Source organism: Labrus mixtus, chromosome 2 (assembly GCF_963584025.1).
Source record: "Labrus mixtus chromosome 2, fLabMix1.1, whole genome shotgun sequence".
NCBI lineage: Eukaryota > Metazoa > Chordata > Actinopteri > Labriformes > Labridae > Labrus > Labrus mixtus.
The window spans coordinates 9,071,678-9,648,393 of NC_083613.1; the positions used below are offsets into that span (position 1 = coordinate 9,071,678).

The window sequence follows — 576,716 nt, forward strand, 5'->3', positions numbered from 1 at the left end:
CAGTGGAATGTGAACAAATGGACCCTTATGTTCAGAGGGTTTCCCGGGGACATCTAGACAGGAGATTGTACCTGTGACCTGTGTTGTCCTTTAAGTTTATGACATACATATAATTGCAGAGACCCCTGCTGCTGCTGTTGAAGTAGGAGGGGTTGTCCTAAAAAACAAACAGATAAACAGATGTCCTCATGTGTCTGTGACATGGTGTATAAATAGCATTCTCAGTGTATGTTCGGGAGAGATCGATATTGGCTTTTTGTCTCTCCTGAGCAGACGTGTTCAGTGATTCTGTATCTTGTTAATAAACAATTTTGTTTGAAAGCAAGTCAGTCTCAACGGCGAATTTCTTCATCATCAAACATATCAACAACGGGAATCCACATCACAAGAAAAGTGAAAGTAGTAGAAACAGTGGAAAAGTGTGTGAAACTTAAAGATTTGAATAACAATAGTGTGAATGCTGTTTACAGCATTACGGCTTACCTCAGAAGAGATTAATTTGGAGTGAACACAGTGGTGAAATCTCTGTGATGTGATGGAAATTCAAATAAAAAAAAAAAGTAAACCTTTTACTCAGAAAACAAGACAACCTGTCATAACAAGAAGCGTCAAAAAAGTGATAAAGAAGCTTCATAAAGTCATCAAGGTTAGAAGTTCTATTATCAAGATGAATGATGCCCTTCATAAGAATGTTGCCTCCCTACAATTAACCTTTGGTTACGTATCCAGTAATTATTAAAAAATCCAGCTGAACAACAACTGAACAGATGAAAACCAGTTTGACAGTAACTGAAGTATGGGCCTGAAGCATAAACTTGGCATAAACAACGCATCTCCATTGAGTACTGAAATATGTCAAGGTGGCAGAGGCACCCATATGGAAAAGAAATAAAAATGTTTTACTAAATGTTTACATCTTTTATCTGAAACTTAATACACGCATGACAGGGATGGGCAATATTTCTGGTTTTCATGATTTCATGGCAGATTTTGTCATGTTTTCTTCATGTTTCCAATTAATTGATATGTAAAAATGTACCTGAGGGCCTCATTGAGGGTTGATGGGGGCCACCAGTTGCCCACTGTCAGACAATGAGAAAACGGGGAAAACGTCTCCTTATTGAGTGCTCATTTCAAGGGCTTAAATTAAGAGTTGGTGGCTAAATGATGATTTTGTGAGCAAGAGGACAAATGGCCGAACGCGTTGATGTGATTGTCATGTCTGGGATCCAAGAAATGTGGAAACCACAGCGATTTAAAAAGTTAGTCTCAAGAGGTTTGGTCAGTGAAGTCAGGCTGAAGTTTACCATTACCGCAGATGGAGATTTATCTGTACCACCTGCCGCTTTGAAGCTCACAGTGTAAAAACCTTTTCTCCGATTGTCCTGAAAACTCAATGTGTGAGAGAGGACAAGTTTTCCTACATTTTGAAAGGTAGCAAGAAAAGTGAAAGTAGTATAAATAGTGGAAAAGTGTGTGAACGTTTTAAAGTAAAAATGGAGTCTCTAGGCGGACCAGAGCCAAAGTTATAAGGCTGAGAAAAAAGTGGAAAGGTGGAAAATTTTCCCATTCATTTCAATGGGGCAAAATTTTGTAGAAAAAGTGAAATAACTTAGAGAACTTAAAGATTTGAATAACAATAGTGTGAATGCTGTTTACAGCATCCATCCAGATGGGTCCACTGCCCTGTCCAAAATAGGCAACTGATGGTGCTGACAGAGCCCTGCCACAGCCCATCTGTCTGCACACCACCTGAGCATCAGCCAGGCCCCATTGATCATCACACACCGTCCCCCACTGTCCACGGTGGAAGATCTCTACTCTGCCAGAGCAGGACTGGTTCCCTCTGTTAACCAGACGGACCTCACCCTCAACTGCTGAGCTGTTGTCAGGTGTTGTGGTGGAGGGGATGTCAGCTGTCACTTGAGTGGTGGTGATGGTCACAGGTGTTGTAACAGGTGTGGTGGGTACAACTGTGCTGATAGATTCTGGAGGACCTAAAAGAAGAGTCTCTATCAAGTCCTTACACAACTACAGTCTACATTGTTATCAATATTTATGAGCAAATGATCTCTTTATTTGATCACGTGAGACACAAGAAAGAGTGACTTCAAAAGACAAGATGTTTAATAAAAAACAGCAACAATGTATGTGTTTTAGTACTGTAAAGATCATGTTTTATATTTATCCAACCCATTACTGGCAACTAAAATCATCCTTGACCCCTCAAAGACAAGTGATATATTTAAAAAAAAAAACACATACTATCGATATACATTTTTAAATAACAAATACTATTTAAGGATGAGTAGCTAGATCTCTGCTGAATATTATACCATAGAAAGCTTTTGACTAGAGCCTGACCGATTAATTGGCTAATATTAGCATATCCAGTGACTATCGTAACGGTTAACTTTATCCCATATTTGCCGATATTACTAGATTTATTCACCGGTCAAAAAGCATTTCATTTGAGTTTCATTGTATTACACTAGAAGTTCTGTTTCGCCAGCAGAGGGCGCTATATAGATTACAACAAGCATTATCACTCTCCAGATTGTCAAGCACTGATGCAAGTACATGCACAGTTACTTTTGAGTGGAGTGACCATCTTGTCCTCCTTATAATATATATATTTTAAGTGTTTGATAACTTCATTTGAGGGATCAACAAAATACATTTGTATTAGTTTTTAATTTGGACGAGCTAGTGGTGCTAACCCGGCATCAGAGGGAATATTGGGAATGTAGCTTAATGCTATTCACGGAGACCTGGCTAACGGAGCTAACACCGGACTCAAATGCTAAGCTGGATGGTTTTCAGCTGATGTGGGCTGACAGGACAAAGGAGAGCGGTAAGAGGAAGGGAGGAGGGCTGGCGGTGTTTGTGAACGATAGATGGTGTAATCCGGGGCACATCACTATCAAAGAACAACTCTGCAGTAAGGACATTGATCTGCTAGCTGTTAGCATGAGACCTTACTATCTGCCTCAGGAATTCTCGCATGTTATCGCGATAGCTGCGTATGTTCCCCCCTCTGCTAATGCAAGCTCGGCGTGTGATGTCCTGTACTCTTAAACAAACAGGCTGCAGACACAGCACCCACAGGCCCTCTTCCTTATTACTGGGGACTTTAATCATGCCTCTCCTTCCTCTACCCTGCCCACCTTCACACAATATGTCACCTGCCACACCAGAGACAATAAAATACTGGACCTTTTCTATGCCAACACCAAGGAGACATACACCTCATCTCCTCTCCCTCCCCTTGGAAGATCAGATCACAACCTGGTGTACCTCCTGCCTGTGTACAAACCTCTGGTACACAGACAACCAGCTGTCACCCGCACTGTTAAAAGATGGTCCGATGAGACGGAAGAGGCTCTTAAGGACTGTTTTGAGACAACTGCGTGGGAAGTGTTCTGTGATGACCATGGGGAGAACATTGACAGTCTCACAAACTGCATTACTGACTATATTAATTTCTGTGTGGATCACACCGTACCCACCAGGACTGTACGTTGTTTTGCCAACAGCAAACCGTGGATTACTCCTGAAATAAAGGTCCTCCTCAAGGACAAAAAGAGGGCTTTTAGGTCAGGAGACAAGGAGGAGATGAAGACTGTGCAGAGAGAGCTGAGGAGGAAGATCTGGGAGGGGAAATGCATCTACAGGAGGAAGATGGAGGAACAACTGCAGCAGAAGAATGTCAGCGGAGTCTGGAAGGGCCTGAAAACCATTTCAGGTCACAAGGATTCCAACACTGAACTGGTTAGGGATCAGGAGTGGGTGAACGACCTGAACACTTCCTTTAACAGATTTGAACATCCATCCACCCCTCCCCCTACCCATTCCACTCTGCTGCAACGACCACCGTCTGCCCCCGCTGCTGACTGCACCACCCCCACCTCACCCCCCTGCATATCACTCTCTGCTCCCCACATTGTCAAACCCATCCCCACCCCCACACCCACCCCCACACCTTCCAGCACACAGCCCCCCTGCTCCAGCCTGTCACTCACAACAGCCCAGGTGAACAGAGAACTGAGGAAGCTGAAGGTCAGAAAGGCAGTTGGTCCGGACGGCATCAGCTCCAGGCTCCTCAAATCCTGTGCAGACCAGCTTTGTGGGGTTATGGAGCACATGTTCAACTTGAGCCTGAAACTGGGGAGAGTACCAGAGCTCTGGAAGACATCCTGCGTGGTACCGGTGCCAAAGATCTCCCGCCCCAAGGACTTCAACCACTACAGGCCAGTGGCACTGACGTCACACCTGATGAAGACCTTGGAGAGGTTGGTCCTTCACCATCTGCGCCCCCTGGTGAGCTCATCAATGGACCCACTGCAGTTCGCCTATCAGCCAGGCATCGGGGTGGATGATGCTGTCATCTACCTCATGCAGACATCTCTCTCACACCTGGAGAGGGCTGGGAGCACTGTGAGGATCATGTTCTATGATTTCTCCAGTGCTTTCAACACCATACAGCCCATGCTTCTGAGGGACAAGCTGGAACACACAGGAGTCGACCTGCACCTCACATCCTGGCTCCTGGACTATCTGACCAACCAGCCACAGTTTGTGAGGACACGGACTGTGTGTCTGACCGGGTCATCTGCAGAACAGGGGCCCCACAGGGGACCGTCTTGGCTCCCTTCCTTTTCACCCTGTACACTGCAGACTTCTCCCATAAGACACCTAACTGTCACCTGCAGAAGTTCTCTGATGACTCTGCCATTGTCGGCCTAATCACTGATGGGGACGAGGTGTTACAGTGCGGTGTGAAACAAGGGAGGTGGACCCAAGTGCGGAAACAAAAAACTATTTCTTTAAAATAAAGATCAAAATTCCAAAACACAAAAAGGCAGACAGCGCTCTGCTGGAACAGGAACAGGGAGCAGACGGCGCTCTGCTGGAACAGGAACAGGAGGCAGACGGCGCTCTGCCGCAACCAGCGGAACTGCCTCCAGATAAACGCGGGTAAAACCAAAGACCTGGTGGTGGACTTCCGCAGGCGCAGACCCACTTCTCCCACACCGGTGAACATCCAGGGAAAGGACATTGACATAGTGGACTCAAGGATCAACAAAATAGATTTGTATTAGTTTTTTGATCTCTACAGATCAAAAACATAGATCTAAAAAAGATATCAGCCTATTTCTTTATTGGATTTTCTTTTCTCCTCAATATTGGTATTGGATCCAAAAATCCCATCTCAGCCGGCCCTACTTTTGACAGATCATAAGAATTATATTTACCTTCACAGACGACACCAGCATCTTGATTGCGTCCACAGTTGTGTGATCCAAACCCTCTGTGCCTGCACTCTCCAAGCTTGTTTCTAGACTGATTTAGATGAAAAATGTAAATATGTGGTTACAGAGTTAATGTTACAAATGGAACAATACCTGCACAGTATGCAAGCGAACATGTGCTTGGCTGCACAAGTTTGTAGACAAAGTAGTTTCCATAGCAGAGCTTGACATGGATGGTGTGTGAGGAGAAACGACAGCACCTTCCTGACCATGAGTTACACACAGTGCGGTTCACAATCTGACCTGACTGTGTGGGATGAGGAGTTGTTATCCATAGAGGAGCATCGGTTCCACACCTTCTTTCAGCCACACACCTCTCTGGAATTTTAGCATTGGTTTGCCCCAGAAACAGCCGATACCAGCCTTGCCAGTTAACATTTCGATCACAGCCTGGGTTCTTGGTGGACGTGTTATTTGTTGAGTGCCAGTCATCATTCAGCACAGTGTACTCCTGGCAGGGGTCAGCACACTGGAGAGTCCCATTCATTCTGACACAGTCTGTGCCTGAAGGACACACAGTGGATCCACAGCTGAACTGGACAGACTGGGAGGAGGGACCTGATCTGGAGCTGGGGGAAGGCTCCAAGCATACGAAAGAGCCTGGAGTGTTTCTACAAACCTGAGATGGTTTGCATGGGGAGTCTGTAAGAGAGCACTCGTCCGTGTCCACACAGCCCCTGTCTGGTGACCACTGATAACCTTCTTTACAGCAAGAAGAGTCACTACAGAGTTTTATATTGTAACACGAGGCCATCACCTACAAAGCCAACGTTACAGACACAAGAGAGCGTCTGCCTTGAGAAAGTGTCGCCTCTTTCTTTAGACTCGAGGCAGGCGGCTTCATCGTGACATGAATCACAGCTGGATACACGTGTTCCCGTGTACAAGAATAGTAAAATAAAAACTTTTCAATTTAAAAAGTAACTATTACATAAAAGTGATGTAAATTACATTGTTTTTTTCCTTTAGAACAACTTGTTTTTTCTGCTCAAATCTCACCACAGAATAGTGCATATCTGGAAAACCTACAAATGTGATGATTTCTTACTTTCTTGGAAATACTTGAAATTAAGTGCAAGACAAGACAAGAACTACTGGTGGTGCAGAAAAATGACATCGAAACTGTTAGTATTTAAATAATGTAAGAATAGCTGATATACATTATCACTGGAGTAGTAAAATGCAACACTAACAGAATTAAATATCATAAGAATTTTTAGCGGGGTAGGCTTATACTGTGAAAAAGTTGAGTATCACATTCTTATTAATTGGTCTTCGAAACCCCCACATATGTAGTGTCATCAGTTTGGTTTGTGTGTCGGGAAACAAATGAACTAATTCATTTGATCAAATGCTTTTATTTGAAGCACATGACGACTCAAATAGGAGAAAAGATACATGATAAAATGAAGTCAGATGGTATACCTGATGTTTTTACGGTAAAACACTGTAAAAGCAGGAGTAAAAACACACCCCTAGGCACCGTCATTATTGTCCACATCCACGATATTAACTTTCTGAAAAGGAAAAAAAGGCATGTCTGAAACCACATTTTCAATGAGATGCATAAAATTCAATACTCTACCCATCTTTGTGCTGACCTTGCAGCTACCACAGTTTAGGTAAACAAAGACTATTCAGATTTTTCTAGACTGTAAATCATGCTAAAGTTATCTGGGACTCAAAGAGCAAACCAAGGGGAATTGTTGAAGGACACTCGAATATTCTACACATTTTATCAAAAATAGATCAGGTTAAACATTTATTAATGGACTCTTATCTGGATAATCTTTGTCTCAGTTAATCCTGGATCAACAGTAATAATATCCCAACACATGTACCTGGTTATGTTTGTTGTAGAAGAGACAGACAGTGAGGGGGGGTATATTAGAGCAGTAAGCAAAAAGTGAAAATGATCTGTTCAAAACATAGTTTTCAAGAAATAATAAAATAACCGACCAGGCTTACTAAACTCAGTAAAACCCCAATTGACTTGATCTTCATGAATAGACTTGAGCACATTACAAATACATACAATTTCATTACAGACCTGAGTGAGAAAATTATCCAAAAAACATTTACAAGCCTTCTACAATGATTCTCATAAACCAGAGTCCACAGGCATTCCCAGCAACAAAAAATTCCAATTTGAAAATCAATTGCAGAATATTAATTGGGAAAATGTTACAGACATTCAAAATTTTGATTATTTTTGTTTTACAATGATGAAAATGCTTACTGATGTGATTCAGAAATAAACTCAGTCATTGAAGCATCCACAATGTAAAAGGGCCTTACCGTGGCTGATCAAGAGTATTAATCTGCTGATGAAAAAAAGAGACCTTGCGCTCAAACAATCTTCATGCACAACTCATGAACAACTCACAAACTCATGCAGACACACTTGTTTTTAAAGGGCTAAAAGATAGGGTAGTGAAAGAGCTGCATTGTGCAATAACCAGTTACTTCATCAAATTGATTGCTGACTCGGAAGAGAAAAGCTCAGCACTTTGGAAACATCTCAATAATTTAACCAACCGAACAATTAACCCCAAAAAATCAATCATATAATTGAAATTGCAAATAAATGTAATACATTTTTTTATTAAATCAGCTTAGGAACTGGCAGCAAGTTTTAAACCTGTGCAGTTAACAAGATGTATCAAGAGACATCTCAACGTCCTTTTATATAAGAAAAGACAAATCACAGCGAGACTGTTAAAGTTTTCACTCAGTTAAGGCAATCAAAGGCCAAGGATATTTTTGGCTTGGATACCTTTTTTTGTAAAAAAAAAAACATAGCGCTCGTCTATCAACACCAGTTACACATATGGTAAACTTATCCATCAGTACTAATAAATTGGAATGGAAAACAACAATTATAAACCCAATTCCTCAGGCTGGAGCACCTGACCAGATCTTTAACTACAGACCAATTTCCTTCTTACCCACACTCTTGAAAAAACTGTTGTCGACTACCTTGAAAGTAGTAACCTTCTGCACCCCAAACAATTTGGTTTTAGACAAAGGTACTCAACAGAGTGGGCAAACTGTTACCTTACTGAAACAATAAAACAGTCATTGGTTGAAGGCAGTGTAGTAGGAGCAGTATTTTTGGACTTGAAAAAGCCTTTAATACTGTGAATCATGACGTTCTCCGAAATAATATGCAAAAAAATGTTTTTTCTAATTTTGGTTTCAAATGTATCTTGAATGCAGAGAGCAGCGTGAAAGAATAAATTCCACTCAGTCATCTGTTCAAACTTGCAGAATGGGAATTCCACAATGTTCCATTTTAGGGCCCTTACTTTTTAGCTCAATGATTTACCAGACAGCTGCAAAAGAGTCAGCTGTCAAATGTATGCAGACGACACAGTTATATATGTGAATATGTACAATCCGATCCATCAACCGACTATGGACAGACCTCATTGGCTGCAAACTCCTGGTCAATAAGCTCAACTTCCCCAACCAATCCTTTCCATCCCTCGTCCACTCCCACCTCTACATCGGGTCCTCCAATACCCGATCTGATCGGACCTGTCCAAAGTCACCTCCTGCAAGCAGTAGAAAGAGGAAACAGTGCCAGTCTACTATCATTGCCTATATCTCATTATCAACAACAACATGGGCCCCTGGGAAAACCATCTGAAACTGTGTTTCCTCGAGGGACTGCTCCCCCATCTCCTCTCTCACTCATGCCTCTTGCATTGGCTATGAGGACGCCAGACTGGATGAGGTGGTGAGACACGCAAAGCATGCTGAAAAACAATTTCAAGCACAACAAACAGGAAAAGCTGAATCAAAAGAAAAAGCCCTTCATCTGGTCCAAATATCAATGGTAACAGGATGGTTTACTGGACAGGCGCATGCAGGAGGGGATTCTCCAGCCATTGGTTTTGATTGGAAGGGACGCCATGAGGGAAACGCCAGGACGCAAGACACCTGAGAGACTGACTCTGAAATATAGCTTTTTTTTTTGACACTTTACGTTTCTTTTGCAAATAATCGAAACTGGTATGAAAGAGTGCGGGCTGGCGGGGGAGATTGCACCCAAATGACTCCGTGGATTGGGCTGTGTTGGTGGTGAGTCATCTGTACGCACCCCTTAAACAGACAGGACAGTTGCACACATTCAGGTAAGGCAGAATACACCTTCACGTTTAACGCAACACGTAAGGAGAGGCACTAAGTTACGGGCTCACTGGCCTTAGAGTCAGGCTCCATGAAAGCTTTTAGCTGTGGGTTTGTGTAGCGGCGTAACAAATCTGTTACTATTTACACAGACTCCAGCTATGAGTCTGGTGTTGTTTACTTATGTGAAACATCACAAATTTCTAAAATCTGATGGTAAACCTATGAAGAAACCGTCCTGCCATGGACCAAAGCACTGGTGCTGATGTACATGAGGATGAGGAGAAGAGCGCGCTCTAACCCAAGCCCATTTGAAATCCTCCTTCCAGCACCACCACATGTCGGCGTCGAGCAGCCTACAAATGCATTACCTTCTTCCTCTCTCTGTGAAAATGACATGCTGAAATACTGTCTTAACCTGTCCTCCACCCTCTCCAATGTCAGAAAGCAGGTTGCATCTGCACTCCCACGCCCAGCCACGGGTTCCCCTACACTCGCCGCAGCCAAGTCCTACGATGTGGCCAAGGACTTCCGGAGGAAGAACTGGCGAGCTAAACGGTGTCCTGACAACCCACCCTCAAGATAGCTGAGAGAGCCACGTGGATCCACGCCAGCCACTGTAAAAAGGTCCCTGATCCCACTGACCCACCCGACACCACTCCACCGCAGGCCCAGCCTTCTGCTGGGTGAAGTGCTAGCAACCTCTCCCCTAATTGGTCATAGACAAACCAGCTGGACGAACACAATACCCAGCCAGAAGAAGCATCCATCATTGAACAACCACGCCCCTGGCATCCAGGTGCGTGTGGCCTCCACGGCACCACACTCGCCCTCTTCCTCATCACTGGAGTAGTCACCTCCTCTATTCTGTTGCTTGAAGTCCAATCCAAGAAACTAAAGCCCCCTCCAATCACCACCAACCAAAGTCTGGCTATGTCCGCAGAAACAGCATTGCTCATTTCTCACATGCCATTCTTATGATGATGTATTTTAAACTGCTTGTCCCAGGGTCATATTATCTGATGTAGAATAATGGTCATGTAAGTTTCCATTGTTTTGTTGTGATTATTTTGATGTGTATTTTCAAATGTAGTAATTTTGTACTTGCGATTAACGTAATCAAAATTAGGGAAACGGAATGAAAAATACATTATGCGGATATGCTAAAATAACATTACTGTAAAACTGTCTGTTTGCTGTAGAACACTGTTCCAATCGCAACTAGCCTACACATATCCTGCTTTTACCTGAAACATCTGGATGAATTTCTGCTTTTACATGAAACCCCTGCATGAACTTCTGCTTTTGTACGAAATCTTCATGCGAACGCCCTGTCTTGTTTTTATAAGAATACAGTAACTGTATCAACTATGTTTAGCGCAAAACTCTTAACCTTTCCTACAACAGAGTTTTTCTGTCTCCACCCTTCCCTTTTGAGAGGTGTGCCTTTTGCCCCTTTGAGATTCTGGCAGACTGTACCTTGTCACATTCTGTGTATTTGCTCCTTCTTGCAAGAATAAAAAAGCTCTCGAGGACAGTTCATTGCAATTCAGATCTTTATTCAACAACTCACAAATATTTCCACAACGTGTGTCAAAGTGGCTTCAAAATAATCATCTCACCTTAAACTATGTGTTTCTCCATAAAAATAAAATTAATGATAATTTTAGAATAGAGATTGATAAACATATACCACTAAAAGCAACACAGCAGTATATGCATGCCATGATTTTTTCCTCACTTATCATACTGTATAACTGTTTGGGGCCAGGCCAACCAAACAACAATTACAACTATCAGGTCATTATATAAACATGCACTGAAAGAAATGGATCAGAAATCAGATGGCACCATCGTCTCATTCTAAAGACACACAACATACTGACTTATTGGATGGATGGGCTTTTGATCCACTGTTGTCAGTGTTAATGGATATTTCTTTAAGACTCACTGACTGAACATGGTTTATTCATAGAGCACCAAAGCAGGTTTAATAAAAAACAAACAAAATATACTTGTGCCCTAATAAAAAGGATAAGTGCTCATTGACCCACGACACCTCTGAAAGACTTGGCAGTAAGCTCCGGCGTCCCAGAGCCACCCTCCTTAATGCTATCTCTCAGCGTCCATTATACCCAGCTGAAGAACTTCTCTGAGCTATTGCATCCTTCTGTAAAAAAGGCCAAGCAAACAAACAAACAAAAAATGAAACTATTCCTGGTGCTAACATTACACAAGAGAAAAAAAAAGAGTTGAGTCTGTAGAGAGTTTGTAGAAACAGGATAAACTATCCTCTGACTCACAGACCATAATACTATGTCAGGCCTTAGGCTAGTGCAAACTATTTCCTGTGGAACAATGTGTTTTCAAATCCACCTGCATCTCCCAATCACCAGCACCCTTTAGATAGCCTGACTCCTGCCTACCTCCCTTACATTTCTCTCCCTCATGGACAAATTCAATGGCTGCACTATTTGTACCAATACATCATGATTTCACCTGCCCCCTTCTACTTTCTACTCCTCTTATTATTATTTTTAAAGCCGTGTTATGTTGCCATGTATATAGACCCTTTGACAAACCTTACAGCCTGACACTCTTTCTGTTTCTCTGTTTCTGCAGTGTGCTGTACCTCCCCGGTGGCAGCGGTTACAGGTACTAAGATTTACTTTAAAGAAAAAGTATAATTTGTCTGTGATGGTCTGGTTTCCTTTTGTAGGTATTGAAGAGGCTTCAATGTTATTTCAGTCTGTTCAATAACCTTCTGAATGTTAACCTTCATTGTTCAGTGGTGAAAACTGTAAAAGGGTTTAAGACTGAGTTTGTTCTGACAAATTGAACAAAAATATGGTTTAATCCTTGATAAAGATACTAGGGCCCGACCGATACAGGAATTTTCAATATTTGGGAGGGGAAAAATCTGATACCGCTATATCAGCTGATATCTTCCTTAGGTCTATTTTCAATCTGCAGAGATAGATCAAAATATAGATAAAAACATTAATGTTGATCCCTCAAATGCAGATACAACCCAAATACACTTGTGGAAAAGATAGACCAGGTAGACAAGATGGTCACTGAACTGGAAAGTAACTGAGCATGGACGTGTATCACCACTTGACACTCAGGAGAGTGATCATGCTTGTTATAATCCATATAGCGCCCTCCACTGGTGAAAGAGAACTGCTCGTGAATAAATCTAGTAATATCGGCGCATATCTACAATAAAATTAGCCGATCAGTCAGGCTCTAGAAGATACTGATGTTATGCTATTAGCTGAGATCAACTTTTAAAACCCTGATAAACAAGATGGTGAATACTGAAGTGAAGTAATTCTACAGCAAGCAAGAAAAACAAAACACCTCAAATTAGTTATTTCAAAATATCTAATTTGAAAGGGAATTAAAGACAAACTCAGTTTCTTGAGAATTTTACTTGAAGTCCCCTTTGCATACAATTCTTGAGAAACTGAGTTTGTCAATAAAGGAAGTTCAGAGAAAAAAGGAACCAAGACCATTTATATCCATATAAAAGGTTAGGTGATGTCTAACCGGAGTCGCCCTTTGAGCGATGATTAAGTTGTTGCTTGCATTATTGTTGAACATGGCGACGACTGTCGATGGACGAAAAGTTGAGAGCTACTTAAAATGAACATGAACGGCTGGGCGGGAATTAACCCTGACTGCTCCAAACCCTGAACCCGACTGGGGAACGTTGGTCACTTTTTTTGTCAATAAAAGTTCCATGGGATATGTGAAAAAAAAGAATCAACATATTGTATTTTTCTAATATTTAATCTATCTACATAAAATACCTCTTCATGCACAGATGGGCAGGATTTGTAAAGTCTGACATATTCAACAATCAGGGTAATCTTTTTTTTAAGTGTTTATTTATAACACCTGCAAACTTGCATAATAGGCTACAGTTTACACCTAACTTGGAAAATCTGTCATTATTTTAATAATCTACTTTCAAACAATATTGGTTCAAGAATTGGTCCCGAAATGACCACAGCAGTGAAGAAGAGTTTGGTAACATGTTTTTTTTAATACATTTTATTATTTCTTTGTTATTGTTGATTTGTTACACAATCATTACAAAGGACAGAAGAATCAGAGCAGGCTGTGTGTGAGTGTGAAAAGTTTGATTATAAAAGGTTAAACCAGTTTTTAAAATAGTTTCATGTCTTGTGTATAAGAGAAACGTCTTCATGATATGACATTATGGGATGTTTTGGTGTAACCAGCTCACTTAGTTGACTTGTCCCCTAAAGATTAGGAAAGAGAAATAACAAAAACATGCTTGTTATTTCCACACAGTTTCTTGTGTTGGGACATCAGCCCTCAGACTAAATCATATTTTTACTTACAAGCAATTGGTCCAATGGTGACGCGGTCCATAGCAACAGAGCTGGAAACAGAGCGATATTTCCTCCTTCGACAGGACTTCATGGTGGAGAAGATACAGAAAGAGCAGATATCGTCACTGTCCATTTTTTTAAGCAGCAGTGATTATGGATGAACAACTCATTGATGAAGTGAACTGTTTGACTTACTGGGACACAGTGAAATCTCTCTCGGTCACACAGGCTTATGTTGCAGTGAAGATAAATGGCTCTATAATCGTCCTCCAGCAGGAAGAGCAGGGCAGAGAAACGAGCACGCAAAGACATGCCGCTCTCAATCACAGACACCTGTCGGGCATCGGTCGGACACCTGGCAGAGAGAACGAAAAGAGCTCACCAAGTCCATAAAGCATATTACACTACATCTCACTTTTCTCCATTTCAGTTTAACTCCACAAACAATGTTCTGAGTCTAAAGAGAAGAGGGACACTCACTTGTTCTGGATGAGAGAGTATCGCTGGTAATAGTGAGGATCGGATGAGTGAGAGGCGTAGCATTCCTCCAGAACAACAACAAATCTGAGCTCTCTTTCTGTTACAGAGACACCCACGTACAAAGGTGAACCCAGTGGCAGGTTGACCCCTCCAGCTGGGAAAGTCTCAGTGAAGGCGGCGTTACGGAAAAGAGACATGGCGGCACAGGGTTCGGCACCAGAACCAGATCCTGAAATGTCCCATGACGACCTATAAAGAAAGTAAGTTTGAATTGATTTGCAATTAAACAGCTGTATCTCGTACAATTGTAATTATTTCAGAATACCATGGATATTTCTTTGTGGTTTACGTAGTAGTAAACAGACAACAGGCAGTGAAATAGCTGACTGTCCAACAAAACCGGTGTTTGGACCTCACTCAAACCCTACAGCACTGCTTTCATTCACTGTGGTACCATCAGATTCTTGGTTAAATATTGCTATGGCAATTTCCACTTTGAATTTTATTTTTTTTATTTTTTTATTATATCACTGACTTTTAGATCAACCCAGCACAAGTGTGTTTTATTCATCAAGCCAGGATTTGTTAGTTGCTGAGGTCTTGAGCAAAATTACATTATGTAAAAGCTGATTGTCTAACGGGGCCCCCTAGTGGATTATCTATGTGCTGTATGTAACTAAAGGAACTCACTGAGGACATGTGTATCAAACATGATTCACCTGGTTATATAGTTAATATCAACATTTGATCTCAGAAGTATTATCAGGTATTAGTTAGTGAAACAGTTCACATGACATAATAATAATAATGCATTTTATTTATAAGCGCTTTTTTAAAAACTCAAAGACACTTTACAATGTTAAAACATAAAGAATAGCACAGAAGGACAGACTAACGGACATCGCAGTATTACAAACAAATCAAAGATAACAACAATAAAGATAACAACATGAAGGTAAAACTACAGAAAACAGAAAATACATCACAATCATACGTTAAAAGCTTGTTTAAAGAGGTGAGTTTTGATAAGTGATTTGAAAGTAGGAGGGTCGGTGCAGTGTTGAATGTGTGTGGGGAGTGAGTTCCAGAGGGAGGGGGCAGCTATGGAGAAGGCTCGACTAGTGCATAGTTTGTAACAATCAATAAGAGGGAGGCTACTTACGGCAGGAATGGTCTGATAGCCACATTCAGGCTGGTGTCTGTTTCCAGGGGATATGCACAGGAGAAGGGGATGCTCACAGGAAGGTTAAAGGACCCATTGATAACAGGGTAGACAGATAAACTGTTGGAGTAGATCGCATGTGTGCGGTTGGTCTGAAAAACAGGGGTTGATTGAATTAACGGAAAGTACATAGACATGTAAACTTTAGTTGAAGTGTTGTGAGCAGCTGCATTAAAAGCATTACCAAAGAGAGGGAGAAAAAACTTCCCATACAGGGGGGAGAAGCTATATTTAAAATGTTTTAAGATAATGAATAATGAGTCCCTGTGCACCTTAAATTTAGTCTCAGACCAACCAAAAGCTATAAGGTTTAACTTGGAGTACAGTAAGAGAAGAGGGACAATGGGATAAATATTTTAAAGAGGTCTAGATTTTTTCCATTAGCTGCATGTTTAAAATCAATTTGAAGGAAAATAACATGACAAAAGAAAATGTTGAAATTCATTTCCAAAGGAAAAGCTAAGAACATGGGCGGTTCTAGGCAGGGGCCAACAGGGGCCAGTGCCCCTGTAACACTGAGCTTGGTCCCCCCTGTGTCCACCCCTCAAAAAGGAAGAACCCCCTAGTATTTGACTCAACAACCGGACTCACAATCTAGTATTAAATACTGTTACTGAAACAAACATAAATCATGTTATTTAATGTTGTGGTATTTAATGATGTGTGCTATTATTTGGCATAATATATATATATATTTTTAAACGATCATCTTTGTCTATTTTTCACCTGGCCCCAGTTTGGCCCCCTCAGTAAAAGTGGTCTAGAACCGCCACTGGCTAAGAAACAAAACAAGTCTGTACCGTCAGAGTGTTTCCACAGGCACCTTCCCCAGCGTCTACTTCATACCACACCATGTTATTTTGTACTCTGGCCCAGGAGCAATTAAGAGATGCCAAGTTGCCAGAGTATGGGTTCAAACCTGAGGTGAGGTCAGCCAAATCCAGCCCCATTTGAAGTTTATCAGGGCTGCAAATTAGCTGGTAATCATGCAGTGCAGAGTCTGGAAATAAAATAATAAAATTATTATGCATATATCCTGTGAAACCAAATCACAAACTCTGTAAACTGTCGCTTCACTATGAACAAATTTTTAAAATATTTAAGAAAATCCTCTTAGTACAAATATTGTAGTTTAATATGAGTAACAAAAATTGGCTATTACTTAAACAAGAGTAAACATTTACCTTCACAGACAACACTGGCATCATCAATGTGAGTACAGTCGTGGACCCCAAGCCCTGAATGTCTGCACTCTGTTATTGATGTTTCGTTGCCGGAACAACCAACATCATCCAACCAGATGGGTCCACTGCCTGGACTAAAAGCTGCATTTAGTAATGCTGAACGAGGAGGGCCACAGTCCAGCTGTCTACACACCACGTTAGCATCCCTGAGGTCCCAGTCATCGTCACACACTGTCCCCCACCGACCATCATGGTAGACCTCCACTCTGCCAGAGCAGCGGTTATTAGAGTTGACCAGCCTGACTGGTGCAGCAGCTGACGGAAAACATGAGGCATTACGTTGATGACGTGAGACACAAGACAGAGTGACTTCAAAAGACAAGATGTTTAAATATAATAAAAAACAGTAACAACTTATGTGTTTTAGTACTGTAAAGATCATGTTTTATATTTATCCAACCCATTACTGAGGACTAAAATCCTCCTTGACCCCTCAAAGACAAGTGATATAATAAAAAAAACATACTATAGATATAAATTTTTAAATAACAAATACTATTTAAGGATGAGTAGCTAGATCTCTGCTGAATATTATACCATAGAAAGCTTTTGACTAGAGCCTGACCGATTAATTGGCTAATATTAGCATATCCAGTGACTATCTGTAACAGCTGACTTTATCCCATATGTGCCGATATTACTAGATTTATTCACCAGTCAAAAAGCATTTCATTTGAGTTTCATTGTATTACACTAGAAGTTCTGTTTCGCCAGCAGAGGGCGCTATATAGATTACAACAAGCATTATCACTCTCCAGATTGTCAAGCACTGATGCAAGTACATGCACAGTTACTTTTGAGTGGAGTGACCATCTTGTCCTCCTTATAATATATATATTTTAAGTGTTTGATAACTTCATTTGAGGGATCAACAAAATACATTTGTATTAGTTTTTAATTTGGACGAGCTAGTGGTGCTAACCCGGCATCAGAGGGAATATCGGGAATGTAGCTTAATGCTATTCACGGAGACCTGGCTAATGGAGCTAACACCGGACTCAAATGCTAAGCTGGATGGTTTTCAGCTGATGCGGGCTGACAGGACAAAGGAGAGCGGTAAGAGGAAGGGAGGAGGGCTGGCGGTGTTTGTGAACGATAGATGGTGTAATCCGGGGCACATCACTATCAAAGAACAACTCTGCAGTAAGGACATTGATCTGCTAGCTGTTAGCATGAGACCTTACTATCTGCCTCAGGAATTCTCGCATGTTATCGCGATAGCTGCGTATGTTCCCCCCTCTGCTAATGCAAGCTCGGCGTGTGATGTCCTGCACTCTTAAACAAACAGGCTGCAGACACAGCACCCACAGGCCCTCTTCCTTATTACTGGGGACTTTAATCATGCCTGTCCTTCCTCTACCCTGCCCACCTTCACACAATATGTCACCTGCCACACCAGAGACAATAAAATACTGGACCTTTTCTATGCCAACACCAAGAAGACATCCACCTCATCTCCTCTCCCTCCCCTTGGAAGATCAGATCACAACCTGGTGTACCTCCTGCCTGTGTACAAACCTCTGGTACACAGACAACCAGCTGTCACCCGCACTGTTAAAAGATGGTCCGATGAGACGGAAGAGGGACAAGCTGGAACACACAGGAGTCGACCTGCACCTCACATCCTGGCTCCTGGACTATCTGACCAACCGGCCACAGTTTGTGAGGACACGGGACTGTGTGTCTGACCGGGTCATCTGCAGAACAGGGGCCCGTCTTGGCTCCCTTCCTTTTCACCCTGTACACTGCAGACTTCTCCCATAAGACACCTAACTGTCACCTGCAGAAGTTCTCTGATGACTCTGCCATTGTCGGCCTAATCACTGATGGGGACGAGGTGTTACGGTGCAGTGTGAAACAAGGGAGGTGGACCCAAGTGCGGAAACAAAAAACTATTTCTTTAAAATAAAGATCAAAATTCCAAAACACGAAAAAACAAGGAGCCACGAGGAAGCACAAGAGACACTAGCAAACTGACGACTAAACTGACATACCACATACAATGAACTGACACAGGAGGGAAGAAACACAGAGACTAAATAGACACAGGAGTAATCAAACACAGGTGAGACTAACAAGACACAGATGACAATCACACAGGCAGGAATACAAGAAACACTGAGGACAACTACAAACTAAATCATGAAACACTAAAAACACACAGAACTCAAGAATGAACAAAACACACTAGAACATGAAGAAACACTAAACACTGAAAAACAAAACAAAAAAAAGACCAAATCATGACATAACCCCCTCCTTAAGGGACAGATCCCAGATGTCCCTAAAACCACTTAGGGAAAACAAAGCAGGGTGGGTGGAGGGGGTCTGGAGGAGGGACTCCGGACTTCCAGGCAGACAGCGCTCTGCTGGAACAGGAACAGGGAGCAAACAACGCCCCGCTGGAACTGGTGTCAGACGGCGCTTTGCGGGAACAGGAACAGGAGGCAGACGGCGCTCTGCTGGAACAGGAACAGGAGGCAGACGGCGCTCTGCCGTAACTGGTGGCAGACAGCGCTCTGCTGGAACAGGAACAGGAGGCAGACGGCGCTCTGCGGGAACAGGATCAGGAGGCAGACGGCGCTCTGCTGTAACTGGTGGCAGACAGCGCTCTGCTGGAACAGGAACAGGAGGCAGACAGCGCTCTGCTGGAACAGGAATAGGGAGCAGACGGCGCTCTGCCGTAACTGGTGGCAGACAGCGCTCTGCTGGAACAGGAACAGGAGGCAGACGGCGCTCTGCGGTAACCGGTGGCAGACAGCGCTCTGCTGGAACAGGAACAGGAGGCAGACGGCGCTCTGCGGTAACCGGTGGCAGACAGCGCTCTGCTGGAACAGGAATAGGGAGCAGACGGCGCTCTGCCGTAACTGGTGGCAGACAGCGCTCTGCTGGAACAGGAACAGGAGGCAGGCGGCGCTCTGCGGGAACAGGAACAGGAGGCAGACGGCGCCCTGCTGTAACTGGTGGCAGACAGCGCTCTGCTGGAACAGGAACAGGAGGCAGACGGCGCTCTGCGGTAACCGGTGGCAGACAGCGCTCTGCTGGAACAGGAATAGGGAGCAGACGGCGCTCTGCCGTAACTGGTGGCAGACAGCGCTCTGCTGGAACAGGAACAGGAGGCAGGCGGCGCTCTGCGGGAACAGGAACAGGAGGCAGACGGCGCCCTGCTGTAACTGGTGGCAGACAGCGCTCTGCTGGAACAGGAACAGGAGGCAGGCGGCGCTCTGCGGGAACAGGAACAGGAGGCAGACGGCGCCCTGCTGTAACTGGTGGCAGACAGCGCTCTGCTGGAACAGGAACAGGAGGCAGACGGCGCTCTGCGGTAACAGGAACAGGAGGCAGACGGCGCTCTGCTGTAACTGGTGGCAGACAGCGCTCTGCTGGAACAGGAGGCAGATGGCGCTCTGCGGTAACAGGAACAGGAGGCAGACGGCGCTCTGCTGTAACTGGTGGCAGACAGCGCTCTGCTGGAACAGGAGGCAGACGGCGCTCTGCGGTAACAGGAACAGGAGGCAGACGGCGCTCTGCTGGAACAGGAACAGGGAGCAGACAGCACCCTGCCGTAACTGGTGGCAGACAGCGCTCTGCTGGAACACAGGAAGGCCGTGGCTCCGAGGCACAGGGAGGCTGAGGCTTGAGCTGGGGCCTGGTTTGAGGCCTGGGCTAAGGTTCGGGTGGAGGCAGAGACTCTGGGGTGCTGGGCAGCGGAGGAAGGAGAGGATGACGGGCCCCGTGGTTTCCAGTCCTTCTTCTTTGGCCTCACGGGTTCCAGGAAAAATAGCCAGCCGAGTTCCAGTCCAAGGAGACTGCTCGGCCTTAGCAGTCCTTTGGGACAAACGAAAAAGGTACTGAAAAATATCCACCTTTGAAAAAGGATCCATTCTGTCCAAGGTTTCCGCTGGGTCCATAATTGGTCAGTTCATTCTGTTACGGTGCGGTGTGAAACAAGGCAGGTGGACCCAAGTGCGGAAACAAAAAACTATTTATTTAAAATAAAGATCAACATTCCAAAACACGAAAATACAAGGAGCCACGAGGAAGCACAAGAGACACTAGCAAACTGACGACTAAACTGACATACGACATACCACAAACAATGAACTGACACAGGAGGGAAGAAACACAGAGACTAAATAGACACAGGGGTAATCAAACACAGGTGGGACTAATAAGACACAGGTGAGGACAATCACATTGGGAAACACACAGGCAGGAATACAAGAAACACTGAGGACAACTACAAACTAAATCATGAAACACTAAAAACACACAGAACTCAAGAATGAACAAAACACACTAGAACATGAAGAAACACTAAACACTGAAAAACAAAACAAAAAAAAGACCAAATCATGACACGAGGGGGAGTACAGAGAACTCAATCTGGACTTTGTGGACTGGTGCCAGCAGAACTGCCTCCAGATAAACGTGGGTAAAACCAAAGAGCTGGTGGTGGACTTCCGCAGGCTCAGACCCACTTCTCCCACACCGGTGAACATCCAGGGAAAGGACATTGACATAGTGGACTCTTATAAGTATCTGGGTGTTCACCTGAACAATAAGCTGGACTGGACTGATAACACACAAGCTCTCTACAAGAAAGGCCAGAGCAGACTTCATCTGCTGAGGAGACTCAGGTCCATCGGTGTGCAGGGAGCACTCCTGAGGACTTTTTATGACTCTGTGGTGGCATCAGCCATCCTGTACGGAGTGGTCTGCTGGAGCAGCAGCACTACGGCTGCAGACAGGAACAGACTGAACAAACTGGTGAAGAAGGCCAGCTCTGTCCTGGGCTGCCCCCTGGACCCTGTTGAGGTGGTGGGAGACAGAAGGATGATGGCAAAGCTATCATCGCTGATGGAGAACGTTTCCCACCCCCTGCATGGAACTGTAACAGCTCTGGGCAGCTCCTTCAGTGGCAGGCTTCGCCACCCGCGGTGTCAGAAGGAGAGATACCGCAGGTCCTTCCTTCCTGCTGCAGTCAGACTGTTTAACCAAGCCTGCTCCCAGTAGATCACAAAACACACCCACACACAACTGGACAATTCACTCTGACTTTGTGCAATAATAATGTTATATTAATGTTATATTATGTTTATCAAACCACTTTGTGCAATAAGATGTTACACTTTATGTGCACTGTGTGCATGTCTGTGTTACACGGAATATTACGGACTACACTGTTGTCAATAGCTGATCTATTTTTTAAATCTATTTTTTAGTATCTATTTTTTGTACATTCTTAATTTTTATTTTTTATTTTATTGTACTGTGTGCCTTTTTGTCTGCAATCTTTGCTCTTTGCTGCTGTAACACTGTAAATTTCCCCATTGTGGGATAAATAAAGGACTATCTTTTCTTATCTTAATTCTCTAAAGATCGAACATAGATCTAAGAAAGATATCAGCCTATTTCTGTATTGGATTTTCTTTTCTCCTCAATATCGGTATTGGATCCAAAAATCTCATATCAGCCGGCCCTAATTTTGACAGATCATAACAATTATATTTACCTTCACAGACGACACCAGCATCTTGATTGCGTCCACAGTTGTGTGATCCAAACCCTCTGTGCCTGCACTCTCCAAGCTTTGATTCGTTGCCTGTGCAAGAGACATCATCCATCCAGATGGGTCCACTGCCCTGTCCAAAATAGGCAACTGATGGTGCTGACAGAGCCCTGCCACAGCCCATCTGTCTGCACACCACCTGAGCATCAGCCAGGCCCCATTGATCATCACACACCGTCCCCCACTGTCCACGGTGGAAGATCTCTACTCTGCCAGAGCAGGACTGGTTCCCTCTGTTAACCAGACGGACCTCACCCTCACCTGCTGAGCTGTTGTCGGGTGTTGTGGTGGAGGGGATGTCAGCTGTCACTTGAGTGGTGGTGATGGTCCCAGGTGTTGTAACAGGTGTGGTGGGTACAACTGTGCTGATAGATCCTGGATGACCTAAAAGAAGAGTCTCTATCAAATCCTTACACAACTACAGTCTACATTGTTATCAATATTTATGTGCAAATGATCTCTTTATTTGATCACGTGAGACACAAGAAAGAGTGACTTCAAAAGACAAGATGTTTAATAAAAAACAGCAACAACGTATGTGTTTTAGTACTGTAAAGATCATGTTTTATATTTATCCAACCCATTACTGGCAACTAAAATCATCCTTGACCCCTCAAAGACAAGTGATATATTTAAAAAAACACATACTATAGATATACATTTTAAAATAACAAATACTATTTAAGGATGAGTAGCTAGATCTCTGCTGAATATTATACCATAGTGTTGCAATCTCAGCCCCCTGGCGACTTATTGGAAAATGCGTATGTGTGACGTAATGGGACAGGTGTGTTCTGGGTAGTAAAAAACCAAAGTGTAGCGATGGTAATCAGTCTGAGTCTACGGTGTGAACGTGATGGTAGCGCAGTCCATTCTCCAGCCGAACGCTAGCAAGCAAAGTGCCTTTTATGCCTGTGAATGTGTACCACTGTGAAGTAATAAAGCCCGAGTTCATTGCTGCAACCACCGCCTCGCTGGTCAGTTCTTCGGCGCTGTTAACCCGGACCACTAGATGCAAGTTACCTGCTACGAGCCAAGTTATTAGCATGAGACCAGCTCGCTCCCAACTACGGTTTGGAGCGTGGAAGCTGTGAAGGTAACACTGGGGGCTCGTCCGGGATCAACAAGCAAGAAGAAAAGTGAGAGAAAAAGAAAAGTTACGTTGGACGGTCGGAAGCAGAATGACGGCGCTCGGAGCCAGAGCTAAAGCTACTGCTAATGCTAGCGTTTGGACTAAAAGGCCTGTCGAGATGGAAACCCCAAATGTAAGCAAAAATCCGTTTTTAATGGATATAAGAGACACTAACATGGACCCGGTCAACCACATGAACGGCCGATATGCCGACAGCACTAACCCCTTCGCGGCTAGCATGGAGCTAACGTTAGGCGCGGACGAAGCGGCAGTTCATGGCCAGACGCCGTCGTTCAACCTAGCTCTCCCCCCCACGCCACCGCCATCACGGTTGACTAACCCGTTCCTAACGCCCATGGAACAACAATATAAAGCTGACGGTGAGTCCCCGTATTTCCATCAGCAAATATGTGACTGTTCAAAAAGTATGGCAGCCAGCCCAGTTGCAGCTTTACCTTACGGGTTAGAAAATAGCCCTGTTCAGCCGTTTGCCCTACATGCCGCTAACCAGCTAGCTAACCCATTCACCCCCGCAAACTGCACGGCACAAAACCCTTTTGCCCCGGCCCACGCCTTGTCCCCCCAGTTCACGTCGACACCATTTCCACCCCACATGCCACAGCCCGTGGAACGTTGTGGAGTTAGAAGCTGTGATGATAACTATGCCCCACACCGTGACCCCTACCAATACGGCCAGTCAGCTGTGAGAAGGGCCAAGTCGGCGCCACGTGTCGGGTCATCACACACAGCACCAGATGTTGAAATAATGGACACTAGTGACGATGAACATTACGGATATAAAGAGAGAATTCCGATATTAAAGCCAGGCCATTTTGACGGGATGGGCTCCTGGAAAGACTTTATTCACCGGTTTGAAAGCTGTGCAAAGGCAAACCATTGGTCAGAGGCGACAATGGCGGTTCAACTGAGATTCAGCCTGACTGGCGCGGCCGGAGCTATCGTCCATAAAAACCCCAGATCTGACCGTTGGAGCTACCACCGGATTGTGGCTGAAATAGAGACCGCCTACGGGCCGCGCTCTGAGCATGCAGCAGCCATCGGCATTGAACTGAGACAGAGGGTTAGGGGGCAGAACGAAGCCCTGCACCTCTTAAGGGATGATATCTACGAGAAAGTTTCCATGGTGTATGCTGACCGTACAGAGCTGGAGCAGGACGCCATCAGTGTTGAGGTCTTCACCAACGCCCTGGCCGACGCAGAGGTGGTGCAAAAACTACTGGAGCAACAGCCGCGCACCCTGGCGAAAGCATATGACATCGCACACAGCTACGAGACCACGAGGAGGGCCGCCAGAACAGTCACACAATTCATGCAGCCTGGCCAACGCAGTCTCGTCAATCAGAGAGCCAGGGCCGCCACGGTACGTGAGAATAACAGCATGCCAGCTTGTGTGGAGCCAGTGGGAGTAGCTGTTTGGTCTATCGACTCGCCAGAGAGGGCTCCAAGATATAATCAGCCGTGGCGCCAGAAGAAAGACACAAATGTCAAAATGCCTATGGGGGATATTCAATGCCACAACTGCTCCGGTCTAGGTCATATGCAGAGAAACTGCCCTTCACCCCGTCGACCCAGGCAGCAAGCTCGGACAGTCAATAAGTACACAGCACCCGACACAGGTATAGTGGTCACCTGTACGGCAAGTCAGGAAGATGATATGTGTGTTAAAATATTGATATTTGGACTGGAAATGTGTGCCCTACTCGACTCTGGTGCTCGGAGGAATGTGCTGCCCCTCCATCTTTTCAACTCCATTCCCACAGAGTTCAAACCCCCAATGGAGCCATCTGTCGCACAGGTCCTACAGGGCATCGGCCCCGGTGGTCTGGCAGTGCTAGGGGAGGTTAACCTACCAGTACAAGTAGGGAGCAGAGCTACCAGTGTTAACTTTATTATGGCCGACACAGCAGAGAGCACAGAGGTTATCCTGGGGCACCCTTTCCTACATCAGACAAGCGCCCATCTGGACTATGGACGCCGTGAGATAACACTCTTCGGAGAAAAGGTACCTCGCTTTAACCCAAGCCATCAGCCCCAAGTGCACATTGTCAGGGTGGCCCGCACAACAGTGTTGGAGTCGGGGTGTGAGTATGTAGTCCCTGGCACCGCCCACCTCCGCCGTGCTGCTGACGGAGACCTGATGCTGACCCCAACCAAAGGTTTCATCGAAAGGCACCACGTTCTAGTGGCTCACATCATCGTACAGGCGCAGCGGTCCACGAACGTCCCCATCAGAGTCTTCAACCCTGGTGCCTTACCTGTCACGTTGAAGAGAGGCGCTGTCGCAGGGATCCTGCAGCCAGCCACGGTGTTGGGGAAGGTGGAGCCCCAACCACCCTTGGCCCAACCGGCCCCTGAATCTATTAACTCTGTCTCTGCTTCTTTACCCAGCCACCTGCAGGTCCTGTATAATGAGAGCTGTGCTAGTCTGCCCCAGGGTGACCACGAGAAGTTGGCCCATCTGCTACGGTCATACAGTGACGTCTTCTCCACCGGGCCCACTGACCTTGGTCGTACTGGCCTCGTGCAGCATGACATCCTCACCACCCCTGGTCCGCCTGTGAAACAGCAACCGCGCAGGATGGCTAGAGACAAACAAACTGCAGCAGACCAGCAGGTGCAGCAGAGCCTGGACACTGGTGTGGCCCAACCCAGCAACAGCAGCTGGGCTGCACCAATCGTTATGGTGAGGAAGAAGGACCAAACGTCACGGCTATGTGTTGACTACAGACCCTTAAATGAGAGAACCATAAAGGATGCTTATCCACTGCCCCGCATCCAGGACACCTTAGACACACTGTCTGCCGCCAGGTACTTCAGCACGCTGGACTTAACATCAGGATACTGGCAGGTGGAGATGACGCCGAGAGCCCGAAAAGCCGCTGCTTTCTGCACCCGTAAGGGCCTGTTTGAATGGAATGTGATGCCTTTCGGACTATGCAAAGCGCCGGCCACATTCCAGAGGCTCATGGACCGTGTCCTGGCCGGGCTACAGTGGGAGACCTGTTTGGTGTACCTCGATGACATCATTGTCCTGGGGCGAGACGGCACTGAAATGGTGGAGCGGCTCAGTCAAGTGTTTAACAGACTACGCGCAGCCAACCTGAAACTTAAACCTTCAAAGTGTTGCCTGTTCCGAGAGCAAGTGGCTTACCTGGGGCACATCGTCTCCGCCAAAGGTGTCGCCACTGACCCCCAAAAGATCCAAAAAGTGACTGAGTGGCCCGCACCCCAAAACGTCTCTGAAGTGCGTCAGTTTGTCGGCCTGGCTTCGTATTACCGACGCTTCGTCAAAGATTTCGCCACAGTTGCCAAGCCTCTCCACGAACTCACCAAAAAGTATGCACGTTTTAACTGGACGGATGAATGCCAGGAGGCGTTCGAGCAGCTGAAAAGCCGGCTGACATCAGCACCCGTGCTGGGCTATCCCCTCGACAGTGGCGAGTTGCTCCTCGACACAGACGCCAGTGACTGGGGAATCGGAGCAGTCCTCTCCCAAGTGCAAGACGGTGAGGAGAGAGTGCTTGCCTATGGGAGCAGGAGATTGTCAGCCACCGAGCAAAACTACTGCACCACCAGACGAGAACTTCTGGCAGCTGTCGAGTTCACCTCTCATTTCCGGCAGTACCTGCTAGGGAGATCATTCATCATACGGACTGACCACAGCAGCCTGCGCTGGTTGACTCAGATGAGGGAGCCTCAGGGCCAGCTCGCTCGCTGGCTCGAAAAACTGGCGGAGTACGATTTCCAGGTGATCCATCGTCCAGGGAGACACCACCAGAATGCTGACGCGCTCTCCAGAAGACCCTGCCAGACGTCGTGCCCCTGCACAATGCCAGAGCCTAGCCTCAGTAACCAGCTTCAGCACAAAGGGATTCAGTGCAACATGGCCGAGAGTCCAGCTGCAGAGGATGCCGGGGAAACTCCTGCAGAGCAACCTCCAGTGGGGGTAGTGGTGCCCGAAGGTAGCTATGGAGGCAGCCCCGCAGTCGAGCCTAAGTATCTTCCAGTGAGGGTAGTAGACGCTTTCAGTGACAATCAAGCTGGCTCTCTGTTCCGTCCAGTTATCTACAGGGTGAGTGAACCAGCCCAAACCAACCTGTTCGGTGGCTGGACCCAAGAGCAGTTAATCAGTGCCCAAGAAGCTGACCCAGATATAGCACCAGTGAGGAAGTGGATGGACGAGGGAAGTGGCAGGCCACCCTGGGCTGACATAGCACCCTACAGCCCTGCCACCAAAGCCTACTGGTCGCAGTGGAAAAGGCTCTACCAGAGAGACGGAGTTTTGCTGAGGAAATTTTACTGCACAGATGGAAAGGTGTTCTATCCACAGATTCTGCTGCCTCAAGAGTACCGCACCTCAGTGACAGAACAATTGCACGATGGCCCAGTCGGTGGCCACTTTGGAGGAGAAAGGACCCTCGCACGTCTCAAGGCCAGGTACTACTGGTACAATATGAGAGATGACGTCACTCTGTGGTGCCGCACCTGCACCAGCTGTGCTGAAAAAGCCCGCCCCAAGAAAACACCTCAAGCCACCATGGGCACCGTGCGAGTTGGCGCCCCCTTTGAACGGATCGCAGTCGATTTAATGGGACCACTAAATGAAACCGAAAGGCACAACCGCTACATAATAGTGGTACAGGACTACTTTAGCAAATGGGTGGAAGCCTATCCTGTTCCCAATGAGCAAGCAACAACAGTGGCTGAAAAGATTGTTTCAGAGTGGGTGTGTAGGTACGGAGCTCCACAGTGCCTACACAGCGACCAGGGTACCAATTTCGAGTCAGCTGTGTTCCAGGGAATGTGTGAGTTGCTGGGAATCGACAAGACGCGGACCACGCCGTTTCGCCCCCAGTCAGACGGCCAAGTAGAACGCTTCAATGCCACCCTGCAGAAAATCATAGCCACCACTGCAGAACGATGTCACTGGGACTGGGACATTATGACCCCATATGCGGTCATGGCTTACCGGGCAACCAAACACAGCGCCACGGGCCTGACGCCTAACATGATGCTGTTCGGACGGGAAATTACAGAGCCAGTGGATCTTGTTGCCGGGTTGCCACCTGACTCAGACAACACTACTACCCCTCCATCCTATGTGGTACAGCTTAGGGAACGACTCGAGCTATCTCACCAGTTGGCCCGGGAGGCGCTGGGAAAATCTATCGAGCGTGCCAAACGACAATATGACAAAAATGTTTGCAGAGTCCAATACCAAGTCGGTGATGCTGTATGGTTCCTGGTCAAAGGCACCAAGAGAGTAAAAAATAAAGTACGAAAGTTCCTGCCTTCCTACGAGGGTCCGTACTTCGTCGTGGGTGTACTGGACGACTTGGTCTACCGGATTAAAAGGGGTCCGAGGATGAAGATGAAAGTCGTTCATCATGACAAGCTCAAAGCTTACCATTCCAGGACAACACTTGACAACGGCTGGGTCTTTAAAGAGGCTGAAATGTGGGCACCGGTGGAGGCGCCACCCCCGTCGTCAGACCCCAGTGCTTCAGAAATCGACATCAGCCCCCTCAACGTTTGGGGCACATCACCAGAGACGGAGGACCCTGCTGTGGAGGCCCTCCCAGGTCTCTTCTCTCCACCACCATCATCGGCAGCTTCACCGAGCTGCAGCCAGCTCCCTTGCCAGCCTGCTGAGCCTTCACTGGACGAAGCTGGAACCCAGCATGAGGCTGGGGGACAAGCTGCTCGTCCTCTTTTGAGCTCCACCCCTCGGCGTCGACCCCGGAGGGTCCGCAGAGCTCCTGACATGTTTGGTGACTGGATTGGTCACTGAGCATATTTGCCTGAGGATGGGTGTAGGCGGATCGCTGCCCTCCTCAGAGGAAAAGAGTTCCAGTAAAAAGAAATTAAGGACAACAACATAAGAGTTTCAGTGTTGTAAAAACAAAAGAGTTCCAGTATTGTCAAAAACAATAGAGTTCCAGTATTGTATCATTACGAATGTAACTTGACTGTGTTGAGGTTAAAATGTGAAGTTTTATACTGTATGGGCGCAATATAATTGTTTACTATCAACAGTTGGAAATTTGAATACTAATGGGCTGCATAGTTTTGTTATAGCATCCTGGGTATGTTTACTGCTAAGAACTTTATTAAGCGTGGGTGTGAAACGCATAATGTAAAAGATAAAAATTTATTTGTTTAACAGAATATATTGCCCTATTTTTGCACTTAAAATCCTGTACCTTGGAGTGCTTTTACACTAACGTTGTGTTGAGTGGTTAAAGTAAAAGTCACATTTTTCTCATTGAATGTATAAGTGTCATGTTTGGGACATTTGCTTACACGTACAAAAGAAGGAATATGCAATATGCTTTAATTGATGTTTTATGGGCATTGCCTTTTCACCTTGATTTTCCACTGGAGGAGGATCCCTTCAAGGACTGTGGGAAACACGGGTTATGGTTGGGGATGTTTGCATAATAACTGTCTAATTAATATTTTCCTGTGTACAGTGTAATGATGCTGGAGATATGTTAAAGGTTTAATCATCCTCCAGAGTGGGGGTAGTGTTGCAATCTCAGCCCCCTGGCGACTTATTGGAAAATGCGTATGTGTGACGTAATGGGACAGGTGTGTTCTGGGTAGTAAAAAACCAAAGTGTAGCGATGGTAATCAGTCTGAGTCTACGGTGTGAACGTGATGGTAGCGCAGTCCATTCTCCAGCCGAACGCTAGCAAGCAAAGTGCCTTTTATGCCTGTGAATGTGTACCACTGTGAAGTAATAAAGCCCGAGTTCATTGCTGCAACCACCGCCTCGCTGGTCAGTTCTTCGGCGCTGTTAACCCGGACCACTAGATGCAAGTTACCTGCTACGAGCCAAGTTATTAGCATGAGACCAGCTCGCTCCCAACTACGGTTTGGAGCGTGGAAGCTGTGAAGGTAACAATAGAAAGCTTTTGACTAGAGCCTGACCGATTAATTGGCTAATATTAGCATATCCAGTTACTATCGGTAACGGCTAACTTTATCCCATATTTGCCGATATTACTAGATTTATTCACCAGTCAAAAAGCATTTCATTTGAGTTTCATTGTATTACACTAGAAGTTCTGTTTCGCCAGCAGAGGGCGCTATAAAGATTACAACAAGCGTTATCACTCTCCAGATTGTCAAGCACTGATGCAAGTACATGCACAGTTACTTTTGAGTGGAGTGACCATCTTGTCCTCCTTATAATATATATATTTTAAGTGTTTGATAACTTCATTTGAGGGATCAACAAAATAGACTTGTATTAGTTTTTTGATCTCTGCAGATCAAAAACATAGTTCTAAGAACGATATCAGCCTATTTCTTTATCGGATTTTCTTTTCTCCTCAATATCGGTATCGGATCCAAAAATCTCATATCAGCCTGCTCTACTTTTGACAGATCATAAGAGTTATATTTACCTTCACAGACGACACCAGCATCTTGATTGCGTCCACAGTTGTGTGATCCAAACCCTCTGTGCCTGCACTCTCCAAGCTTTGATTCGCTGCCTGTGCAAGAGACATCATCCATCCAGATGGGTCCACTGCCTTGTCCAAAATAGGCAACTGATGGTGCTGACAGAGCCCTGCCACAGCCCATCTGTCTGCACACCACCTGAGCATCAGCCAGGCCCCATTGATCATCACACACCGTCCCCCACTGTCCACGGTGGAAGATCTCTACTCTGCCAGAGCAGGACTGGTTCACTTTGTTAACCAGACGGACCTCACCCTCAACTGCTGAGCTGTTGTCGGGTGTTGTGGTGGAGGGGATGTCAGCTGTCACTTGAGTGGTGGTGATGGTCACAGGTGTTGTAACAGGTGTGGTGGGTACAACTGTGCTGATAGATTCTGGAGGACCTAAAAGAAGAGTCTCTATCAAGTCCTTACACAACTACAGTCTACATTGTTATCAATATTTATGAGCAAATGATCTCTTTATTTGATCACGTGAGACACAAGAAAGAGTGACTTCAAAAGACAAGATGTTTAATAAAAAACAGCAACAACTTATGTGTTTTAGTACTGTAAAGATCATGTTTTATATTTATCCAACCCATTACTGGCAACTAAAATCATCCTTGACCCCTCAAAGACAAGTGATATATTTTTTTAAAAAACACATACTATCGATATACATTTTTAAATAACAAATACTATTTAAGGACGAGTAGCTAGATCTCTGCTGAATATTATACCATAGAAAGCTTTTGACTAGAGCCTGACCGATTAATTGGCTAATATTAGCATATCCAGTGACTATCGTAACGGTTAACTTTATCCCATATTTGCCGATATTACTAGATTTATTCACCAGTCAAAAAGCATTTCATTTGAGTTTCATTGTATTACACTAGAAGTTCTGTTTCGCCAGCAGAGGGTGCTATATAGATTACAACAAGCATAATCACTCTCCAGATTGTCAAGCACTGATGCAAGTACATGCACAGTTACTTTTGAGTGGAGTGACCATCTTGTCCTCCTTATAATATATATATTTTAAGTGTTTGATAACTTCATTTGAGGGATCAACAAAATACATTTGTATTAGTTTTTAATTTGGACGAGCTAGTGGTGCTAACCCGGCATCAGAGGGAATATCGGGAATGTAGCTTAATGCTATTCACGGAGACCTGGCTAACGGAGCTAACACCGGACTCAAATGCTAAGCTGGATGGTTTTCAGCTGATGCGGGCTGACAGGACAAAGGAGAGCGGTAAGAGGAAGGGAGGAGGGCTGGCGGTGTTTGTGAACGATAGATGGTGTAATCTGGGGCACATCACTATCAAAGAACAACTCTGCAGTAAGGACATTGATCTGCTAGCTGTTAGCATGAGACCTTACTATCTGCCTCAGGAATTCTCGCATGTTATCGCGATAGCTGCGTATGTTCCCCCCTCTGCTAATGCAAGCTCGGCGTGTGATGTCCTGCACTCTTAAACAAACAGGCTGCAGACACAGCACCCACAGGCCCTCTTCCTTATTACTGGGGACTTTAATCATGCCTCTCCTTCCTCTACCCTGCCCACCTTCACACAATATGTCACCTACCACACCAGAGACAATAAAATACTGGACCTTTTCTATGCCAACACCAAGGAGACATACACCTCATCTCCTCTCCCTCCCCTTGGAAGATCAGATCACAACCTGGTGTACCTCCTGCCTGTGTACAAACCTCTGGTACACAGACAACCAGCTGTCACCCGCACTGTTAAAAGATGGTCCGATGAGACGGAAGAGGCTCTTAAGGACTGTTTTGAGACAACTGCGTGGGAAGTGTTCTGTGATGACCATGGGGAGAACATTGACAGTCTCACAAACTGCATTACTGACTATATTAATTTCTGTGTGGATCACACCGTACCCACCAGGACTGTACGTTGTTTTGCCAACAGCAAACCGTGGATTACTCCTGAAATAAAGGTCCTCCTCAAGGACAAAAAGAGGGCTTTTAGGTCAGGAGACAAGGAGGAGATGAAGACTGTGCAGAGAGAGCTGAGGAGGAAGATCTGGGAGGGGAAATGCATCTACAGGAGGAAGATGGAGGAACAACTGCAGCAGAAGAATGTCAGCGGAGTCTGGAAGGGCCTGAAAACCATTTCAGGTCACAAGGATTCCAACACTGAACTGGTTAGGGATCAGGAGTGGGTGAACGACCTGAACACTTCCTTTAACAGATTTGAACATCCATCCACCCCTCCCCCTACCCATTCCACTCTGCTGCAACGACCACCGTCTGCCCCCGCTGCTGACTGCACCACCCCCACCTCACCCCCCTGCATATCACTCTCTGCTCCCCACATTGTCAAACCCATCCCCACCCCCACACCCACCCCCACACCTTCCAGCACACAGCCCCCCTGCTCCAGCCTGTCACTCACAACAGCCCAGGTGAACAGAGAACTGAGGAAGCTGAAGGTCAGAAAGGCAGTTGGTCCGGACGGCATCAGCTCCAGGCTCCTCAAATCCTGTGCAGACCAGCTTTGTGGGGTTATGGAGCACATGTTCAACTTGAGCCTGAAACTGGGGAGAGTACCAGAGCTCTGGAAGACATCCTGCGTGGTACCGGTGCCAAAGATCTCCCGCCCCAAGGACTTCAACCACTACAGGCCAGTGGCACTGACGTCACACCTGATGAAGACCTTGGAGAGGTTGGTCCTTCACCATCTGCGCCCCCTGGTGAGCTCATCAATGGACCCACTGCAGTTCGCCTATCAGCCAGGCATCGGGGTGGATGATGCTGTCATCTACCTCATGCAGACATCTCTCTCACACCTGGAGAGGGCTGGGAGCACTGTGAGGATCATGTTCTATGATTTCTCCAGTGCTTTCAACACCATACAGCCCATGCTTCTGAGGGACAAGCTGGAACACACAGGAGTCGACCTGCACCTCACATCCTGGCTCCTGGACTATCTGACCAACCAGCCACAGTTTGTGAGGACACGGACTGTGTGTCTGACCGGGTCATCTGCAGAACAGGGGCCCCACAGGGGACCGTCTTGGCTCCCTTCCTTTTCACCCTGTACACTGCAGACTTCTCCCATAAGACACCTAACTGTCACCTGCAGAAGTTCTCTGATGACTCTGCCATTGTCGGCCTAATCACTGATGGGGACGAGGTGTTACAGTGCGGTGTGAAACAAGGGAGGTGGACCCAAGTGCGGAAACAAAAAACTATTTCTTTAAAATAAAGATCAAAATTCCAAAACACAAAAAGGCAGACAGCGCTCTGCTGGAACAGGAACAGGGAGCAGACGGCGCTCTGCTGGAACAGGAACAGGAGGCAGACGGCGCTCTGCCGCAACCAGCGGAACTGCCTCCAGATAAACGCGGGTAAAACCAAAGACCTGGTGGTGGACTTCCGCAGGCGCAGACCCACTTCTCCCACACCGGTGAACATCCAGGGAAAGGACATTGACATAGTGGACTCAAGGATCAACAAAATAGATTTGTATTAGTTTTTTGATCTCTACAGATCAAAAACATAGATCTAAAAAAGATATCAGCCTATTTCTTTATTGGATTTTCTTTTCTCCTCAATATTGGTATTGGATCCAAAAATCCCATCTCAGCCGGCCCTACTTTTGACAGATCATAAGAATTATATTTACCTTCACAGACGACACCAGCATCTTGATTGCGTCCACAGTTGTGTGATCCAAACCCTCTGTGCCTGCACTCTCCAAGCTTTGATTCGCTGCCTGTGCAAGAGACATCATCCATCCAGATGGGTCCACTGCCCTGTCCAAAATAGGCAACTGATGGGGCTGACAGAGCCCTGCCACAGCCCATCTGTCTGCACACCACCTGAGCATCAGCCAGGCCCCATTGATCATCACACACCGTCCCCCACTGTCCACGGTGGAAGATCTCTACTCTGCCAGAGCAGGACTGGTTCCCTCTGTTAACCAGACGGACCTCACCCTCAACTGCTGAGCTGTTGTCGGGTGTTGTGGTGGAGGTGATATTGACCTGACTGGCAGAAGAGGTCGCTGTACTTGGATCAGCTGTGGTTGAAGGATTTTCAGGAGTTGCTTCGTTCACCTCTGGTTACAATGAAAACAAGGAGATACTGTTGCTTAACTAAAGGAAAATTTCTAATCAGAATTAAGAACAACAGGACAATAGAGTCATTCTTTTAATAACTGATTTAGATGAAAAATGTAAATATGTGGTTACAGAGTTAATGTTACAAATGGAACAATACCTGCACAGTATGCAAGCGAACATGTGCTTGGCTGCACAAGTTTGTAGACGAAGTAGTTTCCATAGCAGAGCTTGACATGGATGGTGTGTGAGAAGAAACGACAGCAACTTCCTGACCATGAGTTACACACAGTGCGGCTCACAATCTGACCTGACTGTGTGGGATGAGGGGTTTTTATCCATAGAGGAGCATTGGTTCCACAACTGTTTTCAGCCACACACCTCTCTGGAATATTAGCATTGGTTTGCCCCAGAAACAGCCGATACCAGCCTTGCCAGTTAACATCTCTGTCACAGCGTGGGTTCTGGCGGGACGTGTTATTTGTTGAGCGCCAGTCATCATTCAGCACAGTGTACTCCTGGCAGGGGTCAGCACACTGGAGAGTCCCATTCATTCTGACACAGTCTGTGCCTGAAGGACACACAGTGGATCCACAGCTGAACTGGACAGACTGGGAGGAGGGACCTGATCTGGAGCTGGGGGAAGGCTCCAAGCATACGAAAGAGCCTGGAGTGTTTCTACAAACCTGAGATAGTTTGCATGGGGAGTCTGTAAGAGAGCACTCGTCCGTGTCCACACAGCCCCTGTCTGGTGACCACTGATAACCTTCTTTACAGCAAGAAGAGTCACTACAGAGTTTTATATTGTAACACATGAGGCCATCACCTACAAAACCATCGTTACAGACACAAGAGAGTATCTGCCTTGACATGTCGCCTCTTCCTCTAGACTCGAGGCAGGCGGCTTCACCGTGACATGAATCACAGCTGGAGACACGTGTTCCTGTGCAGAGTACAAGAATAGTCAAATAAAAACTTTTCAATTTAAAGTAACTCTATTACATAAAAGTGATGTAAATTACATTGTTTTTTTCCTTTAGAACAACTTGTTTTTTCTGCTCAAATCTCACCACAGAATAGTGCATATCTGGAAAACCTACAAACGTGATGATTTCTTACTTTCTTGGAAATACTTGAAATTAAGTGCAAGACAAGACAAGAACTACTGGTGGTGCAGAAAAATGACATCTAAACTGTTAGTATTTAAATAATGTAAGAATAGCTGATATACATTATCACTGGAGTAGTAAAATGCAACACTAACAGAATTAAATATCATAAGAATTTTTAGCGGGGTAGGCTTATACTGTGAAAAAGTTGAGTATCACATTCTTATTAATTGGTCTTCGAAACCCCCACATATGTAGTGTCATCAGTTTGGTTTGTGTGTCGGGAAACAAATGAACTAATTCATTTGATCAAATGCGTTTAATTGAAGCACATGACAAGTCAAATAGGAGAAAAGATACATGATAAAATGAAGTCAGATGGTATACCTGATGTTTTTACGGTAAAACACTGTAAAAGCAGGAGTAAAAACACACCCCTAGGCACCGTCATTATTGTCCACATCCACGATATTAACTTTCTGAAAAGGAAAAAAAGGCATGTCTGAAACCACATTTTCAATGAGATGCATAAAATTCAATACTCTACCCATCTTTGTGCTGACCTTGGAGCTAGGCCCCAGCAGCAGCTCAGCTACCACAGTTTAGGTAAACAAAGACTATTCAGATTTTTCTAGACTGTAAATCATGCTAAAGTTATCTGGGACTCAAAGAGCAAACCAAGGGGAATTGTTGAAGGACACTCGAATATTCTACACATTTTATCAAAAATAGATCAGGTTAAACATTTATTAATGGACTCTTATCTGGATAATCTTTGTCTCAGTTAATCCTGGATCAACAGTAATAATATCCCAACACATGTACCTGGTTATGTTTGTTGTAGAAGAGACAGACAGTGAGGGGGGGTATATTAGAGCAGTAAGCAAAAAGTGAAAATGATCTGTTCAAAACATAGTTTTCAAGAAATAATAAAATAACCGACCAGGCTTACTAAACTCAGTAAAACCCCAATTGACTTGATCTTCATGAATAGACTTGAGCACATTACAAATACATACAATTTCATTACAGACCTGAGTGAGAAAATTATCCAAAAAACATTTACAAGCCTTCTACAATGATTCTCATAAACCAGAGTCCACAGGCATTCCCAGCAACAAAAAATTCCAATTTGAAAATCAATTGCAGAATATTAATTGGGAAAATGTTACAGACATTCAAAATTTTGATTATTTTTGTTTTACAATGATGAAAATGCTTACTGATGTGATTCAGAAATAAACTCAGTCATTGAAGCATCCACAATGTAAAAGGGCCTTACTGTGGCTGATCAAGAGTATTAATCTGCTGATGAAAAAAGAGACCTTGCGCTCAAACAATCTTCATGCACAACTCATGAACAACTCACAAACTCATGCAGACACACTTGTTTTTAAAGGGCTAAAAGATAGGGTAGTGAAAGAGCTGCATTGTGCAATAACCAGTTACTTCATCAAATTGATTGCTGACTCGGAAGAGAAAAGCTCAGCACTTTGGAAACATCTCAATAATTTAACCAACCGAACAATTAACCCCAAAAAAATCAATAGTGGAATTGAAATAAGTGGAAGAATTTGTAATCATATAATTGAAATTGCAAATAAATGTAATACATTTTTTTTATTAAATCAGCTTAGGAACTGGCAGCAAGTTTTAAACCTGTGCAGTTAACAAGATGTATCAAGAGACATCTCAACGTCCTTTTATATAAGAAAAGACAAATCACAGCGAGACTGTTAAAGTTATCACTCAGTTAAGGCAATCAAAGGCCAAGGATATTTTTGGCTTGGATACCTTTTTTTTGTAAAAAAAAAAAACATAGCGCTCGTCTATCAACACCAGTTACACATATGGTAAACTTATCCATCAGTACTAATAAATTGGAATGGAAAACAACAATTATAAACCCAATTCCTCAGGCTGGAGCACCTGACCAGATCTTTAACTACAGACCAATTTCCTTCTTACCCACACTCTTGAAAAAACTGTTGTCGACTACCTTGAAAGTAGTAACCTTCTGCACCCCAAACAATTTGGTTTTAGACAAAGGTACTCAACAGAGTGGGCAAACTGTTACCTTACTGAAACAATAAAACAGTCATTGGTTGAAGGCAGTGTAGTAGGAGCAGTATTTTTGGACTTGAAAAAGCCTTTAATACTGTGAATCATGACGTTCTCCGAAATAATCTGCAAAAAAATGTTTTTTCTAATTTTGGTTTCAAATGTATCTTGAATGCAGAGAGCAGCGTGAAAGAATAAATTCCACTCAGTCATCTGTTCAAACTTGCAGAATGGGAATTCCACAATGTTCCATTTTAGGGCCCTTACTTTATAGCTCAATGATTTACCAGACAGCTGCAAAAGAGTCAGCTGTCAAATGTATGCAGACGACACAGTTATATATGTGAATATGTACAATCCGATCCATCAACCGACTATGGACAGACCTCATTGGCTGCAAACTCCTGGTCAATAAGCTCAACTTCCCCAACCAATCCTTTCCATCCCTCGTCCACTCCCACCTCTACATCGGGTCCTCCAATACCCGACCTGATCGGACCTGTCCAAAGTCACCTCCTGCAAGCAGTAGAAAGAGGAAACAGTGCCAGTCTACTATCATTGCCTATATCTCATTATCAACAACAACATGGGCCCCTGGGAAAACCATCTGAAACTGTGTTTCCTCGAGGGACTGCTCCCCCATCTCCTCTCTCACTCATGCCTCTTGCATTGGCTATGAGGACGCCAGACTGGATGAGGTGGTGAGACACGCAAAGCATGCTGAAAAACAATTTCAAGCACAACAAACAGGAAAAGCTGAATCAAAAGAAAAAGCCCTTCATCTGGTCCAAATATCAATGGTAACAGGATGGTTTACTGGACAGGCGCATGCAGGAGGGGATTCTCCAGCCATTGGTTTTGATTGGAAGGGACGCCATGAGGGAAACGCCAGGACGCAAGACACCTGAGAGACTGACTCTGAAATATAGCTTTTTTTTTTGACACTTTACGTTTCTTTTGCAAATAATCGAAACTGGTATGAAAGAGTGCGGGCTGGCGGGGGAGATTGCACCCAAATGACTCCGTGGATTGGGCTGTGTTGGTGGTGAGTCACCTGCACGCACCCCTTAAACAGACAGGACAGTTGCACACATTCAGGTAAGGCAGAATACACCTTCACGTTTAACGCAACACGTAAGGAGAGGCACTAAGTTACGGGCTCACTGGCCTTAGAGTCAGGCTCCATGAAAGCTTTTAGCTGTGGGTTTGTGTAGCGGCGTAACAAATCTGTTACTATTTACACAGACTCCAGCTATGAGTCTGGTGTCGTTTACTTATGTGAAACATCACAAATTTCTAAAATCTGATGGTAAACCTATGAAGAAACCGTCCTGCCATGGACCAAAGCACTGGTGCTGATGTACATGAGGATGAGGAGAAGAGCGCGCTCTAACCTAAGCCCATTTGAAATCCTCCTCCCAGCACCACCACATGTATGCATGCATTACCTTCTTCCTCTCTCTGTGAAAATGACATGCTGAAATACTGTCTTAACCTGTCCTCCACCCTCTCCAATGTCAGAAAGCAGGTTGCATCTGCACTCCCACGCCCAGCCACGGATTCCCCTACACTCGCCGCAGCCAAGTCCTACGATGTGGCCAAGGACTTCCGGAGGAAGAACTGGCGAGCTAAACGGTGTCCTGACAACCCACCCTCAAGATAGCTGAGAGAGCCGCGTGGCTCCACGCCAGCCACTGTAAAAAGGTCCCTGATCCCACTGACCCACCCGACACCACTCCACCGCAGGCCCAGCCTTCTGCTGGGTGAAGTGCTAGCAACCTCTCCCCTAATTGGTCATAGACAAACCAGCTGGACCCAGCCAGAAGAAGCATCCATCATTGAACAATGCCCCTGGCATCCAGGTGCGTGTGGCCTTTGTGGCACCACACTCGCCCTCTTCCTCATCACTGGAGTAGTCACCTCCTCTATTCTGTTGCTTGAAGTCCAATCCAAGAAACTAAAGCCCCCTCCAATCACCACCAACCAAAGTCTGGCTATGTCCGCAGAAACAGCATTGCTCATTTCTCACATGCCATTCTTATGATGATGTATTTTAAACTGCTTGTCCCAGGGTCATATTATCTGATGTAGAATAATGGTCATGTAAGTTTCCATTGTTTTGTTGTGATTATTTTGATGTGTATTTTCAAATGTAGTAATTTTGTACTTGCGATTAACGTAATCAAAATTAGGGAAACGGAATGAAAAATACATTATGCGGATATGCTAAAATAACATTACTGTAAAACTGTCTGTTTGCTGTAGAACACTGTTCCAATCGCAACTAGCCTACACATATCCTGTTTTTACATGAAACATCTGGATGAATTTCTGCTTTTACATGAAACCCCTGCATGAACTTCTGCTTTTGTACGAAATCTTCATGCGAACACCCTGTCTTGTTTTTATAAGAATACAGTAACTGTATCAACTATGTTTAGCGCAAAACTCTTAACCTTTCCTACAACAGAGTTTTTCTGTCTCCACCCTTCCCTTTTGACAAGTGTGCCTTTTGCCTCTTTGAGATTCTGGCAGACTGTACCTTTATAAGAATAAAAAATCTCTCGAGGACAGTTCATTGCAATTCAGATCTTTATTGAACAACTCACAAATATTTCCACAACGTGTGTCAAAGTGGCTTCAAAATAATCATCTCACCTTAAACTATGTTTTTCTCCATAAAAATAAAATTAATGATAATTTTAGAATAGAGATTGATAAACATATACCACTAACAGCAGCACAGCAGTATATGCATGCCATGATTTTTTCCTCACTTATCATACTGTATAACTGTTTGGGGCCAGGCCAACCAAACAACAATTACAACTATCAGGTCATTATATAAACATGCACTGAAAGAAATGGATCAGAAATCAGATGGCACCATCGTCTCATTCTAAAGACACACAACATACTGACTTATTGGATGGATGGGCTTTGATCCACTGTTGTCAGTGTTAATGGATATTTCTTTAAGACTCACTGACTGAACATGGTTTATTCATAGAGCACCAAAGCAGGTTTAATAAAAAACAAACAAAAGATACTTGTGCCCTAATAAAAAGGATACACACACACACACACACACACACACACACACACACACACACACACACACACACACACACACACACACACACACACACACACACTCATCCCAATGCTTTGCCCAGCTGATAAGTAAAACAACCCACCACATTGCCCTTATGGCCACCATAACCCAACCATGAAACTAAAGGGGGAGTGAGAGCCAGCACATCAGTCAGGTTATCCAATAGGAAACTCCCACCCAGCAGTGTTTCATCAAGTTAGACCCACGACACCTCTGAAAGACTTGGCAGTAAGCTCCGGCGTCCCAGAGCCACCCTCCTTAATGCTATCTCTCAGCGTCCATTATACCCAGCTGAAGAACTTCTCTGAGCTATTGCATCCTTCTGTAAAAAAGGCCAAGCAAACAAACAAACAAAAAATGAAACTATTCCTGGTGCTAACATTACACAAGAGAAAAAAAAGAGTTGAGTATGTAGAGAGTTTGTAGAAACAGGATAAACTATCCTCTGACTCACAGACCATAATACTATGTCAGGCCTCAGGCTAGTGCAAACTATTTCCTGTGGAACAATGTGTTTTCAAATCCACCTGCATCTCCCAATCACCAGCACCCTTTAGATAGCCTGACTCCTGCCTACCTCCCTTACATTTCTCTCCCTCATGGACAAATTCAATGGCTGCACTATTTGTACCAATACATCATGATTTCACCTGCCCCCTTCTACTTTCTACTCCTCTTATTATTATTTTTAAAGCCGTGTTATGTTGCCATGTATATAGACCCTTTGACAAACCTTACAGCCTGACACTCTTTCTGTTTCTCTGTTTCTGCACTGTGCTGTACCTACCCGGTGGCAGCGGTTACAGGTACTAAGATTTACTTTAAAGAAAAAGTATAATTTGTCTGTGATGGTCTGGTTTCCTTTTGTAGGTATTGAAGAGGCTTCAATGTTATTTCAGTCTGTTCAATAACCTTCTGAATGTTAACCTTCATTGTTCAGTGGTGAAAACTGTAAAAGGGTTTAAGACTGAGTTTGTTCTGACAAATTGAACAAAAATATGGTTTAATCCTTGATAAAGATACTAGGGCCCGACCGATACAGGAATTTTCAATATTTGGGAGGGGAAAAATCTGATACCGCTATATCAGCTGATATCTTCCTTAGGTCTATTTTCAATCTGCAGAGATAGATCAAAATATAGATAAAAACATTAATGTTGATCCCTCAAATGCAGATACAACCCAAATACACTTGTGGAAAAGATAGACCAGGTAGACAAGATGGTCACTGAACTGGAAAGTAACTGAGCATGGACGTGTATCACCACTTGACACTCAGGAGAGTGATCATGCTTGTTATAATCCATATAGCGCCCTCCACTGGTGAAAGAGAACTGCTCGTGAATAAATCTAGTAATATCGGCGCATATCTACAATAAAATTAGCCGATCAGTCAGGCTCTAGAAGATACTGATGTTATGCTATTAGCTGAGATCAACTTTTAAAACCCTGATAAACAAGATGGTGAATACTGAAGTGAAGTAATTCTACAGCAAGCAAGAAAAACAAAACACCTCAAATTAGTTATTTCAAAATATCTATTTTGAAAGGGAATTAAAGACAAACTCAGTTTCTCGAGAATTTTACTTTCGCATACAATTCTTGAGAAACTGAGTTTGTCAATAAAGGAAGTTCAGAGAAAAAAGGAACCAAGACCATTTATATCCATATAAAAGGTTAGGTGATGTCTAACCGGGGTCGCCCTTTGAGCGATGATTAAGTTGTTGCTTGCATTATTGTTGAACATGGCGACGACTGTCGATGGACGAAAAGTTGAGAGCTACTTAAAATGAACATGAACGGCTGGGCGGGAATTAACCCTGACTGCTCCAAACCCTGAACCCGACTGGGGAACGTTGGTCACTTTTTTTGTCAATAAAAGTTCCATGGGATATGTGAAAAAAAAGAATCAACATATTGTATTTTTCTAATATTTAATCTATCTACATAAAATACCTCTTCATGCACAGATGGGCAGGATTTGTAAAGTCTGACATATTCAACAATCAGGGTAATCTTTTTTTTAAGTGTTTATTTATAACACCTGCAAACTTGCATAATAGGCTACAGTTTACACCTAACTTGGAAAATCTGTCATTATTTTAATAATCTACTTTCAAACAATATTGGTTCAAGACAAATGTAATTTAAAACATGCTGAAAGAACATATAAAGTTATATATAATGAAAAATTTAAATCATGTCTGCACCCAAAATGACCACAGCAGTGAAGAAGAGTTTGGTAACATGTTTTTTTTAATACATTTTATTATTTCTTTGTTATTGTTGATTTGTTACACAATCATTACAAAGGACAGAAGAATCAGAGCAGGCTGTGTGTGAGTGTGAAAAGTTTGATTATAAAAGGTTAAACCAGTTTTTAAAATAGTTTCATGTCTTGTGTATAAGAGAAACGTCTTCATGATATGACATTATGGGATGTTTTGGTGTAACCAGCTCACTTAGTTGACTTGTCCCCTAAAGATTAGGAAAGAGAAATAACAAAAACATGCTTGTTATTTCCACACAGTTTCTTGTGTTGGGACATCAGCCCTCAGACTAAATCATATTTTTACTTACAAGCAATTGGTCCAATGATGACGCGGTCCATAGCAACAGAGCTGGAAACAGAGCGATATTTCCTCCTTCGACAGGACTTCATGGTGGAGAGGATACAGAAAGAGCAGATATCGTCACTGTCCATTTTTTTAAGCAGCAGTGATTATGGATGAACAACTCATTGATGAAGTGAACTGTTTGACTTACTGGGACACAGTGAAATCTCTCTCGGTCACACAGGCTTATGTTGCAGTGAAGATAAATGGCTCTATAATCGTCCTCCAGCAGGAAGAGCAGGGCAGAGAAACGAGCACGCAAAGACATGCCGCTCTCAATCACAGACACCTGTCGGGCATCGGTCGGACACCTGGCAGAGAGAACGAAAAGAGCTCACCAAGTCCATAAAGCATATTACACTACATCTCACTTTTCTCCATTTCAGTTTAACTCCACAAACAATGTTCTGAGTCTAAAGAGAAGAGGGACACTCACTTGTTCTGGATGAGAGAGTATCGCTGGTAATAGTGAGGATCGGATGAGTGAGAGGCGTAGCATTCCTCCAGAACAACAACAAATCTGAGCTCTCTTTCTGTTACAGAGACACCCACGTACAAAGGTGAACCCAGTGGCAGGTTGACCCCTCCAGCTGGGAAAGTCTCAGTGAAGGCGGCGTTACGGAAAAGAGACATGGCGGCACTGGGTCCGGCACCAGATCCTAAAATACCCCCTGAAGACCTGCAAAGAAAGTAAGTTTGAATTGATTTTCAATTAAACATCTTAAAGGGGCTATATGTAACTTTCAAAAATACTGCGTTTGTAGTGACACTGCAGGCCGTTAGGTGAACTGCACCAGTAACCTGTTGCTTGCTCTCGCTCGCATGCTCGTCATACGTGCTCGTACGTACACAAACGAGCATCATCATCGGCCGCGAAACACTGGATATTTAACGGCATAATGTTTACAGAGGAGGTAAGTGGTCATACACATGTGAAAGTCTGTGAAGGAGTCTGTGTTCTGCTTGAGGCCGGTCGTTTATTTGTACTAACAGATTCCATATTAGATTCATTCTCCATCCTACAAACGACAGTCCCGGCAGGCACTACTGTTGATCTCTGTAAGCGGAGCGGAGTGTTTCATACAGGAACATAGATAGACAGTGAACATTTACTTTTTCACATCAGTTAACCGTTTGCTTATTAATGGGCAATAAAAAACGATTTATACATGTAAAAAGTTACATATAGGACCTTTAATTTTGTACAATCAAAATGATTTCTGAATAATCTGGTTTTGTGGTTGTAGTAGTTTATGTATTCATGCTGATACAGACAACAGGCAGTGGAATAAAAATGTTCCTGTCCAGAATAATTTGATGATGGGTTAGGGTAGGACAAAGCGAGAGAAGAGGGATCGACTTTACAGTACAACAATGGGATTACTCTGGGATAAATTCAAATAGCTGACTGTCCAACAAAACGTGTGTTTGGACCTCACTCAAACACTTTATTAACAGGGTTTAGTGCTGTACAAAGCATGTTTCTCTTTTTCATACAGAAAAAAACCTACACTGTAGACTATAATGTTATTTAAAGTGGGTTATAGGTTAGACATCCTGTATACTCATGCTGCTGACACAAACCCTACAACACTGCTTTCATTCACCGTGATACCATCACATTCTTGGTTTAATATTGCTATGGCAATTTACACTTTGAATTTGATTTTAAAAAATATGATATCACTGACTTTTAGATCAAACCAGCACAACTGTGTTTTTATTCATCAAGCCTGGTTTTTGTTTGGGGAGGGATAAAAGCTCGAATTAAAAACATCTGGAGGACTAGCCCTACCAAACCTCTCTAACTGGGCGGCAGTAGCTCAGTCTGTAGGGACTTGGGTTGGGAATCGGAAGGTCACCGGTTCAAGTCCCGGCACGGACCAAGTCCGGAAATTGGTCTGGTAGCTGGAGAGGTGCCAGGCCACTTCCTGAGCACTGCCGAGGTGCCCTTGAGCAAGGCACCTAACCCCCCCCCCCCACAAGCTCAGGAGCGCCCGCCGTAGGGCAGCCCCCTCACTCTGAGACCTCTCCATTAGTGCATGTCCACAGGATCCTGTTTGTGCATGTGTGTGTATTTCAGTTCATGTTTGTGTAGCATGTTTACTAGACAGAGTGTAAAAAACGAATTTCCCCTCGCGGGATCAATAAAGTATAAATTCTTTCTTCTTCTTCTTCTTCTTTAACTACTACGTAGGTGCCCAAATAAAAGGAGCATTCATATAAAAGGAGCATATGCATTTACAAATGAATGCATATTTACAAAAGTAACTAATCTTACCTCCGATAGAATAGACAACATCTTCATTAGCAGTACATTAAGAGCCTGGGTAAAAGTTACACGAACAAAGCAACTCCAAAAAGACCTGGTGTACTTGAGAGAAATTACAAGTGACAGAGACTTCAAACCAAAAACAATAGATGATACATTTAAATTATGGGCTGAAAAATGGCTGACCAGATTTATCCAGTTCATTAAAAACAGGGGGCTGGACAAGAAGCTACTTAACAAAAATAATGGGCAATAAAACTCATAATGATGTACACATACACGTATTGATACACCGAGAATGTTAAGGATAGGGCCATGATAATAAGAAATATTTTTATATTTTGACCACTGGAGGTTCAAATCCCCTCGCCTTTAATTTTCCATTTGCTGACTGCTTTGTATTTTTTAACATCTTCATTGCTGTACGTATTTGCCATCTAAAGATTGCGTACATACAACAAAGGCCTACCCGCTGTTTATATTAGGTACAAAATAAGTCACAAAACTTAAAATATGAAAATGATGAAGAATATAAAAATTTTAGTGACAATGTTTTCCTTGCTTTATCTTTTTTTTTAAATGGCAAATGTAGTGTACATTTTGTCACTAACTGACAACCTTCTTTTTTCATATGCCAAAGGTTTAACGGGGCCCCCTGGTGGATTATCTATGTGCTGTATGTAACTAAAGGAACTCACTGAGGACATGTGTATCAAAAATGATTCACCTGGTTATATAGTTAATATCAACATTTGATCTCAGAAGTATTATCAGGTATTAGTTAAACAGTTCACATGACATATTGACTAGTGCATAGTTCGTAGCAATCAATAAGAGGGAGGCTACTTACGGCAGGAATGGTCTGATAGCCACATTCAGGCTGGTGTCTGTTTCCAGGGGATATGCACAGGAGAAGGGGATGCTCACAGGAAGGTTAAAGGACCCATTGATAACAGGGTAGACAGATAAACTGTTGGAGTAGATCGCATGTGTGCGGTTGGTCTGAAAAACAGGGGTTGATTGAATTAACGGAAAGTACATAGACATGTAAACTTTAGTTGAAGTGTTGTGAGCAGCTGCATTAAAAGCATTACCAAAGAGAGGGAGAAAAAACTTCCCATACAGGGGGGAGAAGCTATATTTAAAATGTTTTAAGATAATGAATAATGAGTCCCTGTGCACCTTAAATTTAGTCTCAGACCAACCAAAAGCTATAAGGTTTAACTTGGAGTACAGTAAGAGAAGAGGGACAATGGGATAAATATTTTAAAGAGGTCTAGATTTTTATTTTTTTTCCCTTAGCTGCATGTTTAAAATCAATTTGAAGGAAAATAACATGACAAAAGAAAATGTTGAAATTCATTTCCAAAGGAAAAGCTAAGAACATGGGCGGTTCTAGGCAGGGGCCAACAGGGGCCAGTGCCCCTGTAACACTGAGCTTGGTCCCCCCTGTGTCCACCCCTCAAAAAGGAAGAACCCCCCTAGTATTTGACTCAACAACCGGACTCACAATCTAGTATTAAATACTGTTACTGAAACAAACATAAATCTTGTTATTTAATGTTGTGGTATTTAATGATGTGTGCTATTATTTGGCATAATATATATATATTTTTTTTAAACGATCATCTTTGTCTATTTTTCACCTGGCCCCAGTTTGGCCCCCTCAGTAAAAGTGGTCTAGAACCGCCACTGGCTAAGAAACAAAACAAGTCTGTACCGTCAGAGTGTTTCCACAGGCACCTTCCACAGCGTCTACTTCATACCACACCATGTTATTTTGTACTCTGGCCCAGGAGCAATTAAGAGATGCCAAGTTGCCAGAGTATGGGTTCAAACCTGAGGTGAGGTCAGCCAAATCCAGCCCCATTTGAAGTTTATCAGGGCTGCAAATTAGCTGGTAATCATGCAGTGCAGAGTCTGGAAATAAAATAATAAAATTATTATGCATATATCCTGTGAAACCAAATCACAAACTCTGTAAACTGTCGCTTCACTATGAACAAATTTTTAAAATATTTAAGAAAATCCTCTTAGTACAAATATTGTAGTTTAATATGAGTAACAAAAATTGGCGATTACTTAAACAAGAGTAAACATTTACCTTCACAGACAACACTGGCATCATCAACGTGAGTACAGTTGTGGACCCCAAGCCCTGAATGTCTGCACTCTGTTATTGATGTTTCGTTGCCGGAACAACCAACCTCATCCAACCAGATGGGTCCACTGCCCTGTCCAAAATAGGCAACTGATGGTGCTGACAGAGCCCTGCCACAGCCCATCTGTCTGCACGCCACCTGAGCATCAGCCAGGCCCCATCGATCATCACACACCGTCCCCCACTGTCCACGGTGGAAGATCTCTACTCTGCCAGAGCAGGACTGGTTCCCTCTGTTAACCAGACGGACCTCACCCTCAACTGCTGAGCTGTTGTCGGGTGTTGTGGTGGAGGTGATGTTCCCAGGTGTTGTAACAGGTGTGGGGGGTACAACTGTACTGTTAGATCCTGGATGACCTAAAAGAAGAGTCTCTATCAAGTCCGTAAACAACTACAGTCTACATTGTTATCAATATTTATGAGCAAATGATCTCTTTATTTATCACACACAACAGGCATCATGTTATAGTTGGAAATAAATCTTGATCCATATATTTAAAATATTATACCTAGTACTGCACATTGAACTACAGTGCTACAAAACAACATCTATTACATGTGGTCAGTGTTTGACTTCATTTACGAGAACACTTCAATAGACAAATAGGAGAACAAGAATAGGAGTTTTAAAAAAAAGTATAAACATTTACCTTCACAGACAACACTGGCATCTTCAATGTGATTACAGTTGTGGACCCCAAGCCCTGAATGTCTGCACTCTGTTATTGATGTTTCGTTGCCGGAACAACCAACCTCATCCAACCAGATGGGTCCACTGCCCTGTCCAAAATAGGCAACTGATGGTGCTGACAGAGCCCTGCCACAGCCCATCTGTCTGCACGCCACCTGAGCATCAGCCAGGCCCCATTGATCATCACACACCGTCCCCCACTGTCCACGGTGGAAGATCTCTACTCTGCCAGAGCAGGACTGGTTCCCTCTGTTAACCAGACGGACCTCACCCTCAACTGCTGAGCTGTTGTCGGGTGTTGTGGTGGAGGTGATGTTCCCAGGTGTTGTAACAGGTGTGGGGGGTACAACTGTACTGTTAGATCCTGGATGACCTAAAAGAAGAGTCTCTATCAAGTCCGTAAACAACTACAGTCTACATTGTTATCAATATTTATGAGCAAATGATCTCTTTATTTATCACACACAACGGGCATCATGTTATAGTTGGAAATAAATCTTGATCCATATATTTAAAATATTATACCTAGTACTGCACATTGAACTACAGTGCTACAAAACAACATCTATTACATGTGGTCAGTGTTTGACTTCATTTACGAGAACACTTCAATAGACAAATAGGAGAACAAGAATAGGAGTTTTAAAAAAAAGTATAAACATTTACCTTCACAGACAACACTGGCATCTTCAATGTGATTACAGTTGTGGACCCCAAGCCCTGAATGTCTGCACTCTGTTATTGATGTTTCGTTGCCGGAACAACCAACATCATCCAACCAGATGGGTCCACTGCCCGGACCAAAAGCTGCATTTAGTAATGCTGAACGAGGAGGGCCACAGTCCAGCTGTCTACACACCACGTTGGCATCCCTGAGGTCCCAGTCATCGTCACACACCGTCCCCCACTGTCCACGGTGGAAGATCTCTACTCTGCCAGAGCAGGACTGGTTCCCTCTGTTAACCAGACGGACCTCACCCTCACCTGCTGAGCTGTTGTCGGGTGTTGTGGTGGAGGTGATATTAACCTGACTGGCAGAAGAGGTCGCTGTACTTGGATCAAGTGTGGTTGAAGGATCTTCAGGAGTTGCTCTGTTCACCTCTGGTTACAATGAAAACAAGGAGATACCGTTGCTTAACTAAAGGACAATTTTTAAATCAGAATTTAAAACAACAGGACAATAGAGTCATTCTTTAAATAGCTGAATTAGATGAGAATTGTAAATCTTTTGTTACAGAGTTAATGTTACAAATGGAACAATACCTGCACAGTATGCAAGCGAACATGCGCTTGGCTGCACAAGTTTGTAGACGAAGTAGTTTCCATAGCAGAGCTTGACATGGATGGTGTGTGAGGAGAAACGACAGCAGCTTCCTGACCATGAGCCACACACAGTGCGGTTCACAATCTGACCTGACTGTGTGGGATGAGGAGTTGTTATCCATAGAGGAGCATTGGTTCCACACCTTCTTTCAGCCACACACCTCTCTGGAATTTTAGCATTGGTTTGCCCCAGAAACAGCCGATACCAGCCTTGCCAGTTAACATTTTGGTCACAGCGTGGGTTCTGGCGGGACGTGTTATTTGTTGAGCGCCAGTCATCATTCAGCACAGTGTACTCCTGGCAGGGGTCAGCACACTGGAGAGTCCCATTCATTCTGACACAGTCTGTGCCTGAAGGACACACAGTGGATCCACAGCTGAACTGGACAGACTGGGAGGAGGGACCTGATCTGGAGCTGGGGGAAAGCCCTGGTGGTGCAGAAAAATGACATCTAAACTGTTAGTATTTAAAGGTCCCATATTATGCTTTTTCTGGTTTTATATGCCCTTTAGTGTGTTTTCCAAGTGTCCTGTGCATGTTTAGGCACATCTATGTGCATAAATTAAAAGTCCGCGGAAACGCAGCTTCTCCTACGTCCTCCTGTTAGCTGTAGCATTAGCCGTATTTAACGCTCGGTTCTAGCCCCCCTCGATAAATGTGTCAGTCCGACGTCATTGTCAGTGTGAGATCACTGATCTAAGCCCATTGGCTCGTTGTGGCAAGCCCTGCAGCTCATGTTGAAATTTCCGAGACGCGTGCTGAGCAACTGACCAATAACGACAGAGCGGATCGGCAGACCAATCAGAGCAGACTTGGCCCACGTGGGGTCTAACAGTGTGGGCTCAACAGAGCGTAGCTGACGGACTCAGAGCGGAGAGGGAGCAAGGAGGAGCAGTACATGAAAACAGACACTTTTTTCGGACTTTAGCTATTGTGAACGTACAAAAGTAGGAACATAGATTAAATAACCCCAAAAAGGGCATAATATGGGCTCTTTAAATAATGTAAGAATAGCTGATATACATTATCACTGGGGTGGTAAAATGCAACACTAACAGAATTAAATATCATAAGAATTTTTAGCGAAGTATTAATTGGTCTTCAAAACCCCCACATATATAGCACAATCAGTTTGGTTTGTGTGTCTGAACACATTATTCATTTGATCAAATGCTTTTAATTGAAGCACATGACGACTCAAATAGGAGAAAAGATACATGATAAAATGAAGTCAGATGGTTTACCTGATGTTCTTACAGTAAAACACTGTAAAAGCAGGAGTAAAAACACACCCCTAGGCACCGTCATTATTGCCCACATCCACAATATTGACTTTCTGAAAAAGAAGAAAAGGCATGTCTGAAACCACATTTTCAACTAGAATCACAGCCATGGCCTTGGCAGCTCAGCTACCACAGTCTGTTTGGCAGCTTTTTCCACTTCCAAGGAGCAGCTAACATTTTTGAAGTACTTGAGCACCACCTGTAGGTCAACTGTTGGTGACTGTTGTCACCACAGGAACAAGTTTCCATAATAAACAAGTAGTATGGAACTCTGGGGAATCGAACCATAATCATCAGATTACCTGAGTAGCTGTTTCACCCACAGGGCTACAGAGAGACAAGACACCATCAAACCATACCACACTATGGGGCAGTGACAAAACACTGGAAAATCTTTGGTTTTTAGACCTTAGACTTTTTGTTGAAAAAATGTTGAACATAATTGTAAAAAATATAGAGAAGTGAACTTACAAATGGAATACAACTTGCAGCAAACGAGTTATGAGCCTTGAACACAACATTTTTGATGACTGACCAGACGGTGGCGCTATAGGATCATTTATGAGTATATTGAGCATTGTACATCCAGTAACCACATGGCCAAGTTTAAATACCATAGCACTTTTAGTTTTTGAGATATCAGCTTTTTGATGACTGACCATATGGTGGCGCTATAGGATAATTTATGAGTATGTTGAGCATTTTATTTTATTTTTATTAGCACTTTTAGTTTTTGAGATACCAGCCTTTTAAGATCTGCTCTATTTAATATTTAACATTTAAAAATGTCATTTAAAATCAGTCAAACATTTAAGTGTTGAGAAAAGCAAAAACCTTCACAACACACATGAACTGGAGTCAGCATGTTAGTGAGTAGCTTATGTAGTTTCTCGGGAATTGAATACAGTATCTTCGAGTTAGGTGGACTTGCCAGCAGCCTAAGTCACTGCGCCACAGTACAGACAAGGATTCAGCATGCACTTTCACTATATGAGGCAATGACATCACTTGGTGAAAACTCTTTTAAAATTTAAACACTTCAAATTTAAAAATTTGATCGTAAAATTCTGAAAAAAATAATACAACATCCTGATGCCTTCCTGAAGGCAGTTGACAAAATGATCAAACATTAAGCAAAATAGAAAATGTTTTGCCTACAGTACTGATTACAGTAAAACGTTTACTGTCTTTATAGGCACACTGTTTAACCGATCTTTTCAGTACCATCCAAGGAACACTCTTTGCGAATATTATTTTAGAACAGCTAACTTTTAGCAAATTATTATCATTGGTAGCATAACGCTTAATATATCATCATATGGTGACGCTATGAGTATCATCTTTTAGTATGGTAAGCATGGTACCATTAGGAACCATAATTTGAAGTTTGAATACTATAGTACTATTAGTTTTTGAGTTATGAGCTTTCAAAATTGTGTCCCATAGGGTTCCATTCATTTTTTTACAGTTTAAAATATTAATATTAAATCACTGAAACATTGCAGCATCACTACAAGTACTAGCACAATTCTCCTCACCTAGCTTTACCATTTCCAGTTTTAACCATATTTCTAGCGCAATTAGTATAGGAGTAGATACCAGCCAAAAAAAGGAGGAATACTAATAATAATAATAACTAGACAATTTGCATTTACCTGCAGAAAATGCGTGGGAATGCTGACCGCTGAAATGTTTTGCAAAACACTGCTGAATGAAGAAGAATCAGCAGAAACAGCTGAAGGATTAGTAGAAGATTAAGAAAAAGTAGAAGAAGAGGAAATAGTAAAAGAAGAGTAGTAGAAGAACAAAAAGCAGTATAAAGCAGAAGAACAAGAAGTAGAAGAAGTAAAGGAGTAGTAGAAGAAGAAGTATTAGTAGAAGATGAAGAAACAGTAGTAGAAGTGGTAGAACAAGTAGAAGACACTGCATAAACACTGCTTAAATGAAGTCAGACAATGAGAAAACAGGGAAAACGTCTCCTTATTGAGTGCTCATTTCAAGGGCTTAAATTAAGAGTTGGTGGCTACAGTTAGAGGTACAGTTTGAAAAGTGTAAAAGGTAGCAAGAAAAGTGAAAGTAGTATAAACAGTGGAAAAGTGTGTGAACGTTTTAAAGTAAAAACGGAGTCTCTAGGCGGACCAGAGCCAAAGTTATAAGGCTGAGAAAAAAGTGGAAAGGTGGAAAATTTTCCCATTCATTTCAATGGGGCAAAATTTTGTAGAAAAAGTGAAATAACTTAGAGAACTTAAAGATTTGAATAACAATAGTGTGAATGCTGTTTACAGCATTACGGCTTACCTCAGAAGAGATTAATTTGGAGTGAACACAGTGGTGAAATCTCTGTGATGTGATGGAAATTCAAATAAAAAAAAAAAGTAAACCTTTTACTCAGAAAACAAGACAACCTGTCATAACAAGAAGCGTCAAAAAAGTGATAAAGAAGCTTCATAAAGTCATCAAGGTTAGAAGTTCTATTATCAAGATGAATGATGCCCTTCATAAGAATGTTGCCTCCCTACAATTAACCTTTGGTTACGTATCCAGTAATTATTAAAAAATCCAGCTGAACAACAACTGAACAGATGAAAACCAGTTTGACAGTAACTGAAGTATGGGCCTGAAGCATAAACTTGGCATAAACAACGCATCTCCATTGAGTACTGAAATATGTCAAGGTGGCAGAGGCACCCATATGGAAAAGAAATAAAAATGTTTTACTAAATGTTTACATCTTTTATCTGAAACTTAATACACGCATGACAGGGATGGGCAATATTTCTGGTTTTCATGATTTCATGGCAGATTTTGTCATGTTTTCTTCATGTTTCCAATTAATTGATATGTAAAAATGTACCTGAGGGCCTCATTGAGGGTTGATGGGGGCCACCAGTTGCCCACTGTCAGACAATGAGAAAACGGGGAAAACGTCTCCTTATTGAGTGCTCATTTCAAGGGCTTAAATTAAGAGTTGGTGGCTAAATGATGATTTTGTGAGCAAGAGGACAAATGGCCGAACGCGTTGATGTGATTTTCATGTCTGGGATCCAAGAAATGTGGAAACCACAGCGATTTAAAAAGTTAGTCTCAAGAGGTTTGGTCAGTGAAGTCAGGCTGAAGTTTACCATTACCCCAGATGGAGATTTATCTGTACCACCTGCCGCTTTGAAGCTCACAGTGTAAAAACCTTTTCTCCGATTGTCCTGAAAACTCAATGTGTGAGAGAGGACAAGTTTTCCTACATTTTGAAAGGTAGCAAGTGAAGTGTCTTAAATATCTAGGACAGAGATATTATAGTGATCTTTAAGTGTATACTGCACACATCTGTTAAAGGAGTTTCCTTCAGTGGAAGCTAGGATCCCCCGCAGTGGAATGTGAACAAATGGACCCTTATGTTCAGAGGGTTTCCCAGGGACATCTAGACAGGAGATTGTACCTGTGACCTGTGTTGTCCTTTAAGTTTATGACATACATATAATTGCAGAGACCCCTGCTGCTGCTGTTGAAGTAGGAGGGGTTGTCCTAAAAAACAAACAGATAAACAGATGTCCTCATGTGTCTGTGACATGGTGTATAAATAGTATTCTCAGTGTATGTTCGGGAGAGATCGATATTGGCTTTTTGTCTCTCCTGAGCAGACGTGTTCAATGATTCTGTATCTTGTTAATAAACAATTTTGTTTGAAAGCAAGTCAGTCTCAACGGCGAATTTCTTCATCATCAAACATATCAACAACGGGAATCCACATCACAAGAAAAGTGAAAGTAGTAGAAACAGTGGAAAAGTGTGTGAAACTTAAAGATTTAAATAACAATAGTGTGAATGCTGTTTACAGCATTACGGCTTACCTCAGAAGAGATTAATTTGGAGTGAACACAGTGGTGAAATCTCTGTGATGTGATGGAAATTCAAATAAAAAAAAAAGTAAACCTTTTACTCAGAAAACAAGACAACCTGTCATAACAAGAAGCGTCAAAAAAGTGATAAAGAAGCTTCATAAAGTCATCAAGGTTAGAAGTTCTATTATCAAGATGAATGATGCCCTTCATAAGAATGTTGCCTCCCTACAATTAACCTTTGGTTACGTATCCAGTAATTATTAAAAAATCCAGCTGAACAACAACTGAACAGATGAAAACCAGTTTGACAGTAACTGAAGTATGGGCCTGAAGCATAAACTTGGCATAAACAACGCATCTCCATTGAGTACTGAAATATGTCAAGGTGGCAGAGGCACCCATATGGAAAAGAAATAAAAATGTTTTACTAAATGTTTACATCTTTTATCTGAAACTTAATACACGCATGACAGGGATGGGCAATATTTCTGGTTTTCATGATTTCATGGCAGATGTTTTCTTCATGTTTCCAATTAATTGATATGTAAAAATGTACCTGAGGGCCTCATTGAGGGTTGATGGGGGCCACCAGTTGCCCACTGTCAGACAATGAGAAAATGGGGAAAACGTCTCCTTATTGAGTGCTCATTTCAAGGGCTTAAATTAAGAGTTGGTGGCTAAATGATGATTTTGTGAGCAAGAGGACAAATGGCCGAACGCGTTGATGTGATTGTCATGTCTGGGATCCAAGAAATGTGGAAACCACAGCGATTTAAAAAGTTAGTCTCAAGAGGTTTGGTCAGTGAAGTCAGGCTGAAGTTTACCATTACCCCAGATGGAGATTTATCTGTACCACCTGCCGCTTTGAAGCTCACAGTGTAAAAACCTTTTCTCCGATTGTCCTGAAAACTCAATGTGTGAGAGAGGACAAGTTTTCCTACATTTTGAAAGGTAGCAAGAAAAGTGAAAGTAGTATAAATAGTGGAAAAGTGTGTGAACGTTTTAAAGTAAAAACGGAGTCTCTAGGCGGAACAGAGCCAAAGTTATAAGGCTGAGAAAAAAGTGGAAAGGTGGAAAATTTTCCCATTCATTTCAATGGGGCAAAATTTTGTAGAAAAAGTGAAATAACTTAGAGAACTTAAAGATTTGAATAACAATAGTGTGAATGCTGTTTACAGCATTACGGCTTACCTCAGAAGAGATTAATTTGGAGTGAACACAGTGGTGAAATCTCTGTGATGTGATGGAAATTCAAATAAAAAAAAAAAGTAAACCTTTTACTCAGAAAACAAGACAACCTGTCATAACAAGAAGCGTCAAAAAAGTGATAAAGAAGCTTCATAAAGTCATCAAGGTTAGAAGTTCTATTATCAAGATGAATGATGCCCTTCATAAGAATGTTGCCTCCCTACAATTAACCTTTGGTTACGTATCCAGTAATTATTAAAAAATCCAGCTGAACAACAACTGAACAGATGAAAACCAGTTTGACAGTAACTGAAGTATGGGCCTGAAGCATAAACTTGGCATAAACAACGCATCTCCATTGAGTACTGAAATATGTCAAGGTGGCAGAGGCACCCATATGGAAAAGAAATAAAAATGTTTTACTAAATGTTTACATCTTTTATCTGAAACTTAATACACGCATGACAGGGATGGGCAATATTTCTGGTTTTCATGATTTCATGGCAGATTTTGTCATGTTTTCTTCATGTTTCCAATTAATTGATATGTAAAAATGTACCTGAGGGCCTCATTGAGGGTTGATGGGGGCCACCAGTTGCCCACTGTCAGACAATGAGAAAACGGGGAAAACGTCTCCTTATTGAGTGCTCATTTCAAGGGCTTAAATTAAGAGTTGGTGGCTAAATGATGATTTTGTGAGCAAGAGGACAAATGGCCGAACGCGTTGATGTGATTTTCATGTCTGGGATCCAAGAAATGTGGAAACCACAGCGATTTAAAAAGTTAGTCTCAAGAGGTTTGGTCAGTGAAGTCAGGCTGAAGTTTACCATTACCCCAGATGGAGATTTATCTGGACCACCTGCCGCTTTGAAGCTCACAGTGTAAAAACCTTTTCTCCGATTGTCCTGAAAACTCAATGTGTGAGAGAGGACAAGTTTTCCTACATTTTGAAAGGTAGCAAGTGAAGTGTCTTAAATATCTAGGACAGAGATATTATAGTGATCTTTAAGTGTATACTGCACACATCTGTTAAAGGAGTTTCCTTCAGTGGAAGCTAGGATCCCCCGCAGTGGAATGTGAACAAATGGACCCTTATGTTCAGAGGGTTTCCCAGGGACATCTAGACAGGAGATTGTACCTGTGACCTGTGTTGTCCTTTAAGTTTATGACATACATATAATTGCAGAGACCCCTGCTGCTGCTGTTGAAGTAGGAGGGGTTGTCCTAAAAAACAAACAGATAAACAGATGTCCTCATGTGTCTGTGACATGGTGTATAAATAGCATTCTCAGTGTATGTTCGGGAGAGATCGATATTGGCTTTTTGTCTCTCCTGAGCAGACGTGTTCAGTGATTCTGTATCTTGTTAATAAACAATTTTGTTTGAAAGCAAGTCAGTCTCAACGGCGAATTTCTTCATCATCAAACATATCAACAACGGGAATCCACATCAATTTTGGCGTCACGAACAGGATCAGTTGGGGCCTTCTGCAGTGGATGAGAGTTTCAGTGGGAGCATTCCTCCATCACCTCAGAGCGTGAGTGTTGTTTTTACACATTGGGGAGTTGATTCTGTCTGAAATTTGGCTCCACTGTCAAAGAACTGAAGTGCAATGATGTGTTGATGTTGGAGTAATTCTCTGTCTAAATTGGGGTTTATTGAGTTAAAAAGTATATAAATAAAGGGGAAGAAAATAAAAGAGAATAAGAGATAAAGAAAATAAAAGAGAATAAGAGATAAATAAAAGAGAATAAGAGATAAAGAAAAGAAAAGAGAATAAAATGGAAAGGTAGAGTTAGTATAAGCGCAACAAGTAACTGGAGAACAGTTAGCTAAAAAACTATGCAAGTTTAACAAGGACAGGGCCCGTATCCTTTTAACGGTAAGACATGTGTAAATTAGACACTGGATGTGAAAGTTGGCTTTAAGAAGTAGTCAAATTGAGTAAAAATAAAACAAAGGGGATCCCTGGCCAGGGAAATGGGAAATTAGAGAAATTAAACGTATAATGTAGGAAATACAGAGAGATTAAATAGATGAGAAATAAAGAAGAGAAGTAAAAAGATGAAAAGAGAGATAAAAGAGTTTTGAGAAAAGTGGGAAAAATAAAGTGCTGAATAGAGAAACAGTGTGCATTGAAGCATGCAGTGTGAAGTAATTTGTTAAAAGACAATTTGTTAAAAGTTTGGCCAAAGGAAAACATTTTTGATAGAGGGAAAATTATAAATAAGTCGACTTTAAAATTTGAACTAAGGCGCGGTGGTTTTTTGAGGTGTGTGTGTGTGTGTCTAAAGGCTGCTGGACAGTCTTGGTGTGCTGGAATGTGTTTGTGTCTAAAAGGCTGGAGTGATGTTTTTGTTGCTGTTTAAATGATCCGGAAATGTTCTTGTTTGTGTGTGATTGATAAATAGAATAGATGTATTATTAAATAGGCATATATAGCAGGTGATTGGTTAAAGGTGATTTAGTGACTGATAAGGGGACATTTTTTGTTTCATAAGTGTTAAAATACCTATGAGCCTTTGTTCCAGAGGACGTTTATTTAATCTGATCTTCATCAGTGTTAAAATACCTATGAGCCCTTTGTTTCAGGGGACGTTTATATATACGACTTGATAAAATATGAGCCCCTCAGAGGATGTTTATATAATCTGATAAATACTAATGAGCCTAATAAAGGACGTTTATAGATAACTATAGATAGTATCTGTTTTTTAACAGAAGTGGAGAGTGCAGTGAGGATAGTCTGTACATATTCAGGGAATAGAGAAAAGAAAATCGTCTGAGAAAGTTAAAACTGCTGGCTGATTGGAGTGTGAATTTTTCTCCTCTTTCTGTTTGTGTGTATGTATGTGACCACATTATGCTGTGAATTTTGTCTGTTCAAAAGAATGAATAGTCTTCTTTAAAATAGGTGGAGAAGTTAATTTTTCAGAGGATACATTTTGTATTTGGCTGTTGATTGGGAGAATATTGTGCTGATTTTTGTGTGTGCATAGACTCTGTGCATTAACTGCACTGGGTTTGGAGATGATGTTAACTCTTTGACAGCCAGTTCATACTGGAAGCTCTTGAGAAATTTAGGAGGCGGTCCAAGAGGCGTTGCCTCAAATAGAGAGTCAATTAGATTACTCCTCTTGATGAGGAGTGGAGAGAGAGAGCCCTTCCTCCACTCTTCTTCTCCCCAGCAGGGAGACAGCTTTTTCCACAGATAGAGAAAAAAAATGAATGACAGATAATGTGTGCATATTTTACTGAATTGTTATTGCATTGTGTATACAAATTCAGAGCGACCCTAAGACACTAAACTTTTCTTTTGTTTCTTTCTTTTGTCTTCTCTGTTTTTACTATGTTGTGTGAGAACTGGAGGAGATGGAGTGTCTGAATTGGATCAGTCCAAAAGGCAGATGATGAGAAACCTGGCATTATTTCACAAACACTGGAAGTGAGCAGATGACAGCGATTAGGGATCCTGAATCCAGCTTGATCAAGGCCAGTGCGGTTTTATCCACAAACTCTTTCAACAAACATCTGCATTTCTCTATGTGTGAATACATTTATTTATAGTCAACATTTTTGACATATGCTTAGTTTGTTTTCACACATGGGCTTACAGTATTTCTTCTGATATATCACATTGCAATTATTTAGGAGGAAATCTTGGCAGCAGACTGACTAATTGAAGCATTTGGGTAATTAATGGAGTATTGATGAGTTGATTGATCATTTCTGGAGAAGTTGATTTGATTCAAATGCTGTGAATGCTGGTTTCATTATCTGAGTATGATTTATTGATTTGGGGCTATTTTGAGATGGAACATTGACATTATTGCCATAATTTAAGATAAATAGGTGTGATTAGATGTATTAGGTAATAAACAAGTGCTTTTGCTTTCATAGTAAGAAGCCTTTGGTCTCCTTTGGGGTTGGCAAATTTATTCACTTTCAAGTGTGGTAACACGGTACTTTCTAAAATAGTTTTTAACTAGTTCAGTTTGATTTACAATACAAGGAACTAAGAGGGTCATTGTAATGTCAAAGATGGACACAAAAATTACAAAAGCAATCACTTTGGTTAATGTAGTACAGAAGACGAATCCTCTAGTTAAAAATATTCCAAAAATAGGGGAAAAATGGAGCAAGCGTTGGCCTGACATTGAACAGCCTTGGCCAGTAGAGGGGACTTTGAACCCGGATGTGATCAAAACAATACAGGTGCTTGTGTCTACATATAAGGTAAATCAGAAGAAAGGTAAAATGGGAACAAGACGTAAGGAGAAAAGACAAATTGAACTTGGCATTCTGCAGTTGTTTGAAAATGAGGGACAGAAATTGTTAGAAGCTGCGAGAGAAAAAAGAGACCACAGTATGCAAGAAATACAGAAAAATGATAAGGCAGCAGGAAAGTTAATGGAAAAGGTTAACACATCCTTTTCACATACTGCATTAGCAAAGAAGCCCCCACCTTATGAGAAGGAAGTGAAGTTTACTGATGTTTATCCTCAGCTCCCAGTGATTAGACAGGAGGGCAACTATCACATCACAGATGTGAGTGAGGGAGATGAAGATTCAGAGAGAGAGGGTCCTACATATCTTTACCCGCAAGCAGCCAGTGCAGGGGTGGAAGATGATGGATGCAGGATTTTAAGAGAGGTTGAGAGAACTATAAATAGATGTCTTTTGGACATAAGCGAATCTACCAGTCCAGAAACTCAGCGAGTATTGGGAAAGCAATTACAGGAACTGCAAATGACACAGAAGAAAATACAGAAGAAGTCTCAAAAGTCTGACACTTTGGGGTATGTATTACGTCCAAGAAAAGAAAAGAGACTTGATAAAATGTGCACCCTGATAATATTCTCATTGAATCATTAGGCCCACAGGAAAACCCAAGAGCTTATGTGTCTAGGGCTCATCAAGTGTGGAGAAATGTCACAGGAAATGACCCAGACTTAAATCAAATGGAGCAATCAATTTTGAGAGCTAAGATACAGAAGGGGTTGCCCCTACCAGTGCGGAGCAAGTTGGCAGAGGTAGTTGGTCTTGGTAGCATGGCAAAAGGTGTGTATACGGATCACATAGCACATCAAGTTGAGCTATGTCGGAAAAAGGAGCATGACCAGAAGGAACAGGACCAGGAAACCAACTACAGCTGGTGGACAATAAGAAAGAGAAGAAACAAGCTGTGGTTATGCAAAGTCAACCTAAAACAAATCAATTACCACCACAATCGCAGCATGAACAGATTAGTTTCAGCTAACTCAGCTGTTATCAGTGATTCCCAATGTACCTTTTTCACAGTCAGTTTTTGATCAACCACAGATAGGAAGTTTAGGAAGAGGTAGAGGAGGAAATTTCCACCAGTCTTTAGGAATGTGTCATAATTGTGGATAGCTAAGCCACTTTGCTTGAGAATGTTACAGGAAAGAGGAAGAATAGAGGAAGTTTCAGAGGAGTATAGACAGATGCTGAGGTTGGAGAGGACTTTTCTGTTGTTTACAGGAAAGGTCAAGGAGTTAGATTTATGTTGAAGGAATTGTAAGGTAGAATAGTGAAGGTTCAGGAAGTAGAGAGATAAGTGAATGCTCAGATAATTAAATTGTTAGACCTGCTAGGTCTGATGCTTTAGGAAGCACATGGTTTAGCTCATGTGCAAGGGGGGAGTTAGGAGAAAGATTATGAAAGAGTATGGTTTTTGGGTACTGTATTTGCTTGAGCAGATTGATTGTGTCATAGGCAGGTGTACAATTTGTCTAAAAACAATGTTAGGACACCAATAGGTCCTATGTGTGAGTTAGTTGTGGATTTTGTTGATATGATAAGACCGGTAGGAGGTAAAAGATGCACTGAGAAAAATGATTCTGAGGAGAAGTAAATTTAACTTAATTAAATCTGTGAAATCAACAATAAAAATTCAAGTTAGTATCTTTACACAAATATATCTAGTATTTAAGTCAAAAACATTTGTTCAAAATACAAGACATTGTGATTTTTTTTCGGAACACGAATAATTTAAGTAATTTGAGCCAATCTTTTTAAATTCATCCACACAACAAAAAACGATCATGTTATCTTTACTGTGTTTCCTTCGGTATTTCAAAAACATCAAATACTACAATACCCATAAGCCATCAGCGTTCCCAAGCGCCAACGGACCTGCGGTGATTCAAAACAGAGACGGTAATGAGCGGGCAGAAGTCAATAAGGTAAGTAGAAAAGTTTTTCAAAGAGTCGGTTAGATACTACATGACTTTATTTTCTTGAAGTTATCGAAACAATATAATTTACCAGAGGCTTATCGTGTTATTTGATGATACCATTAGTCAGTAAGTACGTTTAGAGAACTGGAAGGTAACGGTCATCTGACTCTAACGTTAAAATATGGCTAGCGAGCACGAGAAGATAAAACTGACACGTGCAGACACGACACCTGGACGGCTGGCTGCCAGCGTCGGTCCGTTGGTTGGCTTTGTGGCTGTCTGGCTATTGCGCACTTACAACGAGCCGTATTTGGCACGTCGGGGTCCGAAGCATAAATTCCGCCGGTGACCGCAGCACACGTTCGCCGAAGTCCACAACTCATAAATTCCAGGATAGAAAGAGCGCTTGCCTTCAGAGTACATGTTACCCAGTTATTCCAAATGTTTTTATGATAGGGCACATTTGAGTTTTCATATACTTAACGTTTTGAATCTGTATCTAGCTGAAAAGAGGATTTAAATATTCTCTTCTATCACTGTTTATGCTAGGCCTCTAACCTCATTGGGAGGCACTAAAGTAACATTAACCTAACAGATTGACTGATAAGCATTATAAGCACTATAAGCTGACAGATATGACCAACATTTTTATCACAGGTTTTCTGAAAATGACAGTTGAAATATGCAAACAGGGTGCTAAGTGTGTTTTAATTTCCAACTTGAACTTAATGAAAATGCTTGGCTCGAAATTCTTGTTTCATTATTTTGACATATTAGATTTAAATATTTTAACAGAGGGAATTTTGTATATACATTTGTATAACACCATACATTAAAAGTTACAAAAGTCTCTTTTCTCTGTGTTTTAAAAAAATGAAATCCTGTTTAGAGAAGGTTGTGAATGAATTTGATAGTTAATGAAATTGTAATGGATCAAAGTTACACAAGTAATTATGCAATGCTTAATTCATTAGTTGTCAGCTATTTAATTAATGTGACATTTTTCTTTAGCTTTGGGTCAATTCATAATGCTTTGTTTAACATTAAAATCTTGAAATAGTTCATTTTTCTCTTTGTAATATGTAACAGTAACTTGATTTATTCTCTTTTTCCTTACTATACAGACTCAATATGTCTGCCAGACTTCGTGTCATACTGAAAGGAGACATTCGCAAACTTTCCTTGCCATCTGGAATCCCCCAAACTGTGGACGAATTAAAGACTATTGTTCAAGAGACATTTGATATTGAGCAAGATTTAAGTTTGCAGTTCCAGGACCAAGATTTTGATGGACAGTTTTTCACTCTCCTTCAAACTAACGAAATAAAGGACAAAGACACCATCAAAGTGGTTCTTGTGGAACCAGAGATCATCTTAACCATTGAGGATTCTATGAATGTCAAAGGAGTCCAAGATAGCTTTGGTAGCAGTTGTGCTGATTCATCAGAGGATGCAGGTTCTTGTTCTGCCGCATCCAGTGACACCATTATTCTGCGTTCTCCAGGAAGCGCCTCTTCCCTTCGTTCTGAGTCTTGGCCTGCTCAGTTTGAGGTACCTACCTTCTCCCTTGACACTGAGCTTATTCTACAAGCTGCCAATGAAGCTCACAAGAAGGATGGAACCCTTCTCAACAATCCTGCCGTAAAATCCAACATTCTGGACAAACTTGCGGAGACCATCTTTGCCTACACCGCCTATCCTTCTCAGGCACAAAGGGAGCAGGTTGCAGAGGCCTTGGTTATGAAGCACCCATGTTTGAGAGACCCAGTGTCCTTCAATGGCTTATATAGTTGGCACAACAGCTTGAAATACAAACTTGGGAATTACAGGGCAAAGGTGAAACACCTTGGACTACCAGAGCTAAATGTAAACTGTCTGAAGAGAAAATCAGCTGCAGATAAAACTCCAGTGAAAAACTTAAAGAAGGCAAAGAAATCTGAGGTAAACTACCTCCCACCTCATCCTCAAGGTGACACTGATGCGACCCTTGAAAAAGAGAGAGTGGAGCTTCTCTATGAGCACAAGAAGAGAGACAACAACACATTAATCAGTGAGAAGATGGCAAAAACATTCTCACTACGTCGAAATGATGTTATCCTCAATAAACCACCAGTGATTGACATCAAAGCTAGATGGCCTGCCCTCTTTGAGCCTTCCCAAGTATGTATATTTTTATATTGTCTTGAATGTTTTCAAATGAAGGGTCTAAAGGATTTTGAAATTGTCTTTTTTTTCCAGTTTTGACTTAATTAATTTCTTAGTTTGACAGAATACCTTGTATTGCCTTCACTGTTGTTTTAGGGTTAATTTAATACCTGTCTTCCTTCCCTGTTTTTCTGGAATTCTTTCTGTGTTTAGTGATGTTTTTTTCCCTCTCTGTCTTGGTCTCTCTTAGATTGAGGAGGAATTTCGGAGGATCACACTGAAGCCATTGCAGTCCACATTCCTGGGGAAGTTGGATCAGTTCTCACCTAAACTGTTGAGCCTGTACAGGAGGAAGGGAGGAGCTGTGGGGAAGAAACTTGATGCGACCCTTGACATGTTAGATGAGGTATGTACTTATATCTATTTACAAATGAGTTTATGTTGTAGCTATATGATGTCTGTGCATAACATTCTTTCATATCTAATTTGTTGTAGGACAACAGCATTGAGTCACAAAGAGAAGCTGTAGTCAGAGGCCTTATTCTCTATCTTGGAGAAAAGATGGAGGATTTAATCAAGGACTACCAGGTAAATAAGACATACCTCTGCCATTACTCTGATTTGAAGCCCTGCCTGTTTGAGACAAAATATTTAATTCTAGGATAGCTAAAGGTAGAAGTAATTGTATGCCTTCAGGTTCTAAACTACTGGTAAGTATTTTAACTTATGAAAATAAATACATACACAGTACAATACAATAGGGTCTTTTTAGTAAGCCTTATCTCTTTTATTTTGAAATTCCTATTAATTTAAATGTTCATAAGAGAAAATTGTTTACACATCCTTACCAAGCCATGAGTCTCCATTAGAGATATGCCAATGTTCTGTGGCTAGCACAGAAAAAAACAACTAAACACAATGACATTTACTGTAGGTGAAATACATCTTGTAGATTAAGAGGGATTGTTTGATTTTTTTGTGTTTTGTTTTTAGCCAATACATTCACAACAGTTACCTGCTTCTCCTGGCCGATAAGAGAGTTAATGATGAATAAATCTGTGCATCCCTCTTATTGATAAAGATGTAGGTTTGATTCTCTTGTATGGTGTATTTCACAGATATATGATGATGATGATGCTGCGGATGTCCAGGATACCCTTACGACATTTGTCCTCAACATCTTTGTGGTCAGCAAAGCTGGGAGCGAAGGCCAGACACAAGTTGGGATAGCCATCGAGGGAGCTGAGGTACTTTTTGGGGTTCCCAATGTGGCACATGCTTGTGCTTACCTTATGGGCCTCATCTATGCCCTGGAACTAAGCTACCCTAAGAAACTGAAGTACACCTTTGAGGTCTTTCAGAAGATCTTCCTTGAGCAGGAGGATGGGAACAAAAGAATGTCCTCCAAGATACACGATCTTAAGGTCAGTCTTCATGCCTAAAAGCCACACACACTTCATTGAAGGGTGTGAGTTTGGTTTTATGCTGCACTTTCTCAGGTTACACTGTAAACTATGACTTTTTATACTGGTGTACAGTGCATTTTGTTTTTTTAAAAAAAATAAGTAAGTAGTTTAAACAAAGAACAATCTTGCTTGATCAACATAAATAAATTATGCAAAAAGTTGCCTTAATTTTTTTAAGTAGATGTAGCAAAATATTTTTAGCATACATGTATGCTAGTTGTTGTGGATAGATTTAGTTGTTGCTAGTTGTTGTGGATAGATTTTCAAGATGGGTTGAAGCCTGTCCAACTAAGCGGAAAGATGCTCAGTCTGCTGCCAAGAAAGTTTTTGTGTTGTGAGGTTATAAGCAGGTGGGGTCTCCCAGACTGCATATCTTCGGATAATGGAAAAGAGTTTGTGAATAAAACAGTAAGACTAATTTAGAAAAAATTGGGAATTAAATAACGTCTAGGAGTTGTTTATCATCTGCGAATCCAAGGTTTTTGTGAAAAAAAATGAATGATGTGTTAAAAAATGTATTGTTAAAATCTGCCAACACATAGGTCTGAATTTGATGAAGGTGTTTCTGTTGGTGTTAATGGTGTTTTGATTAAAGCCACTTAGAGGTCAAAGTTTAAATTTAACTGGAGGCGACTGTTATACGTTGATCTTGATGCTACTGACAATATGACTAGTGTCATAGATGCGTTGAAACTTATAAGGAATTCATTTGGTCCATCAGAAGTAGCAGGATGGTCTGCAAATGCTTGGATGCAATAACAATTAGGACCAGTAGGAGCTATAGTGGCTCAGATTCTGATACTACTGAGTGGTAATGATCTAAGTGAAGATGAGGAGGTCATAGAGATTGGACAAGAGCTGGTAGAGAAATGTCCATTTTGAATATCTGATTTCATCATTGACTCCCTATTATTTTGAACAAAGAAGTGAATGGAGAAAAGGGGGGAAATTGAATAGGTTAATCATGTAGTGGAATAATGTGAAAGTATGATACAAAAATGAATATGTTTTTGATGTTTTTGTATGTGCAAAGATACTGGTTGTTGATTTTTCTTCCTAGGACAATATTTGGGAGACTAAAGTGAGGGTGGCTAATTGTCCAGAGATCCTTCCAGCCTAATGGACTTGAACAACTAAACTTAGGACACTGGAGGATGGACATGGACAGTGGAAACCTGAATGAGGACATCATGATGAGGGGTTTCGATTGAAAAATCATTGAGGGGTTATTACAGTAGAAGCTGATGCTGCTAAAAAAGCAACAGTTTTGATATATATGTATGTTTTATGTATGTTATATGTATATTTTTATAGTATTGGATTTTCTTCATTACAATGTAATTTGTATTATTGGTTACTATAATGTACTTTTTACTCTATAGTAGATATTTTTAGTTAAACATATTATTGGGATTAGTATTGGAGTTTTCAGGAACTGTATGAGATGCATATATTGGGACCTCAGGTGTTTTATTTCTTTATCGATCCTTAGGGAAAGTGGTGTTAGGTAGGGAAAGGTCCATTGGAAGGTGCGATGGGTCGACCAGCCTGACTTTGGACAACTTTTTTGATTTTATTTCTGAGGGTTTAAATGTGTGCATTTCTATATCGTCCTATAAAGTTTTTATAACCTTTTTCTTTTTTGATTTGATTGGTTTGGAGTATTATATGTGGTTGCCTGGGGCAGAGGGACCGTGAGAGAGTTTTCCTGTCTAGATTGTTTGATGGATAAAAAAGAAAGATAGCTGCCAGATGGGTTTTTCGCTCTCACACTCCAGAACAAACAAATATTTTATTATATTGCTAAGGTTAAGCATGGATAGAAGTGATTTTTATGAGGCCAATTACCATCATGATTGTATGTTTTTTTGGTTTGCGAGACTGTCGTCTCGAAGGGGGGAATGAAGTGTCTTAAATATCTAGGACAGAGATATTATAGTGATCTTTAAGTGTATACTGCACACATCTGTTAAAGGAGTTTCCTTCAGTGGAAGCTAGGATCCCCCGCAGTGGAATGTGAACAAATGGACCCTTATGTTCAGAGGGTTTCCCGGGGACATCTAGACAGGAGATTGTACCTGTGACCTGTGTTGTCCTTTAAGTTTATGACATACATATAATTGCAGAGACCCCTGCTGCTGCTGTTGAAGTAGGAGGGGTTGTCCTAAAAAACAAACAGATAAACAGATGTCCTCATGTGTCTGTGACATGGTGTATAAATAGCATTCTCAGTGTATGTTCGGGAGAGATCGATATTGGCTTTTTGTCTCTCCTGAGCAGACGTGTTCAGTGATTCTGTATCTTGTTAATAAACAATTTTGTTTGAAAGCAAGTCAGTCTCAACGGCGAATTTCTTCATCATCAAACATATCAACAACGGGAATCCACATCACAAGAAAAGTGAAAGTAGTAGAAACAGTGGAAAAGTGTGTGAAACTTAAAGATTTGAATAACAATAGTGTGAATGCTGTTTACAGCATTACGGCTTACCTCAGAAGAGATTAATTTGGAGTGAACACAGTGGTGAAATCTCTGTGATGTGATGGAAATTCAAATAAAAAAAAAAAGTAAACCTTTTACTCAGAAAACAAGACAACCTGTCATAACAAGAAGCGTCAAAAAAGTGATAAAGAAGCTTCATAAAGTCATCAAGGTTAGAAGTTCTATTATCAAGATGAATGATGCCCTTCATAAGAATGTTGCCTCCCTACAATTAACCTTTGGTTACGTATCCAGTAATTATTAAAAAATCCAGCTGAACAACAACTGAACAGATGAAAACCAGTTTGACAGTAACTGAAGTATGGGCCTGAAGCATAAACTTGGCATAAACAACGCATCTCCATTGAGTACTGAAATATGTCAAGGTGGCAGAGGCACCCATATGGAAAAGAAATAAAAATGTTTTACTAAATGTTTACATCTTTTATCTGAAACTTAATACACGCATGACAGGGATGGGCAATATTTCTGGTTTTCATGATTTCATGGCAGATTTTGTCATGTTTTCTTCATGTTTCCAATTAATTGATATGTAAAAATGTACCTGAGGGCCTCATTGAGGGTTGATGGGGGCCACCAGTTGCCCACTGTCAGACAATGAGAAAACGGGGAAAACGTCTCCTTATTGAGTGCTCATTTCAAGGGCTTAAATTAAGAGTTGGTGGCTAAATGATGATTTTGTGAGCAAGAGGACAAATGGCCGAACGCGTTGATGTGATTTTCATGTCTGGGATCCAAGAAATGTGGAAACCACAGCGATTTAAAAAGTTAGTCTCAAGAGGTTTGGTCAGTGAAGTCAGGCTGAAGTTTACCATTACCCCAGATGGAGATTTATCTGTACCACCTGCCGCTTTGAAGCTCACAGTGTAAAAACCTTTTCTCCGATTGTCCTGAAAACTCAATGTGTGAGAGAGGACAAGTTTTCCTACATTTTGAAAGGTAGCAAGAAAAGTGAAAGTAGTATAAATAGTGGAAAAGTGTGTGAACGTTTTAAAGTAAAAATGGAGTCTCTAGGCGGAACAGAGCCAAAGTTATAAGGCTGAGAAAAAAGTGGAAAGGTGGAAAATTTTCCCATTCATTTCAATGGGGCAAAATTTTGTAGAAAAAGTGAAATAACTTAGAGAACTTAAAGATTTGAATAACAATAGTGTGAATGCTGTTTACAGCATCCATCCAGATGGGTCCACTGCCCTGTCCAAAATAGGCAACTGATGGTGCTGACAGAGCCCTGCCACAGCCCATCTGTCTGCACACCACCTGAGCATCAGCCAGGCCCCATTGATCATCACACACCGTCCCCCACTGTCCACGGTGGAAGATCTCTACTCTGCCAGAGCAGGACTGGTTCACTTTGTTAACCAGACGGACCTCACCCTCAACTGCTGAGCTGTTGTCGGGTGTTGTGGTGGAGGGGATGTCAGCTGTCACTTGAGTGGTGGTGATGGTCACAGGTGTTGTAACAGGTGTGGTGGGTACAACTGTGCTGATAGATTCTGGAGGACCTAAAAGAAGAGTCTCTATCAAGTCCTTACACAACTACAGTCTACATTGTTATCAATATTTATCAGCAAATGATCTCTTTATTTGATCACGTGAGACACAAGAAAGAGTGACTTCAAAAGACAAGATGTTTAATAAAAAACAGCAACAACGTATGTGTTTTAGTACTGTAAAGATCATGTTTTATATTTATCCAACCCATTACTGGCAACTAAAATCATCCTTGACCCCTCAAAGACAAGTGATATATTTAAAAAAAAAAACACATACTATCGATATACATTTTTAAATAACAAATACTATTTAAGGATGAGTAGCTAGATCTCTGCTGAATATTATACCATAGAAAGCTTTTGACTAGAGCCTGACCGATTAATTGGCTAATATTAGCATATCCAGTGACTATCGTAACGGTTAACTTTATCCCATATTTGCCGATATTACTAGATTTATTCACCAGTCAAAAAGCATTTCATTTGAGTTTCATTGTATTACACTAGAAGTTCTGTTTCGCCAGCAGAGGGCGCTATATAGATTACAACAAGCATTATCACTCTCCAGATTGTCAAGCACTGATGCAAGTACATGCACAGTTACTTTTGAGTGGAGTGACCATCTTGTCCTCCTTATAATATATATATTTTAAGTGTTTGATAACTTCATTTGAGGGATCAACAAAATACATTTGTATTAGTTTTTAATTTGGACGAGCTAGTGGTGCTAACCCGGCATCAGAGGGAATATCGGGAATGTAGCTTAATGCTATTCACGGAGACCTGGCTAACGGAGCTAACACCGGACTCAAATGCTAAGCTGGATGGTTTTCAGCTGATGCGGGCTGACAGGACAAAGGAGAGCGGTAAGAGGAAGGGAGGAGGGCTGGCGGTGTTTGTGAATGATAGATGGTGTAATCCGGAGCACATCACTATCAAAGAACAACTCTGCAGTAAGGACATTGATCTGCTAGCTGTTAGCATGAGACCTTACTATCTGCCTCAGGAATTCTCGCATGTTATCGCGATAGCTGCGTATGTTCCCCCCTCTGCTAATGCAAGCTCGGCGTGTGATGTCCTGCACTCTTAAACAAACAGGCTGCAGACACAGCACCCACAGGCCCTCTTCCTTATTACTGGGGACTTTAATCATGCCTCTCCTTCCTCTACCCTGCCCACCTTCACACAATATGTCACCTGCCACACCAGAGACAATAAAATACTGGACCTTTTCTATGCCAACACCAAGGAGACATACACCTCATCTCCTCTCCCTCCCCTTGGAAGATCAGATCACAACCTGGTGTACCTCCTGCCTGTGTACAAACCTCTGGTACACAGACAACCAGCTGTCACCCGCACTGTTAAAAGATGGTCCGATGAGACGGAAGAGGCTCTTAAGGACTGTTTTGAGACAACTGCGTGGGAAGTGTTCTGTGATGACCATGGGGAGAACATTGACAGTCTCACAAACTGCATTACTGACTATATTAATTTCTGTGTGGATCACACCGTACCCACCAGGACTGTACGTTGTTTTGCCAACAGCAAACCGTGGATTACTCCTGAAATAAAGGTCCTCCTCAAGGACAAAAAGAGGGCTTTTAGGTCAGGAGACAAGGAGGAGATGAAGACTGTGCAGAGAGAGCTGAGGAGGAAGATCTGGGAGGGGAAATGCATCTACAGGAGGAAGATGGAGGAACAACTGCAGCAGAAGAATGTCAGCGGAGTCTGGAAGGGCCTGAAAACCATTTCAGGTCACAAGGATTCCAACACTGAACTGGTTAGGGATCAGGAGTGGGTGAACGACCTGAACACTTCCTTTAACAGATTTGAACATCCATCCACCCCTCCCCCTACCCATTCCACTCTGCTGCAACGACCACCGTCTGCCCCCGCTGCTGACTGCACCACCCCCACCTCACCCCCCTGCATATCACTCTCTGCTCCCCACATCGTCAAACCCATCCCCACCCCCACCCCCACCCCCACACCTTCCAGCACACAGCCCCCCTGCTCCAGCCTGTCACTCACAACAGCCCAGGTGAACAGAGAACTGAGGAAGCTGAAGGTCAGAAAGGCAGTTGGTCCGGACGGCATCAGCTCCAGGCTCCTCAAATCCTGTGCAGACCAGCTTTGTGGGGTTATGGAGCACATGTTCAACTTGAGCCTGAAACTGGGGAGAGTACCAGAGCTCTGGAAGACATCCTGCGTGGTACTGGTGACAAAGATCTCCCACCCCAAGGACTTCAACCACTACAGGCCAGTGGCACTGACGTCACACCTGATGAAGACCTGGGAGAGGTTGGTCCTTCACCATCTGCGCCCCCTGGTGAGCTCATCAATGGACCCACTGCAGTTCGCCTATCAGCCAGGCATCGGGGTGGATGATGCTGTCATCTACCTCATGCAGACATCTCTCTCACACCTGGAGAGGGCTGGGAGCACTGTGAGGATCATGTTCTATGATTTCTCCAGTGCTTTCAACACCATACAGCCCATGCTTCTGAGGGACAAGCTGGAACACACAGGAGTCGACCTGCACCTCACATCCTGGCTCCTGGACTATCTGACCAACCGGCCACAGTTTGTGAGGACACGGACTGTGTGTCTGACCGGGTCATCTGCAGAACAGGGGCCCCACAGGGGCCCGTCTTGGCTCCCTTCCTTTTCACCCTGTACACTGCAGACTTCTCCCATAAGACACCTAACTGTCACCTGCAGAAGTTCTCTGATGACTCTGCCATTGTCTGCCTAATCACTGATGGGGACGAGGTGTTACGGTGCGGTGTGAAACAAGGGAGGTGGACCCAAGTGCGGAAACAAAAAACTATTTCTTTAAAATAAAGATCAAAATTCCAAAACACAAAAAGGCAGACAGCGCTCTGCTGGAACAGGAACAGGGAGCAGACGGCGCTCTGCTGGAACAGGAACAGGAGGCAGACGGCGCTCTGCCGCAACCAGCGGAACTGCCTCCAGATAAACGCGGGTAAAACCAAAGACCTGGTGGTGGACTTCCGCAGGCGCAGACCCACTTCTCCCACACCGGTGAACATCCAGGGAAAGGACATCATCCATCCAGATGGGTCCACTGCCCTGTCCAAAATAGGCAACTGATGGTGCTGACAGAGCCCTGCCACAGCCCATCTGTCTGCACACCACCTGAGCATCAGCCAGGCCCCATTGATCATCACACACCGTCCCCCACTGTCCACGGTGGAAGATCTCTACTCTGCCAGAGCAGGACTGGTTCCCTCTGTTAACCAGACAGACCTCACCCTCAACTGCTGAGCTGTTGTCGGGTGTTGTGGTGGAGGTGATATTGACCTGACTGGCAGAAGAGGTCGCTGTACTTGGATCAGCTGTGGTTGAAGGATTTTCAGGAGTTGCTTCGTTCACCTCTGGTTACAATGAAAACAAGGAGATACTGTTGCTTAACTAAAGGAAAATTTCTAATCAGAATTAAGAACAACAAGACAATTCTTTTAATAACTGATTTAGATGAAAAATGTAAATATGTGGTTAAAGAGTTAATGTTACAAATGGAACAATACCTGCACAGTATGCAAGCGAACATGTGCTTGGCTGCACAAGTTTGTAGACAAAGTAGTTTCCATAGCAGAGCTTGACATGGATGGTGTGTGAGGAGAAACGACAGCAGCTTCCTGACCATGAGTTACACACAGTGCGGCTCACAATCTGACCTGACTGTGTGGGATGAGGGGTTTTTATCCATAGAGGAGCATTGGTTCCACAACTGTTTTCAGCCACACACCTCTCTGGAATATTAGCACTGGTTTGCCCCAGAAACAGCCGATACCAGCCTTGCCAGTTAACATTTCGGTCACAGCGTGGGTTCTGGGGGGACGTGTTATTTGTTGAGCGCCAGTCATCATTCAGCACAGTGTACTCCTGGCAGGGGTCAGCACACTGGAGAGTCCCATTCATTCTGACACAGTCTGTGCCTGAAGGACACACAGTGGATCCACAGCTGAACTGGACAGACTGGGAGGAGGGACCTGATCTGGAGCTGGGGGAAGGCTCCAAGCATACGAAAGAGCCTGGAGTGTTTCTACAAACCTGAGATAGTTTGCATGGGGAGTCTGTAAGAGAGCACTCGTCCGTGTCCACACAGCCCCTGTCTGGTGACCACTGATAACCTTCTTTACAGCAAGAAGAGTCACTACAGAGTTTTATATTGTAACACATGAGGCCATCACCTACAAAACCATCGTTACAGACACAAGAGAGTATCTGCCTTGACATGTCGCCTCTTCCTCTAGACTCGAGGCAGGCGGCTTCACCGTGACATGAATCACAGCTGGAGACACGTGTTCCTGTGCAGAGTACAAGAATAGTCAAATAAAAACTTTTCAATTTAAAAAGTAACTCTATTACATAAAAGTGATGTAAATTACATTGTTTTTTTCCTTTAGAACAACTTGTTTTTTCTGCTCAAATCTCACCACAGAATAGTGCATATCTGGAAAACCTACAAACGTGATGATTTCTTACTTTCTTGGAAATACTTGAAATTAAGTGCAAGACAAGAACTACTGGTGGTGCAGAAAAATGACATCTAAACTGTTAGTATTTAAATAATGTAAGAATAGCTGATATACATTATCACTGGAGTAGTAAAATGCAACACTAACAGAATTAAATATCATAAGAATTTTTAGCGGGGTAGGCTTATACTGTGAAAAAGTTGAGTATCACATTCTTATTAATTGGTCTTCGAAACCCCCACATATGTAGTGTCATCAGTTTGGTTTGTGTGTCGGGAAACAAATGAACTAATTCATTTGATCAAATGCGTTTAATTGAAGCACATGACAAGTCAAATAGGAGAAAAGATACATGATAAAATGAAGTCAGATGGTATACCTGATGTTTTTACGGTAAAACACTGTAAAAGCAGGAGTAAAAACACACCCCTAGGCACCGTCATTATTGTCCACATCCACGATATTAACTTTCTGAAAAGGAAAAAAAGGCATGTCTGAAACCACATTTTCAATGAGATGCATAAAATTCAATACTCTACCCATCTTTGTGCTGACCTTGGAGCTAGGCCCCAGCAGCAGCTCAGCTACCACAGTTTAGGTAAACAAAGACTATTCAGATTTTTCTAGACTGTAAATCATGCTAAAGTTATCTGGGACTCAAAGAGCAAACCAAGGGGAATCGCTGAAGAACACTCGAATATTCTACACATTTTATCAAAAATAGATCAGGTTAAACATTTATTAATGGACTCTTATCTGGATAATCTTTGTCTCAGTTAATCCTGGATCAACAGTAATAATATCCCAACACATGTACCTGGTTATGTTTGTTGTAGAAGAGACAGACAGTGAGGGGGGGTATATTAGAGCAGTAAGCAAAAAGTGAAAATGATCTGTTCAAAACATAGTTTTCAAGAAATAATCAAATAACCGACCAGGCTTACTAAACTCAGTAAAACCCCAATTGACTTGATCTTCATGAATAGACTTGAGCACATTACAAATACATACAATTTCATTACAGACCTGAGTGAGAAAATTATCCAAAAAACATTTACAAGCCTTCTACAATGATTCTCATAAACCAGAGTCCACAGGCATTCCCAGCAACAAAAAATTCCAATTTGAAAATCAATTGCAGAATATTAATTGGGAAAATGTTACAGACATTCAAAATTTTGATTATTTTTGTTTTACAATGATGAAAATGCTTACTGATGTGATTCAGAAATAAACTCAGTCATTGAAGCATCCACAATGTAAAAGGGCCTTACTGTGGCTGATCAAGAGTATTAATCTGCTGATGAAAAAAAGAGACCTTGCGCTCAAACAATCTTCATGCACAACTCATGAACAACTCACAAACTCATGCAGACACACTTGTTTTTAAAGGGCTAAAAGATAGGGTAGTGAAAGAGCTGCATTGTGCAATAACCAGTTACTTCATCAAATTGATTGCTGACTTGGAAGAGAAAAGCTCAGCACTTTGGAAACATCTCAATAATTTAACCAACCGAACAATTAACCCCAAAAAAATCAATAGTGGAATTGAAATAAGTGGAAGAATTTGTAATCATATAATTGAAATTGCAAATAAATGTAATACATTTTTTTATTAAATCAGCTTAGGAACTGGCAGCAAGTTTTAAACCTGTGCAGTGAACAAGATGTATCAAGAGACATCTCAACGTCCTTTTATATAAAAAAAGACAAATCACAGCGAGACTGTTAAAGTTATCACTCAGTTAAGGCAATCAAAGGCCAAGGATATTTTTGGCTTGGATACCTTTTTTTGTAAAAAAAAACACATAGCGCTCGTCTATCAACACCAGTTACACATATGGTAAACTTATCCATCAGTACTAATAAATTGGAATGAAAAACAACAATTATAAATTCCAATTCCTCAGGCTGGAGCACCTGACCAGATCTTTAACTACAGACCAATTTCCTTCTTACCCACACTCTTGAAAAAACTGTTGTCGACTACCTTGAAAGTAGTAACCTTCTGCACCCCAAACAATTTGGTTTTAGACAAAGGTACTCAACAGAGTGGGCAAACTGTTACCTTACTGAAACAATAAAACAGTCATTGGTTGAAGGCAGTGTAGTAGGAGCAGTATTTTTGGACTTGAAAAAGCCTTTAATACTGTGAATTATGACATTCTCCGAAATAATCTGCAAAAAAATGTTTTTTCTAATTTTGGTTTCAAATGTATCTTGAATGCAGAGAGCAGCATGAAAGAATAAATTCCACTCAGTCATCTGTTCAAACTTGCAGAATGGGAATTCCACAATGTTCCATTTTAGGGCCCTTACTTTTTAGCTCAATGATTTACCAGACAGCTGCAAAAGAGTCAGCTGTCAAATGTATGCAGACGACACAGTTATATATGTGAATATGTACAATCCGATCCATCAACCGACTATGGACAGACCTCATTGGCTGCAAACTCCTGGTCAATAAGCTCAACTTCCCCAACCAATCCTTTCCATCCCTCGTCCACTCCCACCTCTACATCGGGTCCTCCAATACCCGACCTGATCGGACCTGTCCAAAGTCACCTCCTGCAAGCAGTAGAAAGAGGAAACAGTGCCAGTCTACTATCATTGCCTATATCTCATTATCAACAACAACATGGGCCCCTGGGAAAACCATCTGAAACTGTGTTTCCTCGAGGGACTGCTCCCCCTTCTCCTCTCTCACTCATGCCTCTTGCATTGGCTATGAGGACGCCAGACTGGATGAGGTGGTGAGACACGCAAAGCATGCTGAAAAACAATTTCAAGCACAACAAACAGGAAAAGCTGAATCAAAAGAAAAAGCCCTTCATCTGGTCCAAATATCAATGGTAACAGGATGGTTTACTGGAGGGGATTCTCCAGCCATTGGTTTTGATTGGAAGGGACGCCATGAGGGAGACGCCAGGACGCAAGACACCTGAGAGACTGACTCTGAAATATAGCTTTTTTTTTTTCGACACTTTACGTTTCTTTTGCAAATAATCGAAACTGGTATGAAAGAGTGCGGGCTGGCGGGGGAGATTGCACCCAAATGACTCCGTGGATTGGGCGTGTGTTGGTTTCGGCACGAACGAGGATCTTGGTGGTGAGTCACCTGCACGCACCCCTTAAACAGAGAGGACAGTTGCACACATTCAGGTAAGGCAGAATACACCTTCACGTTTAACGCAACACGTAAGGAGAGGCACTAAGTTACGGGCTCACTGGCCTTAGAGTCAGGCTCCATGAAAGCTTTTAGCTGTGGGTTTGTGTAGCGGTGTAACAAATCCGTTACTATTTACACAGACTCCAGCTATGAGTCTGGTGTCGTTTACTTATGTGAAACATCACAAATTTCTAAAATCTGATGGTAAACCTATGAAGAAACCGTCCTGCCATGGACCAAAGCACTGGTGCTGATGTACATGAGGATGAGGAGAAGAGCGCGCTCTAACCCAAGCCCATTTGAAATCCTCCTTCCAGCACCACCACATGTCGGCGTCGAGCAGCCTACACATGCATTACCTTCTTCCTCTCTCTGTGAAAATGACATGCTGAAATACTGTCTTAACCTGTCCTCCACCCTCTCCAATGTCAGAAAGCAGGTTGCATCTGCACTCCCACGCCCAGCCACGGGTTCCCCTACACTTGCCGCAGCCAAGTCCTACGATGTGGCCAAGGACTTCCGGAGGAAGAACTGGCGAGCTAAACGGTGTCCTGACAACCCACCCTCAAGATAGCTGAGAGAGCCACGTGGATCCACGCCAGCCACTATAAAAAGGTCCCTGATCCCACTGACCCACCCGACACCACTCCACCGCAGGCCCAGCCTTCTGCTGGGTGAAGTGCTAGCAACCTCTCCCCTAATTGGTCATAGACAAACCAGCTGGACGAACACAATACCCAGCCAGAAGAAGCATCCATCATTGAACAATGCCCCTGGCATCCAGGTGCGTGTGGCCTCTGTGGCACCACACTCGCCCTCTTCCTCATCACTGGAGTAGTCACCTCCTCTATTCTGTTGCTTGAAGTCCAATCCAAGAAACTAAAGCCCCCTCCAATCACCACCAACCAAAGTCTGGCTATGTCCGCAGAAACAGCATTGCTCATTTCTCACATGCCATTCTTATGATGATGTATTTTAAACTGCTTGTCCCAGGGTCATATTATCTGATGTAGAATAATGGTCATGTAAGTTTCCATTGTTTTGTTGTGATTATTTTGGTGTGTATTTTCAAATGTAGTAATTTTGTACTTGCGATTAACGTAATCAAAATTAGGAAAACGGAATGAAAAATACATTATGTGGATATGCTAAAATAACATTACTGTAAAACTGTATGTTTGCTGTAGAACACTGTTCCAATCACAACTAGCCTACACATATCCTGCTTTTACATGAAACATCTGGATGAATTTCTGCTTTTACATGAAACCCCTGCATGAACTTCTGCTTTTGTACGAAATCTTCATGCGAACGCCCTGTCTTGTTTTTATAAGAATACAGTAACTGTATCAACTATGTTTAGCGCAAAACTCTTAACCTTTCCTACAACAGAGTTTTTCTGTCTCCACCCTTCCCTTTTGAGAGGTGTGCCTTTTGCCTCTTTGAGATTCTGGGAGACTGTACCTTGTCACATTCTGTGTATTTGCTCCTTCTTGCAAGAATAAAAAATCTCTCGAGGACAGTTCATTGCAATTCAGATCTTTATTCAACAACTCACAAATATTTCCACAACGTGTGTCAAAGTGGCTTCAAAATAATCATCTCACCTTAAACTATGTGTTTCTCCATAAAAATAAAATTAATGATAATTTTAGAATAGAATAGAGATTGATAAACATATACCACTAAAAGCAACACAGCAGTATATGCATGCCATGATTTTTTCCTCACTTATCATACTGTATAACTGTTTGGGGCCAGGCCAACCAAACAACAATTACAACTATCAGGTCATTATATAAACATGCACTGAAAGAAATGGATCAGAAATCAGATGGCACTATCGTCTCATTCTAAAGACACACAACATACTGACTTATTGGATGGATGGGCTTTTGATCCACTGTTGTCAGTGTTAATGGATATTTCTTTAAGACTCACTAACTGAACATGGTTTATTCATAGAGCACCAAAGCAGGTTTAATAAAAAACAAACAAAAGATACTTGTGCCCTAATAAAAAGGATACACACACACACACACACACACACACACACACACACACACTCATCCCAATGCCAATCCCACCACATTGCCCTTATGGCCACCATAACCCAACCATGAAACTAAAGGGGGAGTGAGAGCCAGCACATTAGTCAGGTTATCCAATAGGAAACTCCCACCCAGCAGTGTTTCATCAAGTTAGACCCACGACACCTCTGAAAGACTTGGCAGTAAGCTCCGGCGTCCCAGAGCCACCCTCCTTAATGCTATCTCTCAGCGTCCATTATACCCAGCTGAAGAACTTCTCTGAGCTATTGCATCCTTCTGTAAAAAAGGCCAAGCAAACAAACAAACAAAAAATGAAACTATTCCTGGTGCTAACATTACACAAGAGAAAAAAAAAGAGTTGAGTCTGTAGAGAGTTTGTAGAAACAGGATAAACTATCCTCTGACTCACAGACCATAATACTATGTCAGGCCTCAGGCTAGTGCAAACTATTTCCTGTGGAAAAATGTGTTTTCAAATCCACCTGCATCTCCCAATCACCAGCACCCTTTAGATAGCCTGACTCCTGCCTACCTCCCTTACATTTCTCTCCCTCATGGACAAATTCAATGGCTGCACTATTTGTACCAATACATCATGATTTCACCTGCCCCCTTCTACTTTCTACTCCTCTTATTATTATTTTTAAAGCCGTGTTATGTTGCCATGTATATAGACCCTTTGACAAACCTTACAGCCTGACACTCTTTCTGTTTCTCTGTTTCTGCAGTGTGCTGTACCTACCCGGTGGCAGCGGTTACAGGTACTAAGATTTACTTTAAAGAAAAAGTATAATTTGTCTGTGATGGTCTGGTTTCCTTTTGTAGGTATTGAAGAGGCTTCAATGTTATTTCAGTCTGTTCAATAACCTTCTGAATGTTAACCTTCATTGTTCAGTGGTGAAAACTGTAAAAGGGTTTAAGACTGAGTTTGTTGGGACAAATTGAACAAAAATATGGTTTAATCCTTGATAAAGATACTAGGGCCCGACCGATACAGGAATTTTGGGGCCGATACTGATATCAATATTTGGGAGGGGAAAAATCTGATACCGCTATATCAGCTGATATCTTCCTTAGGTCTATTTTCAATCTGCAGATATAGATCAAAATATAGATAAAAACATTAATGTTGATCCCTCAAATGCAGATACAACCCAAATACACTTGTGGAAAAGATAGACCAGGTAGACAAGATGGTCACTGAACTGGAAAGTAACTGAGCATGGACGTGTATCACCACTTGACACTCAGGAGAGTGATCATGCTTGTTATAATCCATATAGCGCCCTCCACTGGTGAAAGAGAACTGCTCGTGAATAAATCTAGTAATATCGGCGCATATCTACAATAAAATTAGTCACTGGATATGCTAAAATCAGCCGATATTATTGGCTGGCCGATTTATCAGTCAGGCTCTAGAACAGGCGTGGGCAAACTACGGCCCGTTGGGCTTTTTAATCTGGCCCGCCGAACTTGTCCAAATTATATTATTATGAAATAAAATGTTATTATAATTAAACCTCGTTCGTTTTCCCCTGTAATGCCCGCGTTTCCCCAATAGATGGCGCACTTCAGAGTGTGGTGTATTACGCCCTTCTTCACTTTTTCGCTTTGCCCTATGAACCCGTATGAGCCCTTCTGTAAAAATGAGCGGATCAAAGAAAAGAAAAGTGGACAGTGAATGCCGAGTGTTTAATACGGAGTGGACAACTAAATATTTTTTCACTGAAGTCCGATCAAAGGCTGTATGCCTGATATGCCAAGAAACTGTCGCAGTTTTCAAAGAGTACAGTATCAGCCGTCACTTTGCTACGAAGCATGCTAACTACGCTAGCAAGCAGTCCACGCAAGAACGGGCGGCTGCGGCTCAGAGGTCGAAGGATAATTTACAGACTCAGCAACATTTTTTTCACCAACAAACTGCGATTCAAGAGTCAACTACCAAGGCAAGTTTTTTGCTGGCATTCAAATTAGCAAAGGCTAGCAAGCCTTTCTCCGAAGGTGAGTTTTTAAAAGAATGCATGATAGAGACAGCAGGTCTCTTGTGTCCGGAGAGCCAAGGCCAGTTTGAAAAAATCAGTTTATCACGCAGGACTGTGACTCACTGTGTGGAACTGATTGATGAAGATATAGCCAGAGAATTAAACAAAAAGGCTGAGTCCTTTAAGTTATATTCACTAGCGCTGGATGAAAGTAATGACGTGAAAGACACTGCTCAGCTCCTCATTTTTATCTGAGGGATTAATGACAGTTTTGAGATAACAGAGGAGTTTTTGACCATGGAGTCCCTGAAAGGAAAAACGCGAGGACAGGACTTGTATAACCAGGTGTCTGCTGTCATCGAGAGAATCAAGCTACCTTGGAGTAAACTTGCCAATGTCACAACGGATGGATTGCCAAATTTAACTGGAAAACATGTTGGGCTGCTGAAAAGAATCCAGGATAAAGTGAAAGAGGAAAACCCTGACCAGGATGTTATTTTCCTTCACTGCATCATCCATCAGGAATCTCTGTGTAAGTCTGTATTGCAGCTTAATCATGTCGTGAATCCAGTTGTAAAACTTGTTAACTTTATACGAGCAAGTGGACTTCAGCATCGTCAGTTTATTATGTTCCTGGAGGAAACTGATGCGGATCATCAGGACTTACTGTACCACTCTGGTGTCCGCTGGTTAAGTTTGGGCAAAGTGTTTCAACGAGTGTGGGAGCTGAAAGAGGAGATCAGCGCATTTTTGGAGTTAATGGGGAAATCCGTCAAATTTCCTGAGCTAAGCAATATACCTACGTATGTGAGCAGACATTCAGCGTCATGAACATCAACAAAGCCCCTCACAGATCCAAGTTAACTGACCAACACCTCGGATCTATCCTGAGAATTACCACTACAAAACTAACTCCAGACTTTAATGCATTGGCAAAAAAAGGGAGATCAACAACACTGTTCCCACTGAAACTGAACGTGAGTTTCTCTACTGTGTTTATTAAAATTTAATTTAATTAAATGAATGCATTTGGAAATCAATTTGTACAATGAGCCTTGCATATTCATGCTTTGCTACCTGTTAAAGGCCAAATCCTTTCATGTAATGGCTTTTACATGTCATTTATATTAGTTCACACAAACACTCCATCCATCTGTTCCTGGCCCGGCCCCTCTGTCAAATTTTAGAGCCCATTGTGGCCCGCGAGTCAAAAAGTTTGCCCACCCCTGCTCTAGAAGATACTGATGTTATGCTATTAGCTGAGATCAACTTTTAAAACCCTGGTAAACAAGATGGTGAATACTGAAGTGAAGTAATTCTACAGCAAGCAAGAAAAACAAAACACCTCAAATTAGTTATTTCAAAATATCTAATTTGAAAGGGAATTAAAGACAAACTCAGTTTCTCGAGAATTTTACTTGAAGTCTTTGAAGTGCTCCAAACCCTGAACCCGACTGGGGAACGTTGGTCACTTTTTTTGTCAATAAAAGTTCCATGGGATATGTGAAAAAAAAGAATCAACATATTGTATTTTTCTAATATTTAATCTATCTACATAAAATACCTCTTCATGCACAGATGGGCAGGATTTGTAAAGTCTGACATATTCAACAATCAGGGTAATCTTTTTTTTAAGTGTTTATTTATAACACCTGCAAACTTGCATAATAGGCTACAGTTTACACCTAACTTGGAAAATCTGTCATTATTTTAATAATCTACTTTCAAACAATATTGGTTCAAGAATTGGTCCCGAAATGACCACAGCAGTGAAGAAGAGTTTGGTAACATGTTTTTTTTAATACATTTTATTATTTCTTTGTTATTGTTGATTTGTTACACAATCATTACAAAGGACAGAAGAATCAGAGCAGGCTGTGTGTGAGTGTGAAAAGTTTGATTATAAAAGGTTAAACCAGTTTTTAAAATAGTTTCATGTCTTGTGTATAAGAGAAACGTCTTCATGATATGACATTATGGGATGTTTTGGTGTAACCAGCTCACTTAGTTGACTTGTCCCCTAAAGATTAGGAAAGAGAAATAACAAAAACATGCTTGTTATTTCCACACAGTTTCTTGTGTTGGGACATCAGCCCTCAGACTAAATCATATTTTTACTTACAAGCAATTGGTCCAATGGTGACACGGTCCATAGCAACAGAGCTGGAAACAGAGCGATATGTCCTCCTTCGACAGGACTTCATGGTGGAGAGGATACAGAAAGAGCAGATATCGTCACGGTCCATTTTTTTAAGCAGCAGTGATTATGGATGAACAACTCATTGATGAAGTGAACTGTTTGACTTACTGGGACACAGTGAAATCTCTCTCGGTCACACAGGCTTATGTTGCAGTGAAGATAAATGGCTCTATAATCGTCCTCCAGCAGGAAGAGCAGGGCAGAGAAACGAGCACGCAAAGACATGCCACTCTCAATCACAGACACCTGTCGGGCATCGGTCGGACACCTGGCAGAGAGAACGAAAAGAGCTCACCAAGTCCATAAAGCATATTACACTACATCTCACTTTTCTCCATTTCAGTTTAACTCCACAAACAATGTTCTGAGTCTAAAGAGAAGAGGGACACTCACTTGTTCTGGATGAGAGAGTATCGCTGGTAATAGTGAGGATCGGATGAGTGAGAGGCGTAGCATTCCTCCAGAACAACAACAAATCTGAGCTCTCTTTCTGTTACAGAGACACCCACGTACAAAGGTGAACCCAGTGGCAGGTTGACCCCTCCAGCTGGGAAAGTCTCAGTGAAGGCGGCGTTACGGAAAAGAGACATGGCGGCACTGGGTCCGGCACCAGATCCTAAAATACCCCCTGAAGACCTACAAAGAAAGTAAGTTTGAATTGATTTTCAATTAAACATCTTAAAGGGGCTATATGTAACTTTCAAAAATACTGCGTTTGTAGTGACACTGCAGGCCGTTAGGTGAACTGCACCAGTAACCTGTTGCTTGCTCTCGCTCGCATGCTCGTCATACGTGCTCGTACGTACACAAACGAGCATCATCATCGGCCGCGAAACACTGGATATTTAACGGCATAATGTTTACAGAGGAGGTAAGTGGTCATACACATGTGAAAGTCTGTGAAGGAGTCTGTGTTCTGCTTGAGGCCGGTCGTTTATTTGTACTAACAGATTCCATATTAGATTCATTCTCCATCCTACAAACGACAGTCCCGGCAGGCACTACTGTTGATCTCTGTAAGCGGAGCGGAGTGTTTCATACAGGAACATAGATAGACAGTGAACATTTACTTTTTCACATCAGTTAACCGTTCGCTTATTAATGGGCAATAAAAAACGATTTATACATGTAAAAAGTTACATATAGGACCTTTAATTTTGTACAATCAAAATGATTTCTGAATAATCTGGTTTTGTGGTTGTAGTAGTTTATGTATTCATGCTGATACAGACAACAGGCAGTGGAATAAAAATGTTCCTGTCCAGAATAATTTGATGATGGGTTAGGGTAGGACAAAGCGAGAGAAGAGGGATCGACTTTACAGTACAACAATGGGATTACTCTGGGATAAATTCAAATAGCTGACTGTCCAACAAAACGTGTGTTTGGACCTCACTCAAACACTTTATTAACAGGGTTTAGTGCTGTACAAAGCATGTTTCTCTTTTTCATACAGAAAAAAACCTACACTGTAGACTATAATGTTATTTAAAGTGGGTTATAGGTTAGACATCCTGTATACTCATGCTGCTGACACAAACCCTACAACACTGCTTTCATTCACCGTGATACCATCACATTCTTGGTTTAATATTGCTATGGCAATTTACACTTTGAATTTGATTTTAAAAAATATGACATCACTGACTTTTAGATCAAACCAGCACAACTGTGTTTTTATTCATCAAGCCTGGTTTTTGTTTGGGGAGGGATAAAAGCTCGATTTAAAAACATCTGGAGGACTAGCCCTACCAAACCTCTCTAACTACTACGTAGGTGCCCAAATAAAAGGAGCATTCATATAAAAGGAGCATATGCATTTACAAATGAATGCATATTTACAAAAGTAACTAATCTTACCTCCGATAGAATAGACAACATCTTCATTAGCAGTACATTAAGAGCCTGGGTAAAAGTTACACGAACAAAGCAACTCCAAAAAGACCTGGTGTACTTGAGAGAAATTACAAGTGACAGAGACTTCAAACCAAAAACAATAGATGATACATTTAAATTATGGGCTGAAAAATGGCTGACCAGATTTATCCAGTTCATTAAAAACAGGGGGCTGGACAAGAAGCTACTTAACAAAAATAATGGGCAATAAAACTCATAATGATGTACACATACACGTATTGATACACCGAGAATGTTAAGGATAGGGCCATGATAATAAGAAATATTTTTATATTTTGACCACTGGAGGTTCAAATCCCCTCGCCTTTAATTTTCCATTTGCTGACTGCTTTGTATTTTTTAACATCTTCATTGCTGTACGTATTTGCCATCTAAAGATTGCGTACATACAACAAAGGCCTACCCGCTGTTTATATTAGGTACAAAATAAGTCACAAAACTTAAAATATGAAAATGATGAAGAATATAAAAATTTTAGTGACAATGTTTTCCTTGCTTTATCTTTTTTTTTAAATGGCAAATGTAGTGTACATTTTGTCACTAACTGACAACCTTCTTTTTTCATATGCCAAAGGTTTAACGGGGCCCCCTGGTGGATTATCTATGTGCTGTATGTAACTAAAGGAACTCACTGAGGACATGTGTATCAAAAATGATTCACCTGGTTATATAGTTAATATCAACATTTGATCTCAGAAGTATTATCAGGTATTAGTTAAACAGTTCACATGACATATTGACTAGTGCATAGTTCGTAGCAATCAATAAGAGGGAGGCTACTTACGGCAGGAATGGTCTGATAGCCACATTCAGGCTGGTGTCTGTTTCCAGGGGATATGCACAGGAGAAGGGGATGCTCACAGGAAGGTTAAAGGACCCATTGATAACAGGGTAGACAAATAAACTGTTGGAGTAGATCGCATGTGTGCGGTTGGTCTGAAAAACAGGGGTTGATTGAATTAACGGAAAGTACATAGACATGTAAACTTTAGTTGAAGTGCTGTGAGCAGCTGCATTAAAAGCATTACCAAAGAGAGGGAGAAAAAACTTCCCATACAGGGGGGAGAAGCTATATTTAAAATGTTTTAAGATAATGAATAATGAGTCCCTGTGCACCTTAAATTTAGTCTCAGACCAACCAAAAGCTATAAGGTTTAACTTGGAGTACAGTAAAAGAAGAGGGACAATGGGATAAATATTTTAAAGAGGTCTAGATTTTTATTTTTTTTCCCTTAGCTGCATGTTTAAAATCAATTTGAAGGAAAATAACATGACAAAAGAAAATGTTGAAATTCATTTCCAAAGGAAAAGCTAAGAACATGGGCGGTTCTAGGCAGGGGCCAACAGGGGCCAGTGCCCCTGTAACACTGAGCTTGGTCCCCCCTGTGTCCACCCCTCAAAAAGGAAGAACCCCCCTAGTATTTGACTCAACAACCGGATTCACAATCTAGTATTAAATACTGTTACTGAAACAAACATAAATCATGTTATTTAATGTTGTGGTATTTAATGATGTGTGCTATTATTTGGCATAATATATATATTTTTTTTTAAACGATCATCTTTGTCTATTTTTCACCTGGCCCCAGTTTGGCCCCCTCAGTAAAAGTGGTCTAGAACCGCCACTGGCTAAGAAACAAAACAAGTCTGTACCGTCAGAGTGTTTCCACAGGCACCTTCCACAGCGTCTACTTCATACCACACCATGTTATTTTGTACTCTGGCCCAGGAGCAATTAAGAGATGCCAAGTTGCCAGAGTATGGGTTCAATCCTGAGGTGAGGTCAGCCAAATCCAGCCCCATTTGAAGTTTATCAGGGCTGCAAATTAGCTGGTAATCATGCAGTGCAGAGTCTGGAAATAAAATAATAAAAGGATAAGAGAACACAATAAAAATTATTATGCATATATCCTGTGAAACCAAATCACAAACTCTGTAAACTGTCGCTTCACTATGAACAAATTTGAAAGAAAATCATTTTAGTACAAATATTGGAATTTAAATGGGACATATTATGAAAAATCTACTTCGACAGTGTTTTTGAACATATATTTGGGTAACCTGAGTGTCTACCGACCCACAAAATGTAAAATAAATCCCATCCAGTCCTTCGTTTTTTGTAGGCATAAGTCTTACAACACAGAAAAATACTCTGTTTCAAAATTGCTCTCCTTGTGATGTCACAGTGGGATTCTGGTAAAAAATATACCTTCCCCTCCCCTGGTACCTCAACCAATGGACTCCATCCCCAGCCTAGAACAAAATTCTTGTGCAGATCGGCCATTTTTATTCTCGTTACAAAGGAGTGATGTCTACAGGGAAATCTCAGGGGGTCATTGCATTTAAAGAGACACACACACCAAAACGGAGCGTTCTGAGAGAGCTGGTTTATACAGGGTCACAAACCTCCTCTGGTGCTTGATTCATGTTATATTTTGACCAAAGCACAGCACAGATGTTTCACTTAGACCACAGGGGACTGTTTGAAAAGGTGGAAAATGGATATAATATGTCCTCTTTAATATGAGCAACAAGAATTGGCGATTACTTAAACAAGAGTAAACATTTACCTTCACAGACAACACTGGCATCTTCAACATGACTACAGTCGTGGACCCCAAGCCCTGGATGTCTGCACTCTGTTATTGATGTTTCATTCCCGGAACAACCAACCTCATCCAACCAGATGGGTCCACTGCCCTGTCCAAAAGCTGCATTTAGTAATGCTGAACGAGGAGGGCCACAGTCCAGCTGTCTACATACAACTTTAGCATCCCTGAGGTCCCAGGCATCGTCACACACTGTCCCCCACCGACCATCATGGTAGACCTCCACTCTGCCAGAGCAGCGGTTATTAGAGTTGACCAGCCTGACTGGTGCAGCAGCTGACGGAAAACATGAGGCATTACGTTGATGACGTGAGACACAAGAAAGAGTGACTTCAAAAGACAAGATGTTTAAATATAATAAAAAACAGTAACAACTTATGTGTTTTAGTACTGTAAAGATCATGTTTTATATTTATCCAACCCATTACCGTCAACTAAAATCATCCTTGACCCCTCAAAGACAAGTGATATATTTTAAAAAATACATACTATAGATATCAATTTTAAAATAACAAATACTATTTAAGGATGAGTAGCTAGATCTCTGCTGAATATTATACCATAGAAAGCTTTTGACTAGAGCCTGACCGATTAATTGGCTAATATTAGCATATCCCGTGACTATCAGTAATCGCTAACTTTATCCCATATGTGCCGATATTACTAGATTTATTCACCAGTCAAAAAGCATTTCATTTGAGTTTCATTGTATTACACTAGAAGTTCTCTTTCACCAGCAGAGGGCGCTATATAGATTACAACAAGCATTATCACTCTCCAGATTGTCAAGCACTGATGCAAGTACATGCACAGTTACTTTTGAGTGGAGTGACCATCTTGTCCTCCTTATAATATATATATTTTAAGTGTTTGATAACTTCATTTGAGGGATCAACAAAATAGACTTGTATTAGTTTTTTAATCTCTACAGATCAAACATATATCTAACAAAAAGTTATCAGCCGATATTTCTTTAATGGATTTTCTTTTCTCCCCAATATCAATATTGGTATAGGCTCCAAAAATACCATATTGGTCAAGCCCTACTTTTGACAGATCATAACAATTATATTTACCTTCACAGACGACACCAGCGTCTTCATTGTGTCCACAGTTGTGTGATCCAAACCCATTGTGCCTGCACTCTCCAAGCTTTGATTCGCTGCCTGTACAAGAGACATCATCCATCCAGATGGGTCCACTGCCCTGTCCAAAATAGGCAACTGATGGTGCTGACAGAGCCCTGCCACAGCCCATCTGTCTGCACGCCACCTGAGCATCAGCCAGGCCCCATTGATCATCACACACCGTCCCCCACTGTCCACGGTGGAAGATCTCTACTCTGCCAGAGCAGGACTGGTTCCCTCTGTTAACCAGACGGACCTCACCCTCAACTGCTGAGCTGTTGTCGGGTGTTGTGGTGGAGGTGATGTTCCCAGGTGTTGTAACAGGTGTGGGGGGTACAACTGTACTGTTAGATCCTGGATGACCTAAAAGAAGAGTCTCTATCAAGTCCGTAAACAACTACAGTCTACATTGTTATCAATATTTATGAGCAAATGATCTCTTTATTTATCACACACAACAGGCATCATGTTATAGTTGGAAATAAATCTTGATCCATATATTTAAAATATTATACCTAGTACTGCACATTGAACTACAGTGCTACAAAACAACATCTATTACATGTGGTCAGTGTTTGACTTCATTTACGAGAACACTTCAATAGACAAATAGGAGAACAAGAATAGGAGTGTTAAAAAAAAGTATAAACATTTACCTTCACAGACGACACTGGCATCTTCAACGTGATTACAGTTGTGGACCCCAAGCCCTGGATGTCTGCACTCTGTTATTGATGTTTCGTTGCCGGAACAACCAACATCATCCAACCAGATGGGTCCACTGCCCGGACCAAAAGCTGCATTTAGTAATGCTGAACGAGGAGGGCCACAGTCCAGCTGTCTACACACCACGTTAGCATCCCTGAGGTCCCAGTCATCGTCACACACTGTCCCCCACCGACCATCATGGTAGACCTCCACTCTGCCAGAGCAGCGGTTATTAGAGTTGACCAGCCTGACTGGTGCAGCAGCTGACGGAAAACATGAGGCATTATGTTGATGACGTGAGACACAAGAAAGAGTGACTTCTGTCATGATATGGTCTTGTTTAGTTGTGTATTTTCAGTGTTTAGATTTCCTTGTTTTAATTTATCATTCTTCCCTAGTGTTGCTCAGTTGTCACTTTCTGTCTTTCTTGATGATTGTCTATTCTAGTGGTGCTTGTTTCCCTTGTGTGTCAATGTTTCCTTGTTTGGTCTTTAGAGTTTCCTGTTTTATTTTGAAATTACATATTCTTGTGTTTCTCTATGTTCTAGTGTGTTTTGTTATTGTTACATTCTTGAGTTCTCTTTGTGTCTTCAGTGTTTCCTGATTTATATTGTAGTTCTGGTCCTCAGTCTTTCTTGTCTTAATTCCTGTCTCTGTGTTTCCCTGCAGTGTTGATTGCCCTCATTGTGTTCACCTGTGTCATACGTCTCACCTGTGTCTGATTACCCTGTGTCTGTTTAGTCTTTGTGTTCCTTCCCTTGTGTTGTCAGATCATTGTAAGTTGTTGTATGTTAGTTGTAGATGTCAGTGTTTCCTCGTGGTTTGTGTTCTTTTTTTTGGACTTTTTGGATATTTCTATTAGTAAATATTTCCGTTAGTTTCTGCAATTGGGTCCACCTCCTTTGTTTTGTTTTTTTAACATTCATGACAACTTCAGAAGACAAGATGTTTAAAAAAACATTTGTAACAGTCTCTAGATTCTTAAGAAGAGTAAAGATTATATTTTATGTTAATCAAATAGTTGTCTGACAAGTAAAACCCTCTTCAACATCATAAAGACAATGATATATGTTAAAACTACATACTACCTATCTACTTCAACAGGACAAAGACTACTAAAGGTTGAAGAGCATGACAATAATATTTGCATCAAACTCATATTTCTCCATCAGGTTCCTGATTACTTAACTCCTCTCTGCCGAATATAATACCATAACGAATTTCTGACAGATCAAAACAATTATATTTACCTTCACAGACGACACCAGCGTCTTCATTGTGTCCACAGTTGTGTGATCCAAACCCATTGTGCCTGCACTCTCCAAGCTTTGATTCACTGCCTGTGCAAGAGACATCATCCAACCAGATGGGTCCACTGCCCTGTCCAAAATAGGCAACTGATGGTGCTGACAGAGCCCTGCCACAGCCCATCTGTCTGCACACCACCTGAGCATCAGCCAGGCCCCATTGATCATCACACACCGTCCCCCACTGTCCACGGTGGAAGATCTCTACTCTGCCAGAGCAGGACTGGTTCCCTCTGTTAACCAGACGGACCTCACCCTCAACTGCTGAGCTGTTGTCGGGTGTTGTGGTGGAGGTGATATTGACCTGACTGGCAGAAGAGGTCGCTGTACTTGGATCAGCTGTGGTTGAAGGATTTTCAGGAGTTGCTCCGTTCACCTCTGGTTACAATGAAAACAAGGAGATACTGTTGCTTAACTAAAGGAACATTTCTAATCAGAATTAAGAACAACAGGACAATAGAGTCATTCTTTTAATAACTGATTTAGATGAAAAATGTAAATATGTGGTTAAAGAGTTAATGTTACAAATGGAACAATACCTGCACAGTATGCAAGCGAACATGTGCTTGGCTGCACAAGTTTGTAGACGAAGTAGTTTCCATAGCAGAGCTTGACATGGATGGTGTGTGAGGAGAAACGACAGCAGCTTCCTGACCATGAGTTACACACAGTGCGGTTCACAATCTGACCTGACTGTGTGGGATGAGGAGTTGTTATCCATAGAGGAGCATGGGTTCCACACCTTCTTTCAGCCACACACCTCTCTGGAATATTAGCATTGGTTTGCCCCAGAAACAGCCGATACCAGCCTTGCCAGTTAACATCTCTGTCACAGTGTAGGTTCTGGGGGGACGTGTTATTTGTTGAGCGCCAGTCATCATTCAGCACAGTGTACTCCTGGCAGGGGTCAGCACACTGGAGAGTCCCATTCATTCTGACACAGTCTGTGCCTGAAGGACACACAGTGGATCCACAGCTGAACTGGACAGACTGGGAGGAGGGACCTGATCTGGAGCTGGGGGAAGGCTCCAAGCATACGAAAGAGCCTGGAGTGTTTCTACAAACCTGAGATGGTTTGCATGGGGAGTCTGTAAGAGAGCACTCGTCCGTGTCCACACAGCCCCTGTCTGGTGACCACTGATAACCTTCTTTACAGCAAGAAGAGTCACTACAGAGTTTTATATTGTAACACATGAGGCCATCACCTACAAAACCATCGTTACAGACACAAGAGAGCGTCTGGCTTGAGAAAGTGTCGCCTCTTTCTTTAGACTCGAGGCAGGCGGCTTCATCGTGACATGAATCACAGCTGGATACACGTGTTCCTGTGCAGAGTACAAGAATAGTAAAATAAAAACTTTTCAATTTAAAAAGTAACTATAACATGAGAGTGATGTAAATTACATTAACTTTTTTTTAGAACAACTTGTTTTTTCTGCTTTAATCTTACAGAATAGTGCACATCTGAAAAACATACAAATGTGATACTGATATCCTTAGACTACAATTGAAATTATGTGCAAGACAAGACTACTACTACTGTTGGTGCTGAAAAATTACTTCTTAACTTTTAGTATTTAACTAATGTAAGAATGACAGCTTCAAATTATCACTGGGGTGGTAAAATGCAACTAACAGAAACAAATAGGAGAGAAGATACATGATAAAATGAAGTCAAACTGTTTACCTGATGTTCTTACAGTAAAAAACTGTAAAAGCAGGAGTAATAACACACCCCTAGGCACCGTCATTATTGCCCACATCCACGATATCAACTTTCTGAAAAAGAAAAAAAGACACGTCTTCAACCGCATTTTCAATACAATGCAAACAATTCAATACTTTACCCATCTTTGTGCTAACCTTGGAGCTACTGCCGAGTCCAGGACTGGAATAGTTGAAGCTGAAGATCTTTCAGTGAGTGTCAGAATTTATACGCCTGTTTGTGTGTCCAAAGACAATGCGAAACATTCATTGGTGAACCACATAAATGGGTCATTGAAAGCACTGATACATGAAGTATGACATCAAGAGTTACTTATTAATTTAAATAAGACAAATGGATAAAATTCAATCAGTTCTGGCATGCAAACAAAGTCCTGAGTCAATATACTTTATGGTCCCACAATCAATCTCAGGTCAGTGTTGAAACGTAATGGAGACCTCTCGTTCTTCACTAGTTTGCACATCACTCTATCCTCCGACTAGCCCTTTTGAACCACCTTCAGTAAACATCTGGGACTAAAATGCCAGAGGACAATGAGTTTTTGAGCATAAAGGTAACCATGAAAAGGTAGTTTGATCAACCAGCCCAGTGGTCCCCATCCCGTTTTCCTTGGAGCCCCCTCCTGTTGTATCTATAAAAGCTGAGGCCTTGTACGAAAAAAAGAAGACATATTAATGTCAAAAATTAACATAATTAATAGTTTTTAATGATAAAATTCCAACAGAATACGTCCAAACAAACGTTTGAAGATTTACTACAACCTGTGTACATAGGGTGTGCGAACTAACCACTAGACCACAGGCGCTCGGGGCCTACTGTACACACACACGTTCATACCAAAAGAACTTGTATAAACTATCCACCATGTGTGTTATCATGATTTTAGTTAATATGTGCAAATCTAATTTTGACAACCGCAGACAAAGCCTTGTTCCATCCCTGAGATCTTTGGCGGCCCCCCTGGGGGAGCCTAGGACCCCAGAGGTTGGGAGCCACTGCACTGGTCTTAAGTGAAGATTTCCATTTAATCCAATCAAATCAGCACTTGCTACATGAATGCATCAAACTGGATGTCTCATGGTAGCAGTTTGGACTACATATTGTGCATTTAGGACCCGATCTTAAGTTTCATAATATCTAAAGGGTCTGATATTTCTCTGAAATCTAGAGCGACAATTATTCAGTGCAGGGGAAAAAAACAAAGATAACAGTGTACTAGAGTGGATGACCTATTTTTTATTAATTTATAACTTCTTATAATCATTTAGTGAGATTATTGTGTGCCTTCCCGTAATGTTTTATTATGCCCAAGTAAATGGTTGACTCAGGACTTTGTTCCATTATCAAATTAATATCATAATATCTTTTTTACAACAGCTTCTGCCAGGAAGTATCTGTGTGAAATATTAAACTTTACATAATATTAAAAGTATGCATAACACCCGTGAAGAGCTCGGCGTCATTGAAAAAGAAGTCCTTACTTAAACACAACCGTCAGTCACACGGGCAGAAACAACGCAGAGAGCTTATTTTTGGGAAACTCTCTGGATGTGTTGGAATAAATTGGCTCAAACAATTTTACTGATAAGACTTCCATTAAGCAAAACCAATAGTAAAGCACAGTGAGATTAACAGATAATATTTGGACACTGAGGGTGTTTTGATCGTCATTAAATTTTTTTATTGTATGGCACACAATCTTAATAGCAAAATCGACCCCATTTAAGCTACACGCAGATGAAAGAGAAGTAATGGTACTTACATAAATATTTGATTTTCTGAGGGTTTTAACTCTCTGAAATCTTAGTTGTTCATTTAAAAGTAAAGTAAAGTTAAAAGTATTTAATTAAAAAGTATGACTTGATAACAGGAAAATTTAAATTCTCCTTAAAAACAGCTAACAATATAAAGATATTGCTGAACAAGATCAAACAACCTTAGTTGATGTTAAAAAAGGAATTTAGATTTCAAATTTGGAGCCAATCACCCTCATCAAGTGGATGTGCTGTGTCAAAGTTTCATCTGACTTCATGGAGAGTTTTGACAACATAAACAAGCGACAGCAATGATAGAGGATTGCATGCCACTGTAAGCATATTTGTACAGGTGAAAATGCCATATATTCTATGATAATTCAATGGATTGGAATTCATTCAAATTTTGATAGTGTAAGAGGAAAAATCTGCGGGTCACCAAAGTGATTTTATTTTCCCATGAACATACCTTGCAGTACAAATGAACCCAAATCCCCTTGTTCCACTCCAGTCCAATTGGAAGCAGTAACCTAAAGATGGTTTGAAAACTGTTAATAAGCTTTAGAAGAGGGAAAAGTTTGGTATGACATGTAGGAGGTCAGGTTTGAACTTGGGCTGCCCGCTTCGAGGACTACGGCCTGTGTACATGTGGTGTAGGAACTAACCAATAGACAATTGGTTCTCAACTGGTGGAGCCTCAGGACCCGCCACCAACTCCTCCGTTTCAAATTTGCTCAGCTTGTGATGACACATGCTGGATTCTGGTTAAAAAAAAAAAATATCCCTCCCCTCCCCTGATATCTCCACCCATAGACTCTCCCCCAGCCTAGAACAAAACGTTTGTGCAGGTCTGCCATTTTAAGTCTTGCTACAGAGGAGTGATGTCTACGGGGAAAACTCAGCGGTGTTTCATCAAGTTAGACCCACGACACCTCTGAAAGACTTGGCAGTAAGCTCCGGCGTCCCAGAGCCACCCTCCTTAATGCTATCTCTCAGCGTCCATTATACCCAGCTGAAGAACTTCTCTGAGCTATTGCATCCTTCTGTAAAAAAGGCCAAGCAAACAAACAAACAAAAAATGAAACTATTCCTGGTGCTAACATTACACAAGAGAAAAAAAAAGAGTTGAGTCTGTAGAGAGTTTGTAGAAACAGGATAAACTATCCTCTGACTCACAGACCATAATACTATGTCAGGCCTCAGGCTAGTGCAAACTATTTCCTGTGGAACAATGTGTTTTCAAATCCACCTGCATCTCCCAATCACCAGCACCCTTTAGATAGCCTGACTCCTGCCTACCTCCCTTACATTTCTCTCCCTCATGGACAAATTCAATGGCTGCACTATTTGTACCAATACGTCATGATTTCACCTGCCCCCTTCTACTTAAAACCGTGTTATGTTGCCATGTACAGTATATGGACCTTACAACAGACCAATCTTAGAGCTTAAATAGAAGAAAAAGGATATTTCTGCAGTGTGCTGTACCTACTCGGTGGCAGCGGTTACAGGTACTAAGAATGACTTTGTCAAAAAGTGAAATTTGTCTGTGATGGTCTGGTTTCCTTTTGTAGGTATTGAAGAGGCTTCAATGTTAATTTCAACAAAAGTTGAACAATGATACGGATTAATCCTTGATAAAGATACAGACGTTATGCTTTTAGCTAAGATCAACTTTTAAAACCCTTGTAAAGAAGATGGTGAATACTGAAGTGAAGTAATTCTACAGCAAGCAAGAAAAACAAAACACCTCAAATTAGTTATTTCAAAAAATCTTAATTGAAAGTGCATTGAGGACGAACTCGGTTTCCCAAGAATGATATGCAAACGAGGACATTGGAGAATAGAGGAAGAAAGACCATATCCATACACACTCCTTTAAAAGAAGAAATAAACTGATAAAACACAACCAGAATAATAAAACAAAGACATTGATGTATTTTTTCATGACAGCACAGGGGAGAGAAAACATCATCTGGCTTTACAAAAACTATCTTTTAAGGTAGAGAGCCCTTGTTAAAAAATAATTATTTTGAGTACACATTTTCACTGGTCTCTGATCAGGAACTCTTTCAAGTGCTACAACAGTCTGGTGAACCATTACTAATGCTGAGGGCAGTTGATGGATTACAGGGTCAGAGGAAGGATGAATGTTACCTGTGAAACTGACCCAAAGTCACTCAAACACTCCCTGGTATTGTGTAAGTGATTTCAGCTTGTGGCAGGACTTTTGGACTGTTCTGTTCTCAAAAATACAAATCAACATAAATGCATGCTAGGTGTGGTAACAGAACTTATATAAGTTATTCTTTGCACATTTCCATGATTGATATCCTCAATGGTTTTAAAAAAAAAAAAAAGTGTTTACTTTGTGATTAATGCACTCTCTACAGCCCTTCACATATGTACTCAAAATGTGCTGAGATCTGGTTATTATGCAACTGGCGCCAAAAGGGTGCGATCTGCATGCACATAATGAAGCTGCTTTGGTCTCTTTTCTTCTTGCCAGCATGTTCTTTTCCACTCATTCATTGATACTGTACGTCCAATTACATACCCCCCTCCCTCCCATTGGAGACGGAAAAATCTCCAGTCATGAAGGACACGTTTGACCCTCATGAAGCTATCAGAGGCAGGCTGTCTGGAAATTTGCAAGACATTTTCAAGAGTTCATGTGTGAAAAGGACTTACAGTAGGAAGAGTTCTCAAGCTCTTTGGAAAAGTTGTTTTTGTTCCTTCAACCATCAAATTAATGCTGATTGGTTGTGTTTTTAAAATAATAAATATATATCACCAATGTTAAAATGGATCTCTTAAAGGTGATCTAATGTAATCACAAATAAAACACTAATAACACAGTCTTAACATTTTATATTCAAGGCCGCTTATAGATGGGAGCGCTGATAGCCTAGTGGTGATGTCGATGTACAGAGGCTAGAGTCCTCGATACAACGGCTGTGGGTTCGAATCTGACCTCGGCCCTTTCCTGCTTGTCACCCCCAACTCTCTCCTTCCAACATTTCCTGACTCCCTTCAGTTGCCTATACAATAAAGGTAAAAAGGCCCAAAAAAATATCATGTGGATATTATCCGAAACTTCTGCTTTAAAGAATCCGTCTACTCTCTGCTAGTAAATAAAGCCCTCATATGTTTTGTTATCCGAGACACTATCTGACTGCACAAATCGATGAAACAAAGATCGCTCCTCCTCCTTTTCTCTATAATCAAATTTGGTCTCTTGAAGCCCTGCAGGCAACTGTAGTTAAAAAACATATATTAAATATATTAATATTAAGTATTGTCATTTTCCCAGCTATCTTCTTTATCGTACAAAACAATGTCCCACAAAATAATCTAAAGTGACATCAAACACCGCTTCTTCTGGTCCAGTGGTTTTTGTGCGTGTATAATATAGTGTTGGAATGTTTCATGATACTTTCAGAGTCAGTTTCAGAGTCTATCAGTTTGACGCTTCCTCTGACGGGTGAAAGAGGGGCATGGCTTGGCCACTGGCAGGAGTTGATCAGTTAATCAGTTTTTGGAGGTAGTTGGTCAGTGTTCACCTTCAGAACGGACAAAATAATTCCTTGATGAGAAATGTCATTGATCTTTTCGGAGGCCACTTGACTCCATCTGCAGCGCTGCCTCGACGGTGTCTGTATACGTGAGGCCCTGAAGATCAGAGGCCAGGAGAACATCCAGAACGGAGGGCTGAAGATGGAGGAGAACAGAGGAAGGGAAGTGTGAGACAAAGAGTCAGCCATAGTGGAGTGAATAGTGCGTACACTTTCTTGAACTCCTGGCCCTAAACAAAACTAAGCTTCCAAGGTTTTTCAATGTTCACACTGAACTAAATGGCTCATAATCTGTCACTAAGTGAAAAGTCTGTGAAAAAGGAAAATCTGAAGGTCTTACCCGCAATCTGGAAAAGACCAGTCGCACTTCTCGTAGTTTGAACTGCCTCAGCAGGTCACTGAGCTCGCTGATCACCGAGTAATCTATGACGCTGACATGATGGCAATCCAGGACCACTGACTGCGGGGGAGATGCTAAGGGAAGAGTACATGAGAGCTCAAACTGGAAATCATGAATCACAGAATGTTAGAGTTTAGTATAAGTGTCCTCTGAATAGAAAGAGACTCTTAAACAAATCCTCACCCTGCAGAGCCTGAGTGTGAATGATGCGACTGAGATACTCTGTGGCAGGAAAGCTGAGTCCGCTGCCCAACTCCATCACCAGCACACCGTGATCAGACACCTGAGTACAACAGGCACATGCTGTTTCCATAAATCTGTTACTTTAGCACTGTAAGAACCATTTTATGTTATTCAACACACTAAAACAGCCACTTTTCCTTTGTGTTTTCCTCAAAGATCTTTTCTTAATTGGCATCTAAATGGAAAGGACACATCGGACATGCTGTGCAGTGTTGGAGATCGAACCCTCGACGTCCCGGTTAAGAGACGACCGACTCTACCAACTGAGCCACAGCCGCCCCAGCTCAGTGTGTGGGGACTTGGGTTGGGAAGACGACTGTTGACTGTTCCTGGTAAGGTAAAGTTCCTGATAAGGAACTAAGTATGGAAATTGCAACAGTGCCAGTTCACATGGTACTGCTGAGGAGCGCTTAAGCAGGTCACCAGCTGCTTGAGGTGCTGACTCGTTTTCAGCCCCCTCACTGACAACTCTCCATTAATGTTACAATTCACTTAGCGACGTACAGTACATCAGAGAGTTAAGTACAACACTAATCCATTCATACACCGTCACCGAAGGAGTTGGAGTGTCCAAGTACACATCGGACATGTTGCTCAGCTGGGGATTGAACCATCGACCTCCCAGTCCGAGACGTGACGACCCTACCAATTGAGCCATTGCCATTAGTGCATGCCCTTGTTTCTGCATGTGTGTTTTTTTTGGCCTATGTGTGTGTAGCATGTTCAACCATAGACTGAAACAAACTGAATTTCCCCTTTTGGGATTAATAAAGCATGTCATTTTCTTTAAGAAAGAGGAAGAGTAGTTTGGAGGTGATTCTCTGTTGAGGTTCTTCAGAATGGTCCATAAGGTCATGCCTTACAATCACAGAAAGATGGATACTATAGAAGCAATCATTCAAATGTTTGTTTTGGTTTAGATTAGAACAACAAAAACCAGCTGTTAAATATATTTCAACTCATTACATGGCTAAAAAAAAAAACTGGGTTACACTAAACTCATGTTGATCTGTGAGTAATGAAAGCTAGTTAAGCTCCTTTTATGAAGACTACAGCGTTAACTGTTGCCATGGACACAGCCCTAACTGTACATTCCAACAGACTGGTCAAAATACATGTATTTATTTTAAATCAATTGATCATCAAAAAAATAAAAAAATAAATCATTATAATTTTTACCTGAGCAGAAAACAAGCAGCGCAACATTCAACATACTACTTCTGTTTCAAACTGAAAGGGCCACACACTCAGAATCACACAGTGTCCTGTTCAGTTATTATGCTACCTTTATCTGGGGCCTTGCCGTGTTGTAGAGCAGCAGTGCTCCAGATACAGCGACACCTCCTACGATGCCGTACTGCACCTGCCAGAAGCTCATCAGGAACGTCACCACAAAAGGCAGCAGGTCCAGCTCTGTGGAGACATGTTAGCGTTAAACCAAAGGTAAACAAATACACATGAGACAGTTTAACACTGAGCAGATACCTACTTCGTGTCCTCCACATCTTAGCCACAACGGGGTAATCCACCATGGGAGATACCGCGCAGATGATAACAGCAGCTAGAGAAGCTTTAGGGATGTAGTAGAAGGCCGGCATGAGAAAAGCCAAGGAAAGTAACACAATCACACCTGCAAATAAGCACAGAAGAAGAAGGAGGTCACATTTAGAGGGATACATAATGACCAAACTTAGAAACAAGCAGAAAGGAACTATCAATATACACACTTTTTAAAAAAGATTGATATTTAAAGATCAGACTCGAAGCCAGGCCGTCAGCTAAGAGGACGACCTAACCGCTAGGCCATCTGTGCCATCAATACATACACTTAAAAACACAAGAGGTGGAGGAAGTCAGAGAATGGAAAGTCACAAGGTATTTATGATCTTTTTTAGGTTGTTCCAGACAACATTTAAAAATGATAAAATATTATTAAAATAATTTGCTAATGTTGACATTTTGCTGCTGTTTGATATGTTTTGTGTTTGTGGTCGAGTCTGTTGAACTAGGTTTTTTTAAATTTGCTCTTACTGTCCTGACAGACAAAATGTGCAAATCTAAACAGAAGACACTAAGAGAGAGATAAGGATGAAGAGAAATAAGACAAGAGCGAGAAATCACCAGTCAGCCATAACATTATCACCCCTGATTGATTATCGCTTTACAAAGGCACCTGTCAGTGTCTGGGTTATTTTAGGCAGCAAGTGAACATTTTGTCCTCAGAGTTAAAGCGTTGAAACAGGAAATGGCGATGGCATGGATGTGAGTGACCAAGACGACTGGGTCAGAGCATTACTTCAGCATCTTTTGCCCTATTCACCACTGCACTGTTTCATATTTAGTCATGTAAATATTAGTCTTTTCTTATTGTGTTTATTTTTTATATTTAATGTTGTAGCTGTACATATGAGAGCACAGTTCAGCGAAGTTAAATTCCTTGTGTTTGTAAGCATACCTGGCCAATAAATCTGATTCTGATTCTGATCTCCAAAACTGCAGCTCATGTGGGGTGTTCACAGTCTACAGTGGTCAGTACCTACAAAAAGTGATCCAGGAAACGAAAACCTGTGAATGGGTGACAGGGTCATGGGCCGCCAAGGCTTGATGGGCATGGGGAGCAAATGCTGGCCCATATGGTCTGATCCAACTGGAAAAAAAAAGGTGAATGCAAGTTCTGATAGAAAAGTGTCCGTACAAAGTCCATTTCAGTTTGTTGCATAGCAACAGATTGTTCAGGGTGTCCACGATGATCCTTGTCCACGGCTGAAAGCGCCTACAATGGGCATGTGAACTTTGAGACTGGACCATAGAGCAAAAGTTGGCCTCAATTTTGACCCTGGCCTCAGAATTCCTCATATCTTGACCCAACCGAGCATCTGTGGGACGTGATGGACAAATAAGTCCAACCAATGGAGGCCCCATCGTGCTACTTATAGGACTTAAAGTTAATTTATTTGACATTATCTGCCTAATATGTTTTAATAAAGCATTAACTGAGTGTATTTACATCAAAATAACAGCATTTTATCTTCCTGTAAAACGTTTCAAATGCCTGATCACTCAACCTGCACTCAGGGGCGTTAACTACTTTATCTACCAATTTGTCAAAGCTAATGATCCAATCAAATCCACTACATTATGTCCCACCATCTCTTCTTTTAAATGGTTTTATCCCGTTTTAGTGGGAAGGTGTTTATAATGTCATGGCTGATAGATGTATCTTCTAACACGTAAGAGGTCAGAGGAGATACAGGGACAGTTGAAAATGTTTGGACTTACTGGTTACGATCCCTCCAGCAGGAGAGCAAACACCAGTCTGAGAGTTCACAGCTGTCCTGGAAGTGAGGCAACGACACTGTAAATATAAAACATCTGAGCTCTTTCTGCACACACACACACACACACACACACACACACACACACACACACACACACACACACACACACACACACACACACACACACACACACACACACACACACACACACACACACACACACACACACACACACACACACACACACACACACACACACACACACACACACACACACACACACACACACACACACACACACACACACACACACACACACACACACACACACACACACACACACACACACACACACACACACACACACACACACACACACACACACACACACACACACACACACACACACACACACACACACACACACACACACACACACACACACACACACACACACACACACACACACACACACACACACACACACACACACACACACACACACACACACACACACACACACACACACACACACACACACACACACACACACACACACACACACACACACACACACACACACACACACACACACACACACACACACACACACACACACACACACACACACACACACACACACACACACACACACACACACACACACACACACACACACACACACACACACACACACACACACACACACACACACACACACACACACACACACACACACACACACACACACACACACACACACACACACACACACACACACACACACACACACACACACACACACACACACACACACACACACACAAACCTCCCAAAGCTCCCAGTGACCGGGTACGCTGACACAAAGGAGCCCATAATGTTAGTCACACCGATGGCCAGCAGCTCCTGATTGGCATCGATCCTGTAGTCGTTCTGACTGGCTGAGAAGAAACAGGAGGTTCAATAAAACATTTATACTTGCTGCCTTATATTTTGATGCTCATATAGCTCTTAAAACATCACTTGTTTTGTAAAATGCTTATATAAAGTCATTGACTTCCTGATGGAGCTGAAATTTTGGTACAGTGGGGATTTAACATCCAGTTACATGCTTAAGTTTAGCAATTATAATGTTTACCATGCTCACAATGTTACTTTTGCATGTTAGCATGCTTACATGTTAAAGATTACTCGAACAAAGCACAGAACACAAAGAACAGCGAATGCTTATAAGGATGTGACTAGTGTTGGTGCAGGAATCTGGTCATAAACCAAAGTACTGTAAAGTCAAGTTAAGGCGTGAAGACGGCTATAAGGAAAGGTCGAGGGAATACTACATTTAATTCCAATTCATCTTGAGGGGATATTAAAGTCTAAATTTCCACATTTCATGACAACGAAGGAGCTGGACATATTTTTCTAAAAATCCACAAAGTAAGAGGCTGAGCTTATACCAGTGGTTCTCAAACTTTTTAGACTGCTACCACCTCCGAACATATTTGGCTCTCCAAGTACCAGCATTATGGTAGATGTTAAAATACACTGTAGGCCTATTTCAACACACATTTCATGCAAGAGGCAAATTAATTCATAAAAATAATATTATTTATTATTGACTTCTGGAAGCCACACTATAGGACTACTAAGGGCTAGCGCTAGAACTGGCAATTAAACTCCACACAACTCTGACATTGGCCCAAATCAAAAAAAAGAGAGAGAGAGAGAGAGAGAGCGAGAGGTAGCGGGAGAGAGAGAGAGAGAGAGGTAGCGGGAGAGAGAGAGAGAGAGAGAGGTAGCGGGAGAGAGAGAGAGAGAGAGAGCGAGAGAGGTAGCGGGAGAGAGAGAGAGCGAGAGAGAGAGCGAGAGAGAGAGAGGTAGTGGGAGAGAAAGAGAGAGAGGTAGTGGGAGAGAGAGAGAGAGCGAGAGGTAGCGGGGGAGAGAGAGAGAGAGGTAGCGGGAGAGAGAGAGAGAGAGCGAGAGGTAGCGGGAGAGAGAGAGAGAGGTAGCGGGAGAGAGAGAGAGAGAGCGAGAGGTAGCGGGATAGAGAGAGAGAGAGCGCGTGAGAGTGCAGGCGCGCGCTCTGCAGGCTCGGTGCAAACAGTGCCGCTTTATTATAAGTCTCTGCGTTCAACATAGCAAAACTGCCTTTTTTTAAAAAAAATCCAAAGACGACAAAAGAGAGCAGAATCACATCAGCTTCAGAGCTACAGAGAGAGAGAGAGGGGGGGGGGGAGCGACTGTCCGTACATGCATCAAAACTGGATCATCTCCTGGCTCCGTTTTAAAAATGTAAATGTGCAGCTGCTTGCTACCGATTGTGTACTGAACTCAAATAAATAACAGAATATCTGTTAATGTAGGCCTACAGCTGCTTGCTGTTGATTCAGTACTGAACTATAACGGAATATCGAGTTGAACTTTATTGTTGTTGTTTGTTGCAAAAAGTAGATTAATTTAGAGGGGAAAACACATTTGATATAAATACAACCCAATAGATACAAGACAGATAAGATAAGAGTACGACAAAAATAAACGTTGTTTATGCTGAAAGGGTTTGTTTTTTATATTGTGGAGATTTCTGGCACGCGTACCATAGTTTGAGAACCACTGGCTTATACCAAAGTGGTCAACCAATAAACAGACACCCCGACCACTTCCAACCCAAGCTCAGTGCATGTAGCGCGGCTCAAAACACTTACCAAAAGCTTTAGCAATAGCAATGCTCTCCAACAGACCCATGAAGGGAATCACAGCAAGTCCTTCCCCAAAGCCCTGCACAAAACCACACAGACAAAATGGAAAGATATTTAGGAAGTGAAAGTTGCAGTTCAATCATAAATGAAAAAAAAAAAGAAAAGATAAACTTCCATAACCCTGAGGCTTGGCGCGATTGTCTCACCTCAACGATCTCTCTAAAGGAGATGACCGTGCCGTTGGCTGTGATGTCTGAGGTGGGTGGGGGCTTGAACGGCGGGAGCCCCTGAGAGGTTTTTCCAGTTATTGTGAACACTCGATAACCGTAAGCATCCCATGAAAATGCTACACAGGATGCGGCCACGACCACCAGAGCGTTACGCACTGACCAAGACAGAGAAGAGGGTTTTAGACACAACATTAGATTTTGAACAGTATTACTGACAGATAGAGAGACTCACACACACAATACTCTTTAGAACCACAGCTCAAATTGAATAAACATGTACAGACAATTTTAAAAACACCAACCTAAACGTTTTTGAGTTAATTAGGCACTTCATGCCAATTCAGGCAGCCCAGGTATTTGTGTATTATATGTATGTATGTGTATGTATATATGCATATATGTATTTATATGTGTATGTAGCCTATGTTTATTTTCTTTCTCATTGTTTATCCTGCTCGCCCTCATTGTAAATGATGGCTATGCTCTCAATTATTTTCGAGTTTAAATAAAGACATACAGTATGTACAGTATACAGTGTTTCCCCTAGGTTTACAGCGTTGGGGGGGTGGGGACAAGCCGACATGGTGACACGACGACAATCTTGGTGTTCATGGGTTACTTTTAATGACCGCTGTCCTTTTCTATTGGAAAGGTATCCTTAAATTACTTCTTTCCCTGATTTCCGACTCTATCCACTATCGTATCTCTACAATAAAGGCCCAAAAATAAATCTTTAAAAAAATAAAAAAATAAAAAATTCTTTATTTTACTTCAGTATAATGGTAGGGGAAACACTGGTATATGTATATATTGAATGGCTGTGTGGGCTCAAACCTCAGTTTCATTCTCTAAATTGCATCGTCCCTATCAAATAAAAATAATTCACTTCACATGCATGCACACAGTCACAACCACACAGGGACTGACTTGTAGCAACAGTCCACACTAGTTTCCTGGCGACTCTGGAGCAGGTGGAGTCATCAGAGTCTTCAGAGCTCAGATTCTTCTTCATGACCACCAACACGATGAGGAGAGCAAGACAGAGCAGACCCAGCACCATGTCACCTATCCTGGCTTCTGAGATCTTGTAGAAGGTGTAGTACACCTGCAGGAAGAACTCCTGAGGAACTCCCTTGAGTCCCAGAATGTTCTGGAAACAGAAACAACATGACTGCCATCAGATGAAATCCCTGACACGAATAGGAGTAGAAACTGTGAAACGATGACCAGAGGGTGAACCACCGGTTCTCTCTTTGCTTTTTAGATAAACACTTCTATTACCATTTGGCACAGGGGACACATTTTTACAGTTTATATTAGGCCTGTCAGAGGACTACATTTTTAAAATTGCGATTAATCGAGACATTTCAATAGTTAATCAAGATTAATCGTATTTCTAATTGCATTTGAATTTAAAAATAAATATTGTTAGGCTTTTATTTTGAATTTTTGCACATTCTTAAGCTGATATTACTCTTGACATGTCAACTGAGCTGTCTAGAAGTTTTCAAAAGTGAATTGTGACTACAGGGAGACTCTGCAGGGGCATATCCACGGAGTGCCTAAAATAGCATATGATTAATAGCGGGAAAAAAAATTAATGCATTTATTTCTGGACCTTATTTTAAGTAGGAAGAGGATCAAGATTTATTTATGAATTAAAGATTAAAGTCTTCTCACTTATAAAAATGTGCCCATATTCAACAGACTTTTTTTTTAATTGGGTTTTTTTATTGTGGGCTGAGTTCCTTGTTCTAAAGTTTTATATGTAAATATTGCATCATATTATTGACTTTTTATTGTTTTTTAGTCTTGAATGTGAAGGTGTAAAACTGAAATAAACCTGTGGCTATGATATAATATAAAAGTTTAATAGTAGCATGAGAACAGGATCTGGTCAATGATGTTGCCTAAGATGTATGAGTACTTTGTTTTTATGACTCTGTATGTGTGTGTGTGTGTGTGTGTGTGTGTGTGCATGTTAAACCCTCACCTTAACCTGCCCAAAGCCAATAGTTATGGCAGCAGCACAAGTGAAGCCTTTTATTACAGGGTAAGAGATGAAGTCCAGCAGGAAACCTGCAGAAGCCAAGGAAAGTCATGAATTATTTACCAGGCCATGACCCTGACTTGAAATAAAAGCATGGCTGAGAACCACAGATTGTGCAGACATTGCGTGTGGTTAAGCAGAGGAAGTCGTACAAGTGATGGCAGGAAGTAGTTCTCCTGCACTATCACAAACTAATATCCTGTTTCTTCAAATGTCTGCAGTTCTGTCTCAGCACCATGTTGAATTTAAAACTCTCTCATTTTTGTGTAAAATTTTCAAAAGAGCTCACCCTAAACCCTACAGGCAGGAAGATTGAACCCTTATAATACCATTTCTTTGCTTTAAAGTGACAAGAATGTCTCAGATTGTCAATAAAACCATTTTAATTACTTTGCAAATATTTATGTCTTTTGCAGATCCTCTTGGGTCACGAGTGTCGACCAAATTAAGAAAACCACCAAAACTGGTGTCACAGGTTTTTCACATGACTACAGCTCCGCCCCCTTACCTAATCTCAGTAATGCCATAACAGCCTGGATGAGTCCACAGAGGAGACTGAGCAGCACGGCTTGGTTTGGGTGCCCACCCACCACTGAGAAACACAGGAGGGACATAATCGCCGTAGGACCCAGTGTCACGTCTTTAGAAGTCCCCAGGAGGCTGTAGATGAACCCCCCCATAAAGGCAGAGTAGAGTCCGTACTGTAAGGATTAAATATTATGATTCAATGATGAGAAGTAAAGAAAGACAGAATAGCAATAGCAAGGGGGCGTGTCCAGAAGAGTGGCCAGGGGTGGCATGGGCCCCCCTTGAAATCTTAATCGCCATCCCAGGTGCCACCCCAACGTCTCCTAAACTATGATTTGCTATTTGTTCCTGTCAGACACCGGACTTCTGTTAAAATCATTCAGGCTGTGTTGCAGCAGACTCGGTCATATCTTAACACGTCTTTATTAGTCATTTAAAAAGTAAATAAGTTATTTGCCAATCTGTTCCATAAGACTGGTGCGTAGGAAAGGATTGAGTCCATACTAAGTTTAATGCAAACCCTTGCACACTGTCTTACTGCCAATGAACTAACGAGCATTCTTTTGGTACATTGCCTTTATTGTATTTCTGCAAGTTGGATGGTGTGCAGGAGTTTGCATGTCATTTTTTACTTCAGACTTTTCACATATAATCTTTTTGAGTCCTTGTAGAATTAGGATTATAAGATGTGAATGTTACCTTTATCTTATGTTACTGAAAAGTAGGTATGATTAGTGGAGACAGAAAGAGAAAATAAATTAATGTGTACATGTGTGCAAATGTCTCCCCTGCATCAATCAGAGCCCAAGTTGGTCCATCCTATTTAAAAAGTCTGGAGCCGCCACTGGCAAAAGCAGCACAATGTATGTATCTATTGATGAGTTAATAGAAAAAAATTAAGCTAATTAAAAAAGTGATTGCATTCCATTAACAGTAGTTTTGGCAGTCATACTCAAGGGTAGTAAAGGCTTAAATGGAACTAGATATTAACCTTCCTGGGGATGGTATTTGCACAGAGTTGAATCAAAAAAGATTTTAGACACCTCAGTTAGGATTTACCTGCACAGGAAGGCCGGCTACTTCAGCGTAAGCCAGCGCTTGAGGTACAGTGGTCAGCCCAACAGTGAGGCCTGCAAGAAGGTCCATTTGAAGCCATTTCCGGTTGTACTTGGGCAACCAGGAGAGGATTGGCAGCCAGGACTTCAGGGTGCTGTAAGAGCAGCAGCCCCGGCGGCTGTCTGACACCTGTCTTAACAGAGGCTGGTCCATCATACAAGAGTTACAGGTGAGGAAGGAGAACCTGGAGAGGAGGAGGATGGAGGAAAGGATGAAGAGAAAGCAGCAAAGATTAAATGACATGTTATATATTCAAATGTGCCTGAGTCTGCTGATTAGAGAAAAAAGAAACAACTTACACAAAGCGATTAATTTTCCTCCTCTCTACTTTAAATGTCACTCATAAGCTTGTGAGAAGTGCTTCTTGTTTCTTCCGGCCTTTCTCCCCCACAGACCAAGCATTCAAGATATCACAACAAAGAAGTGCTCTGTGTGCTTGCATGTGTCCGTTTATCTGTGCGTTTTTCTGGACAAACACACAGCAAGTAGAAGGAAGATGGACGCCATATCAGCAGGTGCGTGCTGGAATCTGTGTGTGAAGAACAAATAAAAGTCATCAGGGAGAAAAACTTGAGAGCCTCCATGTGACGGACGAATGGCCGCACCTCTGTTTACAAGTCAGGTTTTTGTTTAAATAGCTGACAAAAGATAACCTACATGTCACTCTATGAACCCTTGCACCTTTACTTGGTGTTTTTATTTGTCACATGATGATCATATGACAGGTCAGTGCTTCACTGACCTGTCATATGTTTTGCAACAGAAAGCAATATTTCTCCACGACTGCAGGTCAGAGGTCAAACATATTTAAGAACTAAAAATGTTCCTCAGATTTATGTGGAGCCATCAGAATAATAATGCTTTTTATAATCAAAGAATGGAAATTACCTAAACATATTGCTGTGTGACAGGATCAAAAAGATGAAGAACAGGTGAAGGTAGAGCAGACCAAAAAGGGATAAAAGACACAAAAGAGAAAACTACACAGAATTAACTTACAACTCTCAAACAACACACTATAGAGAATAGAGAAGAGAATAAAACAGAATAGAAATAATAGACTACACAAATACAAAGAAAGAGAAAAAGAGAAGAATAGGGAAGAATACACTTGAACAGAATAAAGAACAGTAGAATAGAAAAAGGGCAAAATAACAACAACAAAGTAGCTTTGAATAAGGAGCAGAAAGATGAAAACAAAAAAGGTAGCATAGATTTATAAATACAAAAATAACAACAATATATACGGTAGCAGAATTAAGAAGAATACAATAAAACAGAATAAAGCAGAAAAAAACAAATGAGAAAAGAACAACAAGAGCCAATAACAAAGCAGAAAAGACTAAAATAAGAGAAACTCTTACCCAGCCTCATTTCTTCTTCTTTGGCATTATGAACTGGTTCAGCTGTGATTTTCTTGTCAAAGCTCTGCTGTCGCTGAACCCACTTCCCCAAAAACTTGGCATTTTGCTGATGAAGCGCGAGACCGGTGGTTCCTGTTGTGGGTCGTCACGTGACCGTCGTCATGTGACTGGAGATGGGCGGGGCTTAAGTTGTTTGAGGAAGAAGTTGAAGTGTGTACTGCGCCGTCGTTTTTAGGTGATAATGCCAGCTCTACCAGTTTATTTGTTACTCATGCTTTAATTTCTACGACAACACTTGTTGCATATATTTAATGCACTTGTTTTGACTTATTCGACATGTTTAAAAAGCCTAAACTGCGCAGTTTTAGAGACCTGTAGGCGAAATGTTTAGGTAAGACTGGAGAGAGGAAATCATCATCATCATCATGTTCAGGTTGATTTTTCTGATTTTGGCATCGTGTGGCATCGGAGAGTCAAAGAGGAGGAATGTCCTTTTAATAATTGGTGAGTGCAATTTTTTAATTTCGAGTCTAGTTTAAATAGTTTATCTGTTCATGTTTTATCAGGTTAAAATGCTTCAAATGCTTTGAATTTAAATGTAAAGTTTTTTTTCTGGTATTCAGCCACCAAGTACTGATATAACAGGGTGGACAGAATAAATTCAACACCTCTCAGTGTAATAATAACATAGTTTAAAAGCACCCACAAACTACACCTTCCAGTTGACTCGACATGTTGAAACAGCTTCAACAAAAGCAGAAGATCATAACCTTTATAGAGGTATGCTTAAGAGCAGAACTGTTTCATCTTAATGTCAGTACACTGTGATCATACTAACTCAAGAGAATCATATGGGATCAGATTAATTGTTTTGGGTCTTATGTTTGAAATAAATGTTGTAGAGCCGAACGATTAATCGGCTGGACGATAATATCGCCGATACAGCAAATCATGTGACTATCTGTATTGGCTAAGTTTATCTCAAATAAGTACCGATATATCTAGGCTTATTCAATTTAAGTTTATCATTCATTTTAGTATTTTTTTTTTTTAATGTTCATATCTAAATGTCTAAATTGGTGTTTCAGCAGTCTGTTGTTATTCTGGCCAATACAAGCTTTTGTTCAACTGTAAATCTTTTCCCCAAGTGTTTGTAAAATCATTTGAGGAATCAACACAATAAATGTCTTTATATATCTAAATCTATCCATCTCTTAAGATGAAAGATAGATCTAAGAAAGATATTTGTCGGTATATCGGCATCAGAATTTTCTCTCTTCCTAATATCAGTATTGGTATCGGCCCCTAAAATCTCTTATCAGCCAGTCCCTAAAATATTGTTCTCTAACAGAATATTTCCTTCTTTGTCATAACAATGACATATCCAAACATGACACTTTTGCCCCTATTTTATGGTGAATAGTAACTTTGTACTTAGGAGGAGTTAAAGCATCAGATATTACAGGGAGACAAATAGCATTTCTAGAGATTTAAAGTGAAAGAAATATAGATAATTACAAAACAGTCAAAATAAGCTACTACCTTGTTATAACATAGAATCCATTTTATGGATCAAGTTGATGTTTATAGTAATCAAATCTAGCCATGCAAAAATCTTGACTGATGTACAACATTGGGCACAAAGTCCAAATACGTCCATAGATATCAGAATAACATGTTTTTGTCATATTGACCTTATTATAAAATATAGAAGCTGTTGTGGATTACAGAGATGCCCACCATTCTACTCAAACAATATTTTTTACATATTATATATATTTACATCATGTAGTACAAAAGCTTAAAAAAAAGTACCATTTCTCTCTTCCAGCTGATGACGCAGGTTTTGAGACAGAGGTGTACAACAACTCTGTGGTCCACACGCCGCACCTGCGCTCTCTGGCCCAGCGAAGCCTGGTGTTCAACAACGCCTACACATCAGTCAGCAGCTGTTCCCCCAGCCGCTCCACCATCCTCACCGGCCTGCCACAGGTTAAAAAAAACACACAAACATGTGGATGTCTTGTTTTTCCTGCATGGAGTCACAGTATTAAGATATGTTGGATTTGGATTTACAGCATCAAAACGGCATGTACGGGCTTCATCAGGGTGTCCACCACTTCAACTCGTTTGACGGAGTGCAAAGTCTGCCGCTGCTCCTCAGAGAAGCAAACGTACACACCGGTAAATAAACAACTGTTTTTTTCTTTTTTAAAGACACACAGTCTTGCTTTTTTAAAATCACAATTCCCCCCCCTCTCTTTCTTTTCTTTTTTTTTTACCCCTATATTACCACAGGTATAATTGGGAAGAAGCATGTCGGCCCTGGCACTGTTTACCCGTTTGATTTTGCCTACACAGAGGAGAACAATTCTGTGCTACAGGTGGGAAGAAACATCACCCGCATCAAACTTCTTGTCCGCAAGTTTTTCCAGACCCACAAGGAGGAAGCGTTTGAAGAAAGGTCAAAGGAAGAAAAGAGTAAAGACAATGTAAATGAAGAACAAAGGCCGTTTTTCCTTTACGTTGCCTTCCATGACACCCATCGATGTGGACACTCGCAGCCTCAGTACGGAGCTTTCTGTGAGAAGTTTGGAAACGGTGAAATGGGGATGGGCAGAATACCTGACTGGACTCCAGAATATTACACACCAGAACAAGTGAAGGTCAGTGGTATGAAGTCATTTTTTTACTTCACGTTCCAACATGTGCTGCTGCTGTTAAACACTGGAATGAAATATAATGACATTTGCAACAATATCTGAATTTGTTTCATTAACTAAGATTGATACATAAACTACCTGAAATGTGGCCTGTCTTCATCTCTTGTGTTTAAGGTTCCTCCTTTTGTGCCGGACACACCTGCAGCACGAGCAGACTTGGCCGCACAGTACACAACAGTTAGCAGGCTTGACCAAGGCGAGTTACAACGATAAATAAATGAAATAGAAGCCGTTGATGTTAAACTCTCAGCTATAATGGTGTAAATCTTCTCTGCAGGTATCGGCCTGGTACTGCAGGAGCTCAGGGACGCTGGTTATGAGAACGACACGCTGGTCATCTACAGCTCAGATAACGGTATCCCCTTCCCGAACGGCAGAACCAACCTGTATCGCTCCGGGACAGCAGAGCCCATGCTGGTGTCCTCTCCAGAGCACAGGGAGCGATGGGGAGACACCAGCCAGGCCTACGTCAGCCTGCTGGGTAAGAGATGGATGCCTGAGAGAGGGAGTCATCTTTACTTTCTTCCAGAAAACAGGAAATAGATATAAGTTATTCTTGTCTTTATTTGTCTTGAAACTGCTCCGGTTTATTTTGGCACCAAACTGATGAACAAACAGGGAGGTCGCCATGTTTCACTGATGGCTCTCATCGGCCACAAGAGGGAGACTTTACAATGATGCATCAGCAGGAGGTTTCAATAGACTGAAAATGATCTCCTAAAGGGATAAAAAAAAAAAAAGTAATGTAAACAGGAAAATGACATAAATTAAACAAGTGAAATCTAAGAGAAGAAACAGTGATATAAATGTTTGCAGCATATTGTAATACACTGTAAATTCTTCAAAAATGAAAAATAGGTGTGTGATGAACATGAAGGATGTGAGATATTAACAATGTTTACTGTCTTTTTAAATCATGAACTTTTGGATACATGCAAGCAAGGATACTGGTGTGAACGGGCTAGCAGGGCTAAGCGCTCCTTATACAACTAGGATAAGAAACCTATTCTTTAAATAACTTACAACAGATTGGTTAAACTTTAAGTAGCTTCAAGACCACAGACTTTAGACCAATGACACAACTTGCAGACTAGAGATGTGAAGAAAATAAATTGACATCTCTTGATTTAAGAATCTATTTATCCTTGTTTAGTATAATCGATTGTCTTAAGCTAAAGAGACAGTGATTGAGATGCTAATTCTGCTGGCCCGTTATTGGCTATTTCCATCATGTGTTGGCATCAAACTAAAGTACTCAGATGTACACGCCGCTCCAGGCCATGACTTCTGATGTCTTTCTCACTATTTCGCTATTTAGAACTGTCTTTTCTTTATTTTTCTTCTCCCTCTCCTTTTTTGGCAGATATCACTCCCACCATACTGGACTGGTTCTCTGTTCCTTACCCCCCTTACAGCCTCCCTGGAAGCCCCACAACCCCGGTCCACCTCACTGGCCGCTCCTTACTGCCCGCTCTGGTCTCTGAGCCCAGCAGCTGGCACACAGTCTACGCCAGCCAGTCCCTCCACGAGGTCTGTGAGCTCCACTGTTTTCAGATGGACCTGATTGTGACTGAAAGATAGAAATAAGCATTAATAAAGGAACTATGACGTCTTTTTCATTTTCAGATTACCATGTACTACCCAACCCGCTCTGTCCACCAGGGGGCCTACCACCTTCTCCACAACCTGCACTACCGCATGCCCTTCCCAATCGACCAGGACCTGTACGTGTCGCCCACCTTCCAGGACCTGCTGAACCGCACCCGGCTGAGAGAGCCCACACACTGGTTCAAGAGTCTGCAGCAGTATTACTACAGAGAGCGCTGGGAGCTGTACGACTCCAGGTCTGTCACTGCACGAACATTTGTTATGAATCAGTTTAGAGGATATCTGGCAAATGACTGCAGATCAAATTCTGAACTGAAAACAATACATCTGTAACTTTAAGTATTGACACTTTATCTATTTCACAAGATTGGTACATAGGGGAAGAATAAATTCAGATAAAATACCATTCTGAGAAATCCTGCACACGCACGACACACGCTGGACGTGATTCAACAGAGCACCTTCAGTCACGAGCTGATCACCCCGACGAGCAGAACTGAAGTCCTTTCTATTAACTGCCATCAGACTGTTTAATGGAGAATAATGCACAATGAATACATGTACTCATATTTATTTATAAATACACTTCAACAGATGTTACACACTAAAGGTTTATTACATTTCTAGGATGTCTTTTATTTATAATTCTGAAATTTAAGTTTAGTTTTTAAACACTGATCTTAGTATTTAGGCACATAAAAACAAGACATCAAAAATACTATTTGTTTAGTTTTTATGTAGTGTCTCCACTGTGATTGCAGTTGCTGCAGTGACAATGTAATTTCTTGCAAAGGATTACTAAAGTATCAATCTATCTTAAAGTTGCAAGTAAACACCTACGAACTGTCTATTGGCAACCCAATGTCTTCGTGCAATGATAATAGTTTGTAGTTGTGCACTTGCATTTTTGATAATTACAAACCAGAAATTACTAAAAAAAAAAGTGTGCTTAGGACTTCTATTTTTGTTGCTGTGGTATCCAAACAGGCATCAATATCATTTGATTCTTACTAGTAACAAAGTTTAAAACTCTGGTATCGTCACAACCATTTTTCAAATCTTAATCCAACAGGCGACCAGACTGTGTTTGAGCCAGGTCCAATTTTATATTAAGCTTTAAATGACTTTAACAAAGGTCATTACATCTGTTAGAGAATAGGCTGAACTTCATCTGGCCTCAAAAACAACTTCCTGTTGCCAGCGTGAATGTTACGTTCAATATTATAAATATATTAAACCGTCAAGCTGACTCTTTTTTTGCTTTGATTTTAAATCCCTAAAATTCGATCCACCATTAGATAGAAAATTAAAGCTCCTAAATAGTAAAATTAGAGAATAACTTGACAACCCTGAAACAGAGTAGAGGGAGCACATCTCTCACCTTGCTGCGATGATTAAACTTCATGACCCTGTGACATCACAGTTAGGAGTAATTACATGTGAGGCTGCAGCTCAGGATTATACTGTGTATCATCTCAGGTTTATTCCTCAATAGATTTCAATATAAGCCAAGAATGATACTGCTGCATACAATCATGAGACTGGAGGTTCAGCTGTAAGCCACTAAAGTTTAAAACAGGCTCTTCTCTCTTTGCCGTCATTCTGACATGGAGGTCAACTAATGCTTGGGAGACGGGGGCTTGTACATGAACAGGAGTCCTCTTCCCCCACAGATCTCTACCAACCCTGATCTTCTCCTGCCTTTCCCTCTCGAACACTTCCATTGCTGAAACTATTAATAAATCAGTTGATTCACAGAAGGTTCATTAAGCTCTTATTAAACCTTGTTTTGTTTGAGTTTCTCAAGCAGGAGGATTATTCTTCTTCCTGTTTTTCCTGTTTGGAAATCAAACCTGTTTGAACAGCTGATGGTCAGACAGACAAAACTTTAGAAAATTCAGTTGTACCGAATTTAAGTATTTTTCAGACTGATAGACTTTTTTAAATACAAGACCATTTTGTGTATAAAGGAAGAAAGTACATCAACGGAGCATGAACATGTTTGTTTTCTGAGGTGACGAGCTGAGTGATAAACTGAGTAAAATGTTCGAGAAGAGCGACCAAACACTTTTTTTTTTTTTTAAGGTTTATGATCTGAAATGTTAAAGCTGCTGTGAGGAGATTTTAGCTTATTATGAAACAATCTGAAATTAATCTCAATAACTTTTTGAGCTACAAAAATAAAAACAGGCCCATAACTATATAGTTATATTTAATGCCTGTTACCGCGGTCGGGGGTAGGTGTCAGACGAGCAGATCGAAAGCTCAATGCAGAAACTTTTCCATGTTTAATTTTCCACTGAAAAGATTAACAGCAGCGAGTGAGACTTTTTACTGTTTAAAGAAAGTAGGATGAGATGTTTTTGTTACAAACAGAAAAGAAGCATGGGGTACCAAAGCCCCTCACAGGAGCTTTAACCAGAATATAATAGTTTCACAACTGACTGCCGACGTTGTGCTGAGATCATGAATTAGCTCAAAGTCATTATTTCTTTTGAATTTAATCATATTTGTTTACCATCAGACTGAGAGTCAAAGACATTTCTTAGTAATTCATTGTTTCAGGCTTGTTCTTTGTTCCTCTGGAGTGTCAGATGTGTAGCTTCAAAGGAGACTGAGATCATTTTTAGTACATTCCTACAGGGATTTTAGATTAGTTTGAGTTCTGGTATATTTAGATCCAGTATGTTTAAAGGAACATTTTGTACATTAAAATATATCAGAGATGTGTATAACTTCATCAGGGAAACTGGATCCTGGCGGCATAGAGAGCGATTTGAAACAGCTGTTAGAGCTTCATGTTGGGAATTATAACAGTAACACTTTATTTTACATTCAAGTATTAACCTTTGGCTGTGTGAAGGCACCGAGTCCGTTTAATGTTTTGATTTGAACAAATGCTCTACCATCACAGGGCAGACCCTCTGGAAACAAAGAACCTGGTATCAGACCCGTCCCACAGCGCTGTGCTGGAGAGCCTCAGGCAGAGTCTGCAGAAGTGGCAATGGGAGACTGGAGACCCCTGGGTCTGTGGACCTGACTACGTCCTGGAGGACAAACTGGAGCCACACTGCAGACCGCTCTACAATGGACTCTAATGGTATTTTTTACATATCTTGACTGACTTGATATCTGCATTAATTGAAACATTTTACTTAAATAAACTTCATTTTTATGTATTGTAAGTGTTGTTCTTTTGCTCAACAATAAAAACTAAACTTGAATTGCCTGAATCCCAAATGTTTTCAGCATATACGGTAATCACTGGACTTAATGCTACCAGATCTCCTAATGGATTTATGTCTGGTAGCCATCCAGACCCCCATCATTATCCTGCTTCATAGAAGGGCAACGTGGACGCAAACTACTTGACTGTTTATATTATTTAATTAAACAAATGTATACCCATTATTTTTGTTTAAGTCTCCATCTCTGTTCTCCTTCTGATCAGCTGATTACGCAGGATCAGGAGTTCATGACGCTTGACCGGTGAGGTCCGCAAATCAATCAGGAAAAAGTGTTTCCATTGATTGATCACAGCTCTACTTTGATGTGCAGATGCGTCACAATCAAGCCTTGTAAAAAGGTTTTGGTACAATCTAGATCAGTCGATAATTCACTTGTGTTTATTGATCTGTTATTTCTGTTGGTCCAATTGTGTCCATTTTCACTCATGTTAAAGTCTTTAAAGCCACATGGGCTAATTCTTGTTGTTCACCTATTGATGGTTAAGTGCTTTATTGGTTTAGATGCCTTTTATAAGTCCAGAGTCAGACAGACCATGAAAAATAAAGTCCACATCTCCTAATAGCTGTGACTTTTTAGAGTAAAAACAAGGAGTTATTTAAGAAATGGATAGCTCTCTATATTGTTAAAGTGTGACATAAAAACATATAGAACATTTTAACGTATATAATTGCTTTGTGATTAATAACTTTTGGGCTTTCTGGACATCTTTGAGTTTTGACGTCTTACGTCAGCCACTTGTTAATCCGTTTCACTTTTACCTTCTCAAACGTCAGAGAGCTGACGTCCCCATACATTTCCAACCCCCTTGTGCACTATACAACACACACGCCTGATCATCATCCGCCCACATCCATTGTGATTTGACGAACGTCCTGGGTCATGATAACGTCGCCTAGTCAGCCTTTATAAGAAGCAGAAAGTTTCCACAGACCAAACAAAACATTAAGTCAGCCAGAACAGACCGAGAGCAAAGCGCAATAGTCTTCTGCGTAAAAGTGCCAAGACGGTTCCAGACATGGAGAGGTCAGTCAGGTTTGCCGTGGTGTGTGTCGCAGTGTCTCTGCTCATCTCGTGTCCACCTGTGGAAGCCTGGTACAAGCAATCCACCGGGCCCAGCTACTACTCTGTGGGTCGAGCTTCCGGTTTGCTGTCCGGTATCAGGAGGTCGCCATACGTCCGCAGGGCCGAGTCCGAGGAGACGCTGATGGACAGCGGCGAGACAGCAGGTAACAACGTACTCCCAGAGACTAACAGGGAGATCTCCATCCTCAAAAGCATGGTGAGTACATTAAAGTACTATTTTTCTCCCTGCTTCTTTTCACATTTCATGTATTTCTTAAATTACACTGATGATAAAATGAAGAAAATGCGCGCGTAAATCTGCCTTTCCTTTTTAAACTGAGAGCCACATTTATGGATTTCCGCTTAAAATCTGAAAGTTAAAAATATAAAAGAGGCGACTGATTTTTGCCCTTTTCCAGGACACAAACGAAATTGACAGAATTGACAAATTTTTTGGAAAAGTTGAACAACTCGTGCTTAAAGGTGCAAACCACTGAACGCACAACATTCCGTCCCATAACATGTTTTTTTTCTTGCAGCAATAGCCTGCTTATGTTACGATGAAACGACATTTTTTAAATCGTTCTATTGGATTTCGTGATTTAGTTAACTAAATAAAAATATATGGTAGCTGAGTTTTTGGTCTTTAACGGTCTCATCACCTTTTTCTCCCCATCCTGCAGGCCATCTGCGTAAAGGACATCTCTCCAAACCTGAAGAGCTGCGAGCTGCTGCGGGACGGGACGGGCACCTTCCAGTGCAAGGCGGACGTCTTCCTCACCCTGGACTCCCTGGACTGCCTGTCCGCATAAGTCTGGTCCTCGACCGAGCCCCGGGAGCGCTTCTCTGGAAACGGCGAATTTTGAGAAAGGAAGGAGGGGTGGTAGAGTGTGTGGGGAGGGAGGCAGGGTGGATGAAGGCGCAGAGGAAACCCCTTCAATATCGACGATGGACGCTGCAGACTCTGAATGTTCTCTTATCTAAAGAAAAACAGACCACAAACGTTGTTCACTATTGTTTCGATTTCAACCAGTACTGTAAAAGGAAAAAAAAGAAAAAAAAGTATGAGATATATACATTGAAAACATCTTCTTCTTTGCTGTTTATCCCTGACATGTACCCACAGTTGGCAGAAATGTATTAAATGTCCTGAAATCTGACTGCAGAGCAAATTTCCTGGAAAGTACTTTAATTTATTTTATTTATTAAAACGAACAAACACTGGTAACCTGTTGTGTGGCTCAAGTTTGTCCTGAATGGATTCAAAATGGGAGAATATGGATCTGGACCTGTGTTAGTTAATACATCAATACATTTACAGTCTTCCTAAAACACAAACAAATATAATCTCTAAACACATTTTCCAGCACATCATTTATTTTGTATTGCAGTTTTAAGGACAACACAGTACAAACTATAAAGTCACAATCTGGGAATATGGTGCAAGAGAGTGTTGAGATTTTGGAACACACTTTAAAGAATGTAAAAATATACAAATATTTCAAACACCTTTTGAATTCCTCGACAGCAAAGACCCATCATCAAAAAAGGCACTTGAGGGTGTTTTTCTCTTTGTTTTCCCGTCAGTATCAGTCATTACCACATCTTGTTTATTACTGGAGTCAGAGGAGCTGGTGTGATAGAACAGCCCCCAGCAGGTTTAATGCCACACAAATCACAGAAGGTTTTTGTATTCTGGTCGACAAATCAGGTTTATGAGTGTGAGTGTTACATATATGAACAATAATGTTCGGGGGTTGAAAAAAAAGTGTATTAAACCCAAGTTGAGAGTCATGGGAACAAGTGACTTCAGCTCAGAACAAGTAAACACAAAGTGGGATGCATTAGGAGGGTGTGACGCACAGGAGGAGGACAGCAAAGAGACGCAGTGATGGATGAGCAGGCAAACACACTGAGGTATGCATGAGTGAACCCTACACCGAGGAAGTAACGGACAAACAGTAAATCCTCACACCTTCTGTGTCCTGCCCTAACACACACACACACACACACACACACACACACACACACACACACACACACACACACACACACACACACACAGAGGAAGAGATTGGCAAATAAATGGCATACTATCAATATTCAAAGGCATGATCTATCGTTCAGCAAAAACATTCCGAATGCCTATAGTTCTCAACACAAGGTTTTAAAATGAGACATTTTAGGGCTCAGCCCTGAAGATTTAATCAAAGAGGTCCTTCTCCTTCAGTGTTTTTTCTGAGCTACATAAAATAACAGAAGATGAAATGCTGCTGTGGCAAAGAGCGTCAGAGTCTTCCGAGCAAATTATCCTCACGTTCTTAAAACTTTTATCTTTCCATTTTTTGTCTCTTAAAATGAGACATCCAAAAGGTGGACATCACCAAATGTCCGGTGAAGATCTCCTCCTGCAGCTACAGGAGCGACACAGCCTCCAGGTTTTCTCTGATTATCGTGTCCATTACCACCTGGAAGACCACCTGGATGTTGGAGGTGTCGGTTGCCGTGGTGAAGTGGTGGTAGATGAGTTTGCTGGGCGTGGTGTTGAGTGAGACGAAGGTTGCGGAGATAAAGCGGGCAGCAGAATCCACGTCGCAGTCTGCACCTGGACGACAGGTGATGGGAGGAAGAAGAACACTTTAATGTGAACCCTCTGGCTTCATATATATTCAGAAATGTAGTTACGATAACCTATAAAGCTAAAGAACAGCTTACAGGGAGGACTATAAACCTCCCTACAGTCAATATATGAGCCGTCTGTTCTCAGGCAAGCACAGAGACTGTTGTCTGACCCGTCTCACATACAACACTCTGAGTATGAGCTTTTACCATCTGTCAGGTGATACAGAGCCCCCCAATGCAAACTGAATGGTTTTAGAAACTCTTCGTGGATCAACATTGGGATTACTTTTTCGTAAGGCTGTATGTGTTGTGCAGCAGCGTCATGGTGTTCCTCATACCGTCTCATCCTTTTGATCTTCTATGTTGTGTTTTATGCAGATCTTGTGCAGTATGGGTAATGTGCAATACATGTTATATATATATATGTGTATGTGTTGTTTTTTGGTTTGCATTGGTATGTGCTTCTCTGGATACATGTAGATTGTGACTGTTTGGTGTTATTTGGGAGGTTTCTGTGGCTCAGTTGGTAGAGTCGGTCGTCTCTCAACCAGAATGTTGGGGGTTCGATCTCCAGCTCATGCAGCAACAGGTCAGATGTAAATGGTAAATGGACTTGAGCTTATATAGCGCTTTTCTAGTCTTCTGACTACTCAAAGCAATACCACACGGCAGGTCACTCCTACCTATTCACACACTGATGGCAGAGGTTGCCATGTGAAGTGACCATCAGAAGTAACTCATTCATACACCCCCGACAAAGCAGCGGGAGCAATTCAGTGTTAAGTGTCTAGCCCAAGGACACATCGCACATGTTGCTGCAGGAATTAGTTGCTTCTGATGGTCACTTTACATCGCAACCTCTGCCATCAGTGTGTGAATGTGTAGGTGTGACCTGCGGTGTAAAAAGAACTTTGAGTAATCAGAAGACTAGAAAAGTGATGTTGCATAACTGTAAACATACTACATGATGAATAAAAATAATCTAAGGACAAGCAGTAGGAAAAAATGTACTTAAAAATGTAAAAGCAAAGTACACATGCTGCAGAAAAATGGCCTGTGTATCATATATTATATCTGACAATATTAGAATTTTAATACTGACACTATATTTAGGCAGCATTTACTGTTTAAGCTGGGCACGTTGGAGCTCCTTTATTTACTTTATTTATAATCTAACGTTGTTCATGAAGTGTAAAAATCTGTAAAAGTCACAAAATTAAACCTAGGGGACATTTGATGATACGTGAGAGGAGAAAGACATTTTTTGGATGTTTCTTTGTACAGCAGTCATAAAATGTCACGCTGTGAACAGTTGTATAAAAGCAATATCACACTCAGGGTTGTACTGCATCTCATCACGCCTGTTAGCATCATTGGCGAGAACATTAGTCTTTAGATCCCCGGATGGCTGAGGGGAAATCTACATTTTGTGAAATTCATTGAAATATTACATTTTAAATCTGGATATAGTTCAAAACGTGTGACGCTCATTTAGTCTAATATCAATGGTTTAATTTATGAGGGTGGTCTGAAGATTTAGTCTTTTTCATACATTATTGTAATAATTCATGTTCTGATGAGTTCTCTAGAACAAAGAGGACAGTCTGCTTTTCTTTTTAAGTGTCTTTAGATAACTTTGTTATGAATTGGTGCTATACAAATAAAGATTGATTGATTCTTGGACAGATGACAACATAGATCTTGAGCTGAGTGACTGCTCTCTGAACACTTTAATAATCAGAATCAGAAATACTTAGTTCCTAAGTTCCCATCTTTTCACCTGAATGCTATAAAGTACAACAGGTCTGTGACAAATTCAGATTATTGGATTATAAATAAGTCATTTTTTGGGAATATCAATCAATCAATCTTTATTTGTATAGTGTCAATTCATAACAAATGTTATCTGAAAACACTTTACAAAAGAGCAGGTAAAACACCTGACTCTTTCTTATATTATCTACAAATACCCAGCATTAATCCATCATGAGCAAAGTTAGAGAGGCCAGAAAAAAAAGGCCTTTAAGAGGCAGAAACCTCGAGCAGAACCAGACTCATGATGAACAGACAATCTGCTGAAACTGTGTTGGACTTTTAAAGAGGGAGATTCAGGAAGAGAGAGACAAATAAAGCAACTTTAAAAACTCTCTCTCTCTCTCGCCCCGCTTGCGTTCTCTTTTTTGTATGATATTTATTGAGTTATTCCAGTGTTTTGGTGTTGAATTATTAACTTTATCTTTGTATCATTTTTGTATTTGATTCATTTTGTCAGTGTGATGGCATAAGGAAACGTTTCCTTTAAATGTGTCTTCTGAATAATCCCGCAAGGGACGGACCATTTGAAGCCAGACATCCCTTCATTCATAATAACAATGAACAAAACAGATTTAAAGCTACATATCAGTTATAAAGGTGAAAGTATGTGTAGTATGAGCAGTAACAGCTAAATATGATAACACACTGATCAGTCTAGTGTTAACGTTAGGTACTGTAATGAAGATGAAAAGGAGAGGAGTGATTAAGTTAATTATAGAGGCTGAAGGTAAGCAACTATTTGATTCACTTTAACATTTATAATACTCATAAAAGACACGAGACTGATATTAAAAGTAGCTGTTGGAGTCAGACGGGTCTGAAGCAGCGGGCCGTCCACACCAACGATCCAGAGGAATCGTACTAAGAGGCGATAATTCAACTACATGTTATATAGGTTGGTGGTGATGCTGCCCAATGTGACTGAATTATAATGAGCTAATACTCTGAACAGAAACATCTACGTATAGTTCAGCTAAACAGCGGTGAAAACGACCACCTCATTTCAAAGGACGCAAATAAATGAACAAGTCTTTGTTGTTTTAGACATTTGGTGGTAACGAGATTTGGACTTGAATTAATCCATAACACTACTTGATACTCAGGTTTATAGCTGAAAAAAGTGGTTTTGGGGTTTAGTTACCTTATTCTGTTGTAGGTAGAATTTATGAGCAAGCTGATGTGGATTGGATTTCACACCTTAAAAAGACTTTTACATTTTGTCTGACCATGACCACTGCAGCAGTTATTCATGATGTCTTGTGAGTCCACGTGGGCTGGGGACTCACACATACAGGACACATGACGCAGGCCTACCTTTAAACTGTGGCAGGTATAACCGCAGGTGTCGGCCGGAGTGTAGAATCTTGTCCTGAAAAAGGTCTATCTTGTTCATGAATAAGATCTGCAATAAAAAAACACACACACACACACACACACACACACACACACACACACACACACACACACACACACACACACACACACACACACACACACACACACACACACACACACACACACACACACACACACACACACACACACACACACACAATCAGCTGAGACATGAGAAAGCTCATCACAAGTCAAAGGCTTCCTCTCAAGCGGAAAAGAAAAAAATCAATCCCAAACATCTTGAGAAAAAGAAAACGTTGGTTAGATTTGGAGACTCCCATCTGAGGCGCAGCAATAACGTACCAAACGATGAAACCGATAAATCAGTTTCTAATAATAACGTGGCAGTTGTTGTCATTTTGCAAATGATTACATTAAATGTTCAAATCAATAGTTGCGGTGATGGTGATGGTGGATCAATGAGCTCCCTCCACACATCAGCGTGATTAATCACTAGTGAAGCAACAAGCTCAGATTCTACAAATCATGTTTCACTGCCTTCATGTTTTACACGTGCTTTTCACTTTGTAGTCAACCAATTAAAACTACACCAGGCTTGTTTGACCAAAAAAAAGCCCTGATAATAACAGTGATAATAAGAAGGGCGGGATGAGGTAGAGCAGATTTTCAATGAAGCAGATCCAGAGCAAAACCTAGGTGTGTAATTAGAGGTGGAGGTTACAAATCTCCCTCCCACGTTAAAAAGGTATCATTAAACATTTTTGTTTAATGAGCCTGTTGGCCATGTTAATGTGCGGGCCCACACACTATCCTGCGCATAAATGCGTCACACACAAAACATTAAATTGCCCATTGTGTCTAATGAAGCCTCGTACAAAAAGTTGTTACGGTTAAAAAGGGATTTTTTTTTACAAAAAGAGAAACATCGTTAAATACTGCAGCTTTTGTTTTTAAGGATTTTTGATATTTCCTTAGTAATACTGACCAAACACTAACCATAATTAATTATCTTTATGATCTCAGTCTATTAGGGTTGTCATGGTAATAGAATTCCACATTTCAATGCAAGACAAGAAATCTACAGACCTCCTGATCCCAGAAAGTTGAAAAAAAATAATCTTGTGCACACAATATAATAATCTCACTCCCACAAGTTATTTTCTTGTGCGCACAAGAAAAGTGCATTTTTTACATTTTGGGATTCAGGGGCTCTGTAGAAATCAGACGATATCAATACCTGTTTCAATACCACACAAGCATAAATAGAAGTCCTAGGCAATGAATATTGTCTTGTTTTTATTTCCCAAAAATCACAAGCAAACTTCTGCAGACTGACTAAATAGCACAAAAACATTGGACATGTTTCAGTACCAAACTGTTGCCAATATATTCCTGCTATCTAGTCTTCAGCTATTCCTTTTTAATTCTAACTCCACCTAGTTGAATCTAATTGAATTTAATTGAACCTTCGCTGCTCTCTCACTTTTTTACTCCGCAGGTTAAAAATATGAAAAGTATTCTTTTACATCTTTGATACTTTTAAAAACTATTGATCATAAAGTAACAATGATTGTATGTTGTTTTTTTTTTTTTAAGTATAAGGATTGAAGTTCTATTTCACAAAGGTTTTAGTTCGGTCAGAGATCTGAGTTTCTTTGTGTTCCTACAGGCTTGTTCAAAAAGTTAAAATCTGTGTTCAGGAGAGAGTGAACAGCAGTTGACACTCGACGTCATCGTGCAGTGACTTGTATTTTAAGGGTGCTTTAAATGCCGAGTTAAGTGGAATAAATTGAACAAGCTCGTTACACGCTTGTTATAATGGGATCATTTATCGGAAACGAGGATGGAAAAACACAGAGAGGGGAAAATGTCACCTCGCCAAAGCTCGCCCTAATTACAACTCGCTGTTTAATTACGAGTGACAGAGGACGCAGAGACAAAGGGCCGAGGCTGGGCCCCTGTTAGTGTGTGTGTGTGGAAACGGCATTCGTCAAACACATTAGTGTTATTCTCGTCTCATGGTGTCATAGAGAACAAAGAGAGCAACAAAGACATTTTGCTTGTGTCTCCTCATCTCATCGATGTGCTCTGTCTACACACTGAGCTGTGCTTCCCGCCCCCTTCAGCTGATCTTTGTTTTCTGACGGTGCAGATTGTTGCTGTCATACCTGTCAGAACTCAGAATGAGGGCTCTAGTAAAACATTCATAGAGCACGGTCTTAAATTCATGCTGCAAGTGCAATTATAGTATTCTAATCCCTCTGCAGGGTTCAAGAGCATACTCTCTGTGCAAAGTGAGGTAGAAGGTGGCAGGGTTAGATTAAGACTCTTAATTAGTCACAAGTGTGTTTGGGGTGTGACATGTAACAGACCAATCAGTGTTATCCACTATTACCCTAAACGAAAAGGCTTCCTGTATCTTGGACATTACATATTTTAAAAGCAGAACTTGTTTTTTTTAATAGACTGTGTTGAAGTTAGTGTACTTATATAAGGAGATGCAGGAAGCAAAATCCTTCAATCTCCCTTTCATCAGTCCCATAAAACGTGTCTGTTTCAAAGAATATGAGCTATAATATTTGAGCTAATTTTTTAACCCATAAGACACGGAGCAAAGAGGATGTGGGTACAAGATACGATCTGTGAAAAGAGCGCCCGCGAAGTCAACAGCACCTTTCTGAAAAGTTTAAAGATTTTCAATCTGAGCGCTCGGAGCGGCCGCACAAAAACGGCGGAGACACTGGGCGCATCCAGGCGGCTGTTTTCTGCTGCGAACGCTCTCGACACATTGAAAACAACTGAAAAAAGACGCAGGCGCTGAGAAAAAAGCACTAGTCGGACACGGGGCCTTAATGTTTTTGTTTGTGTTCTAGCATTTCTGCATCTGAGGGGGGTGGAAACAGGTGGAAACAGGAAATAGATGAAATTCTCACCATAGATGTGCTGCGGAAGAAAATGTTGTTGCAGATGGATGAGAAGAGTTTTAAACTCTCCTGAAGACGGTTCTGCAGAGAGAAGACAATAAAACCATCAGACAGCTCAAGAGGTGCTGAGGAGCACAGAGAGAGATGACACTTTTTATAAAACTGACTTTTATAAATGACATAATCTGATTAGGGAAGAATTCAGAATTTGTTGCTGTCGTGAATGATTGTAAGGTAGTGTGTGTGCTTCCTGTACCATGGAGGCGTCTTCCACCAGGGTCATGTCATAGCCACTGAGCGACACGACAAACAGCACCGCTCTAACGTCCTCAAAACAACCGATCCACTTCCTCCGCTCAGTTCTCTGGCCTCCAACATCGTACATCCTACGCAAAAGACAAAAAGAAGAAATTTGAGAACAAAAGGTAGAACGTAGATAAATTTAAAACATCATTAGGATAGTGAATTTCTCTTCATGATAAACTTGTTATTTAGTTTTCTTTGAGTCAATTTATCAGCTTGAAAAAAGCTGTAATCATTCACAACATGGACACAACATATTGTTACCTGAACAGCCGATACAGCAAATATTAAAACAAATAATACACTATAAACACAATCAGCAGACACAGAGCAACTACTGCACTGAATGAGAGAATTAAAGCATCCAGAGAGGGCTGAGTCTTCCTGAAGTTAAGATGGGGAGCGGTTCAAACCTCTGTTGGCTAATAGTTCCAACACTTTAAGAATAATGTTTTGAACACAAGATTGCAAAGAACCTGTGGATTTCATTGTCTGCAGTTCGTAATATCATTAAAGGACTGAGATCATCTGAAGTAATCTCTGTATGTAGAGGACGAGGCCAAAAAACAATATCTGATGACCTAGCTTCGTATTGTTTTTTCTTACTCCTTTATTCATCCTAACATACCGTGTGAGATCCTGCATAAATATCCAGCATCAACCTGAGCCAGAGAGATGTCAGATCACATGAAAACACCTATGTGGGTGTGTAGGGCCTTGAAATGTTTCTTTTTCTTTACAGGTAAAAATGGCCAAGAACACATAAAAGTAGCAGAGATGGCCTCATCTGTATATTACACTGCTGAAAACAGGTAAGAATACAAAATTGCTGGATTTGTATTATGGGTGCTGGCTTTAGGCATGCTTTTATAGCACAGAACTATTTTTACTGTTAATAATGACATTTTCCTTTCTTGCAACAATGTGCTTATATGTCATTCTGTAGAAATATTTATAAAACCATGTTGATCAAGCACACAAAGGTGTGAGACGTTAAATAACCAAAGAAATCAAATATCAAGTGAATCACAGAAGCTCAAATGAAAAGAGAAAACTAAAGGCATATTAAAAAAAAAACAAGCTGCAGATGTGTGGAGACATAACAGAGATCCAGACTCAATGGGGACCCAGGGTGCTCCTGGTTTAGCCCGCTAACAAACTCCAATCTGGGACTTTTAAGAAAGTAAAAGTGTGACCACACTCACACAAACACACACCTGCGTACAAAAGCAGCAAGTCTCACACCTCAGAGAACACAATACTGCTCAGTTTTTGTTAGGGTTAGAAATAGGTTTACATACAGTGTGTGTGTGTGTGTGTGTGTGTGTGTGTGTTAGTATAGTGTGTGAAATGAAATCTCATTGTGACTGACGTGTCCTTTATCTGGATTCAATCTCTCGTAGAGAGGTGTACAGCTGTGCGTTGTGTGTTCATGACCTTGCATACTGATGGTTCAGCATACTGTAGCATTGAGGGGTGACTCTCTGATCAATGACAGATTGTATTAGCTCTAGATAAGGTCACTTATTCCTAAAATATGGGATTTACACTCACACACACACGAGCTGGTCACACGTCTCAGCAGACCAGACAAAGCCTTTTTCAATTGTCCCTGAGACAATCACAACATTTTCTTCGAGACAATCACAACACAGCAGCAGAAAAAGCGTAAAGGTCAATGTTCATGGAAAGGATGAGAGTGAAAAACACAACACAGCATAAGAGCAGAGAAACAGAGAAATCATCAGTTCGCTCATTTTAAAAACCAGATGTGTCATCTCCCACCTTCCATTTGAGCAGCCATCGAGTTAATGCAGCTCTTTATTGAAGAAAAACAAACGTGGAAAAACACACACAGAGGAAAACAAACAGCAGAGACGGAATAAGGAAAAGATGAGATGCGATTTCCGATGGAAATTTTTCTGTGGAAATTGAAGCTCAGTGAAGCTGATGCTTCATTACACAAACCTACTCACAAGCACACGTGTAGCTTCTCTAATAACAGTCTGATCAGTAATAAGTGTACTGCCTGCTTTGCGAGTGACCACAGTCCCCTCCTGCTGGTTCTGCAGTGTGAGCTTTCATATCAGATTCAGTCAAGTCCTGGGTCCAGCTTTCAATGAGCCAGAGGGGAGACGAAAGTTCAAAACGGAGAAAAACAGAGAAACTGACAAAACGTTTTGTTTATTCAGAAAGAAAAACAGACACAGGTGTTTACTTTAGTCACAAGACTTGGATCGGAGTAAAACTCAAGTGTCAAATGTCAGAACAGAGACCCCACAAAGCTCAACAGGACTGGCACTGAATAGATGTGCTCAGGGGCGCCGTAAAGGGGATAAACATTAGGACGATTCTAATGGCCAGTCTTTTTTAACTGGGGTGGCCACCACTTGATTCTTTATGGGCACAGTCACAATTTTAAATACTTAGAAAATGACATGCAAACGCTTGTACGCTTGAAAACTCAAAGTATTTCCATTATCCTGTAAAAACAGCTAGAAAAGTTGATTTGTACTTAAGTCCTGCCTCTGATCGGGGGTGGCACCGAGGTGGCCAATCGGATTTCAAGGGGGCCCATGCCACCCCTGACCACCCCTCTGGATACACCCCAGCAGCAGCTGCAGACCTGCCTGTCGGCAGCAGTCGCCTCGTCGCTATATTGCAGCTCGTAGAGATAGTCACGAACATCCGATTCGAGCACAAGATCTTCAAAATCTCCTTCATCCATAACAGTTTGAAGTTGAAACATACTTTTATCATACTTTCGTTCTTCTCAACTTTCTCCACAGAGCCTGTTAGCATAGCGTCCAAGCAAAATGGCGGACGTTGAGTTTCGATTCTGGGAATGAGGTCCCACCCACTGATCTGTGATAGGTCTGTAGCTTCAGTGGGTCATTACTAGTGGTTAACACGCGTGCCCCATGTATAGAGGCTTTGTGGGCGGCCTGGGTTCAGGTCTGACATGTGGCTACTTTTCATCATGTCACTCCCCACTCTCTCTCCCCCAATTTCTGACTCTATCCACGGTCCTATCTCTAAAGAAAGGCACAAAAAGACCCAAAAACAAACCTTTAAAAAAACTGAGGCTGATGAAAGGGTTAATAGTTCTGGTATAATATCATAAAAATGGTGTAAGCACTTAGGTCAAAGTTTAAGCTTTGCAATCCATTTCGTGGGGTCCATGAATTTCTGCAAAAACAAACAATATGGTGTGGTTTGATAGGCTCGTATCTCTGGAGCCACACTGCTGGCTGATCTTAAAAAAGAACTTGAATTGGGCAGTCAGCCACTCTTATAAATATACATACATCACTAGAAATAAAAAGTCAAACGATCTGACTTCAACTGTTTCTGGGCGGATCCAAAGGCTATGAGTTTAAGGGAACATCAATCAATCTTTATTTGTAAAGCGCCAATTCATGACTAATTTTATCTCGATACACTTTACAGAAAGCAAGTAAAAGACCTTACTCATTGTCGACTACATGAGTTTTAAAGCTCCAGGAAAAGCCAGAGAGTAGACATCGGGTTCTGTTTTAGTGTCTAACTGTTACTCTAATATGAACAGTGTCAATTTGATAGGAGAATGGAAGCTATGCATAAATATTTGGGGAGGAATCCTGTAAATATTTTGCTATTTTAGGAATTTGTTTGCATCAAACCGGATAGAAATTCCTGATTAAAATTAGATGTTTGTCTTTGGTTTGAGCACATGATGACTAAAAACTTAGGACGTTGACTTTATTTGGAGAACACAATGACATCATTAGGGCCCGAAGCACTGACAAGTGCGTAGGACCCTCTTGAAACCCTAGGAATTATTATTTTTCTTCTTCCTCCACTTTAAACGCGATTTTGAGGGCCTGAACGTGCGCGAAAACTCACCAAACCTTCCACGGTCATCGCGAAAAATTCAATATTTTGGTGGTTTCGTAAAATAATTTTGCAAAATGGCTCAGTGGCGCCCCCTTGAAATTTTCAAAATGGCCTCCCCATAGAGGATTTTTTCACGTACACTCACGAAAATTGGTACGCATATTAAGCTTCTCGGGACGGACTAAAAATCCTCTTGTTATACATGATACAGGACCCGCCCTGAACACATCCATGATTGACATGTTTTGCTTAGTCACAGCGCCACCTGTTGACAACAGGAAGTTACTGCTTCTCAGTTAGCATTAGCCATTGCTACAAGGTAGCTCATTTCCCGCTCAGAATTGGTGGGGACCATGCAAACACCTTGGCCATACAACACTTTCAAGCTCAAACACCTACGTCCAACGCTCTCACCATACGGATGCATCATTCGCCGTCAAACAGGAAGTGGTTGTAACTGTCATATACTTTGTCTGATCTGCCTCAAATTACACATGTATAATCAGGGTTGGCCTCTGAACACACTGACATGACAATAGTCAACTTTAACCATAGCGCCTCCTACTGCAAGGAATAAGTACTACACAATACTCAACTTGCTCCATATTTCAGAGCTATCATGACAGTGCCAGCCTGAACTGCTCTACGTCAAAATTTTCTGTGATCTTCATTACGCTGCCTATTTCAGCATACCATAGTACAACTTTTACACAAATCGGACTGCACGGCCTGCTGCTTAGCCACGTTATGCTGCTGCTGCACTCCCGCGGTCGCAACACACCCCGACATGCACAGGGGTGCGAGGGCCCTTCATCACCGCTTGCAGTTTTAATTGTATTTAGTTATCCGTTCTCTAATGTTGTTTTGTTTCTGACACCGAGCTTTGTCTACAGTCTATGGCCCATCAATTGATTTTTGTTGAAATAAAAAGTTATGAAGCTTATTGCACTCAATGCAGAGAGCAAATGTAAAAAAAAAAGTTTCAGTTTCCATCACACACTTGGACCTGCCCAGCATACAAAAACTTGGACTTTATCCACCGTGTTATAATTGTAATTATCAGAGCACTTAATGTTAACGATGCAGAAAAAGACCCAGATCCTTATTAGAAATAGGGGCCAAGGGTCAATCAGGACATCTGTATGCTAACTAGACTGTCTGGCTGTAAAGTTCTCAGACTTCATGCTTATCCACACGCAAACACACACACACACACACATATTTCTTTTTATTTAGTCCCCACCTCCAATGGATCAATCTATGAATTAATAGTTCATCCTGTATTTGTGTCTCTTGTCGTAGAGACAGCTGATCAGGGCAGTTATAGCCAAACTGTGATCATAGTTTTAATTCTAATTAAGATATACAAGATAAATAAATACAATATTCATCAATGTTCAAAGGGCTTCAATCTCTACTTAAAGGTTGATTGTTAGATAGAACCAGTGTGGACCATATTAATATAAACAGCTAAGAATAATGAATTTCCCTCTGGGATTAATAAAGTATTTCTGATTCTGATTCTGAAGACAAGATGATTTCAATACAACACTATAGTGGGAATTTAAGGATTATGTCAGGGAATCATAAAAAACAGTCTTGAAATCATTCTTGATATCAAGAAACCTTCCTGGTGTTTTCAGATCTTGAGATTGTCACAGCAGCTTAAAGCGGGCTCGTCCTGAGGAGCTGTTCTGGTTCATAACCTCTGATCTCTAAACACCTTAATGATGTCATATTTATCATCGAGATGATCACATTATGATGTCTGCATTGATGAGAAAGCATTGATGTGGTCTTTGTAGTCCATCATTTGATTGTAGTTTTTACACAGCAGGCCCTAGTGACATCTGTAACATCTCACCAGTGCTAAAGCAGAAGGATTCCCTTTTTCCCATCACACCTTTCCTTGATCCTGTCACGTTTTTCATTGTGTTCAAGGAAAAGAGGACAGGAAGAGTTACAGGGACATATTTTGGACTTTTTAAACAGATCCCGACATTTAAAGCCATGAACGTTTTCTTTCAGTACTTTTGTTGAATTGGAAACATTCACTTCCTGCATGAATACTGAAAAGGTTGGAATCATAAAAAGAACTGCAGAGTTCAACATGAAATGATTTGTAAACAATAAAAACAGGAGTGCCGGGCTCAGGTGCTGGCTCAGATGAGAAAGCTCAAGTATGAACCAACCGTTCAGACAGTTTGGAATTGTGTTAGCTACAAGTGCAGCCTCAATATTTACAAAATGAGACCAAGTCAGAGCAGAAATCTCCATCGCCGTATTAACTCTGCAATCGCTGCTGCTTTCCAAAACCATCCACCAACATCAATCACCAAATCATATTATCAGTGAAACATTGTATTCTAAGTATAAAAACATTGTTATTGTGCTACCTGCATCTCTCCTTCAAGTGCAGGATTTTGTTAATTTATTATTGATATCTGAATGAAAACACTCACGCTATCTGCTAGCTTTCTCCAAAACTCCATTCAATCCCTTTAATATCCTTTTTGTTTCCAAGTTTGAAGTAATGACATCAACTTATGCTAAGCTCTTCATCAAACCCGAGGGCTTCAGATCATCTCAAATTCAAGACGTGAATCTACAAATACGAACAATCTCAGTCTCAAGGTGCCCCGTGTCAATAATCCAAACCTAATTATGATCAAGAATTCCTGCAGATAAAAGAAAGGTTGTGTGTGAGCAGGAGGTTGAGCTCCATCCAGCAGCACCACCTGGGACTATGCCCCCCCCCCCCCACATATTAGATTTGACACTGTCACCATGGTGACGTCACCATCATAATGTCTTAAAGGGGGGGAAATAAACTGCACACACGCACAAACAAATTATCAAAAACAACGAGCAATGACTCAAGGGTGACGCAGCATTTATCTGCACAGGACCACACATATATGGTTATAATGAATGTTTGTTTACTGCTGATACTTTGACTCCTGTGACATACTTCAAACCTAATGTGTGTACGCTGTGTGACGCAGAAACACTCACAAGTCTCTGGCATCTGGAGACTTAAAAGAAGCATTTAGATGTGCCACCAATACCCCAGACTGAAGTCTTCTACTGACAAAGTGACTCGCTCTACAATGTTTATATGCTAAACAGGGACCTTATGAGAAAGTGAGCTAATGTGTTTTATGGTTATGATTCCATGTGAGATGTGATGTGGAGCATGGAGGAAGGACAGGTTGTTTTGATTGTGGCTCTGCAGGTACACATTATTAAGAAAAAGGAAGCAAGGAATTAGATCTCCTTCATATGATAGATACACTGCAGGCAGACACTACGAGAGGATGTGTGTACAGTTCTGCCCTGGTTAACCCTGCACTGCACATTATCTTTCAATTAAAGCCAAACAGTGGAAAATCACCCACAATCCTTCATGCATTATGAGCCAACACTCAAACACACCTTCTTGTTCACACTTCTACAGACCACAAATGTTGTTTCACTTTAAAACAAATATCTCAACGAAGAGAGCAGGCAAAAAAAAAAACTTCATCAGGTTTTCTTACTCTCATAAAACAAATTGTTTCTACACAACTTCAATCCAAATGCACTCAGCACTCAAACTATAACAGAACAACATAATGAAGCGTCTTTCTAACTGCACCCTCAGCTTCTTTCAGTGTTATTGGACCGCCCATCATCTACTGGGGTTGTAAAAATCAAAGGAAATTGATACCCGTTACGATACCAGGGTAACAAAATTAGAAAACCAAGCCAACAATGTTTGCTAATTTCTTATTTTAATTTACCAAAAATGGCAGGCAAACTCCTGCACGCTGACAATTACAGAATACATTGGGAACATGTCTGTGCTGAAGTGTACTTATTTGTGAAATATATCTCAGTGTCATCTCCTTGTAAAAGACAACAAAACATTTGCATCTTCACGAGAAGCCAAATAGACTGGAGAAATGTCAGTATCAGAGTATTTGCCGACCTGTGAATTTGAATAGAGCATTACTGCTTCATCATTCACACAAAGCAACGTTTTGTTAAAAATATGACTCAAGATCATCAAGATGAAGATCTTTGATACACCCAATCATTAAAAAGAGAACATATCCTTTTAAAAACACCTGGTATTGATAAGGTATTGAAAAAGTATCTGAGATTTTGTCAACCTAACCACCTACAGAGTCAACTTATTCAGAAAGTCTTTCAGCTATTTCATTCATCTGAACTGTAAACTTCTCGCTTCAAGCACACGTCCACATTCTGCAGAAATGTTCCCCATCTCAGCCGTATTTCTGTAATGTGTGATGTTACACACAATTTTAAAAGTCATGCATTTGAAAAGCTACACACTGCTATACAGGAAGCACACCAGAGCAGTTGAGGGTTCGGTGCCTTATTCATGGGCACCTCGGCAGTGCTCAGGAAATGCCCTGGCACCTCTCCAACTTCCATATTATGGTCCACACCGGGACTTGAACCGGCAACCCTCCGGTTCCCAACCCAAGTCCCATACGGACTGAACTACTGCCGCCCCTACATGTCAAAATAAAGTTCTTACTTACCATTACTTACCATGTGTACTCACACACATTCACAATATTATATTATTAGCTTTCTAGTGTTGTCTTTGATGTTTGTTTGTTTTGCATCAGTCATTTTGCAGAGAAATCAAGTTCATCAACATCTTTCAGTCTGTCACTAACATGAGCAGCTTCAGGAAATGAGTTCAGCCATCGGAGAAGGATACAGAAGTTAGTATGATGTGACAGCGGCTCATTGATCAGAGACAAATATGCTGATCTGACATCAGCCTCCAGCGCTCATATACCTGCCCTCTGCTGCCCCACTGATAAGACCCAGCAGTCTGTGTGTGTGTGTGTGTGTGTGTGTGTGTGCGCGCAGTCAGTAGATGAGTGTACAGCCAACAGATAGGTGCCATATTGACTTATTGAATGAAGATGCAAATCTCCATCTCACATCTCAGGCCTATCACATGGCTGTGGACAGAGATAAGAGTGTTACAGCTGCAGAAGTGAACTAAGTTGGTGCGACGGTCGAGTGCCGACCTGACAGCAGCCGCTCGGAGTGAGTCAGCGATCATAAACATCCTCATTCTGCTGTATGAAGTCTTCATAGAAGTCATTTGAAAAGTGACTACCTGAAAATGAGGTGGTTGACTTTGAACTGGGTCTCGATCACGCCCGTCGTCCTCAGTCGTACACGCAGAACATCCGTCTCCGTGGGAACGTACTCTGTAGACGTGATGCGGATCATGTTCTCAAAGAAACTACGAAATGAGGAAGAGGAGGGGGAGGGGGAATGACACAGAAGAGACCAAAAAGGGGAAAGGCAGAGGAGAAAGAAAAAGAAACAGAAAATAAATATTAACAAGCTGCAGACAAACTTGAGATCAAAAGAGAATAAAATCTGTTTCCAGTTGCAGGTGTGAAGATTTGTACAATATGTGTGTGTGTCGAGGTCGTGTCGTCTGCCAGGCAGCAGGGTGTGCAGCGATAAGCCTCGAGCCCCAGGAGGCACAGCAGTTCATCATCATGAATTATAATTATATTAATATTCTCTCTGTGGTTTACCGTAATAACACTCTGAGGCTAAGCTTTCAAACACAGATTAGCTATTAACACGACTACAGTGATCAACTGTATCATGAGTGTGTACACAGTGAGATGTGAAGTCTTTCTGAACACACACACACACACACACACACACACACACACACACAAAGTAACAGAGTAGGCTCTAGCTACCCATACCAACTGTGACATTTTCTCCCAGTCATCCTGAATCAGTTTCTTGGACAGCGAGAAACATCCCGCTGCTGAAAAACACACAGCCCGCCTGTCTGCCTGCCCACTGGAAAGACCAAATGTTTGGATTTTCTCTTTCTCTCTCTTTGAGGATATTCTCAGTTTAGTTTTAGTTAAAAAAAAATGTTTTACTTTGTTTTACCAACAAGTCCTACATAGGTTTAAAATCTCTCTTTAAAGTAGAGACCTGGCCAAGATAGAAGCCAAACAAAAGTCACAACACATTAAAAACCAACTGAAATGACACTATATAGGAAAGTCACACAAGTTTAAAACAAAGGCACTTTCTTAATAATTCTCTTACAAAGATATCAGTGTCTAAATGTATCCATGTTTAAAGACAGTTTCCCCAGATCTGTCAAACTTCTGGGTACAGTGAAGAGCAGCCAATGAGAAGATCACAACTGGTATCCAGTAGAGCTGAAATAGAGTTTAAAGAGTAACGCTGTGTGTGTGTGTGTGTGTGTGTGTGTGTGTGTGTGTGTGTGTGTGTGTGTGTGTGTGTGTGTGTGTGTGTGTGTGTGTGTCCAGGCAGAGGATAGGTGAGGGTGATGTGCACTCGTTCTCAGTGGGAACCAGGGAGCCTGTCGGTGTAGATAACCCAGAGTCGAGGCCTCTCATCATGGCAGACGATGAGGACGGACGGCCTCCCGGTGGGTTCAGCTCTGCTTCACTTCTGCATCTCACACGCCATCTCTTCTGCACTTGTTTCTCATTTTCACTCTCACTTTTTTTTTTTTATTTGATCCCTGCATCCTGTTTGTCCTTTATTGAAATACATACATTTTCAACCTTCTCTGTGATCACATCTACTGAGTTCAGATCTTTTAAAATGCATTCACATTGCTTTTTTTATAAACACACAGCCAAAGCAAGTGCAAAACAAATATGTGTATGTATAATTTGAGTTATATATGGATGTATTTTATTGGCCGTAGAGCTACATGAAATTACACTCTAATTGGGTTTGTCTCCTTCGCTCTTGTCCTCCCTCTCTCCAGACTTTAATTCCCAGTGACAGCGAGCACACGGCCTGGCATCAGACAGGCCGGATAATTAGACCCCTGCATCTCCTGAGCACAGCACACACTGAGTGTTTGCTGGAAGAATACTTACTACAGAGCAGAGTCATTGAGCTCGTACTCGTATCCCCTGGATGCTGCGGCTCTCACCCCCTGGTCGGCCCACAGGCAGGAGAGGGCGTGGCCGAGGAAAGGAAACAGTACCTGATCTTCGTCAAAACATCGCCCACACGAGAGGACAGAATGAGCGTGGATCTGCGAGAAGAGACAGATATATGGATGGATGAGCGTGTGGTCAGGGAGGATCAGAGGCCAGATGGAAAAGTTCAGGAGTCTGTCCCCACTCTAAAGATTTGATTGGTAATCAAAACAGATGAACAAATGAATGGATGTGCACACAAATACACACACTAGTGACATTTAATAGAGGAAATGTTTGGGTCATCATCTCCCAGCAGGATGTGCTGAGTGGGTGGAGAGAGTATGAGCTCTAATAACTTTGACAACAAAGTTAAAATCAAATTGAAGTCCACAATCAAATCCCCACCCATTGTCTAACTTTTTTTTTTCTCACGCAAACAAACTGCTGCTGCTGTGTTTGTGTTGCTGGATGAAGCAGCTGTAGCAGTGCTGCTCTCTGGTGGAGATCTGGGTGAAGTGCAGGAAAACTGGCAGCATGAAGTAGAGGAAAAACAAAGGCGAAAGAACAAGATGGAAAAGAAAGAGAAACGTCGGAACATTTGGAGCAATAGAGTAGTTGTAGAAAGATAGATGATGATAAAAAAATGAAAGTAAAGCACAAGTTTCCAGACATAGAGATGCACTGATGCAGACACATCAGGATGCACTACCTTATTTCTGCTGTTAGCCAGGTTGATCCTGAGGACGCCCATGCCATGGAGGACGAACTTCATGGAGGTCAGGAGGTTATCCAGCACTGCAGGCTGCCAAACACAAACAACACAAAGATCAAAGGTGATGTTCATGAAAAACCATGACAATAAGACAAAATCAAAATCCAGACAAAAGCCTGGTTTATGGTAAGTACACAAAAAAACAATAAACTGTAGTGTTATATTTTATCTGGATTAACTAAACACTGTCCACTACTGATCAAGACTTTCTTTTATACTTTCTTATGACTGCAACAGGTTAACATGTGATTTATAAAACTTAGGCTTATGCATTAAATTGGGTTATGAGATGGTCACGCTGAACCAAAAACAGTAAAGTTACGAGAGGTTATAAACTGAGGAAATCAGCTGAAGTAAACGAAATGTCTTGTGGAGTAAAGGCCGTCTGCAGTGTAGAGTCATCAGTCTCTGAGAGTTCATCATCTCCTCTCTCATTCATACAATACTATGTTTCTAAAACAATCCCATTTCTGTTATATACAATATATACAAATACAATGTGATGATTTGCAAATCATTAAAACACCCCCAATTTTAACTGAAAGTACCACAAAGACAACATAACAAATGTTGAAACTGAGAAATTTCATTGCCTTTAAAAAATAAATATATATGTATATAGGAACTGAGGAGACAAATATTTGAATTGCCTGGTCTGAGTGCCAAAAGATCACAGCCATCCACAAATGTTCTGCCTTGTCCCCGACCCCTGCATACAGAGATTCCTTCAGATACTCTCAATCTATTAATGATATTATGTGTATAGATTAGAACAGTGGTTCTCAACTTGTGGGTCGGGACCCAAGAGTGGGTCACGGAGAAGATTCCAGTGGCCCCCCGAATGTGTGCCTTGCAAAAAGATTGTGTCAAAAAGTCTGTGAGGCGCTTTTGAAACGTGTCTCTTTGTTGTGGCCGATGTTTTGCACCGTCCGAGGTGCAACTGTTCATCACACAACTGTTCATTAAATGACTCTGATTGGTTGAGAAATATCAGGAATTTGGGTCACGATTTCTCGTAAAGGAGTTGCTGGTTGGTCCTGAGGATAGACCAGTTGAGAAGAACTGGTGTTGAAGATTAAAACCCCAAATTCTTTATAATTTTGTGTTGAGAAAACTTTTTTCTTGAACTGTTGTTCTATTTGCCCGCACGGTGGTGACCACTCCCCATCTTTACTTGAGAAAGACTCTGAGACCCTCAAACAGTTAACTTTCTGAACTGGGAAATCTTCCATCAGGTGTTTTTTCACCCTTTTCACCTGAACTCATCAGTTTTTTGTAAAGACTGTCCCAACATGTTGCTGGCATCAAATTATAAATGGGCATATCATTTTCCAAAAGCATTTACATTTCTGTTTCAACATTTGATATGTGCTCTTTGTGCTATTTTAATTTTAAAATGGGATTATGGAAAATGGGATATATATAACTTTTTTTTACAAATCATCAAATTATGTTTCCATTTCTATCTATTTCTCCCAAATACATATATCAGTATCGGCCCCAATAATCACATATCGGCCGGGCCCTACTTTCCATCAAATCACTGAATATGTTTTTAAAAAGGCTGGCCTTGAAAACAGCACAGAGATTTAATTACTTTTCATCCTCTTTTATGGTGTTCTTGAAATTGCTGTTTATATAAGTGAGCTGTATTTTGCATGTTTGCATCTATCACACCCAATGGGCCAGCTATCAAGCAGAATGTGAGAGGGAAAAGCACTGTAAACTCAAATCAATTAAAGCCATAACTCTCTTTCAGTGCTCAGGAGCTTTAAGACTTTAGTGACTCCTGCAGAGAGTTGGGAAATGTCAGTGTGTAAGTGTGTGTCAGCGTGTGTGTCTATTATACACTTTGTCTTTCTCTGCCAGCCAAAGATAAGCTTCACATTCCATCACAATTCCATCACAGTCTGGTTCCCTCTTCTCTCCGTGTGCATGTGTGTGTTTCAGAGTCCAGATTGAGATGTGTTGCTCTCGCAGTGAAATGTGTGAGGTGAGATAACTCTGTGAGGTGACGGGACTTCATCTCATGATGAGAGCTTGGCTGAGTGCTGCTGACACCACAGCACCAGGGACAAATTAGTCTCTTTGAGGAGCACCTTTGCTGACAGAGCTGCATTGATTTGTGCCACCAATAAGCTGCTTTGTGCGTTTGTCTCCCTTTGCTCAATCATCACCGTCATCTTCTCAGATATGCAATTTCGATCCCAACAACACAAGTTACAAAATCATCACACGTTCTTTAAGATCCACAACAATTGTATAGGACGGCACAGAGAGTTCACACCTTTTTTTTTTTTTTTTACTATGCATAAGTCTCCGAAATCTGCTTTATTCAGAAAATACCAAACTGTGTTTAAAGGTTATTAGACATTGTCAACCAATTCTACTACCAACCACTGCCTGCTTAGCTGTGTCCTAGTGCTAGGGCTGGGTATTTTCCACAACCCCCACGATATGATATATCACGATACAGAGGCCACGACACGATACATATCGTTCTACATTGATTTGGGATAATGACCATGTCCTGCACAGAATTCTTTCCAACAGCTGTTCTTTCTTGTTGAGAATAACAGCAGAGGCATATTAAGGATCCTACAATTTAAAACACTTCAACTCAGGTCCTCAGAGGTCCTAGAAATAATTTACATTCAAATATTTTAATCCCAGAGTCATGGCTATGGTGTTATTGTGAACTGCACCATAGGTCAATTGACTTGTAAAACTGTCTTCACAGCTTTGCAGGGATATCGATTCTGTAACATCTGCATCCATACATGTATTTGCAAGGAGCACATGATATTGCCATATTGATTTTATGAGCACAGCCCTACCTCCTGCTACGTGTGACTGAACAGTGCTGAAAGTGTTGTAAACTTTACGGTGGGCAGTGTTTTTAAATTGTACTGTCTCTCTTTGTATTTCCGTCTGTAACTTTGTGCTTTTGCTGCTGCCTGTCTTGGCCAGGTCTCCCTTGAAAAAGAGGTTTTTAATCTGAATGGGACCAACCTGGTTAAATAAAGGGTTAAATAAAAAAATAAAAAAAATAGTTGAAAAAAAAAGTTTTTATTTCAGAAAACACAGACACTGATACTGACATAACTATGATGGGCTCATATCAGCCATTAATATCGCAGAACAATGTCTCAGTCAGGCTTCATGGTAAAGTTCTGTTAATGCTCATACTATCACTCAAAATCAGGCTTCTGATATATTTAAGAACCTAAACATATCTGGCTCCATCAGTGTTTGAGAAGAAGTCCACGTCAGACTCTACTATTGTAGTTCTCTTGAGAAATGAGAAACACAAGTTGGATTTAACAAGCGTGTAGCTACATGCTAATGTCAACATGCTAACAGGATCATGAGACTACAGATGTAAATGAACTTATACCTAACTCTGGTACAGCTAATAGGCTGTACACAGTCCCTATCAAAATAAACAAATAAATGAATCATGAAGGCAGGTTTAATGTAAAGTAAGTCAACCATTTTATATTAATGTTAATAAGCCAACATCGGCTTATTAGTAGTAAATATAGATGAGAGCTTTAACTGTTATTAAGATGGTAATAGATGGTGACATAAACCAAAGACCATTTGTAACATTTAAAATGTTCCACCTGATGTTAACATGTTGATCAACAACCTTCTACTTTACATACTTCAGTTTTCAAGCGTTAATTTGTCTACAACATTTAAATGGCCATCCATCATTTGATTGTAGAGAAATGAACTGAAATGCAATCTCATGTTGACCAGCTGTGGACTCACGCGCAAAACTTTGACAGTAAGATTTTCATTTTCACTGTTAATGCATATTTAGTTCAATATATCGGTTATCTGTGTCATGAAGTAATATGAATTGTATCAGCCCTGAAAAACAAATATCGGTCGACCCCTATACCTTACATAGCAGCTTCTGCCTTCTGTTTTCTTTTTACCCTCCTCTTTGTCTTCAGTTAATTGGTTCACTCTTCTTCCTTCCTTCCTTCCTTCTTCTCCCTCCACTGTTGTCCTCCTTAACACTTGTTTTTAAGTTCCTCCCTCTCTGACTCAAAGCTGACTTTATAGTGTTGACAGAAAAGTGGATGGCCCAGAGGAAGATGCATGGATAAACCTCCCACATCAGAATCAGGAAAAACTACTGACATTTTTGGAAGGAGCGGCATGTGTGAATGCAAACTGCCAAATGTTTCGCTGCGACTTCATCCGGAGTTTCTCCTGCCAGACCCCGAGTAGAATTTACACAAGAAGTCAGTGAGCTGATGTGAGAACGCAGCAGGACATAATCAGGAAAACTCCAAGAGGGAGGGGGGAGTGATGTTTAGGGATGGGTAATAGTTGATGATATTTTATGAGTAACATGTCAGCACATGCGCACGTGTTAAAATAGACTCTAATAGTTCATCTTAGTTAGTGTTGTCTCAGTGAATATACTAAGTAAAAACATAATAAACGGTACACAAAAGGTGTAACTTCTCCTGCTACGGCTTCCTCGTAATTCAACATTCACAGCGAGTCGGATTACGACAACAAAACTGCTTTACGGCAGCTACGGTGATTCTCAAGGGACACATTATTTCAAAAGGCGAGAGCAAATGACAAAAACAAAACAATGGGGCGTTAAACGTACATATCATAGAAATACTTGTTGGACTTTTAAACACATTAACCACATGGCCTTAAAGCACAAGGAGAAACCAGCGGAGACAGACAACAGGCCACCTCACTTCACATCATTTGCTGACCATGTTAGCACTCATCAGTGTGATGATACCAGAGCAAAGAAGATTAGCCTTATGTCCAGACAAGCTTATAATGAAATAACAAAAATGGTCAGGGTGACTGGAGATATGCTCACATTAGGTTTTGTGAGAGGAAAAGGCATCCGCGAACTGATGGCATTTGTCAAGCCTCCATCATGGTTAACGACAGCTATGAGTTTTTGTTACTGGAGACTCAAGGACAGCTCTAACCACAGAGTCATCCGTTACCATCACTGCTCGTTTCATTCAGAACTGAGATTTAAAGACCGATGTTCTACAGACACAAAGTACTGATGAGCGACACACAGCATTAAAATAGCCAAGTTTCAGGAGATTTATGAGTATTTGGATTACTATAAATTCCCATCCCTGCTATAGTGATGTTTATACCCTGTGATTGTTGCACGTCCATAGAGTGTGTTTCTGGATGGATGCAGAATATAGTGTAACATTTTTAAGCAGCTGACTTTAAGCTGAGACATTTTAAACCCAAGAGATCCAGAATGACCTTTTTCATTATTTTAAATGAACAATGTTGTCTACACACACACACACCCTGAGGCCACAGGTGTGTCATTGTATGGTAATCTGAATCTACCATCAGCTATACGTCACCTACTGGGAAAAGTATAGAGTAAAAAGACACCGTGGTTTGGCTGTGTGTGTGTGTGTGTGTGTGTGTGTGTGTGTGTGTGTGTGTGTGTGTGTGTGTGTGTGTGTGTGTGTGTGTGTGTGTTATTTTCAAAGGAAGTCCAACAGACAGAACCTTCTCCTTTCCCTTTGTTTTTCAGGATACACACTCACAGCAGTGTGGGAACTCTCTGCATTAGTGGAGATAACACAAACTACATTACAACATTGTTCCCTCTTGATCTCTCCGGATACACTGCACTGTGTGTCCACCATGGATCATCTCTGTGAACAAAGAAACAAACAGCCAAGAACAGTTGTCTTGCCTCTGAGCATTACAAAAACAAAACAAGAAAGAGGAATGTGGCTGAACCAGCGAGGGCTTTTTCATTTAATCATTAACCTCAGACTGCTCTGCTAACACTGAATATCCAAGAAGAACGTGTGTAGATTTAAGCGCCATCGATTTCACAAACCAAAGCCTGACTGCCATACCAGGTGAGAAAGCTCCAAGATTCATGAAATGAACTGGAACAGTATGACAAATACTCACAGAAAAATCTGAAACAACAAAGATCCAGTTCATCAGAGTTATCCCCACCAAAATGTGCACACACACTAACACACACACACAACCACAGCATTAGTTTTGTTGACACAGAGTTGTGTGCTTTGGAAGAGAATGAAGGGGGAAAATCTCAGTCCATCAGACTGTTCACAGCAAAAACAACACCTCGACCTCAGCCTGCAGATAATGAAGGGATGAGACAAAGAGGAGCCCCTTCCCTAACTCTCCTCCTCTTATTCCTCTCAAACAGGCCGTCCTGTCATGATCCTAGGCCAACACAAAAGAGATGGAGAGATTTTCTCACTCTGCCTTCAGGGGGAATTTGGAAGAAAGTAGAGCTTTGAGCGGGGGATAACTTGTCCTGTGGCAGACAGGATCGAGATGTTTAAAACAGCACTTGTGGGGGCACACACACACACACACACACACACACACACACACACACACACACACACACACACACACACACACACACACACACACACACACACACACACACACACACACACACACACACACACACACACACACACACACACACACACACACACACACACACACACACACACACACACACACACACACACACACACACACACACACACACACACACACACACACACACACACACACACACACACACACACACACACACACACACACACACACACACACACACACACACACACACACACACACACACACACAGTATTGAATGAGCTCATGTGGAGGGTGTGACTGTGTTTGCTGTTGGGATGGTCAGGGAAGGGAAGGGTTGTGGGTTAGTGTCATTTTCCCTTCCAAATAAGGGCGTCACCTGAGAACAAACACCCAGCTAACTGACAAGGGAGACAACAAAGAGATTTGACGACTGGCGTTACGCTGATTGGAAATGCATGTGTGCACATGTAAAATATCTTTGTGTATTGATTATGTAGTTAGAGAAATGCAACTTTAGGCAGTTCTGAAATCTGTTGCAGATAGATTTAGCAGGAAAGAGCAGGTTCTGATTCTGGAGGGACATCAGTATTTATTTTTTACCTTATTATAATACAACCCCATTAACTAAAAAGTTGGGAAGCTGCATGAAATGTAAATAGAAAGAGAATGTGATGATTTGACACCCCGTATTCAATTGAAAATAGCAAATTAAAATATATCAAATGTTGAAAGTGATACATTTCAAGTTTTGGGAAAATCAGAGCGGGATCTTCTGGCACAACTTCACAAGGTGCATGAAGAGTGAACGGCTTGAAGTGGTCAAAAAGCTCCAACAACACGTGTACTATGAAGATCAACTTTATTAACTAATTTGACCGACGCGTTTCGGCTTGTGGCCTTCATCAGGGTGATCCGGTCATTTGTTAATAAAGTGGATCTTCATACTACAAGTGTTGTTGGAGCTTTTTGACCATGTTTTTGAAAAATGACATGTCCATTGTGAATTACATGCCAACAACTCGTTTCCAAAAATGTGGGACAGTGGCGACAAAGACTGGAAAAGTTGTGAAATGCTTTAATAAAAAACACCTGATGGAACATGTCACAGTTAAAAAGGTTATCTTTCGACTGGTTAGTCACATAATTTGGAGTAGAAGTGCATCGCAGGGAGGCCTCTGAAGAAAGACAAGGCACGTTTGTTTCTATAGCACATTTCAGAAACAAAGAAATTCAAAGTGCCTTCTGAGGTTCAACACTCTGTGAGAGACAGTGCTGTCTAATAGTGTAACACTTGAAGAATAATGTTTTGAACATTAAATTGCATAGAGTCCGTCATGTTGTCAATCAAATGTGGGGTTTAAATGATTTGAAAATTACATTTTCACAGCGGCATGACTTTTTTGGAGTTGGGGTTGAACTTTTTCGGTTAGTGATTTTATTTAAGTGTTGACTGAAACATTTTGTGTTACTTGTTGTCATTTTGAAGTTTTGTCTGGACAGTGCAATGATCTGAAAGTGTTATAACTCAACCCTATGGCTAGATTTAAAAAAAAATGTTTGGCATTGTTAGCAAACAGTTCTATGAATTGTCTTCATTACGTTGTTTTATGACCAGAAACCTGCTAAATGAATGTCACTACCAAGCAGCAACATCTTGTGTGAAAATGAAGCCATTATTTTACTAAATGAGACTGTAGACAAGTTATGACTGAAAACGATTCCTTTAGGGCGTGCAGACCTGCTTGTCAGTGTGGTTTGGCCTTTTAATGTTTTTTTTTTCTCAACAAGGGGAGGTGATTGGAGCTTCTCATCGTGGTGTTGATTAAATGCTTCATGTTGGTCGTGCTGTTTGTGTAGTTCCGTCTTTTTACACTATTTGCACTCAGTGTTTGTCTTGTCTGTTATCTTCTCACCTTTTTCATTTTCCGTCTTGGGGAAGCCAAAATGCTTCCACACCTCCGATTTAAAATACGGTGGTGCGTCCTCAATTTGAAAATCTCACTCTGCAGCTGCTAACGCTCACCATATTATTGTGATTCATTTTTCAGAGTACCGATGTGAACCTTGACACCTTTGAATCAATTTATCATGCTTTTACAATTAATCTTTACATTCCTAATCAAATGTGACACATGGCTGAAAACAATCTGAAACAGTCAACATGTGTACAGTACTTAGATGAGGAAATAACAGATTATCATTTATTGATATTAAATCTGAGGCTATCCTCATATGCTACCTGCCAGCTCTTGATACACAATTCATTCAGGACCAATAAAGTGTTGTGGTATTTCATAACCAGCCTTGCTAAAACATTTGTGTAACATAAGTGTAAAAAGTTCCTGCTCAGTAAGTGTCAATATCAGACAGTATGGTGTTGACAGGACAGTGAAGTCGAGATCAGTGTCGATACAACACCAGAATTTTAAACTTAGATACGACGAGACGAGTAAAAATCAAACAATATCGACAGATGTTACAATACCACAGGAACATAATGAGAAGTCTAGCCAACCTTATATTGTGCAAGTTCTTGTTTTTTATTCTTAAAAATTGTAGACAAACTCCTGCACAATGTCTAAAATGCACAAATACGGCATCGGCATTGTTTGGGTGCCGAAAGGTTGTGATGTTGAAAAGAAAAAAAGACTGAAGCTCCGTAGTTTAATCGATCTTTAAAATAATGGAGATCGTTTCAAAACACGTGGCATTAAAAAATATTGAAGTATCTGAAATGTTGACAGCCTTAGTGCAGACAAGGTATTAGAGAAGCAGAAGACGGACAGAGGAGAGCACAGAGGGAACAGGATGCGTCTTTAATATGTAAGAATGCATTGAAACACTGCAGCTGCTCAAACAAACAGCTGGGACCTTCATAAGTCATATCTGTGTGAAAGAGCAACATCTCGGCCAGTGGGCAAAGCTTTAGTCTTTTTTTCCCCATGTGATGTAGATCCTATCAGCAAGGTAAACACATGAACAGCAAACCTTTAATTCAAGCATTTTGGTACATTGGCACAAGTCTGATTAATAAAATAAAGACAGTGTGAATTTGTTAAGGTGGAATAAATCTGGGACTCTTCATAAAGTTTGCTGAATTCCACTCACAGGGTTGTTATTCTGCAGCAGGTAGCTGAACCATGATGAAGGCAGAGAAAGGCCTTTTCTGTCGTCACATGCTCATTTATGAGAAACTGAAAGAAGAGGCAGGGGAAGAAGACGAGGACAATATACAGAATAGCAAAAGAGGAAAGGTCAGAAAGTAAAAAAATATGAGATAAGAAGGAGGGATGTGGAAGAAAGACTGTCAGGAAAAACATGTGCGTGGTTTGTGTTGAACCATTCTGTTTCACCCCCCACCCCATCTAAACCCTGCATACAACAGAGGAATTTGGCGTTGCTCTCTCTCTCTCTCTCATTCTCAAACACACACACACACACACACAGCGAGGAGGGAATGTGAGCCAAACCACTGAATACCATCATTGGATCTGACCCTGGATATCATAAGAAATCTCAGTCTCCCAAAGGCATCGCCTCAACTTCCATCTCATCTCTATCGCCTCGTCCACATTTTCACCGTCATCCAACTTTCATTTGAGCCTTTTTGACCTCTTTACAATTCAATCAATGAGGGGCAATTAGATAAAGACCCACTGATCATTTTAAATCATTGGTTCGTTCTGTTCGACTTCCTTTGATTATGACAAAGAATGATAATATCTTTCCTTGTGAACAAACATTACGCCAAGACCACTGTATGCTAATAGACTGTTATCTGATAAGGGTCACTGTTAGCCCAAGTGTGTGTGTGTGTGTGTGTGTGTGTGTGTGTGTGTGTGTGTGTGTGTGTGTGTGTGTGTGTGTTTCCAACCTTGAAGCTGGTGAGCTCCTGCTTGGTGAATCCATTGCTGTGGATGATCTTCATCTGTTTGACCAATGTGCTTTTACCGCTCTCTGCTGCACCTACAGCAGGTACACAGTGGTTAAAGAGGTTCAATAAATACAAATTAATAAAGTATATCAGAATAAAACAATACATCTTTTCATAGTCGGGTTTGATTATTGAATCATTGAAGCTGTCTCAACCAATAGGCAGCAGTACTGATGATACACTTTGCATCCAGTGGACCTTCATGTCTTCACTAAATGAGGGACACATCCGGTTAAGGATAACTCATAATCGGTGTGATAGCCTACATGAGCACACAGCCAGGTAAGGTGAGTTCATTTAATGTGGAGTCTCACCTAGCAGCAGTATTTTGACCACATTCATCTCCTTCTTAGCGGACTCGTACAGCTCCCTGTCTATCTTGGCGCTGTGGATCCTCGCCTTCTTCTCCTCCGTGACTTCGGTACCGAGACACAGTCCCATCCTGAGCGCTCATCTCCTCCCCGGCCCCGGCCTGAGAGGTGAGCTAAAGCAGGGAGTCAGGACCGGGATCAGCCCAGTTTGTTTGTATAAGCTGCATGCTCCGAGCTCTGCTGCAAAACTACAGCGACCACAAAAGTGAACTCTCTAGGAAAAAAAAGAAGAGGCCATATCCAAAACATCCTCCGAACTTAAGCCGTCCGCACCAAACAAAACTCACACATCGCCCACAGAGTTTCTCTTCCTTGTCATTGGCAGATTTTTAATGGGTGGTAACTTTTCAGCGACTGATGAAAACACCACGGTGTTATGTCACTGTGCGCCACGGCGGTTTGAAACTGCTCTGCCGCCTTGGCAGAGTCCCCAGATACTCCTGAAAGGTGCCTGCCTCCTCCCACAGAAGCCTGCTGCCCAGATGGAAAAGTTTTGGACTTCCCTGGGAAGTGACGTGCCTGGGACACAAACTGCTGAGGCTGCAATTCCAAGTGTAACACCTGTAACCCTGAATACATCCATGTGTATCCGTTTTTGCGTGGCAGGGATGTAGAGTAAATGAGTACAATTAAACAAAACTTTAATTGTACTTTAGCTGCAGTGGGCTAACTCGCAACTTCATAACTTAGCCTGTATGATAAATATGATAGCCTACATTAAGATCATCAGGGCCCACAGAAACACAGGTGTTAGTAATTACTGCAGCTGATTAGAGCCCAGGTGATGATGTCATCAAAAAACTCTAATAACGAGTTGACTGTTACACTACTATGATTAAAAGTCAGTCTGTGCTAATTATAACTATAATATATATAAATACAATTAATAACAAAAAAATAACAAGTATTTTAATTTCTATAAAACCTTTTCTCCTGAGATCTGTTTCAATAATGATTTCCCTACTTATGGACGCATCTCTGTTGGTTTATTTAGTTTATGTTTTGTATTTTTATTTTATATTATTCATATTCTTTCATTTACTTTCCCGTATGCAGCCTACTTTATGCTATTAAATTATTTCATCCATTTTTAATTTGATTTACATGTGCTGCTGTCTTTTACCTGAAATATGTGTAAATTATTTTTTGAATAAAATAATTGGAAAAAAAAGTCATTTTGTGCACACACACACACACACGCACACACACTCAAGGGTTTATTATTTACCGGAAAGTAAAACAAAACAAAAAAACATGGAGTATGGGTATTGGATTTCTATGTTCATAGATGGTTTGACGTGTTTTAGATTTAGGAGCCCTGAAGATATGATGGTATTTGAAGATTTGAGACCCAAAAACAAGTAAATACAGTATTTTGTTTTAATTCCCCCCCCCCCCCCATGCCCTTCATAGGGAGCCTACATTTTTTAACAACTTCTCCAACCCACTTTCTTTTGCAATGATATTCAAATTGTGAAATGAAAATGAAAGCTTATCCTTACAATTTCAGAGCTCTTTTAATATTTACATCAACACTGCATGTGTCTGAGTGGGAGTCCCTGACAGAAGAAGAGTCCATAGTCTGTTATAGCCCTCAGCTGAGTGACTCCTCTGGGGCCCTGGACCCGGCAGATTAAAGTCTCTTTGTGTTTGTAACGAGGTGACGGTTTGCTGTTTTTTGTTTCAATCCGAGAGCAGCATGAGTGGAACAGGGCGGCTCAGATTTAGCAGTTTCTTAGCGGCTGTGGCCTCATTTCACTGATTCACTGAACTGTGAAAATGTGCTGAATCTGCTGATCCAACAAAGATCTCTGTCATCAGGCTGCGCACAGTACACACACACACACTGCTGTAACACGGACATCAGGGGACACTTTGCAATATGACAGTTTTATTTATTAAAAGGGAGATTTACACATTGTTATATAGTGATTGAGAGGTTTAAAATTCTACAGTATTAGTAAAGTGAGTCCTGAGCCTGCCACCAACACATGACGCACAGAATCATATGCCCCATACAACAGAAACAGTAACAAACAGTGAGCTTCGACATTGCATAAGGTTTGCAGAAAAAGTTAGACAACTGGGTCCCAAGTATTTCAGCTCTTGGGTTGTCTTGAAATAAGAAAAGAGGATGTTCTAGTTTTCTGAAAACTAAATTTTGAAAGTGGACTGAGAAAAACGTAAAACGCTTCTTTAACACTAAAACATTAAAATTTCTCTCTGGATGTTTAAAGCGATTCAGCAGGATCAGTTGTTGTATGTGTCAGTTTTTTTTGTCCAGGAAGATCTGTTCTAATCCCACTAGTCTGAAGGAGTCTGTATAGATGGTGAAGCTTACACAGCAGTGTGTAACACGCACACACACATCACAGGATTTTGTACATAGTGGACTTGTAAAGATAGACTGGCTTTACAGGTCGTCTCATGAAGCCGCAGTTTACATCGACATAGACATCTGTCATGGTCAGTTGAGTCCATCCTCTTAAAACTGAGTGCACACAGAACCAGGTCCGAGGTGTCACTAGTGAGCAGCCTCGGCTGCAGCCTCACTCTGATCCTGCTGCTCTTTCCTCTTCATTGCCTCGATCACCGCCATCTCCTTGGCCTCCTTCTTTTGGTTCCTGGCCTCAAACTGCAGCCTGGGAACAAGCAGAGGACAGTAATCAACCAGAGGTGCAAACATTTAAATTGGACAGAGTTCATTTAAAAATGGAGGTTTTCCTGACCTGTTTTCAATGATTCTCTGGACAATGGTATCAGTGGTGAGATTATTCCCAATGTCAATTGTCCTGAATATCCCCCTCTTCTTTGGCTCCTGAGGGAAGAACACCAATACTTTAATCAAAAGAACTCAAAGCAAAAGGTCCCCTCTTATCCTTTGTGAATGAGGGTCTTAATAGATGGACCAAAGAGGGAATGTTAGAAAGTCTGAAGGTTAAAGGTATAAAAACAAACCAATCTGAATTGGTGATCAGACTGCATCAGTCCACAGAGAACTGTATAATTAAAAATGCAACATGAACTAGCTGAACAGTTTTCCTAGCTTGTTCTGCAAACTCTGCTCAGTGTCTTTAATCTCACAAGACTCTCATGTTGACCCTTTTACCTAAGTATGTGCCCCCAGCAGCAAGACAAATCTCAGGAACGGCAGGGCTAAAACATGTAACACTTTTCATCTGACAACTGTGACAACTGGGCAAAGTCTCTGGTTGTCATGGCATCAACAGCCCCTTTTATTTCTGAGGCTTACAAATGTACCGTGTTGTTGAGAGTGATTGCTTGTGAAAGGGTTAAAACGTGATTTATTTTATTTAAGTTCTATTGGATATCAATTTATGAACAAAGACAAACCATAACAGTGAGATAAAGAGCGAGTTCCAATAATGATGCTTAAATGTCATGTAGACTTTATGTTCACAATCAAGGAGAGACTAATGTAAATGTTATTATTTTAGCACAACAACACTGCTTCTGAGCAGAGCTCTGTGATTTGTCCTCATCTCCTGTTAGTGTTCAATTGGCTTTTAGTGTACCAAATCCAATCCAATCAAATCAGCAAAGACAGTAAAAAAAAAAACATTATTGTGAACATGTAAGGTATGGTGTAAAATGAAGACAATCAAATAATAAAGTCTACACTTCTGTGAAGGTAATGGGCAACAACTTAAGGAGTGTCAGAGATGTGGTCCAGGAGAGGTCATAAGGTCAGAGATCTATTTCAGAGCCAGGTAGTGTCAAAAACAATTGTAAAATTGATCTGACCAGAACTCTGTTCTCTATCCGAGCTGTACTCAGGTAGAGAGGAGAGCCTGTACTCACAGCGTAAGGGTCTGAGGAATCCTTGTCTGGAAACACTTCTGTCTTGCCGTGACACACCAGGTCCACCTGCACAGAAACACAAACACACCCTGTTAAACCACCCAGCATGTACAGGGTTATATAAGACATTATTGTTGCAAATACTTTTATCTTCCTTATTCTCACCTCACTGTTTTACCTTTTTCACACATAGTTCTTTAGTGGCTCACAAATAAACTGGTGTCTGTGCTTAGTTTTTCCAAAAGGAAATGATTCCTAGTCATCGTTTAACAAAACTCATCTAGTTTCGACCTGAAAGAGGCCCTTTAAGCAGCAACAATATGAGTAACATGTCAACAACAAAAACATAAAGCAGACATTTTTTATTTATCTAAGGTTTGGAGATATGGATGACATGTCTGCAAGTTCATTATTTATTAAAGTAGATGTTTTTCCTTCTGTCCACAAGGGGGCACCACATGTTTCAGTTTGGGCACTTTTGTAGTTGCAATCTACATAAATAATGTTTTTACATTAAGGCCAAGTATTGTTTTAAAAACGTAGAAAAATAAAAGTGCTCAAGATTTTATTTTATGTAGTATTTTGATTACAATGGAAATGTGCTGGTTGTCTTTTTTTAATACATAGTAAGTATTTCAGAAGCTTTCTTGCAATCTTTCCACATCAACACTGTGAGAAAGCTGTAGCTTTCCTGCTTAACTATGCTCATCCCCAAAGCCAAAGACAGAGAGAGAGAGAGAGAGAGAAATGGAGAGAGAGAGAGAGAGAGAGAGAGAGAGAGAGACGAGCGACTCAACCACTGATCCACAATCACCCCAAGGCCAGACCTCAGAGTATCTGTGACCTTTGTGTCTGTACAGCAGCAGTTTAAAAGTTTGAATGTCTGATTTTTTTTTTTGTTAAATATAAAAACCTGCTATTTTCAAAAAGGCCCTCCCTAAATCTTTAAATCTAAAGAAAAAACAAAGAAGTCAAGTCTTCAAATGTAACTCACCTTGAAGTGATCCAACAGGTCTTTGCCCACCGCATAGGGCGCTCCAATCACCACCTCTCCCACGTACTATACAGAGACAGACAAGAACAATGTCATTTGTGATTTTTTGTAATGATTAAGCTTTTCATGCAATGCAAAGGTGTTCTTATTGTTTACTGGTTAAACTTAATCTCTTCTTCATCATTGGCGTGGATTAAAAGTGAAGACACGTTTGTTTTGTCTAATGTTCTAATAAGTGCTTTCAACCTTCACACACACACAGTGCAGAGGGGGGACAGAGACTTGTTGTTCAGATAGCTGAGCAGCAGGAATGGAGGAATCAGAGCCAAGTTCAGGCTTCAGTGCTGTGAGCATGCATGTTAGAAATACATCCAACTGTGCTAAATGTTTAAAGGTCTGTGAGGACTCACCCGACAGGCCAGCACACTCAGCGTCCTCTCATGGATGTTCATGATTGGATAGTTCTTCCCCTTGTACCGATTCACTTCCTGAGGAGGATGAGGAGTTTATTAACATGACTTCACATTTGACCTCTTGGATAAACAGTTAAAACACTTCAATCAAAATCACAGAAGGGTTCAATTATTGTCTAAAACTGCAAACAGTTCAGAAGGACGTCTTTCTTTTAAACAGTAAAAATGTCTGAGCCACTCTCACCTGAACTTGTCCCAAAAACTTGTTCCACTTATCTTAAAAAATGCTGAAACAGCAGGGAGCGGTGAACTTCACACCCGGTTTTGATTTATCTTTCCTAAGATCTGTGTGTGTGTGTGTGTGTGTGTGTGTGTGTGTGTGTGTGTGTGTGTGTGTAATTAGATGTACCTGGTCAAAGTGCAGTCCTACAATGACGTAGGGCCTCTCCGCCTGCTTATAGACCATCTCTAAAAAGTCGACATGGCCGATGTCTGCAAGGAATATGTGGTCAAGGCAAAAACAACTAAATGTAGCAGATAATAATCTTTACAAGTGTTCATAGCTCAGTCAGATCCGGTCATTCCTACACAATAAGGATACGGAAGAGGTCGAATGCCCCGGCCACATAGATGATGGTGTCTCCAGGCTGAGGCTCCTTTCCTGAGGCGAACTGGATGATCTTCTGGGACGTCTGGAGGAACTGAGACACTCCTGTCCATGGACTGTGGCCTTTAGGACCCTTGAACCAAACAGAAGACACAAGCTTAGAACTAAGAAAATGTAATAAAGGCCAGCGCTGAGTTGCACCAGCTGTGGGTTCATTCAAACGTAGCCTTGTTTGAATGTCATTTCTAATTTAGGATGGAGTTTACCCACTACTAACATTTAAGGTGTTGACCAGCTATAAGATAGTTTCAACATAGGCAGAAGTTACAACTCAAGTCTTACACCTAGCTCCTGGTAGGTGTAAAGTCCATACGGTTGTCATGGTGAAATCGTTTTGAAAGATGAGGGATGAGGAGGAGCAGAGGGGTTTTACCGGCTGTTTGTGTCTGCACTTCATTCACCAATGAGAGACTGAATCCTTTAGAAATGGAAGATGACTTTGTTTTGTACTCCTGCTTTTGTTTTCAATGAGCAGAGCCGCGCAATAAGAGTGACGTTAAATTACCTTAAGTTGTTGGGGGCACCGGTAGCCTAGTGGTTAGTGCGTCAACCCCATGTACAGAGGCTTAAGTCCTCGAGAGCGGGTGGCATGGGATCGAATCCGCTCTGTGGCTCCATGTCATTCCCCACTCTCTCTCTCTCTCTCTCTCTCTCTCCCCGGTTTCTGACTCTATCCACTCTGTCCTATCTCTAGAATAAAGGCATAAAAAGCCCAAAAATAAATCTTAAAGAAAAGACGTATTACTTTTTGTTGTAGCTGAAGATTTTCACCACTTGATGATGCTGTTGATATTCTACACTCACTGTTAAAGGCACCAGAGGCGACACTGTGAAAAACACTACACCAAGAAAAATGCTTTTCACTGATTGGTCACATGAACTTGAAACGTCATTACTGCGACAATATTTTGGTTGGATTGGGCGTTAGGCTCTCCTACTTAAGATGAACCTTACATCCTGAGGTGTAACCAAACAGTGACACCTCAGTTACAAATTAACTAGATTAAACTTTGCACCATAATTTAAGACAGAGCTTATAAAGTGCTGGTGCATACAGGCCACAGTTCCATTAGTTCCACTAGTATCAGATATCTTCTACAATCATGTTTCATTTACAAAGTTTAATTTAAATAAAAGTTAAGTAAAAGTGCTACTTACTTTCCCAAAGTTGTCTGTATGCTGCTGGTAATCTGGGGTATCCTGCACCAATCATTAGGGGAGGAAAACAAATAAATAAATCATTGCTCAGACTTAATAACGTGTATACACACATAGAGACTCTGAAATCAGAGTTGTATATAGAGGAGTTGAAGTGACTAGACTTAGACTTTAGACTTTACTTTATTGTCCCCAAGGGGAAATTATTTTCCACTTCACAGTACAGTCATGAACAGCACGCCAACAGATAATCACAGATGGACAAACACAACAAGATAACATGCATACAAATATATAGACAGAGTGGGACTGGGGTGTTTTTATTTTGGCCTTTTGTTGAGGGCTGCTATGGCTGTAGGCACCAGGCTTGTGTGTGGCAAAGCCTTCATATACAGCCTTAGTATTGAGACTGTTACCATACATCAGGACTTGCTCTGGCTACATGTGCAGCAGTAAATACTGTTGGAAATGTAATGAAGCACACAATAATGCCTAATAAAAGCTGCTATCATTGTTTAATATTTGGTATGAAAGCAGCTTATCTCACCATGTTGCTGTGATGGGTTTTGGTCATGAGGAGCATCCGTCCCACCAGGTCGGTGGTGGAAACGCCCTGTGTGCGTCTACATTCCCGGTAACGGCCCTCGCGCTTCACCTCCTCATACGTGTCCTTACCATCGACCGTCAGTGTGATGTCATCTAGTCAACAAAAACATTGATGTTACTCCACGATCACATGTGTTGGTTTGTTCTGATCTCTCTGTGTGTGCTGAGGACACGAGGCAGGGGTCAAAGATTTGCCCTCTGCTGGCTCACCTCCGTGCACGCAGAAGTCACAGTTGTATTTGTCCAGAGTCTCCAGCGTGGTGACGTAGGGTGCTCCTTCTACGATCTCATCCACCCACTTAATGGCCCGTACCATCTTGTACCGTTCCTCCTGAGTGAAGACCGGGGGGCCCTTGTGCTTGGAGATCTCAGCTTTAAGTGAAGAAAAAAGTGATCTTTTGTTAATGACTGGCACATCACCAACATCTGGATTGACCCTGAATAACTGTTTATCTACAGCTATTTTACAAAGCAGATGTTCCACTAACTTTCTCTCCAGTTAGTTTTATTTTCTTTTATGTTTCCAACTACAACATATTTAACATTATAATGAGAAAATTGCTTTTTCTGTGCATGTCTTTTACAGCTATTTGCAGAGCAGCTACAAGAGATGAGAACAGCTGGCTGGTTTTACAATTGATATGTGGTGACTGATCAGAAAGTGTAGCAGGCCTAGTTGTGTTTCTATTATGGAGATCAAACATTATAATATCATCAAAAAAAGCATGAGACACTCCTCTGATTGGTTCCATGACATGAGCTTAAAATGATGTCAAATGGAAAGTAATTCCAAATGACATCATCAATGAATAAACACAAAGTGATGTGTTTTACTTCATTATATAAAATAAGTATTACTAACTGTTTAACTTTAGTTATGAAAAATAAACAGGAGGGTAGTTTAGTGAACGTTTGCAAAGACTGCAGATGTTATATTGATTTGTAATTTAACCGTATTGAATTTGTTGAATTACTACAGTGCAAATGAATCAACAGATCAGCGTCTATGTTAATATTTTGAATCAGGCCGTCATAAAAAATGGAAACACAGAGAAGAAAGAGTTTATAAAAAATGTACATTAGAACAAGTAGAAACAGAGGTCCACTTTCTCCTCATCTGCTCGCTGTATGAAGCTGTCAGAAAGAGCGTCCTGAGCCAGGTCACAGACACAGAGCCACACGAGGATCTAATGAGACTACGTTCATCAATTTATACTTTCAGCCACACAATTTGTAAATGACTGCTACCTTTTAAGACAAGACGGGTAGTTTGTTCACTTCATTTAGATTATTTTTGTAATACTTTAATTGTAATTGATTTTATTATATTTTTTGTATTTTTGCAGATGTTTATATGTATCTATTGAAAAGTGTATACAATAAGATATAACATAATTGTTAACTGTTTTATATGTTCTATTATTGTTGATTGTTTTGATCATTTTTGGCTTGGTAATAATGGTTATTACCCTTCATGCCAATAAAGCATCTTGAACTTTAACTTAAAATATGCTGGAGTGAGTGTAGTTCTAAGACAGATACCTTCAAAAACCTTCAAACACATTTGAGAATTACAGGACGCTTACATCTATTACAAAACCATGTTTATTACAAGAGACATGATTCTCACAGAGGTCGGCTCAGTTTCTGTCTTTCATTACCCTGGTGTGTTGTCTCTATGGCCTTGTGCAATGCTGTGTTTATTTAGATTTTATCAACATTAATGCTGTTGTTCTTTGTCTGTAGAGAACATAAAGTCATTCACAGCTGAGTTTTAGTGGTTAAAAAAAGATCTCACAGACGTATCGACACCAGGATGTGTGTTTGTGTTTGGCCGGCTTACCGTCTGTATGCACGCCGACTATGAGGTAATCTCCCATGGCTTTGGCCTGCCTCAGCTGGTTGGAGTGACCATAGTGAACCATGTCATAACTGTGGAGACGGAGAGAAGAGACAATGAGCTCATCAGCGAGGGAATGAGAGACACTGCTTGAATGACTCAAACTATACATTACAAACAACAAATAGGGATGTGTCCTTAACAATTAGCATATTAATGATCTTTTAAAGTTCTCTCTGCAGGTTAGCACTGATTGACTTCTTATGTATCACTGTGTTTTTTGTCTTTCCTTATCTTCATTTTATTCACTTCTCATCAAGACCCTGTAGTTCAGAGCACCATGTGCAGTCTTTGTTTTAAATCAAGCATTTTAAACCCTTAAACACAGAGAGATTTTTTTACTATTGTGGTTAATAACGCTAAAGTTTACTGGGAGAAAGGTAACGACCTGAGTAACCACGGATTGGATGTGCTAATGTTTATTTACTTTCTGCTATTCAGTAACTTCTGTAGTTAATGTTTGTAGTGCCGTGACTTTTTAAAAATGGAAGCCAATGTGTGTTCTCCAATATTAAAAAAACAAACTCAAAGTATAAACTGAATTCAACACCAAGTCTTTTTGGATCAATTCATTCTGAGAAAATTCTTCTCTTCAGGTCCTGAAGAGATGTTCCTCACCTCCAGTAACGTTTGTTCAGGTTTTTAATGAAGATGTTCTTTTTTTTGTGCCCTGCAGCTTTACATTTTTTTTAAAAGTGACAGGATGGTCCACTTTCTGCAAGAGCTGAGCAGCTGGCGGCGTGGAGTTCAGAGTGTGAAAGGAACCAAGAGTATACTCATATTAGACATTCAAATATGAGTAATATCTCACTAAGATGACTGATGTTAGTTAAACCAATAAACTGTATTGAGTGACAGTGAGAGGAGATAAATACAGAGTCAACTTCCTCGACGCCATTACTCAGACCTGTACACCTCTATTTCACCATTATGATCACACTATTGTATTTCTGGGTTTATAAACAACTAATGAGACCCCTTTAATAAAGATCTCATCCATCTGTCACTGTGCTTCCAACGCGCAGACCTCTCCTCTATAATGACATTAACGCAAGCTGTTAGTGTGACTCTCTTAACCATAATCCCCCGACATCCCTCACCTCACCTGGACAGGATCAGCTGGACACTATGCTCACAGTCTTCTTGTTTAGTGTGAGGAACATTTAGATCAGAGTTTGTAAAGTCATGATTTTACACTAATGACACTTTAAGGACAGTTATAGTGTTGGAGAAAAGAGCGTAACACAGCTTAGTGATCCCTTTTTTTACTGGTTTGCTTTTGGGTTGTTTTCTGTAAGACAGTGTACAACTGTAAATGTATTTCTCTCTTAAGTTTAATTGAATGGAGTCAGAAAATAATAAAAGAAGAACATGTGTAGAAGCCTGGAAGCTTTCAGAAAATGTTATAATCGTACATATCCTTCAAATAACTAGACAGAACAGAAATGTATTTTAAGAATACATTTTTTTCAACGCTCACCTATGGTCATGAGCTATGGGTAGTGACCGAAAGAATAAGATTGTGGATACTAATGGCCAAAATGTGTTTCATCCGGAGGGTGGCTGGGCTCAGCCTTAAAGATAGGGTGAGGAGCTCAGACATTTGGGGGGAGCTCGGAGTAGAGTCGCTGCTCGAAAGGAGCCAGTTGAGGTGGTTTGGGCATCTGATTAGGATGCCAACTGGACCCCTCCGTTTGGAGGTTTTCCAGTCACGGGGTTGACCCAGAGTTCGTGTTGGAGGGGTTATATATCCTGTCTAGCCTGGGAACGCCTCGGATTCCCCAGGAGGAGCTGGAAAACTTTGCTGGGGAGAGGGAAGTCTGGGTTGAGTTACTGCTCTTGCTACCACTGAGACCCAACCTCGGAAAAGTGGAAGAAAATGGATGGATGGATGGTTGGATGGACACTTTTTTTTCAGATTCCCTGATTTCCCTGATTTGGTGTCCCCTGAACCCACAAATAGTACAAAGTGTTAAGTTAAGATATCAACCATGAAATAAATACATAAGTTCTTCTAAACGAACAGCCCTATAATATTCAATCTAAACATCTTTGCCGATCTGCTGCTCTTTTTCTCTCTTGTCTCATACCATTTCATCTATCATACAACGTCTCACCTCTGCCCTCTTCTGACCCATCAAAAAGAGGGAACCCCTGTCCACCACACCAACATGTTGCTTTTCATCGTAATGAACGACATGTGCACTATGTTGGTTATTTATAACCACCAGTCCACCACATGAGATGAGTAATATGTCAGACCAGTTATCAGCAAACTACTCAACAGACCACTTCCCTCTGCAGCCAGAAGGTCCACACAAGAAATGAATGCACAGCATGATTCAAGTCAGTTGTGACTTCAGCTGCATCACAAAGAGGGTCATGGTTTTTCCCTCATAGGAAAATGATGAAAAGGTAAAGCTTACAACAATAAAATGACAAGACATTAATTTCTTACTTATAAATGTCACTCACAACCAACACAGAGATGCTTGGGTCATACTGACAGACAGACAGAGTAAATTAAGGTCATTGTGTTCCCAAAATTCCCCAAATAAGGTCAATACCCAAGACAAACATAAGCAACTACTCAAGGATCTTTCTCACTACTAACCAGAGTCTGTTTCCGGTATGGATATGGTTTCATACACCGTAATATCCTTCATAACCTCAGCCTCACCATGAGGTCATGAGAATGTGGACAGACATGACCTTAGCCCCATCGCACTACATAACAGACAACCTTATATCGAGTATAGAAGACAGCAGCTGTACTACATGATCATTGTGGCATTGGTTTTGGGCTGCTGGAGCAGAAAAAAACACGATGATTTGCTTTAATTGTACGTGAAAACACAAAGTGAGTCAGTGTTAATATAAAGCTATAACATGGTTATTAAGGTAGTTCGGGATGACGACATATTAAAACTCCTGTTGCTTAGTTACAAACTGCTAAAGTAAGAAGCTAGCTAGCATTAGCATTCTCCCCACTATGAGTTGCTGGTGTGCATTACATTATGGTCACGTGTGTTTTACAAACTGTGAGGCGAGTTTATTAAAAACCGTGTCCGGGTACAGAGACTCACCAGCCGTCACACCACAGCCGTACGACCCGCTTCCTTTTCTCCGGGCTGCACACTGAACTCCTGCTCTCACTACTGCCGGCTTCATCCCGCTGACTGTCGGTAGAGCAGTGGCCGTTTTTGATCATATCGAAACACCTCCCAGTTAAAAACAGAAGTTAAAAAAAGACGTTCACTAAAAGACTATTTATAAAGGACGTATTCTCGTCCGCCTCAGGTTTGGACAGGACAGAGAGTGACACCGACCGGCCAACGCCTCCGAGCTCATGCCCTACGTCACACCCTACGTCACATCGAACGAATCCTCTCCCGCTGACGTCACTGTCACGTGATCCGATCCTTCAAAGAGTGTTTTTGAGCAAATCTATTTTCTTTTCTGTTCGTTTCTTTCACTACATTTAAAAGGGAACAAAAGTGTTTCTTTAACTCATCATGATTAATTAGACAACCTTTGACTTTTAGTTACTTTACAGATTAAGATTTTACAAGCTGGCATAAAACACATTTTATGTTGTTGAATATTAGGTTCAGATTGTAATACAACCTGGAGATTGTCAGTTAAACTGCACGACTACTTTAGATTATTTGGATAAAATACTTTTTAATTAAAAAATAATCTCTGGCAAATGTTTCACTACATGATTTCTGTTCTGTTTAAAGATAAAGATAAACTTTATTGATCAACATGGGGGAAATGTTTGTGTTACAGCAGCTCAAGAAAACAGGAAACAGGAATATAATTATTACAAATAAAAATAAAAATAGAACATATTTACATCACTTAAATAAAAAAATACAATAATAGAATATTACACGGTATCCACTTCCACTTGTGGAAAGAGTTATTGTTATTAAAAACACACATTAAACACACATTAATGAGATCATAAAGCCCCTGTGAGAAGTTTTAACTGATTATAAAACAGATTGATCTTTATAGTGACACTTCATAATGTCCTTTAAAAGCAAACAAGACCATCTGTGACAAGCTAGACTATTTTTTAGTTACCTTAATGCCTGTAACTGTCAACACAGGGTATTTGTCGGACGAGATGATTCCCAGCACACTTAAGAAACAGCCTTTTTAACAGCAAATATTTGTGATTAACAATGCAGTCGATTGTTACAGAGAGTAGAAAGATGTATGTGGTGTGAAAACCTTACCTGTTCAGGTACTCAGGACAAGATCAGTGAAGAGATAAGACCTATCGGTTTGTCCAGGGGGATGCTTAAATCGACACAGATAAACACAGAAGGTAAGGTGTCTTTTATCAAAAGATTTTTATATTTATTTAACTCATAATACAGCAGGAAAGTTAAATATTTGTCAGAGTTTACTTCTCAGACTACAGTCACAGTTTGGAAGTGAACTGTGTGCTGTGCTTTTAAACACCAGATAACACTTGACAGATGTCAATTCATAGTCACATCGTTTAGATTGCAAATTGGGTTCTATTTGTAATAAGCCAAACAAGCACAATTACCTCTTATAAAACTAACAAGTATTACCGTGCTGTAAGAGGTTACACAAGAGTAATTTGAAGTCTATAAATAAAGTGTACAATATAAAAATACTTATATTTAAAACAACTGACCAGAACAATAAAATTGATACAACATATTAGAATCAGAAACTTTATTGCCTCACAAATATAACATTTTTCGTGTGTGAAATACAATAAAACGAAGGCGTCTCCACATCCAGTTTGACCTCTGGTTTGGATATTAGGAATACTGAACACTGGTGCCTATTCTGATGGAACATGAGGTTTTTATTCACATTGGATCTCCCTGAGCTATATCAAGAGAGACACATTTTGCAATCACTTAAGTAAACAGTAACTTTAATATGACAAACAGAGGACTGTTCAAAAATCCTTCTTTCTTACACTGTTGTGGATAAAAAAAAAAGTTGACAACAGCAGAGTCTCTGCATTAAGATTAAATGTAAACATAGGAGAAATCAACAACTGCAGTAAACAAAGCTACAGTACTCGCTGTACTTTAGAGCCTGAAAACCTGAGGAGAGGTGACAGCGGATGGAAGGAGACTGTTGTTCAAAATATATATAACTGAAGTCAACAAATTCATTCAAAACATATATCAATGTAAATAAACTACATTCAACAACATTTTCTGAAAAAAAAAAAAAATTACTACAAAAACATGTAGAAACTGTTTAAACAGTCAAATCCTCTTAAATCTCTCATCAGTTAGAGCTGTGAAGTTCAGGAAACAGAAATTTGGCCATTAGTATCACGCTGATCTTCTCATGTTTTCTAGTCATAATCAAACACGATGCCACCTTGAATGAGCTTATATACAGTATCCTTAGACATCAGTAATTCAAACACCTACATAATGTTAAATCCAGCAGCACGTTGCACATCTAATAAGTTATTGTAATGCACCATGTCACAACTTGTGATAACACTCGTCTTGTGTTTTTGCTCTGAGCACCACTTTTCAAATGTAGAAGTCAGGACTTTGAACAAACACTGTCGTTGTTGTTTTTATCAAACACTCAAGAGTGAACAGCCAGCAGACTGTCAGGAGGTATTTGTTGACTTTGACAAGAAAAAAAAAATTGTAATCACACAACCCACCTTCAACACATCCAGCTATGTTTCCTTTAAGGTGTAAAAACCAAAGCCACTTTCAGACCTTGCTAATACTTCAATCTGCAGGTTGTATACGATTATATGTTGATGTTGCAAAATTACATTTACAAATACTCAAAGTTATTTCCTTTGCACACACACACACACACACACACACACACACACACACACACACACACACACACACACACACACACACACACACACACACACACACACACACACACACACACACACACACACACACACACACACACACACACACACACACACACACACACACACACACACACACACACACACACACACACACACACACACACACACACACACACACACACACACACACACACACACACACACACACACACACACACACACACACACACACACACACACACACACACACACACACACACACACACACACACACACACACACACACACACACACACACACACACACACACACACACACACACACACACACACACACACACACACACACACTCCATTTGGCTAAATGAACCAGAGGCATATCAGCACCCTGGAGTCAAATTCATCCTCATTATAGGACTGAAATAGTAATCCACTGTTGGGATTGATCTCTTTGCATACGTCATCCAATGTGTCTTTAAGCCTATGCAGCTTTTTTCTTCTTCCTTCCTTTGCGATAGCCTCGTCCAAACCAGCCGCCCTGTACAGCTGTGGCTTCCTCTGCCTGCTTCCTGCAGTCAGGTAAGCTCTCCTCCTGCCCATTAGGGGGCGCTATGACCTCACGAGTGCGGCTGTCATCCTCTTCTGGCAGCAAAGGAGTGGCTAGACTGAAGATTGGGTCCTCCAGTCTGGTAGGACAGAAAAAGGTAACTTAGAGTAAAAAAAAAACTGGATTTACTTTCCTATTTTCTGTGCGCGGGAGAGAGAATCTTTGGGGATACTCATAAATACAAATCTTGACCTAACTTGAATAATGCATGTGAAATCAATGTGAGTCACTTAATAATTTTCACTTCTATCACTTAAATGGAAAACCTTAGCTCTGACAAAAGTCAATAGAAAAGATTATTTTACAGAAATACAGTTCTCATAGAAAATTAGATGTAATTACATCCTGTGGTCCTTACCGGTCATACACAGGAATCTGTATGCTCAGCTCCTCCATTAGCAGCCTCATGACATCATCGCATTTGCCATTTATTTTCAGTACAGCCAGATCATCTTTTGGAGTCCACTATGGGAAAAAAGCAGAGTCATATAACTTGCTTTGATTCACCACTGCTGAACTAACCTCTTTCAGGAAGAATTCCACTTAAATGTACCTGGAGGTTGACAATGTAGAGTTTTGGCCTTCTGTTTGCTGGTCTGTTCATGCTCCACAGACAGGCATATTTCTTCAGCACCTAGAATTTAAAAAAAAATCATTAGCATACCTTGTAACCTTGTTTACATGATATGCATTGACTACTGCAACTCCCTACTGGAAGGACTTCCTGCATGCACTATCAAACCCCTGCAGGTGATCCAAAACACAGAAGCGTTCAACTTACCCTACGCTAACTTGACTGATTGTCAAACTACCAAAAAAAGCACCCAGTTACTGCTAGCATCAAATTTAAAACTCTGCTGCTCACTTACAGAACAGCAACAGAAACACTCCTCCTTACCCAAACTCTATAATCCAGGTCTAAACTCGCTCACGCTACACTCTGCCAATGAAAGGCGTCTGATCCAACCTTCACAACAGGAACCAAAGTCTCTAACTAAACTTCTTATCTGTCGCTCCATGGTGGTGAACAAACTACCAAACTCCATTAAATATGCAGAATCCCTTTACACCTTTATGAAAAAGCTAGACCCAGCTGAGTCCTCCAGAGTCTGTGATTAGAGCCGCTTCCCTAGCAACCGCCTGCTCTTCATAGTAACGGTTTCTTCTCCTTCCAAACGGCGTGCTTTCAGGTTATGGAAGACCTTTGCTATGCGCAATTGGCCAATCACACTCAAGTATATAACCCAGCTGTGTAATAATATCAATCACTTCTATTATGCTGCGGATGTGTGTTCAGTTAAATGCACTTGGTTGTAAAATGGATGCACAGCCAATTTTGTTGTACATTTGTCATGACAACAGAGCCACGGTCTTTTTTTCAACCATCATGTGTGACTTAACATCTCCTAGCAGTACACGCAAAGAGCTTTGTTAAAAAATACTCGTATTCAAAAAGAGGTTAATAATGTAATTTCAAGATTAATGAACGTTATAATCTATGATGTCTAATTTTAATAAACTGCATTATATTTACAAGCACAGGTGGATATAAACTCTACCTTTAGACTGGAGCCTAAGCAGAGAATAACGTCGGCCATGTTGGCAGCCTCTGCAGCTCCCTTCCAGTTGAGAGGTTGCTCCAGTGTCCCACGTTCTCCGAAGTGGACTATGGTGTCCCTGAGTTCGCTTCCACAGTGGCTGCACCTGCGACCTGTACCGTGTCTGTGCAGCGATGTCCGCTCTGTCACGTCGAACAAACGCACACACTCTCTGACTGGAGAACAGGATGTACACACCTGAGGAGAAGATAAACAGACACATTCTCAGGGTAACTTTATTAATCTGTCAATTTCTGATCAAAAATATTTTGAAAGAAATGCGCAGAATCTCTAGAGTCAGGAGGTTAAATGGAAAACAGACTTGAGCTTGTACAATGCGTTTCTATTCTTCTGACTACTCAAAGAGCTTTTACACACTGATGTCAGAGGCTTCTATGTTAGGTGTCCTTTAGTAGTAACTAATCTCATTCATACACATCCAACCGCCAACAAGCAGCTGGAGCAACTTGTGGTTAAGTGACTTGCCAAAGGACACATAGGACATGTGTTGGAACTGGGGATTGAACCCCCCAACCTTCTGGTTGAAAGACAACCGACTCTACCACTGAGCCAAAGCTGCCTGCTGGGTTGTAATTCTTTGGTTTGAGAGTGACTGGAGGAGAAAAGCTGAGGACAAGAGCAGTGTGTGCATGTGAGCGAGAAGCTGGAGCTGTGTGTTTCTCACCTCGATAAACATGTTTCCATGAAGCTCAGACAGAGCTTGTCTGGACAGTCCGCTACGCAAGTGGAGTCCATCGCAGTTTTGAGAAACAACATGCTTCACCTTAAAGGACAAACACACAGAGACACACTCTATGAAAATACAATGATAGGCACAATAAGAACAATGAACAATTAATAATCTAGGTCTGACATACCAGTGTTTCCTTATGAAGCATCTTTATGCACATGTGTGTGACGGTCGGCTCAGCTTTACTCAGGTCAGACGAGCTGTTTAGAAAGTGAAACAAGACGGTAAGTTCCCGAGTAAATACCCTTCAAAAGATTAGTGTGATTATTAGAGACGAAAGATGTCATATCACACCTGACTGTCCGGCCCTTCTGCAGCTGTGTCCACACCCCGTTAGGACCCCTGTAGTCTGGGATGGAAGCTGCCTGAAAGGAAATACACCATCAGTCCTGTTTAAGGAAGTTTGAAGAGAAAAGGGAGCTAAAGATGCAGCAGAGTTTGGCGTACCGTACTGATACCGGCTCCAGTGTAAACCACCAGGTGTTTAGCTTGTTTGACTGCATCAGCGAGCTGTCTGACTTTATTTCTCAGCTGATCGGCATCATCAAACACCTGCGGATAGGTCACGGGGGGGGGGGGGGGGGGGGGGGGGGGGGGGGGGGGGTTAAAATGGAAAGCACACATTTGTTTTGTATTAAGCAACAGCCACAACAGATTTATGTCATTGTTGCTCAAAGTCAATAGACACAATAACAGAGAAAAACAAAGCATTTTCAGATCCAAGTAGCACCTCTTTTTTTCTAATAATCGACTGGTTTATATTTGATATTTCTTAAACTGATGGTCGCGACAGAGCAAGAACATTCAAACAGCAGGATTCCTTCTCTGGAGACTATGAACACATGCCTTTAGTCTTTCAAACATGTCATATCTGTAGAAAGAAACAGTGCTATTTTTGTAAATTTAAAATTTAAAAAAAAAAGTTTGCTGAGCTGAGAGAAAACGTCCTGCTGAAAGTAAACATGTTACGCAGAGCTGGGATGAGGGCTTGTCCTTTCATTATGGCAAAAGTCCCTTGTGTTTATTTCAAATACACACAATTATTTTCAGACTTAAATCTCTAGTACCTTTTCTTTGTGAAGTTTGTTTCATCCACAGCCTATGACTGGCACACCTGGAGTCAGAAACCATTGAAGTAACCTGAACCTGAAGCAACCTTCTTGATTCTTCACCAGGTGATCATAGACACCCATTCAGTTAGGTATCTTGATAGCAAACACTCCCTGGCCCTCACCTCCTCCTGCTTCCTCTTGAGCACAGTGCTGCGGACTTGTCTCCTGCAGAGCTCCTCCACAGTCTCTCTGTGCAGCAGTAACACAGCGGCCTCCTCCTCAGACCGCTCAGCCTCCGGTTTCTTCAGGACCCGCCCTACCTTCAGTTCACAGGAGAACAGAGAAACCGGGTCACACTCACCGGATAATACACCCAGGACACAATTAACACCCGCTACTAGCCGGCTAGCTTGACTTATCTAGCTAGCGGCTGTAAATGTGCTGCTGGCTCGTCTTACCAGTCTGAAAGTTCTCCTCTCGCTCTCTCGTTGGAGTATTTTGGCTTTTTCCAAAGCTTTTCTTTCCGCCCGTAAAGATACACCGGTGTCTGCCTCCTCTGCCATGCTGCTTGAACTCAGCTGAGAAGCAGCTCTCTATTCAAAACACTGCTTAAAGCCCAGTGACCAGAATCACCCGGACGTTTACCGAGTAAAGTTGAGTTTAAACCGCGTACAGCGCCCCCTGCAGCTGGGAGTCTTAAAATGTTTTAGTCTCCACTGTCACAAACCAAACTTGAGAGCAACTTTGTTTTTTAAAAACCTTTATTGGAAACCACATACAAATAAATAAAATGTAAAAAAAAAAAAAAAAAAAGGTCCAAAGTCAAAGTACAAAATTGTAAAGCTCTACATGTGTTTTAAATGCTCTAAACAATAACTTGGGAGTAACACACTCAAGTAACAACAACACCGGCATCTGGATATTAACATTTCTGCTATTCTTCAAAAATATTTCTAACTTATCTGATTATTTCAGAGTGGACATTTTGATATATGAAAGCAGCAGCAGTGAAAGCACAGGTATGATCTTCAGGTCAAACCATGGCTGCACTTAACCTTTAAGTTTCCTGGTATTGTACATGGGGCTCATTGCATGTAACTACACGTTGCAACCTGTAAACATGTATAACAAAGCAATGTCTATTCATGTATCATAGTCACATGCTGCATGTCTGAGCCCTTGAGTTATCTCATTCTACATATTGATTGTTTTGAGTTGTTTTTGGAGAAAGGAGGTAAGTGTGTTCTGTATAAACTTTAAATAATTGTGCTTCTTTACTGTGATTCATCTTGTTGGATAAATCGTCTGACCCCTGGGTTGTCTCCCACTGACCAGATCAAACTGAAATAAAGCCCTTATTAGTTTTATTCTTCATAACTGTGCCTTCCTGCTGTGAAATCTCAAAATGTAGTCTGTGAGTCATACAACATCTTTTAGGCACATCACAGAGCTTTGATTTGATGCCAAACTCAACATTTTCTCCTCTTACATCTGCAGCATTACTACACAGAAGATGGTGAAGCAGACCTAGTAAGTATTTTGTGTTAACAGTGGCTGTGGTGTTTTTTTTTTGTTATCCCTGCTTTAAGCATCCTCTCTTTGTGAAACTTCTTTGTAATGTCTGAAAAAGAGGCTCCACTGAAACTGTATTATATTCTGGTTGTAGAGTGCTAAAAAAGATCCCAGCTCACCAGTAACAGGCCTCTCTTGGAGTCAAATTTGGATTTGGTAACTCTCAAATGACTAGTAATACAATATTCATGTAATCGCAGGAGGCCTTATTAAAGGTGCTCACTGGGGCCAATTAGGGGAGTGTCATCGGGGTCTGGAGGAGTAAGTGCTCTTGGGGACCCTCTGAGGATTTGCTTTGAATTGTCCTCGCTTTTTTTCCAGCGGCTGCTCGGCAGAGGATTCTGCGGTGTGTCCAGTCCTCGTCAGAGCTCTCCTGTTCTTTGCTGCTGCCTTTTTTTGCATCCTGGAGGTAGAAATTAGGAGCTTCATTTAAACACAGACAAAAATGTTGCTTTTAAAAATATTACCTCAGCCTACAAAGCAAGATTTAGAAGTCATTAAAAAAACCTTCACATTTGTTGTTTGTCTGAAAGTGTGCAATCGTGTATTTGACTTCATATTAGGCTGACTTTTCAATCAGTGGATTCATGCTCTTTAGTGAGTTTGGGATCTGGAGCATATATATGTGCCCTAGGGAATGACACTTAAACCCCAACCAATTGCTCCCGCTGCTGCATCAGCGGTGTGTGAATGTGTATTAAGGGATTAGTCAATACTGATGGTCACCTCACATAGCAGCCTCTACCATCAGTGTGTGAATGTGTAGGTGTGACATGTGGTGTAAAAAGCACTTTGAGTAGTTGGAAGACTAGAAAAGCGCTATACAAGCTCAAGTCTATTTAGCATTTTAAAAGAGCATATTTTGATCAGAGTTGAGGTTCCTTCATCCTTTTATATTACTGTACTTGTATCCACTGAATAAACTCACATCATCTCTTTCTTCCTCTCCAGTGATTTTTGTGTCGCCGCTGACAGTGAACTCTTTCCTCTGGGATGGCCCGTGTTCCCGCTCTAAATAATCATAAACAAACAAAAGCAGAAACTCAACTGAAGAGATTCACTCCCCACAAGGTGAAGCACTGTGGAAACCAGGTTCCCATAGAAAGGAACTTTAGAGTTAAACAATAAAGAATCACATTTTCAGTCATTAAATGTTATTTGGTAAACTTTGGCGGCCAACAAAGGTGTCTGAGTGCAACGTAAGTCGTAAGACACACATATTGCTGTTACGACTAACTGTTTCCATGACTACAGGCTGTGGCCAAATGGCTGCATTGGAGAGGGTATTTTATTACATGCTAGTTTAGGTGGGATTGTAAAAGTGCTAAATTTATAAATCTAACTTGAAGGTTGACGAGGAAAAAAACATCTTTTTTGTGGAAGATGGATTTATTTATTTATCTGTATGCAAACCTGAGACAGAACTTGGGTTAGAGGACTTTCTGCAAGCTGCTGAACACGAGACAATGATGACACTTTACTATACAGCTAAATGTTACGTCGCAATCTGTTATGAATAATAATATCTGCAGGGATGTACACTCTGCTTCATCCGTCACCGTCCTCTTTTTCTTAGCCTCAGCCAATGAATCAGAGACAGAGACGAGCTAACTGGCTTCTTTTTACAACTGAAGGCTTGTGTTTGAACTAGTACCATGAAGCCATATGCACTTCTGCGAGATGGCCGCGGCCCGCTTTCAAAGTTACATAGTACAATAAGCAGGAGATCGGGCCGTGCTGTAGACTTTGGAGAGACGCCGTTCTCCCTGTTGAAAGTTATGTTCAATGAAATCGATGTTTGAAACGACTTTTTAAAGGTAGAAAAAGTACATATTGTTGCTTTAATGTTGCTTTAATGTCTTCTTTAAAAGACAGAGATTGACTAGAGTACAGGCAACAATCTCATCATCCACCAGACTCATCATGAAGTACTTGTTCCCAAAAATGTTCCCAGTACTGAATGCAAAACGGTATTTTGAATTTCTATATTTAGACCTGGATCACATCTGCTATAATTAAAAAAATGAATCATCCACAGCCAAACCATTTGCAAACAGCTAAGACTCAGTGGTTGTTAAGCATACCTCTAAGGAACTTTCCACACATAGTTCTGTATGTTTATAACAGTGTCAGTGTTTTCAATAAGCAACCAACGCTCCTCCAGCTCGCACTGAGCTGCTGAGAAGGTTACCTGTCGTCTGAGCTCTCTCTCCATGGCCAGCTCTCGGTCCCAGCTGATCAGCTGCATCCTCTCTCCGGTTGACAGGCTGAAGAATATGTCGTTGACCTCGTAACGTGCCGCGCGCAGCTGGAGCAGGAAACAATCACAAAGCAGACGACGGCATGAATGAATGCGTGTAATCGCAGGTATCTGTTGTGGTAACTGCTAATGGGAGGAATAATTGCTGCGTGTGCAGTGAAGAGGAAGAGAGAAGAGAGGCTAACAGATGTTCACAACACGTGTTTTCTTAAATACCTGCAGAGCGGCTCTCTCTTGCAACAAAAGGTCCTGTCTGCTACTGAACTCTCCTCTGCCGGGGCTTTGCTGCTGCTGGAGGGCCTGCAGGAGCTGCTGTGTGTCCTGAAGGTCCAAATTACACAACAAGACTTTTTAATATCAAGTATTTTAAAACGATACAATCCCCGTTATATTAATGATCGATGGTATTGAAAAGAACTGCAGCTTTAAAATGAACACACCAGACATGGTCATGTTTATTAACCACAAGCAGCCCCGACATAAAATACCTTGGCAACATATTGTTAGATAGATAGAGCATTTTTTTCATACTGTATGCCAGGGACTTGTATTTTAGTTTCATTGGTATTGAAACAGGTATTGATATTGTTTGATTTTGACTAGAATTATTTTGAAGATTCAAATTCTGGTCACATACAACCCTTGTTCAAATTACAAAGATAAAATAAAGTGCTGCCAGAGACAGACGTGACACTACTACTCACCCTGACGGTTCGCACCAGCTGCGCCACTTTCTCCGTCCTGAGAAGCCTGCGAGTCAGGAAACCTTTCACAGCCGATAACAGTAGGGGGCGGCAGCGCTCTGAGAGTGTGCTGGAGGGCTGAGGAAGAGGAGAGAAGGAGTGATGAGAGGGGTGAGTAATGAGGACCAGAGGGGAAGAGAGAGGAGAATGCTAATTTCATCAATGACAACCAATTAATTTCCCACACAGATTCTCAAGGTCTTTTGGTTGGCATCTGTTTAGCAAATCAACACAAGTGGACTCGCAGCTCATCATTATAAGAGAGAATAATAAGCAGAATAATAAGCAGCTGATCTGCCGTCAGTCACTTGTTGATTCTGAAACTGTTGCATTGAAGGGAAACGTTGTTGAACAAGTCTAGTGTAACTGAAGCCGAGCTGCTGGATTGAATAACGATTCGAGGGAAATAACAGATGATAGAGGTTTAAGATGAGGATTAAGACATCGAGGCGGGAGAATCTGTTTCACTCGAGTGTGTCAGCAAACTAATGATGAATTAAAATATTTGGTCACAAGGATAAGCAGGGCAAGCTTTTTGCGTCCCTGACATTAGTGAAAAATGTGCTCATGATACCTGAGAGATGCTGGTAAAGGTCAGCGTGTCCCCAAGACGTGAGCTGGACATGGAGCAGGGGAAGGACACGCTCTGGAGGAGGCGGAAACGCTCGGCCAACGCCTGAGAGAGGGAGAGAGAGGGACAGACAGGAGAGGGGAGAGAGAAGAAGTGTGTGTGTGTGTGTGTGTGTGTGTGTGTGTGTGTGTGTGTGTGTGCACGGCCGGCACATTGGGAGTAGGCAAGGTTGGAAAATATTGAATTGGAAAGGACAGCAAATGAGGCAGGAGGAAGAAATTAATTGAGGGTAGAGAGGAAGAGACAGAAGGGGAGAGATGGGGCACAGAGGCAAGAGGGATGAGATGAGATGAGAGAGGGAGGAGGAGGAGGAGGAGGAGGAGAGGGAGCCGAGGAGGAGGAGGAGGAGGAGGAGGAGAGGGAGATGGAGGAGGAGAGGGATGACAGGGGTGATGCGAAAGGAGAGATGGAGGAAATTAATACGGCCAGAGAGTAAAAACGATGTCGGAGGAGGAAGGAGTGAAAACAAAGAAAAGTATGTGAGTAGAGGGAGAGAAAAAAAAGGGGAGATGGAGAAGGGACCATTAGCGGTGGCACTCGGCGGGACGATCTGGCACTTAACCACAGACGCTCATGAATTAAACAAATTATCCTTTCCTTTTCTGTGTCAATTCCCTCACTCCCCCTCCTCCCCCTCCACCAGAGAGTCCAGCCAGCTCGCTCACTCACAACATCACAAGTGCTGGAAGGACAGAGGGGAGGCAGAGGGAAGTCTTTCTTATTAAACAGCTTATGTTAATTATATTGTTGTTAAGGATACATAAATTAAACTGAGACTGTGATTAATAGGGCAAGGACACCGGCCAAGAACAAATACAGAGACAAGCTGAGGAGCGAGAACTGGTTGCCAGAGAGCAGCAGGCGTCCTTGAAGTCTTGCATGTGCCCGCGCACACACATACACACACTCACAAAAAGAGGCGACCATGCCAGCTCGCCTCTTAGGGACGTAATGAAACATTTATGGTAGAATCCCTGTGTGTTTTTTTTTTTACTGGGGAGAGTCTGAAGGTCTCTTGTAATGAGCAGATGTCTGTAGTCTGTCCACGACCCAGGTCTCCACAAGCACGCTCTAACAGGTAGGGGCAAAACCTGTATGTGTATGTGTGTGTGTGTGTTGGCACATATGGACCAGTGCCAGTGACATTCAAAGAATTCCTTCTGATTTCAAAAGAACATATAGGGTCAATGTTCTATCACATCTTAGTGAAATTGTATTTCTCGTTTTAAGTAGACGGAAACACAGGGACTGAACATTAAATTCTTCCCTTCTCAAAGGTGACTTTGGGTGGAGTCAAATGTTTGGAGAGTGAATTATGGTTGTTGTACACGAGTTACGTAGTGCTTGATCTGTACAGCAATATGTGATGCAATCTAGTGCAAGCAGCGGGCCAATGGGATGGAGGAAATATCAGTACGACTGCGTCTGAAGCGTGTTTACAAAGAATAAATGTCTGGTAGTTTTAGAGACGTGTTATTACAGGGTCTTTTATATTTCTGTTTCTCTTTCTTAAAGAAAAAGACACATCTGCCTGAAAAGTCGATAGTAAACTGTAAGTGTATTTTAAATATTCTATATTTTTCTTCCTGTCAATAAATCCTGTTGGGCTCTCTGGTAGTTAAGACGCCAACCATGACCATGAACAACTTTCACTGTGTAATACAGCGGGGGACTGTATTACAACTCTCAATCACTCATTCTTGTCATTTCTCACCATGCAGCTTCCACATTTGAACTCAGTGTTATAAAGACTAAATACATTTCAGAAAAAGTTAAGCATGCTCATTTTGGCAAATGTAACTCAAAAAGGAGTACCGGTAAGTTGTGTAATAATGGGGATTATTTCCAGGTGTTTGGCAGTGTTACATTTATCTTAAATGTCTTATTGAGTACTTGAAGTTGTTGAAATATATATCTCTTCTACGTGTTGAATAACGAGACTTTCTAGTATAATTAATCGGGTAAAGTGACCTAGAGCAAAGACAGTGGTGAAAAATGATGGGCACATTGATCAGGGATGTAACAATACCTCCAATACAACACAATTGAAAATCAATTAAATTAAGGGACAAAAATAAAGGGGGGGGGGGGGCTTGGAGCGTGACGTAGCAAAGACAGCATTAAAAGCTCCATATTTGATCGGACGTAAATATACCATCTATAGTCTGTGTGTGGGAAATGCTGTATTATGTATTATTATCATGTTACACATTTCTCAAGAACATTAATAAAAAGTATATTAGCTGACACAGTCATTTAATGAGACGATTTCTGTTTCTTTTAAAAGCTTTCTGTTTTTTGATGCCATGAACGCAGGCTGCCCCTGTTTGATTTAAGAGATGTTGTGCTATAATTATTTTTTTATTATTCTAGATGATTAAATTGATTTTTCTCGATAATAACCAAAAACTTTCTTTTTGTAAAAAATTAGCAGTTGTTTTGTGATTAAGAAGACTTTTCTTGTATTATATAAACCTCCATGAATATAACATTAGCCACCTGACACCACAAATCTTGGTGTCAAATCTTGACACCACTTCTTTTGTTGGTTTCAGATGTGTTTTCTTATCACAGCTAATCATTCACCCATTAATCCTCCCCACTGTCTCACCTGCAGTAGTTCCTCCTGCTGCCTCCTGTGCTGGTCTTGCAGAGCTCTGACCTGAGCGGCGTGGGCCTGTTTCAGTTGTTCCTGCCTGTCGTTGACACTCTTATGGTCTGCGCTCCAACACATTGCAGCTATAGGCCAGAAACAGGACAATACCCGGTCACATAATGTCTAAGAATAAACTGTTGGCGAGACTAAATCTGTTACTTGAGGTCCCACCACTAAATGTATTAACGCATGTCTAATGTCATGGAGCAAAAGGAGAGTGCTGGGCTCTGTAGCTGTAATAATCAGGTTGTGGCTGCTTATCCAATTCCAAACTTAACTCTTTTTTATTTTCCCTGGAGTCCAAACTCAATAGCAATATTTTTTAATATTCTTTGCATGTTTTGGCTCATATTTGATATCTCTGTTCTAGTATCATGCTGGTCTTACCTCTAGGCGTGCTGGAGTTTGGTCTGACCACTGAGTCTGCTCCTCTGAAGACGTCTGCGCTCCTGTCCTGTGTGTCCTCGGTCATATGCATGAGCAGCCTGCGTTTGACCTTGGATATCCCACTCTGACCTTCACCCTCGCTCTCAGGGGTCAGGTGTTTCTCCTCAAAAAGATGGCCTATTGTGCCAAAGTCAGATCCTGACCCTTCTAGGAGCCACAGGCCGGACGGAGCGTCCACATCGTACGACTGGTTGAGAGATGGTGAGCAGGTTGAGTTTTGACACCCTTCAGCTGCCTCGTTCCTCCTGTCCACAGGATGGTTACTGGTGTCTGACAGCACTGAGACATTACTTGGAGCAGCGGCTTCAGAGGCAACATTTCTGAATATGTCGGGAATCCTAAGGCGCTGAGCTGCAGAGAGGAGGCATTTAGCTGTGGGCTGCTGCTTACTAGAGCCACCATGATGTCGATAACTCTTTGTGAGTCTGTCATTAGCTGAACATTTTTCCTTTCCTCGCTCTGTAACTAAAGTTTTGACTAGCCTGAGCTCACTTAAGTTAACTTCTTCAGTTCCTTTTCCCTGCTCTATGACGGGACCATCATCCATGTAATTGATGCTGGGATCAGATCCTGAATCTTCATGCAAGTTCTTGGAATTGTTTAATGATTGTCTTCTCAGCAGCTCGTTTTGGTTTTGCTCTGCATCATTGCTGTCTTCATCATTACTCTGCGTCTGTTTGCTCTCATTAAGGCCCTGATTCCTGAAGTTTTCTGTCAGTGTGGACTCCAGATCTGAGATCAACACTTTAAGACCGGACAGGTTGGACTCCAGCTGATCTATGTGCTGTGAACTCCTGGTGGAAACATCTGCTAAATCACCTTCGTTCATGACATTCACTTTGGAAGAGACTGTGGTGTGAATGTTTTGAGGTCTAAAGTTAAACTCTTCAACACTGAGATTTTTATTCAAACCAGTATTGCGTAAACCTGTCTCATCTACAGCTTTTTTATCTTGGACACTGCTTTTGCAGCGAACAGGACTCCTGCAGAAATGTGGGGCTGGAATAGTTTTATATTTGCCTCCTCCTCTATGAAAATCTGAAGGGCTTGTAGTCAAACTGAATGCTTCCTGAACTGGGGAGGTTTCTGTGGACATGGGCTGTTGCCGGGCGAAGGCACTGATTTCTTTAAACTCTGTCATGAGTTCTGGTGAAATGTTTAGCTTATTATTTCTTAAAGTTGTTTCTTCCTCAACACCAGTCATTTCCTTGATGTTTTCATCTCCTGTTAAAGTTGTGCTTACAGTCTTTTCCTCACTCTCAATCCTCCCGTCATTGTCCCAGGATTTCTTTGGTGACATTTCCACTGACTGAATAATATTGCCTCTGCTCTCTTTAGTTTTCTTCCCCTCTGCAGTTACACTGCCCTTAAGAGGGAACTCGTCGTTCTCCTTATCAGAGAGGCTCGGCTCCTCTGTCCTTGCTTTTGGCTGTTCTTGGGTCCTCTCCTTGATTTTACTGTTTTTGGCTTGGTTCCTAAGCATTCGCTGGCGCCGCCGATACTCTTGAGATTTCTTCAGTAGAGCCTGGAGGCTCAGGCGATAGGGCTCCTCTGATGACTCTTCTTCATCTCCGTGGATGTCGGCTTGTTCTGTGTGGTCGTCCTTAAGATGTTCTTCTTTTGCAGGACAGAGATGAGGGCAAGAAGTCTGAGATGACTCTGGATTGTCTGAAAAGCCACTGTGTTCTGATACCGAGACTTGGCCCTCCACTCTGTCTAAAGTTTGATCTTTGTCAAGGTCAAGTAAGGTACTAACAGAAACGTTAGCTTCACCCTCTGTGCTGTTTTCAAAGCAGCTTTCAGATTTCTCTCCTTCTGAACTCTCACATATGACTGAGTCCTCCAGGAGTGTGGTGCCGCAAATGTCTTTTACGTCTTCAAAGTCTTTACAAAACGATGATTCTAGTCCACTCCTCTCAAGTTCCTCTCCATCTATGGGAGGGTAGCTAATGATATCTGGCATCTTGGCGATTGTGTTTGAGGTGTTGTGGAGGAAATAGCCATTCATGCTATCAGCTCCCTTCGAGGTTACAAAGCCATTGCTCTCTCTCCCTGAGTCAATCCCGACGGTGACACCGGTGGCATTTTCAACATTCTCGTAGGTCACGTAACCTGAGGACAGGTGGCTAACACCATTAAAGGAACTTGGCTGTGATCCGTTTTGGCTGTAACATGGATCCATATGGCATCCTTCCTGCCGAGGTGTCATATTAGTGGCAAGAAAGGCACTATAAGCTGTTGATGTAAACGGAGGGAGAGCAACATCAATGTTTTCTTTCCTGTTAGGCGGAGATGAGAGTGAAACATCATCCTTTGTGCCTTGGAAATGGCTGCTCGGGGAACCTGATCCATCGTTGGTTTGATGTGAATATGAAGATGTTGTGTAAATCTCCGACTCTTGAAGCAACTCCTCCAATGTTGGCGTCGTCCTCAGCTGCAATTCATATAATCAAACAGTAGTTCTTAGACATTGGAGAAAATATGTTTTCTCATCTGACCAAAGCCAGATCGGGCATGACAGAACATTTATTAGTATATTTGTTTATATGGATCCCCATTGGCTTCAGCATAAGATGGAAGTTATTCTTCCTTTGGTCTGCAGTTTACATTGTGACAATACAATTTACACGTTTTTAAATACAATACACTAACATTAAACGTCACACAACATTAAACAACACACAGCCAATCTATAGTAAAACAACAAGTGTCACAAATTAACAAGAAAAACAGACAATACAAAGCCTCCAAGTGAATGTATAGTGTCTAAAAGTTAAATGATAGCATTAAAAGCCCATGTAACCATCACATCACATAGAGTTAATATTAACTACTGGAATTTCTTCATAGGTTATGTTCTTTAAGTATAACTGTATTGATTGTTTTGTTTTTCTAATATCATTTGGGGTAGTCCAAATTAAAGAGAGATACAATTGCAGCATTTTTCATTTTCATATTTGTATATAACTGATTATAATGCTGGACCAGACCACAGAGCAGTAATCCAGGTGAGGAAAAAACAAGGCCTGAATAACTTGTTTAATTTGTACTCGAAGGACATTCAAAACATACAACGACTATTTAATCAAAACAATAAGAGTGTGTTTGTATAGGAGTGAGCTTTCTGAAGACTTAAATATGACTTAAGTCTAAATAATAATCATTAAGGTGTGCAGCTACAAGAACATATTAGGATGACTGAAATGTCAGGATTTACCTGAACACTGTGGAGGATCGTCTGCACATGAGTCATCCTCGGATCATCCTTTACCTTCCTGTGGACGGCAGCTTTCTGCGCTGCTTCTCTGTGCCGCTGCATCTCCTCTCTCTGTTCCTCTGAGAGCTGTTAGCATCAGAAGGCAGACATGAGATGGTTATTAAACACATCAATAATAAGTATCTTCTTTGTATTAGTCACCTCTTTATATTTCTATAGACCAAGTACTTTCTTTAGTCATTACATTTAATCTAAGAGCTACAACTATTGATATCAGCCTCACATCTATTATCATTAATATAAACATTAAAGTGACTGCTCAACTTCAACCTCTGCTTACACTACACATACTACATTTTCCATTATGACTGACATGTAGCTATAAATCTGTTAAAATCTGTTTGTCTTTATCCTTCTTTCCAAGCCCAACACAGTTTTGGCGGTGGCTGTTCATCATGAGTGTGGTTCTGCTTGAGGTTTCTGCCTCTTTAACCCCTGAGGCCCCTTAATAAAAAAAACGTACACTTTCGTCCCTAAGACCGAAACGGGTCCCTCTAATAAAAATGTAATAAAAATCTTACATATGATTTTTTTTTTCTTTCACCGCATCAAATCCTTTCAACTACTTCAGAGCTCACCATAGATGTAAAGTTTTTTATTATTGTTTTACATTTGTTATGTTTTTAAGCCCTTTTTGTCATACGAATCCTGGACTTTTTCCAATGGGAAAAACACAAAATGTGCAATTTTTTCGAAAAAAAAGGTGCAAAGTGGAATATTTGAGAGAAAAGCATTATAATATGTCAGAATAACAGTGTATCAAACATATGTGGTTATAATGGGAGCAGATGGGACCAACTTGGTCCCTAAGGGTTTGAGGATGAGTAAAATCCATATCTACTATTCTATACAACTTGCAATAAATTTTTGAAATTTTAAAATGTGTAATAAAAAGTAACTTCCTGGCCAAGTTTCATACAATTCGCATTAAAACTGACTGATATATTGAGAATCAAAAAAGGGAAAATAAGCTAAATGTGCACGTTTGGGCACTAAGTGTCCTCGAGGGTTAAGAAGGTTTCTTCTTGGCACTGAAACTTGGTTCATGATGGATTCATGTTTCTTTGTAGGAGTGTTGTAGAGTGTTCTCAGAAACATAACACACTGCAGTCTTTGACAGAAAGTCAATAAAAGCTTTATAATAAAAGAGAACTCGTACCAGAGGAGGGAGAACAGGTTTTCCATAGAAGCGGATGAGAGAGGATGAAGGTAAAGGTTTCTCCTTTTCCTCCTCTCTTTTCCTCAGATGAGAGAGGTGAATCTGTACAAACGTGTCGTAGTCCTCCATCGAGTTGCATCAGGAGGCGTTTTGTATTGATTTTTGATACTTAAAAGGACGAAGTTGGAGTTATATGTTGACCTGTGAAAGTAGCTAGCTAGCAGGCTAACAGGTTAGCTTAGGTTGTGTGATAAACGTTAGCGTTTATCCGTCGTTAAAGTAAACAGCTGTTATGGGAAGGCACTAAGAAAAAGACCAGCCCTGTAGTTTTAACTATGATATATAAGAAGGGTAACACGATAAAGTCTAACAGGTTTACCACACTAGAAGCCTCCATCAGGATGGTTCAGTGTTTACATGTTTACCCGCCTCTCCTCCCGGAGCGACACACTGACAGTTTGAACTCCTGTGAAAACACGGAGCGGACTCTAACACACCGACCTGGATTTTACAAACTACACAGCATGTAAACAACTATAAAACTCATAATAAAAATAAAAAGTCGTGTAAGATTAACTTGAGAATGAAACCTCACCCCCTTTGTCAGAAACATTACCACTAATCTTGTTTTAAGAACGATAAAATGTGTTGCGCTCATTTACAGTCTATGGCTGCGCTCCGTGTTTTATGAGGAGCCAGAAGAGTTTGAGACAGAGCTGCTCAAACTTGACAGCGCCCCCTACAGGCCCGCCCAGGTGAACAGAGGATGAACCATAGTGTATGAACATTGTAGACTCGAGTTTTTGCCCACAAATTCAGTGTGAAAGGATTAATAATGTCATTGAAAAATATGTATTCCATGTCTGAACATTGGCCTCCTCTACATACGTTTTTTTAGTTTGCACCAATGTTTGAAAGTCTGAAAGTTAATGAGTGCCATTCAGCGTATCCAAAAAGTGCTTTAATTCACGGAATAAACAGCACAGGTGAAAGTAATACAAAAGTAATACAGCTGGAGAATAAGGTCTATGAGCTACAAAAAGCAAACAAGACCACAATGTTTATTATTTCTGTCATCTGTTGTAGCTGTGTTTCCCTGAGCTGTTTGTCCCTTGTCTCCTTCTGTTGTCTCCTGCTCTGCTCAGGTGAAGCTGCCTTGCCTTATTTTTGACTTTGTTAAAGGTGCACTATGTCGTTTTGGTAGAGAAGTGTGAAAGTTGTAGAAATGTACAGATTTGGTGGTTTATGTTCATAACTTTAAACCTATGCTTTAAACACAAACTATCCTCAGAGGAAAATTTGGTCCCTGGAACAAAGTTTGAAGATAAAATGCTACAGGAGAAGTTATGGTGGAGGGAAAACCGTAACTCTCATGGTAGCTTTTTAGCTCCAAACAGTGTTCCAAGGACACATTATTTTCTTTGAATAAATGTTGTGTATTTAGTTCAGAAAATGTAGTATAGAATTGTTTCACTTCTCCAACTTTCAAATTTCACTACAAAATCTACATAGCGCACCTTTAAGGTGTTTTGTGTCCTTTATTGTGTCAATTTGTTCTTTTGTTGTTAGACCCATGGGGCCGCTTTAGGGTGGGGCGTAAAACATAATTTTAAATGTTGGTTAATGCTGCCGCTGCAGGAGTCAGACGAGGCGATTTGCACTCCAAGAGCATGTGTTTACATTTTCTGAAGCAAAGATTCACAGTGAGTGAAACATTTGACTATAAGTTTTCATGTTTAGTGATAAACTTAAAGGTCACATTTTTACCCCTTCTCAACCAGTTTAAATAAGTCCCAGAAGTCCCCAAAGACTCAGAACGCAAAACAAACCCTAGCTTTGGCAGTGTAGCCCACCTGGCGGAGGGGTTACTGCCCTTTGTGATATCATGATGGGAAAATCTTCCCAAAAAAAAACCAATTAGCCAAATATGAGTGAAAGAAAACAATGGTATAGTGCATTTTGCACAATATGTCACCTTTAAATGCATTCAATGAGGGAACTTTTTCTTAACTTGATAAGTTTGAGTTGAATTTGTATAACTGGGATAAGTTTATTTTGGTCTGTGTATCTATGATTTAGTCAACAGGATGCTTGTGCAACTTTAATGTTTATTTGCTCATTCATCTACTATTCCCTTTACAATGATGCAACCGTTTTTACCAAGTTCTAACTATACACATAAAATACAGTGAAATGCATCCCGGGTCTGCGTATTAAAGTTTCATATTAAAGCAGCTGTGAGGAGTTTTTAACAAGTAATGAAACAAACTGAAACTCATACTGATGCCTCTATAAGACCTTCAAAAGCGAGGCTATCGGTGACAAGACTGATTATTTCTTTATTCTTATTTTTTAAGATACTTTCTGGGCCTTTTTGCATTCACCAGATAGGACAGCTGTAGAGAGACAGGAAATGTTGGGGGAGGACGACATGCAGCAAAGGGCCAAGGTTGGATTAGAACCCACTGCCACTGCGGTGAGGACCATAGCCTCTGAACATGTGGCGCGCAACATAACCGCTGGGCCATCTGGCCGTAAATGGACTTTGTATAACAATTTTCTAGTCTTCTGACTTCTCAAAGTGCTTTTTACACAGCAGGTCACACCTACACATTCACACACTGATGGCAGAGGCTGCTATGTAAAGTGACCATCAGAAGTAACTAATCCCATTCATACATATTTATATTATATATGGTAATATAAATATGTATAAGTGTCTTGCCCAAGGAGATCAGACATGTTGCTGCAGGAGCTGAGGATCAAACCAACAATCAATCGGTTGAGAGACGACTGACTCAACCACTGAGCCGCAGCTCAGTTGTATGTAACCCTGTCACTGGTTCGTTGTCTAATCCTCTGTCTGCAGTTCCAACAGAAAATATTTAAGTGACAATTAGACAGCAGGAAGCAAGTATTACAAACATGAACAGAACTACAGGTCAAAAGAGACGAGGCGGAGGTCGCCAAAATCAACAAGATAAACGTCCTTACAGTATTTCTCCATGTCAGTATTTATAAATGTGATAACAGAGGCACATTACATCAGTTCATTTTGAAAAGGTTTTTATTGGTCATATACAAAATAAAGTAAGCTGTTTATCAACAAACATACAGTATATACATCAATAAATTAAGAGATGCATCAGACCGATGATGAAACAGTTAATTTCAAGATTACCAATACGTTGTCATCATCACTTAAATATCTACAAATTGCAACAAAAAAAAGGTACAATAATTTAGTTGAAGATAAATACAAAGACTGTCACAATGTAAGCATTTTCCCATAGAAAGTACTGTCATAGAATAATTGTTTACACCCCATACAGAAATATTACAAAACACTGATTTTTTTTCTTATAAGGGCTTTTCACACAAACTCACTACTTTCCTAAAGCTTTAAAAAATGACACTTTTTCACTTTTCACAACACAAATAGCCCAACTTAGCTTAACGCTCACGAGTGGACACCTGTGGTTTGGTGGGAACAAAATGTTCTAAATTAAAATAGAAGAAATAAAAATAAGTTAATGTGATGTAGAAGCTTAAATCTTCCTTGTTAGAGGCTGTAGAGCTCATAAAACAGCAGAGAGAGAGTAAAGTGAAGGAGGAACTTAAGAGGCAAAACAAACATCATTATTGATGAAATAGCCAAACAAACGATCAAAGGAATCCTCGGTTCATTTACTCTCATCGATCTGTGTTTGAGGTGGGTGAAAGGGCTTTTAGAGTGCAGTGGCGTGATTCACTGTACAGGAAAACAACTGAAGAATGTCACACTGATTGGCCAAGCAGCAAGATAAGGGGTTAATGATTTGCATCTTCCAGAAGAATCGCATGTTTTCAAGAAGGGGCTCGGCTGCCTGCTGAGTTAACTCACCGATACTTTGTAAAAAAAAAAAGGGTTGGGAAGAAGTGGAGTGAGACGAGTTTATCGGATGGGTTTCCACCACTCCTCTCTGACTCTGTAAAATATTTATAGATGTGGTTTAGGAGCAGTTGCTTGGGTCTGTGATGAAAAGCCTTTTGATAAGGAGGGTATGACCCCTGTTAAAGAATAAGGTCGGCGCGTCCCACAACCTCTTAAACTCTGTTATGAAAAGCCAGCAGGCCGGCTTGTCTGATAATCAGTAGAGGTTTGCTTTTGTCAGCTGATCATATGTGCTGATTGACAATCAGGAAGAGACCTCTGTAATGTTTCACACTGGACCTATAAAGCCACAAGATACTGAAGTCTGGAAGACTTGAATGATATATTCTTAATGTCCTCTGAACCCTTTTTTTCATCGAGTCGTTTTCTCGACTTAAAACGCATTTTGTGTTTTCACAGTTATTTGTCAAGTGATGCTAAAAAAAGCAATGAAATCTACAACCCAAACTACAATCTGACGTACACACACTTTCAAAACACTCAGCTCTTTAACCTCGTCAATTAACACGACCTGCATTATAAACATCTTGACAAAGACACCACGACAGCATCAGCTCCTGAGTTGCAGGAGGTCTAATTTAGCCCCAAACAGTTTTTAGATGTGTCTATTCAACAGCAGCCACCAGGTTGATGTCTGAACAGTAAGGAAACAGAGGAGTACAACAGTATACAGAGATGGAAACATAATGTCTGACTGTGTTTTCACGTTCACAAGCACCATGAGGTTTCATATTTTCACTTTAACTAGACACAACCTGATCTTGGCAAAAGTGTCATCCTATTTGATACCCCCCCCACACACACACACACACACACACACACACACACACAGACACACACAGACACACACACACACAATGCAAAACTTTCCCAGGTGAAAACATCAGTCACCGAAAAATACAGGAACAGACAGAAGCAGTGGGAAAGCGGAGGAACAGGAAACAAACTCCAGTAGAAAATTAAATAATTAAAAACAGGGCACGTTTGAAAACATACATTTACTGGGTTTGATCACAAAATATCCTTTTTCGCTTCTGTCAGACATTTTCATTTGACACTCGCTGCTCTCTGATTTCACAGTCGACTGAATATGTGAATGGTTATTCGTGTTAAGATTATAAAAAAAATAATATTACCAGCTCTAGAACTGTTTCCACTTTCAATACTTTTGCTCGTTGTTCAATTGTTTGTAATGATTAAGAATGTGGGGTACAGACGAAGACTCACTGTAATCATGGTAATAACTGCACAGCAGTAGAGAGGACAACCCTTTTACTTCACAGTGGGAAAGTAACGCTCCACGTAAAAGGTGGCATTCATGTACTGTTCTCATCGCTGTAAAATGCTCCTATTTCAATCAATCAGTCCATTTACATCAGGTATATTTTAGTGAAACACAGACAGAGGCAATTGTACCTTTAAGGTAAACCTAACTATTTGACAGAAAAAACAATTAAATACCAGAATACATTTTGATCACTTCATAAAACACCAAAGACATTTACAAATTTGCTTCACTTCCCTGACACAGAACAGTTCAAAAAACAAACAGGAACAACGTTATATATACATAAATATATCAAATGTACACAGTTTGTCACACATTACAAAAATAACTTAATGAAGGAGCAGTGTGATGCAGCTTTACAGGCCCATTGTTTAGTTTCACATCTCTGATGACCTGAATACACAAATATCATGAAGCTTGTGAGGTTAACCAGAGCACTTCCTCATCTCAGCCGTCATTTTATCTGAATGAACCAACTTTTAAACAGAGCACGAAAAAAACAAAGTCACACATGACTGTGTATAAATACAGACACTGGACCTGCCAAACTTACATTTTATAAATCAAAAGTTTAGATTTCAAGCTGATGAACACTCGATCTAACACGTCTGCAGCGCTGAGAGTTGAAAAAAAAGAAAAGAAAACGGTTTCATGATCAAAAAGACGTAGCAGTTACCCACAGTGTCATCACCCACTCCGGCCTGAAATCAAACAATGATCAAAGTCATGTCTATGAAATAGTGAACGTTATAGTTACCTCGTCACACACCTACACAGCACAGCACACACTAGTTCACGGTTACACACACGTGCCTAGTCACTAGAGAAAAAACAAAGCTATTCAGTAGTTAAGCCACTTTTGGTACAATTGCAAAATAGAGAGATACTGTATATCAAACAGATTTGTTAGACTTTTTTTACAGGTCGTTACAAACAATGCAAAGATAATTGTCATTATAAAAACCAGACTCCATACATAGACAAAGATTCTTTGAGTATAGAACGACACATAACACTACTTTATGGTCAAACTCGAGTGACATGACAGCCCATTTGTGTGACTGGAAATTCAAATATCTTTGCTTTCATTGCAGATCTGCACCTCAAAGGGAGCTATGTGGCTGAAAGCAGGAGGAATAAACCAGTGTGTTTTGAAGCTGAAATTTTCATGTAGGTGTACTAATCTACATCATAACTTAAATGTCAGCAGACAGTCAAATAAAAAAAAAATATCATGAAAGATATTCAAAAAGCTGGGATCTTTTTTCTTCTTGTCAAAGTGAATGAACTTCAGAGTCACATAAATGGGAGTTTTAAATGCCTGACGGGTATTACACAGCTCATACAACAACGCACAGCCAGAGTTCAATGCTGTCACAAGCTGATTCCTGATTGGTCAGTGTATTTCATTAAGCACAGGTACCACTGTCCATCCATGTCCTCTTGACTTCGCCTTGATGCGTATCATTAGGAGATCAAGGCACTTGCCCTTCAAATGACTTTGTGTACTGAAGAGAGAAACTCAAACAGACTGTAAGACAACTTGATGTTAATTCAGCTCTCGGGTTCAAACCACCATTTCCCTGAAAAGTCTTACAAACTGAGAAAAGGTCAGTAACTTTCTCTCCTTTATGTTTTGTTTCCGTTTGTTGTTTTTGGCTGTTACTAAATGTTACTTTCCCTGCCTCTTTCTACTAGATCCAGGAAATGTGTGTAATAATTAGAAACCAGTCGGGTTTGAAAGATGGGAGGACAGAGAGAGGATAGCTCAGAGAAAGAGGGTTGAACATAGAAAGAGAAGAGACCATAGAAAAAGAAACAGCTGATTAAATATAGCAATACCAAAACGAACACGCGCCACAGAATTTCACAGAATTCCTGATATATCACTATTGACACACAGAGAACACACTTTGGACCTCATGTGAATGACAACACGGTACAAAACAGTAGAAATACAGTTACCACCATTGTGTAATATATAATTTTCCATCCATATATTCTGAACATTTCTTGGCTAGATGGAGCACGATGGGACTTTTGTGCCGCCACTGACATCAGCTGGTCACATGAACACTTTCTTTCCAAAGTTAGGGACACTAAACTGTTTGCTCTAATCCAGTGACTTTACTATTAATAAACTAATAACGTCATTTTGATTCCAGTACAAATGTCGTTTAGGGATTTAAATGTTTTCCACTTTAGTTCAAATCTAGTGTACACATGTGTTACACCACTATTCTGCACTTCTAGACATCTAGATCTACCAGCAGGTGAACTTTACACGTAACACTTGAAACTGTTTTAGATATTAACATTTTTAAAAACGCTTCATTCCCTTAGCCTGCCGGCTTTCAGTGGTTGGAGGAACCCTGTGTATGTCTGTGTATCTGTCCTGTGCTAAATGACCACATTCTGACCATGGGCTTGCATCAGTATAGACTCAATAATCTTCCTCTGCTTTCATCCTTTCCTTCAGCTGCACTGATCTGTGACAGGTGACGGAGCCGTGCTAAGGTAAACTAATCAAGGCTGCTCAGCTGTTTGGTTCAGTGCAGCTGGAAGAGAGGCAGCCAGCAGAGAATAAAAATCACTCCATCTCTCCACCACCATCTATCTTTCCCTCCCTCAAGACCGGGCGTCTGTTTTTGACTTCACTATCGTGATCACGCTTGTTGCAGTTGCCGTTGCCACTTTCCCCGGTATAAGAGGACCAATGACTGAAGACGGCACCCCTCCCCCTCCTCCACCACCTCCACCTCTGACCCCGACCCCGACAGTGGGGCTCCGTGCCACAGTCCTGGCGAAGGTCTGTAACGCCTCGTACTTAGACCTCAGAGCGTCCAGCTCAACGCGCATCGAAGCGTTCTCATTGGCCAGTTTGTCCACCTCCTGCTGCAGCTGGGCCTTCTGCTTCTCGAGCTCCTCCTTCTGGGTGACACGCTTCACCCGGCAGCTGGCTGCGTAGCCCCGGTTCTTCAGGGTGCGTCGCCGCTGTTTGAGTTGCAGGATCTCCTCTTTGGTGAGCCCTCTGAGGTGCTGGTTCAGCTCCCGCACAGACATGGTCACCAGCTCGTCGTCTGTGAGGCTGGTGCCATTCTCCCCCGGCTCTCGCTTCACCTGGAGAGGAATATGGAGGAGGTGAGGAGAGAGATAAATACAGACAAATATATACTAAACTACAGGGAACTCACTGTGAGACATGCATGCTCTTACCTTTAAGGCTTTATTTCCTTTGTTAGTCGTCGTCATACCACAAGAGCCTTGCTCTTCTGAACAGACCTATGGAGGGAGAGGAGAGAGAGAGAGAGAGAGCTCAGAACATCAGCAGAGGGACATCATTAAATTAAACTTAAAGCCTAAAACCAATTCAAAGACCAATATGCTTTAAATTAAAATGAGACCATCATTTATAAATAATAAACAGGATAAAAGTGTTCTTAAAGAGTGTGCCAATACCCAGCTGGACCAGTGGAGACACGGCAAATTGAAATCTACTGCTGTGTGAGCGCGTCTTAGTTTGGGTGTGTTTCACATTGTAGAGGAGTGAAAGTGACAAGAAACTTTTCTTAGAATTTCCCTGACTTCCTGTTTCCTGCTGGTTTCTCTGACGATGCCCACCACCTTTGTGTTGTTGAACAGTTATTGGCTGGTTTTGGGCCAATAGTAATGAAATGAACGTGAAAGAAGGGGAAGTGGTAAAATTTGTGGGAAGGACTCCAGGGGAAAACCAACTGTTAGAGACTTAGAAACCATACCTAAGACTGTAGAGACAGGGGGGAAATTAGAAAGACAAATATAAACCTACACCTACAAGGAGCTCAGATGAGGGCAAACCAAAAAAAACTGATGTGCACAGTTTTTTTCCAAAGTGGAAACAAGAGACAAAAGGAGTCAACAGAGAGGGAGCCTGGAAGTGCAGAAGATGAGATCAGACCTTAGAGCACACAGCTCCACAGATGAGCATCTCTACAAGCTCAATGAGACGCTTTGTGTGGCCCTTGGTCTGGCTCTCATCTCTTAGACCTGTGTGTGTGTATGTGTGCGCGTGAGCGTGTGTGTGTGTGTGTTCGATAAAGTGCAGCTATTGTTGCCGCTGCTGAGCGATCATCATGAGACCAGTCATGATGACTCAGCAGATTCCTGATCTCACTCTCTCCTCCCTCCCCTCTATCTCTCCTCCCTGCCGAGCACATTTCTGCTATGCTCTGTCACTTTTTACCCCCCCCCCCCCCCCCCCTCTGATTTTACGACCCTCTAGTCCTTTTCTTAAAGGTGACAGTTTGCCCGTTATACAGCTGCAGATCGAGGAAAGCCTTCAGGGCACAAGAGGTTCAACAGGAGAACGTGCTTGTGTTGGATTGGCTGTCTAACAGACAGGGAAATTAAGTCGTCAAAGCATAAAAACACTGTCTTTTGAACCACACCAGCACACCTGATACTGCTGAATCTGAAGTTAAAGTAATTTGCTGATTAAAGACAGCCTTTCTTCTTTCTTCATGCATTTCAACTCTCTGATGAATTTTGCTTAAAAAAGCAAGCGGCGCAGTTGGAAATAAGTTATATTTCTTTAGTCATTCACAAGTTCAGTCATTTAAAAAGCTCCTTTGGATTAGTGATGACATTTCATTGACATGGGGGGCACAATGCACCTCCGTCTGCCTGTCTGTACAGTTGGGTGAGTGTTTGTGCAAGCACAAATCCTATTCAACTATAAATAGATATAGATCAAAGAAAAAACATACACTACAATCGTGCATGCACACACTGTACATGGTATGTACCGTAAGTGAAAATCCGTCATAAATCCTGTTCGATTCTGAAGAATGAAAGGAATGGGGTGTTCATTCCTGGAGCAATTGGCACTCTCTAATTGGTAAGGGTCAGTCATCTGTAATTTTTCCTTTCATTGTGCAAATACAGCGCTTCATGTACATCTGCAATCTTGCATTTTGTTTGGCTGCAGCCTCCCACAGCTGGAGGAGCAACATCACACAATAGATGGATCAAAGACATGAAGACAGGGGGGCTGGTGGGGGTGGAGAGGAGAGGGAAAACATCGGGGGCAAAAAGGAGGCTGTTTTACTGCCAGGCACTGGTTTATTTCCCCTGTGCCCAAACACCCCCCCCCCCCCCCCCATATCCATCTACATACAAACAAAAAGAACGCTGGCAGCACATACACATTCCCCTGCCGCCATGCCAGTGGGGCACAATAAAACACACAAGTAAAACGCTTGGCTGCAAGTACACAAACATGCAAATGGTGTTATGTTTAAAGTGCTTAACTATGCTTCATACATGCAGACACTAAGCGCGCTGTACATGCACGCTCAGACGTTTATACTCCAAGAAACAATTCAAATGTTATGGAATTTTTTTGTTGTCTTAGATAAAAGCAACTAACATGTGTAATCAATACGAACGCATATTTAGTAACTGACAGATCCCATCGTAATCTTATCCAACTAAATTAGACTTTTAAACTTGAAATAAATAAATGCTTTGGCTCAAAAAAAAAGATTTCTATCTGTGACTATGAGTGAGTCTTAGTCCTCAGCTGGTTAGGACTATAGTCCAGTTTCTGTTATTGGATGTAATACCGCTTGCATTTATTGGTTGTCAGTAGCAGTCGATCTGTATCTGATGCGTCGTGTTAATTCAATGCTGGCGGTCTTAAAGGCTGATTCAGAGAAGAGGTGTTTTTATTGGGCAGGACATTTCTTGTATGAATGTTATTACAACAAATCTGCTTGCTTATTTGAAAAAAAAAGACAGAAAGAATGAATGAAGAGAACATGGGTATCAGCAATCAGCTAAATTGTTGATTTTTAAACATCGGTATCAGACCTGATTTTCACAACCAGTGCATCCTTCATAATACGTTTACTCTCACTGAAAAGTTCGAAAAACTGTCATCCAGCCAGTCTGCTCCATTTTGTGCTTATTTTTTCTTACTCTAAAATTTGTCCTAAGTTTGATTACCAAAACTCATATCAATCAGCTTATTGTTTAAGCTTAAATTGCACACACACACACACACACACACACACACACACACACTATCGTAAGAGTTACAGGCCAAGAAGTAATTGTGGTGTTAGGAGTTTAAACTTGGAGAGTAAGACAGCACTTTAAGGTTTATTTCATCAAGGTTAGAAAACAACAAGCCAGACCTACACCACATACTATAGTGAACAAGTTTGTGAGTGTGTGTGTGTGTGTGTGTGTGTGTGTGTGTGTGTATGTGTGTGTTGTCTGAACACTCAAGCTGTGTGTAAGTCACCCAGGTTAAAGATCATCTGCTGAGCAAAGGCATCACCATTCATCTTGGGTGTACACACACATACACCCACACCAACACAAAGTGCCAGAGGTGTCCTTCCCACAATGCTTTGGGGGTGGTCGTTGCAGTGTGGTCAATGCCACTGTCACTGTTGCTACAACAGACAGCTTTTTTGCTGCGGCAGGCTCTATTTTTTATGGAGCATCCAAAAGAATGCTGACAACTCAAGAGCAGAGCTGCTTACGGTTACAGTGAAGAAACAACACACACACACACACACACACACACACACACATTCAAACACATAGAGGTGGGACAAGGGGGACAGAGATGGATGGAGGAGGAGGAGGAGGAGGAGAAGGTGAGAAATAGTGGAGATGAGTGAAACACAGGTGGTGGAGAAGAAAAGATAAGACAGTGAGGAGAAAAGAGGATGAGGAGTTAGTGAGATAGCAGGGTAAGGACAGAAAAGGTAAGAAAGGAGGAGAAAAGGGGGGGGGGGAGGACTGAAAGAATGCTGACGTCTCCAGAGCTGATTAGCGTTACAGCGGAGACATCACACCCACAACCGAGAAAAACGCTGAGTATGTAGGGAGGACGGGCTGGGGGGGGTGAAAGGGGGTGCAAATGACAAGGGAGAAAGAAGAGAAGAAAAAGAGGGAGGCAAGTGAATAGGGAGGAGGAGAAGGAGGAGATGAGGGGGACAGAGGTGGGGATGGAGGGAGAAACAGGACGGTGGAGGGAGGGAGAGAGGAGGGGAGGGAAGAAGAAGAGGGGGTGGGAAAGCGTTTGGGTGAAAATGCATCCTCAACACATTTGTAAGAGCTTAGCTGTTGGGTACTGGGGAGGGATGAAGGGGGAGGGAGGGAGGGAGGACCAGGGGGGAGGAATGGATGGAGGGGGTATAAAAAAAAAAACCCTGAACTCAGCAACGACCACGACTAAAACCTCCAATTAGAAAAGTTCTGAAGCTGATCCAGTGCAATGAAACTACTGCTGACCATCCCTCTCTCTCTCTGTTTCCCCTTCACCCTCCTGCTCTCTCTCTCTCTCTCTCTCTGTTTCACACAAACACACACACACAAACACACACACACACACACACACAAAAAGAAGCCTCTCATCCTGTCCCCCTGAACACAGAGATCAAGGAATTTACAAAGATAGATTTAAGAGCTCAGAAAGTGGCTCCTTTCTCTTCATGTTGTGCAGACGTACAGCATGATAAGCTCTGTGTGTGTGTGTGTTTTTGTGCGTGTGCATTTGTGTGTGTGTGTGTGTGTAGTTGGCTTCAGACAGAGCTCTAATTAATCTTGTTTGAGAAAAACCTTTTGCTCCAGCCACTAGCGCGGCACAGAGAGGAATTTCTTAGAAAGAGACTTACAACTTAAGAGCTGGCGGCATTCTGTGCAGGAACACACACACACACACATACGTATATACACACACAGGCAGGAGGAAAATAAACAGACAGATTAAGCGCTTCAAAAACGACCTGGGGGCTGGTATGTGCGTGGGTGTACGCAAGCTTAAACAAGCAAACATATAGAGAATGATCAAGAATAGATTGTAAGAGTCACAAGTCGTTTGTGATGCGCTCTCTTTTTTTGAGTAATCCCGATACAACCGCTGCTTTAAACCAAGCGGCCTCCCTCAGGAAACTCTGTGAGCAATAACGGAGAACACAAAGGATGGCAGACGAGTAGTGAGACACAGAGGGAAAAGGATGGAATAAAGAGAGGGGAATGTGGGGAGCGTGATTGAAAATCTCAGCGTGCCACTAAAAAACTCTGCTCCACCTTGTCTTTGTTAAAAAAAGAAACAGAGGGTGTAGCGCTCGTGCTCATTGATCTTGTGTGCTCCAAGGGTGATGAGGGAGCTGGTAAATAATTAACAATGAGCCCTGTGTGGAAGCTAATTGTGAATTAGAAATCGGATGGGAGATAATGGCAACCTGTGTACAGAGAGAGCTGGTGAGGCTAACAGCAGAGACACAGGGCTGTGGAGAGTGACAATGAGGGACAAGGGGGAGAAAAGACAGTTTGATTTGTAGTGTGTGTGTGGAAGAAGAGCAGGAAGCTATTAGTACGATGGTATGCAGAGCGTGAAATAAGGATGATAACACAGACAGGGAGGGGAGAAGTGGAAATGAGGAAAACACAAAGAAAAGTGAGGGAAAAGACTCGCAAAAGGAGCAAGAGGCTGAGCCCTCATATACATATTCTAATACATGCAGAGAGAAGAGTGATCACTTTCACACTTTTCTCTGAGGATTGTGCGTCCGTGTGTGTGCCTCTGAGCTAGTTCAGTGTGTGCGAGGCAGTGTTTGCGCAAGTGTGTTATTAAAGGCGAGAAAAAGTCCTGGCGTCGACACGTTTTTCCCATTCCAGGTAGTAAGTCGGAGTGTGATGACAAATTTCCCAACACAAGCAGAAAAACTGCACTGTCAGGCGATTGAGCGCTGGCTCCTTTTTTTTTTTTCATAAGTGCTTTTTTTAAAGAGGAGAGAGAGAGAGAGAGAGAGCATGTAGCGCAGGTTAAGTTAGTTCTTTTCTTTTGTGTGTGTGCGTGTGTGTGTGTGTGTGTGTGTGTGTGTGTGTGTGTATGTGAGTGTATAACAAACAGAGGGCTGTAAAGGTGACAGCGATAGGCTTAATGACACAGTATTTTTATTTCCCCCTGGACACTTCCCATCACTAGTCTACAATATTAACTCGAGACTATAAGAGACTATAAGTTTCTCTGCAGCAGCAAACTAAAGTCACTATCTGCCACATTAATCAGGATTTCTAATCAGAACTGTCTTTGGAAACTTTAAAGAGCAGATATGAAGAAGCAGAGATGTGTTTGCAGCTCACTCAGGAGTCATGGAGAGCAGCTTGGCCTTTTGCTCTGGGACATTCCTGGTGACCATTTTAAGGTTTCCCAGTTGCTGTCACTCATTTGAGATGGTATGACAGGCATTTTAACTCACACAAAAACACACGGTACCATGGTATGTGCCGGTTCTACTGTACTCCCTTTGTCCATTATCAACCAGCACAAATTTAACAGGACATCTAACAAATATTTAAAAGAAAAAAAATTCTACCCGTATATGGATCTACATAATTTCAAATAAAACATGATTAGAGTCAACATGTTATATATTCAATTTTAACTGTAAAGCAATAGGAAAATAAGAGTTGCCCTTGAAGTTTCATCCCTTCATCCCTTTGAAAGTCAGACACTTAGTCTGAAAAGTTCCTGGACTATTAAACCTGGACTTAATCAATTAATCAATCAATTAAACCGCAAGAACTGTAAACTTTCCCACTGTGTTGTGTTCATGTTTACTTTAACTGTGCAATCTGTCTGCCCACTGGTCAACAATTTGTTTAGACACGTGTTTGCAATAATAAAACAAACTGGTAACATTGTCTTAACACAGCACATTTTATATTTATAGTGTTTATATAGCCTATTCAATTCCCTGAGCTTGGTTCATTACTTATTATTTTTCAGATACAGGTACTTATTGCCTATTGTATTATTTAGATTTCATTTTATATTCTATATCTTTTAGGTAAATGGTAAATGGACTTGAGCATGTATCGTGCTTTTCTAGTCTTCTCAAAACGCTTTTACATCGCAGGTCACACATCGCAGGTCACACACTGATGGCTATGTAAAGTGACCATCAGAAGTAACTAAACACATTCATACACATTCATACACCACCGACGAGGCAGCGGGAGCAATTCAGGGTTAAGTGTCTTGCCCATGGACACATCGGACATGTTGCTGCATTAGCTGGGGATCAAACCCCAAACCCTTATGATTGAGAGGCGACCCACTCTACCAACTGAGTCACAGCCGCCCATATTTTTATATTTCCTACTGATAGTGTATAAGAGTAAATGTAACAACTGAATTTTCCCCCTGGGATTAATAACATTTTTCTGATTCTGATTCTGTAGTCTGTGCTGATAAAGACCTTAGCATCATCTAAGAAATCAACTAACTTCATTTCAATGTTCTGTCGTAACATAAGAATGTCATTCTGTATCTTACTACATGCACCGACTCCAGCACAGAGAAGAGATACTGTGACTCGTTTTCTTCATCATATGGTACATTATACAAAGCTGTTTTTCTCTTTCAATTTTGACACATTCTGGGCTTTTTTCTCAAACGGCTCACTCCACACTCACACTCCAACACGGAGTGAACTTTGACTTCATGCCCACAGCTGGAGGAAGTACCCTTCATTAGGTGGAGCTACTCCGGCGAGCTTTGAGACGAGCTCCCCTGGCCCCCATGGCAAAAAGAATTAGGTTTCATATGGTTTCATATCACTCTCATTATATGTTGTCTACAAAATAGCCATGGGCAGACTCATTAAAATCACTCAACAATATGATTTAAAAACTCTGATCACGATTTGATTTTTACAAGATGCTTCGTTTTCGTAAACCCATGTCCATATAAAACACTCCACAATCAAATAAACACCTGTTCTGTTTTGGATTAAGTCATTGATAAGATACTGAATATGATGTTGATTTTTAACGCCCGACTGTTTTTTTTTACCTTTTTTAAAGAGGTTTCCGTTTGTGTGGGTGATAACACCAAGCTTGTATCTACAGAGCTACTCCCCCGTGAACAGCAATAAACAGTGTTACTCCTGTTCATCAGTAAGCCTTCATCAGTGCAGACTTGTTGTTGCAGGGTTTAAAAAACCCACTCTCCCTCCACACTCAGGGGTTTTAAACGGCACTCATTGTGGCGGACCCTCAACATATGTCTTCAGAAAATTGCCACAGGAAAAAAAAATTCAGAGATTTCTGATATTTTCTTAGTCTCATTAATATTCATTGAAATATCTTTGGCTTTTGGACAGATGGATGTACATCTGAACCTTTTGATTTCATTACATTTAATTACAAAATAACATCCAAACTTCTTGTTAATGTTCTTTACTGACTCCTACATCTGTCAGTAGTTGTTACCTTCAGTCTCATGTTTTTCCTCTAACTCACCCTGTCTTTGTAACAGAGCTTTTATTGGTTTTGCTCCATCGTCTTGGTCTAAGCTTCAGAGTCACTTTAAACTTTGTAGTAGCTTAGAATAATTTAAAACCATAATTAAGGATCATTAGACCAGTGTAAGGACATTTTTTTTTACTGCTGAATGTTATTCATTTATTCATTGATGTAGTTTTGTCTGTTATGGTCTGTCCTTTGTTATCCTTTTGTGCTGCTGTCTTGGCCAGGACTCCTTCTGAAAGACATTGTTGTATCTGAATGGGAAAACTCTGGGTTAAATGACTTTTAAATAAAATTTGAAAACACTTTTTGTCCCTAAAAATAATTGTAAGTTCCACAGGCCTAGTCAGTGTTGTGTGCAAATCCAATCAGTTAGGTGAGGAAAAGTAGCTGATTAAATTGTCAACACTTAAAAACAACAACCAGGAAGGAAGATCAACAGGCACAACAACCAGGAGGGGAAACATGTCAAAAAGTTGAACCTAACTCCGTCTGCCAAGACCACCACAATCCATTTCATTGCATCACTTTAAACGTGGTTACAAGTTGAAGGTGCGTCAAGGATGTACAGAATTTCTTTCAGAACCGTTCTTAAATGTACTTTCCAAACTAACCTTCACCGTGAACACTGATTTATAAATTTAGTAGAATTGTTGTTGCACTGAAATCGTTTTAATCTACAGGTGAAGGCAAAGAGCTGGTGCCACAGTTAACACACACACACACACACACACACACACACACACACACACACACACACACACACACACACACACACACACACACACATCTTTGTTCATTCACCTTGGGCGTGTAAGTTTCTTTTTTTGGTTTAAAAGGTTTAGAAATTCAAACCACAATTCTGGGATCGTCACACTGCAGTTAAAACCTGCTGCAATTTGGTGCATAGAGATGATGCAACTGGTAGACAACCTCTGGTACGGATAGTCCTGTTATACCTTACATCTCCAAGGCTAAGTTAAATATCTGAACACGGCATGCAAAACAAAATCGCTGCTATGGTGTGAGTAATGAGGAGTCTCTTTAAACCAGAGCCTTCTCAAAAGAAAAGAAAAAGGTCCAAAGTAAACTCAAAAGGTCCTCAGAGGGAAAGCTTGAGTCAAAGAGGGCTGATCACAGAGCGGTTATTGATACAGAAAAGCAGCTTTGTCATAATTTCCTTTGAACACACCGCGACCACTTCAGGACACGAGGTAAGGTCGGTAATTTGAAAATTAACTTAAACTTGTTTTCCATTTCTTAATCCTTATGACTTCTCATGTGTGTTGCAATAGGATTTATGTTGATTTCACACATTTTTTGGTTCTCAGGGAGGTTATGCAAATAAGAAGTCAAGACACTTGTAGAGGGAGGGGAAATTTTACACACACACACACACACTCTCTCACACACACACACACACACACACACACACACACACACACACACACACACAAAGTCAAAGTAACACAAGGACAAGCAACACACTCACACAGAAGCAGAAGAAAAAAAAAACAGTGGAGCACAGCAATGATTATGCACCAGATCTGCTTACACCATATTTCATCATTACTGTGAAGAAAAAACACTCAACTATTGATCTGCCCCACTGCTTCCTTTTCTCTCATGCCTCTCTCACCCACTCTCCGAGGCCGTCGTTTACTCCGGCTTTTACTTCTCTCTTTCTACTTCTCAGAAATTTGCAAAAACATAACAAGACTTCTCTGAAATGGATCCCAGAAGTAAACAAGATCATAAACACGCAGGCGCTACAGAGAAATTATCTCCTAAAAAATACCAGACTCTGTAACACAAACATACACAAACTAATACACACACACACACGCGCGCGCGCACACACACACACACACACACACACACACACACACACACACACACACACACACACACACACACACACACACACAGGAGATGGACACAATATTGTGAACACCTATGCAATCTAATGCAATCCAGTCCTATAGGTCTGCAATAAGTGATGCCTTTGTGTAGCCTCTTCTTCAAAACTATCACAGATGTATTTAGAATCAATACAACAGAAGATGTTTATTTTAATGTAAGAACCAAAACATCATTAACCACAGGCTTAAAATATGGATTTGAATTAATATGTGACAGGGAATTAACCTTAACATCTTAGGTTAAAACCTACAACAAAGAATCAAACAGTGAATGTTCGCTTTTAGTCTTGTTTGCTTAGTTTTTTTTTTGGCTTCCCTGTGATAAGACAAAATGAAACACTGATGCATTTTCTGTCTATGTATAAGGGATTCTTCATAAAAAAAAAAACGTATATCAGTTAGTTTCTGTTTTACGCGCAGCAGCTCCAAAGCCCAAGAAAATAATAAACCAGAAACAAAAATTGGAAATAAAACAGTTTTTCACCAATAATGCTGTCAAAGCTAAAACAGCCTTATGATCACTAACTTTATGTGAATATAGTGAGTTAAAATAAGATAATCAGGTGGAGCAGGTGGGCTAGTGGTTAGTATACACACCCCATGTACAGAGGCTGAGTTCCTCAGAGCGGGCAGCCCGGGTCCGACCTGTGGCTCCTTTCCCCACATGTCATTCCTCACTCTCTCCCTCCTCAATTTCTGACTCTATCCACTGTCCTGTCTCTGAATAAAGGCATAAAAAGCCCAATAAATAAATAGAATCCATAATAAAACTAATAATAATTTACGTAACATTTGATGGCAACACACTAATATTTCATTGCACATTTGTGTGTCCATCTTTTGTTAACCTCTTTTAAATCTATGGTTGAAATGATGACTCCATTCATTGATCGATTTAGCCTCTCACATAAACACTGCAACTATTTTCACAATCAATTAGTTTTTTTAATTCATTTTCAAGCTTGAAAAATAAACTATGCTGTTGCCTGGGCATAGGTGATAATCCCCGCCATGGGCAGTAAGAAAAGGGAGTCACAGGTGAATGGGGACGGGGAATCAGGAATCAGAGAAGGCCACACAGTTTTTCAACAGTGCGTGAAAATGTTTTTTGGATCCTGTCATTATTGTCATGTTTTTCATATACCAGCTTGTTTTTATCTAACGTAATATACAGGCTTTAGGTGTTTTTTAATATAAATTAAGAGTTAAACGAATTCCATGACGGACATTGTTTTTCACCGACCATGAGCTGGAAAGACTTCAAATTCCCTCCAGTGGCCTTTTTGTGGTTGTAAATTATTTTAAACTTAGCTTTTAGCATTGGTGCCTCTCTTTCTTCTGGTAGACTTAACATGTATCTTATATCTCAGAATATCCTGAATCCTTCTTCATATTAAACACGACTAAAAGGTTTTGCACAGTGTTACATCAGCTTGACCCCTGTGAATGCACATACTCAATTAAGTTTATACGAGAACACACAAAAAAACACGCACACATACACATGTTGATGTCAAACCAACCACTAGGGGATTCCTCCTTAAGAGAGAAGCTTCAGGTCAGGGGTGCAGGTATCAACTGCCAAAGCAAATGTTGTAATGACCAACTGATAGTAAAATAACTTCCCATTGCTGCATCGTCTTTCTACATCTTGCAAGTGCAGCTAAACACACACACGCACTCACACACACACACACACACACACACACACACACACACACACACACACACACACACACACACACACACACAGACACACACACACACACAGGCCCTACAGCAGTAGATCGTTGCATCTTATAGAGTCTTATATCCCCTGCTCTCTTTGCACCTTTTCTCTCACACACACACACACACATTGACACACATGCACACGACAAGGCAAAGAAACTAGCTGTGGTAAGTAACAAGTGAAAACGCCATCTGTCAAGCGAGAGCGCATTTGCTTCGGCTCAGCATTTTCAGGGGAATGCCTTGAAGACAAAAAGGTCCTTGTTCTCAATCTCTCCGCAAATCCCATCTCTCATTCTTCCTCCCTCTTCCTTCATCCCCCTTGCTCCGTGCGCCTTGCCGCTCCGCCACCATCAGCAAAGTTGCACACATAAGCATTGGTCAGCGTTCAATTACCGTGAACACCAGGGAAGGATGGGGAAAGTACTTGACAGAGAAATGCACTTCAAGCACTGATTAAATACTGATACCAAGTATAAAAAAGTTTAGCCCCTTGGTTGTGAGTGTGTGTGCGTGCATCCAATGAGAAAAGGAAATGGGAAAAATGTGTGTGTAAGGAGGGTTGGGGGGTGCTCTTCTCTCCAATACTGATACAACTGTTTCATCATTATGACCCTCTATTACAGTACTTGCCAACTTGCTTACTACATACTTTTGATACACTCCACAGAGTGCTGACTCTAACTAAAGCTGCTGATACGGAGTCATTAGGGGGTGAAGTTTCTGTTTTTCTTGAGCCCACAGAGCTTCCCTATTACTCCTCAGTGTTTCAGAGTTGCTGTGCTGCTCATAGGTTGCTACCAGGCAGCGGATAATGGCCCATCTAGAAGAGATCAATCAGAGGATATTCTGTTGCAAAGCACTTCAGTTCAGTGAGGTGCTTTCTTTTTTTAGCACAAGTCTCTGTGTGGGTTCATGAGCAATCAATGCTCAACATTAACTGCCATGGGAATAAAGCCTAACCTCCAGCTCTCGTTTGTTTTTCTTAAAATGTATTTCATGACTTTTACACACACATTTTTTAATTTCAAGACTTTCAGAAAATGTTTTAAAAGTGATCAATACAAGGACAGCAAGTTGAATTAATCATTTGGGGATATAAGGTATCCCCATATGTAAACCAAGTGATTTTTCTAATATATCTACATGCATATTTTTCACATTTGCCTTGATTTAATTGTGAGAATGTATCAGAGCCCCTTCAATATCCAAGCCTCAGAGAAAAAGGAACATATTTAGCACTAATGACATTTTGAACACTGTTTCCGGAGCCCACAGGAGCTATAATCATCCCAAAAATACGTCAACATTCACTACGTGACAGAAATAGGCCCCTGTTTATTCCAAAGCCAAACCCCCGATATAAACCGAGCTCTTCCTTCCCTCGCGCCTGCCGCCGGTGCCATGTTGCCATGGCTCCCTCATGCCTCCGCTCTGCTCGCGCAAACGTTGAGAAATATCAACGTTGTGATGAATCAGCATCTCTGCCGTGAGCCCAGCCGGTGAACAACCGGTGAACAACCGGGAAATGGACTGGTTCTCTTTGTTTAAACCGACAGTGCGACTCACGTTAAATCTACCCCCCTAGTGTTAAAACATACATGAACCGAGGGCCTGTCGGAAGAACAGCGTCTGACACAAAGCAAATGTCAAAGCCGTCGCCCCGGCAGTCACCGCTCCTTAGTTACGAACACTGTAGCTATAGTTACCACGGTGACAGCCTGTTTCATTGTTGTGTTTTATTCCTTACACGTTTTTACTTTGACACACATGGCAGTGTTACGAAGCGAGAGGACGAAACGTAACAACAGGAGTCAGTTTAACAGTCCCTGATACAGACAGGTAACTTATCAAACAGCTGACTGGTCATCTTACCTGTGAAGAGGCGACGGACGACGAGTCGGTCTGACCCGCTGCCGCTTCAGCACCTCGAGGAGAGGACAGCCGGAGGAGCTACCATCAGGTCATCTGTTGTTGTAGGGGTCTCCCGCTACCTTAAGTTGTTACTCTATGTTCATATGTTATCTCGACTCTTCCTACTTTCACCTTTTTAAATATCAATTTACTGACAACAAAACAAGGGAATCCCCGGGCGGAACACCGGCACAGACAGAACTCCCTACACGGTGTTTAATTCCGACACATGGCTTCTCGTTAAGCTTGACAGCCGTACGTAACGTACTCCCCCTTTGTCTGTGTTGTTATGAGAGCGCCGGTTGGTCGGTCGGCGTGGTCGTTCCGGTGACCGAGCCGGTCTCGGAAGAGCATGCTCTTGAATTTGTCTGGATGACGACTGGATCGTGATGATTCAGCAATACCAGCCTGCTGCCCTTTACACGGCTGTGAGTTGGGCTGAACGGGACAGCGGAGCGACGGTAGCCGCGCACACCGGTACAAGCGGTAACATAAGCGCGCAGCATGCAGTGATATCGGCGGTGCCCATGCACACTCAGCAAAACAACACATCTAAATTCAGCACTTTTGAAAACAATTTCAGTTTTGACTTCGACCAAGCTGACTCACCAGAAGTCACACCGGTGCCTTTCGCCCACTGCACCTTCACGGGTTCCGTTCACCGATGGTTCGCCGAAGAGGGAGACAGCTGGAGAAATGTTCTCACCGCTCTCTAGATAAATCCACTCCTTCCTCGCTTGTTTTAGTCTTAGGTCGGAGGCGCGACACGTCAAATGATGTTTGGATCACATGGTTTCATTCATGAAGGATCAACGCAAACTGCACTTAAAGAGACATGAGACACTACTACTGTGTGATGGACCGTTTAAACAGAGTGACAACACAGCCCCTCCTCTAAAGAAATGTCTAAACTTAGAGTTCACATCCGAGGTACTGATTGGTTCCTACAACAGTACAGAGAGATAGAATAAAAACATTCTTTTTGATTTCCATTAGCATATGGAAATGTCATGTTAAATAGGCTGGTAGGACACCAGAGTTAAAGGTGATATGCTTCTCTGCTTATTACAACATTTGAGATTTATTTTTCAATTCTTAATCAAATACAGCTTTTACATTGGGCTACATGTTTTTTAAAAACAGAAACTAAATTAGCTATTTCACTGAAACAACTATGTATATATCTACACACAGAAATAAATTGACAGTGGGCTACTCAATGTATGAGTTTGGGAAGGATTCGTACCACTCAGCATGGTCTTAATAACAAAAAACTCTTATTGACATGCAGATTTGTATCAGAATCAGAATCAGATTTATTGGCCAGGTATGCTTACACAAGGAATTTAACTTCGCTGAACTGTGCTCTCATATATACAGCTACAACATTAAATATCAAAAATAAACATAATAAGAAAAGACTAATATTTACATGACTAAATATGAAACAGTGCAGTGGTGAATAGTGCAAAAGATGCTGAAGTAACATGATAATAATCTGTCGTAGTTCCCCCTAAAGAAGGACATGATGCTGCATTAATTAAAAGTGTTGAGTTCAGGATCCAGAAAACAAATCTTCACTTTCACAACATCTCAACAGTATATATTTAGACTAACACTTAATTTGCCCTTCAACTTTTAAGTCTAGTTTTTCATTCTGTTTCCACTCTGAAGCTACCTGAAAGCAGTTAAAACTGATCATACAGCATACAGCATCTATCCTCAATTAGTACAACTTGAAAGCAAAACAACACGATTAGGAACAATACTGTAGTTTATCAATATTCTGTTTCCATTTCTGAAAAAACTAATGACTTGCAGTTCAAGACAAGAAAGCACTCAAGCAATATTAGCAGCCTATTTCAAGATAATGCCTCTCAGATTATAAAGCGTAGTCCATGCTTCATATTCATTACTGATATCTTGTTTGCAGGCCTTTAAGAAATCAAAGTAGATCTCCACCAGGCTGCTGAGAGTGCAACGTTAAAAGGAAATGATGAATAGTCTTAATGTAATCATACAGCCTAGTGTAAATAGAGGAGGTAAAAGTTTTGTTTTAAGGATGTCCTGGCAGTTTTTCAAACTATATCAAAAAGCAATTTTTTATTTGCAGGAGCCGCTCTTATTTTATCAGCAATGGCTTGATAACAGCGAATGGCGTGCTGTGATTTCTTATTGATTCATGGGGAGCCACCCATGATATCACAACTGACGGATGCAAACTCTCAGGGAAAAATAACAAGGTGCAATTTGAGGAAAGCCTGTTATATCTGATAGGTAGTGATGAAAGAAAATAAGTAATTTAGCCAAGCACAGCAAGTTTAAGGTACTTGCACATCACTGATCTGTTTCCAATATGTGTTGTGAACATTTTATCGCACAACAATTATCTGAAACTTCAATGACCTTTAACGATGGAAAGTGGATTAGATATATAAGGAAAGCATCCTGATCTGATATCATGGATTAAGCTTCCTGGCATCATATAAAGTAGCTAGTTAGAATTGGCCCCACCTCTTTCAGCTGCAACATTAAAATGATGGTCACACACACACATCAAATCAATAATTATAATCCAATATTACATTTCTCTGAGATGGACCAAACTGCCTAATGAGCACTTTTACTTGCAGAGATTGCATTCTAAACGGAGTATTTCTACATGCTGGTGGCTCCTCGCCACTGCTTGAAGCAAATCACCTGCAAAACTGTTGATGCACAGTGTTGATTCATTAAATGCGTTTTTTATTTAAGTAAGACTTTGCATTTTATGACTCATCTGAGGTTAAGCTAGATTCTGAAAGTATTAGACTGTTATAGATTCTCTTTTTTTCCAAGGCCTTTTATTTGTTGATTGCTGTGGGGATGAAGCCAGATGACACAAACAAAGTGCATATCCTTTAATAAAGCGTATAACATTTTATATATTTAACAGATTTAAAACATTATGTGACACATTATATATAATAGGTCACCTAGCATCCATCATTAAAATGCTGCTTCTCTGTATGCATCATTAACACTTTTCAGACTGCATTTCCCCAAAAGCGCGGTAACTAAGCTCAGTCATCATTACGTCTTTGTACATTCATATTGATTCTGCAACGGCGTATTATTTGTGTCTCAGTCTGTGAATACACATTGAGTTTTGGCGTTGCGGAAGCACGGCACAGCAGGGGCGCCACATTCACACACAGCCAGACATGCACAATCACTGCGCTGCACTCCACTGCTGGCTCCCGTCTCGCCCCTGTAACGCCTCAGTTACTACCACAGAACACAGTACAGAGAACAGGTCTGAATTAAGCTACTGTAAGGAACTGTTGGATTTTGATGATATTTGTACCACCTGTGGAGAAAGCAGTACCTCTGATGTCTTTGCTAATTTTGTGCTTTACATGAAAGTTTTGTTTGCTATCAAAGCTCGTGAAGAAGCATCAACTTTTATTTGAATGTGTTTGTTCCATAACCAGCTGAACACTACTCACAGGAGTTTTATAGGCTACATTATAAAGATACCTACTCAATGTTGTAACTCTCTCTCTAAATGTACCTTTAGTTTTCATTCATGAGAATATTGTGCTGAGGATACTTCTTTGTATTTCACTTTCTAATCTAATATATTTAATGATTGTAAAGCTGCTGTTACTTAAAGCTCCTGTGAAGAACTAAGGTTTGTGTTGATTTTGGCGCTACCTTCGGACAAAGCAATACCTCATAAATCTCTTCTGATATTATTATGTGTATATATGTATATAGAGCTTTTTGATGAAAAATCTCATCCTTATTTCCTTTAACAGTCAAACTCACCTTTAATCTTTGCTAGGTGAAATGTAAAGGGTGTTTCTGCTGTGTGCTGTTAATCCCTGATACCTGCGCTTAAGCGGCGATTACAAGCATTCAAAATTACTAATAACAATCATTCATCTAGTTTCTTGTTTGCTTTTGTTGGTCACATAGAGGCATCCGTATTGATTGGGGCGGCTGTGGCTCAGTTGGTGGAGTTCTCATCTCTTAACCTGAAGGTCGAGGGTTCAATCCCCAGCTCCTGCAGCAACATATCTGATGTGTCCTTGGGCAAGACACTTAACCCCAAATTGCTCTTGCTGCTTCGTCGGCGGCGTATGAATGGGATTAGTTACTTCTTACTACATAGCTACCACTGTCATCAGTGTGTGAATGGGTGTGAATGTGTAGGTGTGACATGCAGTGTTAAAGCACTTTGAGTAGTTAGAAGACTAGAAAAGCGCTATAGTCTATTTAATGATCAGTTTAAAACTACTCCCAGGATGTGAGTAATGTTTTGACACCCTCTTTGTTACACCTGTGTGCAGGTCTAATTACCAGAAAAGGTGTGTGTGTTTCTGTTTGACCCGAACACTGCATGCTGGCATGAGAGGGAAGCCCGTACTGCACACTCATTGACTGTGTGGTAACTTCCTCTTTCTATGACCGTTTCACCAGACAGCTGCAACGAGCTGATACAATATCAGCCCGGAGATCACAGTTATGCACGACTCAACACACAAACACACACTGTTGACAACACAGTGATGCACAAACGGTGAAACAGGCGAGCATGGAGCCGAATTCCCAACGCACAAATAACTTGCTCCTAGCTCCTCTTTTTAAGTTTTCATTTTTGAGAGGATTAGTTTGATGTGTGGTGGTGCTGATGGAGGAGAAAAAAAACCGAATAAAAACCTTCCATCCATTCACTCATCTGTGTTTAAGGCACTCCTCCCGGCCACGATATGCAAACAACCATGTTGCTGCAAAGGTCAGTGATTACATTGATTGAATGGAGATGACAGGTAGCATCTGGCCCTACCTGTGGAAAAGAAACCTCATGCTGGGTCGGTCTGTGCACACACACACACACGCACAACCACACACACAGTCCAAACTTTCCACTCAGGATTATCTGCCATTGAACTGCCATCTTAGACCTTCCTTCTTTGTCAAGATGATTGACACAGCGCACACCGTCTTCACCTGAGGTGGAGGAGAGCTGCTCAAAGCTGCGGACCACAGAAAGGTAACACAAGTCTAATAATGAGAGGCAAATGGAAGTCTCTCCAGGAACGGCTAATCTTAACGGACAGAGGCAGGAGCGAGCGCAGAATAACCTTTTGGAATAAAAGAGGGATTACCAAGACACTTCAGCGACGGAGGAAAAACCATTGCACGCACAAATAAACAGCCTGAGTGCACCAAGAGCATGCCGAGCGCAATTTAATCAAGGGACACTGGTGTGTGTATTAGCTTAAGAAAAAAATAAAATAATCCTACAACAACCACAAATTGCTCAATTATAATGAGGACATGGCTCTTCACAAACCATCACTTTTCTTCCATCACTTTTACTTTGCCATTATGCACCTGTGCGTTGCCTGAAAATACCCACAGGCCAATCTCATTCCAGCGCAAAGTGGCATCTGTTAATCCCAAATGTAGCAGCCTGGAGCTGAGGAACAGGTCCAAATATTTAAAAAGTACTTTACAGACTTTAAGTCTGCTGTAGCTGCTAAAATCTCAGAACATGTACTATTGTATACGTCTGCTCTCTATGATCACAACAACTCTCCACTCAGTGATATTTAGTGTCTAAGCTCACAGTAACCTGGATGGGAAAGCAACATTCACTCACAAACTATTCTTAAAGACAATACTTCGGGATATGTATTTGGCACGTGTGTTTCCATTTTATGCTAATTTAAAGCTTATAAAATACACTGCATGCCAAAACTTTACCAGTGGCTTTAAATCTGTTGGGTTTGTGCCCTTTTTTTTTTACAAATTTCATAACTCATTTCTGATCAGTCTGAGTTGTTAGCAGTTCAAACAAACATTGCAGTGTCTAAGGGAACAAAAAGATTTAGCAAATACAACATTTATAGTTTTGTTTTCTTTAAATATCCACTTCTTTAAATGACCCCCCTCAGACTTTCAGACTCAGAAAGACAATGACTCAGACACAGCTTAAGTTCCAAAGGTTTAAATAACCAAAATGAAGTTAGTTTTTATCTAAGCCTACTGTAATTGACCTTCTCTTACACACAGATGAACAGAAGAGGATAAGGGAAAATTATTATTTTTTTTGAGTTCTGACTCTTAGAATTCTGAAATCAAACTCTGAATTCTGAGATCAAAGTCAAGATTCATGAATCAAAGAAATAATTCTGAGATCAAAGGATGAATTCTAGAATCAAATGAATAATTCTGATATTAAAGACAGAATTCTGGAATCAAAGGTAAAATTCTGAGATCTAAGTCAGAATCTTGGAATCAAAGTCAGAATTCTGAGATCAGTCAAAATTCTGGAATCAAATGAAGACCCTTAGAAACAAAGGAAGAATTCTGAGATCAAAGTCAGAATTTCTAGATTAAAGTCAGTATTCTGGAATCAAAGTCAGAATTTCGAGATCAAAGTCAGTATTCTAGAATCAAAGGAAGAAATCCAAGATCACAGTCAGAATTCCGAGATCAGAATTTAGAATTCTGGAATCAAGGTCAGAATTCTGGAATCAAATAAATAATTTTGGGATCAAAGTCAGAAATCTAAAACAAAAAGGCACTGCCCCGCCTCCAAAAAAAAAATTCTGCTTTAACAGTCCATTAATAGAACATTTAACATAGATGTTTCAAAATGTTTTATTAGGTATCAAGTTTTTTCCCCAACAAATTATTAAGCCCTGAGTTTCTATGCACTTCTTGAAAGTAAATAAAAAGAGTAAGTCCTTTGTACACGTTTTTGTTTGTACCCTTTGTACAAATTTTGAGGTTGAGAAACCGACAATGTTTTTCGGTCAACTCCCTGGTAAAATTTCTACAAGCACTCGGGCTGAGTTGATATATAAACACTGCAGCAAATTCTGCTCACCAGTATTTACTCTTGATACAGTAGCGTTGATATAAATGCAAAAACTTTTGTTTTGTCTGCGATCTTGGATTCATTCTTAACATTACTCTGACTCCCACAGGGTCCTTTTTACATCATGCCCTGCCTCCTGAGACCCCTCCCTGACAAGGAAACCCCTCCGCTGTTAGAAACATGTCATGTGGGAAAGAGCAACTCAAGAACATTTCAGGGGCTGGCTGTCCTGAAAAAAGGTTTGATCTGCAGTCCATGATTCCACTCACTGGTCATTATGTGCTGCTGACAGAAAGCTTTTAAAACTGTTCTTTCCTCAAACATTTCCTTAAAACATCCAATAACAACGCACTTCTAAAAAGGTGAGTATTTACCTTTTCTCCTATTATTTAAAGGTAATATAGGTAGCAATCGCAGTATAAGGTGATATATCTGTGGAGATTTAAAAAAATACACACAAAAAAGGTTTCTGATGAGAAGTGGGTTAAACAGGTAATTGTAGCCCATCAGCTATCTACCAGTAAATCATGTAGTGCAGTAACTCCAGGGTCAAGTTAAAGTTACTCTCAAGTGGAAGCTATTTGAAGGGGGCAATTTGATCCTGGTTGACGTGCAAATTAGTCATTTGATCACAGGGCGCCATCTGCAGGTCAGGGTGCTCCTTAAGTACTCACTGATTGTCTGTGCAGCCTGAGTCCATTAGGGCTTTCAGACTTGCAGAAATCTCCGGATATTTGCATGAGGAGCTGCATGTGTAGCATAAAGTCCGAGTGAGATGATGTGAGAATGCAGCAGGCTATAATCCAAAGAATTCACTTCAAGCCAGTGGGAGAGGGTGGTGACGTTTATATCCTGTGACCAGTGCATAGATTGTATGCACCCGAGTGACCCAACCCTTACGGTCTTCTTGCACATAAATAAACGGCTGCAATATGTTTTCTCTTTTCCAGTATGTTCTTCCCCGCTCTTTTGTTGACATTGTGATTCAGTTGAACTACATATTGCATTGATATAAAGCCAAATATTCCCATTATAGCTTCATATAGAGGACTGTTGTCTTGTCTGTCTTTTTTACGACATGTCTTGCCTGAGGAGACCCCCTACCCCACCCCTCCTACCTCACAGGGATCATCTCCCCCTGTGAGGTGCATATGTGAACAGCCAGGTCAGAATATAAGGAGCAGTGAGGACTGCCTATGTAAAAACAGCTTATTAAAAACCATAAACTAAGACTGTACCAACAACAGATATGCTGCCAAGATATAAGAAAACAAAACAGCTTAGCAAAAAAAGTGTTTGAATCTGCATCTTTAATGACTTAGTGACTGACAAACCAACTCAACGGTTTGTAAGTCAAACAAAACAATACACTAAATGTAACATTACGGAGATAAAAATATATAGATCAATACAAAATTAGGACGGATTGAAGGCTGATGTACTTATTTTTTACGCACATTTTCATTATGTCAATTATTTACTTGAAGTATACTTCCAGGTTCATCATCAATTACATCCCCCTAGTAAGAGAAAGTGTGAAAAACAGCTTTGTGGTAAAAACATCAGGATGTTTGAGATAGCAGATCAGGATTTGGGCTTTGAGAACCACAGTGTCCTTTAGCATGATAAAGAACTAACAGGAAGGCAACAGACGGATGCGAGGGAAATGCTGACTCAGCTGTTTGAAAGCTTGGAATGACCTTTTGTAAGAAATCAGATTTTCTGGGCTCAAAAAGCAAAATGTTCCTAATGAGCTAGCTTACCCTTTGTAACATTACAGAGAAGACATGAAGACTCGGGTGTTTACATAACACAATGAAAATGGCCAAAAATAAAGTTTTACATTTGTTGTTCAAATCATATTCAGTCTTTGTAAAAACAGCGCAACACTGTTAGTCAAACATAAATATTATGAGCACAGAAAAGTGCACATGACGATTTACATTGTAGCTTTTTTTTTTTGTAGTTTAAAGACAGACATTAACGGCGTACATTAAGAGCTTGATGGTGTCGCAGCAGCCATCTGCTGCATGATTTAAACCACGATCCCATGATGGCCCGCTGGGTCATTACCGATGAACAGCCCAAATACAGACAGACAACAGCTTGTAAATGCACTTTTGCTCTGAGTGTGTATGTAATTATAAGGCTATAACTGTGCAGTGCACCCAAAACCCACCAGGTCCACTGACTACATGTAAGTCAAGTATGATATAAATTATTTGGCTTTAATACCAATTTGGATGTGATTTCAGTCCAGTCCTGAGTCTGTTCTTTTTACATTGTTTGGCTGAACAGCTGTAAAAGATGCAAGTGTATCCACGTGTGTACACATCGGTACAGTTGTAATGTTTGTGTGTGTGTATGCCTGCCTCTGTACACTCAGTTTTTCTTGATCCCAGGGCCGCGATTGTTGAACAGGCTGAGCCCCGATCTGCCGTTCCCATTAGCCACTCCACTAACTGTGACTCCGGGCTGCTGGAGCACTTTGTCCAGGGTGGTTTTCTTAATGGCTGCTGGAGAGATGCGCTCCTGGTCTGCCAGGTACTGCAGCTCCCTGTGAGAGTGAAACCCCAGGGTTAGTCATGCAGTGCAGACATATGTTTATGTGTTTTAAACAGTTTTCATACAGGAACAGACTTTCTGTTTGCTGTAAGATCAGAGGCGATGTTGGATGACTTGACATGCAACATGAGTCAAGACAGAACTGCATGTAATACAGAAACAGGTCTATCTAGCAGCTTGAGGGTCAAATTAATACGGTTTTCAGATTTAGTTTTGGCCATGCTGTAGATGATTTATTTTCCTCACCGTGTCCGGATGCATGATGACTCCACTGCGTTGATCAGGAGGCTGCGGAAGCCGCCGCTCTCCAGGACGTGCAGGGCGTGGATGGTGGCGCCCCCTGGTGAGCACACGTTGTCCTTCAGTTGGCCGGGGTGCTGCTCCGAGTCCAGCAGCATCTTAGCTGCTCCCTGAAGAGAAACAAAAACGTGTGGAAAAAAACACGTCTGAAATTAGATTCTGGATTTAAACGAGTAAACTGAATGTTAATTCATCATCTTCACAGAATGTTGATGCAGTGTGGATACTTCAACAGAAAAACATAATCACTAATAATTATGAGGAAGTGTCCGCAATAAATGAAACCCAAACTGATGCAGAGATTGTAACATGTGAAAAGATCTTACAGTAATCTTGTCTGCTTACAACAGGCAGACGTGACTAAAGCTTCAGAGACTTTAGTGTTTCCCTTAGACAAGCGTGCAAACGAAAAGAGACACTCAGACAAAGAGTATTTACTGTCTACAACAAATAACGTCTGGAAAAATGGATAATACAAAAGATTGGTCATCAAATGCAGCGAGGAGCCGCAAACAAATGAGAAGAAAGAGTCTGAAGCAGCTGATACAGTTAGCAAAAAGATTTGAGTCAATCATGGTCATCTGTTTTGACAAGTTGTGATCAAAATAGTGTCTGGATTTTTTTTTTTTTTACTTAAATGTGGAAAACAGCTGCAACAAGAAGTTTCTACTTTTTTCCCATTTAATCACTGACCCTGCAGAAAACAACTATAATCGGAAATGTATCTTTAAACATTTTTCGGAGGGGGAAGTAAAATTCCCAACAGGGATTTCTTTCTCCTGAGTTTCATCATTTTTGTACATTTAAGTCAGCAGTTACAAGACAGAAGAAATATTGAAAGCAATAAAAGCAGAAACTAAATCCCTGTGTATTTTATGCCTCCAAAAACGCAGACGGGCAGTGGATCGAGATGACTCAATTCTGAGAAAAAAAAACACTGCAGAAGAGACAGAAATACCACAACAACAACCACCACACACACACACACAAACACACACACACACACAACTGACCAGCAGTGCCTGAGCTCCAAGTCTGACGGCCAGCCTCCTGGGCAGACCCATCTTCACTCCTCCATCTGCGAGAGCATCCAGGGCTGTGAACGCCTGTTTAAAACACACACAGATTAAACAGAGTTTTTATTTTTCCCTTCAGGCAGCTACAAAGCCACATCTACAGATATCTCACCACAACAAACAGACTCATTTAACAGGAAGTTCAGTCATGTTAATGTTTAGCCCAGATTTCTTAATTATTTAGCCTTCAGTCTGCGTAAAATGTAGTCTAACAATAAACTGATGGTTTAATAATGACATCCACTTGAAGAGTAACTAAACCCTCAGGCCACTTTTCAGTTAAAAACTTTTGTATACGGATGTTAAGTATTGTTGTTGATATGCACAGGGGCTGCCCTCTACAGGTTGAAACCTGGCTACAATTTAATTTCTCTATTGGTTGATCTGGAGGTAGGTGAAGCTTTTGTCATCCTCTCCTGCCGCTCAATGGCCTCAGCATCGGCGGTCTCAGCACTCGTTGCCTGTGCTAACGGTTCAAACGGATACTGGTCTGGACCGCCGAGACTCTGAAGGAGCGAAGTCCTCGACGTCAAACGACATCTGTCGCAAAAGTGTCATTGCTGCTTCTCGAGTTTTCGCTCATGTCAATGGATGCTCAATCCCAGCCCTGTCCATGTCAATTCCCTGACCCCTCCCAAAGGCATTTAAAAAGAAAAATGATAGATATCTATCTATCTATTCCAGGGTAGATGCACTTCATTCAAATCTCTGGGGTTTAATGACAAGTTAGCCCACTGCCTCCTCACAGTCAGGATGGCAAAAATTTACTCAGACACTTACTTTGCGGACACTTTCACATTACTTCAGAATATTTTATGGACTAAATATGTCAACAAAAAAAAAATCAAGCAACAAACTAGATGAATAAATAATAGTTAGTTTGGGCGCTGGCTGTGAGGTGTGACAGCTGCAGACACAGATAAGTGACGGCATCACAGCACATCAAATCACTCCTACATCCAAAGAAGTCTCTGGATCCTGCAGAGTGCAAAATGAGGGAGTTATGAATTAGATAAGAAGATAACTTTGCTGATACAGAGGCTGCAAGATGAATGGAATTAAATTGTAGTTATCATCATTGTTGCAGCAGACAGGATCACACAGATGATTCCCTGAAGACCAGAGCTCACACCGATGTCCACACCCGTCTGTTTGACACTTATTACTGTGACTCCGGGTGCATCTATCACACCCTACATACTCTCTTAAAAACAAAGACACGGCTGGATGTAACTCACATAGGCAGGTCCGCTGCCACTCAGCCCGGTTACGGCATCGATGAGGTCCTCCTCCACCTCAGTACAGAAACCCACACTCGCCATCAGCTGCTCCAATAACTTCCCGTCCTCCACCTGGAAGAGAAAGGAGGACAACACAAAGTCTGACATAGAAAAAAAACACTGATACATATAAGAAACATGTTAACGCATACACAAGTGATTTGATTGGCTGTACCTCTGCATGTGTCCCGGTGGCGTACACAGTCGCTCCCTCTTTCACCACCACTGGAGTATTGGTCATACACCTCATGACTTTAGGAGAGGGACGATACTGAAGCAGCTTCTGTTAAATCCCAACAAAGACCACAACACAGCAGAGGATTATTAAGAGAGCAGGTTGTGTTTTCTTTAACATGTTGATAGCATATAACAGAGCTTGATTACACATCATTTGAGATAAGGGGACAAGGGGGGAACAAATGAGGAGGTAGACACGCTTGAGAAGAAGACAGAAAGGAAAAGTGTGGCTGGTGTCGACAAAAATCAATCTGTAAATCACAAGATGTAGTCACCCAGATCAGACGGCATCAGATAGCTAGCACTAGATTACAGAGTAAAACCAACCTTCTCTATGGAGTTGATGGTGACACCTGCCGCGCAGGAGACGATTAGATGACGGTCCTCGATGTCTGGCCCAATCTCATCCAGAACAAAAGGAATGATGTGAGGTTTCACAGCCAGGAAAAGAACATCACTCTTATTCACGGTTTCTTTGTTGCTAGTTGTCAGATTGACCCCCATTTTCTGCAGGAGGGAAGAAGATGAGAGGATTGGAAAAGGGTCCAAAGGGGTGTTTTTACTGAAATACACATATTACAACCTCCTTGACAAGTCCACACTCACACACGTACATCCTTCCACCACCAATGTTTCCATTTCTCTTCCTATTCCCACACACAAAATAAACATCTACTTTCTCACCCTCAGCCCCGATACAGTGGGCAGGTCGGTGTCTGGGGAGCTGGCTGTAATCCTGTGTGTAGCAATCACACCTGCAGGGAGAGACAGACAGGAGGAAGTGCAGAGTGAGGTGTGAGGACATATAATGATGGACGATGTTTCATCTGTATGAGGAACAATCTAGACGGGGGGGGGGGGGGGGGGGGGGATCAATCTAATATAAAAGAATAAAATATAGAACACGCAAATTAAAAGACTATTCTAATTTATTAAATGACAATACCCATGTTGCCTACGTGATGTGTCCACAGATAGTGCTGAAAAAACAGCAATCTCTCTATTTGTTTAGTTCTGCAGGCCTTTATAAGATATAAATATGTGCATTATGCATGAAATCATGGGGTGCCTGAGTTGGCAGTGTTAGTCGTCTCTCATCCGCAGGGTCTGGGGTTTGATCCCCAGCTCCTGCAGCAACATATCCCAAGTGTCCTTGGGCAAGACAATTAATCCTGAATTGCTTCGTCTGCGGCGTATGAATGAGATATGTTACTTTTGATGGTCACTTTACAAATCAGCCTCTGCCATCAGTGTGTGAATGTGTAGGTGTGACATGCGGTGTAAAAGCGCATTGAGCAGTCAGAAGACTAGAAAAGAGCTCAAGTCTGTTTACCATTAACCAAATCAGTTCATACGGGTCATGGAGAGCCCATCAGTTCAAGACACCTGTGACACAATAGAGAAAGTGACCTTACCAGCAGCTGTGAAGCCTTTCACCAGGGCGTGCGCCAGCTGGCCCGCTCCAATAAATCCCACACTCATCCTGTTTGATGATGTGGCTTCTTTGACCTGTAAAACCAGTCAGACAGATGATGTACACTGCCTTACTGTGAACATTATAAACAAAACACCCTGATGTATGCAAGTTATAGAAAGACTTTCATCGGAGACATTATTCTCCACACATGAAATGTTTACCTCACTGTCACTTCTCTATATGCTACACACCGTGTGTGTCTTTTTAAATACTGGATTCACCTTTCAACAGGTGTAGGAGTACATAGTGCTTACATCTAGAATATTTAATTTCTTTATTTTATTTAATTACTGTAAATGTGTCTTTTTACATTTTGTTATCTATTGCTGATGACCTTTGCCCTCTACAGTAAGCTGCTGTAAAAACCCAATTCTCCTCAGAGTTCATCTCATCTCACATCTTAGTAATGAGAATTGTCTTCACATATCTTGAACAAAGCTGTCCTTACATGTAAAAGCACAGTCACAGGACTTAGTGAAGATGATGTAAGACAGCAATCCTGGAGCTGACCCACAGACTGTAAATAATGATGAAACACTCTGGCAGCACCCGTGGGTGATTTTTCTGGGATATTGGCACATCACCGGATTTACCACTGTGAGCCCTATATAAATCAACAACCTCAACTAGGAGAATAAGTGTTTAGTAAGTGTCTAATTCGGGACATGTCAATCAGCTCCATCAGCTGACACATTCAAGTCTCCTGCAAGTTTTGATTGAGTTTTATTGCCATGCACATTTAGTTGAGGATTTAACAGTATGTTCGCCTTTAAAATACTGTGTAATGTTGACTAAAAGCCTTACATGTATCCTTCAGTTGATGCTGATGGTAGATGATAGCAGCTCTTAGCTAGCTGACACCCTGTCCTCGGCTAGCCTCTCTTTAAGCTAGCTCTCACAATCAGTCATTAATTAATGTCCAGTACAAATAACATAGCGATACTGACCGTCCTAAATGATCCAGGTGATGTGTCAGGGTGCACAGGTGTTGGTTGACGTCGAGACCGTTATGTCCTGAGGACAGAAAAAAATAGAAATCACCACTTCTTGTGTAAACGTGGCTTCCTCTTCACTCGTCCCCCATGTACGCCATTACTGTAACTGACTGCGACGCTGGCCAATCACGACAGAGATACGCTGAGCTCCTGACCAATAAGAGGCTAGATCACAGCAATTGGGCGGGTTTTGTTCGCTCTCCAGGCCTAGTTGCATCATTCCTCCGGGTTGATGCTGCCAGGAGAAAATGTAGGTCAAATATATGAAGTGTGAGGAGTGAAGTAGGTTATGTTTATATTGGTCAAATACAGGACTGACAGCTCCTATTCAGACCATGTATGACTAGTTCAACACAGATAGACTGAACTCGTAATGTGAGGGTGGAGAGGAGTCCTAATTATAGCCAATTGTAAAATCAGAACATACCGTACTTTGATAGTGATGTGAAGTTATTTTGGTTGTAAGGGGACTTGTGGTAATATTTTTCTTTCAGGGGTTTTTGATGATTCTCTGCAAAAAATGCTTTGAACCCCTCTTAAAGGTGCACTATGTATAGATTTGGTAGAAGTTGGAGAAGTGAAACAATTCTATGCTATATTTTCTGTTTTTTGTGAACAACTTTTTATTTGGTTGGCAGCATGTATACACACAAACGTAAAGGTTCACCACACAGAGCGCTGGACACAAACACAGTCAGCACCCAATCATCAAAACAAACACCCTGTGAAGGCGCAAATGATCTGCACACAACCCAAATAGAACATCTATGTTGTGTGTGTGTATCCACACGTACATTTACATAAAACAAACCTACAATACAATTTAACACAACTAAATGCCAACTCCTCGTTTCCTTGGTGAGTGACCCCCCCCCCCCCCCCCCCCCCCTTTTCCTTTTTAATATATATTTTCTGAACTAAATACACAAACTTACTCAAAGGAAAAAATGGGTCCCTTGAACACTGTTTGGAGCTAAAAAGCTACCAGGAGAGTTACGGTTTCACTGTTGCGGGCCCCCCACCATAACTTCTCGCGTATCATTTTATCTTCAAAAAGTTTTCCAGGGACCAAATTTTCCTCTGAGGACAGTTTGTGTATAAAGTTATGAACATATAGCACAGAATCTGTACACTTCTCCAACTTTCATAATTCTCTACCAAAACTACCTAGTGCACCTTTAATGGAATCAATCTATGTTGTGAGAGACTCCTGAAAAGAATTGCTTCTATTTTTTTAGATTTCCCCCTTTCTTTGTCGCCTCTCCTACCTTTACCATTACAACAGTACCACTGCATCTAGAAAACAATTAGAAATGGATGCAGCTATGCGTCAACACAGTTAGACTGAACTTGTAATGTGAGGGTGGAGAGGAGAGTGCTAATTAGAGCCAATTGTAAATTCAGAACATACTGTCACATAAAGTTATTTTTGTTGTAAGGGCACTTATGGTAATCTATTTCTTACAGGGGTTTTTGATGATTTCCTGCAAAAATTACAAAAAAAAAACTATACATACATCTAAGTTTTTTAGAGACAGTACCACTGCATCTAACAAACAATAATAAATGGATGCAGTCTATTGTCTATAACTGTATATATAATTGTCTATTTTGTTTGAGTCATATATGACTACAACTAAAACAAAGTCCTGTTTTATCTCCTTTAAAGCCTTTATATGCGATTTTTTGATCCAGCAGATGTTGCCCTTGAGCACCAGCATGAAACCAAAACAACTCGCGCTGCATTGTTGTGTTAGCATGCTAATGCTAATGCTAATCTTTATTATGCTCGTATCTTCACACTGCATGTAAATTTACCTGAAATGAGCGTGATCTAGAAACACAGTTAAGCAGTGAGTACAGTATGTTATTCTTCTTTTCTCTAGTCCCTCAATTAAACAACTTTTATACACGAGGGGAGGAGTCAGCCGGCCGTCCTGGCGATGTAAACAAAGTGAAGATAGGACTCGGAAAACTCGGAAAACATCACAGACAGTGGGACTCGGGTGTTACACCCATTGTAAACAGTCATGACTGACAGAGTTATTTTCAGAGGATATACTTGATTTCTATTATATTTAAGTCTGAAAAATTGCATATAAAGCCTTTAAGACATTAAGACATTACATTTTAAACAGATTCAATGTCAATTTATAGATTCAAAACAGGAAATAATGAAAAGTCCTTACAATTAAAAGTGACTTAATTAAATTAGATGGTTTGTCCATCTAATGCTTCAAGATCCAACCACTGAACCATAAATAACAAAGAAATACCATTTAACATCCTACTGGGCATTTGTTCTTTTGAATATATGTTTTGTCTTTCCAAAATGTGATGTTTCAGTTTATGAAATAATCATATCTGAGCAAAAGTTATTTTTGCTGTCAGGGCACTCGTGGTAATCTATATTTTTTAGAATGGTTTTGATAATTTAATGCTGAAAATAGGCTACTGAAAAAAACCTCTTAATGGAATCAGGCTATTATATTAGATACTCCTGAAAATCATTGCCTCTATTTTTTTTTTAAGATTTCCCCCTGGAGACATGTCACTTTTCCACATCAAAATCCTCCACCTGAGTGAATTGGGCACATGTTCAGCGTTCGTTATTTTGAATGTAAATGCACTGAGATTTGGAGATGACTCACGGAAGCACTCAAGGGGACCAGAGGTGGCTGTGATATTTGAGGGAGCTGAATTTGAATGAAGCTTTATTATTCTAACAGCAGACTGTAGACCAGTGCTTCTGCTTCTCTCCTTAGATTTGACAGAATCGGAAATAAAGCTGAATCACATGGAGGGTACACTCATGAGCCGTGGCATTCGAATGCAGTTTGGCTGCCTGTCCCCTGGTACCCCACCAATGCAGATCCTTAAAATTAGCCATGAACTTGGCCTGTAACTGTCAGTTTGATGCTAAAATCTCTCTCTGCACATTTTAATAGGACTGACCCTCATGTCTATATGAGCCCATCTCTTCATTCCCTCATGCCATACCATGCCATGCCAGACTAAATTTATCCTTCACAAGGGGCTCTGCATGTCTGCTATGAGGGGCCTCATTCCATTTATTTTCTCACAGTGCTGTTGGACAGGAATGCAGACTGAGGGTTTGCGTATGCTCCTGTCTATATATAAAGCAGAATGCACGAGCAGCTGTTACTCTTCCTCTTCAGTCAGCCGGCTGCAGAGATATCTTTCATCATTTCTAAACAAAAGCAAAACCCAACACCTTGGAAGAGTCGATCATGTTGCCCACAGCCATCGTTTTGTTCATTTTTTTTACAAAATTGCTCACACAAACTCAAAGCCTTCTGCACATTCGTAGGATCTAATTTAGTTGAATAAGTGATTAATTGATTCTGATCAAACCTGTAGTCACACTTCACTGATTGTGTGTGAGGTTTGAAACAAACCAGTATTTACTCATCACAATAAGTTATAACAAAGCCTGATTTGTTTTTCTCTCAGAGTCTTAATTGAGGGCAATCACATTTGAGTTTAAAACATATTTTTTTAAATCCTATTGAATGTTTTGTTTGGATGTTTTGGGGGGCAGGTCAAATAGGTGAGGTTGTGCTAAAAAAAATATACCAAACATAGTCATTTTCTAATCTGGCACATTTTTTTTTTTTTTAAATTGGCCAAAACAGCCTGGGACTCCTCAGGGTTGACTTAAGGTGGAGTCAAACCGACTGTTGCAGCTTGCTTCAGTATGGCATCAATACTTTCCAATGATGCTAATCTGATGAATCAGAGTTTTTGCAGGTTTGTGCTTCTATAAGTGAGGGGACCTCGGCAATCCTTACCCAAAAAGCAGATTCAAATTTTTTAAAAATCCCTGACGATGTAATGCTGATGTCTTCGGGGCAATCTCAAGGTAGGCTTTAAAATCATTTCTTTAAGGAAATCTGTAAACCAAGCTGGTTGGTGTGAGGTTTGAAATGAACCAGTATTTAGGAGGCATGGGGTCTGACACAAGATTATATGCATGAAAACATGTCATCCAATATATTTGGAGCTTTTAACCAAAACCAGGGACTTCAGAATTCAGGGATCTTGGCTTTTGCTGCTTAGGCTGCAGCATTTTTTTTATGCTATGCTTGTTATCCTATGCTAAAAGTGCTGTTTACTGATGGAATACCTCTGTATTTATGTATTTGCCTCCAGGGGCAGGAGTAGCCGTAGGGATTTGGGTTGGGTTAAATCAAAATTAACTTCAATGTCACTATACAAGTTACAATGTAGATTTGTGTGGCAAATCTCTGTGTACTAAAGAAAAAAATAAAAAAAGAGTCAATAATGGGGCGCCCATGTCCTCCAAGCGGGAAGCCTGGATTTGGGTCCGACCTGTCGCTCCTTTCCTAATTGTAATTCTCGACTCACTCTCTCCTTGATTTCTGACTTTATCCACTGTCCTATTTAAAATAGAGGCATTAAAAGCCCCAAAATAAACTAATGGGGGGGGGAAAAGTCAATAATTAAAATAATTAGAAAGATAGAGCAATAAAATCTGTTGTAAATGTGTTTTAGGAGTGATTGAAAATGTAAATTATCTTGGATGTAAAACCTTGATTTCTGCTGAATGTCAGAAAGGACATGACTTCAGTGTCCTCTGCAGCAGCTCTGACCCTGATTTATTCTCCTTTTTAATCACGTCAGGTTTAATCAGAGGAAGAGCTTTGATATAAAGGATGTCAGACTGTCTTGCTAAGTCCGTGAGTTATTTTTGTCTCAGGAAAAAGCTTTATTGGTAATTCAGGAATAATATGATGATTCATACTCAACTGATGTTTACAAAGAGCAGAATAACAGACAGAGTCGTGTATGCGGGGGCTCGGGCACTGTGTCCCACTCCTCTTGTTGCATGGCTTTGTGGAATGATCACCCACAAAACTGTTTGCCAGCCTAATCTCAAAAAAGCTGAATTTTTTTGTGACATATCCCTGCAACACTGCCCCTCTGTCAGACACACACACACACACACACACAAAGTTAATTTACCACTGCCTGCCTCTGTACTATCTATCACTCAGACTCTGCATGTGTGCTGAGGCGTGACAGCACTTATTCGCTCTTTCTTTTTTTGACAAAACCCCGAGAGATTTATTAAAAATACCACAGTGCACGAATCTGTTTCTTTCTTTTTTTTTCTTCTTTCCTCCACAGATCAACAAGCAGGTCGAGGTGAAGCGTTCACAACAATTTGTTTCTTGCCGTTGTCATTAGGTGTGTGTTTGTGTGTGTGTGTTTGTGTGTGTGTGTGTGTGTGTGTGTGTGTGTGTGTGTGTGTGTGTATGTGTGCTTGACAACAGATTTAGGATTGAGAAAAAGCTGCAGAGAGGGAGAGAAGTAGCTTTGCTGAATGAGAGATGTGCATATTTAATATCACAGACAGACAGAAAATCTTTCCCGAGTGTGCATCCGTCTCCCCTCTGCAGTCTGAGACTAGAATGAGTGACAAGAATGAATCAGAGATAAGAAGGAATACAAATGAATACAAAAGAAACGACAGCAGAGAAACAAAAAGTCAACCAGTGGAATGTCAGATTTCAATTTTATGTTCAATCCAAAACTAATAAAGGATTTCCCAAAGCACATCACCAAATCTCACGGACAAATCAGGATCAAAACTCAAAAGAGCAAGTGGAACCTGAAGCTGTATAATGAATGTGTCACACAGATTCTGTGCTTCCAGCCTTAACTCAGCATGTATTTAGCAAACTGTACAAGGAGAATTAAATGATCTCATCAGATCACAGAAATGTCTTTAGGTCATGGGGGGTGTTGAGTCAGACAGAAGGTCACCGGAGCTCAATGTGCTCTTTTTTATCAGTTAACTGCTTTCTACCAACATGGGGACTGAGTACTAACAGGTTGTCATGCTAGTCTTCTTTGTACTTTGAACTCCATGAGGAACATACCGTGAGGGAGGGTCTCTGTGTGTGTCTAATGGGAGAGAAAAAAATGGCCTTACATTTTTGTTATACAGCTCTGTTTAACAGTGTTTAGTTTTCCCAGGATAAGTCAATGCTACATAGAAAATATTACACTTTGACTGAATCAATGATTCAGTCGAACAGTTTTCTGTCCTCTCACAGAGTTTTTACCAAACACAATCATGAATAAATGGCATTTAAAATATAAACAAGACTTGGGCATTAAACATGAGATATACATCCAGATTTTTGTTCATTCAAAGCATCCTTACAGGCTATTCTTTCTGTAATAAGCTCAGGAACATGTGATTTGAGGCTGTTTTACAAATGTTTATTTTATTTTGCAGATTTGTCTTAATGAAACACCAGGTCAGAAACTACTTGTGTATTACTGCACAATAAATACCTCCCCATTCTCTTTTGTATTCAATTGCTTCCTACAGGATGCTCAGAAAGCAGAGCTGGCATAGATACAACTCCACTGGGTCCAAAGATTTAGCCTTCGTCAATGTTCCACGCAACATTTGGCAGAACAAGAGCCAAGAGCAACCGGGGAGCTGACATCAGCAACATACGCCATCGGAGATTAGTCACGACAGCGAGCCAGCCGTCCCCTGTCCCCTTATGTCCCCCCCAGCCGGGGAATCAGGAAGAGACGTTATGATGGACACCTGTCAAAGCTTATCTGTCAGGAAAGTACATACACTGTAGACTGTGTGTGTTCCCCGATCAGGTGGACAGGATGAGAGGCTTCTTTTATGTGTGTGTGTGTGTGTGTGTGTGTGTGTGTGTGTGCGTGTGTGTGTGTGTGTGTGCGTGTAGACATGGCTATGTTTAATACAGAGCCCGCAGGGAGAGAGGAGTAAAATGATTGCCAAACATGGAACAGCTGCTAAAAGGAGCTCCACAGAGGAGCAGGGAGGACACAGGCCTAATGGAGCTACAGATCGCTCCGTGGTTCCGCTGTCCGTCACTTTCAGCGGTACTTTTCACTTTGCTCTGACTTATTCCACTGATGTTAAATCCTACTCAATATTAATCAGAGAAGGAGTGTGCCTTTCAGAAGCCTGTTGATAATAATTCTGTAGGATTTATGATATTTTCAGAAGCAAAAAACACACAAAGACAATTAAAAATGTTTATTTTAATAAACAAAGTTGTTTATTGCTACAAAAGAAATCTGCACTCATTAGCATAAATCCACATCGAATCCCTGGATCATCTGCTCTTCCTGTGTACACGTTACTCACTTGTATTAACTCACTCACAAACATTGGCACAAAGTGGATTACAGTAAATCTCAGAGAAGAACACTTGCTTTTGCTGTGGTCTTTAGACAGATTTGGATACTAGGGAAGCCAACTGTCGTAAGATTTGCTGCAGAGAACAGAGACTATCTCTCTTTACGTATGCTGTGGCACAGTGGCTTCCCGAGGACTTAATATAATACATCCACAGCACTCACAGAAGTGACAGGGGAATACATTGATCCAGGATTAGAGAGATGAGATTCACAGAGGTGACCAAAGCAGAGAGGAGTGAAGGAGGAGGAGAGGGGGTGGCTGGTGTGATGTGTAAGAGGGAGACATGAGGGGTGAGTGAAAGTCTGGAGAGACAGTAAGAAGAGAGAGGAATCTTAATAAAGAGAAAAAGGGGAGGACAAGGAGAACGTTAGGCCAAGCCATGTGCTTCTGTTTTTCTTCTTCTGTGGAACAAGAAGATAAAAGTGCTGAGAGAGAGGACAGCAGCCACAGATTCTCTCATCTTTTATTTCCATAGTGTGAAGGGTGAAGGTATAGTGTGGTATAAATCCCACTGTAGCTAATGAATGACTGAGGACCGGTCAGGTGACTATATCTGTTAAAATGTGTTGCATACCAGCCTACATTAGTTATGTACCATTGAATGGGTTGAACATCGGTATCAGCCTATCAGCCCCGTTGACAGACATTAGATAGTATTGTAGCATTCACCTATGTCAGCCCATGTGTATCTGCTGTGTTGATTCATTTAAAACTGGCAAACATGTATTTATTGGGCAGAAGAAGTCACCTGTTGGACAAACTCTTGGACTGATTTTGTCTTCATGCAAACGTCAAATAAAAAGTTGGCAGTGTGGGAGTCTTACACCGTGTCTGGGAAAGATCAACAAATTAGTGTTGTGCTCATGGTGGATTATTGTTGTGTTGATTATGTAAAGAATAAAACAAATGGTACGGTCTAGAACTGTCCTTCTTGGAAAGTGTCTCGATAAAATGTTTGCTATAAATCAGCATTATATAAATAAAGAGTGATTGTTAAAACGTTGATATGGTAACGAATTATCAAATAGTTGACCATCTAACCTCCAGACATGGAGCAACATTTGCATTTATTTTCAGACATTCATATGGTGTGAATAAAAAGTCCATAATTAAGTCTTTTTTAGCTCCATTTTTGTTCTCCACCTGGAAATATTTCCCTCTTCATCTACTTAAAGAGCCTTCGTTCTTTTTTTTAACGCTGGCAACGCCCACAACCTCAATTTCAGAATGCTTTTCAACAGCGCTTATTGTTGCTTGCTAACGGATGTTGTCCCTCAAAACTCCTGCCTCCCTTGGTAGTGAACTCTAACTCTGTTCTAAATTCTGTATGCCTAATATTTTCTTTTATTTAAGGAAATTTCCCACAGAAAGTGTGTCTTGGTGTTAGCAGCAGCTCTACACCTGGAAGTAAAATCCTCCTAAAAACAAGTCTGGGTGCATAAGATGAGGTAAAGGATCAGTCCCTCCTTCGCCATTATTGTTGACAAAGTTGTTATCTGGGGTCCTGCCCCATCTTGATTTTCATTGGTCCGTGAGGGAGAAGTGACATTTAGTAGTGTTGTTCCAAAAGTCAAACTGTTTTTAACTTTGAGTGGTGTTCGCGCACGGACAAAAAAACTTCTTTCAGAGAACAGTAATATCAAAAAGGAAAAAAATGCTGCACTATATTCACCAACTACTCAGAAACTCTGTTTGTTTGCTTATCGTTGATGGACAGGTAGCATAAGATGTGTTTGTAGAGCATTTTGTCTGATAACAACTTTACAGAGTGCGACAAAAAACACTAATATGATAGTGTTGAGAGTGTATCATAACCAAAACAATGAACTTTAAGATGCTTAAATCCACATTTGAGCGAAGAGAAACTGCAGCGTGTTTATTCTCTTTGGGGACGTCTATGAACTTCTGACATACATTTGATCCATTGTGAATACCAATATATTGATCACAGCTTATCAGCTAGAAATCCATGCCAAACTGTGAACCTCATTACTAATTAATCCCATAGCATCTCAAAATATGAAACCAAAAACAAATGGTAACAAACAGATAATGCCCGTTTTCTTACATTTGACCTAGTTGAAGGACGTATTAGATCACATGTTTAATCTTCTGTGTGAATGTGGAAACATGGTCACCCTGACTGTTTTTGTATGTTTTGAATGTGTCAGCTTAGGTCATCGAGTTGGTAGAAATGGACTCTTTCTCCATCACTGACTGAGGGAGGCATTTCATAGAGAGGTTTTAAAGACACCAGCCTCTTTTAAACACTGCCTCACAGCTTCAATTTAACTGCAGACAGCTCTTGTTTATTTTTGGCCGTCAGAGAAATGCTTGTCGATCCCTGGTGTGAAGTCTGCAGATGACTGTGATGCCATGCATGCCAATGCATGGGTTATCATTTATATCAAGGAATTTAAGCTTACAAACTCTGAATCTCTCTGGGTTGAGTTTACAAACTGGCAGCAAGTACGTTTGTATGTGAGCAGGTCAAAAATAGCTGGGATGTATCCGTTTATGAGAAATTGGCAGGATGCACCAATGGGCCTTGGCTGTTTGGGTGAGGCGGGCTGCTCTCCCAAAACCTCCCAGAGGGCAGAGCGGGTGAGTTGAAGAGATAGGGTGTCACCTCAGTGGGGTGTGGCAGAGGGGAAATTCCTTTGTTCACATTCCAAAGTGAATTTGGGAAGTCTGGATGCCTCAGCAGAAAACCATGAGCAGCAACATGAATGTCCAGGGCCTTGTATCTGTGACTCAACCTATCTATCCCCCTCAATATAATCCATCGTTAAACATCATATAAAAACTAAGATTAAGCAAATAACTTAAACCTGTAAAGCCAGTTGGGGAGAATATGCTCCCTCATGGTTCTATGCTCGAGAGGTCGTGGGCATATGAGATGTTACAAATCTTAACCTTTGGGAGTAGACCAGGTCTGCCACATACAGTCCAAAGTTGGCAAAAGAGAACACGGCCACCACAACTTTGCTGTCCCATGGACATTTCCCCTGAGGGCATGATGATGGCCTCCATGGCGTGCCATATTTGGTGTCAAAGCAGAAAACAGGCCACACTACTGATGCACTCAGGTAGAGCAGAACCTGCAGCAGTGTGCACACCACCACGAAGCGATCAAAGGACATGCAGCGAACAGCCTTGGTCTGCCCACACACGGTCATGATGATCACCAGTGCAGTCAAGGTGAAACAGAAAGCATAGACAACCACGCAGTAGATTGTGGCGGCGTAGCGGTAAAACTCGCTCCCATTGGCTAGAGCTCCAAAGATGATGCACGCCACGAAACCCTGAACTACTTTGAGGAGGCCAGAGACGGTGGCCATGTATCCCACAACCGTCTGGCCTGGCCTGGCTCGACATAAGGCAACCTCCGCCCCGTAGGCAAGAGTGCCCAGGATGGAGCAGACGGTCACAGCGATGCGGAAGTGTAGGACATCACATCCAGCATAGGGGCACTCAGATCGGACGAAGAAGAGAGGGTAGACCACAGAGGTCGTCACATACCTGCAGGAGAAGATAGAATATATGTACATTTGTTAGCTTACAATGATTCATGAACACTTGCAGAAGAAGTTGGGTAACATTAGCATTCATTTAAATCAATTTCATTGTCATACGAATATACATTGTCCTTTCTTTGCTCAACAATGATGCGTGGATATTTAGCTGCTAAATGATCGATTACTTTCCCTTTATTGCCACTAACCTTGTCTGTTAGCTGTTGGGTGTGCAGGTAGTGTAGAGTGGGATTATCATGGCTTTACACTAAAATGTAAGCAATGTGAGGGTTGAGACTGAACAGGGAAACGCTGCAGTCCTTCAACTGAAACAACAGCTGAAAGGCGCTAGTATGATTAGGTTGAGAAAGCGCGTTAGATACCAATGGGTGATGTCATTGAGACTAAATTCATGTTTTAAACAGTCTATGATTGTGAAAGTGTAAGCATCAGTGAAATAGGACCCGTCATACCTCAGTATAACCCTAGCTTCACATATCCCTGTGATAAAAACCAAAGTCATGCAGGCAAAGCCCGGGGGAAAGTTTTGTATAAACATCAGCACTACGCTGACTGAGGAGTTACATCTGAGCATTTGACTTACATGAGCGCCGCAAAGGCAGCACCTGTGACCGTCAGGTTGTCCCAGGATACGGGCAGGCAGCTGTAGAGACGAGTGGCATCCAGGAAAAACACCACAACGGACATGGCAAAGCAGAAACACCATGCCGCCATACAAAACACACCCTGCGAGCCACTGTACCCCGCACTGTGGGTTACCATGGCAATCACAGCACAGCCCATAGCTAACTGGCAGAGGCGGGCAGCACCCAGAGGTGAGCAGAGGGCCCTCTTATTGAGGTATGGACCACCCTGAGAATCCATGAGGGTATGAGAGTCAGAGAAGTTCAGAGCTGGAAGGTTTTTTTTTTTGAGAGATTATGGATGTCCAGAAGCAGAACAGTAGAAGCTGACGTCGAAGTAAGTTTAACGTTGTTGCTCAAGTCTTCCAAAAACAAACAAAGAAACAAAACAAGAATAAATGAAAGTACGAAAAGTACAGCTCGAGTCTCAGCCCCGTGTGTTGTTATCTCTCTCCTCTTGTGGAAGTCTGTCAGTGCCCTCGTCAAGTACTTCCACTTTTGACCTCCCTTGATAATGTCACAACATTGTCATGTTGCTGGAATGCACCAATACCTCCAGAGTCAGATTCCTTAAAGATTATCTGATCAATCAACTTCCAGGAAATGCGAACTCTCAGGTGTTTTCAGGTCTTATTTCTAGCTCTTGTGAAGTGGGTATAGGCTCTGGTTTTCAGGTGCATTATTCTGTCACCGCCCCTGCAGAGTCATACCCCCCTCATTCTGCTGCGTTTACAGACTGTGTTGGGACTTTCTGATAGTCTATTTTTGCGATAACGCTGACTCATTAATCAGAAATATCAAGACTCCAGTGCCACAAAGCAGGAACGATGGGCTGAAATCCTGGCCCGACAGAAGTAATGTTTAGAAAAGGTAAATATGTCTCTGCCAAGGAGAACTTGTAGATCCTATAAGTCCAAGATCTGTATCCAGAAGTCCAGTCCAGTAATACGAAACAGCGTCAAGTAAGCCAAAGCAGAACCACGTCTAGTCCAGACTCCTAAATCTCGTGGAGAATCTTCTGCACTCACTCATCCAGATATGATTGTCCTGTGTCTGCTGCCGTACCGGCTCATGGTGAGTCCACGTGTCCACACGAGTGAAAGACACTATCAGCTCTCCTCAAATGTCAACTCTCATCTTCCCAGGTCCTCCCTGTCACACACTCTCACACTTTCTCCTTCCCCTCTGTGTGCTGAGGAGGGGGCTGCTGGTCACTGGGACCAGAATAAAGTTATTTAGGGTTGGGCCGTCACCACATGAGGGTACATGTGGTTGGGCGTGGAGTCGGGGGCACGCAGACCCAGAGGAACGAGGTGAGATAACTGAGCCTAGATAATAAGGCTGCACCCAAAATGTGATGTTTTTGTTGAATAATAAAGCTGTTCAAATGTTTTAAGGTCAAATATTTTATATTTATCACCATATTATCAAACTTTGTTTCTTAACATGTTACTGTGTCAGCATTAGTTTGATCACATATTAAAGGACCAGATAACGGTTTTAGATAATTTATCTTATGTTAGCACAGAGCTAGTCAATCATGCACAAGCAGCCCTCATATCTCTGGAGACCCAAAGAGTACATCATTACAAAATTAAGTATTTTATACATTTAAAGAAACGAATACAAAGTGTAAAACATTAATGAGGCTATTGATTATGAAGTATAATTTAAACTCAATCTCAACCCTATTTTCTTTTTTTTAAATGTTAAATGAAATCAAAATAGGACGTAATGCCATCATTGAACTTCCTTTAGGAATCTCAGGTTTGTTTGGATTTTGGCGCCCCCTGTGGACAAAGCAGTACCTTCCATGTCTTTCCACCTACTCATTCACACACTGATGGTAGAGGCTGCTATGTAAAGTGACCATCGGTATTAACTCCTCCCATTCATACACATTTGTACACCACCGACGAAGCAGCAGGAGCAACTTGTTAAGTGCAAGGACACAGCGACATGTGGCTTCAGGATCCTGGGATCAAACCACCAACCTTCAGGTTGAGAGACGTCCCGACTCCACCAATAATCCACAGCCTCCAAAAAAAAGTCTTCACTGAAATGAGGAAAACTTCAAAACAGATCGTCTATGGGTCTGTCACCACAACTGACACCTCTCACATTACACATAGTCACTTGATCAATTGTTAATAAAAAAATATTGATTAGTGCAGTTTACTCAAAGTCTAAAGCAAACATTTAAAAAAAAGTGTCCCTGGACAATGAACTGTAAATAATAATAACCCAGCTAGTGATGAAGGCGCAGTGACAGGTTTTATTTCGCCAGCAGGTAGCATACACGCTTTGTGCCAAGTATCAATGAGCACTTACAATAAGAATAACACTTTTTTAATAATTTTGTTATTTTTAATGTTGCTGAGTGACTCTTTCTGTCCTTACAGTTTACAAATATTTCAGTTTATATCATTACAATGTTCAGATAAGACAAACAAAAACCTAAACGTACTAAACTGGCCAAAAAATCAACCACACTGAACGTCATGTTTTTATTTTTTGTCAGAGTTTTGACAGGTCTCCGGTGTAATCTTCATGTTTCTGCTGAAAGTTCTCAAAAATATTAAACACCGAGACAACATTAGAGAAAAAGGAAAACAAAACCTTGTGTAGTAAGCATAATGAGTATTATCACTCTTTGAATAACTGATATTACTGTTACATTATAGACACCTACTACACCAGGGGTCAAGGGCCAGCTTTTTTATTGACAGACACTGTGGGGGCTGGACTTTAAAATATTCTTGCACATACACCTGAAAGCTGTCAACCCGATGTGAAGAAGTTGGTGTCAGATGGGAAATATAATTTCACCCTTTACCCTAATGCAAGTATTCCAACCTTGTGATTTTATCTTTATGTTTTTTATTTAATCACCCGAGATAATTTATATTCTGGGGGCTGGATAGGAATGCTTTGTTCTCACTCCTGATCTCTGATGCATCTCATTTGTCTCGTGTGTGTGTGTGTGTGTGTGTGTGTGTAATCTTCCTCATATATAATCTCTCTGAGCTGGGACTCCATGTACACACTGTCCTCCTGATCTCATGCCAGCCAGCAGCCTCAGTCAGTCTTCTATATTCATATATTTCAGTTTCTCCTCAGGTCTCTGTCTCCACCTGCAGGTGTGAGCCGGTGAGTTTCACTGTACACAAAGATTTCATACTGAGTCATTTTAAGATGTTCACACTGAAACTCCATCATGTCAAAGTTGAACTAGTCGTCCCCTGATGTCCTCCATGACTGTTAAATGTACAAGACCCTCAGTGTTTGTAGGCTCTGATAACTTAATAGAGAAGTATATTGATAAAGAGATACATAAGAGAATATGGAAATATATAAAAGATCAATAATAGACATGAATATACAGATAAATATGATATTCTTTATAAATGAATATAATCATTATCACTGTGTATTCATGTATGTAATTTTTTTTCCCCAGGTAACTTTTGGGCTTCAAAAGCTTCATTTTGACTGTCCCAATGATGATATAATGATAGCACAAAAGAGGATATATGATACATTTCCCATCTGAAGCCATCAGTCTGAACCTCTATCAGCTGTCACCAGGTCCCTTAAACTCAAACTGATCTCCAGAGCAGAATCACAGAACCGGAGACAAACTGGTCATTTATACAACACAAACTCACATCAACAGTGTGAGCTGTTTTTAAACACAAACAGTGTCCACTTCTCCTCAAGTTCTTACAGTCAATTACATGAGAATACACAAATGACGAGTTAAAGATCGCATATTATCCTCCTTTAAATAAATATGTCTCAGAGCTCCCCAAAACATGTCAGTGGAGCTTCTTCTTAGAAAGCCCTCTATGTCAGCCCTGCTCAGAACAGGCTGTTTCTGTGTCTGTAGCTTTAAATGTAAATGACATGTATTTGACCAAGACCCCTTGGAGGGGTTTGGGAGGCCCGGGCTTTCTTGCACCACGCCCTATTGTTTACGGTGAGAAGGCAGACTCAGAGAGCAGAACAAACACCTAGCTGTGGGAGTGTCCTCCACCTTGGAGGCGGGGTTACTGCCCTCTGTGATGTCATGGATGTCTTTTCTTAAAAGAACCTTAGATTGATCCAGTCATGAAGTAATCCTGCCATAATAATAAATAATAAAAGCGATGTCCTCTCATACAAATATTTTTAACCACCCTGATAAAGGTTATTTACAGTGCCTCTAAAATGTCTATTTAGTTTGGGTGATTGCAGATATTGGACTGGCACCTCTGCTGTTGTTTGCAACAGGAATGTGAGGAATACAAAGGAGAAATTCTTTCTGCATCTTATCCCATTTTTCTTTGGTAACATAACAAAGAGTATGTATTTTATCTGCTTTTTGTAAAGTGTTCAGAACATTTGTTATGAATTAGCGCTGTGCAATTAATAGGCTAATTGATTGATTGCTGTGTTTTCTGTTTCTGCATGTATCAAGTGTTCTTAACTTTTAGCTGATCAAACAGATTTAAATGAGAACATTTGTTCTCATAGCTCCATGGATCGGAAGGATAATAAGTAATTACTACAGCTGCCACAGGGGGGTGCTATTGTAACAAAGAAGCAGTGCTTTCGCTTTAAAGACCTTGAGGCCCCAATGTGCTGACACCACAGCTGCTTGTTAAGCCTCTACAAGTCCAGCTTTGTGTATAACATGACAATAAGCTATTCTGATGGGCAAGCGGTCATCAATCAAGGACAATTTGTTCTGCAGAAAACATTCATGCATATTTCTTATTTTAAACATATTTCCTATGTATGAAAGTAAAGCGGTGAGAGGAAGCATTTACAAAGTTTCAGCAGAGTTAAACTCTGTCACTTCAACACAACTGGCACAAACTTTATTAACCTCCTCTCTGGTTTCAGGGTCTTTCATTATTTGGGGAGGGGGGGGGGCATGTTTGCTTTTATTGGATGGGATATCTGAAGAGTGAGAGGACATGTTGGGAGGAGAGAGTGGCAGACAACATAATGCTCGATTGAAGTGTGGGATTCGAACCCCACAGGCCACTGTGACTAAATCCTCCTTACATGACGAGTGCAACATAACCACTAGGCTACTGGCTCCCTACGTGTCTTACTTGCTTTATCTGACTCCAGGGACAGGTTGGAAGTAATGAATTTGTGTGGAATGCACTCCTCCCTCCCACATCACACATCTGCTCACCTCTGTGTTCATCCTCTTTCTGATGGCTCTCCAGCAGCTAATCGAGTGACAGAGAGAAAAATTAAGCACATTCCGGGTGTGCTGGTGACAATATGTGCTTGTGTGCTTTTACCTGTGGATGTAAGATGAGTCAGGTCATGTGAGAGTCAGGGGCTGCATGGATTGGTGTCATCGTCTCCTCTGTCAGATCAAAGCCGTCCTCCCCATGGCTTAAGGGCTGCTCCTCTGCTCTTCAACACCAGCCTTCAATTAATAACAAACTATACGAGGAGATACAGACCCTTAGCATGGCTGTGATGGACACATTAACACAGGGGCGCTTCCTCTTTTCACAGTTTGTGTGCAAGTCATTTTTCAGCAGGCTATAAACTGTTGCTCTTTTCTCCCCGTTAATCCAAAGAGCAACAACTAATTTATTTAGGTGTTTAAACTAGCAGGCACATGTAACAAGAGCTTTCAACACTTTGATTGAATGCAGTTTTGGCCAGCTTAGTTTAGAGATGACACGCCTTTAACATGAATGAATGACTTTCACCTGGAGTGACTCAAACAAAACAAAAGTAACAGCGTCCGAAAAGGAGTAGGTGAGGAGTCAAACTTATATTATGATATATAAGCTAAAATTAGAATTTATATACTCACGTTTCAAGTTTGAGACTCTCTTCATGTCTCTAAAGAAAAGGCTTTAATGTGTCAATAATAATTGTTATACTGAAGAAGACCTCTGTGTTTGAGCAAGTGTGCGGGCCTATCTTCTTCCTCAATAATAATAGGGGAAAGATTTGTTCAGTAATAAAAGGGTTAAAAAACTGTAACAGACACATTAAGTCAAGAATAATAAAGAGAAGAGACTTATTAGAGAAAGAATCGAAGCGATGTCTTCACTGTGAAAAACTAAACGTACATTGTTGGAAGAAGTCCTCATGCTCAACAAAAGATAAGACACATTTTTATACAACAATCGTTTTATTTATTTTGCACTACAGTTTAAGATGCTCACTAAATCAAACAGCCTCGTCAGTTCTCTCTTCTTCAATCGGAATGAAACACATCAATCTTCTTGGCAATGAAATGATCACTACTCGCTCACTCGTGTCATTATTTTAATACCCCCCCCAAAAAAAAGCAGCCTTCTCCCACGGTGGATTTCATCCGCTTCACTTACAAAGTTGAGCCTTTATCAAAGCGCAGTCAAAGGTTTAAGTGCTTCACTCAGTCTGCAAACAGCTCGTCAGAAGTCTGGCGTGGTAAGTCAGCTCACAGCAGCAGCAGATTATCGCAGATTGATCTTATTTTTTACCTGTGCAAAGAAACAAGAGATAACTTTTAAAGAACAGGGATATTACGATTTTACATTTTGGCTGATTCAAAGCTTTGGAAAAAATAATACTTAACTTCCTATTCTCTGACAATGCTCGTGTGGTCTGCTATAAATAACATGTTGCAAACAATGACTTGTGTTTTATGTATCATTTTTTTTATAGGTTTTGTGCCGTAGCAACTAGCCAATGTTCTTCTATAGGGTCAAATGAGTGTGATGTTCTGCACACGTCAATGCATACATTAAGCTGAATATACCATTCATCTGTTTTTTCACATCCTTATATTTTTACTCCTCAAAAATGTTATATGCTGTAGGAGAAAAAAAGAAGAATTCAAGTTTCGAGAAATGCATGTAAAACTTGTAGGGAATTAAAAAAAAAAACGGACTGTACTGGCTGCTAAAAATATTTATAAGGAAATCCACTTATTTCTCATCAAATAACTAACTTTCTGAAGTGTATTTAGAAAAGTGTACTTTGAACAAATCAGCGTAATAAGAAAAGACGGCGATGGCAAAAAACACATTTGTAAAAAAAGGTTTTTGATGTGTATTTGAAATTTAAAGTTTGCCCTATGTTCCATCTGTTAACTGTAAATGGCGAGGTTTATGACCGATACCGCAGCCGGTCAGCAGGGGGAGCTCCAAATGTTTTGGCTTCACTTTTCTCCTACTCTTATGCTGTCCATCCTTTATACAGGCTACAGTCTGCAGCGATGGACAAACCATGCATGTCTATGCTAAAGGGTTGCACACATGTGGTCTATAACTCCTCGATCGGCAGCCCCCCCTCCACCCTCCTCACTCTTTTTCTTCTTTTAAGTTTCCTCATGAAAGAGAAAGCAGCCACAAGTTTCTTAAAAAGACACACATGGATACAAGCAAAGAGATCAGCGAGATATAAAAACACGCACATAACATGGAGGGAGAAATATTCTGAACAAAAACATCAATACAGTGACCACCAGAAGCACCACTACAGAACAACATGCTTTGAGAGACCGCAGGGGCTCTTCTGTGTGATGTGGCCCAGCAGCGAGCTCCCCTCCCTGGAGCCTGTGCCTCTGAAGTGGTCCCCTAGGCCGGAGGGGGTGACCATCCAAAACTAATTAGTTCATCCTCACATGCATCTTTATCTTCTGAGTCATGAGAAACTCTGCTCTTTAAAGGCCATTTCATATTGACAGGGGTTTTGGGGGTTTGTGCGTGTGTGTGTGTGTGTGTGTGTGTGTGTGTGTGTGTGTGTCATGTGTCTCAAAGCTTTTGATATTTCACTACAGGAAAAAGGAAGTGAGCTCTGAGGAGGATGACTTGAGTGCCCAAACCCTTGCGTCTGTGTTGGGTTTTTAAAGATGCTTTTACATCTCCTCAGTATGGTGTGGTTCAAACTGTGGCGTGTTTTCCTGTTTGGGTCGGGTGGTTTGTGATGGTTCGGAATCTGTCAATAGATATGTGGTGGAATAAAAACAAAAACAACCAGCCCACCCTAAAAGGAAAGCTTTCCAACTGGACTCTGATGTGTGTGTGTGTGTGATGTTTTCAGCCCAAGATTTAGTGATGGATATGTTCTTCAGTGAACCATTACAGCGCTCCACTCTCAGTGAACTCAGTGAAGGATCTATATACGCTTCTTTATTTGACGGCGTATGAAGCTAAATTATTTTCAATACGTCCATTTTTGACACATACATTTTGTAATGTTGTAGAGAGTGTTGCATTATGGGTTGAAAGTGACAAGGAAATGTGGACAACAGGAACGTGAGGAAAATGAAATCCTTCCTGCATTATCCCATATTCTTTTTTGTAAAGCGTCTCGAGATAACACTTGTTATGAATTGGCGCTATACAAATTATGATTGATTGATGGGTTGTTGCTAGCACAGCAAGACATTCGGGTGAAGCTTCAATCTCCAAAGGCTTCTTCAATACATGCAGAAAAATTCCCAAATGTCCAGGTGTGATGCATGTGTGAACGCAAAAAGCAACATCTTTCAAACCAACTCTATCGGCCAGACGTAGTGAGCAGATGTGTGAACACAGCAGCAGGTCATATTCAAGAAAATGCTCTGTGAGCAAGTGGTTGGGGAAGAGTGGGTAACACATCTCAGTGACATCCTATCCTCCAAAGATGACAAATATGACGAGATACACAACTAGCTTAGCAGTGCCAGTGGGGCTTTTTTCACACGTAGGCAAAAGTTGTCCCGTACCTTGCTCAAGCACAATTGTCCCTGTTCCTGACCACTTGCAGTGAAGTTTCCTGATCATTACCTGCTGCGTCTTTACATTAGCCCACTCTATTTCACGTGGAAGATTTACTAGGGGGCTTGCATGAAATAATCTGGGTATTGTCGGGGTGGAAAGTTTGGCTCTTTGCGTTCACACACCCCAACATTTTCAGGAAGTTTTCAGGAGTTTTGTGCATGCTTGAAACACCAATACAGTGTCCAGTTGCAGTCCTAATGCGGTAATGTTCTCATGATCGAGTCTTGTCCTTACCTGGAAGCTTGAGCCACTTTGGCACCTTGCCCGGGTCAGATCTGATGGGTTTAGCAGCCGGAGTGTGTGCAGATGGGTCCGGCTTGTCCTGTTCGGTGTCAGGCCTCTCCTCTGGAGGAGGCATCTGTTCCTCAGAAGTAGAGGAGTCAATGAGAGGTGACGGGGACCGGAGCATGCAGCTGAGGGCGTGGAGGTAGGATGACAAAAAAAAAAGAAGATAGAAATGTTAAAACATGTCAGCAGGGAAGGTGCTTTGAAGAGAGCATTGTTTTCTGCATTCTTCCTTTGTTCTGTGTTTGTATAAAGCCTAAGTTAAACAACTGAATGAGATGTTTAGTGCTGACCTTGTTAAAGAGGCAGAAGGACAACAGGTGGGGGTCACATTTGGGAAACCAGCTCTATCTTTGGGACTGGAAAATTTGTGTGTGGTTGTGTTTATGAGTCTGTGTGTGTGTGTGTGTGTGTGTGTGTGTGTGTGTGTGTGTGTGTTTGGAGGAAATGAGGGTGCACGGGGGCACCTGCTGTTTAGGCACAACCTCAAAGGGATTCCAATGATGACGGCTTTGTGACAGGAAAATAGGCTGGCTGCTGCGGGATACAAGTACATGTACACACCCAAATGCACGCACAACCTGGCACACTTTTAATACACACGTGTACACATACCTCGCAATGGACTCATTAGCTTGCATTGCAGAGACAGATGATTCAAGCAGCTCCCTCTTTATGTAAAAATCTGGAGGAACACAAAAACACACTGAATAACAAAATGTAAACTACATTTTTGTTTTAATACACCAGTATTTATTTTCAAAATCAGCACATGAAAGAAAAGAATGGAAAAGACAAAAACCTGTCTTAGCGTCTGAACCGAAGTACACCAGAGCTCCAGGAAACAGGTCGGCCTGTGACAGAGAGAGAGACGAGTCAGAAGCCATCAAAAATGTTAACACAAGATAATTTTTCAATAACATGGAAAAACTGAAACAAATCTGCCTCCTGCAACACGCAAACCAAGGGCTGTCGCCACATCAAGCCAGAGTCAAGTTGATTTTTGAAAATGATTCATTGCTTAGAGATCAGAACCAGTAACCAAAGTTCTTTGAAGCAGACCACAAAATGAGCTCCAATCAAATGGTTAGTGAAAACACTTTCACCCCTGGAGCACAACACTCCTTCACGGCGAACTGCTTAATGGTTATAATGGACCAGTGGCAGGCAGATATTATCAAACGTACAATTATGAGGTACAAACGCAGACAGACTGACTGACAGGCAAGCAAGTGGGGAAAATGTCTGTGACTCCAAATGGAAAGTCGTTAAACAGAGTGGGTTTGAGGAAAACACAAATCTTCTGCCCGTGTGTCGTGTTTGTTGTGGTTCAATCACTTTCAGCAAGCGGTCATCATGTGGCCAACAACCTTTAACCGAGACAGACCTCAACTTTAGAAAAACAACAATGAACTGAAGTATACAAACAGAAGTAGTGCTAAAACAAAGTGGCCTGTTGACGGCAAAGTTAAGCTCTTAAAAATGTCCAAACATAGCATACATACATTTACATCGTCATTGATTATTAAGTAGATTTTAGTTGAATTAGATAGCACAAATGGCTCCATCTGCAGCAGTGTATAGCCTAGCTGTCGTGCCTGCACTCCGGCCGCTTTCTCATTAAAGGGGCCAGGCTGACCGCCGTCTCCTGTGGCAAATATACTTACTATTGACAACTACCTCAGATAACCCCTACTTCAAAAAAGCCAAACCATCTTCCTTCATTGTGATTGGACAGCTCAAAAGAGAGACAATTTTGGGAGGGGGAAGTTGGGATGACATGAAGCAATGGGCCAAAGGCTGAAGTCAAAACTGGGACTATAGGCCCCTGCACTTGGGGCTCTCGGAGTAAATCTTGCCGCCCAAGTCTGCAAATCTGCAATCCATAAATGTCCCGTGTAAAAAAACATGTCGACAGGTGAGCGACATTAGAAAGAGAGACTTAGCAAATAACATATCAAAGGTGAATATAGCCTCCAGTACAACCCCGTACACACACTGTCCTTTAAACCCATCCCCTTCTCTCTCCCTGACTTGATGTTCATTGAATTGGGACACTCTGGCCTAATTGCTATTATCTTAGCCCTGTGAGCAGGAAACAATGTGTTACAGTGAAACAACGGCATTCCTGCTATCCTGCTCCATCTGGAATGTGCACTTGGGATGAGACACGACAACAGGACAGGACCTGTGTGTGTGTGTGTGTGTGTGTGTGTGTGTGTGTATGTGAAAGAGTGGAGTAAGGGAGAGTGAAATAAGCAGAACAGATCCTGATGGAAGACAGAGGGGGAGACGGGTGAGGGAGGGAACGCCTGGTATCAAAGGGCTGGGAAACATTCCTTTCCTGACATGACACAAAAGTGATTAAACTGTGTGTGTGTGTGTGTGTGTGTGTGTGTGTGTGTGTGTGTGTGTGTGTGTTTGTGTTTGTGGGAGAAAGAGAGAGACGGTACACGTTAGTGCACTCATGACAATGTAACGTGACAAAAAAAGATGAAAGATTCCTTATGTGTGTGTACTGTATGTGTAGAAGAGGAACAAGGGGGTTTAAGATTTAGTTTTTAACGCTTTTAAGTCCATAATGGATAGAGACGTTGGGGTTAGGGGAGGGAGTGAGGCACAAGAGAGGCTCAGAGAGAGATTGATGGATGAGAAGAAAAGACAGAGAGAGATTGAACACGCTGGAGTTGGGGTACAGGAGATGTGTATTAATGAACAGGCAGGCAGAGTTCATGAGGGGACAAGATGAAAAACAAAGAGAGATGGCCGACTTGCATCAGAACATCAGATACGATTCAGAGCGATCATAGCACACGCACATTTCAAAGTGTGCTTTAAAGGATTGTAATCTTTAGTAGCAGACTCTCTGAGGAGCTGCATGTTGTTGAAAAGGGCTTCACTTAAAACAGCTTCCGTCACCTACTCGACGTGAGTCAAAGTGTCAAAAGAGGAAAGAAAGGCGAGAAAATGTATTCTAAAACGATGTGCCTAAAAATAAAAGAACACAGAGTCCATTTGTTTCTCTTATCTCTCAACTGTTTCATTATTAGAATAGCCCTGAACTCCGAAGGCAACAAAGCATCAAGGCTGCCCATTGCTGTGTGCGTGTGTATGTGTGGAGATCAAAGTGAGGCCTGTATTAACCCCATGTGCCAGTCTGGGAAAAATCAAGCCCAGCTGGGGTCAAGGACAGTGAAGAGGGGGGAACAAGTGTGAGAGTGTGTGGGAGCGAGAGGAGAGGGGGAGAAACGGGAATGTGAAGGGGCTTTGAAGAGGAGAGAGGGACCAGCCCATACGTTTTACAATCTCTGTGTGTGTGTGTTGAGATAGTTTCAAAGATTGGAGGTCATTGTTTCTTCCTGGATTTGTACAGGCCATTCTTGTTGTTATTCTGTTTGTAATTGTGTGTTTTCTTCCATTCCCTTAATGGCAGTATGAGAGGTCTTACCTGAAACAGTGTAGATGAAGGGTCGTTCAGGATCGTTTTAGGAGGTGTGATGACTGTAAGAAAATCAAAGAGGGGAGAAATGTAATAGAGGTCACATATTCCAGTAACCTGAAGGTATGACAAACTCTGAAAAATTAAACTGAACAAAGTGAAAGTAAAATAAGCATCTAATCACTTTTTGTCATCAAGCTCCCTCTAATGCACGATGAACAGGCTGTTAGAGAAACCAAATATTAAATTTTGTTTACGTCTTATTTGACAGAGACAGATACAATATATAAGTAGACACCTGTCCCTAGAAGGACTTTTGTGGATGTGGATAAAACATCAGAACACTTAAAAAAGAAAAAGAAAGAGTAAACTGGGTACTGCAAGAAACAATAAGACACACATTAAGCTGCAAAAAATGTTACAAGAGTTCAAGACTGTTGCTGAACTAACTGTGATTTTGTGGCTCTCTTAAAAGTGAGATGAGCTGACCTCGAAACATTCATTTCTAAAGAAACTCCTGTTTATCAAAATGTTGGTTTGAACTTGTGTCCATCATTTCTCTGTCTTTACTTTTTTATAATAACTTTGTATCTTCTTATTCATTGCTGAGATTTAGGAATGCAGTCTCATACCTTGAAGAAAACGTCTAATGGGGCAAGAAAGTCCCGCATCAGTAAAACCTTCAGTGAGCCTGAAGGCCTGAAATTATTAATTTAAAGAGGGAAAGGGATTATCAGGCTAAACTTCTTTTTAACCTGTCATCATTTGAATACCTTTGTCTGTTTTTCCATTTAATTTCATCTTATTGATTATATTGTGTTAGTAGAATTAAGCGTTTCAATGTGCTGACATCGCCCTTTTTCTATTTGTAACCAATGCAGTTCAGTGTTTCAGCACAAAAAAAAAAAAACTGAAGTAGCTGTTTGTTTGTTTTTTTTGTCACTGAGCACATAGCGCTCTCGGTTGAAAACTGTTTAACTTTTGGAACAACACAGCGCTCCTGTATGTGCCATTTACATCACTGACCAATCAAAATAAAGACGGGCCTTTACATGGTTTCATGTTTTCTTGGTAATAATTCCTTGTGTACGAGAAAATATCAAGCATTCGGAGCAATTTAAAACAGACCTAGTGTTCACTACCGAGGGAAGTAATAGTGCTGCGAGCCAACTTTTGTTACCTAGCAACAGAAGCGCAGGTGAGAAATGCTCCGAAACTGAGGTCTTGGGAGCTGCCATCTAACAAACACTTTATATTCAATTTGAATATGTCCTGAACAGTAGATGTGTTGGTCACATTTGGTTAAGGGAATATAAATTAGGGGTAACTTTGAGCTTTGTTTGTTTGTTACATATTAACAGGTAATACTTATGGAGGAAAATAAATGATCGACAAAACTACAAAAGGCACAAAGAACTTCAAAAACTGGAATGATCCGTTGAGATTTTTTCAGGCTGCACTTTTATACGTTTTCAGAACAATATCAAACCTTCAAAGAGTAGCAGCAGGGTTGACTTTGTTGTCACTGATGCTGTGATTAATTGAAAAAACTTACACAGGTAGAAACTGAGCTGGGGATTCTCCAAGTGATTCCTCACAAACTGCCTCACAGCACCAACTGCACAAAACAAACACAGAACAACAACGTCAGAAACCGACAAACTCATCTCTCTGCACCTACACCCGTGTGGAATTTAGCTAATTTTCAGATGGAAATTCCCTCAGATTTGTTGTTTTGCTGGTTGTCGTGTTGCTGTTGGGTCTGAGGTGGATTAAATCCCTGGAATTACAGACCTGTCTCCTTCTTTCTGTCTCTCTGTCACTCTGCTGCGGCTGCTCTCATAAATGTGGTGAGGGAGCCACAGAAAGCTTTTACATTGCAGCCATACCTGTGGCTAGCCAGCTGAAATGAACACTGTCTTCACTGCACACACACATGCACACACACACACACACACACACACACACACACACACACACACACACACACACACACACACACTCACACACACACACCTGTCTCCAGGGGCCTGAAGAAGCCCTGCAGAACATGTCTGTCTGGAAACTGGACCCTCAGGACTACCTGGAGACACACGGTTGCAGTGGGTTATTTAAAGTCTGTAAATCTTATAGAAACGTGCAAAAAAAAATTAGAGGATTTTGATTTGATTATTTGTCATTTTTGCTCACTTTTGGATATCGTTTCATCTTCTCCTTCATCTGTGATTCTCTCAGAGATTTAGTCATCAGTGGCGCCTCCTCCAGTAAGTTCCTGCAAGAACAAAGAAGAAAAGAGACGAGAAAAATGAGGGGAAAAAAGCAGAAAATGCTTCGTCCTCTACAGCTACTTGCGTGTGGCCATGTATGTGTGTGCGTGTCAGAGGCATGAGATGAATTGCTGCGGTCGTCTTAATTCCACCTTTGGTAATTGCAGTCATTGACGCGGTAGTAGCGTAGCCACGAGGCAGCCAGCTAAGTCGACACAGATCAAAGGATGTACGCGGTGAGGTCTGAACCTGACGGCGCTCGGTCCATGGCTGGAAGATAAATGTCTACAAACACCAGGCTTACTAATTGCTCCCTGTGTGCCGTATTTAGAAGCTTTTGTAGTGTGCGAGTGTCTTATGAATGAGAGCGTGTTTACAAACACACACAGTGTCTCCCCAGCTGTGGTCTGCTGCGGCCGCATCCAGAGAGAGCAGAGTAAACTCATGCGCATCTGTTTCAAAGAAGCGCTCGTAAATAAATAAAAACTTCAAACTCATAATAAATTTTAAAAAACACTTCAAAACACACACAGTGCTGCCCGGCGTTCTCGTTGCCTTTCGCCTCTCATCATTGCTCTGGTATTCTTCAATTAAAGGTTATACATGGACAAAACACCACAGGACCAAATGCCAAACTGACTAATTATCTGTTACAAACAGATCAGGAAGACATCTGATCCAGACGTGTTTCTGCAGCAACCAGGTGTTTGGACTAAATATCACACACACTGTTCTGACCCAAAGTCACTCGGCACTTTCCATTTACTTCCTCTCTCACCTTTGACTCTTCAGCTGGGCGAAGCGCTTGCGAACATCATCCACCGTCACCTCAAAGAACTCGTCTGGCAGATCTCTGTGGTCCTCCGAGTTTCTGGACATCATGTCCAGGTGGTAGATGAGGGACTCCCTCTCTATTGGCTGAAGAAGACACAAGCCAAAAAATGTCAATGAGGAACAAAGGTTTTCACAATGTGATGCATTGCATCTCCTCTCAGGGGGGCTGTGAAGTGAGACTTTAAGAAATGATACTGCATGAGGTGAAAAACAATAATCCTCTGGGGAGAAAAGGGCGAAGTTATTTTTAGTAGTTTGATTGACCCACGCAACGTCAGACATGAGTATGTAGCTGGAACAGTCACCGTGAGATGCATATCGTGGGAGAATTTAGGACACCCTGATAATGCAACTTAAAGAAGAAGTGTTTTTAAGGGTGTTACAAGACGTTACAAGATGTTGTGAAGTAATACCTTGGTATACAGTTCAAGAATAACTGAATACTTGGTTACATCAGCAACATATTGCCATGAGTATCAAGACTCTGAAAAGATTGTGCAAGAGTCAATTCTCCTAATATTAAGACCTTATACTCGTGATATTACGACTTTAATCAACAACATGATTGCATTTTAACTGATGAAGAAGTTGGCAAAGGAAAATGAATCTGGATAATAAGTTTGGAGAAGCACTTTGAGGATGTCTGTTTCATTATCTTTGTTGACATCTACGGCAGTAAGAGGCAAACGCAGGTTTTGTTTTTGACCCTACTCCAATAGACTTCCCAGCTGAGTCCACTGCTAGGATGCCATCTGTTGTTGTTCCCAGGAAAACGTATCTAGTCAAAGCAAGTGAGTTAACGGGAATGTATCTAATGGAAAATCTCTGAGATTATGACTTTAGAGATCTGAAACATCTGACTGGAAACTAATAGGCTTACCTCTAAGAATTGCTCCCCCTGTTCCATGTCCTCGTCTGGCTGGTTGGCGGTGATTACACCCTGTGAAAGAAAAGAAAGTGCTACAAGTTAATCCAATTTTGGAGTAAAAAAGGATGAATTATTTATCTTCTTTGTAGAAGGCTGAAATGAACAGAGGAAAATAATGATAAGAATATTTTGTGAGTGCTCTGAGATCATGAATTTGGCCTCAATATTTAAATACCTAATACACGTTTGTTATTTTTATTTAATTATTGTATGTGTATTCAAAAATGATCAGATTGTCTATCTTGGATAGTCAGACGGTCTTTCTTCACCTGCTCCTCTGTATTGATTTGGCTCACCTTGGCACTGCCGTGGCTGGATTTGGCTTTCTTGGCTTTGGGTGACTCAACTGCAGCAGTCACAGCTGACAGAGATGATGACGATGAGGATGAACATAAAGAGCGCCCCCCTGCACCTCCCCCCGGACCACCGAGGCGCTGACCGCCTCCAGAGAAGGGAATGAAAGGAGCTGAAGGAGCTGAAGGAGCTGAAGGAGCTGAGGGAGCGACAAAGGAGGAGGATGAAGATGAGTGACAGTTCAGTCCTGATGGCCCTGCTTTCTCGCCATCCTCCTCGGGAACTCCTCTGTCGACAGGAGGAATCTTTGTCCGCACAGCCTCTTGGGAGTTTTGAACCTCTTCCTGTTGAACAGGAAGTGCGCTTGTTGCAGAGGTGGTAGCTGGCGTAGATTGAGTTTCCACTGGCCTATTAAGGACTGAATTCTTAATTGGCACCTCTGTTGTCGACGTCTCCATACGTGATGCAGTAGCATCCAGGTGAGGTGAGGGGCAAGGTGTGGTTTCCTTGGCAACAAATGATGTTGGCATAGCAGTTGTTTGAGTGGCATCTGAGCCACCTTCCTCTTCCGGAAGTTTGTTCTTTTTGAGTAAAAACCTGAAAAAGAAGCGACAAATGCTCTAAGCTGACACTTTTCAATGGACAATAATATGTTTTTTGATTTAAGCTAGCATAAACACAAACATCCTACCTGACGATGGCATTTCCTCCTGTAAGACCCAGAGACTTCAGAGATGTCTTCTTAAGTGCATCTTCCCCACTCACCTACACACACACAGGCACAGCTTTGTGACCACAAATTAACTTTGATCTGCTAAAGAAGGGAGAGATAAAGGAAGCCTGCTTACCTCGTCTCTCATGTAAACACACACAGGCGTGGATCCGGACTCTGACAGCTCGGACACACTAGAATCGGATGATTATAGGAAGAAAAACAAAGATTTAAATTATAGGGGAAATCAGTTTCATTGGCTTTAACAGTAAACAAACAAAACACAGAAGTGACTTTCTCTTGTTCTGCTGTGATTTTACAATAAAACCTCATCCCATGCCATGTCAAGCTGCCTACATGTGTAGAACATGTGTGCACAATCCCGTGTAGGAACTAATTGAACCATAAATGTTTTACTATTGCACTCCTCTATTCTAAAATCAAAGCTTCTCCATTTGCTTCACAGCAGTCCCAGAGCTTTAACGCTGGTGCGGCGGTCATAATCATTTAAATGAAGAGTGATTCCCTGGAAAAGGTTCAGGATATGGAAGGTGATGTCATTTATTAGAGAAGAGATGAGGGCTGGATGCAAGCACGAGCATCTGGGACCTCACAGCTGGCACTTTTGAGCAGCAGCTCTGCATGAGTGCAAGTATGTGTGCGCATGTGTGTGTGTGAATAAATGTCGGAGATGTGCAGAAGAGGTCGGACCTCAAAAGAAGGCATATTATCTGAAAAACAATGTTTGCCTGCGTTCATTTCTACACACTGAACATCCCTACTTTCACCAAGGCCAGAAAATGTTTAAAGCAACTACTTTCCCTGTCGATTACACACAAATTTAATCAGACAAGTCGACCGGTCCTAAGTTAATAAAACCCTCTGAAACAGAGTACAATTTAGTCTGCAAATCGTGCACATTTCAGGTGGAAACTTAAAGCAAACACACCAATATGGAGATTTGTTGTACTCACACATGCAGTGTATAAGTACAAAGGCATTTAAACACATAGCGGGAGCTTGACATACACACACATACACAGTCCTGTTCTGACGTTACACATTGCCACCGTCTCCCTTGTTCCGAACTACATCTGATGGCGGATCAGGTGTGGATCGACGTCAGCCACACTTCTGCCTCTGTGCATTACACACTGCAGATCAGACGTTAAAGGGCCGAAAGTATCCGCATTGAACTGTCAATATGTAAAGCGCCATGCAAGACACAGCATGGCCAGATTGTTGTTGTTATTTGTGACCAATATGAGGAGTTTTTTATTTTGTATTTTCAGTCAAACGTTTAAATATGATTTACATGTGATCATTGCATGTCCTGCTTTTGGCTTTTTGTGTCCCATCCCTCCCTTTATGTCATGTTTTTACACTGAGGCCGTTTTTGAATGACACATCAGAAAAGGGAGTACAGAATGCACTTCCTAAAACAAGTTGATCTTTTTGTTAATCAACTTTCAAATCTAGCCGGATAAAAAATGCCTTCACTTCCAAAAAATTCCTTTAATTACTTAAAAATGTAGTCAGCTGAGTAAATATAGAGCACACACACACACAAGTACACTTTGCACATGTGCATCTACATAAACACACCTGATCTGGGGAAAGTGTGCGAGCAGTTCCCACAGCGTCTGTCCACACGAGAAGGAGCCCTGCAGCCGAGAGCCGTCCTCCATCTGTAGGGCGATCCGCACCTGAGAGATATTAAGATGAACTTTATTGTCCCAGTGGGAAATTTGTCTTGGACTTCACAGAGCTCTGATGAAGTAGCAAAATAACAAAATACATTCATACGTCGGTAAAACATGTCAGTTAAATAATCATTAAATTCCATACAAGTGAATTACTAAAATCATAAATATGTAATAGTTAAGAAAAGTGATAAACAGTGCAGGTACATCTACACATATTCACACACACACTCACACCACCTCATACATGCACAAATATACACACACACACATTACAGCCTAGGTACTGTTGAGGGCTTTGACGGACAAGGGAACAAAGGTATTTCTGAATCGAAGAACATGAGATGGGTCTGAGATTATTTTTTGTGCCTGTTTGATTATGGTTTGTTGAAAGATGTCTTGGAGGCTGTTGTTGGGTGTTGATGAAGTCCCATGATTTTCATGACTGTCTTTGTGAGTCTGTTAATTTGAGCCTTTGACTGAACGGTCAAATTTCCAAACCATGCAGAGATACCATATCGTAGGAGGCTCTCTACTACTGCGTGGTAGAAGAGAAACCATGGTCACATGGCAGCAAAACACCAAACATGAAAATCAAGCCACGCTTGAACGTATGTTTTTTACCTTAATTTAAAGGTTTTTTTAGCTGCACTTCTTGCAAATGAAATGACAAAACTGACCAAGGGATCTTCACCAACATATTAAAAAATAACATGGAAGCCTCTTGCTACCAGAATCTTTTTTAGGTTAAAAACAGGTGGATGCAACACCTGAAACAATTCACAATGAATGAACAAAAACTGACCTAACCTTTAATGCAGAATCTATCACTAACTATATTCTCTATAGCTGTGTCCGTTTGTCGGCTCTTGAATCTTGAGGCATTTTGCAATAAGAAAATTCTTGGATAATCAAACTTGATTAAGCTGCACATGTGGGCCTACTTCAGTCTGGAAATGAGCAACAGCAGGCATCAGAGCAAGTTTTTGTTGTTCTTTCTCTCTCTGACTCATTCTATCAGTTGTTTATGTTTACTCAACAACCATGTTGTCCAGCACAAAAAGTATGCTGCATGTCTGCACACCGGGAGAGATGAAAGGAGCTGTTGGCTGTGAACGGCCAAACTCACAGACACAGAGACACACAGAGACACACAGAGACACACAGAGACACACAGAGACACACAGAGACACACACACACGCACGCACGCACGCACGCACGCACGCGCGCACGTGCGTGTGGTACCAGAGTCAGTGTGTGTTTGAGTATATAAAATCTGTGAGGTATCAACGGTCAACCATCCATCAAATGAACAAGAACAACAGATGAAACACAGCCGTGACTTTATAGCGTGGATTATGATGCCATGATGTCATTGGAAACTACAGCTCAGATACAACAAATCGTTTTTTAGATGCAGGTCAGATCAGAGTGAACACGGGAACACAGACGGAGAATTTATTCATTTCCAGGTCCTGACAAAGAAACCCGCATATACTCTCATAAGGCAGAATAGGGTTATTAATCGATAGTCTGGGAATTTTATCTCTCTTCCATGTGATGTAATACTGATAGTCTGGCACAAGTATCACCATACTTTCTGTTGAGTTAACAAAGCAGAGGTATTTCCTTTCTTTCCTGCAGACATTTCCTTTTGCCGATTGCTGATTGAAGGTTGTCTGACACTGCAATCTCAGCACGGTGTCCATGTGGCTCAGATTCTCTGTAATTTGCACCGTTTCATTGCACCATTAACCATGTCAAAGTGAAAGCACATCGTAGATTATTTAACTCCAAACTTTTGGGGAATCACCTGACCTGTATAGTAACACAAACTGCTCTATTAATCCCTACTGGTATGTTTGGACAGGTAACAATTTAAAAACAGAAAACAAAGCTATAGAAATCAAATGAATGTAGATGCCTTACTGCAGGGCATGAGGGAGCATCCTTACAGTTTATTTACTCATTTACAAAATACGAACAGACTCCTGCTGTTTACAGTCACTATTCACTGACAGTTCTTTATAAACACCAGATTTCAACCCATCGGAAAATCTTTGAGAGTCTTTAGCTGACATTTTTAACAGCACTCTAAACTAGTGTCATCAAAGCACAAAATGGAAGTCAAATAAAATAAAAAGTTTTCCTTTAGAAGCTTAAAGAATCAACAACACAACAGTGAGCCCTGAAGCTGCTCTGGTGGAAGATCTTAATGAGGCACTTTGGTTTCCCAGTTCAGTCCAGGATACCTCAGTTTACTGATATTTTGGACAGTTTGGGTCCGTATGATTTGATTGGTTGGTTTGCTAACCTGCCAACTTTCCTACCTGTCTTCGTGAGAACAATGCACCTATGCACTTAAGCAAAGTCTTCCACAAGCTAAATGGAGCCAGCTAACCACAACAGAGTGACAGTGAAAGGTAGATTGATACTGTTAGTGATGACTGTTGTGCACTGCTCTACTCCCCCACACTGCATTGTGGACTCATGACATTGCATGTTAACATTGTTTGTTTAAAAACAGCAATGGCATGTCGTTAGATCATTTCAAAATCTCGCCCGCTTTCACTGACTCCACCAGAGCTCTTAACCCTAGCTGTATATGAAGTATTAGGAATGTTCTACCAGAAAGTTCCCATCTGCCTGAATAAAAAAAACAAGGAAACAACAGCATATTTATGGGGGCAATCTAAGTGTAACTGGTTGTGGAACTTGATTGTGTAAGTAAGTTATAGATCTGCAGATACATACAGATCCCAAAGCTACTATAATATAACAGCTAATATAAATGTTGAAACTTTTTGACAGTGAAAGCCATGTCAATAAATGACAAACTTTTCTGTTCATTTTTTTTTTATCTGCAGATTCTCTTCAATGTTTACAAATTGTGACAAATCTTGTTGAGGATAAAAACATGTAAAACGTATTTGTATGTATATGATCCTATGATTACCATACATTTTTCAGTTTCACTTAATCAGACCCGAGTATAAAGCTCCTAAACAAGCACTGTCAGCAATACCAGATAGCAAGATAAACACAAGCGCATATCTTTGTGCATGAGCTTTATAGACACTTTGGTTAACCAACCTGGCTATCAGCTGCAGCCTGTTTCCTCGTACTCGTGACAATTTCCAGTTTAGCATTGTTGGGCAGGTTAGCGAACCTCCATGGCAGCGTGAGGTCAACAGTAGTCCTCTGAAACCTGTTCAGATTTGACGACAGAAGAGAGGCAGGTGAGCATAATGAGACAATTCAATCAAACATCTGATAACAGGGTTTCCCCTAGGTTTAACTGTGGGGGGGGGGGGGGGGGGGGGGGGGTTAAGGGAAGCGGGAAATAAATGTCACTATTTCACCTAACTTCCACTAAAACAAAGACAGTTTTAACAGGAACATTGAGGGTATATATATATATTATGATCCTTTATGCACACATAACCATGCCACCCCTGCACAAGTCGAGGCCCCCAGTCAAAGAAGCCTGGACTCGCCCCTGCTTGTTTAACTGGCGTGCTTGCTAGTGTAATATGTTACAGTCCAGTCTGAACACATGACATATATCTGGATAATGTTTTTGTCCTCACTGCTGATAATGCAAACCCCAATTCAAATGTGTTGTAATTATCGATTAGTAAAATTATTATTATTAATTCATTTACAAAACGTGAACAGACTCCTGCTGTTCAATGTGATGAATAGTTGATGTTCAGGACTGAATCTAACTTTGATTTATCGTCATGTTTACACTTTGACAGCTTCAGATACTCACTTCAAACCGTGGTCGTCGGGATTAAATCCATGTTTTTTGCAGACATCCTCTAGCACCTAAAGATGGAAGATATACAATTAATTTAACAGACGAAGTATAAACAAAACAATTCCAGTTTAATCGTCTTAAAAACAAAAACTGATCTGTCACTGGCTAACAGATGTTAGCCGAACAAGCTAACTCAGAGGACTCTAGTTCGCTCCGGTTCGGAAACAAAGGAATAAAACAACCCGTCCACGGCAGTGACACGACGTGGTGTTGAAACAGAAGTTACCTGCAATAAAGGTGTGTTAGCGGACACTTTCACGGTTTGTCTTCTCCCATTTGGAGTGAGAACCGTTACAGCTGTGCCACTGGCTGCCATTGCGTGTCGTGACGTCACTGTGTTTGTTTGAAAAAAACTTTATTGACAAGTTACAAAACATTACAGGACGAACTCGAACAATTATTAAAAATACATTTCTTGTTAATAATTCTCAGAAGAAGTAGAAGAAGTAGAAGAAGGGAAACGGTGTAATTTAGGAAAACAAAAAAAATGTAAAAAAAAAAAAATGCTTCCATCAATTCAAATATATGCATTTACTAATATCTGAGTCTTTACACTTGTCTACACTTTTCTGAGGTTGGCAGAAGCACTCAACATATTTCGAGTGAGAGTAAAATTTATCTCAGGAACCTCTCAGAGTACATTTTATTTCTCCATTTGAGTCAACACATTATTTATTGTAGCCAGGATTTCCAACAAAATAAGTGATAAAATTAGATTGAGCGAGCGGTGTAATAATTTAATCTAGAGATCTACTAAATATTACTATGTCAGGAGATTAATAGATTTTCATTTTGAAAATTTTCTAGAGTCTGGATAAGATAAAACCATGTTTGGGACATGAAAACATACGCTGCAGGTTTTTTTTTTCATATAGTTAGTCAAAGTGTCAGTAAGTTAATGTGAACCACATGCTTCATTAGCATCAGGGCGTCCAATCTAATGTGTTAAACTCAAAAAATTTCAGAATTTGTTTGGGGATCTTATCTTATATCCGATGTACAATTGGTGAGGCCACATTATAGTCTCAAGCACTGAAAGTATAGTTTTGTTTATTTTATCATAAAAGTATTGGTATTACCAGACTCAGGTGAGCATAGGATATCTTTCACCAAATTGTTGACAGAAAACAAAGATCAGAATCAAATGTATTTTTGTATAAGGTACGGTTTAAATATAGGCCTACCTAAAAACATACAGGGATTGAAAAAGAGATTGAGTCCTGAAAAGGAGCCACTATCTCTTTGTCTGTTGACTTTCTCCTATTCACTTCTAAATCAATACAATATCCCAATATATTCCTAATGTCAATAAACCACATGGGGTTCAACCTATACCCTTTTTGTTCTTTAACTATTTCTTAAAAACATTATAGAACAAGCCTCTGGATTACTAGTTTAGTGTCCCAAGAGGAAATTTTGTCTTGTAAACATAGGACACACATCGACATTTGCACAGGGACTAGGGTACAGGAAACAAGATAAAATACTCCATAAATTAATCAAGTGACAACGGGAATGCCTAGGCCATATTCAGGTTTCCTGTCTAGACTTTGTTGACCATGTGGCTAAACATGCCTTCATACATTAACAGCAGTAACGTTACAAGGGACGATCGATCCTGTCTCTGTTCTGGCAACATCACACACAATCTGTGCCCCATATGTACGACTTTACATATAACATATGGAGTTTGACAGACAAACACAGACACAGAGAATCAAGGCTGTTTCTTATATTAGAATGAATCAAATTGGATCAAAGCCTGAGCTATAGGCTGGAAAGACCACACAACATGTGCTGCAAACAGATGGAGAGGTGTGAGGCCTGAGTTTCACAGGACATACAAGGGACTGACTGACCACTTCAACAAGACTCCACCTGAGAGAGAGAGAGAGAGAGAGAGAGAGAGAGAGAGAGAGAGAGAGAGAGAGGTGAATGCAGTTCTCAGTTCAGGGGGAAATTGCCACCGTCTGAATAAACAAACAAACAATCAGTTTCCTTCCTCACTCAGCAGGCCAGAAACTTTGAAACTATTGAGACAGAGTTTAAGCACATGAAGCTGAGAATCTGTTGGTTTTTACACAACATTTTCACAGAAAATGAGTTTCATTGCTGATTGATTAATAGAAAACAGATACACTCTTTATAGACAGGGTTTACTTTCGTGAAAAAAATCCCAAATACCCATTAAACTATTTGAGGTTTCACATTAAACACACATCCGATTGCCATATGTTGCAGGAAGTCAGATTCAAAGATTTTTTTAACTGGTTTTAACAATGTTAATTAAATGTGTGCAAAAATAGAGCAGTCATGACTTGCATCACCACATGTGATATTAGATTTAGAATTGATTGCAAAAAATGTGGTGCTATCAAAGAGAGGTGCATAATCTGTTTCTCCACATGGCATAGTTTATGATCTATGATCATGATTTAACCCCTTCCAGTGTCTTATCTTATATCTACTAACCACTAATAATAAATCTTTTAAGATTAAACCCCAGTAACAAATAGCCTACGCTTCTATCGCGAGATATTATTCTTTCATGTGAGTATCATTGTAAACGTGTTTGTGTTGGACCCCGGCGGCATGCTGTGACCCTCTGCAGCTTCACACACTACATTCAATCAAACACACTTCAAAGGCAGCGCCGCCATACGTTGACACAACATCAAAGGGGTGAACCGACAGAAGGGGCGTGTCAGGCATGAGTCTGACGCCCCGCGAGGAGCATCAGCCAACTGTAATAACGATTGGCCCGCGGGAGTGAGAAGCACGCGGGGGTAAGGCACGGGGAGGGGGGGGGGGGGGGGGGGGACTTCAAATAAAATTCCATTTCGTCCGAAGCTCGTGAAGAAATGAACTGAGAGCAAACAGGTCGTCAATGAAGTTGGGCTGAACAACGGAATTCAGGGAATATACGTGCTATGACGCTTTTACTGGATGATCCCGAAATGACGCGCACTCTCAGTGATTTGTGAAACTGCTCTCCATCCCTCGAAGCGCAATGGAGTAGGGCTATACCTTCACTTCTGTTAATGGGATCTTTCAAATCATTTTTTTTTTTTTTAACTTTTCTGGCGAATTTGAAGAAATGCTGAACTTTGCAAAAGCCCTCACACACAGTAAAGAAATCGTTGAGTAATAACTAGATATGCAGAGCCGCGGTGTGGTGAGGGGCTCGGTGCGCTCCTGCCTGCTGCTGCTCTTCATCCACATGAGCGCACCGGTGGAGGCGAAGAGAGCACACGGAGGTCGAGCGCAAACTCGACGAGTGCAGCAGCAGCAGCAGCAGCAGCAGCAGCAGGCTCCGGCGTACAGAGAGCGGGTGGAGGGAGCCGAGAGCTTCGCTTTAGACTTCACAGCAGTGGAGGGTAACATGGACAACTTCATGGTGCAGATAAAGAACTTGGCACAGTCTCTGTATCCGTGCTCCGCGCAAAAGCTGGATCAAGAGATGAAGTTGCAATTTTTGAAGAATGCATCTGTCACTTGTAATGACGGGTCACCAGCAGGGTAAGAAAGATGCCTGAACTGCCTCCTGACTGTCAATATTTGAAGTAAAATGTCAATTGACTTGGCATGCAATTTAAGAGAACTGTCCTCATATTTATTCATATTTGGAAGGGCAGTTAACTCAAATCCGGATAGGGACTTGGGTTGGGAACTGGAGGGTCGTCGATTCAAGTCCCGATGCGGACCATTATATTGAAGTTGGTCTGGTAGCTGGAGAGGTGCCCTTGAGCAAGGCACTGAAGCCCAAACCGCTCCGGTGGGCTCCCTGTGCAGCAGCCCACTCTGACATCTCTCCACTAATGCATGTCCACAGGTCCTGTTTGTGTGTCGGAAGCATGTCTCTCAATAACAGAGTGTGAACCCAGAATTTCCCTCAGGGGTTAATACAGTAGGCTACATACAAATATAATATATATATAAATGGGGAATTTGGGGTTAAAGCCATGAAGGCGAAAAGGATGAGCTGCACTTGAACCTAACATCCAGTTTGTGCAGAGTCCTATACCCTGCAGTCTGTTGTCAACCCGGATGTGACCAAAATGGTTCAAAGCATAAGATCAGAGGAGACTACCCACGAAATAAGAGAGAAACTGCGCGCACCCGACTCAGATACAAACTTTTTTTTTTCCTAATACATGCATGCGGATTGGCCAACGTTGTTTGTTCTACGATATTAAACTGAAGAAAGATTTTTTTCACACCTCTCCATCTGTTTTTTTTTTTAAAGTATGTTTTAGAGTTTTGACATCGCAGGTGGGTTTTTTTTAGCAAATTGAAAAACAGGTTCATGAGTGGATTATTAGGCTTCTTCGACATTAAATCCACTGGATGGATTGAGAGAGTAAAGTGTTTGACTTTAAAACAACAAAGGAAAACTTATCTTACACTGGGCCACCTTTTATATCCGAGTGTGAATAACTGTTTTGAAATCAGGGGATGGTAGTGGGCATCATGTAAGTACCAGTCAGCAATATTACAACAAGTCCAATTCTTCAGCTGTGCTTTCTTTCTATAAGAGGGGGGAAATTCACCGATTAAAACTATGCCTGTTAATATATATATATGATTAAGTGATTCTGTAAATCACTTTTTCTCCATGAATATATCTCCAGTTTTACATTGATGTGATTATTCAAAGGACTAGTACTGCAGCCAGTGCTAACAGTCATGTCAACTCTGGAGTGCTTTAATGGAAAAAAAACAACGTGATGACAGAATCATAAAACCCTGATTTTATATTCTGTCAAGAAGTTTTCATTTGGGCCCTGGGTAAATATAATCACAGATATAAACTTCAAGTAAACCAAACAGATGCTCACACAGAATCATATTACCTGTTGACATAAATCATTGAACGTTTGAAATACCTTACCTGAAGCATTACATCATTTACTGATGATGTATTTGGAAGAGGATTAAAACATCTGCAACATAAAACACTTTCCAGATGCCACCCATGCTGTTAAATCTCTATCACTGTGCAGCCAACAGCACAATTAGTTTCCTCTTCTATTCCCCCTAAACAAACATATTAGAGCACTAAAAGCCTCTGAACAGACTCCTGCAGAGACTCTGAGCGGCATGATCAGAGCCAAATCTTTTATGTCAGGAACAAAGGTAGCATCCCTACTGCGGAGCTAATGCATGTGTGTGCGTGTGTGTGTGTGTGTGTGTGTGTGTGTGTGTGTGTGTGTGTGTGTGTGTGTTACAGGCAAAACACACTCACACAGATATGTTTTGTTGTTCTCACGCAGGTATTACATCAAGGAGTCTAAAGGCAGCAAGAGGTGGCTGCTGTTCTTGGAAGGTGAGGGTGAAGCTAACCTTATACAGAACAACACAGAGTTATATAACTCTTGTTAATGTGTGTGTGTGTGTGTGTGTGTGTGTGTGTGTGTGTGTGTGTGTGTGTGTGTGTGTGTGTGTGTGTGTGTGTGTTGCAGGTGGATGGTACTGTTTCAACAGGCAGACCTGTGACAGCAGGTACGAGACCATGAGGAGACTGATGAGCTCCACCAAGTGGCCACAAACCAGAACAGGTAATGACACACACACACACACACACACACACACACACACACACACACACACACACACGCTCTGGATAGAATAACCTATCAGGGTACTTTGCACAAAAATCACTGTCACTTAATGACACCTTCAATGGTTGTATTGTTTGAAAATGCTCTCAACTAAAATGACACACGACATCTCCCTTAGGGTTTTAAATGTCGACTGTCGACATGTTTCATTTTGTTTTCCTATCCTTTCTGCACTCCGTCGTTAAAAAAAGTAACTAAGTAACTTTTACTTAAAGTACATTGTAAACAAGCTACTTTTGACTTTTACTTGAGTATAACGTTTCAATACTCTTTCCACCTCTGGTTGAAGTCAGTAGACACACATCAGTCCTAAGTTTAACACCTTCACCCTCTCTACTGTTAGCCCAAAGCCCTCACCCTTTGTCCTCTCTAGTGGTAAAATACATCATAAACTGCATTTATTGAAGTACAAAATGCCACACATTAACATTTCTTCTCGTTGCTACTAGTTTTCTAATCTACTGCCAGTAGGGGGCGTGGTCTCTTTGGTGAGCGGGAAGCGTCATTCGACTGCTCTAATCAATACACACATTGCACAAAAACACACACATGCATTAAAGTGCATGTGCTGCTTCTGAGAAATCTCTGCACCTCTTTACCGAGGTTATGCTTTTTCCTCAGTAGGAAAAAAACAAACTTCCCCTGAATGGATGAGATTCATGGATTCCTGTTTGTGTTTCCTCTTTAGCTGAGTTTGCTTTAGTCTTAAAAAGTCAAACTCTGCGTCTTGAACTGAAGCCGTCAGGGAACTCCTTGTTTGTTTTATGATCCCTCTCTCTCTGTAAACTTTACTCTGGTGGCCAGTTCAGCAGCCACAGAGCTCTTCAATGAATGGGTGTAATTGCTGACCAAAGCGGGAAAGGTTAATGACTTACTGACCACAGGGAAAACACACAAACACAGACGGTAAACGAACACCTTAACGTCACTGAAACACACACACAGCAGCACATCAAGGTTTGGCCATTTTTAACGAGAAGCTTGAACGATTGAAACTCCTCTGGCTCTCACTGAAGAGTTTTGATTCTGAGACGAGGAAGTTTGTTCAGAAAATAAAGTCAATGTTACATCTTTCCTTTCCTTGTATTCACAGGAACAGGGATTCTGTCTCCTCAGCCAGAGGAAAACCCTCACTGGTGGAACGCCAACATGGTGTAAGAAGTTCAGTCTCCTCCTCCCTCACACTTGTGTGCATTACTATTTTTTTTTATTTTTCCTTTCCAAAAGATAACTCTTGGAATGTTTATATGATTTAATGACAAAGGGCTACCACATAAATATATGAGCATTTAAAGGGACTATTCTAAGGGCGCACAAATGTCCCCATTCCTCCTCTATTCTGCACTCACACTCATGGGCGATTTAACCTGGTCGTAGGCCCCGGGGCTACGGGTCCTTGTATAGGCCCTCATCGGCCTCCTGTCGCAGTAAAAAGTAATAGAGCAGTGTCTGCCATACAGCGGCCGTTGTCAACAAACTGTTGTCATAGAGACGGGACAGACGTACCCACGGGGCCTTATTCAGCACCACCACCACCGATGGACAGCCACAGATTTGAACCACGCAACACAGTTATTCAGCACCAACCAGGTGACAAGGTGGTAGAGAACCCACTTAACTTGGGCATTTTTTTAAGTAATTCCTGGTCCGGGACCTCCTTTTCTTTCATTGCCTTTTGTTTCTGAGCCCCGCTTTTGAACTTTCTAGCATCCGCCATTTTCGCTTTTAAAAAAAAAAAATGTTAATAAAAATAACAATAATAATAGATAAATCCCTCTCTGGCCAATGAGAGGCCCTAGATCTTTCGAGGCCCCTGGGCTTCAGCCCAGGGAAGCCTGTGCATTAAAACGCCAGTGCTCACACGGCTCCAGGACTAACCAGGCCTGAGCCTCAAGTAATTATGAAGCTTAATTAGTTTACAAGACAGGCGGACTTGAGAAAAAAATAATAATAAAAGGGACATGCAGTTGAGTCTGCGTCCGTAAATCAGAGAAGAACACGGAAAATAAGACAGCTACTTTGTGGAATATTTTGACTCACTTTAGTCAGATACAGACAGAACACTCCGGGATTTCTCGATAATGAAGGCTTTCCACATTGTGTACCCGTGCTTGTGCTCGTGCCGAAGCACACCTCATCCAAGTGTGCCGGGGCCAAGGAAGTGTACCGTGCTTGAGCACGGATCAGAGCACTGAGCACTCACACTGGTCAAACGAACTGGACTTCTTAAAAAAATATTTTTTTGTGCCTTTAATGGAGAGATAGGACACTGTGTTGGAAATCAGGGAGAGAGAGAGAGTAGGGAATGACATGCGGGAAAGGATCCACAGGCTGGACTCGAACCCGGGCCGCCCGCCTGGAGGACCAAAGCCCCAACAAACTGGACTTTAGGGGTGAAGTATGCTTAGGCATGGTATGGATTCCTTAGTGTGAATGCGCCCTTAGAATGTGTGAACAACCTCGAGTTGTTCATACCAAACTTAAACTACGAAGGTATATATATTTCTATTTTCATTGAATTCAGGGATGTTTTAGGCATCAGTCACAAAAGCAGTAACATCCACTTTAGGTAGTATAACTATCTCATCTGTCAGTTATCTCTCTCTCTCTCTCTCTCTCTCTTTCTCTCCTGCAGGTTCATCCCGTACTGCTCCAGTGATGTGTGGAGTGGAGCCACTCCAAAGACAGATCAAAGTAAGACCTCATTTATTAGACCTGAAGATCTACACAATAATATATAAAGAAAGATAAAATGATTAGTCGTTAAAAGTCAAACTACATATACTCAGTCTCCCAGATATCCTTTATGTTGGGATGGATGTTCAGTAATGCATCCACTAGAGAGCGCAGTCTTGCACGGTCGTCCACACGGTCCATCTGATCTTTAGATCCCACCTTATCTCCGTCCAGCTGTTCTGTTGTGGTTGTCTGCCACATGTGCCTGGGCGCTCTCACATCATATACTGTATATGTTTAAAGTTCCTAACCGTGTTCCTAACCAACGTGTACAATCTTTCCTCAAAAACCATGTTATCAAAGTATTCTTCATTGTGTCTTGTTGGTCTGGCTTTTCCTGTTGGCTACACTGCTCGATACTGCCCGGACCATTCCTGGCGGTGCTGCAACATTTGGACCGTATCTGAAAGCTTCTAGAAAATGTGCAGAATAAAAGAAGAAACTAACTGAAATAATACACTGATAAATGTTAATAAACATGGTTTTTCACTCTCAGGTGATTATGCGTTCATGGGCTCTCTGATCATCAAGGAGGTGGTGAACGAGCTGCTGACAAAAGGTCTGGACAACGCCAAGGTTCTGCTCCTGGCAGGAAGCAGGTCAGATTAGCTCATGTAACTTTGTATATGTGTGTGCTAGAATGTGTGTGTGTGTGTGTGTGTGTGTGTGTGTGCATATGTTCACTCTCTTATCCCACTCTGCCTCTCACCAGTGCGGGCGGTACAGGCGTCCTGCTGAACGTGGACCATGTTGCAGAGCAGCTGAAGTCACAGGGACACAGAGAGGTGCAGGTCCGGGGCCTCGCCGACTCTGGATGGTTCCTTGACAACAAACAGTACAAATTCACAGACTGCCTGGACACCATCAGCTGTGCCCCCACTGAGGCCATAAAAAGAGGCATCAGGTAGGAGAGGAGGACGGCTGGAAGGACAGGTGGATGTGTCAAAGCGGGAGGAAGACGCACAGATTCTGTAACGTGCTGTTTGTGTTTCTGCTGTGCAGGTACTGGGGCGGTTTGGTGCCAGAGAGCTGCAGACAGGCTAACGTAGGAGAAGAGTGGAACTGTTTCTTTGGATATAAAGTCTACCCTACTTTGAAAAGTGAGTGACAAAACCCCCTCCGCCTCTTCAAAAAGCTGGTTTAGATGATAAAGACCGGCATGTCATTATTAAGTCTGACCTGTGATACACGCTCTCTCCTGTAAGGCCCGGTGTTCGTGGTGCAGTGGCTGTTTGACGAGGCTCAGCTGACCGTCGACAACATCCACCTAACGGGACAGCCCGTCCATGAGGGCCAGTGGAGGTACATTCAGAACCTGGGACAGGAGCTGAGGAGCACGCTGGGCGATGTGCCGTAAGACAAATAGCACACTTAATATATGCAAAGTTTAAAAAAATAAAAATAAAATAAAAAACAGATTTGTTGACTTTGTGATTTTGTGTTTTGAATGGCAGGGCGATGTTTGCTCCGGCTTGTCTCTCACATGAGCTCATCACTAGAACGTAAGTAAACTTCTATTAAAGAGGACATGTTATCCCCCTTGTCCACCTTTTAAAGACAGTCCCCTGTGGTCTAAATGAAACATCTGTGCTGTGCTTTGGTCAAAATATAACATGAATCAAGCACCAGAGGAGGTTTGTGACCCTGTATAAACCAGCTCTCTCAGAACGCTCCGTTTTGGTGTGTGTGTCTCTTTAAATGCAATGATGCAATGACACAAACAAAGGACTGGATGGATTTATTTCACATTTTGTGCGTCGGTAGACACTCAGGTTACCCAAATAAAAAACACTGTAAAAGTGGATTTTCATAATATGTCCCCTTTAAAAGAAACTCTGATCTTTGGGTTCATGTCCATTAACATCATATTCACACGTACTGCTAATGAGTGGACATGTTAAACGACTGCAAGAAAAACACAATATAATCACATCTAAAAATCGAACTCCTACTTAATGGTTAACGCGCAGAATGCAAATTCTGCCGCCAGGGGGCTGTCAATCAAAACAATAACATAAATATGATGTCGAGGCTGGTGGTGAATCATGGGAATGATTCTCTATGTTGATGTTTTATTAATTTAGATTTTTTAATGCAAACATTCTAATAAAATTCAACATATTATACCTTTAAACTTGGAGCGTGAGCCCCATGTGCGGAGACCATAGTCACGGGTTCGGGTCAGACATGTCGGTCCCCACTTTCTCTCTCTCCCCCCAGTTTCTGGCTCTATCCATTCTGACCTATCTCTAAATAAAGGCCCAAAAAGCCCCGAAAATAACACCTTAAAAATACAAAAACTTTAAACTCAGCTTTATCTTTTTATACAAACTAAACATATATTTTAAAAAATATTTACATGTGTAGCATGTGTTGTAAAATCTGTTAAGTATATTTATGAATAAGCAGTCATTGTGCAATAAGATTTGCATGATCTGGATGATCATTTACCTAACAATACACAGCACATGGATGTGACAGTGAATCTTCACTGCTCAGCATTAATATAAGAAAAGCTTAACACATTTAAGAGTCTTCAGGTGTCAGGTTTACTATCTTAAATAACAAAAATCAAAAAAATAAACCTATAAAAATGAATAGAAAATGTCACATTGTTGGGAGTTATAAAAATAAATAAATAAACATATTAAGTTCCTTCAGCACATCATACAAGAAGAGATCATGTAAATTTAATGTTATAATAAAAACCTGATGACCAAAAATATCGCCCTTAATGATTTCACGTGACTGGAGCCACATACACACACTCTTGGCTTGATTATATGGAGCTCATCACAGTTCATTATGTGTACATAGTTTTGTTATATATTATGTGCTCAAGTTTTCAGGAAAAATGACAGGAAATTGCCGACTATATGTTATTCTAAAAAGTGTTGCTGTTACACAGTCTGTCCACCAGACAGCAATGATGAGTAACAAAAAAAAAATACAACAAAAAAACATATAGAAATAATTATTTAAAACAGAATATAAAGACTCTTCTTAAATCTGTTTTTTTATCTCATTGATCCTTTTTTTAAATTATTGTATCATTAATATCAACATTTGGCTCAATGGGTACAACTCTGAGAAATCAGGGTTAGGTTCTGGTATATTTCCTTGTATTGCGTTACATTTTACCCTCATTGCAGTACCTTAGTTATAAATGACAATTACACAAATATTGCAAAGAAATGCAAATTACACATTTCATTTGTAATAACAAAGTAGTCATATAGTTAAGCCTTTAGTCTGTCTCCATCACTGAGAGTCTTTGTGTCTCTGCAGCCACTGGATGGACATTCAGGTGAAAGGCACCTCTCTGCCAAGAGCACTCCACTGCTGGGACCGCAGCCTCCAAGTCAACAAGCACCTCAACGGTAGCCACGGCAACCACACACAAAAAAAGCTCAGGACCCAACCCATGAGGGGCTGCCCTCTACATTTGATTGACAGCTGCCCCTGGCCTCACTGTAACCCCTCTTGTCCGACGATCCGGGACCAGCTGACGGGACAGGAGATGAGTGTGATCCAGTTCCTGAAGCACATGGGCTTCGACGTGCAGAAGATGGCTCAGCAGCAGGGGATGGACCCGAGGACACTACTGGGCATGCTCAATGACGGGAACTGAGTTACTTTTTTTAATGACTTTCCTCAGTGATAAGAAGGGGCTGAAGATAAGTGGAAGGCAAGAGGAGCCTGCAAAAAGAACTCTGATGAAAAAACAACACTTCCAAACAGTGTCATCAATAAACAACAAACATGACTGAATAACTCCAAAAAATACAAAGTGGTGAGCTTTGGGACGAATACAATAAAACCAGAGCGACTGAGCTGTTTAATCAAGCGTACACAATCATACGCTCCTTAAAAATATGTGTGCACAGCGTGCCGGGTGCAGTTCAGGTTCATGGTTTTGGTTCAAATCATTTTGATGGGAAAGCACCAGTTTGTTTTATTGGGATCTGCTGCTCTCTTCTGTCAACTCTGTCTCATAAATCCATCTATGGTGCTGCTGCTTCGACCAAATTTGCTGCTTTTCAAATTTTGGAAAATATTAATTTAATGGGTAATAATCACAAATAAAAGTTACAAGGAAAAAGATTATTACTGCATTCTTCCTGCCATTTAAAAATAAATTGTGTATATTTATTTTTCTACTGAATATCTGACCTATATTCAGGTCTTATCATATGATACTGATCCTGCGATAACTTTGAGTGTTTATTTGCATATTTGTAAAAAAACAATGCCTGTATTCTAATAGATCCAATAATACTGATATGAACAAAACGTTTTCTTGCTGGCTTTTGAGTTTGTAACTATTATTTTTGTGCTGTTGTAGTGCCCACATCTTCTATAAGCATGATTAAATAACAAGACGTGCTGAAAAGATAAAACATGTTTTATTTATAAAAACGTCAAACAGTGGTCGCTGTCCACGTTAAGAGCTCACAGAGAACTCAGAAATCAAAGCTTCATACTCACACCAATAACATCCAACGTTGACCTACAACATACATACTGATAAAATTATTTTAAAAAGAAATAAAAACATAAAAAAATTAAAAATAAACTACAGACATATTTTGCACCTCATTTTTAAAAAAAACTCTATTTGTTCACAGTTGATATAAAAGTGCTTCTACGACTGACTGAAATCTCTGTTAACAGAAAACATCAGCTTTTAGATTCCTCAGGTGTTACCGTCCAGAAAATTTAAACTTCCTAAATCTTTCCTACAAACATCATGCACAAAGCAGGTATCCACTTTCTCACCTGACATTTCAATGTTTAGTGCCTCCTCTCCACAAACGCTGCAGCTTTTAAAATCCTTGCCTATTATGAAATCAGGGGGCACTGGTAGCCTAGTGGTTATGTCGCACGCCTCATGTACAGAGGCTACAGTCCTTGTCTCAGCGACCATGGGTTCAAGTCCAACCTCGACCCTTGGCTGCATGTCATCCCCTGCTCTCCTCTCATTTCCTGTCTCTTCAGCTGTCCTTTCCAACATAGGCAATAATGGCCCAAACAAATCTTTAAAAAAAAAGTCTGCCAAATCCATAAAACATGAATTTGCTGATTCATGCAGCTTTTCTTTCCACGATGTTCCAGTTACATCCTTGCTGGTTTAAGATTTTTCCAGACCTCGATGTTCGTAGGCTCGAATATCAATAGTTAGAGTCCTGTAAAACAAACACAGGAGGTTTGAGGAGGAGGATGATGATGATGATGATGATGATGATGATGATGTGGTTAAACTTTTGTTTCAGACTGAAAAAGCAGTTTTAAAGCTCCAGAACAGCAAAGACCGACCTGACTTGTGAGTCTTCGAGTAGGAGTTCGTCTTTGCTCATGGATGGACTGCAGACGAGTGATCAGAAACTTTTTATCCTCCCCCTCCTGAGCAGATGAGATGAAAGATGAATTAGCCAGCTTTATAGATAGCTTTGAAATTACACAGACTGGGAGACAGAGTTGTTATATATGACGGTATATTTACGTTTTCTATCTGCTCCTGTAGTAAGTTGATGATCTTCCTCTCACCGTCCACCACCTGACTGTAGAAGTAGATGACTATCCTGAGGAAAAGAAAACAGTGCATCAGAATTTTTGGTCACTGAATTTCCTCCTAGGATTAATAAAGTATTTCTGATTCTGTGATCAGTACAACTGGAGGTCTATGAAGTAAAAACCAGGTCGGAAAGCTGAGTCTGTTCAAAATTTAACTTTGTAGTGTCAAGGTGCTGGCTATCTTTTAATTGGGCTGGACTACCAAGGTCTGCAATCTAATCCTAACCTATTCAGGATCAGGTCGTGTTCAGAATTTTCGTTTAAACCTGCTTCAAAAACGTTTTCATTAATTTTATTTAAAGATAAACTTCTATTGTTTTGTGTTTTGTCAAAGAATTTGGTTTTGAGCATCTAAAATTTAGCTTATACTCAGTTCCTCTTTCTTTTCCTTGGGTTTTAAATTTGACTGTTACTTCCCTTACCCACCAACCATCTGGGTTGTCCTACGTCCCCTTTTATGAGAGTGCACGCAGAGCCATCAACAGAAGTCTGAGTTAACAGAGAAGGTTTAAAGCCACCTTCATTGTACACATTTTCACTAACAGGGATTTACAGCTTTGCAGTGGCAGCTCAAGAAAACAAACTGGGTATTTTAAAGTTGCTACGTAGTGCAGCCATCCACAATTCTCAGATATGAATAAACACACAGTTTGATGATGTGCTCATACTGAGTCTTTAAAGCTGTCTATTATTTTTATCAGTGATAAAAAAACGGATCCGCCTAGGCTTCTTTTTGTGTGCACGAGTGTGTGTGAGTACTCACAGAAAGATACCTGCCCCCACAAACAGGAAGAAAGGGTTTTCCACCAGGTAGGAGTGAATCCAGGCCAGCAGGGACAGATTGGGATTATCTTTTTCCAGTTCTTCCACCCAGTGCTTCCCGGCCTGGAGCATTGTTTTGAGCCCACGAAACGGACCGCATGAGGAGGAGGGCGTGATACTGAGGACAGCAGACAGATGTTTTTAGTGTATGTGTCAAACTGTTCGCAGCAGAAGTCGCAAAGGGAGAAAATATGTTCATCTGTAGGCAGGCCAAATAAAAAAGTCTCAGACATAGATCCCATAAAAATCTAAACCAGTGCACAATGTATAAAACATTTCAGGTATCAGTCTTTTTTGAGTGTTTATACACTCTGAAGAGACCTAAAAACAGAATTAGCCTCATGCATTATTTTCTCAAACAGAATGTGTGTCTTTGTGTGTCGCTCTTAACACAGCAACAGTAAGTAAAACATTTTATATCACTAATGAAATATGGACTTGTTTTCCAAACTTCAATAAGGTCACACTCACACAAGGCCCATTTGCCCCTTTCTGCACTGAAGCCGGTTGTCCCCCCTTCCCATTCCCCCGCTGACTTGCACTCACACTGATCCAGGCAAAACTGGGCCTGAGCCCTAACCCTAACACACTGGACTTTGGAGGTCAAGGGTTAACAACTCGTAATTTATGCTAAACAAACCCCAGCTTTTTTTGTGTGTGTGTGTGTGTGTGTGTGTGTGTGTGTGTGTACCTCCACATCGTGTACGTGACACACACAGAAGCTCCGAGGAAGGAGGGGAAGCAGAGGAGAGTGATGAAGATTGTGTGCATCTGGCTGACTCTGTAAGGCCTCCTCGGTGCCTGACAGTTCATCATCACGCTGCTCTGTAGAGAGAATAAAAGCAAGGTGAGGACAGGAAATGAAAATCAGACAAAAATAGATGTTGTGCTTTCAGCACGTCTTACTCATGACAGACAAGGAAATGGCAAAAAAAACAGTTTAACATGCATAAGAGATGTCCACGTTTTTCCAAGAAGAAATATCGGTTAAAACTTTGATTCTGAGTCTTTTGATTGAAATGTTTTTATTGATATACCTTCTTTATGTAGAAGAGAAGCAAGAGTTTGAGAGCCTGCACTGCAGGTAGGAGAGGGGTGAATAGGACACCCAACCTAGAAAACACAGAACTCGTCATTTTTACAAAAAAACAAAACAATTTTACTTGATGTAACAATATTTAAGCTAACAATAATAAGAGAAGTTTTGTACCAGGCCAACGTCTGTCCATAGATGAGGTCAAGGACATTCCTGGCAATATCAAACACAGGTCTCCTCCTCCGCTTCAGCACCTTCTCAGAAAACAACCTACAGACACAAAAACAGAAAAATAAATAGTCATAAGCTCATGAGTTAACCCAATTAATGCTATATAAATATAGACAGCTCATCTCCATCTCCTTCTGTTGTACAATATTGAAACCAAAATTCCCCCAAGACAGGTGCTGAAATATTTTACTGGTGACACCATTTGGAGCCAGAGTGTGCTTAGTAGGGATCTGGCTGGAGGAGCCAACTGAAGCACACATTCAAACTCACTCACTAAAAGGTTGCTCAGGTGGAGGCAGTCCACAGCGGAAAAGAGTTCTGTGTCAGTTTGAAGCAGACACTCAGCTCTGGAGAGTTCAATGACTATTGCGTTAGTCTTTTGTAAGGTTCTAAAGTCTCTTGGTGCTCATGACTTCCTCTTTTGAGTTGGGCTGGCTGGTAGTGGGTGTGGCTTATCAATGAACACAGTGGCCCAGGTGTGTTAAGTGTGTGAAGGAACAACATCCGGGGAATGTTGACGCTAAGCCATTGTGTGACCCGACATCGAAGCAACAGTGAAGACGGACGTCCACCACTTCTCGAAAAGAAACAAAACAAGTTTATTTAATTTTATAGTTTGAACCTTGTCACATCTGTGAACACAGAGGATGTGGAGCTTATGAACTATACTGCAGCCAGTCTGCAAGGGATATTTGGGATTTTTGGATAGCAGTTGTGCCGTCCATCTTTTTATACAGTCTGTAGTTTCAACAAAGATCTTTTATTTTCATAAGCTCTGCAACAATAAGGAAATACAGAGACTTTCCCTTAAAACAAGAGAGAAAGAGACACAGAGGGCTTTCTCTATGAATGACCTACCTCCACAGAAATTCTCCAAACAAGGTGTCCAACAGCGTGAAGATGAAGTCCATGAGCAGGAAACGATAAAGCTCCTGGCCAACAAAACTCTCCCAGCACTGAAGACAACAATGAAGAGTTCAGGGACAGCCTTCACACAAATAACACACTGAGCAAATAATCAATGATCCACATGAATTCTGTTCAACGCTGTGAGGAAAAGTAACTGCCCTAGAATGAATAACTGAAAACTATAGTTGCTTCAGCTTTTAAATTACCTCCAGTCCATTGCCTTGAGGGTCAGAAGCCACCCGACCCAGCCAATGGTAGCACAGGACTCCGAGCACACTCACTTTTAACATCAAGTTTCTAGAAACAACAACAGACAACATGTTTGCCACCAAACGCATCTCTCCTGCTGACTGATTCTGGCTGCTGTGAACTCCTACCTGCCAATGGCGACATATGTGCGTACAGACGGAGACTCATAGTCCTCCATCCAAGCTGCTAGGACAAAGAGACCAGGGAGAAACAGGTTGATGAGGGACACGACTACAGGGAGAGCCAGCAGGCTGGCCTCGTACAACCAAGGGTCCTTGTTCTTAATGTGACTGCTTTCTTTGAGGTTCTGTTTGGGAGAGAGCGAGAGAGACAAAAACAAATATAAGTTGAACAAAGCTCTCTCGTAAATGATCTTACAGCTGTCTTTATTTATATCTGAAATACCTCTTTTATCATACTCATTATAAAATCTAGCTGCTAGCCAGCATGGCTTTTCTGAGATTCATTTGGGGCTTTTTTCCTTTATTAGATAGGACAGCTTTAGGGCGACAAGACATCCACATGGGTGTGTGACATGCAAACAGCGTCAGGACTGGGAGTTCATGTTATGACTGTGAGTCATATGTATATTCAAGTTTGTTTATTATTGGATCTGCCTTTGTGGGGCTTTGTGCTCCTTTTCTTATTTGTGCATCTGTCGGTCTTGTGCTGCACTGCAGGTACCCGCTCCATGATTGGGAAAAGATTGGACAGAAGCTAGTGCTGCATTTGTGTGCCAGTTTTAAAGAGAGCTGCGGAAGCTGCTTAGATTAGTTTATTATTTTGGCCTGTGCTCTCTCTGAAGTTTGATTAACGTATTAAATGTGTTAATTGTTAATAAATAACTTATTGTGGACTTTAAAATCCCAACCAAAAACTCAGAGATTTTGTGATGGTAAGAGGTTTGTGGGATTTACTTTAACCACAGTAAATACGGTGGCCAGCAGGGTCACACTAAATGCATGAATAGCAACAAATAACAAGGACAATAAATACAGCCTGAAGTCCAAGTATACACCAATAAAAGTTGAGGTACTTATTTCATTTTAACCTAAGACCATAAAAACCCCTCCCACCTTACCTGGTACATGAAACCAGAGAAGTAGTAGATACCAAGCACACAGGAAATAGTGCTTGCAATGCAGATGGACCATGCCAGGCCATGAACTGCCAGCCTCTTCAGCTTCTGACGCACAGTGATTTTGACTTGCTTATGATTCACCTCTGCTAGCAGCTCCTGGAAGAGGTGGAGGCAGTGGGGAAATGATTTGAGGGAGGAAAAAGGGCAAGAGAAGAATATTTGAAATGAAACAGAGAGATAAAGAAGTAAAAGAGAGTGTCAGATCACCACAATGCTGCACGCCAAGTGTGTGACAGAGAGGGATGTATAAGAGGACGATGTGCTTATACAGATTCAGATTTGTTTGAGTGTGTTTACATGTACCTTGAGCTGGGTGCAGATATTCTCAGACATGAGCTTCACTGAGGTTTTCTTTATGACCTTGAAGTCCCAGGAGCAGAGGACTTTTATGGCCAAGATACTGTGAGATTTATCGATTCGGAAACTCTGACCAAACGACTTTGACATACTGTTGGGAAATCACAAATTAGCATGCTTCATCAGACATTTTTTACATTCCGATTGTGTTGGAACAGTTTGTCTCTTACATAAAGACGATAAAACTACTTGTCTGAACACAGTTTGTACCTGTATACGAGGATGATGCACGTGATGAAGAAAGCCACTCCTATTGTGAAGAAGTAAGCGAGCGGCATGTTGTAAGAGTGCTGCTTTGACATACAGTCCTGCCTGGTTTCATTTAACACAGATAAATTCTTCACACCAACATCGTCCTGGCACTTGTCACGCAGTGTGTAGTTACAGTAGTATCCATAGTACATCACCGAGTCTGAGAAATAGCCCTGAGACAAGAGGAGACAGAGAGGTAATATCATTATTATTACTGACGATATATTTTACTCCAAATCCCTTAAACAGAACATGATTCTTTATAATATTTAGATGAATTATAATTAAAGTATCAAGGCCATTAAGGTAAAAGGAATATGGAATGACTCTGAATATTTTATTTTGTCTGAATGTTTGTCTCGCAATTAAGGATTTTATTTAAAAATAAATATATCCTCTTAACTCAATTTAAAAATCCACAATCTGTTTTAATTTTTAGCTTCTTGTCCAAAGTTGATCTGCTGGACAAAAGACATCTACTTTATTGAAAGGTTTCAGTTTGACTGTGCAGTCTGGGAGATGGCTTTGTAACTGGAAACTCATCATGCAGGATGTGGTAATCATTTTCTCCAAACTGAGGCCTCACAGTGATTGACAAGTGTTGCAATACAAAGTCACCATGGCATATTTAAGCCGTCTCTAGAAAACTTCAGGACACGCCAGCTGTTAGTCACACTTGTCCTTTACAGTGTGTAGTTTTAGGTGTAGGACGGGAGGAGGAGGTTTGTCTCAGGAGGCAGTATAGGATGTAAAAAGGACACTGCAGTTGTAATGTTTACAAGATTTTCCAGATGGCAGGCAAATCAGAGTCGACTGCTGTAAGGACAGTTTCTGCCTTTACATTCAAGCTACATGTTATTGGACCTATCTACAATATAAACAAAGAAGTGGAAAACACATTCCGGCGAGCAGAAAATTGTATGACCCAGCTTAATTTCGTGCAAGAAGATTGCACCAGTCGCTTACTGATTGCGCAATATAAACATCATCACCCCCTCCTACATGCACATAGGGAACTTTCCTGTCTTTCACCTGCTGCGTCACACATCAGCTCACCCTGATTTCATCCAGATATTTTTTACTTAGGGGGTTTGCAGGAACAAGTCTGTGTTAAGTTGCGTTGAAAATGTTTGCTGTTTGCTGTTTCCAGCTCAACTGGAAATTTTTCCGGACGTTTTGTGTATGTTTGAAAACAGCATTAGCTCACCCCTCCAGTTAGGAGCTCCAGCCCAGAGAAGGAGTTGCTCCCTGCTGGCCGAGGTGGAGGGAGCACCGCCTGAGGCAGCACCATGAAAGCACCCGTCACAAGGAACAGAAAGAGGTTGAAGAAGAGCAGGGTCTGGAGGAAGAGGAAGTATGAGAGGACTCCAGAGCCGAATCGGCCGCTCACTCTCTTGAGTGCTACTTGCCACAGCTGGAGGGAGTGCAGGAAGGACAGCCAGCTGTACCAGCTCTGCCTCACAGCCTGGCAGGAGAAAGAAGAAAATAACTGTAAATATGTATTTATAAAAAAAAATGATATTGGCGTTAGATAATAACTAATGGTAATCAAGTGATGAAATATAAATGTATCCATATCCTACAAAAACAACCCACAATGCAACAGTAAAATTCTAGACATAGCGAACGCACTTGTTTGTGTTAAGCTTTAATGAGTCTGACATCTATGACTCACACTCTCAGAGCAGTAAATGCTTGAGCAACAGAGTGATCCATGATAACAACACCTACAGGAAATACACACGACACTCAATGACAGCCACTGAGATATGAGTCGTGTGTGTGTGTGTGTGTGTATTACTCTTTCCCATTAATCATTAGAGAGAATTGATACTATTTACATATCCTTAAGAAGCAATGTCTTAAAATGGGAACAATAATTAAGTTATTCTGTCTAGACAAAATGTCACAACTTTCCAGCTGTGTACAAAGAGCCTAGATAACTAGTATGACTCAACTCAACAAACTTCCTGGCATCTAACTTAGATTTGACATGCTTTATTGCTATCTTACATACCTTACAACCCCTCCTATTCAGCTCACCTGAGTCAACATGCCAATATTACATTTCATGAGTTGGAGTGGATTTAGATTATATCACCTCCTAGCTACACAAATGCAGATTTTAGGCCTTGGGATGTTGAGTGTGCAAAACAGAACTATAACTCAATTCCAGGACAACCTGCTTAATATTCAGTTGTTTAATTTAAACATCTAAACTTCATAAAAATGTTTGATCTGACCTTGTAAGAAAACATGGAGAGACATTTTTTTTTTTTTTTAAACAATGTTATCATAATTTCTTCAATTCAAGAAAACATGGCAAGCTCCATTTGCTTATGAACATCTGTGATGCGGTCCAAAAGCTCCAGAGCAGCTACCAAATGGAAGTTGTGGTCGGTCTGTGTATGCAAAATATCTGAGTCTATCTGATAGATATACAGACTAGTGCAGTATCTAATAGACCATGTCAGAGTTCAATGACTCTGTGTCTACCATTAAGAAAAAAGGCTCAGAAACAAAGAAATACTGTAAGTGACTCACAATGATAATGTAATACTTGAGGCGACTGCAACAGGGGATTTTGCTGCCAGAATGTGTGCCCTTCTCTTTTTGTAATGCTCGCCTCCTGGTGATGAACAGACAAAGACAGACAATCAGAATAGAAACTAAAAACACAACTGATCCCAACAGGATCAATGAGCTCAGTGAGAAGACCCACCTCAGTTCACTCTTCTCTCTCACACTGAGAGGCATCGCTTTGAGCATTCTCTCTCTGTCGCTTGCTGACAGGTTCTGCAGGTTGTTCACCAAGCGTTCCCTCTTACTCGCTGGAACACAAAACACAAACGCAAAAAATGTCAAGAACAGATGAGTATTTGCTCTAATGTCTTCTAAGCGCACAGTTTTTCCCTCACCCTCTGTATCCTGAGCGTCTGTGCTGTCTGCCTCCATGCCGTAGCCTCGTATGCTCGGTCTGGCAGAGCGAGAGAAGTCTTTGATGGAGGGCCTGCTCTGTCTGCGTCTGCGGAGCTGCATGGTCCTGTTGTAGTACTGAGAGATGATTGCTCCTCTGCTGCGACCTGACAAGAGGAAGAGGAGCAGACAGTCCAGGGATGGGATTAAGCATTTAATGCAGTGAAACATTTGAAAACTCTGAACGTTCAAACTTTGTGTTTAACCTTAAGACCTTGGTTTCATTATTTTCTCTGTTGTTTCCCCAGTTTTTCAATATCCTGCCTGGTGACATGATGTAAAAAGGACGACGCAGAGGTGGTGGACGCAGCAACAGGATCCGACGCAAAGTTTTACAAAGTCTTCACAGAATCGATGTGTGAGTGGTAAATAGAATACTTGCAAGCAGAAAGAGTAAGAAGCAGCTTCACAATGTGCAAAACGATTGTTCACCAGTGGAGTGATACAAATATCAGCCTGCCTGCTGGCTGGGAATTTTCCTGACTATTACCTTTTGCATTATCACAACAGCTCAACCTAACTTCAAACAGAATCATTACAAGGGAGCTGATAGGAAACATTCAGGCTGAAGTTAGGGTGAAACAATTGTCTGTTTACTTTGAGCTCACACATGTTGCTCACCCTAAAAATGTCCCAAAATGTCCAAATCACAACCGGTGGGAACCAGAATGAAAGAAAGATGCAAAAATTGTGCCAGGCTAGACTCAAACACTCATTGTTTCATCTCACATGGCTTATTAGTTTATGTTAATGCTGTTCAGAAATGTCTGAAATATAGACTTATAATCAAACAAAACATTTTGTTATCTACTGAAATATATAAAGAATCAAAATACAAAAAGAAAAAACAAGCTGACATCAAGTTAACATCAAAACTGCTTTTACAAAGCAGCAGAGAGGAAGTACTGAAAGATAAACAGTAGTCTCTCACTTATGCTTCCCATGTTGAAAGCTCAACCAGCAGATATATTTATCATGTGGCACAGAAAAGGGGACAGACGACAGCTATCTTCAACTACACGTTGCAGCAGATGACCTGCCACAGACGGAAGGCACCATACAGACTGCTTCCCCATGAAACTCTGCTCAGCTGAAACAGCCTGTTTTTTTTCCTCTACTGTCCGCAGCTCCACATTAGAAGCAACTGAATCGAGCCATGCTAACACAGAAGCTAACTTTGTTGGTTAAGTGTTGTAATAAAATACACTTTTAACTAGATCAACTCTATAAGGCACATACAAAGTTTCAAATGTAGAGAAACTAAACTTCTTTATCCTAGGCTTGAAATGGGTTTAAAAGACACCATGGTAGGAAAAAGTTTACTCAACCCACCAGGACCTTCAAATCTTTCGGTGATTGATCGGCATTGACCAATTCAACTACCTAGCCTTACAGTACACCTATGCTATGGTCTGTACAATTAGGTCTTGTCACTGCTGCAGTGTCAGGAAGGAAGTCAGCTGAAAATTATTTTAACCAAAAGTTCCAGGGCTTCATTTGAAAGGTATTTAAAAAAAACAGTTAAATAAATAAAAAAGCAATCAAAACATTTAATTAAATATCCAACTATAAGCCAAGTACTTCCTGCGATTAACTCCTCTTTCGCATTCTTCTAATTTATTAATTGGCCACAAGTCCTGCTCACTTACTGTAGGAGAGGTCAAAATGCTCCAGCAACACTTGTAGTAAGAAGATCAACTTTATTAACAGTTTAGACCGATGCGTTTCGGCTCGTGGCCTTCATCAGGGTCATCCTTACTTACTGTAGGACTCTTATCAAGACAAAGAGTGTCGCCTAATGAAGCCCCACAACTCAATGTTTAATTGCTCTGACGTTGCAAGAAGCATCAGCAGGCTACAGTTCCACCAACTCTATGTATGTACTGCTGGTCGCTATGCAGGACTCACCGATGGTGCGACTTGGCATGGAGGACAGGACCCTCAAGGTGGCCGAGGACCAGCGTTCACCTATGAGGGGGTCTACCTGTCTTTCATCTTCCTCCCATTCCACATCCCTTCGTCCCCGAATCCTCCCCCTAAACTCAGGGCCCGGGCTCGACAGGTAGGCTACATCGTCTGTGGAAAAAACAAAACGTGGTTAATATTAATACTGCAGTAAAAGAAAAAAAAAACACATCAGTATTGGTAATATTTCCTTTTTTTTACTTTTATGGCCAAAAAATAACAATGCAATAATTTCAATAAAACCGAAATAATGTGTAAAAAAACCCCAGTCTTTTATCAAGTTAATATAGTTTATTCTCATAATAACTAGTTCATATTCAAATGCATTCCTCCACATGCTGGGATTATCTATGTCCCCTCAAACACAGAATACCTCGACCCTCCTCATCCAGTTCTCTCTGCAGCTGCTGCAGCTCGATGGCTTCAGGCAGTCCTCCATTCTGACTCTGCTCTGCTATCAGCTGGGTGAACGAGTCATGAACCCCTTCTTCATCTATTGGACTCCTGGCAGAGGGACACATAAACATAACAACAAGTCAATACTCCAATCAAATACAGAAATGTTTTAACATTTGAACAGTGTAGTTGAATAAGTTAATTAATAACGATCTTATTAGAGAAACAAAGTACCTGAAGGTGATTTCAGGTACATTTTCACATGACAATTGCAACAATTGCTAAGCATGCAGTAACATAAGTCAAAGGTAGCATGATGTTGACGATCAAGTGTTTTACAATAAAATATTTTAAGAATTATTCTTTTTAAATTAAGACTGAAGATAATTCAATCTGGGAAAATCACAAAATGAAGCACAGTTAAATTCTGGATTTATTTTCTGCTCTACAAGACGTCAGGAGTAGCCAAGAGCAGCGCTGCAGCTAGCTTTAGTTCAGCTTGTTTTAGGTTAGGATCCCTTAAGTGTACTTAGTAGAGATGCACAGAATTTGAAAATCAAGCTGATACAGATTAAATGATTAAATATCAACTTTGCCGAAAGTTTATTCAGACACAGATTCCCATATTACTTTTTTTGTTACACTTTGTGTGTGTTTTTCAAATGAGCTATGTGATTGGATGTTTTTAAATTGTTGTTAGTAGTATCTCTTCTTGAAATGTCACTGGAACATGCCTTACACTGTCGACATTTTCTTTCACATTTTAACCATGAAAACAAATCTGAGTTTGTCCAAAAGGTGAATTCTTCCGCCCATTAAAAAAAATCGCTTTTTGGGGTGGCGATAGCCTAGCAGTTATGAAGCGTGCCCCACGTATGGAGGCAAGAGTCTCTGCCCTTTTGCTGCATGTCGTCCCCTACTCTCTACTCCCAGCAACCAATACATTGGTGCATCCCTAGGACTGAACCAGGTTAATAAACAAAGGCAAGCCAAAAAAGCTAATGTGACATTCAAATAAGCAGTGAGTACAGTATGTTACTCTTCTTTTGTCTAGTCCCTTACTTAAACAGCTTTCATACGCAAGGGTATGAGCCGGCCCGTCCATGTAAACATGATGTAAACACGGCTCAGACAACATAACAGCTAGCGGGACTCACGCATGACAGAGACATTTACAGAGGAAAAATTGATTTCTGCTGCATTTATGTGTTAAATGTTGCACACTCTTCATTTAAGGTAGAGCAAAACAGTATTAAAACATCTACAGAGTAGTTTTAAAGACTCCAAAGCGCTCTGATGACTGCTGCCTGCCGACAACACCACAGTTAAAACACAATGACCCTCTGACATCCCCCCCTCTAATCTCATTGGGAGATTGGAGGGGGGGGGGGGGGTGCAATTAACAGAAGACTCTGTGAAGTCTTTTTTATGTTCACTTGTGATAGTACAGCCCAGTTTGCCTTCTGTGTGACCTCTTCCTGCTCTTTAAGCCAATTGGACTGTATTTATTACTAAGAGCAAGAAGGAAGAAAAAAACCACAGTCCAGTTCCCTTTGACTTTCATACAGAACAAGAAGCGAGAACAACAGAAGCAGAAAGGTTGTTTTAAATGGAAACACTGACACAACAGAGATGGACTGTATGGAACAAACACTGCCGTCCACGTTAGTGCTCATGAGACATCAATGAGCTCAGTTAACCCTTTCATCTCAGTCTCTTATTCCCCTCCCAACTTATGGCTGAGTGAACTTTGAGCTTGAAACAGAAAAACAAACACAAAGAAAACAGGAGAAATATGTAGAATCAGAAGGGACTACAGAGACACTTACTCCAGTCCAGCTTCCATGAGAGGGTAGTTCAGGTCAAAGTTAACATTTCGAGCCATTCTTCTTTTTGTCCCCCTCCGACCGTCTGCCTCAGTCCAGCCGTCTGTCTCAGTCACAGAGGGATCACACCCTCACCAGCTCAGACCTGCACTCCCCTCCCACCATGCTGTTTATTCCTCTACCTGAGGAGAGAGGAGGGGAAAGGGGGGTGAGGCGGGGCCATGTGAAGTGGAGGAGTAAAGAAGTGAAGAGAAAAAAATGCCAGTGGACTCTGTTGGAATTTGAACGCTCTTGTCGTGTTACTGCTCGTCCTAGGCATATTTTTAACTAAACAATGAGGAAAGAACTTTTGAGGAATCTATAGCAGACAACTGACTTGGCACTGTTATCTGGAACCTTAAGCAAATGACATAAAGACCTCACACATCAAAGTTTAAAAATCTAGACCATCATTTTTTGCATTCTCCCTACATTCACAGCCCTCTCTGCTCAATGTTACGTGAAAATCACGTACAATTTGAGGGATTAGGTCATCGGGCTAGAGATTTAAATGAGCTCCTTTGTTACCCTGCTTGTGATGAGGACTGTGGTCAGTGTCAGATGTCCAAAAGTCAGCAGTGAAATGAATATTCATTCCCATAGACAGAATGACGCATTGTCAGCGTTCACAGTCAGAGAGTGTGTCTCATGGGAGGTTCAGAGGAAGCAAGCTGGTGTCTGCTTGTGTTCAATTGTATTTTAAAGGCCATCGCTTTGGTACAGAAATCTTTCATCACTTATGTCCAACAACTGCACATAAACCTTCATCAAAGACCCAGAGACAGCTTTTCCTGTTGTTTAAAACACATAAGTTATAAAAAAAAAAAAAAAAACATTAGTGGAGTTTTGGAGGATTTAATGAAATTAAATCCAGATGTTCATGCTGAGTGATTAAATCACTTTAAAGAGTTATTCAAGTGTTTGATGAAGCAGCCTTTTTTTTACAACTATAAAACTGTCTTAATGACTGATCTTTGGAAGTCTTGGCCATAAAATAGATCTCAGAGTTTATCTTCATGCCTGAGACAATATAAAATAAGCCAATAAACAGATGGACAGTGAAATGCACTTAGACAACACTTTTGCCTTCCTAATACTCTTCGGATCGCTGTTTTATATTTGTTTGTTGGATTGGGGCAATTGTTAGCATGCATATCAACAATTTGTATGGAAATAATGGATTTCTCCAAGATATTTGAATTGCTGTGCAAAAAAAAAAAGTTATTAAAGAGGTTTCTAAGTCACAGCCTCAGTGATCTGATGTCACTGTGATCAGGTAACAGCTTTTCCTAAATCCCACCATTAATATCTTATTCAACTACACTGTTCAATGTTATGTATTGGTAAAGTTCATGGTAGGAATATTTAAGTACAGAAATTTAAGTCAGAGCCACATCCTGTTTACATGCAACCAGCTCCAAATAGTGAGTGTGCCTCTTGAGATTTTGTAACTTAGTGGAAACATCTGATGGCTCAAGGTTTTCAGGGTTTGATACTCTGTAGTAACAACGAGTATTTCCACTGCATACCTGTGCAGGGAGCTGCTTGTTCCACTGACATCAACCAGCTATGACAGTAAACTATACCACACTTACCAAAACAGAAACAAGACGCATACGTGATTATGTCTCAGTCTGGGTACCGATAAATCCCCTTACTCAATGCCTATAAACAAAACTGTTTAAAAACCAGTACGCTGGAACTTTTGTTTCCCAGGAAGAGGATCCTAGACCAATAACATGCACAGAGCACCCACACACACATTGCAAAGATGCATCACAGCACTGACAACATCCCAGATAAAAGTTTCTCTGTGTAATCTGTGAAATGCATTCTGAGTGAATGACAACTTACGTTATATGTACATTTAAACGACTAAACAAACGCAATGTGTAAGAAATTTAGGTACAATAAAGACTGAGACTTCTGCTCGAAGTGGAGGTCTTTCTGGTTCTACTCATGGGTGAATTTGATACCAGCTGCATATATATGAAGCAGGGCGCAGCTCTGAATGTCAGCCAACACACTGCCTACATGACTGAACAGCTCAGAAATGTCCTTCTACTACGATCAACCTTAATCCCTCTTCTGAGCTAAATCATTGCAGGCCCTAAAACTGCAATCTACAGCGCACATCTGCTTTTCCCTCAAACAGACTTTTCTCATTACCTGAGGTTTCCGAGATCATGTTGCTCTTTTCTTAAAGGTCCAGTCCACACATTTGTTTTTTGACTAACTGTTTTTGTGCGAGTCAGTTTCTCAGTGCTGCAGGGCAGAGCAACAAACACAAAAACGTCATGCACCTCTGCATCGCTGAGGGGGCTTGTCATTCTTTAACATTGTGTTTAGCCTCATAGTGACTCTTTGTGCCCTTTTTAATGTGTGTTTACTTGAGAACTGATATTAAAGCAGTCCTGTGAGACAGTATAGCTTTAACAGGATATTGTGGGGGCAGGAGAACACTCAACAGCCTGACAGGGGGTCAGAGAGAAGCTGCAAGACTGCCAAATAAGACATCTTGGGGAAAAACAGAATACAGTTTAGTTCAGCGTGGGTTTATGTTGGGTTACAAGGTATTTAGAGAGCATAGCTGCATTCAAAATAGGAAGTAAGAAGAATGAAACAAACAAGGAAAATGGTTATTGGAGTTTCAAGAACGGAAGAGGAATCTGGAAACAAAAGAAGGGATCCCTGTCTAAAAGTAAACACTGGCTAATGTCACACACGGCAGGCATTAACATTTCCCAGTGGATAAAACAGAAAGTTGTTATCAGCAGATATGAGTGTAAGGCGTAAGGGTTCAGGGGAAGGGTGGGGTGTAAATGAATCTCTCGACTGACAGCTTTCAACAACTGCAGGACAGTCAGTTCCCAGAGTGCTGAGAAAAACCAACAGAGGGAGCAGAGAGGCACAAAGCTGAAGTAAACATAGCAACATGAAGATTAGTACCCTCATGTAATGAGTCAGACATGAAAGTTAGTCACAGGAAAGAGGGGGTTACAGAGACAAATTGGAGAGGATTGGAGCAGCAAACATGCAATTCTGTGTAAGTAAAAAACGTAGCAAAACAAAGGACAAGCAGAGGAGTCAGAGAACAGCAGACAAAAGAGAAAATGTGAAGCAATTCAAAGGACGCTGCTGGCTTTAACACAGTCATGCATGCATGCACACACACAATCACACTGTTATTGCACTATGGGGCCCATTGCACTGCATGCCTCTTTTTCTTCTTTTTTTTTAAAAAAAAAGGACAAAATTATAGGTTGAATGTTGGCTACGGGACAGAAACTGTGAACCCGTGTTACCACAGAAACTTGGAAAGAAATACATATCTCTCCGTGTCTATCTTTCCATGCTCATATTCCTAGAGTTTCAACGAGAAAGCTCAAAAAGGAGTTCAAGGTAGTTACTACAACAAACCACAGTGGTTCATTCAGCCGAGATTGTGAATCTGTTGTTACGTCTACAGACTTTCTGCTGAGTAAACTCGCATGATAGATCGACTAACAGCAGCCCTTTACAATTTTCTATTGTAAAAAAAAAAAAAAACACACACTTTCTGTGTTGTGTTATTTCTACTGTGGAGAGAAATGTAATCGTGAATGTCAACGACTGGCTGCGAGTTTGTCAACCTGTCAACAAGTTTCAGTCAAGTTGTCGTTTTTGTACTTTGGAGGTGATAACAACAAAAAAGACAGGTGAGCTAAATTAGGTGGGAAAAGTGCCGAAAAAGTTGTGACAGAGAAAGCAAAGAAAAAAGTCCACTTACCCGTTCAACAACTTGTCAAACCAGTTGAGTTTGTGTTCTCCTGTGTGTCAGTCACAACAGCATGCAAGCGCAACAACCCGGGCAGCGGCGGACAAACCATTTCTCAAAGGGGTGTTTGCGTTTCCATATTTTTCAACACAAAATATTGCAACATAGTCACATACGAAACCTGTAGTCCTTGTTTTAAAAAAAATCTTTTTTTAACAAATACCACCAGCAACTAAAACCCGTTCAGCCCAATGGCCCTCTTTTGACAAAGAGGTAATGCATATATCACCCCCGCTAACGGCACCTCTCTTGGTACAGTCCTATTCATCATTGAAATTCCTCTACCCGTGTTTGTCTACTAAAACAATAGAAACCACACTCAATAGACTGTCTGAACTTATCTTAGCAGCAGTCAAATGAATTGCTATATTACTTAGATGACCAACAATTGTTGAGGCGACACTAGAGAATAGAGTAGCAGACGTTGCTTTACTTAGGCTATAGTATAAATAAAGTATAAAAAGGTAATACAAACAGTGGCCTACTAGGTCTATAACAATAACAACCTGGGTGTCACCTGACCACAAAGTGTGATGGCCCTTCCTCTTTACTCACCAGCCCTTACCTGGCTATCTCTGAAAACAGGTAAATAGTTTTAGTGGGGCATTACGAAATATGGCATGTCTTTAAGTTATTATACACACTTTAGTTGCTATCATTTGATTATATTTTGTAACCAATATTTCTTATTGTAAATACATAAATTGTGAATGCAGAACTTATGCTACTTACGATGCAGCATTTCTACCTTGAGACATTTTTAATTTGACTTGCGTAACAATTTTTTTTGGAAAGCCTGAAAAAGTAGGATAAGCTCAATTATTTTAATTACAACAGCACCTGTATTCCAAATAACATTGCCCCCTGCACTCATGACCATGTAGGCTAATTTATAAGTTCACATTTCAGATGAATTGAAACCAAGACTGTCAAACTAGCACAAAAGAAGTGAGGCCCAACCTCAAGTTTCTCTGTTAACGGGGCTAAGTGGAAGCCTCAACAACTGTGTTTGTGGTGAAGAAAGTGGGCAGAAGGAGCCTTTCTGCTACATCGCCTCGTACATTATCAATCAATCAATCAATTTTTATTTGTATAGCGTCAACTCATAACAAGTGTTATCTCGAGACACTTTACAAAAGAGCAGGTAAATACCTTACTCTTTGTCTGTTAACATTACAAAAGAGCAGGAAAAAAAGACCTTACTCATTGTTATGTTACAAAAAGCAGGTAAAAGACCTTACTTATTGTTATGTTACAAAGATCCGGCCTATCCATCATGATCACTTTAGCAAAGCAGCAAAAGTTACAGTGGTAACTGTTCTGGCAGGCCGTCAACCGACGATCTTGAGGAGCCTAAGAGAGCTCAAGAGCTCCCAGGAAAGTAGGTGGTTAGTGACTGAGATTTACAGATAGATACATGCAGTAATATGATGTACTGTATATGCACAGAGAGAGAGAGAGCGAGAGAGAGAGAGAGAGAGAGAGAGAGGAGCTCAAGGTGCCAGTTCCCCCAGTAGTCTAAGCCTATAGCAGCATAACTAAGAGCTGGTCTACACCAGCACCAGCCCTAACTATGAGATTTATCAAAAAGGAAAGTTTTAAGTCTAATCTTAAAAATACAGACTGTGTCTGCCTCCCGGACCCCGGCTGGAAGGCGGTTCCAGAGGAGAGGAGCCCGATAACTGAAGGCTTTACCCCCCATAGTACACTTGGAGACTGTAGGTACCACTAGCAGGCCTGCACTCCGGGACCGTAATGTTCTCGAGGGACAGTACGGCACTAGTAGCTCCTTCAGGTAAGATGGTGCCTGGCCATTTAGAGCTTTGTAGGTGAGAAGAAGGATCTTGAATTCTATTCTAGACTGTATAGGGAGCCAGTGCAGAGAAGCCAACACAGGAGTAATGTGGTCCCTTTTCTTAGTTCTGGTCAGTACACGAGCTGCAGCGTTCTGGACTAATTAGAAGTGACATTAGAAGTCAGTTTCCACATGATGAAACACTGCACAGTGATGTTAAACTGATGATTGTTTACATGAATGTAATGTAAAAGGTAGATTATGATAACGGATGTTATCACTTTATGAGTTGTCTCAGTTATAGGGAAGCTGACTTATGGTTGTGACATTGCTTCCCACACCTTAGACTGAATGGAGGCAAATTATACAAAATATACAAAACAAAATCCAAATTTATCATATTGAACCAAATGTTTATATTTCCTTTGTTGATTTCCAAGCCAAAGCCATTCAAAAATATAATATCACTGTAAATCGATAGATAACAAATAAGAATTGTGGATTTAACCCTGTACTAATCAAATAACACTAAAAAGCACATATGTCTGCATTGTATTATTCACATTGATGTAGAGATAAACTTTTTGTCAGTGCAGTGCACGAGTAAACATTTGTTATGTTGTGAAAGTATATGAGATATTTTCAGCTGCTAATGCAACGCCTTTTTCTGCATCCTGTCATGTGATTTCCTGAGAGCTCTCAAGTTCTGCTACACAAACTGTCAGTCAATGATTAGAAAGATTTTCCATTTGCTCCACTTGCCACAAAGTGAGCCGTACCATCAGGAGTTGAAGAACAACAGAGACTCATCCATGAGCCTCTCTGGGGTCTCGGCCTAAGTGTTCTTGTGAATGCAAAGGAGGCTGTTGCGATGGAGAGGCTTGTAGAGCTCTAAGTTGCAGCATTGGTTGGGATGTTTGTTGACTTGAAGCGAGGAGATTGATGTTTGAACATTTTTTATGAAAGAGGAAGTGCATGAAAACAAGATGGAGGAGCACAATTCTGTCAGCTTCTTGAGACTCCTGTCAGGTAACGATAACACAACTATTGGCTGTGCATTTTTCCTCTGAATGTGAGATGATATTTTGCTTGTTCAACACTGCGTCTGCACTTAAAACATGTGTGAATGTTTTTTTCTGCTGGGTAATGCCTTAACAGTACATAACATATACTGTGCATTGGATAAAGTTGTATTCAAAAAGTAAGAATAAGACATACTGTATTACTGTACTTCATGTATTTATTTATGAACAGAATATGACATTTCTTTCACTTACATGAATCCTCCACACAGAAAAGCAAAGTGTAGAAACACTGCTATATGTCAACACGTTAGTCCTACTCAGGTCTAATTCATACAAATGCATCAGGAGGGGTTCAACTTTTTTGTTATTATTTATTCTAAGACTCATTAAGGAAATATTAAATCATGAAATAAAATGAAATATCAAATAAAAATGGCAATGGTGAAACTTTCTGTGACTGTTGGTCAAACAAAACAATACACTATTAAGATGTGACCTTTGTCCTTTTACCCTATTTCTGTCATTATAAACAGCTTGTCTGTAAACATGCTCTGTTGTGAATATTCATATATCAGAATTAAATTGTGTCTTCCTCACCACAGAGGAGAGCACTCAGTCGTCTGACTCCTATGAGTACTATCAGACTGAGATATTTGATCAGCTGCCCAGCGTCCAGGCCCTCCGACCGGTCCAGGCCTACCAGGGTGGCCCAGAGCTGGGGAAGAGGATCAGCCATGGCCAGCTGCCCCCGGGACCCAGAGACAAAACGTCTACACAGCCGCTCAGGAACCTCGTCACGTGTATTCAGGGGAAAAGAGGTGCCAGGTGGGAAACACGCACATTAAAATCTACACCCTACTTTTTTGCATTAAACTTTATGATAATGATATTTAGTGGTCGAAGTGACCTTTGGCAAGACACTAATTCCAAATAACTCTCTGTGGCATAGCTAGTGGTGCGTGAATGGGTATGATGAGCTGATACTGATGGGCCCTTAGCATCCTCTGTCATCAGTGTTTGAATGTGCTGTGTCTCATTTTGGGGGGGTCAGCATCCTTTGAAGGACCCAGACTCGGCGCCCTGCATTACCCGCTCAGGCTGAACTGAGACGACCTGGTCTAAAGAGAATTCCCCTTGCGCTTACTATTTTGTTTGTGCCACCCCTGTCTCCTAGCAACCTCAACAGCTGCACTAGCTAATATATGTCTTGTAACTTAACCTATTTTTTAAGAGAGATCAAGTTTTATCATTATCATATTGTTGGCGCACAATGAATCTGGGATATGTTGGGCTACAAGGTTGCATCCTTTGTTGGCTGGGGAAAGATTCATTTACTTTATTAATTCAAGTTTAGACTCTGTTATTGAGAGACATGCAGCTCACATACATAGGCCTGAAGTAGGCTAAACACATGCACAAACATGACCCTGTTGACATGCATTAATGGAGAGATGTCAGCGCTGAACACAGGCGCCCTTAGGTGCCTTGCTCAAGGGCAACAAGACCAATTTACAAACTTTGGTCCGTTCCTTGACTCGAACTGGAAACTTAGTTTCCAACCCAAGTCCCTAGCAGCTCCATATGAAGGAGCCTTTGAAATGGGACAGCCTTAGACATGCTGCTGTGGCATAATTGGTCTTCATATGCACCCTCCGAAGGATGCACCCCTAAACTGGAACTTGGCCGTCATGAAAGCACTTAGATAAGAAAATGAATCAAAGCCAGTCCTGATGACATCACTAAGACATCATTTATGATTCTTTACCCAATATCCTCTGATTAGGGACAGAAGGAAAATGCAAAGAAGCAAAATTGGTTGCTGGGAGTCGTGGAGGCGGAGTCAGAACATCACCACGAAGAGGGTATGGGCACAGATGGGAGGAGCTCTATCAGGCTTGTTACCATGGCAGCACACTCTTCACACCATCGAAGGTAAGAAAAGCCTGATGTATACAAAGTAGAGTTGTGTTATTACCTTTATCCTTTAAACATGATCAGAAGAATTGACATGCCTGTTTTATTTGTCACTGTTGTGTTTCAGGCAGGTTTGGATTCGGCGTGAAGTCTTACTTTGTGTTCCTCAGATATCTGATTTACCTGAACCTCCTTCACTGCGCTCTTATCTCAGGCTTCATTCTGGGGCCTACAGCATTTTATGGCAGGGGCAACAGCAGTGGTAAGTCAGCTGTAATAACAGATTTCACTAAATTCACAACGATTCAGTGTCAACTTGATGTTTTTCTCTGTGATTTAACAGAACCTCTGAGGTTTGGAGACAATGACTCTGTTCTGGATTTCTTCCTTGGATCGGTGAGGGTTTGTTTAACTGTTTGTATGCTTACTTCTTTTTTTTGTCACTTTGTTTTAAATGGAATTTTTCACACAAAGAGTACAAATACAGCACAAATAAGTGTCACAGCCATAATGAATGGGGAAGAATCAAAATTAAACAAAAAAGAAAATCAACCAAATACAACACAGCAAAAAGGGAAATGAAAAAGAAGAAAAGAAAAAACATCCGATCAGAGTAGTGTGCGTATACAAAGAAATACCATGTCTCGAGTTATGCAGCTTGGTCTAATGTTCCACATAAGAAATAAAAGGTTGCCAAACTGCATGAAACTTCCCACAAAGCTTATCTTATCTTGTTTATATCGACAAAATGCATGACCTCACAAATCCACCTGCCAAAAGAGAGGGGCGTTCTCTCTTCTAATTCAATGAAACGCCTTGTAAGAAGGGCTTAGTTGGCCTAGCTGCTTAACTGTGCTTTTGTCAGGATAAGATCCTTGGACACAACACTAAAAAGACCATTAAAAGGTCAAAGTTCAACAGTTCAACCTGCAATCACTGAGTATGCATTAAATATGGAAGACCAGAATATTGTTCGGCTCGTACAAGATGAAAATGTGTGATAGAGGCTGGCAGGCTTTAACAGATAGGACTAACCCCCAGGGAAAAACATTGAGAGCTTAACCTTAGACATATGACACCGTTTTATATTGAATAAGGCCATGCCTTGCACAAATGGATGATGAGGCGATGCTTTAAAGTCTTTTAGACCACTGATTTTCATTTGTTTCCAAATCCTTTTCCCAGTTTTTCTTGACAATTGAGAGTGAATCTTAATGGTATGTATTTTTAATTTATACATTTTATGTGATCTAAGTTCTCTCCTCTTTCTCTAAAGGGGTACCTGGACCGTTCTCCTGTCTTCTTGGGTTTTTATACTCCTGGTTCCCTGAATAAGCCGTGTCTGAAAACACCTCTGTTGTACTTCGCTGGAATCCTCACCATCCTCTTCCTCAGTCTCATCATGGTGGTCCGCAGGTCAGAAAGGATGTATCTACAAATAATAGATATTCTAAAATGGTCATCTATAAGAAAGTTGATTAAATCTCCTTTGATCAATACACTCCTCAAATAGGACGATAGTTGGCTACAAGCACACCTGGATGCTCGGGAGACGTTACAGCACGAACATGAGCTACAAGATCTTCTGTGGTTGGGACTTCACCATCCAGGACCCCATCGCTGCTACTCTCAAACGCAGCTTCATCAGAAATGATCTCAAGGTGAGTGGAGGCACACATGCATGCATGCAAAAACTTTACCTCTGATTTTATGGTCACCTTCATCAGTTATGCCTCTGCATTTACCCTTTAAATTTAAATCCCAAGCAAAATTTCTACAGATGCGCACTTCAACAGTTTTTTTTTTGCTTTTGTTATGACCATTAACAACAGCTAATATACAATTATATCTTCCAACCACTGTGGATGGTTGAGCACAGGGTTTATCTCACTGCTTCTGTTAAAAAAAATATCCACACAAACACTGTAGTGTATAGCCTAACAGGAGGGCTTAAAAGGGGAGATTGCTCGTGCCGGATGAGAAATTCAGTGTGTTCAAGGATGCAGGGGTTTAAATAAACTTGGTGTGTTTCAAAACTTTTTGTAAAACAAGCTAAAAAGCTGTGAAGAAAATTGCAATATACAGTATCTTATGCTATTTTCTTATTGAAATTATATGCTTTATATATTTCTTACGAAAGGAAAACGTGTCTTTTACTTTGAAGTTCTTCACACTGTAAAAACAATAAGTCAGAGTTACTTATAATCACTTCAAACCAGTTGTGATAACACAGTATTCTGTGTTAATGCCATTCCAACCAATGTTAAGTTTTCTAACTTTTGAACTTGAAAAATTACCCAATCAAAATTAAAATTATAAATGAAAAGGAGAAACCTTCAAATAAAGGAGTCCCAAATGTGGATATATAATGAAGACTACATTCTACAAAGTGGCAACAGAGAGCAAGTTACAGTGAAGGTCCCTGGTTCATTTCCTGGTTCAGCCTCGAATAAAAAGCAAATACAGTGTTGACAAAACAGCAAAATTATAAATCAGTTATGACTAGGAGAGTTTTTTGTTTTAAATAAATGCAAATTCATCTCAACCTTTCATCTCAAATTCAGTCTTAAAATGTTAAAGAAGTGAGATACAAGCATATGTTTTTTGTGTGTATACTGCTGTTATGATGCTTTGGTTGATTTAAAGGTCCAATATGTAAGATATCTCCTGATTTAAATCATAAATTGAACTTACTACATCATCAGACTTTAAGGAAACATGCTGTGTTGAAGTGCTGGCTTCCCTGACAACAACGCAGCAGCCAGTATGTCCTCCTTCGAAGTTTAGATTCTGGTCCTGAACGATCTGTTTTTGTTTTGACCAGAGAAGGTAGGTGGTTTTAAGACACTCCCACATGGCCGTTTTGGACGCCCCTCAGTTTGCCAGGCAAAGGGCAAACCAAGAGGTTTGGCAGCGATGGACTGGTTCAGATATAACTCATTCTACCTGACCTAAAAAGCCTCTGCATTTAAATTTCCGGGGCGGGGGGAGACAGTTCTCTTCAATGTTTTGAATTTGGACTCCAGTACCCATTTTAAACGCGGGTGGGAGGGTTACATGTGGCTCCTTTCAATGGTTAAATGTAAATGGTCAAAGTGGACATTTTTTCCTTTTATGTGTTTCTTTTTCCTCCTCAGCTGTTCCTGGATGAGCAGCGTTTCTCCCTGCGTGAGGAGCAAAGGACTCTGGGACAGAGAGTGTTTCTGTACCTCCTCCGGTTCATCCTCAACCTGCTCATTCTGTCTCTGCTGGGCGGAGCATTCTGTCTTATCTACTACGCCACAACGAAATCACAGGAGGAAGTAAGAACATCTGTTATTTTCTATAGCTGAAGACCTTTGTCCTGTTATTGGTGTTTATACAGTTTACATCTGTCACCCTTGACTGTTTTTTAGAGTAAGCGCTACTGGTTGGTCAGTCTGCTCCTCCAGTACCTTCCTTCCATCACCATCACCTCCATCAACCTGGTGCTTCCTCTCATCTTCCGTAAGATTTCATCTTTTGAAGACTACTCTTTCACAGCGCAGGTCAATGCAACGCTTGTGAGGTAAGATGCAAAGTAGAAAAACACACACACACACACACACACACACACACACACACACACACAGAGCTCCATGAATTCATTGGTTCTTCTCTTCAGGAGCATCTTCCTGAAACTCACCTCACTGGGGATCTTCTTATTTTTCATCTTCAAAGAACCTGAGCATGTGAGTTAAGAGTGAGATTATTAAATCCTGCAGACTGAGCTTTGGTGAGACAGAGCGATGCATTCTGCTGTCCTGACATTTGGGACTGATGTGTGTGGTTTTGAGGCTCTCTTCTGATGTTTTTTGCTTCTCCACAGAGTGTTTTTCAGTGCAGACAGAACAAGTTTGGCAGAGAGATGTACAAGCTGTGTATCTTCAACTTCCTCGCCACTTTCTGCAACGCCTTCCTCTTGAACTACCCCAGAATGTGGGTTTGTTTGAAAATGATCAGTCTCTTTCTTTATTAGTCATCAGTTTGGTTTTATATGGAAATATCAATGTTTGAGATTTCAGGGGAAATTGAAACTTGGTCACATTATGTACCAAATACTCACAAGCTCTTTCTTCCCTCTGTCTGACAGGCTGGTGCAGGAGAACTTCCCCTCGTCCTTGCTAGCCCGGTTGATGGGGAAAAAACGCTTCTTGATCACTTTCAATGTGTTGGATCTGGTGTACCTTCAGACGGTGTCCTGGGTGGGAGTCTTTTACTGCCCTCTGCTGCCTCTGATAGGAACTGTGACACTGACGGCCAGCTTCTACATTCAGAAGGTTGTTGGGAACATGTTCGTTATACACCATCAGTTGTAAAAGAGCTGCATAATTAACTCTTTCTCTCCCCTTGAATGTACCAAGATGTCACAGAACAATGACTTAAAGTAATTAATTATTAGTAATTTATAATGTTTACCAATTCATAATTGTTACATCAGACTGATTATAAATCAAGGTTTCGACACACAAAAAAGGTGAGCAAAGAGTTGTGGGATGTGTTGTTCAGTGTGGGAAGGATGCACTGGATGGATCCTTGATTGGCTGGGGACAGAAGGGCGCAATCGTCGGCTGAATCGTCACTACAGTGACATAATCGGCCTTCAAATGCGCACTCTGGAGGCTTAATTTGGCACATACCCAATAGAGACAAACAACCAGTCACACATGCAAACCTAGGGGCAAATTAGAGTCATCAATTAACTTATCGAGTCTGTCTTTGGTCAGTGGGAGGAAGCCAGAGTACCTGGAGAGAACCCATGCCGAGGAAAACATGCAAACTCTACACAGAATTATTATTCAAAATCACAGTAAAAAAAATTATTGTGTTTCGTTTAAGGAAGTAAAGTGCAACCCAATGTCTAGGGCAGTGTAGCAAGTTGTTGTCGCAAACAGAGGCGCTGCTTGTAAACAGGCAAGGCAGGCAACTGCTTGTGGCCCAGACCAGAAGGGGACGAAAATGTACAAATTTTGCAATGATAGAAGGAAACCTCCCTAAGGGGGCCCCATATGACAGCACTCACTCTTGCCAACCACAAAGCAGTTATCTCTGTATTTCAGTTATTCACAATAAAAATGTTTTTTTTGTGAATAACTGAGACACAGAGCAGTCAGCCATGCCGTTTGCTACCTCTGTTTACAGTCTTAAGGCTAACAATGTCCTGAAAAATATTCATATTTAACATTAAGATTGAGAGTATAGTATTCAGCTTTAAAATATTCAATTATAATTATTATTTCTTTTATTCAAACCAGTTATAATCCTGAAATTATCCTCCATTCTGTGTCACAGTTAAAAACCAGAATTATGCTTTTTTTCCCTATATTCTATATTTTTCTTTCACTCCCTGTTTCTCTCTTTGACCCGTTCCCATGGTTCTGTAGTGAGGTATGGAGAAGTACTAGTGACCACAGTTGTATTCATGGTTTCTCTCTCTCTCTCTCTCTTTCTGACGCTGTCCACAGTTCACAGTCCTGCGGTGCTGTGTGGCCGAGCAGAGGATGTTTCGTGGTTCCAGCTCCTCCGTTTTATTCCACTTCATGTTGCTTCTCGGTCTCCTCATGGCCGCAGTCACACTGGGACTCAACCTCCACCAACAAGAAGCTACACCTGACAAGAATTTGTATGTCGACTTTAACTGCAATTTTACCATTATTTATTGAAAGCCTACTTACTTACTTACCGTGTCTAACCATACGCATGTGTTAGTGTCATAGAAACTTATTAGCTTTTCTGTAATGTCAGTTTCTCCTATTTGTCCTTCCTGGTCTCCGTCAGGTCTTCCTGTGGTCCATTTGGGAATGGTAAGACTGTCCTTTTTGTGGCAGGAGAGTGTGTGGAAAGCCTCCCCAGTCTGGCACAGAGTACTCTCCGCTACCTGGCCTCTGAGGCCTTCGCCCTGCCGCTCATACTCACTGAGGTGTAAGTATCCAAAGTAGCAAAGGTTTACTAAAAGGCTGTATCAAAGTGTTGTTGTGCTTTTCATTTTGTAAAGCTACTTTTAAACTGTTTCAACCTTTTGGTGTGACGAAAAAGGAGCTACATGTGTACACGTTGGTGAATAGAAATAATTATTGATGAACATGAGCTGTACTTTCATGTGATTTGTTGGTCTTTGAATGTAACATGAATCAAATGTATTTCCACAGTATAATCTTAACCTCATTCATGTCACGGAGACGAGCCAATCAGAAGGCCATCGAGAGGCTGAAGGACATGCTGGTTATGGTGAGTCACATGTCGTCAAACATCGTACATACTTACAAATCAGTCGCAGGAAGACGATAAGGAAATACTGCTCGTTGATTTGATTGGTTCCTTTGACTCATTATTACTTTAGTGTATTAGTGTGTTCTGCTCTGCTTGTGAATCTGTATGCAGGTTGTTTGTGTAAATATGTGTGTTTGTGTGTGTTTTCCTCACAGAGCAGCTCAGATAAACGCTTCCTGGTCAAACAGCATGCCACCATACTCAGAGGTAAAAGAAACAACCACAGGGTCCGCTCTGCCGACATCCAAGAGGACCCTCCCTCATCTCCTACAGAGTGAATACAGAGCCCACGCTGCGCGGCCTCTCCATCTTTACATCCAGAGACTTTCATTAGAAATATAAAGGCTTTTTAGTCGGACAGCAGCTGAGTGAAAGACTGCAGGGGCTCGATTAAAAAACATATTAGGTTGATGAACTCTCACATTTCAGTTACATGACATAGAGAGATGATAAAGGCAATTTTGTGAAATATTTTAAAGCTGATGTTTTTTTATCCAATTTGTCAATTTTCTGTCATATTGAAAAGTTGTGTGTATGGAGGGGGGGAGTTTAGCCTTGAGTTTGTTAAAGCTTCTGTGGGAACTTGTAGTTTGTGTTGATTTTGTGGACAAAGCAGCACCTTTTATGCCTTTAGTGATTTTGAACTGTACATCTAGTGTTTTTTTTTTGTTTTTTTACAAAATATTGTTTCCTGCTTTTTTTAGGCAGTCAAATGTATCATATAAGTGAAAAAAAAAATGAGAGAGAGGCAGCATGATGTTAATCACCTTGGCCGACACCTAACCCTGGCAGAAGTTTCAGGCATTAAAAATAACTCTTCAGAAATAGTCAGTCTTATCTATTATGGTCTTGTTTACTTTTGAACTTCATGAAGAGGCACCAGTATTAACATCTGCCTGTTTCACAACCAGCTAAAAACTATTTACAGGAGCTTTAAGCTTATTTTAAAGCCAGTGTTTAAACCTTTAAATGTTTATAAGTGAATGCATAATTCATGCAAATGCTTTAATATACTTTCTCAGATAGTCACACGTATCAGCTGTTATCAATACATTTTATATTGACTTGTATTTATTACATTGTATCTTTTTGTTATAAATATCCTGCTCATTAAACATTTTATAGTTTGTGCATTTTAAGCTTGTCTGTGTCCAACATCTCATTGGTCGTCAAAATTAAAGCCTAACATGTTATCTACTTGCAACATGTGTTGACACCCATAGCTTTTACGCACACACTAAATCCACACATGCAAGCACAAATGCCTAACCATGTCAAAGAAAAATGCACAGCACTGCTATGAAGAATCCACACTCTTATTTGCTGCCAATATTGGGTGAGTTTGTCGTATTTGATTTAAAATGGCAACATGAATAACCCATTCAACGTAAAAAAAAAGTTCTTATTTTTGTTGTGTTTTGTTTTGTTTAGCTCTGGCGAGTTTGGTCGTCAAGATAAGTAAGTTCTTTTTTGGCTTAGTTCAGTTTGCAGAGATATTTTTTGTTTGTCCTCGCTGATTCAGATCTCTTCTGATATTTTCTAAATAGAAAGCTGTTTATGTAGGAGCTTGTTATTCTTTGATATGACTGCATTGCATGAATTAATTTCATATGTGTTTTTTGCTATTTTAAAAAAAAGTGTTCTGGTAAACTCTGTGTTTCATGTCTTTCTTCAGGGGGATCAGCCTCTCTGCATCCAGTGCTGACTGGTCCTGAATTGGCGTATCTTGGCTCGAGGGTGGCTTTCCGGTGTATAGCATCGGATTCCCTTCCCCCAGTCACCTACGAGCTGTTGAGGGACGGTGGTGTCCTGATCTCCACCGGCACAGATGACCAAGGTGACACTCCTGCATTATTTCCCCTAAAGGTCAATGCAGCGTCAGAGGGGTCATATCACTGTAGGGCGACAGCAGGCGGGAGGACAGGAGTCAGCAAAAGTATCCAGCTGAGTGTAGTCAGTGAGTAAAACTTACTGACACAGCTTTTAAGAGCTTGAATGTTTTGTTTTTTTTTACAGGTGAAAACCCTACCCTCACATAATCTCTTCCTCTACTCTCCTTCCCTCCATCATTTCCTCACTTACAGCTCCAGCATCAAACACCAGAATCATTCCTAAACCCTTCCCCCCCGTCGCATACGAGGGGTCGTATGTCGTTCTGAGCTGCAACGTCACAAAGGGCTCCCACCTGCACTACACCTGGTTTTTCAACAGGAAAGAGTTAACACATTCAGACTCTCCCTTCACACACTTCGCTGGGAACGAGCTAGTGCTGGAGAATGTGACCCTAGAGCATGCTGGGAACTATTACTGCATGGCATGGTCCCAAGTGCATGACACCGAGAGGTTTTCCAGCAGTTCAGAGGTGCTGCTGACGGTCAAAGGTACGAGTCTGAATAGAAAAATCTGTCTCAGATATACAGCAGAGGATTAGGGAGAATGGGTTACTTTTCAAATCTGAATTCTGACTAATATGCTAATTCCTGCTAGTTAGCCCGTGAATCTGAGAAGAGAAGAAGAGAGGATGACTGAGTAAGACGTAGAGTGTACATCCTTGCACATATTATTCACAACAAATGTTATCGTGTGACATCGTTGTCTCGTGTTTAGCAGCTTTTCCGGTTGCAGAAACTCATCTAACCCGAGTTCTGTCTCTGGTTTGCATACAAACAAATAAATGAATCCATCGTACCACAGAGTTGTCTCTTTCCTTTATGATATTAAGAGTTGATCAAAACACGTTTATAAGTTTGGAACCTGGGGCGCCTGTAGCCTAGTGATTAGTGAGCCCAAAAATAAACCTTTAAAAACAATTTAATACGTTTAGAACATCACAAACATACCTCAACTAGCATACGTGTTTTCAATTTGAACTAATATACAGTGTCTATGAGATCCTGACAAGCTCTTTATAAACAACATTTATTATTAAATATTGTTGCTTTAAACTCAGAAATTTAAAAAGAGTCAGATCTGTGAAAATAAAAATTCAGCGGCCCTAATTCTCTTCTGTACAAACAAGAATATTCATCAATGTCAACATACTTTTGGACACACACTGCTGGTTCACAAACTCATGCTAAGCTGTTGGGTGATTTTTTTCAGCATTCTCTTTTTCCATTCCTTTCCCTTCTTTATTCCTCCACCAGTCTACGTTTCAAAACCAAGGATCTCTTTCTCCATCTTCAAGGAGGGAGACAGTTACCGTGGCAACGTGACCTGCTGGTCAACAAGAGGGAGTCTTCCGGTGAACTTCACTCTTCTACTAGATGACAGGGAGGAAGGGTCTGTGACAGCAACTGAGTCTCTTTTTGCCTGGTTCCCTGTCGCGCTGGTACCGGGGATGGACATGGGCGTGGCTCGTTGTCAGGTGAAAACTGATGTGCAGGAGCTGATGAGTGAGCCTGTGACTCTGGAAGTGGGTATGAGATACACAGATGCATGAAAACATATACACATACACGTGTCTGATATTGATCCTTACTTTTAGCTCTGCCTTCTATTCATCTTCATCTCCTCCTTTCCAGTCCCAGTCGGAGGTGAAGTCAGAGTGGAAGTTGAATATCTCTACAGATTTGACTCTCAGCTGGCCGTCGCAGCAACACTGAACTGTGAAATCAGCAGAGGAACTTTTCCTCACATCTCCTGGCTCTTCAACGACACTCTCCTTCTCTCACATGAGGGCACTCAGACTCAACCTAACTTGTCTAACTATGTCCTAGTCAGCAAGAGTCAAACTCTTCTTCTGGCCAAGCTTGGCCCAGAGGAGTCTGGGTATTATCGCTGCAGGGTGAGGAACAGCTACGATGACTCCGGGCCCTGGGTAGAGAGTGCTGCTGTCCTGGTTCGAGTCTCAGGTGAAAAATTCAAGACTAGGTTTGGAGTAAGAGTGTGCCAAACAGAAGCAGTTTAACATTTTTGGATATATTCGTATTGGATACTTGGCTACTGTTGGCAGTAGCGCACTCTAGTATAAGGAGAGGGTAATATCTAGTCTCTGTCCACAATCTACCTTCCAGCAACAGCTCACTAAACAACATATTGTATTAAGTTTGTTGCAATCTGCGTGATACCAAAGTGGAAAATGTTGTCTTTGAACAGAGTATTGTGTCCACATTGACTAGACTCTTGTTGTTGCATTGAGGCAGGCCAGCAGGGGTCTGCCCAGACTTTTTTCACTGGGGTGACCCAGCTGGTGCACTGACTTATAAAGAGGGTGGCATGATGTATGTGAGCACTGACACAGATTCATTTTATTATTTACCCTTTCTAGCTCCACTTATCATATCTACTTTTAACTGTTTCACTTGCAAACGTACATTTATTGGCAATGCTTTCCAAAACATTACTAGTAAGTTCATTGTAAGTCCGACAGTGTGAAGGGCTATGTCAATAAATACGTGACACAAGTAGTCTTTTTGCTACTTGTTTACTCGTCAAAATGGGCCTCTTTAAATTTCCTTTAGTGTTGAATCACTTCGCTCTTAACATCATCATACTTTTTACTTTTGATATGATAGGACCTGTAACTCCACACACTCTACACTGAGTCAAATAGTCTGTGTCTACATGGCGTACTTGCTGGCTCTACATAATAAAATACATCGCTGTCTCTTCTCCGCCACAGAGGTTTTCATGACCCCCCTGGAGGTCATTACCGTCACGTTCTGCTGCTTTCTTCTACTGATGCTGATCGTGGGAGCAGCCTTTACTTCCAAAATCTTTCACAACGAGCAAGGTGTGTGCCTGCGTGTGAGAGAGAAATCTATTAACTACATCTATACGTTGAATGCTCATATCTCCACATTTCTTTCACAGCTCAGGCCCGCATTTCTTCATCACAGTAAGTTATGACTTTATCGAGCTTTAGTACGTTTTTTGTTCTGTAACCAAAGCGATGCTGCTCAACAGTGTTTGTACCTTTCAGTGCTGGTCCTGATGTGCTCACAATGTCTGCACCCACATCCCAGTCAGGAGTCAGACAGGATGACAGCCATGATGTTCAGAATCAGGTATACTGTCCTGAAAACACATACTCGTCACTGCAAGCCGTCACAATCACATTAATCTATTAAATATTTCACATTTACCTGTAACACTGTACTTGACAGGCCTATTAGTCTCATATAATGTCTTTAAAAGGAGCTGATGCTTTAAGCTCCTGTGACGATCTTTCAGTTTGTGTTGACAAAGCAGTACTGTTATCTCCTTGTTGATCTTGTCCTGTACATGTGTAAGTGGTGTTTTATGATGAAAAATGTCCACCTGCTGTCTTTTGACAGCAAAACGAATCGCTCACTGTGATCTTTGCAGGGAGAAAATGTAGACAAGGGCTGTTTTGCAGCATGCTGTTAATCTCCCTATCTGTCCCCCGACCCAGAGACAGCGCTAACACACATTAAAAATATCTTTATAGAAATAATAATAAAAATCAATCTTCTTCCTGATCTTCTTTTGAAGCTCATATAGAGTTGACAAGATAATCCTCACAGAAGTTTTGATGTGCAGGGTGTTTAACAGGGTCTGTTTACGGACAGTTTCCAAGAAAGAACTACATAGTATGATGCTACAATGGGGCTAGTTTTAGAGGATGTAAAATAAGAATATGTTTTACAATGACAGGGTTCTTTAAATTAAAATCTATTGATCATGTCTGTGTGATAAAAGAAATCATGACTGTTCTCTGTCTCTGTTTACAGGCCACAGAGGTCACAGTTTGACTCAGAAGGACCTGCACTTCATCATTCAAATGTATCACCTCGTTCTGAAATGTGTTAATTTAACATCTGCAGATAGGTGTATGTAGCTCTGCAGAATGATGCGTCTAATGTAACTTTCATGTGTCATCATGTTGCTTATAAGAAACAGGTGAAACATTTAATCAAAGAGTGAGCGATCGATTCTTGTATCAATGTACAGCCATGTTTTTTTTTTTTCAAATAAAAACTCAAACTAAAAAGATGCTTTATTTTTTTCTTTATCAAACCAATGACAAATAATGCAAGCAAGTAGCTATTTTAGCTTTAAAATCTATACTTAACATAAAAAGGTTACATAAACAAAAACGTCTTGTAATGTTACAGAGAGGGAGTGTGTGATATGGAGGTATACTTTGTCACTATCAGCTACTTGCACATGTGTCTTAAGTGCGTGTGTCTATCTCTCTCCACCAACAGCGCTTCAAACCTCCGTCACATCAAAACGTCTTTAACACACAGCGAAGTGTAACTATCTTTACTTTGGGTACACAGTCCTATTAATGTTTTTCTTCAAGGATGTTTGCTTCTGTCCTTCTGATCACACTGGGTAAGCTGATACACAAGACATGATACACACTGTGGCACAATTTATATTTTGTTATTTGAAACTTCTGATTGTGTTTGATGTCTTCCCCTCTCCACAGGGCTGTGCTACTGTAGCCAGGAGAGCAGTAAGTCAGTTGTAGTGTTTGAGAGTGTGTTACTGCATGTATTATTAATTAATATAACCCGTTTTGTAGTTAATTAGTCTGTCTGTTGTGTTTTTGATTTGTCTGGTTTCCTTTTATTTATAGTTCAGTCATTTTTGGGGCGTCCACAACTGTTCAGCCCCCCCGAGGCTCTGCTGAGAAGTGTTGTAGATATTGAATGTAAACTTAACAACTACCCCAAAAATGAATCCATCCTGCTGCAGTTATATAAGTGAGTATTTGTTCACTATAATCCAACCCTTACATCTAACAATATAGTAATCTATATGAACCATTTCCAGGGAGGGGAACCGTGAGAGGCTTTTTGCTGAATACACCGCTCTGGCAGGGGAGACTGCGACCTTTCCCATATTCATCAGAGAGTACCATGAGGGAAACCTGGAGTGTGTGGCCAAAGCCCAGAACAACTCCAAGATTGAGCCCACGGTCAGCTACACACGCCACCTGAGAGTTGTTGGTGAGTCTCATATGTACATGGCTTTTTTTATCTGACTCTTAAAATATATCTATCATGTTCTATTGGAACAAAACTCAGTGAGTGATTTGCAAAATGTCGCTGCAACTGACATGACATCAGTGGTATCATCTACCTTTACTACAGCCTCGCAGCAGCTGTTTGAGGCAATACTTGGAATTTTTTTTTGATTTTATTGTGAGCTCAAGATGCTAACATGAAACAATAGACTGTATAAAGAATGGAGAATAATAATCATAACTTTATTTACAGCACTTTTCAAAAAAGTTCTTACAATTAAAGCTAGCCAAATATATATATATATATATATATATATATATATATATATATATATCAATTTATCATTGGTGTTAATGGGACTTTTAAGGCTTTTATAGCCGGCCTCAAGTGGACACTCAAGAAATTGCATTTTTCTGCACACAACATTTGAGGAGTTTGCGACTTTAACCAAACACAAACATGCTAACAATAAGAATTACAGCATGCTGGCATACTTAATAAGCTAAGCTGACTTAAAGTACAGTTGAATAGTAGGCATTTATAAGAAAAGGAGCATGATGAGAATGTCTGCAATAAAAATAAATCATGAACTTCATGATGAGAAGAGCTGAACTCAGTCTGTTTCTGTTTCTGTCCTGTAGTACCGGTGAAAGGCGCACAGGTTTTTGTCAATTCTGGTCGCGTGGAGTTCTTTGAGGGGAAGACTTTGGAGCTACACTGTAAACTTATTGCAGGAAATCACGTTTCCTACACCTGGCTGCTGAACGGTCAGCCTGTCTCTCAGTCGCCTCATCACAGAGCTGCAGGAGAACAACTCCTGATCACCGGGTGAGACTCAACAGATTTACTACACTGCTTCATTGCTGCTTGTAGTTTGCTATTTGGGAGCTGTTTAAATATTTATCGGTTTATTGGTAGCAAAGCTGAACTGCAGGTAGTAAAGACTATTTCTTTTTTAGATTTATTTTTGGGCCTCTTGTGCCTTTATGCAAGTGACAGGAGGGTGGATACAGTCAGAAATCAAGGAGAGAGTGAGAGTGTGGAATGACATGCGGCTAAGGATTTGAACCAGGGTTACCCGCCTTGAGGATTATAAGCTCTGTACACAGAGCACACTAATTTACCACAAGGCCACTAGCGCCCCAGGTAGTGAAGAAATTTAAACAGAATGAAACTCTGGATTCAGCTAAACGTCAGCTATAAGTCAGTTGTGAATTTTCCAAATTAAAAGCTAACAATTGACACTCAAACTACATTTTCAGATGTAGCTTTAAATATGTACGTAGATAGGAAAGATCTTTTGAGCCAGTGTGCATCATGCATCTCCAAAGTTATTATTAGGAGGTTTGGTGAATGAGGTTCGGCCAAGTCATGGACGTAGTCTCGGTGACGTCCCCCATTGGTTTCTAAAGTCATGTTATGAAGCCCAGTGATGGCGGTTGCCATATTGGAAATGCTCTCTTCACCAACCTTTAGATCAGTCCATCAACAGCAAAGAGGTGGAGCAGAGGAACTACTACAAGCCTGCTTGACAATCAGATCAGCAACAACTCTAATAGTGCATAACTCTTAATATAATATATTCTTAATATATTCAAAACAGATGAGCTAAAAGAAGGCACATGAAATTTTACTGACATAATTATCCATATCACTTTCAGAACAACCGCTCAAGACAGCGGGTCGTACATGTGTGTGGCCACCAACACCTTCAATGGCACAGATGTCTTCACCTCCAACAGCTCTGAAGTCCTGATTACAGTGAAAGGTTTGCTGATAAATGTTGTCAATAAACTCTGAGACTGCATTCTTCTCAGATTTGAGCGTTTTCTTAATAACACTCTGCATCATCCTTCCACAGACGTGGTGTCCCACCCCGACATCTCCTTCAGCGTGTTAAAGGAGGATTCCCACAACTATTCTGCTGTGGTAACCTGTCAGTCAACGAACGGTACTCTGCCTGTCACCTTTTCACTTTATAACAGGACTGAACTGGTTGCTAATACAACCGTTGGCGAAAGAAATGCAGAATTTAAGGTCCCCTTGGTCTTGGGCCAACATTTGGGATGGCTTCAGTGCCAGGCTAACAATGGAGACGAGATCGCATTCAGTGAATGGATTCCTCTGGAAGTTGGTACGTGAATTAAAAAAAGAAATAGTTTGTGGTAAAAATGACTTTTTCAATGTCTATGATGTCTTTTGTGATCCAACAGTCCCCGTTGGAGGGCCTGTGACGATGCACTACGACACTGACGTTGGAGAAAACTACGCTGTGATCGGCCTGAGGCTCTACTGCAAGGCTGCAAAGGGAACCCATCCTCTGTACCAATGGTTCCTCAATGAAACCCTCCTACATGACCGAGGAAGCTTTTACTATGTGGTGCACCAGCCTCCAGAGCAGTCCGTTCTTCTGCTCTCTGTGGGGACGAGCAGCACTGGGACGTACCACTGTGAGGTGTCTGACAGCTTTGATAACACCACCGCCATTAGCAGCACGAGGAGGTATCTGGATAAAGAAGTTCTGAATCGTCTCCCCTTCCTGGTTGTGGCCGTTGTCTTTGGAAGTTTTACATTTCTGGTTCTCCTGGTCTCTGTTTGTTGTTGGGTTGGAGTAGTGTTCAGTGAGTTCTGAATGTTTGCATCATGCCCAGTTTTTATCTGCTGTCACTGCCTCCTCACTGCCACTTTAACTTTGTGTTTTTTCTTTTTCTTTCAGGGCGAAGGCAGTTTGGTGAGACGTCTATGTGAGTCAGTTCTTGGTTACTGTCTGATGCTTTTTGAATAATGACCCATTTCCAATGAAGCTGCTACTTCCTTTTGTCCGTTAGACTTACTTGATACTTAGTCAGCATTTTTTCTCTTATTGTGCAAGAACAACATGCTGAATGCTAATCCACTATCTGCAATTAAAAGGAGTAATAACCGTTATTCCGATACAGCAGCTTTAATTCAAAATTTATAAACAGCAACATGCCAAAATGGAGCACAACAAATGTTTTGTTTGAGGTCCAAATAACCAAGTTGAAGGTCTTTATTGATTTAGATCACTCGACCTTGTTGGTGCATTGAAGTGAATAGACACACGACACTTGCGTACAATATTAAAATTTGCAACATTTGCACATTAAAAAAAAAAACATCCACATCACACCTAGTACATAAATGAATACAAAGTGCCAGAGTTATATTGCAGCAGTAGTAATAAATACATGTTGTAGTAAAAGTGTTGGGGTAATTGGAGGCCTTGATCGAGATTATTTTGGATACAATGACAAAAACAGCAGGTTGATCATTTTGGTTGAGTATTTTTTGCCATCTTAAGACAACTGACAGTTACTGTGAGATAGACCCACACTGTGAAATAGGTCTTAGTGAGGACGAGTGACAGAAGACGTCAAACTGTCTGAAAACAAGCTCCTTAATGCTGTGTAATAAAAATCCTACATTAAGTAAGAATGGTAAAACTTCCACTTTCAAAATGTCAGAAACATGTCTCCTTAGTTTCACAAAGTGAACAGAGTGCAGTTAAAAGAAAAAGTGATGCAACACAGTGGTTAAACATGACCCTTTCCCGACTTTTTGGAAACATGTTGAAAGCAACAAATCGAACTGGGCTGGGTTTCAACATTTGACATGCTGTATTTGTGCTATTTTCAATGAAATGGGGTTTTCAATGTTTTGAAAATCTTTACATTGTGTTTTTATTTAAAGGTGACATATTATGTTTGACATCACAAGGGGCAGTAAACCCTTCCCCAGGTGGGTGACACCCCCACAGCTAGGTGTTTGTTATGCTCTCTGAGTCTGCTTTCTCACCATTAACAATTGAGCATGATGCGAGAAAGCCCGAACCACCCAAGCCCTCCTGAGGGGTGTGGTCGAACACAGGTCACTAGCATTTAAAGCTACAGACACAGAAACAGCCTGTTCTGAGCACGGCTGACAGAGGGGTTTATAGGCATGATCAAATATGATTATATATGATTTTTAACAAGAAACTTCACATGTTTTGGGGCGCTCTGAGACTTATTTAAACTGGTTGAAAAGGAGATTAATATGTGACATTACATTTTACACAAAATCCAAACTTTTAGGAATTGGGTTTGTATAAATTCTTTGTTCAAATTCAAAGGAAAAATTTAAACAAGTTGAAAGAAACTCTTGCGTTTCAGCTACTTTACAAATTGAGGTCCGTGCTCTCAGTGAAAGACTTTAGACGTTCAAAATATGATTCAGTGGACTCCTTCTCTCAGACTGGATCCAAAGAAAGTACCGGAGCACTTAAGGCAAATTTATTTAGGTGCAAAGGACTAATGTTTCAAGGCATTGCGTCTTCCTCAGAGTCAAACCTTTTATTTGTTCAGTACAGTAAAAATGTTTCAACCATTCTTTTAAAACTGATCATAACTTTAGTGCACTTAGACTGCATGTTCATCCTCAGGTTGTTAAAGACACATTATCATACACAACACATGACCTCAGTGTTCTCAGTGAAAGATATGTAACATTTTATGATATGGCACTTTACCTCACTTTGAAGAAACTGACTGTCTCAAGATGTTTTTACTGACATTTCCTCCTCTCAGGGTGAACTTGGAGATGGTGAGAATGAAACCTGCATATGAAGGAGGGCTGGTCAGTTAATATCTTGCTTTCTCAAAGTTTACAAAGCTGTGACAAAAAGCTCAAGTTTCTCTTCTTACAGGATCTGTCAGATTACGATGAGGGTGTGGATTTGATGAGGGCAGCCAGAGGAGAAGAATTTGATCAGGTGAGATCAAACAGATCAATCAATCAGTCCACAGTCAAACTCTGATGCCTCTGTTCTGTCCAGTGTTTGAGAGGAATAAACATCACGTAATTGATCTATTAGAAACATGTTGCTTGCTTGCTGGTAGTGTGACAAACTTTTAAATTACAATGTGATTCGAGTAGTTGAACTACTAAAGCCGTGAAAACACTGTACAACTGAAAAATGTAAGCTAACGCTGTAGCCTACGACTGCATACTTTACATCGCAAGACCAAAGCTCACGGGTCTCGTGCTCACACTCCTTGGTCAAGTTTTGTCAGGACAGAGCATTGGCATTTGTCAGTAAATTTTCCTCTGAAAACTCCGACATACGGAGGTTGAAGGTGGATCAATGTGTTTCAGTTTTCTCTAATGCACAGCTAAAATACAAACACTGCTAGAAACTCGCTTTCTCACACGCACACACAACCTCACTAGCAAGTTTAATCATAACAAATGTTCCCCTGCATCTGGATGTCTGCAGCTATATTTCCTGCCAACGATTCTCTTGTGCATAACTTACTTGATAGGAGGGGGAGACTAATCGAACAGGCTGTTGCTATAGTGTTTCAGATACTGTCTGACAGTTTGTGCAGGCATAATCAGGGAAAAAAAGGCCTGAAGTTTGGGAATCAGCTTGTGGCTACGCTCTCACTGTGCAAGTGCAGTCCTGTCCTACGGTACCACCGAAATTTAAAACATGCCAGAGGTTCATCCATAGGAGCAGCTGATCTTGCCCTGATCGCCGTCATGCACATTGTGTACACCGCACAACGAAAGATGTGCGATCCGACTGAAATCTTACAAGACTTCAGTGTCAGCCTAGCGACATAAAAATCAGGTACAGTTGCATAAAGTAGTGTACACCTGGCTTAAAAGACATGCAGAAAAGGTCAGCAAACACACGCACATCACATATTAAGGTGCATCAAACAAAGACTCGCAACACTATGGCTCCCAAAGATACACTTATTTATTTGCTATGTGCATTAAGGGGCACAACGTTTCGAGCCCGAATTCATGCCCTTTGGGGCTTCCGTATTTTTCCCATGATTTAGGAGGCATCTTGGTGAATGTAATGTTAGACCTGTGAATTTTCACATGGCATGTCAGGTGACCTCGGGGGTTGTATGTAGAGGTGTGTCCATTTCACTTGTTCATGTCTGATGAAGGGCGAGGACCTGAAACGTTACAGGTGGTAATTTTTCCATTAAATGAAATTAAATTGGAGCAGCTTCTGGTGTGCGGACTATTTTTTCTACTTCTAGACCTGTTCATTTTGTAATTTTACTTTGATATGACTAATTGTCTTATATTGTGCTGTGAAATTACATTGCATCTCTATTGGCAGTTAATCACCATTGTTTCAAAAACTTTACAATCTACTTGATTGTGTCTTCTTTCAGTGTGAAGTTACTGGTAGATTGCAAAACAATGCTTTCAAATGTACTTCCTCATTACTGTTTCTCATCTCAGGGTTCTGAAGTCTCAGTAGATGAATGGCCCCAAATTGTGAGAGTGAAGAAGACTTTGGAGGATGAAGCAGTGGAGGAGTCCTGAGGGTTCAAACTTTAAATAAACATCTCGTGATACTCTGCGCTTCACGTCTTGTCTTTATAAATGGTAATAGTTATTTCTCTCTAATATGTTTGGTGTTAATGATAACAGTCACACATGATCACTCTCTTGGCCTCTCGCTCTCTTGGCCTCTCGCTCACCGTCAGCTCCGCCCCCTCTGACGCGCAGCCGCCCGCGCAGCTCCTCTGGGTGTCTCTCGTCTTCTCCGTCAAGTGAAGCAACACTGCAGAGAGGTAAGACGTAGTCCGGAGTTAAGTTTGACTGCGCAGGGAGGCTGTCCAGTCAGTAAGGTCTGTGAAAAGCCACACAGAGTTCCTCGGAGGATCCACTCGAAGGGCGAAGACATGGAGGAGACGGGCGGTGCTACAGCGTACGGGGCTTCGCTCGCTGGAGGAGGCTTCGACGTCAACAAGTTTGTCCGACAACCGCAAACTATCGTGCGATTTCTTAGCTGGGTGAGTAGAGGCATTGTGAAATATGAGTTTATGTATTTAAAAAAAAGTTATCAAATGTCCAAAGAGGCAGGCATAATTTCCAACGTGGTGTCACTGAGCAGGTGCGCTAAATGATTTCCATGTGCTGGACGGAACAACAGGAACAGCAGCGTGTCTGCGGGGCAGCTGGTGTGTGACAGCAGCTCGGCGACAGCACAGGTCAACACCGCTACTGTCAGAGGACAAAGACAGAAAACTGTCACACCTTCACATATATGTCCAACTAAACATAGCATAAATTATGGTCGTTTTAATGTTAAGTATTTTTAAACTACAGGTTTGCTGTAAACTATTTTCAATGTGACTTCTAAATAAGGTGACGTAAAAATATAAATATCTCTTAGACATAGTACAAACGGCAGTATATTTTTTTGCACATATTTTATTTTTATTTTATATTTTTTGTCTACTGTGATGAATCCATGTCACAGGGAAACTCATCAGGAGTTGTTGCAAGCTTCACCTGTTGCTAGGCAAATCTTACGGCACACAGATTTGTTTTTGTAGGTTCAACACTTGTTAGAGAAAAGTCCAAAATGATTCTAACCAGACTGGTTATGCAACCAAATATAATTCTGTTTGCCCTGAGTTACAGTGAGCATGCAGAGTAAAGGCTTGGGGTTTGAAATGCTTCTCAAACATCTCCTGGCTGAAATAAAACTGTAGGACTTGAGGAGTGGGACTGACTGCAATCCTCTCCCAACAGACTTCTGCTTGGATTACTTTTGATTTTGATGTACTTGGTTAATGAAGTGTAAAGTATGTGTAAGTAGGCGGCGGGGGGAAAACACCCAGCTTCCCCGGTATAATGTAGCACATCCAATGAGGGAGATGAACACTGAGGACAGCATGTGTCCTTGGTTGGCTCAACCTTTCAGTGTTTATCTGATGTGTTTAGGAAACTGTGTGTGTGTGTGTGTGTGTGTCACTTGTAAACAGCCGATTGTGGGCAGGTAAGGTGATACCTCTCACCCCCCCTGTGGACCCTTGCTTTTATTCTTGGTGAATATGTTCCACTGATTACCTATCACACACACACACACACACACACACACACACACACACACACACACACACACACACACACACCTTGGGCAGCTAGTCTCAAATAGGCGCTGGCTAGATAAGCATTGATATCTGGTGATTTTAATCTTACTGAGTCAGAACCTATGAAACAGGAAAGGATTATTCTATCTCTGCAACCTCTGCCTACATGTCCCACAATGCATCACCCTTTTCTGGAACATGGAAGGCTTTCACCAGTAGCCAAACCAGAAGCTCTTGATATTAAAGGTGTTGCATAACATCACCTTTTTTCCTCACTGAAATTGTGAAAGATGTTGAGATAGGTTTGTACTTTTCCTTGATCCTTTTTCTGACTAAATAAAGACTTGAACATGAATATTTTCTGTATGTTTATGCTTAATAGTGGGAAAAGAGCCCAAAGAGATTGCTAGAAGTTAATTGGTCTTTTTTTTTTATACATGTGACACTCAACACACTTTCTATCTCTACATTTATGCACAGAAACATCCATCTTTGGTTGCAACAACAACAATCCTCCTGTCACACTTGTGTCTTGTGTTTCGGAACTCCCCCGTATTCACTTCCCTAATATCTCCGTCTTCTGCTACTTTCCGGGACTTTTTGTGTCATCTTGTCATCCACTTTTGTGGCCAGTTTCTCTCTCTGCCCCCCCTCACCTCATCCTCCCTCCCACCGGTTGAACAGTCGCTCTCTATCCTCCTCCCAGATCTCATAATGAGAGCTGTTAGCGAGCTGGTGGCATCTCTGGAGTCACATGGCAGGCAGCTGTACTCAGAAGTGGGTCACATGGTTAGGTGGGTAACCAGAGCAGACAGAAACAGAGCACGGGACGGTCAGAGGGAGCAGGCAGCATTCAGCTCACTTTGTAAACACATGACGACGAGCACAAGAGGCGAGGGGAATCTCGAGAGTCAGCAATACTAAAAGAGATGATGTCACTGTGTTTTATGCATTATTAACCAGTGGAAATGGATACACATTTTTCTGCCTTTCTTTAAATGTTTCATCTCATCATTTGAGCCTGGTGAATTTAGCATTATCTTTCAATAAAAAAACAAACCTGAAGATGTTTGCTAATTAAGCGGTTTGGCAGCCAGTATGTCCTCCTTCTAAGTTTAGATTCTGGTCCAGAATGGTCTGTATTTGTTTTGATCAGAGAAGGTAGGTGGTTTTAAGGCTCCCTCACACAGCCGTTTTGGACGCCCCTAGGCAAACGGCAAAAGGTGTTGCAGTGATGGAAGCGGGCAAGTGTACTAGTTCAGATATAACTGATTCTACCCGACCTAAAAAGCCTCTGCATTTTTCTAATAAGCTCTACAACCAGAAATGTGGTAAAACTAGGACACACACTGGAGATGCTTTTGAAAAATGGAGAGAGGTTAGAACGCAGAAAGGATTCAAGACCGTTGCAGAGCTGGCTAAACACTGAAGCTTCAGTATCTGTGACATGGCAACCTGCATATCGACTCGAGGGAGGAGGGGGCGGGGGGGGGGGGCAGAATTTGAATTGAGACTGCAGTAACCATTTAAAAGCTATGTGTCGGTTACATGTTGCTCCTATTAAGAGTTTCTCAAGCAGAGGAGAAAAGGCGGAAAGACAGAGAGAAAAGACAAATGTTCTCGTAACACTGAATGAAAGTGAATGATATAAATTAGATTAAGTACTAAAATTACCACAAAGGAAAATAAATGAGAGTAAAATATATAGATAACCTAAAGCCACACCGAACAGTGTGTAGGATATCTACTTTTAAACAGTGGCTGATGATTCAACAAAGATTGTGATTACATAAAATAGTTTTTATAATTACTCAATGTCTTAGTTTCTGAGATTAGACCCTGTCCATGTCCATTATCAACTCCTTTTTGTATCAACCAATCACAGCTTTTGAAAGAATGTGTCATGCCTAGCTAGGTGCTCAACCATGCCTCTTTCTGGCTCAGAGTTGCTCTGAGAATGTTCCGAAATCACTCCTAAGCTAGAACCCCGATGCATCGCAGCTCCCAGAGAGTATTACCAGATTTTCTTTTAATACGGGCACAGATGTCAGATTTTGTTTTGTTTTTTGAATGACTAGGAGAGACATTTTTCAAAACTAGATCTGAACTAAATTTCAGTCAATTATTAAATGTGGACTGCCTATAAATTGTAAGTCTCAGTTTCCAGGCAGGATAACAATCTTAAAAGATTACCATTACTTGTGAATGTGAACGTTGCTGTGATGTAAATTATGCAAGGTGAAGTTAATGTGTAAACTTGAAAAGCCTACAGCATGTTACAGTCTCTCCTTGTGTGTCTGCTAATGATTGAAGGCTGTGTTCCTCTGCAGATATTTGCTTTGGTGGTGTTCGCCTCCATCACAACAGAGGGATACATCAACTCTCCCCATGATCCGGATGCAAAGTGCATCTTCAACCAGAACGACTCGGCGTGTCACTACGCTATTGGCATCGGGGTGATCGCCTTCCTGGCGTGTGTGGGCTTCCTGGTGTTGGATGTTTACGTGCCTTATATGAGCAATGCACAGGAGAGGAAGTATGCTGTCATGGCCGACCTGGGATTCTCAGGTGAGTGGCAGATGAATGGCATTTGCAGAGACAGTGGAGGTTTAGGTAAATGCTCAGGACGCACAGCACACCTTTTTGTATTTGTGAAAGGTGAAAATGAACAGCAGAGCAGTCGATAAAGGTTCTGTGAGAAGAGGCTGAGCTAACCAGAAAAAAGATCACCTCATGAACCCCAACACATAATCTCATGTTTCTACATCTACATTATATTCCTTCAAACACAACATCTTAAATACATAGCACATATGTCATACAAGGACTACACATTTCTCCGATATTGTAAATTATCATATTGAATTTCTATATTAATGGCTGTTCCATTTTTAATGTGTCTTTCATACTTTAGCTTTTGCATAACCCGCTGTATTGTTTTAAACATTTTTTTTACCACATTATCTTCCCTGAAGGCACGTCTACACATGCAGCCTACTCTAGACAATTTGTGGAAAATGTCAGGACAGCCTTTCTTTAGAGGCCATTTTAATCATGGTCCCTTTAGTTTCAGAAGTATGATTTAAGTTTGTGCTAATAGAGAATATATTTTGTGTTGTTAGAAAAAAGTATTATTTTATGAGAAGTACTTGATTTGACATGGAAACGTTTATGGTGAATAATGGATTTATTTGGGCTTATTTTGGCAGGTATTTTGTGTTATGGGTGGAGCCGAGTTAGTTAATTTGGGCGCGATGCACAGGTGGTGAGAAAAAATGTGATCGTCTTTGTTTGTGGACTGTGGTGGAGATATATGAGCCACGAAGAAAATGTTTTGATATATTCAAATTTAAACTGTTTACGAATAAAATAAGAAATCATGTAAAACGGCGGCTCTGTGAGTATATTTAAGTGGAAACGCATCAGGAACGAACAGGTTGGCTCCTATTACACAAGTGACAATTTTCATATGACACACAAGAAGAAATTGCCACTACACTATCCCTGAAACCTTTCTGAGTAGAACAAGAGGGGGGTCTCAGGAAGTAAGACAGAGTCCCAAATTGACAGAGTCCCCTACGCTGATGCTTTTTTGCATTAATGTAAGTGCCACATGTAATTTCCATCCATCCATTATCTGTACCGCTTTTCCCGTTCGGGGTCGTGGGGGGCTGGAACCGATCCCAGCTTACATTGAAAATCAACACCAATGGAAGAAACTCAGATCACTCCAGTTCTGCCTCAACCATGATTTGAGCTGCTTTGCGGCTGTCTTACCCACTACGCCACCATGCAGCCTCACATGTAATTTGACATATTCAAAGTACCAACAAACAGTGGCTAGCAGAACAGAGTATGAAGCACACTGATGGCATTACACAAGCGTCAACTTGCTCGCTTTAGGTGAAATTTTCCTGAACATTTCCTGCTGCGTTCACACATAAACTCACTAAGACTCTGTATGGATACTTTTCTAGGGGGCTGGCAGGAGAAGTTTATAAGAATGCGTTGTGTTGTCTCTCTCTGAGTCTTTTCCTTTCAGTTTTAGTTTCATACACAAAGCCTCATAGTATTGTCTCAATGGGGGACAAACCTCTGCCTGTTTTCCCGACGTAACACAACATGCACTATTCACCACTGAAGAGTGAGCAGCAGGGTGGAGGAGGGGAGTGCGACGTCACATTTAGATGAAATTAAACATTCATCAGCTGTACATGACACAGTTCACAGTAAGCCATTCTTCCATGAAACAATGGAGTTGTAGTTTGAAAAACAGCCTGTGGTCATTTGAGCAGATGGCAAGAGGTCTCAGCCTCTTTTAATTCTATAGACCATGTTTTTGTTCTTTTGTTTATTTTTTCCACAGGAGTTTACTTTGCATATCAGGGGTTCAGCTGAGCACTTTTGATAACTTTTCCCGCAGTGGAAACAGTCTTTTATATCGGCCTGTGTGTTTGTACATCTGTGTCTCTGTATGTTTTCTAGGGGCGTGGACCTTCCTGTGGTTTGTGTGTTTCTGCCTGTTGGCCAGTCAGTGGGGTAAAACTCATGAAATCGGAGCAGTACCAGTGGATGCTGCACGTGCTACAGTGGCCTTCTGTTTCTTCTCCATCGCAACATGGGTGAGCAGGAAAACCGTCCTCTGTTTTAAAACCACAGCTCTGACTTTAGCCTCTTTATTTACTGGTGATTTTAAGGGGATATATACATTTCATCACTTTTCTACCAAGAGCTTGATAGATCAAGAATGAAGGTACCATTGCTTTATGTCTTTAAGAAATGATGCTACTGCCGAGAGTTGATTTAAAAACTTTCACCATTTGACCTGTATGTGATGCTGATTGTGGGAGGGGCATTTTCTTGAACAGGTAAATTAGCTTCCTCTACTCCGTAAGTTGTTGTTTCTTTACTTTGATTTTTCTACAGAAAACAAATTAAAAATGTGAATAAATTAGCTTCACAGGTTCTGGTTTTCAGACTTGTGTGATATTTGGACAGAGTCAGGCTCGCTGTTTCCCTTTAGTTTTCAGTTCTTAAGCTAAGCTAACTACAACTTCATTGTGAATACACAGACATGAGATTGGAACACTCTGGTGGAAAGTTGTAAGCCAGCTTTCCTGCAATGTCCATTGATTGTTTTGAAACACTGCCTGGCATTAGTTCATATGTACAAAATAATGATTGTGCAGAGTTTACCTTAAGGCTTTGGTGCAAAAACCATAGTGTATAAAACATGGACGAAGTCTCTGTGACGTCACTCCTTGTTTTGGAGAGTGGACTTTTGAAGGCAAACAATTGCGGTTGGAGAGACGAAAAAGTCAGCACAGTAAATGTCCTTCAAAGTATGTTTATCTGCACATGGCCTTCTTTAGCACTGAAGAAGGCCTTTTGCTGAAAGTTGCCATATTGGAAATGCTGTCCCAACAATCAATGTAGCTACAGACAAAGGCATGGAGCGGAGGCGTCCACCTGTCAGTGAGATCAGGGGACCAATTAATACAAGATATTATTGATACCAAATTGGATTTTCAAGCCAGACTGTTGACATGTTTATTTCTGCTGAAAAATGGGCATTTTAATATGGGTGTTAATGGGACTCTCAGGGCTTTTGGAGCGAGCCTCAAGTGGACACTAAAGGAACTGCAGGTTTTTGCACTAATACGTTGGCTTTTTTCCACAAGAGCGGAGGTTTTCACTTAGTCAAAAACACATGAAGTCATATGATGTGCTGTTAGAACCTCTAAGCTGCTGAATAGCAAACCTTTTATTTCTATAAACTATATACAGTGCTCTACCAAACACAGCTGATAACACAGCTTGTTATTACTAGAGTATTCTTTAACTAACTCTAAAGTTTCAGTTGTAAGTGCTAACCGCCATCACTTGCATGAATGCATTTTACTGCATTACTACAGACCAGTAATTTAGTTATGATTTGAGGAACTGACAGAGTGTAAAGTCTCTCTATATAAGGTTTTTTTTTCATATACTGGTATGAAGTAAAAGTTGTTTAGAAAGCTGCATTGTCAAGTTATTTTTTTTCTGTCATCATGCAGGGAATCCTGACCTACTTCGCACTGGGCCGTTTCCGCCGAGGCGTGAATGAAGTCACAATCCCGACGTACGCGGAGCCAACGGCAGATCTCCATACCCCCTACCCTCCAACCTACGCCCCCACCTCCTACAACCCCACCACATACACCCCCACCACATACACAGGTTATCCAGGCAGTGTGCCCGACATGCACCCACAGCCTCCCTTCACCCCACAGCCCCAGCCACAGGGAGACATCGGCTACCAGCCGCCAAACTACTGAGACAAAGGAAGGTCACATGAGCGAGGAGGTGTTCCAGGTCATCGTTGGTGGACTGATTGTAGTTGCACTGCACAGACTATATTCATATCATATTGATGTGGTTTTACATTTGATTTAACACACTTTGTAAAATGTGTTAAATCAAACTGAGAACCTGAGCAGTGCACCTGCAAGTCAGAGATGAGGGACACACTGGTTAAAAGGTCTGCTCAGATCCTGAGACATCAGGCTGACTGTTAAGATTAGCTTCTGATGATTAGGTAATCTGACTTTAGACCTTTGTGCAAAGATGCAACTTTTACCTCAAATGGGCTCATCCTGAACGGGGGAGGTAGTTGGAATGTACCCAGGAGTTTAAAGGTCACATTAGTCTGAGAACGCTCCAATCAGAGTGGAAGAAGCCAACACTTCACGTGTTCCTCTGTACTCTCTTTGGGATACCTGGGAATGTGCATTTGTACATAGATCTCGCGATGCAAAGCTACCATCACAATGGTTGTATGTGCCTGATTTTCTCTTCTTATTTGGTTTGGTGGATTCTTCCCCTCCAGTGCATTTAATCTGAGGACCTATTAACAGTTGAGGATACAGTGTGGAAAGAAACACTATAAAGCCAAATTGTTAAGTGCAATTAGTAAAAAATTTAAAAACTCAACAAGTTTAGCTTACAAGTGCCACAGTGAAATGACTCATGCCATCTCTGCAAGCTTTCTTAGGACCACTCGATACTTAATGTGCTTCTGATCTATGACATGAGAAAACACAAAAGCCCTCCATTTCTTTATCTTTGAAGAAATGTAACTCATCATTTCCGTTGTAAAAATGAATGAAAGATGCCAACCTGTAGTGGAGGTATTTCAGTCAGTATTGGCCTTGAAACTCGTAGCTGACTGCAAAAGAGAGGAAGGAGGGGCATGTAGATAACTTAGCACTTATTGAACAGGTTTATCCACCATGTCTGGGCTTATACAAGAGTAACTTATTAACCACTAGCAAGACTGCACACTCTCCAACAGTGCAACCTCACACTTCCTGCTAGGCCTTGAGGACTCGAGTTCTTGTGACACGGATGTTTATCTCCTGTTTACATGCACTGTAATCTAAACTGCTGAAGGCAGACTGCTCCTCGGTTGTTTTTACAGAAGACAGATTAACCTGCTACGGTGAGATTTAAACAACCGTCCTTACAAAGACTTCTGGTTTACTTTGTTGCATTGTGCTTGACGATAACACATCTGTCAGTTTTACAACTTAACAACGTAGTCTTTAAATAGTCCTGGATGTTTAAAAAAACGTATTGGGGTGTTAGCTGAGTTTAGATCTGCGAATGAAAGACCAGATTTTGAATGTGGTCCTATTTATATAACATGACACTGTTATGGTTTCACATTGAAGACATTTGGAGGGACTTTTTTGTTTTATTATTTCATTTGAAAAGGAAATTATTGAAGCCAATTTGTAATTAAAATACCTGATGTTGATTTTTTTGTAGAGGAAAATTATACTTTTGAGTTACCAGGGAGGGAAGTAAAAAAAATCTGCCATGATTAGATCCTGAATTTATGTCGAGGTGAAACACCTGTGTATCACAGCTGTCCTTGCTTCTGTGCCTTAACGATTTATGCAAAAAAAAAGGTTTTTTCATGCGCTGGAAAATGAGTGAAATCTGCCCTTTATTGAAGATTCAGGATCATTTTATGCCCCAGTTTATAAAACTGCAGCTTGTAAGCAACTTGAATGACTCAACTGCTGATTTTCTAAAGTATGTCTGCACATTCAGTGATAGTTTTTGCATTTTCTTTTAATTATATTTCATTTAGGCTGTGGTTTAGTTGAGACTGACTGATTTGTGTAAAATCACATTTATGATTTCTTATGCCTACAGATGTTTCATAAAAATGGGCACAAACACTGTTCAGACTTTGGTCAGCTTCATTTTTTTAAAGTCTTTTTATTGAACATTGAGTTTTGACATTGCTTTGTGCCCTTTTGCTTTTGTCACAAGTTCCTGTCATCGTGTTACAAGCAAATCAGCAATTTGTGAGTCCCTTGTTGTAGAATAAAATCATGCACTGGATGTCCACTTGCATCAAGGTTCTTATTAAATCAACATACTCAGGTAATACAGGTTTAATGTAGTATGGAGGATATACTTTTCCATGCCAGTTTCCCAGCTCTCTGCACATCCTTGGAGCCTCTGCCAGGCTTTGAGCAGGTTATTTCTGTCTGGTATAGTATGTGAGGGCATAGTATTACATCTCTCACAGTAAGTGCACCAGTACAAAAAACATCAACATGAAATGTGTACAATTAGTCCTGCCCTGTAACCATGCTGTCAAAGTTTACACGTAAGTAAGAACAAATGACATCTCAATAATAATAATTTAAAAACATTAATAAACAGTATGATAACGAGTGATAAATTGGTAAAGTTGTTCTCAGTGTAATCAGGTGCCATGTCCTATACAATAAAAACACTAAACAATGAGAGTACCAATTATACACAAACAAAACCATGTTCTGATCTGTGGTGCTGCAAACAGTCTCATTTTAGTGCTCAGAGATGGAGAGAGGAGAAAAGCTTCCTGGGACACCCGGGGTCGACGAGTTTAGTTGAATGGACATTATTTGGAGTTTCGTCCCTGAGGGGGGCGCAGTTCTCTTTGTCGCACATCAGTCCTCCATAACACTTTCTACACACCGCCTGATACTTGTCAGCTCCACCGATCACTTCCACCTGGGAAATGGAGAAGGAGTTATTAGGATTAAGAAAGGAAGCCTGTGCTAAATTATTAACTAAAGATTAATGGAGAGGGGATGGGATTAGATGAATTCACACTTCTCTCCACGCCTTTTCAAACATATAATTAGAACCAACAGTTGTCTTATGCACAAATCTTTTGTGAGGTTGGTTTGTTTTTTGTCTCGGAAAGAAAATAAAAAAAATACATGTTCAAAATAAAGATTAAATCCAAATCAATCAAAAAGAAGTCAACCAGTTGTAACAATCTGCCAAGTAAAATCAGAAACAGTTTCTAAATGATAATCTTAGAAATGATTTATTATAAAAACTGCAACAAGAAAAGATCATCTGAAGAAAACCGCTGGTGGAAACGCTGTGATTGAATGAACGTTATTTGTGTGGCATTGAGTGTGTTGACATAACTTGTTTTTCTTGTTGCCGTTTAAAAAAATGGCCTCTACCTTCATGATGTGAATACAACCATCCAGCTCTGGCTTATGAAAAAAGAGAGATAGCATATCTATCTATTTTTTAATTAAAGAAAAAGATGTTTGAGTATTTAGAACTTAAGTTATAGTTAATTATATTACATTTACTTTAATACAATTCAAGCTATCTACAATGTACACATGCATCATGGTGTGGTCACTATGTGGAGCTTCCACAAACAGAGCCTGGGTCTGTGTCTGAACTTTCAATACCACTGTCATTAATCCCATTAGTGTACATGGCTTTCTCTGTTACTTACCGTAAATTGTTATACGTCGATTTATCCTAGGCGTGGTTTCTTTGAATTTCAACTTTATCCACTTGTTTTACTTTGTCTTTTATTTCACTTATATTTGATGCTCTTTAGTGTTACACTTTCTTGTAGTTTAATGTTGGAGCAACATGGCACAAGAGCTTCCTTCAGGATTAAGAAAGTTAAATCACTTGACTAACATGACCCATGAAAACATGTGTTGAAGCACTTCAGGGTTAATTATGGAGACTTTACTTGGGGGGCCGGGGGGCTTTTCTCACCTCCTTCTCGGCTCCTATCCTCTTGGTGTAGGCAGCTTCTTTGTAACACTGCATGCAGACAGCGTGCAGCTTCACTATACTCTCGGCCAGAGGAACCAGATTCAGGATGTTTCCAAACGGCTACAAGAATGCACAAGACAGCAAAAAAAAAAAAAAAAAAAGCAGTAAATACCACTGAATAGATGGAGGTAAATTCAATTACAAGGACAAACAGACACATTCTGTCTGTGTTGAATAATGAGCACATTGTTCTTTTTGTTATTTTGCAACTCGTGCAGATTGTTCAGTCTTTTCCTGAATAATGCGTTTCTTCTCTTGCACATTTTGTTTTCGTTTAAAGACACAGTGGTGCTCTCTCTACTGCAGCCGTATGCACTCAGTGTTTGTGACGTGCAAATGTCACTGTGACACTTACAAAAACGTACTGCTCAAAACGACTAACACAGACGCTCACCTGTCTCTGGAAGGTTCCATCCAAAGCAGCTACGATGACCGTCTTCCCTAAATTAGCCATCTCCTCACAAAAGTCCACCGTGTCTGGAAACTACAAGAACACCAGTGATACAAAGAAGTAGTTAGTGTGGCATTAGTACTGCTGAATTAACACCTTTCACTAGAAAACCGGGTCTCTATGTAAGGTAAGCATGAAGTCAACACAAGTTGGAAAGTATAAATGATACTTACAAACTGTCCTTCATCAATTCCAATAACACATGCTTTCAATGCCAGAGGACGCACATCTGCCAGACAGTTGGCTGGTACAGCTGCCATTGTGTTTCTAAAAGAGGGACAGAAAAGAGAGAGAATAAACTCAATTGACTATTAAAACAAAATGTGTTGAAAGCTTGCTGGGTTGTGAAATTGATGAGTCATCATGTGTAATGATCGAGATCTCAATATCTATCAAAATGATCGTCATCAGGTTTTTTGCCCTAGTCGAACAGCCGTGAAATGTTTCTTTACTTTAAAACAAGTTTCTGATATATTAAGTTTACCCCAAAAAAATGTACCCAAGATACCCGCCACTAGAGGTCATCATCTGTTCAGACATCATGCATCAAGTATACAAACATTATTTCTCTCTGCTTCCCCACTTCAAAATCGACTAATGCTTTTTCCTACTTCATTCATTTCTGATTTTAATGTCATGTTTTGACAAAAGACTAACTGGTGTATCCACACGAGCCTCATAATCCCCCCCCCCTCCACCCCTCTGCCATCTTAATTTTCAATTTGTGACATATCTGCAAGAAACTACTTCAGCCCACCATGCATCCACCTTTCTTCATTTGTTGTAGGAACTCAAACTCTACTCTACAGAAAGCTGAATGGATGAGCAAGATCACAAAGCTTTTAGTGTCCTATCGACCTTATTCTTCACCCCTGAAAACAAAGACAAGTATATATGTCAATAAAAAGATAATCAAAAAACTTACTTGTCATGTGTTGCCATGCCGTCATCAGAATATCGTGTATCCTTGGCATATTTGATCACCAAGCAGTTGTACTGAGCTATCTGGAAACGACGTACTCTTCGCATTAATTCAGTGCTGCAAGGTGAATGACAACAATAAATAACATGAGTGAAGCTGCACATTTGAGTTATACGACAGTGGCTCTTCCGCCTTTTTAATACAGTATACTACAACACAAACAGGAAGTGATTAAAGCTATGCGATATGTTTTAGTAAAAGTGCAACAGCAGCATGAAGTGGTAATAAAAGGTGTTGTTATAGAAACCACCCTGTGGAGCACAACATGTGTTATTAATTGGACTGTATGGTCACAGCTGTGCACAGTAAACAATGCAGCAGATTTGGCGGGAGGTTCATATCTTGGCGCAAAGTGTGACTACAATGTTATTTCAACATAACTTCAAACATTTTAAGTATCCACACTGCACGGAGAGCTTCTGTGTTAAATGTCTGTGCAGAAATAACTCACCTTTTCCCCGAAAACATCGGCCCAAAGATGACCTGCGAACAACAATGGAGGGGCTGTTAGATGACAGCAACATTTAAAGTCCTGAATTTAACGTAAAGCACTTTATTAAAACACACATGAAGAGAGCAAACCATGTGTTAAACCACCTTTACTTAAGCTATGTTGCTGGTTTTCTGCTGAGGCTTTGTTTTAAATAAAGACATTAACTTTTACATGAACCAGTTACGAACCTGAATCTGTCCCCGTGCTTTCCTTGGGGAGTTTGGAAATACTCTTGGAGAATCCATACAGTCCATTTTTACTTAAAATAAAGGCTAACAAAAACTTGTTAAATTAAATTAAATTAATATATATATACAGATAATTGCTATTACAGTGGGATACAGTTACTCTAACAAAACTTCGAAAATGCCGCGCTGGTGGCTTATATCCGGCTTCAACAAGGAAGTGACGCAGTGAGCGCACCCGGCAAAAGTGACCAATCAGAATCAGTGACACCCTGGCCGTCGACCGGAGGGGCGGAGACGGATAAACAGAGTGGTCCCCGCCACTGTTCTCATTGGATAGCCCCAGATAGTCTACATAGTTAGCTCCACCCCCCTTAGCAGAAAGAATAGGGTCATATTTGTAGACTGCTTCTCGAGATTATCTAGCAGGTGGTACTGTTTGTGTCATGACCATAGACTCTGTAAATGTTAAAATCATGACCTAATATTTACAGTCTGTGGTCATGACATTCATATGTAGGTGAACGCCCATATCTGACCCCGCCCCATTCCGCGTCCTTCAGCCAGGGATTATTGGAAACGAAGGAAGTATGTCAAGGTCAAAACCTTGTAGTCATGGTATAAACGTGCACACATAGGCGTCATGCCCATTCAAACTGGGGGGGGGGGGGGGGGCTGGTGCTCCCTCAGTTTTTTAAAATTGGATGGTATTTTCCTTATTTTGGTATATATATAAAAAAAGATTAAAAGAATCTAAAGAAGGCCTATGGAAAAGATCGGATTTTTGCATGATTTAACTGAGGTTTCCACAGACTTTCAGACTGATCAAGAAATAATAACCATTCTGCCTTTGATTATAAATGTTTCAAAATGCAGAAAATGGCATCATTTTTCACATTTTTGTCTGTGAAGGACCACTTGACCCCACTCTAATTTAATCTAAATCTAATCGAAGGTTACAATGTTAACGGAAAATGGGACTTCCGGCGGATCCAAAACTAAATAAAAATAACTAAAGGTAACAGTAAAAATGTATGATTTCACAAGGTGGATACTACTTTTGACTGATCAGCTGAGCTTTATGAGGTTTTTCTTTGAGTTAAATGAGTCATTCAAAGATGCAGCAGTGTCTGCTTTTTCCATCTCTATGACTACAGGGAGACACAGCGGAGGCTTATCCAGTGGTGTACCTGAAAGGACAAAATAGCATGCAATAAATCGCCATTAAATAAATGGATGCATTTATTTCAGACCTTAATAATCGTGATTTGTTCATGCTGAAAGCCCTACTACAATGTAGACATCCAACCTGTAGGTTTATTTATTTAACATTTATGAAGTGTGTAGCAATTATTGCAAAGACTGGAAAATAACTTTAACATTAATAAGGAGGCATAGTTACTGCACATGTTAGTTAGGGGGTATGATAATGTACACTTAATGCCTATATTTATATCTGACTATGTGATGTGAAAGACTTAAACATGGGCTATTAAATATAAGGTGAATCATTTGGTTATAGGTGTATTATTTCAGGATTTTTGTACTGTGATTATTTTGACAGTATAATATTTAGGGTTTATGTAGAATCTTGTATTCAATTTTTACTAAAGAGAAGAATGCCATGTTATTGCTGTTTTTTTTAATTATTTTCTATTTGTTTGCCAATTTGCTATGAGAAATTTCACAAAGAGGAAATCTATGTTTGTCTGCCATAGTGGGAAAAAGACTGAAAAAAAACACACAGAAATAAAAAATAAACACATCGTCAAACATGTTAACAGAGTCAGACCAATTGAAGTTAAAACCAACATTTTAACTTTTGAAAGTACAGATGTTACTTTTAACATAATTATGATCATGGTTCTGCTCTATTAAAGTGTCCCAGGAAGCCCTGGCAGTGAGGCAGTATATGACAGTGAAGGTTACAGAGGACACTGATGCTGCTCAAACTATGTTATCCCTGTGAAATGTATATTGTTTTTATTGAATAAGGCTATTGTGTAAAGGGCTGTTGGTTTTCTACAAGACATAAATAAGGAAATGCAGCATACAGTATGAGTCCAATCTTTAAAACAGTACTTCTTGATCAGGTAACAAAAGCTTAAAATCCCTGTCAATTAGTATTATGCTTTATCTGTGTAACGCACACTATTATGATTTTTAACTATTCCCCTGTTTAAAAAGAACGCAAAGCTCATCATATCCTTTAGCATTGCACCTCAAACAAATGCAAAGCCCATATTTTAAGAGTTTCATTTCAGAACGCCAAATAAACTCCGTGACTCTCATTTCCTACAAAGGCAGCTGTAGCTTCCTGTGTTTTTTATTTTGGTTTGCCAACTCCTTCACTCAAGAAGAAAGAGGAGACAGTCAGTCTGTCACACAACATGTTCACATGGTTCATTCAGTAAAGTGAACAGGTGAAGATTATATTCCGGTTACATTTTCTCTCTCCGCATGGTCCCAACACCTGTTGGTAAAGCTTCAGAAAGCTTTCCGATACTTTTACTTTGAAATTGTATGCAGGCCTACAGGTGACGAGTCTAAAGTTCAGTCCTTCAGTCGGACAGCTGCTGTATACACATGTTGCACAGATTTATCTGTCAGGAAACCTGCGGTCAGTTCAGTCACTTCAAGAGAGAAAATGTCGCACTGGACTGAAATGGAAAAAGATGTAAGTGATTGACCTTTTTTTTTTTTTTTTTTTGCGTTAGCAGGATGTTATTGTTTGGTAGCCCAGCTATAGGCTTTATTAGAAAGCATAATATTTGCCATCATATGTTGGTTAGGCTAAATTACATTCAGCTTATTTCCCCACCTGTGTATATACAGTTGAATACAAAATATTGAATTGTTCCTGTTTGTACAAAAAACAAGGAAGTTTTCTAAAAGAATGACGCCCTATACTCACATGTATGGAGCAGAGGTCTAATAATACCAGAGGAGGGCGCTGTTGTCTCCCACCGGGCTCATGGTGGTGTGGCGCTCGGGTTTCATGGCCGCCCTGCTGACTGTGGTCTCCCCGTGTGACAGGAGCTCGACAGGCAGTATTCACCCAGCCGGTGGTCGCACAGGATGTCTGCAGACGACGTGATCAAGGCTCACGTCAAGGCTTTAAAGGAAGGTCGGTCTGTTTTGAAGCTCCACGCTAATACGCAACAATACAGAAATCCTGTTGTGGCGAATAGGCAGGCCGAACACAGGTGTAATGCCAAGTGTTGTATCCCTTTGAAAGTCTGGCTCCATGTGAATAATTTTAACCCTAGATACAACTTGTTTTTAAAGATATTTTGACTGACATGCTTTGACAGATTACTCTTACATTTAACACCGTTTGAAACAAAATCTGTCTTTATGTTTATGGCTACTGTAAACATTTTTTTAAATTTAATTTGTGGCAATTTCTAGACGGTTTTATATCTATGATGGGTGTAAGCATTTTTTAAAAATAAATAAACACATGCTAAATATTATTGCTCTTTATTACATTTGGTGAGCATAATGTGTCAGGTTTTTTTAGTCTGAACTGTGAAGGTGATGATTGTAAAATGAGGGTCTCTAAAGCATGTCACCCCTCCCTCTTTATTTAATGTCTTAATTAGAGAGCTGACAACAGTGGAATAACAGGAAGTGTTGGGGGACAAGAGATGGGGAATGTCATGCAACAGAATTCCCCAGCCGGACTTGAACAGGGGATGTTGTGTTCCTGATCAGGGGCCTCAAACCCGAGGGCTTTTATGTGGCCCCCATTAGACACAGATTATGAATTAAACAACTGAATAGAAATGCCTGAATTTGTCTGAGGCAGTTAATTCAATACCTAACGTATCAAGAAACTAAATCACATTGATGCCAAAAGCTCACTTTGCTAACAGTGAGCTACTAAACTCAGAAATATGACAAGAATAATGTAAAGCTAAATGAATTCAGTACTCCCCCCCCCCCCCTGTTTTTATATTAACACAGCCTCCCCTTGTTTCTGTTCAGGTACGGAGCAGGCCCGCGGTCTGGCTCAAACTTTGCTCAATGTGCCGTATGGAGAGGGAGATGGAGAGAAACTGGATGTCTACATACCCAGCACAAACTCTTTGGGTACGGACATGTCATGTGTGACTGCCATGACAACCAGTCTCACCCCCATTGTCAGGCTTCAAACATGCAGAACCCATGATGACTAACAGGACTGATTCCCTCTGTTTCAGATGTCCCGCTTGTTATCTACATACATGGAGGCTACTGGCAGTTTCTCAGGTACATGTTTAGACTGCAGTGCAAATATCTTTTTGTTTAAGTTTTTTAATGTTGATGTTTTTGGCTCACACAGCAAGGAGGAGTCAGGATTCATGGCTGTTCCACTCGTTGACAAAGGCGTAGTGGTGGTTGCAGTTGGCTATGACATTGCCCCTAAAGGTGCAGGTTTTTACATGTCTCAAAATGTCGTTTCGGGAAACATGTTTTTGGAGTTGACCTGGGAATGTCGGTTTCCTGCCTGTCTCCCTTCTTTTTCAGGAAACATGGACCTCATGGTGTCTCAAGTCCGCAGGAGTGTCGTGTCTGTTGTTCAGCAGTATTCTCACATCAGGTGCCTAGGCTTGTTTTCTGACCTCGTCCAGTTCATCCTTCTCATCATCACAAATGCACTGTGTGTTTTGAATGAGCTGTCACTCATCTCTCCTCAGTGGTCTGTACCTGTGCGGTCACTCTGCTGGAGCTCACCTGGCGGCCATGGTCCTCTCAACTGATTGGTCCGAGTACAGCATCACTCCTCCGATCAAAGGTAAGGGTGAAGTGAAGCAGCACAGGTGACAGACACGGCAGACATTGGCCCCTCATGACTCAAAAACATAAATCAGAAATACAAGATCTAGACAAAGATGACGATGCAAAGATAATATATGATTCTTTTTTTGTCTTCTAGGTGCTTTTCTAGTCAGTGGCATATATGATCTCCTGCCCATCCTGGCCACCTACGTAAACGAGCCTTTGAAGATGACAGAGTAAGAATGTAATTTGTATCAATCAGTGTCTTTATTTGTGAATTTATTATATGGTTATTTGTATAACGACAAGAGTGTAGCATGTAAACTGATGTCACAAATCACAGCTCTATTTGCATGGACCTTGAATAACCTTGAGATCTCTCGTTGTTTGTGATCTTACTCTGACACCTATTAGCCTCTTTCTTTGGAATACAAAAAATCCTGAAAATGATATTCAGTGTTTTGTTAAAAATGGAGGTTATGTGGTAATATAATTATTGTGCATATAGTGATTTCTAGTCCTACATTTTCTGCAAAGTTTTTCTCCCTGTTGAGAAGTACGGTGATCACTTTGAGTGGATAATCAGGACGCTCATCCTGATGCACAGCATGTAGACTGACTCAAACAAGCTGAAAGCCAAAAAAGAGTCCACGTAAAGAATGATGGCATGCATGATTTTGTATCCTAATAAAAGTTTATGAAGTCAAGGTTGAGCAGAGATTTAACATCAAATCTGAGAGATAATGTCAGTAGATTCAGGTCAGAAACAGACACCACTTAAAATGCTTGACAGGAAAAAGGGATGAGAGTTGGGTCACTTCTAAATCACACGAGGTGGTCTGGAAAACGTTACCTGTAAAAATACAGCTTAACAGTCCCCATTACTAGATGGGCTTGATTGGTGCAAGTGAAGTGAAGTAGTGAAGTAAGACAGACTTTTGTTATATTGTTTTAAAGGAAAATCTGCCAGTTTTGAACATCAGAGTTATTTAAAGTTTTTTATTTACTTATTTATCGCAAGACAACAGACAATACACTTACAAAACAACACCAGAAAGACTATTACAATGAGTACAGGCCAGAAAAAGGGGCATATTCATGTGTTGTGTGTGTCTCTCTGGTGAAGGCTATCGGAGGGTGGATGGGTAATAAAGAGTGGAGAGAAAGAGGACAGAGGGAGAAAATGCCACACACAAATAAACCCTGATGTGATAGCAATAATAAGAATCATCATTATCATAATCATCATCATCATCATCATCACTACCATCAAATTAGTAACATGAAGTCAATGACTAAAAGAAGAAGCAATAACAATGGAAACAAGGGGAGTGCCGCCCAGTCTCTGGTAGCAAATCCACAATTCAGACACTCAGAATTGAAAGGTGTTGATTAAAAACAGCCTTGTGTGGCTCCAGAAAGAACTGTGTGAAGACTGATCAGTTCCCTTAAGTGACTTCTAGTTCACCTTCTGTTGATGAAGACTTCAAGCTCCTCATCTCTGGTTGAAGGTAGCAGCTTAATGTTGTGTGAGCGGCCCCTAGGATGATCAGACTGTTGGTAGTTGAGTTGCATTGTGGGTAAAATAGGCTCCAGGTTTTGACAAGTAAAAGAACCGTGGGGAAAACAAAGATCAATATATCTGGCCTAAACAACTAAACTGTTCAGCATGATTCTAACAAAGCCGTATGAGAGCAATGTGAAATTGTTGGGGATACTCTTGGAAGAGTAGGGGTATAATCTGATTATTGACCAGATAAACAGGGCTTTAATCTTTTAATCTGTAATCAGATGTAAATGGATTATTGCTTTTTCTTCCTAAAACTAATTAATCACAGTAATCCTAATGTTTCTGTCTTTCTTTCTCCTGGGGGCTAGAATCCCTTTGTGTGTGAAGAAGTTTTATACAGACTTCTCAGATTCAGTCTTAATGTATTGATACTTGCTGCTTAATCTTTTCAGGATACTACAGTGTGAGCTCCTTTTATTCAAATGACAAGTTAAGAAATCTTAATACTCTGATCAGAGAAAGAGATCATGTTCCAGATAAGCACAGAGAGTTGTGACAGGCTTAAACTGTGAGTGTGATTTGTCCTCTGCTGGTCTGCTGGTGCCTGTTAATGTTTTACCCCTCTTGTTGTCTCCGGTCTGTAGGGAGGTGGCGGTCAGGAACAGCCCCAGCAAGCTGGTCCCTCAGCTCAAACTCTCCTCCTCCAGCTGCCACATCGTCGTGGCCGTCGCTGAGAACGACTCCCCCGAGTTTCGCAAGCAGTCAGAAGATTACTTTAAAGTCAGTGCTGCTAAATGAGCCTGATCACTATTTAAATGACACTAAAGAAGTATGAAAAGAACTGCTGCTGAAGGGACAGTTCGTTTTTTTTTTTAAAGTGGGGTTGTATAAGGTTATCGTCAATGGTAAGTGTATTGCCATACGGTCATCATGGCGCCTTTTATTGAGCAACCATCGGCACAGAAGCTAGGCCGTCGCTGCAGATGGGATTCCTTTTTCCACATAATTTTGCAATTTTTTTTTTTATTTAAAAAGCGTGTTTGCCTGTTTAGATTTTTCAGAGCATTTCTTATCTGTCAGAAAGCCACTTTGTTTAAGCAGTATTTTGCAGATGCAACACACATTAGATCTTCCGCCTGCAGCGCACTGATCATCTGTTCAGGTCTATAGTGTAAAAGTTAACGTGAATTTTGCCTCGTTCAATCACTGTTTTATGAATTGTATAGTGCATTCCAGTTTGAGATCTAGTTTGTTAGTCCAGCTCAGTTTTCCTCTCCAGCAGCTCTTAAACGTTGTGTGTTTTGATTAGGGTTGCAAATATCTGGGAAAGTTGGAAACTTTCCATGGGAATTAACAGAAATGTACTAAATTGAAGGTTGGCCCTTAACAGGGAACTTAAATATAGTTGGGGAAAATATATTTTAGCATAATCTTGACTAAAACAACCAGATTTCATGCAAGTACACTTGAATATCTATGCTATTCCTCAATCACATGCACGTTGCACACGGCTTACTGCAGGGCCCATGCCCCCTACATGCACTGTGCATTCCTCCACAGATGGTTTCTAGAACCACACTTTTGAGCCCAGAGCACAAGACTATTGAAGCCACACATTTTAGCCCGTGGACTACATAAAGTGAAGTAAGTTTTGATGATATTATGGGGTAATACATTTAAAAATTTTGATTTATATTAATATTTCCAAAATTCCCCTGCTTAACTTCCCCTGGAAAGTTTCCGGAAATGTTCCACCCCTTTGCAACCCTAGTTTTGATAAGATAAACAGTTTGTGTCAACAATAGGTTGTCTAATAATCAGTCTTGGTGACATTTTTAAAAATGACATCCAAAAATGTACTTCCAAATTTAATTCGGCACTTTTGGTTTTTCCAAATTATTTTCAAAAACTGAAGAAAGTCTGTAAAACACTGGCTTTCAGAAGTAAGGGAACTGTCATACATTATGTTAGCTGCTGGTATCCTTTGAACCTGAAAGGTCCTGAAGTACTGTTTTTACCAAGACCCACTCATGACAGTTGTAGCTCTTTGGGTCCGTTGACAGAGTCCGAGATAATGCTTAAACAAGGCAAGTTTCTAACGGTAACATAATGATCTGAAAAACTTCTAAATATAGTGACACTTACACCGACTTTGGTGTATAGGTTAGACGTTCTTACATTTGTTAAATTAAGTGATACAAGTGACCCCTTCTGTAGCGATGTATAGCTTAGCGTCTGTGCGGGTACTCTGGCTGGTTTCTTAATAAAAGGGCCATAATGACTGGCATCTTCTGTGGCTAATACACTTACTATTGACAATTACATCATACAACCCCATTTGAAAAAAAACAAGAACTAAAGGGGAAACAACTCTTAAAAAGTGGTAAAAAAAAATTATTGGTTAATAGAATATAAACAAAATGTCAGTTCTTTAAGCTCAACTTTAGTTTGCAGTTTTGTCATAAACACAGATATTCAAACCAGAGCAATATGAAGTATCAAATATTTACCTACAGATATTTTTGTGAGCATTTTTTATGAAAAACTTTATTAACATTAGCCTTTTAGCAATGATTTTTCTGATGCCTCTTGTTTGTAATCTTTGTCCTAACCACAGCAGTGTGAGACCTTGACAAATTCACAGACTAAATTTCAATGTGTAAATGATTCACAATGGCATTTCATTAAGATACATAGAGCTATAGCTTTGAAATAGATGTAATTCACTTTACCTGTTTGTTCTGCCTTCACAGACTGTGGAGGCAACAGGTCTTAAAGTGACCTTGGAGGATGTAGCTAATACAGACCACTTCAGTATCATCGAGCAACTGGTTGATGGAGAGTATCATCTAACAAAGGTACATGCACACAAACAGCAGCTGCTTAAGATCATGATGAATGTTGATACCATTTTCTAGAACGTTTTCTTTTCCTTGACCTACGGTCAATGGTAGACATTTACTTAGTTATACCAGTGATGTTTGAATTATTTCCCTGCTCTGTAGCTTCTCTTGAAGATGATGGGGAAGAGCTGAAGAGGCAGTCTTTGCGCCATCGTGTGAAATCAACATACCTCTGTATCAACATACACCTCTAAAGAGAGTCATTGTGCACTAATACTGATAAAAAAAAATAAGCATCACTCAGGTTTGTACAATGGTAAAGTTCAATATCTGACTACATTGATTGATAGATTAACATAAAGGTGGTGGTTGTTGTGACTGTCTAGTTTACTGCTTCACTTGTTGTGTTAACTGTAGATAATGCCTTCAGGCTAAAGCGTCATATTTTCCAACCACAGTATCATATTATAGAAACATTTGTGCCTAAAACCAATTAATTTCAAGGATGGTTATTTTTACAGATTTACTACAGGTCGAGTCGATCATAGTCAGCTATAAACAGGTTGTGTAATAGCCCGAGTACACAATGCTATCATCCGGAAATACGTTTCCACACGCAAAAAAAAAACCACTTAGAGCGTTGCTGATTTGTTTTGGCATATCTCCAGTGTGGAGTGTAAAGGTGGGTCGGTCTATTATGTGTTTTTTTTCCCCGTGACAATCTGCACCACAACTTTAACACTATGGTTGGCAAAAGACTTCATGTCAATGTTACTGAAATAACAAAGTGAATGTAGCTTATAATATAATCTCCATGATTTAAGTATTTCACCCAGGAAATGTAAGTGTACTGTCAAAATGTGATAAATGTTGATGAGAAAAATGAAATAATTGCACTTTTTAATTGAATCCTTATACAGTTAATGAATGCTGTTAATTGAATACGCACATTTTTAGAGAACAAATATGACTACATTTATAGCTGATGCAGTGTTACTGACTGCCCTTGTACTATAGCATCCTTTAATAATTGTTTACATTATTGTTTACACCATGTCTGCTTTTGATTATTACTGTAGATTATGAACAGAATCATCACAATAAATATTTATATTTGAGAATTTCTGTGATGAGATCTTTTTAAATGTATTTAACTTTTTTGACATGTATTTGCATCTACATGAGATCCGACTTTTAAAACTATGTATTTGGTTCCCACCTACCTTTAGTTGAGGCAGACAAACCTCTGTGACAACTGATTAAGCTAATTTGAGTAATTTAAATTAATTTATGAGTACATAATTCAATGTGGTTCCCGCACTATACATGGTTTTCTCTATTCTTGTTTATGGTGGTAGGTATTCCAAAAGTAGCCAAAGTTTACTGACAAATGAAAAAAGGCTAGATGAATGTTGAGGCGGTAGCTTGATTAGCACAATAGTTTAAAAAAGCCAATAAATCCCACCTTTGTCAGGGTTACGAATTTCAATATCAGAGACATGCGTTTATAAACCTTTAATCCTTTCAGATGCCATAGTTTTTGGTATCGTTGTGTTGTAGAGTTGGCGTTTGAAATATTTTCACAAACACAGACATAAAAAAACATGGATAATATGCTGCATTCATGTGCTGCTAGGGTGGTCCAAGTTTCCTATTTAGGAAGTGTTTCTTCCGACTTCAGTGTGTTCACATTATTTCAGTTCGGAAAGTTGAAATGTTGTAACAAAAGCACAAAACAGCATTGAAGATCAGTGAAATGTAACTGTTGATGTGCAATACGTATATTAATTAAAAGTATGTTAACATTAACATAACATTTTTGCCCCCCATTTTGACGACGATTCTGACGAGTCATTTGCTGTATCCGAATTGCCAAGTACCTACTCAATCTGGCAGTAGGCAGTAGACAGTACCTACTATCCGTGATGTATACTGTTTAGTACCTACTATTCAGTAGGCGCGCACAGTAGGCAGATATTTGTTCAGTAAGGAAGTGGCGTCATTTACGTTTCCCGAACCGTAAATGACGCCATTTTTGTTTAGCTTTATTCAAGAAGAGTAATGTGCATACATTCAGGTAAAAAATAATAATATCACAAGTAAAAGACAGATTAAATAACATACAGTACATAAAGGAAAGTACAAATGAAAGACAGTAATATACAGAATATAAAATAAAATAAACCAATGAAGACGCATTTAAATAGGGAATTGATTATTTAAATAGAGGTCTCAGGGGAAAAGGTTTTATAATAATGCAGACATTTGTTACATTTGTTGTTCTTAATTAAAAGTAGTGGTTTCAGTCAGGACTTTAACTCTAGATTAAAAATTGATTCAATTAATCCACGCTCGTTTGTTTTGATTTGGAGGCGCACGTGAAGTGACAATTTACGTTTAATTTCGCTCAGCATTGTCGGTGGTAAAATACAATTCATTTCCTGAAAGCACGCATCCGATCCATACTGCATGAAACCTGGAAGTTAGTATCCATACTGAAATGTTCAGTATACTGAGGTGGACCCAAAAGCTGCATACTGAATGACCACGAGGGTTCAGTATACTGAAACTCTACTGAAAAGTACGTACTGCATACTGAACTGTGACATTCAGAAAGGGCCATTGTTCCGACTTGAGCAGGTGTTCATGTACCTTTTACAACTCTGAATATAGTTTTTTACGACGTGTCTGATAATAATAATAATAAATACGGGGTGGGTAACCGGTGTAACAGAACATTTTTAACCCGCGGCCCCTGAAATGTTTAATCCGGCCGTGCCTACTGGGCTCTGTCACTATCGAGTAAATTCTCTCATTTTGTGAGAAATTGTAACATAACAATTCAAACACATTTGCGTCTGTTTGAGGGAGTGATATAGATTTTTTCCCCAGCCATAATGGTATAATCATCAATGTTAAAGTTTTTGACAGTGATAGGATCAGCAGCTTTGTCGCTCCGAGTCTCCGGGCAGGAGGAGCTTACCGTCGGTTAACCATTAACCAAACAGCCCAGCAAATATGGCCAACCGAGCGGACCTGAGGACCCTCCGCACCCGGTAAGCCCTGACATTTCCAGTGCCACCAATTAACAGGCAGATAAACAGTTTACTTCAGTCGGCAGCAACTCCAGAGACCAAGCTGGTTGGTAATGTTATCAAACTGAGGGAGCTAGCGTTAGCGGGCACTAGCTTGATGGGTAACATTTTTAAATGGAACCGGTGTGTTGCTATTTCGTGTACAAACAAAGTGTCCTGCAAACTACCAACTTAATATTTCGACGTTAAAACGAGGTTATTTTCTCAAACTACCATGTGGCTTGAACAGGTCGAAGTTTTGAGGTGTAACATCCTCGGTGCTATCTGGTCTAAGTTCACCGGTGTTGTGTTGCCGGGTGCTTCATGTCTGTTTGCCTTCGTGGCTCTCCGCAGGCAGGCAGGCAGGGAGCTTCTACAATACACAAACTAATGCAGCTTGTTTTCAACTCACAGAGGAGGAGAAGGGGTTGTAAGGATGTTGTATCTTTATTTACATAATTGAAGACTTAACTACACTTATGTCTGCTTTTGTAAGTTCTGAACCTGTTAATTGAAAAACCTTTTTGGCTGACTTTGATCTGGTTTTATTTTGATTGTCAGAGTTTGGCATTGATTTTAAGTCAAACCAACAAATAACAAATAATTGTCACTATGGTGGTGATTTTACAGGGTTGAGATATGTCATACAAAACATGTATATGTCATGAGTAGACACAAGCTTTTATACAATGTTAAAGACACATTTTGACATTTACAAACTAGTTTTGTTTAATTGCAAGTTCGGTAGTTTTGTTAAACTCCAAATAAGAATTATTTAAATAGTAAATAATTCTTTTTTTGTTAATTTTCCTTTCACAACAAGTGCTAGGGTTACGAAGGAACAAAACCACCCTTCAAGCCTTTAAACAAAGAATCTGACTCACACACACACAGAAAAACAATGCACACTGAAAAACAACACAAACAGACATCCAGAGGCTGGTGCTACCCATATTGTGACCCTAAATGACATCGAGAGGATCAAACTTTAAGGAGTCTTATGTTTAAAGCACTCAAGGGGATGATGTCTGTTTCTGTTTTGTCTCTTAACATCTAACCAGAGAAAAAATTGTTAAGCCCTCCCCTAAACAAGAACCCAATAGGCCTTTACAAGTGATTTAAAAAGGCTTTGTTCAGGAGTCAATGTGCTCACCACAGCTATCAGTAAATCATGACCAGGCCTCATTCTTTCTTTATCACACAGGCCTTTTACTAAACTTTGGACATCATGTACTTTTTACAGGTGGAATACTTGCAGAACCTGTTCTTCCTGAATAACTTTAAGTTTTCTAATATTTAACGTAGCCCAGTGTTGAAAGTAGCATTAGTTTTAAGGAGAGAAAAGGAGGAGACTTGCTGAGATAGAGATCTGTTATTCATGTGGGACTGAGAGCCGAAGGGACGTGAAGTTTATTGTGGAATGCGTGCGAAGGAGATCAACATAATGGTCAAAGCGTGTTCAGGAGAGAAGAGGCGAAGGAAGGGTGAATAATTGAATTCTCCATACAGCGAGGCTGTGTGTTCAATAGTGACAATAAGGGCATTATTTATCAGCCAAGAGTTTGCTAATTTGATGTGTGTGTGTGTGTGTGCGTGCGTGCGTGCGTGCGTGCGTGCGTGTGTGTGTGTGCGTGTGCGTGCGTGTGTGTGCGTTAATGAGCATCTTAGTTGAAGTGTGAAAGCAGCTGAAGAGGCAGAGAGGAGACGTAATGATCTCCAGCTGTATGAGATTTAAGATTGTTTTCCACTTCAGTAATGGCTTCTTGGCACGTTGTTCTTTCTCACTTGTTTGTGTTTACACCGATATCTCTGAAAACATAGTCATTAAGGCTGGAATTGCTGCATCTTGAAGACGCTGTTGAAACATCTATTTGGGGTTGCTAAATGATAATGATTTATCTGCTTAATTACACAAGTGCTACTTCAGTCCCACCTAATAATGTCGTCACCTCCATAAATGTGTAACTCTCCGTTGCGTGAGGTTATTCATTTTGAGTTTGCATTTTGTCTTGTGCTTCCTCTCTGCAATGTATTGCTACAATAACAGATTTCAATCTCATGCAATCACTTGTGATTTCGGTTCCTTTGTCAGGAAACAGCTTTCTAGACTGCAGGAAAAAAGGCTTTTAGCACTGCATGTGCAGGAAAAAAGATCCAGTACACCTAAGTGTTGTTTTTGTTTTACTATTATTTAAAAGTATTCATGATTATGTTGAGGGAGGTTAACCAATACTGAGCTTAAACTTATTTGATATACTCACTGGTTGCCCTTGACAACGGAAAAGTCAAGAGTCACCTTGGCATTCTTGTTCTTAGAAAACACGAGCCTGGCTCTCATATTTCAGCAGGCAGGGTTGTTGGCACACCAGCCCTGCACCTGTTTGTGAAACCTCGAATGATTGAAGAGCCAGTTTTTAATACTAAATAATTAAAACAGACGATGGCTTATTTCAGCCAACTGTACATGAAACCTTGTAGAAAATGTGAATTTGCTTTTCTTCTGCACATCATCACCATGCTGTTAGGTTAGGTTGTTTGGTGGAGTCATTGATGCTAAACCTTTGATGAGTTGCCAAAACCTAATCTTAAAAAAGAAGACAACATTAGGCGTGACAGATGTTAAAACTGATTCTACTACACAGAGGAATTCATAGTAAAAGTTTAGTGTACAGAAAGCAGAGATCTTCGTCAGGACTAATGAGCAAGGCTTCAATGATAGGAAGTCTGTGTGTACAACCACTATGTAAAAGAATACCCTACCCTAAGTATAGAAAACTGTAAAGTTCCTTATCGACTCAGCACGCATTTGAGATAAGCAAAAACAACTGAATTATCATTTACCAATTTAAAAAGCTTTGAAATAACTTAACGAACATTGCAGCTTGTAGTTAAAAACAGACTAAGAAAAACGTTGTTCACTAGAAATAAATGTGTAGTTTGATGTGAATGCAATGTAAAACAGATTATTTGTAAATTAGATGCAGTGTAAAATGTTGTTTTTCTCCCATGTCCCATTTGGTGTCACGAAAAATATAAAAAAAAGTCTTCTTTATTTTAACTAAACAACTTCTTCACACCAGCTAATACGGTCTAATCTATTTACTGACCGCACGGGAGAGCAGAGCTTCCTATTGGCAGAGGTGGTAATCCACCTAGATCCACTGATTTGACATTAACAGAAGAACCCAGCATGGTTAATTTAAAGTCTAGCTGTCCTCAGGATGTAGGACGAGCCAGCTACCTACTCAGTATGCGCATTAGAGGCTCTGCCTAAACAGCACAACAAAACAGTGTTGTGAACAAAGAACAATGAGAACAAGAGCCTTTTTTTTTTTCAACATGCAGTTCTCCTCCCAATGTTCAGTCAACCTCCCGGCTATTGTTTTGACTGTTTTTTAAGTAAACGTTAGAGATATTTTGAGATGGATTAAGCAAACAGAGCAGTGACAGAGCAGTTATTCTTTTGTAATGAAAACAATTCAAAGTCTTCCGTGTTATTAAAATTAACTGAACAATTTAACACGATTAATAGTGACATAAACTAGTATTTCCTTTTTTAGTCATTTTTAAAATGATTTAATAATATCACACACTCCATTATTGTGCTTTGATGATTTGCCTCTCTTTCCTCATTCCCAGGTCATCAACCCCAGTCAACGCCTAAGAGTGAGGATGACCATGATACTTCCATGACCTCCTTTGGTGCTGCCGTCCGAGGCCTCCCCCTGGCCTTGACATCCATGACACAAACCACCACCTCAGACTCGCGCTTCCACCCTAAATGGCGGGCGATCACTGTGGCGACTCTGCTGGCCTTAGTGCTCATGCTGTACCTGCACAGGACGGTCGGGGACAGAGACAGTACCACAGGAGGATACTACCGCAACAGGGCTCCCAATTTGCACATTCACCATGATGGTGAGGATGACCCCTTCAGGGACTCTAACAGACAAACTTCTCAAAGTCTGTCACGACACAAGAAACGGGAAAAACCTTACAATGACACATACCCGTTAAGTCCGCCGCAGAAGACAAGCAACGGTATCCGCTATCGCATCGCTGTGATTGCTGACCTGGACACAGCGTCGCGGAGTTCAAAGGATCAGACGTGGATCAGCTACATGAAGAAAGGTTACCTGACGGTGTCGGACAGCGCAGACACACTACAGGTGGAGTGGGACGCAGACACTGTCACTCTGGAGAGTCATCTAGCCGAGAAAGGACGAGGTAGAGCAACATGGACACTCACACTGATCTGTGAATTTTTACATATTTCCTCTGTAAGTGTTCTCAAACATCATGCGAGTTTCACTAATGTCTGATTAACTACAGGTATGGAGCTGTCTGAGCTCGTGGCTTTTAATGGTCACCTGTACAGTGTGGACGACCGAACCGGTGTGGTGTACAGAATCGAGGGCAACAAGGCTGTCCCCTGGGTTATTTTACCTGATGGTGACGGCTCCGTCTCCAAAGGTCAGTCATCTTTGCCAACTACTTTAATATCATAATTTGTTTCCGTAACACAACATTTACAGAGGCCCAGTCCTTACTTTCATAGCCTAATATAGCCAACAATATAATAGACTAAAAGTTATGTATGTTTCATTATTGTAGAAAGTGTTTTAGCAACGGGAGACGTGGAGCAGCAGTAAAAAACGGCGCACTAAAAAAGACGACAGATATTGTAAATTGACATGCGACATTTAAAAGGTTACCAATTCTGCCTTATGCTGATAGCCTATTTGGTTTGTACATAAAAGTAAGTTGTATTTAATTTCATCAAAATAATGCATTGTGTGCTTCTGAGCACAAACAATTACATTTGCATATGTCGTCTGACAGACGGCTGCGGCGCTTGGAGGCGGAGTCTAGAATGTTGGCGGTCCTAGTGTTAACTACTCCAGTCCCTCAGCATGTCATCCCCACCCTCTCTCTCATACTTCCACTCACATTTGGATTGCTCCATCCAATAAAGTCTTGAAAAACAAATGTAAAACTAAAGGAAAAAATTCTAACTTCATAACAAAAACATAGTTCATAGGCTGCCAGGATATCATCTCTGAGTTTGTGTTGAACATCTGTAGAAAACAACTGGCAACACAAACCAAAATTGACTGTAACTTTGAAGGCACGGTGCTCAATCGTTCTCACAGCCGTCCTGTGACTTTGTGTAGGGTTCAAGGCTGAGTGGCTGGCAGTGATGGATGAGCACCTGTATGTTGGTGGCCTGGGGAAAGAGTGGACCACCACCTCCGGGGCAGTCGTCAACAACCATCCGGAGTGGGTGAAAGTTGTCGGTTACCATGGTGATGTGGAGCACGAAAACTGGGTGCCGCACTACAATGCCCTGAGGAGCGCCACAGGGATCCAACCACCAGGTCCTGACTGAATAATTACTGTAGTTTCTCCTTCAATGCTTTAACCGAATCAGACATGTAGACGTGTTGTTTTTACTTCTTGTTATTGACAAAGATATGTTTGGGTTTTTTTAAGCCAAAAAGAAAATTGCCTTAAATGTACTTAAATTACATTGCATGATGATGTATTTGCACTTGACTGACACAGTGCTTTATCTCTGATGTTTATTTGGAGCATATTTATGAAATATATATATTTAAGAGAATCTACTGATCAAGTGCTAAAACAAAACTTTGTGTAAAAAGTGTAAATAAGTGCTGACATTTTCATACAGTCTGTCTTATTCCTTGTTTTCATACACATTTAGTAATCTCTCCCATCTTTAACTCTTTGTGTTTCATAGGTTACCTTATCCATGAATCAGCTGCGTGGAGCGAGCGTCTCCAGCGCTGGTTCTTCCTCCCTCGCCGTGCCAGTCATGAACACTACGAGGAGACAGCGGACGAGCGACGTGCCACAAACCTTCTCCTGTCCTGCCCCGCAGATTTCAGTCACATAACCGTGAGGCATGTCGGACCGCTCAACCCAACCCACGGCTTCTCCTCCTTTAAATTTGTTCCAGACACTGACGATCAGATCATTGTGGCGCTGAAATCTGAGGAAGACGCCGGCACAATAGCCACATACATCATAGCGTTTACACTCGACGGTCGGGTGCTGATGCCCGAGACAAAGATAGGAGATGTTAAGTACGAAGGGTTTGAGTTTATTTGACAAAATGTGGCTGACAGGGGCACATGTTTTCATGCAACAGGGTCGTATCAAGTTTTAAATGTTACATTCCCCTTGGAGTTCTACTGTGCAATGATACCAGTAACCCAAAGTTATACATTTCATAATTATAAAGTGTAATGACTGAGAGGAGGAAGACAAGGTAGCAGGAGAGGAGAGTGACACAGCACCTCCAAACACCGACAAATGACCAATCCCGTTAGTTAGTGTGTGACTGGTTTGAGCAGCATTGAAACAGATATGTTTTTAATGTTTTGAGTCTAAAACCAAGTCACTTCAGGGCTTTTAGATAGATATTTTTCTTAAACCTTTGTATTGAAGATGGAGGTTTGATTACAAACTACTGTTGGAAAAAAAAAAATATGCAAACAAGTATCTGTTGTTCACCAGGTGATGTTGATCTCCTCTCCTGCAGGCAAACTCTGCTGTGCAGACACTCAGGGGCAAAAAGTGAAACAGCTTTTTTAAAAGCGAGAGAAGAATGTTGAATAGGAAAATTACTTGAACTATAAGCTCATGTTTTGCCTTACCTGTAAAGAAACACTGAATATTTGTTCATTAGATTTATATTCATGTCACAGGTCCTCTCTTTTTTTCATGCATATTCAACATCTGCCTCACACACTACAGGTTTTTAGTTTCTCTGAGCAGGTCCACCTCAGGTGTTGGCTCAAATATTTAATGAACTGTTACTCTAACCAGAGAAATACCAGCTATTTAATTTAAAGATTAACTGTCATATTGCTTTTGTATCCTCTTATATGACATATAATAAAAACATCTACTTGTGGACTGTTTTATGTCAAGTTTTTTGTTTTTGTCAACACATCAACACGGGAGTTTAAGGCAAGAAATCTGAAATATTAGATTTACCATACATTTTTATTTTGTTGTTCAACAGTGTTATCTAAAACATAATCATGATACATTTTCATATTTTATCACTATAAAATCAGTAGTTTTACATTAACGACTAAATTACACAAATAACGACATGAACCAATTAAAACGGGATGGATTGCTGTCTGACCTGCTGGAACCAACAAGTGTACCACAGTATCTTAAAACACACCTCAGGAAAATGTTCTTGATTAATCTTGTTCACAGGCTTGTTCCCACGGCAATGATGTCCTGAGGTAGACCCTCCATCTTTATGGGTTTGAAGGAGCCAAGTTTAGTGTAAACGTTGAGCATCCTCCGATCACTCTGCCTCAACTCACAGAACGCTCCTCTGGAACCTTAAAAAGTACGGAAAAGAAACCAGAGGTGCTTTTATGGATTTGGTTTTTTTTTAATGTTGTGGAAGAAAAAATAGATTTATGTCATTAAACCTCTTTTAAAAAAATTCTTATTACTGCATGCCTCTACTGTGACAGTGACTCAGCAGCTCCTCCTTGTGGGGAAAATGCTGCCTGTAACACCTCAGTTTGAGAATCAGTTGCAGGACCTTTTCATGAAGCCTTTCTAAGAATGATTTGGCATTGTGTGCAGTCTCCACCTACCGCTGCTCCTGATGGAAGATAACAGCAGATCAATCATACGCTTGGTTGGAGAGGAATCAGTGACCCGGGGCAGCACTTGGATGGTGATCAGGGAGGGGAAATCCTCCAACACTGAGTCACTTACAGCCCTCTAGAGGAATGACAAAGAACATTATTTAAATATGTATAATTCATTGCCATGCTTTTCTGGAAAGCAGTAAGCTAATGTATTTGATCACCTGAATCTTGGCTGCTGCTGGTTTGGCGTTAGTTAGTGCCAGGGCGTAACCACACATCCCGATATCGTCCTCCAGGACAAGAGCGCACTGAGGGGACGGGGAGATCTCACCTGCTGACAGGCTGCAGAGAGACAGAAGGGGGGTGTTTAGACTGTGACATGAGAGCGTTAATACTGTAGGAGAGAAAATAGGCCTGCATGCTGTGATTAAAAGATGTGATGTGCACAGGCGTGTGTGTATCCAGGCTGTTCTGACTGGGGGGGCCCATATGGGGCACTGACTTGTGCAGCATGTCCACACACCCACACAGAAGAATCTCATCTATACCCTTTCTAAATTAACTTAAATTTAATCTACTTTTTTATAACCCAAAAGTGGCAACATATATCCTCTATGGCCAACTTCTCTTAGAACACTAAAACAAAGATGTTTGTTCAAATTCAAAACTGAAACTATTTAAAAACTTGCATTCAAACTCCTGCACACTGTCCCACTTGCAAATTCATTCATCAGCAATATTTCTATATCAAAAAAATTCTCGTTAGTTAATTTCCATACATGGTTATGCACCTGTCTTGTAAGATTCATATGCAGGGTAATTTACAATTTGAAGAACGCAAAATCATATTCTACATTTACATGTAAAGAAAACAACGTGCAGCATGTTGCAAAAACAAAAAAAGAATCATTGTGTTAAAATGTCCCGCCTCTGAGCAGGCAAACAGCCAATCATAGTTTAGTATTTTTGGGGTACCTTGGGTGGCCAATCAAATTTAAAGTGGGGCCTATGCCACCCCTGGCCACAGCCCTATAGGAGATTGGACTCCTACTCACCTGTCACAGATCAGTGGAGGCTCGCTCTGCATTTCCCTGAATATCTTCTGCACCTCCACCTTCAACAGAAAACAACTTGGTGTGACTGATTTGCTTTCCCTCGTGAGTGGAGGTTCCTCGCACCACACTACGACATTTTAACCAAACTGTTTCCATAGTGTCTGAGAGTCTACAGTCCGAACCTTATCTGTGGGGCAGTACGGTCGCATGCAGTAAACGGCCGTCATGGGAGGATGTCTGAACAGGTCCCTGTTTCCGTGGCACGGCAACATTCTCTGCAGGCACACAAATGCAGAATATTCAGATTATTTTTTACCTTCATTAATTAATTACTGATACATTCTTAAAATATGATACTTCCCAGATGAATTGTCATATTAAAGACATCTGTATCACAGTATAATAAATGTAAGCCGTGTCAGATCTCAAATATGTGACTGGCTGTCTGCAGACACTGCACTGCTTTCAGTTACCTGGAACTCTCCGGAGAGGCCTCCTCTGAAGCCCCAGGGTTCAGGGTCGTTGTTCATGAGCTGGGCTGAGGGCTGACCCTGCCCTCCTGAGGAGAACACACAAAACAACAGCTCGAGTTGATTCACATTTACAAATCGAGATTTGTTTTTAAAGATTAGCAACAAAGTATGTCTGGTACAGCACACATATTGTTATTACTATAAAGACAAATGCACAATAATGATGATTCTGTTCTGCAATCAAGAAATGTGTTAAAAGCATCCTGGCACTTCTGGACCTTTCAGCATCATCTGTAAGCACATTGATGATCTTCCTAAGATTTATTGAATACTTCCTGAGTTTAACTTTGTAGAATCTGTGTTCAAAATAGTGTCAATTCCTGCTACACTACAATAAGTGGTTTCATTAACTGAAGTCAAATAAAAGCTGACAAAATTTTAAATTATAAGGAAAAAATATCAATTTGCTGAGCTATTAGACACGTGATCTAACTTTGGTGTAACTAGTTTCTGTGCAGTCATTTTTCACCCTTGATTTCTTTCATGTCGTTTCACGTTGAAAGTGAACAGTGTGCTGCCATGTTTTCTGTGTCTTCAGGCTAATTAGCTCCTTGAATGTGGAATCATTTTCCTCCTTTAACATCCCTGCAGCAGCTTTTCCGCAACATGCGGTATCTTTCATGTACCAGCCTGCGTAGTTTGATCATCATTGATAGACGCTGGTTTTCTCACCTAGTGTTTTCACGTAGGCTCGGGCCATCCCGACCCCGCTCTTGATGTCACAGATGTAGTTGTAGAGGTCGTACAGGATGCTGCGATTCGGGGCGTTGGACAGACGATTGAACATCCGCACCACCGCCTCACACATGTCATCAAACTGCTTCGCTCTCGAGCACCACTCCACTGTCTGAGAGCAGAGTTTGAGTATCATTGTATAAGAACAAGAGCATGATTGACAACATTATTTACTTTTGAAGTATACACCTCTACCTTGTCCGTCTCTGCAGCAGCGGCTGCACTGTTGTTCTTGAGCCAGTCCAGCTCCTGCAGCATGGTCCTGGCTGTGGGCCCGTATTCATACGGCAGGTAAAAGAGGTCTGACAGAAGCTTCAGGTCCTCCAGGGTCAGGGGTTCTGCTGTGTACACAGGGTTCTCCCCGGGTCCAGGAACATAGGAACCCTCTGCCACATCTGTCTGCATGGGCTCGTCGTCAGAGGATTCTTTCTTAAGACGAGCCTTTAGACAAGGACCTGCAGGGATGACGAGAACAAAGGTTTCTTCATGCTATACCCATTCAGTGTTTACCTTCTTGTAATCATTAAATTCTGTGATTCCTTTTTCTTTTCATTCTCTACCTCCAGGTTGATCTGTGCTCAGAAACTCCTGCAGCCAATCAGTGAGGGCCAGGGTCAGGGCTCTCTGAGGGCTGTAGCAGGGGTCCTGCTCCTCATCGCCTGGTGATGAAGAGCACACCAAGATAGTAAGACAAAATACAGATTCAAAATGTACATGTTGTGCAACTAAACTTTGAGGTCATCATTTTATTTTTAAGACAGGATCCATGTGTTTACAACAAATGTAATTATTTCAGGCTACAGCTGGTGTAAACACTGGCATCAAATTCAGAATTGGGATATGATTTTCTACAAACAGTGAAATTTCTCAACTTCAGCATCTGATCTTTCTTAATGCTATTATCAATATAATGGTGTTTCGAGGTTTTGCAAATCATCACATTTAGTTTTTAATTAGTTTTAAAACACATCCCAATTGCTTTTGGAAAAAGAGGTCATAGTCTGAAGCAATGTGAGGGGCATTGTGGGAAAAAAATCATGCATGCAGGGTTTCAGGAAAGTTCTGACTTTGAATTTACTCAAATTTTATGACCAGCTGTGTCAACCATCTGCTACAGTGACCTATATATACCAAGTAGTCGCTTGTCTCTGTTAAGCTAGTCATGTGTGAAAAAGAAAGCATTTATCATATCAGCTTGGACAAAATGTCACTTTTTGACAATTGCCATGGTATTAGCAGACAACCCTGCACCTTTCTATAATCACTGCAAAAAATAAAAAAAATTAAGTAATGTGAAAGAAGAGTTCAATTTGAGTGCCAAGGCCAATAATTGCACCAAAAAGGCAGTTAGATAGAGCTTTACTTTCTCACCCATTTCCACATCCCTCTGTCCTCCTTCACTGTTTGCTTTGCACCATGTAGCCAGGGTGTGGATGGCCACAAAGTTTGGGTAGAACTCACAGTTGGGGTTTGTGAGGACTCCTCTCAGTTTGGGAATCAGCTCAGTGGGACGATCCTGATCATAAAAAAGATCACGATGTTTCTGACTGGTGCACATAGAGACTTCTAAAATCACAAGAATACAGTTTTGTAACAATTTGCCTTAAAGGGTCCGAGGAAAATCCTTTGGGGGTCGTAGTCGTTTGCGTGGATGTTGTCCCAGATGACTGGTGGTCTACGCAGAACAGAGGTCACCTCTTCTATGGACTCTACAGAGATTTTGTGGGACACCACTTTGGGACCTGAATAACACAAATACAAGAGAGTGTTATAAATATTTACATTTGGTGGAGTTAAATTACATCAACCCAGGCTCAGTGCAGCCTTACCTGTCCACAGTATGTCTATCCCAGGCAGCAGCCCCTCGCCCACAGTGTGCAGGTAAGAGGACTGGGACACAGTGGGAGTACAGAACGAGGCACAATAATCTGCATGCAGTGGGGAAAGAAAAGTGTGAAACAGAGGCAATAGAAGACATTTATAAAAACAGATACAGTATGTGCTTTCTTCAATTTCAGAGGAACAAACTGTCTGACCTGTAGGACAGAAGAGGAAGGTCTCAGGTTCTCCCAGGTGCTGGTACACTGCATTAGTGATGGCCACCTGAGCGTGAGCGAAGGAGCTGAAGGCCTGCTTATCAGCTGGACACATCTCAGTCTCAATATCATCAAAGAGCAGAGAGAAGGATCTGCAGCCGAACTCCTTCACCTGAGCAAGAGACAAAAGACATCCACTAAGTGAATTTTATTTGTGGCTAATAAAGCTAAACTTACTAACGTAAATGTGATAACTCCCGTTATCAAACCCATCACCTACAGCTAAATCAGTGTCATCATCTGCCTTTTGACCCACTTAGAGTTTATACAAGAGTCCAAAAAGCTGCAGACAGCTCTGATTTAATTACATCTCTTACTCCTCCCTTTACATTCAAAGTCCTACCTGATCCAGCTTCCTCTTCAGGGCGGCCACCTCCTTAGGATTAGAAAAAGTTATGTCGAGGCCAGGAGAAATTGCATACACGAAGTCAACGTTGTGTTGTTTGGCCGCAGATATCAGGGCAATGAGTTGTTCTGAAGAGATGAGAAATCTTTTACAAAAGATGCCATTTAATATGAAGTCAGCTATGCATAAGTTCCCAGTTTGGATTCATAGACATGAGCTATGATAACCCAAATCAGCTCTTAACCATTGCAACTATTTGTGAGCCACTCAAGATTATTTGTTTAGACCATAGACTTTCTTAAAGTCACGATACAGTCAATAAGACATTTGATTTATTTAAAGGTAATCATCACCACCCTTCAGTATGTAAATGGTCTTAAATTGACTTGAGCTTGTATAGCGCTTTTCTAGTCTTCTGACAACTCAAAGTGATTTTACACCGCATGTGTGTGACATGGGGCGTAAAATCACTTTCACACACTGACGGTAGAGGCTGCTATGTTAAGTGGCCATCAAAAGTAACTAATCACATTCATACACATTCATACACAGCGGACGAGGCAGCGGGAGCAACTTGGGGTTAAGAGTCTTGCCCAAGGACACATCGGACATGTTGCTGCAGGAGCTGGGGATTGAACCCCTGACCATCCAGTTGAGAGACAACTGAATCTAATAATGTCTAATGATTGATAAGAAGCCAAAAATTTAAAAAGTGGAGGGGTTCCAGTCTAAGCAATCTAACTATGTTTTAAAGGAGATAATGATTGCTCAGAGTGGGGCTTGGGAGAAATAAATACTACTGACATTTGTGACAGCAACCTTCTTTAAGCACATGATTGAAAAGATGAATTTTCATTAAAAACCTCTTAAAGCCTTTTTGGAGCTCATATAGAGGCTTCAGTATTAAATGAAGCTTAATATTTATCACAGGAGATTTCAAATGTAGATGTTTTAAATAATTATTATTTATTATGATTCAATACAGGAGGAGACATTTATCTCAGATGGCACTTAGGGTTAAATATTAAAATCCAGGAATAATTGTAACAAATCACAGTCGAAACGAACAATGTAATCAGTGATCAAATGTAATTTGCTCTTCTGCTTCAGCGACAAGTAAATAGATTCAGGATCCTGCTCAGAAACTGTTTACCATCCCGTGGATGTTTGATTATTGGGTGTATGCAGACAGGTCACCCTCGGATGTGCAGGGGAAGGACTCACCAGCCTCCTCAGGTGAGTACAGATCCCTCCAGTACATCCTGTGTTTGTAGTCATCCTTGGGGGCGTACAAGTACGTGTTCAAACCCCACTTCTGTTCTCTGCAACGCACCAGAAACAAACAACCACATCAATGTTTTACCAAAGTAAAATTCCTTATCAGTTTAAGCATACCTGGCCAATAAAGCTGATTCTAAATCTGATGTTTTGTTAGTTAAAGTTAGACACAAGATCATTGTGTGTTTTAATATGGGTATATGTGACACCTGACCACAGTCATTTTAGCACAAATAGCTACATAGTAGCTACATGTTGTTTGTCCAGTGTGTTGACACTGCTCCACAATCTCAACACTATCCTTGTCTTTTACAGGATCTGAAAAAAGTAAACATAACAAATGTAACTTCATGGACAGTCATTGTTTTCCCCCTATTGTACTGATAGTGGGAGTTTATTACTTAAGAGGCCACATACCTTTTAAACAGCTCTGATCTTTGCTCCATAGTCCATGGCCGCCCATAAAAACCTACATCAAACATGCAAAGGGCAACAAACGCAACAGATGAAGTGAAACTACCAGGAGCTTTACCATGAATACATGTTTGAAATCCTGACTGCGCTTTCACAAAATACATCTGAAGATCATTCTATCTGTATGCTTGCAGTCTTTTGTGGTTGTTTACATACTGACAGACGATCTGTATTTTCACACTGGATGCAAAGTGAAATCTGGACTCTGATCATCCAGTTTGGCGCCCCATGGTCCTGGTCCTGGTCTGCTCACCTTCCACTACTCCGCCGATGAACCGCCCCGGTTGCCCCTTGGCACAGCTCGGTGTTGACATGGTTTCTGTGAGGGTGTGGGTTTGTCTTCTTCCTCTCAGTCTTTATTTACAGTCCTCTAATGCTCAGACGTACAATAAGCTCCAGCACTGCGATATACTAAGTCACATCTCTGTACGCCAGCCTTTAATTGTAATGCCTTTTATTGCACTCTTCTCTCACGCCTGCGCAAAACCAGTGTGTATCGATAATTACGTAACATGATGCCTACATGGTCAAAAGTTGTAAATACTCTCTCAGCGAATAAGGAAAGCAGCTCTTCTTGTTTTGTGATGACAGATCACCTCAAGCTTCAGACGCATGGTGACTGAAAGCGTGAACGTCTTAAAGGGCCAGACACACTCCAACGATGTATTGCCCTGCACAGCATGAACTAATGTATTGCAAAGTTTGAAGCTGTTGCTAGTTTCCCGCCCTTGTCCCTAGTTGAGGTACATATATAGTGCAATAAAAAGTGTATTCAGGATGTATTTAAATCTGATCAGGAACATGCATTTTCAGTATTAGAAAAAACAACATCCAGGGCAGAGAAATCTCTCGTATGACTGCTTTACTGTAACACCAGACTGTATGATATCAGGTTATTTCACTCATTGCATTTTTTTATTTTAAACAATTTTATATAGTCAAGCAACGTATTGTTTCAACTGTATTTGTGTATATTGTTAGTTGTTTAAATTATTTTTCAGTGTTATATTTCATCCACTCTTTCATTGTCTAAACATCTTAATTCATAACGTAGCTATTCACTAAGCTGTCAGATATTTTTAAGTGCAGTAAAAAGTTCAATATTTACCTTTGGGATGTTTCCAAAGACTAAGCTCAGGTTGGCCTGAAAGTATAGTTCAGGTACCTTTACACCTTACCTTAGGTAAATTTCAACACTGTAATGTATTTGGTGGGGTTTTTTTTCAGTAGGGGCCATTTGTTCTGCAACTAGAGGAGTCTGTTATCTGCTGTGGGTGGAAGTCTGTTACATCTGGAGGTGTTCAGACTGTTCCTTTGGTCACATGATCTGGGGGTATTTGTGACCATAATTTACACAAATTTTTAAGCAGTGACTGATCTTAAAGCAGAGAAAGCATAACCACGTTGACCCTGCAACTACTAAGTCCAGAATGAAGAAGAGTTACAATTAAAGTTATTAGTTACACATTGTGTTTGACGTGTCATTATCATGAAACAGAAGGAGCAGAAAATAACTGGTCAACAAAGTCGTCTGAGGTTGCAAAGCAGGATGAAGTGTTGCATGTGCCAGAGCTAGATCCGTATCACATGTCAGTAGGGATGTAACGATTCACTCAACTCAAAATGAGAGTGAAGACAAATTATGAGATGACTAACAAAGATTCCTTTGATTTTTTCATGAAACACCAATGCACCTCGTAATCTCTTTGGCTCTTGCACTCGTTTGGGCAAGCGAGGCTGCAAACCCGCTGCCATGATTACGCCTGCTTGTTACAACCAACCGCCTCTGCTCTACAGCTGCTGACGCTCATGATATTACTGCGATTCATTTTTCAGAGTACTGAGGTGAACCTTGACACCTTTGAATCGATTTTGAACTGCCTCACGATGAATCTTTACATCCCTACATGTAAGTGCTTTGTTATTTGATCAGATGTCTTCAAGAATAGAGCATCACTTCAACAGCTGACTCTTTAAAGGAAGCTGCTGAGGATCTGAGCACAGCAGAGAAAGGAGTTCAAAGACTTAAAGCATGTACATTAAAAGGCACTAGATTTTTTTAAGCGTATGTGGGGTCAGGATAAATGCCCCGCAGAGCAAATTGAATGGACTTAAAAGAGAGCTTTACTACAGGACCATAAAAACATATCTAAACATCATATCAAAGTGGAAGAGTACATGCTGTCTCACTGCTTTGGTTCCTTTGGATGTAATAAAAAACAGAAACTAAAGTTACAAGGAAACACAATAAACAACCCTTTATTGTTTTTTTATATACAAATATATCAAACTTCATCATGTTAAGGAATGAAAGGATTACATTTTGTGGGTCCTAATAATAACATGTTATCAAATGAACAGTGCTACATATTTGTACATATAGACGGCGTATGTTAATAACTCCATGCAAATATCTAAGAACGAAAGATGTAAAAAAAAAAAAAAAAAAAAGGTTTGCTACATAAGTGCGAGCCTGAGGCTCTAAAAATCGTCCTTTAGTTTCTGCCACATCCAGCTTGTTCCTTTGTCCTGACATATCTCCGCTACCTCTTCAATCCTTTCTGCGCCTGTTTCAGCAGCGAATCAAAGTCCAGGTCTTCAAACCTGGTCTTAGCAGGAGACGGTTCTGCATCTTTGTTTGCATCTGAGGAAAAGAAGATCTTCATTGTTTCACACGAAAAATACAGGAGATACACCAGAGATTGATACACATGTTACAAAGTTGTCTATAGTATTGTAGCCTGGCAATTAACACTTTGAAGTCCACATTGTGGATATCCAATAAATTAGCAGAGGAATTGTTCCAAACTTTCACTCTTAACTTAAATTCATCAACACAAAGTGGACTCAACAGGAAACTTCAACTCTACTGAATCGTTGTCAGTTCCCATGACCTGTATGACTCAGAAACTTCACATTCTCCTCGTTAGTTGGATTTGTTCTGGGATGACTCTTTACTTTTATGTTTAAGGGCCTGTGTCCATTAATGGCAACTTTTGAGCTGGCAGCACCCTCTTTCAAAACAAAACCAATGCAGGCAAGAGTTTTAAAACAGACTCAGCGGTCACTTCAGAGGGAGGTAGAAGTGCTTCGAGCCTACTTCTGTAACTCAGCAACAGTAAGTACCGGTGAGACTGATACAAGGTTGTGAGCACAAAAAAAGCTGTCAATGGACACAGGCCCTGATAATGCAAAATTAATACTCTACACCCAATACTGAAAAAAGAGCAGGAGAATTCATTACAATCTACTCGTGCTGTTTTTTTGGACATGCATGGTACTGCTTTCAAAGGTATTTAAAGAAAAAAACGGAATAGCTTGACTTAAAAAGAAAACAGAAAATGAAAGTCTCACCAAGGTCAGCGTAGTCGGAGTTACAGAACTGTCTTCTTCCACCAAAGCAGATTTCAAACGGAAGCTCGTCAGCCTTCCGTAGTTTCCCGCCATTATCGATGGCTGCAAATGCATCGTCTGTGTTGTAGAAAGTGACAAAGCCGTAGTGGTCACTATGGAAACAAAAGATGCAGAGTTAATCATGGACATATAATGGGTCAGAAACACTGTTAAAGCAAAACAAAAATGTTAAAGCGTGCACACTCACCCTCTGTCTCTAAAGTGAAGTGACACACATTCCACTTCTCCAAACTGAGAGAAGCGCTCCCTCAGTTCATCGTGGGTCATAGACCTGAAGATGCGGCCGACGTACACCACCCTGCGCTCGTCCTGTATGAAAGGATGTTTATAAGTACTCATTACTTGAGCAGAAAAAACAAAAACACATGAGCTGAGATGAGATAATTGTTTACATACAATAGCTTTCAGTTTCTGGATCCTGATCTCATGCTCTCTCCTGAGACGTCTCGACTCTCTGCTGCTGCAAAGTGGGATTATTCAAACACAAGAGACTCAGATTATAGAGAGAAAACAATATGTGAAATTTAAAAATAAAGGGATGTCTACTTTTGATTTTTCTCTAATAAAACGTCTATATTGAAAACAATCATCAGATGTAGACTGACCTGTAAACATCTCTCCTGTGGCAAACCCTTGGTGATGGTGATCTGGATCTGGACGGGGACCTAGACCGTGACCAAGACTGTGACCAGGATCTGGACCTGGACCTACTGCATCTTGATCTAGAGCAAGACCACCTGCTGCGTCTGGGTGGAGAGCGGGAAATTGAGCGAGAGCAAGATGACGAACATGAGCTGCTCTCTGAACGCTTGTGACGCCGCCTGCAAGACAAAAACCAGGGATTAGAAATGCAACACGAAGAGGACCATGATAAACTGGTGTTGGACAGAGACATGGAGAGGTGATTACTTTTGTCTTTTTGGAGAGCGAGACGCAGAGCTGGAGGAGGATGACGACGATGAGGAACAAGAGCTGGAGCTGGAAAGAGGAGATCTTCTTCGGTACCTCCTCTTCTGCCTCCCTCTGATGGGAGGGCTGGGTGGAGGTGTAGGGAGGGTGCAGGGCGGTGTCCTGTCTTCAGCTTCTGAAATACAGTTTTTGACTGCAGCAGATCTGTCAGACAGCGACGTTAGTTCATCTGTGGGTGGGTTTGTTTCTGATCTGGGTCTGGGTTCCTCGGCTGGATGCTGCATCACAGAGGTATTATCAGAGGTATTAGCATCCCTGATGGTGGAGTCAGCTCCACCTGTGGAGGTCAGATTGTGCCATTCAGCAGCATGTGTAGTCACCTGAGATTTATCATCCTCCAAAATAGAGAGTCTTCTACTCTGAGTAGCACCTGAAGGTGAGCGGTCTGACCCGCAGTAATCATGATCAGAGGATATATACGAGTATATGTGAGCAGCAGGGATCTCTGGGAGGTTGGCGTGTGTCTTCCTAGACGGCAGAGGCCGGGGGTCAATTATCTGAATGACCTTGGGTGGAGGATTCTTGCGTCTCGCAGGCAGAGCTTGCTCAGTGCTGAGGACGATTTCAGTGCCGAGGGGTTCAGGGATGGCCACACTCTCCGATGTTTGAAGATTCAGTGGATTCCCGAGGGTTGAGTATGAAGAGCTTAAATATTCATGTGTTTCCACAGGGGGTGTCAGTGGAGTCTCGTTCAAGTTTCCATATGTCTGTAGGTTTGAAGGTGAGGTAGCAATAACAAGTTTGGACTCCACTCTCTCCTCCTTAGCTAAAGGGGGGGAGATATTAAAAAGACGTTTAAGAACAGGAGACATGAGCATCCAACAATAGTGTCATCGGTCGTCTGATCACTCACCTTGTGTTTCCTCAAACTGTTCCAGCAGGCTAGTAACATCCGCAGCTTCAATACCTGATGAAGAGGGTCAATAAGAGACACGATAAGATTACTTTTGGAGATGCTTTTAATGTCTCAGGACCTAATTAATCAATATCACAGAGAGGGAGTGATGTTGAAGTGAACATCAGCACTGCTGTGAGTAAGTTGTAGCCACAAGGACGCAGCCGAGCGCTGGATTGTGATATCTAGTACATCTCTATTTCCAGTGCGATGTTGCATTTATACAATAGTTCAACGACCATCATATAGTAGAAAAAAAAAACAGATCATACTTTTTTGCTCCACTGAATCAACTGGCTTCACATCTTAACAGAAACTGACCCGTTGCCAAGCAATCCATTCTCCTGCGCTCTACTTTGCTTGTGTCCATGGTTACCACTGAGCAACTATATTTATTTTCAGTACTAGCTAGATCAATCAGGAGAACACTTTGGTAGTCCCAGTGCTGATGTACTCAATATTAACACTCTTTAAATGCCTTGTCCAATCAGACCACTCAGTTGGAACTAACTGGTGTATCTTTCCGATCGACTATTCTGATTGGACAATAGGCAGTCTGTGAGTGCTGATATAGCGAACTACATCACTGGGACTTCTCATAATATGTATCACCCCGTCTGGGCCAGGTGATCTGAATTCAGTTAGTCTACATCAGTGTTTCACTGACCTTGGTTCCTTGGAGCCCCCGTACTTGTATCTAAGAAAAGCCGGGAACCCCAAGGACCCAACCGGGAAAAATCGATATGTGCCTGACAGAGATGAAGTTTAATCGTAAAAGTGTGATCATCTCCAGCATGAGGCAGTGCTGATTTTCAGTACATCATTTCCTCCTACCTAAACCCTACATTGTTTTAGCGTCATCCCTCCATATGTCAATTGAACACATGCAGCTTTAGCCACTTCATAGTGTCAGATTTAAGAACAGTTTACCTGAGTCAGCTGAAGCACTCTGCACTCTACAGTCAAACTGAAGAGGAGGTGATAGCTCCTTCGGTGGAGATTCCCTGGAAGGAACCTCTGCCAATATCTCCTTCAAAGGTACATCTATGGGAACCAGCATCAGACTTGGTGACGGGTCAGTCTTTGGTTTTATGCATTTCTGAGGTTGAGGTTTCTTCTCCGCTGAAGAAGATCGGATTTGCGTTGTGGTTTGGCACAAAGCTTTAGATCTACAGGAGACGGCTGAGGCCATCTCAGAACACTTGTTGAGGATTTCTGTGTTAAGTGAAAACATTTCAGGCTTTGGTGTTATGGATGAGGGCTGTCTTTGTGGAAAAGTACCTGAGGATTCATATTGGATTTCCTGAACGGGCCTCGGCGGGTTTGAGTCTCTGTTGAGGAACTCCGCTTTGGACCCAGGTGAGGAGTTGTCGGTTGATGATGTAGGTGATGTAGTTTGGGTGACAGGCAGTGGGAGGAGGACTGGGTTTGGGGGATCAATACTGAGAGTGGTACGTTTCTTTACTGGACTTCTTTTACTATCTGGTACATTTACATTTATGTCCGCAGAGACACTTGCAGGTGAGGTGCTTTCGGTCCTTGAGCGCTTTAATCCACTGCCACACTGATGGGTGGAGGGTTTGGCCTCTGAGGGGTGAGGCCTGGGTGGAGCAGAGGTGTGATGTGTTTTGTAAACAGGAGTTTGAGCTCTATGCAGGTGATCAGCATCATTACTTTTTACATCTGGGTGGTGTTGTGCTGCCTTTGGTCCACAGTTGATTTGAACTTGTCCATGTAAACAGAGGATGGGGGTCAGCTCTTTTGGGGGCTCGGGAACAGAGGGCCACTTGGTGGTGTTGTTCCCCAGTTTCTCCACCAGGGGCTGCCTCTTTTGGCGCAGTTGTCTGTACTGTTGCAGGCTGAGGGATTTAGCCTTTGTCTCAACTTTAAGTGGCAAAACATCAGCCTTGTTCGCACCTGATGTCGAGTTTTGGGGTTTAATTGTTGGACCAGCTGGATTTTCAAGAGCTTTTGATACAATCTGACTCTTTAAAATCTTTTCATCCAATACCTTTTCCTCGGATTCATCAAATGAAGCCACTTGAACGGGGCCAAAGCTCACCCTCTTCTTCTCTCTGGCTGCCGGAGTTTTGGATGAGTTCCCATTCAACAACATACTCTTCCTCACTTTCCCATCATCTTCCTCTTCTTTCTTCTTCGCCCCCTTCACGGTGACCTCATCATCAGACACAACATTAATCTCTTCATCGCTCTCTTCAGAGGGTCTCTCGTACTTCCACACCTCCCCCTGAGAGAATAATGTGTGATCTCGCCTCCCTTTGCCCCCCTCCTCCTCCACATGCAGCTTCAGACAGTACGAGTGCATGATCCTCACCAGGTTGACCAGAGACGAGGAGGTGAAGACCTCAACTTCAGCTTCTGCTTTCTTGTTCTTAGACAATTCACTTTGGTGTTTGAACATCTTTTGAGGGCTGTTTCTCCCTCTCTTGCTCTCCTCTTCTTTATCTACTTCAATCTTAATTGCACATTTTACATCGGTGGATTTGGATCTTGATCTAAGTCTCTCAACGAGTGAAAGTTCCTGAAGAGAGGAATAAAAGACAAACATGTTCAATCTTTGGCGACTAAATCTTTACAGCAGAATGGGTCTTTTTGTAAATACATAATAACTTCACTTCAGTTTATAGACACGTAAAGCCGTTTTCACACATGCACTGCCAAAAACGACAGGCACACTGCCCCTGAAATCTTCCTGATTTGCTTGTTCACACATTCATCCTAACAGCAGGAGACTATCCCGGTCAGGAGGACCTGAGTGTGCACTCACCACTGAGTTGTCCCTACGCTCCGGGTGTGAGAGGAGCTTTGTGTCTGGCAGGGTGTCAAAGGGAGACAGGGTCCCGTCATCATCCTCCACACTGTCAAGCATCTCTGTCAGGGCTGACAGCAGGGTCTCACTCTCCTCCTCAACTGCATTCTTATCCTGATGAGTCAAAAACACACGATTTATTGATTCATAAGCCAAATTCAGGGTCAGGGGTCATTAAGGTAAAAAAAAAAAACTCATGACAGAAGTGAAGATAAAATGTCCAAAGGCAACACAAAAGTTTAGAGTGATGATCTGGTTTAATTCTGACCTCTGATGTGACAGTTGAGTCTTCAAAAATGGCGAGGATTGAGTGATCCACACAGGACTGCTCATCCATCTCAATGACGTCCACATCATGTTGTCTTAAAACCACCTGAAAAGTCAAAATAAATTATAATAACAATAAATGGGGTAAATTAAATTAAAGCGACATTCTTTCTATATCTGACAGAAAATCTTTTCAGTCTCTAAAAGTCATAAATGTCGTGATTTGGAGCGCCGGTAGCCTAGTGCAGGAGTTCCCAAACATTTCAGCTCGGGATCCCCCCAAAAAACTGTGCTAGAGAGACTGGGGACTCCCACTGTTCTTATTTATGAAATTTATTGTAAGAAAGGCTGGCAACAGAACACCAGTAATCTCCATGTATAAACTGTAAGACTGAGTGTATATACACAATTTAATAAACAGATACACGGGTGATGTCTGTGTGTATCATGATTCTTAGGGAGAAACAGACACCTACATTGTTGCAGTCATGTGCAAACTTACTTACATATATATATATATGTATATATATATATATCACTTTAATTTCAGCATGTTATAATTAACTATAGTTGTATTTAAAATCAACTACTTTTTGTATGTATTTTCACAATAATTAGTCAAATGTGCTATTTGAAATCATTAAAAAAAATGTGTATGATCATGGAAGGCATCTTGCGACCCCCCTCAGATGCTCAAGTCCTGTAGAGTAGTCGGCCCAGGTTCGAATCCAACCTGTGGCTGCTTTACAGCGAGTCACTTCTCCTGTCCTGGCTCTTAATTAAAAGAATAAAATCCCAAAAATAAATCTTTAAAAAAAAAAAAAAAAAGAAGAAAGAATAAAAATGTCATTTGTCAAACCACCTCTCCAAAATCTAACACATTAACCTCAACCTTTAAAACCATTACTCGTCTCATGTCAAGAGGGACTGCTGTTTCCAAACAGCATGTTTATTTCACCCAACTTATCGAGTATAAAACTCCTCACTTAGAAAAGATAAATGTAGTATTAATCTATCAGTGACTTTATATGGACAAGGTTTAACATCTGTATAATGACACAAGCAAATGGGCTGTTTAATATCAGTAAGGTTACTCTTCTAAAGTCTTGAGGACGAAACGGTTCAAGCAGGAACATAGAGGGGACATGAGGCCACAGAGGCGGATCGCCATCATGGGAACAGGCTCCACCAGCAGCAGGGTGAGGGTCTTTACTGTGACGTAATGGGAGACGGAAACGCAATAAATGTGTATGCCTCCCAGTTAGAAAAAAAGACCCAACCTTAAACACATCAAAATAATGAGTATGTGTTGAGGAGATAATAAGGAGCTCGGTGTAGAGACAGGGCTAAAGGGGTGCAGCCTCGTCTGAACATCCTGTACTTTACAGGAAATGAACCGGCCTCTCTCACTTTCACACATTCATTTTACTGACGGTACAGATGACCACGATTCAGTTCACCAGACAGAACACTAACACACGGGTATTGGCGCTAGATAAACCGAGTTAACAGCGGCTCGGTGGACTCCCCGGTCACTACCTCAGTAGTACTACTACTACACCGTGTAAGCCACGTGTCGCCATGCACGCATGTGGCCTCGAAACAGCCTCTATTAAAACATGGAAATCTGCTCGTGTTCGGCCACGTTGATGTCAAATGAGCTGAAATGAGAAACCCAGTACCTCATTGTGAGTGTTGCTGGTCAGAAAGTCCCGTTTACAGGCATTTAAATCCCCGTCTTTCCCTTTCCACCGCGCCGCCATCTTGCTGCACCACATGGTCTACTACTGGCAGGCCGGGACGAGACACGTGGGCACCGGCTACAAACACCGACCTGAGATCAGATAGTCTCCGCCAAATTCATCCGTGAGAGTGAGGAGATGAGTAGAAAACGTATCCCAGGTCAGCTATGTGGATTTCGGCTGTTAACCATTGGTTTCATATAATTTTACTTTAAAAACTTGTTTTTTTTATGTTCTAAAATAAGAAATGTACTGAAACAGTTTTTTGTATTTACTAGAAAATAATTGAAAATACTTTATTGTTCAGTTTTACATGCAGGGGCTTAAATGTGTCTTTGGCTTGCCTGTGCAAATATTAATTTAACCAGGGTAGCACATTAAAAAAAAAGAAGAAAATACAACATGTACAAAATGAAATTTGAATGAAAAAAACAAAACATTTTGTTGTAGGCCTACTTAGTAGAAAAAAGTGAGTATACTGATTGAGGAAACATTTCTTTCACCTATCAGATATCTGTCACATTTAAGTAACGCGTGCTGCTGTTTTCACATTTTGTTAGCAGTGTCAGTTTAAAGTTGCATGATTGGGAGTTGTTACTGAAAAATGTTTCATTCATTTCATTTCTATTAAAGTTTTTTACTGCTCGACAGCGACGTCTAGTGTCCTAATGACCAAACAACAAGTTCTCTTTACCGAATAGACGTGAGCCATATAATCTCACTTCACTGTTATTCATCCATCTGACAAATGTTTCCAACTTTTGGAAGTCTTACATGAAGGATTTTTTTTTTTTTAGATATTGTTTTTATTGATTAAAATCACTCCATATCAGCAGATGCTTCTCAGGCTGCAACACAATATGAAAGTAATGATGTCTTTGGACCTGTTTTTCCCCTTTATGGCAGCAGGCTTCGATAGAGAGAGCACTTATAGTCTAACTGGGAATTACCTTTAAACCGGGGAGAGCTCTCCGTAAAGCGGCTAAATTGACCCAAGCGCTCCATTATGTTCCATGTAATAATTTGCTGAAAATGCCATAACAATTTCAGTGCACTCAGCATTAGTATCGGGATATGTAGGCCGTGATAATGGGCGACATTTACACAAGCATTTTCAAAGTGTTATTATTGTATACAAAGGAAAAAGTTTATCTGCGTCCTGTGGTTCCTCTTCATCACCAGAACAAACAGATTGGTGTCTTTACTTACCTGATTAATATTAATAATGTAAATAATCATTTAATATGTACAGCACTTTAAAACACAGAGCTGTGATTTACATATAGAAGAGAGCGCACAAGAAAAATCACAATGCACAGAAAGGCAAACAGAAACTTATATAAACGCATTAATAATAATATAATATATTCATACATCACACTTATCAGATCACAGTCAAACACACACACTGCACGGTGCATACACAGACAGAATTTATGGAAACATGGACATATAAATGAGTTTGTAGCACTAGTTTAAGAGACCACAGATTCAGCAGACCTGATGTTCTGGGGTGAATGTTCAAGTGTTCAGGAGCTGCCTCTTCAAATGCATGATCGCCTCTCAGTTTGTGTGCGAGTATCTGATAAAAAGCCCTGATCAGATGATCAGTAAGTCATGTATATATGCCAGAGCCAGGCCACGCAGGCCCTTATGAGTAATTAATACATTTTTAACCTGCATTCTGTGCTTTACTGGAAACCAATGAGGAGAAACAATTATCAGAGCAACTTGAAACTGAAGACTGATATTTGTTAATAACCTACCTGTTGTGTTTTTGACCAGTTGAAGACGTGCTATGGAGGTAAACGTGTTTAATGTAGACGTGCTGTGGAGACTTCATGTGTGCTCACACAGCTCACACCCTCCACCTTGACATGCTCACTGTTATGGCCTCACAACTTTGTTACAACCCTGTTTCCATTTAAATAGCCCCCTCTGAGGTGCTGATTTAAGTGTTTTCATTAATTTAAAAGTGCTCAGGCCTCAGCAAACATCTGTACTGTACACTCCATCATTATGATTGAATACATCTGAATTAATGTACTGCATGTATTAACTTGACTTACTGTATTACTGAAGCGCTGCGCGACTTGCAGCCACATGAATCAGAACAAATGCTGATTCATAATAAACCCTTTGTTTTTTTGTTTCTTCATCATCCAGTGCAGCTCCGCAGCATGCTGCCTGATTTATGATGATTCATTATTTCAAAGTTTTTTATTATAAGTACAGCTGTTTGAAATAGGGTCTTCCCCTATGGTTTGCATTTCTCCATCTAGCTGATAAAGACCCACAGCAGCAACAACCTCATGCTCCGCTGACAAATCATATGATGGTTGCTGGATGGTTGATTACATTAACATATCCAGTACAGAGGCCAAGTTTTCCTCATTCTTCTACTTTTGCAACTATCCCACACTCGGTTGGCACTTTTTTTCAGAGATGCTAAGTTTGTTCTCCTGCACATTATACCGGTCTTTTCTGCTGTAGTTGGAGTGTAGTTGTTTTTTAATGGTAGAAGGGGACAGCCAGGCCAAGTTGTACGAGGGTGCAGAAGGTTGCATTGCACCCTCATTTTAAATTTCTGCACCCTCAATTTAGTGGATGCAAAAAAAAAACGATGAATGGAAATCATTTTTGTTTTTTTACATTAAGTAATCAGGGCTTTCAAATGACAACAGTGACTCAGATCATGTTTATTACATCCATGATCTGATGGTCATGACACGTGCACGTGACCCGTCTGTTCACAGGGGACCACATGCAAGTCGCCGGGACCCATAACACCCGCAGATGCTGATTGTCAACAGGCAAGGCAGGCAACTGCTTGGGGCCCCAGTCCAGTAGTGGGGCCTCGAGGGTTGACAAACATTACACCACAGCAGTGGCTCAAAATGTGAAAATGTTTCCAATGAACCTCTCAAGGGGGGCCCAATCCGACAGCACCCACACTCGTTGCCTTATTAAGCATAGCATGCATTGTTCTTTTGAAAACCAAAGACCAAAGAAAGAGTAACAAAAAGGAAGAGGAGTAAGCGCTGGAACACTGGTGGTGATAAACGCTGATTGGAGGGCCCTCCAATTAATTGTTGCCTCGGGCCCCAATAGACTATAGATACACCACTGATAACACCTACGCTATTTTTCATTGCTGTTACCGGTCACTGTAGCTGCATCCCCTTTAATGTTAGATGCACTGTAAGTCATTTTGATTTTAGAACCGGGCCTGTATCCAGCCAATGTTACACCAAGTTAGGCTGACCAGTAGCTGTAACATCTCTCTGTATGAAATTCAAAAAAAGAATTATCCCATTTACGTTGGTGAAGTTACAGTTTTCAGCTTTCTTATTTATGTGTTTGGAAACAGCTTGTCTGTCTCTGTTCATTACCCTTGAAGCTACTAATGTACACTTTGTCTTGTTTGACCGGTTTGACCTTTACAGGTGCACACAGACTTATTTATTCACGCAGAGCCAGGCTAGCTGTTTCTCCTTGCTTTCAGTCTTCATGCTAAAGCTGAGATGAGCTAAAAGCTGGCTCAAGTTTCAGAACAATTAGAAGATATGAATACATTATAAATCAGCTCATCCAACTCTCAAGAAAGGGAATGAGTGTGTATTTCCTTAAATGTCTGACTTCTGTGTTAGAGTGGTATTCCTGCCTTTAAGTGCATAAACAACAGGTCAAACTGATCAGCAAGCTGTGCAGCACTGTATGGCTTTTTGTTGCACGCACTTTCCTCTTTCTTCAGAACAGTTTACATTGAAATTTACTGTTACAACATGTAAACGTCAAAGCCAAATTTAAAGGTAACTTGATGACTTAAAGATTATTTTCTCACAGTAGGGGAATAAACTCTTCTAAAACCAATAAGGACATTCAAAAACTGTTAAGAGCTCTGTTATTTGGCTTAATGCAGCATTCAATTCTTGATGTGTAGACGGGAAAAAAAGCAAACACTTCAGAAAAAGGGACCAACAGACAGAAAAATAAAAGTTGGTATTTCTATAATATGTCAATGCGGCTTTTATCATTTTCTATTTCCACTTTACAGACACGGGTGTTGCAGTGTTGCTTGTGGAGGATGTTGTTCACATGACTCGGCAGCAGAGTGTTTAAACAGAGCTGTCACACAAAAGAGTTCTTTCTGTAATGGCCTTTAGACAGAAACCAACCAGAGGGAAAAGTTATGGCTTTTGTGACATGTTTTTGAATGTATTAGATTATCTGGACAAAAAAAAACATTTTTCTACATGCACTGGCTGTCATGCTGTTTTTGTACTCAGAGGAGTGTTTGCCACTTGAGGCAGGAATTCATATATATATATATATATATATATATATATATATATATATTCATATACTTCAGGGCATCAGTTAAGCTCAGCGGTTAAAATTAAAAATGTGCGCGATGTAAGGAGGGCATAGTCCTTGAAGCGGGGAGTCTGGGATCAACTCTGACCACTGCATTTCCACTGGTTTCCAGTCCATCCACTTTACTATCCTCTGAATAAAAGCATGAAAACCCCCCAGAAAATAATCTTTAAAAAATAGACTACAGGGGGTGCAGGATGGTCTAGCATTTGTGACGCACGCCCCATGTACAGTGGCTGCAGTCCTCGTCACAAAGGCCGAGGGTTTGAATCTGGCCTCGGCCCTTTGCTGCATGTCATGCCCCACTCTCTCTTCCCAGCGTTTCCAGTCTCTCTTCAGCTGTCCTAATCTAATAAAGGCAAACTCGCCCACTGACAGATTTGATTATAAACTGTATCTAGTTGAAATCCCTCCTTAAATGTAGCCCTTTTCAGCAGATGGAAACATTATTCTGTCTAGAGAGCAATGTAGTTAAAGCTATTGTAGTTCCCTTTCACCACTAGATGGTGCTATTGTACATCTCACGTCTGGCTCACACTTTCTGCTTTTCTATCAGCCTTTACAAGTTGTGAATGAGTTCATTCAAACTGAAATATTGCTCCATGTGAGACATCTCTTCTGGCAGATATCGATCACATGCTCAAACAAGAATGAAAGTGATGAATACAGGTTTGTCACCTCTTGTTTTTTTGGCAGCGTCTTGTTTTATCTCACTTTTTCATAGAGTATAGATGTGTCTAGCCTGTTATCTTGTGCATACCAGCGAGAAGTTGGCCTTTCTGTTTAATGTCACGGTGGTACACAGAGTTAATGTCTGTGTAAGATTAGTTGAGGGGAAATTTGCCCATCGACACCCTTAAACAAGGAAGCGCATATTCCTTGTTTGTTATATTGTGATGAATGAGGCCACCTGGTTTTTACTTCCATCTTACCTACAGCGCATCTGCTGTCCTTTAATCCCTGTTCTTCTTCTGCGCTGTTGCTCCAAGTCTCTTTACCCTCTCCTCCACACAAACACGACCACACGCATACACACACTGCACCTCCCGCCTCGTCTCCCACAACTCTTGAAACACATTACTGCCTGAAATGGGGCCAAAGCATCCTCCAATCTCCAGCGGGTGAAGTGTGTTCAGGAGTGGAAGTGTAACAGTGTGTGTCTTCAGGAGGGGGGGCACGCTGTGTAAGTGGGTCACCTTACTGCAGCATCCAGCACCCAGTCACCATGTCAGTACACACACTTAGACACACACGTTTAACCCAAAATCCATCCCCTGTCCCCGTTTTGTCTCTCAGTGCAAAACCCCTTTCTTTTGGTTAAAAATGTAAAACACTCTCCTTCCCTCACTCATGAAACGACGTTTTACTAAATCCCCAGAAGCTCAACAGAGTGCCAGACTTTACGCTCATCTCAGGGGGGAGAGAAAGAAGAGTGAAAAATAAAAGCAGTTTTCCTTAGAGCGTCTCACTCCTCGTTCTCCCTCTTTCATTTCTCCCTCCTCTCTTCCTCCCTCACTCTTGACCTCCAGGAGGACTCCCACGGTGCTCTTTTGGCATGTTTGAATTCTAAAGAACGCGAATGAGATCTGAGGAGTCAGGTACCTGTTTATGCTTTCCTGCATCCCCAACACTTACTGCTGTTACGTTTGTTTGTGTGTGTGAGTAAATATGTCTCCTGGCTGATCAGTCATGTCAGTCATGTTATTTTGCCCGTGTGCGTGTATGCTCTTCTTTGACCTTTCAGATACGATGTAACTGAGTAGAGGTGTGTTACAAAAAGGCAAAAGCTCTCTGATCTTGAACCTGACACCTCCTCGCAGCGCACACATGCGTGACTTTAAAGGCTGTCGACTTGGGGAGTTGTATCAGCGTCGTGCTCTTTTGATTTTTCTTGGTTTCTTGTTTTTCTTTGGCTCTGATTGCAGGGAAGAGGAATGCCCTCCCACATGCAGAGAACATCTGTTTGTGTGAAATGAAGGCCTGAGAGATAAAGAGGAGCAGGAGGAGGAAGGGGATTTATATTAATACAAAAAGAAAGAACTTGTGGAGGAGTGAGAGAGAAGGAGGAGAGAAAGTGACATCAGCCGAACTGGGCCACTCATTTCTATAGATCAAGGAGTAAAAGGCTATTCTGCAGCAGGTATAGTGACTTACAGGTGTACACACACACACACACACACACAAACACACATTGTGGTAACAGAAGCCTGCATCAATAATGTAGCGGAGAGAAACAGGATGCAGCTTCTGCCTTACGTAAGAGTTTAGAGAGGGCCGCCTGGCTCAGAACAGCCTCTTTCATTCTCTGCTCTGCCCTCCGGCTCGATGCACACAAAGATTTCTTAAGCTAATTAACCAGAACATTTGCCATCCAAACAACTTTGCAAGATAAGTGTACTGAAACAAAGGCATGGGAGCGGAGCTTTGGGTGATTTGTTTTACTCTGTGGGGCAAACTTGTCCTGCAGTGTTTTTCCACTAGTCCCTAATTTAGTGGATGTTACATTATTGAAGTTTTGTAACCGGCTTGTTTGTAGCAACCGTGATTCATTTGTAGACAAAGTACAAATCCTTCATGACCTTACAGCGGAACTGATACGGGTGAACCTGCCAGGAGTCAGAGCACGTTGTGGGGGTTGCAGGGGCTCATAATTACCTTTGAGAGAGACAGATAATTAAACTCTAAAACACACTTCGAGGTGCGCTGACACGTTTTAGACATGCTAGGAGTCTGGCTCTGTGAAAGTGAAATCAAGTTGTTTTATGGATTTCAGTGATCTGATAGCTACTTTAGTGGATCTATTCTTTCGACTTTAATGATCCTCTGACTTTTCTTCTTCCAGTCAACTTAGAGGTTGACATGTTTGGTCCACATTGAAGTCTTGTGAAAGCTACAGTATGGTGTGCCCCGATCACAGGTCACCGTCCCCTCCCACTCACGCAAAGGGGACTGGCAGGAAAATCTCTCGATAAAGTCGGTGATAAAATTCCACTGTTTGAATTCACACATGCAGCTCACCCCACAACGTTGAGGAGTTTTTCAGAAGGTGTGTGCAGATGTGAAAGCCCTGTAACAGAACCTCTAAAGTGCAATCATTTATAATTCCTACTTCTTTGTTTTATTCGTACAAAAGCAATAAAACTGACCACTGCCACTTAAGGGGAAACACTGAGCTCTTTGAGAACACAGGGGCCATTATTTAATATCAAGAAAGTCACCAAGAACTCCACAATCAGGACCAACATGTTGCTTATGAACAAAAACCTGCAGAAGTAATAGTTGAGTCCAATCACCTTCAGCTGTACTTTGGTTAAATGATAAATATTACATTTTAACGAGAGACCAGCCTGTTGTTTATTGTCTTATTTTCTTCTTACTTGTGTTTGCATTTATTTATATATATATAGATAGCTATATATATATTTCCTTCTGTAGAAATCTCTCTGTTTGGCCTTACTGCTGATGTTTATTGTTTTATTGTCCTGAGTTCCTGCCATTGCTTTGTCTGTCAAAGCACTTTATAAATGTAGTGATATATAAGTAAAGCTGTTATTATTATTATTATTATTATTATTAGGGTTAGGGTTATACTTGGCTATCCTTGCTAAATAGCAGCCACACTGTCTGTTTGTTAGCATGCTGACATCAGCAGAACAAAGCACTATGCCGGCCTGTTATAATATCATGGCTGCAGACTCAGCTTCATCATCGTTCAGCTTATTGTTTCAGTTCAACTTCATCATGCAGCTTCTTCTGTCATCACTGTTACTTCTCGCTGCAGGCAGCTTTTCACAGTGAAAATACCCGAAATACCAGACGTGCACATGGAAAAAGATGCCTGCGAAAGAGAGATAATTCTAAGTTTCCCCAAAACAAAAGCTAAAAGATTCCAAATGATATCCAGCATGTTGCTAACAGATTATCCTTTGCAACTTTATAAGTTAAATGTAACTTTTAAAAGCTCTGTTTAACGCTTGCTGCACCAGACCCTAGTTCAGCATGAAACAAGTCAGCTAGGGCGTGATCAAGTTTTTCCATTTCTTAGTTCTACAGATGAAAGAATCAAGGAAAGTAACAAGAAGGAAGTGAGGAAAATGTTCCCCATGAGTCAACAAAGTTTATTGTTTGGCTGCTCGGCAGGGAGCTGTGATACTTGATTAGCTCCAAAAATTGCTCTCCTGTTCGCCTCAGTCATTTTCTTCTCTGTCGCCTTTTCTTCCCCCTCCTGTTTTCTGTTTACTGTCTGTTTTCTGTTTACTGTCCGTCTTTTATAATCTAGCTTCAACAGCGTGGGCCGTCTATCTGCTGCTAAGTATGGTAAAGTGTAAACCTGTGTGTGTGTGTGTGTGAGTGCTTGTGTATAAATAATTATGGCAAAGTGTGAGACTTTATGCTTTGTGCTAACATCCTCCTCAAAGTATAAACTTGTCAAAGCTGACCCTGAAAATGTTAATTTATACAGATATGTGCAAATGACATTTTTCATTTGTAAGTGTGTGTATTTGTGTGTGTGTGTGTGTGTAAAAGCTCATCATGCTTGTGCTATCCTTTTTCTGCCACATTGCCATGGCGACAGTGCCCTCCCGGGGTAATGGGGGACGAGTGCGGCAGAGCTATTTATTCTCTCTTTCTCCCTCCATCCATCCATCCTTTCATCCATCCATCACCCTCTCTTTTCCTCTCTCTATCTCTCGCCCCCCTCCCTCCCTCCCTCCCCCTCTCTCTCTCTCTCTCTCTCTCTTCATCTCTGCCCTCGTCTTCCTCCTGCAACCTCTCTGTCTCTCTCCATCTCCCTGCCTCCTTCATCTGCTCTTTCTTCCCCTCTGTGATTGGCTTAACACTCTCCTCCTCAAAATGAGATACTACCTAATGAGACAGAGGGTGATGAGGAGAGGGAGGGAGGGAGACAAAGAGCAAGTGTCTTAAAAAAAGGAAGTAGAAATATGTGGGGGAGGCGATCTATGCAGACTTGTGTTCCTTGTTGCTTGTAAAAAGAAAACCTCTGTGATGTCATTTTGGAGGGAGACAGCACAGGATGACTTTATACTGAACACATTCCTACATCAAGCTATGTTGTGCTTTGGTGTGTGTGTGCATGTGTGTGTGTGTGTGTACTGTTGCGTACCTGTTTGTAGGTTCTTAAAGTGTGAGTATGTATGTTTTGATGGGACCTAAAGGGCACTGTTGGGGTCATGAAATGAAGATTTGAGGATCTCTGACAGAGCAGTGTTTATACTGGTGACCAAAGCAGAGGTTATCAACCTTTGTTCAACAACTTAATATAAAGCGATGTCTTGTTTTTTGTTTAGATTTATTTTTGGGCTTCTTGTGCTTCTTGGGGAATGACATGCCGGAAAGGAGCAACAGGTCAGACTTGAACCTATAGGCCACACGCTTGAAGGACCATAGCCTCAGTACATGGAGCGCACGCACTAACCACTATTCCACTGGCGCCAAAAATGATGTCTTGAGTTTTTTTATTTTGTTAGATTAATATGGTATGGTTAAAGAATGTCTTATTGGCTTTAACTTTTTTCTTCGTTTGCTGGAGGGCTGAATCTATCCATGATTTTTTGAAAGTAAATACCAAAGTTTTGAGAAAGTTTGAAAACATTTTTTTTTTTTTTTTTTATCAGAATTCTCTGCCTTTGAGAAATACAATTATTTATATTGGTGCAGAGATGTTGATGGGAAATTTGATACCCCTTTATATCCATCCATGAAATTTAAAGCCGTATGACTTGCGGCTGCTTAGCTTAGCAGAATCTCTGGACGAGGCTGGAGAAATAGTGAGCCTGCTCTGTTCAAAGGTGACAAAAGACACCAACAAGAAACCCTAAAACACACTAAAATAAATGAATTTATAACTTGTTTATTTAAAGCAACATTCATAAATAAAGAACATCAAATCATTTTGTTGAAACACTGCCTCGGAGTAGGGAGAAAGGTGCCTGTTTCTGCACTTCCAAACTTAAGAGCTTATGATCTCCTGGGAGAGCAGCTACAGCAGAGTCTGGCAGGAAGCCCTGAAGGTAGACACCGCCTGTTATCGCTCTTGGCTCAGTATTCTCTGTACGGACATCACAGCAGAGAGGAAGAGAGTGAAGAAGACACCGGCGGAAAGGAGAACAAGAGAGAGTAAATATCAAACTGGATTTAACTTATTGGCGAGATGGTCAAGTGCACTCTGAAACTACAGAGCTAATCCCACACAAGTCCAATGATATATTTCATCCCTGTCATCACACTTTTAGGAATTATACTCTAAAATGTTACCTTGGTCTTCAATAGGATGGATGCTTAAAGGACAGCAGCAAAAACACTTTAGGGTGCCCCATAGGTTATTATTAATAGTTATGTTGTGCTGTGATGGCTCGGGAAAGGACTCCTCGTACTGTGCAATGAGTGTGCAGGTTGTTCATGGGGTACTAGCCATCAGGGAAGAAATGGTTTGTGTGGTACTTAACAGTGGAAAATAACCCTGTCAACCCAGCATTTAGCAATATTAGTTTGTTAAAACAAAGTTTTACATCGTCCTGCCCTGCTGATTGTGAATGAAACCAATGTAAGTCCAGTCCCTATGTTTACATGATATTCTTAACCAAACCATTATCTCTTTTTCCAAGAAGTTTTGCTTTTTCCTTTCCTTTATTCCTCAATGTAAGAGCTTGTTGGCAATGAGTAATTGTCAAATTCAGCCCTGTAGTGCTGACAATTTCTCTCCATATAAGGCCTGGATCCCGGGGAACTCTGTTGGGAAAAGAAAACACTGCTCAGCAAAGATGTCCAATGATTTTTCAACTTGACTCAGGTGATAATTTTAGATGAACAAGCAAAGCCAGCAAGGAAACACAAAATCAAGCAAAATCGTATTAGCACAAAACCAAATTTCACCTTTTTACAGCCCTACTGATGGCCGAGTACATTTTGTGCATTGATTAGCATGGAAGCCAATAAGTCAAACACAGGGCTTTCTATCAGGGACCTTGTGATAGTGTACCTTGGGTGTCCAAAAGTCAACGTCAAACTTTAGGATTTCTTCCTGAACCTGTCTCAATAGATTTGAACGTGGTCTCCTGTTCTTTGAGTGTAAAAGCTTCCTGGCAAAAAGCACTTAAGACCAATTTTGAGACAACAATTTCTCAAATACAGCATGCTAATATTAGAAATTTAGTCCAGGACACACACACTTGATAAACTCCTGCCATACCCTTTGACACATTACATCCTTGTCCTTTTATCTTGGGATGTCATTCTCTTGAATGTTGGCTTTGCTTTTGACTGGCTGGTTAATCTGTTCTCTGTCAGCTGTGGATTTTTTTTATGTTCACTGGCTTCCTTAGCGTCAGAGGTCGTCTTATTGTGTATTACCTTGGCCTTATATTTCACACACACACGCACCCTCACACACACAAAGTTTTGCATCATAGGTACAGACAGTGAAGGAAGAAAGATTACTGCTCGATGGAGAGACAGTGAGAAGGAAAGGTAAAACAGGAAAAAAAGAGATATAAGGAAAGAGAGGTGGGAGGAGAAGGGGGGGGGGGCAGGAGAGATAAATGGCCGAGGAGACGGGAAGATGAGTGAAGCGAGAGAGCAACACTGTGTGGCACACTGCAGACAGAAAGACTAACAGAGCGAGAGAGTGAATGGGCGAGAAAGGGAGACGACAGGGGGAGAGAGAGTGAGATAGAGAGCGGAGGCACGTCACCCCTCACCCCCCCTCCGCACACAGTCTTCTCCCTTTTCCTCCCCCCTTTCTTTCTCTACCTCCCCCTTGCCCTCCCTGCCATGTAGCAGACCTTCGCAGGATGGTAACAAGCCACTCAGACGGCTGCAGCGCACACACACACACACACACACACACACACACACACACACACACACACACACACACACACACACACACACACACACACACACACACAGGTTTAAATGATCTGTGTGTGTGTGTGTGTGTGTGTGTGTGTGCGTGTGTGTGTGTGTGTGTGTGTGTGTGTCTTTACAGCAGCAGCAGTGAAAAACAGCCTCTACATATTTAACGGGGGAAAAAAGGACCCACATCACATGGTTGTTATTCTCTCAAATCTGCCTCTCAGGTCACTTTGACAGTCCACTCTCTCTCTCCCTGCCTCGCTCTAGCACACACATTCACACACGCACACGCACGCACACACACTCTCTCTCTCTCTCTCTCTCTCTGGAGCACTCAGCCTCTCGTTCCCTCCCTTTCTCTTCCTCTCTTTCTCTCCCTCTCTCCTCCCACCTGAGCTGTAATTTGCAGGGCTGATGAGGGTGAGGGCAGAGCAGAGGCAGGAACAGAATTCTTCTCACTCTATAACACACAAACACACACACACACACACACACTTGCACACACACTCTTAAACACATACACATTGTGATTCACAGTGTACAGCTACAACTGAGAGAATCCGATCCTTTGTGTGTATGTGCTCTTTTTTTTTAACCTCTTCTTCCCCTCTTTTTTCTCTTTTCCTCCCTCATCGTCACACTCTCCTCCCTCCCTCCCTCTCTTTGCTCCCTGGTGGTGTGTGTGTTTCTGTGTTTCTGTGTGTGTGTGTGAACTGTGGGGATAACAGACGCTCATGTGAGCAGCCTCAGTGGCGGCAGCAGTGACTGGTGAGAAAGAGGAGAGAGGAAGAGAGAGCAGGGATAACAGGACCACCACCACCATCATTCTGATCGGATTCACACCAGACATGTGAGAAGATGTCTGTGGGCGGCTGCGCGTGTCCCGGTAAGTAGCTGCCGTGGTGATGGTTGCCGTTAACGACAGCCCTGCTTCTGCTGCTGCCGTTGATGCTGTTGTCAGCGGCTGACTTTTTCTGCGCGTTGTTACTGTTTTATTTTTGGTGAGTCGGTGCAGCAGCTGCCGTGGCGTGACTCGGGCAGAGAGAGGCAAGGGAGAGAGGTGCCACTGGGCCCTGGGGCTCTGTTTGCAAAGGCTCATGGGAGGTCGCCCTCTGTGATGGCAGAGAGGATGGAGGGGAAAAGATCATACTAGAATAGATGGATCAACATGTAGTTTCGACTTCTCTCTTCGGGCTGACTACAAAGCGCTTTTTAACATTTGGAGATGAAGCGAAAAGGGTCTTTGTCGGTGATGCAAACATCTGGCCATGAAGTTGTTGCCATGGCAAAACTAATGCTACTTCTTCCTTCACTTTGTTTATGTTGCTTGTTGCTGTTGATTTCTGGCCGACAGGCTGGTTCGACAACCGAGTCTCCTTAGGTCAGCTTTGATGCAACACTCGCATATCTACAGTTCAAATTTGGTGAAAAAAAAAAAACTGACCTTCATGCAAAGACTAGAACATAAGACAAGAAAAAACAGAAGGATCAAAGTGTGACATTTAAAGGGCAGAGGTCTCGGGCTCAGATCAAAGGCTTGCATGAGAGAGTCCTTGCCTCTTCCCGCGCAAGACTTATTAATGAATGTCTGATGTTTCACAGCTCGCAGAGAAGGAGATCGTTTAGGATGCCTAAAGCCAGATGAGAGTGACACAGTCTGAGACTTTCCATTGTGATTTTAGTCTGGAAAAATGAACTTTCGCCACATTTATCTGACTAAAAAATCTGATTTTCAATCCCTGAAAAAAAATGCAGCTCCTTGTCCCACCGTTGTTAAGCAGCCTTGTTCGGTGGTTTCCATCCTCATCGTTCACCCAGAAGTCCTCTCTGCTGGAGTTCATGTAAGGAGGTCAGAGAGTGCACACCAGAGGCAGAAGGTGCTGACCTTTTGCTCACACGTTGCAGTCACCAGCATCATTATTTGTTTGTTTCAGCTGATTTCTTTTACATCTACTTTACTCTCAGGTCTTGAGCTGCTGCTGTTTTTCCTCTCCGGTTGGGTTGGAGCTTTAAGACTGAAGTGTAATTAAAGCACTAACTTTAGATTTAAATGTACAACATGATAATGAAACAACTTTGTGATTGAGATATGTGTTTGTTTCAAAGTTAAAGTTTGTTAAAGTAGGGGTTTACGATACCAGAATTTCAATCCTTGGTGTTAATTGCACAATCCCCCCCCCCTCGTTGTTGGTGCACGGGCCCCATGTATGGAGGCTGTGGTCCTCCAAGCGGGCAGCCCGGTATCGAATCCGACCTGTGGCTTCTTTCCTGCATGTCATCCCTCACTCTCGTCCATTTCTGACTCTATCCACTGTCCTATATCTCTAGAATTAAGGCATGGAAAGCCCCAAAAATAAACCTTTAAATATTCCATCACACGTATCACTCCTAATCCAGTTGAAGTGTGGGTGGTGTCTAAATCTGCACAGACCCTGCCTACTGTCTGGATTTTCTGATTTTCCTACCATGGTGCTTGGGACATTTTCTGCTCGGTCTTTTGCGGAAGCTTTGGATTCAAAATATGACTTCTGGTATCAAAAAGTATTGAAAAGTATCAAACATTTTGACAACCTTATGTAACGGTTGGGTAAAAGCCAGGGGGGTTTTCATGGATGTGAAATGAGAGCAAACTGTAGGGGGTTATATCTACATCACATTGGACCACCGTATAAGAGGCATACAACTTGTCAAGCCTTGTTATGACTATCAAACTCCCTATAGTCCCCAAACTGTTGAGCTTGACAGCAAACAGATCATTGCTTTCATTTTATTGACTTTATCAGACAGAGGAGGAAAGAAAAGTGGAAATCAAGTTCCAGAAATAAAACCTGCACCCCTGAGCCCTGAACCTCAGGCAATATATTAAGTGATACAACGATTTATGTTGCCCCCCCCAGTGGGCCGTGTAGGACATGAAATATAATCTCATAGCTTAAATGTATTCATAACCATGAAATATGAACTCAGATTCTTCTGTTATTGAATATACAGCAGCAGCAGCAGGAGAGGAGGAGGAAGTGAGTGGTGCTGTATCACCCTGACGTGGCCTCCTCTCTTCTCTCCAGCCGACAGGCCGCAGTGGCCGCTGTGGTCAAACCTCACACAGCCGGAGATGTGCATAGAGAAATCTAGCCGACCACGCGTACAGGATCAGATTTCCCCGGTGCCAGTCTGGACTTTAATCATGAGAAAAGATGGAAACACTAACAGGTCCCATGTTTTGTGGTTTGGAAAGTCTTGAGCTGACAGATTTTTTTTAAAAGGCGGAAAGTTTCAGACAAGCCAATCATGAGACAATGCCAAATCATCCTGGTCTGCGTCCCGTTGTAGTATACAAAGATGGATGAATGGATGAAAAATAGCACACCACTGAAGCAGAAGAAACGTAGAAAAAAGAGAAATATTGGCATTGTGATCAAACCAGACGGATTCGATATCAGCAAGGACAAACCCTCCAGACACAACAGATGACAATTTGCTTGAACACACAAAGGCACAGGGCAACGTGCATGGTGTACCACTGTTAAATTTGACTGCATGCAACCAAGAGTGTGTGTGTGTGTATGTGTTTGTGTGTGTGTGTGTGTCATGTGCGCTTGTGTTTTCAATCTCTGCGCAGCGCCCCGTGCTATGAAGGCAAACGCTGCCACCTCAGCCGTTAAACAAGCATGCACAGAAGAGGCGGGAGCGTTTGTTTAGAACCGGGCCTGGGCTATCTTGCGGTCAGATTGCATACTTAATCAACGCGGTCATGGAAATTTCCAAAAAGACGTATGACCGCACTCGTGTGCGCTCCACTTTTGCTTATATTGTTCTCTCTGGTGTTCCCCTTTCTTTTCCCCTTGGTTTTTCTGTTTCATGGATTCTCTCATTTTCTGTTTTTTCCACTGATTTCTATTCAACTTGCAGGGAAAAAGGAGTGCAGAGTTGCTTTTCCCATTGTATTTGACTCTGTCTTCTCTTGCTTTATTTGTTGTAAATATACAACTATAACTTTTAATACACAACCCAAGTTATTCATGTCTATTTTATCATGCAAACCTGGAGGCATTAAACAGTCAGTGTGGTGATTGAAGCTGCTCTTACACTCACGCTGTAACATGACGCAATTACAATCCAATGTAAACACTGTCTCCAATTATAGAACAATCACTTCAATTCACTCATGTTAACTTCAAGTGACCCCAAAACTTGACCCAACACTGATGCTGAATCAGTCACACACGTCTGCCAACATATCTGCTGCCAATTATACTATAAATCCTCTTACTGAGGGTCAAGAGGGGCAGCTCTGTCTATATACAATAGAATAATAGAAAATAATAGAAAAGTACTAAGGCTCTCTGAAGTCAGTCCTCCTCTCTCTCTCTCGGTCCTTCTCGCTTGTTTACATTCCACAGCCGTGTTCAACACAGAGGGATCCTCCCCCTTCTTGGGTGGTCTCAAAGTTTGTGCGTTGAATGTATTGTGTGTGTGTGTGTGTGTGTGTGTGTGTGTGTGTGTGTGTGTGTGTGTGTGTGTGTGTGTATACTCATACAGCCTGTGCCCCAACATGTGGATGACATAAACATTGGAGTAGAGTGTGTGGATGTGCTGTACACCCACAAAAAGAGGCTAAAGTACAGCTTGCTCTCTGCGGCTACAGATGTTTTGTGTTTGTGGTCAACCAGACTCTGCGTTGACCCCGATACCCCCCCCCCCCCACCCCCACCCCTTGTTTCTTCGTTTCTATCCTGCCTCAACCCTGAACAATGTTTCACTACACACTGTGTATATACCTTCAATCCTCCCCTCCCTTTCCCTCCTCCCTTCACTCCCTGTTTCTCTTTGACTCCTCTGATTGCTAGCGTATGTTGGCTGGCTGACTGGCTGGCTGGATGAGGGGAGGGGAGGGGAGGGGAGGGGAGGGGGGGACGTGGGGTTGGGGTTGGGGGTAAGGAGGGATGAGAGGGAGAGAGAGAGAGAGAGAGAGAGAGATGGAGGAGAGAAGAGGAGGGGGAAGGGACTGTGCCCTCTCATGCAGAGAGTCACATGGTGTCCCTGATTGGAGGAAAATGAGTAAAGACTGCAGCCCGGCTGAAATGGCAACAGACAAAAAGGCACAAAGGCTGAGCTGTTTGGAAACGGGTTGCACAACAAGAGAGGCTGAGGAGGAGGAGGAGGAGGAGGAGGAGGAGGAGGAGGGGAGGAAGGGGGTGTGATGGAAGGGAAGAGAGCGATGTGGATTAAGAGGGAGAGGAGGAGCAGGCAGGGTGTCAGCAGGAAAAGAGAAAACAGGAGAGGAGAGAGGTGACGGAGGAGGAGGAGGAGGGGGGGAGAAGGCAGAGAGCAGAAGAGCCGAGGAAAGAGAGCGAGTGGGAGATGAGCACTGTAGGAGCGCAGGAGGAGTGGGAGGGAGGGAGGGAGGGAGGGAGAAAAGGGTGAGACAAAGTGAGAGAGAGAGATCAGACTGTGTTTCTATGTTTTCTGCAAGGCTGAGCGGTGACGTGATTGGCTGAGGGGGGTGGGTGGGTGGGGGGGGGGGGGGGGGGGGGTGCAGACCTGACTCTGAGATCAGAGACAGACAAAATGGCTCCCAGAGAACAGAGAACGCAGCATCAGGGCACTGTCATCTCCCCTCACACAGCTGTCAGCTGACACCAGCCGCTGCTGCCACACACACACCACACACACACACACACACACACACACACACACACACACACACACACACACACACACACACACACACACACACACACTCTCTCTCTCTCTTTTAAAGACTAAGCCACCTGCAAAATGCCAGAGTGAAAAAGCAGAGGATGATGGGTAATAATACTGATCATTAAGTCGCTTTATTATCAACATTTATGTTTTTTTAATGAACACAGATGATCTATAATAATGAAGACCGGCCAAAAGCATGATTTCTCCCGATTTAATCCCGTCACCCATTGGCCTGGACGAACATGTGACGCGTTGCCGTTGAGGTTCCCCTGTTGCAGGGTGTCTGTGTTCGCCTGCCAGAGAAAATCCTGAGCAGGGAATTCACCCAGCGAGTGAGAAAATACTGTTGGACGGCATGAAAACAAACACACCGACTCGCCGTGGCCACACGAGGGCGCTGCTATCAAAGAGCGAGCTCTGATTGTAGGTCAGCTCTAATTTCTCCCTCTGTAAATGATGCACAGTGAAGTCTCTGACTGTAAATCACATGGAGAGTGATCGCTCTGTGAGGAATAACAACGGATTCATTTGCATACAGTTCGACTTACAGAGCTCATTTGCATAACAGCTTTGATTGTTGTGTTTTTTTATTTTTATGTTTAGCTGCTGTGATTTCATGTGCGGTTTCTAAGTAGCCCCATCAATAATCATTTTCATCAGACAGAAGAGCCGTGATAGAAGAAGAAATCTGAATCCTTGTCTAAAGTCAAAGTAGAAATAGGCCTACGAGAATGTGAAAATGTTTAATGTTCTTTTAATTACAGTAATACAAATTAAACAGTAAGCGTACTCTTTGGGACAGATCATTTGAGTTTTATGTATGTTTAAAAAAAAATATAACGAATCAATTAAAGAAGAAAATGTGTCTTCTTAATCTAAAAAAATGTATGATAATGGTTCATTAAATGCAGAACAGAAAATTGTTTATGGATAAAATCACTTCATGTAAATGTTTAAATTGAGCCAATCCAAAGTATTAAACATGAAACAAATCACGGAGCCTCTTCTAATCGATGCAATAATCATAAAGTCATTGAATACACAATGAAGCTGTCATCTTGTACTAAAAGTCATTACAGGCATATCTTTTTACTGTAATGACTTTATGATTAAGTTATTACAAAACAGGTCAAACAAACTTAGGACACAATGTTTGCTGTAATAATTAAAGCTTGCAGACTGAGTGGACGTTTATTGTGAGTTATATCAACAGCTGGTTGTCCACGTGTAAGGAGGAGGGGATGTGGCTCCTAAAATATAGACCGATTCAGAATTGTAAGCGAGTTGATCTTTTTTTGGCGCATTTAAAGAGTGGTGACCAAAAAAATAGATATAGGCTTTTTTTATTTTGAAAAAACAAAAGTTGTGTTCAAAAGTTTAAAAAAGAGATAGGCTACTGATGTCAGTATTTATCCACACATTTCTTTATATGGTAGCATTATTTACCATTTTTATTTCTGGCTTGATGAGAGAAACTTTTTAAATTTAATAAAATTATAATAGTAAAGTCAAGTCTGTTTTTGTTACTGTATTAGATCAAACAAGAGAAATCATGCTCTTTTCTTTTTTTAATAGACCTACATATGGCCATAAATCTCAGTCATGGAATTAAGAAGGCATAAAGTATTGCTCTTGATTTGTACAGTTGCCAACAAAGCCGTGATACACCCATAATATATACAGATATAAAATAACAGAGGCTATAGTGGGCAGTTCCGTTCATACACGTGTTTCCCCACTTTCTCTCCCATATTTTCCTACTCTATCCCATAAACTGTAAATATTAAGCTCTGTCCTCTGTCCTGTCAATAAAAGGCATAAAAGCAGAGATACTGGAGTACAAATATTTCAGCAGAAATCTGTAACACAGGACAGATTTACATCAAGTCTCTGTATCAACAATACAAAGGGTTTAAGGCTTCCATAGATAATCCTTGTACTGTAAAAAGAAAAGATGGCAGTCACTGCTCCTCTGGTAAGCCAGTCTTGTTGCCTTTAATCAGGTTCATTATAGTGTTGTTGTTTGGAAAACAAACCCCCTTCAGTTGGCTTTCTAGAAAAGACTTTATTGGTCAAAGCTGTGAACACAGAAAAAGGAATCTGACTGAGTTTTATGTCTCTGAACAAACTCACACATCTGAACTTCCCTGGTTTGCAGAGGCACACGACTGTGAGACAATAATTCTAGTTCATTATATCTGGATTAATCTAGCTAGTTCCCGATTGTTACCATATTACAAAAACAACCTTGGGGATGTTAATCATAAAATATGTATCGCAATCCGTGGAATAAGCTACTGATCAAACTTCATATTTAGCTTCATCTGCTAGCTGTTGCTATCTTGCTTGCTAACTTTTTCTGGATTTGGCTCTCCTGCCTTGACTGGTTTGGTTTATAGCGGTTCTGTTTAAAATGAAACATGGCATAAAACAATTATTAGCATAGAAAAAACATCAACAACCCAGGGCTGCTCGAGAAACTGTTCAATAAACTTACAGCAGTTTGGCTTTATTCTCATAATACTCAAAGGCCTGGCTGGCTCAGTTGGTAGAGTTGGTCATCCGTCAACTGGAGGTCCGGGGTTTGATCCCCAGCTCCTGCAACCATGTGTCTGATGTGTCCTTAGGAAGACACTTAACCCCAAGATGCTCCAACTGCTTCATCAGTGGCGTGTGAATGTGTATGAATGGACAATTTACATCTCAGCCTCTGCCATCAGTGTGTGAATGTGGAGGTGTCACCTGCAGTGTAAAAGCGCCTTGAGTAGTCAGAAGACTAGAAAAGTGCTTTATAAGCTCAAGTCCATTTACCATTAGAAGGTTACTTAAAGGTGCACTATGTAGATTTGGTGGTGACATTTAAAAATGGGAGAAGTGAAACAATTCTATGCTATATTCTGACCTAAATACACAAACTTTATTTAAAGGGAATATTGGTCCCTTGAACACTGTTTGGAGCTAAAAAAGCTACCAGGAGAGTTACGTTTTCACTGTTGCGGGCCCCCTACCATAATCTCTCACGTAGCATTTTATCTTCAAACAGTGTTACAGGGACCAAATTTTCCTCTGAGAAACACAGTTTGTGTATAGAGTTATAACATATACCACAGAATCTGTACATTTTTCCAACTTTCACATTTCCCTCCCAAAACTACATAGTGCACCTTTAAAGCTCCTGTTGTCAATTTAGGTGACCCCTGTTGCCAAAGAGAGATGATTTATCTCTTTGCTGATCTTGTCATACAAATGTGTAAGTGGTGTTCTCTTAGAAAAAGGAGGTATACACACATCACTTAAGTCAAGGGCAGTGCAAAATCAGCAGACTGTGGAAGAAGATAGGCCCGCACACTTGATCAAATGCCACAAAAAGTTTTAATTCATCACAACGTTTTGACCCGAGGTCTTCTTCAGTTGATAATTTCTTGAGTGCTGTTCTCTAACTTAAAATTGGAACCTTTATTTTACATGCCACAGAAAATGTATAGGGGGGGGGGGGGAATCCTTTTACAGTATGCCTCGTCTCGGCTGTTTCGTTACCATCTAAAATACTCCTCACAGGAGCTTTACTGTTATAGTTTGAGTTGAAAATAACTTTAGAAAGATGCCGATGGTTTTTAAATTTACAATTTTATCATATCGGTTATAATCTATATCAGTAAAATGACAACAGCTGTAAATAAAGAAGAGAGCAGCACAGAATTAAGCCGGTAAAGTTCATTTAGGCTACTAGATACGTTTTTTTGATGCTGGCTAACAGGCACTTTGCTATAAAGCTTTCCAATGTTCTCAGTTGGTGCCAAATCCTCCAAAAAGTGGCAGCTAGTCCTTTGGATCTTCTATCAGAGCTGAATCAGACACATAGATCTTTGTCCCTCCGACTGAGCCAATCAGAGAGCAGAGCTGCCAAGTGTTTCAAACCTGGCAGGCAGTGGCCGCTGAAAAGAGCTCCAGAGACATCTAGCTTCCATATAAAGGAAAGAGACTATCTGTGCTTCTGATGTGTTAACAGTTTTCTGACTTTATTACTATGCGGAGGTGAGATGCAGTGGAACAGAAGCTTTGGGGAAAGAAATGTGATAAATGAAAACAGGAGTGTTTTTTTTTGTTCATTCCTGTTTTGGAGAAAAACGGAAAAAACAACAATTAACTTAAGTCCTCCCTTTCAAATGTAGCTGTCATCTCTAACCCAGGATCGGTTTAGTCAGGGTGGTCTCTACACTTTTACCAACACCAAACTGTCTCCAGATCAGTGTTTAGACTTGTGTTGAAGGGAGGGCGTCTGGGACGCGCGTTATCAGAACTCTGGCAGATGTGTGTGCTGTCAGTTTCCTGTTGACTTGTGAGTGGAAGTGGCACGCTGCACACATTTGCACTTACACATGCCTTACATGCTTGGGCCCATACACACACACATATGCATGAGCCCACATACACGCACACACATGCTGACACTTGGATGGACATGGATGGACATGCACACACACAGACACACAGACACACACACACACACACACACACGTAATGTAGACACCCCCTCCACCCCTTCCTCGTGCCCCTGAGCCTGACAGTCTGGACATGGGAGATATCAGAGAGAGGGAGAGGCATGAAAACAGAGTTTGTCTCTGAGTTAGATCAGTGTGTAGCTGTGAAAGTGTGTTTGTGGGTGACAAAATGGCGATGTCAGAACAGCTAAAAACTGAAGGGGGTAAGTCTCTTTCCTTTTTGTGTTTCTCGCAGCCAAAGCAGCAACAGAACCCCTGAGGTTATATATATATATTTCCTGGCTTGTTGATGTTGTGTCCAAGTTTGCTTATTGCCTCGTTTTTTGACTTTGATAATGGCGAATTAAACAAGTTGCAGTTGTAGGTTTAGGCTTATGGAAACATCACACTGTGCACTTCAGGAGTTTATTCAGCCACCGCATGCTGCAGCTCTAATCACTTAGAGTACATGGATTTATGGCTTTAGGTGTGAATGTAAGACTGCAAGTTAGAAAATAAGGATGACTGGTAAGTGTTTGGGCAGGCGTGTGTGTGTGTGTGTGTGTGTGTGTGTGTGTGTGTGTGTGGGTGTGTGGGTGTGTGTGTGTGTGTGTGTGTGTGTGTGTGTGGGTGTGTGGGTGTGTGTGTGTGTTGTGTGTCTGTGTGTGTGTGTGTGTGTGTGTGTGTGTGGTGTGTGTGTGGTGTGTGTGTGGGTGTGTGTGTGTGTGTGTGTGTTCGCTGGTTGGGGTGCTGGTTAGAGATAAGGCCTGCCGTATGCCTGAGAGCGAAAGAGACGGTGTGTGTAAGCCCTTCAAGCCTTATCCTGACACACCTCCCACCCCCACCTCCTCTACATCACCCAGACAAACACACACTCACACGTGCACACACACACACACACACACACGCACACACATATGCAGCAGGGATTAACCCCGTCGTGTACCATTTCAATGGGCAAGCTTTGGAGACACACACACACACACACAGGATTAACCCTTGTGTGTCCATTTCCATGGATGATTCTTCCTCGCTCTGGTTGTGACAGCATTGACTGCTTGTGTTGCCATGGTTACAGGGGCCAGTGAATGTAAGATAGGCAAATCCACATAAGTCACCCACAGCAGACAGTCTAAGCTACAACTGCATACACCTCCCCCTGGTACTAGACACACAAAGATGCTGCCAGCAGAGTGACAGGAGGCTCGTGAGCTGAGAAGTGCTCAGCATTGTCAGACCAAAATACATAAAGTCAGCCCGAGCATCTTCATGCAGGTCGGGTGAGACACGAGCCTCAGAGCAGATAATGCTCTCTCTCTCTGTGTGTGCCATGCCCTGAGAGACACTTCACTTCAACAAACACTGAAGTCTGCAAAGAGGGGCTGCATTTGGGTTTTTGTCTTCATTAAGACAATGAAAAAGGGTCAGTTTGTTTTCCCATCCAGACAGAAAAAAAGACATCTGCACAGTGGCAGAAGATTAAACAGATGGAGTAATAAACATACAGTATAAGCTCATCATACCACGTGATAAGACGTCAGAATCTCGGAAACAAGGTTGATTATAATGCCACCAAATTAAAGCAGAGGAAAAATCAAGTTCTTAAACATGCAGCTGCATAAAAAAATGACAAGGGATACTATGATAATAATTATCATTATAACTACTACTATGGACTTAATTTTGGACAAACCTTTGTATTATTAATATGTTCCTTATGTGAAATTCTATCATGTGGACTGTCATTTTCTTTTAAAATTTTTAATTCTTACCTTTTAATTTGATCCTTTTTTTATTGGGCTTTTTGCCTTTATTCAGATAGGACTGTGGATAGAGTTTGAAATCAGGAGAGAGGGAGGGGAATGACGTGGGATAGGAGCAACAGGTCGGACTTGAACCTGATGGCTATAGCCTCTGTACATGGGATGCGACCACGCTGGGCAATCAGCACCCCTTCATTTATTCTTTAAAGAAACACCTGTATATAAATATTGTAAACAAAATCAAAAATTGACAGACCTGCCTGCAACCTCTTGTTGAACTGATCCTTCATCTGCACTCTGGAGAGAATCTGGTTTTAAAAACTCTTGAAGTCTGAACACTGCTTATTTTTACATTTTAAAAAAAAGTTGTTCCATAACATGATTTTGCACAAAATCATTGCACAGCACATTTATGATTTTAAAAAAACTGATGTAAACCAAACACCTCCGCTCACAAAGAGTTCTACCTGAGCTTAAAAACTATTATTATTATTATTATTATTATTATTATATTGTCATAATAAAGCCCATGCTATGAACACTGGTGTTAAAATGTACAGCAGCCTCTGCGTAGGTCTGTTTCCTATTTCAATACAGGGGCTCCCATGAGCAGCTTAATTTGAGGATAAATCATTGATGAAACATTGTGTTTTCACTGCCTGTGTACATGAGTTGTGAATAAATCAGAGCCACATTCACGCTGGTGGCTGCAGCGACCTTAAATAATCGAGGCAGGGGAAAGTGCTTCAGTGATTCAAAGGAAAGAATTGATATGGGAGCGCCTGTAAACAGTGCTTAAAGGATGAATACTGCATTTCAAATTAACATGATGACATCCCCTTGCATATGAAAACTACTGACCTAATACTTGTTCTTTTTTTATCCCAACTTCGGCCATATGGGTGAGTCCTCGCTGGCTGTGATCTGAATATCTGATTATGATTTGAGGCGATTTAAGCAGATTTAGAGGCCTATGGGATTCTCCCTTTGGTTTAGTGCTTCCTGTGTGGTTGTTATGTGTTCATTTCTGTGTGTCTCTGCACAGAGATGGAAAGAGGGAGACATTCCCAGTGGTTAAGGGATTTACTGTTCTACCCTGGAGACAGTTCAATGTGCAAACTGAAAGACACAATTGATTGTAAACAACCCCAGTCTCTTAGCCTTACGGAAGTTAATGTAGAAGATCTCAATTAACTTGTGACTCATCATGCTGCTGCATCAGATTCACATGGAGATAACTGCATAGACACATAGTGTATAATGCATATGACCAGGCTCATGTCACTGTCTCAGTTCAGTTGTTTTCAGCAGGCTGATGTGCACTAATTAGGCAGACACGAAACCACTTTGCAGTCAGCATGATCTTCATTTCGACACACATTTCCACTCGGCTGCATTAGGCCAATTCTCATTTGTGTCACTTACAAGGATGGGATGGGAAGCAGGGAGGAGGAAGGAAGGGGAAAAAAATGCTTACCAGACAACCTTCATGTGCAGTTGTGCATTAGTGGGGGGAGGAGGAGGAGGAGGAGCAGGGGGAGAGGGCGGCTGGCGGTGCTGGGCAGAGGAGAGAGGAGTAAATGCATTGCAGAGGGATAGGAGGAGGAGGGCCTACAGCTATTGTTCATGTCCTCCCGTGAACAAAGGGCTCATCTGGGTCCGTATGTAAACCCACAGCAGGCTTCAGCCCACTGACAAGGCCTCATGCGGGACAAAACATAACCGACCGACTCCCGCTATTTCGGCCTTATTCCGTTGCGGTCTCTTGGTTTGAAGAGGTTTTTTTCATTGATCCTGTTCAGGGGGACGTATTGTGTTGATACGTTGCGTCCAGCGGGCCTATCGGTTCTTACGCACGGCGCGTACACACGGTCTCTCATCACGGATCTGTAAACATCAATTTTCTGATTGGACTTCTTTTACAGGTAAAAGCTCGCTTCTCCCAAACACACGCTTTTACTTTGGTTTCTAACTGGTTTTGTGGTTGGATGAGGCTTACGAGCCGCCGTGGTTGTTTCGTGGGGGAACTTGTTCCAGTGATTTTTTTCGTTGAAAAGGGAATTGACGCTAAGGCGTTAGCAGGACGGCTAACAGGAGCTAAGTGGTACTATCTGTTTTCTGACTTGCCCTGCAGGCTTAGGGTAGTGTTGTTTTTGTGGCTAGTGGTGTCGAGGTTATTTATCATAACAAATCTGTATTTTTGCGTGTTTCTTGTTGGTTATATCCGACTTTCGTTGGTATTATGTAGCGAAGTTTACCGACGGCTTTTAGCTTAGCTGGAAGCTAACTGTTAGCATGATGCGCTGGCAGCCTTTCTAATTGCCTTTGTAACCACCACAACTCCAAATCTGCTCTGGATGGTGAAGTTGAGAGCTAAATGATGTTTTAAATACTGCTTAAAAATGTTTAAAAAAGCAGGTTCACGTCGGTTTATGTGAACAGTTTGATAAAGTAGGTTATGGTTCAGTATTAACAAGCTGCATGTCCCCCAACAATCATGGTCTGGAGGTGCAGAAATCCAAAACCACCACAGGTTACTATTATATGTGTGTGTGTGTGTTTTGTTTACTTAAAATCAAAAGTAGCGACTACCTTCAACATCTATGTTGCTCAACACATTTTGTTCTGATGGTTTGTGGTGGGCTGGCCATCCCTCAAGCCTGCAGGATGTGTGCATGTATAATGGATATGATATGTATATACTGTGTGTGTGTGTGTGTGTGTTGTAAGTGAGCAGTGGACAGGATTCCCAGTGGAGGAAGTGGAGTCCAGCTGATGAGATTGTGACTGCCTGTCATTAACCGCTAACGGGAGAGGAGAGGAGCTAATGGAGCTCTCAACAACTAATGGACACATAAGAATTGATTATTTATTTATTTATCAACCCCATTTGTTTTCTTCTGGTGCTGCATTCAGACTATAGCATAGCCGGCTCATGCAGTAAACAACTTGTTTAGTAGAGGCAGGTATGGATGTTTTGTAGAAGACCTCAATCTGTGCTACCTGTACATGTAAAACTGGTTCACTTCTTGTTAACTCACCTGCAGAGTTAAGCTGTAGTTATACATACTGTGGGAAACTAGCTTAGAAATCAGAAAAGATGCAAGTCCTCTGCTGTCACTTTTTCTGCACTGGCTGTGAGTGAATATGAAAACAAATGTGTGATCAGTGAGGCCTCCTAGACTAGTGTTTGACATGGCTGCTGTCTGTCCACCTTGTGTCAATTTGTCTGCTGATATCTGCAAGTTTGCGTTTCTGTTAAGTCCTTGACTAAAATACAGCAAACGAACTGTGATAGTGACACTTCACTGTTAAAAAAAAAAAGTCTGTATTCATTTTAACCATAGTGGGACCGTACTCCTAATTGTCTTAATTTCATAAAATACACATATCACCACTGCTTTGTTTCCAAATCATGATATCTCCTGCTTAAAGGTTAATCATACATGTTCATATAACTTCGCACTACGAGCGTCTTCCCCCTTCTCCGGGCTCCAGATTTATATCTCTCTTTCATTACACACACGTTGTCAGAGATATGCTTAATATGCGGGGACAAGACAGAGCGACATTAATAAGGCGGGGCTTCGCTATGGTGACGGCAAGGGTCACGACCCCAAGGCCGGCACGCCTGGTTGGCCTTTATTGGAGAGCTGGGCAATTAGAGTAGAACAAGGGATGGAGCTTTGTGTGTGAGACAGATTCATCTGTTTTGTTGTTTTTTTATGTGGGTGTGAATGAAGTCAGTATGGCTCTCCTTGTGATTGCTGTTTGTAGATGGAGGGCAGCAGTTTTTTATATTAGTGTAGCGGTAGCGCCTTCTTGTTGTTCTGCATCTTTATTAAACCAGATTGGGGATGACCTGTGAATGAGTGCAGCCAACTGAAACAGGGCCATATTGGACAGTTCAGGCTGCGTGTGCCTTCACCCTCGCATGATACAGTCATTCATTGTGCCTCTCTAAAAGTGCCAAACAAACATTAGAAATGCCTCTGTAATACTCAAGGGTGTACCATATTCTCTTTCCTGTTTTTTGGTTCACTTTGAAGTTAAATTTTGCCCTTACATAAGTCATGGTTGCCGTTATCCTGAGGCACTAATCTCTGACAATTTTTCTTACTTGTCAACTTGTAATTAAGAATGAAGCGTGAAATTAATGGTCTTTCTCTATTTCCTCACCTCTCTTCCAGGCTGTTCCTCCAAGTCATTCAAGCTGTACTCCCCCAAGGAGCCCCCAAACGGTAGCACTTTTCCCCCTTTCCACCCCGGCACTATGCTGGACAGAGACGTGGGGTGAGTTTTATGTCTGTGTTTCCTGTGTGTTGTTGAGTTTACTCCGGGTAAGAAGATCACAGTGTCAGTGCTAGGCCCATCTTCTACTGGCATTCCCATTATTACACATCGTGTTCATATAGCATTCCCAATCCAGCCTGAACAACATCAAGACTTTACTTCTCACAAATAGATGTTAGTGGAGAAAACATCCAGTGGAAATCTACTCCACTTGGAAGCTTGTTCTGGCTAGTCATACCGTAGAAAGTAATTTTGGCAACATCAAGTCTTGCTTGTCTTCAGGCAGACTGTCCATGAAATCTTGCTGAGTAGCTTCCTCACGCATGTAGCTCATAGCAGGAGACTATCCCTCTTGGTCTTAAGAGACAGAACATCACTAAAGGAGAACAATATGTAAAAGTGCAGAGAAATCAGAAACTTGTATGACAAATCATGACAAGTGCCATTAAACTGTCATCAAATGATGACAACCTTTGCTTTTGTATCTGTGCTTTGTTTAGTTGGTCTTGTTCATGGTATCTATGAAAGCAGGGAGAAGAACATACGGATGAGGAGAAAACATAATGAAGCAGCTTCAAAATTCAGTCTGCATTCACACATGCAGCTCGCCTGTAAAAGTTCAAGAAGTTTTCAGGAGTTTTGTGCATGTGTGAAAACATCACAAATGTGAATTAGAGAAGACTTGATGAGATACATTTCTTGTCCTCCTCAAAGCAGCCAAAGGGTGAAGGAGAGGGTTTATAGACTTCCCCAATGAAAACTGAGATGTTTAAAGTGTATATTAATTCTAAAATTCATTAAAGAATAATTAAAAGGTAATTTCCCAGGACCCAGTGTGGAATGTAAAACAATAATGTAACTTTAGTGTAAAGTATTCTACTTAAAATTCTTGGTTAAAGAGTTAAACTGCTGATAATTTGTCAAGAGTATCCTTGTATTCTTTATTTCATTCATTGAAAGGGTGTTCCACTTGCTACTGCTTCTTCATTATTATTGGCATATAGCTACCTTATTCACGTTTGTTGTTGTTGTTGTTGCTCTCTATCCGTGTCTTTCTCTCTGAATCTCCCTCTGTGTCTTGAGATAACTATAAAGATTGATTGATAAGTCTTAGTCTACCACCAGTAACATCACATGATCTGTGCAAACATCTCTTGTGGACTACCGTGTGCATCTAATGTTTATTGCTTAACTCAAGAGGACATATTATCCCCTTTTTCCACCTTTTAAAGACAGTCCCCTGTGGTCTAAATGAAACATCTGTGCTGTGCTTTGTTCAAAATATAACATGAATCAAGCACCAGAGGAGGTTTGTGACCCTGTATAAACCAGCTCTCTCAGAACGCTCCGTTTTGGTGTGTGTGTCTCTTTAAATGTAATGACCCCCCTGAGTTTTCCCAGTAGAAATCACTCCTCAGTAGCAAGAATAAAAATGGTCGACCTGTTAGTTTTGTTCTAGGCTGGGGGTGGAGATACCAGGGGAGGGGATTTTTTTTTACCATAATCCCACTGTCACATCACAAATTGAGCAAATTTTTAAACGGAGCATTTTTCTCTGTCTTGTAAGACTTATGCAGACCACAAACAAAAGACTGGATGGGTTTATTTCACATTTTGTGGGTCAGTAGACACTCAGGTTACCCAAATATATGTTCAAAAACACTGTAAAAGTGGATTTTTCACAATATGTCCTCTTTAAATTCAATGGTTACGGAAGGTTGGAGAGTTTTCCCCATGCAGGATTGCGGGGCGTGCTTTACAGCTTGTCTTGTTTTCAGTAACCAAATCAGCCACAGTTGATGTTGGTGTGTGTATATGAGAAGGGTTGTTATTTACCGTCTCCTTGTATCATCCAATTTGTTGCATGTTTGGCCTGCTTCCCAGAGTCTTAAAGACAGAGTTGCTCCTGAAGGAGGGCATATTATCACCTTAGCTTTAATGTAATAATGTCTTTGTCTCTTGTTTCGACAGTCCCACCCCAATGTATCCTCCCACATACCTGGAGCCAGGGATAGGGTAAGAGTGCTGTATTTCTCTTTATCTAAAACTGATGTACAAGTTTTGATTTTTTCTCTGTTGGAGATAGTTTTTTTTCTTGTCTCTAACCAGACTTAACCAGTTACCAGTTGACACATATCTGAAAGAACGAGTGATGTTATCCTTCATCTTCCTTAAACCTAACTGTTCTCCATCCACATCTTGTCCCCCCCTTCCTCATTCTGCCGTTCCATGATGGAGCAGGAGGCACACACCATATGGCAACCAGACAGACTACAGAATATTTGAACTCAACAAACGGCTACAGAACTGGACAGAGGTTTGTACACACATGCATACTCAAAGTGAAAGCAGTCCAGTCGTTGTGTTGGTAACTTACTGTTTCTCCTCCGCTCCCTGTAGGAGTGTGATAACTTGTGGTGGGACGCGTTTACTACTGAGTTCTTTGAAGATGACGCCATGTTGACTATAACTTTTTGTCTGGAGGATGGACCCAAACGCTACAGTAAGAAAACCTCAGGGACACATTCCCTCTCTGTTTCAGACATGCCTCTTTAACACAGTGGCTGACTACACACTGACCGAACACCTTTTCTCGACAGCTTCTCCCGGTCTAATGCCCTTTGTGTTTTTCTCGCCTCTTTTTAAGCAATTGGTCGGACGTTGATTCCGAGGTACTTCAGAAGTATATTCGAGGGCGGTGCCACTGAGCTCTACTACGTGCTGAAACATCCTAAGGAGTCCTTCCACAATAACTTTGTCTCCCTCGACTGTGATCAGTGCACCATGGTCACCCAGAACGGGAAGCCCATGTTCACACAGGTGTGTGTTTTTGTCTCGAGCCATTACAAGGATTAATTTTCAGTTTGAATGTTAATAGCGTACAAATTTGAATATGTGTTAAAATGTTGGAAAATATAATTATTATTGCCCGGTTTCCTTATGCTAAAATGTAAATATCCAACGGAGCATCCCACCCCCACAGTATATGAGAGCGTGAGCCAGAGCAGGCATGATATGATTGAAAGCAAAGCAAAAGGTGTAGCATATTACTGAACACAAACTGCTGAGCAAAGCTTCCTCTTATCTGCACGTCACTCACATCCTGCAAAGAAGCTCTGCCTAAAATGTTTCAAATCCCAACCACACTGGTTAAAAATAAGGATTCAACACAATCTGCCCTCTCCAACTTGTTTCTTTTCTCTTTGTTTGATCTCTGGACGTTCACAAAAGTTACTCCTAGGTCTGTTGTTCTCATGTTGACGTAAACAAACATTTCAAGAAAGGAAATATCTTGAAAAAGCAAAACGGACAAATACTTTTTGCACCCACCTTTCCCAGTGGGAAATGTGGCAAACAATAGACAAATAACTTAAAGTTATGCTGTTGTGATAACATAATCACAAGGGGAACTTTAAAATGCAATGTTCTGTTAATCAGGTTACAGACAGAGAGGGAGGCGATCATGTCAGGGAGCTCCGGACCTCGGTTTGTGTGAAAAAATCTGACTAGAACTTTTACAGTGCACTCTTCTGTTTAAGTCTTCTAATGGATGCATTCATCTGTGTGAAAATGTAGTTACAGATTTCAAAAGAGGACTAAGGACTAAATTATTATTATAAAGTTCTGCAGAAAATGCACAAATGGATGCCTAAGAATTGATCAGAATGAAAGAAGAGAAATGTTTGGGGTTAAAAGTTTCCTGGAGGAGACCCCAGTCATGCTACCTCTAAATGCTGTATACTGACCTCTGTCCTCTGACCTGCTGCAGGTGTGTGTAGAAGGGCGTCTGTACCTGGAGTTCATGTTTGACGACATGATGAGGATAAAGACGTGGCACTTCAGCATCAGACAACACCGTGAACTCATTCCCCGCAGCATACTGGCCATGCATGTGAGTGCAGACAGACAGAAAGACAACGTGTGTGTGTGTGTGTGTTTCAGCTTTATAACCTCTCTCCTTTTGATGTCTCAGGCCCAGGACCCACAGATGCTGGACCAGCTGTCCAAAAACATTACAAGATGTGGCCTGTCCAACTCCACCCTCAACTACCTCCGAGTAAGTGAGCACACGAGATTTGACCTCTGGAAAGACCCCGTTCTTGTTCTTTATCCTCTTCATTGACTTATTATTAGTAGATTTTCTCGTCTTCTGACTACTCAAAGTGCATTTTCACTGCATGTCTCACCTAGCGATTAGACACTGATGGCAGAGGCTGCTATGTAAAGTGACCATCAGAAGTAACTCATCCCATTCATACACATTCATACGTCGCTGAAGAACCAGCGGGAGTAATGCAGGGTTAAGTGTCTTGCCCAAGGACACATCGTACATGTTGCTTCAAGAGCTGGGGATCGAACCCCTCATTGAGAGATGGCCGACTCTACCAACTGATTCACAGCCGTCCAGTGTTAACTCTTTGAGTCCAGAGTTGAAGCCGTTTTCAAAAAGGCCCTTCTTTGAAACAATATTAGCACAACATAAATGTAACTACTAAATATGTCTTAGTAAAGATTTTCAAATCTTGATTTGAGACTGTGATCACATTTAGATGGATGAGACCGTAGACTTTTATTCAGTGTAGTTAATCCTGCCTAGCAGCAGCAGCAGTGACGACAGCTAGTTGGTGTATAGTTTATTGCATCGGTACATAACCACTTCTCAACTGTGAAACATTGTTTGAATGGACGGTGAAGAAAGTAAACGTCTTCTGTGACGGAGGAGAAGTGAAACAGAGAGACCAAAACCTACAGTGAACGTGAATTTAAATTGTAAACATGATGTTTCCTACAGGGACGTTAGTGGTTCTTTGGCCGGAAGTCTTTCACAAGAGACTCTGTGTCAACTGAAGAGCACAGCAGAGACACTGATTTTTTTTTTTTTTTTTAAGGATTGTTACAAATTTCAGGCTTTTTGTGCCTTTGTTGTAGAGATAGGACAGTGGATAGAGTCAGAAATCAGGTAGAGAGAGAGAGTGCGGAATAACTTGCGGGCAAAGATGCCCAAGGTCGGATTCGAACATGAGCTGTCCGCATAGAGGACTTAAACGTCCTTTCATGGCGTGTGTGCACTATCCACTACGCTACCAGCACCTGGGAGACACTGATTTCTTACCCCAAACTTTGACTCAAACTTGAGTTTTGTGTGTCTACTGGTTTTAATGACAACATTGAACACTGTACCAAAAACAAACATAGCCAATGTTAGCTGTAGGTCACTTCACAGTCCCCCCTGACATGCTGGGACGAGAGAGAGAGAGACTCTATTTAATTTAAACTGGTTCTGCTCTAGTGTCATAGCTGATTTCTTCAAGCTTCTGTCGGCACCATGAAACTCCTCCCACATGAATAATGCCAATATTGATATTTATTGTTATTTGATTTAACAACCAGCCCTGCTGCTTGTTGCCGTCTTTTAAAAACGTTGTCATGGTTTGTTAGGCTTCAGCACATAAATGACCAATTAAAGGTAATGTGTAGAGAATGAGGTGACTGCTTGTATCTTGTGTTGCACCAGAATACAGTGAAAGCTAAATAGACTTGAATACAACCTGACTTCCAAAGTTTTTGTTTTTTACAGGAAGCAGCTGCATTAGAGATGCTGAAAAAGTTACAACCTGTCAAGTCATTTTTTAATTGACGTCACAGCTTCAAATTATGAAAATATTAAATATTTAGTTTTTCTAGAAATGATCAGAGCAGCATTGAAGTCCCACTGTGGAGTTCCTGTTATTTTTTAAGTGAGAAGTTGATAAGAATCTCTGCAGCCAGACGCAGCTGCTCAATATCACACTAACAGATTGCTCTCTAATGCAGGGTTCCCTAATGTTGTTATGCTAAGGACATAAAACAGTCCTTTATTATTTCTCTTAACAATAACAACAATAATAGCAACAGTACACAAACATTTTTAGATTTCATTCATTACATTCATGATGTCTTTCCTTTCTTATAAACAGTCTTTCTGTTTTAAGGTAGCTAGCTAGCTTTCAGTGGTACAGCAACTTTCTTCTATATCGGTGTCACTCATTGCTGCTCGGTTCTGATTGGCTCGACTGGTGTGTGTGATTTATTTAAATGAACGATTGGCACTGAAAAATAATACAAACGTTAATATGCAGCAAATAATGGAATTTTTTATGTTTTTTAAATTCCCCCCCACCTCCAAGTTATTACAACCCTTCAAGCACCCCCTGGCGACCACCTGGGGGATCAGGAACCTCAGTTTGAGAAGCCCAGTTCTATTGTGTGAAACATTGATAACTTGAAATGTCTTGCTATCTTTAGGAATGGCAACTCCTGCCTTACTAGAAGGCTAAATAGATGCTTGAAGTTAAAACATACCTGAACTCAAGTTGTCTGTGGTAAAGACTGAGTAAATAGCTCTGCCTCAGATCCATAGGAGGATGAATCTAAAACATGGTTGCCTTGAATAGGGAGAGGCTGTAATAAGTGTGAGTGACGGAAACTCATGTTTATTGGATTGCTCTCTTTAATTCCCTCCTGGATTGTATTTAATATCTGGTTATCTGATGTCAGAACTGATACAGATGAAGTCATTACAGGGAACACCAGCTGCTAATGATGCTGCCTGATCGATCAGAGAATCTCTAATGATCTTAAACACAGTGTAATCTCTAAACTCTCCGTTCCCTCCTGCAGCTGTGTGTGATTCTGGAGCCCATGCAGGAGCTGATGTCCAGACACAAGACGTACAGCCTCAGCCCCAGAGACTGCCTCAAGACCTGCCTATTCCAGAAATGGCAGAGGATGGTGGCGCCACCGGGTAGGCAAACTGAACATAACAAATGAAGGCAGACACCAGATTTACCAACTGAGAATGTTTTGTTTTTTTAAATCGTCTTTCTCTCCATCCTAATTCAACAGCTGAGCCGTCAAGACAAGCCCCAAATAAACGGCGGAAGCGTAAGATGTCAGGAGGCAGCACCATCAGTGGAGGAGGAGGAACTAATAATAACAACAACAACAAAAAGAAGAGTCCTGGCAGCGGCTTCCCTCTCTCCAGCCAAGTTCCAGTGAGTACATCGCTGCTCTCTAGTGTTGGTACCATGCAACTACACCTCCAAACAGAAACATTAGCGCTGCGTTCATACATACACTGTTTCATTTCTTCATGTGTTGTCATTAGATAGCAACTAAGGTAGGACACGGTGACAGGACATCGTATTACATCAAAATAAATACAGCTGTAATGCATTCAGGTACAGCTCGTCACCAGAGATGTAGATTTTTTCTCGATGGTGTTATAGTGGTTTGGACATAAATGGCCTTTGGGGAAATAAGAATATATTTTACAGTGGCATGAATTGTCTAATGATGTCACATGCACAGATGTCAGAAGCCAATGTGTATCTGCTGTTGAATCAATTTTATGCTGGCAAGCTAGTGTGTTGGAGAAACTCAGATAGTTCTTCTTTCATTGTCAAACGTGCACCAGTAAATAAGGTTCCCGTTTGCCCCATGTACAGGGGCTAAACACTGGTAATGTGCTGCATCTCTAAAACCACGTGACAAACTTTAGAGAAAGTTACTGATGGAGGAAAGAGTTTGAATTTAGTGTCTGACTTACAAAAGTTGGATGAGGAGTTAAATCTTTGACAGAAGGTTTGTGGGAGTTGATTTTGAGCTGGAGAAAGTTTAACGGTTTAATGAGACATAATTATGTTTTTGGCTCATATAAATGCTCTGTCTGATTAAAAGCCAAATACTTCTCTTTAGGAGAAACATTGCAACATGACAAGTCCAACAGGGATGGGGATTTAAAAGTAAAGGATGAGGGAGGAATGTATGCCTGTATGTGATAAAAGAAAGCTCAACCAAGAAAATATACACTAATGTCTTGAACACTGGCTTTTCCCTCTTTGAAGCCAAAAAGCAAGAAAACGGCCGTGGTTTCACAGAACATACTTTTCCTTCATTGTTGGTTGCTCTGTTGCTGCTGCAGCAGTTCATAAGTAAAAGTATCAAATGCTAGCTCAAGGACATTGTTTGTTAAGGAGAGTTTTCAGTCGGCATGTGTGTGAGTAACCAGAATTACTAGTCGGTCGACTCATTATCAACATTTCTATTAATTCAGGCGCACTTTGCTGGTCAGAGGCTATATCTAAAATAACCTGGGACTGTAGCTCCAATTAACGGCTACTTCCATACTGCTGCATTATTATGCTCTGCTAAACAAGCACAGTGTGGTAGGCTGCGTTTAGGTTGTAGTTGAATTCAACTCAATCAAAGCAATGCATGACCGCATTGAACCTGCAAGGAGGACACAAGGCTGGCAGTGCTAGAACTGCTAACACTAGCCACACTCGGCTGATGCTGTGATACCTTGTTTAGCCGTGTTAAAAATCATGCTCAACTTGGATTGTTTCCTGAGTGTTTTCTTAACTTTAGACTAGTTGCGTAGTCTGAATTTAAATATTTGTTTAGACAAATTATCAATAAGCCACTAGGATCATCCCTAGTAGTTTGCAGTATTTGGATAAATATATTTTTTTGCTATAGTTTTTAATGTCAAAACCTGAGTTCCTCCTCCACATAACAAACATATTAAATGTCGGGGCTCTTTTTTGTGTCCCTGCAGGATGTGATGGTAGTCGGTGAGCCCACACTGATGGGGGGAGAGTTTGGAGATGAAGATGAGCGTCTGATCACACGGCTGGAGAACACGCAGTTTGACGCCGCCAACGGCATCGACGACGAGGACAGCTTCAACAACTCGCCTGCGCTGGGCTCCAACTCGCCCTGGAACAACAAGGCCCCCTCCAGCCAGGAGAGCAAGAGCGACAACCCCACCTCACAGGCATCGCAGTAGAGCCCAGAGCCCTGCAAACCTCAACACAAACATCCCCTCCTCTCTCTGTCACTTCTTACAGACCGCCCCCCTGCCCCCCCCCCAACCCAACCCAACCAAACCCAACCCAACCCAACAGCCATGCTTGCAACAGCGACAACCCGCCGGCAAGCCCCAGACATAACTGTTGAGCTCAGATTCATCAGATTCATGCTCAGTGTGTCTCAGACTTTGTCATTGAGCTGGAAGAATTTCACAAGGTATCCTCTTTGCTGTGACTTCTTCATATGTGTCCCACCTGCCTCCCTTTTCCTCATCTCACACTCAAAATCTCCTGCTCTCGCTTGTTTTCGTTTTGGACACTGATCCTGGAAGATGTGATTGAGAAGGCCTGGGAATGTTACCCAAAGGAGAAGAACTGTGCTCACTTAACTATCCACACTGAAGTCCAGGTGTAGGTCAGCGGAGGGCTTTAAGGGTGGAGGGCATGTTGGCGTCAGGGGCGTCCAGACGGTGGCGAGTTGCTTAGGGACCACTTGTCCACCAGTCCTCTAAATACGGCTTTGAATTCTGGTCTGCTCTGTTTGAAGGACAAGTCACCGGTAATGTCTCTTTATAGAGGGTGTGTGCGCGTGCGTGTGCGTGTGTGTGTGGAGAGAAAGAAGGTAGTCTGAGCTTATTTGTGTCTTTGCTGAAGCTGGCAGACCAGAATTTAGAGCCACTCTATAAAACCATTGAACTTCACACATGAGTAGGAGAGCTGAAATGTGGCACTAGCAAAACTTTACACAGACAGACACACACACACACACACACACACTCACACACACACAACATTGACACATGTGAGTTTGAAGGATTTGAGTCCCCTAGTGCCCGAGCTGTCTCTAAACAAACTACAGTGAGTCTTTCAAACAGAGAGCATTTACAACACACACACGCTCACACACACACACACACACACACACACACACACACACACACACACACACACACACACACACACACACACACACACACACACACACACACACACACACACACACACACACAGTAACACATTTTAAGAGTTTTTATACAGTATATATTTCCCTAGAATGTTTTTTAATTTGTATTAAACGCCTTCATTTCAATTGTTACTTTTTTATTTTCTACCAATACTGAAAAGCTACAGACCAAGGAGCAAAACAGGACTTTTATCCCTCCCCCCTCTAAAATATATTGTTTTTATCTTTTATGTTGATAAAAGAGAAATAATTTAGTGTGGATGTTTTTATTTTGTCTTTTTGTTCCTATTTTTTTTTGGAGATTTAAATTTTTGTGTATTTGTGCTTGTATATTTAAGGTAGTAGCAAAGTTCTGTCTGACTGTAATAAAATGTATTCTTACTTAGATTTACCTAAAGCCATCCCGATCTAATGTAAAGAAACAAAAATAGGAAAAAGGAGAAAAAACACTCATGAACCTGTCCCCTCTATCTCCCCCCTGCTCTTCCCTCTTTTTTAAAACTTGTGTAAATTAAATTACAAAACCCCCGAGGGTACAATGACACCATGAAGAGATGATTGAGTTGATTTTTTTTGTATTTATTTTTGAAATTTTAGAACTTAACTCGTTTATTTCATCCATACAGGAAGTGATTATTTTCACTAACTTTCATCACAATTTATGTACTGCAGCTCTAAACCTGATGTCAAGAGAATGTGCTCACTGATTTTTAAGTTAACCGGTGAATTTCATGTTTTATCACTGGCTGTGTTTTAATGCTTTCTTGTAAGTCTCTCAAGACAAATCGAGTGATACCATCAATCATCCAAACATGTTCTAAAGCCAGCTCACCATGAAGTTCACTCGGCATATTTGGTAGCAATGCTGACTGTAAAGTGTGAGAGACACAGCTGGAGCTCTGTTGATTTTGTACTAGTTCATTTCTTTACAGTTGATTCCAGCAACAGTTCTGATTGTGTTTGAATGGTGACTTGTACCTTCTCCAATCCCTGTAGAAAAATCATCGTTTGATATATATTTTTTGATTTGGTTAGTTTCTGCCCTTGATAATTAATGTATGGTACCAATAAAAAGATACATTTTCACTTTAACAGTGTGTGCATTTGGTGATTTTTAAGTCATTATCACAGCTGACACATAATGTCTATTCCCTTTGTAACACCTAAATAATGTCATTTAATTAAGTTGTTAAGGTTAAGTGTCTTGCCCAAGGCCACATCGGACATGTCGCTGCAGGAGCTGGGGAACAAACCCTGAATCTTCCAGTTAAGAGACAATCAACTCTACCAACTGAGCCACAAGCAGGGGCTGATGGAGGAACTAGAGCAACTCCCATACTTCGATCCATTGGGGACTTGAGCCGGTGATCTTCCTGTTTCCAATCCAAGACCCTGCAGACTGAGCTACTTCCGCCTGTAAGAGCACTTTTCCATGGGTATTTATTTTTGTTTAGCTTTTTAAAAGACATTTACGGTGACAGAAGTGGTGCAGGAGAAGCTGATGTATCCTGACTTCAAGTTCCTAGTATTGGCAGAGCTTCAAAAACACACAAGCTTACAAATCCCACAATGCAACTTAACAAAGTCTGGTGTTTAATCAAGGTTAATTTTAAAGAACTTCAGAGAGATCCAGTTATAGTTTAACATTTAACAACTGTTTTGACAAGCTGTTCTGTGTGACGATAATCTGGCCTTCAAGTAGTCACCAGAATGGCAGAGGAGGATTTACAGTAAAAGAAAAGCTTCAGTTTCTCACTTTTCCCCTTCACATACTGATTTACAGAACCTAACTCTTCTTCAAACAAACCTCTTTTCTCTTCTAGCTTCTCTGTCAGGAAGTTCAGCTATCAGAAAAGCTTGAAGGTGTGCTGCCGGGTGTACTAGTCCCCTTTAGATCTTATCCCTAAGGCAAAATCTCCTGCAGGTATTTTATGCCATGGGGAAGTAAGTTGCTTTTACCTGTTGATAAAAGCCTACATCAGACCAAGAAAGAGTGATAAAAGAACAAAGCAGCAGCACAGATTCTCTCAAGATGTGGAAATCAAAATCACTTGAAACTGCTTTTACAGTTTCTAAAGTTCAATTTAAGGTAGAGAAAGCATCTTACTGTTGTAAAAATCATTTTTCTCATGGTTCGGGCAGCCCTATAGAGTACTGGTAACAAATGTGTCACATCATTGTGCACATGAAAATAACAATTTATTATACTTGATAGCTCACAGACTGTGGGTCTCCGTGTTGAGCCCTGGTAGTTCTACACACCGGCCTGCCACACATTCATCCACCTGCCAACTATCACACCCTCTCTTCAGGCATTTACTCCGCTCCCTGTGTCACACACTGTTCCTGCAGCGCTATAAAGACAGTCAGTGAAGCCTTCAGCCTGCTGGAACAACGAGAGTCTTGTGGGGTGAGAGTGAAGCTGTGACAACTTAATGAAAAGTCTCACCTGCATGGCAGCGCAGGCAGCCTCCCTCCTGAATGTAGCCATTATGCTATTTTAGTGATATCTTCATACCTGCTGATATTTTTTTGTTATTCAAAAACATCAGTGAGTTTGGAAAAGACAGTAACAGAGAGGATGACTCTGCATTTGGTAGACCACATAAATAATAAATCTAGTAAATCCCAGCAACTTCATATGATTAATGGAACTAAAACAAGAATCTTTCTTTGAGTTTGCATAATTTTCTTGTCATTTTATGTGTTTCTGCCATAGACTGTAAATATTAATGGATGAAGCCTGAGTGACGTCTGCCAGCTGTTCCTGCAGGGGGCTCTGGAGGCTCATCGGCAGCAGCCATCATGCTGGAAATCCTGTCTCAACCTAACTTTCAGTCAACCTAACGACAGACTGAGAGCTGGAGCTGAGGCGGGTTTTAAGCCTCTTGACAAACTGTTACACCAGCTTTTTTGGCTGTTGTGTGTATGTGACTTCTGGTGTTCCTGGAGCCAGCCTCAAGTGGACACTCGAGGAACTGCAGGATTTTGCACTTCCACATTGACTTCATTTTTCAAGACCGGAGGTTGCCGCTTAGAAGTATTTGCTTCCTCAGTATTTTGTCTCTTAACCAATTCAAGCCCATTTATAAGTTGAGCAAAAGCCTTGAACATAAAAAGTAGAAAATTGGATACAGTCATAACACAATTTATTCAGGCAGGTGTGTAAGCCTCAGACTACGGGGATTACTCTTGACTACACAAAGCTATTGGTTGCCTTTTTTAAATACAATAACTTTATATTTGATATGTCTTGATACAAAAGCCCAGTTATACTTTCAGTGCTGCAAAACAAAATAATGTTGTTCTATGTGAGCAAGTTAATTAGTCATCTGGTAACGATATGTTGAGTGCACATTAATACATGAAGCGCTCAACTGTTCTCAAGACTCTCTTGTCTGTCGTTTCCTTAGTTAAATGTGTTAATGTTTTGCATCAACCTCAGGCACTTGTGACCATTAATGACGTTACCACAGGGATGATTTACAGGCGTCAAGCACAAACTGAGTCTTAGTGTTTGATGAAATCACTGCAGTGAAGCTGAAGGGTCAGAAACAGTTTTGGTAATAAAGTAGGATTTGCCAAAGAGAATTATGATGTGTTTGATTTTGATGAACTTGTACTGATTCTCATGGTGGTCGTCATGTGTTTTGTGAAGACCTTCATTGTTTATGACGTGAAAGAAAAAGATATCGCAGCACATCAATCGCTGCGCAATCCTCATCAGGGATGATGAATTTAACATTGTTGTTGTTGCTCTTACTTAATGATACTTGCACTGGTTTTTATTACAACATGAAACATGACTCGGTCTCTCAAAAAGTGTTTTTACCATCAGACTGTAATTTAGGAAGGTTTTCAGGGGAGTTTAATTTGAAACATAAAATTGCTTAGCTGAATAAAAGCTGGCAACAAGAGTAAATCTTCATTCTTCAAAGTAATTGTGCACTAGTACAGACTGTTCAGGGCAGTTTGGATTATAATGGTCTATACTGGGAAAAGTACCAGTATGTCTTTGCAGAGAAGTGTGTGTGTCTAATGTGTGTCACAAGGGAAGATAAATGTAGTACTGCAGCGTAAAATCTCTTTGGCACACTGTGTTCAGAGGTAATAAGAGGTGATGTTCTGTAAGGCGACGAAACTATCACACCTTTCTGGCACAAAGAACACCACCGCTTATATCTCACATCATGCTCTGCTCGTCCTCTTTACTTCTTAAGGCTGAGCTGCTTTTATATATAATTTATAACATTTATAAATATAAAGAACCCCCTGAGAATTCAGGTTAAAAATCTACCTTCTTGTACTAATCATCCAGCAACAGTACGGTGGCTGGAAAGTGAAAACCAAACTTAAAAAGTGTGAGACAAATCAACATTTTGGAAAACATTTAACATTTTATGAGAACAAAATTACAAAAGAAAAACACTTTCACCAAGGACAAAGCAAATTTACATTTTAAATATTTACAAGATGTGAACTTATGAGTGCTGAGACAAAATTACATGTGGCAACACATTTTATAGAGTCTCTAAAAGTGTTTTTCATCTTGTAAATTTGTTTTCTAAAATTTAAAAGTAAATGCATGTACAAATGTAATTTTTTTCAAATAAAATGTGAAAATATTTTCCAAAATGTAAATTTGTCTCAAGCTTTGTAAAAGTGATATACACTTTATAACTTCGGTTTTGCACCTCCCAGCCACCGAAAGCAACAGACAAATAAAAAACAAATGCCCTACATAGGTTAGTAGGCATATTTGTATTTATTTATGTATGTGTGTGTGTGTGTGTGTGTGTGTGTGAAACTTTCTCTGCTTTGTGCTCTGTGTGTGTCACTTAATGTTCTTCTTCACTCCTCAGCAGCTATTCTTTGCTTCTCCATCTCTCTCATTAAGTTCTGTTTTCCCTTCCTCTCTCTCGTCTCATCTCCTTCTCTAATGACACGGTAAAAGCTTGTCTCATTTATTCCTCAAATTGAGGAACTCTGTGTAGTCTTTACCAGATATATTGCACCCTTGATGGTAAAGTTAATTTACCAATGAACTGATGAGGTCAAAACATGGAAGAACTAACTGTTACATTGAGTTGGAAGATAAACCACAGAGCAATATATTTTCTTGGTGCAGACACACAGGTCTATCATAGACCTTTAAGGTATAAATATTGATTTGTTGAGTGATGTTATATTTGTTTATTGACCATCTTTTGTTCTCAGTGGGAAACTTGAATCTCAAAGAGAATATTTTACAGGTGAAATAAAGATAAAATTAATAATCAATAAAATAATCTGATTTACAGTAAATTGGATAGTGTTTTTATATTTTTCGCCTGGCTGATTTGTCTACCTCCTCTTTGTGGTTCATTAGGATGTTAAAATGCTAGACAACTGCCACTTCAATCGTGCACAACATGGGTTTAGGAAAATACATAGATTTTTTATTTTAACTAATTTAAGACATGAATATATTATTATTTATTTTTTTATAGAGGATAAAGGACAGTGGAAAGAGTTGGAAAACTGGGGAGAGAGAGAAGGTAGGGAATGAAATGCGGTAAAGGAGCCACAGGTCGGATTAGAACTCCAGCCGCCTGCTCCCAGAACTACAGCCTCTCGTGTGGCGGGCCAACTCACCACCTGCGCCCCCTGATTGAAGATATATAAGTTTGGGCATCAGTAGCTCAGTCTGAAGGGACTTGGGGTAGGGAACCAGAGGGTCACCAGTTCAAGTCCCAAGTCTGTAAATCGGTCTTGTAGCTGGAGAGGTGCCAGTGCACTTCCTGAGCACTGCCAAGTTTAGCAATGCACTGAACCCACAATTGCTCAGGCAATCTTTCATGTGCAGCCCCTTACTCTGACATCTCTCCATTAGTGCATGTCAATAGGGTCCTGTTTGTGCATGTGTGTGTGTATTACAGCCTTTGTGTGTGTGCATGTCTCAACAACAGAGTGTAAAATTGAATTTCCCCTTGAGGGATTAATAAATAGTATTTCTTCTTCTTTTAAATGCCTAAATGTCTAGTCTCTGTTTGAATGCTAAAGATATCAGGTTATCTTCTACTCAGCATGGGAATCAAATCAGCAACAAGTAAACAAAGAAAGAGACAGAGACAAAGAACCACTTCAGTCCTTTGTTAATAATTAGAAACTAATAGTCCTCAAGAGTTGACCAACTTTGTTTCCTATATATTATAAGTTGTTTGTAAGGTAAATTGGGGCTCTATACCTCCTCTTCATGGACCCATTATACACACAGCACTGCAAGAGGAACACACAGAGCGTCCTCATGGACAAACCAGCCCGTGTTTTGTTCAGGTGGAAGAACTACAAACTACAACTGGAGACACCACAGGCCAGAGAACATGGCAACTCACAAAGCCCGCTTCCACATCAGCAGCTTCTGCTGTATGACTCATAGCACAGGAAATTAAGGTGGGAAGGAAATACCACAACCCACACCTCAACTAGTCAATGGACAGCGGACCACCTCACAGGCCAATAACATTGTGTATTAATAACCTTGGGAAAAAAAACCAATGCAATTGTATAATGTGAAAAAAAATCAGTGTGTGAAAAATATCATATGCAATCATATTTGTACAAACTTCTCAGGACAAGAAAAACATATTTTATTCCATTGTATTTTATCTCTTTTTTTCATTTTTTAAAAAATAAAATAAAACTATACATTACAAACAAAGCAAACAGCAATCAAAGCATACTTTCTGTAGTGGCTCGATTATTTTTCCTGAACCAGTCCATGTTCGAAAAAGGGTGTAGGATGAAGTTAAATAATCTACTTTTATAGTTAAATAAAAGTGTATAGTTTTTGTACAGTGTATATTTCTTGTGTAATATATATATATAACTACTTATTTTTCTGCTTTCTTATCCTTAATATTGCTCTTCCACTTTTGTAGAATTGACTCTAGGAGAAATGCACCAAATTTCCAATGCACCTGTACCTGTGAAAATGGCAATAAACATCTTAATTGTCTTTGCATAGCAACCCTCCTTGATTAAAATACAATAATTGAGAATCCGTTTGTTTATAGATTTGTTGAAGGCAAATATGTTTAAAATAATAAAATGCGGTTTATAGTTCTACAGTGACCTTCATTAAACCCCGCAGAGGAGTGACCCGCGGGGCACTAGGACCCTGCAGAGGCTGTCGGTAGCACTATGCTAACCTACGATGCTAACACAAGCTAGTGCTGTCACCAGGATTCATGAACCACATTTACTACATACATTTTAGTGCTTCAATTGAGGTGAGAAAAACGCACTCTTCACTAAACTGACGCTACCTTGATATAAAAAACAGCACTGCTGTCAATAACTGAACTCTTATTAGATAGCTTAAGATAAATCAGTGTTATCATCCTCCTCTGTCACACATTAGCTCTGTATACCAGCATTAGCATTAGCTTCGTAAGCTGAACACATTGTTAGATTTAAGCTGCATAAGCTGACTGCTTACACATTAAGTGTTCATCTAGTGTTGGCTGCTGATACAGAAGTGCTTATCAACGTGACCACGTTATTGTTAGCATTGTTTTGATGGTAGTCAAACCCGGTTAGCTAACGACAGGTCAGGTAGCTAACGTCGGCTAAAGAGCTAGCAGCCCAACCCAACCTACAGTCAGGTAGAGAGGTGTTTACATTCATGTGCCTACAAATGTGTCAGCTTATAACCACCTTTCTAATGTAATAGCCTTTAAGTGTTTACGCCTTTTCTACGTTAATAACTCAAACGTGTGTTTTCTGTCCCCTGTCAGCTTAAGGTTTACGTTCACTCGTTACGTCACTTTTCTGTGACGGTCAGCAGAGGATTAACATCGTGACGTCAGTAGCTCAGTAACTCCTCGTCATTATTAGTGAAATAATGATTCAGACTGCATTGTGATGCGTTCAAGTGTCAGGTCTTGTTCACCTTATTGAGTATCATCCATGAAGTGTGTGAAAGGTGTAGAGGCTACAATGAAACCCACAGGTTATGTGTTCAGACAGGTGTAGAGCCTACAATGAAACCCACAGGTTATGTGTTCAGACAGGTGTAGAGCCTACAATGAAACCCACAGGTTATGTGTTCAGACAGGTGTAGAGCCTACAATGAAACCCACAGGTTATGTGTTCAGACAGGCGTAGAGGTTACAGTGAAACTCACAGGTTATGTGTTCAGTGCTTAGTAATAGAAAACATCAATGAATAGATCCATTGTGTGTGTAGCACCAGCCTGATGTACCCTAGTCCTCTGTGGTAACTTCAATGTTATCAACTAACTAAATCCATGTGGTAAATTGTTGCACAGGTTGATATGTATTTTTGACCAATATGGGAGATGGTGGTGCAGTGGCTGGTGCACGCGCCCCTTGTATGGAGGCTGTGGTCCTCCAGGTGGGCGGCCTGGGTTTGTGTCCGACCTGTAGCTCCTTTCTCGCATATCGTCCCCCTCTCACTCTCACTCCCTGATTCCGGCTCTATCCACTGTCCTGTCTCTCTAATGAAGGCACAAAAGCCCCCCCCCCCCCAAAAAAAAACCCCAAAACAAAACAATGACCAATATGGATCTTGCAGTTTATATTTGGTAAATTCTACATGTTTCTTTCTACACGTGTTGTGCTGTAAACAACACACTTGCGCACTTAATCTCTAATAATATCATTATTTTGTGTTTTTTAAATTTCATATTCAATGTTTTGTAATTTATACCTTCAATAGGAAGTAATGGACTTGTTAAAAAGAACTGAGAGACAAACAAACCAATGTTGTTGTTGTTTTGAAATGGATTTATTGGGTTCAACATAGGTATGGAATATTCTTCTCATCTTTTATTGAATCCAATCACAAAGATCAGTAGAAATCTGAGTGATTTATGCCACGTTATTTGTGTCTTTCCTCAGACTTAGTCATGTCTCAGGTGGAGAAGAAGGCGGGGCTGCTGCGGAGGACCTCGTCCTCAAAGAAACCCCTAAAAGAGAAGGTGGTGCTGATGTATGATGAGATTTTTGCGGTGAGTACTACAATGGGAGAATGTTAGTGAAGATGTGAAATTGAGAATTTGTAAAAAAGTTTATGCACACAGTGTAAATGAAGACCTGTCTTTTTCTGTGAATTAGAAAGAAGATCCAGCCAAAAACAACCCTCGCTTCTGGGATGAGCTGTTTCTAATGAAGGTAAAGTCAAAAAGCCTCACACAGTTGGGTCGAAATGTATTTTTGTGTTTAAAGTACAAACTCTCACTAGGTTATTTTGGTATTCAAAGTGATGCCTATTGTTTATTAATGCTAACAGAGACAGATGTTCCACATCAGTTAAAGAGATTCTGCTAAAATTTTAAAATATTAAGAATATTGAATTCAGCTTGCAGTAAGTTGAACATCTGTTATTGTCGGAGGTGTGTATATTATTTACACAATATTGTTTATACATCAAAATGAGGCCCTTCCTATGTGTAGAAGAGCAGCAAGCTGTCATAGCTCGTCTCAAATGTTACAAGTCTACAGTTCAAGTTTGGCCTTTAAAAACGTCATATGGAGGCATCATGACAGCATGGCCAAAAAGTCAGCATTAAGCCTCATATTCATCAGATAAATGTGCCTGGAGATATTGTACTGTATGGAGAGAAAAGAGGAATTAGAGATCTGAGCATTTAGACTGCAGCTGCTTTGCTTCCTCTCCTTTCTAATTGTCTATGCCGAGGCTGTTTCGACATAAGGTCATTGTGAAATTGTCTTTGAAAATGTATTTAAATATGTCATTTCACCATCAATAACAGATTTTTTACATCACATCCTTATTTAATGTCCTTCAACCATGTTTCAGGTGAACCTGGAGTACTTAGAGTCAAAGTTGGAGAGTGTAGACGGGGAGGAGGTTCAGCGGATCCAGGACAACATCAACTCTTTGTTCCACCACTGTGTCCAGGCACTGGGAGAGGAGCACCAGATCAAAGTGGTCAATGCTCTGCAGGTAGAGTTTGCCGATAGATGATTGTTTATCCATTAATTGGAATCTGTGATTTATGACATCCTTTAAAAAGCAAACCGTTCACTCACCTCCTGTAGGTAATTGTTACATAAGAGTTCTTAGCTACCGTTAATAAAAGTTTGGGGTTTGTTTCCAAAGAAGCACCTCACTAGTCTGAAAGTGGTTCAGTTGTGAAGCCTCTAACCTCGAGCAAATCACTGCTGCCTGTAAAGTTTGTCTTTGATCTGTGACGCATAAAAGCAGCAACACAGCTAAATTATTCCAGCATCTCATACAGAGTCAGAGAAGCATGTGGGATAAGTGTGTGGTTCTGTGAGTTGTACAAGACAGAGCTGTCTGAAAACAACTTAAAATCTCTGATAACATTAGCAGAATCATTTAACCCTGGTGTGTAATATGTGAAGAAGGTGTTCTGGTGAAAATACTCGCAGATCAAGTAGGTAGCATTTTACATAAAAAAGATGAGTTGCCAGTGTCAGAGGATTATACACCCATCAGCCGTAACATAACTAACACTGTCAGGTGAAATTAATAATAGTGATCATGTGTTACAATGACGCTTGTAGTTGGTGGAATATTTCATGCAGCAAGCAAACATCTTGTCCTGGGGTCTCATTTATAACCGTTGCGTACGCACAAAATGGGGTCTGAAACTGGTGTACGCCTTTTCCCACGCAAAGTTTGTGATCTATAAAAACAAACCTGACGGTAAAATGTGCGCACCGGTAAGCAAACTGTGACCCAGGCGTACGTTCATTTTGGAGGCAGGGGAAATTGACGACACAGACGGTGAAGTGGTGAACTGAAGCCTGCAGATATATATTGATGTATCTTCCACATTTTTTTTCACTAAATATCAAACTTTACTGACAGAGCCACGTCATCATAATCATTCAAACCGACGGTTTTATTTAGGCTATGATCGCGCATGTAGTGAGCCGTTTCCGATAAGTAACTTTCATTATGACAATATATAAACATAAAATAAAAATAAAAAATATAAGTCCGCCACATACATATTGCATCAGCGCCGTCTCGCCTTCATTATCCCGGACGGACCTCAGAGGACTGGACTTGTACTCACTGATTACAGTTAAACATTAGACTAACACAAAAACCATAGAGCCACCAGTTTTCATTAATATCTTTCAGTATCGTGCATTTATCATCATTTATCATTTAGTTTTAATAAAGATGCCTGCCTCAGTGCACAGAGACACGGCGGTGGGTTCACACATTTCGCCTCCTCGTTACTCAGCACATCTTCATCAGCTGCACGTATTTATTCTGTAAATAATTCAAGTGTGGACATTAAGCCGGGGCATCTCTGAAACGATCATTAGGTCTATCCTCATAATTAGTCACAGAGCAGACGGAGTTTCCCACGAAAAAAAGGGGCCAACAATCAAACGTTTTTGTTCGTTGATCAAACTTTTGATGACTAATATGATAGAGTGAGGCAGACTGCTGACTGACGTGAGCACTCTGACAATATGAAGAAGTCAGTGTGGGTCCCGTAAACATGTAAACATTGCAGATATTCTCGTGCGTAATGATGAACGGTGGATGTTTTGGCACATAGGACAGGGTGAATGCAGCAGCGACGTGGTGTCATTCTCTGATTTTTCTTCAGTTTGTGATCCTCCTGCTGCAGTAAACTACTGATATGTCCATTTTATCCTCCACTTCATTCACAAACTCTTCTGTTTCTGGGTCAGAAAGTTTTGTTTCTTTGTCTAAACTTCCGGGATCCAGCGCTGGAAACCTTTGATCTGCCCCCTTGTTTGTATGCATTTTCATTCACGAGCTGCTTTGCATTGACCGTTTATGGTTGAATGTGGGCGTGTAGAGGGCGGAACATGGGACTAATCTACGTGCGCACATTTCCAGTTGGATCGTGATTTATAAAGGGAACATTGCGTGGAAGTGTGCGTACGAACGGTTTTATAAATCTGAATCATTTTGTGCTTTTTTTTGGGCTTTTTGTGCCTTTAATGGATAGATAGGACAGTGGATAGAGTCGGAAATCAGGGAGAGAGAGAGAGAGAGAGTGGGGAATGACATGCGGGAAAGACGCCACAGGTGGGAAGTGAACCCGGGCCGCCCACTTGAGACGACAGCCTCCGTACATGGGGCGCGCACACTAACCACTGCGCCACCAGCGCCCCACGCACGTACATTTTTAGTATGGATTCTACGCACTCTTTTACAAATGAGACCCCTGAACTTTATATGTTGGAAGCAGGAAAAATGGTCAAGGGTAAGGATGTGAGTGACTATGACACGGGCCAAATTGTGATTGCAAACGACTGGGTCATAGAATCTTAAACTCTGCAGCTCCTGTGAGGTTTTCCCGGTTTGCAGTGGTCATTGAACCAACCACAAGTGGTACAAGGAAAGAAAACTGGTGACAGGGTTATTGGTGGCAAAGGCTCATTGATGTCGTCATCATTTATTTTATTTAAATCCTCGGAAAACACATTGAGGGAGAACCCTCATTTGCAATGGTGCAGAGGTACAAGATACAGAAAAAAACAAGAGAACAGCAAGAATAAAACAGGAAGTACCAGCACATGCAGTACATGTGCGTGGGGAGCGAAGGATGTCAAAGACTACAGAAGAGCTACAGTGTTTCAGAACACACAGTGCATCTACGGGTCAGGGCTGTTTGGGAGGCTAAAGAGGGACATACACAATATTAGACAGGTGGGCATTTAGTCATAGCTGATTGGTGTATAATACAGTATATTAGTATTTCATCACCACAGCCCTTACTGTGATCATACACATAGATTAGAAAGAAGGAGAAAGATTAAAATGTATTTCACTCAGTAATCATTATGGAATAAATCCTATAAGTGGTGTGTAATCTGCGACATACTTTAGGCCATAATGCCCAAAACTTCCTGCAGATAGGTCAACTTTGGGAGGATCACAATGCTTTACCCCCGAAGATGAAGTCATTTTAACGACACAATAGAAGAATCAGAAGCTTGCAGATGATACTGTAACTGTAGTGAAATGTCTCGCCTAAAAGGGTTCATGGGTCTTCTTAGTGTCATCAATACACTGCCAAGAAGACTTGAGCGTGAAATGCTTTTTTGTTTCAAGTTTCCTGGCTGTCACTTTACTCCTCTGCCTTCCTCCCCAGACTCTCTGTGCGCTTTTCCGAGGGGTTCACCAGAAGAACAAGTCTGCGTCCGGCTTTGACATCATCAACATGCTGATGGGGTTTGACAAGGCTGAGCAAAGGATGAAGGTGTGTGTGTGTGTGTTTGGACTATCTGGAAGAAAGAAAGTAGAGAGATAAACGGTTTGTCGTTATTCATGTGATTTGTCCCTCAGGACCTGATGGAGAGACTGGACAGCCTTCTCTGTGGAGACGGATCAGAAAGTCTCAAGAGTCTGTGCCTCAAACTGCTCCTGTGTCTTGTGACGGTGAGACAGAAAATATATTTTTTTAAAAAGGAAGATGAACTATAATGTGTTCGGCTTTTGGGAATGCTAATATGAAAACTGTGTCTACAGGTAACAGACAATATAAGTCAGAACACCATCCTGGAATATGTGATGATCAACAGCATCTTTGAAGCCATTCTGCAGGTGAGTGATGAGCAGAAGACATTGAGTCTTTTGTGATTCTGGGAGTTTAATTTTAAAACAGTCTTTCTTCCAATTGTGATCATATTTGCTGTCCCTTTCTCTCCTTCTCAGATTCTGTCAGATGTATCCAGTAGAGGGCAGCATGGTTATGATGCTGTCGTTCTCCTGGCCCTTTTGGTCAACTACAGGAAATATGAGGTATTTGCAGATTTATCAAATGATGTTGTCTATTGAAAATCCTTTCTAAGCAGGGAGGCTTAGAAAGCATTTTAACTGATGAATGTCCACCTTTCCTGCCATTAGAAACTAACATTTGTGCTGCTTAGTGCAGAATATCCAGGACAGATTTGTCGTCTCTATGAACTCTGAACTTGACATCTTTATCTGATATAGATAGAACATTTCAGGATGACTGCCCTTAAAAATTTTGAGTTGCTTGTACACACATGCACCTTGCAGCGGGAGGCAGGAAATGACATAAAAAGAACCACAGAGAAAAAGCTGATGAAGCAACAGAGTTTGTGCTATGATGACAATTTTGGCCTTTACATTTACATAGTGGAACTCATGTGTGCTTGTTAATGCAAAAACTGTCGTTATACTTAATCCAAAGTGTGAGTACAAATTAAAAGTGAATTCCAAAGGGGGATTTTGAGAAATATCTTACCTAGTTACCTCAGGTAGCAAAGACACAGACTGGCCTTTTATTTATATGAAATGACTGAGAGTAACATCCACTCTAAAATGACTTCCAATTCACCTCCGTCTTTGGTAATTTCTTGGAATGATAGGAATGGCAGTGTGGGGGAGGGGATACAAGGATGAGCATTGAGGTTTTGGGTGCACTCTCATGTGTAGGCAAAGAAAGCAACAGTAGAAGAAGAATCCTTTGATGAACATTGACAGAATGTGGGCTTCAAAATGTTTAAAACACAGCTTAACTTTTCTGCGACTTTCACAGTTTATGATATTGCTGCAGCCTGAAAAAAAACTCTCAAACTCCTGGAGATGGAGTCCTCATATTATCCACAAGCACACCAGTCCTGCATAATCATGAAGGCCCTGTGTCCACGTAGCATTTTTTTCTGGGCAGAAAAGCGCTGGATGTGTGCTTGGGAGTGTTTGCATGAAGCGTTTGTGCTCTGAAGAAAAGCGCTAAACATCCGTCCTGTCTCTATGACAACAGTCTGTTGACAACAGCCGCTGTATGACCGAAACGGCTCAATTACTTTTTACTGCATAATTTTTATTTTAGATCGTTTATTTCCCGTTCAGACACGGAGCAAGCAGGATGTGGGTACAAGACACGATCCGTAGGTGGCTACACTACAGGGAATATCTTGCATGCCGGTGACGTCAACAGCGCCTTTCTGAAAAGTTGAAAGATTTTCAACTTGAGCGGTTGTAGCGGGCGCACAACAAAGGCAGAGCGCTCTAAAAAAAGATGCTGTGCGCTGCGCTTTTTCTCCAGACGGCTGTCGGCTGCTGCAAATTATCTCCTCATTGAAAAGAATTGAAAAAAGACGCAGGTGCTCAGTAAAAAAGCGCTTGGTGGACACGGGGCCAAAGTCATGTTCTTGGCAACTAACAATAAAGTAGTGGCGTTAATGGACCTTGCATGTTTATATAAGAGACCATCATGTATTAACTTTAGTTCTCATCAACAGTTCATAACGGTTATTAGTGAAGTTTTGAGTTCAGTATTTGTGTTACATTTTACCTGCTTCTGATTTGACTCCTTTCCTCCGTTTGTAAGTCTGTGAATCCGTACATAGTGAAGCTCTCCATTGTGGATGATGAGCCAACCCTCGATGTAAGTTCATAACTGCACAATCTGAAGTAACCAGTGTGGTGTCAGGCTGATTATGAAGGGCTTGACTCAAACACTTTTGTCCCTCTCTCAGGGAATGGGGATGGTTGTCCACCACGCTCTGACAGAATATAACAGGTGAGATCTAAAATAGTCTGCATGTCAAAAACATGTTTATTCATCATGTGGTGCATGGCGGGCTGAGGCGGTAGAGTCATCCGTTTAGTTTAATGTCTCCCACAAATGTTCTATTTCTATTCTCCTGACTAAAAACGTCCCTTTTCTTCTTTGGGTTATTTATATCCGACAGCTTCCTTTGTCAGTCCGTTATGTTCTTTTTTAGATGAGGCAGAGGTTTGGAAATTAAAATGCTGTTTGGGAAGTCTGCCTGTGTCAATAGACGCATCAAAGTGATGGATGATGGCTCTGTACAGTTCATTGTTTTTGTGTTAAAACCGAATGCCCCTCCGATAATAAATAGCAGCAAGTAGAAGTAGATGTTATGGAAATGTGTGTTAGGTTACAAGTGTGTTGTTTGAGTGGAATCATATATCTCTGTCTCTGCTGCTGGATGGCCCTGCCTGCCTTCATTTCATTTCTCCTCGTTTTAATCACTTTCTGTCCTTTTCCGATCTTCCCTTCTCCTCTCAGGCAGTACAAAGACAAAGAGGAGGAGAACCAGGGGGGCTTCTTTTCAACCCTCACTAGTATGGTAGGATGTTATACACAGTTTCAACTTTTACAATAGATGTAGCAAGTGTCCTTGAGTATTCAGAAAAGTGCTATATGTATTATTATTATGATGTATATTTAAATGCTTTATCTTCAGTTTGAAAGTGGCTGCTGGAGCAACTTGTTCCTCATCAGTGTTTGCTGATAGCTTGTTCCTTCTGCTTACAGGTGGGCAGCATGTTTATAGCAGACGCTGACGAGAAACTCTCTGTGCAGTAAGTGCAAAGTGAACTTAGCTTCTCAGTCAAACTTAATTGCATTGTTATCTACGACTTCAGTGAGAAAATCCTGCATAATCTCTTACTCGAGCCCGTAGCTGTTAAAGCACAGGCTCAAATTTGATTGGCTCAAGGTGCAGCTTCATTTTATTTTAAAGGCAAATGATCGTAACCAATAACCAGAAAGAGTCAATATGAAACATTTATGAGATCAAACAGTTGAGACTGTTGGTTCAAATGTTTCCTCTCAGAGTTACTCTTTGCTGGATGCCCTGGTTCTGGTCTTTGAGTTTTTTATTATAACAAAATTTGAACTTCAATGCAAATACTAGAATAAAAAGAGGATACTCGTTTCGTCTTCCAACACCAAAGCAGAACGGAAAAAAGCACAATGAGGAGAGTTTTCCTTGAAGATGTAAAGACTCTTTAAAAAAACAATCCTTTGCAATCATCATGTATGACCAAGGAAAGACATCACAAACTGCCCACTACAGGTTCATGACCAGGTCAAATCACTCACAGAGAAATGTGAGAACTGGAAATTCAACATTCAAATTTGTTTGAAAAAAAAGGTGAAATCAGGTCGGTCCATCCAAGACCTGTTTTTGACCATCAACATGTCAGAAACTCACCTCTTGTTTTATCATTTTCATTTTCATCGTCAGGGTGACACACTAACCCGTTTTGAAAGTCTTTGCAACATTGGTCATAGACGTCTAATAAACATCTTTTAAACATGGGGGTGCAGCTGTGGCTCAGTGGTAGAGTCGGTTATCTCTCAACCAGACAATCGGAACTGTCCTTGGGCAAGACACTTAACCCCAAGTTGCTCTTGCTGCTTTGTTGGCGTTGTATGAATGGCATTAGTTTATACTGATGGCTTTACATAGCAGCCTCTGCCATCAGTGTGTGAATGTGTAGGTGTGACCTGCGATGTAAAAGCACTTTGAGTAGTCAGACTAGAAAAGTGCTATAAAAGCTCAAGTCCATTCACCAAAAATCTTTTAAATGGGAAAAAAGCATACAAGGCTGTATGAGTCCCTTTTCTCTGCTGTCTCGTGGATGTTAACATTGGCAGGTTGATTGACTGAGGTTAGATCAAAGGCCAGCTCCAGTCTGAACTGATGAATCCTGTGCTCAGCTTTGTCACATAAAGTCTGGCATGTTTATGGAGGGCTGTGCAGAGGAGTGTGTTTGTGCTTAAGAGCACCTATCAACCAATCAGGAGTTTAAGTTTAAATTCTCATGAAAACCATCATGTTGTAAACGCTGCTCTCGCTCTTCACTGTTTAAAATGCTTGACCGCTGCTGCTCTAAACATCAATGTATCAGTCCTTTTGACTACTTTAGATTTTCATTTAAATCCCTGAAAAAGTTTGGGGTGGCAACATTAAAACAGTTTGTTTCTCTTCACAGTGTACTGCGGTGGTTAACATCTTTAATGTGAAATCAGTTATAAACATTACTATTGAATGTAAAATGATGTATTAGTGGTTGCACACATTGTGCAGTAGTTAATGATACAGGAAATTAAAAGAGTGACCTGCTGTTGAAATTATTAATAACTTTAAACACCAGACTGCCCCTCCACTTGTTTCCCTGAGCTCGGCTTCATCAGAGCGTGGAGCTTCTTCCTGCCCCATCTAATGTTGTGTGAACTTTTGGAGGTTTTATTTTCTAAATGAGTGAGTTGACTCTAACCTCAAACTTACTTTTCTTCCTCAGGACAAATGAGGCCATTCTGTTGGCGCTGTATGAGGCAGTGCACCTAAACCGCAACTTCATCACGGTGTTAGCACAGGTGAGATTTATGACTTTTTCTCATTGTGTACATGGGCTCACCTTATTTGAAGTTATAAAATATAAACAAACTCCATTCAAACAAATCTTTCGCCTACCACACCCACATTCTTTTAATAATTTTCATTCTCTGAGGAGATTGCGGGTTTGAAAAGGGTTACCTGAAAACTACAACAGGACAGGACACTGTGGTGAATTATCCTGAATATTTCTTGCTGCATTCTCACATCAGCTCACCCCAATATCGGAAATGTGTGTGTGTGTGTGTGTGTGTGTGTGTGTGTGTGTGTGTGTGTGTGTGTGTGTGTGTGTGTGTGTGTGTGTGTGTGTGTGTGTGTGTGTGTGTGTGTGTGTGTGTGTGTGTGTGTGTGTGTGTGTGTGTGTGTGTGTGTGTGTGTGTGTGTGTGTGTGTGTTTCAAAACACAGTACGCAAACTTTCCCAGGAGGACACTCAGCCACGTGGCTGCTTTTTTGCAATGTTGAATTATTTCACAGAGACAACACTAAATTAAATTAGTCGTAATGATCAATGTAACATTCTGCTGACACGTGTTGCTGTAACTGAAGTTAAGGCTCCTCATCCAGAATCCCTTTCCTTCGTCCTCATCTAGCTCTCCTGTCCAGCCTGTGCTGGGATAACCTTTCACTATTAATGATCTCACGTATTTATTTGGTTTTTGAACAGAGCCATCCAGAGATTGACATCCCAACTACACCTACCACGCCCACTCCAACCACACCTACAACACCGCTTGGCACAACCCCGCCCTCCCTAGACAGTAAGTCCATCCCTTTTTTACTTTTCAGAGCCAGGCTGTAAGAAACATGGATGTGGTGTCTGTTGCATTGAATATGGGCTTTTGAGGTTTTCAATTTTATATTTGGGTTCTTTCTGACTGCCTTCATGCAAGTTTTTAGAACCAAATCCTTTCAGGAGGGGGACCGCTGAGCTGAAGCTATTAAACTAGTAGCAATGTGAATTTATGAAAGGAAGCAGGGTTAATTTAACTCTGTTTCAGGGCCATGAAGAATGTAAATGATATGTTTAGTTGTTAGTCTTTATTAAAAGCGTGTAGGTTAACGTTGATAACATCTTAAATTTCACATGTTATGCAAAACACTCTTAGCCTACCATGTTTTTCTAACACTAATGTGTCTCAAGTCTGTCTACAAACCCCCTAGTTATGAGAATTGTCCATCATCGCCGTCTTTTGCCTGCTCCACTTTTCAGAAAAAGTGTGCTCAAACAGGCCGTTTGGAGATTTTCCCTTTGTGACATCACAAGGGGCAGAAACCCCTCCCCTAGGTGGGTGACACTCCCACAGCTAGGTGTTTGTTCTGCCCTCTGAGTCTGCCTTCTCACTGTGAGCGATTGGGCATGGTGCGAAAAAGCCAGAGGCACATCCCCTTCCAGAGAGGGGGCGTGGTCAGACACAGCTCATTTGCATTTAAAGCTACAGACACAGAAACAGTCTGTTCTGAGCAGGGCTGAAATAGAGGGGTTTGTAGACATGATCAAATACAGGATCAGAGTGGATTTTTGACACTCCACAGACATGTTCTGGGGACCTTCAAGACTTATTTAAACTTGTTGAAAAGGAGGATAATATGTGATCTTTAATTGAACCCCTTTTACCTGAACAAACTGTCAAAATTGCCAAAAGTGCAAACTAAAATAATAAATTCAGTATTTCCCCCAATATGTTTCAGTGTCCTCAAAGTCCTTCATTTTGGAGGCAACCTTTTTTTGGTCTCAATAAGTTTTCAACTTGCAGGTTTAAGAGCCAAAGAGACGTGAGGTCAGCTTTAGTCACATGTTTACATATGTTCCACATTTGAACTGACAAAGTGAAACTCAAGGGGCAGAAAATAGAGCAACAGCGTTTTGGGATTAAGGGTTTGTCGGCTTTCAAGTCAAATTAGTTTTAACAGTTTAAACATGCATTTTTTAAAACTGTTCCTTTAAACATGGTGACTCTCACCCACTCCTGCCTTGAGGCACACGTGTACCCTCAACAGCAGCCTTTTCAAATATTCAATAGATTTTAAAGGTTAGGTGATACAACAGAGATCCTTAACAAGCAAACTTCTAATCTAGATTATTACAGTTTAACAGCTACATTATAACACTAACACAAGTACTCATATTCATCACGTTAAACCTGACTACACGTACGTCACCCCAGATTTCTTTAAAAGGAATGTTGCCGCAAACGCGTTTGTAACCAGGTCATTCAGCATGCACACACACTGTAACTGTTAAAAGGTGCATGTTTCTATATCTGGCTCGCTCTCCTTCCATTGCTTTAAACCCAAGGGTCATTTTCTCCATAAAATATTAACCTACAGCTTTAAATACAGATGAGTGTTTGACATGCTGCGTGCATTACCACATGTCATGGGAGCCTCAGCACTCACAGGACCGTCTTCAACCAGAAAAACACACACACACACACACACACACACACACACACACACACACACACACACACACACAATCACACGTGAGGAACATACTTTTCCTTCCACATTAAAGCCCCTGTAATGACATGTTTGTTGACAGGGTGAAGTCTTTTGTTCTGCACTGATTGGAAGATGAAGCAAACACATTTGGGTTAAAGGGTGCAGGCGGAGATATAAATATAGAGATGACCCCTTCATCATTTATCCATGGAACAAAGCTGTATGTTTGAGCGAGCAGAGATTTTTTTTCTTTAATGGATGAAGATGCCTGTCTGGACAAGACAGAAAGCTACAGTAGCTTCAGTAACGGGACAAAGACATCACCTTTTGTAATGATGTTTTTTGCTTGAATGCGCTCCTGTCTCTCTGTGATAGGCAGTCTGCTTTGAATTTGGGCTAAGGTATGTGGGGCAGCATTATTTCTTAAATAACAGACTGAGCAGTTCTGGGACTCAAATTTTGGCTTGTTGTCGTCTTTCTGTGTACTTAACATATTTATTGGCCCTCCTTTCCGTAATAGTTAGAGAGCATATTGGTGTTATTCAAAGTAGTAGTGATTATGCCTGATTCAAGTTTTATTTGTACATCTGTTTCGTAGTGATGAACAACCCTGAGCTGCCGTTAGATCCCAACCTGCAGACGAGCAACCTTCTGATCACCTTCCTCAAGTATGCCTCCATTGTAATGCAGGACACTAAAGGTAAATATGCATTTCCTCCTCCTCCTCCTTCTTTGGCTCTGTCACTCTGCCTTCCTATAATTATTCATTCTTTCACTTTTTTTGTCCTTTACTGTTCTCGGTGAGTTTTATTTGAACACAAAGGCAAATAAATTATCTCCTCTTCAAATCCAGCGGTGTTATCACACTTTATAACATGAGTTTGTTTTCAGTTAGCCCCCTCTTAAAACACCTTTTATGTGTGTGTTTACAGATGAACATCGACTCAACAGTGCCAGACTGTGCCTAATCATCCTCACCTGCATAGCCGAGGTAAGAGCAGGTACGCTGCTGTGACATTTAATCCACCACAGAGACTGTCTTTGTTCTGACTCCACCTGTGTGTGTGTGTGTGTGTGTGTGTGTGTGTGTGTGTGTGTGTGTGTGTGTGTGTGTGTGTGTGTGTGTGTGTGTGTGTGTGTGTGTGTGTGTGTGTGTGTGTGTGTGTGTGTGTGTGTGTGTGTGTGTGTGTGTGTGTGTGTGTGTGTGTGTGTGTGTGTGTGTGTGTGTGTGTGTGTGTGTGTGTGTGATAGGACCAGTACGCTGATGCCTTTCTTCATGATGACAACATGAACTTCAGAGTCAATCTCCACAAAATGGTGAGTTTCATGTTGTAAGTTGAGAATTGGAAATGAGCACAACTAATTTATTGATGACAGTGTAACAAGTGATCTTCTACATTTCCCTTCCTATCAGCAAGAGCTCCTGTGACGCATTTTTACTGGTTACAAAACAGACTGTAATTAACACTGAGGCCTCTATACGACCTACAAAAGCAAGCAAGAACATCAGGAATAAGATTGATTATTTCAAAATACTAATTTTTAATGCCTGCCCATGGGTAGGTGTCAGACCACATGATTAACAGCTTGCTGCCAAAACAGCCGTTGATTACATTTTCCACAGCAAAGATTCACAGTGAGTGATACCTTTGACCATTAAAAGACAGCAGGAGGAGATTTTGAAAAAAAATAAATCCACAACATAGGCATGTACAGGACAGGATCAGCAAAGAGATAAGAGGTAAAACTTTGTCAACAGGAGTTGCAAATGTTATGTGGCAGCTTCAGCTTTTAAGACTTATGAAAACACAGATTTTTGTCTTACAAATGTGTTCTCGTAAAATGATGACAAACCTTGTTTAAATGGTGGTCGATGTTCCCCAGGGGAAAAAAACGTCCTAAAAGTGTCAGGTTGTAATTGCCTGAGCGAGCCCACTTTACTTTAAAGTGTTTGGTAATTTTAACACAAGGAGAAAAAAATCTCTGTACACCTCAATGTGTGACAGCTGCTTCTGAGGATGTTGGAACTTAAAGACATTGAGAACAGCTTCCGCACACCGTCTTGCTTTATGCTGACGACAGTGTGCAGGAGCTGTTCTCATTTCCTTACACTTCTTATAAGTGACGTTGCTATTTCACAGCTCAAGTAAATTCTGTATTTTTTTCAGCCAATGAGACACAGAAAAAAAGCGGTGGACAAGAACATCCCTTCACGGCCTCTGGTGTGTGCGGTTCTAGGTATGAAAAGAAAATCATATCATATATGTTGTTTACTTTGATGTTTGAAATGTTCTAATCCTAAAAATAGCGATTTTACTTTCTGAATTAATCTCACTGCCAATGGAATTGGCGACACAGCAGAACACAGCCAAGCAGATTTTTCTCATTGCTTAGGTCATTGTGTGTTTTTTCTGGCACATTTGTATCAGTCCTACTTTACTCTGTCTCATCTGTGCCTCTTTGTCTAGATCTGATGGTGGAGTTCATTGTCACCCACATGATGAAGGATTTCCCCATGGATTTATACTTGTGAGAACACATAGACATCACACATGTTTTACAGTCTCATCCACCAACTAGCTCCATCATCACAGCTTCATGTGTTTGTTTCCTGCACAGGCGCTGTGTGCAGATCATCCACAAACTGCTGTGCTACCAGAAGAAGTGCAGAATCAGATTACACTACACCTGGAGGGAGCTCTGGTCAGGTAAGGAAGCCGCACTAATCAAGGCCAATTTAGTCAGAATTATTGGGCAGGAACTTTTTCTAGAGGACCAAGAGCATTTTGAGGAACCTAACCTGCTTTTGGTCCGCTGCACCAAGGACAAAAATATCCTGTATGATGCTGGGGCTGTAGTTTTAAAAAGATGAGGAATTTAAGGGGTGAGGCTCCTAGGGTTGACTTTTACTGACACCACAGCAACTAGAGTACGACTCTGTGTCAAGTCATTAAGAAAACATGGCTGAACAAGTGAAACAATATCAGGACAAGAGGTGGACATTTCTATTAGTTTTTTTAATTGTTAAAAATAATGCTTTACTTGAGGCTTCTCTTTTTCATCTTTTCGTTTTGCTAATGGAACCCAATATTTTCTATAAGAAATAAAAAGTGGTACACTGTTCTGAGCTGTAGACATACTACAGCGTGAATATCATATCCAAGTGGAAAAATGAAAAGGACCTTTACTGCTGGAACAAGAGCTAGATCTCCTCAGCTCAAAACAGCGCTGTGCACTGAAGCCCGACAGGACTTTAAGTTCATCATCATGTTTTTTTTAATCAGTGTTCTACATCTGTACGATTCATGTCCAAAGTGACGCACATCTGAGAGTAAGTCCAACTCCAGCAAGGATCTAGAAAGGAGGAAACAACGTCAGTAAGAGCCAACAGACAGCTTTAAGTCCGATTGGACTTTTCTGCCTGGAAAAAACGCTAGGCTACGTGGCAAGGAAACATTTTCTTTAAGTGGCAGAAAGCTCGAGCAAAACCCGACTCATGTTGAAAGGCCGTCTGCTGAAGAGGCAGAGTGGGATTTTCTGGCATAACTTCACCAACTAAAAGGTGCATGAAGATCTGCTGAAACTGTGCTGGTCTTGGAAAGTGGGATAGAGAGAGATGAAGAAGGAGAAGGATAGAGACAAACAGAGCAACAACAATGAATAAGATAGATTTATAGCTACATGTCAGGGTTAAGATCTTTTCAGCATCAAGCTGTCAGGAGGTGTCAGGAGGAGCTGACAAAAACTGTCAGAAATAAAATCTCCTCATAGCTTCCCTTATTAAAGTTTCAGGACGAAATAATTTGCATGAATAGAAAACACATTTCAGTGTGCATGGGATCTGCTTTATGAGGATCATAAATGGCTCTTGAAAAAATTGTTTTTTTTAAACTAAGACATTATACTCCTAAAGTCACAAGACCTGTTGTTTTTAAAATGTATCGTGTCATTGAGATTGGATAATGAGTCGTTTAAGAAAGCCAACACATCCCGGTGGCCTGTTTTCAGTCTGGTCAACACACAGGAGACGATCCATCAGTCTGTAACGGCCTCTTAGCACTGAGTCTCATTAGGATGCACACTCCGCTAATCAGACAAATAATCAGCTTAATTCCCTGAGCAACACAAACTCTATCCTCCTGGTGGTGATAATGACACGCCCTGATATAAGACTGGAGAGAGAAAAAAGCCAAATTAAAGCGAAAGACGCGTTTATCTTCATTCAGGTTGTTATTTTGCTTTCATGTTTTGGAGCTTGTAAAAGGTTTTTGTGCACATGGCTTTTGTTTTCCTCCATAAGACCTTGATTTGGTGTTGAAAGGTTCCCCCCTCCTGTGTTTCTATTGTCGGCCTTTATAAAAAGAAGAACACACACACACACACACACACACACACACACACACACACACACACACACACACACACACACACACACACATACACACACACACACACAGGAAAGCAAACTGCTGCCACATGACTCTGCTGACTATCAACAGATTATTTAAAGACTTTTTGCATGTCCCTCTCTGCGCAGCGCTCATCAACCTGCTGAAGTTCCTGCTGTCTAATGAGACCACACTGCTGGCCAAGCACAACATCTTTCATCTAGCCTTACTGGTGAGCCACACACACACACGCACACACACACACACACACGCACGCACGCACACGCACACGCACACACACGCACACAGGGTTTTGACAAAGTACAATCTTTAATGGGTGTTTTTTCTTGCAGTTATAAGAGAGACAGATCATGTGTCAGTGTTGCTGCTCGTAGTCCAGCTATACACAGACTATAAACTGCTTTAACATTAGATTTAGTTAGCTTTGTAGTACGGAGGGGACAAAATATGCTGAGTTCGCAGAATTGTATTCATTTATTTCATGTGTATTTGTATAGGGACAAGTATGGAGCAGGTATGCCGCTTCCATACTCTTTAGCATTTATAGCCTAAGCTAATTTGCAATACCCGTCCCTACATGGGCCTTTAAAATACATAACACTCAACAACAATGACGCAGTTAACTATTTTTAGTTTGTTTCTTTTACCAAATTTTTCTTGTTTGGTTGTTCTAATTCAAGACTGATGTGCAATGTATTTGTCATCCAATGTGTCTCCTCATCCAGGTAGTGAACTTGTTCAACATGTTCATAACATACGGCGACACATTCCTGCCCACCTCCAACAGCTACGACGAGCTGTACTACGAAATCGTACGAATGCACCAGGTCTTTGACAACCTCTACTGTATGGGTATGTTAGCATGAAGAGTATTCTATATAAAAGTCATTTGTAAGTCTAAATTAAAAGCTGTCATGGAGAAATAGGAGCTGGGAAAGAAAAATATTGGGTAAGGTTGATGTTCTTGTAGCCTACAACAGGTTGGATTATAAATTCAGCTTCATGTACATTTAAGTATTTCAGATTCTAACAGTAATTCAGTGTTTGTATCTAACTACTTAGTTTCTCTTCAGGACAGCAAATCAATAACTTCCTTTGTTTTAAAGAAGCAGCAACTGTAAATTATTCAGAGATAGGATAGTGGATAGAGTCAGAAATGGAGGAGAGAGAGAGAGAGAGAGAGAGAGAGAGAGAGAGAGAGAGAGTAGAAAGTGACATGCGGGAAAGGAGCCACAGTTTGGATTTGAAACCGGGCCGTCCACTTGGAGGACTATTGCCTCCAATCATGGAGCACACGCACTAACCACTAGGCTACTGGCACCCCCCCCCCCCCAACTTTGGTGGATATTCTAAGCTGTTTACTGACATTTCATAAAGAGAATAAATTGAGAGTTAAATTAACAGATACATCAGTAAAGAAAATAAATGTTATCATGAGTCCTCAACGTGAGTAATGAAAAGAAATGTGTGCATCTTATTCTCTTCTCATTTTGCCTTCCAGTTTTAAGAGTATCAACCAACACGGGCCAGTGGAAGGAAGCAGCCAGTAAAGTTACACACGCCCTCGTCAATGTTCGGTAAGGTCACACACTCACACTGACACAAACTTATACACACACACACACGCGCACGCACACAGACACACACGTATAGTCTCAAGGAACATGAACAGTGTACCAAGAATGAGAAAAGAGTTATGAGGCATTGAGCAGAATTGCAAATTGAAAGGTCAAAATAAAGTGAATGAAGTCTTTGGAAGTGTAATTTAGCTTCTTCATCTGCCGCCTTTCTTCTATCCCTCCTCTTCCTCCCCGAGGTCCTTCTTTTTGATATTTTTTAAGCCTTTATCTACTTCAACCCAACATTACTGTACTACTCACACATTCTGTACAATATCTCCGCTTTACCATTCCTTCTGTAATCTCTCTTTCATCCTCCATCTTCTCTGAGGAGATGATCCTCGGAGGTCACCCTGACATGAAGGCCCCCTGAGGGAACCCATACGAGCGGTATACTCCCAAAAGATTCACCCCCTCACAGGGCTTCTAATCGAACAGACTCCAGTGTTTAAATAATCAGTCACAGGGGTTTAAGGGAAGGAGTGGGAGGAAAAGTTTGTAAGAGTAATATTTGAATGACTAGATGAAGACAGAGAAGTATAAAGAAACCACAGAGACTCTGTTGAAATGAACTCGCATGAAGGGACAAATTCTATTTGACTCCCATCAGTTCTCTGGCCGCCCACACTTCATGACATCCTTATGACCACTAATGAGACTTTTCTGCGTATTTGTCTCTATAATTTATCTGATATATGACAACCTCTAAAATAAACCTTCCCCTCTCACAGTTCTGCAAATATATAAACTTAGATTACAGTTATAAAGCATCTTATGTTATTGAATGATATGCTAATGCTGGAAAAGACTGCCAATCAAGTAAAGAAATCAAGTAGAATTGAATAAAAGTGTAAGGGCGCACTCAAACCAGGCTATCTGTACCGTGCCTAAGAACGCCTCACCCCTAAAGTCCAGTTTGTTTGACTAGTGTGAGGTCTCCGTTCCGTTCCCAAGCACGGTACACTTCCTTTGCCCTGGCGATCTTGGAAGAGGTGTGTTTTGGTACGGTGCAGTTCATGCATGAGCACAAGCACGATTACACAATGTGGACAGCCTTCATTATCAAGAAATCCTGGAGTGTTCACAAAGTCAGTAACGTAGGCTGTCATTACTCTGTTGTTCTCCGATGTGCGAACGCGGAATCGACCGTGTGTCCCTTTAATTTTTTTCTATTTTGGAGGCTGCCTAGTCTTGTAAACTAAGCACGCTTCATGATCACATAAAGCCATGCATGTGTTGTATTACAACGTTATGTACAAGAGGTAACCGTGCTCAGGCCCGGTTAGTCCTGGAGCCCCCGGGGAGGGGGGTAATCGTGCTTAAGCACAGTACGGGACAACTTTGCCCAGTGTGAGTGCCCCCTAAGATAAGTGGGTCAAATGTAACTGGTGTTGCTAAGAAATGTGCTTTGTAATTGAATCCCTTAGAAAACATTATATCAGTCGTTTGTTGCTGAACAAATACCAAAAGACTTTTCTAGAATCACACTCTGCAGTTTTAGTACGAGGCTGTTTTTCAATGTTTGTATAAAAACAGTAAACACGTAATACTATAACATGAAAAACTATTTCTGACTCAGTCCTCACAAAGTAATTTCCTTGTTGCTGTTGTCATACAAGGATGCCAACGCTGCTCATAAACACTGCTTACTGAATCATTTATGGCTGCATCAATATCTGACAAACAAACATAAATACAGGATCATAACAATAGATGTGAAAGTTACTGCAGCAGAACCTGCAGGCTATGACTGGGCAGGCTGACATCATCCCTTTACAAAAGCTCAGATTATTCTGAAACAGTTTTTCCCAGCAGCATGAAAGAAGAACGTGCAGATCTTCAGAGGCAGCTTGTTTTGATGCTCAGGTCTACACATTATTGTGATGCACTGAGATTTGTAAGGAAAGTGTTTGTGTGAGCTCCTTTAACAGCACACTTTAATCTCACATGAGTTAATCACCGTGATTTAATCTGTTTCCATTGTTCTTTGTCAGTTCTTGTTTTACACAATATTTTAGACAATCTTTTCCATGTCAGCAGAATAAAAGCCTTATTAAGTTGAGCTGGGTAGAAACTGCAACCCATGTGGAGCCCCATTCAGATAGAAAATGATTATTTTTTAAAAGTGGCCCAAACTCTTTGTTAAACTCCTTTCTTATGTAACAGCAGATTAATAATCATGGTTTTATAATACAACATTTGTCTGCAAAGTTTGTGTGTGCACACGTTTATGCATTAAAATGTTGATCCTGGATTGAAAGGAAACTCTTCTATTTTTTTTCTTAAAGGGCAATCATCAACCATTTTAACCCCAAGATAGAGTCGTACGCTGCTGTGAACCACATCTCCCAGCTGTCAGAAGAGCAGGTAAAAACAACACACTGTCCGCCCTCTCACACACTGACGAGGAGTCACATGTAAATAAAAATGAACTTAAGAAACATCTCGAGGCCATTTAGGCGAAATCCTCAGAGACATCGCTCTTGTCATTTTAAGAGTAAAACTTGATTACTTTTTTAGTGCATAATGGAGAACATGCTGTACTTTAAAGTGTTTGGAAAGGGGTTCACTGCGTTTTATTTTGAAAGAGTGTGTTCATCTATGAAGTAGTTACGGCTGTGTGGCAGAGACAGATGACTCAAACATCACTTATTAAGATGAGACAAGGAGGGCAGTTGTTAACACACCACACTGAGCTCAAAACTCTGGCTGATTCATGACAGTCAGGTCAGGCAGGCGAGAGGACACTGCTCATAAACCAGACAAAACTTTTAATACTGTACATGACACGTTATGATACACCAGTTTTAGTTGCTGTCACTTTTGGACAAACTGAAAGGCAAAAACATTTAATAATAATCTGCTTAACCTTTGCAGTCATTCCCTTTTTTTGTTCTGTGTAAAGAAAGATGTCACTAACAAAAAAACAAGTATAACTGTTGTGGTTTTGTGTTTATTCTGTAAATGTCATGTTCTTTGAATGTCTGTGTTTCTCTTATGTCTACAGCCAATCTCAAACAGATCACAGATCTGACACAATATGAGTAACAAGTGTTTTGCAGACACAAAAACTTTAATGTTATTTTCACACATGCACAAAAATCTTGAAAATGTCCACCCAGGGTGCATGAGTAAACGTAAACAGACGGATTTTAGACGTCGACTTTACCCAGACTTTTTCCAGCCAGCACCCTGCTAAAATGTTTGCATGAAGTCGGAGGGAGCTGATGAGAAAACCAAGCAGGGAATATTAAGGACAATTCACAACATGCAGGCAGGGATTAAAATGTTTATATCAGGTGATTCGTGCGATCGTTGTGCACATAATGAAGCAGCTTCATACTCTTTTTCTGCTTGACGAAAGGTTATTCACAGTCAAGCCGTTTATACTGTGAGTACGTCCAATTACACGTATCATTAATCTCAAGGGGAAAAAAACTGTCATTAGTGTCAGACTCTGTCCCTTCATCCGCCATCTTCAGTTTCTACAGCATCTTTCGTTATCAGGTCGTACTTCCAGAGAGTTCAAAACTTTCAGGAGTGAATGTTTGAAAACATCCGTAAGAGTGAAGCCCCTCCCCCTCCCCTTGGGGCACTGGTGGCGCAGTGGTCGGTGTGTGCGCCCAAGTATGGAGGCTGTGGTCCTCAAAGCGGGCGGCCCAGGGTCGAATCCCACCTGTGGCTCCTTTCCCGCATGTCATTCCCCACACTCTCTCTCTCTCTCTCTGATTTCCGGCTCTTTCCACTGCCCTATCTCCATTGGAGGCACGGAAAGCCCAAAAATAAATCTTAAAAAAAAAAAGATTTTAACCAAAGCCAGTATCTTGAGTTGCCTGGAAAATATCAGGGGTTCTTGTGTGAAGGGGGCTCTGGACTTGATTCATTATGGAACAGGAAACCTTCAGAAACAATGAGTCTCCCTTCACAAAACGTGAGTGTTGCAGGAGGCTAAGTAGTGTGAGCTCCATTTAAAACTTCAACATTAATGTGGAACTGGTGAGGAGAGGAAAACAGCAGGAGGAGTCTGGTTTTTTTAACAAGCTGATAAGAGAATGATGGATCTGGTCATTACACTCCCCAATTACCTCTCTGCTTTTATCAGTTAGATGTATTCACAACAAAGGAAGGAAGGCAGAAGTTAACACTTGAGCTGAGTGGTCTTATATGATTTTCCACTGGTGATATAACACCCATTACACACATCAGATAGAGTGACTTTGTTCTAAACTAGTGTAAAGAAATGTTCTTCTGCAACATTAAAACATTTAAAGATTAATTAAAAAATCAAATTATTCATTTTGACCATTGAAAGGTAAAACTAAGAACTTCTAATCAATATTGATTTAAGAAAGAGAAGTGTCTCAAGATTACATTTGTTAGGAATTGGTGCGATAAAAATAAACTGATTGATTGATCAGCAAAGCTCGCTACAGAGCAAAGATAAGTGGAGATTCAAGATTTGTATTTGTCACATGCTCATGCAGATGTTCAGTGAAATGTAGAGGCCGTTCAATGCCATGCAATAAACACTCAAAATATCTATTACACGTGTAAACAGTTAATGTAGAAATACAAGATAAGATTAAAATAAATATATAAATCTACAAAATGTATCAAATGTAAACCGTGTACAGTGTCCAGGGTGTCAAAGTGCAATGTGCAGAGTGTGAATGTGTGGTGTGTGTGTGCATCATGTTATGAGGTGATATGTATGTGTGACGGTGTGTTTGAGTACCTGTTTCTGCCTGGACAGAACAGAAGTTTGCTTTACTAGTTTTTACTGTGCAACATGTTTGCTTTCTGTGCTAATTCACTAGAAAAGGACATTTCAATTAGCTAATTGATTAAAAAAAATAAACTTGCAGTGACTCTGAATGTTGTGCAAACAAGAAGTGAACACAAAATGAATACATTGGGAGTCTGGTGCTGATTTGATGACAACACTGTGTTTAGCAGCTAAGTTTTCAAACTCTTACAGGGGTAAATAAATGGCCTTTGCAGCTCTGCACACTACACCTTAGTATAAATATTTGTTATGGGAGGGCATTGTACTGTGTTGGAATATGTATATACCTAAATAGTTCTGTTACTGACATATTAATATTGTTTTTCCCAGCCCTCATCACATCATATCTCAGGTACTCCAGCTGGCTAAAACTTAAAGTAGTTTCTGTTCCTTTAGGAGACATCAGTGAACTAATTATGGAGCAGAACCACAAAAAAAACAATAACCAGGATATATTTACCTAGTCAGCTGTTTCTATCGCTCTGCTTTCAATCAAACTATGATGTGACTATGACTATATGTTTTGTGTCTGACTGGGGACCTTCAGTTCAACATCATTTTCCATCTCTCCCCTGCTTTTCTTTCCTCTGTCTGCTGTCATCAACTTCAAAATGACTCTATTTTTATGAATTTTTTTTTTGGGAGAAGCCATTTGTAAGAAAATGTACGTCATTGGTCTCAGAACACTTGAAATGTAGGTCAATTATGAAAAGAGGCAAGAGAGAAATGACTGCGATAGAAAAAGAGCTTTCATCTGAACAAAAGACAAGTTTCATATTACCTCAGTCCGCACAAAATAATAAAATAATTAATAAATAAATAATAGCTGTGGAGACAGAAGTAAAAGACTCAAGATATTGGTACACTGCTGATGACTCAAACCATTATAATAAGGCAGAATGGAGGTAGAAGAAGCAGGAAGCAATAATGCGTTGGTCTATTTTTAAGACACATTCAGATCATCACTTCTTCAGACCACTCTGTCTTCTAACTCTTCTGCCTCCTCCTTTTCTTTTGGGTTTAAACTCAAGTGTGAATCATTTTATTTTCTTCCCTGTGTTTTTATCAAAATCCACACAGTGGTGGTTCCATCACTTTTGACGACATGACATCCATGTAGATACATTTCCTGTTCAGCATTTACCATAATTAGGGGTCTCACGATTTGACTCACGAGCACTGTTAGTCAGGAGGATTAAGGCCTCGGCCAACCTCAGCTCTACCTCTTTGTCTGTTACTAGATTGACTGAATATTTGGTGGAATCGGCCCGTCCTATATGGTAGCTGCCATTGTTCAGCTTAAAACACCTCATTAGAAACCAGTGGATGATGTCACTGAGAATATGTCCATGTTTTATACAGTTAATACTGTCTTCTTAGTCTGAGCAGCTCTATTTGGGGCTAATATTTTTTTTTACAACAGATATCTTTAGTGAAAGAACTACAGCAAAGAAAAAACTGTACACATAATACACCTATAGATAATTAGACTGACTATTATGTCTCCTGCATTTAGTGTGCAACGCTTCTGATGGGGACCAATCAACACTCTGTTCAGGCCAGGTGTCTGTGGCAACATGCAGCCGCAATGAAAACTGTTTTTTCCTTGCAAATCCAGTCACACCAGTAACCCTGAGCTTTCCATCTGCCTGAGGTGGTATCTTCATTCCCTGTAGTGACGCTACAAGATGAATGGCCTCCAGAAACACACATCATTAAATCAGGCTGCTGTTCTCTCTGTCACACACATCACAATGTTAGAGCCACAACACACTTCAGCACACCAGGCTGCCGTCATACCATCGCTTCAAGATAAAATCATGTCTGCTTAGTGATGCAGAAAGTTGCCCATCTGAGTCCAGAGTGTGTGTATGTGTGTGGGCAAAATGCTGAACCAAACACTAAAGGTTACTTTGCCTCTCTTCCCTCTTTTCATTTGTCTTTAATTCCATAAACTCATCCTCTGTTTTTCTTTCTGTCTTTCTTTGTTGTTGCTCGAAATCCCTTTCTCCCCCTCTTACTTTCCATTTTTTCCACTTAACCTGAATGTATATTTGTTGAGGTTCTCCTTCAGTCCTACCTCTGAATTTCCACACAGAGAGGAAAATGATGGAGAGCTGTGATGGCGTGAGAGAAAAAGAAAGATGGGAGTTTTCATCAGGGTACCATCAGAGGTCGAAATAAAAACAACAGCAGCGAGCAGGGCTGCAGATTTATTAGAAGGAACATAAAGGGAAAATTATGTTTTCCTGCTTCACACCCTCAGTTCATGAATTAAAAAAATTATGTTTCAGCTTTCCACTGGATTATTCCCAGAGTTTAAAGGAGAACATATAGGCTTTGTGCTCACATCTGTGTGTTTACCTGGATGAAAGCTGGACTCGTTTAAGGTGTGTGCGTGAATGTGTGTGTTAATAAAGCTCCATGGCATGACAAAGTTCAGCTCATGCATCTCACAGTGAGTTTTTCATACTGTGTGGAGTGTTTTAGGGACATTAATGAAATAATGGAAAAGGTCTGCCTAGGGGCTTTTTCACAGATAAATGGGGGAACATTGAGGGTGGACGTGTGGAAAATCTCTGCATAATTAGCTCTGAATTCAGCTCACCTTATCTCAGCTAGACTTGACCTCAGGCCAGTGTGCACTTTAAACCACAGTACATTCACACATGTTCTCTATTTTCAATTTAATTAGTTGTTTTTATACTCTGAACTTAAAATTGATGAAGAGAGTCTTTTCTGAAAGGACCTCTCACTGCAAAAAGGTCCTTATTACCAAAGTCTGTTGTTTAAAACTATCTGCTTCTTAAAGGTTTACTATGCGACTTTCAGAGCAGATCAAAAAACAAATGCTCTCCTGCAAGCTCCCCGCTCCCCTCCTGTCTCCACACTAGTGGGCCGGCTGTGGCTCAGTTGGTAGAGTCGGTCAGTCGAAGGTCTGGGTTTCGATCCCCAGCTCCTGCAGATACGATGTCCCCAAGACACTTAACCCCAAGTTGCTCCCGCTGCTTCGGCGGCGGCGTATGAATGGGATTAGTTACTTCTGATGATCACTTTAAAAATGCTTTGAGGTGTCAGAAGACTACAAAAACGCAAAGCACAAGCTCAAGTCTATTTACCATTTACTACCCCCAGTTAGAGACACCAGCAAATGAGTGACACATCTAAAGACAAAATTCTGCGATCAATTTCAAGTAACAACATGCATCTCAAAGTTGATTCGGTTGTAGATGTTGGTCTATTTAGGCCATAGAAAGTTTTCTCTGTGGTTTGGAAAGCTCGTTGGATCACAGCATCCCACCATCTTTTTAAATGACTAATCTCAGTTTTTATGCGGCCAGTTGACTCTAAAAGGAACCACTTAGCAGACGTTGCGATTCCACAACAGCTTTGTAATGAAGTTGCTTTGATTACGCCTTTGTTCTTAAACATTGCATCTGCAATGGCTTAATTTTGTTGTCCAAATGCATGATTTCACTTAAGGCGTTGAAGAAGCTCAAGAAGCATGACTTGTAAACAAACAGCAGGAGCTCCACACAAACACATACTTTTATATGCACACACTCTGCCGGCTCTGGTGTTACATATTGCAACAGTCTCCCCCCTGCCTGTTACGCCTCTCATACTACCAATAGGATCTTACAGTAATGCAAACTTTCTCATGATCAGCCGGGGGAAAAAAATATTACACTGAAATATTGAACACTGATTAATATTTGACTGTTCAATGACTATTCATGTTCAGTGTTCACTGTATGACACATTAAGCTCTCTGTGTTATGGAGCTCTCCAGTAATGTACATTTTCTGTTTCTCTCACCCCCGTCAGGTGCTCGAGGTAGTTCGGACCAACTATGACACACTGACCCTCAAACTGCAGGATGGTTTGGACCAGTTTGAGAGATACTCGGAGCAGCCGAAAGAGTCTGCCTTCTTCAAGGAGCTAGTAAGAGAGAACTGAAAGAGGGCAAGGCATTGTGGGAGTTGAAGGTTTAATATTTAAACAATATCACAAGAGGAAGTGCTGTTGTACTGAATATTAGTACGACTGTGATTCAGCCAAAGACACAAGGTAGTAGGTTGAGTGCTGAAAATAGTCTTGTACAAGGTTTCAATTAATCATAAACTAGTGAAAAAAAGAACCTGTGAACAGCTGCTTTGTGTGTGTGTGTGTGTGTGTGCGTGTGTGCGTGTGTGCGTGTGTGCGTGTGTGTGTGTGTGCGCGTGTGTGTGTGTGTTTGTTTGTTATTGATCAATCAAGACAACAGTCTTCAGAATGACTGAAAAGCTGTGATACATTTAGTTAAAAGTCCCAGACCTTTTGTACTCTTCATTTATTTTTTATTAATGATTTTTAATAAAAGAGTCCATTTGTTGCCAGGAATTTCCAAGATGCCATTGATTTTTTGGGGGGCTTTTGAGCCTTTATTGGAGAGATATGACAGTGGATAGAGCAGGAAATCAGGGAGAGAGGGAGAGGGGAATGTCATGTGGGAAAGGAGCCACAGGTCGGATTGGAAACTGGGTCACCCGCTTGGAGTACTATAGTCTGTACATGGAGTGCGCACTAACCACTGCGCCACTAGTGCCCCAGACCTGTTGTCCTCTTTATAAGAACTCATAAAAAGGCCTCTTATCGTTAAACTTAAATAACATGAATAACTATTATATACGGTCTTCTAAGTCTCTTCTGACCTATCACTGCAGAGTGAAGGGTAGCAGGAGAGTGGTGACCATGATAGAGGCATAGCAACACATACCCCCCTGTCTTCCAAATGGAACCACTTTTGGTACCAAAAGTAAAGATGGCTACCGCCAGTTGATCTGAACTTCAAAGCTGGAGTTATTATATGCCATTTGACATGGCTACAACCACTTTTTTTATGTAGCCTACAGTCCATGAAAGAAACACAGGGGTTAAGTGGTAAAGTATGTGTGCTGTGCTAATGTTTTCATTACCGGTAAGTCTTGGTCTGACCCTGTCTGTGTCTTTTTCTCCCTCCAGGTTCGCTCCATCAGTCTGAATGTGAGGAAGAACGTCTCTCTTAACACACTGAGTCAGGACATCTTGCTCAAAGAGTTTTCAACCATCTCCTGAGACACACATTCACACACACACCAAGCCTTCTCCTTTCTTCAGATGGACATGGACAGTACTATTTCTGTGTGCGTGTGAACATGTAAACAGACTTTGACACATACAATACAAACACCAAAAGTACAATCCCCCAGTTTTCTTCCTATGATTGCTTTTTGTCCCTCTGTCTCTTAATGAACATTGGAAACATCTCCAAACAGACGGACTTGCTGACGTGCTGGATGCACCTTAGAAAACGACCTGAAAATTCTTCAAACTAAATACCTTTGTGCTTGTTCGTATGTGTGTTTTAACTTTAAGGAAGTGCCCGTGTTGCACTGGTTTGTCATGTGCAATCTTCAGTATTGGCTGGACTGTTAACTTACTCATAAAAGTTTAGACATAGAGGTGAAGAATCATCAAGTATTTTTAAGGAAGGTGTTCCCATAGCTCCTGCTGTCAAAGTGGACAGTTTATGATTTTCTCTCCAGTGATTATTTAGGAGATTTAGGCTTTCAGTGAAACATTATTTCCTCGATAACAGCATCTGAACTGGTGACCCTGAGTATTTTTGAGTTTAAATGTTACTGTAAGAGCTCATGAATTGCAGCATTAACTCTGAATGCTTTCAGTGTGAATGTTAACCTAATTCTCTAGATGTTCAAGAGAAATGTCAAAGTATTTTGTATTTACATGATTGTTAAAGGGTAGAATATTTTGAAAAGAAAGTTGAGAATGATCTGAAGTAATGAAATCATTATATAGTCATTGCAAATCTGCTTTCCTGAACAAAGCCATTACTAACATTCACTACAGTTCGTCACAGAGAAGGAATTTCTTTATTAGTTTAACAAATACATCTGAATGTGTGTGTGTGTGTGTGTGTGTGTGTGTGTGTGTGTGTGTGTGTGTGTGTGTGTGTGTGTGTGTGTGTGTGTGTGTGTGTGTGTGTGTGTGTGTGTGTGTGTGTGTGTGTGTGTGTGTGTGTGTGTGTGTGTGTGTGTGTGTGTGTGTGTGTGTGTGTGTAAGGGGGTGTTATGATTCTTAAAAGTGATGAATTCCTGTATGTGTCTTGCACAAGACGCCTGGTTAATGTTAAAAGAAAAATTGATACCTTCAGCTGTTTAATCTCACTCTGGGTCTCTCTCATTCAAAACTTTTGAAGTGGTTATTTTTGACTGGAAGCAGAACTGAATTATGCAATTTCTTTAAATGTAGGGACTCATTTCTTTCCCCTCTTACTCCTGTAGGCATATTTATGTTTGTTTTTTTAAATAAAGGTTTGTTTCCTAATACTAAACTAGTGCTTTCTCTATTGACTTTTCACATAAAAGGATACTTCACTCCACTCATGTTTTCAATCTGCCCTGTGGGGTGGGGGGGGGATTCATTCCCAGAATCTAAACTCAACGTCCGCCATCTTGCTTGGAAGCTATGCTAACAGGCTCTGTGGAGAAAGTTGAGAAGAACAAAAGTATGATAAAAGTATGTTTCAACTTCAAACTGCTATGGATGAAGGGGGTTTTGAAGATCTTGTGCTCCATCGGTTGTTCGTGGCTATCTCTACGAGCCGCAATATAGCGACGAGGTCTTGTGCTGCCTTGGCTGCAGTATTGTGTATGTATTAAGATTAAGATTTACTTTATTGATCCCGCACGGGGAAATTCTGTTTTTACACTCTGTAAGTCATGCAACACACATATAGGATCCTGTTTGTGCATGTGTGTATATTTCAGCCTATGGACATGCACTAATGGAGAGATGTCAGAGTGATGGAACCACCCCCGGCAGGCGCTCCTGAGCTGGTGGTGGGTAGGGGGTTTGGTGCCTTGCTCAAGGGCACCTCGGCAGTGCTCAGGAAGCGATCTGGCACCTCTCCAGCTACTTGAGCCAGGGACTTGAGCCGGCGACCCTCCGGTTCCCATCCTAAGTCCCTACAGACTGAGCTATTGCCGCCCCCCGAAGTATGCAAGCTCTCCAACAACAATCCACATCAGCACACACAAACACACACACACACAGATATACAGATACACATTGTCCTCTGCTGACTGAGTCAGGATGTGATACATGGGGTGTCAGAGGGTGGCTTGATTTCTTATCCCACACTGCAGAAGTGAAATATGAGTTTTCATGCGCTGAATACTGTCCTTGATAACAAATGCTTTTTCCTGGGATCATTTCTTTATTTCTTGTCCCCTGTTGAGACCCGTATGAACAGTTGAGTAAAACGTCAAGCGGCTTACACCCAATTGATGGAGTGTGTTTGAGTGAGTTTGCAAAGAGGATGGCTGCATGCTAAGCCTCAACGATTCTATTATATAATGTTTTAGCCCAACTATTTTTGTCAAAGAAAAAGAAAACTCTAGTGTAAAACACAACTCAAGTATGCACATATACTCACTCGACTGTCATAAGTATTTTTTTAATTGTAAAGTAATAGAAATTTACACCACCTTCAGACAATTATAGATTGTTCTTTTAGCCAATTAGGAGCAAAAGAATAACTGACTTAAGGAAGTGTTTATGCTTCTTTAAACTTAGAAATGGATCTCGGCGTAAGTTCAAGCAGTCATTCACATATTCTTCATTCAACTTTGTCAATCCCTCTTTTCCACTCCCTCTCTTTCTTTGATTCTTGTGATGTCATACTTCAGAATGATGGTTATTTCTTTGATGTTTCCAAGTAACGGCCTGCTATTCTGTTTGACTATGATACTGATAGAATAAACAGGAAAATTAATCCATAGTATTGTAGCTTAGGTGTTTGTTTAATCAAAGTAATACATCGCCCTGCCTTGCTGGACTGTGCATAACTTCTGTGCTTTATCTTACTAGGAAAGCAAATAGATCAAACCAAGGACTTTCAACTAGGAGATAGCCATCAAGTCCTATGTGAGTCCAACTGTCATTGGTTAAGCTTACATCATTTTTCTTACCAAACCACGATCTTTTCCTTAGCTAACACAGAAGTTTTGTTGATTGTTCTCGTTTATTCCTAAGCATGAGAGCTTGTTGGCACCAGGCACTTAAGAGCAATTTTCCAGCAATGAGTATTGGCAAATTCAAGAGAAACCTCCAACTTGAAGAACATGTCCTTACCTTAAGACCTATATGTAATGCTGATGATTTGACTTATGTAGCAAATGCTACAAGTTTTGAAGAAATACTAAAATTGTGCTTTCACAAAGCTCACATACTGTAACTTTCCAAATCCTCTGCTAAAATCCATCCTTTCATCTTGTGATGTCATACTTCAGAATGTTGGTTATTTCTTTGATGTTTCCAAGTAACGGCCTGCTATTCTGTTTGACTATGATACTGATAGAATAAACAGGAGAATTAATCCATAGTATTGTAGCTTAGGTGTTTGTTTAATCAAAGTAATACATCGCCCTGCCTTGCTGGACTGTGCATAACTTCTGTGCTTTATCTTACTAGGAAAGCAAATAGATCAAACCAAGGACTTTCAACTAGGAGGTAGCCATCAAGTCCTATGTGAGTCCAACTGTCATTGGTTAAGCTTACATCATTTTTCTTACCAAACCATGATCTTTTCCTTAGCTAACACAGAAGTTTTGTTCATTGTTCTCGTTTATGCGTGAGAGCTTGTTGGCACCAGGCACTTAAGAGCAATTTTCCAGCAATGAGTATTGGCAAATTCAAGAGAAACCTCCAACTTGAAGAACATGTCCTTACCTTAAGACCTATATGTAATGCTGATGATTTGACTTATGTAGCAAATGCTACAAGTTTTGAAGAAATACTAAAATTGTGCTTTCACAAAGCTCACATACTGTAACTTTCCAAATCCTCTGCTAAAATCCATCCTTTCATCTTGTGATGTCATACTTCAGAATGTTGGTTATTTCTTTGATGTTTCCAAGTAACGGCCTGCTATTCTGTTTGACTATGATACTGATAGAATAAACAGGAGAATTAATCCATAGTATTGTAGCTTAGGTGTTTGTTTAATCAAAGTAATACATCGCCCTGCCTTGATGGACTGTGCATAACTTCTGTGCTTTATCTTACTAGGAAAGCAAATAGATCAAACCAAGGACTTTCAACTAGGAGATAGCCATCAAGTCCTATGTGAGTCAAACTGTCATTGGTTAAGCTTACATCATTTTTCTTACCAAACCATGATCTTTTCCTTAGCTAACACAGAAGTTTTGTTCATTGTTCTGGTTTATTCCTAAGCGTGAGAGCTTGTTGGCACCAGGCACTTAAGAGCAATTTTCCAGCAATGAGTATTGGCAAATTCAAGAGAAACCTCCAACTTGAAGAACATGTCCTTACCTTAAGACCTATATGTAATGCTGATGATTTGACTTATGTAGCAAATGCTACAAGTTTTGAAGAAATACTAAAATTGTGCTTTCACAAAGCTCACATACTGTAACTTTCCAAATCCTCTGCTAAAATCCATCCTTTCATCTTGTGATGTCATACTTCAGAATGTTGGTTATTTCTTTGATGTTTCCAAGTAACGACCTGCTATTCTGTTTAACTATGATACTGATAGAATAAACAGGAGAATGAATCCATAGTATTGTAGCTTAGGTGTTTGTTTAATCAAAGTAATACATCGCCCTGCCTTGCTGGACTGTGCATAACTTCTGTGCTTTATCTTACTAGGAAAGCAAATAGATCAAACCAAGGACTTTCAACTAGGAGGTAGCCATCAAGTCCTATGTGAGTCCAACTGTCATTGGTTAAGCTTACATCATTTTTCTTACCAAACCATGATCTTTTCCTTAGCTAACACAGAAGTGTTGTTCATTGTTCTCGTTTATGCGTGAGAGCTTGTTGGCACCAGGCACTTAAGAGCAATTTTCCAGCAATGAGTATTGGCAAATTCAAGAGAAACCTCCATCTTGAAGAACATGTCCTTACATTAAGACCTATATGTAATGCTGATGATTTGAGTTATGTAGCAAATGCTACAAGTTTTGAAGAAATACTAAAATTGTGCTTTCACAAAGCTCACATACTGTAACTTTCCAAATCCTCTGCTAAAATCCATCCTTTCATCTTGTGATGTCATACTTCAGAATGTTGGTTATTTCTTTGATGTTTCCAAGTAACGGCCTGCTATTCTGTTTGACTATGATACTGATAGAATTAATCCATAGTATTGTAGTTTAGGTGTTTATTTAATCAAAGTAATACATCGCCCTGCCTTGCTGGACTGTGTATAACTTCTGTGCTTTATCTTACTAGGAAAGCAAATAGATCAAACCAAGGACTTTCAACTAGGAGGTAGCCATCAAGTCATATGTGAGTCCAACTGTCATTGGTTAAGCTTACATCATTTTTCTTACCAAACCATGATCTTTTCCTTAGCTAACACAGAAGTTTTGTTCATTGTTCTGGTTTATTCCTAAGCGTGAGAGCTTGTTGGCACCAGGCACTTAAGAGCAATTTTCCAGCAATGAGTATTGGCAAATTCAAGAGAAACCTCCAACTTGAAGAACATGTCCTTACCTTAAGACCTATATGTAATGCTGATGATTTGACTTATGTAGCAAATGCTACAAGTTTTGAAGAAATACTAAAATTGTGCTTTCACAAAGCTCACATACTGTAACTTTCCAAATCCTCTGCTAAAATCCATCCTTTCATCTTGTGATGTCATACTTCAGAATGTTGGTTATTTCTTTGATGTTTCTAAGTAACGGCCTGCTATTCTGTTTGACTATGATACTGATAGAATAAACAGGAGAATTAATCCATAGTATTGTAGCTTAGGTGTTTGTTTAATCAAAGTAATACATCGCCCTGCCTTGATGGACTGTGCATAACTTCTGTGCTTTATCTTACTAGGAAAGCAAATAGATCAAACCAAGGACTTTCAACTAGGAGGTAGCCATCAAGTCCTATGTGAGTCCAACTGTCATTGGTTAAGCTTACATCATTTTTCTTACCAAACCATGATCTTTTCCTTAGCTAACACAGAAGTTTTGTTCATTGTTCTCGTTTATGCGTGAGAGCTTGTTGGCACCAGGCACTTAAGAGCAATTTTCCAGCAATGAGTATTGGCAAATTCAAGAGAAACCTCCAACTTGAAGAACATGTCCTTACATTAAGACCTATATGTAATGCTGATGATTTGAGTTATGTAGCAAATGCTACAAGTTTTGAAGAAATACTAAAATTGTGCTTTCACAAAGCTCACATACTGTAACTTTCCAAATCCTCTGCTAAAATCCATCCTTTCATCTTGTGATGTCATACTTCAGAATGTTGGTTATTTCTTTGATGTTTCCAAGTAACGGCCTGCTATTCTGTTTGACTATGATACTGATAGAATAAACAGAAGAATTAATCCATAGTATTGTAGCTTAGGTGTTTGTTTAATCAAAGTAATACATCGCCCTGCCTTGATGGACTGTGCATAACTTCTGTGCTTTATCTTACTAGGAAAGCAAATAGATCAAACCAAGGACTTTCAACTAGGAGGTAGCCATCAAGTCCTATGTGAGTCCAACTGTCATTGGTTAAGCTTACATCATTTTTCTTACCAAACCATGATCTTTTCCTTAGCTAACACAGAAGTTTTGTTGATTGTTCTCGTTTATTCCTAAGCATGAGAGCTTGTTGGCACCAGGCACTTAAGAGCAATTTTCCAGCAATGAGTATTGGCAAATTCAAGAGAAACCTCCAACTTGAAGAACATGTCCTTACCTTAAGACCTATATGTAATGCTGATGATTTGACTTATGTAGCAAATGCTACAAGTTTTGAAGAAATACTAAAATTGTGCTTTCACAAAGCTCACATACTGTAACTTTCCAAATCCTCTGCTAAAATCCATCCTTTCATCTTGTGATGTCATACTTCAGAATGTTGGTTATTTCTTTGATGTTTCCAAGTAACGGCCTGCTATTCTGTTTGACTATGATACTGATAGAATAAACAGGAGAATTAATCCATAGTATTGTAGCTTAGGTGTTTGTTTAATCAAAGTAATACATCGCCCTGCCTTGCTGGACTGTGCATAACTTCTGTGCTTTATCTTACTAGGAAAGCAAATAGATCAAACCAAGGACTTTCAACTAGGAGGTAGCCATCAAGTCCTATGTGAGTCCAACTGTCATTGGTTAAGCTTACATCATTTTTCTTACCAAACCATGATCTTTTCCTTAGCTAACACAGAAGTTTTGTTCATTGTTCTCGTTTATGCGTGAGAGCTTGTTGGCACCAGGCACTTAAGAGCAATTTTCCAGCAATGAGTATTGGCAAATTCAAGAGAAACCTCCAACTTGAAGAACATGTCCTTACCTTAAGACCTATATGTAATGCTGATGATTTGACTTATGTAGCAAATGCTACAAGTTTTGAAGAAATACTAAAATTGTGCTTTCACAAAGCTCACATACTGTAACTTTCCAAATCCTCTGCTAAAATCCATCCTTTCATCTTGTGATGTCATACTTCAGAATGTTGGTTATTTCTTTGATGTTTCCAAGTAACGGCCTGCTATTCTGTTTGACTATGATACTGATAGAATAAACAGGAGAATTAATCCATAGTATTGTAGCTTAGGTGTTTGTTTAATCAAAGTAATACATCGCCCTGCCTTGATGGACTGTGCATAACTTCTGTGCTTTATCTTACTAGGAAAGCAAATAGATCAAACCAAGGACTTTCAACTAGGAGATAGCCATCAAGTCCTATGTGAGTCAAACTGTCATTGGTTAAGCTTACATCATTTTTCTTACCAAACCATGATCTTTTCCTTAGCTAACACAGAAGTTTTGTTCATTGTTCTGGTTTATTCCTAAGCGTGAGAGCTTGTTGGCACCAGGCACTTAAGAGCAATTTTCCAGCAATGAGTATTGGCAAATTCAAGAGAAACCTCCAACTTGAAGAACATGTCCTTACCTTAAGACCTATATGTAATGCTGATGATTTGACTTATGTAGCAAATGCTACAAGTTTTGAAGAAATACTAAAATTGTGCTTTCACAAAGCTCACATACTGTAACTTTCCAAATCCTCTGCTAAAATCCATCCTTTCATCTTGTGATGTCATACTTCAGAATGTTGGTTATTTCTTTGATGTTTCCAAGTAACGACCTGCTATTCTGTTTAACTATGATACTGATAGAATAAACAGGAGAATGAATCCATAGTATTGTAGCTTAGGTGTTTGTTTAATCAAAGTAATACATCGCCCTGCCTTGCTGGACTGTGCATAACTTCTGTGCTTTATCTTACTAGGAAAGCAAATAGATCAAACCAAGGACTTTCAACTAGGAGGTAGCCATCAAGTCCTATGTGAGTCCAACTGTCATTGGTTAAGCTTACATCATTTTTCTTACCAAACCATGATCTTTTCCTTAGCTAACACAGAAGTGTTGTTCATTGTTCTCGTTTATGCGTGAGAGCTTGTTGGCACCAGGCACTTAAGAGCAATTTTCCAGCAATGAGTATTGGCAAATTCAAGAGAAACCTCCATCTTGAAGAACATGTCCTTACATTAAGACCTATATGTAATGCTGATGATTTGAGTTATGTAGCAAATGCTACAAGTTTTGAAGAAATACTAAAATTGTGCTTTCACAAAGCTCACATACTGTAACTTTCCAAATCCTCTGCTAAAATCCATCCTTTCATCTTGTGATGTCATACTTCAGAATGTTGGTTATTTCTTTGATGTTTCCAAGTAACGGCCTGCTATTCTGTTTGACTATGATACTGATAGAATTAATCCATAGTATTGTAGTTTAGGTGTTTATTTAATCAAAGTAATACATCGCCCTGCCTTGCTGGACTGTGTATAACTTCTGTGCTTTATCTTACTAGGAAAGCAAATAGATCAAACCAAGGACTTTCAACTAGGAGGTAGCCATCAAGTCATATGTGAGTCCAACTGTCATTGGTTAAGCTTACATCATTTTTCTTACCAAACCATGATCTTTTCCTTAGCTAACACAGAAGTTTTGTTCATTGTTCTGGTTTATTCCTAAGCGTGAGAGCTTGTTGGCACCAGGCACTTAAGAGCAATTTTCCAGCAATGAGTATTGGCAAATTCAAGAGAAACCTCCAACTTGAAGAACATGTCCTTACCTTAAGACCTATATGTAATGCTGATGATTTGACTTATGTAGCAAATGCTACAAGTTTTGAAGAAATACTAAAATTGTGCTTTCACAAAGCTCACATACTGTAACTTTCCAAATCCTCTGCTAAAATCCATCCTTTCATCTTGTGATGTCATACTTCAGAATGTTGGTTATTTCTTTGATGTTTCTAAGTAACGGCCTGCTATTCTGTTTGACTATGATACTGATAGAATAAACAGGAGAATTAATCCATAGTATTGTAGCTTAGGTGTTTGTTTAATCAAAGTAATACATCGCCCTGCCTTGATGGACTGTGCATAACTTCTGTGCTTTATCTTACTAGGAAAGCAAATAGATCAAACCAAGGACTTTCAACTAGGAGGTAGCCATCAAGTCCTATGTGAGTCCAACTGTCATTGGTTAAGCTTACATCATTTTTCTTACCAAACCATGATCTTTTCCTTAGCTAACACAGAAGTTTTGTTCATTGTTCTCGTTTATGCGTGAGAGCTTGTTGGCACCAGGCACTTAAGAGCAATTTTCCAGCAATGAGTATTGGCAAATTCAAGAGAAACCTCCAACTTGAAGAACATGTCCTTACATTAAGACCTATATGTAATGCTGATGATTTGAGTTATGTAGCAAATGCTACAAGTTTTGAAGAAATACTAAAATTGTGCTTTCACAAAGCTCACATACTGTAACTTTCCAAATCCTCTGCTAAAATCCATCCTTTCATCTTGTGATGTCATACTTCAGAATGTTGGTTATTTCTTTGATGTTTCCAAGTAACGGCCTGCTATTCTGTTTGACTATGATACTGATAGAATAAACAGAAGAATTAATCCATAGTATTGTAGCTTAGGTGTTTGTTTAATCAAAGTAATACATCGCCCTGCCTTGATGGACTGTGCATAACTTCTGTGCTTTATCTTACTAGGAAAGCAAATAGATCAAACCAAGGACTTTCAACTAGGAGGTAGCCATCAAGTCCTATGTGAGTCCAACTGTCATTGGTTAAGCTTACATCATTTTTCTTACCAAACCATGATCTTTTCCTTAGCTAACACAGAAGTTTTGTTCATTGTTCTGGTTTATTCCTAAGCGTGAGAGCTTGTTGGCACCAGGCACTTAAGAGCAATTTTCCAGCAATGAGTATTGGCAAATTCAAGAGAAACCTCCAACTTGAAGAACATGTCCTTACCTTAAGACCTATATGTAATGCTGATGATTTGAGTTATGTAGCAAATGCTACAAGTTTTGAAGAAATACTAAAATTGTGCTTTCACAAAGCTCACATACTGTAACTTTCCAAATCCTCTGCTAAAATCCATCCTTTCATCTTGTGATGTCATACTTCAGAATGTTGGTTATTTCTTTGATGTTTCCAAGTAACGGCCTGCTATTCTGTTTGACTATGATACTGATAGAATAAACAAGACAATTAATCCATAGTATTGTAGCTTAGGTGTTTGTTTAATCAAAGTAATACATCGCCCTGCCTTGCTGGACTGTGCATAACTTCTGTGCTTTATCTTACTAGGAAAGCAAATAGATCAAACCAAGGACTTTCAACTAGGAGGTAGCCATCAAGTCCTGTGAGTCCAACTGTCATTGGTTAAGCTTACATAATTTTTCTTACCAAACCATGATCTTTTCCTTAGCAAACACAGAAGTTTTGTTCATTGTTCTCGTTTATTCCTAAGCGTGAGAGCTTGTTGGCACCAGGCACTTAAGAGCAATTTTCCAGCAATGAGTATTGGCAAATTCAAGAGAAACCTCCAACTTGAAGAACATGTCCTTACCTTAAGACCTATATGTAATGCTGATGATTTGAGTTATGTAGCAAATGCTACAAGTTTTGAAGAAATACTAAAATTGTGCTTTCACAACGCTCACATACTGTAACTTTCCAAATCCTCTGCTAAAATCCATCCTTTCATCTTGTGATGTCATACTTCAGAATGTTGGTTATTTCTTTGATGTTTCCAAGTAACGGCCTGCTATTCTGTTTGACTATGATACTGATAGAATAAACAGGGGAATTAATCCATAGTATTGTAGCTTAGGTGTTTGTTTAATCAAAGTAATACATCGCCCTGCCTTGCTGGACTGTGCATAACTTCTGTGCTTTATCTTACTAGGAAAGCAAATAGATCAAACCAAGGACTTTCAACTAGGAGGTAGCCATCAAGTCCTATGTGAGTCCAACTGTCATTGGTTAAGCTTACATCATTTTTCTTACCAAACCATGATCTTTTCCTTAGCTAACACAGAAGTTTTGTTCATTGTTCTGGTTTATTCCTAAGCGTGAGAGCTTGTTGGCACCAGGCACTTAAGAGCAATTTTCCAGCAATGAGTATTGGCAAATTCAAGAGAAACCTCCAACTTGAAGAACATGTCCCTACCTTAAGACCTATATGTAATGCTGATGATTTGAGTTATGTAGCAAATGCTACAAGTTTTGAAGAAATACTAAAATTGTGCTTTCACAAAGCTCACATACTGTAACTTTCCAAATCCTCTGCTAAAATCCATCCTTTCATCTTGTGATGTCTTACTTCAGAATGTTGGTTATTTCTTTGATGTTTCCAAGTAACGGCCTGCTATTCTGTTTGACTATGATACTGATAGAATAAACAGGGGAATTAATCCATAGTATTGTAGCTTAGGTGTTTGTTTAATCAAAGTAATACATCGCCCTGCCTTGCTGGACTGTGCATAACTAACCAACTGTCATTGGTTAAGCTTACATAATTTTTCTTACCAAACCATGATCTTTTCCTTAGCTAACACAGAAGTTTTGTTCATTGTTCTGGTTTATTCCTAAGCGTGAGAGCTTGTTGGCACCAGGCACTACCTTAAGACCTATATGTAATGCTGATGATTTGAGTTATGTAGCAAATGCTACAAGTTTTGAAGAAATACTAAAATTGTGCTTTCACAAAGCTCACATACTGTAACTTTCCAAATCCTCTGCTAAAATCCATCCTTTCATCTTGCGATGTCATACTTCAGAATGTTGGTTATTTCTTTGATGTTTCCAAGTAACGGCCTGCTATTCTGTTTGACTATGACACTGATAGAATAAACAGGAGAATTAATCCATAGTATTGTAGCTTAGGTGTTTGTTTAATCAAAGTAATACATCGCCCTGCCTTGCTGGACTGTGCATAACTAAACAACTGTCATTGGTTAAGCTTACATCATTTTTCTTACCAAACCATGATCTTTTCCTTAGCTAACACAGAAGTTTTGTTCATTGTTCTGGTTTATTCCTAAGCGTGAGAGCTTGTTGGCACCAGGCACTTAAGAGCAATTTTCCAGCAATGAGTATTGGCAAATTCAAGAGAAACCTCCAACTTGAAGAACATGTCCTTACCTTAAGACCTATATGTAATGCTGATGATTTAAGTTATGTAGCAAATGCTACAAGTTTTGAAGAAATAATAAAATTGTGCTTTCACAAAGCTCACATACTGTAACTTTCCAAATCCTCTGCTAAAATCCATCCTTTCATCTTGTGATGTCATACTTCAGAATGTTGGTTATTTCTTTGATGTTTCCAAGTAACGGCCTGCTATTCTGTTTGACTATGATACTGATAGAATTAATCCATAGTATTGTAGCTTAGGTGTTTGTTTAATCAAAGTAATACATCGCCCTGCCTTGCTGGACTGTGCATAACTTCTGTGCTTTATCTTACTAGGAAAGCAAATAGATCAAACCAAGGACTTTCAACTAGGAGGTAGCCATCAAGTCCTATGTGAGTCCAACTGTCATTGGTTAAGCTTACATCATTTTTCTTACCAAACCATGATCTTTTCCTTAGCTAACACAGAAGTTTTGTTCATTGTTCTCGTTTATGCGTGAGAGCTTGTTGGCACCAGGCACTTAAGAGCAATTTTCCAGCAATGAGTATTGGCAAATTCAAGAGAAACCTCCAACTTGAAGAACATGTCCTTACCTTAAGACCTATATGGAATGCTGATGATTTGACTTATGTAGCAAATGCTACAAGTTTTGAAGAAATACTAAAATTGTGCTTTCACAAAGCTCACATACTGTAACTTTCCAAATCCTCTGCTAAAATCCATCCTTTCATCTTGTGATGTCATACTTCAGAATGTTGGTTATTTCTTTGATGTTTCCAAGTAACGGCCTGCTATTCTGTTTGACTATGATACTGATAGAATAAACAGGAGAATTAATCCATAGTATTGTAGCTTAGGTGTTTGTTTAATCAAAGTAATACATCGCCCTTCCTTGCTGGACTGTGCATAACTTCTGTGCTTTATCTTACTAGGAAAGCAAATAGATCAAACCAAGGACTTTCAACTAGGAGGTAGCCATCAAGTCCTATGTGAGTCCAACTGTCATTGGTTAAGCTTACATCATTTTTCTTACCAAACCGTGATCTTTTCCTTAGCTAACACAGACGTTTTGTTCATTGTTCTGGTTTATTCCTAAGCGTGAGAGCTTGTTGGCACCAGGCACTTAAGAGCAATTTTCCAGCAATGAGTATTGGCAAATTGAAGAGAAACCTCCAACTTGAAGAACATGTCCTTACCTTAAGACCTATATGTAATGCTGATGATTTGAGTTATGTAGCAAATGCTACAAGTTTTGAAGAAATACTAAAATTGTGCTTTCACAAAGCTCACATACTGTAACTTTCCAAATCCTCTGCTAAAATCCATCCTTTCATCTTGTGATGTCATACTTCAGAATGTTGGTTATTTCTTTGATGTTTCCAAGTAACGGCCTGCTATTCTGTTTGACTATGATACTGATAGAATAAACAGGAAAATTAATCCATAGTATTGTAGCTTAGGTGTTTGTTTAATCAAAGTAATACATCGCCCTGCCTTGCTGGACTGTGCATAACTTCTGTGCTTTATCTTACTAGGAAAGCAAATAGATCAAACCAAGGACTTTCAACTAGGAGGTAGCCATCAAGTCCTATGTGAGTCCAACTGTCATTGGTTAAGCTTACATCATTTTTCTTACCAAACCATGATCTTTTCCTTAGCTAACACAGAAGTTTTGTTCATTGTTCTCGTTTATGCGTGAGAGCTTGTTGGCACCAGGCACTTAAGAGCAATTTTCCAGCAATGAGTATTGGCAAATTCAAGAGAAACCTCCAACTTGAAGAACATGTCCTTACCTTAAGACCTATATGTAATGCTGATGATTTGAGTTATGTAGCAAATGCTACAAGTTTTGAAGAAATACTAAAATTGTGCTTTCACAAAGCTCACATACTGTAACTTTCCAAATCCTCTGCTAAAATCCATCCTTTCATCTTGTGATGTCATACTTCAGAATGTTGGTTATTTCTTTGATGTTTCCAAGTAACGGCCTGCTATTCTGTTTGACTATGATACTGATAGAATAAACAGGAGAATTAATCCATAGTATTGTAGCTTAGGTGTTTGTTTAATCAGAGTAATACATCGCCCTGCCTTGCTGGACTGTGCATAACTTCTGTGCTTTATCTTACTAGGAAAGCAAATAGATCAAACCAAGGACTTTCAACTAGGAGGTAGCCATCAAGTCCTATGTGAGTCCAACTGTCATTGGTTAAGCTTACATCATTTTTCTTACCAAACCATGATCTTTTCCTTAGCTAACACAGAAGTTTTGTTCATTGTTCTGGTTTATTCCTAAGCGTGAGAGCTTGTTGGCACCAGGCACTTAAGAGCAATTTTCCAGCAATGAGTATTGGCAAATTCAAGAGAAACCTCCAACTTGAAGAACATGTCCTTACCTTAAGACCTATATGTAATGCTGATGATTTGAGTTATGTAGCAAATGCTACAAGTTTTGAAGAAATACTAAAATTGTGCTTTCACAAAGCTCACATACTGTAACTTTCCAAATCCTCTGCTAAAATCCATCCTTTCATCTTGTGATGTCATACTTCAGAATGTTGGTTATTTCTTTGATGTTTCCAAGTAACGGCCTGCTATTCTGTTTGACTATGATACTGATAGAATAAACAGGAGAATTAATCCATAGTATTGTAGCTTAGGTGTTTGTTTAATCAGAGTAATACATCGCCCTGCCTTGCTGGACTGTGCATAACTTCTGTGCTTTATCTTACTAGGAAAGCAAATAGATCAAACCAAGGACTTTCAACTAGGAGGTAGCCATCAAGTCCTATGTGAGTCCAACTGTCATTGGTTAAGCTTACATCATTTTTCTTACCAAACCATGATCTTTTCCTTAGCTAACACAGAAGTTTTGTTCATTGTTCTGGTTTATTCCTAAGCGTGAGAGCTTGTTGGCACCAGGCACTTAAGAGCAATTTTCCAGCAATGAGTATTGGCAAATTCAAGAGAAACCTCCAACTTGAAGAACATGTCCTTACCTTAAGACCTATATGTAATGCTGATGATTTGAGTTATGTAGCAAATGCTACAAGTTTTGAAGAAATACTAAAATTGTGCTTTCACAAAGCTCACATACTGTAACTTTCCAAATCCTCTGCTAAAATCCATCCTTTCATCTTGTGATGTCATACTTCAGAATGTTGGTTATTTCTTTGATGTTTCCAAGTAACGGCCTGCTATTCTGTTTGACTATGATACTGATAGAATAAACAGGAGAATTAATCCATAGTATTGTAGCTTAGGTGTTTGTTTAATCAGAGTAATACATCGCCCTGCCTTGCTGGACTGTGCATAACTTCTGTGCTTTATCTTACTAGGAAAGCAAATAGATCAAACCAAGGACTTTCAACTAGGAGGTAGCCATCAAGTCCTATGTGAGTCCAACTGTCATTGGTTAAGCTTACATCATTTTTCTTACCAAACCATGATCTTTTCCTTAGCTAACACAGAAGTTTTGTTCATTGTTCTCGTTTATTCCTAAGCGTGAGAGCTTGTTGGCATCAGGCACTTCATAGCAATTTTCCAGCAATGAGTATTGGCAAATTCAAGAGAAACCTCCAACTTGAAGAACATGTCCTTACCTTAAGACCTATATGTAATGCTGATGATTTGAGTTATGTAGCAAATGCTACAAGTTTTGAAGAAATACTAAAATTGTGCTTTCACAAAGCTCACATACTGTAACTTTCCAAATCCTCTGCTAAAACCCATCCTTTCATCTTGTGATGTCATACTTCAGAATGTTGGTTATTTCTTTGATGTTTCCAAGTAACGGCCTGCTATTCTGTTTGACTATGATACTGATAGAATAAACAGGAAAATTAATCCATAGTATTGTAGCTTAGGTGTTTGTTTAATCAAAGTAATACATCGCCCTGCCTTGCTGGACTGTGCATAACTTCTGTGCTTTATCTTACTAGGAAAGCAAATAGATCAAACCAAGGACTTTCAACTAGGAGGTAGCCATCAAGTCCTATGTGAGTCCAACTGTCATTGGTTAAGCTTACATCATTTTTCTTACCAAACCATGATCTTTTCCTTAGCTAACACAGAAGTTTTGTTCATTGTTCTCGTTTATGCGTGAGAGCTTGTTGGCACCAGGCACTTAAGAGCAATTTTCCAGCAATGAGTATTGGCAAATTCAAGAGAAACCTCCAACTTGAAGAACATGTCCTTACCTTAAGACCTATATGTAATGCTGATGATTTGAGTTATGTAGCAAATGCTACAAGTTTTGAAGAAATACTAAAATTGTGCTTTCACAAAGCTCACATACTGTAACTTTCCAAATCCTCTGCTAAAATCCATCCTTTCATCTTGTGATGTCATACTTCAGAATGTTGGTTATTTCTTTGATGTTTCCAAGTAACGGCCTGCTATTCTGTTTGACTATGATACTGATAGAATAAACAGGAGAATTAATCCATAGTATTGTAGCTTAGGTGTTTGTTTAATCAAAGTAATACATCGCCCTGCCTTGCTGGACTGTGCATAACTTCTGTGCTTTATCTTACTAGGAAAGCAAATAGATCAAACCAAGGACTTTCAACTAGGAGGTAGCCATCAAGTCCTATGTGAGTCCAACTGTCATTGGTTAAGCTTACATCATTTTTCTTACCAAACCATGATCTTTTCCTTAGCTAACACAGAAGTTTTGTTCATTGTTCTCGTTTATGCGTGAGAGCTTGTTGGCACCAGGCACTTAAGAGCAATTTTCCAGCAATGAGTATTGGCAAATTCAAGAGAAACCTCCAACTTGAAGAACATGTCCTTACCTTAAGACCTATATGTAATGCTGATGATTTGAGTTATGTAGCAAATGCTACAAGTTTTGAAGAAATACTAAAATTGTGCTTTCACAAAGCTCACATACTGTAACTTTCCAAATCCTCTGCTAAAATCCATCCTTTCATCTTGTGATGTCATACTTCAGAATGTTAGTTATTTCTTTGATGTTTCCAAGTAACGGCCTGCTATTCTGTTTGACTATGATACTGATAGAATAAACAGGAGAATTAATCCATAGTATTGTATCTTAGGTGTTTGTTTAATCAAAGTAATACATTGCCCTGCCTTGCTGGACTATGCATAACTAACCAACTGTCATTGGTTAAGCTTACATCATTTTTCTTACCAAACCGTGATCTTTTCCTTAGCTAACACAGACGTTTTGTTCATTGTTCTGGTTTATTCCTAAGCGTGAGAGCTTGTTGGCACCAGGCACTTAAGAGCAATTTTCCAGCAATGAGTATTGGCAAATTCAAGAGAAACCTCCAACTTGAAGAACATGTCCTTACCTTAAGACCTATATGTAATGCTGATGCTTTGAGTTATGTAGCAAATGCTACAAGTTTTGAAGAAATACTAAAATTGTGCTTTCACAAAGCTCACATACTGTAACTTTCCAAATCCTCTGCTAAAATCCATCCTTTCATCTTGTGATGTCATACTTCAGAATGTTAGTTATTTCTTTGATGTTTCCAAGTAACGGCCTGCTATTCTGTTTGACTATGATACTGATAGAATAAACATGAGAATGAATCCATAGTATTGTAGCTTAGGTGTTTGTTTAATCAAAGTAATACATTGCCCTGCCTTGCTGGACTGTGCATAACTAACCAACTGTCATTGGTTAAGCTTACATCATTTTTCTTACCAAACCATGATCTTTTCCTTAGCTAACACAGAAGTTTTGTTCATTGTTCTCGTTTATTCCTAAGCGTGAGAGCTTGTTGGCACCAGGCACTTCAGAGCAATTTTCCAGCAATGAGTATTGGCAAATTCAAGAGAAACCTCCAACTTGAAGAACATGTCCTTACCTTAAGACCTATATGTAATGCTGATGATTTGAGTTATGTAGCAAATGCTACAAGTTTTGAAGAAATACTAAAATTGTGCTTTCACAAAGCTCACATACTGTAACTTTCCAAATCCTCTGCTAAAATCCATCCTTTCATCTTGTGATGTCATACTTCAGAATGTTGGTTATTTCTTTGATGTTTCCAAGTAACGGCCTGCTATTCTGTTTGACTATGATACTGATAGAATAAACAGGAGAATTAATCCATAGTATTGTAGCTTAGGTGTTTGTTTAATCAAAGTAATACATCGCCCTGCCTTGCTGGACTGTGCATAACTTCTGTGCTTTATCTTACTAGGAAAGCAAATAGATCAAACCAAGGACTTTCAACTAGGAGGTAGCCATCAAGTCCTATGTGAGTCCAACTGTCATTGGTTAAGCTTACATCATTTTTCTTACCAAACCATGATCTTTTCCTTAGCTAACACAGAAGTTTTGTTCATTGTTCTCGTTTATGCGTGAGAGCTTGTTGGCACCAGGCACTTAAGAGCAATTTTCCAGCAATGAGTATTGGCAAATTGAAGAGAAACCTCCAACTTGAAGAACATGTCCTTACCTTAAGACCTATATGTAATGCTGATGATTTGAGTTATGTAGCAAAGGCTACAAGTTTTGAAGAAATACTAAAATTGTGCTTTCACAAAGCTCACATACTGTAACTTTCCAAATCCTCTGCTAAAATCCATCCTTTCATCTTGTGATGTCATACTTCAGAATGTTGGTTATTTCTTTGATGTTTCCAAGTAACGGCCTGCTATTCTGTTTGACTATGATACTGATAGAATAAACAGGAGAATTAATCCATAGTATTGTAGCTTAGGTGTTTGTTTAATCAGAGTAATACATCGCCCTGCCTTGCTGGACTGTGCATAACTTCTGTGCTTTATCTTACTAGGAAAGCAAATAGATCAAACCAAGGACTTTCAACTAGGAGGTAGCCATCAAGTCCTATGTGAGTCCAACTGTCATTGGTTAAGCTTACATCATTTTTCTTACCAAACCATGATCTTTTCCTTAGCTAACACAGAAGTTTTGTTCATTGTTCTGGTTTATTCCTAAGCGTGAGAGCTTGTTGGCACCAGGCACTTAAGAGCAATTTTCCAGCAATGAGTATTGGCAAATTCAAGAGAAACCTCCAACTTGAAGAACATGTCCTTACCTTAAGACCTATATGTAATGCTGATGATTTGAGTTATGTAGCAAATGCTACAAGTTTTGAAGAAATACTAAAATTGTGCTTTCACAAAGCTCACATACTGTAACTTTCCAAATCCTCTGCTAAAATCCATCCTTTCATCTTGTGATGTCATACTTCAGAATGTTGGTTATTTCTTTGATGTTTCCAAGTAACGGCCTGCTATTCTGTTTGACTATGATACTGATAGAATAAACAGGAGAATTAATCCATAGTATTGTAGCTTAGGTGTTTGTTTAATCAAAGTAATACATCGCCCTGCCTTGCTGGACTGTGCATAACTTCTGTGCTTTATCTTACTAGGAAAGCAAATAGATCAAACCAAGGACTTTCAACTAGGAGGTAGCCATCAAGTCTTATGTGAGTCCAACTGTCATTGGTTAAGCTTACATCATTTTTCTTACCAAACCATGATCTTTTCCTTAGCTAACACAGAAGTTTTGTTCATTGTTCTCGTTTATGCGTGAGAGCTTGTTGGCACCAGGCACTTCAGAGCAATTTTCCAGCAATGAGTATTGGCAAATTCAAGAGAAACCTCCAACTTGAAGAACATGTCCTTACCTTAAGACCTATATGTAATGCTGATGATTTGAGTTATGTAGCAAATGCTACAAGTTTTGAAGAAATACTAAAATTGTGCTTTCAAAAAGCTCACATACTGTAACTTTCCAAATCCTCTGCTAAAATCCATCCTTTCATCTTGTGATGTCATACTTCAGAATGTTGGTTATTTCTTTGATGTTTCCAAGTAACGGCCTGCTATTCTGTTTGACTATGATACTGATAGAATAAACAGGAGAATTAATCCATAGTATTGTAGTTTAGGTGTTTGTTTAATCAAAGTAATACATCGCCCTGCCTTGCTGGACTGTGCATAACTAACCAACTGTCATTGGTTAAGCTTACATAATTTTTCTTACCAAACCATGATCTTTTCCTTAGCTAACACAGAAGTTTTGTTCATTGTTCTCGTTTATTCCTAAGCGTGAGAGCTTGTTGGCACCAGGCACTTAAGAGCAATTTTCCAGCAATGAGTATTGGCAAATTCAAGAGAAACCTCCAACTTGAAGAACATGTCCTTACCTTAAGACCTATATGTAATGCTGATGATTTGAGTTATGTAGCAAATGCTACAAGTTTTGAAGAAATACTAAAATTGTGCTTTCACAAAGCTCACATACTGTAACTTTCCAAATCCTCTGCTAAAATCCATCCTTTCATCTTGTGATGTCATACTTCAGAATGTTGGTTATTTCTTTGATGTTTCCAAGTAACGGCCTGCTATTCTGTTTGACTATGATACTGATAGAATAAACAGGAGTATTAATCCATAGTATTGTAGCTTAGGTGTTTGTTTAATCAAAGTAATACATCGCCCTGCCTTGCTGGACTGTGCATAACTTCTGTGCTTTATCTTACTAGGAAAGCAAATAGATCAAACCAAGGACTTTCAACTAGGAGGTAGCCATCAAGTCCTATGTGAGTCCAACTGTCATTGGTTAAGCTTACATCATTTTTCTTACCAAACCATGATCTTTTCCTTAGCTAACACAGAAGTTTTGTTCATTGTTCTCGTTTATGCGTGAGAGCTTGTTGGCACCAGGCACTTCAGAGCAATTTTCCAGCAATGAGTATTGGCAAATTCAAGAGAAACCTCCAACTTGAAGAACATGTCCTTACCTTAAGACCTATATGTAATGCTGATGATTTGAGTTATGTAGCAAATGCTACAAGTTTTGAAGAAATACTAAAATTGTGCTTTCACAAAGCTCACATACTGTAACTTTCCAAATCCTCTGCTAAAATCCATCCTTTCATCTTGTGATGTCATACTTCAGAATGTTGGTTATTTCTTTGATGTTTCCAAGTAACGGCCTGCTATTCTGTTTGACCATGATACTGATAGAATAAACAGGAGAATTAATCCATAGTATTGTAGCTTAGGTGTTTGTTTAATCAAAGTAATACATCGCCCTGCCTTGCTGGACTGTGCATAACTTCTGTGCTTTATCTTACTAGGAAAGCAAATAGATCAAACCAAGGACTTTCAACTAGGAGGTAGCCATCAAGTCCTATGTGAGTCCAACTGTCATTGGTTAAGCTTACATCATTTTTCTTACCAAACCATGATCTTTTCCTTAGCTAACACAGAAGTTTTGTTCATTGTTCTCGTTTATTCCTAAGCGTGAGAGCTTGTTGGCACCAGGCACTTAAGAGCAATTTTCCAGCAATGAGTATTGGCAAATTCAAGAGAAACCTCCAACTTGAAGAACATGTCCTTACCTTAAGACCTATATGTAATGCTGATGATTTGACTTATGTAGCAAATGCTACAAGTTTTGAAGAAATACTAAAATTGTGCTTTCACAAAGCTCACATACTGTAACTTTCCAAATCCTCTGCTAAAATCCATCCTTTCATCTTGTGATGTCATACTTCAGAATGTTGGTTATTTCTTTGATGTTTCCAAGTAACGGCCTGCTATTCTGTTTGACTATGATACTGATAGAATAAACAGGAGAATTAATCCATATTATTGTAGCTTAGGTGTTTGTTTAATCAAAGTAATACATCGCCCTGCCTTGCTGGACTGTGCATAACTTCTGTGCTTTATCTTACTAGGAAAGCAAATAGATCAAACCAAGGACTTTCAACTAGGAGGTAGCCATCAAGTCCTATGTGAGTCCAACTGTCATTGGTTAAGCTTACATCATTTTTCTTACCAAACCATGATCTTTTCCTTAGCTAACACAGACGTTTTGTTCATTGTTCTGGTTTATTCCTAAGCGTGAGAGCTTGTTGGCACCAGGCACTTAAGAGCAATTTTCCAGCAATGAGTATTGGCAAATTCAAGAGAAACCTCCAACTTGAAGAACATGTCCTTACCTTAAGACCTATATGTAATGCTGATGATTTGAGTTATGTAGCAAATGCAACAAGTTTTGAAGAAATACTAAAATTGTGCTTTCACAAAGCTCACATACTGTAACTTTCCAAATCCTCTGCTAAAATCCATCCTTTCATCTTGTGTTGTCATACTTCAGAATGTTGGTTATTTCTTTGATGTTTCCAAGTAACGGCCTGCTATTCTGTTTGACTATGATACTGATAGAATTAATCCATAGTATTGTAGCTTAGGTGTTTGTTTAATCAAAGTAATACATCGCCCTGCCTTGCTGGACTGTGCATAACTTCTGTGCTTTATCTTACTAGGAAAGCAAATAGATCAAACCAAGGACTTTCAACTAGGAGGTAGCCATCAAGTCCTATGTGAGTCCAACTGTCATTGGTTAAGCTTACATGATTTTTCTTACCAAACCATGATCTTTTCCTTAGCTAACACAGACGTTTTGTTCATTGTTCTGGTTTATTCCTAAGCGTGAGAGCTTGTTGGCACCAGGCACTTAAGAGCAATTTTCCAGCAATGAGTATTGGCAAATTCAAGAGAAACCTCCAACTTGAAGAACATGTCCTTACCTTAAGACCTATATGTAATGCTGATGATTTGAGTTATGTAGCAAATGCAACAAGTTTTGAAGAAATACTAAAATTGTGCTTTCACAAAGCTCACATACTGTAACTTTCCAAATCCTCTGCTAAAATCCATCCTTTCATCTTGTGTTGTCATACTTCAGAATGTTGGTTATTTCTTTGATGTTTCCAAGTAACGGCCTGCTATTCTGTTTGACTATGATACTGATAGAATTAATCCATAGTATTGTAGCTTAGGTGTTTGTTTAATCAAAGTAATACATCGCCCTGCCTTGCTGGACTGTGCATAACTTCTGTGCTTTATCTTACTAGGAAAGCAAATAGATCAAACCAAGGACTTTCAACTAGGAGGTAGCCATCAAGTCCTATGTGAGTCCAACTGTCATTGGTTAAGCTTACATCATTTTTCTTACCAAACCATGATCTTTTCCTTAGCTAACACAGACGTTTTGTTCATTGTTCTGGTTTATTCCTAAGCGTGAGAGCTTGTTGGCACCAGGCACTTAAGAGCAATTTTCCAGCAATGAGTATTGGCAAATTCAAGAGAAACCTCCAACTTGAAGAACATGTCCTTACCTTAAGACCTATATGTAATGCTGATGATTTGAGTTATGTAGCAAATGCTACAAGTTTTGAAGAAATACTAAAATTGTGCTTTCACAAAGCTCACATACTGTAACTTTCCAAATCCTCTGCTAAAATCCATCCTTTCATCTTGTGTTGTCATACTTCAGAATGTTGGTTATTTCTTTGATGTTTCCAAGTAACGGCCTGCTATTCTGTTTGACTATGATACTGATAGAATGAATACATAGTATTGTAGCTTAGATGTTTGTTTAATCAAAGTAATACATCGCCCTGCCTTGCTGGACTGTGCATAACTTCTGTGCTTTATCTTACTAGGAAAGCAAATAGATCAAACCAAGGACTTTCAACTAGGAGGTAGCCATCAAGTCCTATGTGAGTCCAACTGTCATTGGTTAAGCTTACATCATTTTTCTTACCAAACCATGATCTTTTCCTTAGCTAACACAGAAGTTTTGTTCATTGTTCTCGTTTATTCCTAAGCGTGAGAGCTTGTTGGCACGAGGCACTTAAAAGCAATTTTCCAGCAATGAGTATTGGCAAATTCAAGAGAAACCTCCAACTTGAAGAACATGTCCTTACCTTAAGACCTACATGTAATGCTGATGATTTGACTTATGTAGCAAATGCTACAAGTTTTGAAGAAATACTAAAATTGTGATTTCACAAAGCTCACATACTGTAACTTTCCAAATCCTCTGCTAAAATCCATCCTTTCATCTTGTGATGTCATACTTCAGAATGTTGGTTATTTCTTTGATGTTTCCAAGTAATGGCCTGCTATTCTGTTTGACTATGATACTGATAGAATAAACAGGAGAATTAATCCATAGTATTGTAGCTTAGGTGTTTGTTTAATCAAAGTAATACATCGCCCTGCCTTGCTGGACTGTGCATAACTAACCAACTGTCATTGGTTAAGCTTACATCATTTTTCTTACCAAACCATGATCTTTTCCTTAGCTAACACAGAAGTTTTGTTCATTGTTCTGGTTTATTCCTAAGCGTGAGAGCTTGTTGGCACCAGACACTTAAGAGCAATTTTCCAGCAATGAGTATTGGCAAATTCAAGAGAAACCTCCAACTTGAAGAACATGTCCTTACCTTAAGACCTATATGTAATGCTGATGATTTGACTTATGTAGCAAATGCTACAAGTTTTGAAGAAATACTAAAATTGTGCTTTCACAAAGCTCACATACTGTAACTTTCCAAATCCTCTGCTAAAATCCATCCTTTCATCTTGTGTTGTCATACTTCAGAATGTTGGTTATTTCTTTGATGTTTCCAAGTAACGGCCTGCTATTCTGTTTGACTATGATACTGATAGAATTAATCCATAGTATTGTAGCTTAGGTGTTTGTTTAATCAAAGTAATACATCGCCCTGCCTTGCTGGACTGTGCATAACTTCTGTGCTTTATCTTACTAGGAAAGCAAATAGATCAAACCAAGGACTTTCAACTAGGAGGTAGCCATCAAGTCCTATGTGAGTCCAACTGTCATTGGTTAAGCTTACATCATTTTTCTTACCAAACCATGATCTTTTCCTTAGCTAACACAGAAGTTTTGTTCATTGTTCTGGTTTATTCCTAAGCGTGAGAGCTTGTTGGCACCAGGCACTTAAGAGCAATTTTCCAGCAATGAGTATTGGCAAATTCAAGAGAAACCTCCAACTTGAAGAACATGTCCTTACCTTAAGACCTATATGTAATGCTGATGATTTGACTTATGTAGCAAATGCTACAAGTTTTGAAGAAATACTAAAATTGTGCTTTCACAAAGCTCACATACTGTAACTTTCCAAATCCTCTGCTAAAATCCATCCTTTCATCTTGTGATGTCATACTTCAGAATGTTGGTTATTTCTTTGATGTTTCCAAGTAACGGCCTGCTATTCTGTTTGACTATGATACTGATAGAATAAACAGGAGAATTAATCCATAGTATTGTAGCTTAGGTGTTTGTTTAATCAAAGTAATACATCGCCCTGCCTTGCTGGACTGTGCATAACTAACCAACTGTCATTGGTTAAGCTTACATCATTTTTCTTACCAAACCATGATCTTTTCCTTAGCTAACACAGAAGTTTTGTTGATTGTTCTCGTTTATTCCTAAGCGTGAGAGCTTGTTGGCACCAGGCACTTAAGAGCAATTTTCCAGCAATGAGTATTGGCAAATTCAAGAGAAACCTCCAACTTGAAGAACATGTCCTTACCTTAAGACCTATATGTAATGCTGATGATTTGACTTATGTAGCAAATGCTACAAGTTTTGAAGAAATACTAAAATTGTGCTTTCACAAAGCTCACATACTGTAACTTTCCAAATCCTCTGCTAAAATCCATCCTTTCATCTTGTGATGTCATACTTCAGAATGTTGGTTATTTCTTTGATGTTTCCAAGTAACGGCCTGCTATTCTGTTTGACTATGATACTGATAGAATAAACAGGAGAATTAATCCATAGTATTGTAGCTTAGGTGTTTGTTTAATCAAAGTAATACATCGCCCTGCCTTGCTGGACTGTGCATAACTAACCAACTGTCATTGGTTAAGCTTACATCATTTTTCTTACCAAACCATGATCTTTTCCTTAGCTAACACAGAAGTTTTGTTGATTGTTCTCGTTTATTCCTAAGCGTGAGAGCTTGTTGGCACCAGGCACTTAAGAGCAATTTTCCAGCAATGAGTATTGGCAAATTCAAGAGAAACCTCCAACTTGAAGAACATGTCCTTACCTTAAGACCTATATGTAATGCTGATGATTTGAGTTATGTAGCAAATGCTACAAGTTTTGAAGAAATACTAAAATTGTGCTTTCACAAAGCTCACATACTGTAACTTTCCAAATCCTCTGCTAAAATCCATCCTTTCATCTTGTGATGTCATACTTCAGAATGTTGGTTATTTCTTTGATGTTTCCAAGTAACGGCCTGCTATTCTGTTTGACTATGATACTGATAGAATAAACAGGAGAATTAATCCATAGTATTGCAGCTTAGGTGTTTGTTTAATCAAAGTAATACATCGCCCTGCCTTGCTGGACTGTGCATAACTTCTGTGCTTTATCTTACTAGGAAAGCAAATAGATCAAACCAAGGACTTTCAACTAGGAGGTAGCCATCAAGTCCTATGTGAGTCCAACTGTCATTGGTTAAGCTTACATCATTTTTCTTACCAAACCATGATCTTTTCCTTAGCTAACACAGAAGTTTTGTTCATTGTTCTCGTTTATTCCTAAGCGTGAGAGCTTGTTGGCACCAGGCACTTAAGAGCAATTTTCCAGCAATGAGTATTGGCAAATTCAAGAGAAACCTCCAACTTGAAGAACATGTCCTTACCTTAAGACCTATATGTAATGCTGATGATTTGACTTATGTAGCAAATGCTACAAGTTTTGAAGAAATACTAAAATTGTGCTTTCACAAAGCTCACATACTGTAACTTTCCAAATCCTCTGCTAAAATCCATCCTTTCATCTTGTGATGTCATACTTCAGAATGTTGGTTATTTCTTTGATGTTTCCAAGTAACGGCCTGCTATTCTGTTTGACTATGATACTGATAGAATAAACAGGAGAATTAATCCATATTATTGTAGCTTAGGTGTTTGTTTAATCAAAGTAATACATCGCCCTGCCTTGCTGGACTGTGCATAACTTCTGTGCTTTATCTTACTAGGAAAGCAAATAGATCAAACCAAGGACTTTCAACTAGGAGGTAGCCATCAAGTCCTATGTGAGTCCAACTGTCATTGGTTAAGCTTACATCATTTTTCTTACCAAACCATGATCTTTTCCTTAGCTAACACAGACGTTTTGTTCATTGTTCTGGTTTATTCCTAAGCGTGAGAGCTTGTTGGCACCAGGCACTTAAGAGCAATTTTCCAGCAATGAGTATTGGCAAATTCAAGAGAAACCTCCAACTTGAAGAACATGTCCTTACCTTAAGACCTATATGTAATGCTGATGATTTGAGTTATGTAGCAAATGCAACAAGTTTTGAAGAAATACTAAAATTGTGCTTTCACAAAGCTCACATACTGTAACTTTCCAAATCCTCTGCTAAAATCCATCCTTTCATCTTGTGTTGTCATACTTCAGAATGTTGGTTATTTCTTTGATGTTTCCAAGTAACGGCCTGCTATTCTGTTTGACTATGATACTGATAGAATTAATCCATAGTATTGTAGCTTAGGTGTTTGTTTAATCAAAGTAATACATCGCCCTGCCTTGCTGGACTGTGCATAACTTCTGTGCTTTATCTTACTAGGAAAGCAAATAGATCAAACCAAGGACTTTCAACTAGGAGGTAGCCATCAAGTCCTATGTGAGTCCAACTGTCATTGGTTAAGCTTACATCATTTTTCTTACCAAACCATGATCTTTTCCTTAGCTAACACAGAAGTTTTGTTCATTGTTCTGGTTTATTCCTAAGCGTGAGAGCTTGTTGGCACCAGGCACTTAAGAGCAATTTTCCAGCAATGAGTATTGGCAAATTCAAGAGAAACCTCCAACTTGAAGAACATGTCCTTACCTTAAGACCTATATGTAATGCTGATGATTTGACTTATGTAGCAAATGCTACAAGTTTTGAAGAAATACTAAAATTGTGCTTTCACAAAGCTCACATACTGTAATTTTCCAAATCCTCTGCTAAAATCCATCCTTTCATCTTGTGATGTCATACTTCAGAATGTTGGTTATTTCTTTGATGTTTCCAAGTAACGGCCTGCTATTCTGTTTGACTATGATACTGATAGAATAAACAGGAGAATTAATCCATAGTATTGTAGCTTAGGTGTTTGTTTAATCAAAGTAATACATTGCCCTGCCTTGCTGGACTGTGCATAACTAACCAACTGTCATTGGTTAAGCTTACATCATTTTTCTTACCAAACCATGATCTTTTCCTTAGCTAACACAGAAGTTTTGTTCATTGTTCTGGTTTATTCCTAAGCGTGAGAGCTTGTTGGCACCAGGCACTTAAGAGCAATTTTCCAGCAATGAGTATTGGCAAATTCAAGAGAAACCTCCAACTTGAAGAACATGTCCTTACCTTAAGACCTATATGTAATGCTGATGATTTGACTTATGTAGCAAATGCTACAAGTTTTGAAGAAATACTAAAATTGTGCTTTCACAAAGCTCACATACTGTAACTTTCCAAATCCTCTGCTAAAATCCATCCTTTCATCTTGTGATGTCATACTTCAGAATGTTGGTTATTTCTTTGATGTTTCCAAGTAACGGCCTGCTATTCTGTTTGACTATGATACTGATAGAATAAACAGGAGAATTAATCCATAGTATTGTAGCTTAGGTGTTTGTTTAATCAAAGTAATACATCGCCCTGCCTTGCTGGACTGTGCATAACTTCTGTGCTTTATCTTACTAGGAAAGCAAATAGATCAAACCAAGGACTTTCAACTAGGAGGTAGCCATCAAGTCCTATGTGAGTCCAACTGTCATTGGTTAAGCTTACATCATTTTTCTTACCAAACCATGATCTTTTCCTTAGCTAACACAGAAGTTTTGTTCATTGTTCTGGTTTATTCCTAAGCGTGAGAGCTTGTTGGCACCAGGCACTTAAAAGCAATTTTCCAGCAATGAGTATTGGCAAATTCAAGAGAAACCTCCAACTTGAAGAACATGTCCTTACCTTAAGACCTATATGTAATGCTGATGATTTGACTTATGTAGCAAATGCTACAAGTTTTGAAGAAATACTAAAATTGTGATTTCACAAAGCTCACATACTGTAATTTTCCAAATCCTCTGCTAAAATCCATCCTTTCATCTTGTGATGTCATACTTCAGAATGTTGGTTATTTCTTTGATGTTTCCAAGTAACGGCCTGCTATTCTGTTTGACTATGATACTGATAGAATAAACAGGAGAATTAATCCATAGTATTGTAGCTTAGGTGTTTGTTTAATCAAAGTAATACATCGCCCTGCCTTGCTGGACTGTGCATAACTAACCAACTGTCATTGGTTAAGCTTACATCATTTTTCTTACCAAACCATGATCTTTTCCTTAGCTAACACAGAAGTTTTGTTCATTGTTCTGGTTTATTCCTAAGCGTGAGAGCTTGTTGGCACCAGGCACTTAAGAGCAATTTTCCAGCAATGAGTATTGGCAAATTCAAGAGAAACCTCCAACTTGAAGAACATGTCCTTACCTTAAGACCTATATGTAATGCTGATGATTTGACTTATGTAGCAAATGCTACAAGTTTTGAAGAAATACTAAAATTGTGCTTTCACAAAGCTCACATACTGTAACTTTCCAAATCCTCTGCTAAAATCCATCCTTTCATCTTGTGATGTCATACTTCAGAATGTTGGTTATTTCTTTGATGTTTCCAAGTAACGGCCTGCTATTCTGTTTGACTATGATACTGATAGAATTAATCCATAGTATTGTAGCTTAGGTGTTTGTTTAATCAAAGTAATACATCGCCCTGCCTTGCTGGACTGTGCATAACTTCTGTGCTTTATCTTACTAGGAAAGCAAATAGATCAAACCAAGGACTTTCAACTAGGAGGTAGCCATCAAGTCCTATGTGAGTCCAACTGTCATTGGTTAAGCTTACATCATTTTTCTTACCAAACCATGATCTTTTCCTTAGCTAACACAGACGTTTTGTTCATTGTTCTGGTTTATTCCTAAGCGTGAGAGCTTGTTGGCACCAGGCACTTAAGAGCAATTTTCCAGCAATGAGTATTGGCAAATTCAAGAGAAACCTCCAACTTGAAGAACATGTCCTTACCTTAAGACCTATATGTAATGCTGATGATTTGAGTTATGTAGCAAATGCAACAAGTTTTGAAGAAATACTAAAATTGTGCTTTCACAAAGCTCACATACTGTAACTTTCCAAATCCTCTGCTAAAATCCATCCTTTCATCTTGTGATGTCATACTTCAGAATGTTGGTTATTTCTTTGATGTTTCCAAGTAACGGCCTGCTATTCTGTTTGACTATGATACTGATAGAATAAACAGGAGAATTAATCCATAGTATTGTAGCTTAGGTGTTTGTTTAATCAAAGTAATACATCGCCCTGCCTTGCTGGACTGTGCATAACTAACCAACTGTCATTGGTTAAGCTTACATCATTTTTCTTACCAAACCATGATCTTTTACTTAGCTAACACAGAAGTTTTGTTCATTGTTCTGGTTTATTCCTAAGCGTGAGAGCTTGTTGGCACCAGGCACTTAAGAGCAATTTTCCAGCAATGAGTATTGGCAAATTCAAGAGAAACCTCCAACTTGTAGAACATGTCCTTACCTTAAGACCTATATGTAATGCTGATGATTTGACTTATGTAGCAAATGCTACAAGTTTTGAATAAATAATAAAATTGTGCTTTCACAAAGCTCACATACTGTAACTTTCCAAATCCTCTGCTAAAATCCATCCTTTCATCTTGTGATGTCATACTTCAGAATGTTGGTTATTTCTTTGATGTTTCCAAGTAACGGCCTGCTATTCTGTTTGACTATGATACTGATAGAATTAATCCATAGTATTGTAGCTTAGGTGTTTGTTTAATCAAAGTAATACATCGCCCTGCCTTGCTGGACTGTGCATAACTTCTGTGCTTTATCTTACTAGGAAAGCAAATAGATCAAACCAAGGACTTTCAACTAGGAGGTAGCCATCAAGTCCTATGTGAGTCCAACTGTCATTGGTTAAGCTTACATCATTTTTCTTACCAAACCATGATCTTTTCCTTAGCTAACACAGAAGTTTTGTTGATTGTTCTCGTTTATTCCTAAGCGTGAGAGCTTGTTGGCACCAGGCACTTAAGAGCAATTTTCCAGCAATGAGTACTGGCAAATTCAAGAGAAACCTCCAACTTGAAGAACATGTCCTTACCTTAAGACCTATATGTAATGCTGATGATTTGACTTATGTAGCAAATGCTACAAGTTTTGAAGAAATACTAAAATTGTGCTTTCACAAAGCTCACATACTGTAACTTTCCAAATCCTCTGCTAAAATCCATCCTTTCATCTTGTGATGTCATACTTCAGAATGTTGGTTATTTCTTTGATGTTTCCAAGTAACGGCCTGCTATTCTGTTTGACTATGATACTGATAGAATAAACAGGAGAATTAATCCATAGTATTGTAGCTTAGGTGTTTGTTTAATCAAAGTAATACATCGCCCTGCCTTGCTGGACTGTGCATAACTTCTGTGCTTTATCTTACTAGGAAAGCAAATAGATCAAACCAAGGACTTTCAACTAGGAGGTAGCCATCAAGTCTTATGTGAGTCCAACAGTCATTGGTTAAGCTTACATCATTTTTCTTACCAAACCATGATCTTTTCCTTAGCTAACACAGAAGTTTTGTTCATTGTTCTCGTTTATGCGTGAGAGCTTGTTGGCACCAGGCACTTCAGAGCAATTTTCCAGCAATGAGTATTGGCAAATTCAAGAGAAACCTCCAACTTGAAGAACATGTCCTTACCTTAAGACCTATATGTAATGCTGATGATTTGAGTTATGTAGCAAATGCTACAAGTTTTGAAGAAATACTAAAATTGTGCTTTCACAAAGCTCACATACTGTAACTTTCCAAATCCTCTGCTAAAATCCATCCTTTCATCTTGTGATGTCATACTTCAGAATGTTGGTTATTTCTTTGATGTTTCCAAGTAACGGCCTGCTATTCTGTTTGACTATGATACTGATAGAATAAACAGGAGAATTAATCCATAGTATTGTAGCTTAGGTGTTTATTTAATCAAAGTAATACATCGCCCTGCCTTGCTGGACTGTGCATAACTAACCAACTGTCATTGGTTAAGCTTACATCATTTTTCTTACCAAACCATGATCTTTTCCTTAGCTAACACAGAAGTTTTGTTCATTGTTCTGGTTTATTCCTAAGCGTGAGAGCTTGTTGGCACCAGGCACTTAAGAGCAATTTTCCAGCAATGAGTATTGGCAAATTCAAGAGAAACCTCCAACTTGAAGAACATGTCCTTACCTTAAGACCTATATGTAATGCTGATGATTTGACTTATGTAGCAAATGCTACAAGTTTTGAAGAAATACTAAAATTGTGCTTTCACAAAGCTCACATACTGTAACTTTCCAAATCCTCTGCTAAAATCCATCCTTTCATCTTGTGATGTCATACTTCAGAATGTTGGTTATTTCTTTGATGTTTCCAAGTAACGGCCTGCTATTCTGTTTGACTATGATACTGATAGAATAAACAGGAGAATTAATCCATAGTATTGTAGCTTAGGTGTTTGTTTAATCAAAGTAATACATCGCCCTGCCTTGCTGGACTGTGCATAACTTCTGTGCTTTATCTTACTAGGAAAGCAAATAGATCAAACCAAGGACTTTCAACTAGGAGGTAGCCATCAAGTCCTATGTGAGTCCAACTGTCATTGGTTAAGCTTACATCATTTTTCTTACCAAACCATGATCTTTTCCTTAGCTAACACAGAAGTTTTGTTCATTGTTCTCGTTTATTCGTAAACGTGAGAGCTTGTTGGCACCAGGCACTTAAGAGCAATTTTCCAGCAATGAGTATTGGCAAATTCAAGAGAAACCTCCAACTTGAAGAACATGTCCTTACCTTAAGACCTATATGTAATGCTGATGATTTGAGTTATGTAGCAAATGCTACAAGTTTTGAAGAAATACTAAAATTGTGCTTTCACAAAGCTCACATACTGTAACTTTCCAAATCCTCTGCTAAAATCCATCCTTTCATCTTGTGATGTCATACTTCAGAATGTTGGTTATTTCTTTGATGTTTCCAAGTAACGGCCTGCTATTCTGTTTGACTATGATACTGATAGAATAAACAGGATAATTAATCCATAGTATTGCAGCTTAGGTGTTTGTTTAATCAAAGTAATACATCGCCCTGCCTTGCTGGACTGTGCATAACTTCTGTGCTTTATCTTACTAGGAAAGCAAATAGATCAAACCAAGGACTTTCAACTAGGAGGTAGCCATCAAGTCCTATGTGAGTCCAACTGTCATTGGTTAAGCTTACATCATTTTTCTTACCAAACCATGATCTTTTCCTGAGCTAACACAGAAGTTTTGTTCATTGTTCTCGTTTATGCGTGAGAGCTTGTTGGCACCAGGCACTTAAGAGCAATTTTCCAGCAATGAGTATTGGCAAATTCAAGAGAAACCTCCAACTTGAAGAACATGTCCTTACCTTAAGACCTATATGTAATGCTGATGATTTGAGTTATGTAGCAAATGCTACAAGTTTTGAAGAAATACTAAAATTGTGCTTTCACAAAGCTCACATACTGTAACTTTCCAAATCCTCTGCTAAAATCCATCCTTTCATCTTGTGATGTCATACTTCAGAATGTTGGTTATTTCTTTGATGTTTCCAAGTAACGGCCTGCTATTCTGTTTGACTATGATACTGATAGAATAAACAGGAGAATTAATCCATAGTATTGTAGCTTAGGTGTTTGTTTAATCAAAGTAATACATCGCCCTGCCTTGCTGGACTGTGCATAACTTCTGTGCTTTATCTTACTAGGAAAGCAAATAGATCAAACCAAGGACTTTCAACTAGGAGGTAGCCATCAAGTCCTATGTGAGTCCAACTGTCATTGGTTAAGCTTACATCATTTTTCTTACCAAACCATGATCTTTTCCTTAGCTAACACAGACGTTTTGTTCATTGTTCTGGTTTATTCCTAAGCGTGAGAGCTTGTTGGCACCAGGCACTTAAGAGCAATTTTCCAGCAATGAGTATTGGCAAATTCAAGAGAAACCTCCAACTTGAAGAACATGTCCTTACCTTAAGACCTATATGTAATGCTGATGATTTGACTTATGTAGCAAATGCTACAAGTTTTGAAGAAATACTAAAATTGTGCTTTCACAAAGCTCACATACTGTAACTTTCCAAATCCTCTGCTAAAATCCATCCTTTCATCTTGTGATGTCATACTTCAGAATGTTGGTTATTTCTTTGATGTTTCCAAGTAACGGCCTGCTATTCTGTTTGACTATGATACTGATAGAATAAACAGGAGAATTAATCCATAGTATTGTAGCTTAGGTGTTTGTTTAATCAAAGTAATACATCGCCCTGCCTTGCTGGACTGTGCATAACTTCTGTGCTTTATCTTACTAGGAAAGCAAATAGATCAAACCAAGGACTTTCAACTAGGAGGTAGCCATCAAGTCCTATGTGAGTCCAACTGTCATTGGTTAAGCTTACATCATTTTTCTTACCAAACCATGATCTTTTCCTTAGCTAACACAGACGTTTTGTTCATTGTTCTGGTTTATTCCTAAGCGTGAGAGCTTGTTGGCACCAGGCACTTAAGAGCAAATTTCCAGCAATGAGTATTGGCAAATTCAAGAGAAACCTTCAACTTGAAGAACATGTCCTTACCTTAAGACCTATATGTAATGCTGATGATTTGACTTATGTAGCAAATGCTACAAGTTTTGAAGAATTACTAAAATTGTGCTTTCACAAAGCTCACATACTGTAACTTTCCAAATCCTCTGCTAAAATCCATCCTTTCATCTTGTGTTGTCATACTTCAGAATGTTGGTTATTTCTTTGATGTTTCCAAGTAACGGCCTGCTATTCTGTTTGACTATGATACTGATAGAATAAACAGGAGAATTAATCCATAGTATTGCAGCTTAGGTGTTTGTTTAATCAAAGTAATACATTGCCCTGCCTTGCTGGACTGTGCATAACTTCTGTGCTTTATCTTACTAGGAAAGCAAATAGATCAAACCAAGGACTTTCAACTAGGAGGTAGCCATCAAGTCTTATGTGAGTCCAACTGTCATTGGTTAAGCTTACATCATTTTTCTTACCAAACCATGATCTTTTCCTTAGCTAACACAGAAGTTTTGTTCATTGTTCTCGTTTATGCGTGAGAGCTTGTTGGCACCAGGCACTTCAGAGCAATTTTCCAGCAATGAGTATTGGCAAATTCAAGAGAAACCTCCAACTTGAAGAACATGTCCTTACCTTAAGACCTATATGTAATGCTGATGATTTGAGTTATGTAGCAAATACTACAAGTTTTGAAGAAATACTAAAATTGTGCTTTCACAAAGCTCACATACTGTAACTTTCCAAATCCTCTGCTAAAATCCATCCTTTCATCTTGTGATGTCATACTTCAGAATGTTGGTTATTTCTTTGATGTTTCCAAGTAACGGCCTGCTATTCTGTTTGACTATGATACTGATAGAATAAACAGGAGAATTAATCCATAGTATTGTAGCTTAGGTGTTTATTTAATCAAAGTAATACATCGCCCTGCCTTGCTGGACTGTGCATAACTAACCAACTGTCATTGGTTAAGCTTACATCATTTTTCTTACCAAACCATGATCTTTTCCTTAGCTAACACAGACGTTTTGTTCATTGTTCTGGTTTATTCCTAAGCGTGAGAGCTTGTTGGCACCAGGCACTTAAGAGCAATTTTCCAGCAATGAGTATTGGCAAATTCAAGAGAAACCTCCAACTTGAAGAACATGTCCTTACCTTAAGACCTATATGTAATGCTGATGATTTGACTTATGTAGCAAATGCTACAAGTTTTGAAGAAATACTAAAATTGTGCTTTCACAAAGCTCACATACTGTAACTTTCCAAATCCTCTGCTAAAATCCATCCTTTCATCTTGTGATGTCATACTTCAGAATGTTGGTTATTTCTTTGATGTTTCCAAGTAACGGCCTGCTATTCTGTTTGACTATGATACTGATAGAATAAACAGGAGAATTAATCCATAGTATTGTAGCTTAGGTGTTTGTTTAATCAAAGTAATACATCGCCCTGCCTTGCTGGACTGTGCATAACTTCTGTGCTTTATCTTACTAGGAAAGCAAATAGATCAAACCAAGGACTTTCAACTAGGAGGTAGCCATCAAGTCCTATGTGAGTCCAACTGTCATTGGTTAAGCTTACATCATTTTTCTTACCAAACCATGATCTTTTCCTTAGCTAACACAGACGTTTTGTTCATTGTTCTCGTTTATTCCTAAGCGTGAGAGCTTGTTGGCACCAGGCACTTAAGAGCAATTTTCCAGCAATGAGTATTGGCAAATTCAAGAGAAACCTCCAACTTGAAGAACATGTCCTTACCTTAAGACCTATATGTAATGCTGATGATTTGAGTTATGTAGCAAATGCTACAAGTTTTGAAGAAATACTAAAATTGTGCTTTCACAAAGCTCACATACTGTAACTTTCCAAATCCTCTGCTAAAATCCATCCTTTCATCTTGTGATGTCATACTTCAGAATGTTGGTTATTTCTTTGATGTTTCCAAGTAACGGCCTGCTATTCTGTTTGACTATGATACTGATAGAATAAACAGGAGAATTAATCCATAGTATTGTAGCTTAGGTGTTTGTTTAATCAAAGTAATACATCGCCCTGCCTTGCTGGACTGTGCATAACTTCTGTGCTTTATCTTACTAGGAAAGCAAATAGATCAAACCAAGGACTTTCAACTAGGAGGTAGCCATCAAGTCCTATGTGAGTCCAACTGTCATTGGTTAAGCTTACATCATTTTTCTTACCAAACCATGATCTTTTCCTTAGCTAACACAGAAGTTTTGTTCATTGTTCTCGTTTATTCCTAAGCGTGAGAGCTTGTTGGCACCAGGCACTTAAGAGCAATTTTCCAGCAATGAGTATTGGCAAATTCAAGAGAAACCTCCAACTTGAAGAACATGTCCTTACCTTAAGACCTATATGTAATGCTGATGATTTGAGTTATGTAGCAAATGCTACAAGTTTTGAAGAAATACTAAAATTGTGCTTTCACAAAGCTCACATACTGTAACTTTCCAAATCCTCTGCTAAAATCCATCCTTTCATCTTGTGATGTCATACTTCAGAATGTTGGTTATTTCTTTGATGTTTCCAAGTAACGGCCTGCTATTCTGTTTGACTATGATACTGATAGAATAAACAGGACAATTAATCCATAGTATTGTAGCTTAGGTGTTTGTTTAATCAAAGTAATACATCGCCCTGCCTTGCTGGACTGTGCATAACTTCTGTGCTTTATCTTACTAGGAAAGCAAATAGATCAAACCAAGGACTTTCAACTAGGAGGTAGCCATCAAGTCCTATGTGAGTCCAACTGTCATTGGTTAAGCTTACATCATTTTTCTTACCAAACCATGATCTTTTCCTTAGCTAACACAGACGTTTTGTTCATTGTTCTGGTTTATTCCTAAGCGTGAGAGCTTGTTGGCACCAGGCACTTAAGAGCAATTTTCCAGCAATGAGTATTGGCAAATTCAAGAGAAACCTCCAACTTGAAGAACATGTCCTTACCTTAAGACCTATATGTAATGCTGATGATTTGACTTATGTAGCAAATGCTACAAGTTTTGAAGAAATACTAAAATTGTGCTTTCACAAAGCTCACATACTGTAACTTTCCAAATCCTCTGCTAAAATCCATCCTTTCATCTTGTGATGTCATACTTCAGAATGTTGGTTATTTCTTTGATGTTTCCAAGTAACGGCCTGCTATTCTGTTTGACTATGATACTGATAGAATAAACAGGAGAATTAATCCATAGTATTGCAGCTTAGGTGTTTGTTTAATCAAAGTAATACATCGCCCTGCCTTGCTGGACTGTGCATAACTTCTGTGCTTTATCTTACTAGGAAAGCAAATAGATCAAACCAAGGACTTTCAACTAGGAGGTAGCCATCAAGTCCTATGTGAGTCCAACTGTCATTGGTTAAGCTTACATCATTTTTCTTACCAAACCATGATCTTTTCCTTAGCTAACACAGAAGTTTTGTTCATTGTTCTCGTTTAAGCGTGAGAGCTTGTTGGCACCAGGCACTTAAGAGCAATTTTCCAGCAATGAGTATTGGCAAATTCAAGAGAAACCTCCAACTTGAAGAACATGTCCTTACCTTAAGACCTATATGTAATGCTGATGATTTGAGTTATGTAGCAAATGCTACAAGTTTTGAAGAAATACTAAAATTGTGCTTTCACAAAGCTCACATACTGTAACTTTCCAAATCCTCTGCTAAAATCCATCCTTTCATCTTGTGATGTCATACTTCAGAATGTTGGTTATTTCTTTGATGTTTCCAAGTAACGGCCTGCTATTCTGTTTGACTATGATACTGATAGAATAAACAGGAGAATTAATCCATAGTATTGTAGCTTAGGTGTTTGTTTAATCAAAGTAATACATCGCCCTGCCTTGCTGGACTGTGCATAACTTCTGTGCTTTATCTTACTAGGAAAGCAAATAGATCAAACCAAGGACTTTCAACTAGGAGGTAGCCATCAAGTCCTATGTGAGTCCAACTGTCATTGGTTAAGCTTACATCATTTTTCTTACCAAACCATGATCTTTTCCTTAGCTAACACAGACGTTTTGTTCATTGTTCTGGTTTATTCCTAAGCGTGAGAGCTTGTTGGCACCAGGCACTTAAGAGCAATTTTCCAGCAATGAGTATTGGCAAATTCAAGAGAAACCTCCAACTTGAAGAACATGTCCTTACCTTAAGACCTATATGTAATGCTGATGATTTGACTTATGTAGCAAATGCTACAAGTTTTGAAGAAATACTAAAATTGTGCTTTCACAAAGCTCACATACTGTAACTTTCCAAATCCTCTGCTAAAATCCATCCTTTCATCTTGTGATGTCATACTTCAGAATGTTGGTTATTTCTTTGATGTTTCCAAGTAACGGCCTGCTATTCTGTTTGACTATGATACTGATAGAATAAACAGGAGAATTAATCCATAGTATTGCAGCTTAGGTGTTTGTTTAATCAAAGTAATACATCGCCCTGCCTTGCTGGACTGTGCATAACTTCTGTGCTTTATCTTACTAGGAAAGCAAATAGATCAAACCAAGGACTTTCAACTAGGAGGTAGCCATCAAGTCCTATGTGAGTCCAACTGTCATTGGTTAAGCTTACATCATTTTTCTTACCAAACCATGATCTTTTCCTTAGCTAACACAGAAGTTTTGTTCATTGTTCTCGTTTAAGCGTGAGAGCTTGTTGGCACCAGGCACTTAAGAGCAATTTTCCAGCAATGAGTATTGGCAAATTCAAGAGAAACCTCCAACTTGAAGAACATGTCCTTACCTTAAGACCTATATGTAATGCTGATGATTTGACTTATGTAGCAAATGCTACAAGTTTTGAAGAAATACTAAAATTGTGCTTTCACAAAGCTCACATACTGTAACTTTCCAAATCCTCTGCTAAAATCCATCCTTTCATCTTGTGATGTCATACTTCAGAATGTTGGTTATTTCTTTGATGTTTCCAAGTAACGGCCTGCTATTCTGTTTGACTATGATACTGATAGAATAAACAGGAGAATTAATCCATAGTATTGTAGCTTAGGTGTTTGTTTAATCAAAGTAATACATCGCCCTGCCTTGCTGGACTGTGCATAACTTCTGTGCTTTATCTTACTAGGAAAGCAAATAGATCAAACCAAGGACTTTCAACTAGGAGGTAGCCATCAAGTCCTATGTGAGTCCAACTGTCATTGGTTAAGCTTACATCATTTTTCTTACCAAACCATGATCTTTTCCTTAGCTAACACAGACGTTTTGTTCATTGTTCTGGTTTATTCCTAAGCGTGAGAGCTTGTTGGCACCAGGCACTTAAGAGCAATTTTCCAGCAATGAGTATTGGCAAATTCAAGAGAAACCTCCAACTTGAAGAACATGTCCTTACCTTAAGACCTATATGTAATGCTGATGATTTGACTTATGTAGCAAATGCTACAAGTTTTGAAGAAATACTAAAATTGTGCTTTCACAAAGCTCACATACTGTAACTTTCCAAATCCTCTGCTAAAATCCATCCTTTCATCTTGTGATGTCATACTTCAGAATGTTGGTTATTTCTTTGATGTTTCCAAGTAACGGCCTGCTATTCTGTTTGACTATGATACTGATAGAATAAACAGGAGAATTAATCCATAGTATTGTAGCTTAGGTGTTTGTTTAATCAAAGTAATACATCGCCCTGCCTTGCTGGACTGTGCATAACTTCTGTGCTTTATCTTACTAGGAAAGCAAATAGATCAAACCAAGGACTTTCAACTAGGAGGTAGCCATCAAGTCCTATGTGAGTCCAACTGTCATTGGTTAAGCTTACATCATTTTTCTTACCAAACCATGATCTTTTCCTTAGCTAACACAGACGTTTTGTTCATTGTTCTGGTTTATTCCTAAGCGTGAGAGCTTGTTGGCACCAGGCACTTAAGAGCAATTTTCCAGCAATGAGTATTGGCAAATTCAAGAGAAACCTCCAACTTGAAGAACATGTCCTTACCTTAAGACCTATATGTAATGCTGATGATTTGAGTTATGTAGCAAATGCTACAAGTTTTGAAGAAATACTAAAATTGTGCTTTCACAAAGCTCACATACTGTAACTTTCCAAATCCTCTGCTAAAATCCATCCTTTCATCTTGTGATGTCATACTTCAGAATGTTGGTTATTTCTTTGATGTTTCCAAGTAACGGCCTGCTATTCTGTTTGACTATAATACTGATAGAATAAACAGGAGAATTAATCCATAGTATTGTAGCTTAGGTGTTTGTTTAATCAAAGTAATACATCGCCCTGCCTTGCTGGACTGTGCATAACTTCTGTGCTTTATCTTACTAGGAAAGCAAATAGATCAAACCAAGGACTTTCAACTAGGAGGTAGCCATCAAGTCCTATGTGAGTCCAACTGTCATTGGTTAAGCTTACATCATTTTTCTTACCAAACCATGATCTTTTCCTTAGCTAACACAGACGTTTTGTTCATTGTTCTGGTTTATTCCTAAGCGTGAGAGCTTGTTGGCACCAGGCACTTAAGAGCAATTTTCCAGCAATGAGTATTGGCAAATTCAAGAGAAACCTCCAACTTGAAGAACATGTCCTTACCTTAAGACCTATATGTAATGCTGATGATTTGAGTTATGTAGCAAATGCTACAAGTTTTGAAGAAATACTAAAATTGTGCTTTCACAAAGCTCACATACTGTAACTTTCCAAATCCTCTGCTAAAATCCATCCTTTCATCTTGTGATGTCATACTTCAGAATGTTGGTTATTTCTTTGATGTTTCCAAGTAACGGCCTGCTATTCTGTTTGACTATGATACTGATAGAATAAACAGGAGAATTAATCAATAGTATTGTAGCTTAGGTGTTTGTTTAATCAAAGTAATACATCGCCCTGCCTTGCTGGACTGTGCATAACTTCTGTGCTTTATCTTACTAGGAAAGCAAATAGATCAAACCAAGGACTTTCAACTATGAGGTAGCCATCAAGTCCTATGTAAGTCCAACTGTCATTGGTTAAGCTTACATCATTTTTCTTACCAAACCATGATCTTTTCCTTAGCTAACACAGAAGTTTTGTTCATTGTTCTCGTTTATGCGTGAGAGCTTGTTGGCACCAGGCACTTAAGAGCAATTTTCCAGCAATGAGTATTGGCAAATTCAAGAGAAACCTCCAACTTGAAGAACATGTCCTTACCTTAAGACCTATATGTAATGCTGATGATTTGAGTTATGTAGCAAATGCTACAAGTTTTGAAGAAATACTAAAATTGTGCTTTCACAAAGCTCACATACTGTAACTTTCCAAATCCTCTGCTAAAATCCATCCTTTCATCTTGTGATGTCATTATTCAGAATGTTGATTATTTCTTTGATGTTTCCAAGTAACGGCCTGCTATTCTGTTTGACTATGATACTGATAGAATAAACAGGAGAATTAATCCATAGTATTGTAGCTTAGGTGTTTGTTTAATCAAAGTAATACATCGCCCTGCCTTGCTGGACTGTGCATAACTTCTGTGCTTTATCTTACTAGGAAAGCAAATAGATCAAACCAAGGACTTTCAACTAGGAGGTAGCCATCAAGTCCTATGTGAGTCCAACTGTCATTGGTTAAGCTTACATCATTTTTCTTACCAAACCATGATCTTTTCCTTAACTAACACAGACGTTTTGTTCATTGTTCTGGTTTATTCCTAAGCGTGAGAGCTTGTTGGCACCAGGCACTTAAGAGCAATTTTCCAGCAATGAGTATTGGCAAATTCAAGAGAAACCTCCAACTTGAAGAACATGTCCTTACCTTAAGAACTATATGTAATGCTGATGATTTGAGTTATGTAGCAAATGCTACAAGTTTTGAAGAAATACTAAAATTGTGCTTTCACAAAGCTCACATACTGTAACTTTCCAAATCCTCTGCTAAAATCCATCCTTTCATCTTGTGATGTCATACTTCAGAATGTTGGTTATTTCTTTGATGTTTCCAAGTAACGGCCTGCTATTCTGTTTGACTATGATACTGATAGAATAAACAGGAGAATTAATCCATAGTATTGTAGCTTAGGTGTTTGTTTAATCAAAGTAATACATCGCCCTGCCTTGCTGGACTGTGCATAACTTCTGTGCTTTATCTTACTAGGAAAGCAAATAGATCAAACCAAGGACTTTCAACTAGGAGGTAGCCATCAAGTCCTATGTGAGTCCAACTGTCATTGGTTAAGCTTACATAATTTTTCTTACCAAACCATGATCTTTTCCTGAGCTAACACAGAAGTTTTGTTCATTGTTCTCGTTTATGCGTGAGAGCTTGTTGGCACCAGGCACTTAAGAGCAATTTTCCAGCAATGAGTATTGGCAAATTCAAGAGAAACCTCCAACTTGAAGAACATGTCCTTACCTTAAGACCTATATGTAATGCTGATGATTTGAGTTATGTAGCAAATGCTACAAGTTTTGAAGAAATACTAAAATTGTGCTTTCACAAAGCTCACATACTGTAACTTTCCAAATCCTCTGCTAAAATCCATCCTTTCATCTTGTGATGTCATACTTCAGAATGTTGGTTATTTCTTTGATGTTTCCAAGTAACGGCCTGCTATTCTGTTTGACTATGATACTGATAGAATAAACAGGAGAATTAATCCATAGTATTGTAGCTTAGGTGTTTGTTTAATCAAAGTAATACATCGCCCTGCCTTGCTGGACTGTGCATAACTTCTGTGCTTTATCTTACTAGGAAAGCAAATAGATCAAACCAAGGACTTTCAACTAGGAGGTAGCCATCAAGTCCTATGTGAGTCCAACTGTCATTGGTTAAGCTTACATAATTTTTCTTACCAAACCATGATCTTTTCCTGAGCTAACACAGAAGTTTTGTTCATTGTTCTCGTTTATGCGTGAGAGCTTGTTGGCACCAGGCACTTAAGAGCAATTTTCCAGCAATGAGTATTGGCAAATTCAAGAGAAACCTCCAACTTGAAGAACATGTCCTTACCTTAAGACCTATATGTAATGCTGATGATTTGAGTTATGTAGCAAATGCTACAAGTTTTGAAGAAATACTAAAATTGTGCTTTCACAAAGCTCACATACTGTAACTTTCCAAATCCTCTGCTAAAATCCATCCTTTCATCTTGTGATGTCATACTTCAGAATGTTGGTTATTTCTTTGATGTTTCCAAGTAACGGCCTGCTATTCTGTTTGACTATGATACTGATAGAATAAACAGGAGAATTAATCCATAGTATTGTAGCTTAGGTGTTTGTTTAATCAAAGTAATACATCGCCCTGCCTTGCTGGACTGTGCATAACTTCTGTGCTTTATCTTACTAGGAAAGCAAATAGATCAAACCAAGGACTTTCAACTAGGAGGTAGCCATCAAGTCCTATGTGAGTCCAACTGTCATTGGTTAAGCTTACATCATTTTTCTTACCAAACCATGATCTTTTCCTTAGCTAACACAGACGTTTTGTTCATTGTTCTGGTTTATTCCTAAGCGTGAGAGCTTGTTGGCACCAGGCACTTAAGAGCAATTTTCCAGCAATGAGTATTGGCAAATTCAAGAGAAACCTCCAACTTGAAGAACATGTCCTTACCTTAAGACCTATATGTAATGCTGATGATTTGACTTATGTAGCAAATGCTACAAGTTTTGAAGAAATACTAAAATTGTGCTTTCACAAAGCTCACATACTGTAACTTTCCAAATCCTCTGCTAAAATCCATCCTTTCATCTTGTGATGTCATACTTCAGAATGTTGGTTATTTCTTTGATGTTTCCAAGTAACGGCCTGCTATTCTGTTTGACTATGATACTGATAGAATAAACAGGAGAATTAATCCATAGTATTGTAGCTTAGGTGTTTGTTTAATCAAAGTAATACATCGCCCTGCCTTGCTGGACTGTGCATAACTTCTGTGCTTTATCTTACTAGGAAAGCAAATAGATCAAACCAAGGACTTTCAACTAGGAGGTAGCCATCAAGTCCTATGTGAGTCCAACTGTCATTGGTTAAGCTTACATCATTTTTCTTACCAAACCATGATCTTTTCCTTAGCTAACACAGACGTTTTGTTCATTGTTCTGGTTTATTCCTAAGCGTGAGAGCTTGTTGGCACCAGGCACTTAAGAGCAATTTTCCAGCAATGAGTATTGGCAAATTCAAGAGAAACCTCCAACTTGAAGAACATGTCCTTACCTTAAGACCTATATGTAATGCTGATGATTTGACTTATGTAGCAAATGCTACAAGTTTTGAAGAAATACTAAAATTGTGCTTTCACAAAGCTCACATACTGTAACTTTCCAAATCCTCTGCTAAAATCCATCCTTTCATCTTGTGATGTCATACTTCAGAATGTTGGTTATTTCTTTGATGTTTCCAAGTAACGGCCTGCTATTCTGTTTGACTATGATACTGATAGAATAAACAGGAGAATTAATCCATAGTATTGTAGCTTAGGTGTTTGTTTAATCAGAGTAATACATCGCCCTGCCTTGCTGGACTGTGCATAACTTCTGTGCTTTATCTTACTAGGAAAGCAAATAGATCAAACCAAGGACTTTCAACTAGGAGGTAGCCATCAAGTCCTATGTGAGTCCAACTGTCATTGGTTAAGCTTACATCATTTTTCTTACCAAACCATGATCTTTTCCTTAGCTAACACAGACGTTTTGTTCATTGTTCTGGTTTATTCCTAAGCGTGAGAGCTTGTTGGCACCAGGCACTTAAGAGCAATTTTCCAGCAATGAGTATTGGCAAATTCAAGAGAAACCTCCAACTTGAAGAACATGTCCTTACCTTAAGAACTATATGTAATGCTGATGATTTGAGTTATGTAGCAAATGCTACAAGTTTTGAAGAAATACTAAAATTGTGCTTTCACAAAGCTCACATACTGTAACTTTCCAAATCCTCTGCTAAAATCCATCCTTTCATCTTGTGATGTCATACTTCAGAATGTTGGTTATTTCTTTGATGTTTCCAAGTAACGGCCTGCTATTCTGTTTGACTATGATACTGATAGAATAAACAGGAGAATTAATCCATAGTATTGTAGCTTAGGTGTTTGTTTAATCAAAGTAATACATCGCCCTGCCTTGCTGGACTGTGCATAACTTCTGTGCTTTATCTTACTAGGAAAGCAAATAGATCAAACCAAGGACTTTCAACTAGGAGGTAGCCATCAAGTCCTATGTGAGTCCAACTGTCATTGGTTAAGCTTACATAATTTTTCTTACCAAACCATGATCTTTTCCTGAGCTAACACAGAAGTTTTGTTCATTGTTCTCGTTTATGCGTGAGAGCTTGTTGGCACCAGGCACTTAAGAGCAATTTTCCAGCAATGAGTATTGGCAAATTCAAGAGAAACCTCCAACTTGAAGAACATGTCCTTACCTTAAGACCTATATGTAATGCTGATGATTTGAGTTATGTAGCAAATGCTACAAGTTTTGAAGAAATACTAAAATTGTGCTTTCACAAAGCTCACATACTGTAACTTTCCAAATCCTCTGCTAAAATCCATCCTTTCATCTTGTGATGTCATACTTCAGAATGTTGGTTATTTCTTTGATGTTTCCAAGTAACGGCCTGCTATTCTGTTTGACTATGATACTGATAGAATAAACAGGAGAATTAATCCATAGTATTGTAGCTTAGGTGTTTGTTTAATCAAAGTAATACATCGCCCTGCCTTGCTGGACTGTGCATAACTTCTGTGCTTTATCTTACTAGGAAAGCAAATAGATCAAACCAAGGACTTTCAACTAGGAGGTAGCCATCAAGTCCTATGTGAGTCCAACTGTCATTGGTTAAGCTTACATCATTTTTCTTACCAAACCATGATCTTTTCCTTAGCTAACACAGACGTTTTGTTCATTGTTCTGGTTTATTCCTAAGCGTGAGAGCTTGTTGGCACCAGGCACTTAAGAGCAATTTTCCAGCAATGAGTATTGGCAAATTCAAGAGAAACCTCCAACTTGAAGAACATGTCCTTACCTTAAGACCTATATGTAATGCTGATGATTTGACTTATGTAGCAAATGCTACAAGTTTTGAAGAAATACTAAAATTGTGCTTTCACAAAGCTCACATACTGTAACTTTCCAAATCCTCTGCTAAAATCCATCCTTTCATCTTGTGATGTCATACTTCAGAATGTTGGTTATTTCTTTGATGTTTCCAAGTAACGGCCTGCTATTCTGTTTGACTATGATACTGATAGAATAAACAGGAGAATTAATCCATAGTATTGTAGCTTAGGTGTTTGTTTAATCAAAGTAATACATCGCCCTGCCTTGCTGGACTGTGCATAACTTCTGTGCTTTATCTTACTAGGAAAGCAAATAGATCAAACCAAGGACTTTCAACTAGGAGGTAGCCATCAAGTCCTATGTGAGTCCAACTGTCATTGGTTAAGCTTACATCATTTTTCTTACCAAACCATGATCTTTTCCTTAGCTAACACAGACGTTTTGTTCATTGTTCTGGTTTATTCCTAAGCGTGAGAGCTTGTTGGCACCAGGCACTTAAGAGCAATTTTCCAGCAATGAGTATTGGCAAATTCAAGAGAAACCTCCAACTTGAAGAACATGTCCTTACCTTAAGAACTATATGTAATGCTGATGATTTGAGTTATGTAGCAAATGCTACAAGTTTTGAAGAAATACTAAAATTGTGCTTTCACAAAGCTCACATACTGTAACTTTCCAAATCCTCTGCTAAAATCCATCCTTTCATCTTGTGATGTCATACTTCAGAATGTTGGTTATTTCTTTGATGTTTCCAAGTAACGGCCTGCTATTCTGTTTGACTATGATACTGATAGAATAAACAGGAGAATTAATCCATAGTATTGTAGCTTAGGTGTTTGTTTAATCAAAGTAATACATCGCCCTGCCTTGCTGGACTGTGCATAACTTCTGTGCTTTATCTTACTAGGAAAGCAAATAGATCAAACCAAGGACTTTCAACTAGGAGGTAGCCATCAAGTCCTATGTGAGTCCAACTGTCATTGGTTAAGCTTACATCATTTTTCTTACCAAACCATGATCTTTTCCTGAGCTAACACAGAAGTTTTGTTCATTGTTCTCGTTTATGCGTGAGAGCTTGTTGGCACCAGGCACTTAAGAGCAATTTTCCAGCAATGAGTATTGGCAAATTCAAGAGAAACCTCCAACTTGAAGAACATGTCCTTACCTTAAGACCTATATGTAATGCTGATGATTTGACTTATGTAGCAAATGCTACAAGTTTTGAAGAAATACTAAAATTGTGCTTTCACAAAGCTCACATACTGTAACTTTCCAAATCCTCTGCTAAAATCCATCCTTTCATCTTGTGATGTCATACTTCAGAATGTTGGTTATTTCTTTGATGTTTCCAAGTAACGGCCTGCTATTCTGTTTGACTATGATACTGATAGAATAAACAGGAGAATTAATCCATAGTATTGTAGCTTAGGTGTTTGTTTAATCAAAGTAATACATCGCCCTGCCTTGCTGGACTGTGCATAACTTCTGTGCTTTATCTTACTAGGAAAGCAAATAGATCAAACCAAGGACTTTCAACTAGGAGGTAGCCATCAAGTCCTATGTGAGTCCAACTGTCATTGGTTAAGCTTACATAATTTTTCTTACCAAAGCATGATCTTTTCCTTAGCTAACACAGAAGTTTTGTTCATTGTTCTGGTTTATTCCTAAGCGTGAGAGCTTGTTGGCACCAGGCACTTAAGAGCAATTTTCCAGCAATGAGTATTGGCAAATTCAAGAGAAACCTCCAACTTGAAGAACATGTCCTTACCTTAAGACCTATATGTAATGCTGATGATTTGACTTATGTAGCAAATGCTACAAGTTTTGAAGAAATACTAAAATTGTGCTTTCACAAAGCTCACATACTGTAACTTTCCAAATCCTCTGCTAAAATCCATCCTTTCATCTTGTGATGTCATACTTCAGAATGTTAGTTATTTCTTTGATGTTTCCAAGTAACGGCCTGCTATTCTGTTTGACTATGATACTGATAGAATAAACAGGAGAATTAATCCATAGTATTGTAGCTTAGGTGTTTGTTTAATCAAAGTAATACATCGCCCTGCCTTGCTGGACTGTGCATAACTTCTGTGCTTTATCTTACTAGGAAAGCAAATAGATCAAACCAAGGACTTTCAACTAGGAGGTAGCCATCAAGTCCTATGTGAGTCCAACTGTCATTGGTTAAGCTTACATCATTTTTCTTACCAAACCATGATCTTTTCCTTAGCTAACACAGAAGTTTTGTTCATTGTTCTGGTTTATTGCTAAGCGTGAGAGCTTGTTGGCACCAGGCACTCAAGAGCAATTTTCCAGCAATGAGTATTGGCAAATTCAAGAGAAACCTCCAACTTGAAGAACATGTCCTTACCTTAAGACCTATATGTAATGCTGATGATTTGAGTTATGTAGCAAATGCTACAAGTTTTGAAGAAATACTAAAATTGTGCTTTCACAAAGCTCACATACTGTAACTTTCCAAATCCTCTGCTAAAATCCATCCTTTCATCTTGTGATGTCATACTTCAGAATGTTGGTTATTTCTTTGATGTTTCCAAGTAACGGCCTGCTATTCTGTTTGACTATGATACTGATAGAATAAACAGGAGAATTAATCCATAGTATTGTAGCTTAGGTGTTTGTTTAATCAAAGTAATACATCGCCCTGCCTTGCTGGACTGTGCATAACTTCTGTGCTTTATCTTACTAGGAAAGCAAATAGATCAAACCAAGGACTTTCAACTAGGAGGTAGCCATCAAGTCCTATGTGAGTCCAACTGTCATTGGTTAAGCTTACATGATTTTTCTTACCAAACCATGATCTTTTCCTTAGCTAACACAGAAGTTTTGTTCATTGTTCTGGTTTATTCCTAAGCGTGAGAGCTTGTTGGCACCAGGCACTTAAGAGCAATTTTCCAGCAATGAGTATTGGCAAATTCAAGAGAAACCTCCAACTTGAAGAACATGTCCTTACCTTAAGACCTATATGTAATGCTGATGATTTGAGTTATGTAGCAAATGCTACAAGTTTTGAAGAAATACTAAAATTGTGCTTTCACAAAGCTCACATACTGTAACTTTCCAAATCCTCTGCTAAAATCCATCCTTTCATCTTGTGATGTCATACTTCAGAATGTTGGTTATTTCTTTGATGTTTCCAAGTAACGGCCTGCTATTCTGTTTGACTATGATACTGATAGAATAAACAGGAGAATTAATCCATAGTATTGTAGCTTAGGTGTTTGTTTAATCAAAGTAATACATCGCCCTGCCTTGCTGGACTGTGCATAACTTCTGTGCTTTATCTTACTAGGAAAGCAAATAGATCAAACCAAGGACTTTCAACTAGGAGGTAGCCATCAAGTCCTATGTGAGTCCAACTGTCATTGGTTAAGCTTACATCATTTTTCTTACCAAACCATGATCTTTTCCTTAGCTAACACAGAAGTTTTGTTCATTGTTCTCGTTTATGCGTGAGAGCTTGTTGGCACCAGGCACTCAAGAGCAATTTTCCAGCAATGAGTATTGGCAAATTCAAGAGAAACCTCCAACTTGAAGAACATGTCCTTACCTTAAGACCTATATGTAATGCTGATGATTTGAGTTATGTAGCAAATGCTACAAGTTTTGAAGAAATACTAAAATTGTGCTTTCACAAAGCTCACATACTGTAACTTTCCAAATCCTCTGCTAAAATCCATCCTTTCATCTTGTGATGTCATACTTCAGAATGTTGGTTATTTCTTTGATGTTTCCAAGTAACGGCCTGCTATTCTGTTTGACTATGATACTGATAGAATAAACAGGAGAATTAATCCATAGTATTGCAGCTTAGGTGTTTGTTTAATCAAAGTAATACATCGCCCTGCCTTGCTGGACTGTGCATAACTTCTGTGCTTTATCTTACTAGGAAAGCAAATAGATCAAACCAAGGACTTTCAACTAGGAGGTAGCCATCAAGTCCTATGTGAGTCCAACTGTCATTGGTTAAGCTTACATCATTTTTCTTACCAAACCATGATCTTTTCCTTAGCTAACACAGACGTTTTGTTCATTGTTCTGGTTTATTCCTAAGCGTGAGAGCTTGTTGGCACCAGGCACTTAAGAGCAATTTTCCAGCAATGAGTATTGGCAAATTCAAGAGAAACCTCCAACTTGAAGAACATGTCCTTACCTTAAGACCTATATGTAATGCTGATGATTTGAGTTATGTAGCAAATGCTACAAGTTTTGAAGAAATACTAAAATTGTGCTTTCACAAAGCTCACATACTGTAACTTTCCAAATCCTCTGCTAAAATCCATCCTTTCATCTTGTGATGTCATACTTCAGAATGTTGGTTATTTCTTTGATGTTTCCAAGTAACGGCCTGCTATTCTGTTTGACTATGATACTGATAGAATAAACAGGAGAATTAATCCATAGTATTGTAGCTTAGGTGTTTGTTTAATCAAAGTAATACATCGCCCTGCCTTGCTGGACTGTGCATAACTTCTGTGCTTTATCTTACTAGGAAAGCAAATAGATCAAACCAAGGACTTTCAACTAGGAGGTAGCCATCAAGTCCTATGTGAGTCCAACTGTCATTGGTTAAGCTTACATGATTTTTCTTACCAAACCATGATCTTTTCCTTAGCTAACACAGAAGTTTTGTTCATTGTTCTGGTTTATTCCTAAGCGTGAGAGCTTGTTGGCACCAGGCACTTAAGAGCAATTTTCCAGCAATGAGTATTGGCAAATTCAAGAGAAACCTCCAACTTGAAGAACATGTCCTTACCTTAAGACCTATATGTAATGCTGATGATTTGAGTTATGTAGCAAATGCTACAAGTTTTGAAGAAATACTAAAATTGTGCTTTCACAAAGCTCACATACTGTAACTTTCCAAATCCTCTGCTAAAATCCATCCTTTCATCTTGTGATGTCATACTTCAGAATGTTGGTTATTTCTTTGATGTTTCCAAGTAACGGCCTGCTATTCTGTTTGACTATGATACTGATAGAATAAACAGGAGAATTAATCCATAGTATTGTAGCTTAGGTGTTTGTTTAATCAAAGTAATACATCGCCCTGCCTTGCTGGACTGTGCATAACTTCTGTGCTTTATCTTACTAGGAAAGCAAATAGATCAAACCAAGGACTTTCAACTAGGAGGTAGCCATCAAGTCCTATGTGAGTCCAACTGTCATTGGTTAAGCTTACATCATTTTTCTTACCAAACCATGATCTTTTCCTTAGCTAACACAGAAGTTTTGTTCATTGTTCTCGTTTATGCGTGAGAGCTTGTTGGCACCAGGCACTCAAGAGCAATTTTCCAGCAATGAGTATTGGCAAATTCAAGAGAAACCTCCAACTTGAAGAACATGTCCTTACCTTAAGACCTATATGTAATGCTGATGATTTGAGTTATGTAGCAAATGCTACAAGTTTTGAAGAAATACTAAAATTGTGCTTTCACAAAGCTCACATACTGTAACTTTCCAAATCCTCTGCTAAAATCCATCCTTTCATCTTGTGATGTCATACTTCAGAATGTTGGTTATTTCTTTGATGTTTCCAAGTAACGGCCTGCTATTCTGTTTGACTATGATACTGATAGAATAAACAGGAGAATTAATCCATAGTATTGCAGCTTAGGTGTTTGTTTAATCAAAGTAATACATCGCCCTGCCTTGCTGGACTGTGCATAACTTCTGTGCTTTATCTTACTAGGAAAGCAAATAGATCAAACCAAGGACTTTCAACTAGGAGGTAGCCATCAAGTCCTATGTGAGTCCAACTGTCATTGGTTAAGCTTACATCATTTTTCTTACCAAACCATGATCTTTTCCTTAGCTAACACAGACGTTTTGTTCATTGTTCTGGTTTATTCCTAAGCGTGAGAGCTTGTTGGCACCAGGCACTTAAGAGCAATTTTCCAGCAATGAGTATTGGCAAATTCAAGAGAAACCTCCAACTTGAAGAACATGTCCTTACCTTAAGACCTATATGTAATGCTGATGATTTGAGTTATGTAGCAAATGCTACAAGTTTTGAAGAAATACTAAAATTGTGCTTTCACAAAGCTCACATACTGTAACTTTCCAAATCCTCTGCTAAAATCCATCCTTTCATCTTGTGATGTCATACTTCAGAATGTTGGTTATTTCTTTGATGTTTCCAAGTAACGGCCTGCTATTCTGTTTGACTATGATACTGATAGAATAAACAGGAGAATTAATCCATAGTATTGTAGCTTAGGTGTTTGATTAATCAAAGTAATACATCGCCCTGCCTTGCTGGACTGTGCATAACTTCTGTGCTTTATCTTACTAGGAAAGCAAATAGATCAAACCAAGGACTTTCAACTAGGAGGTAGCCATCAAGTCCTATGTGAGTCCAACTGTCATTGGTTAAGCTTACATCATTTTTCTTACCAAACCATGATCTTTTCCTTAGCTAACACAGACGTTTTGTTCATTGTTCTGGTTTATTCCTAAGCGTGAGAGCTTGTTGGCACCAGGCACTTAAGAGCAATTTTCCAGCAATGAGTATTGGCAAATTCAAGAGAAACCTCCAACTTGAAGAACATGTCCTTACCTTAAGACCTATATGTAATGCTGATGATTTGACTTATGTAGCAAATGCTACAAGTTTTGAAGAAATACTAAAATTGTGCTTTCACAAAGCTCACATACTGTAACTTTCCAAATCCTCTGCTAAAATCCATCCTTTCATCTTGTGATGTCATACTTCAGAATGTTGGTTATTTCTTTGATGTTTCCAAGTAACGGCCTGCTATTCTGTTTGACTATGATACTGATAGAATAAACAGGAGAATTAATCCATAGTATTGTAGCTTAGGTGTTTGTTTAATCAAAGTAATACATCGCCCTGCCTTGCTGGACTGTGCATAACTTCTGTGCTTTATCTTACTAGGAAAGCAAATAGATCAAACCAATGACTTTCAACTAGGAGGTAGCCATCAAGTCCTATGTGAGTCCAACTGTCATTGGTTAAGCTTACATCATTTTTCTTACCAAACCATGATCTTTTCCTTAGCTAACACAGAAGTTTTGTTCATTGTTCTCGTTTATGCGTGAGAGCTTGTTGGCACCAGGCACTTAAGAGCAATTTTCCAGCAATGAGTATTGGCAAATTCAAGAGAAACCTCCAACTTGAAGAACATGTCCTTACCTTAAGACCTATATGTAATGCTGATGATTTGACTTATGTAGCAAATGCTACAAGTTTTGAAGAAATACTAAAATTGTGCTTTCACAAAGCTCACATACTGTAACTTTCCAAATCCTCTGCTAAAATCCATCCTTTCATCTTGTGATGTCATACTTCAGAATGTTGATTATTTCTTTGATGTTTCCAAGTAACGGCCTGCTATTCTGTTTGACTATGATACTGATAGAATAAACAGGAGAATTAATCCATAGTATTGTAGCTTAGGTGTTTGTTTAATCAAAGTAATACATCGCCCTGCCTTGCTGGACTGTGCATAAGTTCTGTGCTTTATCTTACTAGGAAAGCAAATAGATCAAACCAAGGACTTTCAACTAGGAGGTAGCCATCAAGTCCTATGTGAGTCCAACTGTCATTGGTTAAGCTTACATCATTTTTCTTACCAAACCATGATCTTTTCCTTAGCTAACACAGAAGTTTTGTTCATTGTTCTTGTTTATGCGTGAGAGCTTGTTGGCACCAGGCACTTAAGAGCAATTTTCCAGCAATGAGTATTGGCAAATTCAAGAGAAACCTCCAACTTGAAGAACATGTCCTTACCTTAAGACCTATATGTAATGCTGATGATTTGACTTATGTAGCAAATGCTACAAGTTTTGAAGAAATACTAAAATTGTGCTTTCACAAAGCTCACATACTGTAACTTTCCAAATCCTCTGCTAAAATCCATCCTTTCATCTTGTGATGTCATACTTCAGAATGTTGATTATTTCTTTGATGTTTCCAAGTAACGGCCTGCTATTCTGTTTGACTATGATACTGATAGAATAAACAGGAGAATTAATCCATAGTATTGTAGCTTAGGTGTTTGTTTAATCAAAGTAATACATCGCCCTACCTTGCTGGACTGTGCATAACTTCTGTGCTTTATCTTACTAGGAAAGCAAATAGATCAAACCAAGGACTTTCAACTAGGAGGTAGCCATCAAGTCCTATGTGAGTCCAACTGTCATTGGTTAAGCTTACATCATTTTTCTTACCAAACCATGATCTTTTCCTTAGCTAACACAGACGTTTTGTTCATTGTTCTGGTTTATTCCTAAGCGTGAGAGCTTGTTGGCACCAGGCACTTAAGAGCAATTTTCCAGCAATGAGTATTGGCAAATTCAAGAGAAACCTCCAACTTGAAGAACATGTCCTTACCTTAAGACCTATATGTAATGCTGATGATTTGACTTATGTAGCAAATGCTACAAGTTTTGAAGAAATACTAAAATTGTGCTTTCACAAAGCTCACATACTGTAACTTTCCAAATCCTCTGCTAAAATCCATCCTTTCATCTTGTGATGTCATACTTCAGAATGTTGGTTATTTCTTTGATGTTTCCAAGTAACGGCCTGCTATTCTGTTTGACTATGATACTGATAGAATAAACAGGAGAATTAATCCATAGTATTGTAGCTTAGGTGTTTGTTTAATCAAAGTAATACATCGCCCTGCCTTGCTGGACTGTGCATAACTTCTGTGCTTTATCTTACTAGGAAAGCAAATAGATCAAACCAAGGACTTTCAACTAGGAGGTAGCCATCAAGTCTTATGTGAGTCCAACAGTCATTGGTTAAGCTTACATCATTTTTCTTACCAAACCATGATCTTTTCCTTAGCTAACACAGAAGTTTTGTTCATTGTTCTCGTTTATGCGTGAGAGCTTGTTGGCACCAGGCACTTAAGAGCAATTTTCCAGCAATGAGTATTGGCAAATTCAAGAGAAACCTCCAACTTGAAGAACATGTCCTTACCTTAAGACCTATATGTAATGCTGATGATTTGAGTTATGTAGCAAATGCTACAAGTTTTGAAGAAATACTAAAATTGTGCTTTCACAAAGCTCACATACTGTAACTTTCCAAATCCTCTGCTAAAATCCATCCTTTCATCTTGTGATGTCATACTTCAGAATGTTGGTTATTTCTTTGATGTTTCCAAGTAACGGCCTGCTATTCTGTTTGACTATGATACTGATAGAATAAACAGGAGAATTAATCCATAGTATTGTAGCTTAGGTGTTTGTTTAATCAAAGTAATACATCGCCCTGCCTTGCTGGACTGTGCATAACTTCTGTGCTTTATCTTACTAGGAAAGCAAATAGATCAAACCAAGGACTTTCAACTAGGAGGTAGCCATCAAGTCCTATGTAAGTCCAACTGTCATTGGTTAAGCTTACATAATTTTTCTTACCAAACCATGATCTTTTCCTTAGCTAACACAGAAGTTTTGTTCATTGTTCTCGTTTATGCGTGAGAGCTTGTTGGCACCAGGCACTTAAGAGCAATTTTCCAGCAATGAGTATTGGCAAATTCAAGAGAAACCTCCAACTTGAAGAACATGTCCTTACCTTAAGACCTATATGTAATGCTGATGATTTGACTTATGTAGCAAATGCTACAAGTTTTGAAGAAATACTAAAATTGTGCTTTCACAAAGCTCACATACTGTAACTTTCCAAATCCTCTGCTAAAATCCATCCTTTCATCTTGTGATGTCATACTTCAGAATGTTGGTTATTTCTTTGATGTTTCCAAGTAACGGCCTGCTATTCTGTTTGACTATGATACTGATAGAATAAACAGGAGAATTAATCCATAGTATTGCAGCTTAGGTGTTTGTTTAATCAAAGTAATACATCGCCCTGCCTTGCTGGACTGTGCATAACTTCTGTGCTTTATCTTACTAGGAAAGCAAATAGATCAAACCAAGGACTTTCAACTAGGAGGTAGCCATCAAGTCCTATGTGAGTCCAACTGTCATTGGTTAAGCTTACATCATTTTTCTTACCAAACCATGATCTTTTCCTTAGCTAACACAGAAGTTTTGTTCATTGTTCTCGTTTATGCGTGAGAGCTTGTTGGCACCAGGCACTTAAGAGCAATTTTCCAGCAATGAGTATTGGCAAATTCAAGAGAAACCTCCAACTTGAAGAACATGTCCTTACCTTAAGACCTATATGTAATGCTGATGATTTGAGTTATGTAGCAAATGCTACAAGTTTTGAAGAAATACTAAAATTGTGCTTTCACAAAGCTCACATACTGTAACTTTCCAAATCCTCTGCTAAAATCCATCCTTTCATCTTGTGATGTCATACTTCAGAATGTTGGTTATTTCTTTGATGTTTCCAAGTAACGGCCTGCTATTCTGTTTGACTATGATACTGATAGAATAAACAGGAGAATTAATCCATAGTATTGTAGCTTAGGTGTTTGTTTAATCAAAGTAATACATCGCCCTGCCTTGCTGGACTGTGCATAAGTTCTGTGCTTTATCTTACTAGGAAAGCAAATAGATCAAACCAAGGACTTTCAACTAGGAGGTAGCCATCAAGTCCTATGTAAGTCCAACTGTCATTGGTTAAGCTTACATCATTTTTCTTACCAAACCATGATCTTTTCCTTAGCTAACACAGAAGTTTTGTTCATTGTTCTCGTTTATGCGTGAGAGCTTGTTGGCACCAGGCACTTAAGAGCAATTTTCCAGCAATGAGTATTGGCAAATTCAAGAGAAACCTCCAACTTGAAGAACATGTCCTTACCTTAAGACCTATATGTAATGCTGATGATTTGACTTATGTAGCAAATGCTACAAGTTTTGAAGAAATACTAAAATTGTGCTTTCACAAAGCTCACATACTGTAACTTTCCAAATCCTCTGCTAAAATCCATCCTTTCATCTTGTGATGTCATTATTCAGAATGTTGATTATTTCTTTGATGTTTCCAAGTAACGGCCTGCTATTCTGTTTGACTATGATACTGATAGAATAAACAGGAGAATTAATCCATAGTACTGTAGCTTAGGTGTTTGTTTAATCAAAGTAATACATCGCCCTGCCTTGCTGGACTGTGCATAACTTCTGTGCTTTATCTTACTAGGAAAGCAAATAGATCAAACCAAGGACTTTCAACTAGGAGGTAGCCATCAAGTCCTATGTGAGTCCAACTGTCATTGGTTAAGCTTACATCATTTTTCTTACCAAAGCATGATCTTTTCCTTAGCTAACACAGAAGTTTTGTTCATTGTTCTCGTTTATTCCTAAGCGTGAGAGCTTGTTGGCACCAGGCACTTAAGAGCAATTTTCCAGCAATGAGTATTGGCAAATTCAAGAGAAACCTCCAACTTGAAGAACATGTCCTTACCTTAAGACCTATATGTAATGCTGATGATTTGACTTATGTAGCAAATGCTACAAGTTTTGAAGAAATACTAAAATTGTGCTTTCACAAAGCTCACATACTGTAACTTTCCAAATCCTCTGCTAAAATCCATCCTTTCATCTTGTGATGTCATACTTCAGAATGTTAGTTATTTCTTTGATGTTTCCAAGTAACGGCCTGCTATTCTGTTTGACTATGATACTGATAGAATAAACAGGAGAATTAATCCATAGTATTGTAGCTTAGGTGTTTGTTTAATCAAAGTAATACATCGCCCTGCCTTGCTGGACTGTGCATAACTTCTGTGCTTTATCTTACTAGGAAAGCAAATAGATCAAACCAAGGACTTTCAACTAGGAGGTAGCCATCAAGTCCTATGTGAGTCCAACTGTCATTGGTTAAGCTTACATCATTTTTCTTACCAAACCATGATCTTTTCCTTAGCTAACACAGAAGTTTTGTTCATTGTTCTGGTTTATTCCTAAGCGTGAGAGCTTGTTGGCACCAGGCACTTAAGAGCAATTTTCCAGCAATGAGTATTGGCAAATTCAAGAGAAACCTCCAACTTGAAGAACATGTCCTTACCTTAAGACCTATATGTAATGCTGATGATTTGAGTTATGTAGCAAATGCTACAAGTTTTGAAGAAATACTAAAATTGTGCTTTCACAAAGCTCACATACTGTAACTTTCCAAATCCTCTGCTAAAATCCATCCTTTCATCTTGTGATGTCATACTTCAGAATGTTGGTTATTTCTTTGATGTTTCCAAGTAACGGCCTGCTATTCTGTTTGACTATGATACTGATAGAATAAACAGGAGAATTAATCCATAGTATTGTAGCTTAGGTGTTTGTTTAATCAAAGTAATACATCGCCCTGCCTTGCTGGACTGTGCATAACTTCTGTGCTTTATCTTACTAGGAAAGCAAATAGATCAAACCAAGGACTTTCAACTAGGAGGTAGCCATCAAGTCCTATGTGAGTCCAACTGTCATTGGTTAAGCTTACATCATTTTTCTTACCAAACCATGATCTTTTCCTTAGCTAACACAGGCGTTTTGTTCATTGTTCTCGTTTATTCCTAAGCGTGAGAGCTTGTTGGCACCAGGCACTTAAGAGCAATTTTCCAGCAATGAGTATTGGCAAATTGAAGAGAAACCTCCAACTTGAAGAACATGTCCTTACCTTAAGACCTATATGTAATGCTGATGATTTGAGTTATGTAGCAAATGCTACAAGTTTTGAAGAAATACTAAAATTGTGCTTTCACAAAGCTCACATACTGTAACTTTCCAAATCCTCTGCTAAAATCCATCCTTTCATCTTGTGATGTCATACTTCAGAATGTTGGTTATTTCTTTGATGTTTCCAAGTAACGGCCTGCTATTCTGTTTGACTATGATACTGATAGAATAAACAGGAGAATTAATCCATAGTATTGTAGCTTAGGTGTTTGTTTAATCAAAGTAATACATCGCCCTGCCTTGCTGGACTGTGCATAACTTCTGTGCTTTATCTTACTAGGAAAGCAAATAGATCAAACCAAGGACTTTCAACTAGGAGGTAGCCATCAAGTCCTATGTGAGTCCAACTGTCATTGGTTAAGCTTACATCATTTTTCTTACCAAACCATGATCTTTTCCTTAGCTAACACAGAAGTTTTGTTCATTGTTCTCGTTTATGCGTGAGAGCTTGTTGGCACCAGGCACTTAAGAGCAATTTTCCAGCAATGAGTATTGGCAAATTCAAGAGAAACCTCCAACTTGAAGAACATGTCCTTACCTTAAGACCTATATGTAATGCTGATGATTTGACTTATGTAGCAAATGCTACAAGTTTTGAAGAAATACTAAAATTGTGCTTTCACAAAGCTCACATACTGTAACTTTCCAAATCCTCTGCTAAAATCCATCCTTTCATCTTGTGATGTCATACTTCAGAATGTTGGTTATTTCTTTGATGTTTCCAAGTAACGGCCTGCTATTCTGTTTGACTATGATACTGATAGAATAAACAGGAGAATTAATCCATAGTATTGTAGCTTAGGTGTTTGTTTAATCAAAGTAATACATCGCCCTGCCTTGCTGGACTGTGCATAACTTCTGTGCTTTATCTTACTAGGAAAGCAAATAGATCAAACCAAGGACTTTCAACTAGGAGGTAGCCATCAAGTCCTATGTAAGTCCAACTGTCATTGGTTAAGCTTACATCATTTTTCTTACCAAACCATGATCTTTTCCTTAGCTAACACAGAAGTTTTGTTCATTGTTCTCGTTTATGCGTGAGAGCTTGTTGGCACCAGGCACTTAAGAGCAATTTTCCAGCAATGAGTATTGGCAAATTCAAGAGAAACCTCCAACTTGAAGAACATGTCCTTACCTTAAGACCTATATGTAATGCTGATGATTTGACTTATGTAGCAAATGCTACAAGTTTTGAAGAAATACTAAAATTGTGCTTTCACAAAGCTCACATACTGTAACTTTCCAAATCCTCTGCTAAAATCCATCCTTTCATCTTGTGATGTCATACTTCAGAATGTTGATTATTTCTTTGATGTTTCCAAGTAACGGCCTGCTATTCTGTTTGACTATGATACTGATAGAATAAACAGGAGAATTAATCCATAGTATTGTAGCTTAGGTGTTTGTTTAATCAAAGTAATACATCGCCCTGCCTTGCTGGACTGTGCATAAGTTCTGTGCTTTATCTTACTAGGAAAGCAAATAGATTAAACCAAGGACTTTCAACTAGGAGGTAGCCATCAAGTCCTATGTGAGTCCAACTGTCATTGGTTAAGCTTACATCATTTTTCTTACCAAACCATGATCTTTTCCTTAGCTAACACAGACGTTTTGTTCATTGTTCTCGTTTATTCCTAAGCGTGAGAGCTTGTTGGCACCAGGCACTTAAGAGCAATTTTCCAGCAATGAGTATTGGCAAATTGAAGAGAAACCTCCAACTTGAAGAACATGTCCTTACCTTAAGACCTATATGTAATGCTGATGATTTGAGTTATGTAGCAAATGCTACAAGTTTTGAAGAAATACTAAAATTGTGCTTTCACAAAGCTCACATACTGTAACTTTCCAAATCCTCTGCTAAAATCCATCCTTTCATCTTGTGATGTCATACTTCAGAATGTTGGTTATTTCTTTGATGTTTCCAAGTAACGGCCTGCTATTCTGTTTGACTATGATACTGATAGAATAAACAGGAGAATTAATCCATAGTATTGTAGCTTAGGTGTTTGTTTAATCAAAGTAATACATCGCCCTGCCTTGCTGGACTGTGCATAACTTCTGTGCTTTATCTTACTAGGAAAGCAAATAGATCAAACCAAGGACTTTCAACTAGGAGGTAGCCATCAAGTCCTATGTGAGTCCAACTGTCATTGGTTAAGCTTACATCATTTTTCTTACCAAACCATGATCTTTTCCTTAGCTAACACAGAAGTTTTGTTCATTGTTCTCGTTTATGCGTGAGAGCTTGTTGGCACCAGGCACTTAAGAGCAATTTTCCAGCAATGAGTATTGGCAAATTCAAGAGAAACCTCCAACTTGAAGAACATGTCCTTACCTTAAGACCTATATGTAATGCTGATGATTTGACTTATGTAGCAAATGCTACAAGTTTTGAAGAAATACTAAAATTGTGCTTTCACAAAGCTCACATACTGTAACTTTCCAAATCCTCTGCTAAAATCCATCCTTTCATCTTGTGATGTCATACTTCAGAATGTTGATTATTTCTTTGATGTTTCCAAGTAACGGCCTGCTATTCTGTTTGACTATGATACTGATAGAATAAACAGGAGAATTAATCCATAGTATTGTAGCTTAGGTGTTTGTTTAATCAAAGTAATACATCGCCCTGCCTTGCTGGACTGTGCATAAGTTCTGTGCTTTATCTTACTAGGAAAGCAAATAGATCAAACCAAGGACTTTCAACTAGGAGGTAGCCATCAAGTCCTATGTGAGTCCAACTGTCATTGGTTAAGCTTACATCATTTTTCTTACCAAACCATGATCTTTTCCTTAGCTAACACAGAAGTTTTGTTCATTGTTCTTGTTTATGCGTGAGAGCTTGTTGGCACCAGGCACTTAAGAGCAATTTTCCAGCAATGAGTATTGGCAAATTCAAGAGAAACCTCCAACTTGAAGAACATGTCCTTACCTTAAGACCTATATGTAATGCTGATGATTTGACTTATGTAGCAAATGCTACAAGTTTTGAAGAAATACTAAAATTGTGCTTTCACAAAGCTCACATACTGTAACTTTCCAAATCCTCTGCTAAAATCCATCCTTTCATCTTGTGATGTCATACTTCAGAATGTTGATTATTTCTTTGATGTTTCCAAGTAACGGCCTGCTATTCTGTTTGACTATGATACTGATAGAATAAACAGGAGAATTAATCCATAGTATTGTAGCTTAGGTGTTTGTTTAATCAAAGTAATACATCGCCCTACCTTGCTGGACTGTGCATAACTTCTGTGCTTTATCTTACTAGGAAAGCAAATAGATCAAACCAAGGACTTTCAACTAGGAGGTAGCCATCAAGTCCTATGTGAGTCCAACTGTCATTGGTTAAGCTTACATCATTTTTCTTACCAAACCATGATCTTTTCCTTAGCTAACACAGACGTTTTGTTCATTGTTCTGGTTTATTCCTAAGCGTGAGAGCTTGTTGGCACCAGGCACTTAAGAGCAATTTTCCAGCAATGAGTATTGGCAAATTCAAGAGAAACCTCCAACTTGAAGAACATGTCCTTACCTTAAGACCTATATGTAATGCTGATGATTTGAGTTATGTAGCAAATGCTACAAGTTTTGAAGAAATACTAAAATTGTGCTTTCACAAAGCTCACATACTGTAACTTTCCAAATCCTCTGCTAAAATACATCCTTTCATCTTGTGATGTCATACTTCAGAATGTTGGTTATTTCTTTGATGTTTCCAAGTAACGGCCTGCTATTCTGTTTGACTATGATACTGATAGAATAAACAGGAGAATTAATCCATAGTATTGCAGCTTAGGTGTTTGTTTAATCAAAGTAATACATCGCCCTGCCTTGCTGGACTGTGCATAACTTCTGTGCTTTATCTTACTAGGAAAGCAAATAGATCAAACCAAGGACTTTCAACTAGGAGGTAGCCATCAAGTCCTATGTGAGTCCAACTGTCATTGGTTAAGCTTACATCATTTTTCTTACCAAACCATGATCTTTTCCTTAGCTAACACAGAAGTTTTGTTCATTGTTCTCGTTTATGCATGAGAGCTTGTTGGCACCAGGCACTTAAGAGCAATTTTCCAGCAATGAGTATTGGCAAATTCAAGAGAAACCTCCAACTTGAAGAACATGTCCTTACCTTAAGACCTATATGTAATGCTGATGATTTGAGTTATGTAGCAAATGCTACAAGTTTTGAAGAAATACTAAAATTGTGCTTTCACAAAGCTCACATACTGTAACTTTCCAAATCCTCTGCTAAAATCCATCCTTTCATCTTGTGATGTCATACTTCAGAATGTTGGTTATTTCTTTGATGTTTCCAAGTAACGGCCTGCTATTCTGTTTGACTATGATACTGATAGAATAAACAGGAGAATTAATCCATAGTATTGTAGCTTAGGTGTTTGTTTAATCAAAGTAATACATCGCCCTGCCTTGCTGGACTGTGCATAAGTTCTGTGCTTTATCTTACTAGGAAAGCAAATAGATCAAACCAAGGACTTTCAACTAGGAGGTAGCCATCAAGTCCTATGTAAGTCCAACTGTCATTGGTTAAGCTTACATCATTTTTCTTACCAAACCATGATCTTTTCCTTAGCTAACACAGAAGTTTTGTTCATTGTTCTCGTTTATGCGTGAGAGCTTGTTGGCACCAGGCACTTAAGAGCAATTTTCCAGCAATGAGTATTGGCAAATTCAAGAGAAACCTCCAACTTGAAGAACATGTCCTTACCTTAAGACCTATATGTAATGCTGATGATTTGACTTATGTAGCAAATGCTACAAGTTTTGAAGAAATACTAAAATTGTGCTTTCACAAAGCTCACATACTGTAACTTTCCAAATCCTCTGCTAAAATCCATCCTTTCATCTTGTGATGTCATTATTCAGAATGTTGATTATTTCTTTGATGTTTCCAAGTAACGGCCTGCTATTCTGTTTGACTATGATACTGATAGAATAAACAGGAGAATTAATCCATAGTACTGTAGCTTAGGTGTTTGTTTAATCAAAGTAATACATCGCCCTGCCTTGCTGGACTGTGCATAACTTCTGTGCTTTATCTTACTAGGAAAGCAAATAGATCAAACCAAGGACTTTCAACTAGGAGGTAGCCATCAAGTCCTATGTGAGTCCAACTGTCATTGGTTAAGCTTACATCATTTTTCTTACCAAAGCATGATCTTTTCCTTAGCTAACACAGAAGTTTTGTTCATTGTTCTCGTTTATTCCTAAGCGTGAGAGCTTGTTGGCACCAGGCACTTAAGAGCAATTTTCCAGCAATGAGTATTGGCAAATTCAAGAGAAACCTCCAACTTGAAGAACATGTCCTTACCTTAAGACCTATATGTAATGCTGATGATTTGACTTATGTAGCAAATGCTACAAGTTTTGAAGAAATACTAAAATTGTGCTTTCACAAAGCTCACATACTGTAACTTTCCAAATCCTCTGCTAAAATCCATCCTTTCATCTTGTGATGTCATACTTCAGAATGTTAGTTATTTCTTTGATGTTTCCAAGTAACGGCCTGCTATTCTGTTTGACTATGATACTGATAGAATAAACAGGAGAATTAATCCATAGTATTGTAGCTTAGGTGTTTGTTTAATCAAAGTAATACATCGCCCTGCCTTGCTGGACTGTGCATAACTTCTGTGCTTTATCTTACTAGGAAAGCAAATAGATCAAACCAAGGACTTTCAACTAGGAGGTAGCCATCAAGTCCTATGTGAGTCCAACTGTCATTGGTTAAGCTTACATCATTTTTCTTACCAAACCATGATCTTTTCCTTAGCTAACACAGAAGTTTTGTTCATTGTTCTGGTTTATTCCTAAGCGTGAGAGCTTGTTGGCACCAGGCACTTAAGAGCAATTTTCCAGCAATGAGTATTGGCAAATTCAAGAGAAACCTCCAACTTGAAGAACATGTCCTTACCTTAAGACCTATATGTAATGCTGATGATTTGAGTTATGTAGCAAATGCTACAAGTTTTGAAGAAATACTAAAATTGTGCTTTCACAAAGCTCACATACTGTAACTTTCCAAATCCTCTGCTAAAATCCATCCTTTCATCTTGTGATGTCATACTTCAGAATGTTGGTTATTTCTTTGATGTTTCCAAGTAACGGCCTGCTATTCTGTTTGACTATGATACTGATAGAATAAACAGGAGAATTAATCCATAGTATTGTAGCGTAGGTGTTTGTTTAATCAAAGTAATACATCGCCCTGCCTTGCTGGACTGTGCATAACTTCTGTGCTTTATCTTACTAGGAAAGCAAATAGATCAAACCAAGGACTTTCAACTAGGAGGTAGCCATCAAGTCCTATGTGAGTCCAACTGTCATTGGTTAAGCTTACATCATTTTTCTTACCAAACCATGATCTTTTCCTTAGCTAACACAGACGTTTTGTTCATTGTTCTGGTTTATTCCTAAGCGTGAGAGCTTGTTGGCACCAGGCACTTAAGAGCAATTTTCCAGCAATGAGTATTGGCAAATTGAAGAGAAACCTCCAACTTGAAGAACATGTCCTTACCTTAAGACCTATATGTAATGCTGATGATTTGAGTTATGTAGCAAATGCTACAAGTTTTGAAGAAATACTAAAATTGTGCTTTCACAAAGCTCACATACTGTAACTTTCCAAATCCTCTGCTAAAATCCATCCTTTCATCTTGTGATGTCATACTTCAGAATGTTGGTTATTTCTTTGATGTTTCCAAGTAACGGCCTGCTATTCTGTTTGACTATGATACTGATAGAATAAACAGGAGAATTAATCCATAGTATTGTAGCTTAGGTGTTTGTTTAATCAAAGTAATACATCGCCCTGCCTTGCTGGACTGTGCATAACTTCTGTGCTTTATCTTACTAGGAAAGCAAATAGATCAAACCAAGGACTTTCAACTAGGAGGTAGCCATCAAGTCCTATGTGAGTCCAACTGTCATTGGTTAAGCTTACATCATTTTTCTTACCAAACCATGATCTTTTCCTTCGCTAACACAGAAGTTTTGTTCATTGTTCTCGTTTATGCGTGAGAGCTTGTTGGCACCAGGCACTTAAGAGCAATTTTCCAGCAATGAGTATTGGCAAATTCAAGAGAAACCTCCAACTGGAAGAACATGTCCTTACCTTAAGACCTATATGTAATGCTGATGATTTGACTTATGTAGCAAATGCTACAAGTTTTGAAGAAATACTAAAATTGTGCTTTCACAAAGCTCACATACTGTAACTTTCCAAATCCTCTGCTAAAATCCATCCTTTCATCTTGTGATGTCATACTTCAGAATGTTGGTTATTTCTTTGATGTTTCCAAGTAACGGCCTGCTATTCTGTTTGACTATGATACTGATAGAATAAACAGGAGAATTAATCCATAGTATTGTAGCTTAGGTGTTTGTTTAATCAAAGTAATACATCGCCCTGCCTTGCTGGACTGTGCATAACTAACCAACTGTCACAGCTTACATCATTTTTCTTACCAAACCATGATCTTTTCCTGAGCTAACACAGAAGTTTTGTTCATTGTTCTGGTTTATTCCTAAGCGTGAGAGCTTGTTGGCACCAGGCACTTAAGAGCAATTTTCCAGCAATGAGTATTGGCAAATTCAAGAGAAACCTCCAACTTGAAGAACATGTCCTTACCTTAAGACCTATATGTAATGCTGATGATTTGAGTTATGTAGCAAATGCTACAAGTTTTGAAGAAATACTAAAATTGTGCTTTCACAAAGCTCACATACTGTAACTTTCCAAATCCTCTGCTAAAATCCATCCTTTCATCTTGTGATGTCATACTTCAGAATGTTGGTTATTTCTTTGATGTTTCCAAGTAACGGCCTGCTATTCTGTTTGACTATGATACTGATAGAATAAACAGGAGAATTAATCCATAGTATTGTAGCTTAGGTGTTTGTTTAATCAAAGTAATACATCGCCCTGCCTTGCTGGACTGTGCATAACTAACCAACTGTCATTGGTTAAGCTTACATCATTTTTCTTACCAAACCATGATCTTTTCCTGAGCTAACACAGAAGTTTTGTTCATTGTTCTGGTTTATTCCTAAGCGTGAGAGCTTGTTGGCACCAGGCACTTAAGAGCAATTTTCCAGCAATGAGTATTGGCAAATTCAAGAGAAACCTCCAACTTGAAGAACATGTCCTTACCTTAAGACCTATATGTAATGCTGATGATTTGAGTTATGTAGCAAATGCTACAAGTTTTGAAGAAATACTAAAATTGTGCTTTCACAAAGCTCACATACTGTAACTTTCCAAATCCTCTGCTAAAATCCATCCTTTCATCTTGTGATGTCATACTTCAGAATGTTGGTTATTTCTTTGATGTTTCCAAGTAACGGCCTGCTATTCTGTTTGACTATGATACTGATAGAATTAATCCATAGTATTGTAGCTTAGGTGTTTGTTTAATCAAAGTAATACATCACCCTGCCTTGCTGGACTGTGCATAACTTCTGTGCTTTATCTTACTAGGAAAGCAAATAGATCAAACCAAGGACTTTCAACTAGGAGGTAGCCATCAAGTCCTATGTGAGTCCAACTGTCATTGGTTAAGCTTACATCATTTTTCTTACCAAACCATGATCTTTTCCTTAGCTAACACAGAAGTTTTGTTCATTGTTCTGGTTTATTCCTAAGCGTGAGAGCTTGTTGGCACCAGGCACTTAAGAGCAATTTTCCAGCAATGAGTATTGGCAAATTCAAGAGAAACCTCCAACTTGAAGAACATGTCCTTACCTTAAGACCTATATGTAATGCTGATGATTTGAGTTATGTAGCAAATGCTACAAGTTTTGAAGAAATACTAAAATTGTGCTTTCACAAAGCTCACATACTGTAACTTTCCAAATCCTCTGCTAAAATCCATCCTTTCATCTTGTGATGTCATACTTCAGAATGTTGGTTATTTCTTTGATGTTTCCAAGTAACGGCCTGCTATTCTGTTTGACTATGATACTGATAGAATAAACAGGAGAATTAATCCATAGTATTGTAGCTTAGGTGTTTGTTTAATCAAAGTAATACATCGCCCTGCCTTGCTGGACTGTGCATAACTAACCAACTGTCATTGGTTAAGCTTACATCATTTTTCTTACCAAACCATGATCTTTTCCTGAGCTAACACAGAAGTTTTGTTCATTGTTCTGGTTTATTCCTAAGCGTGAGAGCTTGTTGGCACCAGGCACTTAAGAGCAATTTTCCAGCAATGAGTATTGGCAAATTCAAGAGAAACCTCCAACTTGAAGAACATGTCCTTACCTTAAGACCTATATGTAATGCTGATGATTTGAGTTATGTAGCAAATGCTACAAGTTTTGAAGAAATACTAAAATTGTGCTTTCACAAAGCTCACATACTGTAACTTTCCAAATCCTCTGCTAAAATCCATCCTTTCATCTTGTGATGTCATACTTCAGAATGTTGGTTATTTCTTTGATGTTTCCAAGTAACGGCCTGCTATTCTGTTTGACTATGATACTGATAGAATTAATCCATAGTATTGTAGCTTAGGTGTTTGTTTAATCAAAGTAATACATCACCCTGCCTTGCTGGACTGTGCATAACTTCTGTGCTTTATCTTACTAGGAAAGCAAATAGATCAAACCAAGGACTTTCAACTAGGAGGTAGCCATCAAGTCCTATGTGAGTCCAACTGTCATTGGTTAAGCTTACATGATTTTTCTTACCAAACCATGATCTTTTCCTTAGCTAACACAGAAGTTTTGTTCATTGTTCTGGTTTATTCCTAAGCGTGAGAGCTTGTTGGCACCAGGCACTTAAGAGCAATTTTCCAGCAATGAGTATTGGCAAATTCAAGAGAAACCTCCAACTTGAAGAACATGTCCTTACCTTAAGACCTATATGTAATGCTGATGATTTGAGTTATGTAGCAAATGCTACAAGTTTTGAAGAAATACTAAAATTGTGCTTTCACAAAGCTCACATACTGTAACTTTCCAAATCCTCTGCTAAAATCCATCCTTTCATCTTGTGATGTCATACTTCAGAATGTTGGTTATTTCTTTGATGTTTCCAAGTAACGGCCTGCTATTCTGTTTGACTATGATACTGATAGAATAAACAGGAGAATTAATCCATAGTATTGTAGCTTAGGTGTTTGTTTAATCAAAGTAATACATCGCCCTGCCTTGCTGGACTGTGCATAACTTCTGTGCTTTATCTTACTAGGAAAGCAAATAGATCAAACCAAGGACTTTCAACTAGGAGGTAGCCATCAAGTCCTATGTGAGTCCAACTGTCATTGGTTAAGCTTACATCATTTTTCTTACCAAACCATGATCTTTTCCTTAGCTAACACAGACGTTTTGTTCATTGTTCTCGTTTATTCCTAAGCCTGAGAGCTTGTTGGCACCAGGCACTTAAGAGCAATTTTCCAGCAATGAGTATTGGCAAATTCAAGAGAAACCTCCAACTTGAAGAACATGTCCTTACCTTAAGACCTATATGTAATGCTGATGATTTGAGTTATGTAGCAAATGCTACAAGTTTTGAAGAAATACTAAAATTGTGCTTTCACAAAGCTCACATACTGTAACTTTCCAAATCCTCTGCTAAAATCCATCCTTTCATCTTGTGATGTCATACTTCAGAATGTTGGTTATTTCTTTGATGTTTCCAAGTAACGGCCTGCTATTCTGTTTGACTATGATACTGATAGAATAAACAGGAGAATTAATCCATAGTATTGTAGCTTAGGTGTTTGTTTAATCAAAGTAATACATCGCCCTGCCTTGCTGGACTGTGCATAACTTCTGTGCTTTATCTTACTAGGAAAGCAAATAGATCAAACCAAGGACTTTCAACTAGGAGGTAGCCATCAAGTCCTATGTGAGTCCAACTGTCATTGGTTAAGCTTACATCATTTTTCTTACCAAACCATGATCTTTTCCTTAGCTAACACAGACGTTTTGTTCATTGTTCTCGTTTATTCCTAAGCCTGAGAGCTTGTTGGCACCAGGCACTTAAGAGCAATTTTCCAGCAATGAGTATTGGCAAATTCAAGAGAAACCTCCAACTTGAAGAACATGTCCTTACCTTAAGACCTATATGTAATGCTGATGATTTGAGTTATGTAGCAAATGCTACAAGTTTTGAAGAAATACTAAAATTGTGCTTTCACAAAGCTCACATACTGTAACTTTCCAAATCCTCTGCTAAAATCCATCCTTTCATCTTGTGATGTCATACTTCAGAATGTTGGTTATTTCTTTGATGTTTCCAAGTAACGGCCTGCTATTCTGTTTGACTATGATACTGATAGAATAAACAGGAGAATTAATCCATAGTATTGTAGCTTAGGTGTTTGTTTAATCAAAGTAATACATCGCCCTGCCTTGCTGGACTGTGCATAACTTCTGTGCTTTATCTTACTAGGAAAGCAAATAGATCAAACCAAGGACTTTCAACTAGGAGGTAGCCATCAAGTCCTATGTGAGTCCAACTGTCATTGGTTAAGCTTACATCATTTTTCTTACCAAACCATGATCTTTTCCTTAGCTAACACAGAAGTTTTGTTCATTGTTCTGGTTTATTCCTAAGCGTGAGAGCTTGTTGGCACCAGGCACTTAAGAGCAATTTTCCAGCAATGAGTATTGGCAAATTCAAGAGAAACCTCCAACTTGAAGAACATGTCCTTACCTTAAGACCTATATGTAATGCTGATGATTTGAGTTATGTAGCAAATGCTACAAGTTTTGAAGAAATACTAAAATTGTGCTTTCACAAAGCTCACATACTGTAACTTTCCAAATCCTCTGCTAAAATCCATCCTTTCATCTTGTGATGTCATACTTCAGAATGTTGGTTATTTCTTTGATGTTTCCAAGTAACGGCCTGCTATTCTGTTTGACTATGATACTGATAGAATAAACAGGAGAATTAATCCATAGTATTGTAGCTTAGGTGTTTGTTTAATCAAAGTAATACATCGCCCTGCCTTGCTGGACTGTGCATAACTTCTGTGCTTTATCTTACTAGGAAAGCAAATAGATCAAACCAAGGACTTTCAACTAGGAGGTAGCCATCAAGTCCTATGTGAGTCCAACTGTCATTGGTTAAGCTTACATCATTTTTCTTACCAAACCATGATCTTTTCCTTGGCTAACACAGAAGTTTTGTTCATTGTTCTCGTTTATGCGTGAGAGCTTGTTGGCACCAGGCACTTAAGAGCAATTTTCCAGCAATGAGTATTGGCAAATTCAAGAGAAACCTCCAACTTGAAGAACATGTCCTTACATTAAGACCTATATGTAATGCTGATGATTTGAGTTATGTAGCAAATGCTACAAGTTTTGAAGAAATACTAAAATTGTGCTTTCACAAAGCTCACATACTGTAACTTTCCAAATCCTCTGCTAAAATCCATCCTTTCATCTTGTGATGTCATACTTCAGAATGTTGGTTATTTCTTTGATGTTTCCAAGTAACGGCCTGCTATTCTGTTTGACTATGATACTGATAGAATAAACAGGAGAATTAATCCATAGTATTGTAGCTTAGGTGTTTGTTTAATCAAAGTAATACATCGCCCTGCCTTGCTGGACTGTGCATAACTAACCAACTGTCATTGGTTAAGCTTACATCATTTTTCTTACCAAACCATGATCTTTTCCTTAGCTAACACAGAAGTTTTGTTCATTGTTCTTGTTTATGCATGAGAGCTTGTTGGCACCAGGCACTTAAGAGCAATTTTCCAGCAATGAGTATTGGCAAATTCAAGAGAAACCTCCAACTTGAAGAACATGTCCTTACCTTAAGACCTATATGTAATGCTGATGATTTGACTTATGTAGCAAATGCTACAAGTTTTGAAGAAATACTAAAATTGTGCTTTCACAAAGCTCACATACTGTAACTTTCCAAATCCTCTGCTAAAATCCATCCTTTCATCTTGTGATGTCATACTTCAGAATGTTGGTTATTTCTTTGATGTTTCCAAGTAACGGCCTGCTATTCTGTTTGACTATGATACTGATAGAATAAACAGGAGAATTAATCCATAGTATTGTAGCTTAGGTGTTTGTTTAATCAAAGTAATACATCGCCCTGCCTTGCTGGACTGTGCATAACTTCTGTGCTTTATCTTACTAGGAAAGCAAATAGATCAAACCAAGGACTTTCAACTAGGAGGTAGCCATCAAGTCCTATGTGAGTCCAACTGTCATTGGTTAAGCTTACATCATTTTTCTTACCAAACCATGATCTTTTCCTTCGCTAACACAGAAGTTTTGTTCATTGTTCTCGTTTATGCGTGAGAGCTGGTTGGCACCAGGCACTTAAGAGCAATTTTCCAGCAATGAGTATTGGCAAATTCAAGAGAAACCTCCAACTTGAAGAACATGTCCTTACCTTAAGACCTATATGTAATGCTGATGATTTGAGTTATGTAGCAAATGCTACAAGTTTTGAAGAAATGCTAAAATTGTGCTTTCACAAAGCTCACATACTGTAACTTTCCAAATCCTCTGCTAAAATCCATCCTTTCATCTTGTGATGTCATACTTCAGAATGTTGGTTATTTCTTTGATGTTTCCAAGTAACGGCCTGCTATTCTGTTTGACTATGATACTGATAGAATAAACAGGAGAATTAATCCATAGTATTGTAGCTTAGGTGTTTGTTTAATCAAAGTAATACATCGCCCTGCCTTGCTGGACTGTGCATAACTAACCAACTGTCATTGGTTAAGCTTACATCATTTTTCTTACCAAACCATGATCTTTTCCTTAGCTAACACAGAAGTTTTGTTCATTGTTCTGGTTTATTCCTAAGCATGAGAGCTTGTTGGCACCAGGCACTTAAGAGCAATTTTCCAGCAATGAGTATTGGCAAATTCAAGAGAAACCTCCAACTTGAAGAACATGTCCTTACCTTAAGACCTATATGTAATGCTGATGATTTGAGTTATGTAGCAAATGCTACAAGTTTTGAAGAAATACTAAAATTGTGCTTTCACAAAGCTCACATACTGTAACTTTCCAAATCCTCTGCTAAAATCCATCCTTTCATCTTGTGATGTCATACTTCAGAATGTTGGTTATTTCTTTGATGTTTCCAAGTAACGGCCTGCTATTCTGTTTGACTATGATACTGATAGAATTAATCCATAGTATTGTAGCTTAGGTGTTTGTTTAATCAAAGTAATACATCGCCCTGCCTTGCTGGACTGTGCATAACTTCTGTGCTTTATCTTACTAGGAAAGCAAATAGATCAAACCAAGGACTTTCAACTAGGAGGTAGCCATCAAGTCCTATGTGAGTCCAACTGTCATTGGTTAAGTTTACATCATTTTTCTTACCAAACCATGATCTTTTCCTTGGCTAACACAGAAGTTTTGTTCATTGTTCTCGTTTATGCGTGAGAGCTTGTTGGCACCAGGCACTTAAGAGCAATTTTCCAGCAATGAGTATTGGCAAATTCAAGAGAAACCTCCAACTTGAAGAACATGTCCTTACCTTAAGACCTATATGTAATGCTGATGATTTGAGTTATGTAGCAAATGCTACAAGTTTTGAAGAAATACTAAAATTGTGCTTTCACAAAGCTCACATACTGTAACTTTCCAAATCCTCTGCTAAAATCCATCCTTTCATCTTGTGATGTCATACTTCAGAATGTTGGTTATTTCTTTGATGTTTCCAAGTAACGGCCTGCTATTCTGTTTGACTATGATACTGATAGAATAAACAGGAGAATTAATCCATAGTATTGCAGCTTAGGTGTTTGTTTAATCAAAGTAATACATCGCCCTGCCTTGCTGGACTGTGCATAACTAACCAACTGTCATTGGTTAAGCTTACATCATTTTTCTTACCAAACCATGATCTTTTCCTTAGCTAACACAGAAGTTTTGTTCATTGTTCTGGTTTATTCCTAAGCGTGAGAGCTTGTTGGCACCAGGCACTTAAGAGCAATTTTCCAGCAATGAGTATTGGCAAATTCAAGAGAAACCTCCAACTTGAAGAACATGTCCTTACCTTAAGACCTATATGTAATGCTGATGATTTGAGTTATGTAGCAAATGCTACAAGTTTTGAAGAAATACTAAAATTGTGCTTTCACAAAGCTCACATACTGTAACTTTCCAAATCCTCTGCTAAAATCCATCCTTTCATCTTGTGATGTCATACTTCAGAATGTTAGTTATTTCTTTGATGTTTCCAAGTAACGGCCTGCTATTCTGTTTGACTATGATACTGATAGAATAAACAGGAGAATTAATCCATAGTATTGTAGCTTAGGTGTTTGTTTAATCAAAGTAATACATCGCCCTGCCTTGCTGGACTGTGCATAACTTCTGTGCTTTATCTTACTAGGAAAGCAAATAGATCAAACCAAGGACTTTCAACTAGGAGGTAGCCATCAAGTCCTATGTGAGTCCAACTGTCATTGGTTAAGCTTACATAAATTTTCTTACCAAACCATGATCTTTTCTTTAGCAAACACAGACGTTTTGTTCATTGTTCTGGTTTATTCCTAAGCGTGAGAGCTTGTTGGCACCAGGCACTTAAGAGCAATTTTCCAGCAATGAGTATTGGCAAATTCAAGAGAAACCTCCAACTTGAAGAACATGTCCTTACATTAAGACCTATATGTAATGCTGATGATTTGAATTATGTAGCAAATGCTACAAGTTTTGAAGAAATACTAAAATTGTGCTTTCACAAAGCTCACATACTGTAACTTTCCAAATCCTCTGCTAAAATCCATCCTTTCATCTTGTGATGTCATACTTCAGAATGTTGGTTATTTCTTTGATGTTTCCAAGTAACGGCCTACTATTCTGTTTGACTATGATACTGATAGAATAAACAGGAGAATTAATCCATAGTATTGTAGCTTAGGTGTTTGTTTAATCAAAGTTATACATCGCCCTGCCTTGCTGGACTGTGCATAACTAACCAACTGTCATTGGTTAAGCTTACATCATTTTTCTTACCAAACCATGATCTTTTCCTCAGCTAACACAGAAGTTTTGTTCATTGTTCTGGTTTATTCCTAAGCATGAGAGCTTGTTGGCACCAGGCACTTAAGAGCAATTTTCCAGCAATGAGTATTGGCAAATTCAAGAGAAACCTCCAACTTGAAGAACATGTCCTTACCTTAAGACCTATATGTAATGCTGATGATTTGACTTATGTAGCAAATGCTACAAGTTTTGAAGAAATACTAAAATTGTGCTTTCACAAAGCTCACATACTGTAACTTTCCAAATCCTCTGCTAAAATCCATCCTTTCATCTTGTGATGTCATACTTCAGAATGTTGGTTATTTCTTTGATGTTTCCAAGTATCGGCCTGCTATTCTGTTTGACTATGATACTGATAGAATAAACAGGAGAATTAATCCATAGTATTGTAGCTTAGGTGTTTGTTTAATCAAAGTAATACATCGCCCTGCCTTGCTGGACTGTGCATAACTTCTGTGCTTTATCTTACTAGGAAAGCAAATAGATCAAACCAAGGACTTTCAACTAGGAGGTAGCCATCAAGTCCTATGTGAGTCCAACTGTCATTGGTTAAGCTTACATCATTTTTCTTACCAAACCATGATCTTTTCCTTAGCTAACACAGAAGTTTTGTTCATTGTTCTCGTTTATGCGTGAGAGCTGGTTGGCACCAGGCACTTAAGAGCAATTTTCCAGCAATGAGTATTGGCAAATTCAAGAGAAACCTCCAACTTGAAGAACATGTCCTTACCTTAAGACCTATATGTAATGCTGATGATTTGAGTTATGTAGCAAATGCTACAAGTTTTGAAGAAATGCTAAAATTGTGTTTTCACAAAGCTCACATACTGTAACTTTCCAAATCCTCTGCTAAAATCCATCCTTTCATCTTGTGATGTCATACTTCAGAATGTTGGTTATTTCTTTGATGTTTCCAAGTAACGGCCTGCTATTCTGTTTGACTATGATACTGATAGAATAAACAGGAGAATTAATCCATAGTATTGTAGCTTAGGTGTTTGTTTAATCAAAGTAATACATCGCCCTGCCTTGCTGGACTGTGCATAACTAACCAACTGTCATTGGTTAAGCTTACATCATTTTTCTTACCAAACCATGATCTTTTCCTTAGCTAACACAGAAGTTTTGTTCATTGTTCTCGTTTATTCCTAAGCGTGAGAGCTTGTTGGCACCAGGCACTTCAGAGCAATTTTCCAGCAATGAGTATTGGCAAATTCAAGAGAAACCTCCAACTTGAAGAACATGTCCTTACCTTAAGACCTATATGTAATGCTGATGATTTGAGTTATGTAGCAAATGCTACAAGTTTTGAAGAAATACTAAAATTGTGCTTTCACAAAGCTCACATACTGTAACTTTCCAAATCCTCTGCTAAAATCCATCCTTTCATCTTGTGATGTCATACTTCAGAATGTTGGTTATTTCTTTGATGTTTCCAAGTAACGGCCTGCTATTCTGTTTGACTATGATACTGATAGAATAAACAGGAGAATTAATCCATAGTATTGTAGCTTAGGTGTTTGTTTAATCAAAGTAATACATCGCCCTGCCTTGCTGGACTGTGCATAACTAACCAACTGTCATTGGTTAAGCTTACATCATTTTTCTTACCAAACCATGATCTTTTCCTTAGCTAACACAGAAGTTTTGTTCATTGTTCTCGTTTATTCCTAAGCGTGAGAGCTTGTTGGCACCAGGCACTTCAGAGCAATTTTCCAGCAATGAGTATTGGCAAATTCAAGAGAAACCTCCAACTTGAAGAACATGTCCTTACCTTAAGACCTATATGTAATGCTGATGATTTGAGTTATGTAGCAAATGCTACAAGTTTTGAAGAAATACTAAAATTGTGCTTTCACAAAGCTCACATACTGTAACTTTCCAAATCCTCTGCTAAAATCCATCCTTTCATCTTGTGATGTCATACTTCAGAATGTTGGTTATTTCTTTGATGTTTCCAAGTAACGGCCTGCTATTCTGTTTGACTATGATACTGATAGAATAAACAGGAGAATTAATCCATAGTATTGTAGCTTAGGTGTTTGTTTAATCAAAGTAATACATCGCCCTGCCTTGCTGGACTGTGCATAACTTCTGTGCTTTATCTTACTAGGAAAGCAAATAGATCAAACCAAGGACTTTCAACTAGGAGGTAGCCATCAAGTCCTATGTGAGTCCAACTGTCATTGGTTAAGCTTACATCATTTTTCTTACCAAACCATGATCTTTTCCTTAGCTAACACAGAAGTTTTGTTCATTGTTCTCGTTTATGCGTGAGAGCTTGTTGGCACCAGGCACTTAAGAGCAATTTTCCATCAATGAGTATTGGCAAATTCAAGAGAAACCTCCAACTTGAAGAACATGTCCTTACCTTAAGACCTATATGTAATGCTGATGATTTGAGTTATGTAGCAAATGCTACAAGTTTTGAAGAAATGCTAAAATTTTGCTTTCACAAAGCTCACATACTGTAACTTTCCAAATCCTCTGCTAAAATCCATCCTTTCATCTTGTGATGTCATACTTCAGAATGTTGGTTATTTCTTTGATGTTTCCAAGTAACGGCCTGCTATTCTGTTTGACTATGATACTGATAGAATAAACAGGAGAATTAATCCATAGTATTGTAGCTTAGGTGTTTGTTTAATCAAAGTAATACATCGCCCTGCCTTGCTGGACTGTGCATAACTAACCAACTGTCATTGGTTAAGCTTACATCATTTTTCTTACCAAACCATGATCTTTTCCTTAGCTAACACAGAAGTTTTGTTCATTGTTCTCGTTTATTCCTAAGCGTGAGAGCTTGTTGGCACCAGGCACTTCAGAGCAATTTTCCAGCAATGAGTATTGGCAAATTCAAGAGAAACCTCCAACTTGAAGAACATGTCCTTACCTTAAGACCTATATGTAATGCTGATGATTTGAGTTATGTAGCAAATGCTACAAGTTTTGAAGAAATACTAAAATTGTGCTTTCACAAAGCTCACATACTGTAACTTTCCAAATCCTCTGCTAAAATCCATCCTTTCATCTTGTGATGTCATACTTCAGAATGTTGGTTATTTCTTTGATGTTTCCAAGTAACGGCCTGCTATTCTGTTTGACTATGATACTGATAGAATAAACAGGAGAATTAATCCATAGTATTGTAGCTTAGGTGTTTGTTTAATCAAAGTAATACATCGCCCTGCCTTGCTGGACTGTGCATAACTTCTGTGCTTTATCTTACTAGGAAAGCAAATAGATCAAACCAAGGACTTTCAACTAGGAGGTAGCCATCAAGTCCTATGTGAGTCCAACTGTCATTGGTTAAGCTTACATCATTTTTCTTACCAAACCATGATCTTTTCCTTAGCTAACACAGAAGTTTTGTTCATTGTTCTCGTTTATGCGTGAGAGCTTGTTGGCACCAGGCACCTAAGAGCAATTTTCCAGCAATGAGTATAGGCAAATTCAAGAGAAACCTCCAACTTGAAGAACATGTCCTTACCTTAAGACCTATATGTAATGCTGATGATTTGACTTATGTAGCAAATGCTACAAGTTTTGAAGAAATACTAAAATTGTGCTTTCACAAAGCTCACATACTGTAACTTTCCAAATCCTCTGCTAAAATCCATCCTTTCATCTTGTGATGTCATACTTCAGAATGTTGGTTATTTCTTTGATGTTTCCAAGTAACGGCCTGCTATTCTGTTTGACTATGATACTGATAGAATAAACAGGAGAATTAATCCATAGTATTGTAGCTTAGGTGTTTGTTTAATCAAAGTAATACATCGCCCTGCCTTGCTGGACTGTGCATAACTTCTGTGCTTTATCTTACTAGGAAAGCAAATAGATCAAACCAAGGACTTTCAACTAGGAGGTAGCCATCAAGTCCTATGTGAGTCCAACTGTCATCGATTAAGCTTACATCATTTTTCTTACCAAACCATGATCTTTTCCTTAGCTAACACAGAAGTTTTGTTCATTGTTCTGGTTTATTCCTAAGCGTGAGAGCTTGTTGGCACCAGGCACTTAAGAGCAATTTTCCAGCAATGAGTATTGGCAAATTCAAGAGAAACCTCCAACTTGAAGAACATGTCCTTACCTTAAGACCTATATGTAATGCTGATGATTTGAGTTATGTAGCAAATGCTACAAGTTTTGAAGAAATACTAAAATTGTGCTTTCACAAAGCTCACATACTATAACTTTCCAAATCCTCTGCTAAAATCCATCCTTTCATCTTGTGATGTCATACTTCAGAATGTTGGTTATTTCTTTGATGTTTCCAAGTAACGGCCTGCTATTCTGTTTGACTATGATACTGATAGAATTAATCCATAGTATTGTAGCTTAGGTGTTTGTTTAATCAAAGTAATACATCGCCCTGCCTTGCTGGACTGTGCATAACTTCTGTGCTTTATCTTACTAGGAAAGCAAATAGATCAAACCAAGGACTTTCAACTAGGAGGTAGCCATCAAGTCCTATGTGAGTCCAACTGTCATTGGTTAAGCTTACATCATTTTTCTTACCAAACCATGATCTTTTCCTTAGCTAACACAGAAGTTTTGTTCATTGTTCTCGTTTATGCGTGAGAGCTTGTTGGCACCAGGCACTTAAGAGCAATTTTCCAGCAATGAGTATAGGCAAATTCAAGAGAAACCTCCAACTTGAAGAACATGTCCTTACCTTAAGACCTATATGTAATGCTGATGATTTGACTAATGTAGCAAATGCTACAAGTTTTGAAGAAATACTAAAATTGTGCTTTCACAAAGCTCACATACTGTAACTTTCCAAATCCTCTGCTAAAATCCATCCTTTCATCTTGTGATGTCATACTTCAGAATGTTGGTTATTTCTTTGATGTTTCCAAGTAACGGCCTGCTATTCTGTTTGACTATGATACTGATAGAATAAACAGGAGAATTAATCCATAGTATTGTAGCTTAGGTGTTTGTTTAATCAAAGTAATACATCACCCTGCTTTGCTGGACTGTGCATAACTAACCAACTGTCATTGGTTAAGCTTACATAAATTTTCTTACCAAACCATGATCTTTTCTTTAGCAAACACAGACGTTTTGTTCATTGTTCTGGTTTATTCCTAAGCGTGAGAGCTTGTTGGCACCAGGCACTTAAGAGCAATTTTCCAGCAATGAGTATTGGCAAATTCAAGAGAAACCTCCAACTTGAAGAACATGTCCTTACATTAAGACCTATATGTAATGCTGATGATTTGAATTATGTAGCAAATGCTACAAGTTTTGAAGAAATACTAAAATTGTGCTTTCACAAAGCTCACATACTGTAACTTTCCAAATCCTCTGCTAAAATCCATCCTTTCATCTTGTGATGTCATACTTCAGAATGTTGGTTATTTCTTTGATGTTTCCAAGTAACGGCCTACTATTCTGTTTGACTATGATACTGATAGAATAAACAGGAGAATTAATCCATAGTATTGTAGCTTAGGTGTTTGTTTAATCAAAGTTATACATCGCCCTGCCTTGCTGGACTGTGCATAACTAACCAACTGTCATTGGTTAAGCTTACATCATTTTTCTTACCAAACCATGATCTTTTCCTCAGCTAACACAGAAGTTTTGTTCATTGTTCTGGTTTATTCCTAAGCATGAGAGCTTGTTGGCACCAGGCACTTAAGAGCAATTTTCCAGCAATGAGTATTGGCAAATTCAAGAGAAACCTCCAACTTGAAGAACATGTCCTTACCTTAAGACCTATATGTAATGCTGATGATTTGACTTATGTAGCAAATGCTACAAGTTTTGAAGAAATACTAAAATTGTGCTTTCACAAAGCTCACATACTGTAACTTTCCAAATCCTCTGCTAAAATCCATCCTTTCATCTTGTGATGTCATACTTCAGAATGTTGGTTATTTCTTTGATGTTTCCAAGTAACGGCCTGCTATTCTGTTTGACTATGATACTGATAGAATAAACAGGAGAATTAATCCATAGTATTGTAGCTTAGGTGTTTGTTTAATCAAAGTAATACATCGCCCTGCCTTGCTGGACTGTGCATAACTTCTGTGCTTTATCTTACTAGGAAAGCAAATAGATCAAACCAAGGACTTTCAACTAGGAGGTAGCCATCAAGTCCTATGTGAGTCCAACTGTCATTGGTTAAGCTTACATCATTTTTCTTACCAAACCATGATCTTTTCCTTCGCTAACACAGAAGTTTTGTTCATTGTTCTCGTTTATGCGTGAGAGCTGGTTGGCACCAGGCACTTAAGAGCAATTTTCCAGCAATGAGTATTGGCAAATTCAAGAGAAACCTCCAACTTGAAGAACATGTCCTTACCTTAAGACCTATATGTAATGCTGATGATTTGAGTTATGTAGCAAATGCTACAAGTTTTGAAGAAATGCTAAAATTGTGCTTTCACAAAGCTCACATACTGTAACTTTCCAAATCCTCTGCTAAAATCCATCCTTTCATCTTGTGATGTCATACTTCAGAATGTTGGTTATTTCTTTGATGTTTCCAAGTAACGGCCTGCTATTCTGTTTGACTATGATACTGATAGAATTAATCCATAGTATTGTAGCTTAGGTGTTTGTTTAATCAAAGTAATACATCGCCCTGCCTTGCTGGACTGTGCATAACTTCTGTGCTTTATCTTACTAGGAAAGCAAATAGATCAAACCAAGGACTTTCAACTAGGAGGTAGCCATCAAGTCCTATGTGAGTCCAACTGTCATTGGTTAAGCTTACATCATTTTTCTTACCAAACCATGATCTTTTCCTTAGCTAACACAGAAGTTTTGTTCATTGTTCTCGTTTATTCCTAAGCGTGAGAGCTTGTTGGCACCAGGCACTTAAGAGCAATTTTCCAGCAATGAGTATTGCCAAATTCAAGAGAAACCTCCAACTTGAAGAACATGTCCTTACCTTAAGACCTATATGTAATGCTGATGATTTGACTTATGTAGCAAATGCTACAAGTTTTGAAGAAATACTAAAATTGTGCTTTCACAAAGCTCACATACTGTAACTTTCCAAATCCTCTGCTAAAATCCATCCTTTCATCTTGTGATGTCATACTTCAGAATGTTGGTTATTTCTTTGATGTTTCCAAGTAACGGCCTGCTATTCTGTTTGACTATGATACTGATAGAATAAACAGGAGAATTAATCCATAGTATTGTAGTTTAGGTGTTTGTTTAATCAAAGTAATACATCGCCCTGCCTTGCTGGACTGTGCATAACTTCTGTGCTTTATCTTACTAGGAAAGCAAATAGATCAAACCAAGGACTTTCAACTAGGAGGTAGCCATCAAGTCCTATGTGAGTCCAACTGTCATTGGTTAAGCTTACATCATTTTTCTTACCAAACCATGATCTTTTCCTTAGCTAACACAGACGTTTTGTTCATTGTTCTCGTTTATTCCTAAGCCTGAGAGCTTGTTGGCACCAGGCACTTAAGAGCAATTTTCCAGCAATGAGTATTGGCAAATTCAAGAGAAACCTCCAACTTGAAGAACATGTCCTTACCTTAAGACCTATATGTAATGCTGATGATTTGAGTTATGTAGCAAATGCTACAAGTTTTGAAGAAATACTAAAATTGTGCTTTCACAAAGCTCACATACTGTAACTTTCCAAATCCTCTGCTAAAATCCATCCTTTCATCTTGTGATGTCATACTTCAGAATGTTGGTTATTTCTTTGATGTTTCCAAGTAACGGCCTGCTATTCTGTTTGACTATGATACTGATAGAATAAACAGGAGAATTAATCCATAGTATTGTAGCTTAGGTGTTTGTTTAATCAAAGTAATACATCGCCCTGCCTTGCTGGACTGTGCATAACTTCTGTGCTTTATCTTACTAGGAAAGCAAATAGATCAAACCAAGGACTTTCAACTAGGAGGTAGCCATCAAGTCCTATGTGAGTCCAACTGTCATTGGTTAAGCTTACATCATTTTTCTTACCAAACCATGATCTTTTCCTTAGCTAACACAGAAGTTTTGTTCATTGTTCTCGTTTATTCCTAAGCGTGAGAGCTTGTTGGCACCAGGCACTTAAGAGCAATTTTCCAGCAATGAGTATTGGCAAATTCAAGAGAAACCTCCAACTTGAAGAACATGTCCTTACCTTAAGACCTATATGTAATGCTGATGATTTGAGTTATGTAGCAAATGCTACAAGTTTTGAAGAAATGCTAAAATTGTGCTTTCACAAAGCTCACATACTGTAACTTTCCAAATCCTCTGCTAAAATCCATCCTTTCATCTTGTGATGTCATACTTCAGAATGTTGGTTATTTCTTTGATGTTTCCAAGTAACGGCCTGCTATTCTGTTTGACTATGATACTGATAGAATAAACAGGAGAATTAATCCATAATATTGTAGCTTAGGTGTTTGTTTAATCAAAGTAATACATCGCCCTGCCTTGCTGGACTGTGCATAACTAACCAACTGTCATTGATTAAGCTTACATCATTTTTCTTACCAAACCATGATCTTTTCCTTAGCTAACACAGAAGTTTTGTTCATTGTTCTCGTTTATTCCTAAGCGTGAGAGATTGTTGGCACCAGGCACTTCAGAGCAATTTTCCAGCAATGAGTATTGGCAAATTCAAGAGAAACCTCCAACTTGAAGAACATGTCCTTACCTTAAGACCTATATGTAATGCTGATGATTTGAGTTATGTAGCAAATGCTACAAGTTTTGAAGAAATACTAAAATTGTGCTTTCACAAAGCTCACATACTGTAACTTTCCAAATCCTCTGCTAAAATCCATCCTTTCATCTTGTGATGTCATACTTCAGAATGTTGGTTATTTCTTTGATGTTTCCAAGTAACGGCCTGCTATTCTGTTTGACTATGATACTGATAGAATTAATCCATAGTATTGTAGCTTAGGTGTTTGTTTAATCAAAGTAATACATCGCCCTGCCTTGCTGGACTGTGCATAACTTCTGTGCTTTATCTTACTAGGAAAGCAAATAGATCAAACCAAGGACTTTCAACTAGGAGGTAGCCATCAAGTCCTATGTGAGTCCAACTGTCATTGATTAAGCTTACATCATTTTTCTTACCAAACCATGATCTTTTCCTTGGCTAACACAGAAGTTTTGTTCATTGTTCTCGTTTATGCGTGAGAGCTTGTTGGCACCAGGCACTTAAGAGCAATTTTCCAGCAATGAGTATTGGCAAATTCAAGAGAAACCTCCAACTTGAAGAACATGTCCTTACCTTAAGACCTATATGTAATGCTGATGATTTGACTTATGTAGCAAATGCTACAAGTTTTGAAGAAATACTAAAATTGTGCTTTCACAAAGCTCACATACTGTAACTTTCCAAATCCTCTGCTAAAATCCATCCTTTCATCTTGTGATGTCATACTTCAGAATGTTGGTTATTTCTTTGATGTTTCCAAGTAACGGCCTGCTATTCTGTTTGACTATGATACTGATAGAATTAATCCATAGTATTGTAGCTTAGGTGTTTGTTTAATCAAAGTAATACATCGCCCTGCCTTGCTGGACTGTGCATAACTTCTGTGCTTTATCTTACTAGGAAAGCAAATAGATCAAACCAAGGACTTTCAACTAGGAGGTAGCCATCAAGTCCTATGTGAGTCCAACTGTCATTGGTTAAGCTTACATCATTTTTCTTACCAAACCATGATCTTTTCCTTGGCTAACACAGAAGTTTTGTTCATTGTTCTCGTTTATGCGTGAGAGCTTGTTGGCACCAGGCACTTAAGAGCAATTTTCCAGCAATGAGTATTGGCAAATTCAAGAGAAACCTCCAACTTGAAGAACATGTCCTTACCTTAAGACCTATATGTAATGCTGATGATTTGACTTATGTAGCAAATGCTACAAGTTTTGAAGAAATACTAAAATTGTGCTTTCACAAAGCTCACATACTGTAACTTTCCAAATCCTCTGCTAAAATCCATCCTTTCATCTTGTGATGTCATACTTCAGAATGTTGGTTATTTCTTTGATGTTTCCAAGTAACGGCCTGCTATTCTGTTTGACTATGATACTGATAGAATAAACAGGAGAATTAATCCATAGTATTGTAGCTTAGGTGTTTGTTTAATCAAAGTAATACATCGCCCTGCCTTGCTGGACTGTGCATAACTAACCAACTGTCATTGGTTAAGCTTACATCATTTTTCTTACCAAAACATGATCTTTTCCTTAGCTAACACAGAAGTTTTGTTCATTGTTCTGGTTTATTCCTAAGCGTGAGAGCTTGTTGGCACCAGGCACTTAAGAGCAATTTTCCAGCAATGAGTATTGGCAAATTCAAGAGAAACCTCCAACTTGAAGAACATGTCCTTACCTTAAGACCTATATGTAATGCTGATGATTTGACTTATGTAGCAAATGCTACAAGTTTTGAAGAAATACTAAAATTGTGCTTTCACAAAGCTCACATACTGTAACTTTCCAAATCCTCTGCTAAAATCCATCCTTTCATCTTGTGATGTCATACTTCAGAATGTTAGTTATTTCTTTGATGTTTCCAAGTAACGGCCTGCTATTGTGTTTGACTATGATACTGATAGAATAAACAGGAGAATTAATCCATAGTATTGTAGCTTAGGTGTTTGTTTAATCAAAGTAATACATCGCCCTGCCTTGCTGGACTGTGCATAACTTCTGTGCTTTATCTTACTAGGAAAGCAAATAGATCAAACCAAGGACTTTCAACTAGGAGGTAGCCATCAAGTCCTATGTGAGTCCAACTGTCATTGGTTAAGCTTACATGATTTTTCTTACCAAACCATGATCTTTTCCTTAGCTAACACAGAAGTTTTGTTCATTGTTCTCGTTTATGCGTGAGAGCTTGTTGGCACCAGGCACTTAAGAGCAATTTTCCAGCAATGAGTATTGGCAAATTCAAGAGAAACCTCCAACTTGAAGAACATGTCCTTACCTTAAGACCTATATGTAATGCTGATGATTTGAGTTATGTAGCAAATGCTACAAGTTTTGAAGAAATGCTAAAATTGTGCTTTCACAAAGCTCACATACTGTAACTTTCCAAATCCTCTGCTAAAATCCATCCTTTCATCTTGTGATGTCATACTTCAGAATGTTGGTTATTTCTTTGATGTTTCCAAGTAACGGCCTGCTATTCTGTTTGACTATGATACTGATAGAATAAACAGGAGAATTAATCCATAGTATTGTAGCTTAGGTGTTTGTTTAATCAAAGTAATACATCGCCCTGCCTTGCTGGACTGTGCATAAGTTCTGTGCTTTATCTTACTAGGAAAGCAAATAGATCAAACCAAGGACTTTCAACTAGGAGGTAGCCATCAAGTCCTATGTGAGTCCAACTGTCATTGGTTAAGCTTACATCATTTTTCTTACCAAACCATGATCTTTTCCTTAGCTAACACAGAAGTTTTGTTCATTGTTCTCGTTTATGCGTGAGAGCTTGTTGGCACCAGGCACTTAAGAGCAATTTTCCAGCAATGAGTATTGGCAAATTCAAGAGAAACCTCCAACTTGAAGAACATGTCCTTACCTTAAGACCTATATGTAATGCTGATGATTTGAGTTATGTAGCAAATGCTACAAGTTTTGAAGAAATGCTAAAATTGTGTTTTCACAAAGCTCACATACTGTAACTTTCCAAATCCTCTGCTAAAATCCATCCTTTCATCTTGTGATGTCATACTTCAGAATGTTGGTTATTTCTTTGATGTTTCCAAGTAACGGCCTGCTATTCTGTTTGACTATGATACTGATAGAATAAACAGGAGAATTAATCCATAGTATTGTAGCTTAGGTGTTTGTTTAATCAAAGTAATACATCGCCCTGCCTTGCTGGACTGTGCATAACTAACCAACTGTCATTGGTTAAGCTTACATCATTTTTCTTACCAAACCATGATCTTTTCCTTAGCTAACACAGAAGTTTTGTTCATTGTTCTCGTTTATTCCTAAGCGTGAGAGCTTGTTGGCACCAGGCACTTCAGAGCAATTTTCCAGCAATGAGTATTGGCAAATTCAAGAGAAACCTCCAACTTGAAGAACATGTCCTTACCTTAAGACCTATATGTAATGCTGATGATTTGAGTTATGTAGCAAATGCTACAAGTTTTGAAGAAATACTAAAATTGTGCTTTCACAAAGCTCACATACTGTAACTTTCCAAATCCTCTGCTAAAATCCATCCTTTCATCTTGTGATGTCATACTTCAGAATGTTGGTTATTTCTTTGATGTTTCCAAGTAACGGCCTGCTATTCTGTTTGACTATGATACTGATAGAATAAACAGGAGAATTAATCCATAGTATTGTAGCTTAGGTGTTTGTTTAATCAAAGTAATACATCGCCCTGCCTTGCTGGACTGTGCATAACTTCTGTGATTTATCTTACTAGGAAAGCAAATAGATCAAACCAAGGACTTTCAACTAGGAGGTAGCCATCAAGTCCTATGTGAGTCCAACTGTCATTGGTTAAGCTTACATCATTTTTCTTACCAAACCATGATCTTTTCCTTAGCTAACACAGAAGTTTTGTTCATTGTTCTCGTTTATGCGTGAGAGCTTGTTGGCACCAGGCACTTAAGAGCAATTTTCCAGCAATGAGTATTGGCAAATTCAAGAGAAACCTCCAACTTGAAGAACATGTCCTTACCTTAAGACCTATATGTAATGCTGATGATTTGAGTTATGTAGCAAATGCTACAAGTTTTGAAGAAATGCTAAAATTTTGCTTTCACAAAGCTCACATACTGTAACTTTCCAAATCCTCTGCTAAAATCCATCCTTTCATCTTGTGATGTCATACTTCAGAATGTTGGTTATTTCTTTGATGTTTCCAAGTAACGGCCTGCTATTCTGTTTGACTATGATACTGATAGAATAAACAGGAGAATTAATCCATAGTATTGTAGCTTAGGTGTTTGTTTAATCAAAGTAATACATCGCCCTGCCTTGCTGGACTGTGCATAACTTCTGTGCTTTATCTTACTAGGAAAGCAAATAGATCAAACCAAGGACTTTCAACTAGGAGGTAGCCATCAAGTCCTATGTGAGTCCAACTGTCATTGATTAAGCTTACATCATTTTTCTTACCAAACCATGATCTTTTCCTTAGCTAACACAGAAGTTTTGTTCATTGTTCTGGTTTATTCCTAAGCGTGAGAGCTTGTTGGCACCAGGCACTTAAGAGCAATTTTCCAGCAATGAGTATTGGCAAATTCAAGAGAAACCTCCAACTTGAAGAACATGTCCTTACCTTAAGACCTATATGTAATGCTGATGATTTGAGTTATGTAGCAAATGCTACAAGTTTTGAAGAAATACTAAAATTGTGCTTTCACAAAGCTCACATACTATAACTTTCCAAATCCTCTGCTAAAATCCATCCTTTCATCTTGTGATGTCATACTTCAGAATGTTGGTTATTTCTTTGATGTTTCCAAGTAACGGCCTGCTATTCTGTTTGACTATGATACTGATAGAATTAATCCATAGTATTGTAGCTTAGGTGTTTGTTTAATCAAAGTAATACATCGCCCTGCCTTGCTGGACTGTGCATAACTTCTGTGCTTTATCTTACTAGGAAAGCAAATAGATCAAACCAAGGACTTTCAACTAGGAGGTAGCCATCAAGTCCTATGTGAGTCCAACTGTCATTGGTTAAGCTTACATCATTTTTCTTACCAAACCATGATCTTTTCCTTAGCTAACACAGAAGTTTTGTTCATTGTTCTCGTTTATGCGTGAGAGCTTGTTGGCACCAGGCACTTAAGAGCAATTTTCCAGCAATGAGTATAGGCAAATTCAAGAGAAACCTCCAACTTGAAGAACATGTCCTTACCTTAAGACCTATATGTAATGCTGATGATTTGAGTTATGTAGCAAATGCTACAAGTTTTGAAGAAATACTAAAATTGTGCTTTCACAAAGCTCACATACTGTAACTTTCCAAATCCTCTGCTAAAATCCATCCTTTCATCTTGTGATGTCATACTTCAGAATGTTGGTTATTTCTTTGATGTTTCCAAGTAACGGCCTGCTATTCTGTTTGACTATGATACTGATAGAATAAACAGGAGAATTAATCCATAGTATTGTAGCTTAGGTGTTTGTTTAATCAAAGTAATACATCACCCTGCTTTGCTGGACTGTGCATAACTAACCAACTGTCATTGGTTAAGCTTACATCATTTTTCTTACCAAACCATGATCTTTTCCTTAGCTAACACAGAAGTTTTGTTCATTGTTCTCGTTTATGCGTGAGAGCTTGTTGGCACCAGGCACTTCAGAGCAATTTTCCAGCAATGAGTATTGGCAAATTCAAGAGAAACCTCCAACTTGAAGAACATGTCCTTACCTTAAGACCTATATGTAATGCTGATGATTTGACTAATGTAGCAAATGCTACAAGTTTTGAAGAAATACTAAAATTGTGCTTTCACAAAGCTCACATACTGTAACTTTCCAAATCCTCTGCTAAAATCCATCCTTTCATCTTGTGATGTCATACTTCAGAATGTTGGTTATTTCTTTGATGTTTCCAAGTAACGGCCTGCTATTCTGTTTGACTATGATACTGATAGAATAAACAGGAGAATTAATCCATAGTATTGTAGCTTAGGTGTTTGTTTAATCAAAGTAATACATCGCCCTGCCTTGCTGGACTGTGCATAACTTCTGTGCTTTATCTTACTAGGAAAGCAAATAGATCAAACCAAGGACTTTCAACTAGGAGGTAGCCATCAAGTCCTATGTGAGTCCAACTGTCATTGGTTAAGCTTACATCATTTTTCTTACCAAACCATGATCTTTTCCTTAGCTAACACAGAAGTTTTGTTCATTGTTCTCGTTTATGCGTGAGAGCTTGTTGGCACCAGGCACTTAAGAGCAATTTTCCATCAATGAGTATTGGCAAATTCAAGAGAAACCTCCAACTTGAAGAACATGTCCTTACCTTAAGACCTATATGTAATGCTGATGATTTGAGTTATGTAGCAAATGCTACAAGTTTTGAAGAAATGCTAAAATTTTGCTTTCACAAAGCTCACATACTGTAACTTTCCAAATCCTCTGCTAAAATCCATCCTTTCATCTTGTGATGTCATACTTCAGAATGTTGGTTATTTCTTTGATGTTTCCAAGTAACGGCCTGCTATTCTGTTTGACTATGATACTGATAGAATAAACAGGAGAATTAATCCATAGTATTGTAGCTTAGGTGTTTGTTTAATCAAAGTAATACATCGCCCTGCCTTGCTGGACTGTGCATAACTAACCAACTGTCATTGGTTAAGCTTACATCATTTTTCTTACCAAACCATGATCTTTTCCTTAGCTAACACAGAAGTTTTGTTCATTGTTCTCGTTTATTCCTAAGCGTGAGAGCTTGTTGGCACCAGGCACTTCAGAGCAATTTTCCAGCAATGAGTATTGGCAAATTCAAGAGAAACCTCCAACTTGAAGAACATGTCCTTACCTTAAGACCTATATGTAATGCTGATGATTTGAGTTATGTAGCAAATGCTACAAGTTTTGAAGAAATACTAAAATTGTGCTTTCACAAAGCTCACATACTGTAACTTTCCAAATCCTCTGCTAAAATCCATCCTTTCATCTTGTGATGTCATACTTCAGAATGTTGGTTATTTCTTTGATGTTTCCAAGTAACGGCCTGCTATTCTGTTTGACTATGATACTGATAGAATAAACAGGAGAATTAATCCATAGTATTGTAGCTTAGGTGTTTGTTTAATCAAAGTAATACATCGCCCTGCCTTGCTGGACTGTGCATAACTTCTGTGCTTTATCTTACTAGGAAAGCAAATAGATCAAACCAAGGACTTTCAACTAGGAGGTAGCCATCAAGTCCTATGTGAGTCCAACTGTCATTGGTTAAGCTTACATCATTTTTCTTACCAAACCATGATCTTTTCCTTAGCTAACACAGAAGTTTTGTTCATTGTTCTCGTTTATGCGTGAGAGCTTGTTGGCACCAGGCACTTAAGAGCAATTTTCCAGCAATGAGTATAGGCAAATTCAAGAGAAACCTCCAACTTGAAGAACATGTCCTTACCTTAAGACCTATATGTAATGCTGATGATTTGACTTATGTAGCAAATGCTACAAGTTTTGAAGAAATACTAAAATTGTGCTTTCACAAAGCTCACATACTGTAACTTTCCAAATCCTCTGCTAAAATCCATCCTTTCATCTTGTGATGTCATACTTCAGAATGTTGGTTATTTCTTTGATGTTTCCAAGTAACGGCCTGCTATTCTGTTTGACTATGATACTGATAGAATAAACAGGAGAATTAATCCATAGTATTGTAGCTTAGGTGTTTGTTTAATCAAAGTAATACATCGCCCTGCCTTGCTGGACTGTGCATAACTTCTGTGCTTTATCTTACTAGGAAAGCAAATAGATCAAACCAAGGACTTTCAACTAGGAGGTAGCCATCAAGTCCTATGTGAGTCCAACTGTCATCGATTAAGCTTACATCATTTTTCTTACCAAACCATGATCTTTTCCTTAGCTAACACAGAAGTTTTGTTCATTGTTCTGGTTTATTCCTAAGCGTGAGAGCTTGTTGGCACCAGGCACTTAAGAGCAATTTTCCAGCAATGAGTATTGGCAAATTCAAGAGAAACCTCCAACTTGAAGAACATGTCCTTACCTTAAGACCTATATGTAATGCTGATGATTTGAGTTATGTAGCAAATGCTACAAGTTTTGAAGAAATACTAAAATTGTGCTTTCACAAAGCTCACATACTATAACTTTCCAAATCCTCTGCTAAAATCCATCCTTTCATCTTGTGATGTCATACTTCAGAATGTTGGTTATTTCTTTGATGTTTCCAAGTAACGGCCTGCTATTCTGTTTGACTATGATACTGATAGAATTAATCCATAGTATTGTAGCTTAGGTGTTTGTTTAATCAAAGTAATACATCGCCCTGCCTTGCTGGACTGTGCATAACTTCTGTGCTTTATCTTACTAGGAAAGCAAATAGATCAAACCAAGGACTTTCAACTAGGAGGTAGCCATCAAGTCCTATGTGAGTCCAACTGTCATTGGTTAAGCTTACATCATTTTTCTTACCAAACCATGATCTTTTCCTTAGCTAACACAGAAGTTTTGTTCATTGTTCTCGTTTATGCGTGAGAGCTTGTTGGCACCAGGCACTTAAGAGCAATTTTCCAGCAATGAGTATAGGCAAATTCAAGAGAAACCTCCAACTTGAAGAACATGTCCTTACCTTAAGACCTATATGTAATGCTGATGATTTGACTAATGTAGCAAATGCTACAAGTTTTGAAGAAATACTAAAATTGTGCTTTCACAAAGCTCACATACTGTAACTTTCCAAATCCTCTGCTAAAATCCATCCTTTCATCTTGTGATGTCATACTTCAGAATGTTGGTTATTTCTTTGATGTTTCCAAGTAACGGCCTGCTATTCTGTTTGACTATGATACTGATAGAATAAACAGGAGAATTAATCCATAGTATTGTAGCTTAGGTGTTTGTTTAATCAAAGTAATACATCACCCTGCTTTGCTGGACTGTGCATAACTAACCAACTGTCATTGGTTAAGCTTACATCATTTTTCTTACCAAACCATGATCTTTTCCTTAGCTAACACAGAAGTTTTGTTCATTGTTCTCGTTTATGCGTGAGAGCTTGTTGGCACCAGGCACTTCAGAGCAATTTTCCAGCAATGAGTATTGGCAAATTCAAGAGAAACCTCCAACTTGAAGAACATGTCCTTACCTTAAGACCTATATGTAATGCTGATGATTTGAGTTATGTAGCAAATGCTACAAGTTTTGAAGAAATACTAAAATTGTGCTTTCACAAAGCTCACATACTGTAACTTTCCAAATCCTCTGCTAAAATCCATCCTTTCATCTTGTGATGTCATACTTCAGAATGTTGGTTATTTCTTTGATGATTCCAAGTAACGGCCTGCTATTCTGTTTGACTATGATACTGATAGAATAAACAGGAGAATTAATCCATAGTATTGTAGCTTAGGTGTTTGTTTAATCAAAGTAATACATCGCCCTGCCTTGCTGGACTGTGCATAACTTCTGTGCTTTATCTTACTAGGAAAGCAAATAGATCAAACCAAGGACTTTCAACTAGGAGGTAGCCATCAAGTCCTATGTGAGTCCAACTGTCATTGGTTAAGCTTACATCATTTTTCTTACCAAACCATGATCTTTTCCTTAGCTAACACAGAAGTTTTGTTCATTGTTCTCGTTTATTCCTAAGCATGAGAGCTTGTTGGCACCAGGCACTTAAGAGCAATTTTCCAGCAATGAGTATTGGCAAATTCAAGAGAAACCTCCAACTTGAAGAACATGTCCTTACCTTAAGACCTATATGTAATGCTGATGATTTGAGTTATGTAGCAAATGCTACAAGTTTTGAAGAAATGCTAAAATTGTGCTTTCACAAAGCTCACATACTGTAACTTTCCAAATCCTCTGCTAAAATCCATCCTTTCATCTTGTGATGTCATACTTCAGAATGTTGGTTATTTCTTTGATGTTTCCAAGTAACGGCCTGCTATTCTGTTTGACTATGATACTGATAGAATAAACAGGAGAATTAATCCATAATATTGTAGCTTAGGTGTTTGTTTAATCAAAGTAATACATCGCCCTGCCTTGCTGGACTGTGCATAACTAACCAACTGTCATTGGTTAAGCTTACATCATTTTTCTTACCAAACCATGATCTTTTCCTTAGCTAACACAGAAGTTTTGTTCATTGTTCTCGTTTATTCCTAAGCGTGAGAGCTTGTTGGCACCAGGCACTTCAGAGCAATTTTCCAGCAATGAGTATTGGCAAATTCAAGAGAAACCTCCAACTTGAAGAACATGTCCTTACCTTAAGACCTATATGTAATGCTGATGATTTGAGTTATGTAGCAAATGCTACAAGTTTTGAAGAAATACTAAAATTGTGCTTTCACAAAGCTCACATACTGTAACTTTCCAAATCCTCTGCTAAAATCCATCCTTTCATCTTGTGATGTCATACTTCAGAATGTTGGTTATTTCTTTGATGTTTCCAAGTAATGGCCTGCTATTCTGTTTGACTATGATACTGATAGAATAAACAGGAGAATTAATCCATAGTATTGTAGCTTAGGTGTTTGTTTAATCAAAGTAATACATCGCCCTGCCTTGCTGGACTGTGCATAACTTCTGTGCTTTATCTTACTAGGAAAGCAAATAGATCAAACCAAGGACTTTCAACTAGGAGGTAGCCATCAAGTCCTATGTGAGTCCAACTGTCATTGGTTAAGCTTACATCATTTTTCTTACCAAACCATGATCTTTTCCTTAGCTAACACAGAAGTGTTGTTCATTGTTCTGGTTTATGCGTGAGAGCTTGTTGGCACCAGGCACTTAAGAGCAATTTTCCAGCAATGAGTATTGGCAAATTCAAGAGAAACCTCCAACTTGAAGAACATGTCCTTACCTTAAGACCTATATGTAATGCTGATGATTTGACTTATGTAGCAAATGCTACAAGTTTTGAAGAAATACTAAAATTGTGCTTTCACAAAGCTCACATACTGTAACTTTCCAAATCCTCTGCTAAAATCCATCCTTTCATCTTGTGATGTCATACTTCAGAATGTTAGTTATTTCTTTGAAGTTTCCAAGTAACGGCCTGCTATTCTGTTTGACTATGATACTGATAGAATAAACAGGAGAATTAATCCATAGTATTGTAGCTTAGGTGTTTGTTTAATCAAAGTAATACATCGCCCTGCCTTGCTGGACTGTGCATAACTTCTGTGCTTTATCTTACTAGGAAAGCAAATAGATCAAACCAAGGACTTTCAACTAGGAGGTAGCCATCAAGTCCTATGTGAGTCCAACTGTCATTGATTAAGCTTACATCATTTTTCTTACCAAACCATGATCTTTTCCTTAGCTAACACAGAAGTTTTGTTCATTGTTCTCGTTTATGCGTGAGAGCTTGTTGGCACCAGGCACTTAAGAGCAATTTTCCAGCAATGAGTATTGGCAAATTCAAGAGAAACCTCCAACTTGAAGAACATGTCCTTACCTTAAGACCTATATGTAATGCTGATGATTTGAGTTATGTAGCAAATGCTACAAGTTTTGAAGAAATACTAAAATTGTGCTTTCACAAAGCTCACATACTGTAACTTTCCAAATCCTCTGCTAAAATCCATCCTTTCATCTTGTGATGTCATACTTCAGAATGTTGGTTATTTCTTTGATGTTTCCAAGTAACGGCCTGCTATTCTATTTGACTATGATACTGATAGAATTAATCCATAGTATTGTAGCTTAGGTATTTGTTTAATCAAAGTAATACATCGCCCTGCCTTGCTGGACTGTGCATAACTTCTGTGCTTTATCTTACTAGGAAAGCAAATAGATCAAACCAAGGACTTTCAACTAGGAGGTAGCCATCAAGTCATATGTGAGTCCAACTGTCATTGGTTAAGCTTACATCATTTTTCTTACCAAACCATGATCTTTTCCTGAGCTAACACAGAAGTTTTGTTCATTGTTCTGGTTTATTCCTAAACGTGAGAGCTTGTTGGCACCAGGCACTTAAGAGCAATTTTCCAGCAATGAGTATTGGCAAATTCAAGAGAAACCTCCAACTTGAAGAACATGTCCTTACCTTAAGACCTATATGTAATGCTGATGATTTGAGTTATGTAGCAAATGCTACAAGTTTTGAAGAAATACTAAAATTGTGCTTTCACAAAGCTCACATACTATAACTTTCCAAATCCTCTGCTAAAATCCATCCTTTCATCTTGTGATGTCATACTTCAGAATGTTGGTTATTTCTTTGATGTTTCCAAGTAACGGCCTGCTATTCTGTTTGACTATGATACTGATAGAATTAATCCATAGTATTGTAGCTTAGGTGTTTGTTTAATCAAAGTAATACATCGCCCTGCCTTGCTGGACTGTGCATAACTTCTGTGCTTTATCTTACTAGGAAAGCAAATAGATCAAACCAAGGACTTTCAACTAGGAGGTAGCCATCAAGTCCTATGTGAGTCCAACTGTCATTGGTTAAGCTTACATCATTTTTCTTACCAAACCATGATCTTTTCCTTAGCTAACACAGAAGTTTTGTTCATTGTTCTCGTTTATGCGTGAGAGCTTGTTGGCACCAGGCACTTAAGAGCAATTTTCCAGCAATGAGTATAGGCAAATTCAAGAGAAACCTCCAACTTGAAGAACATGTCCTTACCTTAAGACCTATATGTAATGCTGATGATTTGAGTTATGTAGCAAATGCTACAAGTTTTGAAGAAATACTAAAATTGTGCTTTCACAAAGCTCACATACTGTAACTTTCCAAATCCTCTGCTAAAATCCATCCTTTCATCTTGTGATGTCATACTTCAGAATGTTGGTTATTTCTTTGATGTTTCCAAGTAACGGCCTGCTATTCTGTTTGACTATGATACTGATAGAATAAACAGGAGAATTAATCCATAGTATTGTAGCTTAGGTGTTTGTTTAATCAAAGTAATACATCACCCTGCTTTGCTGGACTGTGCATAACTAACCAACTGTCATTGGTTAAGCTTACATCATTTTTCTTACCAAACCATGATCTTTTCCTTAGCTAACACAGAAGTTTTGTTCATTGTTCTCGTTTATGCGTGAGAGCTTGTTGGCACCAGGCACTTCAGAGCAATTTTCCAGCAATGAGTATTGGCAAATTCAAGAGAAACCTCCAACTTGAAGAACATGTCCTTACCTTAAGACCTATATGTAATGCTGATGATTTGACTTATGTAGCAAATGCTACAAGTTTTGAAGAAATACTAAAATTGTGCTTTCACAAAGCTCACATACTGTAACTTTCCAAATCCTCTGCTAAAATCCATCCTTTCATCTTGTGATGTCATACTTCAGAATGTTGGTTATTTCTTTGATGTTTCCAAGTAACGGCCTGCTATTCTGTTTGACTATGATACTGATAGAATTAATCCATAGTATTGTAGCTTAGGTATTTGTTTAATCAAAGTAATACATCGCCCTGCCTTGCTGGACTGTGCATAACTTCTGTGCTTTATCTTACTAGGAAAGCAAATAGATCAAACCAAGGACTTTCAACTAGGAGGTAGCCATCAAGTCGTATGTGAGTCCAACTGTCATTGGTTAAGCTTACATCATTTTTCTTACCAAACCATGATCTTTTCCTCAGCTAACACAGAAGTTTTGTTCATTGTTCTGGTTCATTCCTAAACGTGAGAGCTTGTTGGCACCAGGCACTTAAGAGCAATTTTCCAGCAATGAGTATTGGCAAATTCAAGAGAAACCTCCAACTTGAAGAACATGTCCTTACCTTAAGACCTATATGTAATGCTGATGATTTGAGTTATGTAGCAAATGCTACAAGTTTTGAAGAAATACTAAAATTGTGCTTTCACAAAGCTCACATACTGTAACTTTCCAAATCCTCTGCTAAAATCCATCCTTTCATCTTGTGATGTCATACTTCAGAATGTTGGTTATTTCTTTGATGCTTCCAAGTAACGGCCTGCTATTCTGTTTGACTATGATACTGATAGAATTAATCCATAGTATTGTAGCTTAGGTGTTTGTTTAATCAAAGTAATACATCGCCTTGCCTTGCTGGACTGTGCATAACTTCTGTGCTTTATCTTACTAGGAAAGCAAATAGATCAAACCAAGGACTTTCAACTAGGAGGTAGCCATCAAGTCCTATGTGAGTCCAACTGTCATTGGTTAAGCTTACATCATTTTTCTTACCAAACCATGATCTTTTCCTTAGCTAACACAGAAGTTTTGTTCATTGTTCTCGTTTATGCGTGAGAGCTTGTTGGCACCAGGCACTTAAGAGCAATTTTCCAGCAATGAGTATTGGCAAATTCAAGAGAAACCTCCAACTTGAAGAACATGTCCTTACCTTAAGACCTATATGTAATGCTGATGATTTGAGTTATGTAGCAAATGCTACAAGTTTTGAAGAAATACTAAAATTGTGCTTTCACAAAGCTCACATACTGTAACTTTCCAAATCCTCTGCTAAAATCCATCCTTTCATCTTGTGATGTCATACTTCAGAATGTTGGTTATTTCTTTGATGTTTCCAAGTAACGGCCTGCTATTCTGTTTGACTATGATACTGATAGAATAAACAGGAGAATTAATCCATAGTATTGTAGCTTAGGTGTTTGTTTAATCAAAGTAATACATCGCCCTGCCTTGCTGGACTGTGCATAACTTCTGTGCTTTATCTTACTAGGAAAGCAAATAGATCAAACCAAGGACTTTCAACTAGGAGGTAGCCATCAAGTCCTATGTGAGTCCAACTGTCATTGGTTAAGCTTACATCATGTTTCTTACCAAACCATGATCTTTTCCTTAGCTAACACAGAAGTTTTGTTCATTGTTCTCGTTTATGCGCGAGAGCTTGTTGGCACCAGGCACTTAAGAGCAATTTTCCAGCAATGAGTATTGGCAAATTCAAGAGAAACCTCCAACTTGAAGAACATGTCCTTACCTTAAGACCTATATGTAATGCTGATGATTTGACTTATGTAGCAAATGCTACAAGTTTTGAAGAAATACTAAAATTGTGCTTTCACAAAGCTCACATACTGTAACTTTCCAAATCCTCTGCTAAAATTCATCCTTTCATCTTGTGATGTCATACTTCAGAATGTTGGTTATTTCTTTGATGTTTCCAAGTAACGGCCTGCTATTCTGTTTGACTATGATACTGATAGAATTAATCCATAGTATTGTAGCTTAGGTATTTGTTTAATCAAAGTAATACATCGCCCTGCCTTGCTGGACTGTGCATAACTTCTGTGCTTTATCTTACTAGGAAAGCAAATAGATCAAACCAAGGACTTTCAACTAGGAGGTAGCCATCAAGTCATATGTGAGTCCAACTGTCATTGGTTAAGCTTACATCATTTTTCTTACCAAACCATGATCTTTTCCTTAGCTAACACAGAAGTTTTGTTCATTGTTCTGGTTTATTCCTAAGCGTGAGAGCTTGTTGGCACCAGGCACTTAAGAGCAATTTTCCAGCAATGAGTATTGGCAAATTCAAGAGAAACCTCCAACTTGAAGAACATGTCCTTACCTTAAGACCTATATGTAATGCTGATGATTTGACTTATGTAGCAAATGCTACAAGTTTTGAAGAAATACTAAAATTGTGCTTTCACAAAGCTCACATACTGTGACTTTCCAAATCCTCTGCTAAAATCCATCCTTTCATCTTGTGATGTCATACTTCAGAATGTTGGTTATTTCTTTGATGTTTCCAAGTAACGGCCTGCTATTCTGTTTGACTATGATACTGATAGAATAAACAGGAGAATTAATCCATAGTATTGTAGCTTAGGTGTTTGTTTAATCAAAGTAATACATCGCCCTGCCTTGCTGGACTGTGCATAACTTCTGTGCTTTATCTTACTAGGAAAGCAAATAGATCAAACCAAGGACTTTCAACTAGGAGGTAGCCATCAAGTCCTATGTGAGTCCAACTGTCATTGGTTAAGCTTACATCATTTTTCTTACCAAACCATGATCTTTTCCTTAGCTAACACAGAAGTTTTGTTCATTGTTCTCGTTTATGCGCGAGAGCTTGTTGGCACCAGGCACTTAAGAGCAATTTTCCAGCAATGAGTATTGGCAAATTCAAGAGAAACCTCCAACTTGAAGAACATGTCCTTACCTTAAGACCTATATGTAATGCTGATGATTTGACTTATGTAGCAAATGCTACAAGTTTTGAAGAAATACTAAAATTGTGCTTTCACAAAGCTCACATACTGTAACTTTCCAAATCCTCTGCTAAAATCCATCCTTTCATCTTGTCATGTCATACTTCAGAATGTTGGTTATTTCTTTGATGTTTCCAAGTAACGGCCTGCTATTCTGTTTGACTATGATACTGATAGAATTAATCCATAGTATTGTAGCTTAGGTATTTGTTTAATCAAAGTAATACATCGCCCTGCCTTGCTGGACTGTGCATAACTTCTGTGCTTTATCTTACTAGGAAAGCAAATAGATCAAACCAAGGACTTTCAACTAGGAGGTAGCCATCAAGTCCTATGTGAGTCCAACTGTCATTGGTTAAGCTTACATCATTTTTCTTACCAAAGCATGATCTTTTCCTGAGCTAACACAGAAGTTTTGTTCATTGTTCTGGTTTATTCCTAAGCGTGAGAGCTTGTTGGCACCAGGCACTTAAGAGCAATTTTCCAGCAATGAGTATTGGCAAATTCAAGAGAAACCTCCAACTTGAAGAACATGTCCTTACCTTAAGACCTATATGTAATGCTGATGATTTGACTTATGTAGCAAATGCTACAAGTTTTGAAGAAATACTAAAATTGTGCTTTCACAAAGCTCACATACTGTAACTTTCCAAATCCTCTGCTAAAATCCATCCTTTCATCTTGTGATGTCATACTTCAGAATGTTGGTTATTTCTTTGATGTTTCCAAGTAACGGCCTGCTATTCTGTTTGACTATGATACTGATAGAATAAACAGGAGAATTAATCCATAGTATTGTAGCTTAGGTGTTTGTTTAATCAAAGTAATACATCACCCTGCTTTGCTAGACTGTGCATAACTAACCAACTGTCATTGGTTAAGCTTACATCATTTTTCTTACCAAACCATGATCTTTTCCTTAGCTAACACAGAAGTTTTGTTCATTGTTCTCGTTTATGCGTGAGAGCTTGTTGGCACCAGGCACTTCAGAGCAATTTTCCAGCAATGAGTATTGGCAAATTCAAGAGAAACCTCCAACTTGAAGAACATGTCCTTACCTTAAGACCTATATGTAATGCTGATGATTTGAGTTATGTAGCAAATGCTACAAGTTTTGAAGAAATACTAAAATTGTGCTTTCACAAAGCTCACATACTGTAACTTTCCAAATCCTCTGCTAAAATCCATCCTTTCATCTTGTGATGTCATACTTCAGAATGTTGGTTATTTCTTTGATGTTTCCAAGTAACGGCCTGCTATTCTGTTTGACTATGATACTGATAGAATTAATCCATAGTATTGTAGCTTAGGTGTTTGTTTAATCAAAGTAATACATCGCCCTGCCTTGCTGGACTGTGCATAACTTCTGTGCTTTATCTTACTAGGAAAGCAAATAGATCAAACCAAGGACTTTCAACTAGGAGGTAGCCATCAAGTCCTATGTGAGTCCAACTGTCATTGGTTAAGCTTACATCATTTTTCTTACCAAACCATGATCTTTTCCTTAGCTAACACAGAAGTTTTGTTCATTGTTCTCGTTTATGCGTGAGAGCTTGTTGGCACCAGGCACTTAAGAGCAATTTTCCAGCAATGAGTATAGGCAAATTCAAGAGAAACCTCCAACTTGAAGAACATGTCCTTACCTTAAGACCTATATGTAATGCTGATGATTTGACTTATGTAGCAAATGCTACAAGTTTTGAAGAAATACTAAAATTGTGCTTTCACAAAGCTCACATACTGTAACTTTCCAAATCCTCTGCTAAAATCCATCCTTTCATCTTGTGATGTCATACTTCAGAATGTTGGTTATTTCTTTGATGTTTCCAAGTAACGGCCTGCTATTCTGTTTGACTATGATACTGATAGAATAAACAGGAGAATTAATCCATAGTATTGTAGCTTAGGTGTTTGTTTAATCAAAGTAATACATCGCCCTGCCTTGCTGGACTGTGCATAACTTCTGTGCTTTATCTTACTAGGAAAGCAAATAGATCAAACCAAGGACTTTCAACTAGGAGGTAGCCATCAAGTCCTATGTGAGTCCAACTGTCATTGGTTAAGCTTACATCATGTTTCTTACCAAACCATGATCTTTTCCTTAGCTAACACAGAAGTTTTGTTCATTGTTCTCGTTTATGCGCGAGAGCTTGTTGGCACCAGGCACTTAAGAGCAATTTTCCAGCAATGAGTATTGGCAAATTCAAGAGAAACCTCCAACTTGAAGAACATGTCCTTACCTTAAGACCTATATGTAATGCTGATGATTTGACTTATGTAGCAAATGCTACAAGTTTTGAAGAAATACTAAAATTGTGCTTTCACAAAGCTCACATACTGTAACTTTCCAAATCCTCTGCTAAAATTCATCCTTTCATCTTGTGATGTCATACTTCAGAATGTTGGTTATTTCTTTGATGTTTCCAAGTAACGGCCTGCTATTCTGTTTGACTATGATACTGATAGAATTAATCCATAGTATTGTAGCTTAGGTATTTGTTTAATCAAAGTAATACATCGCCCTGCCTTGCTGGACTGTGCATAACTTCTGTGCTTTATCTTACTAGGAAAGCAAATAGATCAAACCAAGGACTTTCAACTAGGAGGTAGCCATCAAGTCATATGTGAGTCCAACTGTCATTGGTTAAGCTTACATCATTTTTCTTACCAAACCATGATCTTTTCCTTAGCTAACACAGAAGTTTTGTTCATTGTTCTGGTTTATTCCTAAGCGTGAGAGCTTGTTGGCACCAGGCACTTAAGAGCAATTTTCCAGCAATGAGTATTGGCAAATTCAAGAGAAACCTCCAACTTGAAGAACATGTCCTTACCTTAAGACCTATATGTAATGCTGATGATTTGACTTATGTAGCAAATGCTACAAGTTTTGAAGAAATACTAAAATTGTGCTTTCACAAAGCTCACATACTGTGACTTTCCAAATCCTCTGCTAAAATCCATCCTTTCATCTTGTGATGTCATACTTCAGAATGTTGGTTATTTCTTTGATGTTTCCAAGTAACGGCCTGCTATTCTGTTTGACTATGATACTGATAGAATAAACAGGAGAATTAATCCATAGTATTGTAGCTTAGGTGTTTGTTTAATCAAAGTAATACATCGCCCTGCCTTGCTGGACTGTGCATAACTTCTGTGCTTTATCTTACTAGGAAAGCAAATAGATCAAACCAAGGACTTTCAACTAGGAGGTAGCCATCAAGTCCTATGTGAGTCCAACTGTCATTGGTTAAGCTTACATCATTTTTCTTACCAAACCATGATCTTTTCCTTAGCTAACACAGAAGTTTTGTTCATTGTTCTCGTTTATGCGCGAGAGCTTGTTGGCACCAGGCACTTAAGAGCAATTTTCCAGCAATGAGTATTGGCAAATTCAAGAGAAACCTCCAACTTGAAGAACATGTCCTTACCTTAAGACCTATATGTAATGCTGATGATTTGACTTATGTAGCAAATGCTACAAGTTTTGAAGAAATACTAAAATTGTGCTTTCACAAAGCTCACATACTGTAACTTTCCAAATCCTCTGCTAAAATCCATCCTTTCATCTTGTCATGTCATACTTCAGAATGTTGGTTATTTCTTTGATGTTTCCAAGTAACGGCCTGCTATTCTGTTTGACTATGATACTGATAGAATTAATCCATAGTATTGTAGCTTAGGTATTTGTTTAATCAAAGTAATACATCGCCCTGCCTTGCTGGACTGTGCATAACTTCTGTGCTTTATCTTACTAGGAAAGCAAATAGATCAAACCAAGGACTTTCAACTAGGAGGTAGCCATCAAGTCCTATGTGAGTCCAACTGTCATTGGTTAAGCTTACATCATTTTTCTTACCAAAGCATGATCTTTTCCTGAGCTAACACAGAAGTTTTGTTCATTGTTCTGGTTTATTCCTAAGCGTGAGAGCTTGTTGGCACCAGGCACTTAAGAGCAATTTTCCAGCAATGAGTATTGGCAAATTCAAGAGAAACCTCCAACTTGAAGAACATGTCCTTACCTTAAGACCTATATGTAATGCTGATGATTTGACTTATGTAGCAAATGCTACAAGTTTTGAAGAAATACTAAAATTGTGCTTTCACAAAGCTCACATACTGTAACTTTCCAAATCCTCTGCTAAAATCCATCCTTTCATCTTGTGATGTCATACTTCAGAATGTTGGTTATTTCTTTGATGTTTCCAAGTAACGGCCTGCTATTCTGTTTGACTATGATACTGATAGAATAAACAGGAGAATTAATCCATAGTATTGTAGCTTAGGTGTTTGTTTAATCAAAGTAATACATCACCCTGCTTTGCTAGACTGTGCATAACTAACCAACTGTCATTGGTTAAGCTTACATCATTTTTCTTACCAAACCATGATCTTTTCCTTAGCTAACACAGAAGTTTTGTTCATTGTTCTCGTTTATGCGTGAGAGCTTGTTGGCACCAGGCACTTCAGAGCAATTTTCCAGCAATGAGTATTGGCAAATTCAAGAGAAACCTCCAACTTGAAGAACATGTCCTTACCTTAAGACCTATATGTAATGCTGATGATTTGAGTTATGTAGCAAATGCTACAAGTTTTGAAGAAATACTAAAATTGTGCTTTCACAAAGCTCACATACTGTAACTTTCCAAATCCTCTGCTAAAATCCATCCTTTCATCTTGTGATGTCATACTTCAGAATGTTGGTTATTTCTTTGATGTTTCCAAGTAACGGCCTGCTATTCTGTTTGACTATGATACTGATAGAATTAATCCATAGTATTGTAGCTTAGGTGTTTGTTTAATCAAAGTAATACATCGCCCTGCCTTGCTGGACTGTGCATAACTTCTGTGCTTTATCTTACTAGGAAAGCAAATAGATCAAACCAAGGACTTTCAACTAGGAGGTAGCCATCAAGTCCTATGTGAGTCCAACTGTCATTGGTTAAGCTTACATCATTTTTCTTACCAAACCATGATCTTTTCCTTAGCTAACACAGAAGTTTTGTTCATTGTTCTCGTTTATGCGTGAGAGCTTGTTGGCACCAGGCACTTAAGAGCAATTTTCCAGCAATGAGTATAGGCAAATTCAAGAGAAACCTCCAACTTGAAGAACATGTCCTTACCTTAAGACCTATATGTAATGCTGATGATTTGACTTATGTAGCAAATGCTACAAGTTTTGAAGAAATACTAAAATTGTGCTTTCACAAAGCTCACATACTGTAACTTTCCAAATCCTCTGCTAAAATCCATCCTTTCATCTTGTGATGTCATACTTCAGAATGTTGGTTATTTCTTTGATGTTTCCAAGTAACGGCCTGCTATTCTGTTTGACTATGATACTGATAGAATAAACAGGAGAATTAATCCATAGTATTGTAGCTTAGGTGTTTGTTTAATCAAAGTAATACATCGCCCTGCCTTGCTGGACTGTGCATAACTTCTGTGCTTTATCTTACTAGGAAAGCAAATAGATCAAACCAAGGACTTTCAACTAGGAGGTAGCCATCAAGTCCTATGTGAGTCCAACTGTCATCGATTAAGCTTACATCATTTTTCTTACCAAACCATGATCTTTTCCTTAGCTAACACAGAAGTTTTGTTCATTGTTCTGGTTTATTCCTAAGCGTGAGAGCTTGTTGGCACCAGGCACTTAAGAGCAATTTTCCAGCAATGAGTATTGGCAAATTCAAGAGAAACCTCCAACTTGAAGAACATGTCCTTACCTTAAGACCTATATGTAATGCTGATGATTTGAGTTATGTAGCAAATGCTACAAGTTTTGAAGAAATACTAAAATTGTGCTTTCACAAAGCTCACATACTATAACTTTCCAAATCCTCTGCTAAAATCCATCCTTTCATCTTGTGATGTCATACTTCAGAATGTTGGTTATTTCTTTGATGTTTCCAAGTAACGGCCTGCTATTCTGTTTGACTATGATACTGATAGAATTAATCCATAGTATTGTAGCTTAGGTGTTTGTTTAATCAAAGTAATACATCGCCCTGCCTTGCTGGACTGTGCATAACTTCTGTGCTTTATCTTACTAGGAAAGCAAATAGATCAAACCAAGGACTTTCAACTAGGAGGTAGCCATCAAGTCCTATGTGAGTCCAACTGTCATTGGTTAAGCTTACATCATTTTTCTTACCAAACCATGATCTTTTCCTTAGCTAACACAGAAGTTTTGTTCATTGTTCTCGTTTATGCGTGAGAGCTTGTTGGCACCAGGCACTTAAGAGCAATTTTCCAGCAATGAGTATAGGCAAATTCAAGAGAAACCTCCAACTTGAAGAACATGTCCTTACCTTAAGACCTATATGTAATGCTGATGATTTGACTAATGTAGCAAATGCTACAAGTTTTGAAGAAATACTAAAATTGTGCTTTCACAAAGCTCACATACTGTAACTTTCCAAATCCTCTGCTAAAATCCATCCTTTCATCTTGTGATGTCATACTTCAGAATGTTGGTTATTTCTTTGATGTTTCCAAGTAACGGCCTGCTATTCTGTTTGACTATGATACTGATAGAATAAACAGGAGAATTAATCCATAGTATTGTAGCTTAGGTGTTTGTTTAATCAAAGTAATACATCACCCTGCTTTGCTGGACTGTGCATAACTAACCAACTGTCATTGGTTAAGCTTACATCATTTTTCTTACCAAACCATGATCTTTTCCTTAGCTAACACAGAAGTTTTGTTCATTGTTCTCGTTTATGCGTGAGAGCTTGTTGGCACCAGGCACTTCAGAGCAATTTTCCAGCAATGAGTATTGGCAAATTCAAGAGAAACCTCCAACTTGAAGAACATGTCCTTACCTTAAGACCTATATGTAATGCTGATGATTTGAGTTATGTAGCAAATGCTACAAGTTTTGAAGAAATACTAAAATTGTGCTTTCACAAAGCTCACATACTGTAACTTTCCAAATCCTCTGCTAAAATCCATCCTTTCATCTTGTGATGTCATACTTCAGAATGTTGGTTATTTCTTTGATGATTCCAAGTAACGGCCTGCTATTCTGTTTGACTATGATACTGATAGAATAAACAGGAGAATTAATCCATAGTATTGTAGCTTAGGTGTTTGTTTAATCAAAGTAATACATCGCCCTGCCTTGCTGGACTGTGCATAACTTCTGTGCTTTATCTTACTAGGAAAGCAAATAGATCAAACCAAGGACTTTCAACTAGGAGGTAGCCATCAAGTCCTATGTGAGTCCAACTGTCATTGGTTAAGCTTACATCATTTTTCTTACCAAACCATGATCTTTTCCTTAGCTAACACAGAAGTTTTGTTCATTGTTCTCGTTTATTCCTAAGCATGAGAGCTTGTTGGCACCAGGCACTTAAGAGCAATTTTCCAGCAATGAGTATTGGCAAATTCAAGAGAAACCTCCAACTTGAAGAACATGTCCTTACCTTAAGACCTATATGTAATGCTGATGATTTGAGTTATGTAGCAAATGCTACAAGTTTTGAAGAAATGCTAAAATTGTGCTTTCACAAAGCTCACATACTGTAACTTTCCAAATCCTCTGCTAAAATCCATCCTTTCATCTTGTGATGTCATACTTCAGAATGTTGGTTATTTCTTTGATGTTTCCAAGTAACGGCCTGCTATTCTGTTTGACTATGATACTGATAGAATAAACAGGAGAATTAATCCATAATATTGTAGCTTAGGTGTTTGTTTAATCAAAGTAATACATCGCCCTGCCTTGCTGGACTGTGCATAACTAACCAACTGTCATTGGTTAAGCTTACATCATTTTTCTTACCAAACCATGATCTTTTCCTTAGCTAACACAGAAGTTTTGTTCATTGTTCTCGTTTATTCCTAAGCGTGAGAGCTTGTTGGCACCAGGCACTTCAGAGCAATTTTCCAGCAATGAGTATTGGCAAATTCAAGAGAAACCTCCAACTTGAAGAACATGTCCTTACCTTAAGACCTATATGTAATGCTGATGATTTGAGTTATGTAGCAAATGCTACAAGTTTTGAAGAAATACTAAAATTGTGCTTTCACAAAGCTCACATACTGTAACTTTCCAAATCCTCTGCTAAAATCCATCCTTTCATCTTGTGATGTCATACTTCAGAATGTTGGTTATTTCTTTGATGTTTCCAAGTAATGGCCTGCTATTCTGTTTGACTATGATACTGATAGAATAAACAGGAGAATTAATCCATAGTATTGTAGCTTAGGTGTTTGTTTAATCAAAGTAATACATCGCCCTGCCTTGCTGGACTGTGCATAACTTCTGTGCTTTATCTTACTAGGAAAGCAAATAGATCAAACCAAGGACTTTCAACTAGGAGGTAGCCATCAAGTCCTATGTGAGTCCAACTGTCATTGGTTAAGCTTACATCATTTTTCTTACCAAACCATGATCTTTTCCTTAGCTAACACAGAAGTGTTGTTCATTGTTCTGGTTTATGCGTGAGAGCTTGTTGGCACCAGGCACTTAAGAGCAATTTTCCAGCAATGAGTATTGGCAAATTCAAGAGAAACCTCCAACTTGAAGAACATGTCCTTACCTTAAGACCTATATGTAATGCTGATGATTTGACTTATGTAGCAAATGCTACAAGTTTTGAAGAAATACTAAAATTGTGCTTTCACAAAGCTCACATACTGTAACTTTCCAAATCCTCTGCTAAAATCCATCCTTTCATCTTGTGATGTCATACTTCAGAATGTTAGTTATTTCTTTGAAGTTTCCAAGTAACGGCCTGCTATTCTGTTTGACTATGATACTGATAGAATAAACAGGAGAATTAATCCATAGTATTGTAGCTTAGGTGTTTGTTTAATCAAAGTAATACATCGCCCTGCCTTGCTGGACTGTGCATAACTTCTGTGCTTTATCTTACTAGGAAAGCAAATAGATCAAACCAAGGACTTTCAACTAGGAGGTAGCCATCAAGTCCTATGTGAGTCCAACTGTCATTGATTAAGCTTACATCATTTTTCTTACCAAACCATGATCTTTTCCTTAGCTAACACAGAAGTTTTGTTCATTGTTCTCGTTTATGCGTGAGAGCTTGTTGGCACCAGGCACTTAAGAGCAATTTTCCAGCAATGAGTATTGGCAAATTCAAGAGAAACCTCCAACTTGAAGAACATGTCCTTACCTTAAGACCTATATGTAATGCTGATGATTTGAGTTATGTAGCAAATGCTACAAGTTTTGAAGAAATACTAAAATTGTGCTTTCACAAAGCTCACATACTGTAACTTTCCAAATCCTCTGCTAAAATCCATCCTTTCATCTTGTGATGTCATACTTCAGAATGTTGGTTATTTCTTTGATGTTTCCAAGTAACGGCCTGCTATTCTATTTGACTATGATACTGATAGAATTAATCCATAGTATTGTAGCTTAGGTATTTGTTTAATCAAAGTAATACATCGCCCTGCCTTGCTGGACTGTGCATAACTTCTGTGCTTTATCTTACTAGGAAAGCAAATAGATCAAACCAAGGACTTTCAACTAGGAGGTAGCCATCAAGTCATATGTGAGTCCAACTGTCATTGGTTAAGCTTACATCATTTTTCTTACCAAACCATGATCTTTTCCTGAGCTAACACAGAAGTTTTGTTCATTGTTCTGGTTTATTCCTAAACGTGAGAGCTTGTTGGCACCAGGCACTTAAGAGCAATTTTCCAGCAATGAGTATTGGCAAATTCAAGAGAAACCTCCAACTTGAAGAACATGTCCTTACCTTAAGACCTATATGTAATGCTGATGATTTGAGTTATGTAGCAAATGCTACAAGTTTTGAAGAAATACTAAAATTGTGCTTTCACAAAGCTCACATACTATAACTTTCCAAATCCTCTGCTAAAATCCATCCTTTCATCTTGTGATGTCATACTTCAGAATGTTGGTTATTTCTTTGATGTTTCCAAGTAACGGCCTGCTATTCTGTTTGACTATGATACTGATAGAATTAATCCATAGTATTGTAGCTTAGGTGTTTGTTTAATCAAAGTAATACATCGCCCTGCCTTGCTGGACTGTGCATAACTTCTGTGCTTTATCTTACTAGGAAAGCAAATAGATCAAACCAAGGACTTTCAACTAGGAGGTAGCCATCAAGTCCTATGTGAGTCCAACTGTCATTGGTTAAGCTTACATCATTTTTCTTACCAAACCATGATCTTTTCCTTAGCTAACACAGAAGTTTTGTTCATTGTTCTCGTTTATGCGTGAGAGCTTGTTGGCACCAGGCACTTAAGAGCAATTTTCCAGCAATGAGTATAGGCAAATTCAAGAGAAACCTCCAACTTGAAGAACATGTCCTTACCTTAAGACCTATATGTAATGCTGATGATTTGAGTTATGTAGCAAATGCTACAAGTTTTGAAGAAATACTAAAATTGTGCTTTCACAAAGCTCACATACTGTAACTTTCCAAATCCTCTGCTAAAATCCATCCTTTCATCTTGTGATGTCATACTTCAGAATGTTGGTTATTTCTTTGATGTTTCCAAGTAACGGCCTGCTATTCTGTTTGACTATGATACTGATAGAATAAACAGGAGAATTAATCCATAGTATTGTAGCTTAGGTGTTTGTTTAATCAAAGTAATACATCACCCTGCTTTGCTGGACTGTGCATAACTAACCAACTGTCATTGGTTAAGCTTACATCATTTTTCTTACCAAACCATGATCTTTTCCTTAGCTAACACAGAAGTTTTGTTCATTGTTCTCGTTTATGCGTGAGAGCTTGTTGGCACCAGGCACTTCAGAGCAATTTTCCAGCAATGAGTATTGGCAAATTCAAGAGAAACCTCCAACTTGAAGAACATGTCCTTACCTTAAGACCTATATGTAATGCTGATGATTTGACTTATGTAGCAAATGCTACAAGTTTTGAAGAAATACTAAAATTGTGCTTTCACAAAGCTCACATACTGTAACTTTCCAAATCCTCTGCTAAAATCCATCCTTTCATCTTGTGATGTCATACTTCAGAATGTTGGTTATTTCTTTGATGTTTCCAAGTAACGGCCTGCTATTCTGTTTGACTATGATACTGATAGAATTAATCCATAGTATTGTAGCTTAGGTATTTGTTTAATCAAAGTAATACATCGCCCTGCCTTGCTGGACTGTGCATAACTTCTGTGCTTTATCTTACTAGGAAAGCAAATAGATCAAACCAAGGACTTTCAACTAGGAGGTAGCCATCAAGTCGTATGTGAGTCCAACTGTCATTGGTTAAGCTTACATCATTTTTCTTACCAAACCATGATCTTTTCCTCAGCTAACACAGAAGTTTTGTTCATTGTTCTGGTTCATTCCTAAACGTGAGAGCTTGTTGGCACCAGGCACTTAAGAGCAATTTTCCAGCAATGAGTATTGGCAAATTCAAGAGAAACCTCCAACTTGAAGAACATGTCCTTACCTTAAGACCTATATGTAATGCTGATGATTTGAGTTATGTAGCAAATGCTACAAGTTTTGAAGAAATACTAAAATTGTGCTTTCACAAAGCTCACATACTGTAACTTTCCAAATCCTCTGCTAAAATCCATCCTTTCATCTTGTGATGTCATACTTCAGAATGTTGGTTATTTCTTTGATGCTTCCAAGTAACGGCCTGCTATTCTGTTTGACTATGATACTGATAGAATTAATCCATAGTATTGTAGCTTAGGTGTTTGTTTAATCAAAGTAATACATCGCCTTGCCTTGCTGGACTGTGCATAACTTCTGTGCTTTATCTTACTAGGAAAGCAAATAGATCAAACCAAGGACTTTCAACTAGGAGGTAGCCATCAAGTCCTATGTGAGTCCAACTGTCATTGGTTAAGCTTACATCATTTTTCTTACCAAACCATGATCTTTTCCTTAGCTAACACAGAAGTTTTGTTCATTGTTCTCGTTTATGCGTGAGAGCTTGTTGGCACCAGGCACTTAAGAGCAATTTTCCAGCAATGAGTATTGGCAAATTCAAGAGAAACCTCCAACTTGAAGAACATGTCCTTACCTTAAGACCTATATGTAATGCTGATGATTTGAGTTATGTAGCAAATGCTACAAGTTTTGAAGAAATACTAAAATTGTGCTTTCACAAAGCTCACATACTGTAACTTTCCAAATCCTCTGCTAAAATCCATCCTTTCATCTTGTGATGTCATACTTCAGAATGTTGGTTATTTCTTTGATGTTTCCAAGTAACGGCCTGCTATTCTGTTTGACTATGATACTGATAGAATAAACAGGAGAATTAATCCATAGTATTGTAGCTTAGGTGTTTGTTTAATCAAAGTAATACATCGCCCTGCCTTGCTGGACTGTGCATAACTTCTGTGCTTTATCTTACTAGGAAAGCAAATAGATCAAACCAAGGACTTTCAACTAGGAGGTAGCCATCAAGTCCTATGTGAGTCCAACTGTCATTGGTTAAGCTTACATCATGTTTCTTACCAAACCATGATCTTTTCCTTAGCTAACACAGAAGTTTTGTTCATTGTTCTCGTTTATGCGCGAGAGCTTGTTGGCACCAGGCACTTAAGAGCAATTTTCCAGCAATGAGTATTGGCAAATTCAAGAGAAACCTCCAACTTGAAGAACATGTCCTTACCTTAAGACCTATATGTAATGCTGATGATTTGAGTTATGTAGCAAATGCTACAAGTTTTGAAGAAATACTAAAATTGTGCTTTCACAAAGCTCACATACTATAACTTTCCAAATCCTCTGCTAAAATCCATCCTTTCATCTTGTGATGTCATACTTCAGAATGTTGGTTATTTCTTTGATGTTTCCAAGTAACGGCCTGCTATTCTGTTTGACTATGATACTGATAGAATTAATCCATAGTATTGTAGCTTAGGTGTTTGTTTAATCAAAGTAATACATCGCCCTGCCTTGCTGGACTGTGCATAACTTCTGTGCTTTATCTTACTAGGAAAGCAAATAGATCAAACCAAGGACTTTCAACTAGGAGGTAGCCATCAAGTCCTATGTGAGTCCAACTGTCATTGGTTAAGCTTACATCATTTTTCTTACCAAACCATGATCTTTTCCTTAGCTAACACAGAAGTTTTGTTCATTGTTCTCGTTTATGCGTGAGAGCTTGTTGGCACCAGGCACTTAAGAGCAATTTTCCAGCAATGAGTATAGGCAAATTCAAGAGAAACCTCCAACTTGAAGAACATGTCCTTACCTTAAGACCTATATGTAATGCTGATGATTTGAGTTATGTAGCAAATGCTACAAGTTTTGAAGAAATACTAAAATTGTGCTTTCACAAAGCTCACATACTGTAACTTTCCAAATCCTCTGCTAAAATCCATCCTTTCATCTTGTGATGTCATACTTCAGAATGTTGGTTATTTCTTTGATGTTTCCAAGTAACGGCCTGCTATTCTGTTTGACTATGATACTGATAGAATAAACAGGAGAATTAATCCATAGTATTGTAGCTTAGGTGTTTGTTTAATCAAAGTAATACATCACCCTGCTTTGCTGGACTGTGCATAACTAACCAACTGTCATTGGTTAAGCTTACATCATTTTTCTTACCAAACCATGATCTTTTCCTTAGCTAACACAGAAGTTTTGTTCATTGTTCTCGTTTATGCGTGAGAGCTTGTTGGCACCAGGCACTTCAGAGCAATTTTCCAGCAATGAGTATTGGCAAATTCAAGAGAAACCTCCAACTTGAAGAACATGTCCTTACCTTAAGACCTATATGTAATGCTGATGATTTGACTAATGTAGCAAATGCTACAAGTTTTGAAGAAATACTAAAATTGTGCTTTCACAAAGCTCACATACTGTAACTTTCCAAATCCTCTGCTAAAATCCATCCTTTCATCTTGTGATGTCATACTTCAGAATGTTGGTTATTTCTTTGATGTTTCCAAGTAACGGCCTGCTATTCTGTTTGACTATGATACTGATAGAATAAACAGGAGAATTAATCCATAGTATTGTAGCTTAGGTGTTTGTTTAATCAAAGTAATACATCGCCCTGCCTTGCTGGACTGTGCATAACTAACCAACTGTCATTGGTTAAGCTTACATCATTTTTCTTACCAAACCATGATCTTTTCCTTAGCTAACACAGAAGTTTTGTTCATTGTTCTCGTTTATTCCTAAGCGTGAGAGCTTGTTGGCACCAGGCACTTCAGAGCAATTTTCCAGCAATGAGTATTGGCAAATTCAAGAGAAACCTCCAACTTGAAGAACATGTCCTTACCTTAAGACCTATATGTAATGCTGATGATTTGAGTTATGTAGCAAATGCTACAAGTTTTGAAGAAATACTAAAATTGTGCTTTCACAAAGCTCACATACTGTAACTTTCCAAATCCTCTGCTAAAATCCATCCTTTCATCTTGTGATGTCATACTTCAGAATGTTGGTTATTTCTTTGATGTTTCCAAGTAACGGCCTGCTATTCTGTTTGACTATGATACTGATAGAATAAACAGGAGAATTAATCCATAGTATTGTAGCTTAGGTGTTTGTTTAATCAAAGTAATACATCGCCCTGCCTTGCTGGACTGTGCATAACTTCTGTGCTTTATCTTACTAGGAAAGCAAATAGATCAAACCAAGGACTTTCAACTAGGAGGTAGCCATCAAGTCCTATGTGAGTCCAACTGTCATTGGTTAAGCTTACATCATTTTTCTTACCAAACCATGATCTTTTCCTTAGCTAACACAGAAGTTTTGTTCATTGTTCTCGTTTATGCGTGAGAGCTTGTTGGCACCAGGCACTTAAGAGCAATTTTCCATCAATGAGTATTGGCAAATTCAAGAGAAACCTCCAACTTGAAGAACATGTCCTTACCTTAAGACCTATATGTAATGCTGATGATTTGAGTTATGTAGCAAATGCTACAAGTTTTGAAGAAATGCTAAAATTTTGCTTTCACAAAGCTCACATACTGTAACTTTCCAAATCCTCTGCTAAAATCCATCCTTTCATCTTGTGATGTCATACTTCAGAATGTTGGTTATTTCTTTGATGTTTCCAAGTAACGGCCTGCTATTCTGTTTGACTATGATACTGATAGAATAAACAGGAGAATTAATCCATAGTATTGTAGCTTAGGTGTTTGTTTAATCAAAGTAATACATCGCCCTGCCTTGCTGGACTGTGCATAACTAACCAACTGTCATTGGTTAAGCTTACATCATTTTTCTTACCAAACCATGATCTTTTCCTTAGCTAACACAGAAGTTTTGTTCATTGTTCTCGTTTATTCCTAAGCGTGAGAGCTTGTTGGCACCAGGCACTTCAGAGCAATTTTCCAGCAATGAGTATTGGCAAATTCAAGAGAAACCTCCAACTTGAAGAACATGTCCTTACCTTAAGACCTATATGTAATGCTGATGATTTGAGTTATGTAGCAAATGCTACAAGTTTTGAAGAAATACTAAAATTGTGCTTTCACAAAGCTCACATACTGTAACTTTCCAAATCCTCTGCTAAAATCCATCCTTTCATCTTGTGATGTCATACTTCAGAATGTTGGTTATTTCTTTGATGTTTCCAAGTAACGGCCTGCTATTCTGTTTGACTATGATACTGATAGAATAAACAGGAGAATTAATCCATAGTATTGTAGCTTAGGTGTTTGTTTAATCAAAGTAATACATCGCCCTGCCTTGCTGGACTGTGCATAACTTCTGTGCTTTATCTTACTAGGAAAGCAAATAGATCAAACCAAGGACTTTCAACTAGGAGGTAGCCATCAAGTCCTATGTGAGTCCAACTGTCATTGGTTAAGCTTACATCATTTTTCTTACCAAACCATGATCTTTTCCTTAGCTAACACAGAAGTTTTGTTCATTGTTCTCGTTTATGCGTGAGAGCTTGTTGGCACCAGGCACTTAAGAGCAATTTTCCAGCAATGAGTATAGGCAAATTCAAGAGAAACCTCCAACTTGAAGAACATGTCCTTACCTTAAGACCTATATGTAATGCTGATGATTTGACTTATGTAGCAAATGCTACAAGTTTTGAAGAAATACTAAAATTGTGCTTTCACAAAGCTCACATACTGTAACTTTCCAAATCCTCTGCTAAAATCCATCCTTTCATCTTGTGATGTCATACTTCAGAATGTTGGTTATTTCTTTGATGTTTCCAAGTAACGGCCTGCTATTCTGTTTGACTATGATACTGATAGAATAAACAGGAGAATTAATCCATAGTATTGTAGCTTAGGTGTTTGTTTAATCAAAGTAATACATCGCCCTGCCTTGCTGGACTGTGCATAACTTCTGTGCTTTATCTTACTAGGAAAGCAAATAGATCAAACCAAGGACTTTCAACTAGGAGGTAGCCATCAAGTCCTATGTGAGTCCAACTGTCATCGATTAAGCTTACATCATTTTTCTTACCAAACCATGATCTTTTCCTTAGCTAACACAGAAGTTTTGTTCATTGTTCTGGTTTATTCCTAAGCGTGAGAGCTTGTTGGCACCAGGCACTTAAGAGCAATTTTCCAGCAATGAGTATTGGCAAATTCAAGAGAAACCTCCAACTTGAAGAACATGTCCTTACCTTAAGACCTATATGTAATGCTGATGATTTGAGTTATGTAGCAAATGCTACAAGTTTTGAAGAAATACTAAAATTGTGCTTTCACAAAGCTCACATACTATAACTTTCCAAATCCTCTGCTAAAATCCATCCTTTCATCTTGTGATGTCATACTTCAGAATGTTGGTTATTTCTTTGATGTTTCCAAGTAACGGCCTGCTATTCTGTTTGACTATGATACTGATAGAATTAATCCATAGTATTGTAGCTTAGGTGTTTGTTTAATCAAAGTAATACATCGCCCTGCCTTGCTGGACTGTGCATAACTTCTGTGCTTTATCTTACTAGGAAAGCAAATAGATCAAACCAAGGACTTTCAACTAGGAGGTAGCCATCAAGTCCTATGTGAGTCCAACTGTCATTGGTTAAGCTTACATCATTTTTCTTACCAAACCATGATCTTTTCCTTAGCTAACACAGAAGTTTTGTTCATTGTTCTCGTTTATGCGTGAGAGCTTGTTGGCACCAGGCACTTAAGAGCAATTTTCCAGCAATGAGTATAGGCAAATTCAAGAGAAACCTCCAACTTGAAGAACATGTCCTTACCTTAAGACCTATATGTAATGCTGATGATTTGACTAATGTAGCAAATGCTACAAGTTTTGAAGAAATACTAAAATTGTGCTTTCACAAAGCTCACATACTGTAACTTTCCAAATCCTCTGCTAAAATCCATCCTTTCATCTTGTGATGTCATACTTCAGAATGTTGGTTATTTCTTTGATGTTTCCAAGTAACGGCCTGCTATTCTGTTTGACTATGATACTGATAGAATAAACAGGAGAATTAATCCATAGTATTGTAGCTTAGGTGTTTGTTTAATCAAAGTAATACATCACCCTGCTTTGCTGGACTGTGCATAACTAACCAACTGTCATTGGTTAAGCTTACATCATTTTTCTTACCAAACCATGATCTTTTCCTTAGCTAACACAGAAGTTTTGTTCATTGTTCTCGTTTATGCGTGAGAGCTTGTTGGCACCAGGCACTTCAGAGCAATTTTCCAGCAATGAGTATTGGCAAATTCAAGAGAAACCTCCAACTTGAAGAACATGTCCTTACCTTAAGACCTATATGTAATGCTGATGATTTGAGTTATGTAGCAAATGCTACAAGTTTTGAAGAAATACTAAAATTGTGCTTTCACAAAGCTCACATACTGTAACTTTCCAAATCCTCTGCTAAAATCCATCCTTTCATCTTGTGATGTCATACTTCAGAATGTTGGTTATTTCTTTGATGATTCCAAGTAACGGCCTGCTATTCTGTTTGACTATGATACTGATAGAATAAACAGGAGAATTAATCCATAGTATTGTAGCTTAGGTGTTTGTTTAATCAAAGTAATACATCGCCCTGCCTTGCTGGACTGTGCATAACTTCTGTGCTTTATCTTACTAGGAAAGCAAATAGATCAAACCAAGGACTTTCAACTAGGAGGTAGCCATCAAGTCCTATGTGAGTCCAACTGTCATTGGTTAAGCTTACATCATTTTTCTTACCAAACCATGATCTTTTCCTTAGCTAACACAGAAGTTTTGTTCATTGTTCTCGTTTATTCCTAAGCATGAGAGCTTGTTGGCACCAGGCACTTAAGAGCAATTTTCCAGCAATGAGTATTGGCAAATTCAAGAGAAACCTCCAACTTGAAGAACATGTCCTTACCTTAAGACCTATATGTAATGCTGATGATTTGAGTTATGTAGCAAATGCTACAAGTTTTGAAGAAATGCTAAAATTGTGCTTTCACAAAGCTCACATACTGTAACTTTCCAAATCCTCTGCTAAAATCCATCCTTTCATCTTGTGATGTCATACTTCAGAATGTTGGTTATTTCTTTGATGTTTCCAAGTAACGGCCTGCTATTCTGTTTGACTATGATACTGATAGAATAAACAGGAGAATTAATCCATAATATTGTAGCTTAGGTGTTTGTTTAATCAAAGTAATACATCGCCCTGCCTTGCTGGACTGTGCATAACTAACCAACTGTCATTGGTTAAGCTTACATCATTTTTCTTACCAAACCATGATCTTTTCCTTAGCTAACACAGAAGTTTTGTTCATTGTTCTCGTTTATTCCTAAGCGTGAGAGCTTGTTGGCACCAGGCACTTCAGAGCAATTTTCCAGCAATGAGTATTGGCAAATTCAAGAGAAACCTCCAACTTGAAGAACATGTCCTTACCTTAAGACCTATATGTAATGCTGATGATTTGAGTTATGTAGCAAATGCTACAAGTTTTGAAGAAATACTAAAATTGTGCTTTCACAAAGCTCACATACTGTAACTTTCCAAATCCTCTGCTAAAATCCATCCTTTCATCTTGTGATGTCATACTTCAGAATGTTGGTTATTTCTTTGATGTTTCCAAGTAATGGCCTGCTATTCTGTTTGACTATGATACTGATAGAATAAACAGGAGAATTAATCCATAGTATTGTAGCTTAGGTGTTTGTTTAATCAAAGTAATACATCGCCCTGCCTTGCTGGACTGTGCATAACTTCTGTGCTTTATCTTACTAGGAAAGCAAATAGATCAAACCAAGGACTTTCAACTAGGAGGTAGCCATCAAGTCCTATGTGAGTCCAACTGTCATTGGTTAAGCTTACATCATTTTTCTTACCAAACCATGATCTTTTCCTTAGCTAACACAGAAGTGTTGTTCATTGTTCTGGTTTATGCGTGAGAGCTTGTTGGCACCAGGCACTTAAGAGCAATTTTCCAGCAATGAGTATTGGCAAATTCAAGAGAAACCTCCAACTTGAAGAACATGTCCTTACCTTAAGACCTATATGTAATGCTGATGATTTGACTTATGTAGCAAATGCTACAAGTTTTGAAGAAATACTAAAATTGTGCTTTCACAAAGCTCACATACTGTAACTTTCCAAATCCTCTGCTAAAATCCATCCTTTCATCTTGTGATGTCATACTTCAGAATGTTAGTTATTTCTTTGAAGTTTCCAAGTAACGGCCTGCTATTCTGTTTGACTATGATACTGATAGAATAAACAGGAGAATTAATCCATAGTATTGTAGCTTAGGTGTTTGTTTAATCAAAGTAATACATCGCCCTGCCTTGCTGGACTGTGCATAACTTCTGTGCTTTATCTTACTAGGAAAGCAAATAGATCAAACCAAGGACTTTCAACTAGGAGGTAGCCATCAAGTCCTATGTGAGTCCAACTGTCATTGATTAAGCTTACATCATTTTTCTTACCAAACCATGATCTTTTCCTTAGCTAACACAGAAGTTTTGTTCATTGTTCTCGTTTATGCGTGAGAGCTTGTTGGCACCAGGCACTTAAGAGCAATTTTCCAGCAATGAGTATTGGCAAATTCAAGAGAAACCTCCAACTTGAAGAACATGTCCTTACCTTAAGACCTATATGTAATGCTGATGATTTGAGTTATGTAGCAAATGCTACAAGTTTTGAAGAAATACTAAAATTGTGCTTTCACAAAGCTCACATACTGTAACTTTCCAAATCCTCTGCTAAAATCCATCCTTTCATCTTGTGATGTCATACTTCAGAATGTTGGTTATTTCTTTGATGTTTCCAAGTAACGGCCTGCTATTCTATTTGACTATGATACTGATAGAATTAATCCATAGTATTGTAGCTTAGGTATTTGTTTAATCAAAGTAATACATCGCCCTGCCTTGCTGGACTGTGCATAACTTCTGTGCTTTATCTTACTAGGAAAGCAAATAGATCAAACCAAGGACTTTCAACTAGGAGGTAGCCATCAAGTCATATGTGAGTCCAACTGTCATTGGTTAAGCTTACATCATTTTTCTTACCAAACCATGATCTTTTCCTTAGCTAACACAGAAGTTTTGTTCATTGTTCTCGTTTATTCCTAAGCGTGAGAGCTTGTTGGCACCAGGCACTTCAGAGCAATTTTCCAGCAATGAGTATTGGCAAATTCAAGAGAAACCTCCAACTTGAAGAACATGTCCTTACCTTAAGACCTATATGTAATGCTGATGATTTGAGTTATGTAGCAAATGCTACAAGTTTTGAAGAAATACTAAAATTGTGCTTTCACAAAGCTCACATACTGTAACTTTCCAAATCCTCTGCTAAAATCCATCCTTTCATCTTGTGATGTCATACTTCAGAATGTTGGTTATTTCTTTGATGTTTCCAAGTAATGGCCTGCTATTCTGTTTGACTATGATACTGATAGAATAAACAGGAGAATTAATCCATAGTATTGTAGCTTAGGTGTTTGTTTAATCAAAGTAATACATCGCCCTGCCTTGCTGGACTGTGCATAACTTCTGTGCTTTATCTTACTAGGAAAGCAAATAGATCAAACCAAGGACTTTCAACTAGGAGGTAGCCATCAAGTCCTATGTGAGTCCAACTGTCATTGGTTAAGCTTACATCATTTTTCTTACCAAACCATGATCTTTTCCTTAGCTAACACAGAAGTGTTGTTCATTGTTCTGGTTTATGCGTGAGAGCTTGTTGGCACCAGGCACTTAAGAGCAATTTTCCAGCAATGAGTATTGGCAAATTCAAGAGAAACCTCCAACTTGAAGAACATGTCCTTACCTTAAGACCTATATGTAATGCTGATGATTTGACTTATGTAGCAAATGCTACAAGTTTTGAAGAAATACTAAAATTGTGCTTTCACAAAGCTCACATACTGTAACTTTCCAAATCCTCTGCTAAAATCCATCCTTTCATCTTGTGATGTCATACTTCAGAATGTTAGTTATTTCTTTGAAGTTTCCAAGTAACGGCCTGCTATTCTGTTTGACTATGATACTGATAGAATAAACAGGAGAATTAATCCATAGTATTGTAGCTTAGGTGTTTGTTTAATCAAAGTAATACATCGCCCTGCCTTGCTGGACTGTGCATAACTTCTGTGCTTTATCTTACTAGGAAAGCAAATAGATCAAACCAAGGACTTTCAACTAGGAGGTAGCCATCAAGTCCTATGTGAGTCCAACTGTCATTGATTAAGCTTACATCATTTTTCTTACCAAACCATGATCTTTTCCTTAGCTAACACAGAAGTTTTGTTCATTGTTCTCGTTTATGCGTGAGAGCTTGTTGGCACCAGGCACTTAAGAGCAATTTTCCAGCAATGAGTATTGGCAAATTCAAGAGAAACCTCCAACTTGAAGAACATGTCCTTACCTTAAGACCTATATGTAATGCTGATGATTTGAGTTATGTAGCAAATGCTACAAGTTTTGAAGAAATACTAAAATTGTGCTTTCACAAAGCTCACATACTGTAACTTTCCAAATCCTCTGCTAAAATCCATCCTTTCATCTTGTGATGTCATACTTCAGAATGTTGGTTATTTCTTTGATGTTTCCAAGTAACGGCCTGCTATTCTATTTGACTATGATACTGATAGAATTAATCCATAGTATTGTAGCTTAGGTATTTGTTTAATCAAAGTAATACATCGCCCTGCCTTGCTGGACTGTGCATAACTTCTGTGCTTTATCTTACTAGGAAAGCAAATAGATCAAACCAAGGACTTTCAACTAGGAGGTAGCCATCAAGTCATATGTGAGTCCAACTGTCATTGGTTAAGCTTACATCATTTTTCTTACCAAACCATGATCTTTTCCTGAGCTAACACAGAAGTTTTGTTCATTGTTCTGGTTTATTCCTAAACGTGAGAGCTTGTTGGCACCAGGCACTTAAGAGCAATTTTCCAGCAATGAGTATTGGCAAATTCAAGAGAAACCTCCAACTTGAAGAACATGTCCTTACCTTAAGACCTATATGTAATGCTGATGATTTGAGTTATGTAGCAAATGCTACAAGTTTTGAAGAAATACTAAAATTGTGCTTTCACAAAGCTCACATACTATAACTTTCCAAATCCTCTGCTAAAATCCATCCTTTCATCTTGTGATGTCATACTTCAGAATGTTGGTTATTTCTTTGATGTTTCCAAGTAACGGCCTGCTATTCTGTTTGACTATGATACTGATAGAATTAATCCATAGTATTGTAGCTTAGGTGTTTGTTTAATCAAAGTAATACATCGCCCTGCCTTGCTGGACTGTGCATAACTTCTGTGCTTTATCTTACTAGGAAAGCAAATAGATCAAACCAAGGACTTTCAACTAGGAGGTAGCCATCAAGTCCTATGTGAGTCCAACTGTCATTGGTTAAGCTTACATCATTTTTCTTACCAAACCATGATCTTTTCCTTAGCTAACACAGAAGTTTTGTTCATTGTTCTCGTTTATGCGTGAGAGCTTGTTGGCACCAGGCACTTAAGAGCAATTTTCCAGCAATGAGTATAGGCAAATTCAAGAGAAACCTCCAACTTGAAGAACATGTCCTTACCTTAAGACCTATATGTAATGCTGATGATTTGAGTTATGTAGCAAATGCTACAAGTTTTGAAGAAATACTAAAATTGTGCTTTCACAAAGCTCACATACTGTAACTTTCCAAATCCTCTGCTAAAATCCATCCTTTCATCTTGTGATGTCATACTTCAGAATGTTGGTTATTTCTTTGATGTTTCCAAGTAACGGCCTGCTATTCTGTTTGACTATGATACTGATAGAATAAACAGGAGAATTAATCCATAGTATTGTAGCTTAGGTGTTTGTTTAATCAAAGTAATACATCACCCTGCTTTGCTGGACTGTGCATAACTAACCAACTGTCATTGGTTAAGCTTACATCATTTTTCTTACCAAACCATGATCTTTTCCTTAGCTAACACAGAAGTTTTGTTCATTGTTCTCGTTTATGCGTGAGAGCTTGTTGGCACCAGGCACTTCAGAGCAATTTTCCAGCAATGAGTATTGGCAAATTCAAGAGAAACCTCCAACTTGAAGAACATGTCCTTACCTTAAGACCTATATGTAATGCTGATGATTTGACTTATGTAGCAAATGCTACAAGTTTTGAAGAAATACTAAAATTGTGCTTTCACAAAGCTCACATACTGTAACTTTCCAAATCCTCTGCTAAAATCCATCCTTTCATCTTGTGATGTCATACTTCAGAATGTTGGTTATTTCTTTGATGTTTCCAAGTAACGGCCTGCTATTCTGTTTGACTATGATACTGATAGAATTAATCCATAGTATTGTAGCTTAGGTATTTGTTTAATCAAAGTAATACATCGCCCTGCCTTGCTGGACTGTGCATAACTTCTGTGCTTTATCTTACTAGGAAAGCAAATAGATCAAACCAAGGACTTTCAACTAGGAGGTAGCCATCAAGTCGTATGTGAGTCCAACTGTCATTGGTTAAGCTTACATCATTTTTCTTACCAAACCATGATCTTTTCCTCAGCTAACACAGAAGTTTTGTTCATTGTTCTGGTTCATTCCTAAACGTGAGAGCTTGTTGGCACCAGGCACTTAAGAGCAATTTTCCAGCAATGAGTATTGGCAAATTCAAGAGAAACCTCCAACTTGAAGAACATGTCCTTACCTTAAGACCTATATGTAATGCTGATGATTTGAGTTATGTAGCAAATGCTACAAGTTTTGAAGAAATACTAAAATTGTGCTTTCACAAAGCTCACATACTGTAACTTTCCAAATCCTCTGCTAAAATCCATCCTTTCATCTTGTGATGTCATACTTCAGAATGTTGGTTATTTCTTTGATGCTTCCAAGTAACGGCCTGCTATTCTGTTTGACTATGATACTGATAGAATTAATCCATAGTATTGTAGCTTAGGTGTTTGTTTAATCAAAGTAATACATCGCCTTGCCTTGCTGGACTGTGCATAACTTCTGTGCTTTATCTTACTAGGAAAGCAAATAGATCAAACCAAGGACTTTCAACTAGGAGGTAGCCATCAAGTCCTATGTGAGTCCAACTGTCATTGGTTAAGCTTACATCATTTTTCTTACCAAACCATGATCTTTTCCTTAGCTAACACAGAAGTTTTGTTCATTGTTCTCGTTTATGCGTGAGAGCTTGTTGGCACCAGGCACTTAAGAGCAATTTTCCAGCAATGAGTATTGGCAAATTCAAGAGAAACCTCCAACTTGAAGAACATGTCCTTACCTTAAGACCTATATGTAATGCTGATGATTTGAGTTATGTAGCAAATGCTACAAGTTTTGAAGAAATACTAAAATTGTGCTTTCACAAAGCTCACATACTGTAACTTTCCAAATCCTCTGCTAAAATCCATCCTTTCATCTTGTGATGTCATACTTCAGAATGTTGGTTATTTCTTTGATGTTTCCAAGTAACGGCCTGCTATTCTGTTTGACTATGATACTGATAGAATAAACAGGAGAATTAATCCATAGTATTGTAGCTTAGGTGTTTGTTTAATCAAAGTAATACATCGCCCTGCCTTGCTGGACTGTGCATAACTTCTGTGCTTTATCTTACTAGGAAAGCAAATAGATCAAACCAAGGACTTTCAACTAGGAGGTAGCCATCAAGTCCTATGTGAGTCCAACTGTCATTGGTTAAGCTTACATCATGTTTCTTACCAAACCATGATCTTTTCCTTAGCTAACACAGAAGTTTTGTTCATTGTTCTCGTTTATGCGCGAGAGCTTGTTGGCACCAGGCACTTAAGAGCAATTTTCCAGCAATGAGTATTGGCAAATTCAAGAGAAACCTCCAACTTGAAGAACATGTCCTTACCTTAAGACCTATATGTAATGCTGATGATTTGACTTATGTAGCAAATGCTACAAGTTTTGAAGAAATACTAAAATTGTGCTTTCACAAAGCTCACATACTGTAACTTTCCAAATCCTCTGCTAAAATTCATCCTTTCATCTTGTGATGTCATACTTCAGAATGTTGGTTATTTCTTTGATGTTTCCAAGTAACGGCCTGCTATTCTGTTTGACTATGATACTGATAGAATTAATCCATAGTATTGTAGCTTAGGTATTTGTTTAATCAAAGTAATACATCGCCCTGCCTTGCTGGACTGTGCATAACTTCTGTGCTTTATCTTACTAGGAAAGCAAATAGATCAAACCAAGGACTTTCAACTAGGAGGTAGCCATCAAGTCATATGTGAGTCCAACTGTCATTGGTTAAGCTTACATCATTTTTCTTACCAAACCATGATCTTTTCCTTAGCTAACACAGAAGTTTTGTTCATTGTTCTGGTTTATTCCTAAGCGTGAGAGCTTGTTGGCACCAGGCACTTAAGAGCAATTTTCCAGCAATGAGTATTGGCAAATTCAAGAGAAACCTCCAACTTGAAGAACATGTCCTTACCTTAAGACCTATATGTAATGCTGATGATTTGACTTATGTAGCAAATGCTACAAGTTTTGAAGAAATACTAAAATTGTGCTTTCACAAAGCTCACATACTGTGACTTTCCAAATCCTCTGCTAAAATCCATCCTTTCATCTTGTGATGTCATACTTCAGAATGTTGGTTATTTCTTTGATGTTTCCAAGTAACGGCCTGCTATTCTGTTTGACTATGATACTGATAGAATAAACAGGAGAATTAATCCATAGTATTGTAGCTTAGGTGTTTGTTTAATCAAAGTAATACATCGCCCTGCCTTGCTGGACTGTGCATAACTTCTGTGCTTTATCTTACTAGGAAAGCAAATAGATCAAACCAAGGACTTTCAACTAGGAGGTAGCCATCAAGTCCTATGTGAGTCCAACTGTCATTGGTTAAGCTTACATCATTTTTCTTACCAAACCATGATCTTTTCCTTAGCTAACACAGAAGTTTTGTTCATTGTTCTCGTTTATGCGCGAGAGCTTGTTGGCACCAGGCACTTAAGAGCAATTTTCCAGCAATGAGTATTGGCAAATTCAAGAGAAACCTCCAACTTGAAGAACATGTCCTTACCTTAAGACCTATATGTAATGCTGATGATTTGACTTATGTAGCAAATGCTACAAGTTTTGAAGAAATACTAAAATTGTGCTTTCACAAAGCTCACATACTGTAACTTTCCAAATCCTCTGCTAAAATCCATCCTTTCATCTTGTCATGTCATACTTCAGAATGTTGGTTATTTCTTTGATGTTTCCAAGTAACGGCCTGCTATTCTGTTTGACTATGATACTGATAGAATTAATCCATAGTATTGTAGCTTAGGTATTTGTTTAATCAAAGTAATACATCGCCCTGCCTTGCTGGACTGTGCATAACTTCTGTGCTTTATCTTACTAGGAAAGCAAATAGATCAAACCAAGGACTTTCAACTAGGAGGTAGCCATCAAGTCCTATGTGAGTCCAACTGTCATTGGTTAAGCTTACATCATTTTTCTTACCAAAGCATGATCTTTTCCTGAGCTAACACAGAAGTTTTGTTCATTGTTCTGGTTTATTCCTAAGCGTGAGAGCTTGTTGGCACCAGGCACTTAAGAGCAATTTTCCAGCAATGAGTATTGGCAAATTCAAGAGAAACCTCCAACTTGAAGAACATGTCCTTACCTTAAGACCTATATGTAATGCTGATGATTTGACTTATGTAGCAAATGCTACAAGTTTTGAAGAAATACTAAAATTGTGCTTTCACAAAGCTCACATACTGTAACTTTCCAAATCCTCTGCTAAAATCCATCCTTTCATCTTGTGATGTCATACTTCAGAATGTTGGTTATTTCTTTGATGTTTCCAAGTAACGGCCTGCTATTCTGTTTGACTATGATACTGATAGAATAAACAGGAGAATTAATCCATAGTATTGTAGCTTAGGTGTTTGTTTAATCAAAGTAATACATCACCCTGCTTTGCTAGACTGTGCATAACTAACCAACTGTCATTGGTTAAGCTTACATCATTTTTCTTACCAAACCATGATCTTTTCCTTAGCTAACACAGAAGTTTTGTTCATTGTTCTCGTTTATGCGTGAGAGCTTGTTGGCACCAGGCACTTCAGAGCAATTTTCCAGCAATGAGTATTGGCAAATTCAAGAGAAACCTCCAACTTGAAGAACATGTCCTTACCTTAAGACCTATATGTAATGCTGATGATTTGAGTTATGTAGCAAATGCTACAAGTTTTGAAGAAATACTAAAATTGTGCTTTCACAAAGCTCACATACTGTAACTTTCCAAATCCTCTGCTAAAATCCATCCTTTCATCTTGTGATGTCATACTTCAGAATGTTGGTTATTTCTTTGATGTTTCCAAGTAACGGCCTGCTATTCTGTTTGACTATGATACTGATAGAATTAATCCATAGTATTGTAGCTTAGGTGTTTGTTTAATCAAAGTAATACATCGCCCTGCCTTGCTGGACTGTGCATAACTTCTGTGCTTTATCTTACTAGGAAAGCAAATAGATCAAACCAAGGACTTTCAACTAGGAGGTAGCCATCAAGTCCTATGTGAGTCCAACTGTCATTGGTTAAGCTTACATCATTTTTCTTACCAAACCATGATCTTTTCCTTAGCTAACACAGAAGTTTTGTTCATTGTTCTCGTTTATGCGTGAGAGCTTGTTGGCACCAGGCACTTAAGAGCAATTTTCCAGCAATGAGTATAGGCAAATTCAAGAGAAACCTCCAACTTGAAGAACATGTCCTTACCTTAAGACCTATATGTAATGCTGATGATTTGACTTATGTAGCAAATGCTACAAGTTTTGAAGAAATACTAAAATTGTGCTTTCACAAAGCTCACATACTGTAACTTTCCAAATCCTCTGCTAAAATCCATCCTTTCATCTTGTGATGTCATACTTCAGAATGTTGGTTATTTCTTTGATGTTTCCAAGTAACGGCCTGCTATTCTGTTTGACTATGATACTGATAGAATAAACAGGAGAATTAATCCATAGTATTGTAGCTTAGGTGTTTGTTTAATCAAAGTAATACATCGCCCTGCCTTGCTGGACTGTGCATAACTTCTGTGCTTTATCTTACTAGGAAAGCAAATAGATCAAACCAAGGACTTTCAACTAGGAGGTAGCCATCAAGTCCTATGTGAGTCCAACTGTCATCGATTAAGCTTACATCATTTTTCTTACCAAACCATGATCTTTTCCTTAGCTAACACAGAAGTTTTGTTCATTGTTCTGGTTTATTCCTAAGCGTGAGAGCTTGTTGGCACCAGGCACTTAAGAGCAATTTTCCAGCAATGAGTATTGGCAAATTCAAGAGAAACCTCCAACTTGAAGAACATGTCCTTACCTTAAGACCTATATGTAATGCTGATGATTTGAGTTATGTAGCAAATGCTACAAGTTTTGAAGAAATACTAAAATTGTGCTTTCACAAAGCTCACATACTATAACTTTCCAAATCCTCTGCTAAAATCCATCCTTTCATCTTGTGATGTCATACTTCAGAATGTTGGTTATTTCTTTGATGTTTCCAAGTAACGGCCTGCTATTCTGTTTGACTATGATACTGATAGAATTAATCCATAGTATTGTAGCTTAGGTGTTTGTTTAATCAAAGTAATACATCGCCCTGCCTTGCTGGACTGTGCATAACTTCTGTGCTTTATCTTACTAGGAAAGCAAATAGATCAAACCAAGGACTTTCAACTAGGAGGTAGCCATCAAGTCCTATGTGAGTCCAACTGTCATTGGTTAAGCTTACATCATTTTTCTTACCAAACCATGATCTTTTCCTTAGCTAACACAGAAGTTTTGTTCATTGTTCTCGTTTATGCGTGAGAGCTTGTTGGCACCAGGCACTTAAGAGCAATTTTCCAGCAATGAGTATAGGCAAATTCAAGAGAAACCTCCAACTTGAAGAACATGTCCTTACCTTAAGACCTATATGTAATGCTGATGATTTGACTAATGTAGCAAATGCTACAAGTTTTGAAGAAATACTAAAATTGTGCTTTCACAAAGCTCACATACTGTAACTTTCCAAATCCTCTGCTAAAATCCATCCTTTCATCTTGTGATGTCATACTTCAGAATGTTGGTTATTTCTTTGATGTTTCCAAGTAACGGCCTGCTATTCTGTTTGACTATGATACTGATAGAATAAACAGGAGAATTAATCCATAGTATTGTAGCTTAGGTGTTTGTTTAATCAAAGTAATACATCACCCTGCTTTGCTGGACTGTGCATAACTAACCAACTGTCATTGGTTAAGCTTACATCATTTTTCTTACCAAACCATGATCTTTTCCTTAGCTAACACAGAAGTTTTGTTCATTGTTCTCGTTTATGCGTGAGAGCTTGTTGGCACCAGGCACTTCAGAGCAATTTTCCAGCAATGAGTATTGGCAAATTCAAGAGAAACCTCCAACTTGAAGAACATGTCCTTACCTTAAGACCTATATGTAATGCTGATGATTTGAGTTATGTAGCAAATGCTACAAGTTTTGAAGAAATACTAAAATTGTGCTTTCACAAAGCTCACATACTGTAACTTTCCAAATCCTCTGCTAAAATCCATCCTTTCATCTTGTGATGTCATACTTCAGAATGTTGGTTATTTCTTTGATGATTCCAAGTAACGGCCTGCTATTCTGTTTGACTATGATACTGATAGAATAAACAGGAGAATTAATCCATAGTATTGTAGCTTAGGTGTTTGTTTAATCAAAGTAATACATCGCCCTGCCTTGCTGGACTGTGCATAACTTCTGTGCTTTATCTTACTAGGAAAGCAAATAGATCAAACCAAGGACTTTCAACTAGGAGGTAGCCATCAAGTCCTATGTGAGTCCAACTGTCATTGGTTAAGCTTACATCATTTTTCTTACCAAACCATGATCTTTTCCTTAGCTAACACAGAAGTTTTGTTCATTGTTCTCGTTTATTCCTAAGCATGAGAGCTTGTTGGCACCAGGCACTTAAGAGCAATTTTCCAGCAATGAGTATTGGCAAATTCAAGAGAAACCTCCAACTTGAAGAACATGTCCTTACCTTAAGACCTATATGTAATGCTGATGATTTGAGTTATGTAGCAAATGCTACAAGTTTTGAAGAAATGCTAAAATTGTGCTTTCACAAAGCTCACATACTGTAACTTTCCAAATCCTCTGCTAAAATCCATCCTTTCATCTTGTGATGTCATACTTCAGAATGTTGGTTATTTCTTTGATGTTTCCAAGTAACGGCCTGCTATTCTGTTTGACTATGATACTGATAGAATAAACAGGAGAATTAATCCATAATATTGTAGCTTAGGTGTTTGTTTAATCAAAGTAATACATCGCCCTGCCTTGCTGGACTGTGCATAACTAACCAACTGTCATTGGTTAAGCTTACATCATTTTTCTTACCAAACCATGATCTTTTCCTTAGCTAACACAGAAGTTTTGTTCATTGTTCTCGTTTATTCCTAAGCGTGAGAGCTTGTTGGCACCAGGCACTTCAGAGCAATTTTCCAGCAATGAGTATTGGCAAATTCAAGAGAAACCTCCAACTTGAAGAACATGTCCTTACCTTAAGACCTATATGTAATGCTGATGATTTGAGTTATGTAGCAAATGCTACAAGTTTTGAAGAAATACTAAAATTGTGCTTTCACAAAGCTCACATACTGTAACTTTCCAAATCCTCTGCTAAAATCCATCCTTTCATCTTGTGATGTCATACTTCAGAATGTTGGTTATTTCTTTGATGTTTCCAAGTAATGGCCTGCTATTCTGTTTGACTATGATACTGATAGAATAAACAGGAGAATTAATCCATAGTATTGTAGCTTAGGTGTTTGTTTAATCAAAGTAATACATCGCCCTGCCTTGCTGGACTGTGCATAACTTCTGTGCTTTATCTTACTAGGAAAGCAAATAGATCAAACCAAGGACTTTCAACTAGGAGGTAGCCATCAAGTCCTATGTGAGTCCAACTGTCATTGGTTAAGCTTACATCATTTTTCTTACCAAACCATGATCTTTTCCTTAGCTAACACAGAAGTGTTGTTCATTGTTCTGGTTTATGCGTGAGAGCTTGTTGGCACCAGGCACTTAAGAGCAATTTTCCAGCAATGAGTATTGGCAAATTCAAGAGAAACCTCCAACTTGAAGAACATGTCCTTACCTTAAGACCTATATGTAATGCTGATGATTTGACTTATGTAGCAAATGCTACAATTTTATAAGAAATACTAAAATTGTGCTTTCACAAAGCTCACATACTGTAACTTTCCAAATCCTCTGCTAAAATCCATCCTTTCATCTTGTGATGTCATACTTCAGAATGTTAGTTATTTCTTTGAAGTTTCCAAGTAACGGCCTGCTATTCTGTTTGACTATGATACTGATAGAATAAACAGGAGAATTAATCCATAGTATTGTAGCTTAGGTGTTTGTTTAATCAAAGTAATACATCGCCCTGCCTTGCTGGACTGTGCATAACTTCTGTGCTTTATCTTACTAGGAAAGCAAATAGATCAAACCAAGGACTTTCAACTAGGAGGTAGCCATCAAGTCCTATGTGAGTCCAACTGTCATTGATTAAGCTTACATCATTTTTCTTACCAAACCATGATCTTTTCCTTAGCTAACACAGAAGTTTTGTTCATTGTTCTCGTTTATGCGTGAGAGCTTGTTGGCACCAGGCACTTAAGAGCAATTTTCCAGCAATGAGTATTGGCAAATTCAAGAGAAACCTCCAACTTGAAGAACATGTCCTTACCTTAAGACCTATATGTAATGCTGATGATTTGAGTTATGTAGCAAATGCTACAAGTTTTGAAGAAATACTAAAATTGTGCTTTCACAAAGCTCACATACTGTAACTTTCCAAATCCTCTGCTAAAATCCATCCTTTCATCTTGTGATGTCATACTTCAGAATGTTGGTTATTTCTTTGATGTTTCCAAGTAACGGCCTGCTATTCTATTTGACTATGATACTGATAGAATTAATCCATAGTATTGTAGCTTAGGTATTTGTTTAATCAAAGTAATACATCGCCCTGCCTTGCTGGACTGTGCATAACTTCTGTGCTTTATCTTACTAGGAAAGCAAATAGATCAAACCAAGGACTTTCAACTAGGAGGTAGCCATCAAGTCATATGTGAGTCCAACTGTCATTGGTTAAGCTTACATCATTTTTCTTACCAAACCATGATCTTTTCCTGAGCTAACACAGAAGTTTTGTTCATTGTTCTGGTTTATTCCTAAACGTGAGAGCTTGTTGGCACCAGGCACTTAAGAGCAATTTTCCAGCAATGAGTATTGGCAAATTCAAGAGAAACCTCCAACTTGAAGAACATGTCCTTACCTTAAGACCTATATGTAATGCTGATGATTTGAGTTATGTAGCAAATGCTACAAGTTTTGAAGAAATACTAAAATTGTGCTTTCACAAAGCTCACATACTATAACTTTCCAAATCCTCTGCTAAAATCCATCCTTTCATCTTGTGATGTCATACTTCAGAATGTTGGTTATTTCTTTGATGTTTCCAAGTAACGGCCTGCTATTCTGTTTGACTATGATACTGATAGAATTAATCCATAGTATTGTAGCTTAGGTGTTTGTTTAATCAAAGTAATACATCGCCCTGCCTTGCTGGACTGTGCATAACTTCTGTGCTTTATCTTACTAGGAAAGCAAATAGATCAAACCAAGGACTTTCAACTAGGAGGTAGCCATCAAGTCCTATGTGAGTCCAACTGTCATTGGTTAAGCTTACATCATTTTTCTTACCAAACCATGATCTTTTCCTTAGCTAACACAGAAGTTTTGTTCATTGTTCTCGTTTATGCGTGAGAGCTTGTTGGCACCAGGCACTTAAGAGCAATTTTCCAGCAATGAGTATAGGCAAATTCAAGAGAAACCTCCAACTTGAAGAACATGTCCTTACCTTAAGACCTATATGTAATGCTGATGATTTGAGTTATGTAGCAAATGCTACAAGTTTTGAAGAAATACTAAAATTGTGCTTTCACAAAGCTCACATACTGTAACTTTCCAAATCCTCTGCTAAAATCCATCCTTTCATCTTGTGATGTCATACTTCAGAATGTTGGTTATTTCTTTGATGTTTCCAAGTAACGGCCTGCTATTCTGTTTGACTATGATACTGATAGAATAAACAGGAGAATTAATCCATAGTATTGTAGCTTAGGTGTTTGTTTAATCAAAGTAATACATCACCCTGCTTTGCTGGACTGTGCATAACTAACCAACTGTCATTGGTTAAGCTTACATCATTTTTCTTACCAAACCATGATCTTTTCCTTAGCTAACACAGAAGTTTTGTTCATTGTTCTCGTTTATGCGTGAGAGCTTGTTGGCACCAGGCACTTCAGAGCAATTTTCCAGCAATGAGTATTGGCAAATTCAAGAGAAACCTCCAACTTGAAGAACATGTCCTTACCTTAAGACCTATATGTAATGCTGATGATTTGACTTATGTAGCAAATGCTACAAGTTTTGAAGAAATACTAAAATTGTGCTTTCACAAAGCTCACATACTGTAACTTTCCAAATCCTCTGCTAAAATCCATCCTTTCATCTTGTGATGTCATACTTCAGAATGTTGGTTATTTCTTTGATGTTTCCAAGTAACGGCCTGCTATTCTGTTTGACTATGATACTGATAGAATTAATCCATAGTATTGTAGCTTAGGTATTTGTTTAATCAAAGTAATACATCGCCCTGCCTTGCTGGACTGTGCATAACTTCTGTGCTTTATCTTACTAGGAAAGCAAATAGATCAAACCAAGGACTTTCAACTAGGAGGTAGCCATCAAGTCGTATGTGAGTCCAACTGTCATTGGTTAAGCTTACATCATTTTTCTTACCAAACCATGATCTTTTCCTCAGCTAACACAGAAGTTTTGTTCATTGTTCTGGTTCATTCCTAAACGTGAGAGCTTGTTGGCACCAGGCACTTAAGAGCAATTTTCCAGCAATGAGTATTGGCAAATTCAAGAGAAACCTCCAACTTGAAGAACATGTCCTTACCTTAAGACCTATATGTAATGCTGATGATTTGAGTTATGTAGCAAATGCTACAAGTTTTGAAGAAATACTAAAATTGTGCTTTCACAAAGCTCACATACTGTAACTTTCCAAATCCTCTGCTAAAATCCATCCTTTCATCTTGTGATGTCATACTTCAGAATGTTGGTTATTTCTTTGATGCTTCCAAGTAACGGCCTGCTATTCTGTTTGACTATGATACTGATAGAATTAATCCATAGTATTGTAGCTTAGGTGTTTGTTTAATCAAAGTAATACATCGCCTTGCCTTGCTGGACTGTGCATAACTTCTGTGCTTTATCTTACTAGGAAAGCAAATAGATCAAACCAAGGACTTTCAACTAGGAGGTAGCCATCAAGTCCTATGTGAGTCCAACTGTCATTGGTTAAGCTTACATCATTTTTCTTACCAAACCATGATCTTTTCCTTAGCTAACACAGAAGTTTTGTTCATTGTTCTCGTTTATGCGTGAGAGCTTGTTGGCACCAGGCACTTAAGAGCAATTTTCCAGCAATGAGTATTGGCAAATTCAAGAGAAACCTCCAACTTGAAGAACATGTCCTTACCTTAAGACCTATATGTAATGCTGATGATTTGACTTATGTAGCAAATGCTACAAGTTTTGAAGAAATACTAAAATTGTGCTTTCACAAAGCTCACATACTGTGACTTTCCAAATCCTCTGCTAAAATCCATCCTTTCATCTTGTGATGTCATACTTCAGAATGTTGGTTATTTCTTTGATGTTTCCAAGTAACGGCCTGCTATTCTGTTTGACTATGATACTGATAGAATAAACAGGAGAATTAATCCATAGTATTGTAGCTTAGGTGTTTGTTTAATCAAAGTAATACATCGCCCTGCCTTGCTGGACTGTGCATAACTTCTGTGCTTTATCTTACTAGGAAAGCAAATAGATCAAACCAAGGACTTTCAACTAGGAGGTAGCCATCAAGTCCTATGTGAGTCCAACTGTCATTGGTTAAGCTTACATCATTTTTCTTACCAAACCATGATCTTTTCCTTAGCTAACACAGAAGTTTTGTTCATTGTTCTCGTTTATGCGCGAGAGCTTGTTGGCACCAGGCACTTAAGAGCAATTTTCCAGCAATGAGTATTGGCAAATTCAAGAGAAACCTCCAACTTGAAGAACATGTCCTTACCTTAAGACCTATATGTAATGCTGATGATTTGACTTATGTAGCAAATGCTACAAGTTTTGAAGAAATACTAAAATTGTGCTTTCACAAAGCTCACATACTGTAACTTTCCAAATCCTCTGCTAAAATCCATCCTTTCATCTTGTCATGTCATACTTCAGAATGTTGGTTATTTCTTTGATGTTTCCAAGTAACGGCCTGCTATTCTGTTTGACTATGATACTGATAGAATTAATCCATAGTATTGTAGCTTAGGTATTTGTTTAATCAAAGTAATACATCGCCCTGCCTTGCTGGACTGTGCATAACTTCTGTGCTTTATCTTACTAGGAAAGCAAATAGATCAAACCAAGGACTTTCAACTAGGAGGTAGCCATCAAGTCCTATGTGAGTCCAACTGTCATTGGTTAAGCTTACATCATTTTTCTTACCAAAGCATGATCTTTTCCTGAGCTAACACAGAAGTTTTGTTCATTGTTCTGGTTTATTCCTAAGCGTGAGAGCTTGTTGGCACCAGGCACTTAAGAGCAATTTTCCAGCAATGAGTATTGGCAAATTCAAGAGAAACCTCCAACTTGAAGAACATGTCCTTACCTTAAGACCTATATGTAATGCTGATGATTTGACTTATGTAGCAAATGCTACAAGTTTTGAAGAAATACTAAAATTGTGCTTTCACAAAGCTCACATACTGTAACTTTCCAAATCCTCTGCTAAAATCCATCCTTTCATCTTGTGATGTCATACTTCAGAATGTTGGTTATTTCTTTGATGTTTCCAAGTAACGGCCTGCTATTCTGTTTGACTATGATACTGATAGAATAAACAGGAGAATTAATCCATAGTATTGTAGCTTAGGTGTTTGTTTAATCAAAGTAATACATCACCCTGCTTTGCTAGACTGTGCATAACTAACCAACTGTCATTGGTTAAGCTTACATCATTTTTCTTACCAAACCATGATCTTTTCCTTAGCTAACACAGAAGTTTTGTTCATTGTTCTCGTTTATGCGTGAGAGCTTGTTGGCACCAGGCACTTCAGAGCAATTTTCCAGCAATGAGTATTGGCAAATTCAAGAGAAACCTCCAACTTGAAGAACATGTCCTTACCTTAAGACCTATATGTAATGCTGATGATTTGAGTTATGTAGCAAATGCTACAAGTTTTGAAGAAATACTAAAATTGTGCTTTCACAAAGCTCACATACTGTAACTTTCCAAATCCTCTGCTAAAATCCATCCTTTCATCTTGTGATGTCATACTTCAGAATGTTGGTTATTTCTTTGATGTTTCCAAGTAACGGCCTGCTATTCTGTTTGACTATGATACTGATAGAATTAATCCATAGTATTGTAGCTTAGGTGTTTGTTTAATCAAAGTAATACATCGCCCTGCCTTGCTGGACTGTGCATAACTTCTGTGCTTTATCTTACTAGGAAAGCAAATAGATCAAACCAAGGACTTTCAACTAGGAGGTAGCCATCAAGTCCTATGTGAGTCCAACTGTCATTGGTTAAGCTTACATCATTTTTCTTACCAAACCATGATCTTTTCCTTAGCTAACACAGAAGTTTTGTTCATTGTTCTCGTTTATGCGCGAGAGCTTGTTGACACCAGGCACTTCAGAGCAATTTTCCAGCAATGAGTATTGGCAAATTCAAGAGAAACCTCCAACTTGAAGAACATGTCCTTACCTTAAGACCTATATGTAATGCTGATGATTTGACTTATGTAGCAAATGCTACAGGTTTTGAAGAAATACTAAAATTGTGCTTTCACAAAGCTCACATACTGTAACTTTCCAAATCCTCTGCTAAAATTCATCCTTTCATCTTGTGATGTCATACTTCAGAATGTTGGTTATTTCTTTGATGTTTCCAAGTAACGGCCTGCTATTCTGTTTGACTATGATACTGATAGAATTAATCCATAGTATTGTAGCTTAGGTATTTGTTTAATCAAAGTAATACATCGCCCTGCCTTGCTGGACTGTGCATAACTTCTGTGCTTTATCTTACTAGGAAAGCAAATAGATCAAACCAAGGACTTTCAACTAGGAGGTAGCCATCAAGTCCTATGTGAGTCCAACTGTCATTGGTTAAGCTTACATGATTTTTCTTATCAAAGCATGATCTTTTCCTTAGCTAACACAGAAGTTTTGTTCATTGTTCTCATTTATGCGCGAGAGCTTGTTGGCACCAGGCACTTAAGAGCAATTTTCCAGCAATGAGTATTGGCAAATTCAAGAGACACCTCCAACTTGAAGAACATGTCCTTACCTTAAGACCTATATGTAATGCTGATGATTTGAGTTATGTAGCAAATGCTACAAGTTTTGAAGAAATACTAAAATTGTGCTTTCACAAAGCTCACATACTGTAACTTTCCAAATCCTCTGCTAAAATCCATTCTTTCATCTTGTGATGTCATACTTCAGAATGTTGGTTATTTCTTTGATGTTTCCAAGTAACGGCCTGCTATTCTGTTTGACTATGATACTGATAGAATTAATCCATAGTATTGTAGCTTAGGTGTTTGTTTAATCAAAGTAATACATCGCCCTGCCTTGCTGGACTGTGCATAACTTCTGTGCTTTATCTTACTAGGAAAGCAAATAGATCAAACCAAGGACTTTCAACTAGGAGGTAGCCATCAAGTCCTATGTGAGTCCAACTGTCATTGGTTAAGCTTACATCATTTTTCTTACCAAAGCATGATCTTTTCCTGAGCTAACACAGAAGTTTTGTTCATTGTTCTGGTTTATTCCTAAGCGTGAGAGCTTGTTGGCACCAGGCACTTAAGAGCAATTTTCCAGCAATGAGTATTGGCAAATTCAAGAGAAACCTCCAACTTGAAGAACATGTCCTTACCTTAAGACCTATATGTAATGCTGATGATTTGAGTTATGTAGCAAATGCTACAAGTTTTGAAGAAATACTAAAATTGTGCTTTCACAAAGCTCACATACTGTAACTTTCCAAATCCTCTGCTAAAATCCATCCTTTCATCTTGTGATGTCATACTTCAGAATGTTGGTTATTTCTGTGATGTTTCCATGTAACGGCCTGCTATTCTGTTTGACTATGATACTGATAGAATTAATCCATAGTATTGTAGCTTAGGTGTTTGTTTAATCAAAGTAATACATCGCCCTGCCTTGCTGGACTGTGCATAACTTCTGTGCTTTATCTTACTAGGAAAGCAAATAGATCAAACCAAGGACTTTCAACTAGGAGGTAGCCATCAAGTCCTATGTGAGTCCAACTGTCATTGGTTAAGCTTACATCATTTTTCTTACCAAACCATGATCTTTTCCTTAGCTAACACAGAAGTTTTGTTCATTGTTCTCGTTTATGCGTGAGAGCTTGTTGGCACCAGGCACTTAAGAGCAATTTTCCAGCAATGAGTATTGGCAAATTCAAGAGAAACCTCCAACTTGAAGAACATGTCCTTACCTTAAGACCTATATGTAATGCTGATGATTTGACTTATGTAGCAAATGCTACAAGTTTTGAAGAAATACTAAAATTGTGCTTTCACAAAGCTCACATACTGTAACTTTCCAAATCCTCTGCTAAAATCCATCCTTTCATCTTGTGATGTCATACTTCAGAATGTTGGTTATTTCTTTGATGTTTCCAAGTAACGGCCTGCTATTCTGTTTGACTATGATACTGATAGAATTAATCCATAGTATTGTAGTTTAGGTGTTTGTTTAATCAAAGTAATACATCGCCCTGCCTTGCTGGACTGTGCATAACTTCTGTGCTTTATCTTACTAGGAAAGCAAGTAGATCAAACCAAGGACTTTCAACTAGGAGGTAGCCATCAAGTCCTATGTGAGTCCAACTGTCATTGGTTAAGCTTACATCATTTTTCTTACCAAACCATGATCTTTTCCTTAGCTAACACAGAAGTTTTGTTCATTGTTCTCGTTTATGCGCGAGAGCTTGTTGGCACCAGGCACTTAAGAGCAATTTTCCAGCAATGAGTATTGGCAAATTCAAGAGAAACCTCCAACTTGAAGAACATGTCCTTACCTTAAGACCTATATGTAATGCTGATGATTTGAGTTATGTAGCAAATGCTACAAGTTTTGAAGAAATACTAAAATTTTGCTTTCACAAAGCTCACATACTGTAACTTTCCAAATCCTCTGCTAAAATCCATCCTTTCATCTTGTGATGTCATACTTCAGAATGTTGGTTATTTCTTTGATGTTTCCAAGTAACGGCCTGCTATTCTGTTTGACTATGATACTGATAGAATTAATCCATAGTATTGTAGCTTAGGTGTTTGTTTAATCAAAGTAATACATCGCCCTGCCTTGCTGGACTGTGCATAACTTCTGTGCTTTATCTTACTAGGAAAGCAAATAGATCAAACCAAGGACTTTCAACTAGGAGGTAGCCATCAAGTCCTATGTGAGTCCAACTGTCATTGGTTAAGCTTACATCATTTTTCTTACCAAACCATGATCTTTTCCTTAGCTAACACAGAAGTTTTGTTCATTGTTCTCGTTTATGCGCGAGAGCTTGTTGGCACCAGGCACTTAAGAGCAATTTTCCAGCAATGAGTATTGGCAAATTCAAGAGAAACCTCCAACTTGAAGAACATGTCCTTACCTTAAGACCTATATGTAATGCTGATGATTTGACTTATGTAGCAAATGCTACAAGTTTTGAAGAAATACTAAAATTGTGCTTTCACAAAGCTCACATACTGTAACTTTCCAAATCCTCTGCTAAAATTCATCCTTTCATCTTGTGATGTCATACTTCAGAATGTTGGTTATTTCTTTGATGTTTCCAAGTAACGGCCTGCTATTCTGTTTGACTATGATACTGATAGAATTAATCCATAGTATTGTAGCTTAGGTATTTGTTTAATCAAAGTAATACATCGCCCTGCCTTGCTGGACTGTGCATAACTTCTGTGCTTTATCTTACTAGGAAAGCAAATAGATCAAACCAAGGACTTTCAACTAGGAGGTAGCCATCAAGTCCTATGTGAGTCCAACTGTCATTGGTTAAGCTTACATCATTTTTCTTACCAAACCATGATCTTTTCCTTAGCTAACACAGAAGTTTTGTTCATTGTTCTGGTTATTCCTAAGCGTGAGAGCTTGTTGGCACCAGGCACTTAAGAGCAATTTTCCAGCAATGAGTATTGGCAAATTCAAGAGAAACCTCCAACTTGAAGAACATGTCCTTACCTTAAGACCTATATGTAATGCTGATGATTTGACTTATGTAGCAAATGCTACAAGTTTTGAAGAAATACTAAAATTGTGCTTTCACAAAGCTCACATACTGTAACTTTCCAAATCCTCTGCTAAAATTCATCCTTTCATCTTGTGATGTCATACTTCAGAATGTTGGTTATTTCTTTGATGTTTCCAAGTAACGGCCTGCTATTCTGTTTGACTATGATACTGATAGAATAAACAGGAGAATTAATCCATAGTATTGTAGCTTAGGTGTTTGTTTAATCAAAGTAATACATCGCCCTGCCTTGCTGGACTGTGCATAACTTCTGTGCTTTATCTTACTAGGAAAGCAAATAGATCAAACCAAGGACTTTCAACTAGGAGGTAGCCATCAAGTCCTATGTGAGTCCAACTGTCATTGGTTAAGCTTACATCATTTTTCTTACCAAACCATGATCTTTTCCTTAGCTAACACAGAAGTTTTGTTCATTGTTCTCGTTTATGCGCGAGAGCTTGTTGGCACCAGGCACTTAAGAGCAATTTTCCAGCAATGAGTATTGGCAAATTCAAGAGAAACCTCCAACTTGAAGAACATGTCCTTACCTTAAGACCTATATGTAATGCTGATGATTTGACTTATGTAGCAAATGCTACAAGTTTTGAAGAAATACTAAAATTGTGCTTTCACAAAGCTCACATACTGTAACTTTCCAAATCCTCTGCTAAAATTCATCCTTTCATCTTGTGATGTCATACTTCAGAATGTTGGTTATTTCTTTGATGTTTCCAAGTAACGGCCTGCTATTCTGTTTGACTATGATACTGATAGAATAAACAGGAGAATTAATCCATAGTATTGTAGCTTAGGTGTTTGTTTAATCAAAGTAATACATCGCCCTGCCTTGCTGGACTGTGCATAACTTCTGTGCTTTATCTTACTAGGAAAGCAAATAGATCAAACCAAGGACTTTCAACTAGGAGGTAGCCATCAAGTCCTATGTGAGTCCAACTGTCATTGGTTAAGCTTACATCATTTTTCTTACCAAACCATGATCTTTTCCTTAGCTAACACAGAAGTTTTGTTCATTGTTCTCGTTTATGCGCGAGAGCTTGTTGGCACCAGGCACTTAAGAGCAATTTTCCAGCAATGAGTATTGGCAAATTCAAGAGAAACCTCCAACTTGAAGAACATGTCCTTACCTTAAGACCTATATGTAATGCTGATGATTTGACTTATGTAGCAAATGCTACAAGTTTTGAAGAAATACTAAAATTGTGCTTTCACAAAGCTCACATACTGTAACTTTCCAAATCCTCTGCTTAAATTCATCCTTTCATCTTGTGATGTCATACTTCAGAATGTTGGTTATTTCTTTGATGTTTCCAAGTAACGGCCTGCTATTCTGTTTGACTATGATACTGATAGAATTAATCCATAGTATTGTAGCTTAGGTATTTGTTTAATCAAAGTAATACATCGCCCTGCCTTGCTGGACTGTGCATAACTTCTGTGCTTTATCTTACTAGGAAAGCAAATAGATCAAACCAAGGACTTTCAACTAGG

At 40.1% G+C, this 576,716-nt stretch overlaps 28 protein-coding genes and 2 long non-coding RNA genes across 48 annotated transcripts; 11 read left to right on the plus strand and 19 right to left on the minus strand.

Annotated features, from left to right (window-relative positions):
• Positions 1-1,548: 1,548 nt before the first annotated feature.
• LOC132954125 (deleted in malignant brain tumors 1 protein-like) lies at positions 1,549-5,799 on the minus strand. Its single transcript, XM_061026597.1, has 3 exons — positions 5,689-5,799; positions 5,256-5,343; positions 1,549-1,988 (listed from the first exon to the last, which is right to left on the minus strand). Exons 1-3 carry the CDS (start codon positions 5,797-5,799, stop codon positions 1,576-1,578), a joined length of 612 nt encoding a protein of 203 aa, XP_060882580.1. The 3' UTR covers positions 1,549-1,575.
• Positions 5,800-13,472: 7,673 nt separating this feature from the next.
• On the minus strand, positions 13,473-51,724 carry LOC132983810 (deleted in malignant brain tumors 1 protein-like). Of its 2 annotated transcripts, XM_061050307.1 has the most exons (14): positions 51,617-51,724; positions 50,312-50,800; positions 49,715-50,149; positions 49,008-49,412; positions 48,301-48,705; positions 30,891-31,322; positions 22,269-22,700; positions 16,697-17,011; positions 16,313-16,512; positions 15,453-15,604; positions 14,291-14,539; positions 14,006-14,165; positions 13,820-13,895; positions 13,473-13,717 (listed from the first exon to the last, which is right to left on the minus strand). In XM_061050307.1, exons 1-14 carry the CDS (start codon positions 51,690-51,692, stop codon positions 13,698-13,700), a joined length of 3,846 nt encoding a protein of 1,281 aa, XP_060906290.1. In that variant the 5' UTR covers positions 51,693-51,724; the 3' UTR covers positions 13,473-13,697. The 2 variants fall into 2 exon arrangements, with proteins under 2 accessions (XP_060906290.1, XP_060906299.1); XM_061050316.1 differs by lacking the exon at positions 48,301-48,705 and having other exon boundaries at positions 51,617-51,723.
• On the minus strand, positions 43,543-44,067 carry LOC132983991 (uncharacterized). Its single transcript, XR_009674894.1, has 2 exons — positions 43,890-44,067; positions 43,543-43,787 (listed from the first exon to the last, which is right to left on the minus strand). It is a non-coding gene; the product is annotated as an uncharacterized LOC132983991 (long non-coding RNA).
• Positions 51,725-73,239: 21,515 nt separating the features above from the next.
• Positions 73,240-76,328, minus strand: LOC132954134 (uromodulin-like). The gene is made up of 5 exons (XM_061026610.1): positions 76,268-76,328; positions 75,373-75,464; positions 74,040-74,822; positions 73,532-73,886; positions 73,240-73,246 (listed from the first exon to the last, which is right to left on the minus strand). The coding sequence occupies exons 2-5, from the start codon at positions 75,446-75,448 to the stop codon at positions 73,240-73,242; spliced, it is 1,221 nt and encodes a 406-aa protein (XP_060882593.1). The 5' UTR covers positions 75,449-75,464; positions 76,268-76,328.
• Positions 76,329-83,970: 7,642 nt separating this feature from the next.
• Positions 83,971-94,038, minus strand: LOC132983824 (uromodulin-like). 3 transcript variants are annotated; one of them, XM_061050337.1, is made up of 13 exons: positions 93,927-94,038; positions 93,751-93,842; positions 92,603-93,388; positions 92,007-92,441; positions 90,705-91,019; positions 89,998-90,411; positions 88,883-89,197; positions 87,966-88,165; positions 87,097-87,248; positions 84,789-85,031; positions 84,504-84,663; positions 84,318-84,393; positions 83,971-84,215 (listed from the first exon to the last, which is right to left on the minus strand). In XM_061050337.1, the coding sequence occupies exons 2-13, from the start codon at positions 93,824-93,826 to the stop codon at positions 84,196-84,198; spliced, it is 3,192 nt and encodes a 1,063-aa protein (XP_060906320.1). In that variant the 5' UTR covers positions 93,827-93,842; positions 93,927-94,038; the 3' UTR covers positions 83,971-84,195. The 3 variants fall into 3 exon arrangements, 1 of the variants encoding a protein (XP_060906320.1); XR_009674880.1 differs by having other exon boundaries at positions 84,318-84,663; positions 89,998-90,402; XR_009674879.1 differs by having other exon boundaries at positions 84,318-84,663.
• Positions 91,333-92,000, minus strand: LOC132983985 (uncharacterized). Its single transcript, XR_009674893.1, has 2 exons — positions 91,451-92,000; positions 91,333-91,419 (listed from the first exon to the last, which is right to left on the minus strand). It is a non-coding gene; the product is annotated as an uncharacterized LOC132983985 (long non-coding RNA).
• Positions 94,039-97,458: 3,420 nt separating the features above from the next.
• slc26a11 (solute carrier family 26 member 11) lies at positions 97,459-111,151 on the minus strand. The gene is made up of 15 exons (XM_061050413.1): positions 111,021-111,151; positions 109,956-110,185; positions 109,600-109,840; positions 108,521-108,713; positions 107,956-108,041; positions 106,890-107,112; positions 105,939-106,117; positions 105,739-105,811; positions 103,869-103,980; positions 103,041-103,096; positions 101,251-101,391; positions 101,047-101,174; positions 99,702-99,801; positions 99,459-99,592; positions 97,459-99,254 (listed from the first exon to the last, which is right to left on the minus strand). Exons 3-15 carry the CDS (start codon positions 109,810-109,812, stop codon positions 99,144-99,146), a joined length of 1,749 nt encoding a protein of 582 aa, XP_060906396.1. The 5' UTR covers positions 109,813-109,840; positions 109,956-110,185; positions 111,021-111,151; the 3' UTR covers positions 97,459-99,143.
• A 64-nt stretch (positions 111,152-111,215) lies between these two features.
• On the plus strand, positions 111,216-118,762 carry sgsh (N-sulfoglucosamine sulfohydrolase (sulfamidase)). Of its 2 annotated transcripts, XM_061050465.1 has the most exons (10): positions 111,216-111,524; positions 112,852-113,012; positions 113,099-113,204; positions 113,319-113,686; positions 113,858-113,939; positions 114,021-114,224; positions 115,107-115,273; positions 115,370-115,587; positions 118,266-118,451; positions 118,601-118,762. In XM_061050465.1, the coding sequence occupies exons 1-9, from the start codon at positions 111,446-111,448 to the stop codon at positions 118,447-118,449; spliced, it is 1,569 nt and encodes a 522-aa protein (XP_060906448.1). In that variant the 5' UTR covers positions 111,216-111,445; the 3' UTR covers positions 118,450-118,451; positions 118,601-118,762. The 2 variants fall into 2 exon arrangements, with proteins under 2 accessions (XP_060906448.1, XP_060906438.1); XM_061050455.1 differs by lacking the exon at positions 118,601-118,762 and having other exon boundaries at positions 111,217-111,524; positions 118,266-118,580.
• A 148-nt stretch (positions 118,763-118,910) lies between these two features.
• npb (neuropeptide B) lies at positions 118,911-120,890 on the plus strand. The gene is made up of 2 exons (XM_061050549.1): positions 118,911-119,879; positions 120,346-120,890. Exons 1-2 carry the CDS (start codon positions 119,616-119,618, stop codon positions 120,472-120,474), a joined length of 393 nt encoding a protein of 130 aa, XP_060906532.1. The 5' UTR covers positions 118,911-119,615; the 3' UTR covers positions 120,475-120,890.
• A 127-nt stretch (positions 120,891-121,017) lies between these two features.
• Positions 121,018-151,489, minus strand: gnav1 (guanine nucleotide binding protein (G protein) alpha v1). The gene is made up of 9 exons (XM_061050514.1): positions 150,967-151,489; positions 150,593-150,684; positions 140,245-140,337; positions 139,488-139,648; positions 137,705-137,833; positions 128,636-128,765; positions 128,389-128,460; positions 125,414-125,501; positions 121,018-122,267 (listed from the first exon to the last, which is right to left on the minus strand). The coding sequence occupies exons 1-9, from the start codon at positions 151,091-151,093 to the stop codon at positions 122,077-122,079; spliced, it is 1,083 nt and encodes a 360-aa protein (XP_060906497.1). The 5' UTR covers positions 151,094-151,489; the 3' UTR covers positions 121,018-122,076.
• Positions 150,977-254,900, minus strand: aspscr1 (ASPSCR1 tether for SLC2A4, UBX domain containing). 2 transcript variants are annotated; one of them, XR_009674886.1, is made up of 18 exons: positions 254,796-254,900; positions 254,522-254,577; positions 253,840-253,954; positions 250,648-250,748; positions 249,179-249,236; positions 249,022-249,095; positions 248,333-248,927; positions 247,989-248,048; positions 247,053-247,192; positions 246,198-246,279; positions 246,024-246,090; positions 245,563-245,625; positions 244,017-244,069; positions 241,371-241,422; positions 241,184-241,253; positions 240,518-240,696; positions 237,808-237,997; positions 150,977-150,994 (listed from the first exon to the last, which is right to left on the minus strand). XR_009674886.1 is itself a non-coding variant. In XM_061050398.1 (17 exons), the coding sequence occupies exons 1-17, from the start codon at positions 254,883-254,885 to the stop codon at positions 237,987-237,989; spliced, it is 1,866 nt and encodes a 621-aa protein (XP_060906381.1). In that variant the 5' UTR covers positions 254,886-254,900; the 3' UTR covers positions 237,645-237,986. The 2 variants fall into 2 exon arrangements, 1 of the variants encoding a protein (XP_060906381.1); XM_061050398.1 differs by lacking the exon at positions 150,977-150,994 and having other exon boundaries at positions 237,645-237,997.
• On the minus strand, positions 152,218-163,926 carry pcyt2 (phosphate cytidylyltransferase 2, ethanolamine). Its single transcript, XM_061050503.1, has 12 exons — positions 163,670-163,926; positions 160,527-160,615; positions 158,894-159,055; positions 158,625-158,776; positions 158,078-158,119; positions 156,854-156,992; positions 156,662-156,744; positions 156,250-156,327; positions 155,840-155,905; positions 154,846-154,911; positions 153,753-153,841; positions 152,218-153,665 (listed from the first exon to the last, which is right to left on the minus strand). The coding sequence occupies exons 1-12, from the start codon at positions 163,792-163,794 to the stop codon at positions 153,548-153,550; spliced, it is 1,209 nt and encodes a 402-aa protein (XP_060906486.1). The 5' UTR covers positions 163,795-163,926; the 3' UTR covers positions 152,218-153,547.
• Positions 166,710-171,101, minus strand: sirt7 (sirtuin 7). Its single transcript, XM_061050255.1, has 10 exons — positions 170,912-171,101; positions 170,636-170,773; positions 169,849-169,953; positions 169,696-169,766; positions 169,529-169,601; positions 169,336-169,434; positions 168,612-168,848; positions 167,606-167,686; positions 167,411-167,517; positions 166,710-167,131 (listed from the first exon to the last, which is right to left on the minus strand). The coding sequence occupies exons 1-10, from the start codon at positions 171,014-171,016 to the stop codon at positions 166,927-166,929; spliced, it is 1,221 nt and encodes a 406-aa protein (XP_060906238.1). The 5' UTR covers positions 171,017-171,101; the 3' UTR covers positions 166,710-166,926.
• si:ch73-100l22.3 (uncharacterized) lies at positions 171,197-183,660 on the minus strand. Of its 2 annotated transcripts, XM_061050235.1 has the most exons (10): positions 183,199-183,657; positions 181,980-182,105; positions 178,703-181,196; positions 178,271-178,398; positions 175,603-175,704; positions 174,990-175,106; positions 174,502-174,606; positions 174,217-174,333; positions 172,954-173,036; positions 171,197-172,428 (listed from the first exon to the last, which is right to left on the minus strand). In XM_061050235.1, the coding sequence occupies exons 1-10, from the start codon at positions 183,325-183,327 to the stop codon at positions 172,269-172,271; spliced, it is 3,561 nt and encodes a 1,186-aa protein (XP_060906218.1). In that variant the 5' UTR covers positions 183,328-183,657; the 3' UTR covers positions 171,197-172,268. The 2 variants fall into 2 exon arrangements, with proteins under 2 accessions (XP_060906218.1, XP_060906226.1); XM_061050243.1 differs by lacking the exons at positions 171,197-172,428; positions 172,954-173,036; positions 174,217-174,333; positions 174,502-174,606; positions 174,990-175,106 and having other exon boundaries at positions 175,652-176,341; positions 183,199-183,660.
• mafgb (v-maf avian musculoaponeurotic fibrosarcoma oncogene homolog Gb) lies at positions 186,248-206,152 on the minus strand. 3 transcript variants are annotated; one of them, XM_061050268.1, is made up of 3 exons: positions 205,910-206,152; positions 191,637-191,702; positions 186,248-191,540 (listed from the first exon to the last, which is right to left on the minus strand). In XM_061050268.1, exons 2-3 carry the CDS (start codon positions 191,670-191,672, stop codon positions 191,049-191,051), a joined length of 528 nt encoding a protein of 175 aa, XP_060906251.1. In that variant the 5' UTR covers positions 191,673-191,702; positions 205,910-206,152; the 3' UTR covers positions 186,248-191,048. The 3 variants fall into 3 exon arrangements, with proteins under 3 accessions (XP_060906251.1, XP_060906260.1, XP_060906266.1); XM_061050277.1 differs by lacking the exon at positions 205,910-206,152 and adding an exon at positions 205,262-205,859; XM_061050283.1 differs by lacking the exon at positions 205,910-206,152 and adding an exon at positions 191,880-191,970.
• On the minus strand, positions 213,468-220,211 carry pycr1b (pyrroline-5-carboxylate reductase 1b). The gene is made up of 9 exons (XM_061050296.1): positions 220,057-220,211; positions 219,048-219,141; positions 218,317-218,387; positions 217,960-218,139; positions 217,571-217,678; positions 217,354-217,467; positions 216,053-216,145; positions 214,986-215,149; positions 213,468-214,731 (listed from the first exon to the last, which is right to left on the minus strand). Exons 2-9 carry the CDS (start codon positions 219,112-219,114, stop codon positions 214,557-214,559), a joined length of 972 nt encoding a protein of 323 aa, XP_060906279.1. The 5' UTR covers positions 219,115-219,141; positions 220,057-220,211; the 3' UTR covers positions 213,468-214,556.
• LOC132954502 (myeloid-associated differentiation marker-like protein 2) lies at positions 229,471-232,689 on the minus strand. The gene is made up of 2 exons (XM_061027063.1): positions 231,470-232,689; positions 229,471-230,872 (listed from the first exon to the last, which is right to left on the minus strand). The coding sequence occupies exons 1-2, from the start codon at positions 231,748-231,750 to the stop codon at positions 230,221-230,223; spliced, it is 933 nt and encodes a 310-aa protein (XP_060883046.1). The 5' UTR covers positions 231,751-232,689; the 3' UTR covers positions 229,471-230,220.
• A 2,505-nt stretch (positions 254,901-257,405) lies between the features above and the next one.
• On the plus strand, positions 257,406-267,280 carry notum1b (notum, palmitoleoyl-protein carboxylesterase b). The gene is made up of 11 exons (XM_061050491.1): positions 257,406-258,088; positions 259,843-259,895; positions 260,032-260,127; positions 261,284-261,344; positions 262,826-262,884; positions 263,423-263,525; positions 263,639-263,830; positions 263,929-264,026; positions 264,132-264,279; positions 264,381-264,428; positions 266,215-267,280. The coding sequence occupies exons 1-11, from the start codon at positions 257,727-257,729 to the stop codon at positions 266,555-266,557; spliced, it is 1,563 nt and encodes a 520-aa protein (XP_060906474.1). The 5' UTR covers positions 257,406-257,726; the 3' UTR covers positions 266,558-267,280.
• Positions 267,281-267,313: 33 nt separating this feature from the next.
• Positions 267,314-284,607, minus strand: tmc6b (transmembrane channel-like 6b). Its single transcript, XM_061050562.1, has 21 exons — positions 284,469-284,607; positions 280,664-280,842; positions 278,812-278,942; positions 278,382-278,549; positions 276,416-276,580; positions 276,220-276,328; positions 276,042-276,126; positions 274,705-274,962; positions 273,456-273,670; positions 273,192-273,336; positions 272,829-272,984; positions 271,876-272,054; positions 271,705-271,795; positions 271,448-271,545; positions 270,533-270,628; positions 270,360-270,435; positions 270,014-270,147; positions 269,264-269,440; positions 268,430-268,508; positions 268,243-268,329; positions 267,314-268,112 (listed from the first exon to the last, which is right to left on the minus strand). The coding sequence occupies exons 2-21, from the start codon at positions 280,717-280,719 to the stop codon at positions 268,098-268,100; spliced, it is 2,520 nt and encodes an 839-aa protein (XP_060906545.1). The 5' UTR covers positions 280,720-280,842; positions 284,469-284,607; the 3' UTR covers positions 267,314-268,097.
• A 2,441-nt stretch (positions 284,608-287,048) lies between these two features.
• Positions 287,049-297,188, plus strand: tmc8 (transmembrane channel-like 8). Of its 4 annotated transcripts, XM_061050369.1 has the most exons (16): positions 287,049-287,340; positions 287,939-288,161; positions 289,120-289,268; positions 289,378-289,512; positions 289,594-289,646; positions 290,527-290,666; positions 290,764-290,911; positions 292,388-292,552; positions 292,646-292,797; positions 292,894-292,960; positions 293,098-293,207; positions 293,362-293,548; positions 294,734-294,891; positions 295,047-295,190; positions 295,418-295,496; positions 295,694-297,188. In XM_061050369.1, the coding sequence occupies exons 1-16, from the start codon at positions 287,271-287,273 to the stop codon at positions 295,814-295,816; spliced, it is 2,103 nt and encodes a 700-aa protein (XP_060906352.1). In that variant the 5' UTR covers positions 287,049-287,270; the 3' UTR covers positions 295,817-297,188. The 4 variants fall into 4 exon arrangements, with proteins under 4 accessions (XP_060906352.1, XP_060906344.1, XP_060906360.1 ...); XM_061050361.1 differs by having other exon boundaries at positions 289,378-289,646; XM_061050377.1 differs by lacking the exon at positions 289,378-289,512.
• Positions 296,769-301,526, plus strand: LOC132983886 (Fc receptor-like protein 5). 3 transcript variants are annotated; one of them, XM_061050435.1, is made up of 10 exons: positions 296,769-296,874; positions 296,970-296,996; positions 297,214-297,495; positions 297,623-297,919; positions 298,685-298,957; positions 299,063-299,392; positions 300,163-300,273; positions 300,354-300,378; positions 300,463-300,547; positions 301,235-301,526. In XM_061050435.1, exons 1-10 carry the CDS (start codon positions 296,823-296,825, stop codon positions 301,253-301,255), a joined length of 1,503 nt encoding a protein of 500 aa, XP_060906418.1. In that variant the 5' UTR covers positions 296,769-296,822; the 3' UTR covers positions 301,256-301,526. The 3 variants fall into 3 exon arrangements, with proteins under 3 accessions (XP_060906418.1, XP_060906408.1, XP_060906426.1); XM_061050425.1 differs by having other exon boundaries at positions 300,163-300,378; XM_061050443.1 differs by lacking the exons at positions 300,163-300,273; positions 300,354-300,378.
• Positions 301,527-301,605: 79 nt separating this feature from the next.
• Positions 301,606-308,867, plus strand: si:dkey-93h22.7 (Fc receptor-like protein 5). Its single transcript, XM_061050478.1, has 12 exons — positions 301,606-301,841; positions 301,939-301,965; positions 302,089-302,215; positions 302,286-302,461; positions 303,121-303,307; positions 304,141-304,247; positions 304,341-304,613; positions 304,693-305,100; positions 305,196-305,223; positions 307,066-307,114; positions 307,185-307,250; positions 308,747-308,867. Exons 1-12 carry the CDS (start codon positions 301,811-301,813, stop codon positions 308,828-308,830), a joined length of 1,563 nt encoding a protein of 520 aa, XP_060906461.1. The 5' UTR covers positions 301,606-301,810; the 3' UTR covers positions 308,831-308,867.
• A 167-nt stretch (positions 308,868-309,034) lies between these two features.
• Positions 309,035-318,624, plus strand: syngr2b (synaptogyrin 2b). The gene is made up of 4 exons (XM_061050525.1): positions 309,035-309,303; positions 312,720-312,957; positions 314,875-315,011; positions 316,446-318,624. The coding sequence occupies exons 1-4, from the start codon at positions 309,193-309,195 to the stop codon at positions 316,704-316,706; spliced, it is 747 nt and encodes a 248-aa protein (XP_060906508.1). The 5' UTR covers positions 309,035-309,192; the 3' UTR covers positions 316,707-318,624.
• Positions 318,625-319,103: 479 nt separating this feature from the next.
• Positions 319,104-322,844, minus strand: tk1 (thymidine kinase 1, soluble). Its single transcript, XM_061050537.1, has 7 exons — positions 322,647-322,844; positions 322,417-322,448; positions 321,909-322,022; positions 321,157-321,250; positions 320,927-321,016; positions 320,473-320,592; positions 319,104-319,443 (listed from the first exon to the last, which is right to left on the minus strand). The coding sequence occupies exons 1-7, from the start codon at positions 322,710-322,712 to the stop codon at positions 319,264-319,266; spliced, it is 696 nt and encodes a 231-aa protein (XP_060906520.1). The 5' UTR covers positions 322,713-322,844; the 3' UTR covers positions 319,104-319,263.
• A 2,194-nt stretch (positions 322,845-325,038) lies between these two features.
• afmid (arylformamidase) lies at positions 325,039-332,630 on the plus strand. Of its 2 annotated transcripts, none has more exons than XM_061050589.1 (11): positions 325,039-325,320; positions 325,680-325,770; positions 326,634-326,738; positions 326,849-326,897; positions 326,971-327,056; positions 327,156-327,228; positions 327,326-327,423; positions 327,565-327,643; positions 329,562-329,697; positions 331,671-331,775; positions 331,923-332,630. In XM_061050589.1, the coding sequence occupies exons 1-11, from the start codon at positions 325,291-325,293 to the stop codon at positions 331,950-331,952; spliced, it is 882 nt and encodes a 293-aa protein (XP_060906572.1). In that variant the 5' UTR covers positions 325,039-325,290; the 3' UTR covers positions 331,953-332,630. The 2 variants fall into 2 exon arrangements, with proteins under 2 accessions (XP_060906572.1, XP_060906582.1); XM_061050599.1 differs by having other exon boundaries at positions 325,041-325,320; positions 325,571-325,770.
• A 1,921-nt stretch (positions 332,631-334,551) lies between these two features.
• Positions 334,552-341,774, plus strand: cant1b (calcium activated nucleotidase 1b). Of its 2 annotated transcripts, none has more exons than XM_061050744.1 (5): positions 334,552-334,816; positions 338,474-339,061; positions 339,167-339,307; positions 340,009-340,212; positions 340,596-341,774. In XM_061050744.1, the coding sequence occupies exons 2-5, from the start codon at positions 338,524-338,526 to the stop codon at positions 340,964-340,966; spliced, it is 1,254 nt and encodes a 417-aa protein (XP_060906727.1). In that variant the 5' UTR covers positions 334,552-334,816; positions 338,474-338,523; the 3' UTR covers positions 340,967-341,774. The 2 variants fall into 2 exon arrangements, with proteins under 2 accessions (XP_060906727.1, XP_060906716.1); XM_061050733.1 differs by lacking the exon at positions 334,552-334,816 and adding an exon at positions 336,162-336,318.
• A 73-nt stretch (positions 341,775-341,847) lies between these two features.
• On the minus strand, positions 341,848-349,590 carry ogal (O-GlcNAcase like). Its single transcript, XM_061050709.1, has 17 exons — positions 349,254-349,590; positions 348,944-348,995; positions 348,473-348,570; positions 347,246-347,376; positions 346,843-347,014; positions 346,636-346,734; positions 346,409-346,548; positions 346,178-346,322; positions 345,367-345,465; positions 345,002-345,261; positions 344,744-344,918; positions 344,012-344,097; positions 343,721-343,813; positions 343,539-343,597; positions 342,705-342,825; positions 342,487-342,616; positions 341,848-342,222 (listed from the first exon to the last, which is right to left on the minus strand). Exons 1-17 carry the CDS (start codon positions 349,312-349,314, stop codon positions 342,086-342,088), a joined length of 2,058 nt encoding a protein of 685 aa, XP_060906692.1. The 5' UTR covers positions 349,315-349,590; the 3' UTR covers positions 341,848-342,085.
• Positions 349,591-351,232: 1,642 nt separating this feature from the next.
• On the minus strand, positions 351,233-359,199 carry si:dkey-93h22.8 (uncharacterized protein LOC449943 homolog). Its single transcript, XM_061050609.1, has 11 exons — positions 359,058-359,199; positions 357,377-357,481; positions 357,067-357,222; positions 355,209-356,820; positions 354,237-354,290; positions 353,324-354,149; positions 353,020-353,235; positions 352,811-352,874; positions 352,602-352,723; positions 352,355-352,506; positions 351,233-351,644 (listed from the first exon to the last, which is right to left on the minus strand). The coding sequence occupies exons 1-11, from the start codon at positions 359,151-359,153 to the stop codon at positions 351,544-351,546; spliced, it is 3,504 nt and encodes a 1,167-aa protein (XP_060906592.1). The 5' UTR covers positions 359,154-359,199; the 3' UTR covers positions 351,233-351,543.
• Positions 359,200-371,831: 12,632 nt separating this feature from the next.
• Positions 371,832-398,520, plus strand: ldb1b (LIM-domain binding 1b). Of its 4 annotated transcripts, none has more exons than XM_061050775.1 (11): positions 381,678-381,780; positions 387,510-387,612; positions 389,584-389,628; positions 389,854-389,929; positions 390,013-390,115; positions 390,260-390,432; positions 391,382-391,504; positions 391,586-391,669; positions 394,273-394,396; positions 394,498-394,646; positions 396,212-398,520. In XM_061050775.1, the coding sequence occupies exons 1-11, from the start codon at positions 381,747-381,749 to the stop codon at positions 396,440-396,442; spliced, it is 1,245 nt and encodes a 414-aa protein (XP_060906758.1). In that variant the 5' UTR covers positions 381,678-381,746; the 3' UTR covers positions 396,443-398,520. The 4 variants fall into 4 exon arrangements, with proteins under 4 accessions (XP_060906750.1, XP_060906741.1, XP_060906758.1 ...); XM_061050783.1 differs by lacking the exon at positions 381,678-381,780 and adding an exon at positions 384,855-385,232 and having other exon boundaries at positions 387,499-387,612; XM_061050767.1 differs by lacking the exon at positions 381,678-381,780 and adding an exon at positions 371,832-372,255 and having other exon boundaries at positions 391,382-391,669.
• A 6,052-nt stretch (positions 398,521-404,572) lies between these two features.
• On the plus strand, positions 404,573-435,234 carry armh3 (armadillo like helical domain containing 3). The gene is made up of 26 exons (XM_061050622.1): positions 404,573-404,699; positions 406,332-406,441; positions 406,548-406,604; positions 407,254-407,400; positions 410,570-410,677; positions 410,764-410,856; positions 410,947-411,021; positions 411,133-411,219; positions 412,778-412,834; positions 412,926-412,969; positions 413,483-413,543; positions 413,732-413,778; positions 415,507-415,582; positions 416,267-416,360; positions 418,643-418,744; positions 418,977-419,035; positions 419,296-419,361; positions 420,213-420,282; positions 420,513-420,573; positions 420,664-420,752; positions 422,582-422,664; positions 423,179-423,305; positions 423,955-424,030; positions 426,361-426,439; positions 432,687-432,803; positions 433,863-435,234. The coding sequence occupies exons 2-26, from the start codon at positions 406,340-406,342 to the stop codon at positions 433,953-433,955; spliced, it is 2,070 nt and encodes a 689-aa protein (XP_060906605.1). The 5' UTR covers positions 404,573-404,699; positions 406,332-406,339; the 3' UTR covers positions 433,956-435,234.
• The last annotated feature ends 141,482 nt before the right edge of the window (positions 435,235-576,716 follow it).

What these genes read in the sequence shown, in the direction of transcription:
- aspscr1 (XM_061050398.1), bottom strand. Translation starts at nt 254,885, where the DNA reads ATGGCAGCCAGTGGCACAGCTGTAACGGTTCTCACTCCAAATGGGAGA. An exon ending in CTAACACACCTTTATTGCAG is followed by an intron (nt 254,578 to 254,795) that starts GTAACTTCTGTT and finishes TTCCATCTTTAG; the next exon opens with GTGCTAGAGGATGTCTGCAA. An exon ending in GCTAATGAGTCCATTGCGAG is followed by an intron (nt 240,697 to 241,183) that starts GTATGTGTACAC and finishes CCACGCCCTCAG; the next exon opens with CTGCATGCTCCGGTCCCCGT.
- npb (XM_061050549.1), top strand. Translation starts at nt 119,616, where the DNA reads ATGGAGAGGTCAGTCAGGTTTGCCGTGGTGTGTGTCGCAGTGTCTCTG. An exon ending in TCTCCATCCTCAAAAGCATG is followed by an intron (nt 119,880 to 120,345) that starts GTGAGTACATTA and finishes CCCATCCTGCAG; the next exon opens with GCCATCTGCGTAAAGGACAT.
- sgsh (XM_061050465.1), top strand. Translation starts at nt 111,446, where the DNA reads ATGTTCAGGTTGATTTTTCTGATTTTGGCATCGTGTGGCATCGGAGAG. An exon ending in TCCTCACCGGCCTGCCACAG is followed by an intron (nt 113,013 to 113,098) that starts GTTAAAAAAAAC and finishes TTGGATTTACAG; the next exon opens with CATCAAAACGGCATGTACGG. An exon ending in AGAAGCAAACGTACACACCG is followed by an intron (nt 113,205 to 113,318) that starts GTAAATAAACAA and finishes ATATTACCACAG; the next exon opens with GTATAATTGGGAAGAAGCAT.
- sirt7 (XM_061050255.1), bottom strand. Translation starts at nt 171,016, where the DNA reads ATGGCAGAGGAGGCAGACACCGGTGTATCTTTACGGGCGGAAAGAAAA. An exon ending in AGAGGAGAACTTTCAGACTG is followed by an intron (nt 170,774 to 170,911) that starts GTAAGACGAGCC and finishes TGTGAACTGAAG; the next exon opens with GTAGGGCGGGTCCTGAAGAA. An exon ending in CAGATTCCTGTGTATGACCG is followed by an intron (nt 167,132 to 167,410) that starts GTAAGGACCACA and finishes CTGTCCTACCAG; the next exon opens with ACTGGAGGACCCAATCTTCA.
- pcyt2 (XM_061050503.1), bottom strand. Translation starts at nt 163,794, where the DNA reads ATGATCAAAAACGGCCACTGCTCTACCGACAGTCAGCGGGATGAAGCC. An exon ending in AAACCCATCACAGCAACATG is followed by an intron (nt 158,120 to 158,624) that starts GTGAGATAAGCT and finishes TGATTGGTGCAG; the next exon opens with GATACCCCAGATTACCAGCA. An exon ending in CGGGGCATTCGACCTCTTCC is followed by an intron (nt 156,745 to 156,853) that starts GTATCCTTATTG and finishes TATTCCTTGCAG; the next exon opens with ACATCGGCCATGTCGACTTT.
- pycr1b (XM_061050296.1), bottom strand. Translation starts at nt 219,114, where the DNA reads ATGAGTGTGGGATTTATTGGAGCGGGCCAGCTGGCGCACGCCCTGGTG. An exon ending in GAAAGGCTTCACAGCTGCTG is followed by an intron (nt 218,388 to 219,047) that starts GTAAGGTCACTT and finishes CTCTCCCTGCAG; the next exon opens with GTGTGATTGCTACACACAGG. An exon ending in CCATCAACTCCATAGAGAAG is followed by an intron (nt 217,679 to 217,959) that starts GTTGGTTTTACT and finishes GGGATTTAACAG; the next exon opens with AAGCTGCTTCAGTATCGTCC.
- tmc6b (XM_061050562.1), bottom strand. Translation starts at nt 280,719, where the DNA reads ATGGCTCGAAATGTTAACTTTGACCTGAACTACCCTCTCATGGAAGCT. An exon ending in CATGCCAAGTCGCACCATCG is followed by an intron (nt 276,581 to 278,381) that starts GTGAGTCCTGCA and finishes TCCTCTTGTCAG; the next exon opens with GTCGCAGCAGAGGAGCAATC. An exon ending in TGGAGCTCCTAACTGGAGGG is followed by an intron (nt 273,671 to 274,704) that starts GTGAGCTAATGC and finishes CTCTTGTCTCAG; the next exon opens with GGCTATTTCTCAGACTCGGT.
- LOC132983824 (XM_061050337.1), bottom strand. Translation starts at nt 93,826, where the DNA reads ATGTGGGCAATAATGACGGTGCCTAGGGGTGTGTTATTACTCCTGCTT. An exon ending in TGCCAGTGTCGTCTGTGAAG is followed by an intron (nt 90,412 to 90,704) that starts GTAAATGTTTAT and finishes CTCTTCTTTTAG; the next exon opens with GTCATCCAGGATCTAACAGT. An exon ending in TGCCAGTGTTGTCTGTGAAG is followed by an intron (nt 88,166 to 88,882) that starts GTAAATGTTTAC and finishes TTTTATTTCCAG; the next exon opens with ACTCTGCACTGCATGATTAC.
- si:dkey-93h22.7 (XM_061050478.1), top strand. Translation starts at nt 301,811, where the DNA reads ATGTTTGCTTCTGTCCTTCTGATCACACTGG. An exon ending in AGTCCTGATTACAGTGAAAG is followed by an intron (nt 304,248 to 304,340) that starts GTTTGCTGATAA and finishes ATCCTTCCACAG; the next exon opens with ACGTGGTGTCCCACCCCGAC. An exon ending in ATGGATTCCTCTGGAAGTTG is followed by an intron (nt 304,614 to 304,692) that starts GTACGTGAATTA and finishes GTGATCCAACAG; the next exon opens with TCCCCGTTGGAGGGCCTGTG.
- cant1b (XM_061050733.1), top strand. Translation starts at nt 336,255, where the DNA reads ATGCGTGCGAAGGAGATCAACATAATGGTCAAAGCGTGTTCAGGAGAG. An exon ending in TCTAGCCGAGAAAGGACGAG is followed by an intron (nt 339,062 to 339,166) that starts GTAGAGCAACAT and finishes GATTAACTACAG; the next exon opens with GTATGGAGCTGTCTGAGCTC. An exon ending in TGACGGCTCCGTCTCCAAAG is followed by an intron (nt 339,308 to 340,008) that starts GTCAGTCATCTT and finishes GACTTTGTGTAG; the next exon opens with GGTTCAAGGCTGAGTGGCTG.
- LOC132983886 (XM_061050425.1), top strand. Translation starts at nt 296,823, where the DNA reads ATGCACAGCACTGCTATGAAGAATCCACACTCTTATTTGCTGCCAATA. An exon ending in TATCCAGCTGAGTGTAGTCA is followed by an intron (nt 297,496 to 297,622) that starts GTGAGTAAAACT and finishes CCTCACTTACAG; the next exon opens with CTCCAGCATCAAACACCAGA. An exon ending in GGTGCTGCTGACGGTCAAAG is followed by an intron (nt 297,920 to 298,684) that starts GTACGAGTCTGA and finishes TTCCTCCACCAG; the next exon opens with TCTACGTTTCAAAACCAAGG.
- ogal (XM_061050709.1), bottom strand. Translation starts at nt 349,314, where the DNA reads ATGTCAACACCGAGCTGTGCCAAGGGGCAACCGGGGCGGTTCATCGGC. An exon ending in TGAAGAGGAAGCTGGATCAG is followed by an intron (nt 347,015 to 347,245) that starts GTAGGACTTTGA and finishes TCTCTTGCTCAG; the next exon opens with GTGAAGGAGTTCGGCTGCAG. An exon ending in AGCCTACGTGAAAACACTAG is followed by an intron (nt 344,098 to 344,743) that starts GTGAGAAAACCA and finishes TGTTCTCCTCAG; the next exon opens with GAGGGCAGGGTCAGCCCTCA.
- notum1b (XM_061050491.1), top strand. Translation starts at nt 257,727, where the DNA reads ATGCAGAGCCGCGGTGTGGTGAGGGGCTCGGTGCGCTCCTGCCTGCTG. An exon ending in GTGGCTGCTGTTCTTGGAAG is followed by an intron (nt 259,896 to 260,031) that starts GTGAGGGTGAAG and finishes TGTGTGTTGCAG; the next exon opens with GTGGATGGTACTGTTTCAAC. An exon ending in GTGGCCACAAACCAGAACAG is followed by an intron (nt 260,128 to 261,283) that starts GTAATGACACAC and finishes TTGTATTCACAG; the next exon opens with GAACAGGGATTCTGTCTCCT.
- tk1 (XM_061050537.1), bottom strand. Translation starts at nt 322,712, where the DNA reads ATGGACTGTATGGATTCTCCAAGAGTATTTCCAAACTCCCCAAGGAAA. An exon ending in AAGCACGGGGACAGATTCAG is followed by an intron (nt 322,449 to 322,646) that starts GTTCGTAACTGG and finishes TGTTGTTCGCAG; the next exon opens with GTCATCTTTGGGCCGATGTT. An exon ending in GGCATGGCAACACATGACAA is followed by an intron (nt 321,251 to 321,908) that starts GTAAGTTTTTTG and finishes TCCCTCTTTTAG; the next exon opens with AAACACAATGGCAGCTGTAC.
- LOC132954125 (XM_061026597.1), bottom strand. Translation starts at nt 5,799, where the DNA reads ATGAATGGGACTCTCCAGTGTGCTGACCCCTGCCAGGAGTACACTGTG. An exon ending in ACCCAGGCTGTGATCGAAAT is followed by an intron (nt 5,344 to 5,688) that starts GTTAACTGGCAA and finishes CATCTAAATCAG; the next exon opens with TCTAGAAACAAGCTTGGAGA. An exon ending in TGCTGGTGTCGTCTGTGAAG is followed by an intron (nt 1,989 to 5,255) that starts GTAAATATAATT and finishes TAGGTCCTCCAG; the next exon opens with AATCTATCAGCACAGTTGTA.
- ldb1b (XM_061050758.1), top strand. Translation starts at nt 381,747, where the DNA reads ATGGCGATGTCAGAACAGCTAAAAACTGAAGGGG. An exon ending in ACAGCTAAAAACTGAAGGGG is followed by an intron (nt 381,781 to 387,509) that starts GTAAGTCTCTTT and finishes CCTCTCTTCCAG; the next exon opens with GCTGTTCCTCCAAGTCATTC. An exon ending in GGAAGCCCATGTTCACACAG is followed by an intron (nt 390,433 to 391,381) that starts GTGTGTGTTTTT and finishes GACCTGCTGCAG; the next exon opens with GTGTGTGTAGAAGGGCGTCT.
- tmc8 (XM_061050361.1), top strand. Translation starts at nt 287,271, where the DNA reads ATGAAAGAGGAAGTGCATGAAAACAAGATGGAGGAGCACAATTCTGTC. An exon ending in CTCATCATGGTGGTCCGCAG is followed by an intron (nt 290,667 to 290,763) that starts GTCAGAAAGGAT and finishes CTCCTCAAATAG; the next exon opens with GACGATAGTTGGCTACAAGC. An exon ending in TCATCAGAAATGATCTCAAG is followed by an intron (nt 290,912 to 292,387) that starts GTGAGTGGAGGC and finishes TTTCCTCCTCAG; the next exon opens with CTGTTCCTGGATGAGCAGCG.
- si:ch73-100l22.3 (XM_061050235.1), bottom strand. Translation starts at nt 183,327, where the DNA reads ATGGAGGACTACGACACGTTTGTACAGATTCACCTCTCTCATCTGAGG. An exon ending in CGATCCTCCACAGTGTTCAG is followed by an intron (nt 181,197 to 181,979) that starts GTAAATCCTGAC and finishes TATGAATTGCAG; the next exon opens with CTGAGGACGACGCCAACATT. An exon ending in AGCAGGAGGAACTACTGCAG is followed by an intron (nt 175,705 to 178,270) that starts GTGAGACAGTGG and finishes TCCCTCTCTCAG; the next exon opens with GCGTTGGCCGAGCGTTTCCG.
- LOC132954502 (XM_061027063.1), bottom strand. Translation starts at nt 231,750, where the DNA reads ATGGATTCTCAGGGTGGTCCATACCTCAATAAGAGGGCCCTCTGCTCA. An exon ending in GCTGCCTTTGCGGCGCTCAT is followed by an intron (nt 230,873 to 231,469) that starts GTAAGTCAAATG and finishes CTTCTCCTGCAG; the next exon opens with GTATGTGACGACCTCTGTGG.
- mafgb (XM_061050268.1), bottom strand. Translation starts at nt 191,672, where the DNA reads ATGACGACGACTAACAAAGGAAATAAAGCCTTAAAG. An exon ending in AAGGAAATAAAGCCTTAAAG is followed by an intron (nt 191,541 to 191,636) that starts GTAAGAGCATGC and finishes ATTCCTCTCCAG; the next exon opens with GTGAAGCGAGAGCCGGGGGA.
- gnav1 (XM_061050514.1), bottom strand. Translation starts at nt 151,093, where the DNA reads ATGGGACTGTGTCTCGGTACCGAAGTCACGGAGGAGAAGAAGGCGAGG. An exon ending in TGGTGGAAGACGCCTCCATG is followed by an intron (nt 128,461 to 128,635) that starts GTACAGGAAGCA and finishes TTCTCTCTGCAG; the next exon opens with AACCGTCTTCAGGAGAGTTT. An exon ending in TCTTCCGCAGCACATCTATG is followed by an intron (nt 125,502 to 128,388) that starts GTGAGAATTTCA and finishes TTTTTATTGCAG; the next exon opens with ATCTTATTCATGAACAAGAT.
- slc26a11 (XM_061050413.1), bottom strand. Translation starts at nt 109,812, where the DNA reads ATGATGGACCAGCCTCTGTTAAGACAGGTGTCAGACAGCCGCCGGGGC. An exon ending in TATGGCATTACTGAGATTAG is followed by an intron (nt 108,042 to 108,520) that starts GTAAGGGGGCGG and finishes TGGCTTCTGCAG; the next exon opens with GTTTCCTGCTGGACTTCATC. An exon ending in TGCTGGAGGGATCGTAACCA is followed by an intron (nt 101,392 to 103,040) that starts GTAAGTCCAAAC and finishes GCTTATTTGCAG; the next exon opens with GTGTGATTGTGTTACTTTCC.
- si:dkey-93h22.8 (XM_061050609.1), bottom strand. Translation starts at nt 359,153, where the DNA reads ATGTGGTGCAGCAAGATGGCGGCGCGGTGGAAAGGGAAAGACGGGGAT. An exon ending in CGCTCTCCAAAAAGACAAAA is followed by an intron (nt 353,236 to 353,323) that starts GTAATCACCTCT and finishes TTTGTCTTGCAG; the next exon opens with GCGGCGTCACAAGCGTTCAG. An exon ending in CTCCGACTACGCTGACCTTG is followed by an intron (nt 351,645 to 352,354) that starts GTGAGACTTTCA and finishes TCTTTTCCTCAG; the next exon opens with ATGCAAACAAAGATGCAGAA.
- syngr2b (XM_061050525.1), top strand. Translation starts at nt 309,193, where the DNA reads ATGGAGGAGACGGGCGGTGCTACAGCGTACGGGGCTTCGCTCGCTGGA. An exon ending in TCGTGCGATTTCTTAGCTGG is followed by an intron (nt 309,304 to 312,719) that starts GTGAGTAGAGGC and finishes GTTCCTCTGCAG; the next exon opens with ATATTTGCTTTGGTGGTGTT. An exon ending in GGCCGACCTGGGATTCTCAG is followed by an intron (nt 312,958 to 314,874) that starts GTGAGTGGCAGA and finishes TATGTTTTCTAG; the next exon opens with GGGCGTGGACCTTCCTGTGG.
- LOC132954134 (XM_061026610.1), bottom strand. Translation starts at nt 75,448, where the DNA reads ATGTGGACAATAATGACGGTGCCTAGGGGTGTGTTTTTACTCCTGCTT. An exon ending in TTTTACCGTAAAAACATCAG is followed by an intron (nt 74,823 to 75,372) that starts GTATACCATCTG and finishes TACTCTGCACAG; the next exon opens with GAACACGTGTCTCCAGCTGT. An exon ending in TTCGCTTGCATACTGTGCAG is followed by an intron (nt 73,887 to 74,039) that starts GTATTGTTCCAT and finishes CATTGTAACCAG; the next exon opens with AGGTGAACGAAGCAACTCCT.
- LOC132983810 (XM_061050307.1), bottom strand. Translation starts at nt 51,692, where the DNA reads ATGTGGGCAATAATGACGGTGCCTAGGGGTGTGTTTTTACTCCTGCTT. An exon ending in TGCCAGTGTTGTCTGTGAAG is followed by an intron (nt 31,323 to 48,300) that starts GTAAATGTTTAC and finishes TAGGTCCTCCAG; the next exon opens with AATCTATCAGCACAGTTGTA. An exon ending in TGCCAGTGTTGTCTGTGAAG is followed by an intron (nt 16,513 to 16,696) that starts GTAAATGTTTAC and finishes TTTTATTTCCAG; the next exon opens with ACTCTGCACTGCATGATTAC.
- afmid (XM_061050589.1), top strand. Translation starts at nt 325,291, where the DNA reads ATGTCGCACTGGACTGAAATGGAAAAAGAT. An exon ending in ACCCAGCACAAACTCTTTGG is followed by an intron (nt 326,739 to 326,848) that starts GTACGGACATGT and finishes CCTCTGTTTCAG; the next exon opens with ATGTCCCGCTTGTTATCTAC. An exon ending in GAGAGTATCATCTAACAAAG is followed by an intron (nt 331,776 to 331,922) that starts GTACATGCACAC and finishes CCTGCTCTGTAG; the next exon opens with CTTCTCTTGAAGATGATGGG.
- armh3 (XM_061050622.1), top strand. Translation starts at nt 406,340, where the DNA reads ATGTCTCAGGTGGAGAAGAAGGCGGGGCTGCTGCGGAGGACCTCGTCC. An exon ending in AAGTGGTCAATGCTCTGCAG is followed by an intron (nt 407,401 to 410,569) that starts GTAGAGTTTGCC and finishes CTTCCTCCCCAG; the next exon opens with ACTCTCTGTGCGCTTTTCCG. An exon ending in GACGAGAAACTCTCTGTGCA is followed by an intron (nt 413,779 to 415,506) that starts GTAAGTGCAAAG and finishes TTTCTTCCTCAG; the next exon opens with GACAAATGAGGCCATTCTGT.